This window comes from Pecten maximus, chromosome 6 (assembly GCF_902652985.1).
Source record: "Pecten maximus chromosome 6, xPecMax1.1, whole genome shotgun sequence".
In the NCBI taxonomy this organism is placed as follows: domain Eukaryota; kingdom Metazoa; phylum Mollusca; class Bivalvia; order Pectinida; family Pectinidae; genus Pecten; species Pecten maximus.
The window spans coordinates 5,341,554-5,878,783 of NC_047020.1; the positions used below are offsets into that span (position 1 = coordinate 5,341,554).

A 537,230-nucleotide genomic window follows, 5' to 3' on the forward strand; every position below is an offset into this window, starting at 1 on the left:
TCGTCACCTATATTTACATGGCGGGGTTGTCGTCACCTATATTTACATGGCGGGAGTGTCGACACCTATATTTACATGGCGGGGTTGTCGTCACCTATATTTACATGGCGGGAGTGTCGACACCTATATGTACATGGCGGGAGTGTCGACACCTATATTTACATGGCGGGGTTGTCGTCACCTATATTTACATGGCGGGAGTGTCGACACCTATATTTACATGGCGGGAGTGTCGACACCTATATTTACATGGCGGGGTTGTCGTCACCTATATTTACATGGCGGGGTTGTCGACACCTATATTTACATGGCGGGAGTGTCGACACCTATATTTACATGGCGGGAGTGTCGTCACCTATATTTACATGGCGGGGTTGTCGTCACCTATATTTACATGGCGGGGTTGTCGTCACCTATATTTACATGGCGGGGTTGTCGACACCTATATTTACATGGCGGGGTTGTCGACACCTATATTTACATGGCGGGAGTGTCGACACCTATATTTACATGGCGGGGTTGTCGACACCTATATTTACATGGCGGGGTTGTCGACACCTATATTTACATGGCGGGAGTGTCGACACCTATATTTACATGGCGGGGTTGTCGTCACCTATATTTACATGGCGGGAGTGTCGACACCTATATTTACATGGCGGGAGTGTCGTCACCTATATTTACATGGCGAGGTTGTCGTCACCTATATTTACATGGCGGGGTTGTCGTCACCTATATTTACATGGCGGGAGTGTCGACACCTATATTTACATGGCGGGAGTGTCGACACCTATATTTACATGGCGGGGTTGTCGTCACCTATACTTACATGGCGGGAGTGTCGTCACCTATATTTACATGGCGGGAGTGTCGACACCTATATTTACATGGCGGGGTTGTCGTCACCTATATTTACATGGCGGGAGTGTCGACACCTATATTTATATGGCGGGAGTGTCGTCACCTATATTTACATGGCGGGAGTGTCGACACCTACATTTACATGGCGGGGTTGTCGTCACCTATATTTACATGGCGGGGTTGTCGACACCTATATTTACATAGCGGGAGTGTCGACACCTACATTAACATGGCGGGGTTGTCGACACCTACATTTACATGGCGGGAGTGTCGACACCTGTATTTACATGGCGGGGTTGTCGACACCTATATTTACATGGCGGGGTTGTCGACACCTATATTTACATGGCGGGAGTGTCGTCACCTATATTTACATGGCGGGAATGTCGTCACCTATATCTACATGGCGGGAGTGTCGACACCTATATTTACATGGCGGGAGTGTCGACACCTATATTTACATGTCGGGGTTGTCGTCACCTATATTTACATGGCGGGAGTGTCGTCACCTATATTTACATGGCGGGGTTGTCGTCACCTATATTTACATGGCGGGAGTGTCGACACCTATATTTACATGGCGGGAGTGTCGACACCTATATTTACATGGCGGGAGTGTCGACACCTATATTTACATGGCGGGAGTGTCGACACCTATATTTACATGGCGGGAGTGTCGACACCTATATTTACATGGCGGGAGTGTCGTCACCTATATTTACATGGCGGGAGTGTCGTCACCTATATTTACATGGCGGGGTTGTCGTCACCTATATTTACATGGCGGGAGTGTCGACACCTATATGTACATGGCGGGAGTGTCGACACCTATATTTACATGGCGGGGTTGTTGTCACCTATATTTACATGGCGGGAGTGTCGACACCTATATTTACATGGCGGGAGTGTCGACACCTATATTTACATGGCGGGGTTGTCGTCACCTATATTTACATGGCGGGGTTGTCGACACCTATATTTACATAGCGGGAGTGTCGACACCTACATTAACATGGCGGGGTTGTCGACACCTATATTTACATGGCGGGAGTGTCGACACCTATATTTACATGGCGGGGTTGTCGACACCTATATTTACATGGCGGGGTTGTCGACACCTATATTTACATGGCGGGAGTGTCGTCACCTATATTTACATGGCGGGGTTGTCGTCACCTATATTTACATGGCGGGAGTGTCGACACCTATATTTACATGGCGGGGTTGTCGACACCTATATTTATATGGCGGGGTTGTCGACACCTATATTTACATGGCGGGAGTGTCGTCACCTATATTTACATGGCGGCGTTGTCGTCACCTATATTTACATGGCGGGAGTGTCGACACCTATATGTACATGGCGGGAGTGTCGACACCTATATTTACATGGCGGGGTTGTCGTCACCTATATTTACATGGCGGGAGTGTCGACACCTATATTTACATGGCGGGAGTGTCGTCACCTATATTTACATGGCGAGGTTGTCGTCACCTATATTTACATGGCGGGGTTGTCGTCACCTATATTTACATGGCGGGAGTGTCGACACCTATATTTACATGGCGGGGTTGTCGTCACCTATATTTACATGGCGGGAGTGTCGACACCTATATGTACATGGCGGGAGTGTCGACACCTATATTTACATGGCGGGGTTGTCGTCACCTATATTTACATGGCGGGAGTGTCGACACCTATATTTACATGGCGGGAGTGTCGACACCTATATTTACATGGCGGGGTTGTCGTCACCTATATTTACATGGCGGGGTTGTCGACACCTATATTTACATGGCGGGAGTGTCGACACCTATATTTACATGGCGGGAGTGTCGACACCTATATTTACATGGCGGGGTTGTCGTCACCTATATTTACATGGCGGGGTTGTCGACACCTATATTTACATGGCGGGAGTGTCGACACCTATATTTACATGGCGGGAGTGTCGTCACCTATATTTACATGGCGAGGTTGTCGTCACCTATATTTACATGGCGGGGTTGTCGTCACCTATATTTACATGGCGGGGTTGTCGACACCTATATTTACATGGCGGGGTTGTCGACACCTATATTTACATGGCGGGAGTGTCGACACCTATATTTACATGGCGGGGTTGTCGACACCTATATTTACATGGCGGGGTTGTCGACACCTATATTTACATGGCGGGAGTGTCGACACCTATATTTACATGGCGGGGTTGTCGTCACCTATATTTACATGGCGGGAGTGTCGACACCTATATTTACATGGCGGGAGTGTCGTCACCTATATTTACATGGCGAGGTTGTCGTCACCTATATTTACATGGCGGGGTTGTCGTCACCTATATTTACATGGCGGGAGTGTCGACACCTATATTTACATGGCGGGAGTGTCGACACCTATATTTACATGGCGGGGTTGTCGTCACCTATATTTACATGGCGGGAGTGTCGTCACCTATATTTACATGGCGGGAGTGTCGACACCTATATTTACATGGCGGGGTTGTCGTCACCTATATTTACATGGCGGGAGTGTCGACACCTATATTTATATGGCGGGAGTGTCGTCACCTATATTTACATGGCGGGAGTGTCGACACCTACATTTACATGGCGGGGTTGTCGTCACCTATATTTACATGGCGGGGTTGTCGACACCTATATTTACATAGCGGGAGTGTCGACACCTACATTAACATGGCGGGGTTGTCGACACCTATATTTACATGGCGGGAGTGTCGACACCTGTATTTACATGGCGGGAGTGTCGACACCTGTATTTACATGGCGGGGTTGTCGACACCTATATTTACATGGCGGGGTTGTCGACACCTATATTTACATGGCGGGAGTGTCGACACCTACATTTACATGGCGGGGTTGTCGTCACCTATATTTACATGGCGGGGTTGTCGACACCTATATTTACATAGCGGGAGTGTCGACACCTACATTAACATGGCGGGGTTGTCGACACCTACATTTACATGGCGGGAGTGTCGACACCTGTATTTACATGGCGGGGTTGTCGACACCTATATTTACATGGCGGGGTTGTCGACACCTATATTTACATGGCGGGAGTGTCGTCACCTATATTTACATGGCGGGAATGTCGTCACCTATATCTACATGGCGGGAGTGTCGACACCTATATTTACATGGCGGGAGTGTCGACACCTATATTTACATGTCGGGGTTGTCGTCACCTATATTTACATGGCGGGAGTGTCGTCACCTATATTTACATGGCGGGGTTGTCGTCACCTATATTTACATGGCGGGAGTGTCGACACCTATATTTACATGGCGGGAGTGTCGACACCTATATTTACATGGCGGGAGTGTCGACACCTATATTTACATGGCGGGAGTGTCGTCACCTATATTTACATGGCGGGAGTGTCGTCACCTATATTTACATGGCGGGGTTGTCGTCACCTATATTTACATGGCGGGAGTGTCGACACCTATATGTACATGGCGGGAGTGTCGACACCTATATTTACATGGCGGGGTTGTTGTCACCTATATTTACATGGCGGGAGTGTCGACACCTATATTTACATGGCGGGAGTGTCGACACCTATATTTACATGGCGGGGTTGTCGTCACCTATATTTACATGGCGGGGTTGTCGACACCTATATTTACATAGCGGGAGTGTCGACACCTACATTAACATGGCGGGGTTGTCGACACCTATATTTACATGGCGGGAGTGTCGACACCTATATTTACATGGCGGGGTTGTCGACACCTATATTTACATGGCGGGGTTGTCGACACCTATATTTACATGGCGGGAGTGTCGTCACCTATATTTACATGGCGGGGTTGTCGTCACCTATATTTACATGGCGGGAGTGTCGACACCTATATTTACATGGCGGGGTTGTCGACACCTATATTTATATGGCGGGGTTGTCGACACCTATATTTACATGGCGGGAGTGTCGTCACCTATATTTACATGGCGGCGTTGTCGTCACCTATATTTACATGGCGGGAGTGTCGACACCTATATGTACATGGCGGGAGTGTCGACACCTATATTTACATGGCGGGGTTGTCGTCACCTATATTTACATGGCGGGAGTGTCGACACCTATATTTACATGGCGGGAGTGTCGTCACCTATATTTACATGGCGAGGTTGTCGTCACCTATATTTACATGGCGGGGTTGTCGTCACCTATATTTACATGGCGGGAGTGTCGACACCTATATTTACATGGCGGGGTTGTCGTCACCTATATTTACATGGCGGGAGTGTCGACACCTATATGTACATGGCGGGAGTGTCGACACCTATATTTACATGGCGGGGTTGTCGTCACCTATATTTACATGGCGGGAGTGTCGACACCTATATTTACATGGCGGGAGTGTCGACACCTATATTTACATGGCGGGGTTGTCGTCACCTATATTTACATGGCGGGGTTGTCGACACCTATATTTACATGGCGGGAGTGTCGACACCTACATTAACATGGCGGGGTTGTCGACACCTATATTTACATGGCGGGAGTGTCGACACCTGTATTTACATGGCGGGGTTGTCGACACCTATATTTACATGGCGGGGTTGTCGACACCTATATTTACATGGCGGGAGTGTCGTCACCTATATTTACATTCCCTTCATTGAACCTCGTTGAAAATGAATACCCAAGCAACTTTTGATTAGAAAAAAAGGTACGTAAACGCAGAACTGAAAGAAATTCTTTTAATCTGGCATGAATAAAGCATTATTTAAAAAAAAATGCTTTTGTACCTGTAGCACTATAGATTTATTTTTTGTTGAAGTAAGAGGTTTTATGAATACTTGGCGCAGCTATGGAAATGTGCGTCCCGTCAATGGCACCAACAACTCCGGGAAAACCATTCACCTTATAGATGAATGATGTGGTGTTGAAAATGAAAGGTCTGGACACACGTATAGATGAATGAAGTTTTATTCGGAGACAGAGCATAGATGTTGTTACTCTGACTCCAATGTAGTCTGACTATACATATACACGTGTACTAATGGACCAATATTTCTGTCTATTTAAATTAAGTATTTCTAAAATAAAACATGTTTCGGTACATTTCGTCCCTTTGTAAAGATTGATGGCAGATTAGAAATAATCTGGCTTCATTGATAATAGGGGTAATAAAATTAATCTTTTTCTCTTCTTTGATGGATACTTTATTAAAGTGAATATATCATACATACATACATACATACATACATACATACATACATACATACATACATACATACATACATACATACATACATACATACATACATACATACATACATACATACATTACATACATACATACATACATACATACATACATACATACGTACGTACGTACGTACATACATACATACATCCATCTGTACATGCATACATGCTGTACTGGTCAGTCTTGTCCAGGGCTAAAGCACGGGTCAGAGAATAGATCTTATACACGTGTACTAATGGACCAATATTTCTATCTATTTAAATTAAGCATTTCTAAACTGAACTTTTCCTGGACCATCTGTAGTCGGGTTCCTTGAAATTTAATTTAAATGTGAAATATAATGAAAGGTATTTTTACGGGGAGAAGACAAACATACCTCAGATCTCTAAATATCATGGCTTATTAATACTTTTTACGTCTCGACATGTTTGGCGATGCTACTGTATCTATCAGAAACTTCCAATCACAATGTTGGAGCAGTGATGTTCAACACCTACGTAAACGTTTATGTATAAAGTTTTTGTAACCAACGTTGGAATGATCATTAGCCAAAACCATTTCTTTTTACTCTGAGGCATTTAGGAATGACTTGTTAATTGTTTTATTTCTGATCAAACTAACAGTTAGTAAATTAAATAATGATATTGTATATTGAAATATGAAACCAGATATTTGAAAAAGGGGGCGAGTCTTTGGATTTGGCCAGTCTTTAAAAAACAATATTAGACCGTTTACAACAGAATGTTCTATTATTGTATTTACTATCATTTTCTTCCTTCACGATTTTGCTGATATCCAGATGATTCAAGAAAAGTCTGTCGAAACACTTGCCGGTAATCAAACTGGAATTGTTAATAGCTACATCGAATTTTAATGTGACAAGGTTTACTTAGTAATATTGTGTCGATCGAATGCACCTGCAGGAGTTATCGCTCTTGTCAACTTTCAACCCACATTGTTTTGAATTCACTGACACGGCATAGGAGGACGAGGACTATGTACTCTGGCCTATTTTGCGGCATTGTGCCACGTAAGTAGATTTAAATGACCATTTTAAACTACAGTCAAACCTCGTTAACTCGAAGTCGTCGGGATTGTGAAAAAACTTCGAGTTATCCGAGTCTTCCAGTTAACCGAGTTTCATGGTAGACGTGTTGGTATATTATATCTATAAAAATCATTTACATACACCAGAGACCTATAGGATAGGATAGGTCTCTGCATAAAAACGCATCCTTAACAGAAACACGCCTATTTGATTCCAAATACTAATTATAACAAAATCGTATTTATTATTTATGCTAGACGCGACATTTCTAAAAAGTAAATTATATATGATACAATACTATCATATCGTTTTGAAATCAAGTAAGCCAGTATATTTGTGATTTGGAGTCGTGTCCGACATGCCATTTCTAAGTGAGTGAAAGACGAGAAGATTAACACAAAATTTCATCACTTTAAAATCTATTTAAATAATTTCTATCGTGGTACAAAAATTATAATATCGTTAAAAATCATAAAAAAACCAATATACGAAGTCTGCGGCAAATAATACATACACAAATGTATCGGCACAGATCACGTGTTGACAAGTGCAGTAGCCCTATGGTGGCTCGTAAGGGCCAAGTATCAAATCTCGCATTCTCGCACTCTCGACCTAAGGTCGAGAACGCGAGAACGCGAGATTAGTCCTTAACAGCCGTCCTCGCACTCTCTCGCTCTCGCTCCCTCGCGTAAAAGACATTATACATCACTAGCTAGTGGATACTGCATATATTAGGCCTACTTGCCTTATACTACTGGTATTCCAAATTTATGTAATAATTGAAAAACAAATCCCCAAATATATCATCCATGGTATCTCTGTTTTCATTAAAATTAAACATATAATATTAATCCTTGAATTTACTGTAGAACGTTTGAATCGTTAGCTTATTACTTCAGATAATTGAGGCTCATCTTGTAAATCGAAGGTACATTGTAGCATATATAACAGTTAGGCCTATGTATGTGTCAGTGTGTCAGTGTATCAGACCTATTAAACATTTTTTTCTGGATGTCGATCATTCTCACCTCCATCACCCACAGACATACACACAACAAGCCTGTCATGGTGAGGTTATATCTATTACCGGGCTTCCTTACGCGAGGGAGCGAGAGAGCGAGAGTGCGAGGGTGGCCGTTAAGGTCTAATCTCGCATTCTCGCACTCTCGACCTTAGGTCAAAAACGCGAGAATGCGAAAACGCGACGGCGAGGGAGCGAAAACGCGAGAATGCGAAAGAGCGAAAACGCGAGATTGCGAAAACGCGACGGCGAGAATGCGAAAACGCGACGGCGAAAACGCGAGATTAATCTCGCACTCTCGCCGTCGAGTGCGAGAATGCGAGATTTGATACTTGGCCCTAACGAGCCACCATAAGTAGCAGCAGGAAATGTACAGTCATAGTTCGATCAGAAACGAAGTCCTGGAATTAATTAACACGTTACCCGGCCATAGTTGTGATTTCAGGTGTGTCGGATAGTTCCGCCTGAACGCACATGGTCACCTAGACAGCCGTACAGAGGCGCTAGCTTGGTTGTAACTTGGGTATAATTATCGCACTGCTTTAATCAGCAAAGGGATTATGTAAATTCTGTTTGTCAACATCAATACTGTTGGATCTTAATAAAGACGGGGTTTACAGTAAAAATAGCCAGATATGTTAAAGGTAATTCAATAACAAAACGAAACAAAAACTCGATATTTCCCGTGCACGAAATTGTAAACAATTTAACCAAGACGTACGATGAGTATTTTGTTGACACATTTTGTTTAAAAATGAAAATGATGTTTTCAACTTCGGGATAACCGGTACATTTTACATAGGTTTTATAATATCACGACCAATATTTTACTTCGGAATAACCGAGTTTTTTCGAATTATTCGAGTTTTTATTACTAAGAAAAAGAAGGATTTTTGCCGGGACCGGAGTAATACTTCGAGTTGAACCACAGGTCCTAGCCTCGTCTGTCAATACATCCAATATATAAGGACCTGTGATCATATTCCATTATGGCGAAGATGACTCGCACTTTAGTCCTGGCGATACTACTGACAGTGACATCGAAACGGTCTGCGGCCCTGCTCATGATAGACCGGCACTTTACCAGTGCCATGAATAAGATCTATTAAGATTTCAAACATCCAGGGACCGTCAGATATGCTGGATAGTGTCTGATAGGGTCGGAAGTCTATAGTGATAATAATTTATTTGTTAGTTAATCGCACATCATTCTGGCTGTACGTCTTTGTTGAAATTTGAAACTTTGAATATGCTTGATTGAACAAATGTATTATCATGCCAGCAGATTTATAAATAAAAAAATGAAATTAAAAAAAAAAGATTTCAAAACAACTCCTGGTCATTCTGAAATGAGAATGAAACTCCTGTTCATCATAATATTTGACAATAGTCAGTCATTAAAAAGAAATTCGGGTACGTTCGTTTCTTATATTACAAACCGCCGCTGCTGTTTCTACAGTATCGTCCTCGTTGAAAAACGACAAAAACGTTAAGGACGCTGACGCAATCATTATTATGTCCGCCATGTTGGATTTCGCGTGCGCAGAACATGATTGGAACGTCATGTACCATTTAGCGAACCCGTTCCAAGTTGGAACAACCGGAACGTTCCGCTAAATGGAACACGCTGCTAGTTTTACATGGCGGGGTTGTCGTCACCTATATTTACATGGCGGGGTTGTCGTCACCTATATTTACATGGCGGGAGTGTCGACACCTATATTTACATGGCGGGGTTGTCGACACCTATATTTACATGGCGGGAGTGTCGACACCTATATTTACATGGCGGGGTTGTCGTCACCTATATTTACATGGCGGGAGTGTCGACACCTATATTTACATGGCGGGGTTGTCGACACCTATATTTATATGGCGGGGTTGTCGACACCTATATTTACATGGCGGGAGTGTCGTCACCTATATTTACATGGCGGCGTTGTCGTCACCTATATTTACATGGCGGGAGTGTCGACACCTATATGTACATGGCGGGAGTGTCGACACCTATATTTACATGGCGGGGTTGTCGTCACCTATATTTACATGGCGGGAGTGTCGACACCTATATTTACATGGCGGGAGTGTCGTCACCTATATTTACATGGCGAGGTTGTCGTCACCTATATTTACATGGCGGGGTTGTCGTCACCTATATTTACATGGCGGGGTTGTCGACACCTATATTTACATGGCGGGGTTGTCGACACCTATATTTACATGGCGGGAGTGTCGACACCTATATTTACATGGCGGGGTTGTCGACACCTATATTTACATGGCGGGGTTGTCGACACCTATATTTACATGGCGGGAGTGTCGACACCTATATTTACATGGCGGGGTTGTCGTCACCTATATTTACATGGCGGGAGTGTCGACACCTATATTTACATGGCGGGAGTGTCGTCACCTATATTTACATGGCGAGGTTGTCGTCACCTATATTTACATGGCGGGGTTGTCGTCACCTATATTTACATGGCGGGAGTGTCGACACCTATATTTACATGGCGGGAGTGTCGACACCTATATTTACATGGCGGGGTTGTCGTCACCTATATTTACATGGCGGGAGTGTCGTCACCTATATTTACATGGCGGGAGTGTCGACACCTATATTTACATGGCGGGGTTGTCGTCACCTATATTTACATGGCGGGAGTGTCGACACCTATATTTATATGGCGGGAGTGTCGTCACCTATATTTACATGGCGGGAGTGTCGACACCTACATTTACATGGCGGGGTTGTCGTCACCTATATTTACATGGCGGGGTTGTCGACACCTATATTTACATAGCGGGAGTGTCGACACCTACATTAACATGGCGGGGTTGTCGACACCTATATTTACATGGCGGGAGTGTCGACACCTGTATTTACATGGCGGGAGTGTCGACACCTGTATTTACATGGCGGGGTTGTCGACACCTATATTTACATGGCGGGGTTGTCGACACCTATATTTACATGGCGGGAGTGTCGACACCTACATTTACATGGCGGGGTTGTCGTCACCTATATTTACATGGCGGGGTTGTCGACACCTATATTTACATAGCGGGAGTGTCGACACCTACATTAACATGGCGGGGTTGTCGACACCTACATTTACATGGCGGGAGTGTCGACACCTGTATTTACATGGCGGGGTTGTCGACACCTATATTTACATGGCGGGGTTGTCGACACCTATATTTACATGGCGGGAGTGTCGTCACCTATATTTACATGGCGGGAATGTCGTCACCTATATCTACATGGCGGGAGTGTCGACACCTATATTTACATGGCGGGAGTGTCGACACCTATATTTACATGGCGGGGTTGTCGTCACCTATATTTACATGGCGGGAGTGTCGTCACCTATATTTACATGGCGGGGTTGTCGTCACCTATATTTACATGGCGGGAGTGTCGACACCTATATTTACATGGCGGGAGTGTCGACACCTATATTTACATGGCGGGAGTGTCGACACCTATATTTACATGGCGGGAGTGTCGACACCTATATTTACATGGCGGGAGTGTCGACACCTATATTTACATGGCGGGAGTGTCGTCACCTATATTTACATGGCGGGAGTGTCGTCACCTATATTTACATGGCGGGGTTGTCGTCACCTATATTTACATGGCGGGAGTGTCGACACCTATATGTACATGGCGGGAGTGTCGACACCTATATTTACATGGCGGGGTTGTTGTCACCTATATTTACATGGCGGGAGTGTCGACACCTATATTTACATGGCGGGAGTGTCGACACCTATATTTACATGGCGGGGTTGTCGTCACCTATATTTACATGGCGGGGTTGTCGACACCTATATTTACATAGCGGGAGTGTCGACACCTACATTAACATGGCGGGGTTGTCGACACCTATATTTACATGGCGGGAGTGTCGACACCTATATTTACATGGCGGGGTTGTCGACACCTATATTTACATGGCGGGAGTGTCGACACCTATATTTACATGGCGGGGTTGTCGTCACCTATATTACATGGCGGGGTTGTCGACACCTATATTTACATAGCGGGAGTGTCGACACCTACATTAACATGGCGGGGTTGTCGACACCTATATTTACATGGCGGGAGTGTCGACACCTATATTTACATGGCGGGGTTGTCGACACCTATATTTACATGGCGGGGTTGTCGACACCTATATTTACATGGCGGGAGTGTCGTCACCTATATTTACATGGCGGGGTTGTCGTCACCTATATTTACATGGCGGGAGTGTCGACACCTATATTTACATGGCGGGGTTGTCGACACCTATATTTATATGGCGGGGTTGTCGACACCTATATTTACATGGCGGGAGTGTCGTCACCTATATTTACATGGCGGCGTTGTCGTCACCTATATTTACATGGCGGGAGTGTCGACACCTATATGTACATGGCGGGAGTGTCGACACCTATATTTACATGGCGGGGTTGTCGTCACCTATATTTACATGGCGGGAGTGTCGACACCTATATTTACATGGCGGGAGTGTCGTCACCTATATTTACATGGCGGGGTTGTCGTCACCTATATTTACATGGCGGGGTTGTCGTCACCTATATTTACATGGCGGGAGTGTCGACACCTATATTTACATGGCGGGGTTGTCGTCACCTATATTTACATGGCGGGAGTGTCGACACCTATATGTACATGGCGGGAGTGTCGACACCTATATTTACATGGCGGGGTTGTCGTCACCTATATTTACATGGCGGGAGTGTCGACACCTATATTTACATGGCGGGAGTGTCGACACCTATATTTACATGGCGGGGTTGTCGTCACCTATATTTACATGGCGGGGTTGTCGACACCTATATTTACATGGCGGGAGTGTCGACACCTACATTAACATGGCGGGGTTGTCGACACCTATATTTACATGGCGGGAGTGTCGACACCTGTATTTACATGGCGGGGTTGTCGACACCTATATTTACATGGCGGGGTTGTCGACACCTATATTTACATGGCGGGAGTGTCGTCACCTATATTTACATGGCGGGGTTGTCGTCACCTATATCTACATGGCGGGAGTGTCGACACCTATATGTACATGGCGGGAGTGTCGACACCTATATTTACATGTCGGGGTTGTCGTCACCTATATTTACATGGCGGGAGTGTCGACACCTATATTTACATGGCGGGAGTGTCGACACCTATATTTACATGGCGGGAGTGTCGTCACCTATATTTACATGGCGGGGTTGTCGTCACCTATATTTACATGGCGGGGTTGTCGTCACCTATATGTACATGGCGGGAGTGTCGACACCTATATTTACATGGCGGGAGTGTCGACACCTATATGTACATGGCGGGAGTGTCGTCACCTATATTTACATGGCGGGGTTGTCGACACCTATATTTACATGGCGGGGTTGTCGTCACCTATATTTACATGGCGGGGTTGTCGACACCTATATTTACATGGCGGGAGTGTCGACACCTATATTTACATGGCGGGAGTGTCGTCACCTATATTTACATGGCGGGGTTGTCGACACCTATATTTACATGGCGGGAGTGTCGACACCTATATTTACATGGCGGGAGTGTCGACACCTATATTTACATGGCGGGAGTGTCGACACCTATATTTACATGGCGGGGTTGTCGTCACCTATATGTACATGGCGGGGTTGTCGACACCTATATGTACATGGCGGGGTTGTCGACACCTATATTTACATGGCGGGAGTGTCGACACCTATATTTACATGGCGGGAGTGTCGACACCTATATTTACATGGCGGGGTTGTCGTCACCTATATTTACATGGCGGGAGTGTCGACACCTATATTTACATGGCGGGAGTGTCGACACCTATATTTACATGGCGGGGTTGTCGTCACCTATATTTACATGGCGGGGTTGTCGACACCTATATTTACATAGCGAGAGTGTCGACACCTACATTAACATGGCGGGGTTGTCGACACCTATATTTACATGGCGGGAGTGTCGACACCTATATTTACATGGCGGGGTTGTCGACACCTATATTTACATGGCGGGGTTGTCGACACCTATATTTACATGGCGGGGTTGTCGACACCTATATTTACATGGCGGGAGTGTCGTCACCTATATTTACATGGCGGGGTTGTCGTCACCTATATTTACATGGCGGGAGTGTCGACACCTATATGTACATGGCGGGAGTGTTGACACCTATATTTACATGTCGGGGTTGTCGTCACCTATATTTACATGGCGGGGTTGTCGACACCTATATGTACATGGCGGGAGTGTCGACACCTATATTTACATGGCGGGGTTGTCGTCACCTATATTTACATGGCGGGAGTGTCGACACCTATATTTATATGGCGGGGTTGTCGACACCTATATTTACATGGCGGGAGTGTCGACACCTATATTTACATGGCGGGGTGTCGTCACCTATATTAACAAGGCGGGAGTGTCGTCACCTATATTTACATGGCGGGAGTGTCGTCACCTATATTTACATGGCGGGAGTGTCGTCACCTATATTTACATGACAGCGTTGTCGACACCTATATTTACATGGCGGGAGTGTCGACACCTATATTTACATGACGGGAGTTTCGTCACCTATATTTACATGGCGGGAGTGTCGACACCTATATTTATATGGCGGGGTTGTCGACATCTATATTTACATGGCGGGGTGGTCGACGGGTCAATGAAGCTGAAGACGATTACCCTTTTGAAACATTTGGTCTTGTTATCCTTTTCTTTTTCAATGTTATCTTTATAATTGTATACACGTCGGCAAACTCCTGTTGTTTGGCGACAAAATTGTCACGTTGTTAGTCTTTCTTCTGTCGTCGATTGTACAGAGAGTATACATTTCTATTGATAACACAGAAGTCCGGCCATGGACAGCTGATCTGCAGTGTGACACATGTCTGGTATGGAACAAACGGATACCAGTTATTTCAAAGTACAATTGACGGAGCATTACGTTATGTAATAGGAGGAATACGATTAGTAAGACACAGCTGACCCAGCGATCTGTCAATCCGCAATACCAAAACATATTTACTCAAAACCAAAACTCTTACCAACATTTGGCATTAGAATTTCTAACTTTCTTCGGGAACTTAACATCAGTTTAGACAACATAGGCGAGTGCGCCGTAACTGATGTTACACCGTGGCTTGTCGAAACACCTGATATTAACCTTACTCTACATGAGAGGGCAAAGTCGAGTGTATTACCAGAAGAGCACAAATCTTCCTTTCGGGAGTGCATTGCAGATTTTCCTGATCATGTTCAGATCTACACTGATGGCTCAAAAGATGGTGTGAAGGTCTCAGCAGCATGCTACACCGGTCACCATTGTTTTTCAATCCGTTTACCAGATGGCGCCTCCATTTTCTCTGCTGAAGCATGTGCCATCGATTTGGCCCTCGACCATATCGATGAACAACGCATTAAAAAGGCAATTATTTGTTCTGACTCTCTGTCTGTCCTTCAGAGTTTACAATTACGAGACCCTAAAAATATACTCATGCAAAACCTTGTCTCTCGAATATCTCGTATTTTGAAAAAAATGCAAAATAACATTACTTTGGATTCCGAGCCATGTCGGAATTAAAGGCAACGAAATTGTTGACTGCCAAGCAAAACATGCTTTAAAACTGCAACAAACAAATATCAAAATACCCTATACAGATTTAAAATCTATAATTAGTTCTGCCATCCAGAGTAAATGGCAGCAACGCTGGTCTCTCGAGACGAGCAACAAACTTTTTAAAGTACAACCGAAACTTAAAACATCAACACCAAGTCGGAAGGATCGTAGAGAGGAAATCGCCCTCTCTCGGCTCCGTACCGGGCACACATATCCTACTCATTCATTCCTTCTGAAACGAGAGGATCCACCGGTGTGTTACGCATGTGATGCTCAGTTCACAGTGGAGCATTTTTTAATAGAATGTTCCGATTTCAAGCACATTCGCGATAAATACTTTCGAGTCCCGGATATGAGAACCCTTTTCAGTTCCGTGGATTCGAAAACAATATTTAGCTACTTGAAAGAAATCGATCTATTTTATAGACTTTGATGTCTTTTACGTTACTCTCCTTGACGTTCTATTTATATCACAAAGTTGACATAATCTATTCGTACATATATATATTTTACCATTTTTAACCAACTTTTTTAATCATAATGATCTAAATATACAATTCGAATGCTTTTAAAAATGACAAATTTTATCTGATTTTAACGTTAAAAATAGGAAAAACGATAGTATATTGTTTGGCCCTAAATGACCCTAGTTGTCGATAAACAAAACATAAACAAACAAACCCAGCGATCTGACGGCCTCCAATTTACAAGCTACCTATCGGGAGATTTCTGTTATGAAAAGAAAAAAAAAATCGGTGTCCTTGTCCTGTATGAGTTCGCGTCCCTTCTAACTTATGCCGGGGTATGAACGCGGGTACTCACATATCCGCACGCTGTTTGCGGGGACTCGAACACCCATTTTTTTTTTTTTTTGTTATCATAAAAGAACGGTGTCAGTAGATTGGTGACCGTTGATCTGCACTTAGAATGTTTTGACGGTGTGTTTAAATCTCCAATAACAACCGGGGATTGTAACGCTGTTTAAATTCACCGTACACACTTTACATTATGTGCATTACTTAATCATTGCAAAGGTGCACTTTTAACATATTCTTATCGGTGTCACCAAATTAAGATATTCATTTTTTGTACATCAAAATACATTTAATAATTCAATAGCTGTTATTAGAATTGAAAAGGGTCATTCCTCGTAGTATATAGACACGTTGTCTGTAGGTAGTTTTATTGTGGCAAAACAATGTGTTTAGTCTTTTGTATTATAACTAAGAAATATAATGTAACATTATCTCGAGGTGGACAATATGCATTGTCTCCCGACATTGTTACTAGCAGTTATATCGTCTCTAAGTAATGCTCTCAAAGTTTTATAAACCGTCTCTAGACAGTTTGGTCTTTCCTGAGCAGCAGTATGTATTATTGAAATACATGTAGGCAATGCATCTTCAAATGAATGAAAGGATTTATTTTCATGGTAGTTAAAGAACTGATAAAATACGTGTATCGCATGTGGAAAACACTACCTTCGATAATAGGAACGTGTTCTCCATGGAGCTAATGTAGCTGTGTAGCTTAACGTATTCTCCATTATTTCTCAAATAAAAGTTGGCTGGTTTCAACCAAATTTGAAATATATTATTCAAATAAAGACAATCATTTTGGTCAGTTGACCAGTTCACCATACCTCGTTCGTCGTCCTATGAATGTCCGTAGACTTTTCCTTTTCAAACGCTAGTCCTAATTAGTGAAAGAGGTCTAACCAAAACCAAATTTTGTCTTTGGCATCATTGAGGGGGCCCGAAAACGGGAGCTTAACTATTTCTTTTTCTTCTTTTTAAAATTTTTTTTTTTATAACGCTTCTCCTCCAAAATTGATGTGTTGATTACAGCCTAAATTGGTCTCAAACATCATTGTGGAAAGACAACCATTTTAAACATCAAGCTGGTTCAACACCTTGGGAACTCATTTTTGCCTGAGCGTATTACAACTAAATACGAAACATCATTTTGGTAGGACACTCTGAAATATCATTTGGGTAGGACACTCTTAAACATCATTTGTGTAGGACACTCTAAAACATCTTTTGGGTAGGACACTCTCAAACATCATTTGGGTAGGACACTCTCAAACATCATTTGGGTAGGACACCCTGAAACATCATTTGGGTAGGACACCCTGAAACATCATTTGGGTAGGACACTCTGAAACATCATTTGAGAAGGACACTCTAAAACATCATTTGGGTAGGACACTCTTCAATATCATTTTGGTAGGACACCCTGAAACATCATTTGGGTAGGACACTCTGAAACATCATTTGGGTAGGACACTCTAAAACATCATTTGGGTAGGATACTCTCAAACATCATTTGGGTAGGACACTCAAACATCATTTGTGTAGGACACTCTTAAATATCATTTGGGTAGGACACTCTGAAACATCATTTGGGTGGGACACTCTCAAAAATCATTTGTGTAGGACACTCTCAAACATCATTTGGGTAGGACACTCTGAAACATCATTTGGGTAGGACACTCTGAAACATCATTTGGGTAGGACACTCTCAAACATCATTTGGGTAGGACACTCTCAAACATCATTCGGGTAGGACACTCTCAAACATCATTTGGGTAGGACACTTTCAAACATCATTTGGGTAGGACACTCTCAAACATCATTTGGCTAGGACACTCTCAAACATCATTTGGGTAGGACACTCTCAAACATCATTTGGGTAGGACACTCTGAAACATCATTTGGGTAGGACACTCTGAAACATCATTTGGGTAGGACACTCTCAAACATCATTTGGGTAGGACACTCTCAAACATCATTTGGGTAGGACACCCTGAAACATCATTGGGGTAGGACACTCTTCAATATCATTTGGATAGGACACTCTCAAACATCATTTGGGTAGGACACTCTCAAACATCATTTGGGTAGGACACTCTCAAACATTATTTGGGTAGGACACTCTCAAACATCATTTGGGTAGGACACTCTCAAACATCATTGGGTAGGACACTCTCAAACATCATTTGGGTAGGACACTCTCAAACATCATTTGGGTAGGACACTCTCAAACATCATTGGGGTAGGACACTCTGAAACATCATTTGGGTAGGACACTCTCAAACATCATTTGGGTAGGACACTCTCAAACATCATTTGTGTAGGACACCCTCAAACATCATTTGGGTAGGACACCCTCAAACATCATTTGGGTAGGACACTCTCAAATATCATTTGGGTAGGACACTCTCAAACATCATTTGGGTAGGACACTCTAAAACATCATTTGGGTAGGACACTCTCAAACATCATTTGGGTAGGACACTCTCAAACATCATTTGGGTAGGACACTCTAAAACATCATTTGGATAGGACACTCTGAAACATCATTTGGGTAGGACACTCTCAAACATCATTTGGGTAGGACACTCTCAAACATCATTTGGGTAGGACACTCTCAAACATCATTTGGGTAGGACACTCTGAAACATCATTTGGGTAGGAGACACTCAAACATCATTTGGGTAGGACACTCTCAAACATCATTTGGGTAGGACACTCTGAAACATCATTTGGGTAGGACACTCTGAAACATCATTTGGGTAGGACACTCTCAAACATCATTTGGGTAGGACACTCTCAAACATCATTTGGATAGGACACTCTCAAACATCATTTGGGTGGGACACTTTGAAACATCATTTGGGTAGGACACTCTCAAACATCATTTGGGTAGGACACTCTCAAACATCATTTGGCTAGGACACTCTCAAACATCATTTGGGTAGGACACTCTCAAACATCATTTGGGTGGGACACTTTGAAACATCATTTGGGTAGGACACTCTCAAACATCATTTGGGTAGGACACTCTCAAACATCATTTGGGTAGGACACTCTCAAACATCATTTGGGGTAGGACACTCTGAAACATCATTTGGGTAGGACACTCTCAAACATCATTTGGGTAGGACACTCTCAAACATCATTTGGGTAGGACACTCTGAAACACCATTTGGGTAGGACACTCTCAAACATCATTTGTGTAGGACACTCTCAAACATCATTTGGGTAGGACACTCTGAAACATCATTTGGGTAGGACACTCTCAAACATCATTTGGGTAGGACACTCTCAAACATCATTTGGGTAGGACACTCTCAAACATCATTTGGGTAGGACACTCTCAAACATCATTTGTGTAGGACACTCTGAAACACCATTTGGGTAGGACACTCTCAAACATCATTTGTGTAGGACACTCTCAAACATCATTTGGGTAGGACACTCTGAAACATCATTTGGGTAGGACACTCTCAAACATCATTTGGGTAGAACACTCTCAAACATCATTTGGGTAGGACACTCTGAAACATCATTTGGGTAGAACACTCTCAAACATCATTTGGGTAGGACACTCTCAAACATCATTTGGGTAGGACACTCTCAAACATCATTTGTGAAGGACACTCTGAAACATCATTTGGGTAGGACACTCTGAAACATCATTTGGGTAGGACACTCTCAAACATCATTTGGGTAGGACACTCTCAAACATCATTTGGGTGGGACACTTTGAAACATCATTTGGGTAGGACACTCTCAAACATCATTTGGGTAGGACACTCTCAAACATCATTTGGCTAGGACACTCTCAAACATCATTTGGGTAGGACACTCTCAAACATCATTTGGGTGGGACACTTTGAAACATCATTTGGGTAGGACACTCTCAAACATCATTTGGCTAGGACACTCTCAAACATCATTTGGGTAGGACACTCTCAAACATCATTTGGGTAGGACACTCTGAAACACCATTTGGGTAGGACACTCTCAAACATCGTTGATCAAGTATATGTAGTAAGATGACTGTTTATCAAGTTTTAGTAGTAAGCTTACCGTTTTTGTCTTTTTGGTCAAATGATCGTTTATCAAGTCTTTGTAGTACAAGATGACTATCTATCAAGTAATTGTAGTCAAATTACTTTCTATCAAGTCTTTGTAGCTAAATGACCGTTTATCAAGTGTTTGTAGTAATATGACCGTTTATCAAGTCTTTGTAGTAAGCTGACTGTTTATCAAGTCTTTGTGGTAAGCTGACTTTTTATGAAGTGTTCGTGTTCAAATGGCCGTTTATCAAGTCTTTGTAGTAAGATTAGTGTTTATCGAGTCTTTTTTGTAAGATGACCGCTGTGAGTCTCCTTTCAAATCGTTTTGATTAGTTTTCAAATCCACTAGAAACTATGTGTATAGGAAATTGGCTACTTCCGGCGAAGGAAATCAATGCGCCGACATACATTCAGGTCCTAATGCGAGTGGCCAAGATAATTCGATTTTGAGAACCGTTGCCAAAATGGAAAAAAAATCAGCCCCATTTCATTATCAACTTGTCAAGAATATCGTACATCGATCTGATGCAATGTAGTATATAGGAAATGTCGGTCGTACGTAAACCCACATGTATGTACGTGTAGCTTCTTGACAATCATTTCGTTTTTTGTTTCAGTTTAATATCGATTTATCTTTTCTAAGACCGGTGTCAGAAAATTGAATTGATATCAAACAAGGTAGCGAGAATATGAAGGAATGGCGAGGTTGGTACCCGTAAAACATGGGCCTTGCTTGCCCTAATCGAGAGACCGTATGTTTTGTTGTCCATGGGATGGGTAGTATGACACTTTATTTATATGAATTGTCTAAGTAAACATAATTTCTTTAACTAGTACCTATCCCACCTTAGATGAATACACTGTATTTAAACTCACACAAGTTGACCAGGCCTTCAATCTCCGGTCTTCGCTGATTTACATGCATTGATTTTAACTAAAACTAGACCCGCACATGCTTTGTTTGATTTAAGTATGACCTTTACAGAGGTCAGTTCTATGCTGTCACAGAGTCTGATTCATTACCTGAGGCCAATGGATTTCCCGACTTTACTGTGTGGAAATTTTCTAGCACTGGAGGTCGAAATCTGGGTAATCAGATTTGTGTATGTAGGTGGCTAGTCAATACTTGTTATCGCTATTTCTTGCGAAATACTGGGAGATATTTCTCAAACTTCACAAGAAGGTTCCCCTTGGTCACGAGTTTTGCCCATTAAAATTTAGGTCGTGTTTGATGAGGAAAAAGCACAAGGACAAACAAAGAGCCATATTAGATTATGACATTTATCGCTATTTCTTGAGAAGTACTGGCAGGATACACCGCAAACTTTAATTGTATATTGTCTTTGGTCACTTGATGTGCCCATTCTGGTTTGAGCATGATCGATAAAAACAAAATGGCCAACAACCAGCCACCTTTTGACAGTTATCAATACCTCTCAGAAACTTCATATGTATGTTCTATGTTATTTAGTAAGAGGAAAGTAGAGAAAGGCCAGTTTTTTCATAGGACCAATAAATATACCTTTATCCATTTGGGATATCTTATTTTATAAATTCATGGCGTATTTCTCCCTTGGGAAAAAGTAGAGAAATACGACTGTTGATGCCAAACTTGTCACATGGTGCTACGACTATAGATGCCAAACTGTTGTTTTAGTTAGAATTACAGTATCGTTATTATGTCGGTATTCTCTGTTGTTTTAGTTAGAATTGCGGTTTCGTTCTCATGTAGGTATTCTCTGTAATTTTAGTTAGAATTACTGTTTCGATATTGTGTCGGTATTCTCTGTTGTTTTAGTTAGAATTACGGTTTCGTTATTATGTAGGTATTCTCTGTTGTTTTAGTTAGAATTACGGTTTCGTTATTATGTCGGTATTCTCTGTTGTTATTGAGTTAGAATTACGGTTTCGTTATTATTTCGATATTCTCTGTTGTTTAAGTTAGAATTACTGTTTCGTCATTACGTCGGTATTCTCTGTTGTTTCAGTTAGAATACGGTTTCGTTATTATGTAGGTATTCTCTGTTGTTTTAGTTAGAATTACGGTTTCGTTATTATGTCGGTATTCTCTGTTGTTATTGAGTTAGAATTACAGTTTCGTTATTATTTCGATATTCTGTTGTTTTCTAGTTAGAATTACGGTTTCGTTATTATGTCGGTATTCTCTGTTGTTTTAGTTAGAATTACTGTTTCGTTATTACGTCGGTATTCTCTGTTGTTTTAGTTAGATTTACGGTTTCGTTATTATGTCGGTATTCTCTGATGTTTTAGTTAGAATTACGGTTTCGTTCTCATGTAGGTATTCTCTGTTGTTTTAGTTAGAATTACTTTTTCGTTATTATGTCGGTATTCTCTGTAGTTTTAGTTAGAATTACTGTTTCGTTATTATGTCGGTATTCTCTGTTGTTTTAGTTAGAATTACGGCTTCGTTATTATATCGGTAATCTATGTTGATTTTTTTTACGTACGCTTTCAATTACATTAAGATCGGTCAGGAAAACATTGACATTTGGTGTACAATGTATAGCGGCGGAGGTATTGACGACCAACATACAGCCGGGTCCTCAAAACCTGACGTGTTATGGTTCGGTACGACCACATAAAAACCCTTCACAAACGAAAAACTTTGTGTTACAAATCGCTAGTGACGTGTATTGGACTTCGCCAGTTCCACAATAGATGATAGCAATTTGATTAATTGGGAAAGCGTTTGCCTTAAGAAAATACATTGAATGGAACGTTCAAGTCCATTGTAATATTTCAGGGCCTTGAGCCTGAATGATAACTACACGCATTATCGGTAACACCGCACACCAGCCATTGTACGTCACCCTTGTTTAACTGTGTTTGGATAAACGATCGAGAACTAATGGAAATAGAATTAATGTTTATTTCCTCGCCGTCAGATCTAATACACCACGCAATCTCTGTTGGTCATTACCCTTGCTGTTGGTGACCCCTTAGGCACCTGTCCCGACATTACCCTTGCTGTTGGTGTCCCCTAGACACCCGTCCCCACATTACCCTTGCTGTTGGTGTCCCCTAGACACCCGTCCCCACATTACCCTTGCTGTTGGTGTCGCCTTAGGGGCCGCGGTGGCCGAGTGGTGAAAGTGTCCCGACACTTCATCACTAGCCCTCCACCTCTGGGTTGCGAGTTCGAAACCTAGGGGCAGTTGCCAGGTACTGACCGTAGGCCGGTGGTTTTTCTCCGGGTACGCCGGCATTACCATTGAAGTTGGTGACCCCTAGGCATCCGTCCCAACATTACCCTTGAAGTTGGTGACCCCTAGGCACCCGTCCCAACATTACCCTTGAAGTTGGTGACCCCTAGGCACCCGTCCCAACATTACCCTTGAAGTTGGTGACCCCTAGGCACCCGTCCCAACATTACCCTTGCTGTTGGTGTCCCCCTAGACAACCGTCCCCACATTACCCTTGCTGTTGGTGTCCCCCTAGACACCCGTCCCAATATTACCCTTGATGCTGGTGTCCCCCTAGATACCCGTCCCCACATTACCCTTGATTATGGTGTCCCCTAGACACCCGTCCCCACATTACCCTTGCTGTTGGTGTCCCCCTAGACACCCGTCCCCACATTACCCTTGTTATTGGTGTCCCCTAGACACCCGTCCCCACATTACCCTTGTTATTGGTGTCCCCCTAGACACCCGTCCCCACATTACCCTTGCTGTTGGTGTCCCCCTAGACACCCGTCCCCACATTACCCTTGCTGTTGGTGTCCCCTAGACACCCGTCCCCACATTACCCTTGCTGTTGGTGTCCCCTAGACACCCATCCCCACATTACCCTTGTTATTGGCGTCCCCCTAGACACCCGTCCCCATATTACCCTTGATGTTGGTGTCTCCCTAGACACCCGTCCCCACATTACCCTTGCTGTTGGTGTCCCCCTAGACACCCGTCCCCACATTACCCTTGCTGTTGGTGTCCCCTAGACACCCGTCCCCACATTACCCTTGCTGTTGGTGTCCCCCTAGACACCCGTCCCCACATTACCCTTGCTATTGGTGTCCCCCTAGACACCCGTCCCCACATTACCCTTGCTATTGGTGTCCCCCTAGACACCCGTCCCCACATTACCCTTGCTGTTGGTGTCCCCCTAGACACCCGTCCCCACATTACCCTTGCTGTTGGTGTCCCCTAGACACCCGTCCCCACATTACCCTTGCTGTTGGTGTCCCCCTAGACACCCGTCCCCACATTACCCTTGCTATTGGTGTCCCCCTAGACACCCGTCCCCACATTACCCTTGTTATTGGTGTCCCCCTAGACACCCGTCCCCACATTACCCTTGCTGTTGGTGTCCCCCTAGACACCCGTCCCCACATTACCCTTGCTGTTGGTGTCCCCTAGACACCCGTCCCCACATTACCCTTGCTGTTGGTGTCCCCTAGACACCCGTCCCCACATTACCCTTGTTATTGGCGTCCCCCTAGACACCCGTCCCCATATTACCCTTGATGTTGGTGTCTCCCTAGACACCCGTCCCCACATTACCCTTGCTGTTGGTGTCCCCCTAGACACCCGTCCCCACATTACCCTTGCTGTTGGTGTCCCCTAGACACCCGTCCCCACATTACCCTTGCTGTTGGTGTCCCCTAGACACCCGTCCCCACATTACCCTTGCTGTTGGTGACATCTTAGGCATCCGTCCCCACATTACCCTTGCTGTTGGTGTCCCCCTAGACACCCGTCCCCACATTACCCTTGCTGTTGGTGTCCCTTAGGCACCCGTCCCCACACTATCCTGGATGTTTGTGCCCCCCTAGACACCCGTCCCCGACATTACCCTTAGTCTTAGTATACCCCTATACTTCCATCCTTATAGGACACCGCCGGTTGGTGTCCCTCTAAACCCCTGTCCGCATATGACATATCCTTTTTGTTTTTCTTTGGACTCCCCTCCCAATATGACATTGCCGTTTGATGTCACTCTAGACCCCTGTCCTCATATAACATTGCCTGTTTGTGTCGCTCTAGACTCCCATCCCCATATAACATTGCCGGTAGGTGTTGCTCTAGACCCCCGTCTCCATATGACATTTCCGGTAGGTGTCACTCTAGACCCCCGTCCTCATATAACCTTACCGGTTTATGTCGCTCTAGACTCATATCCTCATATAACATTGCCGGTAGGTGTCGCTCTAGACCCCCGTCCCATATAACATTGCCGGTAGGTGTCACTCTAGACCCCCGTCCCATATAACATTGCCGGTAGGTGTCACTCTAGACCCCCCCCCCCCCCCCCCTCGAATCCACACAATAGAAGACTTATGGGATTCGACGCAGAGAAATTTAAAAAACGATCAAGTTATATATTGGAGATTAATAGATAAGAGAAATTATATATCTGAATTGACAAGACTTAAATCTGCTATAACGGCAGAATATAAAAGAATGTTAAGAGAGGAAGAAATAGTTAATGAGGTCACGTCTTCCCAAGCTTGGATTCTGCCTTAAATATTCTAGATCAAAACAATAGACACAGCGAGCATAAGAAACTTAATCTAAATATATTAAACGTGAAATTAAATGGCAATAATGAACCGAAAGTTCAAAGTAAATGGGAAAACAATTACGGAAACCAATTTCTGTGGAATATCTGGTTAAACTGTTTTAACATATTCAACGGGTCTACAAATTAACGAATTTCAATGGAAGTGCTTACATCAAATATTACATCCAAAAATGAAAATAATCAAATTTGGAAACACTGACGGAAAATGCCATTTTTGCAAAACTGAAAATGAAGATACACAACATTTATTATTTAGATGTGAATACACTAAAATTGTATTGAGATATGTAGAAACTATAATGAAGATACTGTACCACCTGAACTACTCAATAAAGAGGGAAATGTAACTCTTGGCTATCCGTGGAAAATAATTTTACCATTCTGGTAAATGCTGTCATTCGTACCATAAAATGGATAATATGGAAAGGAAGAAATGACAAAAAACATAACAACAAACAACCAAACATAGAGAATACAAAACTACAATTTAGGAGGCAACTAAATAATGAACTTTGGTCCTATTGTAAATCAAAACAAAAGAAAACAATTTCCACTTCGTTCATTATTACTCGAATGTATGAAAATATACACTGAATCAATATAACTTATCGTAATGGTACAATGTAAGTGTTTACTGGTAATAATGTTTTTATAGATAATATATCAATTTACAATGCCTGTTAATTTGCGTGCAAATGGACTTTTGTACTACAGACAGGTTAATAAACAAATATTTAAATGTATATGACTTACAATTCAATCCATGTTAAAGGTATATTTTCACATTAAAGTTAATTAGAGTATCTACCACTGTGATGAGAACGAACGCAAACCACATCAGCAAACAGGGAAAGGTAAAATACCTACTTATGAAACAATCTTATACTAGTACGAATGAACTGTTACCCTCTCTTATAATATATTCTTCCTCATTGTGAATGATTCATATGAATGTTTGAATTTTGTAGCAAGAACGTAATTTGTTCATGTTCATGCACAAGCCTGTCTATCGGTTGTCATCTGTAATGAGTCTAATATATACCTATCCATCTGTAGTACGGGCTTTTCTACCCGACTGCGGCTTCAACTCCTGACGATTCATATATGTACATGTAACTGGGCGATTGTATAGATGTGACCACGTTTATATTAAGGGTCATCTATATAGCAGAATAGTGTTGAATTTCAAACACGAATAAATACCTTAAGATTTGCACAAAAAATGTCATGTAATATACCAAAATGTTTGTTTGGACATGTAGCTTCTTACAATCACCAATATTATGCTATAGATGCTACCAGTTTCTTCTGTAGAGTAACTTTGTGGTCAGATTTGGCATGGAATAATTCTAAGTCACGCAAATGATCAAACCTGAAAAATAGCCATGCTGTTATGTTCACAAGTGTCTATATCACAGGGTAGGAGCATTTGTTTGACCAGATTTTACTTTATGTACGTATAAACACTTATTTTGTTTTGACCTTGAAATGCAAATGGCGGCTGAGAATAATATTACACAAATATGGCTTACAGGAGGCATTTCAGTCAATAACAAAACTCCTATATCGTACTTTTAAGACATCTCATCAAAGTAACATGAACATTTTAATGTCAATTTGTTAAACTGGTGAGTTTGCAGCCTTTTTCAGAAATAGGCATATTTTACCCCAAACTCAGCGGTTGAACATTTTTTCATAAAAGCAGTCTTCTTGCCACTTCAAGAATACTTTATATTGTCTAATAAGAGCATTTTTGATGTTTTAAATACCTTCTTATATGCCATATTTGTGTGATATCATTCACGACCGCCATTTGCAATTCAAGGTCAAAATAAAAACAGCGTTTATACATATGATAACGTAAAAGCTGGTCAAACCAATCTCCTATATTGTGCTTTAGATACTTGTGAGCAAAACGACATGGCAAGTTTGCGTAATATATGGGATACAAATTAGTTAATTATGTCCCCCTGAAACATGCATTTTTCTTACGTTTTGTTGAAATTTACAAGCAGCTGAACAAATTACATGTCAACAGCAAGAACCAGGGTTTACCATGATACATACTAAAAGTTCATCATGCTACTTCTGTGACATTGCACCATAATAGGGATTTATAGGCCTTTAAAATATCAATGTTTTGACTGGATTTGCTGTTTAGATGCCCCTTAAGCTTTAAGATATGTTTTTATGTTAAGCTGTCAGTTGACTGACTGCATCTATATGGATCAACCACCTTTTCTTTCTGCTTTCACTTTTTCTTATATACGTGTATATGGTTGATAGAGGAATCTGAGCGAGTGAGAGAGTGTATGGGAATCCTTCTGTAATGTATATGGTTGATAGAGGAATCTGAGCGAGTGAGAGAGTGTATGGAATCATTCTGTAGTGTATATGGTTGATAGAGGAATCTGAGCGAGTGAGAGAGTGTATGGGAATCCTTCTGTAGTGTATATGGTTGATAGAGGAATCTGAGCGAGGTGAGAGAGTGTATGGGAATCCTTCTGTAGTGTATATGGTTGATAGAGGAATCTGAGCGAGTGAGAGAGTGTATGGGAATCCTTCTGTAGTGTATATGGTTGATAGAGGAACCTGAGCGAGTGAGAGAGTGTAAGGGAATCCTTCTGTAGTGTATATGGTTGATAGACGAATGTTAGCGAATGAGAGAGTGTATGGGCATCCTTCTGTAGTGTATATGGTTGATAGAGGAATCTGAGCGAGTGAGAGAGTGTATGGGAATCCTTCTGTAGTGTATATGGTTGATAGACGGAATCTGAGCGAGTGAGAGAGTGTATGGGAATCCTTCTGTAGTGTATATGGTTGATAGACGAATCTGAGCGAGTGAGAGAGTGTATGGGAATCCTTCTGTAGTGTATATGGTTGATAGAGGAATCTGAGCGAGTGAGAGAGTGTATGGGAATCCTTCTGTAGTGTATATGGTTGATAGACGAATCTGAGCGAGTGAGAGAGTGTATGGGAATCCTTCTGTAGTGTATATGGTTGATAGACGAATCTGAGCGAGTGAGAGAGTGTATGGGAATCCTTCTGTAGTGTATATGGTTGATAGACGAATCTGAGCGAGTGAGAGAGTGTATGGGAATCCTTCTGTAGTGTATATGGTTGATAGAGGAATCTGAGCGAGTGAGAGAGTGTATGGGAATCCTTCTGTAGTGTATATGGTTGATAGAGGAATCTGAGCGAGTGAGAGAGTGTATGGGAATCCTTCTGTAGTGTATATGGTTGATAGAGGAATCTGAGCGAGTGAGAGAGTGTATGGAAATCCTTCTGTAGTGTATATGGTTGATAGAGGAATCTGAGCGAGTGAGAGAGTGTATGGGAATCCTTCTGTAGTGTATATGGTTGATAGAGGAATCTGAGCGAGTGAGAGAGTGTATGGGAATCCTTCTGTAGTGTATATGGTTGATAGAGGAATCTGAGCGAGTGAGAGAGTGTATGGGAATCCTTCTGTAGTGTATATGGTTGATAGAGGAATCTGAGCGAGTGAGAGAGTGTATGGGAATCCTTCTGTAGTGTATATGGTTGATAGAGGAATCTGAGCGAGTGAGAGAGTGTATGGAAATCCTTCTGTAGTGTATATGGTTGATAGAGGAATCTGAGCGAGTGAGAGAGTGTATGGGAATCCTTCTGTAGTGTATATGGTTGATAGAGGAATCTGAGCGAGTGAGAGAGTGTAAGGGAATCCTTCTGTAGTGTATATGGTTGATAGAGGAATCTGAGCGAGTGAGAGAGTGTATGGGAATCCTTCTGTAGTGTATATGGTTGATAGAGGAATCTGAGCGAGTGAGAGAGTGTATGGAAATCCTTCTGTAGTGTATATGGTTGATAGAGGAATCTGAGCGAGTGAGAGAGTGTAAGGGAATCCTTCTGTAGTGTATATGGTTGATAGAGGAATCTGAGCGAGTGAGAGAGTGTATGGGAATCCTTCTGTAGTGTATATGGTTGATAGAGGAATCTGAGCGAGTGAGAGAGTGTATGGAATCCTTCTGTAGTGTATATGGTTGATAGAGGAATCTGAGCGAGTGAGAGAGTGTATGGGAATCCTTCTGTAGTGTATATGGTTGATAGAGGAATCTGAGCGAGTGAGAGAGTGTATGGGAATCCTTCTGTAGTGTATATGGTTGATAGACGAATCTGAGCGAGTGAGAGAGTGTAATGGAATCCTTCTGTAGTGTATATGGTTGATAGAGGAATCTGAGCGAGTGAGAGAGTGTATGGGAATCCTTCTGTAGTGTATATGGTTGATAGAGGAATCTGAGCGAGTGAGAGAGTGTAATGGGAATCCTTCTGTAGTGTATATGGTTGATAGAGGAATCTGAGCGAGTGAGAGAGTGTAGGGAATCCTTCTGTAGTGTATATGGTTGATAGAGGAATCTGAGCGAGTGAGAGAGTGTATGGGAATCCTTCTGTAGTGTATATGGTTGATAGAGGAATCTGAGCGAGTGAGAGAGTGTATGGGAATCCTTCTGTAGTGTAATATGGTTGATAGACGAATCTGAGCGAGTGAGAGAGTGTATGGGAATCCTTCTGTAGTGTATATGGTTGATAGAGGAATCTGAGCGAGTGAGAGAGTGTATGGGAATCCTTCTGTAGTGTATATGGTTGATAGAGGAATCTGAGCGAGTGAGAGAGTGTATGGGAATCCTTCTGTAGTGTATATGGTTGATAGAGGAATCTGAGCGAGTGAGAGAGTGTATGGAATCCTTCTGTAGTGTATATGGTTGATAGAGGAATCTGAGCGAGTGAGAGAGTGTATGGGAATCCTTCTGTACGTGTATATGGTTGATAGAGGAATCTGAGCGAGTGAGAGAGTGTATGGGAATCCTTCTGTACGTGTATATGGTTGATAGAGGAATCTGAGCGAGTGAGAGAGTGTATGAGAATCCTTCTGTAGTGTATATGGTTGATAGACGAATCTGAGCGAGTGAGAGAGTGTATGGGAATCCTTCTGTAGTGTATATGGTTGATAGAGGAATCTGAGCGAGTGAGAGAGTGTATGGGAATCCTTCTGTAGTGTATATGGTTGATAGAGGAATCTGAGCGAGTGAGAGAGTGTATGGGAATCCTTCTGTAGTGTATATGGTTGATAGAGGAATCTGAGCGAGTGAGAGAGTGTATGGGAATCCTTCTGTAGTGTATATGGTTGATAGAGGAATCTGAGCGAGTGAGAGAGTGTATGGGAATCCTTCTGTAGTGTATATGGTTGATAGAGGAATCTGAGCGAGTGAGAGAGTGTATGGGAATCCTTCTGTAGTGTATATGGTTGATAGAGGAATCTGAGCGAGTGAGAGAGTGTATGGGAATCCTTCTGTAGTGTATATGGTTGATAGAGGAATCTGAGCGAGTGAGAGAGTGTATGGGAATCCTTCTGTAGTGTATATGGTTGATAGAGGAATCTGAGCGAGTGAGAGAGTGTATGGGAATCCTTCTGTAGTGTATATGGTTGATAGACGAATCTGAGCGAGTGAGAGAGTGTATGGGAATCCATTCTGTAGTGTATATGGTTGATAGACGAATCTGAGCGAGTGAGAGAGTGTAAGGGAATCCTTCTGTAGTGTATATGGTTGATAGACGAATCTGAGCGAGTGAGAGAGTGTATGGGAATCCTTCTGTAGTGTATATGGTTGATAGACGAATCTGAGCGAGTGAGAGAGTGTATGGGAATCCTTCTGTAGTGTATATGGTTGATAGACGAATCTGAGCGAGTGAGAGAGTGTATGGGAATCCTTCTGTAGTGTATATGGTTGATAGACGAATCTGAGCGAGTGAGAGAGTGTATTGGAATACTTCTGTAGTGTATATGGTGATAGAGGAATCTGAGCGAGTGAGAGAGTGTATGGGAATCCTTCTGTAGTGTATATGGTTGATAGAGGAATCTGAGCGAGTGAGAGAGTGTATGGGAATCCATCTGTAGTGTATATGGTTGATAGACGAATCTGAGCGAGTGAGAGAGTGTATGGAAATCCTTCTGTAGTGTATATGGTTGATAGACGAATCTGAGCGATTGAGAGAGTGTATGGGAATCCTTCTGTAGTGTATATGGTTGATAGAGGAATCTGAGCGAGTGAGAGAGTGTATGGGAATCCTTCTGTAGTGTATATGGTTGATAGAGGAATCTGAGCGAGTGAGAGAGTGTATGGGAATCCTTCTGTAGTGTATATGGTTGATAGAGGAATCTGAGCGAGTGAGAGAGTGTATGGGAATCCTTCTGTAGTGTATATGGTTGATAGAGGAATCTGAGCGAGTGAGAGAGTGTATGGAAATCCTTCTGTAGTGTATATGGTTGATAGAGGAATCTGAGCGAGTGAGAGAGTGTATGGGAATCCTTCTGTAGTGTATATGGTTGATAGAGGAATCTGAGCGAGTGAGAGAGTGTAAGGGAATCCTTCTGTAGTGTATATGGTTGATAGAGGAATCTGAGCGAGTGAGAGAGTGTATGGGAATCCTTCTGTAGTGTATATGGTTGATAGAGGAATCTGAGCGAGTGAGAGAGTGTATGGGAATCCTTCTGTAGTGTATATGGTTGATAGAGGAATCTGAGCGAGTGAGAGAGTGTATGGGAATCCTTCTGTACGTGTATATGGTTGATAGAGGAATCTGAGCGAGTGAGAGAGTGTATGGGAATCCTTCTGTAGTGTATATGGTTGATAGACGAATCTGAGCGAGTGAGAGAGTGTATGGGAATCCTTCTGTAGTGTATATGGTTGATAGAGGAATCTGAGCGAGTGAGAGAGTGTATGGGAATCCTTCTGTACGTGTATATGGTTGATAGAGGAATCTGAGCGAGTGAGAGAGTGTATGAGAATCCTTCTGTACGTGTATATGGTTGATAGAGGAATCTGAGCGAGTGAGAGAGTGTATGAGAATCCTTCTGTAGTGTATATGGTTGATAGAGGAATCTGAGCGAGTGAGAGAGTGTATGGGAATCCTTCTGTAGTGTATATGGTTGATAGAGGAATCTGAGCGAGTGAGAGAGTGTAAGGGAATCCTTTTGTGCGTGTATATGGTTGATAGAGGAATCTGAGCGAGTGAGAGAGTGTATGGGAATCCTTCTGTACGTGTATATGGTTGATAGAGGAATCTGAGCGAGTGAGAGAGTGTATGGAAATCCTTCTGTAGTGTATATGGTTGATAGACGAATCTGAGCGAGTGAGAGAGTGTATGGGAATCCTTCTGTAGTGTATATGGTTGATAGACGAATCTGAGCGAGTGAGAGAGTGTATGGAAATCCTTCTGTAGTGTATATGGTTGATAGACGAATCTGAGCGAGTGAGAGAGTGTATGGGAATCCTTCTGTAGTGTATATGGTTGATAGAGGAATCTGAGCGAGTGAGAGAGTGTATGGGAATCCTTCTGTAGTGTATATGGTTGATAGAGGAATCTGAGCGAGTGAGAGAGTGTATGGGAATCCTTCTGTAGTGTATATGGTTGATAGAGGAATCTGAGCGAGTGAGAGAGTGTATGGGAATCCTTCTGTAGTGTATATGGTTGATAGAGGAATCTGAGCGAGTGAGAGAGTGTATGGGAATCCTTCTGTAGTGTATATGGTTGATAGAGGAATCTGAGCGAGTGAGAGAGTGTATGGGAATCCTTCTGTAGTGTATATGGTTGATAGAGGAATCTGAGCGAGTGAGAGAGTGTATGGGAATCCTTCTGTAGTGTATATGGTTGATAGAGGAATCTGAGCGAGTGAGAGAGTGTATGGGAATCCTTCTGTAGTGTATATGGTTGATAGAGGAATCTGAGCGAGTGAGAGAGTGTATGGAATCCTTCTGTAGTGTATATGGTTGATAGAGGAATCTGAGCGAGTGAGAGAGTGTATGGGAATCCTTCTGTAGTGTATATGGTTGATAGAGGAACCTGAGCGAGTGAGAGAGTGAAAGGGAATCCTTCTGTAGTGTATATGGTTGATACACGAATGTTAGCGAATGAGAGAGTGTATATGCATCCTTATTTAGTGTATATGGTTGATAGAGGAATCTGAGCGAGTGAGAGAGTGTATGGGAATCCTTCTGTAGTGTATATGGTTGATAGACGAATCTGAGCGAGTGAGAGAGTGTATGGGAATCCTTCTGTACGTTTATATGGTTGATAGAGGAATCTGAGCGAGTGAGAGAGTGTATGGAAATCCTTCTGTAGTGTATATGGTTGATAGACGAATCAGACCGAGTGAGAGAGTGTATGGGAATCCTTCTGTAGTGTATATGGTTGATAGAGGAATCTGAGCGAGTGAGAGAGTGTATGGAAATCCTTCTGTAGTGTATATGGTTGATAGAGGAATCTGAGCGAGTGAGAGAGTGTATGGGAATCCTTCTGAAGTGTATATGGTTGATAGAGGAATCTGAGCGAGTGAGAGAGTGTATGGGAATCCTTCTGTAGTGTATATGGTTGATAGAGGAATCTGAGCGAGTGAGAGAGTGTATGGGAATCCTTCTGTAGTGTATATGGTTGATAGAGGAATCTGAGCGAGTGAGAGAGTGTATGGGAATCCTTCTGTAGTGTATATGGTTGATAGAGGAATCTGAGCGAGTGAGAGAGTGTAGTGGGAATCCTTCTGTAGTGTATATGGTTTATAGACGGAATCTGAGCGAGTGAGAGAGTGTATGGGAATCCTTCTGTAGTGTATATGGTTGATAGAGGAATCTGAGCGAGTGAGAGAGTGTATGGGAATCCTTCTGTAGTGTATATGGTTGATAGACGAATCTGAGCGAGTGAGAGAGTGTATGGGAATCCTTCTGTACGTGTATATGGTTGATAGAGGAATCTGAGCGAGTGAGAGAGTGTATGGAATCCTTCTGTAGTGTATATGGTTGATAGACGAATCTGACCGAGTGAGAGAGTGTATGGGAATCCTTCTGTAGTGTATATGGTTGATAGACGAATCTGAGCGAGTGAGAGAGTGTATGGGAATCCTTCTGTACGTTTATATGGTTGATAGAGGAATCTGAGCGAGTGAGAGAGTGTATGAGAATCCTTCTGTACGTGTATATGGTTGATAGAGGAATCTGAGCGAGTGAGAGAGTGTATGAGAATCCTTCTGTAGTGTATATGGTTGATAGACGAATCTGAGCGAGTGAGAGAGTGTATGGGAATCCTTCTGTAGTGTATATGGTTGATAGAGGAATCTGAGCGAGTGAGAGAGTGTATGGGAATCCTTCTGTACGTTTATATGGTTGATAGAGGAATCTGAGCGAGTGAGAGAGTGTATGAGAATCCTTCTGTACGTGTATATGGTTGATAGAGGAATCTGAGCGAGTGAGAGAGTGTATGAGAATCCTTCTGTAGTGTATATGGTTGATAGACGAATCTGAGCGAGTGAGAGAGTGTATGGGAATCCTTCTGTAGTGTATATGGTTGATAGAGGAATCTGAGCGAGTGAGAGAGTGTATGGGAATCCTTCTGTAGTGTATATGGTTGATAGAGGAATCTGAGCGAGTGAGAGAGTGTATGGGAATCCTTCTGTAGTGTATATGGTTGATAGAGGAATCTGAGCGAGTGAGAGAGTGTATTGGCATCCTTATTTAGTGTATATGTTCTTGATATTACTTGTAATGTTTGTCTCAGATGCGTTATCCACGTATAATAGTCGATTTGGCCTATTTAGAAAAGGGGTATTTCATTTTAGGTCTGTACTAGTACAGCTGAATATAATTGTTTCACTCTGATGAAAAAAAAACATACAAACAAAACGGATTTTGTAACTTTATGTTATGATCAAATATGAGATTACGACGCATGGGTTAGTTTTTAGGGTGCCAAGATCAAGGACAATTGATTTATTTATTTAACGGGTTTAACGTCCGCTATTACGGCCTTGTGGCCTTTTATCAAGGACAATATCACTGCTTCTATTTATAGAAACTCCTTGTCGGCGTTCTAGTGCGACTTCGTTATTAGATGCATTTTAATGAAACTTCATACATTAGTGAAGATCGAGAATACATCGAAGATATTCGTGTTTCAGGGTGCCAAGGTCAAAGACAATGTCACCTTTACTATCTATACATGGCTTATAGCAAGATATTTCAGTCGGTATGCATGGCAAATGCTTGGCAAGCGAGAGAATTTGCATTGTTGGCGATGCCTTGTTACAAATGGTGTTTGCTCCAATCTGCAGATAATGTTTTATGTTGGCGATCCCAGGGTATGGTGTGTCAAACGGTGCAATATTCAATAATTGTAAATATATGTGCAACAATGTATATATATATATATATTTGGGTCAAAGAAGTAATATAAACAGTATAATCCAGATAACACTGGATCCTCACATAAATGTATGTAGGATACGAATTACTTGTAATGATTATATGGGGCAAAGAAGTAATTCAAACAGTGTGGACAATGAGGCTTGTTAAATTTTCGAGGCAATCCGCCCCTTTATCAAAACACAAAAAATACAAATACAATCACATAATATATATAAGAAGTACTGGAAATACAATAAAATACAATAAGAATATTTTTTAGTAACTAGAGAAACAACAATGAACCCTTCGGAAAACGTGGGCCGAAGGCGGATACTAACGTGACTGTATCATGTTCAACACTAGAACGCTATGCGACCAACGGCAGAGATATTTGGAATTCCCCCGCACGTGAAAGTATATCGAAGAGTTCAAAGACAATACTGCATATATATATATGCAATAAAAAATATCTATGCAATAAAAAGTATCTATGTGCAATAATTGTAATTCTACCATGTTTGCTATGTAACGCTAGTTTTGATTGGTTAAAAACCATGTATTATTTTCCAATAACCCACGCCCGTGCCAATAATACACGCTCGTGAGTCACGGCTGTTACAATTTTAAATATCTAATATTCACCCGTTTCATAAAAGGTTACTATAGCCGAGTGGGCTAATGGGTTAGTCTTTCAATATATTTTTATCACGACGCGAGTTCGAATCCTACGGAGGCCCCCCTTTTTTTTCTTTTTTTTTTTAATCCTTTTGTTTTTAATTTTCAAAATCAATGCCATATGATAGATGCTCTTGATTGTAGTACTGTATTGCCTGTATATTTCATCAACAAATAATGGAATACTCAAGAAATAAATTACAAGGTTTTCCCGGGGTTTCTTTGCTGTTTTTCTATTAGAAAGAGGTCGATCTCAGAACTAAACAGTACATGGTAGAATAGAAATAATCAACTTTGACTCGTGTATTGTTGCAGGATATACAACTCGGACTCGGATATTTTGCAATTTTAATTAATAACTCAGGCCTGCGGCCTTCGTTATTAATTTAATTGCAAAATATCCTCGTCCTCGTTGTATATCCTGCAATAATACACGAATCATCGTTAATTATTTCTTAAATATATGTGCAATATGTTTGCAAACTGTACAAAATTTGTTTCATACCCCGATGAAACTAAAAAATGATTGACATCAACGCTTATAATTAATTTTTGAAAATGATTTTCTAACTTAAAACATGTTTTATGTACAATTTTACTGGTTTTAAATGGGATTCTTTTTCTCAAATCAACACGCAACGGCAATTGTCGTATTGTCACGTCACATTTTTCGCGCCATTCTCGGAATTTCTTTCATAGAAGAATGAAAAGAATTTTTCGACCAAGCACATTTGAGTATTTACCATGAAAACAAAGAAAAATGAATTATAGTGGTATGAAAACAAATCTCAACCAATCAGATTGCCGCATTCTACGTACAAACAATGGGAAATTAATTATTTGCACATAAGCATTTTTTATTACACACATATATATATTATTACCCATATATTTATAATTATTGAATATTGCAACATTTGACACGCACATACCAGGGATCACGGGTATGTTACTAATTCACTAATACGTACAAGTAAGAAGCTGTTACTTTCTGATTATAAAGAACGAGATAGGGAAATATAATCAGCTGTTTCTAGTTGGGGTTTTTTCTGTTTTCTGTTTTGTTTTTTCTCTCAAATAAATGTTGAAGACACTTGCTAAAACGTAATAAATCACAAAGAAATGTTTATTTGACGGTATCAAGACAAACCTTTTGTTTAGCAAACCATCAATGGAATAGTGTTGAAATAGTACAATCTTCACATGATCGTGCTACATCGTGTGCATGAGAAATCCTGTCGTCAATACTGTCATCTCAGTTATTTGGCAAGACTGTCCTTCCTGTCATGTGACAGTACTGTCGTCTCAGTCATGTGACAATACTGTCGTCTCAGTCATGTGACAATACTGTTGTCTGAGTCGTGTGACAGTACTGTCGTCCCAGTCCTCTGACAGTACTGTCATCTCAGTTATTTGACAAGACTGTCGTGCCTGTCATGTGAAATACTGTCGTCTCATACATGTGACAGTACTAACGTCCCAGTCATGTGACAGTACTAACGTCCCAGTCATGTGACAGTACTAACGTCCCAGTCATGTGACGGTATTGTCGTCTCAGTCATGTGACAGTACTGTCGTCTCTGTCATGTGACAGTACTGTCGTCTCTGTCATGTGACAATTCTGTCGTCTCATACATGTGACAATACTGTCGTCTCAGTCATGTGACAGTACTGTCGTCTCAGACTTGTGACAGTACTGTGGTCGAAATCATGTGACAGTACTGTGGTCGAAGCCATGTGACAGTACTATCGTCTCAGTCATGTGACAGTGCTGTCGTCAAAATCATGTGACAGTACTGCCGTCGAAGCCATGTGACAATACCGTCGTCTCAGTCTTGTGACAATACTGTCATCTTAATCATGTCACAATACCGTCATCTCAGTCATGTGTCAGTACTGTCGTCGAAGTCATGTGACAGTACTGTTGTCGAAGTCATGTGACAATACTGTCATCTCAGTCATGTGCCAGTACTGTCGTCGAAGTCATGTGATAGCACTGTCGTCTCAGCCGTGTCGGTATTTGCTGTTATTTATGTAACAACTGAGAATTTAAAACTGAATTATATATTATAAAGGTGGAAAGTGTTGTACATCCACGTTTGAACCACGTGGTAGTATTAATCCGTTAACGCGGATAATTTCATGAAACACATTAGCATGAAGGACAGAAGAATTTATGGTGTAGTGAGTAACAAGATATTTAAACTCATAGCTCTGTTAATTGAAATATATTTAACAGTATTATATTTTAACGTTAGTTTAGGTGGAGACCACAAGCTTAGAGGGCGCGGAATGTGTCGGTATTTTGGAGAACAAGTGTGTAAGGGATTACGGTTGTATATGTATTAGTGTGAATTTAAAGTGTTAATTGGTAAGTGAGTAGGTAGAGGGCACAAGTTCAGATACTTAATCCACTATGTTTAATCGGCTTACAGTGCCTTATGACCGAAATTCCAGTAATAATTAACTAAATGATTTGGAAATGTTGAATACCGTCGGAGGTGATTTTCTCTGTCTTGTGTAATTCAATGAACTTTCTAGCTTGGTCGTTTACTCCTGTAAAACACATCTTCTAAGACCTTCATCACCTTCTAATGGTCTATATAGACTGTTCCAACCAAAGACCTTCATCACCTTCTAATGGTCTATATAGACTGTTCCAGCCATACCCAAAACTGTGTATTACTCGCGCGGACCTCCAGTTGTCTACTGTTGATACAAAATAAAATCTACAATCGGTAGATAATAATTGATTGGAATAAACAAGTTTTTTTTAATTATTGACATATCAAGTTAAATGTACACCTAGTTGGATTTAAGGTATACTCGACTGGAGATTGGTGTCTTTGATCACTTAACACAAAAGTTACAAACAGTGATTATGAAAAATCACACCCCTAGATAACCTATTCAGAGTGGTGTTTGAAATGGTAAATATTTATCATACGGTAGTCATGCATGTTTGATGGTTTAATGTTTGAATGATGAATGTATGATTGGTGTTAAAATAACTCTGTTCATATTCTCAACCGTTTTTAAGCATGACTATAGGATTTGTTTCATATCTTGGTGAATGCATGTATGCTGGTTGACTTGTGTGAATCACATGTCATCACAAAAAAAAAGAAATTATTTTTAAAATGATAATCTGTAGCAAAACTATGCCCCTGTCAACTGCGAAATTGTGTTACGTCATATTCTTGGAAGGCAAAAGTGATGCGGTCAGCCGTTATGTTAAGCTGTGGATAATTGAAAATGGAACTGACGAAGAAACCTGTGTCAATTGATTATCAGTTGAGATACTGCTCGGGATTACTATGTGGCGATTGTCTGTCACCTGAGAACAGGCATCAGTTGACTAGACAATCTATTGGACGCAAGGAACAAGCAGCTTTAAAGAACTTTCTCTTTCAAACTCGATAACCGGGTCCATTTCTGTGTCTAGCAGACGACAGAATGGAATTTTTGCATGATATATAAATTTTGTTGGCGAATTCAATTACTTATTGATACGGCATGGAAAAAATCTACTGTATAATGAATTTCAATTAAGAAACAATAAACACAATTTTGTTGCAATTTTAATCAGATACAAAATATTGTTTGTGTAAATCTCCATCAAACGAGACTTCGTTGTTGGCGGCCATATTGTTTGTTCACATAAAACAGCTGTTTGTATTCATACACCAACTTGGTGTTTTCGTATTGTGGCAACTGTTTGGTACGATGGCCGACAAGAGCCTGGCAAAATGAAATGAAAAAACTGTAACACTTTTTTTCATGGTACATTTTTTTCACATCTTTTTGTACCATTGTATGGTACAGAAAGATGTGAAAGCGGAGTTGAAATGAGTCAGTCGCTTTTGTATCTTTTTGTACCAAAAAGCGGCTGAAAACAGCCATGGTACAGAAACATATGAAACGGCCAGTCATAAGGGTTACTGAGTTTGACAAATGACTCCCAGATAAAGCTGTCATCACATAGCCTGCCAATTAGTATCCAGAATGTCTGGCTACTGGATGATCCAATCGTCATGTATATTGATGTTGGGCCTGCAAAATGGTCAGTTGTCTATTTTAACTTTTAAATTACTTTTCATTTTAAAAATAACGTCTTTAATAATTTTTCCAGTGACGATTTTGTTGTACATACATTGTCAATGTATCCAATCTGCCTCAACTGCTCGAGTAAAAGAAACTAAAGACACCGATGGGGCCCGTTTTGGGGAAATGGGACCATCAATTTTATTACGTAATAAAAACTTCTCGAGTAAAAGAAACTATAGACACCGATGGGTTTCGTTATTACGCTTTTAGCAGTGAAATATCGAAAATTAATCATTCTATAAAAGTGGAAAATGGAAAAAGTTAAAAGATGATCCGGTATATTTTGCTATGAAAATGTAATAAACAGCATATCTAACAGCATCTTCAATAATACCAAATGTATTTCACTCATGTGACTAATATTTTGATATTTTTCATGAATGCGCAAATATCGAAATATTAGCCCCACTCGTAAAATAAAGTTGGTTTTACAGAAGACATCGAGGAATATATATATTTTGTAAGACTATTAGAGAAATGCTGTAATGTTTTTTCAATCGTTAAATTGTTTATCTCTAAAATAGAAATTACGACATTATACAGGTTTAATTTAATAATTTTTAGCCCCTAAGGTACACCACTAAAGTTTCGACTCGATTTCTGTCCTCAGAAGTGATTAATAAACTTTGCGGCTTGTTGTGACGGTGTTATCAAACCTTCTGCTATACGGGGTCAGCCCTGGTCATGGTGTTGGATAACGACATTCCGATGTTCTGATGGTACAGTTTTTTCACATCTTTTTGTACCACGGATGGTACAAAAAGATATGAAAAAACTGTAACTTTTTTTCTTGGTACACTTTTTTCATATCTTTTTGTACCAAAAAATGAAAAAAGTGTAACGCGGTACAAAACCTTTCACATCATTTTGCCGGCTGATACCGGCTATTGGTACATAAACATGTGAATGTAAGCTGTGTTTTTTCCTAAGTAGTTTATAATCTTTCTGTAACACATATAGTACAAAATGATTTGAATTTTCACATCTTTTTGTACCATGGTACACTTTTCTATGGTACAAAAAGATATGAAAAAACTGTACCATTGAAAAAAGTGTTACAGTTTTTTCATTTCATTTTGCCAGGCTCTTGTCGGCCATCGTAGTTTGGTTTGTTTTTGTTTAACGTCCTGTTAACAGCCAGGGTCATTTCAGGACGTGCCAGGTTTTGGAGGTGGAGGAAAGCCGGAGTACCCGGAGAAAAACCCCCGGCCTACGGTCAGTACCTTGCAACTGCCCCACGTAGGTTTCGAATATTCGCAACCCAGTGGTGGAGGGCTAGTGTTAAAGTGTCGGGACACCTTAACCACTCGGCCACCGCGGCCCCTTGTGGCAACTGCCTCTTAGCATTGTGTCAATGAGAGAATGCGGAGCAAATGTAAATATGTGTGTGATGAAGTGTGATAACATGTGTGATGACAAGTGTGATAATATGTGTGTGATGACGGGTGATTATATGTGTGGGTTGACGTGTGATTATATGTGTATGATGACGTGTGATTATATGTGTATGACGTCGTGCGATTGTGTGTGTATGATGACGTGTGATTATATGTACATGATGACGTGTGATGCTATGTGTGTGATGACGTGTGATTATATGTGTGTGATGACGTGTGATTATATGTGTGTAATGACGTGTGATGATCTGTGTATGATGACGTGTGATGATATGTGTATGACGTCGTGCGATTGTGTGTGTATGATGACGTGTGATTATATGTACATGATGACGTGTGATGCTATGTGTGTGATGACGTGTGATGCTATGTGTGTGATGACGTGTGATTATATGTGTGTGATGACGTGTAATTATATGTGTGTGATGACGTGTGATTATATGTGTGTAATGACGTGTGATGATCTGTGTATGATGACGTGTGATTATATGTGTGTGATGACGTGTAATTATATGTGTGTGATGACGTGTGATGACGTCTGATGACGTGTGATGACGTGTGATTATATGTGTGTGATGACGTGTGATGACGTGTGATGACGGGTGATTATAGGTGTGTGATGACGTGTGATTATATGTGTGTGATGACGTGTGATGACGGGTGATTATAGGTGTGTGATGACGTGTGATTGTATGTGTGTGATGGCGTGTGATGACGTGTGATGACGTTTAATTATATGTGTGTGATGACGTGTGATTATATGTGTATGATGACGTGTGATGACGTGTGATGACTGGTGATTATAGGTGTGTGATGACGTGTGTGTGATGGCATGTGCCGACAAGTGTGTGACGATTTATATATTAGGCGAATAATTGGATGGACAATTTTTTTATGTGTTTGATGTATAGATCTATGCATGTTATTTTTGGTGTTTTTGTATGTATGTAAGGATGGGGAGGGTTGTCACTGTGTATTGTTGGAGGGTACATGTATGTAAGGTTGGGGAGGGTCACTGTGTATTGTTGGAGGGTACATGTATGTAAGGTTGGGGAGGGTTGTCACTGTGTATTGTTGGAGGGTTCATGTATGTGATGTTGGGGAGGGTTGTCACTGTCTATTGTTGGAGGGTACATGTATGTAAGGCTGGGGAGGGTTGTCACTGTGTATTGTTGGAGGGTACATGTATGTAAGGTTGGGGAGGGTTGTCACTGTGTGTTGTTGGAGGGTACATGTATGTAAGGTTGGGGAGGGTTGTCCCTGTGTATTGTTGGAGGGTACATGTATGTTAGGATGGGGAGGGTTGTCACTGTGTATTGTTGGAGGGTACATGTATGTAAGGTTGGGGAGGGTTGTCCCTGTGTATTGTTGGAGGGTACATGTATGTAAGGTCGGGGAGGGTTTTCCTGTGTATTGTTGGAGGGTACATGTATGTAAAGAAGTGAGGTATGAGGTGTGTGTTAGGGGAGGGGGGGGGGGGGGGGGATGTGTTGACGGAGTATGTGGTATTGTTTGTGTAGGGTATGTATTTGGAATGTTACAGTGAGGCTAGGAGATCAAGGGGTGAGGCTAGGAGATTAAGGGGTGAGGCTAGGAGATTAAGGGGTGAGGCTAGGAGATTAAGGGGTGAGGCTAGGAGATCAAGGGGTGAGGCTAGGAGATTAAGGGGTGAGGCTAGGAGATTAAGGGGTGAGGCTAGGAGATTAAGGGGTGAGGCTAGGAGATTAAGGGGTGAGGCTAGGAGATTAAGGGGTGAGGCTAGGAGATCAAGGGGTGAGGCTAGGAGATTAAGGGGTGAGGCTAGGAGATTAAGGGGTGAGGCTAGGAGATCAAGGGGTGAGGCTAGGAGATCAAGGGGTGAGGCTAGGAGATTAAGGGGTGAGGCTAGGAGATCAAGGGGTGAGGCTAAGAGATTAAGGGGTGAGGCTAGGAGATCAAGGGGTGAGGCTAGGAGATTAAGGGGTGAGGCTAGGAGATTAAGGGGTGAGGCTAGGAGATCAAGGGGTGAGGCTAGGAGATCAAGGGGTGAGGCTAGGAGATTAAGGGGTGAGGCTAGGAGATTAAGGGGTGAGGCTAGGAGATCAAGGGGTGAGGCTAGGAGATTAAGGGGTGAGGCTAGGAGATCAAGGGGTGAGCCTAGGAGATCAAGGGATGGGGACTTGGGTACTGTGGGTCTATCCTATTATGATTGAAAACTATCAAAAGTCAAATACAAAAACTATTGAGAAAATAAAATATGCGATAACACGCTTGCCACCTTATCCCCCTCAACTATTTGGACCGCCCCGAGTTCCTTTAGTATATGTAACAATAACACTTAATTATTCATACAAGGGACTAGTGTATGTACATCAGCCAACATATCGTCGTAATCCAATCAGAGCTTGTCCTCGATAACACCAGATGGTATTGTGCACGTGGTGTTTATTCAATTTTACATTTACATGGTCATACTAATATCAATCAGCCTACACTCGGAAGATTCAATAATAAAACCAGTTATTTTGGTCAGAAAAAAGATACTTATAATAATTTCCAGACGGTTTCCATAGTAACATGAAAAGGTTGTATATATTATCTAAATATCCACGCAAATGATATACCCCCTTGTCCAGTAAAGATTATATACGTAGCTACATGTCGACTAAAACCTCTTATAGTGTAATATTTACAAAGTTAATCTTCAACAGGGCGCAAGACGCGGTATATATTGAACCTGATGCGTGCGTCGTTACCACACGTGTGTACGACCAGCACGCCTGTAACGGCTAAATACAAAGTAGCACGAGTGCCGAGCTCAGTCTTAACACGTGCTCCATAGCAGCCGGTAGCGAAAACGTGAGTGGGAAACCCGCACTCATTCCTTGTTCCCGGACTCGATTTAAAACAGTGAAATATTCGGACTATTAATATTGTGTTGGTTTCATAATATACGCAATCGCCAGGGCATTTTAGTGTTTACATTGAGGTAAGTTGAAACATTCATTTACTTTGCCGCTTTTCCATTGTGTTTAAAAAATCGACAATGGCTAACGTTACTTGTTTAATGTTCATTGTGTGCGATCGGATTTTCGCATGACTGAGTCAGTGGATATCGATAGTGCTTGTCTTGTCCCGGAGTAGTGTATGCGTCACGACCGTTACGTAACGTACACTGCACATGGAACTGTGCATCAAACAAGTAAGCACGTTAGAAACATTGCAGTATGTTAATTTATGTTAACCAAAATGTTTTTCCTTAGTAAGATGTAAAAAAATGTTATTATTTTTTTTTCTTGATATAATTAGTCTTGGAATAAGTATTTATATAAATAATCCATTCTTTCACATTAACAAAGGTCATTTACTATTAAGATAAATGAAGAAGACGCATAAACACATGGAATGCGGCCATATTCCCCTGGCTGTACATGTTGTAGGTTAGTCACGGAAGCAAATCTAGTATTAGTTTATATATAATAAGATATGTCTGTGTTTCCTTATACCTCACCAAGTCTGGTAAACACGCTGTGCCATGAAAAACACATTCGACCTGTTCAATGCAAGGACGTGGTGAAATAACGGCCAGTCACAGTGCTTAGTGTGTTTCTCCTGGCTAGGTAGAACACGCTATGTATGCTGTGTGTTACTTGTATCCTCTCGAAGGTAGGTTTTTATTGTATCAGAGGAAGCCTTAGTGTCCCTAATGGGATTATTTTATCGGATCGCGGAATATTAATACTAGATCTGCTTCATTGTATATTCTAGAAGGCGTGGTTAAATTCTATTGGTCACTCCAGAAGTAAAGGTCACAATGAGCTAATGCGTTGAACGATTGTACGGCGTTTTCTTTATTATTGGTCTTACTCTTTTATCGTAACACAAAAAGATTTAAACATTTTACCACTCCCTCTAACAGTCCCAAATAATACAGGCTTCACGTGCAAGATATTCGGTGTCGGTTTGAAGCTGAAGGTCACTTAAGGTCATCAGTGGGAGGATGATGTATGTAGAAATATAAATACAAATTCCAAGTCTCGAAACGCCTGACAGGGGAGCATTTAGGAATGATTGCGCAGAATTCCATTTATAAGTACGAGAAGTTCTCTGTAATAAAAGACTACACAATTGGATTAGTTAGGGATATTGGCTGGTGACTCACTGACTGGAATACGAGTCAATACTGGAGGGATAGTGGCTGGTGACTTACTGACTGGAATACGAGTCAATACTGGAGGGATATTGGCTGGTGACTTACTGACTGGAATACGAGTCAATACTGGAGGGATATCGGCTGGTGACTTACTGACTGGAATACGAGTCAATACTGGAGGGATATAGGCTGGTGACTTACTGACTGGAATACGAGTCAATACTGGAGGGATATTGGCTGTTGACTTACTGACTGGAATACGAGTCAATACTGGAGGGATATTGGCTAGTGACTTACTGACTGGAATACGAGTCAATACTGGAGGTGACTTACTGACTGGAATACGAGTCAATACTGGAGGGATATTGGCTGGTGACTTACTGACTGGAATACGAGTCAATACTGGAGGTGACTTACTGACTGGAATACGAGCCAATACTGGAGGGATATTGGCTGGTGACTTACTGACTGGAATACGAGTCAATACTGGAGGTGACTTACTGACTGGAATACGAGTCAATACTGGAGGGATATTGGCTGGTGACTTACTGACTGGAATACGAGTCAATACTGGAGGGATATTGGCTGGTGACTTACTGACTGGAATACGAGTCAATACTGGAGGGATATTGGCTGGTGACTTACTGACTGGAATACGAGTCAATACTGGCAACATGAAGTACGATATCCCATTGTGTGGGAGTCATACTGAAATATATGCATGTTTTCGCTTTTGGTCCGATGAATATAGCCGAATGTTTGACCATGTTCGAGCTAAGTCCTGTATTTGTACAGGGACCTCACTAACCCACAGTCTGTACTGTACCTTATCGATGTGTAGTAAATGACTATAACGAGGATTCCATGTGTTACACTACAAAGGAACGAGTCGCCTGAATGTTTATGTTTACAAATGGCAAATATTGTTAGCAAGAATTAGTTACAATGAAAGAAAAACTTGGCCCGGAGCTCGCGGGAAAAACTTGTGTGTAATGGGGTCGTTAATGGTGGAATCACGTCAATCAATCAATGGGCTGCTATTCTCTGGGCATTTGTCACTACCTGGTGTATGTAATGCGATATACTATACCATTGATCTAGCTGTCATGTTAACTAATTACGAACTAGACAACACAATGTAAACATTTTACCAATATATGATTTTTATAAAAATATACCAGAACGTCTACCTTGAAACTCGGTTAACTCGAACACTCAGATAACTCGAAGTTTTTTTTTCGCGATCCCGATGACTTCGACTTAACGAGGTTTGACTATTTCTTGGTCACGTCTGTTAGCACAGATTTATGATTTCCCATCTAAGTATTTCTACACTTATAAGTTAGTTCATTACATAGTTTGCGGTGGTAGATATGTTGTCCATTAACTGGAACACCGAACGTATTCCTTAGCTACATGTAACGAACGACATTATCATCAACTGAAATGACACCGTTACTAATAATTGTACAAATAATAGTCCAAAGGAGTTTTGTTATTGCACAAAGGTCATAAACAAGTGTCTCTGCGCATCCCACCAATACTATTTGCATGACAATTTAAGTGTTTACAAATAAGTGTCGTCAGAGTAAAACGTTAACGCGTAGATATCAACTGTAGTTCATTTGTGTGACTCAACGATACCAAAATATAGTATGTACGTATACATGTAAGCAAACTGAACTGTCTGTCGTTATGAGTTGGTATCACGACACGACGTGCAAAATCACGTGTTAGAAAAACGTAAAATAGTTTAATATAACAATTTAACGTTTGTAAAGTTTGGAGGTTAAAACGGATGCTGCACACCGATACTACCTTGTCATCTGTATATATCCCCAAAATAATTCCTACAGCTCTCTTGAGCCATCCCTGTCCAACGCTGACCATCGCAATGGGCAAATATTAGCCATATAATGCAAATATATAATAATTACCGCTGTGATTGAAGGAGAAAAGGTCTACCTGATGACTTGATCCGTAGAAAATTACCCTTAAGGGGCCTCGTACAAAAAGTAGATTTTATTACCGAGTGCATTTCCTTCCGATATTTACATTTGCGTACAAAATGCAAACAAACACTAACACCCATCTAGGTGATTTATCCCATCCATGATGTAATAAGAACAATAATTCTAACATGTACGAATTCAGTAATGATAATAGACGTACAGGACAAAAATATCACACCTTGTAGCATTACTGTTATAAAATCGAGTTGTGTGGCATGCCAGGAGTGAGTTATCATACAATTATGACGATGATATCTACGTCTGTATTTCTCTGAGGTATAACCGATAACTGAGGGCCTTAAACATGGGTAAGTAAAAGTAAGAGGTCTTCCGATGATAACTACCCGAAAGCCTCGGAACCGTACTGTTTCACAATATTCCTTCTCGTTTACAAATAGCCGGATACGTTATAAAAGACAAAAAGTCAGCATAAATTCAGAGGTGACTAGAGCAGATAATGAAATAGCAACATCAGATTTTTAAAGCGTATTTACAAAACTATGATTCATCAGAGCTTTCAACACTCTGGCCTAAATGTACGAGGACTTCCGGGGGATAACCACCCGGAACCTTCGAGCCGTACGTAAAGAAAATGCTGTTTCAGAACATTACTCCGAAGGACGCAAAAGAAGTACAATTTCGTAAAATAGATCTAATTTGTGAAATGTTGATAAAGTAAACAAACTTGATTAAATTGTCTTTTAACGTCGTCTGCTATTGTAATGAATACACATTTAGATGAAAATGTGTTCACCATCGGGCCTGTTCGTTTTCTATTGAGCAGTTTTATAACAATGTCACATTGGTACATCTAGAACTACAAATTAAGCCGGAACATGATGGTAGTACGGGGCTGCTTGATTGCCTGTCTTTTGTCCTGGGCCAGACAGTCGGGTCTGCCCGCATTCAAGATAGGGAAGCTTCATATTAATCTCCATCCAGACATGCTCATTGCAGCTGTACCATACACCATGACACGGCTCAGCGATAACTGTAATTTAGAAGGTTATGCAGTATCAAATTAACGCTTGAAATGGCATAATTACTGTTGCAGGTGAATGAAACCCAGGTACACTAACCGTACGCCGTTTTACTGGTGGTGTTGACGTGACAGTTTTGTTTACATGTCCGTGACATTAATTTTACCTTAACCTGACTGAAATTGTGTTTCTCGACTAATTAAATCGTGTATTCGTTGGATCTAATGAATGACAATTATGAATTACTTGGTTTAGATTTGTTTTTATTGTTTAACAACTTATCACCATGTTTGTGGTGAATGTCTGCACGTTATGTTCGGGTTTTGATGCCGACTTTATAGTGCTTCATACTACAGAAGTCCTAAGACAATCAACACTTCACCCCGCAGTAAACTCTCGAAGTCTTATTGGACTACCTCTACGCCCTGCCCTTACTCCTCCAGGACAATGACCTCCGTATGTTTTATATAGCCTAAGCCACAGGGCGCTTTGCTATGAATTCACAATTCTAGATACGTTATCATTATTTAATGTGCATCTGAGCTGTAAGCCCGAACCCACTCCCTTGGACTTTATTGAACGTCTGAGGTGTGAGCCCGAACCCACTCCCTTGGACATTATTGAACGTCTAAGCTTTGAGCCCGAACCCATTTGAACGTTTTAATGGCTATGACCAGTACACATTAGAACGCTAATCATTATTACTGACTGTATGCTCACAAGGAAGGTTACATTACTAACACACTAAACACGCGACGGTGAATTATTTCCGAAACTAAAATAGTGTTTTGGTAACATTAACTTCCAAATGTCACCATGACAGGTGTGAACTTCTAACTCCGAAGCGGCAACTGCGCGCGCGATGCTGCACCGGAGTGAAAATTAGCAGAGGCAGAGAAAACAAGTTATCTTCAAAAAGTAAAAATGCTTTCCTACAGTTTTCCGTCAAAATAAGGAGTTATAAACTAGACTAGGAATATAGCAATTACTTCACGACATATTTTTAAAGCATTTTATTTTTATGTTTAACACCAAAGCAATTAATCTCTGTTCTAATGCATTATACAGGAAATCATACGGGTTACTAGAATCTAATTCAGAATGTTATATTCACGTTCATTCATGCCTGTCTCCCTGTATATCCAGTTTCATTATCTCCAGCTAGCGTACTATCTGTAAACGATTCCATAAGATATAGGTTAATTGGACAGGCTTTGTTTGTAACTGTGTGATTCATTGAGGTATTAGAACCGAGTGGGTTTCGACATGCTGGGGAATCGGTGGGAACTCTTTTGTTCCGTTACCTCGCGCTGTAACAAGACAATTCCGGTATGATCAACACATAATCTGCTTTTAAACTAAAATGAATATCCTATGTTAGATCAATCTTTCTCGCCGTCGGCGTAGTTCAATCCTTTACGGTTACCAGGCGTGTAACAGATAGAATCTTTTTTCTGATCACCATAGATCGTTTGGAGATTAACTTCTTATGCTATAAAGCGTTTACTGGTGTGGCGAAGCTAAAAGGTTCACGAGATTATCAATGATTTCAGTGATTAGACATTTAAGTCTATTTAAACTGTAAATACCTGCTGTTATAAGCTATGGCTACGGGTTAATAGAGCATAGATTCAGTCACGTGCATCGCTGGCGACAAGAGTTCCGTTACATCTAACGTTTAGTTACATGTATAATGTCATATTCACGTGTGTGTGACGTGTATCGGGTATGTCAAATTCACGTGTGTGTGACGTGTATCGGGTATGTCACATTCACGTGTGTGTCACGGTTATCGTGTATATCACATTCACGTGTGAGTGTGACGTGTATCGGGTATGTCACATTCACGTGTGTGTGACGTTTATCGTGTATGTCGCATTCACTTGTGAGTGTGACGTGTATAGGGTATGTCACATTTACGTGTGTGTCTTGTGTGACGTGTATCGGGTATGTCACATTCACGTGTGTGTCTGTCTGACGTGTATCGGGTATGTCACATTCACGTGTGTGTCTGTCTGACGTGTATCGGGTATGTCACATTCACGTGTGTGTCTGTCTGACGTGTATCGGGTATGTCACATTCACGTGTATGAGTGACTTGTATCGGGTATGTCACATTCACGTGTGTGTCACGTTTATCGGGTATGTCACATTCACGTGTGTGTGTCACGTTTATCGGGTATGTCACATTCACGTGTATGTGTGACGTGTATCGGGTATGTCACATTCACGTGAGTGTAACGTGAATCGGGTATGTCACATTCACGTGTATGTGTGACGTGTATCGGGTATCTCACATTCACGTGTGTGTCACGTTTATCGGGTATGTCACATTTACGTGTGTGTGACGTGTATCGGGTATGTCACATTTACGTGTGTGTGACGTGTATCGGGTATGTCACATTCACGTGTTAGTGTGGTCTCACGTGTATCTGTTATGTCTCATTCACGTGTGAGTGTGGTCTCACGTGTATCGGGTATGTCACATTCACGTGTGTGTGTGACGTGTATCGGGTATGTCATATTCACGTGCGTGTGTCACGTTTATCGGGTATGTCATATTCACGTGTGTGTGACGTGTATCGGGTATGTCATATTCACGTGTGTGTGACGTGTATCGGGTATGTCTCATTCATGTGTGAGTGTGGTCTCACGTGTATCTGATATGTCTCATTCACGTGTGTGTACGTGACGTGTATCGGGTATGTCACATTCACGTGTGTGTGTGACGTGTATCGGGTATGTCATATTCACGTGCGTGTGACGTGTATCGGGTATGTCACATTCACGTGTGTGTGTGACGTGTATCGGGTATGTCATATCCACGTGTGTGTGACGTGTATCGGGTATGTCACATTCACGTGTGTGTGTCACGTTTATCGGGTATGTCACATTCACGTGCGTGTGACGTGTATCGGGTATGTCATATTCACGTGTGTGTGTGACGTGTATCGGGTATGTCACATTCACGTGTGTGTGTTACGTGTATCGGGTATGTCATATTCACGTGCGTGTGTCACGTGTTTCGGGTATGTCTCATTCACGTGTGTGTATGTGCCACGTGTATCGGGTATGTCACATTTACGTGTGTGGTATGTTGACTATGATGACGTTTGACCGACCTTTACTTCCAGGTATTTCATTTCTTTTATAGCCATCATTAATATTGCGTTTCTTCCATTTGAGCCATAAATCAACCTTGCATTTACCCTATAGACTGTAGTCTCTGAAACCACCGCGGCACATCTCAATTTCGGTCATTTTGTATCTAATGACTCTACCAGCATTACCTAATATCATTCTTTGTCTCGTGGTCCCCACAGCGTCTTTATTCCCACAGATTATCGTCTCAGCCGCTGTGTCTTGGTGACAGCAGTGCCATCCTCACTTTGATAGTTACCCCTGGATTTATCACTCTCCTATCCTATCCTCTCACATGCCCATTCGCATTAGATTTCTCTGCATAGCTAGCTGTCTGATCCTGTGCTACCAGGTTATCACGCCATGTCCTGAAGTTATAACCTGGGTAATATTTGATATCAGCCCAGAATGGCCGTCATCAGTCTATCTCCTGTCTTGCCCATCATCTTTGGTAACACAAGCAAAAGTATTTGTTTGTATACCACACTCCGTTAGTGTTTCAAGTGGGTTTCAATTTAGTGACGAATGAAGTGATTTGCTTTCTCTTTATAACATGTATACACTCCCATACTCTCCTCCGTAAATCATGTCATTCCATCTCTAATCGAGGAGAGAGTATTTATTTTCGTAGTGGTAATACTAAGGTATTTATTCCCATATGTTGACTGAATGCACGCCAGAATCAAATTGTCGTTCCCGTGATGAAATAGCCTCGTAGCCTTATTTCAGATGACCAGACCCAAGCCTTGTATTTCGCACACTAGTATGTTCAGGACACGTACCCTTCATATGTATAAATGGCGACGTAATGCCGGATAGATGACCGTGTAGCTGTATACTTAGTGATGTTTATTGGTCGGTGTTTGACATTTGATGTAAACCATCCCCTAGATACGATAAATATCACGAGTATATGGTTATCTTCCAAAACTTTGTATACACACGATATCGGTATTGTTTTCCCCACGGCGTGTTAATGTCGGCAACCGGAAACGCGATGTACAAACTAAATAAAGGCCCAGACGCTGGGTCAATGTTTTGGTTGTAGAATCTGTTCGAGATATCGAGCTATGCGCCGTCGGCACAGGATCTACAGTGCAGCTGTTTTCCCTGGAATTAAGTTAACATTCATGTTCTCAACATTGTCTGTTGCACTTTATTCGTGACTAAGAGAATGTCAGTCATCTTCGTGACTAAGAGATTGTCAGTAATCTTCGTTACTAATGTAATGTCAGTAATCTTCGTGACTAATATATTGTCAGTAATCTTCGTGACTAATATATTGTCAGTAATCTTCGTGACTAATATATTGTCAGTAATCTTCGTGACTAGTATATTGTCATTAATCTTTGTGACTAATATATTGTCAGTAATCTTCCGTGACTAATGTAATGTCAGTAATCTTCGTGACTAATATATTGTCAGTAATCTTCGTGACTAATATATTGTCAGTAATCTTCGTTACTAATATATTGTCAGTAATCTTCGTGACTAATGTATTGTCAGTAATCTTCCGTGACTAATGTAATGTCAGTAATCTTCGTGACTAATATATTGTCAGTAATCTTCGTTACTAATATATTGTCAGTAATCTTCGTGACTAATGTCATGTCAGTAATCTTCGTGACTAATATATTGTCAGTAATCTTCCGTAACTAATGTAATGTCAGTAATCTTCGTGACTAATGTATTGTCAGTAATCTTCGTGACTAATATATTGTCAGTAATCTTCGTGACTAATATATTGTCAGTAAACCTCGTGACTAATGTATTGTCAGTAATCTTCGTGACTAAAATATTGTCAGTAATCTTCGTGACTAATATATTGTCAGTAATCTTCGTGACTAATGTAATGTCAGTAATCTTCGTGACTAATATATTGTCAGTAATCTTCGTGACTAATGTATTGTCAGTAATCTTCGTGACTAATATATTGTCAGTAATCTTCGTGACTAATATATTGTCAGTAATCTTCGTGACTAATATATTGTCAGTAATCTTCGTTACTAATATATTGTCAGTAATCTTCGTGACTAAAATATTGTCAGTAATCTTCGTGACTAATATATTGTCAGTAATCTTCGTGACTAATGTAATGTCAGTAATCTTCGTGACTAAAATATTGTCAGTAATCTTCGTGACTAATATATTGTCAGTAATCTTCGTGACTAATGTAATGTCAGTAAACCTCGTGACTAATGTATTGTCAGTAATCTTCGTGACTAAAATATTGTCAGTAATCTTCGTGACTAATATATTGTCAGTAATCTTCGTGACTAATGTAATGTCAGTAATCTTCGTGACTAATGTAATGTCAGTAATCTTCGTGACTAATATATTGTCAGTAATCTTCGTGACTAATATATTGTCAGTAATCTTCGTGACTAAAATATTTTGTCAGTAATCTTCGTGACTAATAAATTGTCAGTAATCTTCGTGACTAAAATATTTTGTCAGTAATCTTCGTGACTAATGTATTGTCAGTAATCTTCGTGACTAATATACTGTCAGTAATCTTCGTGACTAATATATTGTCAGTAATCTTCGTGACTAAGAGATTGTCAGTAATCTTCGTGACTAAAATATTTTGTCAGTAATCTTCGTGACTAATGTATTGTCAGTAATCTTCGTTACTAATATATTGTCAGTAATCTTCGTGACTAATATATTGTCAGTAATCTTCGTTACTAATATATTGTCAGTAATCTTCGTGACTAAAATATTTTGTCAGTAATCTTCGTGACTAATAAATTGTCAGTAATCTTCGTTACTAATATATTGTCAGTAATCTTCGTGACTAAAATATTTTGTCAGTAATCTTCGTGACTAATATATTGTCAGTAATCTTCGTGACTAATGTAATGTCAGTAATCTTCGTTACTAAGAGATTTCAGTAATCTTCGTGACTAATATATTGTCAGTAATCTTCGTGACTAATATATTGTCAGTAATCTTCGTGACTAATGTAATGTCAGTAATCTTCGTGACTAAGAGATTTCAGTAATCTTCGTGACTAATATATTGTCAGTAATCTTCGTGACTAATATACTGTCAGTAATCTTCGTGACTAATATATTGTCAGTAATCTTCGTGACTAATATATTGTCAGTAATCTTCGTGACTAATGTAATGTCAGTAATCTTCGTTACTAAGAGATTTCAGTAATCTTCCGTAACTAATGTAATGTCAGTAATCTTCGTGACTAAGAGATTTCAGTAATCTTCGTGACTAATATATTGTCAGTAATCTTCGTTACTAATATATTGTCAGTAATCTTCGTGACTAATATATTGTCAGTAATCTTCGTGACTAATATATTGTCAGTAAACTTCGTGACTAATATATTGTCAGTAAACTTCGTGACTAATATATTGTCAGTAATCTTCGTTACTAATATATTGTCAGTAATCTTCGTGACTAATATATTGTCAGTAATCTTCGTGATTAATGTAATGTCAGTAATCTTCCGTGACTAATATATTGTCAGTAATCTTCGTGACTAATATACTGTCAGTAATCTTCGTGACTAATGTAATGTCAGTAATCTTCGTGACTAATATATTGTCAGTAATCTTTGTGACTAATATATTGTCAGTAATCTTTGTGACTAATATATTGTCAGTAATCTTCCGTAACTAATGTAATGTCAGTAATCTTCCGTAACTAATGTAATGTCAGTAATCTTTGTGACTAATATATTGTCAGTAATCTTCCGTAACTAATGTAATGTCAGTAATCTTCGTGACTAATGTATTGTCAGTAATCTTCGTGACTAATGTCATGTCAGTAATCTTCGTGACTAATATATTGTCAGTAATCTTCCGTAACTAATGTAATGGCAGTAATCTTCGTGACTAATGTATTGTCAGTAATCTTCGTGACTAATATATTGTCAGTAATCTTCGTGACTAATATATTGTCAGTAATCTTCGTTACTAATATATTGTCAGTAATCTTCGTGACTAATGTCATGTCAGTAATCTTCGTGACTAATATATTGTCAGTAATCTTCCGTAACTAATGTAATGTCAGTAATCTTCGTGACTAATGTATTGTCAGTAATCTTCGTGACTAATATATTGTCAGTAATCTTCGTGACTAATATATTGTCAGTAATCTTCGTGACTAATGTATTGTCAGTAATCTTCGTGACTAATATATTGTCAGTAATCTTCGTGACTAATGTAATGTCAGTAATCTTCGTGACTAATATATTGTCAGTAATCTTCGTGACTAATATATTGTCAGTAATCTTCGTGACTAATGTCATGTCAGTAATCTTCGTGACTAATATATTGTCAGTAATCTTCCGTAACTAATGTAATGTCAGTAATCTTCGTGACTAATGTATTGTCAGTAATCTTCGTGACTAATATATTGTCAGTAATCTTCGTGACTAATATATTGTCAGTAATCTTCGTGACTAATATATTGTCAGTAATCTTCGTGACTAATATATTGTCAGTAATCTTCGTGACTAATGTATTGTCAGTAATCTTCGTGACTAATGTAATATCAGTGAGACAGATAGGACACAGACATCGTCAGAATATGCCGGTCAGGTTTCACACTTGTAGCGTGTGTTCCATACTAAAACTCCAATGTATTCATGTAAATCGATCAACACCGTAAACCTGATAAGGATTTAGGTGTTTTTATCACTTGTATTGATACAAGCAATATCCGATTACGTCACATTGGATACAGTATCATTTCTTGGCGACAGTCTGTGGATTATATCCGACGTATTAAGAATGTTTAAAAGGTACCACACCCGGTGCAAATCTAAATCCTATTTCCAGGTGGGTAGAGGATTATCACAAAACCAATCCCAATCACTTTAATTGGACGTATTTCATTGGTATCCATTGGCCATAATATCAAACTTGTCGATGAATTACTACGCTTGTACCGCTGACGTGTGCCTATTTGTGACGCCATGCGTAGATATATTTGTGTACATAGCTAATCACATGTACAGGAATAACACCAGGGGACATTTCACCAGTGTCGTTAGTACAGCTATTATCATGTACATTTTCATATACTCTCACCTCTATATTTACTACTGCCAACTACTGACCAGTAGTTTGTATGTAGGTATTTGCAGCCTTCAAACTAGTTTTCTTCAAGTGCTACCATTAGAATCTAATATTCTCATTATTGTTTGAAATGTTATGTATGTTTATATATATATGTATAAATTTAAACATTAAATTACTTATGTGATTAGAATAGTCCAATAAACATTTAAATTTGAATTAATCGTACGTTTTCCCGCGCTCTTCTCACCATGCCCGATCCTATCTCCCGCTATTCTATAAACTCCAGACTAACAAATACATTGTGTTTTATCAATAAATCTTTAAATGATCTGATTAAACGATCTGGTTATCGGTGTTTACGGATTCCTGAGTTTTGTTATTTACATTGTTTGAATTGCTCGACAGTATTATTTGACTGTCGTTATCAATTTACGGAAGCATAAGACATTTTATTTACCCATCTTAACGATTTACATTTCGCTGTCACTGTGTAATGATTACGGTGTAAGGTGGAAAAATTTGACGTTATAAAATTTTCCATCTTCATTTGATAATAATTTCATTAAAATACAAAGCTGTGTATCGGCATACAGGTAAGTCATTGAGGTAGATCAGCGGCGTACTGATACGTCAGTCAGCTAGATCAGCGAAGGTATACACTTTGTACTACAGGTCGTAAAGAGTGAGCTTGGTCTAGTGAATCAGAGCCCAATGTTTGTCATTACCAGCCATGTTATGTAAAAGCTTTGTTACACGACATGTTATCTGTATTCGGGTTTTAGTTTAGATGATATTGTTTTATGCACTATGATGATTGTAAGCTTACAGAACTTCAGCATGTGGTGTTGTTTGTATGATCCTGGCCAAGTTAGCATGCTGCTAGGATACGCCGGGTGTAATTGTTCTATATTTAAACCCTCGTCAAAAGAACAAACGGGTGATTGGATTAATTTATCGACATGGTATTCAAATAAACTTTAACAAACTATAATGCTCGATAAATACCGAATGTACATGCTACTTAGCAGTCATTGTGTTATGTCGCGTTGGTGTTCAAATCAGGATTAAGACATCTGAAATTATTTTTCTACTTCTGCTGGATTATTGTCTAGTTAAAAGCCATATATAAATATTGTTTTTTTGTAGACATTGATTCCTCACCATGTCGTCACCAGATGAACGGGAAAGTTATAAATTGGAACAAGAACATCTAACGAATGGTCACCGTGATCATGGATGCTGTCCCGACGCCATTTCTTCGGACACATCCGGGTCCTCAACGGAAAGCGACAACCCCAAAAAAGAGTTGCACCAACGAGAAGTTTGGTCCCGGAAAATCGACTTTCTCTTGGCTTGTGTTGGCTTTTCTGTCGGTCTTGGCAATGTCTGGAGATTTCCGTTTCTTTGCTATAAAAACGGCGGCGGTAAGTCATCATAATGTTTCTTTGTCTATCAACCTGGGGCGGTAATTTTGTGGACCAAATACATCATTGTTTGTCTGTCTACCTTCCCAAACAAATTTATCACTGTGGCTAAACTTTTTTTTTTATTTCCTGTATACCCAGATCTAGAGTATACATATATTCAAGTTACAGGGATTTCAGTTTGAAAAATACGAAGAATCAGCAATTTCAACCACCTGCAATTGTAGGCACGTAAAACAGCAATAGCCATATGAATGAAACACCCATTTAAAATCTAGTATAAAGCAATAGACGAGTAGTTCAGTTATACGATCAGAACACGTCAATGGTAGCGAATCTCGAAAAAATATATATCCAGGTGTACATTGTCACCCAATAGGATTACGCGAAAATATAACTAGCAAAAAGTTGTGTATATTAACCCTTCACAGCGTTATAAATTACAACTCTTGACTTAACAGATATCTTACATGAAATACCACACAAGACCTTTGGTACCGAAATACCACACACGACCTTTGGTACCGAAATACCACACACGACCTTTGGTACCGATATCCGATCTCGGGTACTAATATCCAATATACAGTCAACGAGTTTAGGATGTTAAATACCCCTGAAATACGATATAAGAAAAAGCGAGTTTAAGATATCATTAATGCTATACAGAGAACGTCTAGCGAGTCGTCCTATTCTGTACTGATAGACTTGTGATATTGATAATACAACAGTTCACCTTCACAACAACAATTAACACAACATCTGAAGTCATATTTGGCAAAACATAGACAAACTATACCACAACATAGAACATAATGTCAAAATACATCATAGAAGTTCGTGTCAAAAACACTAGAACATGATGTCAAAATACATCATAGAAGTTCGTGTCAACAACACTAGACAAATTAATGATACAAAGTTATCGGTAAAATATTTGAGGATCCGTGAAGATATCCAAAGGCATCCTCAATTTAAGTAAAGAATGAGAACAAACACTTTCGAGAACCCTCGGAACTCGGAAATCTTGGTACATTAGATCCTATATACTACAACAGTACAATGTTGTCTACGTTAGGTCCTATATACTACAACAATACAATGTTGTCTACGTTAGGTCCTATATACTACAACAGTACAATGTTGTCTACGTTAGGTCCTATATACTACAACAGTACAATGTTGTCTACGTTAGGTCCTATATACTACAACAGTACAATGTTGTCTACGTTAGGTCATATATACTACAACAGTACAATGTTGTCTACGTTAGGTCCTATATACTACAACAGTACAATGTTGTCTACGTTAGGTCCTATATACTACAACAGTACAATGTTGTCTACATTAGGTCATATATACTACAACAATACAATGTTGTCTACGTTAGGTCCTATATACTACAACAATACAATGTTGTCTACGTTAGGTCCTATATACTACAACAATACAATGTTGTCTACGTTAGGTCCTATATACTACAACAGTACAATGTTGTCTACATTAGGTCATATATACTACAACAATACAATGTTGTCTACGTTAGGTCCTATATACTACAACAGTACAATGTTGTCTACGTTAGGTCATATATACTACAACAGTACAATGTTGTCTACGTTAGGTCCTATATACTACAACAGTACAATGTTGTCTACGTTAGGTCCTATATACTACAACAGTACAATGTTGTCTACATTAGGTCATATATACTACAACAATACAATGTTGTCTACGTTAGGTCCTGTATACTACAACAGTACAATGTTGTCTACGTTAGGTCATATATACTACAACAATACAATGTTGTCTACATTAGGTCCTATATACTACAACAGTACAATGTTGTCTACGTTAGGTCATATATACTACAACAGTACAATGTTGTCTACGTTAGGTCATATATACTACAACAGTACAATGTTGTCTACATTAGGTTATATTGACTACAACAGTACAATGTTGTCTACGTTAGGTCCTATATACTACAACAGTACAATGTTGTCTACGTTAGGTTCTATACTACAACAATACAATGTTGTCTACGTTAGGTTCTATACTACAACAATACAATGTTGTCTACGTTAGGTCCTATATACTACAACAATACGATGTTGTCTACGTTAGGTCCTATATACTACAACAATACAATGTTGTCTACGTTAGGTCCTATATACTACAACAATACAATGTTGTCTACATTAGGTTCTATCTACTACAACAGTACAATGTTGTCTACGTTAGGTCCTGTATACTACAACAGTACAATGTTGTCTACGTTAGGTCCTTTACTACAACAATACAATGTTGTCTACATTAGGTCCTATATACTACAACAATACAATGTTGTCTACGTTAGGTCCTATATACTACAACAGTACAATGTTGTCTACGTTAGGTTCTATATACTACAACAGTACAATGTTGTCTACATTAGGTCCTATATACTACAACAATACAATGTTGTCTACGTTAGGTCCTATATACTACAACAGTACAATGTTGTCTACATTAGGTTCTATATATTACAACAATACAATGTTGTCTACGTTAGGTCCTATATACTACAACAATACAATGTTGTCTACGTTAGGTCCTATATACTACAACAGTACAATGTTGTCTACGTTAGGTTCTATATACTACAACAATACAATGTTGTCTACGTTAGGTTCTATATACTACAACAGTACAATGTTGTCTACGTTTGGTCCTATATACTACAACAGTACAATGTTGTCTACGTTAGGTTCTATATACTACAACAATACAATGTTGTCTACGTTAGGTTCTATACTACAACAATACAATGTTGTCTACATTAGGTTCTATACTACAACAATACAATGTTGTCTACGTTAGGTCCTATATACTACAACAGTACAATGTTGTCTACGTTAGGTCCTATATACTACAACAGTACAATGTTGTCTACATTAGGTCATATATACTACAACAATACAATGTTGTCTACGTTAGGTCCTATATACTACAACAATACAATGTTGTCTACGTTAGGTCCTATATACTACAACAATACAATGTTGTCTACGTTAGGTCCTATATACTACAACAGTACAATGTTGTCTACATTAGGTCATATATACTACAACAATACAATGTTGTCTACGTTAGGTCCTATATACTACAACAGTACAATGTTGTCTACGTTAGGTCATATATACTACAACAGTACAATGTTGTCTACGTTAGGTCCTATATACTACAACAGTACAATGTTGTCTACGTTAGGTCCTATATACTACAACAGTACAATGTTGTCTACATTAGGTCATATATACTACAACAATACAATGTTGTCTACGTTAGGTCCTGTATACTACAACAGTACAATGTTGTCTACGTTAGGTCATATATACTACAACAATACAATGTTGTCTACATTAGGTCCTATATACTACAACAGTACAATGTTGTCTACGTTAGGTCATATATACTACAACAGTACAATGTTGTCTACGTTAGGTCATATATACTACAACAGTACAATGTTGTCTACATTAGGTTATATTGACTACAACAGTACAATGTTGTCTACGTTAGGTCCTATATACTACAACAGTACAATGTTGTCTACGTTAGGTTCTATACTACAACAATACAATGTTGTCTACGTTAGGTTCTATACTACAACAATACAATGTTGTCTACGTTAGGTCCTATATACTACAACAATACAATGTTGTCTACGTTAGGTCCTATATACTACAACAATACAATGTTGTCTACGTTAGGTCCTATATACTACAACAATACAATGTTGTCTACATTAGGTTCTATCTACTACAACAGTACAATGTTGTCTACGTTAGGTCCTGTATACTACAACAGTACAATGTTGTCTACGTTAGGTCCTATATACTACAACAATACAATGTTGTCTACATTAGGTCCTATATACTACAACAATACAATGTTGTCTACGTTAGGTCCTATATACTACAACAGTACAATGTTGTCTACGTTAGGTCCTATATACTACAACAGTACAATGTTGTCTACATTAGGTTCTATATATTACAACAATACAATGTTGTCTACGTTAGGTGCTATATACTACAACAATACAATGTTGTCTACGTTAGGTCCTATATACTACAACAGTACAATGTTGTCTACGTTAGGTTCTATATACTACAACAATACAATGTTGTCTACGTTAGGTTCTATATACTACAACAGTACAATGTTGTCTACGTTTGGTCCTATATACTACAACAGTACAATGTTGTCTACGTTAGGTTCTATATACTACAACAATACAATGTTGTCTACGTTAGGTTCTATACTACAACAATACAATGTTGTCTACATTAGGTTCTATACTACAACAATACAATGTTGTCTACGTTAGGTCCTATATACTACAACAGTACAATGTTGTCTACGTTAGGTCCTATATACTACAACAGTACAATGTTGTCTACGTTAGGTTCTATACTACAACAATACAATGTTGTCTACATTAGGTTCTATACTACAACAATACAATGTTGTCTACGTTAGGTCCTATATACTACAACAGTACAATGTTGTCTACGTTAGGTTCTATATACTACAACAGTACAATGTTGTCTACGTTAGGTTCTATATACTACAACAGTACAATGTTGTCTACGTTAGGTTCTATATACTACAACAATACAATGTTGTCTACGTTAGGTCCTATATACTACAACAATACAATGTTGTCTACGTTAGGTCCTATATACTACAACAATACAATGTTGTCTACGTTAGGTCCTATATACTTCAACAGTACAATGTTGTCTACGTTAGGTCCTATATACTACAACAATACAATGTTGTCTACGTTAGGTCCTATATACTACAACAATACAATGTTGTCTACGTTAGGTCCTATATACTACAACAGTACAATGTTGTCTACGTTAGGTCCTATATACTACAACAATACAATGTTGTCTACGTTAGGTCCTATATACTACAACAGTACAATGTTGTCTACGTTAGGTCCTATATACTACAACAATACAATGTTGTCTACGTTAGGTTCTATATACTACAACAGTACAATGTTGTCTACGTTAGGTCCTATATACTACAACAATACAATGTTGTCTACATTAGGTCCTATATACTACAACAATACAATGTTGTCTACGTTAGGTTATATATACTACAACAATACAATGTTGTCTACGTTAGGTCCTATATACTACAACAGTACAATGTTGTCTACGTTAGGTCCTATATACTACAACAGTACAATGTTGTCCACGTTAGGTCCTATATACTACAACAATACAATGTTGTCTACGTTAGGTCCTATATACTACAACAGTACAATGTTGTCTACATTAGGTTCTATATACTACAACAGTACAATGTTGTCTACGTTAGGTTCTATATACTACAACAATACAATGTTGTCTACGTTAGGTCCTATATACTACAACAGTACAATGTTGTCTACGTTAGGTTCTATATACTACAACAGTACAATGTTGTCTACGTTAGGTTCTATATACTACAACAGTACAATGTTGTCTACGTTAGGTCCTATATACTACAACAATACAATGTTGTCTACGTTAGGTTCTATACTACAACAATACAATGTTGTCTACGTTAGGTCCTATATACTACAACAGTACAATGTTGTCTACATTAGGTCCTATATACTACAACAATACAATGTTGTCTACGTTAGGTCATATATACTACAACAGTACAATGTTGTCTACATTAGATTCTATCTATTACAACAGTACAATGTTGTCTACGTTAGGTCCTATATACTACAACAGTACAATGTTGTCTACGTTAGGTCCTATATACTACAACAGTACAATGTTGTCTACATTAGGTCCTATATACTACAACAGTACAATGTTGTCTACGTTAGGTCATATATACTACAACAGTACAATGTTGTCTACATTAGGTTCTATATACTACACCAGTACAATGTTGTCTACGTTAGGTCCTATATACTACAACAATACAATGTTGTCTACGTTAGGTCCTATATACTACAACAATACAATGTTGTCTACGTTAGGTCCTATATACTACACCAGTACAATGTTGTCTACGTTAGGTCATATTGACTACAGCAGTACAATGTTGTCTACGTTAGGTCCTATATACTACAACAGTACAATGTTGTCTACATTAGGTTCTATATACTACAACAATACAATGTTGTCTACGTTAGGTCCTATATACTACAACAATACAATGTTGTCTACGTTAGGTTCTATATACTACAACAGTACAATGTTGTCTACGTTAGGTTCTATATACTACAACAATACAATGTTGTCTACGTTAGGTCCTATATACTACAACAGTACAATGTTGTCTACGTTAGGTCCTATATACTACAACAGTACAATGTTGTCTACGTTAGGTCCTATATACTACAACAATACAATGTTGTCTACGTTAGGTTCTATATACTACACCAGTACAATGTTGTCTACGTTAGGTCATATATACTACAACAGTACAATGTTGTCTACGTTAGGTTATATTGACTACAACAGTACAATGTTGTCTACATTAGGTTATATTGACTACAACAATACAATGTTGTCTACGTTAGGTTCTATATACTACAACAATACAATGTTGTCTACGTTAGGTTCTATATACTACAACAATACAATGTTGTCTATGTTAGGTTCTATATACTACAACAGTACAATGTTGTCTGCATTAGGTTCTATATACTACAACAGTACAATGTTGTCTACATTAGGTCCTATATACTACAACAATACAATGTTGTCTACATTAGGTCCTATATACTACAACAGTACAATGTTGTCTGCATTAGGTTCTATATACTACAACAGTACAATGTTGTCTACATTAGGTCCTATATACTACAACAATACAATGTTGTCTACGTTAGGTCCTATATACTACAACAGTACAATGTTGTCTACGTTAGGTCCTATATACTACAACAGTACAATGTTGTCTACATTAGGTCCTATATACTACAACAGTACAATGTTGTCTACATTAGGTCCAATATACTACAACAGTACAATGTTGTCTACGTTAGGTCCTATATACTACAACAATACAATGTTGTCTACGTTAGGTCCTATATACTACAGCAGTACAATGTTGTCTACGTTAGGTTCTATATACTACAACAATACAATGTTGTCTACATTAGGTCCTATATACTACAACAGTACAATGTTGTCTACGTTAGGTCCTGTATACTACAACAATACAATGTTGTCTACGTTAGGTCCTATATACTACAACAATACAATGTTGTCTACGTTAGGTCCTATATACTACAACAGTACAATGTTGTCTACGTTAGGTCCTGTATACTACAACAATACAATGTTGTCTACGTTAGGTCCTATATACTACAACAGTACAATGTTGTCTACGTTAGGTCCTATTGACTACAACAGTACAATGTTGGCTTCACAAAAGAAGTTTGATTATGCCATTACTATTGAATAATATCGTCGGGTTTTTCGACATCATGTTTCTTTATTACTAATTGCTTTATATTTGAGTGCGATGATATTTCAACATTTTACATTGTAAATCAGAGTACAATGGACTTTTAAACCAAGAAAATTGACATCATTTGTATCACAATTGTTACAAAATCGTCATGCCGTAGTCTGCCTTTGTTTTATATATGGATAAATTAACATTACCTTTAAATAACTGTACCAAGTAAACTGTGAATGTCATAGACTTGTAGTTGAAACGAAGAACGTAGATGTTTATAATGTTCTTAAAGTAAATATATAATTTACACGTTAATCGTTATATATTCGAATATATATTAGGGTGTTAACCGCGTCAACAGTATCAAGTACTCAAAAACAATACCTCATATTACCTGCCTGATAGTCCCTGATGGTAAGCATTAACAGATATCAAAACAATGATACCTGTGATACTGATGTATTGTCCTGTACTGCCTAGTCTAGCATTGTTTTATATATTTAGTGTTTGAGGCTGGATATTAACGTAGATTGGTGTTGAGTTTCTGTACACATGTAAAATGCTCCTGGTCCATTTTGCAAACTACATTATGTACTGTGTAAAAATGAACGCTGTAACAAATTTGAAACACAATTATCCTGTGTCTGTATTGGTGTATTCTCCAAATGATTGAGTTCCATCAATACTTATATTAAGATGTTTTTTCGGAGTATGATTATAAAGAGATATTAAACGCTATTTATTTCAATTTTGATCTTTTTTCATTTGACGATTTAATCTGGCTATCACGCTATGTCCTATTAGATAAATAACTTAGTGTAAATGGTAGGCAGGGGTTCAGATTCCATGGAAACTAACGCCTCATTGACATGTCCTATTTGACAAATAACTTAGTGTTTTTTTTAGTGTAAATGGTAGGCAGGGGTTCAGATTCCATAGCAACTAACGCCTCATCGACAGTTTTATATTGACAGAACTGTACAACACACTGTGGTTGGTGTTGCTTCCTTTGTGTCATATCGATTTCATGCAGAAGCCATAGACTATATTTTGGGAAACATTTCTCCTTAAAGTCTTAGTCTGCTAGAACCTATGTAATAGGTTGTGGATGTAAATGAGTTTCACCTTGGAATTATATTCATAAAACATGTATAATACCAAGTAGTGGTCATCGGGTGACCGAGGCAATGTTGATGAACACGCGTTTAGGTGGTCTAGGGTGGTCTAGGGCCGTCTAGGGCGGTCTAGAGTGTATGGTGGTCTAGGGCGGTCTAGGGCCGTATAGGGTGGTCTAGGGTGGTCTAGGGCCGTCTAGAGTGTATGGTGGTCTAGGGCGGTCTAGGGCCGTATAGGGTGTATGTAGGTCTAGGGTGGTATAGGGTGTCTAGAGAGTTTAGGGTCGTCTAGGGTGGTCAAGGGTAGTGTAGGGTGGTCTAGGGCAGTCTAAGGTGGTCTAGGGTAGTCTAGGGTGTCTAGGGTGGTCTAGGGTGTATGTAGGTCTAGGGTGGTCTTGGGTGTATGTAGGTCTAGGGTGGTCTAGGGTTATGTAGGTCTAGGGCAGTCTAGGGTGGTCTAGGGCATCGTCTATCGGTAATCCATCACCGCAGCCTGTAATTATGTAATGCCTACCTTATCGAGTATTTTGTTTGTACCAATTAAGTTTTTTTATAATCGTATTAGTCCTATTTCTCGTATCGGCTCACTCTTAAAGTCAGATTGCAGACTTGAATAAGAAAATGTCTAGAAATATTACCCTCAGTTGAACAAGCTAACCTGTCAACTGGATTTCTCTTTGAAGCGTTTACTGTTCAAAAGGCCGATTTCTGAACACCAAATTATCTAGTAAAACAGCGCATCCATGAATGCTCCGGTGCCAAGAACATGCCAAAAACGAACGGACGAGTTCTTTGATCTCGCCACAGACCGTGTGTTCGACACTGGCACTTATCCGTCATTTCCCTGCCAACCAGCGCTGGTTATTTATACAAATTAGATAAACAGTCAATGTCAGAAATGTATTAAAGTTTTACAGTCGCTAAACATAGACTGAACTGTCGGTCCGTGTGGGTGTTGATAACATGTACGTGTGTTTAAAATTTAGGATTTTTGAACAGATGTTAAAATGTTAAACCAAGTAGACGATTAAAAGCCTGTTTGGGAGGTGCGTGGCCAGTCGGAGTTGATTCAGACGTACAACTTATATATGTATTACGTTTGGTAAATACTAATGTTTCGAAAACGTTACATTTGTCATCGAATTCAAGACTCCACACATTCATAAATTCTCTTCAAAAATACATCGCCTGTAAAATATTTCATTCCGAGATTGGTCCTTAATGGTGTCTTAATTCATTAACACGTGGATCGCTACTAGTGGATTAGAGTAAACGGCTGTGACAGCATTCGGCGTAGCTAATACTCTATCTTAATGTGTTTGGTGTCAGGTCTTGATTGATGTATCGGACTTCAATATAATAGCACGTGCGCAGTGTACATCCATCTAAGAGGTTTTTTTTTCTATAGTACATTAAGACAATTTGATAGTATTGTTTAGAATTTTTAAAACAAATGTTCAAAGACAGATATCATATACAGATGAGTTTGGTCTTCATAAACTTAAAAAACAAAACGAATCAGCAATGCTAATAACTAAACCACCGTTACACGAATTTCATTTTAGATTACGATAACATTCTTACATTGTCCAGAGTCTGGACCTTTACCCTCATGATCCAGTAAAAATGTCGCCTCAGTTTATCATGACAGATGCCTCCACTGATAGAAGTCGAAAATTGAGAAGTCATGTGACCTGCATCGTTATATTGCCATACACCAGTATAGCAGTGTTATCACTAGAACGAGGCAGTGACTTCTTGTTTTGTAAATGCCACAGAAAATCGATAAGATTGTCGTCTGCTTAAATGTCGGATTTTGTCTAGAACGGAAATCCAGTTATATCGAGAGGCTTTTTACTTGTAAGAAGCACAAAGATGTTAATTAATATAGATAATTTTACTGAGTATTGTACAAAAGATGAAATATCAATTCAGAAATCTAGATTCATGTTGTATTTGTGTTTTTAAAATTCCGGTATGTAGCAAGGACCTGATTGTGTTGTGGCATTTTATCGATGACCTAGCAGGAGTGTTGATCAGCCAAAATGTCGGCATAACTCGAACAACACAGCTCTAATTAGTCCTCAAACAGTCCAACACACCGCAAATAGTGGGGAAGACATTGGCAGATCGCCAAAATGTTGAAAAACAACCTTCGTATATATGTATTTTACTAATGTGTGTTTCTCAGTAAATACCGGGTTACAAATATGTTCAAACGCGATGACCTTTGGTGTTACGTTTACACAAACAGTGAGAAATGCGGCCGTTCTGGTATTCAATGGCCTCACTTGTCATATGACCACACTGAAAAGTCTGACACAAACTCGAATACTTATAGAAAAATAAAATATTATATGAAATTCATTCCGCTGAAATTATAGACAGAAACGGATGTTTGTGTAATATGTCTGTGTTATATATGCTACATGTTATATTTTCTCATATGGTAACACTTTCACGTTACTGGTCATACAATATATAATGTAAGTCGGTTACAACAGATGTAATACTAAATGTCATACAATGTATAACATAAGGTTACAACAGATGTAAACTAACTTGTCATACAATGTATAATGTAAGGTTACAATAGATGTAATACTATATGTCATACAATGTATAACATAAGGTTACAGTAGATGTAATACTATATGTCATACAATGTATAACATAAGGTTACAGTAGATGTAATACTAAATGTCATACAATGTATAACATAAGGTTACAGTAGATGTAATACTAAATGTCATACAATGTATAACATAAGGTTACAATAGATGTAATACTATATGTCATACAATGTATAACATAAGGTTACAGTAGATGTAATACTAAATGTCATACAATGTATAACATAAGGTTACAGTAGATGTAAACTAACATGTCATACAATGTATAACATAAGGTTACAGTAGATGTAATACTATATGTCATACAATGTATAACATAAGGTTACAACAGATGTAATACTAAATGTCATACAATGTATAACATAAGGTTACAGTAGATGTAATACTAAATGTCATACAATGTATAACATAAGGTAGTTACAGTAGATGTAAACTAACATGTCATACAATGTATAACATAAGGTTACAGTAGATGTAATACTAAATGTCATACAATGTATAACATAAGGTAGTTACAGTAGATGTAAACTAACATGTCATACAATGTATAACATAAGGTTACAGTAGATGTAATACTAAATGTCATACAATGTATAACATAAGGTTACAACAGATGTAAACTAACATGTCATACAATGTATAATGTAAGGTTACAATAGATGTAATACTATATGTCATACAATGTATAACATAAGGTTACAACAGATGTAATACTAAATGTCATACAATGTATAATGTAAGGTGGTTACAACAGATGTAAACTAACATGTCATACAATGTATAATGTAAGGTGGTTACAACAGATGTAAACTAACATGTCATACAATGTATAATGTAAATGTCATACAATGTATAACATAAGGTTACAACAGATGTAAACTAACTTGTCATACAATGTATAATGTAAGGTGGTTACAACAGATGTAAACTAACATGTCATACAATATATAATGTAAGGTGGTTACAACAGATGTAAACTAACTTGTCATACAATGTATAACAAGGTTACAACAGATGTAAACTAACATGTCATACAATGTATAATGTAAGGTGGTTACAGTAGATGTAATACTAAATGTCATACAATGTATAACATAAGGTTACAACAGATGTAAACTAACATGTCATACAATGTATAACATAAGGTTACAACAGATGTAATACTAAATGTCATACAATGTATAACATAAGGTTACAACAGATGTAAACTAACATGTCATACAATGTATAACATAAGGTGGGTACAGTAGATGTAAACTAACATGTCATACAATGTATAACATAAGGTTACAACAGATGTAAACTAACATGTCATACAATGTATAACATAAGGTAGTTACAGTAGATGTAACCTATTCTGCTGTCCGATCCAAAGTTATGTCTCCAAACAAAGGAAAGAAACTGCACTTAATTCAGAATACATTTATTATATTTTGCCAGTACATTACATTCGAATGCGAATGCTATCCCCCCCCCCCCCCCCCCCCCCCCCCAAAAAAAAACAACATAAAAAACCATCTGCAGTTTGTAAATAACATGAATAGACAGGGTTGTTGGTGTACTTGTGAGTATTCACTGAGGATGAGAAGTGTGGCGGTGCGGGAGGTGACCGAGGTGTGCTGTTCGCTCGCTGCTCATATATTACATTGATTTGTATTACTAGCAGCTGTGCGAGGGCCTAATGTATTCTGGGGATATCAGGGACTCCGGGTCTTATACAGAATCACATACATTCACGTCATCGACAATACTACGAAGAAATGTCCATCAGTGTGTGCGAAATAATTGATAATATAATAAGTCGGTAAACAAAGGTCAGAGCAGTATGATACTTCACCTCTAGTAACCCCTGTAATGGCCACGAATTACACGCGATTGTACATCTCGTGTGTTCTTATTATAGCGTGTTGAGCGAGGAGTGCAAAATTGTCTGTGACGTGTATGTTCTACCGTCATCGTAAACAATACGGTCCACCAGCTGTCCCTGTGTACCGAGAGAAAAGTCTAATTAAAGATACAAAACACTGCTGTCCCTGTGTACCGAGAGAAAAGTCTAATTAAAGATACCAAAACACTGCCGTCCCTGTGTATCGAGATAAATCTAATTAAAGATACCAAAACACTATCTGCTGTTTATAGCACAGGCGTCTGCTTCTGGTTAGTATTACAGAAAAAAATATTAGCCACTACTCCTACTATATTAACCTTCTTGATGTAGTAGGAGTAGGGGCTAATATATTTTTCTATAAATACTGACCAGAAGCAGACGCCTGTGTTTACAGTTTCCGCCATGGTGATCCGATGCCCTGCCTAATAGTGGTACCACACCGAATGAACTACATTGTATATATATTTCTATATGCTAAATATATTTGAATATAGGGAATTAACCAGCCGTGCGCCGCCACTAACTGTACAGGTGTTCATATCATATATATATATAATTTGTCTGGATCAAGCACCTATATTGGACCATATATATATATTAATTATAGGGCATTAAGCTATCGTGCACAGCTGATTTGCATTCAAATTGACGTATAACATATATTACATATAAGATGTAAACTATTCTCAAATGTAATAATAGCATACAGGCCGACATTACCAAGGAAATATAGATACATTTTAGTTCTGTGAAGTCGTCAAGGCCTGTTTGGTTTTGATTTATTGCTACAAATTTCATACATATTTCGCAATCCTCACCATAACGCCGACCATTATTACAAGGAGTGTACAGTCAATTGTTATCACTTTACAATGTATTTGTTCACTTGTACAATTTGTGGTATCAATTAAATTAAATTAAACGATACATTGATTGTCCATAAAGTTATGTAATAGTATTATGAATCACGTATCAATATACATTGTATTATAATTCAGTGTAATCTCTATTTATTTTACACTTTATATGCAAATTCATACATATAAAATATACATATGTAATGTTTATTATGTTATTGTACTGATTGCTCTGTATATATGTTCTATATTCCTTTGTACTCTTCATCTTTGGAGGCAATAAAGAGAATAATAATAAACAGTCGGTGTACGAGAACAGGTATTTTATATAAACAGTCGGTGTACGAGAACAGGTATTTTATATAAACAGTCGGTGTACAGGTATTTTATATAAACAGTCGGTGTACGAGAACAGGTATTTTATATAAACAGTCGGTGTACGAGAACAGGTATTTTATATAAACAGTCGGTGTACGAGAACAGGTATTTTATATAAACAGTCGGCGTACGAGAACAGGTATTTTATATAAACAGTCGGCGTACGAGAACAGGTATTTTATATAAACAGTCGGCGTACGAGAACAGGTATTTTATATAAACAGTCGGCGTACGAGAACAGGTATTTTATATAAACAGTCGGCGTACGAGAACAGGTATTTTATATAAACAGTCGGCGTACGAGAACAGGTATTTTATATAAACAGTCGGTGTACGAGAACAGGTATTTTATATAAACAGTCGGTGTACAGGTATTTTATATAAACAGTCGGTGTACGAGAACAGGTATTTTATATAAACAGTCGGTGTACGAGAACAGGTATTTTATATAAACAGTCTGTGTACGAGAACAGGCATTTTATATAAACAGTCGGTATACGAGAACAGGTATTTTATATAAACAGTCGGCGTACGAGATCAGGTATTTCATATAAACAGTCGGTGTACGAGAACAGGTATTTTATATAAACAGTCGGTGTACGAGAACAGGTATTATATATAAACAGTCGGTGTACAGGTATTTTATATAAACAGTCGGTATACGAGAACAGGTATTGAGATTTAGAGGCAGTCTTCAGACAATACACCTGGGAAACAGTGTCGAGATCTCGTTTGTCAACAAGTATGTGTTGTGACAAGCTACCAAGTATATAAATTGCGGTCTTTGAATACAAATGTTAAAAACATTGTGATACCCGAAACATGCCATTCTATTATCTAGGATAATCGCATTTCCAGAAGTATCTGTTATTGATAAAACAGTCAAGTTTCGTGTTGGTACTGGTAATTCTACCAAAGACAACGTATTCGGCCGTCTTGGCTTTGAACGCTGATCTAGCCGACTATTTTACTCCGGGTAGGGAGTAATCGGATCCCGATCGGAAGACCGATTATCTTATAATTAATGCGGCCGACTTCCCACTTTGTGATCGGCTATTAAGACACCGACAAAGCTTTGTACGTGTTCCACTGCACTAGCCAGAGTACACATACAGTGAACGAAAAAGGTGTCTTTACAAACTTCATTGACATTGTACATTGACAACCTAGGGAGTGAACATGGTTAACCACGGTAGTCGTGAGAGAGGAAAACAATGTGTGGGCCAGATACACACACACACACACCAAGGACAAAGTGGCTGACAACACACATCGTAATCATGGCAGTCAATAGGGACATTGAGGAGAGTTAATGAAAGTTGGTGACCTGGGTACCTCATACTTCACACACACACGTATTGCAATTTTTGTGAGTCCCACTTTAGTTCGCAGAACATTACTGTCCTTGCCAACTGCCAATACTTTTGCCATCCCTTTTAAGATGAGTAGGGAATGTTGATATATATTAGTGATTATAGATAAGATGGAAGTTTTCACTGAGAGAAAAAATAAAACACAAATTGATTTGGCGATAGTGTTCCATTCACAATCAATTCTAAAGAACAAAACAAATCCCCACATGTCGATATCATCAGCATCCCATAATAGTTTATATTGACCCTGATATTAACTGTGACCAGTACACGCGGGTCGCCTAGTGCTCATATAGATACGTCCCCGATATCAGTGACGTGTTATGTAAACTAGCATGGGACGTACAGCAGCGTAAATTTAGTTTCATACCGGATGATTATGACGTAGTATGTGTACACCAATATCCGCTTGCTAGTCTAGACAGTTGCAGTCGACCTTTACCTGCATGTGGTTAAATTGATAATTCACATCATATATTTTATACCAAAGATATTAAATTAAATACGATGAGGACATATTTCAATTATAAACAGGTGTTCTTCTAATAATCCCGCATACTGCATCTTCGTTGTTAATTAACACGGAAGTATTAAAGCGATGTTCAAAAGCTATATTGTTATACATTTCAATTAGATTACAAAATAGTATATCCCAAGGTACATGGTAATGTCCATACAGAACCATGGACAGATCATTAACATGTCCAAGGTACATGTTAATGATCTGTCCATGGTTCTGTATGGGGTGTCCAAGGTACACATGGTAATGATCTGTCCACGGTTCTGTATAGAGTGTCCAAGGTACATGTAATGTCCTGTCCATGGTTCTGTATAGGGTGTCCAAGGTACATGGTAATGTCCTGTCCATGGTTCTGTATAGGGTGTCCAAGGTACATGTTAATGTCCCGTCCATGGTTCTGTATAGGGTGTCCAAGGTACATGTTAATGATCTGTCCATGGTTCTGTAAATGGTGTCCAAGGTACATGTTAATGTCCCGTTCATGGTTCTGTATAGGGTGTCCAAGGTGCATATAAATGATCTGTCCATGGTTCTGTATAGGGTGTCCAAGGTACATGTTAATGTCCTGTCCACGGTTCTGTATAGGGTGTCCAAGGTACATGTTAATGATCTGTCCATGGTTCTGTATAGGGTGTCCAAGGTACATATAAATGATCTGTCCATGGTTCTGTATAGGGTGTCCAAGGTACATGTTAATGTCCTGTCCATGGTTCTGTATAGAGTGTCCAAGGTACCTGTTAATGTCCTGTCCATGGTTCTGTATAGGGTGTCCAAGGTACCTGTTAATTATCTGTCCACGGTTCTGTATAGGGTGTCCAAGGTACCTGTTAATGTCCTGTCCATGGTTCTGTATAGGGTGTCCAAGGTACATGTTAATGTCCTGTCCATGGTTCTGTATAGGGTGTCCAAGGTACATGTTAATGTCCTGTCCATGGTTCTGTATAGGGTGTCCAAGGTACATGTTAATGTCCTGTCCATGGTTCTGTATAGAGTGTCCAAGGTACCTGTTAATGTCCTGTCCATGGTTCTGTATAGGGTGTCCAAGGTACCTGTTAATTATCTGTCCACGGTTCTGTATAGGGTGTCCAAGGTACCTGTTAATGTCCTGTCCATGGTTCTGTATAGGGTGTCCAAGGTACATGTTAATGTCCTGTCCATGGTTCTGTATAGGGTGTCCAAGGTACATGTTAATGTCCTGTCCATGGTTCTGTATAGGGTGTCCAAGGTACATGTTAATGTCCTGTCCATGGTTCTGTATAGGGTGTCCAAGGTACATGTTAATGTCCTGTCCATGGTTCTGTATAGGGTGTCCAAGGTACGTGTTAATGTCCTGTCCATGGTTCTGTATAGGGTGTCCAAGGTACATGTTAATGTCCTGTCCATGGTTCTGTATAGGGTGTCCAAGGTACGTGTTAATGTCCTGTCCATGGTTCTGTATAGGGTGTCCAAGGTACATGTTAATGTCCTGTCCATGGTTCTGTATAGGGTGTCCAAGGTACATGTTAATGTCCTGTCCATGGTTCTGTATAGGGTGTCCAAGGTACATGTTAATGTCCTGTCCATGGTTCTGTATAGGGTGTCCAAGGTACGTGTTAATGTCCTGTCCATGGTTCTGTATAGGGTGTCCAAGGTACGTGTTAATGTCCTATCCACGGTTCTGTATAGGGTGTCCAAGGTACGTGTTAATGTCCTGTCCACGGTTCTGTATAGGGTGTCCAAGGTACCTGTTAATTATCTGTCCACGGTTCTGTATAGGGTGTCCAAGGTACCTGTTAATGTCCTGTCCATGGTTCTGTATAGGGTGTCCAAGGTACATGTTAATGTCCTGTCCATGGTTCTGTATAGGGTGTCCAAGGTACATGTTAATGTCCTGTCCATGGTTCTGTATAGGGTGTCCAAGGTACATGTTAATGTCCTGTCCATGGTTCTGTATAGGGTGTCCAAGGTACATGTTAATGTCCTGTCCATGGTTCTGTATAGGGTGTCCAAGGTACGTGTTAATGTCCTGTCCATGGTTCTGTATAGGGTGTCCAAGGTACATGTTAATGTCCTGTCCATGGTTCTGTATAGGGTGTCCAAGGTACGTGTTAATGTCCTGTCCATGGTTCTGTATAGGGTGTCCAAGGTACATGTTAATGTCCTGTCCATGGTTCTGTATAGGGTGTCCAAGGTACATGTTAATGTCCTGTCCATGGTTCTGTATAGGGTGTCCAAGGTACATGTTAATGTCCTGTCCATGGTTCTGTATAGGGTGTCCAAGGTACGTGTTAATGTCCTGTCCATGGTTCTGTATAGGGTGTCCAAGGTACGTGTTAATGTCCTATCCACGGTTCTGTATAGGGTGTCCAAGGTACGTGTTAATGTCCTGTCCACGGTTCTGTATAGGGTGTCCAAGGTACGTGTTAATGTCCTGTCCATGGTTCTGTATAGGGTGTCCAAGGTACGTGTTAATGTCCTATCCACGGTTCTGTATAGGGTGTCCAAGGTACGTGGTAATGTCCTGTCCATGGTTCTGTATAGGGTGTCCAAGGTACGTGTTAATGTCCTGTCCATGGTTCTGTAAAGGGTGTCCAAGGTACATGTTAATGATCTGTCCACGGTTCTGTATAGGGTGTCCAAGGTACCTGTTAATGTCCTGTCCATGGTTCTGTATAGGGTGTCCAAGGTACATGTTAATGTCCTGTCCATGGTTCTGTATAGGGTGTCCAAGGTACATGTTAATGATCTGTCCATGGTTCTGTATAGGGTGTCCAAGGTACATGTTAATGTCCTGTCCACGGTTCTGTATAGGGTGTCCAAGGAACATGTAATGTCCTGTCCATGGTTCTGTATAGGGTGTCCAAGGTACATGTTAATGTCCTGTCCACGGTTCTGTATAGGGTGTCCAAGGTACATGTTAATGATCTGTCCACGGTTCTGTATAGGGTGTCCAAGGTACCTGTTAATGTCCTGTCCATGGTTCTGTATAGGGTGTCCAAGGTACATGTTAATGTCCTGTCCATGGTTCTGTATAGGGTGTCCAAGGTACATGTTAATGATCTGTCCATGGTTCTGTATAGGGTGTCCAAGGTACATGTTAATGTCCTGTCCACGGTTCTGTATAGGGTGTCCAAGGTACATGTTAATGATCTGTCCACGCTTCTGTATAGGGTGTCCAAGGTACATGGTAATGATCTGTCCATGGTTCTGTATAGGGTGTCCAAGGAACATGTAATGTCCCGTCCATGGTTCTGTAAAGGGTGTCCAAGGAACCTGTTAATGTCCTGTCCATGGTTCTGTAAAGGGTGTCCAAGGTACATTTTAATGTCCTGTCCATGGTTCTGTATAGGGTGTCCAAGGTACATGTTAATGTCCCGTCCATGGTTCTGTATAGGGTGTCCAAGGTACATGTTAATGTCCCGTCCATGGTTCTGTATAGGGTGTCCAAGGTACATGTTAATGTCCTGTCCATGGTTCTGTATAGGGTGTCCAAGGAACCTGTTAATGTCCTGTCCATGGTTCTGTATAGGGTGTCCAAGGTACCTGTTTATGTCCTGTCCATGGTTCTGTATAGGGTGTCCAAGGTACATGTTAATGTCCTGTCCATGGTTCTGTATAGGGTGTCCAAGGTACATGTTAATGTCCTGTCCATGGTTCTGTATAGGGTGTCCAAGGTACATGTTAATGTCCTGTCCATGGTTCTGTATAGGGTGTCCAAGGTACATGGTAATGTCCCGTCCGTGGTTCTGTAAATGGTGTCCAAGGTATATGTAATGATCTGTCCACGGTTCTGTATAGGGTGTCCAAGGTACCTGTTAATGTCCTGTCCATGGTTCTGTATAGGGTGTCCAAGGTACATGTTAATGTCCTGTCCATGGTTCTGTATAGGGTGTCCAAGGAACCTGTTAATGTCCTGTCCATGGTTCTGTATAGGGTGTCCAAGGTACCTGTTAATGTCCTGTCCATGGTTCTGTATAGGGTGTCTAAGGTACCTGTTAATGTCCTGTGCATGGTTCTGTATAGGGTGTCCAAGGTACCTGTTTATGTCCCGCCCATGGTTTTGTTGAGGGTTTTTTTCGCTCCGTGTCGTTTATTTGGTGATGCACACGCTGTAATGCAAGATGACAGTTCGAAGTTGATACTTCAGACCTGCTTATTCATTAAGCAGCCCTTACAACAGAGGAAGGTGGGCCTTGTATGGACGTTGAATGATATACATGTGCGTTCCATTGTGATTCCGTGTCTGTAGTAGTTTACTTAGTTCTGTACTGTTTTACATACAAATTTGCTAATAAAAGTTTATTTTTTTTGTAAAACAAACTTTGTTTGTGCAACATTACAACACAAACAGTATTTTAAAAGAAAAGTAAATAAAATCTCACAGGACACCTATGAAAGTTTGGAACTTGTCATTTACCTCACAAATTAGTACGTAACACTAGGGATTAATACCGCCGCATTGAACTGTCAAAATTTTGAGTTACCTTATACTACAGGACCCCGTGTAGACAGAGAAACACGCCTTTGTTGGACACATTGTCAATTAAAAGGCACGATTCAGATAAGCACACAGTAGTATTGACAAAGCAAAATACACATGGGTGTGTGTGGTAGTGTGAGGGGAATGTTAGTTGAGACTGACATTAAATCGGCAGTGCTAAACCTAGGTGCACTTTTCCCCGTGTTTCTGAAATTTCCACATTTTCTATAGACATGATATGGGTACAAAGTTCAAGCTAGGTCAGCTAACGGGTTTATGTAGAACAGCAGCAAGCGTTAAATCCTCATTCGAGTGAACTATTGATAGCAACAAACTCGACCTGTTAAATAACATTTCTTTTCCTGACATAAAGAGTGATATTTTACCAGAATCATATCACTATTCTGTTGCAATTAAACAGAAGTAACTTGACCAATTGTTAATATGTATCATGGCTATGCAAGGTTCTTGATTTTGACGTTAGATTTGTTAAACTACCTGTAAATTTGATAAACATACGTAAAACGCAAGTTTTAGGAGAACAAAGAAAGGTCGTGTGGATCAGACATATTGAGGAAATTAACCATGTCGTTATGCTCACACGTGTCTACAGCAGGTAGTGCGAGCATTTAACAAGATTTTACTCTACATAATATAACCATCGATTCTCTTTTGACATTGGAATGCAAATGGCGGCTGTAAATTACATAAAACAATAATGGCATATAGGGAGGCATTTCAATCTTCAAAAATGCTCTTATTGGACACTATAAAGAACTCTGATCATAGCAAGTAGCCCGTCTTTAGGAAAAATAGTTCAACAGCAGAGTTTGAGGTAAAGTATGCAGATTTCTGAAAATAGCCCCAAACTCCAATTTTTCAACTAGTTGTCTCGAAAACGTTCCTTTTAGTGTACTCAGATGTCTTAATATTATCTTATATGGACATTTTTGTGCAATGTAATTCACAGCCGCTATTTGCATTTCAAGGTCAAAAGAGAATCAATGTTTACTTTTTATAAAGTCAAATCTGGTCAAACAAACGCTCGCACTACCTGCTAAAAACACTTGTGTGCATAACGACATGGCTATTTTGTGCAATATGTCTGATCCACATGAGCTTTCTTTGTTCTCCTGAATCTTACATCTGTCGCATGTTTTGCCAAAATTTACAGATAGCTTATCATATTAGATGTCAAAATCGGGATTTGTGGTTAGTCATGATACATGTTAACAATTGGTCAAGTTACTTGTGTTCATTTGTAACAGAGAAGTGATTTATATTCTGTAAAATATCACTGGGTTTGCTATTTATATGAACCTTTAACACGGTTCTAGTTTGATTTATAAGTTATAAAACGATTATTTAAAGTTAAAATTGCTTTACAATCTTGCAAAATGAGAAAAGTTGAACGTTTGTAACTACAATGCATCGCCTATATAAGGTGTACACTTTGTTATATCTATAAAATATGCCATGTTCACCTTAGTGTTTGCTAACATCAAGTTTACCATGGACACGGTGTGATGTTTGAGATCGCTGTGACACTATCTGATCCACTTCATGGATTCATGGGCATAACATTTAAAAACTTGGAATAGTGAAAATAGATGTGTCCGTCGGATATGTCGAATCACCCCGTTTGGGTATAATCTGTTGTAAATGATTATAACGGGATGGGCGGTGTTTAGATACATTGACCCATACTGCTGAACAGTCAACACCAGATCGTTGGTGTGACCCCAAAACAGTTGAAGTTCATTTAACAAACCTTTACAATGAAAAACCGACAATAGTTTCTCTGGTAACTATACCAGCATTGTTGTTTCGACATCTGCTACAGTCAATGGGACATTTAAAATTACATGTAAATAGATATTCACTGAAGCGTGACGTTTATGATCATCTTGTATTCTTGTATCAACAGTGTGTGTCGATACAGAAACAAGCTCCGTTAGAACGTCGATCATTGACCCAGATCTTCTGCAAGTCAATGACCCAGTTATCCTGACCATTTAGTCTTTAAAGTTATGAGCATGTATCGAAGACAAATTATTAACATCGGTGTGTTTTGTTGCATTTGGATGGCAATATCATATTTGTGTGCAAAGCTTCGATATTTTAATCGATCATAGACACCATATCAAAGCTTTCGTCTTGTATAATAAAACAACATCTATCTAACATCGATACACATTTAGTTATTTTTATCAATTAGTTTTCGTCTTTTATTAAACAATTATCGGGTGTAGAAAACAAGTGAATATCGCCTTAAGACATTAACATATATACAGTATAACTAGTCCACAGCATAATGAATAGAATTAGAGCTTCATCCTTGCATATTTAACATGTGTTAATGTTTGTTATTTGTATACTCATTTGAGATATATTCGATATAGGCTACATTGGAATATAATATCGCTCGAAAATTAATGAATATGGCTGACTACGTGTTTTGGCATTAAGGTGTTATTTATTTGTAATTATCTCTCATTTTGTAGGTGCGTTTTTGATACCGTATTTCATAGCCGTTTTACTTGGAGGAATACCAACGTTTTTCTTAGAAGTAAGCTTGGGCCAATTTATGTCTGAAGGAGGTGTAGGATGTTGGAGAATAGCTCCATTATTTCAAGGTGAGTTTGATTTTTCTATGTTCAGGATAAAGCTCCCTGTCGAATGTGAAACAGCAAAAGTAACAAAATTTGAATTAAAATTAGTAATTATAGATTGTACTTGACAGTATTGGAGAATATTTCAAAATCCGTTCATTTAAGTGCTTTACTGTCAATCTCGCTTTTGTACAGCATATATGTCAATCATATATCGGGGAAAATAGAGTGCAGTTCGGAACCGATCGCTAACAAAACAAGTATATCGTTTCAGGTATTGGTTACGCATGTGCCATTATCGTGTTTTTGCTGAACTGCGAGTACAACATCATCCTTACATGGTCCCTGTACTATCTCTTCTCGTCATTCACTGCTGTCCTGCCTTGGTCACATGGAAATAACGAATGGAACTCCCCCGAGTGTAGAAAACTGTATGCGGAAAAACCAGTGAATTCAACGACACTAAACCTAACAAGTGTCGGTACCACCGTTTCCACATTTGTAACCAGTGTTGTAAACAACGCCTCCTTCCTTATTGACAACATAACTGAGGGGACTGCCAAACCACAGGCGTGCGACCCTGTTACAGAATTTTGGGAGTAAGTAGGGTTTTCATCCTAACACGACGGAGAAGCTCTTCCGGCGACGTTAAATCTGTAAACCATGTATGCTTTTTTAAGATTTGTTACAGGTTTTTCCCTTTCCGGACAACGCCCTCCCAAACCCTTCAACGACTTGCCCGCGACTAAGTACGGTAACTTAGAGCCTACCATTATATAGAAACAAAACCAACTACAAAATATGCCCGCTCAAACAGACCTTTCCTTGTATAGTCCACAAGGCCGAAAGTATCACCCACCTTCATCATTTGGAAGAAACCAAACGCAAATCTTAATCAAACCTTTATCGTAGATATTTTGCAAATATTCAACATTAACGACATTAGCTGGCCCACCTCCCAATTCCCAAAAGGTTTTCTAGAAATTTAATGGGAGTATAAATTAGATGAACTTATGAAAATGAGATAGAGTGTGATGAGTTTAAGGAGGACAATGTTTTATACAGACTATAATTCAATGCCTGTTAGTTCTCTTTTCAATCTTAAGCATGCAATTGTGTGTTACGTCATCGCCTGTAGGTTAATGCTGCTCAACAGTCGTCAACTCTACTGATCCCTAATGGAAACAAATTTGAGTTGAGCAGTGATAAAACAAACATGTCTTTAGTTCTTCGCTGATATTAATCGAATATTTCTTGCTGTCATGAAGCCATATTGGCTGATTTATTATGAATAGACTGGTGTGAAGCTCAAAACTGTTTTCATTACGGAGATGTGTCCTGGTTACTTCAACGGTCATGTAAATTTCATGTTAAGGTGAGGACTTAACTTCTTGTAAATTATGTTGTTTTTGCAAAATGCATTTAGCTGACAAGTCCAGTAATTTATTAATACCACATCAGTGATTGAAATCTTACATTATTTGTATAAATATTAGCTGTTAATTTATTTGTGTGAAACCTGATGTGTTAATACAACCGTTAAATGTTTGATTGGTGTCCCTGACTGAAAAAATGACTGCGTAATGATAAACTAGGAATGTTGTCAGCTAGATGGAATTATAAGACATTAATGTGCGAGTATATGAAATGTTCACGTGGTTCAATAAATGAAGATACAAATCAAGAAAAATAATCTAGTAGTAATGTATTTGTGTTGATGTTTCCTATACTCGCCCAATCGCTCAGTACCACGTTATCAGGCGCTTGTAAAAAACAATGCTAAAACAAAATAAAAAAAGGTTTTTATTTCGAAGAACATTACAAACAATAGCAAAGCAAATAAATCAATAAGAATGCTCATAGATACATTTATCTTATTTTGCTTTTGTACACGTTTCGTTTTCAGCTGAATTGCCTGGTTGTAGCTGTCGCTGGACGTTGGATCAGCTAATAAATGTTGCGTTGGTTTATTTTAGTAGATCTCGCCCATAAGGCCGGATTCCCACCACGAAGCTGCCACCGAATCGATGGGATTAGTTTACATTATGCATTTTGACTATAACTACTACTTACCCTCTTTATTAGTCTTAACCAAGTATGAACGACTTGTATCCAAATTATAACACTTTTCAGTCGATTTGTCATTGAATATGTCACATAATCCTAAAATATAGTAAGAACAATTGGCTTTATTTTGAAATATTTGAAGATATGTTATCTTGTCGTATTATGTTTGGTTAAGTTGAGAACAAATTGTGTTATGGAAAGCAACATATGGCACGTGAATGGACGTTGGTATTTGGTAATGCCGGCTACATAACCACTTCAAACGAAATAAACTGTACCATTAAAGAAATATGGAACAGTATGCAAACATTGAAACTGTACAACCGATACGATATGTTTTTTGGTATTAAGATTTTGCCGGAAACATCCAAGGTCTAGACGAATCATTTGTTGCTTTGTATCATATTAGATCATGGTTAAGGTATTTATCATAAAAGGAAATACTCTTACAGTATACATATCACGAAGTTGTAGTATTTGTGCATTAAGTTCCGTGTAAGTGTCTTTCCTGTTCTGGCGCCGACCCTGTCATAGCCTGTTGAAGTTATATGTTGATATGCACATTGCAGTTCAAATTCTATGGTAGTCATGACAAACAATAGTAATATATGTTCCGTTTAATGAATTGGGGTGTGGAATTGAATAAATGTTGATGCAGACTGCACAATGGCACTTTTGAACACAAAAGACGAAATATTCTGTATGTAATAAACACGCACTTCAAGCGTTGCGAACATGTTAACAAGATATTGTATTGAGTCTAAAATGACCATCGCTTGCCACTGACTTGGTGAATAATTGATGTCTCTTAGCTTGTGGTGTACGAGAAACTGTGAACATCTGTTTCCTGAAATAGAACTCGCCTCCTCGTAGCCACAGCAATCTGGACATGGAAAATTACCACACTCGGCAACTTTTCCATCAGCCAGACACCATACGGTGCAGTCCTCATCAACCGTTGTTTGACAAACACTATGATAAGTATCCATAACATTCCCTTTTTCATCGTTTTTTCCACAAGGCTAAAACGAAAAACAAGGGGATGAAGCGATATGTAGGTTTGTTTGTTTGGGTTCATATTAGCCATATTTGACAAATGAATCAAATACAATATGGATACAAAAATTTGTTTTAAATTATTTACATATTTGAGCTAAAATGCAAGTGGCGTATATGTAACCAATGTGATGTGCATGGCAGTGTAGTACACGTGTTTAGGATACAGAGGATAGTTACCACTCTATAATACCTCAAAAAACACAAATAATTCCACCGGAATGCTGCAATATTCCTGTAATCGATTGCATCGCATTTTCATCTTTTTGTATAGCAATCTTTAAAGCTTACTAGACTAGTTCATGCCCCTGATATGGAAGGAGATGATTTTGAAAGCCACATCTTAAAGTTGTTTCATTAAAATAATGTATTGATCGCAAATATGTAAGTGGTAAAACTCATGTGTTAGAATTTTTCCAAGAATCGTAAATACGACCGATCCCTGATATCATCTATCTGACAGTGGAGGTGACTGTTTGAACATAGAGGATGTGGTTAGCAGAATTGTCTCCTCGGCACATCTCCTGTATGCTTGTAGAGCCAGATATCGATCGCTGGTCTATATTAAGACTGTCTAGGTAATGCATGCTAGAATTCTATGGAATTTCTCTTGTCGGAAATTAATTATTTGAACTGGTAAATGGAAAGACTGTTGCCTTTCCTGGCCGTATCCTTTGTTTCTCCGTCGCACCTGCTTCATATCGGCGCCAGTAGGGATTGTAACTTACCATCGAGCAGCATTAACCGCAGGTTTTCAAAATCAATGTAATGGAAAATGGATTACAAATTATATATTTTTGAAATTTTGTACTTAATACACCTTCAAGTAACGATATTACCAACTAAGGCTTTAAAATCTGCCACGTCATTTCCGGTTTGCACAGTCTCATTCTGGCAAAACTGATTGACAACAAGTGGTAAGTGTCAATAATTGGACGACCTAACACCTCGTGGCACACGTTGTTCAGTTTAATTCATGATATGCTATAGCCAGGATCACATCGCATGAGTTTCTCTTTGCGATGTGAAATGGTTCCAATACTCTATCGCCTAAACTTTCTACAGGCGGAAAGTCCTGCAGCTCTCCGACGGGGTGGACCACCCTGGCAACATCAAGTGGGACCTCGCCCTGTGCCTCTTACTAGCATGGATCATCATCTATTTCTGCATATGGAAAGGCATTAAATCATCCGGAAAGGTGATATTTCGGGCTGAGGAAAACGACCCTGATATAGAGGGAAGCAACCCAGCCTCATATTTTAAATTTTAGAATTAAAAAAAAAAGAAAAAAGAAAAATCCCATTTAGCACTCGATCAGTCCAGGAGGGTTACTCATCCAACAGGTCCCATCAACGCTTTAAGGATATCTTCTTAATAAAAGTCCCGAGGATCCCGTCCTAACCACTTTCTTTGCACAGCTCAACGTGGGATATTGACTGCATTTTGTAGTTACCTTTTCATTGAAAACTTCATCTAATTGATAAAAGCAAAAATAAAATTGATACGTAGGTATCATTTGATTCTATATTCCGACTAACGTTAAAAGTAAATGTTTATCATTTATGTATAACTGCACTCGTTTGTGGTCTGATCTGCCCAGTTCAGCGTTACGCTCCTCATTCTCGCTGTGATAATGGTACTCTATTGTTATCTAATCTGGCGATTCCCGTTCCGTGCAGGTGATGTACTTTACGGCCACCAGCCCATACGTCCTCATGTTCGTCTTGCTTATCCGCGGTGTCACACTGGATGGAGCAATCGACGGCATCCGCTACTACCTGATTCCTGATTGGCAGAGACTCCAGGACCCACAGGTACGGCTTTTTTTGTCGCTAGTGGGTAAACGGGAGTAAAAAATGGTCACGGGGTTTAGGTAAATACAGGAATATTTGCTCAACACAGTATTTATACAAGGTTATTTACTTTTGAACTATGAACAAAGTATGATTGACAAAGAAGTGCTTGTAGGTGTTTGTGCAATGACAATAACACTGTATGCATTTCCTTTAACGTTTTGTTAGAACACCGACATAATAACGAAACCGTATTAATTCAGCCTAAAAGAGATTAAGATTTACATCAATATATGCTTATTTGGTAAAATGTTTGTTATCCATATATATAAATAATGCATTGCTCATTTATTGTTGTGTATCATTTTGAATAAGATAACAATTAAATCAGTCGGGTAAAATAGAAAGTGTGTTTTCTGCACACCTCAGATATTAGCTATTGTGTTGGAATATGTCTGAAAAAGATAAAAAGGCCATCAAATATAATGCATGCTATAAAAAAACCTCGGTGAGTTATGTCATGATTTGAATACATACGAATAACATATTTCATGAAATACATTGTGTGCATGATGAATGACTTTCGACACAGGATCAAGACGCACAGGGTCATGATATTGGGCCAGTAGCATGCTGGGATAAAGGGCTACCAATTTTGTTCGAATCAGTGACCTTGACATTCTTTCAAGGACACAGGTGTCAACATTGTTAAAATATTTAAATGACCAAGAGGTCCAGGGTCATGGTATTGGACCAGTGGACCATGTTAAAAGGAATGACATTGGTCTGCTTTCAAGGTCACATGGATCGTATGTGTTTAATGATGGCTTAGAAGCAACATCATCCATCGTTGTACACACCAGAACTCGGGTGACCGCTAGGCACCCGGGTCTCTTGTTTTATGTAGATGTCCCATTTAAATATGTGACTAGACTTAGAAAACATTCTTTTTCTAAGATGAGCCCTGTTGCCTACACTGTGTAACCGTTACGAGCACTATACTGAACTGTTGTACTGAATTCAGTGTTAAATAAAGGAACATGAGTTGAATTGATAGGGATTAGTGACCGTGACAAGGTGTAACTATGTATTATCTCTACGTGATAAATTGTACGGGAGGATGACGAATGAATTCGCTTCTATGGCGGGCTCGATGGCACTGTCAGACCAATACTTGCGCTTTGTAGTTTGTGTCCAAAGTATCAGAAAGGGTGTTAGACTGATCAGGAATTGTCGAGATGTATAGATTTGGCACAAATTCGACGGACGCAATTTGAAGATTATTCTAGATTAGATGAAACAAATTTGATTCGGCGCACAGATTTGGATTGTCATCTATACAAGTCATTGGTGTGGAAACCAATCAATGTCGGGAAGGCTGCGGTCGTAACAAAGGGCTTAGGATGTCAGACAGCTCTGAATCCCCATCAATACTGGTGAGGCTAAATATGGTGAAGAGGGCTGCTCGGAATCCACATCAATACGTTTATGTTGGTTAACGCCATAATCATGGCGGTACAGTACGTTGACTCATGTATACCCTCGCGTAGGCCAGATGATATTATGATGTATGTGAGTGCCTGTTTCAACCTTCTTTATCGGTAGAATGTCACCATTGTATTACTTTTTCAATTCTTACATTACTACGTGTATTTCAAAGTCGATTTAAGTGAAAACTTGGTGGTTTGTAAAACGGTGAATATTTTCGTTTGGTAAATTCCAAGGTAAGAATCCCAATAACAGATAAAGACATCACAGCCAATGTATTATGGTAATGATCAGATATATGAAATACGTCCAAACTTCTATGTAAACTAAGTTTACCTGGATTTTTACTTACATGACAATAGCTTATATATTGTAACATGTTTTATTTAAGCAAAACATATTTGCGGGAATTCTTGTCAACTAAAGGAAGTAAACAGAATATAGTTCAACAATGATTTAATTCCAATTCTGTTTTGATTTAAACATATTTTATTGTATCTTAATATATGCATGGGAATTGGGCACAAGTTATCAAACTTATCATCCAAATCTGTGAGATAAAACTTTTGCATGTTCAATTCTTTATTTGCATAATATTTCTTTAAAAAATAATTCATAAAAAAGGGGAAATAATAACAGCGTGTGTGACGAATTTGAGTCTCGACCTCACTCACTGCAAGCAATTATTCCTACGTGCCAGACTGAAGGTTACCGAAACGTCAGCTTCGTTAGAAAGTCCAAATATGGAATGCACACCGGAAATGTAAATACATAACAATGTATGAATTGTTATACCTGTTTGTACTGATGAGCTGTAAAGCTCAAGGTTAATAAACAAATTGAAATTGAATATCCCCCACGCATGATTAGAATGAAGGTTAGCATTACTGTATTAAACGATGGCTACGCTCCAGAGGTGATAATATTTAGAATTAATTTCTGTAAGAATCACTTCGTGTTAGTACTGATGAGCTAAGCACCTCAGCTGTTTTATGATGTGCCATTCTGTATGGGTCGTTTCGGTTTTTGTAAATACAAAGCTGAAATGTTGTAGATCATCTGAAATGGTCTGTATGAACTTTAATCAGCGGGTTTCGACATGCGTCTTGGTCATGCACCATTCGCTATAGACTTTTCATATTTTTAGCCCACCATCATCAGATGGTGGGCTATTCAAATCGCCCTGCGTCCGTGGTCCGTCGTCCGTCCGTCCGTCCGTCCGTCCGTCCGTCCCTCCGTCCGTAAACAATTCTTGTTATCGCTATTTCTGAGAAAGTACTGATGGGATCTTTCTCAAATTTCATATGTAGGTTCCCCTTGGTGCCTAGTTGTGCATATTGCATTTTGGGACCGATCGGAAAACAACATGGCCGACAGGCAGCCATCTTGGATTTTGACAATTGAAGTTTGTTATCTCTATTTCTGAGAAAGTATTGAAGAGATCTTTCTCAAATTTCATATGTAGGTTCCCCTTGGTGCCTAGTTATGCATATTGCATTTTGGGACCGATCAGAAAACAACATGGCCGACAGGCAGCCATCTTGGATTTTGACAACTGGAGTTTGTTATCGCTATTTCTGAGGAAGTACTGAAGGGATCTTTCTCAAATTTCATATGTAGGTTCCCTTTGGTGCCTAGTTATGCATATTGCATTTTGGGACCGATCAGAAAACAACATGGCCGACAGGCAGCCATCTTGGATTTTGACAACTGGAGTTTGTTATCGCTATTTCTGAGGAAGTACTGAAGGGATCTTTCTCAAATTTCATATATAGGTTCCCTTTGGTGCCTAGTTATGCATATTGCATTTTGGGACCAATTGGAAAACAAAATGGCCGACAGGCAGCCATCTTGGATTTTGACAATTGAAGTTTGTTATCGCTATTTCTGTGAAAGTACTGAAGGGATCTTTCTCAAATTTCATATGTAGGTTCCCCTTGGTGCCTAGTTATGCATATTGCATTTTGGGACCGATCAGAAAACAACATGGCCGACAGGCAGCCATCTTGGATTTTGACAACTGGAGTTTGTTATCGCTATTTCTGAGGAAGTACTGAAGGGATCTTTCTCAAATTTCATATGTAGGTTCCCTTTGGTGACTAGTTATGCATATTGCATTTTGGGACCAATCGGAAAACAACATGGCCGACAGGCAGCCATCTTGGATTTTGACAATTTGAGTTTGTTATCGCTATTTCTGAGGAAGTACTGAAGGGATCTTTCTCAAATTTCATATATAGGTTCCCTTTGGTGCCTAGTTATGCATATTGCATTTTGGGACCAATCGGAAAACAAAATGGCCGACAGGCAGCCATCTTGGATTTTGACAATTGAAGTTTGTTATCGCTATTTCTGTGAAAGTACTGAAGGGATCTTTCTCAAATTTCATATGCAGGTTCCTCTTTGTTCCTGGTTATGCATATTGCATTTTGAGACTAATTAGAAAACAACATGGCCGACAGGCAGCCATCTTGGATTCTGACAATTAAAGTTTGTTATCGCTATTTCTGTGAAAGTAATGAAGGGATCTTTCTGAAATTTCATATGTAGGTTCCCCTCAGTGCTTAGTTATGCATATTGCATTTTGAGACCAATCGGAAAACAACATGGCCGACAGGCAGCCATCTTGGATTTTGACAATTAAAATTTGTTATCGCTATTTCTCAGAAAGTAATGAAGGGATCTTTCTGAAATTACATATGCAGGTTCCCCTCAGTGCCTAGTTATGCATATTGCATTTTGAGACTAATCAGAAAACAACATGGCTGACAGGCAGCCATCTTGGATTTTGACAATTGAAGTTTGTTATCGCTATTTCTGTGAAAGTACTGAAGGGATCTTTTTCAAATTTCATATGTAGGTTCCCCTCAGTGCCTAGTTTTGCATACTGGGACCAATACGAAAACAACATGGCCGACAGACAGCCATTATAGCTAAATCTTAAATTCTATATATAGGTTCCCCTTGTTTGAATAGTACTCGAGGGCTGTTTCTGAATTTACACAGATAAGTAAGACTTAGAGGAAGGGAAAAGTAGGGAAAAGATCAATCTGACATGGAATCTATAAAGATCATTCAATGGTGGGCGCCAAGATCCCTCTGGGATCTCTTGTTAAACTTGTTCTCAAGTTTCGCAAATGTGATTTACTTACAGGAATAGTCATGCGATAACTCTGGGCAAATATTTGTTTCTTTTACGGGTCCGGTTCAATATACGATGACGGCCATATCTCAAAAAGTGTTTTTATTTTTTTATTTATTCTGTTCGAAGAGCAGGCCACCATTTTGAAAACAAAAAGAACAAAAAAGCACGTTTTAATTCTTTTATCTAGTTCTACCGGAGGAACTTTTCAGTAATGACTCTGACATAGTTTTATCAAGTATTGTCATACGTTTGACCCTATCCGAGCTCCAAAATGGCTCAAAACATTTCAGTGTATTGTTCAGTTTCACAAATGTGATTTATTTGAAACCTGACAATGTGTTGTTATTTTTCGGGACAACGTACAATATTGCAAATAAGCCTCTTAATGGTTATATGCAAATCTCCTGAATTTAAATTCACGGTGACTCACCAAATATCACATTTCTGTACGGTTCAGCCTCGTAGGTATTGTCATGATAAATAGCACTGACGCACGGTATGAAATTCAACTTCATTTCTCATTAGATCCTATTGTTTAAAACATTTCCTTTGATATATCTGTGTTTGTTCCCATCTTCGGAAGTGAAAAGGCATGGCATCCGTTGCTATAAATAGAACTGGTTATCGATCCCCGACTTAGTAGTAACACATACTGTATTATTATGGAAATATGCATATTTTCATTGTATTGCTTATCTTTAATATGAAAATGAACATCGGGAGAAATTGGTATAAACTTGTGCCTAATCCTTTGTTACAACTTTAACAAAAGATATGTTTAAATCATGTGAAATCAAGTGAAGTTTTGAGTACCGCGGGTCCATCAATCATCCCTCTATTTGTAAACATGCTGTTACCAGTTAACAGACTTGGCACGACTTTCAGCATGTCTGGCCATTTTTTAACATTATTGCCAGTCATGGTTTCCACAACACGCATGTAAACCGTCTTTAGTCCTATCATTATTTTATTGATGAAACCTAACAGAAATAATCCCGTGATGCCCTTGACATAATATGTGTATTTTTCGGGTTTGATGACTACACTACCACTATACTGAGTATGTATACTACACTAGTACTTGGTGTCCTCACTACCACTATACTGAGTATGTATACTACACCAGTACTTGGTGTCCTCACTACCACTATACTGAGTATGTATACTACACTAGTACTTGGTGTCCTCACTACCACTATACTGAGTGTGTATACTACACTAGTACTTGGTGTCCTCACTACCACTATACTGAGTATGTATACTACACCAGTACTTGGTGTCCTCACTAACACTATACTGAGTATGTATACTACACCAGTACTTGGTGTCCTCACTAACACTATACTGAGTATGTATACTACACCAGTACTTGGTGTCCTCACTACCACTATACTGAGTATGTATACTACACTAGTACTTGGTGTCCTCACTACCACTATACTGAGTATGCATACTACACTAGTACTTGGTGTCCTCACTACCACTATACTGAGTATGTATACTACACTAGTACTTGGTGTCCTCACCACCACTATACTGAGTATGTATACTACACTAGTACTTGGTGTCCTCACTATACCACTATACTGAGTATGTATATTACACTAGTACTCGGTGTCCTCACTACCACTATACTGAGTATGTATACTACACTAGTACTTGGTGCCCTAACTACCACTATACTGAGTATATAAACTACACCAGTACTTGGTGTCCTCACTACCACTATACTGAGTATGTATACTACACTAGTACTTGGTGTCCTCACTATACCACTATACTAAGTATGTATATTACACTAGTACTCGGTGTCCTCACTACCAGTAGTATACTGAGTATGTACACTACACCAGTACTTGGTGTCCTCACTACCACTATACTGAGTATATAAACTACACCAGTACTTGGTGTCCTCACTACCACTATACTGAGTATGTATACTACACTAGTACTTGGTGTCCTCACTACCACTATACTGAGTATATATACTGCACCAGTACTCGGTGTCCTCACTACCACTATACTGAGTATGTATACTACACTAGTACTTGGTGAGTATGTATACTACACTAGTACTTGGTGTCCTCACTACCACTATACTGAGTATGTATACTACACTAGTACTTGGTGTCCTCACTACCACTATACTGAGTATGTATACTACACTAGTACTTGGTGTCCTCACTACCACTATACTGAGTATGTATACTACACTAGTACTTGGTGAGTATGTATACTACACTAGTACTTGGTGTCCTCACTACCACTATACTGAGTATGTATATTACACTAGTACTTGGTGTCCTCACTACCACTATACTGAGTATGTATACTACACTAGTACTTGGTGTCCTCACTACCACTATACTGAGTATGTATACTACACCAGTACTTGGTGTCCTCACTACCACTATACTGAGTATGTATACTACACCAGTACTTGGTGTCCTCACTACCACTATACTGAGTATGTATACTACACTAGTACTTGGTGTCCTCACTTTACCACTATACTGACTATGTATACTACACCAGTACTATGTGTCCTCACTACCACTATACTGAGTATGTATACTACACCAGTACTCGGTGTCCTCACTACCACTATACTGAGTATATAAACTACACTAGTACTTGGTGTCCTCACGACCACTATACTGAGTATGTATACTACACCAGTACTTGGTGTCCTCATTACCACTATACTGAGTATGTATACTACACTAGTACTTGGTGTCCTCACTATACCACTATACTGAGTATGTATACTACACCAGTACTTGGTGTCCTCACTACCACTATACTGAGTATGTATACTACACTAGTACTTGGTGTCCTCACTACCACTATACTGAGTATGTATACTACACTAGTACTCGGTAACTGAATCCATGCCGTTCACAAACATCCTTTACGGTGGCAGTTTAGCTTTTTATCTGATTCATTAAACCGATGTCACCCACTGTTACTCTGTTTAGATGTTATAAAGTTGTCCAGATGTTTGCATCGGGTAATTGATGCATATGCATGTTGCGTCCTTTACAAGTTCTTCTGGACTGTTTCTGTCATGGAATTGCCATGAAATACACACCCCTTTAGCGGGTTTAGGTTTCTACCGCTCTGAGTTCGCTCTTCCTCGCTGTATGACTTAATCTGTATCACTGGTGTTGACCTCTGGAGACTTGACATTTCCTGGGTATCATTTCAATAGCTCGTTGTACATTTTGTATCGTTTTGTAGACAATCATTAAACATTAAGAATGGCATTTCAGGTTTGGGTTGATGCCGGAACTCAGATCTTCTTCAGCTACTCCATCAGCCTGGGAACTCTCACAGCTCTAGGAAGTTACAACAGGTTCAACCATAAATCATTTAGGTAACTATATGATATTCTTTATAATAAAATGGTCGTGTGCATGTCGTTTCGAAAGTTTCTAATATTTTTGTGTATTACAGGATTAGCATTTGTGCTTTTTCTGTCCACGTTAATTTTATAAATTGATAACACGAAATTGTACTATTTTACAGGGACAGCATGGGTTTCGCAGCTGTCAATAGTTTCACCAGCGTTCTAGCTGGACTTGTGATATTTTCTGTCCTCGGTTTTATGGCTAAACAACAGGGCACCACTGTCGATAAGGTGGCAGAATCAGGTAAGGCAATATCATCTCAAGAGAGACAACTCTTTTTCGTTATATGTTTATGTAGCTCATTCAATCGCACTAGAATTGGTTAACTACACTACTGTACCACTGTTTTACAGACTAAAGCTGCTTCGAGACAATAATTTATTCTAGTTGATTTTTTTAATTAAGTGGAAATAGTATTGCTAGTGTCGGAAGAAAATGCACGGCTAACGTTTCCACTGCCATAACACACATTGGTGTCGGTACACCATTGATCTAATACACATGTACATCATTCACGCCATTTGTGTTCCTGAAATGTTCCCAAAATGTCATTTCACGTACATCGTTCTATTTCCTCATATCATGTAAAACTTCAATTATTTTTGCCCATTCAATGCCAGTCTTTCCTATTTTTGCTGTTGAAAAAAAGTAAAATCGTCAAATGTTGCTTTTTATTTCGAAGACGTAATATTAGAATATTACAACAACTATGATTGGGAAAGCGTATTTATGCGCTAATCCTTTATATATTTATATATATATATAATTTTATATTGCCACGCTAGGACCCGGATTAGCATTCATCGCCTATCCCGAGGCTGTCAGACAGATGCCAGTGGCGCCTCTTTGGGCTGTTCTCTTCTTTGCAATGGTGTTGTTATTGGGTCTAGATAGTCAGGTATATAAACATTCCTTGAGTATATCATTAATATATTAAGTGATATAACAAGAAAGTAGCATTAAGTGAGCGATAAATCTTTGGCATGTTATGGTTCAATGTTGATTATTTTGAAATCTGTTGAAGTTCACATTAAATAAATTTTCGTTGTTTACAGAAATGTTTGTATTTGTAGTGTTAAATGTTGCTAAATTTTATTGACATTTTGTGGGTGTGGAGGGGTTTGTATTTGTAAATGTTTCCTGATTCTGTTGACATTTTGTGGGTGTGGAGGGGTTTGTATTTGTAAATGTTTCCTGATTCTGTTGACATTTTGTGGGTGTGGAGGGGTTTGTATTTGTAAATGTTTCCTGATTCTGTTGACATTTTGTGGGTGTGGAGGGGTTTGTATTTGTAAATGTTTCCTGATTCTGTTGACAGTTTGTGGGTGTGGAGGGGTTTGTATTTGTAAATGTTTCCTGATTCTGTTGACATTTTGTGGGTGTGGAGGGGTTTGTATTTGTAAATGTTTCCTGATTCTGTTGACAGTTTGTGGGTGTGGAGGGGTTTGTGACTGCCGTAGTTGACGGCTATCCACAACACCTTAGAGTCGGCCGAAGGAGAGAAATATTCATTGCCATTGTGTGCGTTATATGTTTCCTGATTGGCTTGTCCATGGTGACAGAGGTAAGACAGCGGGGTACTTGGTTTGCATGTACTGATTATCTCCGGGATTTAGCGCTTCTGTTAGATATATTATTACATAGATCGTGTAGGGGAACGTTTTTATTCTATAAATAGGGAGATTTTAGGGACGGAAATGTATAGGATATATGCGGTGAGGGGACACCGGTACGTTACTGACGTGCTGGTAGATATTAGCTTACTACTAATCTGCTGTGTGCGGAAATAGACTATTAGGTATAGATTAAAGATAAAGATACATGAAATGTTTATGTTGTGTATAACTAAAGAATGACTCCGTCCCACAGGGCGGAATGTATGTATTTCAGTTATTCGACTACTACTCTGCCAGCCGAATTGTTCTCGTTGTTGCCTTCTTCGAGTGCATCGTGGTAGCTTACATCTACGGTATGTTGTATCCCTAGGAGATTCATTTGGTTAAAACATAGTATGGGTGTGCATGCTTGCACACCGAATGGTATAGTAGTACTATTAAAAAACACATAAAAGAAACAAAAATGATTTATATGAAATTTCGAAATTTGAAAGCATGACTTGCGTTTGAAATATGAGCTTTGGATAAATAACATTAGATCTGTTGTCATTGACGACAACAAAGCAATAACCAGATGGATCTCCCTTAAAAATGGCGGCACCATCTATTTTTGGCCCCAAAACTATTCCCCATTTCGCCTGCCGTCGTTCCTGTTAGGTTCCCCTTTGTTTACCCATTTCGCCCATAGACAAGTCTAACGATCAGGTTAGGGTTTATACGGAAACATTTAATCTAGCTAGGAAAGAAGTTTCCAATCTACCTAACTTCTGCAGAATTTGACGTACTAATGAAGAATACGGCTAACACGTGCTTCACTAATTACATCGGGCGTGTTGTCTTTACACCTTACAAAGAGTTTCTTTCTTCAGTGTGTGGATTAAGACAATCTTGGGTTTTCTACTTTATATATATATATTCCGTATTGCACTTTATATACTCCCCATTTGTATCTCTAACCTCTTGACTACAGACGATTCTCATCATTTATAAATAATTCTAAAATATTGAGTAGTATTACCCAAAATAATTAACTTTATAACCACGTCCATGAGGTTGACCGGGCAAAGAAAAATCTGGTGATATGATTTCTTTTGTAGGTTGTAAATCTTTATTTATGATTAACGTTGCGTCTCTAATACATTATACATTCTGTGTATCCTTTATTACTTCATACACGTGACAATGCGTACGTGTCGTCACCTCTTTTCATTATAACTGTTTTTCTTTAAATAAACTGTGATAAATCAGCGATCAGATTTAAATAAAGTGATTAAGCTCCGTATCAGATACCGTTACTAACACCACATCATTGCTTCTCATCAATGTCATCCACTGCCACTTGTTCACTGTATAACAAAAATAAACTATTACACTTCTGCAGTTGATATCCCTTACAGTTACTCTAATGATTTCATTTATCCATAAATACGTTCGTGTCAGGGGAGGGGGGAGGCTCTCAGATGTTGCCAAGGGGGTACCTAACAACGTAATCCAATATTTCGTGTTTATCCAAAGGCCCCTTGTTGCCAGGAGGGATCCCTGTCAACAATGACCGAAAGTTATCTATTAATCGCTGGGGTCTTTGTTGCCAGGAGGCTTCTAACAACGATAACCCTATGTTAACTGTTTGACCCTAATCTCCTTGTTGGCAGTGGGCCTCTTAACAACGATAACCCAATATTAACTGTTTATCATTATACTCAATGTTGCCTGGGGGTCCCTAACAACGACAACCCTATGTTAACTGCTGATCTATGCTCAATGTTCCCAGGGGGTGGAGGCCTCTAACGACGATAACCTTAACTTTTATCCCTATGTACATTGTTGCCAGGGGGTCCCTTACAACGATAACCTAATGTTAACTTTTATCCCTATGTACATTGTCGCCAGGGGGTCCCTTACAACGATAACCAAATGTTAACTGGTCATTCCAATTTTCAGTGTTGCTAAGGGGGCCTTTAACGATGGTTACCAATGTTAACTGTTTATCTCTAGGTTTATTGTTTCCAGGAGCGATCCCTTACGACGATAACTCAATGTTAACTTGTCATCCTTTTACTCACCGTTGCCTTGGGGGACCCTTAACGTAGATAACTCAATGCTAATATCCTTTATCTCTAGACCCTTTGAGGCCGTTTAATGCAAGACATCTTCTTTGTCTAAATACCACTTTAATACAATACCCATGGTGTGTTTATAATCTGAAGATGATCACGCTTTGTGTACAAAAATTCCTTTTTTCTTGATTTTTGTAAATATATTTGATGTGTATTATGATTTAGCAACTTCCTGCTGTACCATGATTTTAAAGATTTCATTATGTCTAGTGTAACTTAATTTGATACAATAATTTTCTTAAGTTTGGGGCGATTATTAGATCATTTCACAACGATTCACCTAAATATTTGTGTTGATAAAATTTGTTGATGGACTTTCTAGAATTTAATATTATGTTTGCTACGACATCGATTGTCGATTGTAATAAGAACACTAAGTATAAGTATTATTTTTCTTTCCTTACTAAGTAAGCAGGACAGCTTCATCATCATTTCATAATGTATCTCGTCTTCGTGTAAAGATCTGTTAGATTAGTTGTGTCTGTCTGAATGAAGACATAACGTAGGATAGCGTGTTCTCTTGAGTAGTCGGTATTTGGATGCAGATATTTCATGATAAATAATTAAAATGTTGTTATTTCGTTTAGACCAAATCTCTTCACACGAGGTAAGTATATAGCACCATTTTAGTAGACATTGATAGAGGCGTTAGGATAAAAACACTATAGGATATGATTACATACGGGTATAAATTATGGTAATTACATTTTATAGTACGGCAGGATGTGTTTGATTCTCTCCAAATTTTCCCGCACGTTGTTTTATTGTTTTGACAGGTATTGATCGCTTCTATGACAACTTAGAGATGATGTTCGGGTTCAAATTTCCTAACTGGACCAAAGTTGTTTGGATGTTCATTACACCAACGTTCACGATGGTATGTAAAAACGGAAATGTGAACAGCATTAATTCAATCTCAAAATCAAACTTGGGCAAATTATTGACGATACATAGATGGAATTAAATGAACTCAGAATGGCGATTGTCTCTTCTTATCATCAGCTTTATGAGATCCGAGTACTATCACGACCTTAAAATGGGAAACTGATTGATAACTGGGAAACGTTAATAAGCATAAATACTACTTTACTGCAAATCTCACTAACTCTTACAATATCATAATTCCTTGTCATATATTTGCGTTTGTGCCATTTTCCTGAAGATTCACGGGTTATAGTTATATGTTGATAAGACATGTCAATTCTCTTTTCTAAAGTATTAGCTATTATTGTGCTTACAGTGCAATGTATAATATCGAAATAAGTTGTTTTCTACTTTGACAGAGTATCTTCATCATGGGAGCCATCAGTTACTCAGAGTTGGACTACAAGAGGAAGCTGGTAACATACAACTATCCGTCATGGGCAATCGGTGTCGGATGGACGCTTGCTATGATATCTGTTATCTGGATTCCAATCATAATGATTAAGCGTCTTTATGATGCCGAGGGCACGTTACAGGAGGTAGGAAAATTACTGTTTGAAGAATTGTACAGAATTGTGCTTAGAAAATTCCCTGTACCATACTTGTTTCAGTATTTACTCAGTATTTACGTAGTTAGACATTAATGATAAAATTACATTAATATATTTGCATGAACGATAGCACAAACGAAATCATTGAATGACACAAAAATGTCCCAAGGAATTATTGTAAATTGTTCAGTCTATTGAAGTTATATTGGTGTCCAGAAGATCATCTTAAACTTCACACTGAATTATATCGGACATTGCTTTACCTTAAACTTGTATGATACGTTCTTTCTGTTTTCAGCGATTCATTGCATGTACTACACCACAGCTGAAAGAAAATCAGATAAGGAAAGGAGAAGACCTCAGTAAAATCAAGATCATTTCCAATCACTATATCAAAGAAAACGCCTCACAACAGGACAATCTCTTGCCTACATATGCCTCTTGTAGTGGAAGTGTAAATTTTGATAAATCGCCAACGAAGCTATAGAAGAGACAAAACGACCCCCAATGTCACAAGGGGTCGCTTTGTCATGAAGATATCAATCTCAAATTATATAGTTCTCTGTCAAATCTAATTTTGAAAATAGATCAGGTCTAGTTATAAATGTGCTGATAATATGATGTGTAGCTGCAATTACCATACAAAGTATAATCAAGAAATACCCATCACATCCATTTTTCACAGAGGAGGACATTCCAACCCAGTATGTGAATTACAGCCAGTTCAGAATTATCTTCGCGCATGTACAGAGGATAACAACACTCTCTCATTGAAATATCCCATTGAGTGTAATATCCAACGTAGGTGTTGAGAACAATTCGTATACAAATGTAGTATTTCCTCTTCCAAAAATACCGAAACAAATGTAAACATTCGAGTAACCTTGCATAGTGTTGTAGTTTTTATAATGCTATTATCTGGCGATATCTTTATAAATGAATACTTAAGTCGCGTTCGAATATATTATTTGTAGTAAGAGTATTTTTATACATCCATAAGTCAAAAATCACATGTGTTTCTCTACTCTGTTTTTATTGATGGGATGGTCTCTCTATACGTCGTCCATAATACACCTTTTGTTATGCATGTGTAAAAATAGCTACAATGCTAGTACGTTACCACCGGATGTGAGTTCTGGTAGGGGAGGTAACTCGCATGTGATTAATGGATTGACACGGTTGTCATTTCATTTATTTAAGAATCATTAATATGTGGGTAATAAACTAAAGGAATGTTCACAGTTAGTTGTCTAGTTACCGCAATGCTAAATAACGCCACTGTAGAACACAATGTAGCGAATATGTGATTGTTGTCAACATATGATTTTATTCCAGGTGTCTGAGAACAAATACTTAGTCGTTTTAGTTTTGTTTTTAATTTAGTGTAGCGGATATATAATAAAATGTTGTTGGAGGTTTTTTCCTCATATTCCTCTACCAAATATTCTAATGTGTTTATTATTGTATGTTTCCTATGAAGTGTGCTATCGTAACCAGAGGGACATTATTATTTGTAAACTACGAAACAGTATTGAAGAAAAGACAATCAAAACTAAGGTTTTATACGTATACATTCAATTCCAAGAACACTTTCTAAAACCTTAGGGCTCTGTTCTTCGTTTTTAGTTCGTGTTTGGTGGTAACAAATTATAAGAATATGACAAATAATTAACAACGAAGAAAATGATATTGAAACAAATGCATTAATATGATATCCAAAGATTGTTTAAGAATGTATTACAATAAATGATTTATTGTGTCTATCGCTAAATATTACAGCTTACTATCGGAACCTCATCTGACCTTAGCCTAACAGGTTTTGATTGTTGCAGTATTTATATGAGATCTAAAATGTTACGACAGCTTTAGGTATCGTTAGTTGCCAGATTGTTTTTTTATTTAGTGTATATTGATACGTCTGTGGTTGTTAATCCTCAGTGCATCATATGTACTATATGCAAACCAGGGTGTTTAATACATTTGTATATAATTGTAAGTGTAATGTTCTGATCGGTGGTGATGTCATGGAAACTTTTGATACAGCTAAATATATCAACATTCATTTACACTAGGATACATGCAAAATTTAGTACGTGTATACAGATTAACATTTACAAACATTATTTACACATTGCTCGGTCCAAAGTAGTATTTGTATATGTAAAATGGTGTACAAAGTCGAACATATATAATTAAGTTACAATTGAAACACGTACAACATAATGTAACCAAGTTTAACAGACATACTATGGTAATCACGCAACACATTCAACATACATGGTAAATCGAAGAGGTGTATACACAAATAGATAACCCAACTGTATTTCGTTTCGCTATTGATTTTACCGTTGTGGTCATTGTCATTAAAGAAATACCGTATGACATGTTGAGAAAATCAGCCTTTTTATTTTATTACCCTGTGTGTTGCGTTCTAGTATACACAATGGGTACGCTATTCTAGACCATTGGTTAGTGTACATAGCCTTTTTGTGTTTTATGAACAGATATAATGTTGATAAAATTGTGTTTTTATGATGTCAAAAGAACTAGCTTTATGTGGTACAACAGTTTTATTTTCTATGTTCAGTCTGACGGGAACAACATTAAACATGTATATTAAGACAGGTGGATAAAGCATCTTCACCTTTTTTAAAGACAATGTTCTAGTTTTTTCGTTTCATTTTTAATTTCCACTAATGCGAAGAAAGATAAATCATATTGATATCTGATTTGGTATAAAAGATTTACAATGTATCATCAACTGACAAATTGATTAAAATTCTTTATATATAACATGGTTATACAAGCACAGAAACGTTGATAGCACATTTGAATATGTTGAAACAACCTTTTGTCCAACTATCACTGTCGAATTAATGAAACGGCGAGTGATCGACTGGTCACCCTTTAACCTAGCAATGCAAGTCACTATATCCAGGTCGCTATATCATTCAAAAACTGAAAAATCATGCCTCTCATTACAAAATATTCACATTTTGTCAACAATCAAAATGGGTTATCGACATTGTCTTGCCATTTTGTACAAAGAAGTCATCAAAAGCTTTATCAAGAGAATTCCAATCTTTGTAATATTTTCAATGTTTCCTCGCTGAAATAGTTGTTTATCCTCGTTTTTGATATTCTTTTGGTCATTTCATGAAATATCTTGGTTTCATGATTTTTTTTCACAAATAGAGCTATCAAATGCAAGAACAATAGAAAAAAAAACCGATAAAAAAATATTTTAAAAAATATAAGAAATATTGTTTGAAATCATCGTGCTTTTTTTAATAGGAAAGGTTGTTTAAGGCATTTATTATTTGTATACTATTCCAACTATAGCATATTACGCTTCCAAATGAAATGAAAAACAAATATGAAAATTTTGGCAAGTAATTAATTAAAACACAAGCGTATTACACGACTGGTTTTGATTGTACTTAAAGATAAGTTTATATTGATTTGTAATTTGGGGCGGATATGGAAGATACAATTAGTTTCTTTAGTCTATTGTGTTATTTTACAACTTGTCAATGTTTAATTTGTTTTCAACCTTTCAACAAATAAAACATCATGATGATCAGAAAGTTATTATTGTTTACTTATTTATGCCAAGGTTACGCGACAGAAAAATGTATTATATCGTTCTGTTACAGAATATTATCCACACCATAATGTTACAGAATATTAATACACACCATTGTATTACAGCATATTTATACACACCATTGTGTTACAGAATATTTATACACACCATTATGTTACAGAATATTTATACACACCATTGTATTACAGAATATTTATCCACACCATTGTGTTACAGAATATTTATACACACCATTGTATTACAGAATATTTATCCACACCATAATGTTATAGAATATTTATAAACACCATAATGTTACAAAATATTTATCCACGCCATTATGTTATAGAATATTTATCCACGCCATTATGTTAGAGAATATTTATACACACCATTGTATTACAGAATATTTATCCACACTATTATGTTACAGAATATTTATACACACCATTGTGTTACAGAATATTTATACACACCATAATGTTATAGAATATTTATCCACACCATTATGTTACAGAATATTTATACACACCATTATGTTGCAGAATATTTATACACACCATAATGTTACAGAATATGTTTACACAACATAATGTTATAGAATATTTATCCACACCATTGTGTCACAGAATATTTATACACACCATAATGTTATAGAATATTTATACACACCATTATGTTACAGAATATTTATACACACCATAATGTTACTGAATATTTATACACACCATAATGTTACCGAATATTTATCCACACCATTATGTTACAGAATATTTGTACACACCATTGTGTTACAGAATATTTATCCAAACCATTATGTTACAGAATATTTATACACACCACTGTGTTACAGAATATTTATCCACACCATTATGTTACAGAATATTTATACACACCATTGTGTTACAGAATATTTATCCACACCATTATGTTACAGAATATTTATACACACCATAATGTTACAGAATATTTATACACACCATTGTGTTACAGATTATTTATTTATACACACCATTATGTTACAGAATATTTATACACCACAATGTTACAGAATATGTATACACACCATTATGTTACAGAATATTTATACACACCATTGTGTTATAGAATATTTATACACACCATAATGTTATAGAATATTTATACACACCATAATGTTACATAATATTTATACACACCATAATGTTAGAATATTTATACACCATAATGTTGCAGAATATTTGTACACACCATTGTGTTACAGAATATTTATCCACACCATTATGTTACAGAATATGTATACACACCACTGTGTTACAGAATATTTATCCACACCATTATGTTACAGAATATTTGTACACACCATTGTGTTACAGAATATTTATCCAAACCATTATGTTACAGAATATTTATACACACCATTATGTTACAGAATATTTATCCACACCATTATGTTACAGAATATTTATACACACCATTGTGTTACAGAATATTTATCCACACCATTATGTTACAGAATATTTATACACACCATAATGTTACAGAATATTTATACACACCATTGTGTTACAGATTATTTATTTATACACACCATTATGTTACAGAATATTTATACACCACAATGTTACAGAATTTGTATACACAACATTATGTTACAGAATATTTATACACACCATTGTATTACAGAATATTTATACACACCATAATGTTATAGAATATTTATACACACCATAATGTTACAGAATATTTATACACACCATTATGTTACAGAATATTTATACACACCATTGTGTTACAGAATATTTATACACACCATTATGTTACAGAATATTTATACACACCATAATGTTATAGAATATGTATACACCATAATGTTACAGAATATTTATACACACCATTGTGTTACAGAATATTTATCCACACCATTATGTTACAGAATATTTATACACACCATTGTATTACAGAATATTTATCCACACCATTATGTTACAGAATATTTATCCACACCATTATGTTACAGAATATTTATCCACACCATTATGTTACAGAATATTTATTTATACACACCATTATGTTACAGAATATTTATACACACCATTATGTTACTGAATATTTATTTATACACACCATTGTGTTACAGAATATGTATCCACGCCATTATGTTACAGAATATGTATACACACAATTATGTTACATGTTACGAACAAATGGCTGATTTGGTACTGCCTTCGGCCTTTTAACACATTTAGGTCACTAAAGGACAATGTCCACACAAGATTGGGCCACTGACACGTTGACATAAAAACTGAAATACTGCACTTTTTTTTTTTTTTTTTTGTACTCAGAGTTGGCTCATATATTCACATCTTTGGTAACTCCATCAATACAAATAATAAATAATAATACTTTTTTTTTTAAATAGATAAACCTTGCGAGGTGCGTGTTAGTATTTATTAGTTCGTGACGTTAATTGTCTAAAATGTCTGTAACTGCATACGTGCTATATTTTTTCATCTGACATCTAAGTATCTGGTGCTATTTAGAGCACCGAGCCATTTCATCATCGTACAATAATTATTAATATTATTATTATTTCTTCTTCTTTTTTTTCATTCATCATATTCTTTTTCTTTTAATATTTCTTGATTTAATTTACACTCTTAACTAGTATACTCTGCCGCTCTCTTTCATACACACATGTTTTATATATATAAACAACAGTAAAGTGTCACTTTCTTTTCTCTCTTTCAGGACATCTTCATGCGTTCTCTTTCACACTCACTCGGTTTAATTTACGTGTTGTTAATTTTGATAATTTTGTTAGTAATAATTTTTATAATATTGAAATCTAGAAACAAACAAAAAAGAAGAAAGGCGAACAAAGATTTTTCCAGCGGTTGGGGAGCCCCCTACCAGCATGGATAACCTTTGGTTACATCAACATTGTGTCTCTTTTAAAACAAACAAAGTTATAAAATACTGCACTTAATCACCGAAATACCTCAAACACTAAAACACTGCACTTTAACACCGAAATACTGCACTTTAGCACCGAAATACTGCACTTTAATACCGAAATACTACACTTTGTACGACACTACCCGTTATACTAATTACTAGCCTACCTTATCGTAGACTTTCAGGATGGACGCAAATCAGAGAGCAGCAAATACCAATTTTACAGACAATGCTTTGTCTCTGATATGGGATAGAATCCATAACCTTTCCCCTCATCTGATCGAACGCTCAACACCGAAGGTGGGGCAGTGTCGGTTTTTGTCACAGCACTGGTAATGGCTGGTGGGCCTTCCGACAACATTTGAAAAAGATGAATGTGTCAGGGTGGACCGATGGTAGCATCCCGAGACGAATACTCTGACTTTGTTTGCGATGTTATGACAATAATTTAACAATACCAGAGTAAGAATTTGATATTTAGGCCTATTTGACAATATGCTAGAGGATGCTAGCTAAACCTGATCAGGAGATGAACTCTATAACCGCATTCCTACAGGAAATGAAATAGAAAACAAATCCACTGTAATATATAATCAGAAGTAGCTAAGGTCAGAATTGACCTCACCAATCTTACCTCGACAGAGAGACAAAATTACATATCGGTAGAGATAGAGACGTATATACAGACGCTGTACAAACGACTCCCAACACAAAAGAAGAATAAACATCAATCAACAAACCATTATCTAGCTGTTTTGTTACACGTGTCAATTTGGAACCAGTGACAAGGCTTCCGAACAGAGACACAACGCACCAATATAAACAATTGGTAGGTGATTTAGGTTTAAGTTTGACTCTACTTAGCTCTCGAAATGACAAATATCGATCCATTACCATTGTTGAAGGAAATTCACATTTCAGGGTTCAGGGGATTGTACAGGTATGTCGAGAATTTTAGTTATTATGACGTCATAATCAATTGTCCTACATGACGTCATCATTTCTGAGCTTAGTTTAAATAAACATGTCAGACGGAAATCCCGTCTTTTCGCCGTCTCCTACCACACAACATTTTGGTGCCGTGACAATGGGAGTTTCTAAGCTTAACAAGTGAGGGCCGGCAACAAAAGCGCAATAACACGTCTATTGACTAAAGTTCAACAGTCTCAAGCAAAGGAAGACTTGACGGGTAGCCGCACCGCACTGAACTCACGAAAAGAGAAGAAAACATTCAAGCCATTAATGCAAAGACATTACTCCAAATAGAAGAATGGGATATCGCAGAGGAAATTGCTGGATCAGATGAGTTTATTTTTTATTTGGAATGTAAACTTGCTGAAATACATAAATACATTCAACAGTCCGAATTGTCAAGTGCCTATCCTCATCACAATGACAAATATAACCGCAATCCTATTAGGTAGGGATGAGGATGACCAAACAAGGATGTACAGTGACGACTTTGATAACAATTATCATAGACAAAACTGCTTATATCTCCAGCAGTACTCAGCTGAGAAATAGTGAGCGCCCTGCTTCTCAATCTGAGCTGTTACAAGTTAGTGTAATTTAAGCTAACACCTCCGAGTCGGTATATTGAGGATGGTTTTAACTCTGTAGACATTGATAGCTTTAATCAAACATAATATTAACAACAAAATGAAAGTTATCTATACCAGCGCAAATAGCTAACTCAACAAAATAGATAAACGTGAAGCCATAGGAGGGAGAGAAATGTTGCCAAAGATTAGAACGAATTACAACCTGCAACTATAAGAATATAGCATTTCCAACTACAAGTTATACAGCAAAGAGATAGAGGGCTATAAAGGACGAGGCACCTTCATCTATATCAGTGAAACCATAAGTGCATCAGAAGTAAAACCTTATAATGTTGAAAATAACAAAACAGACCGAAGATCATTTTGGAGATATGTCAAGTCCAAAACAAAAATCAAAGACAATATAAACTCCTAGACTAATTGAAAACAACTAACTAACTCCACCCAAAATTACTAAAAGAAACCAAGGAATTCTGCACCAAACCACTCAACTTATCGATGTCATCAATACCTGGACAGAGGAGTTGGATAAGAAGAACAATATTGATGTGTTGTACCTTGACTTTCAAAAAGCTTTTGATTCAGTACCCCATGAAAGACTTTTATGATAATTAGCTGGATATGGAATTAGAGGGAATGTCCTTATGTGGATTAAAGACTTTCTTACTGAACGCAAACAAAGAGCGTTCCTGAATGGTACAAGCTCTGACTCCACAAGGGAGTGCATTAGGTCCTGTCCTCCTTTTCGTCTATATAAATGACCTACCAGAGGTAGTTGAAAATACAATCAAGATCTTCGCTGACGACACCAAGCTGTATGGTTGTGTAAATAACAAAGACGACGTCGAAGTGTCCAACGTTATATAAACAACTTGATCCTATGGTCAAACAACTGGCAACTTCTGTTCAACCCTTCAAAATGCAAATATATGCACCTAGGTTCATCAATGAGTAATGTCTACACTATGGAGTCATCAGGAACCACAGATCATTGAAGTTACTGAAGAGAAGGATCTGGGCGTCATGATGGATGATAATCTAAAATTCTCGACGCACATCCAAATGTCGATCAAAAAATCAAACAGAACGCTAGAAGTCATCAAGAGAACTCTCCGGCACATCACCTGAAACCAGTTTAAATCAGCGCTATGTTTTAACTATTTGGGTCACATAAAGTAAGTAATTACCATTCGAAGTTTAAGTGCAGAAAGTGTTGGAAAAGATTAACCGCAGATTAGTTTATTTTAAAAAAGGGGATAAATATATAGGTCCACTTATGAAATAGTATTAGACATGTGTATGGATAGTCAGACTACCAAACATTTACCAGACATGAAGTAAGGTTATCTAATACATGTACATTGGCCATATGTCTGTATAGTGGGGGTAGACCTACATGTATTACACCATTACAGATTATGTTAAGCTGACTTTAGACATTAGGTAGGTTGGCATTAGCATGTATTATCTATCTAAAGTGAATGTTGTTATTCCCATTGGCATGTTTAGATCCATAGGTATTTAAGAACCAAAAATTATACCTAGAGAGCGAGTTGACCAACGGAGTCCCTCCTGAGCTTGGCTCTCGCCCAGGGCAGACCAGTACAGTATGTATACAGGATACATGTATGATGTATAGATACGTTTAATAAAGGACAGCTAAAATACAACAAAACAACAGTTTATTAGAAAGACATCACACAAGTGTATGTAAAGACCAGCTTCTACAGCCGCCCAGTCCTAAGGTATCACCTGTCAAGAAATGTAATGACAAGGAGGAGAAAACTGCAGCACTTCACTCAACAACCATCACATCTCATTCTGTTGTCTTAGTAAAGACCGCTTATAGCCCAAGTATGGTTGGAATCTCAAAATACTATGGCAAACATTTAGGATTTAGCTAAAGAACTATATATTGAGACCACATGAACAATTTCCATGATGTTAGCTACTTTTGGAGGTAGTGAGAGTCGGGTACATCATTTGTAAACCACACGCGTATGGAAAGAACTTTCCAACGGATAAAGATCCCGATAGATGTAGTAATCATACCAAAGATAGCGGCGCCGATAGAGATCAAAGCTCAGATTAATCCGACAGAGTTGCCTTATTTACGAAGATTACAACTCGCACAACCAGTGTCACAAGATGAGAAATTCACTTCTGACTGAAGCATACTACTATTGGTCATTAGTGCAAGACGAGGTGATTCGTGGCATCGGACTAACATTGGGTATCTGATATCCGGTCATATCGTTACGCCTAAGCTGTCAGGTCCAACATTGGATATCTGATATCCGGTCCTATCGTCACGCCTAAGCTGTCAGGTCCAACATTGGATATCTGATATCCGGTCCTATCGTCACGCCTAAGCTGTCAGGTCCAACATTGGATATCTGATATCCGGTCCTATCGTCACGCCTAAGCTGTCAGGTCCAACAATGGATATCTGATATCCGGTCATATCGTCACGCCTAAGCTGCCAGGTCCAACATTGGATATTTGATATCCGGTCCTATCGTCACGCCTAAGCTGTCAGATCCAACATTGGATATCTGATATCCGGTCATATCGTCACGCCTAAGCTGTCAGGTCCAACATTGGATATCTGATATCCTGTCATATCGTCACGCCTAAGCTGCCAGGTCCAACATTGGATATCTGATATCCGGTCATATCGTCACGCCTAAGAACTCAATAACGGTAGCTTCTACAATGGGGTTTATGAATACAGCCATCATGAACATTCTGATCAATCTCAAATCTGAGGATGTCGACCTAGAGAAATTGTAGACGATCTATCCCCTCGAAAAACAACAGGAAACTCTTCTACCAAGAGATACCTTTACGAATACCAGGACACTTCGATATCCTTTCAGAACGGTAGGTACACAGCAAAACCTGAAATTTGAGAAGATCCGCTTCAATTTATGATCCATTAGATATTCTTGAACCAGTCACCATTCACGATTCATTGATACAACGCTGTGGAAAGGTGGATACGCCTGGGATGAAGAATTACCAGAGGACGTAAAAACTTCGTGTATAGACATTTTGGATGATACATAACTCGTTACTGAGGAAACTACAATACCAGGGACGTATTTTGCTGACTGTGAGAACGAAATTACAAACTTCACGCTTCACACCTTTGTTGATGCAAGCCAAAATGCATGTGGGGCTTGCGCATACATTGTCAGTCACTATTGAAGGCATCTTATGTAATGGCCACAAATCGAGTTGCTCCTATTAAAGGAATGGCATTACCACAACTGGAAATAGATGATGGTTGTAGTACTAGGAGCTCGTTTAGGACGACACTTACTGGATATTGTAGCGACAGTGAAATTATGATACACTGGCTACCATTTGAGAAAAAAAAAATCATTAAAACAGAAGACACGAAATCAACGATTTGACAGGTTCGCAGCATTGGGGTTATGTTCCAACGCGTTCGAATCCAGCCTATTTATAAACCAGAGGCATATCTGCTAGGAATTCCAAAGACAATTTAATATTGCTTCAAGTGCCAGATTGGCTAACCAAACCCTTGAGCTGGCCTGTATGGAGTCAATTCGACACTACGGTGTTATCAGTTATTGAAGAAGTCGGTAATAAAAAAAGTGCTGCGTTGAAAAAAAACCAGGGAATGACACAGGACCAGACTACATAGTCAATGTAATAAACATAGTCGACATTGAGAGGTTTAACTCATATCAGAAGCTTTTTCGCGTCACAGCATATGTCGTTCGGTTCGGCAACCACTTACATAAATTCAAAGACAGGGTTCAAGGATGTTTGTCAGAGGGAGACATTTAATGTATTTTCAACATGTGGACACGCGACATTCAACGCTATATATAATCTAAGGAGCTGAAATATATGCGGTCGAAACCAAACACTATTTGGTTTGTCAGCTCAGGCTTTATTTGTATTCTGACGACATGTGTCGCTGTGGATGGCGTATCAACAACACACCTATTCCTAAAGATGCCAGATATCCCTCATTACCACAAGGAAAACTCAAGCTGTTATTCTCATACAAGATGAGCATCAGAGGAATTATCATGCTTGTACAGGACCGGTGATCATCTTATTACGAAAACAAGAGGTCCATTGGCCTTAACGGTTACCCGTGTTTTGATATATTTTAGCATATTTGGACCCTGTGACCTAAAAAAAGGTCAAGGTCGTCCATTTACACAAACTTGGTAGCCCTTCATCTCAGTATACTACAGACCTAATATTGGGTCTCTGGGCCTTTTGGTTATCAAGAAGAAGTTGTTTAAAGATTTTAGCATATTTGACCCTCGTGACATTGAATGAAATTGTTTACGACGCATGACGGACGAAGCTGGACAAAAGGCGATCGCAATAGGTCAACTGAGACTTCGAAAGAGATTGAGAAAACATCAGATAAAAATGAAATGGAAGAAGAGTCATTTTTTCACAAAGGAAGCGAAGTCTCTGGTATTTGTGATAAATCATACGCGATAAAACTGGACTCTGAAAAAATACCGGCTGGGTGGCAAATGGTATCTCAAAAGTGTGTCAACGAGGTCGAGTGATTTACTGGAATGTGTTGTCATTATCGTGTATTCATCCAAACATTTCAAATATTGCTGAACACTTAATCACTCTTACAAAGAAGTATGTCGAATTCCACTTGACTCATAACTGATAATTAGCATTCGAGTAGTTAAAAGATAGACTAACGATTGCCCCCCTGCTAACTTACCCTGACATATAACAAGTATAATACATAATACATAATAGTTTTATGTATTATATACAGATGCTAACGTTTTATGTATTATATACAGATGCTAACGATATGTAATATCGGAGTATGTCAAACACTAGCAAATGCTTTTGTCTCTATGGTAGACTATTTAGTGTGTGTATCGGACAGTTTGTTGGGCACTGGTTTCTCATTCCTAACATTAGGTTATGCGTTCTGTCCTTCGTCACACGGCAGTGTTTGACATACTCCGAAAGTCGGTACAAAACAAATACCTGATAATGGGTGACATATTTTGTCATTATTTGTCCAACCCAGACATTGACCCCGTAGTTAAGACTGTATGTTCCGGATCACTTACAGTTTAGGGTACTGACACTGTACCATGGCGAGAACGGGCACATTGGCATAGATAAGGCATTTGGCGCTATTAGGTCTAAATACTTTTGGCATAATCATGTACAAGTATGTCTCCAGTTGTGTCACCTGCCAGAGCCGAAGGACATCCACCCCCCCCCCCCCCCCACCCCCCCCCCACACACCCCCCCCCCCACCCACACCCCACCCCCACCCCCCACCAACCCCACTCACCCTACAACAACCGACATCTCTCGAGAATTGTTTTAGAAGCATTTAATATCGGCCATGTAATAACTTCGTACTACCACAAAGTGATGTAAAAGTTGAAAGTTTTCACAGAACTCCTCATGATATTCTAGCAAATAAACTTGAAAATGATACCGCCACATGGGGTGTGGACGATATAATACCGGTAAATCATCAAAGTTTTCACAGAACTCCTCATGACATTCTAGCAAATAAACTTTAAAATGATACCGCCACATGGGGTGTGGACGATATAATACCGGTAAATCATCAAAGTTTTCACAGAACTCCTCATGATATTCTAGCAAATAAACTTTAAAATGATACCGCCACATGGGGTGTGTACGATATAATACCGGTGAATCATCAAAGTTTTCCCCATTATTTAACCGCGATGTTGTACTGAGTGTCTATCGACAACTTACTTCAACCGTGTCGGCGATACTAATGGAAAGAGCCACACAAAATCGCCTTAGAAAAACAACATCAATCATTTCCCCTTGTACATAGACAACTGAAAAATTAAAAATGAAGACCAGCAAAGAACGAATATAACAAGGGCACAATGGGCCCGAATCGCTCACCTGCTATCTAGTGATCCATTTCATAAATAAACATAATTAAGAACAAGTGTATCAGAGACCATATATAAGATCTGGCAGTTATTTGAAAAGGTGTGTCTTTTAGATATTTTGGCCAATTTAACTCTTTCAAACTTGAATTATTAAGGTCTATTCAAACATTTGAACAAACTTACTAGCCTTCATCCAAGAACGCTAAAAGCCAAATATAAGGTCTCAGGACCTTTCAGTTATTGAAAATAAGTCATGGAAATATTTTAGCCTATTTGACTGCTCTTACCTTGAAAGGTCAAGGTCATTTGAACAAACTTGGTGGCCCTTCACCCAAGCATGCTACATACCCAATATCAACTCATTGGTCTTTTGGTTATTGAGAAGAAGTCGTTTAAAGATTTCAGCCTATTTGATCCCTGTGATCTTGAATGAAGGTCAAGGTCATCGTTTGAACAAATTTGGTAGCACTACACTCAAGCATGCTACAGACCCAATATTAACTCCCTGGGACTCTTTGTTATTGAGAAGAAGTCGTTTAAAGATTTCAGCCTATTTGATCCCTGTGACCTTGAATGAAGGTCAAGGTCAATTATTTGAACAAACTCGGTAGCACTTCATCCCAGCATGCTACAGACCAAATATAAACTCATTTGGACTCTTGGTTATTGAGAAGTCGTTTAAAAGATTTTAGCATAGTTGACCCCTGTGACCTTGAATGAAGGTCAATTTCATTCATTTAAACAAACTTGGTAGCTAAAAATTGTAAAGAAGTAAAGTTACAAGTCGGGGATCCTGTATATTTGAAAAACCATCTCTGAAAAACAAACCAAAAGATAAATGGCGCCCATATTGTAGAATAGTGGGGCAACATTCACCAGTGGCTTTATTGTCAAAATCAGTTAGAAGGTACTAGAACAACATCTGAGGTTAGCTGAAATAGATAATTAGGAGATACCCATGACTACTTCCACCCGTCCAATCAGAAAATCGCAATTTGTAGTACAACCAGAAGATCGTCCAGATAAAGAGGCAAGTTCAGACAATGAATTACCCCCTTGACTAGAATTTCTTTTAAAAACAGTTCCGCTAGGAAAGAGGCTCTTCCTTTGATGAAGATAACAGACCTCTGGTGTAGTTAGCTAATCGAAAAGAACTTGAACGCTCCTGCAATGGAAAGCGGCATGTGAGCGCGCAGATATATTCACGATGTGAGGTCACCGATGGCTGAGAAGACGATGCCTTGATCAAAGTAACGATCGACTTTGATCGAGAGATCGACATCTGGGTTGTAGGATTCACAACAGGCAAAATCTCAGGCCTAATGCTTGCGAAGGAGTAAGAGTTAAAAAATTGTAGTAGCCAGGAATTCGAATTGTTTAAAGCTATTGCCTTACAACTACCAATAAAAATGGCTACCAATGTTGATTATCAAGCTAGTACCATGACCACATAATACCATTTCGAAGCCGAAGCTACGGCATTGAATATTGAAAAAAAGTTATACTCGAGAACGAGTAATTGAATCAGTGCTCCAAATGACGTTGTTTTTTGTTAAATGCGCAATCTAGTTTATCCCACTGATCTTAAAACCAAGTGTATAATAGTATTTATAACTAAATATGACGAAAGAATTACCAAACTTTTACGAAAATAGAATTTCCTGAAAACTTAAGGAAATCAAACAAATACCAATGGCCTAACTCATCAAAGAATAACAATGTCTTAAGATTATAACTTCTGATGAGTATGCCCAATAGCACCGATGGTCATCGAAGGCTACCAAAAGGATGCGGTCTTGAACTTATATTCCTGTCTACCAGAGGATACGCAAGCTACATAATGGTACGCAACCCTTCTAACGACATGCTGGGGAACAACCGTCAATGTTGACGTAGGCAAGCAACAAAGGAAAATAGCAAGGGCGTACTTAATTACTACAGCGATTCTATACACAAGTCGTTGTTTCGAGAAAACCGGAAGTTCCAGAAAATTTCTGAGGACCTTCTTTCCACATAAGAACGAGTAAAATGACGCATTTCATATGGCAATCAAAACTATCTAGGACAATAGATTGGAATATATCGCTGAACAAAGTGTCGTGTGTATAATGATAGCGGTCTACAACACAGGGGTGAGAATCCGAGACTAACTTTTCATTTCATTGATGAACTATTTATTGTGTTTATAATGAGTGGTCTACAACACACGGGTGAGGATACGAGACTATGACGATGACTATGTAGTTATAAACAATACTGTGAAATAGACACCAGGGGTGGCACCAACTTAAAGAAGAGATTCCGGGATCAACGGGAGCACGCGTGTCGGAGATGAATTCTTTCAACCACAATTACATGATGACAAATTGCAATTCATCTGTATATATATCATCTTATTTGTGTTTATGAACTTTTGATTAAATGAACATTTTTATATGAACTCGTAAGGTCAGGCGTGACATTTACTTGTATCAATAACCTACATATTTTATTTCATTCGAATCATGTTGTTAATAATTGAATGTACCACTTACAGACTTATGTGTTGACTTATATAATGACTTTTGAACATATCATATTAACACCTAGGGACGTTTTAGTTATCAAGAAGGTGTTTCAAAGGGAAATATGATGTAGGTTAACACTTAATATACAGAATCGAGTATAAGACGTTTGAGTTACCGGTTTTTAGAAACAGGATGGTAGAATGCTTATTTTTTGCTTAAAAGAACTTTAATTACACAATTGAATTCCTTGTTGAAAAAGAAGGACGAATGTGACACTATATGCTCCAGAGGGCTAGCCAAGCTTGACCTGGAAGTGAACTCCATAAGCACAATCATACAGGAAGTGAAATAGACAAGAGGTATATGGGCCTTAACGGTCATCTGAGATTGGAAATATTTCAGTTAATTTAATTGACCCTTTTTAGCCCAATCCATCAGTCCAAGGGGTCAGTCAGGGCCAACATGTGCATACCATTAAGTTATCATCCCATGCTGATAATGATAACAAAGTAAGAATGAATTCCAATAGAAATCAAACAAATGATATTCAAAAATGTGATTTCCCTATACAAACTATACACTGTAGTTAAGTCTACCTCCCTTTGGGTTGACCTTTAGCCATAGAAGCTTCCTGCCAAATCATTGAATTTGGTTCAGAGGTTTTGGAGAAGAAGAATGTAAATTGTTTACGAAGCACGAGGCAAGACGGACGACGCATCATCACTTTCTTATAGTTTTACTTGATAGAATACAGTGTTTATATATACCGTATATTAATTACAATCCACGTACAGTCTGGTTACCGTACCTTCGCAAGATTAAATTGCAACTAATGTCGGCTCCTTAAAATGAATGAATGAATGAATGAATGAATAGCGTTTGATAACTGGTGAATACTCCCTGAAACTTTTGTTCAGAATACTGGTTAAACTAATAACATATTCCGTGTCAGATCTAGAGTACAAAGACAAACTCTCCTACCACAATAGAAGCTTCAAGTTCCGTGAGGGATGATCTTGGTTATAAGGCTTTTCGGCATATTTACCGACTATGTGTACGTATTGTACGTGCACGTGCTCTTCAGTGCTCCCTAACAGTGTTACTTTTCATCGCATGATCGCCTGATCTCTGTATAACAGAAGGGATAGTTTTCATACTAGTTCAGAAAAGCTTGGTGTTGGAGGAAATCGCGGAATTTGTTACATACCGCGAAATAGTGAAGAACTTACTAATAGGATCCTTTACCCCCCCCCCCCCCCCCCCCCCCCAAATAGCAAGAACCTGAAAGAACTTGAGAAATCACTAAATCAAATATCCCAATCTAAACAAACAACCCTCATCGATGTATCTACAACTGCACATTTAACGCAAGTGTACGAAAAGCCCACTGAGAAAACAACCTTCTAAATCTAGTCTTCACTACCAACCCAACATTAATAGTCATCAAAAAACATTCCAGGGATGTCGGGCCATGATTGTGACAGACACGGGCACAAAACCCCAATATCAACAAGGACATAGTCGTCAAAATCCCCTACCTATGCAAATAGTGTATTACATGAAGTTAAAGAGTGTGCAACATGCATGAAAACATGAACTACATGACATAGTATTAAGAATCATTACATCTACTTGTTTTCAGTCATCAGGTTCCTGTGAAAGTAATAAACATAACTAGTAGCAAGTCTACCAAGCAAGTTTCATCAACATCACCTAATCAGATCACATCAGCTTCATTAAATATGCGCAGATTAAGAGGATAATCAAACTTGAGCGAGGGGTTTAGGTAATAAATATACTAAGTAAGTTTCATCAAAATTCGACGATTCCTTCAAAATGTATCGTGCGGAAAGCAATCAGCCAATCATATCACAGCAGCCTCCTTAAATATGAGAGGAATATGCCAATATTCGTGTTGAAAGCGAATCCGGACGGACGGATTGACGTTACCATTTTTGTATCCCCGCCAACTTCATTTGACGGGTACAACGAAAACCATGAAAAAGATATGTGGTTGATCCACGAGAGGTTGTTTTCCCCGCTGATTGTCTAAGATGGTATGCATTTATCCATGTTTTTGGATCAATTCAATAAAGAGGCCCATTCATAAGAACTATGGGACATGTTTAAATCCAGTGCAGCCAAAAACATGGTTAAATGCATACCATCTTAGACAACCTCTCGTGGATCAACCACATATCGCTAACAAATGGCTAAAGAGGAAACAGCGCAAAAAGCATGCAAACCAAAACTTCGGAAAGCAAAATTGAACTACATCAATCAAATTATCATAGACGGTCTGGAAAACAAAAACAACAAGCCGTTCTGGAAGTACATAAAATCAAAGCGACTAGACAACATAGGAGTTTTCCTAATTAAGTATAGGCTCCTTAACAACAGATAGAAAAGGCAAAGCAGAGATTCTGGATAGCCCGGTCAAAACGGTGTTCACCATCTTCAAACAAGAATTCCACGGAAGTGGATGTGTCGCCTGCACAGAAAATTAGTTGATAATAAGAGTTATTGTACGGAAACAAATTTTTCTATTTATAGCAATAGTAACCTTGGCTTCCGACCTTTGAACCAGTAAAAAACCATCCCAAGCAAGCACTTTTTGGTAATGAAAAGCTTCAGAAGTTCGAGCTTGATCGGCCCAAGGGAACTTAAGTTATCACATGGAAAAGAATTTTCTATTTTCAGTAACAGTGACCATGACCTTTGACCTTCGGAAGAGAAAATCAATCCCAAGCAAGCACATTTGTTAAGGAAAAGGTGAATGAAGTTCGAGTTTGATCGGCCCAAGCGAACGTGAGTTAACGCACGGAAACGAATTTTCTATTCTTAGTAACATTGACTTTGACCTTTGACTTTTGACCTTCGGACCAGTAAAATCATCCCATTGAACTCGAGCGGATAGGTACGGTGCCATAGTTTAGGAACATACATCAAAAATGAAATTGACAAACTTAAAAAAAAAAAAGCATCGACTGGCAGCATGATTCATCACCAACAATTATAAGACAAAGGATGGAGGATGCGTCACAGATGCCAGAGGACCTGAAACTTTCAACACTTCAAAGTGACCTTCATGTACAATAGTTGAGGGAATGTTAACATCCATGACCCCAGGCGAAAACCTAACAATGCAACAGTCAAAGCCCCGTATTAAAGCTAAGTATCTAAAACTACGTCACTTTGAACATAATGGGAAAAAATGTCACAAAAAGTCCAAACCAGTTACCAACACAAATGTGACCAATACAAGAATTCATTATTTGTTAGCACAGTTACAGACTGGAAGAATCTGGATGATGAAATAGCGTTTGTACCATCAATGGAGGCTTTCAGAAACGCATTTCACACACAAATAGTCACTCCAAACTCTCTCTCTCTCTCTCTCTCTACCGTTTTATGAAAACCAGAAAACGGGTACTACGACGTATTAAGAAATAGAATATTATCCAGAAATCTTCCCTCGTATACGTAACACATCAATGATCATATAACAAGTGGAAACCAATTCTAGTATACACGTATTTAAAATTAAACCCGTCTTAAGTCTTAGAGTAGGCTACAAATCAAAGTGTAACATTTACAGCACTCTTAAAAAATGAGCAAACAGACTGACGAAAAACTAGCACTCTTAAAAAGTGAGCAAACTACGAAAGCCTATTAGTGTCATTTTGAAATGTAAATTAAAAAAATATATCCCGTTAAAACGCGATAGTTATCCCGTTAAAACGCAATAACTATATCATTAAAACACGTAAGTATGAATTTATCTCGTTAAAACGCAATAACTACGGCGTTAAAACGCAATAACTACGGCGTTAAAACGCGATAATTAGCTCGTAAAAACGAGTAAGTTATCTCGTTAAAACGCGATAGTTATCACGTTAAAACGCGTTAGATATCGTGTTAATACACAATAATTTTCTAGCTCTAACACGTTAGTTATATCAAGTTATAACGAGATAACTAACGCGTTTTAACGAGTTAATTATCGCGTTTTAACGCGGTAGTTATTGCGTTTTAACGAGATAAAATCATACTTACGCTTTTTAATGATATAGTTATCGCGTTTTAACGAGATATATTTTTTTTTTAGTTTACTTTTCAAAATGACACTAATAGGCTTTCGTAGTTCCTCGTTATGTCGTGTGATAGAATCGTGTGTTATTTGGCTCGTTGTCAGCTTACATGCAATGGTGATGTACGTAGCAGAGACATATTTTAGTGTGTTTGATAGTTTTATTTTATAAGAGTTCCCCGTCCGTCCAACGTAATATGTAACGCGTCCGTAACTTAATTCGTCCGTTATAGTATCGTCCGTATTATTGTAGTTATGTATACGTTTTGTGTGCGTTTATTTCGTTTGTGTTGTCCTCCGTAATTGTAGTGTCCGAGTGGTCAGTCTGTGTGATCTTACGTCATGTAGTGACTGTTATTTCATTGGTTGTTTTATTTGGCGGGATATATTCTTTGTTAGAGTCAGACATACATTTTCCCATCTTCGCTAGCCAAGGCTTCTGGTCGTGGAGTGTAACGTAATCAGAAGCCTTGGCTAGCGAAGATGACATTTTCCTGACTGGACAGGATTTTCACCAACTTGTCTGTGACTCGATCTACAATGTATTCGCTTTGTAAGTCTTTCACTATTTTACTATTTTAATATTCTCTTATTGTCTTATATGTGGAATAAGTATCATGCAGGTTTGGTACGTTAGTATAGAATTAATTCTTTTATGAATTATGTAAGACGAAATATAAATAAGATTCCGTTCTAATAACTTTCTATATATATAGTTACTTTATATTCGAAGTAATTATCATAAGTATTGTATAAGGTTTATTAGTTTATTTCATAAACTAATATTTTGTGAAATGTATGTTTTTGGTATAAATCATAGTTTTATGTGTGTAATTTGTATGAAAGTATAGAAAGGCTTTGTTTGTGATTTTAGTGTTACGTAATACCCGTACGGATACGTGTAATGCACGGGTGCTCTCAGTACCCGGACGTTTGGAGCTTTGAGCCGTACTCAGGTATTATTATTACTGTTGTATAATCTATTTATTTGAAATGTAAGGATATTCTGTACTTGTCTTTCAATTGTGGATCTTTGTAGAAGTGTAGTTTTGTAATTGTAGTAGCGTAACGTATTGTTTCAATCATTTTGTCATTGTAAGAGTTATTTCCCTTTGTGTATGCGAGTTGTGAATGTATGGTTAGCTTGATAGTGTATTTATTATTGTTTCATTATTTGTTACAGAGCCGTATTTTAAAGATGACGTCTTGTAGGAATAAAACCTCGAACACAACCCCGTGGACTTGTTGTATTTTTTACAATAACATCACCACTATTACAGTAAAATGAATGAACAATTCAGTTTCAATATAAGATATTTTATATTTATGTAGATCTACATTCAACAAGTGATTTTCCTCCAATACGTATTGGAGAAACATCAATAACTGTGGAATAGTCAAGATAATGGGTAGTTAGAGGGGCTGGGGGTTTGTCGTGGGCGGGTTTTTTAAGTCTATAAAAAAAATTTCCTCATCCGATAAAGGGGGGGGGGGGGGGGGGGGGGGGTCCTGACCCCTGACTCAAACAAATACGGACATTAACTTTGACCTCAAAGTTGATCTTCTTTCGGATATATCATGTTCCATTGATTCGGAACAGGAACATTATCAAGCAATGCAGGAAACAGAGCATAAATTGGAACACCATCATAACCGCCAGTTTCAGAGATACTGTGGTAAACTGGACAGTCAGTCATTTGAGGCCTGGAAGACTGATAGAAACAAAAAGGCAATAAACCGTCAAAATGTATTTATATTAAGTTAAAGGACAAATATTATGTTTAACAGTTTTTCTGACAAGGATCTTGATTCCAATTAAGGAAGATGTATAACAAAAATACACAAAAAGACATAACAGAGTATCAAAGGAAATATACTTAATATGAAATAATTGCTGGAATTCAATGGTATTTTCATGAAAATTGTGTCCATGCTAAGATGGAAATTCAGCCAGACAAAAGCTGTGATTTCTTTTGGGGAGAATATGTTGTGCACCTAGAGTTCTGGATTTACTAAATGTGAACTTTCTTGTGGATTATGGATATATCTTTTATTATTAAGTGTTATTTTTCCATTTCATATTTTTTTTCAAAATCAAAACAATCTATTGTTGTAGCACGGAGTTTAGTTGAGACAGATCTACTTTTATCACCTTCAACTGTGTAATAGTTCTTGGATTAGTGTTGAATAGTTTGTAACTATTCCACTGTAAATTCCAACTATTCCAAAACTGTAGGTGATAAAAGTAGACATTCTCATCTATACTCCATGCTATAACAATAGATGACATCACAAATATGTTTTAAATTCAGTTAAAGAGTACATGTATTTTAAAAACAGCAATTAAATACTGAATAAAATTGATTGGTCATTATATATATTCATCAATTGTCAGCATTGATCAAGTGTTATCTCTTAATTGAGAGTATGAATGTTGTGAACTCACAAGGTTGATAGAACAGTAAAAAACTGACAGTGTGTAACCACTTAATTCATGGACAGAACTGATAGTAAATAGTTATGGCCCCAAAATTCATGGTAATGATTGGCTGATAGTATTTACACCTTAATTCATGGGCATAGCTAACAGTGTGGCCCCATAATATTTATGGATAATGTTGACCCCTGTGACCCCAGAATTCATGAACATGATGTTGACAGTTTGTTCCAATAATTCATTGACATGCAATGTTGACAGTGTGAACCCAGAATTCATGGACAATCAGTGTGAGCCCATAATTCATGGATACTGAATGTGACTCCATGTCTGGGGCTCACAGAGTGACCCCATGATTTAAAAATGTTGACAGTGTGGCCCAATTTTCTGAATCATGGCTAGGGTTGGTGGAGCATTATTTGTACACAATAAAATATTCTTGGTAAAGCTTAATGTGACACCATTAATAAATTCAAGGTCAGAGTTGATAGAGTGGGACTACTTCATTGTGTGTAGCTCCTGAAATTGTATCAACAGTTTTGGAGTTAATTATATATCAGAAACATTTTTTTTTTTACACTTTTTCAGAATTAAATATTTATACCTATAGGTCAAGGTGTTGGAATATGACTGTTTGTTACTCCTGGTCAGGTCTTATCGAATCTGACTCACCATAGCCTTGGTATTGAGAAGCATTGAGATATTGTGAAGCTAGACTTGTATAGTATGCATACAGTGAAGATATGGACAAGTTTTCAGGAGGTTCCATATCATGAAGGCATTTATTCAAAACACTGTCCACTCGGGGTAGGCTTAGATTGTTTGGTTCTGTTTGTGTCAATGTACAACGTGCATCAGCAACAATACCAACAGCCTGCTGAGAACAGGGCATAGGGTAGTGGTATCTACTCGGCTCCATGTGGCTGGAGGGTGGAGGATTCAGGTAGGATGAATGTTGATGAGGATGTAAACTATAGGATGTTACATCTACTCCCTGACTGGTAACCAGGGGAGGTAACTGCGTGGGGAGAGGCATGGGGCGGCAATATTCATTGGTGATAAAGGCCTGGGCATCGGGGAGGTATGTTGGTTCAGCAGCCCCCTGTAGTAAATTCGGGGACGAGGAAGTTGGAGATGTGGGTAGTGACTCAAGTGTTGGAGATGTGCCCAGTGCCTTGAGAGTTCCCGTGTCATCAGAAGGCTGTGTAACTGTGCCTGCAACACTATCTTCCTGAAATTTCAGGTGAGAAACACTTGACTGATTTGTCTCATCATCTATATTTTCCATGATCTTTTGTTTTTGTGGCTCTTGTGTCTTTGTCTTGCTCAGGTCAGAATATTTCTTGGCATCCAAACTAATAGCATCCTCCCCTTTGGCCTCTTCTGTGTTCTCTCGACCCTTCTCAACAATGTCTTCTCTCCAAGACTTAGTATCTTTATTGATTTTGTGAACCATTATTAAATGACGGCGAATTATTCCTGAATCGCCAAAGAATCGTCCACAAACCTTACAGAAAAATGGCTTCTCCCCTTTGTGTGACCTCTCATGTCTCTGAAGAGACTGTTTCTGTATGAAGGCACGTCCACAATCTTTACATTCATAGGCCTTCTTCTCCTTATGAATTTTTGCATGCATTTGCAACCCAGATCTTTGTTGAAATGCTTTGCAACATATTTCACATTCAAATTTCTTTTTACCTGAATGTATGAACTTATGATCTCGAAGAGCCGAGTCATACATGAAGCCTTTTCCACAAATGTTACAGGTAAATGGACGATTTCCAGAATGGATATTCTGGTGCATATTTAGCGAGTGTTTGGTTGTAAAACTTTTGCCACATACAGGACACAGATACGTACGATTTTCTCCATAATGTATAGACTTAATGTGACACTTTAGAACGTAATGAGAAGAGAAAGTCTTTTTACATATATCACAGGGAAAATCTGGTTTTACATAACCGTCATTGTGAGATTTTAGATGGTCTTCCAGGGTTCGTAGAATCTTGTATGTCTTTCCACAAACATCACAGCAGTACTGAGTGTCCCTGTGGACCAGGCGACAGTGGCGCTTGGCATACCTTTCACTAGGGAACAGTTTATGGCAGACATCACATTTAGTGGGTTTTGCCCGATGCATGCGTGAAAAGTGCTCTCTAACCGCTGTGATACTTTTGTGTGTAAAATCACAATCCACACATTGATATATTTTTGGATCACCTGTGTCCTTATTGACAAGTGTGTAACACTTTTCTGTTAAAACTGTTTTTTTGTCCTGTCCTTCCAATAGCTCTTTCTGTCTAGAATAAGTGGGGGAACTGTGCTTAGAGTTTTTCTTTTTTGTAGCAGATTTTCTACTTGATGATAATATATTAAGACCATCAAATTCACTTCCTTTAGATGAGACATTTTTTCTCATTACTGGTAACTGCCTATAGCCTTCCTTTCCAAATGAATGTCCTGTCTTGCTAACGTCATCATTGTGATGGTCAACATTGCTTAACTCATCCTCTTTACCAAGTGATGAGCAAATATCTGATATAGTATTTTTCAGCGAGTTATATTCGTGATTTTCCTCGTCACAATCATCATCAGGGTCCAAACTATTAACATTTATATTGACTCCCTGTGTCATTTTCATATCTGTTGCTATCTGCGGCTTGATCCCAACCACACTCGAGTCAATTTGTGGAGTGGGCGTGTCTAGATTTTTCGTGATATTGACATCGAACTGGTCCGATGTGCTCCTTTCATAATTATGTATCGTTACCGAAGTCCCGTATATGGCCAGTGTCCTGGTCAACGTGTCGTGAATTTGACCCATTGGTAACCACTGACCTTCCAAACGGTAGTAGTCAGGCCTCTTTATTACACGGACACCAAGATCATCACCGACACGACGTAACATGCCAACAAAATCATAATGTTCGGGAAATCTTTTGACGAATTCGGTAGCAACATCTGCTCGAATTTTGGAGAATATTTGTGTCATAACTGTATACTTCGTGGTTATAAAGAGTCTACAATGTGTATATCACTAGACACCAGGGAATGACACCACGAGAGTACAATTTTACACATCAGCTATAGCGACGAAATTTCTGTGTACAATCATCAGCCATTTTGGTTCACTTTCTTTCTCTTTTTTCGGTGAAGAGCAATATGGAAAGGGGCATAACTCGGGGGTCCCCGTGATTTCGTGTACGCCGCACCCGGTTCCGGACCCGATCCCCGTACCAGGAATATTGATATTATTTTTTTCTCGACAATGGCTCAATGAATAAATCTCATGTTTGTCTTATAAATCCTGATTAATATTTGAAAAATCTGACATTTAAAATAAAATGGAACTAATACCTACAACTTTAGTAATCGTCGATTTACATTTTTCAGAGTGTGATTTTGTGTACGCCGCACTCAACCGTGAAAAGTTACGGTTTTTGACTGTTTATTCGTAAACAAGGGTTTATTTTTATGATATTTTCGATTCAATACATTAAGTAAACCCAGTTGTTGATACAAATATAAGTTTTAATTACAAAAACTACTTATTTCATTTCAAATCTTGCCTTTTTTAGATCGCGGCGAACCCCCGTGATCATCGCCGCGATCTAAAAAAAAAAAAGGGCAATGGATGGTTGTGATCGGACATTATGTCAAGTGTAAATTCAATTCTATCTAATCAGTTTCCAACAATAAATGGATTTCAGGATACTCTATTAGCTCCAACAAAACGTGAAAATGGATCATGGAAAAACAGTTCTTTGTTTAAATCAACATCTTTTCCTTCTGGGCAAATACATGTACACCACAATGGTAAAGATCACTGGGTAACATCTGTTCAGACATCAGAAAATGCAGTTTATGTTCTTGACAGTTTACAAAACTCAGTTCCACTTTCAGATTCTCTTCAGATCCAGTTGTCATCTATATATGGAAAAGGTAATAATTTATTAGTTAAAATTCCTGATGTTCAGCAACAGAACAACAGTTTTGATTGTGGTTTATTTGCTATAGAATTTTTGGTAGAGTTCTGTTTTAATAAGTTCACTGGTTCTAAGAAAATCGAGTTCTGTCCCCAGTATCTCCGTCCTCATTTGATTAGCTGTTTAGAAAATAGATCATTCAAACCATTCCCTAAAATTCAATGTAAGGTTTGCAGTAATTCTAAAATCAAAACTGTCAAGGTAGAATTCAACTGTTCTTGTGGCAAACCTGATTGCCGTGTTTGTCGTTCGATTAGCGACTCATTTATCGAGCTTTAAAAAACATCATTCTTATTTGTTTTTTTCAAATGAAAATGGTGTTTCGACATGTAATAACACCCATTATTGCATAAAACACTGAGAAATAACACATTTATAATCAATAAACACCTTTAAAACCCATTCAGGTCCAGATTCAGGTCCATTCATGTCTTTAGGAGGACCCGCATAACTCCTGTCGTACCATGGTTGGCAAAATAGTTAAAGATGAATGGTTCTAAATATTTGGCAAAAAAATCTTGGAAAAAATAAAGAAATGAATGAAATAAAAATGGTATGCTATTCTGTTTAAATTGCCTTTTTGTAACAATGACATCCAAATAACCTAATCTTCGACTTTTTGAAGGTGGCGACATGGAACACAATTGAAATATGAAAAACCATCTGGTATGTGTATTTTTTTTTTTTTTTTTTTAGTAATAGCAGGTCAAAGGTTACTACTGGAAAGGTCAGCAGGTCCATAAATTAGCAATTGAAAGGGCTTAAGACAAAGAACACGCATATCAAATCTGAAAGCTCTATCTGATATATTATAAGGTTAACAAAGTGTGGCCACCGGTAAGGTTAAGTTTTTTAAAAGGTCAAAGTTCATGGCCAAGGTCATGCAGGAGATCTGCAAATTTAGCTCTAATGGAAATTAAGATATTGTCACAAAGAACACACATGTGAACTACCTAAGCTGCATCCTCATTATTATTAATTAACGTTAATTAAACAGTATAAATACTTTAATCTAGCTAACCGACTACAGCAAAATAGCAAAGTAGTTCACCTCGGAGACAATGTAGACAATGGTTGCTGCATAAAGGATAATGTTGATGGGATCTTTTAAGATGAATTAAGGACTTGAAGCATTATATTTTAGTCACAGATGATTGATGGATGAAGTCATATAACATTCTTGGATTTGTTGAGATATTGTAAAATGTAATTTGCATTCAATTTTTAGGTCACCTGAGACAAAGTCTCAAGTGACCTATTCTAATCGCCTTTTGTCCATCGTCGTGCGTCGTTGTTGTGCGTCCGTAAACAATTTACATTTTCGACTTCTTCTCTAAAACCTCTAAACCAAATTCAATGAAATTTGGCAGGAAGCTTCTATGGCTAAAGGTCAACCAAAATTGTGAATTATATGGTCCCCACCCCCAGAGGCCTGAGGGACAGGGCTTAAAATGGTAAAATTGACTAAAACTTCAAAAATCTTCTTCTCTACTCTCAGATATTGTCGAATTGAACACTCTTCATAGATGGAAGAGTCTTAAGGTGCTTTACCAAAATTGTGAATTTCATGACCCAGGGGTCTCACATTTGCCTCTGGGGAGGGAGTAAACTTTACTATAGTTTATAGGGAAATCACATTTTTGACTTTTAGTTGTTGGATTTGGAATGGAATTCATTCTAATTTGGTTAACGTTATCAGCTTGGATGACAGTTTGATGGTGTGTACATGTTGGTCCTGACTGACCCCCAGGGGCTGATGAGCAGGGCTGAAAAGGGTCAAATTGACTGAAATTTCAAAAATCTTCTTCTCTACTCTCAGATATGATGGAATCAAATACTCTTCATATATGGAAGAGTTGTAAGGTGCTTTACCTAAATTGTGAATTTCATGACCCTGGGGTCTCAGGTTTGCCCCTGGGGAGGGCGTAAGATTGTCCATTGAATTAACTTGGCGTCCACCATTGAATGATCTCTATAGGTTCCATGTCAGATTGATCTTCTCTCTATTTTTCCCTTCCTCTTACTAATCTATGTAAATTTAGAAACATCCCTCCAGTACTTTTCAAACAAGGGGAACCTATATATGAAATTTGAGATTTTGCTAAAATAGCCATGTTGTATTCCGATCAGTCCCAAATTAAAATATGCATAACTAGGAACCAAGGGCAACCTACATATGAAATTTGAGAAAGATCCCTTCAGTACTTTCTGAGAAATAGCGATAACAAACTTCAATTGTCAAAATCCAAGATGGCTGCCTGTCGGCCATGTTGTTTTCTGATCGGTCCCAAAATGCAATATGCATAACAAGGGACCAAGGGCAACCTACATATGAAATTTGAGAAAGATCCTTTCAGTACTTTCTGAGAAATAGCGATAACAAACTTCAATTGTCAAAATCCAAGATGGCTGCCTGTCGGCCATGTTGTATTCCGATCAGTCCCAAAATAAAATATGCATATCTAGGAACCATGGGCAACCTACATATGAAATTTGAGAAAGATCCCTTCAGTACTTTCTGAGAAATAGCGATAACAATCTTCAATTGTCAAAATCCAAGATGGCTGCCTGTCGGCCATGTTGTTTTCCGATTGGTCCCAAAATGCAATATGCATAATTAGGGACCAATGGGAACCTACATATGAAATTTGAGAAAGATCCCTTCAGTACTTTCTCAGAAATAGCGATAACAAGAATTGTTTACGGACGGACAGACGGACCACGGACGCAAGGCGATTTGAATAAACAAGAGATCCCAGAGGGATCTTGGCGCCCACCATTGAATGATCTTCATAGGTTCCATGTCAGATTGATCTTTTCTCTACTTTTCCCTTCATTTTACTAATCTGTGCAAATTGAGACATCCCTCCAGTACTTTTCAAACAAGGGAATCCTAGCTATATAAGAAATTTGAGATTTAACGATAATGGCTGTTTGTTTGCCAGGTTGTTTTCAGGACAGACTGGTCCAAAAATGCAATACAAGGGACCAAGGGGAACCTACTTATGATATTTGAGAAAGATCCATTCAGTACTTTGAGAAATAGAGATAACAAACTTCAATTGTCAAAATCCAAGATGGCGGTCTGTCGGCCATGTTGTTTTCCAATTGATCTCAAAATGCAATATGCATAACTAGGCACCAAGGGGAACCTCCATATGAAATTTCAGAAAGATCCCTTAAGTACTTTCTCAGAAATAGCGATAACAAACTTCAATTGTCAAAATCCAAGATGGCTGCCTGTCGGCCATGTTGTTTTCAGATTGGTCTCAAAACGCAATATGCATAACTAGGCACCAAGGGGAACCTTCATATGAAATTTGAGAAAGATCCCTACAAAACTTTCTCAGAAATAGCGATAACAAACTTCAATTGTCAAAATCCAAGATGGCTGCCTGTCGGCCATGTTGTTTTCGGATTGGTCTCAAAACGCAATATGCATAACTAGGCACCAAGGGGAACCTACATATGAAATTTGAGAAAGATCCCTTCAGTACTTTCTGAGAAATAGCGATAACAAGAATTGTTTACGGACGGACGGACGGAGGGACGGACGGACCACGGACCACGGACGCAGGGCGATTTGAATAGCCCACCATCTGATGATGGTGGGCTAAAAAATGTGCATCTTTGTTGTAGCAGTATGTGTGACTAAATAAAGTGAAACTTTTTTTGCTACAAAGCGTATGGCTTCTCTACAGCAAAACTATATTGTGTACACTGTAATATATGTATATAAATTTACATACAAAAGCTGCAGTATTACAACACCAACTATATTCAAAAGGTCGCTCATTTTGTAAGGGAAATTAACTTCTTGTGAAGAAATAACAATAGAACAGACATAAACTAACAGTGCTGTCTTCTGTATGCGACTGAGGATTCAAACTTACTGAAAAATCTTTTGTACAAATACATCACTTTGTGTACAAAAACACAATGATACATAAAAGAGTTCATAGAATTGTTTATTTCACTTTACTACTCATGACATCTTATGTAAAAGTGCATGCACGTTCGTAATCAAATGACATGATCTAATTCGCATCAAACTGAGGGATTATATCAAACATACACACACATATTTACACAATATATGTAGATATACAACCATCATAACGTATAAATACTAGTGTTGTTTAGTATATGTACATGTATAGTTTGTAAACATCATGCCAAATTACTAACTAAACTGTTCAGTGTATAAAACATTACACTCATCCTTAAGCCCTCCTCTAGCACTGCATGACTCACAATATATGACAGATGAAAGTACCCAGTCCATAATATAGATACCCAAGAGTTTTGATGAATCAGTAATATACAGGCTGTAGGTTTCAAAATGTAAATAAAACACTGATAGTTGAATTTTTTCAGGTTTTACACATGATCTATTCAAAGTCATAATCTACTTAATTAACAGATATACATGTACACTATATCACTTGTCTATATGCAAAAAATATAATTTGTTTGCCGACATCAAAAGATGCACACTTTCACATCAAAAGAAATAAATGGAGTATTATTGTATAAATTAAAGACAGATCTTCGAAGACATGGATTCTGTTAAGCATATCAACATATATTTGTTACCCTGACTCTCTATGTGAATATAAATTAAGTCTTTCTAACTGTTTCTCTGGAATATTGCTATAGAAACAAGCCAGTCAACTGTCAAATCTGACTCTTAATAGACTGTAGTCATGAAATGGCCTGTATTTAATTATTTTGACTATATTTTTTACCCAAGGTGTTTGGATCATCACGAGCATGCAATGTGATAAATTGTTTTCCAAGGCCACAGCATAAAAGCATTAAACATTTATATACTGTAGCACTGCCATTTCTGATGTCTTACAATTGGTCAATTATCTGAAATATAGCACTGTGAACATACTCAGATATTACAATTAAAATACATTACACATTTTCAGGTAGTGCATATACATACTGTACATGTACTTTTGAGAGTTATATTATACGGATTAAGCTTCGGCATGGTGCTTCACTGGACTGATTTTAGCTTGCCAATATCTGGTTTTGTACCATTTGCATTTATAGATAGACAATATAATTATCTTGTTATCTGGACCTTGTAATGTTTGCTACAACTTTCTTCACATTATATATTCTGAATATGGAAATTCATGGGTAATTAATGAGATATATGTTCTAGGAGAAGGTAAATATAAGGCAACTCAAACTAAGTGATTGGGTACTGTATAATAGGAAACGTTTGTGTGTACTTCCTTTTGTGGTTTTGGAACTTTCAAATTATTTTGTCGGTACAAACTTTCGTGCAACAGTTATATAACAACAAGGACCAAATGGGCCCGAATCGCTCACCTGCAATGCAGTGATCTTTTCATATATGGATCCTGCAGTTATTTGAATGTATGCTACAGGACCAATATAATGTCTCTCAACACTGGCTATTCAGAAGTCATTTAAAGATTTAAGCATACTTGATCGACCTGACCTTGAATGTGAGTCGGGGTCATTCATTTGAACAAACTTGGTAGCCCTTCACCCCAGCATGCTACAGACCCAATATCAACTCCCTGGGACGCTTGCAACTTGGTTATTGAGAAGAAGTTGTATAAAGATTTTAGCCTTTTTGACTCCTGTGAGCTTGAATGAAGGTCAAGGTCATTCATTTGAACAAACTTGGTAGCCCTTCATCCCAGCATGGTACAGACCCAATATCAACTTCCTGGGACTCTTGGTTATTGAGAAGAAGTGGTTTAAAGATTTTAGCATTTTTTTAATTATGTGACCTTGAATGAAGGTCAAGGTCATTCATTTGAACAACCTTGGGAGCCCTTCACCCTAGCATGCTACAGGCCAAATATTAGGTCTCTGGGACTCTTGGATATTGAGAAAAAATTGTTTAAAGAGTTTAGCCTTTTTGACTCCTGTGACCTTGAATGAAGGTCAAGGTCATTCAATTGAACAAACTTGGTAGCCCTTCACCCCAGCATGCTACAGACCCAATATCAACTTCCTGGGACTCTTGGTTATTGAGAAGTTGTTTAAAGATTTTAGCCTTTTCGACTCCTGTGACCTTGAATGAAGGTTAATTAAGGTCATTTATGTGAACAAACTTGGTAGCCCTTCACCCCAGCATGCTACAGACCCAATATCAACTCCCTTGGACTCTTGGTTATTGAGAAGAAGTCGTTTAAAGATTTTAGCCTTTTTGACTTCTGTGACCTTGAATAAGGTCAACTTTATTCATTTGAACAAACTTGGTAGCCCTTCACCCCAGCATGCTACAGGCCCAATATTAGGTCTCTGGGCCTTTTGGTTATTGAGAAGAAGTTGCTTGAATGGAAAAGTTGACGCCGGACGGACAGCCGGACGCCGCATCACGGCATAAGCTCACTTGCCCTTTGGGCAGGTGAGCTAATAATACATAAAATAAATATTCACGGTTCCATAGCAACCATGAAAACAAAAGTTCAAACACAACGAACAACTATCCATGAAAACGACAAAAGGTTATATACCACAAACGTTTCATTTTATACAGTATCAAAAACAACTCAAAATTGTTACCCTAAATTCCATCCCGAGTGTTTAAATTCATCCATCTGTTTAAGGGACAGATTCCAGCTTTTCCCAAAAAATCATGACAAAAAAGCGAATGATGAATTCCACCAAAAGCTTTATGGTAACACTGTTACAGATACTCCTATTCTGGTAGTTAAGAGTCCTGTATTACTCAGACTGTTTGTCAACCAAATCATTAAACCATTACATAACATGTGTCATTGTAAATAGAATTGTCTATAAATTAGGAACAGGAAGTGCTAAATTAGTAATTATAATCACACAGGAAATAAAATCTCTGTACGGACATTAAATACATTTACCATGTATACTCTTCCTGATGTGTAAAAAAATCAGAAAAAGTCATTATAAAAATTATAATTCATTGTAAAGTTCTCAAGTTTACACAATATAACATATATGCCTATATATAAATACAAAAAAATAAATGGTTTCTATTTTTCATGCATGTCAACAAAGAGCTTTTTAACTAGTAAAACAAACAATGGAGCTACACACATAGATACATCCTATGGTAATGTACGACCAAATCAAAGGTAAAGTACAAGGAAATGTTAGAAACGTTAAGGTTATGTTGTAGAAATATTGTACTGTATGTACATGTATAGGTGGAGAGTTCCAGGTACAGTAAACGATTGGATAAGTATTTTCTTGGTCAAGCTATAGCTATATATTAGAATATATAGTCAGTGACATTAGAAATGCATGTAGTCAAAAATTAAGTTTACATGCGTGATGACTACCTGTAGGCGACAACCTATTCCCAATTAATATGACATGCTTTCTCTGATGTTGTAACACTACAAAAAAATAAACAATATAAATACAAAATATATGCATGTTTACATTGCATAGAATTTATAATTTACATATTCAAAATATCCAAACTTCTTTCATCACTACCATATAAGGATTATACTCAATTCAGCACAAAGTTTAATCTATTGTAATCTGTCCCAATGTTACCTCAGTATTAGGACTATTTTGCTTTCAGTAAGGGAACCATTGGCCCTGTTAGGCATGGGACCAATATAATTTGACCCTTTTTCCATGGTACCGGGACAAGAAAATTTGGCCCTGTTGCCTTAGTAATCAGTGTCGGGTTAGTTTGGTATGCTACATATGTAAGTATGGGAACAATCTGGCTATATGTTGACTCAAAGATCATAGCAATTTTTACACAAGCACTATATGTCAGAACACAAAATCATGTAATGCGAACATTGGTTTGAATTCTGGTTGTACACAAGTACAGATTTTACACCACACCTACTTTCTGAACATTTGTCCAAGAAAACAATCTTGGCTAACAATAAATCCTGATTCAAAACAGATTTTGTTATAATGCTGATTAGTCTACAGAAATGTGAATACCACAGGATACAGGTTGATAAAGCTGATGAGATGTATATGCATGCATGTGATATGCTAATATTGTGAATGTCAATATGACACTGATTACATGTATATATCACGTTGTAATACTGGCAAGGAGTTCTGTGTCCACATTGATATCCTCACGCCACACACTCGAGTCTTTTTGAAGCTTGTGTACTAGGATGACATGACGACGTATGGTGGAGATTGAGTTAAAGGCCTGGCCACAAAGCTTACAGGAGTAAGGCTTCTCTCCACGGTGGATGATTTCATGGCGCCGAAGAGATTGCCGCTGAGTAAAACCTCGGCCACAGTGTCCACAGAGAAACTTCTTCTCTGAATGAATTGCCTGGTGGATGGTCATGCATGATTTCTGCTTGAATGCCTTACCACAGATTTTGCATACAAAGTTCTTGGCCGACGAGTGAATGAGTTTATGTGTGGCTAAAGATTTCTCATACCCAAACACTTTACCACACTGATCACATTGGTGGTCATAGATTCTCATGTGGATGATTTTGGTGTGTTCTTGCAATGCTGCTTTCGAGGAAAACGTTTTATGGCAAATATAACAAAAGTGCTTCACCTCTCTCACCTCCCGTTCAAACTCAGACTCAGGTTCGTGTTTCCGTCGAATGTGAGTTCGGAGAAGACTTGGGTTAGCAAAAGATTTATCACATACTGAGCAAGGGTACACAGGCTTTACATAGTTGGGTTCATGAGATTTTATATGAAGTTTTAAACTTGTGTTGACTTTATACCTCTTGCCACAAATGTCACAACTATATTTCGGTGGATTATGAATCAATATACGATGTCTCTTCATATCAAAGAGACTTGGATACAATTTTCCGCAAATATTGCAGTTTGTGGCCACATTTAGATGAGCTCTTCGATTGTGTGCATACAAACTTTTTCTATCCTTTGCTATGAAATCACAGTCTGGACATTTTATATTGGTATCAGGGCCTGTATTCTTTTTCGGCCGACCACGTTTTCTTTTTCCTTCTAGATATTCTTCTTTTAGTAAAGGCATTTTGCTTTTTTTCTTTTTAGTGAACCGTTTAGGTGGCCTTTCAACTCTTCTTTTCTTGTACTTCCTTTTCTTTACCTTTACTGAGAATATACTTTCTTCCGATTCCTCCGAATCAAAATTCTCAACATCTGCTGAATGTTCCGTATCAGAATCTAAATGATAATCTGCATCACTATGGTGAGGTTCAATAGGTTTACAATTTGCTTCATCATCATCTGGCTCACTTTTGTTATTTTGACTTTGCTTGTCACTTGTATCAAGATGAGATTCACTGATCGGTTCACTAACAGTCTCTGACATCCTTTTGTCCTTAGTATTATTTGGTGTTTCCTGAGATTTTTTTGTCACTGCTCCATCTTGTTCGTTTTCGATTTTCACTTCTGTCTGTTTCTCCTCCTTTCCGGTGATCTGAGAGGAAGTTGTTGGTCTTTGGCTATCAGGGCCTTCCTGAACTGCACTTATTTGGCTCAGTATATTTGTTACTAATTCCTTTCCTGGTAAACAGTGGCTAGATTGAGTTACCTCCCCTTGAGGTACAAGATTTCCTCCTGTAATGTTAGAAGAGGTTTCTAGTCTATTGATTGTCCCTTCTATACATGGTGTATTGCCACCTGTTGGTGTTGAACTAGTAGCAAGGGGAGGAAGCTCTAAGCTATCTGGGACATTCATAGGATTTTTGTCGTTCATATTGGCAGGTTGGGGGCCTACATTTGAATTATATGGTCTATCTACTATGTTTGCTGGGGTGTAAGATCTTTCCCTATTGTCAAAGTGTCTGTCCATCATGTTTCCTTGTGTATATGGTCCCATCCTCGGGTCATAATGTCTGTCCCCACTGTACCCATGTGTGTAAGGGCCACCTCTGGAATCGTAAAACTTATCTCCATTGTTCGTTGGCATGTATGAGGCTGTCCTGGGGTCTGTCATGTTACTAGCGTATAAATACCATCCACGGTTGTCGAAATTCCTATTACCTGCTGTGCCTGGTGTGTAGGGGCTGCTTCTGTTGTCAAAAAAACGATCGCCATTGTTGGCAGGTGTGTAAGGCCCAACCCTGGAGTCGTAGTAACGGTCAGCTGGGTTCCCCGAGGTGTAAGATCGATCCCCAAGATCCGCTTGGTCACGCATTACACCATGCCCATCCCGTAAACTTGGATCATTGATGTTTGTGTCTGGACTCATCATACGTTTGTTATGTGCAATCTTTAGGTCCTTTGCTGGTGAATAAGCACTGGATACCATGGCAACTGCACCATATATAGCCAAAGTATTTTCCAGCATACTATGGACGAATGTCATCTGGGACCAGTCACCAACTATCTCAAAGTTACTGTTCCCTGAAAAATAGACACAAGAATATGTAACTAAGGTCAGCTTTTTAGGTCAGGTTCGGGGGACTGCTGGTAGGATGTTTGCCTTAAGATTGAGAGGTCATGATCACTAGATTGAGGACCAGCACAGACAGGAAATGTGCAATATTTATATTTGTTACATTTTTACCAGTGAAATATTGAAAATGATTCATTCTACAAAAGTGATATTTTTCAGAATATCTCGTGTGGCTAATATATTGATATTTTTTACTCGTGCTATGCACTCGTGAAAATATCAAAATATTAGCCACCTTCATGAAATATACCTGGTATTACTAAAGGCACTGTTAGATATAAACAGAGAAACTTATATCTATTGAATCTCCTGTGATATGGTTCAGTGCACACAAAAGATCTTGCAATAATTGGCATAAAAGTGTTAGAGGTTGAAGACATCCTCTCACCTGTGAGGAAACACAGAAACAACATTGCATTCTTTCAACTCGGACAGTGCGAGAGGTAAAATAATCCTTTTTACACAAAACAGGCAGGGTCGACTCATACATGTATATTACGTAATTGGACACTTGGCCCAGACAAAACTTAATTAATGTACGTTATAGGTCTATATCTACAGTATACATACATTAATATAAACATGCACACGGTTCATTGATACATTTGCTGTCAATACCTACACACCCGGCCATCGATCACAATGATGATCATGGCCCCCGTCATTGATCAGTGAAAAGGCCAGTGCCAGCATTTCACTTAAGAATGTAGTTAAATGAGTCGATATACTAATATCCTGCCAGTGTCATGTACACACAGGTGCTACACAAACCATTTAGTATAGGAATATACAGTATACATAGCAGTCACACAAAAGTATGATCCAATCTATCCCTACAGGCCCCCACACGTACCCTGGTTCACAATCCGAGTGCCCGTCTCTTCACAAACAGATTCCAGCATTTCTATGAAGTTAAAATGCTGAGGAAATTTGGCGACAAAGTCATTGGATATAGCTCCAGTCACCCTAGAGAAGATGGCCATGTTTTGACGTGACAGGCCTTTCCACAGACGGAACCTCCACCTGCCTCGGCAGTCGGGAAAGTAATTACATGGAAGGGGGACAACTCGTGCATCTAGGAAATTTTTAAGGAAGCATGCCCCAAACTTTGACGGCGACGTCGAAAAATGTTTGAAATTAGGTCTGACGGACATGTCATAGAAATTATCAATATAGATACATGCATTAATTGTTGGTGAAAATTAAACATAGATTAAAAAAACAAAATAAAAAAAAGCAGTGCAACACTTAGCGGCAACTTTACGGGCTCACCGTACTCAAACCTGCTCTAATTACGTTACTAAGAAAATATATATAATCATAATCATGCAGAGTCTCATAACTCGACATTTTTATTGCATATTATTATTATCATTAGTAGTAGTTTTCATATTAAACTAATTGCTATTTTTAAAACTGGTTTTCTATGTCAAATATAGGCAGCAACTGTCTCCCTGATACCCTCCCCATCTGTATCCCTGATACACAACCCCACCTGTCTCCCTGATACACTGCCACCACCTGTCTCCCTGATACACAACACCATCTGTCTCCCTGATACACAACACTATCTGTCTCCCTGATACACTGTACCCACCTACAACCCCACCTGTCTCCCTGATACCCTCCCCATCTATATCCCTGATACACAACCCCACCTGTCTCCCTGATACACTGCCCCACCTGTCTCCCTGATACACAACACCATCTGTCTCCCTGATACACAACACCATCTGTCTCCCTGATACACAACACTATCTGTCTCCCTGATACACTGTACCCACCTACAACCCCACCTGTCTCCCTGATACCCTCCCCATCTATATCCCTGATACACAACCCCACCTGTCTCCCTGACACACTGCTCCCACCTGTCTCCCTGATACACAACACCATCTGTCTCCCTGATACACAACACTATCTGTCTCCCTGATACACTGTACCCACCTACAACCCCACCTGTCTCCCTGATACCCTCCCCATCTATATCCCTGATACACAACCCCACCTGTCTCCCTGATACACTGCCCCCACCTGTCTCCCTGATACACAACACCATCTGTCTCCCTGATACACAACACCATCTGTCTCCCTGATACACAACACTATCTGTCTCCCTGATACACTGTACCCACCTACAACCCCACCTGTCTCCCTGATACCCTCCCCATCTATATCCCTGATACACAACCCCACCTGTCTCCCTGATACACTGCTCCCACCTGTCTCCCTGATACACAACACCATCTGTCTCCCTGATACACAACACCATCTGTCTCCCTGATTCACAACACTATCTGTCTCCCTGATACACTGTACCCACCTGTCTCCCTGATACACTCCCCCATCTGTCTCCCTGATACACTGCCCCCACCTGTCTCCCTGATACACTGCCCCCACCTGTCTCCCTGATACATTGCCCCAACCTGTCTCCCTGATACACTGTCCCACCTGTCTCCCTGATACACTGCCACCAACTGTCTCTCTGATACACTGCCCCCACCTGTCTCCCTGATACACTGTCCCACCTGTCTCCCTGATACACTGCCCCACCTGTCTCCCTGATACATTGCCCCAACCTGTCTCCCTGATACACTGTCCCACCTGTCTCCCTGATACACTGCCCCCATCTGTCTCCCTGATACACTGCCCCAACCTTTCTCCCTGATACACTGCCCCATATGTCTCCCTGATACACTGTACCCACCTTTCTCCCTGATACACTGTCCCACCTGTCTCCCTGATACATTTCCCCAACTGTCTCCCTGATACACTGCCCCCAACTGTCTCCCTGATACACTCCCCCATCTGTCTCCCTGATACACTGTACCCACCTTTCTCCCTGATACACTGTCCCGTCTGTCTCCCTAATACACTGCCCCCACCTGTCTCCCTGATACACTCCCCCATCTGTCTCCCTGATACACTGCCCCAACCTTTCTCCCTGATACACTGCCCCACATGTCTCCCTGATACACTGTACCCACCTTTCTCCCTGATACACTGTCCCACCTGTCTCCCTGATACATTTCTCCCAACTGTCTCCCTGATACACTGCCCCCAACTGTCTCCCTGATACACTGCCCCAACCTGTCTCCCTGATACACTGTACCCACCTGTCTCCCTGATACACAACACCATCTGTCTCTCTGATACACTGCCCCCACCTGTCTCCCTGATACACTGTACCCACCTGTCTCCCTGATACACTGTACCCACCTGTCTCCCTGATACACTGCCCCCACCTGTCTCCCTGGTACACTGCCCCAACATGTCTCCCTGATACACTCCCCCGTCCGTCTCCCTGATACATTTCCCCCAACTGTCTCCCTGATACATTGCCCCAACCTGTCTCCCTGATACACAACACCATCTGTCTCCCTGATACACTGCCCCCACCTGTCTCCCTGATACACTGTTCCCACCTGTCTCCCTGATACACTGCCCCACCTGTCTCCCTGATACACTGTCCCCACCTGTCTCCCTGATACACTGCCCCAACCTGTCTCCCTGATACACAACACCATCTGTCTCCCTGATACACTGCCCCCACCTGTCTCCCTGATACACTGTTCCCACCTGTCTCCCTGATACACTGTCCCACCTGTCTCCCTGATACACTGTCCCCACCTGTCTCCCTGATACACAACACTATCTGGCTCCCTGATACAACGCCCCCACCTATCTCAATGGTACACTCCCCACCTGTCTCCCTGATATACTGTCCCATCTGTCTCCCTGATACACTGACCAGCCTGTCTCCTTTATACACTGCCCCATCTGTTTCCCTGATATGCCGCCCCGTCTATCTCCTTGATACACTGCCCCCACCTATCTCCATGGTACACTCCCCACCTGTCTCCCTGTTATACTTTCCCATCTGCCGCTTCGATACTCTGCCCCATCTGTCTCCTCGATACACTGTTCCCACCTGTCTCTCTGATACACTGCCACAACTGTCTCCCAGTTAAACTGCCCCACCTATCTCTGTTATACACTGAACACTGGCCCCAACCTGTCTCCCAGTTATACTGCCCCAAAACCTGTCTCCCTGATACACTGGCCCCACCTGTCTCCCTGATAAACTGCCCCTTCCTGTCTCCCTGATACACTGCCCCTACCTGTCTCCCTGATACATTGCCCCAACCTGTCTCCCTGATACACTGCCCCTACCTGTCACCCTGATACACTGCCCCTACCTGTCACCCTGATACACTGCCCCTACTTGTCACCCTGATACACTGCCCCACCTGTCTCCCTGATGCACTGTCTCCACCTGTCTCTGTGATGAACTGCTCCCACCTATTTCCCTGATACACTGTCCCGTCTGTCTCCCTAATACATTGCCCCACCTGTCTCCCTGATACACTGTCCCAACCTTTCTCCCTGATACACTGCTCCCACCTATTTCCCTGATACACTGCCCCCAACTGTCTCCCTGATACATTGCCCAACCTATTTCCCTGACACACTGCCCCAACTGTCTCCCTGATACACTGCCCCAACTGTCTCCCTGATACACTGCCCCAACTGTCTCCCTGATACACTGCCCCATCTGTCTCCCTGATACACTGCTCCCACCTGTCTCCCTGATACACTCCCCTATCTGCCTCCCTGATACACAACCCCACCTGTCTCCCTGATACACGGTCTCCATCTGTCTCCCTGATACACTGCCCCAACTGTCTCCCTGATACACTGTCTCCACCTGTCTCCCTGATACACTGTCTCCACCTGTCTCCCTGATACACTGCCCCACCTGTCTCCCTTATACACTGCCCCCACCTGTCTCCCTGATACACTGCCCCACCTGTCTCTCTGATACACTGCCCCACCTGTCTCCCTGATACACTGTCTCCACCTGTCTCCCTGATACACTGTCTCCACCTGTCTCCCTGATACACTGTCTCCACCTGTCTCCCTGATACACTGCCCCACCTGTCTCCTTTATACACTGCCCCCACCTGTCTCCCTGGTACACTGCCCCACCTGTCTCCCTGATACACTGTCTCCACCTGTCTCCCTGATGCACTGCCCCACCTGTCTCCTTTATACACTGCCCCCACCTGTCTCCCTAGGTACACTGCCCCACCTGTCTCCCTGATACACTGTCTCCACCTGTCTCCTTTATACACTGCCCCCACCTGTCTCCTTTATACACTGCCCCCACCTGTCTCCCCGATACTTTGCCCCACCTGTTTCCCCAACTTTGACCGTTCCTTCTCAGTAGTCCTCCTCCATGTTATTCTTGGCCATCATTGTCGTCGCCATCAGGTCGAAGTAACTCTGGATCAGAATACAATGTGACAGGTACATTAGGACGATTCCTGAATTGAGAGGGACTCATCTGACATCGTAATTAGGTTTAGTGTGTTTGGGTATAATTTCAATTACAGTAAAACACGGTTATAACGAATCTCAGGGGACCAACTATATATATTTCCCATGAAATCAGAATAAAGCTAAAATGATTAAGCTTCCTCTACCTGGAGAGCTCATCTCAAGATGGATTAAAATAGTTTATTATACGATATCGGTACCTTACGCATCTCTTTGCCTTATTTTTTTTTTCATATTTGACAATTTTTAAATCGTTTTGGCCATCATTTTGCTTTTTTGTGACAAACTTGACAAGTACTGGCTTAAAGGAAAATTCGTAGTGCTTGTAGAGTAATCTTCATTTGCTGATTTCATTCCATCCTTTTGTATACATATATGTATAAAGTGAAACCGAAGTTAACTGCTTAGTCTCTCATCCAAAACAGATACAGGTTGGTGAAGGGTACAGGAGGAAAGGTTTTTGGAGAGATAGAGGTTACACAATGAGTGGTTGTTGGATATGGAATTTATTTCACACGAATAAGTTATTTTTTAAAAGTTACAAAAGACACGAGCTTTAGCAAGTGTCTTTTGCAACTTTTAACAAGAGCTGTTGGAGAACAGAATAGCTACTCTCGCATATGTTTGTCAATAAATAATTGAAATATATCAATTGTTATGGTTTCGCAAATTGCATCAATAATATTTATATTGTTTACTTGATCAGATTGTGTTTTGTGAATTCATGCAATTTTCAAAACCATACCAATTTATATATATATATAAATTATTTATTGACAAACATTCGGGAGACAAGCTATGCTGTTGTAGATTGAATAAATATATTAAATACAAATGTAATTGCTTTTGGACCTACATTTTTTTTTTGTATTTCTTCAATTTCTTGATAAAATATTATCCTTATGAGAGTTGTCTCCCTTGAAAAATATGGACTGGTATAAATTGTCTAATTAATGTGAGCGTTTTCACATTGTTTTTTTTTTCAGTTTCACTCCATAAAGGGATAGTGTGACTCCAGAGGGACTCTTTGACCAAATATCAGCACCCTAGTACAATCATAAAGTGATGTATTAATAGCTTTCAACACTTGCACAAAAATTTAAAAAATCTGTTTTTCCCCCCAAAAAATCTCTCAGTTTAACGTTGGCAAGGGATAGTTTACCCCCCACAGGGAACCTAATACCATGTATTACTATGCCTTTCAACACTTGCAACATAAACTTAACACAAAGTCCAAAGATTTAAAAAAAAAACAAAAAAAAAAACACACAAATTTAAAAAGAAAAAAATCAAATTTGTTTAAAAAAGTTTTACTCCAGGAAGGGATTGTCTTACTCCATAAGGACTCTATTGCCAAATATCAGCACCCCAGTACAATTCTAAAGTGATGTATTACCCCAGGGTAATACCTTTAAACACTTGCACCACGACCGCGGTGGCCGAGTGGTTAAGGTGTCCCGACACTTTATCACTAGCCCTCCACCTCTGGGTTGCGAGTTCGAAACCTACGTGGGGCAGTTGCCAGGTACTGACCGTAGGCCGGTGGTTTTTCTCCGGGTACTCCGGCTTTCCTCCACCTCCAAACCTGGCACGTCCTTAAATGACCCTGGCTGTTAATAGGACGTTAAACAAAATAAACCAAACAAACCAAAGACTTAACACAGTAATATTCAGAATATTTCTGTGTTAAGTCTTTGGGTTTTTGGGAAAAAAACAGATTTTTGAAATTTTTTGGACCTAGAATAATTCTAGGTCCAAAAAATTTCAAAACTCTGTTTATTTCCCAAAAAATCATTTAGTTTAACTCTGGCAGGGGAAAGTTTAACCCCCACAGGGACCATATTACCATGAATTACTATGCTTTTCCACACTTGCACCAAAAACTTAACATTTGAAAAACCAACGCCGACGCCGACGCTTGGGTGACAACATAAGCTCTCACTCTTCTTCGAAGAGACGAGCTAAAAAATAACTTACGAGTGTGAAATAAATTCCATATCTAACAATCACGAGTCGTATGACCTGTTTCTACCACAATAATATCGGCTTGAATCAAAGGGAAACGTGGCCAAGTATAATTTCGCCTATGCAAACTAGAACTGTCGCCAGGATGGCTGACTAATACCCCCGCAATCTGCAAGAGTCAATGGTGAATTGGAACTCTTAATTAGAAGCTAACTAAGATAACCCAGTAATATAGTTACCAGTTGCCATAGCAACCATAATTTTGAGAAAAAGAAAGTAGCATGCACATCTACACATGGTCCTATATATTTGTGTGACGTTTCATTGAAATTGGCCCTTCGATTTAGGAGTTGTCCGGACAAACTTAAAGTTATGGTTCTTATCGGAAAACCTGTTTATAGTGACCAGTTGCCATAGCAACCATAATTTTGAGAAAAAGAAAGAGGCATGCACATCTACACATGGTCCTCTATATTTGTGTGAAGTTTCATTGAAATCGGCCCTTCGGTTTAGGAGGAGTTGTCCAGACAAACTTAAAGTTATGGTTCTTATCGGAAAACATGTTTATAGTGACCTGTTGCCATAGCAACCATAATTTTGAGAAAAAGAAAGTGGCATGCACATCTACACATGATCATTAATATGTGTGTGAAGTTTCATTGGAATCGGCCCATCAGTTTAGGAGGAGTTGTCCGGACAAAACGTGTCTACAGACAGACGGACGGACGGACAGACGGACGGACAACCTGATTCCAGTATACCCCCCTAACTTCGTTGCGGGGGTATAATAAAGTGTAGCGGTGACGTCCGGGACCCGGTGATGCGACGTCATTCGATTATTGATGACGTCAATAAGAATTGCAGCTTGGGTCAGTGTTCAAATTCTTGACAAATTAAAATTAAACAAAACAAATTACCACTAGTGGTATATAACATATATTTATCCAACAGTCAACACATTTATACAATGGCTTGAGAGTGGAATAAGACAGCGTATTGTGGTAGAAAGAAGAATATTAACCTACCAAACACCCGTTATTCTATTTTGTTTTATCTACGACACAAAACTCGTCATCTATCTAATTCTAGGGCCACGTGGAGCTGACCGAGGTTAGATAGGAGAAAAAGGGACAAGTCTTCAAAAAGACAACTCCCACTATAAGATGGCCATATTTTAGATAAGCTTGATGTTCAGACAACCACTAGCTGCTTGTAATACTTTGACAGAAATATTTTCGCCTGAGAGTTGCATGTGCTCTATTGTAAACTGAAACATTCAAGTGATTCTAATATTGTGATTAAAGTGTCATTAAAGTGTACACAGATCTGGATTGAGGACTTTATTCATTAAAGTGTACATAGATTTGGATTGAGGACTTTATATCGTCATTAAACTGTACATAGATCTGGATTGAGGACTTTATATCGTCATTAAACTGTACACAGATCTGGATTGAGGACTTTATTCATTCAAGTGTACACAGATCTGGATTGAGGATTTTATTCATTAAAGTGTACACAGATCTGGATTGAGGACATTTTACAGCTTAGTTGATAAATGATATTTGGGAATTTACGTTTGCCATATTTGCAGCCATTAAATATAGGGGGAAATCAATACATAGTAAATATTTACATGTACATGTATATACTGTATGCATGTATTTAAGCATTGAACTGCTTTCAGTTGGAAGTTATGGGCTGATGAATGCCAACAGGACAAAGGCAAATTTAATGAAGCGCTCTAGCGCTTCATGTTGAATTTGCCTTTGTCCAGTTGGCATTCATCAGCCCATAACTTCCAACTAAAAGCAGTTCAATGCTTATACATGTATTTACATTTGACAACGATTTTTAAAGACTATATCCAGGAATTTTGCTCCGACGATGAATGAACAAATTATTATCGTCAAAGACGGAACAGCCTTTTCAACAGCCATCTTTCGTTATCGCCAACGTGACAATTATGACATCACTATATTAATGACGTCATAATAAAGATTTGGAAGTTATGGACTCATAACTTCCAAGTGAGCTTGGTAAAGTTATATAGTGGGGATGCAGTGTAAATGTAAATATACATAAATGAACAAAATGTGTTTGCTGCAGTCCTATTTTGTAATAATAATCACAAAACAACATTTAATTAGAAGATTTATTTTTTTTAAAATAATGCTTATCACATAATACATTATTTATGTATTTCATCAAAAATTAATTCTTCTTCCAACATCGGTATTTGTCACCATAAGTAAACTGAATAGTTAAGTCATAGACAAGCTCCAGGAGCAGGGGATGTGATGATCCGCCGTGACGATGTGAGAACACAGGATTATTATGCACATTTGACATGTCTTCTGATATTATCCATGAAAACCAAGAATCTTATAAGACAATGAACTGAGTTTGTCTTTTCGAAATATAAGTGTTCTTCACAATGTCATGATACTAATACAAATGGGAAATTCATGTACAATGTACCTGTATTTTTACACTACTTTTTAGGCCAACCCTATTACCTATATAATTATTACTTTTCATTGATGCAGACAAACTGATTTGTCGATGCTTAATTGTATCATTTCAGGCTTAATGTTGACAAGCCTGCAGATGTTAATACAGGCCTAAACAAGAACTGTTGTAGAACAGCATAGCTTGTCACGCAAGTGTTTGTCAATAAATTATGAAAATATATAAATTGGTGTTATTTTGCATATTAAATAAATTGTAAAGTAATTATAAATTAATGTGTTATGCCTTTCAACACTTTCACCAAAAAAGTTTTGACATTTTTGTCAGCATAAAAAGTCAAAAAAATATTAAGAAACAGGTTCCCCCCCCCCCCCCCCCCCCCCTTTTAGTTCAACTCTAGGAGGGGATAATTATACAATGCTGTAGGGACCCTAATACACATGTACCAAATATCAAAATGTCTTTCACCTCTTGTACCAAAATGTTAATTGGTGTTATAACGCCAACACCAATGCCAACGTGACAACATTTGCTTTCCCTCTTCTTCAAAGAGACAAACTAAAAACCTAAAAAAGTAAAATATATCACTAGGTGCATTCTTACGTTATTTCATAATCAAACAACTCAGGGCTAGCGATCAAAATTTTGGAGTGTGGTAATCAAAAGCAACCCCATTAAAATAAATTAGTTTTAATATGCACTGAAATACCCAAACAAAATGGAGACAGAAATTTAGTGTTTGAAAATTTGTAGTTTTGAGGACCATCAAGATAGAAATGAAACTCGATCGGTTCTCTTTAGTTTTTCGAGATGATGAAGTCTTGCATGAAAATTTTTGTAAATGACATCAACACTACGGAGGGGAGTGAGAAGAGTTCAGGATACCAATTATTTCCAATATACATTGTACCAAACGAACATAAAAAAGCAAATATATGGACAATAACAACCTTGTGATGTAAATATAAAATTTAGTACTGTACAGTGGGTGAATTTAACATGATTCTTTACTCAATACTTGTGGTATCATTTGAAAAGAGTGCAAACACAAAATTGCACAAATTAATTCTTGGTAATTTCAATTAATCCAATTTAATACAGTGTGTATTTAATATACATTTAACGAGAAACAGTCACCTGTCCTGTACGACATGGAGATAATAATAAAGGCCCATCTCTTGGGACATAAGGAGAAACAGCAAAAATTAAAATAAAAAATAAAAGTATTAGGTAAAATTGTTATAATTCAACCCACAAAAAATGTCTGTCATGCAGTAACAACACTGTAACAGCAATAACAACCTTATGATAGCAATAACAACACGCCTGGAAAAACTTCACCAGGCAAAACAATGGAATAATAAACAGCAAAAATCTTAATGAAGAGGAGAACAATTGGTAAATAATTTCAAAAAACAAAGATGAATGGAATTCTTGTAATAACCAGGTATGACTACAGGTCTACAATATCATGTTCGTACAATACACAGAAGTTTCATCAGATTCCCACTAATGTTTGATCACATTGTGTTCTTTCCATCTATATTGCCAAGAAATAAAGGATTGAAAATGATAAATCAAAGTACTGGGAGTACTGTGATAGTGTGCATAATGTTATGCTATTGCAGTGATTGGTTTGTGTAATATTCAGTTTCCACTGAGATTTTCTTCCTAAATGGGAAGAGACATGAAATTGACAGACATTTGCATTTTGAAGAAAAATTGAGAGAAGTGAAAATCAATTTGCAATCAGTTAAAAATGGGAATACTGAGAAAAAAAATCTCAACCAATATAATTTTATTATGTCTCCATTTCTATATTGTGTTTCATTGTTATACAAAAATGTAGCCTTATTTCTACGCTTAAATATGTCTCCATTCATTCATTAAATGCCAAACTAAACCACATGAATTTCAAATTATGTAATTCAAAATTTTTACAATGTAAACAAAATTTCCACAACATGTTTGAAATTCACACAACTTACATTATTTTTTGATGGTTATGATTTAAATTAGTTTTACTTAAATTACATTTGCTTTGTACACCATATACAAGTTGATCCTACCTATTAGTTATTTAAGCTGGCTGAAGGATGATATAAAAACATTGGTACAATTGATACTGGAATGAACAGTTAATGTTTTTATGTGTTGTGATAACATTTGGTTGTACCCATTGATAATGTCAAACTTATTGAGACAGTTTTTCAAACCTGCATTAAATTATAAATTTCCATATAGCACTTGATTGCATTCCTTTACTGTTTTGACATTTGCATAAAATACAGCTTAGTGACTAGGCTATTACATCTAATATAGTCCTCCCCACACTGCTGAGTGACTAGGCTATTACATCTAATATAGTCCTCCCAACACTGCTGAGTGACTAGGCTATTACATCTAATATAGTCCTCCCCACACTGTTGAGTGACAAGGCTATTCCATCTAATGTAGTCATCCCTACACTGCTGAGTGACTAGGCTATTCCATCTAATGTAGTCCCCCACACTGCTGAGTGACTGGGCTATTCCATCTAATATAGTTCTCCCTACACTGCTGAGTGACTATGCTATTCCATCTAATGTAGTCCCCCCCCACACTGCTGAGTGACCAGGCTATTCCATCTAATATATAGTCCTCCCTACACTGCTGAGTGACTATGCTATTCCATCTGATGTAGTCCCCCACACTGCTGATTGACCAGGCTATTTCATCTAATATATAGTCCTCCCCACACTGCTGAGTGACTAGGCTATTCCATACAATGTAGTCCTCCCACACAGCTGAGTAACTAAGATAAGCCTTTCAATATAGTCCTTCCCTCACAGCTTATAGTGACTAAACTATTCCATTTAATGTAGTCCTCCAAATGCAGCTACAAATGTAAGTGTCTAGGCTATTCCATCTAATGTAGCTCTCCTCACAAAGAGTGAATGGACATGTAGCCGGGAGCCCTCTCCATACAGCTGGGTGATTAAGCCTTTTGATCTAATGTAGCTGGGAGCCCTCTCCATACAGCTCAGTGATGAAGCAATTTGATCTAATGAAGCCGAGAGCCCTCCACATACAGCTCAGTGATGAAGCTATTTGATCTAATGTAGCCAAGAGTTCTCCCTACACAGCTGAGTGATTAAATTCTAGTTCTCCTCTCACACATATTGATACCTGTTTACTTTATTATATACACATTCTCCCAACTCTTTAACATCAACTGATTTACATGTGTTTAAATGTCATATCTCCCTATTTCATAAATGGTCACAGAGCTGGACTCCCAACACTATATTCTACAACTATAAACTTTTCTTTAACAACCTTCGATCAATATCAGATATTCCAGTGAGTATACAGTAATGTCAATATTTCGGCTGGGTTGTCACTTAGCCGTATACTATATACATTATCAATCAAGAACAAATACAAAACAATTCTCAGGTACATCACTTGTTTGACAATCGTGTCACATTATTCAGGCTCGTGTTGACCTCATGGACAGGCGTGTCAAGGTCAAGGTCAAGATTGACAGGCAAGTCACAGAAGTCAAGATAAGGCAGTTCAGAGGTCAATGTCATAACTGACAAACATGTCACAGTGGTCAAAGTCCTTAAATTGGTGGATTGATGTTACAGGTTACAAAGGTCGAGGTGTGTGGAGGCCCATAACATGGACCGTTAGTAGAGGGTCATGATTCACACCAGGTGGCGCCCAGTCTCCAAGTCCAGTTGGTGCACGGTCCATGCGATGAAGAAGTCGACGGGATAGATGGTAGGGGGCACTGCGCTCCAGTTGGCTTAGTATCATCAACACTTGTCTGAAAGAAACATAAAACAAAAGCTATTTTTGATAGTTATAAAAAGTAGTATAGCATTGATATAGCTAACAGTGATGATCAAAGAGGCCTGATACTAGGGATGTTTGTGTAGGAGAAGGTATTCGAGGAGATGTAATGATAAACAGTTCAGTTATAGTGATGTTCGTGTAGTAGGAGGTATTTCGAGGAGATGTAATGATAAACAGTTCAGTTATAGGGATGTCCGTGTAGTAGGAGGTATTTGAGGAGATGTAATATGATAAACAGTTCAGTTATAGGGATGTTCGTGTAGGAGGAGGTATTCGAGGAGATGTAATGATAAACAGTTCAGTTATAGGGATGTTTGTGTAGGAGGAGGTATTTGAGGAGATATAATGATAAACAGTTCAGTTATAGGGATGTTTGTGTAGGAAGAGGTATTCGAGGAGATGTAATGATAAACAGTTCAGTTATAGGGATGTTTGTGTAGTAGGAGGTATTTGAGGAGATGTAATGATAAACAGTTCAGTTATAGGGATGTTTGTGTAGGAGGTATTTGAGGAGATGTAATGATAAACAGTTCAGTTATAGGGATGTTTGTGTAGTTAGAGGTATTTGAGGAGATGTAATGATAAACAGTTCAGTTATAGGGATGTTTGTGTAGTAGGAGGTATTTGAGGAGATGTAATGATAAACAGTTCAGTTATAGGGATGTTTGTGTAGGAGGAGGTATTTGAGGAGATGTAATGATAAACAGTTCAGTTATAGGGATGTTTGTGTAGGAGGTATTTGAGGAGATGTAATGATAAACAGTTCAGTTATAGGGATGTTTGTGTAGGAGGAGGTATTCGAGGAGATGTAATGATAAACAGTTCAGTTATAGGGATGTTTGTGTAGTAGGAGGTATTCGAGGAGATGTAATGATAAACAGTTCAGTTATAGGGATGTTTGTGTAGTAGGAGGTATTTGAGGAGATGTAATGATAAACAGTTCAGTTATAGGGATGTTTGTGTAGTAGGAGGTATTCGAGGAGATGTAATGATAAACAGTTCAGTTATAGGGATGTTTGTGTAGGAGGAGGTATTCGAGGAGATGTAATGATAAACAGTTCAGTTATAGGGATGTTTGTGTAGGAGGAGGTATTTCGAGGAGATGTAATGATAAACAGTTCAGTTATAGGGATGTTTGTGTAGGAGGAGGTATTCGAGGAGATGTAATGATAAACAGTTCAGTTATAGGGATGTTTGTGTAGTAGGAGGTATTCGAGGAGATGTAATGATAAACAGTTCAGTTATAGGGATGTTTGTGTAGTAGGAGGTATTCGAGGAGATGTAATGATAAACAGTTCAGTTATAGGGATGTTTGTGTAGGAGGAGGTATTTCCAGGAGATGTAATGATAAACAGTTCAGTTATAGGGATGTTTGTGTAGTAGGAGGTATTTGAGGAGATGTAATGATAAACAGTTCAGTTATAGGGATGTTTGTGTAGGAGGAGGTATTTGAGGAGATGTAATGATAAACAGTTCAGTTATAGGGATGTTTGTGTAGGAGGGGTATTTGAGAGATGTAATGATAAACAGTTCAGTTATAGGGATGTTGTGTAGTAGGAGGTATTCGAGGAGATGTAATGATAAACAGTTCAGTTATAGGGATGTTTGTGTAGTAGGAGGTATTTGAGGAGATGTAATGATAAACAGTTCAGTTATAGGGATGTTTGTGTAGCAGGAGGTATTCGAGGAGATGTGATGATAAACAGTTCAGTTATAGGGATGTTTGTGTAGTAGGAGGTATTTCGAGGAGATGTAATGATAAACAGTTCAGTTCTAGGGATGTTTTGTGTAGTAGGAGGTATTCGAGGAGATGTAATGATAAACAGTTCAGTTTTGGGGAGTTTGTTTTAAAAAGGGGGGTTTTAAGGAGTGTTGAAAAAAAGGGCAAAATTTTTGGGAGGGGGAGAAATTAAAAATTTATAAAGTTGTTGGGGATTTTTTTTGGGGAAAAAGAAAAATTTTAAAAAATTTGTTAGGGGTTTGGGGGAGGGGATTAAAGTAATAAAAAGTTGTTGGGTTTTTTTTTTGGGGGTTTTTTGGGGGTTTGGGTCCTTTTTTTTGGGAAATTTTTGTGGGGGGATTGAGGAGATGTAATAAAAACTCTTATGGGTTTTTTTTAGAGGGGTTTGAGGAGATTTAAATGAAAAATTATTATAGGGGTTTGTTGAGGGGTTTTGAGGAGTTAATGATAAACATTCAGAAAGGGGTTTTTTAGTGGGAGGGGGGAGAATGGAAAAAATTTTTATGGGATGTTTGTGTGGAGGAGGATTCAAGATTTTAAAAAAAATTTAAAGGTTTTTGGTAGGGGAGTATTGAGGGATGTAATGATAAACAGTTCAGTTATAGGGATGTTTGTGTAGTAGGAGGTATTTGAGGAGATGTAATGATAAACAGTTCAGTTATAGGGATGTTTGTGTAGGAGGAGGTATTTGAGGAGATATAATGATAAACAGTTCAGTTATAGGGATGTTTGTGTAGTAGGAGGTATTTGAGGAGATATAATGATAAACAGTTCAGTTATAGGGATGTTTGTGTAGGAGGAGGTATTCGAGGAGATGTAATGATAAACAGTTCAGTTATAGGGATGTTTGTGTAGTAGGAGGTATTTGAGGAGATGTAATATGATAAACAGTTCAGTTATAGGGATGTTTGTGTAGTAGGAGGTATTTGAGGAGATGTAATATGATAAACAGTTCAGTTATAGGGATGTTTGTGTAGGAGGAGGTATTCGAGGAGATGTAATGATAAACAGTTCAGTTATAGGGATGTTTGTGTAGTAGGAGGTATTTGAGATGTAATATGATAAACAGTTCAGTTATAGGGATGTTTGTGTAGGAGGAGGTATTCGAGGAGATGTGATGATAAACAGTTCAGTTATAGGGATGTTTGTGTAGGAGGAGGTATTCGAGGAGATGTAATGATAAACAGTTCAGTTATAAGGATGTTTGTGTAGGAGGAGGTATTCGAGGAGATGTAATGATAAACAGTTCAGTTATAGGGATGTTTGTGTAGGAGGTATTCAAGGAGATGTAATGATAAACAGTTCAGTTATAGGGATGTTTGTGTAGGAGGAGGTATTCGAGGAGATGTAATGATAAACAGTTCAGTTATAGGGATGTTTGTGTAGGAGGAGGTATTTGAGGAGATGTAATGATAAACAGTTCAGTTATAGGGATGTTTGTGTAGGAGGAGGTATTCGAGGAGATGTAACGATAAACAGTTCAGTTATAGGGATGTTTGTGTAGTAGGAGGTATTCGAGGAGATGTAATGATAAACAGTTCAGTTATAGGGATGTTTGTGTAGGAGGAGGTATTCGAGGAGATGTAATGATAAACAGTTCAGTTATAGGGATGTTTGTGTAGGAGGAGGTATTTGAGGAGATGTAATGATAAACAGTTCAGTTATAGGGATGTTTGTGTAGGAGGAGGTATTCGAGGAGATGTAATGATAAACAGTTCAGTTATAGGGATGTTTGTGTAGGAGGAGGTATTTGAGGAGATGTAATGATAAACAGTTCAGTTATAGGGATGTTTGTGTAGGAGGAGGTATTCGAGGAGATGTAATGATAAACAGTTCAGTTATAGGGATGTTCGTGTAGGAGGAGGTATTCGAGGAGATGTAATGATAAACAGTTCAGTTATAGGGATGTTTGTGTAGGAGGAGGTATTCGAGGAGATGTAATGATAAACAGTTCAGTTATAGGGATGTTCGTGTAGGAGGAGGTATTCAAGGAGATGTAATGATAAACAGTTCAGTTATAGGGATGTTTGTGTAGGAGGAGGTATTTGCGGAGATGTAATGATAAACAGTTCAGTTATAGGGATGTTTGTGTAGGAGGAGGTATTCGAGGAGACTCTGATACATGATTCTTGTCTATCATTCCAGTCATAAGACGCTGATACATGTACAAGAAAGAAAATAGAAGTGAACTTGATGGAGTTCCCAACAAATATCACCAGTATGATAAAATGTGATAAAGTGTTCAGATCTGTCCATGATGATAATGCATGGCAAGGTTAATATAACTTGAGGCACACTTCATTGGTTAAAGTTTACCCAAACAGATATTTAACTTAAAGGTATATGGTCATTATAATTAACAAATAGCACAGGTAAGTGCACAGGTTTGACCTCAGTTTTTTTTTACAAAAAAAAAAAGAAAAAAAAAAGAAGAAAAACAAACCCACTTAAAAACTGTATATCAGATATTTGGATATAAACTCTAAACGATTTTAAGTAGTCTGCATATACTTCTTTGCTGTATGTGTTCTTGTTGGTTTGATCCCAGTTGATCCAGGAAACACTTCAAGTAATAATAATTATTCAAGTATCCAATTCCTGATATTACAGAAATACCCTTTAAATTACAGCTCAGGTCAGGACACTAGGAAGTAGAATTTTAACTCCAGGAAAATCATAGAGTTTACATGTACCCATGGCCTGACCATGGACAATATCTTCAGTCCAGTCTGTACAATGATACTAGTTAATTAAAACTTTTTTCTGCACCTTCCTAGAGAGAGAGGGAGGCTGATAAACCCACATGTGTATCACGTCAGAATCATATACATTGTATAAAGCTTTGACAACTACATTGCATGGCTGTGATCTAGACAGCAACAATGCATCCTACATGATATTACCACTACACCTAATTTTGAGGGAATACTCTATTTCTACTCATTCCACATAATATCTTTTTAATTTACTTTTATATAATTGTTCAAATGTAAAGCAGTTTACTGTCAAATATCAGTACTTTAGATTTTGTTGTACATCAACAATGAAATTTGTTAACATTGCCATTTCTTAAATTCTGAATTATATTGGTTCTAATAAATTATATTTGTCAATGTTATCTATTGTCATGTTTTCTCTAATAGAAAACACTTATGTTAATAATAATCATCTGAAGATATAAGAATTTATTATGCAAATAAAGCATGCATCTCAGTGGGGATGTTTGTTAACATTATTTGCATGATAAACAATGTATGGCCATAGGTGCAAGGTTAAATGAAGGTTAATTTAACAAAAGGTGTCAGAATTTTAACCCAAGATAGTGTACCAGGACATTTTGAAAGAGAGGCATTTCTAAACAACAAATTAAGTCAGAAAAACTCTAAAATGCCCACACTGAAACGTGAACATTTTAAACCTAAATGTTTCATGGTAGTCCATTATGAAATATTGACTGGCTGGGAGGGTGGAGGACAGTAAGACAATATGTATAGCCCATACCTGTGAAGGGGAGGAATACAGTCTGCAGTCTTGAGAACTCCTCGGGTGGACACCACATTGGAACTTTCTGTGCAGTCACACTTGATGTGGAGACATCGGTCAGCATTTCTATTTTCCACCACAAAAAAGCCACCAGACCATCCATGCATGAGTGAGTAAACTGTTACTGTGTCTCTTACCTGTGGTGTACAAACAGGAGAAACACATGGCTAGTACGATATAACTCGCTTCTGTGATATTACATCTAGGATCTGGGATGGTTGCCTTCATCTGTGTTATTGTATAATTATGTATTTGCTTCTGTGTAATATACCAACTCCAGTAATAATGTGATCAGATTGTCTATGTTTATACTTATGTCCTCTGTCTGATATCAACATGGATTATATTCACCTACTCAAGTTTAGTACTCTGTACTCACACTCTACCATTTAACACAGTACTCACCAACTCCCATTTACTCACCCCAAACCACTGTACTCACCAACTCCTGTTTACTCACCCCAAACTACTGTACTCACCAACTCCCATTTACTTACCCCAAACTACTGTACTCACCAACTCCTGTTTACTCACCCCAAACCAATGTACTCACCAACTCCCATTTACTCACCCCAAACCACTGTACTCACCAACTCCTGTTTACTCACCCCAAACCACTGTACTCACCAACTCCCATTTACTTACCCCAAACTACTATACTCACCAAATCCCATTTACTCACCCCAAACCACTGTACTCACCAACTACCATTTACTCACCCCAAACCACTGTACTCACCAACTCCTGTTTACTCACCCCAAACCACTGTACTCACCAACTCCCATTTACTTACCCCAAACTACTATACTCACCAACTCCCATTTACTCACCCCAAACCACTGTACTCACCAACTACCATTTACTCACCCCAAACCAATGTACTCACCAACTCCCTTTACTCACCCCAAACTACTGTACTCACCAACTCCCTTTACTCACCCCAAACTACTGTACTCACCAACTCCTGTTTACTCACCCCAAACCACTGTACTCACCAACTCCTGTTTACTCACCCCAAACCACTGTACTCACCAACTCCCATCTACTCACCCCAAACCACTGTACTCACCAACTTCTGTTAACTCACCCCAAACCACTGTACTCACCCCAAACTACTGTACTCACCAACTCCTGTTAACTTACCCCAAACCACTGTACTCACCAACTCCCATGTACTCACCCCAAACTACTGTACTCACCAACTCCTTTAACTCACCCCAAACCACTGTACTCACCAACTCCCATACCACCCAAACTACTGTACCACACTCCTTACTCACCAACTACTGTACTCACCAACTCCTGTTAACTTACCCCAAACCACTGTACTCACCAACTTCTGTTACTCACCCCAAACCACTAACTCCCATTTACTCACCCCAAACTACTGTACTCACCAACTCCTGTTTACTCACCCCCAACCACTGAACACACCAACTCCCATTTACTCACCCCAAACCACTGTACTCACCAACTCCCATTTACTCACCCCAAACCACTGTACTCACCAACTCCCATTTACTCACCCCAAACCACTGTACTCACCAACTCCCATTTACTCACCCCAAACCACTGTACTCACCAACTCCATTTACTCACCCCAAACTACTGTACTCACCAACTCCATTTACTCACCCCAAACTACTGTACTCACCAACTCCCATTTACTCACCCCAAACCACTGTACTCACCAACTCCCATTTACTCACCCCAAACCACTGTACTCACCAACTCCCCTTTACTCACCCCAAACCACTGTACTCACCAACTCCCATGTTACTCACCCCAAACCACTGTACTCACCAACTCCTGTTTACTCACCCCAAACCACTGTACTCACCAACTCCCATTTACTCACCCCAAACCACTGTACTCACCAACTCCTGTTTACTCACCCCAAACCACTGTACTCACCAACTCCCATTTACTCACCCCAAACCACTGTACTCACCAACTCCTGTTAACTCACCCCAAACCACTGTACTCACCAACTCCCATTTACTCACCCCAAACCACTGTACTCACCAACTCCCATTTACTCACCCCAAACCACTGTACTCACCAACTCCCATTTACTCACCCCAAACTACTGTACTCACCAACTCCCATTTACTCACCCAAAACCACTGTACTCACCAACTACCATTTACTCACCCCAAACCACTGTACTCACCAACTCCTGTTAACTCACCCCAAACTACTGTACTCACCAACTCCTGTTTACTCACCCCAAACTACTGTACTCACCAACTCCTGTTTACTCACCCCAAACCACAGTACTCACCAACTCCTGTTTACTCACCCCAAACTACTGTACTCACCAACTCCTGTTTACTCACCCCAAACCACTGTACTCACCAACTCCTGTTTACTCACCCCAAACCACTGAACACACCAACTCCCATTTACTCACCCCAAACCACTGTACTCACCAACTCCTGTTTACTCACCCCAAACTACTGTACTCACCAACTCCTGTTTACTCACCCCCAACCACTGAACACACCAACTCCCATTTACTCACCCCAAACCACTGTACTCACCAACTCCTGTTAACTCACCCCAAACTACTGTACTCACCAACTCCCATTTACTCACCCCAAACCACTGTACTCACCAACTCCTGTTTACTCACCCCAAACCACTGTACTCAACAACTCCTGTTTACTTACCCCAAACCACTGTACTCACCCCAAACCATTGTACTCACCAACTCCTGTTAACTCACCCCAAACCACTGTACTCACTAACTCCTGTTTACTCACCCAAAACCACAGTACTCACCAACTCCCTTTACTCACCCCCAACCACTGAACACACCAACTCCCATCTACTCACCCCAAACTACTGTACTCACCAACTCCTGTTTACTCACCCCAAACCACTGTACTCACCAACTCCCTTTACTCACCCAAAACCACTGTACTTAACAACTCCCTTTACTGACCCCAAACTACTGTACTCACCAACTCCTGTTTACTCACCCCAAACCACTATACTCACCAACTCCCATCTATTCACCCCAAACCACTGTACTCACCAACTCCTGTTTACTCACCCCAAACCACTGTACTCACCATCTCCCATTTACTCACCCCAAACCACTGTACTCACCATCTCCCATCTACTCACCCCAAACCACTGTACTCACCAACTCTCATTTACTCACCCCAAACTACTGTACTCACCAACTCCTGTTTACTCACCCCAAACCAATGTACTCACCAACTCCCATTTACTCACCCCAAACCACTGTACTAGCCCGTTTTCGTTTTCCCTTATACATTGCCAGCTCCATTACAGCATTGGCTAGTGCATACTGTGTACTCACCCCCTCCCGTTTTCCCTGATACATTGTACATTGCCAGCTCCATTACAGCATTGGCTAGTGCGTACTCTGTACTCACCCCCTCTCGTTTTCCCTTATACATGGCCAGTTCCATTACAGCATTGGCTAGTGCATACTCTGTACTCACCCCCTCTCGTTTTCCCTTAGCCATGGCCAGTTCCATTACAGCATTGGCTAGTGCGTACTGGTACTTGGGATGACTTGTGTCCATTTCCTCCACCATTAGTGCCTTAGAGCTATGAACTGTCAACACGAATTCATGTTTCATCACTGGCTTTGTACCTGAAAAATAACAATTTCTATATTAGTACATAAACATGTAATATTATAAAGCTTATTGCATTTTATTCCTTCAGAATTCTTTTGAGTGTACATCTGATGTACAAAGAAATATAGGTTCGAGCCAGTGAGATGGCAGTGCACTGTGTTAAAATGAATATATATAATCAATGCTGACTTACTGAGTGTCCATAGATTGAAGGCTAGTGGAATGATAATGTATTCCCCTGGTTCCAGCATCTTACTGCAGCCAACAAAGCTTCGGATCTGTCGCTGGCTGCTCTCCACCAGGGGGCCAAATGCCTGGATGTTGTTTGTGGAGTCCCGCAATATCAGCACACACAGGTCAGATGGGTTCTTACTCTCTGTCTTAGTACTCCTGCAGGGCAAAGGTAAAAGGTCAACAAACATGAAAGGTCAACAAAATCCAGTCTTAGTACTCCTACAGGGCAAAGGTAAAAGGTCATCAAATATGAAAGGTCAACAAAATCCAGTCTTAGTACTCCTACAGGGCAAAGGTAAAAGGTCGAGAAATATGAAAGGTCAACAAAATCCAGTCTTAGTACTCCTACAGGGCAAAGGTAAAAGGTCAACAAATAAGAAAGGTCAACAAAATCCAGCCTTAGTACTCCTGCATGGCAAAGGTAAAAGGTCAACAAATATGAAAGGTCAACAAAATCCAGTCTTAGTACTCCTACAGGGCAAAGGTAAAAGGTCAACAAATATGAAAGGTCAAGAAATACCAGTCTTAGTACTCCTACAGGGTAAAGGTAAAAGGTCAACACATACCAGTCTTAGTACTCCTACAGGGTAAAGGTAAAAGGTCAACAAATACCAGTCTTAGTATTCCTACAGGGCAAAGGTGAATCTCAGTCCTACCTTCAACATCTTAATCAGTAGGCCTGACTATTTTGGGGATTCTTCACTATTGTAATACTCTTACTGTTGGGTAATAATAGAATATATCATGGGTGTATTCCATGGACAGGGATATCTCAACCCAAGTGTAAGAGTTTGGCCAGTCAGCACAATGCTTGACAAGTACTTGCCAGCCAAACTCATTAGGGTTGAGATATGCAAGCAAATGTAAGTTTTAATGAAACTTCTTTATCATACATTTACAATGCTCCTTGGAATGTGCATCAAAACTGATGACATGGTTACTCAACGTAACATGATGGCTTTACATTGTTGTGAGTAGTGCCATATAATGACTGCCAGCTGTCTTTATACACACTGTGTAATATTGATATTGATTTATCTAATCCCCATTTTCCGCTATTGTGATTGTTTAACTAGTGTGCCATACTATCTCGATAGTATTGCAATACTATGGCCAACTTAACTCACCTTAGCTTACATTGCATTTCATTATTTGAATCGAGACAGAAACAATCTGTAATCAATCTAAAGTTTGATCTATTGTTACACTTCTATATTTCAGTTTTTTTTATTTAGATTAAATCAATTATCAGATTAAGTGGATCTACGAAATCAAAAATCAGTTTTCCACATACATTGTAAATGATGACTGATAGTAGAAGTACTATAGGGAATGTGTTGGTAAGTATGACCTCATCATTTACTGACAACATACCTCATTCCCTCCTGGAACAGACCAATCTCCACCTCAGAGGTATAAAACACTGTTAGTTTCACCATTTTAAAAGGCTCTCTGGCATTGGATGGTAAGGTCCCATTGATCCTTGTCTCCCTCCACTCAGGTCGCACCTTACAGATGTCAATGCTGTCAAAATATCTACAAAAACAAATTGTGTCCTTCATGAAGAGATGATCATCAGATTTTTAATCTATTCTAGTTGACTTTTTTTTAGCAAGAGCAGTATTTATATCAGAGTTCTAAACTGAGTTTCCTTACATCATGAGATCAGTGAGGGACATCCAGAATATGCCTGCTGTGTCACCATGCAGCATTAGATCCTCCTTGGCATGAGAGCTGATGGTATCCCAGCAGGGTGAGTTATCACACCAGTCACCTTTCCAGGAGAACCGCCCCCATGGATTCCTCAGTCGCAGTAGCCTGGAGACAAACAGCAATATTGGGTTGCAATGATTTTTTACATGCTTTTTATGATAAAATCAGCTTTTTCTATTTCTTCATTTAATTATAATATTGATAAGGAATTGCAGTATATTTGCCTTATGCCTAGCACTGTCTTAAATCTGTACAAAAGCCAATTAAGATCTGTTTAGTCCATGATTTATCATCAAGGCTTATCCTTCATTCGCTCGTTCGAAGTTCAAATGATGCTAAATTTCATCAAAATAAAGTTTGAAGTTTTTTCTATCAGATAAATATCATTGTTATTGTATAGGTTTAATGGTATATAAGGGCACATGGGTACTCGAAAGACAGTAACTCTGACATTTACAGTGCAATTAGAAACCCCCACCTGGGGAATTCTCACCTGTTTACACCTGGAATCCTACGTCATTCTAATTTCAGTAAGAGTGTATATTTTTGACCCTACTTTTTATTCTCGTATATAGAAAGTGCCCATTTCATATAATATTTTCTCAGGAAAACAGCTAGGAACCAAAGAAACAAATTTTCTTAAGGGACTTGGTTCAGGTGAAACACCAGCTGATTGGCTGATTTAGTTGTGCACATTCTTTTAGCCTATATACCCACCCTTGATCTATAAATCTTTTGCTACCTGGAATCAGTACAAACTGAGTCACTACTGACCTATTTCTTCTGTCCTTGACCTACCAACATCGTGATACCTAGAAGCTGTACAAACTGAGTCACTACTGACCAATTTTCCTCTGTCCTTGACCTACCAACCTCGAGATACCTAGAAGCTGTTTAAACTGAGTCACTACTGACCTATTTCCCTCTGTCCTTGACCTACCAACCTCGAGATACCTAGAAGCTGTTTAAACTGAGTCACTACTGACCTATTTCCCTCTGTCCTTGACCTACCAACCTCGAGATACCTAGAAGCTGTTTAAACTGAGTCACTACTGACCTATTTCCCTCTGTCCTTGACCTACCAACCTCGTAATACCTAGAAGTTGTACAGTCCAGCTGTCACTACTGACCTATTTCCCTCTGTCTTTGACCTACCAACCTCGAGATACCTAGAAGCTGTTTAAACTGAGTCACTACTGACCTATTTCCCTCTGTCTTTGACCTACCAACCTCGTGATACCTAGAAGCTGTTTAAACTGAGTCACTACTGACCTATTTCCCTCTGTCCTTGACCTACCAACCTCGAGATACCTAGAAGCTGTTTAAACTGAGTCACTACTGACCTATTTCCCTCTGTCCTTGACCTACCAACCTCGAGATACCTAGAAGCTGTACAAACTGAGTCACTACTGACCTATTTCCCTCTGTCCTTGACCTACCAACCTCGTGATACCTAGAAGTTGTACAGTCCAGTTGTCACTACTGACCTATTTCCCTCTGTCCTTGACCTACCAACCTCGAGATACCTAGAAGCTGTACAAACTGAGTCACTACTGACCTATTTCCCTCTGTCCTTGACCTACCAACCTCGTGATACCTAGAAGCTGTACAGTCCAGCTGTCACTACTGACCTATTTCCCTCTGTCTTTGACCTACCAACCTCGAGATACCTAGAAGCTGTTTAAACTGAGTCACTACTGACCTATTTCCTTCTGTCCTTGACCTACCAACCTCGTGATACATAGAAGCTGTACAGTCCAGCTGTCACTACTTACCTATTTCCGTCTATATCCTTGACATCAAGGATGGAGTAGGAGTGTCTCGGTCTCAGTCCCACAGCCTCATAACCATCCTCATCCACCTTCATGTTCCCCCTCCACAGGATCCACCCATGAGGAACCTGCAATGACAAGGCCAATCATGTTTGTTAGAAATATATTTCTTCAAGGATCTTTTATGTTCACTCATCAAAATAGAAGTATGTTATAACTTCAAAAGGGTGCTAAAATATTAGATTACAACCCTCTGGACTGTTAACCTCTGAACTGTTAACCTCTGAACTGTTAACCTCAGGACTGTTAACCTCTGAACTGTTAACCTCAGGACTGTTAACCTCTGGACTGTTAACCTGCTGTAGTGTTGACCTGCTGTAGTGTTAACTACTTGACTGTTAACCTCTTGACTGTTAACCTCTGAACTGTTAACCTCAGGACTGTTAACCTCTGGACTTTTAACCTGCTGTAGTGTTGACCTGCTGTAGTGTTAACTACTTGACTGTTAACCTCTTGACTGTTAACCTCAGGACTGTTAACCTCTGGACTGTTAACCTCAGGACTGTTAACCTCAGGACTGTTAACCTCAGGACTGTTAACCTCTGGACTGTTAACCTCTGGAGTGTTAACTTCTGGAGTGTTAACCTCTGGAGTGTTAACCTCTTGACTGTTAACCTGCTGGAGTGTTAACCTCTGGACTGTTAACCTCTGGATTGTTAACCTCTGGATTGTTAACCTCTGGACTGTTAACCTCTGGACTGTTAACCTCTGGACTGTTAACCTCTTGCCTGTTAACCTCAGGACTGTTAACCTCTTGACTGTTAAACTCAGGTCTGTTAACCTGCTGGAGTGTTAACCTCTGGACTGTTAACCTCAGGACTGTTAATCTGCTGGAGTGTTAACCTCTGGACTGTTAACCTCAGGACTGTTAATCTGCTGGAGTGTTAACCTCTGGACTGTTAACCTCAGGTCTGTTAACCACTGGACTGTTAACCACTGGACTGTTAACCTGGAGTGTTAACCTCTGGAGTGTTAACCTCTGGAGTGTTAACCTCTGGAGTGTTAACCTCAGGCCTGTTAACCTCTGGACTGTTAACCTCAGGACTGTTAATCTGCTGGAGTGTTAACCTCTCTATACACTCTGGCCTGTAAACATGATACTGTTTTTTCTACCTTTTTTATCAAGTAGAACTCTAAATACCTGAAATCCTATGATACATTTAAGCAATAAATAAAATATTGAAAAAGTCATCAATGCTTACCCTGCATCACGTGAACTCAGAAGGCGTGCCCAGATGAAGTTAGGATCAATGTCTTCCTCCCTTTGCTGGTTATCTATAAAATAATAAATTATTTCAGTGGCTAGCATGCTTCTACTGGTTATCTATAAAATAATGAATTATTTCAGTGGCTAGCATGCTTCAACTGGTTATCTATAAAATAATGAATTATTTCAGTGGCTAGCATGTGATTAAGAAATATGTGTAAATTCCATCAGTCATAATATACACAGGCTAATTATTCTATATACCTGTGTTTGAATAAATAATTTTCATAAACGAATGATTCATACATTTACAATATCCACTGTAAAATAGATTGAGGTGATAAATTAGACATTACATTATGTATATAGAAAACTTTATTAGATATAAACAAGAGGCATTATAATGCAATCTTATATCAACTTATTTCTAAATGAGATGAATTATGAGATTTATAAATGGTTGCCAATGATTACTACTTATTGATTTTAATTTTACAAAATGAACTACCTGGTAGTTCCTCCAAAAATATCACAATCAACATCTTCAGAGTGGTTTTTAATTGGGTTTAATTATATGTTCAGTTATTTTTAAATACTGTATTTAGGACAGAATAACTGTTGATATTATAGTATACAACACCTAGGATTAGTGATTTACATACCTTGAAGGTCAATATTCTCACATGGGGCACCTGTTAAGGTTGCTAGACCTTCTATGGTCTTTCCTGCAATTAATGCCTCATAGGATCCATGCAGTTTGGCCATAGCTTTCTCAATCAAGGGCACCCAGAGTTGCCTTCTTTTGGCCTGGAAGACAGAAATACCGGAAAACCACTTTATATTTGTAATAGTACATGTACAGTCCTTGTGAATAATTTACCAAAATCTTATCATTAGTGAAAATAAAATCTGGTGCACACTACAATTTTATCTGAACAATATAGACTGATAAATTTTTTTTATCTGTTAAAGTCTAATATTAAATATTAGGCAGGTTTACACAGCAGATATGGGGCCTGCCTGTCATCCAAACACAGTCAATTTAACATACTGCATGGCTTCACTTGAAGCTTTTGGAGATTTATGCTCCTCCTTGCTGACCAGTACAGGTCATGCCAAGGCTAAATAAACTGTATCAAAGGACATCTCATGTCCGCTTGTCAACTGCACACATGTGCAAATATATACTCAAAGCACCTGCTAGTCTTTATGTTCTCTGTCTCTCAGATAAACAAACCTTATCAAAGCAACTTCCCAGTCTGAATGTAATGGGCACAGATAAGACTTGCATGCAGATATCATCTTGGGGGAATCTAATTACCCTTATCACCCAGTCTTGGCCAGTCTGGCTCTATCTATGACCTCCCTGACCCTACGGTTATCTATGAAGGGAGGTTTCACTCCTGCACCTAATTTACATATTCTAATTAAACAGCCCCTTACTAACAAGGTAAGGATGTCAAGAGATCCAATCAGAAGACCACGCTCGGTCACATGGCTAATGTCAATTTCTCCTCAGAAATTCTATCCAAATTGCCATTGTTGTTCTAACTGCTCGAACAAACAGTCATATTCCAAAACTCTCTGTGTTTTGTTGGCCTCTCTTCAGAGACTGCTACAACTTCATCCATTCACCGAAATTGTCACTACTTAACAGTTACATCCTCAGCAAGACATTCTTCTAAAACACTCATCAGTTAAAGATATGTCAGGACGTGGAAAAGGTCAACCTCGTGGGCGCAAACGAAGGGCACCTGAAGACATTAATGACACTCTTAATTCTGCTGTCAGTACGACAGGCGGTAATGACAGCAACTGGGACCCTAATAAGCCAGAAAACTGGACTATAGGTGAACTAAGGACACGACTGCTGGAGCAGAACATCAGACCACCATGTGGTTTTACAAAAACAATGCTGGTCAAACTGTACAAAGAAAATAATACCAGTGTTAGTGATGGTAACAGTGATGTTACGCCACCTACTGAGAATGACCTTACACAGCCTGGCTACCACAGCAGGAATCTCCCGTCAAATGAGGCAATGAAGGCTCTACAAGCACATGTTACCAGGCTGGAGCAATTAATACTGTGCCAAAATACAGTAGCAGTCGGACAGGCCCCAGCTGTACCAGGTCATGTCCTGACTGCGACCTCAACAACCTCACCAACCTCACCGACCTTAGAGCCCCCAGCCATAGCAGGAAGCATACCAAACAATTATGTGCCTCAGCCTGCTATCCTTCTACAACAGACAGGAATTTCATCAGAATCTCTGCCATCAATAGAAGTCGTACCTCAAGCCATACGCCAGCAGATAACAGAAGGTAAGGACGTCAACTTAGCTCTACTATTACTGCCATCTTATGACTATGATTGCACTCGCTACAATCGATTCACTGAAGTTGGGGGGCGTACTGTCCCGCTCCAAACAGACCCACGTCTATGTAAATCTCTCACCCTCGGAGAGTTTGTCAAGGCCTTCTCGATATACAGGAGCATCATGTGCGAATATTACCCTAATCGCAGACAGGAGCTAGACATCTACGAGCGAGACATAGTAGAACTAGCCACAACATATCCTGGTCCTGTATTCTATGAATACCATAAAGCTTTCGCCACTAGGGCCGCAGCACTATTACACCAGCGTGGCATTAAGGTCAACTGGGCGATTCGGGACAATCAACTTTACACCACGATATGTTCCGGATTTCGGAGTAACAGCTGCAAACTGTGCAACAACATGAATCATACCGAAGACTTCTGTCCTCTCATTTTGAATGGACTAGGATCATCAGCAAAAAACCATAAAGGAAATAATAGGAATGGGGACAGCAACACGGACAGTAAAGGAAGGACCAGGGTCATTCACCATGGTAAAGAGGTCTGCAACAATTACAACGACCAAGATGGCTGTAACCGTGACAATTGCCCCTACCTTCACATTAAGAAATCTTCAATGAAATCTGCTAAAACACATAAAACCAACGAATCAGCTAAACAATGACAAAAGGCTAACCTCCAGGATTTCAAGGCGTCAACTCCTATCAATATAGCAGCACTGGAGAGAGAACTAGAAAACCACCCTGATAAGAACTTTGTGCAGTCTTTGATTTCTGGATTATCAGACGGCTTTGACACTGGAATGTCTGCATTACCAGAGACATCTCTAATCTGCAAGAACTTAAAAAGTGCCACTTCTGAACCAGACATCGTCGATGAACTTATAACTAGCGAAGTTAACAAGAAATTCTTAATTGGCCCTTATACAGAACCCCCTTTTGATATATACAGGATTAACCCAATTGGAATAGCGACAGGGAAGTACTCTGACAAGAAACGTCTAATCGTGGACCTTTCTGCCCCCCATGACTCCGAAGGTAACAGCATCAACGAATTAATTGCTAAAGAGGAATACTCATTGTCGTACATTAGTGTTGATGACGCCATAAATCAAATCCAGCATACAGGAAGACACTCCAAGCTGTGTAAACTTGACATAACAGATGCCCTTAAACTTATACCTGTTTCTCCAAAACTCTGGCCTTTCTACGGTATATGCTGGAAACAACAGTACTATTTTTATACCAAACTCACTTTTGGGTGTCGTTCCAGTCCTAAGATCTTTGACCTTTTATCAACCGCTCTCTGTTGGATTTTATCAACTAACTATCAGATAGAATACATAATTCACTACCTGGATGACTTTCTTACAATCGACAGACCAAATGTGGTAGCTGAACGAACAATGGCAATTTTGTCCAAGGTTTTTACAGCACTCAATATTCCAGTGTCTCCTCACAAAACATTGGGTCCATCTGAGAGTTTAGAGTTTCTAGGAATCACTCTGGACACTAGTAACATGGAAGCACGCCTGCCGGCAAATAAAGTGCAGAGAATAACTCAAACAATCAAATCTTTCTGTAAACGCAAAAAGGTCACAAAGCGCGAACTATTAAGCCTTTTGGGACATATGAACTTTGCTAGTCGGGTGATCATTCAAGGACGCTCGTTTATATCTTATCTCTTAAATCTTGCCGCCTCAGTCAAACAGTTGCATCATCATGTACAACTTACTGGGGCCTGTCAGCAGGACTTATTTATGTGGTATACTTTCACAGATCAATGGAACGGAAATTCACTCTTCCTCCAGGAGACGACAACATTAGCTCACGATATAAATCTCTACACAGATGCAGCCGGAGGAATTGGATTTGGTGCTTTTTATGACGGTCAGTGGTTCCACGGTCACTGGCCACATCAAATATCCTTGAACAGTTCTGAAATGTCAATTGCTTTCATGGAATTATATCCTATCGTACTGGCCTGTATGATATGGGGACACAAGTGGTCAGGTCTCAGAATTAGACTACACTGTGACAATCAAGCAACTGTTGATATCATCAGGAAAGGACGTTCTAAATGCGCTTATATCATGCCATTTATGCGACGTTTAACTTGGTGTACCTTTATCCACAACTTCGTTCTCACAGCCGTGCATATTCCTGGAAAACAGAATAATATTGCTGATGCCTTATCTCGTTTCCAGATGGACCGGTTCCACGACTTGGCACCAGCAGCAAAGAAGAGCCAAAATCCCATTCCGGATTACGACAATGTGCCTCTATACTAGAACCAGCAGTGCGTGACCTATGGAATGCTGCAGTGGCTCATTCGACTAGAACTACCTACACATCAGGTGTTTCCTGTTTCAAGAACTTCATCCTCATGAATGGTATAAACGACCAAGCAAGTGTGTTTACCAACGTTACAGAAGAATTATTAATACTCTTCGTGACTCATTGTTATCATAACCTCAGATTGAAATATTCTACAATTAAGCTGTATTTATACGGAATTAAGTTCCATTGTACTATGCAGGGGCTCAGCAACCCGCTTGTGAATACTCATGGGTTACCACTTTACCGACTCCAGACCATATTACGGGGATTAAAGAAACTACAGGGAACTCCGGTAAAACCTAGACTCCCCATAACTTTCAACATATTGTCTAAGTTATGCTCAGCATTTCGACAGGGTGTTTTCGATCCTGCCACAGACACTACTATGGAGGCTGCCTGCTGTGTGGCCTTCTTCGCATTCTTACGGTGCGGAGAATTCACATGCACCACTAACACATTTGATTCTTCAATTCACTTGTGTATCAGCGACATTCAAGTAGCACCAGACAGTAACAGCATGACATTGCGCCTCAAGGCGTCCAAAACCGACCCCTTTCGTCAAGGAGTCACCATTCACCTGTTCCGCACCCATCACCATGTATGTGCTGTAGCCGCTGTCATCAGAATGCTAACAGAAAGATTCATGAATGGTTGTCGTCCTTCGGACCCCCTATTTTCCATTCATTCTGCTGCCTTGACTCGACATGTTTTCATTGACAAACTAAGACAGACCTTGATCCGACTAGGTCTAAATCATTCACTATACACAGGACATTCCTTCAGAATAGGAGCCGCAACTACTGCCGCCCAGTCAGATGTCCCCGATCACCTCATCAAAGTGCTTGGACGCTGGCAATCGGATAGCTACTGTCGATACATCCGTACCCCTCATCATATTCTCCGGAAAGCTCAAGCAGAAATGTGCAAGATTTCACCTGATATTTAGTAGCCTAGTGGCTGCCTTCTGTGTTCAAGAGTGTCTAAGTGTGTACTCTTTATAGGGCGAGTATATCTATAATGAGTACTAATTATTCCACTGGATTAACATGTATATTGATGTGCTAATCTGTCATCATTCACACAGGATTTATGTGCATATTCCATTGGATTTATATGTGTGTAAATGTGCTTATCTGTCACCATTCAGATGGGATATATGTGTGTATTCGTTTAGGGCGAGTATATCTAAACGGTACTATTACGGCCCTCATACTCAACAACTAACAGAAACGAAGGTAACAGAACACATTCTGTAGCCATGCAGGCCAGCATTCTTGTAAGGATTACATCTGGACATTCCGAATTGGGATACAGAACCGAACTAAATGTTTACTAGTCATTGACATTAGTACCCTGTTTTCTTTTACACCTAAGTACCTCTGAGGACAATAACTGTATTCGATACTGAGGCATTCTGCCAGAATTTGTCTATGACTTGCTGTATATCTTCTCAATTATGTCATATTCTCCCGGTGGCGCTGGGGATAAAGGTGTCTCATACCCTACATTCCCTCTTTGGGGTCCTCGTATCATCACATGCTTATAAACCATGTCTCTCATACTCCTTTGGGCCTATGGCAGTAAACTGACACCATGTAATAACATAATAACATGGACTATTAATGATGCCAGACTACTGCTATACACCACAAATCGGTCAATCCAACCCCAGAACCAAGGGTTAGCTGGACTGCATACATCAACTCTATCTGGCCCAGGGTAAGACAGCAAGTCGAACCCCAAGCCTAAGTGATGTAACTCCCAACTCTTGCCGACTCCTGGACATTTGAGCGACCAGGCTATGGTACCCATGAGCTTCAGGTCAGCCATACCTCCAAGTCATGTTCTCAACGGGTTGTTGGCCATAGCTTTTCAGCACCATGCTCTTCAGCATTACGGGGTTCAAATAGCCCACGGCTATACCCCACCCGGTCCAAGGGAGGTAACTGCTAAGGTGATATGTGTAATAGGGTGATTAATGTCATGCTTTATATAATTTGTATGTATATATTTTATTGACTTGTGTTATTTATTTATTTGTGCCCATATTGTTCAGTGTGTGTGTGTAACAGAAGAGGTGTTTGTGTGTTATAGATTACAGGGAGTGATTATTGCTGACTTACCTGTATGTCTATTTTTAAGTTACCTTACCTGTATAGTTATATTTTTATACATCACATGACGTACATGTGATAGGTTTCTATACTTTTTATTGGTCAAGATATTATAATAGCCTTTGGTCAGTTTGGCGGGAATCTCTTTGTAAGGAAGTTAGTTCTCTACAGTCTGCCAAACTGATCAGACCTATACATATATTGAGTCGGACATTTGTGACAAAGGACCGAAAGACAGAGAATTTATAGGTAAGTTATGGTTCTAGTGAATTATTACTGTTTCAATGTATTGTATCTAACTAGCTTATATTGTAGATTTGCTATGAACTTTATAAGTTTGGCATTTAAGTTAAATTATTATCTTTATTCAAAATCTCTATTTTGAATTGTAACTTTGTATATACAGAGTAGTATTTTTCAGTAATATATATATATAAGTGAGTAATGGTTAAATTAATCTATTATATATGTACAGATCTGCAGTATTATTAGAAAGAACTGTTTTTATGCATTTTTTAGATTGTCATAAGAAACATGGAATACTGGTGATGATATGAGGTTGAAACGGCTCTGTGCCATACACAGGTGAATACCTTTTTAGTGTATTGTAATATTGTGTAACTTATTATGGGAGAATCCAGTTTGTTTATATATGTTGATACAAATCTCTTTATAGGTGATTTGTACTAGAGTAGATCTTTCGTCTCAAAGATAAATTTCATGTTAAATGTATATGATCTATATTTATTGTAATTTCAATAAGATAGTTGTAAAGATAATTATTACAAAGTTAATATCTTAGTTAAATGTAATTACATGTGTCCAGATAGCTTATATTTCGTGTTTAGCATAACTAGTGTGATTCGCTAGTTATCTCCCTTGATTGTATCTTGCAATGTATGTGCTTTGTGTAATTTTAGTCTTTTATGTTTGTTACAGAGTGTAGGTGTTTTAACCTACTGAACTTGTCAAAATAAAGAACTCACGACAAACAAATCATGTCCAAGTGGTTATTTGATATCCCCGGTTACATGTGGAGCCCCCAGTGAGGAATATTCATCGACAGTACAAGCGTCACCGACTGTGTTTCAGACAGTGTGTTTCACGTGTGTATATTCAAGCGTCCATAGGACGGAGACTCAATTTATGTCATTCTTGCTGAGATGTGCTGCCCTGCTTGATCCAATCACTTTAGTGATTCAGACTTTCCAATATGGCGGCATATTGTGTGTTTTGAAATTCTATGGATAGTTATTTTGGAAATTTTGGCGTTTCCAGCTGAAGAACAAGGTAATTCGTAGTATTTGCTGACAATAAACATTAATCAGAAATTGCAGAAGCTGTGTTTACTTGAGACATTGTTTGCCAGTTCGTATTTATATTGACATTTGGTTCGAATAATATTGACATTTGTTTTCACGTCGTTTATAATAATTTGCATGTGATCCCAATTTGTTAATTTATTGATATGGGGCATGTAACGTTGAAGTTGATATAGAATTGTATTGAATATAGTTGTATTTTCTTGTAGATTTGATTGATTGTGTTCATATTTATTTTTTGTTTGATTATATCACTGGTATTTCATATTTTTTTATAAATTCACTTAGGAAAATTCTTAGAGTTAGAAGAAATTGGCTGTATTTTTTTGATACATTTCTGTTGTAATTCACGCTTGTATTTCTCCCTTCTGCGGTAGATAGCAAGACAGTGACTTAGACCTGACCGCGACTGATTGTTTTTTTTTGTGTGCTTTATTTTTTGTTGGAATTGGATTAGATTGTCTTATTGAATTTTCATAATAATTTTGTTTATTTTTGTTTATTTTTTTTGTTTCAATTCATATTTACTCCGAAATTTGACAATTTTTTTTTTTCATTTTTTTCTCCCTTATTTAAAATTTTCAGATTAGTTTCTACTTTAGATTAAATTAGTTGTTATTCTTAGTTAGTTGTTACTCGCAACTAGTCATTATAATTAGGATTTAATCTTAGATTCTTTGAGTGGTTTTTGTGTGTGACTGTGTTGTCTGTGGGCTTTATTTTCTGTTTACAGTGTTTACTTAAATTTACTTTGATATAAACATTGTTGCTGTTGATACTGAATATACCAATCCTTTATTCAGACAGGTAAGTATCAGATACTGTGCATGTCTACATAAGTAGAACTTGTCTTTTGCTTGATATTTTTTTTTCAGGATTGGACTTTCATTTATTTCAGTATTTTGATTTATTTCAGCATTTAAACTATATCTTCTTGCATCTTATTTGAATTTTGTTTTTCACAAATTTTGATTCTGTTTGAAAACCTTTGTTTTCAATTGTGACTTTTGATGTTCATTGTTTGGTTATTTGCACTGTGTATAACTATTCCATACATTATGTCGGACTTGGATGAGATGACAGAGGAGGAAGTGACTAAGTTGGTAGCACATTTTAAGACGATGAAGACCAAACCGAAGCTTGATTCCCTTGCAGATTTTCAGGCATGGATGAAAGATCGGGTTTTGAAAGATGTGGAAAGCAAGGAAGATAGCAAGGCAAGCGTGAAGCAGGAGATTCAGACGCAGTATACTACCTCTGCCATTCAGCATTTCCCCAAGATTTCACATTTCTCGGGTGACAAGGACAAGAAGGATGTTCCCTATGATGTGTGGAGGAAAGAAGTTGAGTGTATAATTAGAGAAGGGCATCCTGAGCATGCAGTAGCACAGGCTGTCAGGAGTTCACTGAAGGGAGAAGCTCTTAGAGTAAGATCTATTCTGCCAGCATCCGTCACAACAGGAGAAGTTATTGCGAAGATGGATAGCATATATGGAACGGTGGTGAAGTGTGAAATGTATCTTGCAAAGTTTTTCAGTGCTCGACAGGAATCTGATGAAAGTGTGTCGTCATGGAGCTGCCGACTTGAGACGTTACTCTCCAAAGCTGTAGAAGGTGGACAAGTTGATGCCAGAAAGACTAATGATATGCTGTGCACTATGTTGTGGCAGGGTCTTCGGTCTCCATTGAAGGATGTGACTGCACATTTGCTGGATCGCAACAAGGTCTTTGATGAGCTTCGAATTGCCATACGTAGGTTCGAGGAAGATCAGAACCAGAGGACTACAGAGGACAAGACAACCAAGAAACAGGTAGCTAAGTCTATGGCAGCTGTTGACACCCCTTCAGCTGAGGAGGGAGGACTGAAGGAGATTAAGGGGATTGTACAACAGCTGGCTGCGGATGTCAAGGCACTTAAGGAGGGAAGTCGGGAAAAACAGAACAAGCCGAAGAAGAATAAGATGTTTCAGCAGAGGGATTTCCAACGACCTCAGAATCCTCAGCATCCCTACGACCAGTCTAGAGGGAATTATTTTCAGCCTCAGCAGGTATATCAGAATCAACCGAACTCTGGCTACAATCAACAGGAACCTACTGCTGCCATGGACAATGACCAGGATAGCAGAGAAGAGCCAGAATGCTATAGATGTCATCAGAGAGGGCACATTGCATTGGGATGTCGGGTTAGGTTGGATCATACCAGGAAACCTTTAAACTCCCAGTGGCCATCATCAAGGGGGGGACGATAGGCCATAATGGACGACGGAACCAGACCATCAGACAACCTCCAGATTTACTTGGACCACCTACCGAAGCCACCATTTTCATTGACAGATTCCAGACTAAGGCCCTTTTGGATTCAGGCTCTACCGTGTCTACAGTAAGCCGTAACTTCTACGACAAACATCTTAGTCACCTTGAGTTAAAATCTTTGGATACTGTCCTGAAGGTGGAGTGTGCTGATGGCCAGGATTTGCCATACCAAGGACTCATAGAAGTGCCTATCAGTCTGGAGGGAACAGGTCTCAGCGATGAAGATAACAGGATTGAGAATGGTATCTTCCTTGTGGTTCCGGATAGCCCCTATAACACCACAGTACCTGTACTTGTGGGAACCAACATTTTGACTGTGATGCTACAACGCGTAAGAGATGAATATGGACGGACATTCTTACAGAAAGCAAGACTCATAACACCTTTGTACTTGGCTTTCAGATGTATGACACTGCGGGACAAGGAGTTAGAGAAGCACAATCATCGTCTAGCTGTTGTTAGAAGTGCTGAAGATAAACCAGTAACCATACCTGCTAACTCTGAGGTAACCGTAGATGGGTTCACTAAGAAGAATTTAGCCTACCCCAGTGTTTGTGCTCTTCTTCAACCAACTCCAGGATCCTGTATACCAGACGACTTGGATATTACCCCATCTCTAGTTCCCTATCACTATGATAGTAAGGGAATTGTCAAGGTTCACATCACCAACCTATCTACATCAACTGTAACGATACAGCCTCGAGCTCTACTATGTGAGATGCAGCCCGTTACAGTTGAGGATATCACCAAGGAGACAGAGGTGAATTCTTCAGAGGATGTGCTGGAGAAAGTAGAGTTATGTACAGAGGGATTGTCAGAGGAGGAGATAGTTAAAGGGAGACAATTCTTGGAGCAACATCGCCATATCTTCTCTACTGGTGATACAGACTTAGGCCATACATCATTAGTAACTCACAGGATTGAGCTTACTAATGACATACCCTTTAAACAGAGATGTCGACGTATTCCACCGTCAATGTTTGACGAAGTGAGGACCCATTTACATCAGTTACTAGCTGCTGGAGTCATTCGTCGCTCACATTCCCCATGGTCATCGAATGTTGTACTTGTTCGGAAGAAAAATGGAAAGCTACGTCTTTGTGTGGATTACCGTCAGTTAAATGAGAGGACTGTCAAAGACGCTTATGCCTTACCACGCATTGATGAGACTTTGGATTCGCTTGCTGGTAACAAATTCTTTTCAGTTGTGGATATGAAGTCAGGATACCATCAGGTTGAACTTCATACAGAACATAAGGACCGTACCGCTTTTACCGTAGGACCATTTGGGTTCTACGAGTACACCCGTATGCCCTTTGGATTGGCGAACGCCCCGGCAACCTATCAACGGCTGATGGAAGAGGCATTGCAGGGATTACATACAAAGATTTGCTTTGTTTACATTGATGACGTGATAGTGTTCTCTGGGACTTTTGAGGATCACCTACAACGCCTAGAGGTGATGTTTAAGCGCTTAGAGGATTGTGGGATGAAGCTTGCACCAGACAAGTGTTCTTTATTCCGTCGCAAGGTGAAGTATGTGGGCCATATAGTGTCAGAGCATGGAATAGAGCCGGATCCCGAGAAGATTGAGAAAGTGACATCATGGCCACGTCCCGAAAATTCTGACGATGTGAGAAAATTCCTGGGTTTTGTCGGATACTACCGCCGCTTCATCAAGAATTTTTCACGCATAGCCCGACCTCTTACTATCCTTATGACCCCACCTGAAAAGAAGAGAGGACGGAAGCCTAAGAAGCAGGACCCAGGCATACATCCCTGGATATGGGAAGACGAACAAGAAGAGGCTTTTCAGGAGCTCAAGACAAGTCTTACTGGACCACCAATTGTAAGTTATCCTGACTTTTCGAAGCCTTTTGTTCTCCACACGGATGCCTCTGGATTAGGATTGGGTGCCATATTATACCAGTACCAGGATGATGTAAAGCGGGTGATAGCATATGCTAGTCGAGGATTGACTAAAGCTGAGAGACGTTACCCAGCGCACAAAATGGAGTTCCTCGCTTTGAAATGGGCAGTTACAGACAAGTTTTCGGACTACCTCATCGCCTGCCCTTTCACTGTCATCACGGACAACAATCCTCTGACATATGTGTTGTCTTCTGCTAAGCTTGATGCTACGTCACAAAGATGGATAGCAGCGTTGGCCAACTATGATTTCGACATCCAGTACAGACCCGGTATCAACAATGCTGATGCTGACAGCATGTCCAGACACCCTTCACTCAGCGCAGATTCAGAGATGATCTCCAAAGATGTTATCCAAGCACTTAGCAAGGGCATCGGTGTCACTCCATACATTGAGACCATTGCTATGTCGGCACAGGTACCTCTGGATATACCATCTTCAACTACTCATCCTATTCCAGGACTACAGGAGGAACAGATGCGTGACACCCTTATTGGATATTGGATTCCATTTGTGAAGTCTGGAATTAAACCGCGTCGAGAGGATCTGCCTCCTTTACCTGGACATCAGGCTATGATGAAAAACTTTGAGAAGTTTAGAATCAGAGATGGTGTGTTGTGCCGTGACGTAATGAAAGATACTGACGTTGAGACCCAGATAATCCTACCGAAGTCCAGAATCTCTACTGTACTCACCATGTTGCATGATGACTTTGGGCATCAAGGACGCGACAGGACTTTATCCTTAGTTCGGGAGAGATTTTACTGGATTGGAATGACGAAAGATGTTGACGAGTGGGTAAGAAGTTGTGCTAGATGTTTACTTCGGAAGACACCAGCTAGGATCTGTACTCCGCTTGTATCCATCAACACCTCTCAGCCTTTAGAGCTCGTATGTATGGATTTCCTTTCGTTAGAGACATCTAAAGGTGGAATCGAAAACATTCTCGTCATCACCGACCATTTTACCAAGTACGCCGTAGCTATACCAACGAGGAACCAGACTGCACGGACAACCGCAGAGACATTCTTCAACCATTTTGTTGTACACTATGGTCTTCCTCGAAGGATCCACACAGACCAAGGACCAAACTTTGAGAGTCGGTTACTGAAGGAACTTTGTTCTCTTACTGGAATCGACAAGTCGCACACCACCCCTTACCATCCCATGGGTAATGGTCTTTGCGAACGTTTCAATAGGACGCTCCTTGGTATGTTGGGAACCTTATCACAGGAACAGAAACAGAACTGGAAGGCACATGTCTCTTCATTGGTCCATGCGTACAACTGTACGAGACAAGATTCAACGGGACAGACCCCATATTTTTTAATGTTTGGGCGAAATCCAAGGCTGCCAATTGATATAGCCTTTGGACTTGATACCAGACCTCCAGTGAAGTCATTAACTTCATATGTAGAGGACTTGAGGAACCGTCTTGTGCGCGCTTATGAGCTTGCAACAAAAGGTTTGGACAAGGCGAGAACCAGACAAAAGGAATACTACGATAAACGAGTACGAGAAGCGGTGTTAAATGTGGGTGATCGTGTTCTGGTGAAGATCGTGTCCTTTGACGGAAAGCATAAGCTGTCTAACAAGTGGGAAGAGGAGCCATACCTCGTCATAGACCAGCCCCATGTCGGAATTCCAACATATGTTGTAAGGAAGGAAAACGGTGAGGGACGGGTTAGGACATTACATAGGAACCTCCTCTTACCCATAGGATACCTACGTAGTACTAAACAGGACTCAACTCCACCCATACCACCAAAGAAACCGGTTCCCATCCCGAGAACGAGGAAGAATATGACTAGGAAGGTGCCTTCTTCTGACGAAGGGTCCACTTCATCTTCAGAGGGGGAGGAAGTGTTAGTGGTTGCGAGTGATGTTAGACACAACATCCTATCCGGATCAGCCACTAGCACAGGTCCTGAAGATGAGCCTAGTTTGGAAACTGAGCAACCGGTGCCAGATACGATAGCGGAGCCAGAACCAGATAGTCAGGAAACCTCTACTGTGCCTAGAAGGTCGCAGCGTACTAAGGTGAAACCTGCATGGATACGTGGCAACCAATATATCATGAGGCAACAGGCAAGTGAGCCCGAGTGGAAAGTACGCGCAAGATTCCTATCAGAGTTGGTGGAAGATGGAGCTCTGAGCGGGCAGGATGATAGAGTTGTCTCAGCACTACTTAACATAGTATCTGGTAAAACTTGAGTTTTGTCCATTTGCAGTACTAGTGTTGATAGTTTTCCATTAATTGTATACTTGTACTATTTCATAAAGATTATTATCAACCATTATACATCCCATGTCGAGGACGACATTTTTCGAAGCAGGGGAGGATGTAATAGGGTGATTAATGTCATGCTTTATATAATTTGTATGTATATATTTTATTGACTTGTGTTATTTATTTATTTGTGCCCATATTGTTCAGTGTGTGTGTAACAGAAGAGGTGTTTGTGTGTTATAGATTACAGGGAGTGATTATTGCTGACTTACCTGTATGTCTATTTTTAAGTTACCTTACCTGTATAGTTATATTTTTATACATCACATGACGTACATGTGATAGGTTTCTATACTTTTTATTGGTCAAGATATTATAATAGCCTTTGGTCAGTTTGGCGGGAATCTCTTTGTAAGGAAGTTAGTTCTCTACAGTCTGCCAAACTGATCAGACCTATACATATATTGAGTCGGACATTTGTGACAAAGGACCGAAAGACAGAGAATTTATAGGTAAGTTATGGTTCTAGTGAATTATTACTGTTTCAATGTATTGTATCTAACTAGCTTATATTGTAGATTTGCTATGAACTTTATAAGTTTGGCATTTAAGTTAAATTATTATCTTTATTCAAAATCTCTATTTTGAATTGTAACTTTGTATATACAGAGTAGTATTTTTCAGTAATATATATATATAAGTGAGTAATGGTTAAATTAATCCATTATATATGTACAGATCTGCAGTATTAGTAGAAAGAACTGTTTTTATGCATTTTTTAGATTGTCATAAGAAACATGGAATACTGGTGATGATATGAGGTTGAAACGGCTCTGTGCCATACACAGGTGAATACCTTTTTAGTGTATTGTAATATTGTGTAACTTATTATGGGAGAATCCAGTTTGTTTATATATGTTGATACAAATCTCTTTATAGGTGATTTGTACTAGAGTAGATCTTTCGTCTCAAAGATAAATTTCATGTTAAATGTATATGATCTATATTTATTGTAATTTCAATAAGATAGTTGTAAAGATAATTATTACAAAGTTAATATCTTAGTTAAATGTAATTACATGTGTCCAGATAGCTTATATTTCGTGTTTAGCATAACTAGTGTGATTCGCTAGTTATCTCCCTTGATTGTATCTTGCAATGTATGTGCTTTGTGTAATTTTAGTCTTTTATGTTTGTTACAGAGTGTAGGTGTTTTAACCTACTGAACTTGTCAAAATAAAGAACTCACGACAAACAAATCATGTCCAAGTGGTTATTTGATATCCCCGGTCACATATGCACCCCTTATCTGCAAACTTTTTAATAAATACTGTAAATTTATCTTACATCGTTTGTTATTTTGTTGTGTAAAGTACAATTTAAATGACCCAGTAAAACATGTAATACAAAGAAGGTTTATCTAAACCTTTCTTCAAACCTTACCATCATGTTACTATGATAAAGTCAAACTGGGTCAAATGTATGCAATTTGACTTAAGAAACTGACATATGGTTATAAATTGTATATACCTGAGAAAACACAAGTCTGTTCCTTGGGTCACAAGGCAAGAGGTCGTCAATGAGGACAATCTGCCAGTTGCCATCCTTACAGAGGCGAACCTGATAAGCCCCTTGAGGACAGTATTCTTTTGTCAAAATGATGTTTTCAACAAGTTCTGGTCGCTCTGCCAACACTGCTAATGCACTCAGGAACCTATTCACAAAGGAGCAATTCTCAAATTGTCATCAAAGTATTTTAACTGGACACAATTGTCACTGTAAATTTTACCTCCAATCAATTGTAACTTTAATAGGCAAGGGAATATCTTTATCAGTTTCTTTGTAAATTTTGAGTGCGTAAATTTTCAACAACTCTGATGATTTGACAATATCAGTAAAGATTCATGCAATGAGATTGTAATGTCTATCTTCTCCAACATTAACAACACAAACGTTTGTAAAATAATCGATATATCTACTCATATCAGATAATACCAAAATTCCTTTTGTTATACATACCAACAGTTTCCCAGAATTTGATGTGTTGTAAACATATGAATACCAACAATTTCCCAGAACTCCCTGTTATACATATATAAAGTTTCCCAGAATTCCCTGTGTTGTACATACATTATGTACAAACAGTTTCCCAGAATTCCGTGTTGTACATACATTATGTAACAACATTTTCCCAGAATTCCCTGTCATACATATCTAAAGCTTACCAGAATTCCCTGTGTTGTACATACATTATGTACCAACAGTTTCCCAGAATTCCCTATGTTGTACATACATTATGTACCAACAGTTTCCCAGAATTCCATATGTTGTACATACATTATGTACCAACAGTTTCCCAGAATTCCCTGTGTTGTACATACATTATGTATCAACAGTTTCCCAGAATTCCCTGTGTTGTACATACATTATGTACCAACAGTTTCCCAGAATTCCCTATGTTGTACATACATTATGTACCAGCAGTTTCCCAGAATTCCCTGTGTTGTACATACATAATGTACCAACAGTTTCCCAGAATTCCCTGTGCTATACATACATACTAACATTTACCTTCTAGAATTCCTTGTTTTACATACCAACAGTTTCCCAGAATTCCCTGTGCTATACATACATACTAACATTTACCTCCTAGAATTCCTTGTTTTACATACCAACAGTTTCCCAGAATTCCCTGTGTTATACATACATACTAACATTTACCTAGAATTCCTTGTTTTACATACCAACAGTTTCTCAGAAGTCCCTGTGTTGTACATACATACAAATGTACTAACATTTACCCAGAATTCCTTGTTTTACATACCAACAGTTTCCCAGAAGTCCCTGTGAGATATCATCTGGCATTGGAGTCCTGTATACTGCCCATCGTATTGCGTCCTCCCCTGCCTGGTCTGCTGTGATATCATAAGGTCGACACCAGCTAACAGGTGTAGTGGTGAATGGTGCAGAATCATCATAAAACAAGGACACACCAGCAGGGGGAAAAGAGTCGTCCACAAATGGCTCCTTCTGCTACAAATGTAACAGTTGATACAATGTTAAACATGTGCTGGTTTGTACTATCTTATAATGAAAAGAAATAATCTGTCTGTTATCACATCCTAAAATTTAACACTAGTAGTCGGACTGTAACATTGTTATAATTTGGGAGGAACCACCCACAGTTATGTGTCAATATTAATACCAAAGTAACATTTTAACACATAACTACACAATACTGGTAATTTATGGGGACACATCTGAACTCACAAACTAATCTTCAGTCCTGTGAATAACAAACTTCTGATGTCAAAATTAAAAAGAGCTGCTGGCATCCAATTTGAATACTGGATCAAGCTCAAAATGTGGCATGCACCACTAAGATCATTAATGAACAATTGTATACATTAACAAAAATCTTTGATTAGTTCTTGAGTAAGAGTAGAAACACAAATTATTTATAAATAGTCAGAAGGACAGGCCAAGGATAGAAGATTTGAAAACCATTTAATGAGTAATGATGGTGGCTTGAAAATAAATATACTTTGCAGTAAACTTAGGGACAAATAGGCTTCTCAATACCTTAATTTAAATACATATGCAGTACTAGTAGTAATCTGGAATTTGTAATTAAATGCCTGAGAATTCTGCTATTATAGATTGAATATAAGAATGGTAACAGCTACATTAGTACAAGCATGTAAGCTACCAATTTATACAGAACTGTTAACATGGTGAGAATCATTGACAATGGTAACATGATGGAGACACAGGCTTATGCTTGTTTCCATAGTGATAGTTATAATTACCTGGCCACAGAAGAAAGTGATATGTTGCCATAACTCCATGGCATCACTCTCCTCAGTCTTGCGGATGTCATCCATGAGTGTACTTTGTTGTCGCTGTAGTGACATGCTTGGTGAAGCTTTCATTTTTGAATGGAGTGTGCCACAAACCTTGCAATTGGTCTTATTTAATGAGTTCTTATATGTGCATTCAGAACAAGACCAAACACTTCTTGCCTTGTCTAATTTGTTGTCTTTCCCTAAAGAACTCTTGTCTGTTTTGTCTTTCCCTAAAGAACCCTTGTCCGTTTTGTCTTTTCCTAAAGAACCCTTGTCCTTTTTGTCTTTCCCTAAAGAACCCTTTTCTGTTTTGTCTTTCCCCAAAGAACCTTTGTCTGTTTTATCCTTTCCTGCAGTTTCCTTGTTGCGTTTGTCTTTGGGTTCTTTGCTATCAGCAGGGGAATCCTCTCTAGCAGAAGTTAATCTCTGCAAATCTTCTAGGAAGTTTGACTTCCTTTCTGCTGGTTTTCTTGGTGTTATTTTTTGTGAGTCTTCTATGAGAACTGATTCCCGCCCTGTCCTTTTTCCACCAGGGGATTGTCTTGGTGTTTTACTACTAATGCTATCCTGTTCACTACCTACAACACCATTGTGGTTATTGACTACAGGCTGGTCACTTCCCCGACTTCCTGTATTGTCTTCTGTTTCATTTTTTAATCTAATTCCACATGCTTTACACACAGTCACTTCTATTCGATTCCTTAATGTACATTTTGGACAGTTCCAATGCAAGTCCGATGGCACAGCCTTCTGAGCACCACATACACCACAAGCTAGAACAGACTTTGGATTCCGAAAAGTACATAAAGGGCAATCCCAGAATTTGGCCTTACTTTTAGGGGGAGAATTCCCATCATCTGTCTTCATCTTAGAAGCCAATCTTTTACCAGGGGGATTGTGATTTGTTTTGGGCGAGTGTTTTTCTGATGGTAATCCAGGACCTGTATCTGTTCTCTTTGAGGACTGGTTAATAAGAGGAAGTCTGTCTGTGGGGGATACAGGAATACTGTTTGCCCTGTGGTGGCCAGGACTACCAGAAGGAGTTGTCTGTCTTGATACTGAGCAGCTTGTACACTTTGCACTCCAGGCAGGGTTACAAGAAAAGCTACATGATTTACACACCCATTCATCTGTCATAGCAACTAGTGTGTCTGACTTTGACCTCCGGGACACTCCAGCCATGTCCCGTGTTTTTGGTATAACACCCGAGTCCTTTCCTTTTTTTACCTGACTTGGGACCCCCTTAACATGTCTTTGTTTATTTTTGTGGGACTCCGACTCCATCCCATCAGGAACTCCTCGCTTACTTGATGTAGGAAACTCTTTTGTTAAATCAAATTCCAAAGCCAAGGTTGGCATCTTAGGCTCCTTTGGAGCCCCACACACTGAACAATTTTTGTTACTGGCATCGTTTTTCAATGTACAGCGTATACAAGTCCAAACTTGAGACTTTCCTTTACTAGCTCCTTCCACTTTTGGTTTCGATTTTTCTGTTGGAGCCTCTGAACTCACAGGCTCAGAAACTGTTGGAGATATGATATGGTTGTATCGGACAACATACTCATCATCATCATTTATGATTATCACTTCCTCTTCCTTGAGTGCCAAACAATTCAAACAACTATCTGAACTACCAACATTTTTCATTGCACACCTTCCACAATCCCATAGTTGCCCCTGTGATGTTTCCATGTCAACTGCAATAGGATTGGTTGGGCCTCCAAGAGGAGATGGTCTAGGAGGAGGAGCGGAAGATTTACTTTTCAGAACTTTTGGTCTGACTCCTCCCTGTGGTGACAAAGGACCTGTTTGATTGGTTGCCCCATTATGGGGCTCCAGAAGGGGAGACTGTTGTCCTGGAAACAGTAGTCTTTCCTCGCCACAGGCTGAACATGTATCCCTGTCTTCACCATTGGTCAGAGTACAAGCCACACAGGTCCACAGCTGGTCATGTACCTCATACTCCATCCTCAGGGGCCAGGGGTAACCATGGCAACCCAAACAAACAAACAGGCGCTAATGAGATGTGTATCCACAAGTGAAGATGTTCCTTAACCCTGAAAAGAAATTATAAAATTGTATTACTTTATTCAAGACAATGTCACTCATTTGGTTATAGCTTACTAATAAACAAATGTTTTTAACCAATAAAACAAAAATTGATGTAGAAGTGCTATTCCCCTCATTCAAGTTTAAATACTAATCCATTTATCAAACAGTTAAAGTCAAAGCCTGGTAATAATTAAGCCAACTCATGTCTATTGCAGTTCATAAAATGCAACCAAATGCCATTTTTGTCATGCAACAAGCCATTCCCCTGGTTTGGGTTAAAGTTTATGTGATGGCTACCTGCCATTTTTACAGAATAAATATGGCTAGCTTATATAATGTGAGGAGAAAAAGATTAATTCCATGCCAAAAGTGATGATTCAGGGTTCGTTCATTTTTATACATCAGCCATTATCTTCACCAAACAACTAGATCGTATAATCTATCACTACATTCTGGAACTCTTGCTTGCTTTCCTTTTCTCAACATTCTACAGAAATGAACTGTTATTAAATCCCACTGTTGATTTACTTTAGAAGTACGTGGATATTTCAACAATCTTTATGAAAAACTTTAGTAGCATATTCATGCAAATATTTATTTCAAATATTTTTTAATGTTTTCAATGGCAACCATTTCCTGAGAATTTTTTTTATTTCAATTAAGCAAGGTAGGAAATGTATATACATGTAACAAGAGTTGTCAAAAGACAACATAGCTTGCCGAGTTGGTGAAATTCAGAATTATTATTTATTTTTTTTAAAGGTCAAAGGTCACTGTCAAGGTCAACAGGTTTGTAAATGTATTAGCAATGGAAATGTCTTGTGACAAGGAACACGCATGTCAAAAAAGATAGCCCTATCTCATACGGATAACATACTGTGTCCAAGGTTAAGTTTTTTTTAAAGTATAGGTATCAAGTTACAGTTAAGGTCAGCAGGTCAGCAAATGTAGTACGAACGAAATGTGCAACATAGTACTATAAAGCTGTTTGATATTTTGCATTTATCATCTAAACAAATTAGTTATAATCAATGTGGAATTTGTAATTCCAAAAAATATTTGGTGTTATGTTGTAATTCTGGATGTCTCCCTGAAGGTAAGTGGTAATATTCCAATGTAATAGCTACCTGGTGATATATATTCAGCAGCTGATGATGAATTCTTTGTGATGACACATAAACCTCTGTGTTACACACCATCATATTTTTGATGCTATTTGACCTTTCAATCGTGCCATTATATGTGATTCAATAATAACAGTCAATTTATGGAATCAAAATATCCCCTGCTTTCTTGACATATTGTAGGTAAACCTTTTTGATGTTAGGAGTAAACATGTCATTATATCTCGACAGAATGATTAATTCTGTGGGGCCATAATGTATGGCTGGAGATGTGAAGAAAAAAGTAAAGCCTTATACAGAAGTTAGATGTTTTATTGAACAAGTATGATGGGATTAAGTAAGACTTCTCTTCTCATCTGTCATCAAAAAATATGAATTATATTTTGAAGCCTTCCAGAAAAGATTTGGGAGAGTTATTTAATGGCAAATAGCAATTTTTATTTTCCATAAATTAAGGGACACTAACTCTGCAGCTACTATAAAGTTTACCGGGGTAATGATCATAATATTTATGGGAGTTATTGCATGGAAACACCAGAAAACAATTTTTTTTTCTTTAATCAAGGGGCTTTAACTCTACCAAATATTATCTGGCAAAAGAGGTAATTAATCTTGACCTAGCCCTTAAGGCATTTAACCTTGTTATCAAGTTTAAGGAAAATCTGATAACAACTGTTTCAGTATTTCACAGAAATGGCATGCAGAAAACAACTTTTCAGTTAACCATTGGGCCATATAAAAGACAAACATCTATGATTTGAACTTCCTTGATTAAATTTTCTCACTCTATCAAACTTTTTGCTTGGTCCAAAATTTTCTCACTATATAACACTACTTACGAACCTATGTATTATTAAAAATTTTACAAATCAAAGTTTTCGATGTATCAAACTTTTTTCATGGTTCGTCAGCTATGATATTGTAGGTTTTTGACATCTCATGATTCAAACAAAAACTTTACCTGTACCATTTGTCGTGACCCCTTCAGCAAGATTTCGCATCTTTCCCACAAACGCCCTGACTGGATTATGATAGGGTGTGTTGTCTACTCCTGATCATGGGGTCAATTAATAATCAGGCCCAATTAAGCCATAGAATTCAATCATTCTAGTATAACATACCGGTCGGTAATCGTCTTTGATGATCACATAATCGACACTGAAATCAGTCGGTGAGACAGTAAAACAGGGGGATCAATTTAAAAACTCACAATTAGCAATTTCTTCACTCTTACTTTGTTTAATTGATAACAATTGTTTCTTTTTTTTTGGTTGTGTTTGAGGTAAATTAACTAAACTTTTCAATGTTAGCCCGACCGTTGACGATCAACATGAAGACCTTGAGGAAATGTAACAGCTATGTAACAGTTATGGTCATTATCAAGAAAACATCAATCTATTGTCAACCATGAATAATTTGAAGTCCCACTAGTACTGTTTCAAAGTTTTTCTATTACTGTAGTCCCTTGAACTTCGAAACATTGAAGTTTGACTGTATAACTATGTCAAATAAAGTCTGGCAAAAGTGGCAATTGACCTTGCCTGAGCTCTTAAAGCTTACCAAATTTGAAGGAAATCTGTTTTGTTACAGTTATTGCTACAAAGTGTGACTGACAGACAGTTACCTGGACAAATCCAAATTCAGTGAAAGTGGGAGATAAAAAATCTATGATTTTTTTAAAATCCTATCCTAAACCAAATTATACAAACAAGATATATATATGTGTGTCATAACAAAATAACAAACAAAATTACCATAGACACTCATTGGTCAATAAGAATAATAATCATAAACAATTTAACATTGTCCTGAAAAGTACTTGCTGAAAGTTTATATGTGTATTGAAGTGCTTGCTAGTCGTACAATCCTATATACACTAGTTATTACTACACATGTATCTACAGTCCACCGGTCCGGTACAGGAAGTAGGACTATCTACATACATTCTTCACAGGGATAAAACAACTTTTCTTACCTGTACAAATTAATTGTATTAAATTTCATGACTGGTGTCAGATCAACAAGCTGTAGGTCCCAGCACCAGACAGCTACCTGTGATGTGCTACATTGTCAACCAGCAGGGACATGTACTAGGTATTTACCAGGTATATGTGTGTACCCCCACAAAGGCTGACTCATCATGTGTGTTCTGTCCTCATGATCACTCTCCCATAAATTGTAAACATCAGAGCGTGAAAACACCAGCACACAGCCTTTTAATGCTGCCATGCCTCACTGAACACATATACAGTAACAAATAAGCTCTGGACAAAACCTAGAACTTTCCGACTCCCTACATATAATACACATAAATGTTAAATGACCCATTACTAACCCAGTAAAGACTTGAATGGTGTTTATACTGTTGTGTTAATCTTTATATAGATGTGTTTATAATCAGGTTACGAGTACTCCAACTGCCTGGTATATTTTTATATATATACAGGTACATAAATAATCTTCATCAACAACATCCCACAGCCATAAGAGGCAGGACCACCAAATACTGAGTTATTAATTATAGCATAGCTATGGTTCATTCTCACTTATAGCCAACATTCTGAAATTTACCTGTATTACCAGAGACATATATAGAGAGATTGGCAGCTCTCTATTTACCCTTATGTCTACGTGGTGGCCCCTGACCTTCCCACAATCCTTTGCGGTCGCTCGGTTCAGTCTTCTCCTGATGCCATATTGGAGAAAACTTGAAAACCAGACACATAATTATCACCAAGATCCAATAATGTGCTTTAATTTTATTAATATCAAAGTGCAAAAGTGTCATCAATATGAAATATATCACAATTTGCTGTCAAAGTGTTTGTATTTTGAGTATGAAAGTCAAGCACACCACAGGGAAGATCGGCAGGAATCTCCAATTTTCGAAAAGTCCCAATGTGCATGATAAACAAGACCATATATCCCATAAGTATGATAGTTTTTGGATAATGTAGTAACTTTTGTAGTGGCCTAAAATAAAACGATGTGCTTTTTGTGTGCGTTTAAAATTGACGATGTTTTAGTCTGACGTAATGGCGGCTCAATTACAAAACTAGGACATGTCGAATAGGACCCAATGGATTTTCGAAGTACGGATTAATGACAACAGTGTGCATGATCAATAAGACTATATCCCATAAGTATGATAGTTTTTGGATAATGTAGTAACTTTCGTAGTGGCCTAAAATTGATGATGTTTTGGTCTGACGTAATGGCGGATTAACCAAAACATGTCGAATAAGTTCCAGTACATCGATACACACATGCGCAAAGCCCGATTTACCTGTGCTCACGTGTGTTTGATAGGGGACAAGGTGCTCTTGATAAGGGATATGCTTGAGTGGTCACGAATAAATGGAGCCACCACTTGTACGGGAAAATAGCGATGTTACTTATCTCTCTATATATGTGTTGTCGGGTTTTAATAATTGTTGTCACGTTGTAATAAGTCCAAATCCAATTTTAGGTTTTTCTTCTTTATTTTCTTATTCATCCAAACATATTTATCCAATTTACACAATGTTCTCCTTTCTAGTATCCTCTCTATTTCTGAATCTCTTAAATCTCTGTTCTTACTAACTCTCCAATATTCTGTCCTTGTTCTCCATTATTCTCTGTTGTTCTCTGTTCTTCCTTCTCTCTCTCTGTTCTCCTCTTTCTAATTATTTCGCTCTTCTCTCCTTTAATCTCTTCTCTCTCCCTTTTCACACATACATCTCACATACATATAAAGATTCTCTGACCCTCAGAGAAATCACCCCCTAAGGCCACCTACCAATCCACAGGTTGATCTCTGAATCCCCAGTACTGTGTTTCTCTATCATCTTTAAACTTCATTATTTACCAAACCAATACTGATATCCAAAATCTATAATCTAGCATCTCTAGATGACACACTCTAGTTTATAACCCTATTAATAATATTTTACTTCAACATTTCATATCAATTCAATTTAGACTTTAAGTATATTTAGATACCTCAAATGACATATAAATCAATACAGTGCCCAAACTACTGCATTGTTTACACTAATAAAAACACTTCCATAAACTACATAACTTACACTATCAAATGATACCAATAGTATTGTCTAAATGATTATTATCAATTAGAAATAATAACTTTAATTCAAAATACAAAAACAACTATTTATACAGGTAAAGTGTCAAGCCTATCTCTGTCCCAGTGGGGTGTCACCCATCTGACCATCTTGATACTGGGCCAGTATGACACTTACCTACCCAACCCAAATCGCAATTAACAGCACTTACATAATCTACCTGGCTAACAGGATTTACACTACTATATATGTCTCTGGTATTACCTGGTCAACATGTCAAATTTTACACCTGAGTGAGTTTCAGCTATAATCTGTTCTTACTTTTCATGAAAGACAAGAGATCCCAGAGGGATCTTGGCACCCACCATTGAATGATCTTTTTAGGTTCCATGTCAGATTGATCTTTTCTCTACTTTTCCCTTCCTCTAAGACTTACTAATCTGTGTATATTCAGAAACAGCCCTCTAGTACTTTTCAAACAAGGAGAACCTATATATAAAATTTAAGATTTAGCGATAATGGCTGTCTGTCGGCCATGTTGTTTTCGGTTTGGTCCCAAAATGCAATACCAGGGACCAAGGGGAACCTACATATGAAATTTGAGAAAGATCCCTTCAGTACCTTCTGTAAAATAGCGATAACAAACTTCAATTGTCAAAATACAAGATGGCTGCCTGTTGGCCAGGTTGTTTTCTGACTGGTCTCAAAAGCCAATATGGATAATTATAAATAGGCACAAAGGGCAACCTACAAATGAAATTTCAGAAAGATCCTTTCAGCAATTTCTGATAAATAGCAATAACAAACTTCAATTCTAGTCAAAATCCAAGATGGCTGCCTATCGGCTATTTTGTTTTCCTATTGGTCCCAAGATGCAATATGCAGAACTACAGACCAAGGGGAACTTACAATAAAGTTTGAGAAAGATCCCTTCAGTATCTTCTGAAAATAGTGATAACAAACTTCAATTGTCAAAATCCAAGATGGCTGCCTGTCGGCCATGTTGTTTTCCGATTGGTCTCAAAATGCAATATGCATAACTAGGCACAGAGGGGAACATTAACCTACATATGAAATTGGAGAATGATCCCTTCAGCACTTTCTTAGAAATAGCGATAACAAGTTTCAATTGTCAAAATCCAAGATGGCTGCCTGTCGGCCATGTTGTCTTCCGATTGGTCTCAAAATGCAATATCCATAACTAGGCACGAAGGGGAACCTATATATGAAATTTGAGAAAGATCCCTTCAGTACTTTCTGAGAAATAGCGATAACAAACTTCAATTGTCAAAATCCAAGATGGCTGCCTGTCGGTCATGCTGTTTTCCGATTGGTCTCAAAATGCAATATGCATAACTAGGCACCGAGGGGAACCTACATATGAAATTTCAGAAAGATCCCTTCATTAGTTTCTGAGAAATATCGATAACAAACTTCAATTGTCAAAATCCAAGATGGCTGCCTGTCGGCCATGTTGTATTCCGATTACTCTCAAAATGCAATATGCATAACTAAGCACCAAGGGAAACCTATATATTAAATTTGAGGGGGGGGGGGGGGGGGGGGGCTGTAGGGTACTGTAGTAGTGATACAGTATAACACAGGGGGACTGTAGCAGTGATACAGTATGACACAAGGGGGACTGTAGTAGTGATACAGTATAACACAGGGGGGACTGTAGTAGTGATACAGTATAACACAGGGGGACTGTAGTAGTGATACAGTATAACACAGGGGGGGACTGTAGTAGTGATACAGTATAACACAGGGGGGACTGTAGTAGTGATACAGTATAACACAGGGGGACTGTAGTAGTGATACAGTATAACACAGGGGGGCTGTAGTAGTGATACAGTATAACACAGGGGGGCTGTAGTGGTGATACAGTATAACACAGGGGGGGGGGGGGGGGGGGGGGCTGTAGTAGTAATACAGTATAACACAGGGGGACTGTAGTAGTGATACAGTATAACACAGGGGGACTGTAGTAGTAGTGATACAGTATAACACAGGGGGACTGTAGTAGTGATACAGTATAACACAGGGGGGCTGTAATAGTGATACAGTATAACACAGGGGGGCTGTAGTGGTGATACAGTATAACACAGGGGGGGGGGGGCTGTAGTAGTAATACAGTATAACACAGGGGGACTGTAGTAGTGATACAGTATAACACAGGGGGACTGTAGTAGTAGTGATACAGTATAACACAGGGGGACTGTAGTAGTGATACAGTATAACACAGGGGGGCTGTAATAGTGATACAGTATAACACAGGGGGACTGTAGTAGTAGTGATACAGTATAACACAGGGGGACTGTAGTAGTGATACAGTATAACACAGGGGGGCTGTAGTAGTGATACAGTATAACACAGGGGGGCTGTAGTAGTGATACAGTATAACACGGGGGGGCTGTAGTAGTGATACAGTATAACACAGGGGGACTGAAGTAGTGATACAGGTTAACACAGGGGGACTGAAGTAGTAATACAGTATAACACGGGGGGACTGAAGTAGTAATACAGTATAACACTGGGGGACTGTAGTAGTGATACAGTATAACACAGGGGGACTGTAGTAGTGATACAGTATAACACAGGGGGGCTGTAGTAGTGATACAGTATGACACAAGGGGGACTGTAGTAGTGATACAGTATAACACAGGGGGACTGTAGTAGTGATACAGTATAACACGGGGGGGCTGTAGTAGTGATACAGTATAACACAGGGGGACTGTAGTAGTGATACAGTATAACTCAGGGGGACTGTAGTAGTGATACAGTATAACACAGGGGGACTGTAGTAGTGATACAGTATAACACAGGGGGGGGGGGGAGGGGGGGCTGTAGTGGTGATACGGTATAACACAGGGGGACTGTAGTAGTGATACAGTATATCATAGGGGGACTGTAGTAGTGATACAGTATAACACAGAGGGACTGTAGTAGTGATACAGTATAACACAAGGGGGACTGTAGTTGATACAGTATAACACAGGGGGGGCTGTAATAGTGATACAGTATAACACAGGGGGACTGTAGTAGTGATACAGTATAACACAGGGGGGACTGTAGTAGTGATACAGTAGAACACGGGGGGGGGGGGGGACTGTAGTAATGATACAGTATAACACAGGGGGGGGGGGGGGGGCTGTAGTAGTGATACAGTATAACACAGGGGGGGGGGGACTGTAGTAGTGATACAGTATAACACGGGGGGACTGTAGTAGTGATACAGTATAACACAGGGGGACTGTAGTGGTGATACAGTATAACACAGGGGGACTGTAGTAGTGATCATACAGTATAACACAGGGGGGACTGTAGTAGTGATACAGTATAACACACAGGGGGGGACTGTAGTAGTGATACAGTATAACACGGGGGGACTGTAGTAGTGATACAGTATAACACAGGGGGGCTGTAGTAGTGATACAGTATAACACAGGGGGGCTGTAGTGGTAATACAGTATAACACAGGGGGGGGGGGGGGGGGGGGGGGCTGTAGTAGTAATACAGTATAACACACGGGGACTGTAGTAGTAGTGATACAGTATAACACAGGGGGACTGTAGTAGTGATACAGTATAACACAGGGGGGGCTGTAATAGTGATACAGTATAACACAGGGGGACTGTAGTAGTAGTGATACAGTATAACACAGGGGGACTGTAGTAGTGATACAGTATAACACGGGGGGGCTGTAGTAGTGATACAGTATAACACAGGGGGGCTGTAGTAGTGATACAGTATAACACGGGGGGGCTGTAGTAGTGATACAGTATAACACAGGGGGACTGAAGTAGTGATACAGTATAACACGGGGGGACTGAAGTAGTAATACAGTATAACACTGGGGGACTGTAGTAGTGATACAGTATAACACAGGGGGACTGTAGTAGTGATACAGTATAACACAGGGGGGGCTGTAATAGTGATACAGTATAACACAGGGGGACTGTAGTAGTAGTGATACAGTATAACACAGGGGGACTGTAGTAGTGATACAGTATAACACGGGGGGGCTGTAGTAGTGATACAGTATAACACAGGGGGGCTGTAGTAGTGATACAGTATAACACGGGGGGGGCTGTAGTAGTGATACAGTATAACACAGGGGGACTGAAGTAGTGATACAGTATAACACAGGGGGACTGAAGTAGTAATACAGTATAACACGGGGGGACTGAAGTAGTAATACAGTATAACACTGGGGGACTGTAGTAGTGATACAGTATAACACAGGGGGACTGTAGTAGTGATACAGTATAACACAGGGGGGCTGTAGTAGTGATACAGTATGACACAAGGGGGACTGTAGTAGTGATACAGTATAACACATGGGGGGGGGGGGGGGGGGGGGGGGACTGTAGTAGTGATACAGTATAACACGGGGGGGCTGTAGTAGTGATACAGTATAACACAGGGGGGGGGGGGACTGTAGTAGTGATACAGTATAACACAGGGGGGGGGGGGGGGACTGTAGTAGTGATACAGTATAACACAGGGGGGGGGGGGGGACTGTAGTAGTGATACAGTATAACACGGGGGGACTGTAGTAGTGATACAGTATAACACAGGGGGGACTGTAGTGGTGATACAGTATAACACAGGGGGACTGTAGTAGTGATCATACAGTATAACACAGGGGGGACTGTAGTAGTGATACAGTATAACACACAGGGGGGGACTGTAGTAGTGATACAGTAAAAACACGGGGGGACTGTAGTAGTGATACAGTATAACACAGGGGGGCTGTAGTAGTGATACAGTATAACACAGGGGGGCTGTAGTGGTAATACAGTATAACACAGGGGGGGGGGGGGGGGGGGGCTGTAGTAGTAATACAGTATAACACAGGGGGACTGTAGTAGTAGTGATACAGTATAACACAGGGGGACTGTAGTAGTGATACAGTATAACACGGGGGGGGGGGGGGGCCTGTAGTAGTGATACAGTATAACACAGGGGGGCTGTAGTAGTAGTAATACAGTATAACACAGGGGGACTGTAGTAGTAGTAATACAGTATAACACAGGGGGACTGTAGTAGTAGTGATACAGTATAACACAGGGGGGGCTGTAGTAGTGATACAGTATAACACGGGGGGGCTGTAGTAGTGATACAGTATACACAGGGGGACTGAAGTAGTGATACAGTATAACACAGGGGGACTGAGTAGTAATACAGTATAAACACGGGGGGACTGAAGTAGTATACAGTATAACAACTGGGGCTGTAGTAGTGATACAGTATAACACAGGGGGACTGTAGTAGTGATACAGTATAACACAGGGGGGCTGTAGTAGTGATACAGTATGACACAAGGGGGACTGTAGTAGTGATACAGTATAACACAGGGGGACTGTAGTAGTGATACAGTATAACACGGGGGGGCTGTAGTAGTGATACAGTATAACACAGGGGGACTGTAGTAGTGATACAGTATAACTCAGGGGGACTGTAGTAGTGATACAGTATAACACAGGGGGGACTGTAGTAGTGATACAGTATAACACAGGGGGGGGGGGAGGGGGGGCTGTAGTGGTGATACGGTATAACACAGGGGGACTGTAGTAGTGATACAGTATAACACAGGGGGGACTGTAGTTGATACAGTATAACACAGGGGGGGGGGCTGTAATAGTGATACAGTATAACACAGGGGGACTGTAGTAGTGATACAGTATAACACAGGGGGGACTGTAGTAGTGATACAGTAGAACACAGGGGGACTGTAGTAGTGATACAGTATAACACAGGGGGGCTGTAGTAGTGATACAGTATAACACAGGGGGGGTGGGGGGGGGGGGGCTGTAGTAGTAATACAGTATAACACAGGGGGACTGTAGTAGTGATACAGTATAACACAGGGGGACTGTAGTAGTGATACAGTATAACACGGGGGGACTGAAGTAGTGATACAGTATAACACGGGGGGGGGGGGGGGGGGGGGGGGGGGGGGCTGTAGTAGTGATACAGTATAACACAGGGGGACTGTAGTGGTGATACAGTATAACACGGGGGGGGCTGTAGTAGTGATACAGTATAACACAGGGGGGCTGTAGTAGTGATACAGTATAACACGGGGGGGCTGTAGTAGTGATACAGTATAACACAGGGGGACTGAAGTAGTGATACAGTATAACACAGGGGGACTGAAGTAGTAATACAGTATAACACGGGGGGACTGAAGTAGTGATACAGTAGAACACTGGGGGACTGTAGTAGTGATACAGTATAACACAGGGGGACTGTAGTAGTGATACAGTATAACACAGGGGGGCTGTAGTAGTGATACAGTATGACACAAGGGGGACTGTAGTAGTGATACAGTATAACACAGGGGGACTGTAGTAGTGATACAGTATAACACGGGGGGGCTGTAGTAGTGATACAGTATAACACAGGGGGACTGTAGTAGTGATACAGTATAACTCAGGGGGACTGTAGTAGTGATACAGTATAACACAGGGGGACTGTAGTAGTGATACAGTATAACACAGGGGGGGGGAGGGGGGGGGCTGTAGTGGTGATACGGTATAACACAGGGGGACTGTAGTAGTGATACAGTATAACACAGAGGGACTGTAGTAGTGATACAGTATATCACAGGGGGACTGTAGTAGTGATACAGTATAACACAGAGGGACTGTAGTAGTGATACAGTATATCACAGGGGGACTGTAGTAGTGATACAGTATAACACAGAGGGACTGTAGTAGTGATACAGTATAACACAGGGGGGGACTGTAGTTGATACAGTATAACACAGGGGGGCTGTAGTAGTGATACAGTATAACACAGGGGGACTGTAGTAGTGATACAGTATAACACAGGGGGGACTGTAGTAGTGATACAGTATAACACAGGGGGACTGTAGTAGTGATACAGTATAACACAGGGGGACTGTAGTAGTGATACAGTATAACACAGAGGGACTGTAGTAGTGATACAGTATAACACAGGGGGGACTGTAGTAGTGATACAGTATAACACAGGGGGGGCTGTAATAGTGATACAGTATAACACAGGGGGACTGTAGTAGTGATACAGTATAACACAGGGGGGACTGTAGTAGTGATACAGTAGAACACAGGGGGACTGTAGTAGTGATACAGTATAACACAGGGGGGACTGTAGTAGTGATACAGTATAACACAGGGGGGTGGGGGGGGGGGGGGGACTGTAGTAGTGATACAGTATAACACAGGGGGGACTGTAGTAGTGATACAGTATAACACAGGGGGACTGTAGTAGTGATACAGTATAACACAGGGGGACTGTAGCAGTGATACAGTATAACACAGGGGGACTGTAGTAGTGATGCAGTATAACACGGGGGGGGGGGACTGTAGTAATGATACAGTATAACACAGGGGGGGGACTGTAGTAGTGATACAGTATAACACAGGGGGACTGTAGTAGTGATACAGTATAACACAGGGGGGGGGGGGGGCTGTAGTAGTGATACAGTATAACACAGGGGGACTGTAGTAGTGATACAGTATAACACAGGGGGGGGGACTGTAGTAGTGATACAGTATAACACAGGGGGGGGGGGGGGGGGGGGGACTGTAGTAGTGATACAGTATAACACAGGGGGGGGGGACTGTAGTAGTGATACAGTATAACACAGGGGGGACTGTAGTAGTGATACAGTATAACACGGGGGGACTGTAGTAGTGATACAGTATAACACAGGGGGGCTGTAGTGGTGATACAGTATAACACAGGGGGGGGGGGGGGCTGTAGTAGTAATACAGTATAACACAAGGGGACTGTAGTAGTGATACAGTATAACACGGGGGGACTGAAGTAGTAATACAGTATAACACTGGGGGACTGTAGTAGTGATACAGTATAACACAGGGGGACTGTAGTAGTGATACAGTATAACACAGGGGGGCTGTAGTAGTGATACAGTATGACACAAGGGGGACTGTAGTAGTGATACAGTATAACACAGGGGGACTGTAGTAGTGATACAGTATAACACGGGGGGGCTGTAGTAGTGATACAGTATAACACAGGGGGACTGTAGTAGTGATACAGTATAACTCAGGGGGACTGTAGTAGTGATACAGTATAACACAGGGGGACTGTAGTAGTGATACAGTATAACACAGGGGGGGGGGGGGAGGGGGGGGGGCTGTAGTGGTGATACGGTATAACACAGGGGGACTGTAGTAGTGATACAGTATATCACAGGGGGACTGTAGTAGTGATACAGTATAACACAGAGGGACTGTAGTAGTGATACAGTATAACACAGGGGGGACTGTAGTTGATACAGTATAACACAGGGGGGGCTGTAATAGTGATACAGTATAACACAGGGGGACTGTAGTAGTGATACAGTATAACACAGGGGGGACTGTAGTAGTGATACAGTAGAACACAGGGGGACTGTAGTAGTGATACAGTATAACACAGGGGGACTGTATTAGTGATACAGTATAACACAGAGGGACTGTAGTAGTGATACAGTATAACACAGGGGGGACTGTAGTAGTCATACAGTATAACACAGGGGGGGCTGTAATAGTGATACAGTATAACACAGGGGGACTGTAGTAGTGATACAGTATAACACAGGGGGGACTGTAGTAGTGATACAGTAGAACACAGGGGGACTGTAGTAGTGATACAGTATAACACAGGGGGGACTGTAGTAGTGATACAGTATAACACAGGGGGGTGGGGGGGGGGGGGGGGGGACTGTAGTAGTGATACAGTATAACACAGGGGGGACTGTAGTAGTGATACAGTATAACACAGGGGGACTGTAGTAGTGATACAGTATAACACAGGGGGACTGTAGCAGTGATACAGTATAACACAGGGGGGACTGTAGTAGTGATACAGTATAACACAGGGGGACTGTAGTAGTGATGCAGTATAACACGGGGGGGGGGGGGGGACTGTAGTAATGATACAGTATAACACAGGGGGGGGACTGTAGTAGTGATACAGTATAACACAGGGGGACTGTAGTAGTGATACAGTATAACACAGGGGGGGGGGGGGGGGCTGTAGTAGTGATACAGTATAACACAGGGGGACTGTAGTAGTGATACAGTATAACACAGGGGGGGGGACTGTAGTAGTGATACAGTATAACACAGGGGGGGGGGGGACTGTAGTAGTGATACAGTATAACACAGGGGGGGGGGGACTGTAGTAGTGATACAGTATAACACAGGGGGGACTGTAGTAGTGATACAGTATAACACGGGGGGACTGTAGTAGTGATACAGTATAACACAGGGGGGCTGTAGTGGTGATACAGTATAACACAGGGGGGGGGGGGGGGGCTGTAGTAGTAATACAGTATAACACAAGGGGACTGTAGTAGTGATACAGTATAACACGGGGGGACTGTAGTAGTGATACAGTATAACACAGGGGGACTGTAGTAGTGATACAGTATAACACAGGGGGGCTGTAGTAGTGATACAGTATAACACAGGGGGACTGTAGTAGTGATACAGTATAACGTAGGGGGACTGTAGTAGTGATACAGTATAACACAGGGGGGACTGTAGTAGTGATACAGTATAACACGGGGGGACTGTAGTAGTGATACAGTATAACACAGGGGGGCTGTAGTGGTGATACAGTATAACACAGAGGGGGGGGGGGGGGGGCTGTAGTAGTGATACAGTATAACACAGGGGGACTGTAGTAGTGATACAGTATAACACAGGGGGGGACTGTAGTAGTGATACAGTATAACACACAGGGGGGGGGGGACTGTAGTAGTGATACAGTATAACACAGGGGGGGGGGGACTGTAGTAGTGATACAGTATAACACAGGGGGACTGTAGTAGTGATACAGTATAACACGGGGGGACTGTAGTAGTGATACAGTATAACACAGGGGGGCTTGTAGTGGTGATACAGTATAACACAGGGGGGGGGGGGGCCTTGTAGTAGTAATACAGTATAACACAAGGGGACTGTAGTAGTGATACAGTATAACACGGGGGGACTGTAGTAGTGATACAGTATAACACAGGGGGACTGTAGTAGTGATACAGTATAACACAGGGGGGGCTGTAGTAGTGATACAGTATAACACAGGGGGACTGTAGTAGTGATACAGTATAACGTAGGGGGACTGTAGTAGTGATACAGTATAACACAGGGGGGACTGTAGTAGTGATACAGTATAACACGGGGGGACTGTAGTAGTGATACAGTATAACACAGGGGGCTATGTAGTGGTGATACAGTATAACACAGAGGGGGGGGGGGGGGGGCTGTAGTAGTAATACAGTATAACACAAGGGGGACTGTAGTAGTGATACAGTATAACACGGGGGGGACTGTAGTAGTGATACAGTATAACACAGGGGGACTGTAGTAGTGATACAGTATAACACAGGGGGGGCTGTAGTAGTGATACAGTATAACACAGGGGGACTGTAGTAGTGATACAGTATAACGTAGGGGGACTGTAGTAGTGATACAGTATAACACAGGGGGAGGGGGGGGGGGTGGAGTGATGATACAGTATAACACAGGGGGACTGTAGTGGTGATACAGTATAACACAGGGGGGACTGTAGTAGTGATACAATATAACACAGGGGGAGGGGGGGGGGGTGGAGTGATGATACAGTATAACACAGGGGGACTGTAGTGGTGATACAGTATAACACAGGGGGGACTGTAGTAGTGATACAATATAACACAGGGGGGGGGGGGGGGGGGGGGGGGGCTGTAGTGATACAGTATAACACGGGGGGGGGGGGCTGTAGTGATACAGTATAACACGGGGAGGGGGGGGCTGTAGTGATACAGTATAACACGGGGGACTGTAGTAGTGATACAGTATAACACGGGGGGGGGGGGGGGGGGCTGTAGTGATACAGTATAACACGGGGGGGGGGGGGGGCTGTATTAGTGATGTAGTATTACACAGAGTAGTACCTTATAATGGTACGGGTTCGGGTGAGATGAGAATGCAAACTTTTTGTACTGTAGTAATATAAGAAGGTTTAGAAACTTAGGAAGGAGGTTCGTCACCACAGTTGGTAAAACAAGTGTTTCAAACTGAACAAAAACTGTTTAGCGGATTCTGATTTTCTAGGAATGATAATCATAAAGATAAATTAAAAATGAAGTGATGAAAACGTTAATAGTCACCTTCCAACTTCTGCTTTCCCTTTGTCACCACTTCTCTTGACAAGACAAAATAAACACAGTCTATCAATGGTACGGACATTTCCATTAGATAACGAAAGTTCTATCTACCAATCAAAATCTTGGACACAAACAGTCGACTAGAACGTCAGATTTCCGGAAATGGCCCCCAGAAATCATCGCTCTGTGGTCGAATTGATTTAGATTAAGCTTCCTGAATGTAGCAGTCTCGCGATTTAGAAACAATATGTCGTGGAAGTACTCTTCCATTATTTGGAAATGAAGTTAGATTAACCAGGCTATCTCATATCCACAGCCATGAACAAGATATCGAACGTTGTGTATTCGGGTTGGATGGTGAAGTCTCCCCCAGAGAAGAAGTTTCGTCTGACTGGGCCCTGGAAAATATTCCGAGCTGTAAGTCAAGTCAGTTGATTTTAACATCATCTCGCATGCTGACATTTCATTTCAGATTGTTTGATTTGTATGCAATTGATTTAAAACGGATTACAGATCTTATTGTGATGTTAAACATTTTAAACTGTGCCGTCGAATGCTGTGTATTGGGGTGTAAACAACCAGAACAGCAGTGTTGTGGAACCATGCACAAAACACTGTTGTTTACGATATTTACTCTCTGTTAAATTCAGTGTTCTCGATGACATCGCTGTCAAGACAAGTGTTCATCGTGTTATTAAAGAAAGTTTTTTTTATCCAGTAATTATATCAAGTGATACTGCCCCACCCTTTAGTTCAATTATATAGTTATACTGATTCTGATGACAGTAACCTGCTTTTGTCAATCCAAATTGTTACTTCACTGATGTATAGTAGTATTGCCAGAACACACCTGCATATTAACTTGTAAATGCAGGATTTTTTTTTAAATTGTGCAAAAATAATTATTATGATTGTATTTCTTTAAATGTAGGCTTTTACTCATTTCCAGTTCCAATTATATTACTACTTAGTTGAATTGGGAGCATATAGTTTCTGAGTCTGGAACAATAGAATATATATCAAACAAAGTTTATTATTATTAGGCCTATTACCTTATATCATTAAGCAAACATCAAAAGCCATCGATCAGTATCTGTGAAAAGAAAGAGAAATATATCTACATGATAGGTTACATCAGATCATAATGCCAAAGATCATTATATATCCTAAGTAATGTTTGCACATTTTGTTCCATTCAAATACATGTATTGCGCTTTGCCTAGCTTATGTGACCTGATCATATTGATTATATAATTGGCTTTGTAAAAAAAAGTTAGATAATTTGATCAAATTAGCTACCTTTGTATTGAGAGTACTAGTGTAGATATTCTTTTGCAGTAAACCAAGTCTGTTAGTGTTAAAGTTAGCTGGCTCTCAATGATTTGTTTATATATATATATAGGTATAAAAGTTCTATAAAACTCCATTTAAGGATCGTACCTCAATTTGACTGTGTATACGGTAGTATGCCCACAGTTGGCAACAAACATGGTTAGCGCGTTACCTTATATTTACATTAAACAAATCATTTAAATACAATACGAAGAAAATAATATGCAGGGTGTATTGCAATGTTGGTAACTGTAACGGCAGCCATGCATGGTTGCTAAGATAATATAGTTCCAGTGATCTCATAAAGACATCAGTATTGTTAACAAAGCGAAATGAAACAACTCAACTTTTTAGCCCACCTTCATCAGATGGTGGGCTATTCAAATCGCCCTGCGTCCGTGGTCCGTCCGTCCGTCCGTCAGTAAACAATTTTTGTTATGGCTATTTCTCAGAAATTATTGAAGGGATCTTTCTCAAATTTCATATGTAGATTCCCCTAAGTGCTTAGTTATGCATATTGCATTTTGAGACCAATCGGAAAACAACATGGCCGACAGGCAGCCATCTTGGATTTTGACAATTGAAGTTTATTATCGCTATTTCTCAGAAAGTACTGAAGGGATCTTTCCAAAATTTTATATGTAGGTTCCCCTTGGTGCCTAGTTATGCATATTGCATTTTGAGACCAATCGGAAAACAACATGGCCGACAGGCAGCCATCTTGGATTTTGACAATTGAAGTTTATTATCGCGATTTCTCAGAAAGTACCGAAGGGATCTTTCCAAAATTTTATATGTAGGTTCCCCTTGGTGCCTAGTTATGCATATTGCATTTTGAGACCAATCGGAAAACAACATGGCCGACAGGCAGCCATCTTGGATTTTGACAATTGAAGTTTGTTATCGCTATTTCTCATAAAGTACTGAAGGGATATTTCTCAAATTTCCTTTGTAGGTTGGCCTTGGTCCAAAGTTAAGCATATTGCATTTTTGGACCAGTTAGAAAACAACATGACCGACAGGCAGCCATCTTGGATTTTGACAATTGAAGTTTGTTATCGCTATTTCTCAAAGTACTGAAGGGATCTTTCTCAAATTTCATATGTAGGTTCCCCTTGTTCCCTCGTATTGCATTTTGGGACCAGTCTGTCCTGAAAACAATCTGGCAATCAAACAGCCATTATCGCTAAATCCCAAATTTCTTATATAGCTAGGATTCCCTTGTTTGAAAAGTACTGGAGGGATGTTTCTCAATTTGCCCAGATTAGTAAAATGAAGGGAAAAGTAGAGAGATGATCAATCTGACATAGAACGTATAAAGATCATTCAATGGTGGGCGCCAAGATCCCTCTGGGATCTCTTGTTGTTTATTACCTTTTAAGTTTTTTTAATTAATTCATATATTCAAAATCCACAATTTCCATTGTTGTTAGCTTAATTACCTTGTGGAGAAGTTAAATATGCACCCATTTCTGCAATATTCAGTTTAGTTTTTGACAAAATATTCGCTTGACATTAGCTTTGTCGTGCAGAGATTATTGGGCCTTTTTTAACTGCTTATACACTAATTTATTTGTAGTGAAATTTTACTGAGCTGAAGAAGGGAGAGATGTAAATATATTGGTTTATCTTCTTTTGATTTTCTGTCAAACCTGTTCATTTACTTCAATAATTCATAAGTAATAAACATCTAAAAATAGTATGTGTGAACCAACCCTGCATGTGGCGAGTTTTATCCCTGGATGATAAACTGCACATTCATGAAGGTATTTCGCGTTTAATTTGTCTGTAATTTTTATATAACAGATAGACTCATGTTGACTCGAAGTCGTAGACAATGTGGTGATTTTACCCAGTATACATCTGATCCATGTTGACTCGAAGTCGTAGACAATGTGGTGATTTTACCCAGTATACATCTGATCCATGTTGACTCGAAGTCGTAGACAATGTGGTGATTTTACCCCGTACATCTGATCCACTTTGGGCTTCTGAGGTGTGACTTTGATCGCCAGTCCGCCATTCTTCAAAACAGACCAGTTTGGGCATTCCTGCATGACATTTTCTGCTATTTACATGTAGAGAGTCGAGCACAACATTAGAGATTTCCTTTAATCATTGGGTATAGTTTACCAGCTTTAATTATTAGGGTATGATATTTGGTCATTCAGCATATTTTTGTGATTTTGTCATATAATTCAAATATTTAGTTACAAAAGCATAAACTAGAGAGGTTTAAGTATTCTTAATTCTATAAATTTTACTTAATACTGATGCTAAATGTATAAATTTGTAATTAAGAGGAATATTTAAATGCAGATTAATAGTTATATTGAAGAAAAAACAAGTATCAAAGGTAAATAAAATTGTAATCTTTTTTTTCAAAGACACTTTAACTTGGGAAAACAATCTCTGCTAAATAATTTCAAACAATCTATCAACAAAAATATGCAGTATTACTAGTACATTACTGTGGTCGTCCCAAACGGTCATAGCTATCGCCAATCATATTGCAGTAATTGTGCTGTATTAAATTATATAATTAGCAGGATAATGTCACTCTTCATCATATAAATTACATACATGTATATTCGTTAGGTCTATAATGTATTAATAATATAACATCAGCTTCAGTAGGATATTATGTTTACTGACATGTGTAACACATTTTTTCAACACATTGACACACCACCAAGGTACAGGCGTGATTGACTGCTACAGCACTCAACATTAAAAATATCTATCATTATACATAGCTCCTCTTTTTAAAAAGGCTAGGATTGTATAAAAGTAGTAAGCACTATATATGCATGTGTAGGTGTATAATAAATTATATTGAAATAGGGGAAACAATTAATATGGTGTAAAACACACGTGCACCATCAAAATCTTCTCCGGATATATATCCACACACACGATTTATCTGTCACTGCTACAGGAATTCCTGCCATATGAATTAAACATTTAATTAAGTAGAATATAGATAAATTAAACCAGACATGTAAACAGATTGTTCATACCTGTTAATTTTAAAGTTCTGTTTTACATCTTAAGCAGATAATATTAAGAGATTAAAAAGAGATCTCAAGTGTTTTTCCTGCCGGTACAACTGGGTGTGCCAAACACCCCCTGCATTCCCAATGCAGTTTATCCTTATTTTTTCTCAAAAAGAAATTTAAAATGCCCAATTGTGTCCATGATAGAAAAAAAATCTGAAAAGCACAGAAAACTGTAATAGAAAATATTACACAAAATAGATTGATATACAAGGACAGTCCAGGGTCGAAATTTGGTGTGAATGTGTCATATCATGTAAATCTAGAATTGGCACTGCATTATAATGTTGTTAAGTATGACACTCATAAAACAATTATTAGCATGTATATTTTACAGAGATTAAAAAAAAAAAATACACAGGGAAAAACACTGTTTATTCGACCGGATTCCCATCCACCAATGAAACGACGTACAGTCTGTCCATCTATTACGATCTGTAAAAGTTTTATACCAAAAAAATGCAACATGTACAATACTAACATATTAGGTGTTTTACTGCTGATATTTGAGATTTAACATCGTTATTGTTTAGATAGTAAAAAATGAGATTTGTTAATTATTTACATGTTTTGGATTTTTTTTTATCTTGGCAAATTAGATAAATAAAAAAAGGTTGAGGGGTAAACAAATGTACAGAAGTCAATGATTCCTGATGGTTTTGTCACCATTTACGTTTGTAGTTATTAGCTCACCTGGTCCGAAGGACCAAGGTGAGCTTATGCCATACCGTTGCGTCCGTCGTCCGTCGTCCGTCCGTCCGTCGTCCGTCATCCGTCCGTCCGTCAACAATTGACTTCTTCTTCATAACCACACATCAGAATTTGACCAAATTTGGTCAGAAGCATCCCTATGGGTAGGGGACTCAGAATTGTACAAATGATGGGGCTGACCCCCTGGGGGCCTCTGGGGCGGGGCCAAAAGGGGTCATTTTTGCGCTATTGATATAAACGACTTCTTCTCTGAAACCAAGCAATGGCTATCACTCATATTTGCCTTGTAGCATCATTATGGGGTGGGGATTCAAAATTGTACAAATGATGGGGCTGACCCCCCAGGGGCCTGAGGGGCGGGGCCAAATGTGGTCAATCTGGCTATATTGATATAAACGACTTCTTCTCTGAAACCAAGCAATGCCTGTCTGTCATATTTGCCTGGTAGCATCACTATGGGGTTGGGATTTAAAATTGTACAAATGATGGGACTGACCCCCCAGGGGCCTGAGGGGCGGGGCCAAATGTGGTCAATCGGGCTATATTCATATAATTGACTTCTTCTCTGGAACCAAGCAATGGATATCTCATATTTTACTGGTAGCATCACCTTGGGGTAGGAATTTGAAATTGTACAAATGACGGGGCTGACCCCCTGGGGTCTGAGGGGCGGGGCCAAAAGGGGTCAATTTACAGAATTGATATAAACGACTTCTGCTCTGAAACTAAGCAATGGATATCTCTCATATTTTACTGGTAGCATCCCTATGGAGTTGGGATTCAAAATTGTACAAATGGTGGGGCTGACCCCCAAGGGGTCTGAGGGGCGGGGCCAAAAGGGGTCAATTTGGCTCTCTTAATATAAACGACTTCTTCTCTGAAACCAAGCGATGGATATAGCTCATATTTGCCTGGTAGCATCACTATGGGGTGGGGATTAAAAATTGTACAAATGATGGAGCTGACCCCCCGGGGGCCTGAGGGGCGGGACCAAATGTGGTCAATTGGGCTATATTGATATTAGCGACTTCTTCTCTGAAACCAAGCATTGGATATTGCTCATATTTGCCTGGTAGCATCACTATTGGGTGGGCATTCAAAATTGTACAAATGGTGAGGCTGACCTCCCGGGGGCCTGAGGGGCGGGGCCAAGAGGGGTCAATTTGGCTGAATTGATATGAACAACTTCTTCTCTGAAACTAAGCAAGATATATCGCTCATATTTGCCTGGTAGCATCCTTTTGGGTAGGGATTCAAAATTTTATAAAGGAAGGAACTGACCCCCACTCCCCCCTGGGGTGCAGAAGGCAGGGTCAAAAGGGGTCAATTGGTTTAAACAACTTCTTTTCTGAAACTAAGCAATGGATATCACTCACATTTGTGTGGTAGCATCCCTATGGGGTTGTGTCAAAAGTTAATTTTATTTCATGGATTAATGCATTTTTTGACATCAAATCCTCACGTACCCATATAAAATGCCTATGATATATTGACATAGCAATACCAGTGACAAATATACTTAATCATCATTCTTGTTTCATATCTCATGAAATCCAGGTGAGCGATACAGGCCCTCTGGGCCTCTTGTATTGGTAATAGAATATGTTCAAACCAAGCATGTCTCACTAGTAGATACTATACCTGGAGTGAAAGTTCAGCATTGACCATGGGGTTAAATATACATATATTTAAAAATGGCTATCGTTTGAGCGTGAAACTAAGATACATTTGTATCTGTAGGAATCAAACTTTAGGTTAGATAATAGATATATGTGAATAGTCGAGTTTGTTAAAACTTGAATGCATGCATGGTGGCCCTAGGTCAACTCACGGGATTAATCAATGTTCAGTATGACTTAAAAATTAAATTAAAAAAAAAAATGCCAAAAACTCTTAGGTAACTCGTATAATGTAGTAAAAGATACTGTTTTTGTGTCAAATGAAGATTCAAGTTTAATTTGTTCAAATCAATGTAGTTTGGTCATAAATTATAAAGCCATAGACCGGGTATATACCAATGCAGGGTCCAACAGTTCATTAGATATATGTCTATGAATAAAAATACATATACTAAACATTTAATGAAAACAGTGTCACTTGTAGTGTTTGCTGTATGAGGTATGTTCACTTGATACATCTGTATGCTGACCTTGTTGCTTTGTGAAGCTTGTCTAATTCGACAAGACAACCAACATTTTTGTTTGATATATAAACAGGTTAGTGGATAAAAATGGTAATGAAATGATAGAAAAGACTAAGAGGGTGTGTTCATAGTTTGGTAAAACTGTAGGAACCTTATAACCCTCTATATATCTACACAGGGATCCACACTAACAGTAGCTGGTCACAGGCTTCCCAAATGTCAAGACCAGCAGCCATGGGCTGCCAAAAAATGCAACATTTTCAGCCAAATGTATGATGTCCAACTAAAGTTTCCTTCATTTACTTCAATATTTTTACTTTTGAAAACTTGTTTTATAAAATCCTTTGGTGAAAGATCTAATGTTTTGTGCTTAGAATGAACTAGAAGGCATCCAGAATACAATTTTTCCCCAGGGTTGGAGGCTGACCTTTGGCTGGATCCATAAGACAGCCTGGTATCATGCATAGAAAGTATCCAGATACTTTTTATTCCGCATAAAAAAACTTGGAATACTTTAATTTTTATACCCCTGTTAAAATGTACCGCCCTTCATGCCCTTGCATTAAAAGTACCCCCCCCCCCCCCCCCACGATCAAAAAACTTTAATTTTAACTTTATCAATCTGAAATTGCGAAGATATGATCATTTACAATGTCTCTGACCCAATCCAAACCCAAATCCCCATCCAAATTAGGGCCAAACAGTTTTTTTTTTTTTTTTTAACAAACACCAATCATGACTGATAAATTAGGATCACCATAGGAAGCCTCCATATGTATATAATAGACATCTGACAACCCCCTCCTCCCCCCGATACTGTTCTGTTACATTTGTGTATATGCAATTGGAGGTTTCCTATGTTGATCCTAAGTCATGGGGATTTGAGGTGGGGTAAGAAATATTGTAAATGACACCCCTGTGTTGTCTATTCATATCTTTCTTATTTCAGATTGATTACAATTAAAATCAAAGATTTTTGGTAGGGAGATACTTTTTATGCAAGGGGGTTCAATTACATTTTATGCAGGAATAAAAAGTATCCAGATTTGGCAGATACCTTTTGGTAGAAAGCTTAAGGTACATACAGTATTATGCATGCCTCATTTCAAAACCTGGGAGCCCATGGTGGTCTGTACATGTAAAGGTGATAGTGTCAACCCCAGCTGTTACAATATATATATTCCAGTGTATTTTTTTGGTGGAGAAGATGTTTTATTTTACAAATATCAATTTCCTTACTTGATTTATAAAATTATTTATATTCTGAATTGTTGTAAATTCTTTTGAAATCGATTAAGATCTAATAACATAAACTCTGAAACTAAAAAAAAAGATGAAATTAAAATTTATAAAATCATTCCCGGCAATTTCTGAGTTTTTTTAAGGCCAGTATAGGGTAAGGAAGGTTATCAGTACTTACAACTAGTTAGTCATCACATGTAGTACCAGTGATTCTCGGTGTAAGCTACCGTAATCAACGTAAATAGCATTTCCACGCTTAGAATTATACCTCTGCCATTTTTTTTTTCAGTTTCTGGCATTGTATCACTCCAGTACAATAATATACTTTATACTAAAAATTACAAATACTCAGAATATATAAGCTGTAATTAATGTAAGTTTTCATACTTGGTTATGTATTCACAGGGCACTTATTTATTCAAATATGGTATGTATTATAATTGACACTAACTAATTACTGTAGACTTATAAGCAAAACCAAACATCCTAATGACAGTAATTCATATTGTAATTATCCAATCATCAGCCCCCTTCTGTGGGAAATTATCACAATTTACAAGCTGTATGAGTGTTCCAGGAAAATACTGCTACAGTATGTATACATGTATCTATTTGTTCATAGTTTAAGTGTCGTATATTGCGTATATTGCGGAAGAAAATGGCCAATATTAACACAGCTGTACTTGACTGATATAAGAAGATACTGCCTTATTACCCACTTATCATTCAGTATGATTATTTTTTGAGAAGGAAACATCTTCAGCCCTGCACTTTATATTATATATAAAGAATACATGACATTGTGTTACATTCTAATTAAGAAGAAGGAAGACATGCCATGCCATAAGGTCCACATATATCTCCTCTTCTGGTACTGACGTACTCATATGTATGCAGGCCGGGATACAAATGTACCTTAAATCTTTTTGATGATGCATAAAGAGATTTTTACACATAATTTACTTGTGCTGAAATCTTACTGAAATTTTCAGAGTGTTATGAGAATATCATCCGCTTTCTCTGAAATCCTACAATTCTCTCTTAACCATCAAATGTCACAGAATTATACAATAGTGATATTGATATTATTATAAGGGCGAAACTGGGGGAGGGGGGGGGGGGGGGGGGGGTCAGGTTCCAGGGTTTTTGGGTCAAGGTCACTGTTACTATTTTTAGTTGGGGCGGTATAGCTTTTGATATCAGTATGCTTGTTACAATTTCAGATGAGTGGCCATTTACTTATTCAGCTTCCAGGAATTTTAACAAATATATATGTTGACAAATGAGATCAGAAGGATAAAATGCTAACATTGTGTATAGCAATAGTGTTACATTCTACTTTTATTAGGCGCTGTGCTTATACAGCATACCTATAGCAGTCCTCAATGAGGGCGGCATCATTCGGAACTCCTCCAGCGGGAATCTACTATTGCATACTTCTATGACATTACCTGATGAGTTAAGGATGGGACACACAATAAAAACTAACGACGCCTTGTCTCCTTCTGCAAAGTATTTGTAATTTCATGATATATTTCATGCTTTTATATGAGTGAAGATGTCTGTTTAAGATAAAGAAATTATAGAAAAGTCATTAAAATCATAGACAATAACTGTTATAACATTGAGTATTCCAAACTACAGTAAACCTTAGGTTAGTTCTAACAAATTAAATAATGTTGATGAACCCGTTCAAAATTATGCTTCAGAAAATAAGGGTGCATGAGTTCGAACTATTCGAGTCGATATCTGCATAAATCTCGGCAAAGCTAGAGTAAGTTATGACGCAAACACATCCAATGTAAATCGGATAAGTTACAACAACGGGCTGAACTGTAAGTGAGGCATTTGTAAATAAGTAAAATGATAGTATTTTATTAAATTTAATGTAAATTGATTGTTTAACTTTCTTCATTTCGCGATAATTATGATGGTTACTATATATATTAATCGTGAAGCTGCTCGGCCATTGTGTAGCATTAGGCCCCAAAACAGTACATGTTTCATTTGTGACACAAAAGTTAGACATACTTGTATAAAGCTTAGAGATGTAAATGTTGAGTCTCCACATATTTAGATCTATGCTTTATCTGAATCAGAAACTATCACTATATATTATTGTAATAAGTGGTCCGTTAATATATTGAGTTTACGAATGTTGATAAATTAGGTCAGAACATCAACGTGTCTGCTTTTAATTGCCCACTCCACGTAGCCATTACCAAACATATTTGATACCTGCAAATTCCATTGTTAATTGGGACACCTGTGGATTGTTTTGACTGGACATGACTGCATGCTTATCATGTAACTCAGCATGACTGAACGGTAAAGAGGAGTCAATTTAGGCTATATTGAAATAAATAAATTCTTCTTTGAAACTAAGCAATGTTTATCACTCATATTTGCCTGGTAGCATCAATATGGGATGGGGATTCAAAATTGTACAAATGGTGGGGCTGACCCCCAGGGGCCTGAGGAGTGGGGACAAAGAGGTCCGTTTGGTGATAATGATATAAACGACTTCTCTGAAAGTAAGCAATGTACATTAATTTTAATTTTTTGCTGTATTTTTAGGTTAAAAACCTTTGATTTAAGAAATTGGTCTATAAAATCCTTATTGTTTCTCCAATTGATTTACAAATTACCTGTTATAACCATCAAGTCAAATAGGAATAAATTCTATAAAAAAAATATGTAGATATATTTTCTTACTTTTTAGAAAGGGTGATTTGGGGTAAAAATGACTTATTTAGGTGAATTTTGAGAATAATAGTGATTTTAAAAACTTTGATGTTTTGTTTTGCAATGCATCAGTGTTTTTTTTAGTTTACTTAAAACTTTCTTTACTGAAAAAGTGTGAATGCAGGTGATATATGTAATAACATGTAATTTTTGTTTTAAAGACTTGAAAACTGAAATGTGAATTGTTTGAAGATGTCAATATCAAAAAAGAAATGTGTTCTTATGGAATGGGTAATTATAAATAGGAAAAAATTGCAAAGTTTGACGACCAACTTACTAGCAGCTTTCACACTTTTCCTATATATATATCAGTGATATTTACTATTTATCTTCTGATAATTTACGTAAATTTAATCACATCTTTATCTTCAAAGCATTAGAACACTATTGACATTATATTTAAATGTTAGAAAGCTATAGACAAAAGAGCAGTCTCCAGTTTGGTTTTAAATTTAACACAAAGAAGAACGGTGTAATCAAGAATAACATCTAAACATGACTTTATTGAAGTAGGAGCCTCTATTCAAAAGATTTGGTTTCTTTGTAGTGTTTTTTTCTTGCCGACAGTTGCTGGTGACTTTTGATTGTGTGTGTCAGAGCGTTGGCCTAGCTTTTATGTCACAGTTTACCTGCCAGTTCCTCGTCTGCAATCTGTCACACGAGGCCAGGTGAGCCTCACTGGTTACGCTCACCTGGCCACTGTTTACCTGTAAAGTTTTAATGCAAAATTCTCAGTTTAAAATGATCTTTGTGCAGTCTTGTCGTATTATCTTAAAATCAGTTCAGAATGTTTATTCATATATAAGATATGTTTCCTTATAAAGACATTACAAAACTTGTGACATTTTTCTTCCAAGTGATTGTTTGATATGTGTAAACTTTATACCCTCGTTTAAATGAGTATAATCTCTATATTGATCGATCAAACCTAAGCTGACAATAAGTGCTGAAGCATCAGTGCCTTACAAAGTCACAGGTATTCCTCTCTCCCGTTACTCCATGCTTGTCACCTGTTGTTGATGTAAAGTTGTATTTATTTTCATGTGATAAAGAACCTAGATTTTAATGTTATCAAAGAAACACATTGGAATTTGGATGACAGGAGAATTTGTCAATCAGGAGGTCTTTAGTTGAAATGCACATCTGCCAATCAGCTATTTACTGGTGATTAGAAGGTGACATATGGTAGTCGAGGCTTACACCCTGTAGAATTCCTGTAAAATATGCCAATCAGAGATGAAGGGAGGACCCTTCGTATATATAAGATCAGTTAGCAGTTCATTGTAAGAGATTCTGTGCCGGCAGGTGATGAGAGTATGGTTGATGTATTCTCTTTATTTCCCTGATATATGGATTATAATCATACATATCAAGTATAGAAACACTTATTATGATTTTTGATATCGGTGAAGGATTTTATTATTCGTGAATTACAGTTAATTGGTAAGTGATATTAATTTGATATTGTTGAATATTATTTCTTCATTTTTGTCAAATGTGAGGGCAGTGGTGTTGATATTAACACATTGAACTTGTAGTGTTTAAAAACATGCATCAGTCAAGTTAATCAAATCCTCCTCATCCAACAATAATATCCATTCATGTACATTATTTCAAACTTTTGTTGGCTATAAAATGTACAATTATTCTGATGAAATAACAAAGATCACATGTTTGGACTGTATGATGAGAGATAACTTAACCACTCACCATCTTTATCATTTAACAATTTTATTATTCAGACTGACTCCTGTATAAAATCATCTCCCCTGATGTTGAATTGTCTCCCCTGAACTGCATTATCTCCCCTTGCTACTTCCTCTTGTCTCCTGTCTCCATATCATTAGACTGCATGGCAGCTACAAATAGTATATTTCCTGTAATTGAAACCTTTTTTTTTTGTGAACAGTATGATGGAATTTAGTGTTTGTCAGGGACCTTTTTCCTGGCTGACATGTAACATTCTGATAACAAACATGTTTGTGGTCGGTAGCTTGACAATTACCACTATGATACTTATTTATTTCTGTAATAAATTCTCATGTCAATTTCTGTTTTTTCTTCAAATTGACAGTTTACCCAAGATGCTACTGACACCAGCGTAAGTTATCTTGTGTATGAGTTTTTTGTAAAAGTTTTATTTTTGGATTGGCCGTATGTTAGAGGTTTGAGTGGAGCGTTCCCCTGGTGTAGCACACTTTCCTATTTACAACTTCTGCATGGCAATTTGATTTTGTTAATTTTAATTTTCACTTCCTGGGAAAGTGTAATACTTGCAAGCTTTATATTTGAGCACTGTATGCACCATCAGCCTGTTATATGGAATGTTCATTGTTGCACGTCCAGTATAATCTTGTACAACATTAGCCTCAGCTCTGTATGTGACGTACACAAATATAATACTTGGTGCATTTTATCAATAAAAATGTTAAAATTAATATTTATAATAAAACAGTATACATATTTTATAACATACTTCATGTTTAATTTGCAAGGAAATAATCCATTTGTAAGTTAAATTTGCCATGATTAATTTTCTGATCAATTCAATATTGTTGAAATTTCAAAACTTAAATTTGTAATATGTTGAGTAAATAGAAGTCAATTCATTCATGACCAATAAATGCATTTGATGTTCTCTTCATATGCATTTTTTGTAACTAATCAAATCCAAAAAGTCTATTAATTAATCTAACAATGGCTGGTGTTGTTAACATGCTCGGTTAAAAAGTTTGTGATGTGTGCATGTCATACCAGTGACTGCTGAACAGGGTGAAGCATGATGCCATGTGGCTGAGTGAGCCATCCCTCCCAATAGAGCATGTCTTGTTTGGTCTTTGATGCAGTGTCCTAGTTTTTTTCTGGTACAGTATGTTGTGAAGTTTTATTATTGTTTCAAATGTAACTTTTTTTTTTTTTATGTATTCAATTGCTTGGACTTAGTTTTAATTCCATATGAACATGGTCCAATAATCATATTATCATTTTCACTTAGAAAAATATTCTTAAACACTGTACATTGAATAAAAACCTATTGAAACTCAGTGTTGATTTGAAATTCTTCTTTAGGTTTGAGAATTACATGTAGTGTAATAAGCTGTAGAAATACAGTATTCATACGTAGACCGTGAGGACTTTAGGTTTGAGAATTACATGTAGTGTAATAAGCTGTAGAAATACAGTATTCATACGTAGACCGTGAGGACTTTAGGTTTGAGAATTACATGTAGTGTAATAAGCTGTAGAAATACAGTATTCATACGTAGACCGGGAGGACTTTAGGTTTGAGAATTACATGTAGTGTAATAAGCTGTAGAAATACAGTATTCATACCTAGACTGGGAGGACTTTAGGTTTGAGAATTACATGTAGTGTAATAAGCTGTAGAAATACAGTATTCATACGTAGACCGTGAGGACTTTAGGTTTGAGAATTACATGTAGTGTTAAGCTATGCTGTAGAAATACAGTATTCATACGTAGACCGGGAGGACTTTAGGTTTGAGAATTACATGTAGTGTTAAGCTATGCTGTAGAAATACAGTATTCATACGTAGACCGTGAGGACTTTAGGTTTGAGAATTACATGTAGTGTTAAGCTATGCTGTAGAAATACAGTATTCATACGTAGACCGGGAGGACTTTAGGTTTGAGAATTACATGTAGTGTTAAGCTATGCTGTAGAAATACAGTATTCATACGTAGACCGTGAGGACTTCCTGGTGACACTGCTTTAATCTAAGTAAAATCATTTCAAGGCCAAAGCAGATAGTATGTTTCAAGTTCCCCCTTCTTAAAGTCTAAATTCCAAATGTAATTACAATGCTTGTGTATGAAGTTTATTCAATTTTATTTGCCTGTCTGATTTTTTTAGCAGATTTCTGAAACTTGGTTGCTTATAATCTTCATTACATGTGCTTTCATGAACAGCATTTGGATATGATGATTTTAGATTAAGTTGTTGATTTCAGATTAAGTTGTTGCCTTTTTTCATTTTCATGATTTCATTGTTGTCTGGAGATTTCCTGTCTCTTTTTTTTCTCAGATTTTTTTTTTTTTTTTTCATAAATTGACTTGATCATCATGACTTGCAATGTAAAAACAGACAGGTAGGTAGAGGATATTCAATCTGTAGTGCCATTATAACATCTAGAGAAAACGATCTTACCACCTTAATAAACATTTCAAATCATCTAAAATGTACTTTTGGTCTAAAACTGGTGTAAAAGTTTTGTGCTATGTGTGTCTCAAAGTTTAGGGCTCATTTGCTCTGAATCATGATAGGCCCTACCTGAAACACAGATTTTGTTTTGGTTGTTTCTGACTCATTTTAAAAATCTCATTTCTGAGAAATGCTATTTTCCCAACAAAATATAAAAAGTTGTCAAACAAAGGTTTATCTGTTAGAGTTGTAGAAGATACACACACTACTAAATAACATCATCACTACTGACCAAATGCATCCTACTGACCATCCTACTGACCATCCTACTGACCACATCCACTCCTGATGTTCACTATCAGTGATTCCTGGTCCACAGTTCCTTGTTTCCTTTGTTGTGAAAATTAGCAGTTAACAGGAAACACATATTACTGTAAATCACTGATGTGTTGTATGATATATTACTGTAAATCACTGACGTGTTGTATGCTATATTACTGTAAATCACTGACGTGTTGTATGCTATATTACTGTAAATCACTGACGTGTTGTATGATAATATTATTACTGTAAATCACTGACATGTTATATGATAATACTGTAAATCACTGACGTGTTGTATGATATATTACTGTAAATCACTGACGTGTTGTATGATATTACTGTAAATCACTGACATGTTGTATGATATATTACTGTAAATCACTGACGTGATGTATGATATATTACTGTAAATCACTGACGTGTTGTATGATATATTACTGTAAATCACTGACGTGTTGTATGATATATTACTGTAAATCACTGACATGTATGATATATTACTGTAAATCACTGACGTGTTGTATGATATATTACTATAAATCACTGACATGTTGTATATTTTACTGTAAATCACTGACGTGTTGTATGATATATTACTGTAAATCACTGACATCTTATATTTACATTTGTATTTCTTGTATGTATTTATGAGCAGTATTATAAGAATATCAAATTCTATTATTATAGTCGATGATATAGATTATATCATACAAGTTTGGGGCTTTTGTCCATGTATGCTATAAAGTAAAAACAAATGCTTGACTTGTATTGTTGAGATGTAGTTGACTCAAAACAGGTTTGGAACAACTTATACAGATGGCCCCGTCTGTAGCTGGTGTGACAAGTGTGTATTGATAGCTCTTCAGTATAAATTATGTAATTTTAAAAGATGATTTTATTAAATGTAAATAATGTCCTCATTAGGTGACAGTATAATGATCAAATGGTCATTGGTCAATCTATTGTTGATATGTATTGCTACATATTTAGGTATTCTCTCATTTCTTGTGATCATTTTAGGTTCCATTCCTTTCTTTCCATTGACCACCTTCATTTTTCCCCATCTATCTTCTCCCTTTCTCCCATCCTTGGTCCCGAGAGAGACTCCTCCATTTCCCCCCTTCATAATTCTAGCCCCCTTGTCTGTATTTGTTCAGTTTCCTCCTTGTCCCGTGTAACATTGTTATACGTAGCTCTAATAAAGTGTATTATCAGATAATTTCTTGTCATATAAATAGCCATGAAATAACAAGGAACAAGGAAATGGGAAAGTTTACTGGAGCATGGCAGAATACACCTGGTCAAATAAACATTAAGGCGTAGATGACACACCTGCTTACATAGATGTAAAAATGAAAAGTTTGTAATGATGTTAAGACAATGGTGGGCCTGTGATGTCATCACTGACACCAGTGTTGATGATGGGTGCCCCAGTGTTGTTTACGGTAGTGGGGCTGTGTGTCACTATATGTGTTTGGGTGTATAATTAACAGTAGGTGTATCATCAGCTGTAACAGGACACACACACATCGAGTGTTGGAGAATGTGCCCAGGGAATTATATTACACAGATGTATTTCTTATAGGAATATATCTAAAAAAAAAAACTTACTTGTGACATGATCTTGTCATCGCTAGGCAGCAGGATGTCATGACAGGCAGAGTGATTCTCTGAGAGGAGAACATGATTCTTTGAGAGGTTAGTGATACAGGCCAGACATTTTAACTGTCCATGGTAATAGCCTCCTCAGTAGTATGTCACGATATGTATTTCTGGGAGGTTGGAGAGGAATCGGCAGTCGATGATGAAGTTTCATTGAGGATCTCATTAGTCTGTTGATCAGGATGAGGTCTGTGGATAGGGTAGGGAGATTATGTCAGTGTTGTACACTCCATGACTGGACAGGATGGACATGTTGATCAGGATGAGGTCTGTGGATGGGGTAGGGAGCTAGATTATGTCAGTTTTGAACACTCCATGACTGGACAGGATGGACAGGATCTAGAGTCTCGTACACTAAGATGCATGTGAGACGTGTATGATCTAAACCTGTACGTGTGCTGACTGTATGAGTCTGCTAACATTTTCTATCTATCGCCATTCCCTTTGGTCATCCCCTCGTCTCTGTATCTACAACAGCTACCTGTTCTACTACTATCAACTGTATGTGCATAAAAATTCCTACATGCATTACTAATATTAGGTGTATAGGTGTGTATCAGTTGTACTGAAAGTTGTGTGTAGATTGGTAAGGTGGAGGTGTATAGTTATGTATTAGGTGTAGTTGTATAGTTATGTATTAGATGTAGTTGTATATTTATGTATAAGGTGTAGTTGTATAGTTATGTATTAGGTGTAGTTGTATAGTTATGTATTAGGTGTAGTTGTATAGTTATGTATTAGGTGTGTATATTGGTTATTATAGTGGTAGTTGTATATTATTTTATGAGGTTAGTTGTATAGTTATGTATTAGGTGTAGTTGGTATAGTTTGTGTTGGGTTTGTAGTTGTATAGTATGTATTTGGGGAGTTGTATAGTTCTGTTTAGGTGTAGTTGTATAGGTATGTATGAGGTGTAGTTGATATTTTAGTATTAGGTGTGTTTGTATGTTGTTTAGGTGTAGTTGTTATGTTATGTTTAGGTGGAGTTGTATAGTTGTGGTATTAGGTGTGGTTGTTAGTTATGTATTAGGTGTAGTTGTATAGTTATGTATGAGGTGTCGGTTGTTTAGTTGTGTGTTAGGTTGTTAGTTATATAGTTTGTATTAGGTGTTTTTGTATAGTTATGTTTAGGTGTTTTTGTATATTATGTATAGGGTAGTTATTAGTTAGTATTAGGTGTTGTATAGTTTTTGTTTAGGGGAGTTGTATGTTGTGTATTAGGTGTGTTTGTATGTTAGTATGAGGTGTGGTTTGTATGTTGTGTGTTGGTGTATTTATATAGTTATGTATTAGGTGTAGTTTTATGTTTGGGTAGTTTATTAGGTGTGTTGTATAGTATTTTATTAGGTGTAGTTGTTTAGTTGTTTAGGTGTATTTGGGTAGTTATGTATTAGGTGTATTTGGTATAGTTATGTATGAGGTGTGTGTTTCAGTTATGTATGAGGTGGAGTTGGTATAGTTGTATTAGGTGTCTTTGTCTGTTTGTATTAGGTGTAGTTGTATAGTTATGTATTAGGTGGAGTTGTACAGTTATGTATAGGTGTGTTGTATGTTATCGTTTAGGTGTAGTTGTATAGTGGTGTTGAGGTGTAGTTGATTATGTATGAGGTGTGTTGTATAGTTATGATGAGGTGGAGTGTAAGTTTGTATGATGAGGTGTGAGTTGTATAGTTAGTATTAGGTGTAGTTTGATAGTTATGTATTAGGTGTGTTGATAGTATGTTGAGGTGTGTGTATAGTATATGCGGGTCGTTGTTAGTTATGTATTAGGTGTGTTGTATCGTTATAAGGGTATGTGTTTATAGTTATGTATGGTGGAGTTGTATAGTATGATTCGGTGTATTGTTTTAGTATGTATTAGGGTGTTGTATAGTTATGTATTGGGTTGAGTTGTATAGTTGGTGTTTTAGGGTAGTTATTATAGTTATGTATAGGTGAGGTAGTTATGTATTAGGTGTAGTTGTATAGTTATGTATTAGGTGTAGCTGTATAGTTATGTATTAGGTGTAGTTGTATAGTTATGTATTATGTGGAGTTGTATAGTTATGTATTAGGTGTAGTTGTATAGTTATGTATTAGGTGTAGTTGTATAGTTATGTATTATGTGGAGTTGTATAGTTGTGTATTAGGTGTAGTTGTATAGTTATGTATGAGGTGTAGTTGTATAGTTATGTATTAGGTGTAGTTGTATAGTTATGTATTAGGTGTAGTTGTATAGTTATGTATTAGGTGGAGTTGTATAGTTGTGTATTAGGGTGTATATGTTTATTAGGTGTAGTGTTAGTTAGTATTAGGTGTAGTGTAGTGTATGTATTGGGTAGTGTAGTTATGTATTAGGTGTAGTTGTATAGTTATGTATTAGGTGTAGTTGTATAGTTATGTATTAGGTGTAGTTGTATAGTTATGTATTAGGTGTAGTTGTATAGTTATGTATTAGGTGTAGTTGTATAGTTGTGTATTAGGTGTAGTTGTATAGTTATGTATGAGGTGTAGTTGTATAGTTATGTATTAGGTGTAGTTGTATAGTTATGTATTAGGTGTAGTTGTATAGTTATGTATTAGGTGTAGTTGTATAGTTATGTATGAGGTGTAGTTGTATAGTTATATATTATGTGGAGTTGTATAGTTATGTATGAGGTATAGTTGTATAGTTATGTATTAGGTGTAGTTGTATAGTTATGTATTAGGTGTTGTTGTATAGTTATGTATGAGGTGTAGTTGTATAGTTATGTATTAGGTGTAGTTGTATAGTTATGTATTAGGTGGAGTTGTATAGTTATGTATGAGGTATAGTTGTATAGTTATGTATGAGGTGTAGTTGTATAGTTATGTATTAGGTGTAGTTGTATAGTTATGTATGAGGTGGAGTTGTATAGTTATGTATTAGGTGTAGTTGTATAGTTGTGTGTTAGGTGTAGTTGTATAGTTGTGTGTTAGGTGTAGTTGTATAGTTATGTATTAGGTGTAGCTGTTTATCCTTAATTCTATGTTGCTCTTGTTGACAGAAGTGGAAGCGACGGTTCTTCGTGTTGTTCAAGCCAGCAAGTAGCCTTCCTCACCAGTACCTTCTGAACTACTACACTGACGAGAACTGTAAGAAACTCAAGGGATGTATTGACCTTGAACACTGTGAGCAGGTTATTGAGTCTCTTGACCTTGATATATTTCCGTTCCTCCTGGCACTGAAGACGTTCCACAAGGGCAGAGAACGTACCTACTTTTTGTCTACAGATACAGAAGATGAGATGACCACCTGGGTCCGTAGCTTGTGTAGTGTCTGTGGCCTCAAGCCAGAGGAAAGTAAGTAAATGTCCTCCATATTAAGATCACTCTGATTGAAGATCGAAAGGGAATATTATAATGCTACTATCCATCCATCTGTTAATTCACCTCACCAGTTCCAGACATTTAACTCATTACATGTACAAATCTAATTGGACAGATCAAAATCAAAATTTACACACTGCTTCCTCATCAAAAATGCTTGTTTGGTTTTTTGGTCAGAAGATCAAGGTCAGTCACTATAAATAGAAATTAAGATTATGCCAAGTTTAGCTTGCATATCTGCTGCCTCAATTTTGAGGAAGCTCATTTGATTGCTTCAAATACTGAATTTGAGAAATTCTCAAAATGTAAGTATAAATACCTCGATAATGTACATGCATTATTGATTATTTGGAAAATAGTACAACTTTATGCATGTACATGTTTCAGGTCCAGACTTGCCCCCAGAAAAACCAGATGCTCCACATAACCATGACAACAGTAACGCCATGGCTTCGCCTGTGGCTGTGGTACCACCCCGTCCACAAAGGTCCCAGACTGTATCATCACAGCCACAGACAGATGTGAAGATGCGTGGACGGTCTATTGGGAGGACCAACTCCAAATCAGGTTCTCACTACATACCATTATCAGATTGCCTTAGTGAAAAGTCGCGACGATCAAGCATACCGGATGAAGTGGCACCTCCACCCCCTATGAAAGCTCCTAAACCTCCAGCCCCTCTTCCTGAGGGGGATGACAGTGTGTTCCAACAGACATATGACACACCCAAACAGCGTGGTGTAGAAGATGAGACAGACTCAGATGTTTATAAAGTACCTCCCCCGCGGCGGGAGGAAGGAGCAACCCTGGAGGTATATGACATCCCTCCTCCAGCCCGTCAGTCACCGAGTACTCCTCGCTCGTCTAGCAGTGAGAGCCAGAAGGACTCTGCCTATTCCTCTCAGTCTGCCTTAACAGGCCTCACTTACGACTATCCCCCTACTCACCCCGACCGCGCCCCAACATCTGATGAAGTCTACGATTTCCCACCACCCAACCCCCAGATGATACAAACTCATTCTGATGTGCCCCCTCCTCGACCCCCTAAGGCTTCTGCCCTGAGTCAAGAGCCCTATCAGAACTTACCCTCCAACAGTGTCGTTGTAAAGGAACACAAACAAAGCAGTATGGATTTAAATGTTGTTGTGCCACCTACAATATCTGAACGTGGCCCAGTAGGCCAGAGTTATGATGTACCACGGGCACAGAATGCCATTCGCAACCTGTCTCTTTATGACATGCCAAAACCACAACTGAATGGAGGTTCTAAAAAAGACTCAAGTTTGCTGGCAATCCCCCCTCCTCCCCAGTCATGTGCCAGTATGTCGTCCCATAGCTACATCAATGCTGCTAGGGGGTATGTCCCCACCCCTAAGGACAAAATTGAGGATGCCTACCTTCCTATGGAGCGTGCCTTTCCTCCTAGTGACTCTATGGACAAAAGTGCGTACTCTGACATGTCACGTATACCCACATCTCCCATAAACTATACTGACATGTCAGTTTTATCACCAGACTACGACACCCCACCCAAACCTGGCCTCCCTCCCAGGGTATCACCCAGGGCCAGCAATGACACCGGACTTGAAGGAATGACACGGACAGGTCAGTATCATCGTTCTATTCCCTCAGAAAGGCAGCTTTACCACAAAATTGAAATGATAAACATATACTAAACTACCCTGCATGATAGAATGGCTATGGTGATATGAGAATCTCAAAGAAAAAATATGGAAAAGAAATATGGATGTTTAAATGTATCAGCAGTTAGCAAAGTATCAATTTGAAAGGAGAAGAAGGATATACATGTAATATGTATCATGGTTTTACAAGGTTGCCTGAGACAAAGTCTCAAGTGACCTATTCTAATGGCCTTTTGTCCGTCGTGAGGTGGCCCGGTGGCCCGGTGGCCCGTCGTCAGGTGGCCCGTAAACTATTTACATTTCTGACTTCTTTTCAGAAACCCTTGAACCAATTACAGTGAAATTTTGCATTAACCTTATATAGCCAAAGGTCAAACAAAATTGTGAATTAGATGGTCCCCGCCTCCCAGGGAACAGATGGGGCAAGGCTAAAAAGGATCAAATTGACTGAAATTAAAAAAAAATATTCTCAAGGCATAAATAAGGTAGAATCAAATACCCAGGGGTCTCAGGTTTGCCCCTGGGGAGGGGGTAAACGTTACCATAGTTGATATGAGGAAATCACATTTTTAAATACCATTTGTTGAATAGCTATTGGAATTCATTCTAACTTGGTTCCATTTAGCAGATTTGGATGACAGTTTGATGGTATGCACATATTAGTCCTGACCCCCAGGGGGTGATGGCAGGGCCAAACAACAATAAATTACCTAAAATTACAAAAAAAATCCTCTCAAGACCCATATATAGTAGAATCAGAAACTCTTCATAGGGAGGGGGGGGTCTCATGTGTCCCTTGGGTGGGGGTAAACTTTACTATAGTTTAAAATGATATTTTCTTACTGTTATTTGTTGAATTTAAATTGGCATTTATTCTGACTTGGTTCAAGTTATCAAATATCAAATACATCATTCTCATTAGAAAAATTGCTGCTGTCTACTGTTTAAAATTTGGAATTTATGGAATATGTTGGGTAGCTATACAATACCTTAACAACAACTGACATAACTTGTTTTGTAGTGTACCCTTCAGATGATCAGTCCCCTAGTTTTGTGGTGTACCCTTCAGATGATCAGTCCCCTAGTTTTGTAGTGTACCCTTCAGTCATTATCTCAGTCCCCTAGTTTTGTAGTGTACCCTTCAGTCATTATCTCAGTCCCCTAGTTTTGTAGTGTACCCTTCAGTCATTATCTCAGTCCCCTAGTTTTGTAGTGTACCCTTCAGTCATTATCTCAGTCCCCTAGTTTTGTAGTGTACCCTTCAGTCATTATCTCAGTCCCCTAGTTTTGTAGTGTACCCTTCAGTCATTGGCTCAGTCCCCTAGTTTTGTAGTGTACCCGTCAGTCACTATCTCAGTCCCCTAGTTTTGTAGTGTACCCTTCAGTCATTATCTCAGTCCCCTAGTTTTGTAGTGTACCCTTCAGTCATTATCTCAGTCCCCTAGTTTTGTAGTGTACCCTTCAGTCATTATCTCAGTCCCCTAGTTTTGTAGTGTACCCTTCAGTCATTATCTCAGTCCCCTAGTTTTGTAGTGTACTCTTCAGTCACTATCTCAGTCCCCTAGTTTTGTAGTGTACCCTTCAGATGATCAGTCCCCTAGTTTTGTAGTGTACCCTTCAGTCATTGGCTCAGTCCCCTAGTTTTGTAGTGTACCCGTCAGTCACTATCTCAGTCCCCTAGTTTTGTAGTGTACCCGTCAGTCATTATCTCAGTCCCCTAGTTTTGTAGTGTACCCTTCAGTCATTATCTCAGTCCCCTGGTTTTGTAGTGTACCTGTCAGTCATTATTTCAGTCCCCTAGTTTTGTAGTGTACCCTTCAGTCATTATCTCAGTCCCCTAGTTTTGTAGTGTACCCTTCAGTCATTATATCAGTCCCCTAGTTTTGTAGTGTACCCTTCAGTCATTATCTCAGTCCCCTAGTTTTGTAGTGTACCCTTCAGTCATTATTTCAGTCCCCTAGTTTTGTAGTGTACCCTTCAGTCATTATCTCAGTCCCCTAGTTTTGTAGTGTACCCTTCAGTCATTATCTAGATCTCAGTCCCCTAGTTTTGTAGTGTACCCTTCAGTCATTATCTCAGTCCCCTAGTTTTGTAGTGTACCCTTCAGTCATTATCTCAGTCCCCTAGTTTTGTAGTGTACCCTTCAGTCATTATTTCAGTCCCCTAGTTTTGTAGTGTACCCTTCAGTCATTATCTAGATCTCAGTCCCCTGGTTTTGTAGTGTACCCTTCAGATGATCAGTCCCCTAGTTTTGTAGTGTACCCGTCAGTCATTATCTCAGTCCCCTAGTTTTGTAGTGTACCTGTCAGTCATTATCTCAGTCCCCTAGTTTTGTAGTGTACCCTTCAGTCATTATCTAGATCTCAGTCCCCTGGTTTTGTAGTGTACCCTTCAGATGATCAGTCCCCTGGTTTTGTAGTGTACCCTTCAGTCATTATCTTAGTCCCCTAGTTTTGTAGTGTACCCTTCAGTCATTATCTCAGTCCCCTAGTTTTGTAGTGTACCCTTCAGTCATTATCTCAGTCCCCTAGTTTTGTAGTGTACCCTTCAGTCATTATCTCAGTCCCCTAGTTTTGTAGTGTACCCTTCAGTCATTATATCAGTCCCCTAGTTTTGTAGTGTACCCTTCAGATGATCAGTCCCCTAGTTTTGTAGTGTACCCGTCAGTCATTATCTCAGTCCCCTAGTTTTGTAGTGTACCCGTCAGTCATTATCTAGATCTCAGTCCCCTGGTTTTGTAGTGTACCCTTCAGTCATTATCTCAGTCCCCTAGTTTTGTAGTGTACCCTTCAGTCATTATATCAGTCCCCTAGTTTTGTAGTGTACCCTTCAGATGATCAGTCCCCTAGTTTTGTAGTGTACCCGTCAGTCATTATCTCAGTCCCCTAGTTTTGTAGTGTACCCGTCAGTCATTATCTAGATCTCAGTCCCCTGGTTTTGTAGTGTACCCTTCAGTCATTATCTAGATCTCAGTCCCCTGGTTTTGTAGTGTACCCTTCAGATGATCAGTCCCCTGGTTTTGTAGTGTACCCTTCAGTTGATCAGTCCCCTGGTTTTGTAGTGTACCCTTCAGTCATTATCTAGATCTCAGTCCCCTGGTTTTGTAGTGTACCCTTCAGATGATCAGTCCCCTAGTTTTGTAGTGTACCCGTCAGTCATTATCTCAGTCCCCTAGTTTTGTAGTGTACCTGTCAGTCATTATCTCAGTCCCCTAGTTTTGTAGTGTACCCTTCAGTCATTATCTCAGTCCCCTAGTTTTGTAGTGTACCCGTCAGTCATTATCTCAGTCCCCTAGTTTTGTAGTGTACCCGTCAGTCATTATCTCAGTCCCCTAGTTTTGTAGTGTACCCTTCAGTCATTATCTAGATCTCAGTCCCCTGGTTTTGTAGTGTACCCTTCAGATGATCAGTCCCCTGGTTTTGTAGTGTACCCTTCAGTCATTATCTTAGTCCCCTAGTTTTGTAGTGTACCCTTCAGTCATTATCTCAGTCCCCTAGTTTTGTAGTGTACCCTTCAGTCATTATCTCAGTCCCCTGGTTTTGTAGTGTACCCTTCAGTCATTATCTAGATCTCAGTCCCCTAGTTTTGTAGTGTACCCTTCAGATGATCAGTCCCCTGGTTTTGTAGTGTACCCTTCAGTCATTATCTTAGTCCCCTAGTTTTGTAGTGTACCCTTCAGTCATTATCTCAGTCCCCTAGTTTTGTAGTGTACCCTTCAGTCATTATCTCAGTCCCCTAGTTTTGTAGTGTACCCTTCAGTCATTATCTCAGTCCCCTAGTTTTGTAGTGTACCTGTCAGTCATTATCTCAGTCCCCTAGTTTTGTAGTGTACTCTTCAGTCACTATCTCAGTCCCCTAGTTTTGTAGTGTACCCTTCAGATGATCAGTCCCCTAGTTTTGTAGTGTACCCTTCAGTCATTGGCTCAGTCCCCTAGTTTTGTAGTGTACCCTTCAGTCATTATCTCAGTCCCCTAGTTTTGTAGTGTACCCTTCAGTCATTATCTAGATCTCAGTCCCCTGGTTTTGTAGTGTACCCTTCAGTCATTATCTCAGTCCCCTAGTTTTGTAGTGTACTCTTCAGTCACTATCTCAGTCCCCTAGTTTTGTAGTGTACCCTTCAGATGATCAGTCCCCTAGTTTTGTAGTGTACCCTTCAGTCATTGGCTCAGTCCCCTAGTTTTGTAGTGTACCCTTCAGTCATTATCTCAGTCCCCTAGTTTTGTAGTGTACCCTTCAGTCATTATCTAGATCTCAGTCCCCTGGTTTTGTAGTGTACCCTTCAGTCATTATCTCAGTCCCCTAGTTTTGTAGTGTACTCTTCAGTCACTATCTCAGTCCCCTAGTTTTGTAGTGTACCCTTCAGATGATCAGTCCCCTAGTTTTGTAGTGTACCCTTCAGTCATTGGCTCAGTCCCCTAGTTTTGTAGTGTACCCTTCAGTCATTATCTCAGTCCCCTAGTTTTGTAGTGTACCCTTCAGTCATTATCTAGATCTCAGTCCCCTGGTTTTGTAGTGTACCCTTCAGTCATTATATCAGTCCCCTAGTTTTGTAGTGTACCCTTCAGTCATTATCTAGATCTCAGTCCCCTGGTTTTGTAGTGTACCCTTCAGTCATTATATCAGTCCCCTAGTTTTGTAGTGTATCCTTCAGTCATTATCTCAGTCCCCTAGTTTTGTAGTGTACCCTTCAGTCATTATCTCAGTCCCCTAGTTTTGTAGTGTACCCTTCAGTCATTATCTCAGTCCCCTAGTTTTGTAGTGTACCCGTCAGTCATTATCTAGATCTCAGTCCCCTGGTTTTGTAGTGTACCCTTCAGTCATTATCTAGATCTCAGTCCCCTGGTTTTGTAGTGTACCCTTCAGATGATCAGTCCCCTAGTTTTGTAGTGTACCCGTCAGTCATTATCTCAGTCCCCTAGTTTTGTAGTGTACCTGTCAGTCATTATCTCAGTCCCCTAGTTTTGTAGTGTACCCTTCAGTCATTATCTCAGTCCCCTAGTTTTGTAGTGTACCCGTCAGTCATTATCTCAGTCCCCTAGTTTTGTAGTGTACCCTTCAGTCATTATCTCAGTCCCCTAGTTTTGTAGTGTACCTGTCAGTCATTATCTCAGTCCCCTAGTTTTGTAGTGTACCCTTCAGTCATTATCTCAGTCCCCTAGTTTTGTAGTGTACCCGTCAGTCATTATCTCAGTCCCCTAGTTTTGTAGTGTACCCGTCAGTCATTATCTCAGTCCCCTAGTTTTGTAGTGTACCTGTCAGTCATTATCTAGATCTCAGTCCCCTGGTTTTGTAGTGTACCCTTCAGTCATTATTTCAGTCCCCTAGTTTTGTAGTGTACCCTTCAGTCATTATCTCAGTCCCCTAGTTTTGTAGTGTACCCTTCAGTCATTATCTAGATCTCAGTCCCCTAGTTTTGTAGTGTACCCTTCAGTCATTATCTAGATCTCAGTCCCCTGGTTTTGTAGTGTACCCTTCAGATGATCAGTCCCCTAGTTTTGTAGTGTACCCTTCAGTCATTATCTAGATCTCAGTCCCCTGGTTTTGTAGTGTACCCTTCAGTCATTATCTAGATCTCAGTCCCCTGGTTTTGTAGTGTATCCTTCAGTCATTATCTCAGTCCCCTAGTTTTGTAGTGTACCCTTCAGTCATTATCTAGATCTCAGTCCCCTGGTTTTGTAGTGTACCCTTCAGTCATTATCTAGATCTCAGTCCCCTGGTTTTGTAGTGTACCCTTCAGTCATTATCTAGATCTCAGTCCCCTAGTTTTGTAGTGTACCCTTCAGTCATTATCTCAGTCCCCTAGTTTTGTAGTGTACCCTTCAGTCATTATCTAGATCTCAGTCCCCTGGTTTTGTAGTGTACCCTTCAGTCATTATCTCAGTCCCCTAGTTTTGTAGTGTACCCTTCAGTCATTATCTCAGTCCCCTAGTTTTGTAGTGTACCCTTCAGTCATTATATCAGTCCCCTAGTTTTGTAGTGTATCCCTCAGTCATTATCTCAGTCCCCTAGTTTTGTAGTGTACCCTTCAGTCATTATCTAGATCTCAGTCCCCTGGTTTTGTAGTGTACCCTTCAGTCATTATCTAGATCTCAGTCCCCTGGTTTTGTAGTGTACCCTTCAGTCATTATCTAGATCTCAGTCCCCTGGTTTTGTAGTGTACCCTTCAGATGATCAGTCCCCTAGTTTTGTAGTGTACCCTTCAGTCATTATCTAGATCTCAGTCCCCTGGTTTTGTAGTGTACCCTTCAGATGATCAGTCCCCTAGTTTTGTAGTGTACCCTTCAGTCATTATCTAGATCTCAGTCCCCTAGTTTTGTAGTGTACCTGTCAGTCATTATCTAGATCTCAGTCCCCTGGTTTTGTAGTGTACCCTTCAGTCATTATCTAGATCTCAGTCCCCTGGTTTTGTAGTGTACCCTTCAGTCATTATCTAGATCTCAGTCCCCTGGTTTTGTAGTGTACCCTTCAGTCATTATCTCAGTCCCCTAGTTTTGTAGTGTACCCTTCAGTCATTATCTAGATCTCAGTCCCCTGGTTTTGTAGTGTACCCTTCAGATGATCAGTCCCCTAGTTTTGTAGTGTACCCTTCAGTCATTATCTAGATCTCAGTCCCCTAGTTTTGTAGTGTACCTGTCAGTCATTATCTAGATCTCAGTCCCCTGGTTTTGTAGTGTACCCTTCAGTCATTATCTAGATCTCAGTCCCCTGGTTTTGTAGTGTACCCTTCAGTTGATCAGTCCCCTAGTTTTGTAGTGTACCCTTCAGTCATTATCTAGATCTCAGTCCCCTAGTTTTGTAGTGTACCCGTCAGTCATTATCTCATTCCCCTAGTTTTGTAGTGTACCTGTCAGTCATTATCTCAGTCCCCTAGTTTTGTAGTGTACCCTTCAGTTATTATCTCAGTCCCCTAGTTTTGTAGTGTACCCTTCAGATGATCAGTCCCCTAGTTTTGTAGTGTACCCTTCAGTCATTATCTCAGTCCCCTAGTTTTGTAGTGTACCCGTCAGTCATTATCTCAGTCCCCTAGTTTTGTAGTGTACCCTTCAGTCATTATCTAGATCTCAGTCCCCTAGTTTTGTAGTGTACCCTTCAGTCATTATCTCAGTCCCCTAGTTTTGTAGTGTACCCTTCAGTCATTATCTAGATCTCAGTCCCCTGGTTTTGTAGTGTACCCTTCAGATGATCAGTCCCCTAGTTTTGTAGTGTACCCGTCAGTCATTATCTCATTCCCCTAGTTTTGTAGTGTACCTGTCAGTCATTATCTCAGTCCCCTAGTTTTGTAGTGTACCCTTCAGTCATTATCTAGATCTCAGTCCCCTAGTTTTGTAGTGTACCCTTCAGTCATTATCTAGATCTCAGTCCCCTGGTTTTGTAGTGTACCCTTCAGTCATTATCTAGATCTCAGTCCCCTGGTTTTGTAGTGTACCCTTCAGTCATTATCTAGATCTCAGTCCCCTGGTTTTGTAGTGTACCCTTCAGTTGATCAGTCCCCTAGTTTGTAGTGTACCCTTCAGTCATTATCTAGATCTCAGTCCCCTGGTTTTGTAGTGTACCCTTCAGTCATTATCTAGATCTCAGTCCCCTGGTTTTGTAGTGTACCCTTCAGTTGATCAGTCCCCTAGTTTTGTAGTGTACCCTTCAGTCATTATCTAGATCTCAGTCCCCTAGTTTTGTAGTGTACCCTTCAGTCATTATCTCAGTCCCCTAGTTTTGTAGTGTACCTGTCAGTCATTATCTCAGTCCCCTAGTTTTGTAGTGTACCCTTCAGTCATTATTTCAGTCCCCTAGTTTTGTAGTGTACCCTTCAGTCATTATCTCAGTCCCCTAGTTTTGTAGTGTACCCTTCAGTCATTATCTAGATCTCAGTCCCCTAGTTTTGTAGTGTACCCTTCAGTCATTATCTAGATCTCAGTCCCCTGGTTTTGTAGTGTACCCTTCAGATGATCAGTCCCCTAGTTTTGTAGTGTACCCTTCAGTCATTATCTAGATCTCAGTCCCCTGGTTTTGTAGTGTACCCTTCAGTCATTATCTAGATCTCAGTCCCCTGGTTTTGTAGTGTACCCTTCAGTTGATCAGTCCCCTAGTTTTGTAGTGTACCCTTCAGTCATTATCTAGATCTCAGTCCCCTGGTTTTGTAGTGTACCCTTCAGTTGATCAGTCCCCTAGTTTTGTAGTGTACCCTTCAGTCATTATCTAGATCTCATTCCCCTAGTTTTGTAGTGTACCTGTCAGTCATTATCTCAGTCCCCTAGTTTTGTAGTGTACCCTTCAGTCATTATCTAGATCTCAGTCCCCTAGTTTTGTAGTGTACCCTTCAGTCATTATCTAGATCTCAGTCCCCTGGTTTTGTAGTGTACCCTTCAGTCATTATCTAGATCTCAGTCCCCTGGTTTTGTAGTGTACCCTTCAGTCATTATCTAGATCTCAGTCCCCTGGTTTTGTAGTGTACCCTTCAGTCATTATCTAGATCTCAGTCCCCTGGTTTTGTAGTGTACCCTTCAGTCATTATCTAGATCTCAGTCCCCTGGTTTTGTAGTGTACCTGTCAGTCATTATCTCAGTCCCCTAGTTTTGTAGTGTACCCTTCAGTCATTATCTAGATCTCAGTCCCCTAGTTTTGTAGTGTACCCTTCAGTCATTATCTCAGTCCCCTAGTTTTGTAGTGTACCCTTCAGTCATTATCTCAGTCCCCTAGTTTTGTAGTGTACCCTTCAGTCATTATATCAGTCCCCTAGTTTTGTAGTGTACCCTTCAGTCATTATCTAGATCTCAGTCCCCTAGTTTTGTAGTGTACCTGTCAGTCATTATCTCAGTCCCCTAGTTTTGTAGTGTACCTGTCAGTCATTATCTCAGTCCCCTAGTTTTGTAGTGTACCCTTCAGTCATTATCTAGATCTCAGTCCCCTGGTTTTGTAGTGTACCCTTCAGTCATTATCTAGATCTCAGTCCCCTGGTTTTGTAGTGTACCTGTCAGTCATTATCTAGATCTCAGTCCCCTAGTTTTGTAGTGTACCCTTCAGTCATTATCTAGATCTCAGTCCCCTGGTTTTGTAGTGTACCCTTCAGTCATTATCTAGATCTCAGTCCCCTGGTTTTGTAGTGTACCCTTCAGTCATTATCTAGATCTCAGTCCCCTGGTTTTGTAGTGTACCCTTCAGTCATTATCTAGATCTCAGTCCCCTGGTTTTGTAGTGTACCTGTCAGTCATTATCTCAGTCCCCTAGTTTTGTAGTGTACCCTTCAGTCATTATCTAGATCTCAGTCCCCTAGTTTTGTAGTGTACCTGTCAGTCATTATCTCAGTCCCCTAGTTTTGTAGTGTACCTGTCAGTCATTATCTCAGTCCCCTAGTTTTGTAGTGTACCTGTCAGTCATTATCTCAGTCCCCTAGTTTTGTAGTGTACCTGTCAGTCATTATCTCAGTCCCCTAGTTTTGTAGTGTACCCTTCAGTCATTATCTAGATCTCAGTCCCCTGGTTTTGTAGTGTACCTGTCAGTCATTATCTAGATCTCAGTCCCCTAGTTTTGTAGTGTACCCTTCAGTCATTATCTAGATCTCAGTCCCCTGGTTTTGTAGTGTACCCTTCAGTCATTATCTCAGTCCCCTAGTTTTGTAGTGTACCCTTCAGTCATTATATCAGTCCCCTGGTTTTGTAGTGTACCCTTCAGTCATTATCTCAGTCCCCTAGTTTTGTAGTGTACCCTTCAGTCATTATCTCAGTCCCCTAGTTTTGTAGTGTACCCTTCAGTCATTATCTAGATCTCAGTCCCCTAGTTTTGTAGTGTACCTGTCAGTCATTATCTCAGTCCCCTGGTTTTGTAGTGTACCTGTCAGTCATTATCTCAGTCCCCTAGTTTTGTAGTGTACCCTTCAGTCATTATCTAGATCTCAGTCCCCTAGTTTTGTAGTGTACCCTTCAGTCATTATATCAGTCCCCTAGTTTTGTAGTGTACCCTTCAGTCATTATCTCAGTCCCCTAGTTTTGTAGTGTACCCGTCAGTCATTATCTAGATCTCAGTCCCCTGGTTTTGTAGTGTACATTCATTTACTTGGTAGTAATCCAAGTAAATATCATATGTTAAATTAGATATGTTCTGTTTGTTATCACCAGTTATTTTGAGTGTGGAAAATCTTTTTATATTGATCATAAACACACATGACGTATTCATGTATATAGATAATGTAATACACGATTGGTATGAAATTTACATATATTTTTGTACTTCTTTCGGTGATATATACAGTGTTTTGTTAAAATAAAAAAGACATGCATACCTTTAATTCTTACATTAAAAAACACAAAAAAGAATAAATTTACATAGAGGACCAGGTTGGCCAATTTAAAGTTGATCCCATGACTAGCTCATCCTCATGATAAGTGTCAGCTTGTGATTACTGTCCTTGGCAGGTAATATCATATTTTTGCTGTTTCAGAAGGTGACACCTACACAATATTTAGTAATGCTCGAACACGCAGCTTCAAGCGTAACAACTATATCGACCACAGGTAAACACAGCACCGCCTGCTTACGGATAAAGCTCACTCCATCAACACCATCCTGTAGATATACAGCTCGCCCTCCAACCCTGCTATCCACCCCCGCTATCCTGTTGATATAGATAGAGCTCGCCCTCCATCCCCTCCATCCTGTTGATATAGAAAGAGCTCACCCTCCACCCCATCACCCATCATCCTGTAGATAAAGCTCGCCCTCCCCCCCCCCCCCCCCCCCCCCATCATCCTGTAAATGTAGACAGATCTCACCCTCCACCCCCACCATCCTGTTAATGTAGATAGAGCTCGCCCTCCACCCCATCACCCATCATCCTGTTGATATAGACAGATCTCGCCCTCCACCCCCATCAGCCTGTTAATGTAGACAGATCTCGCCCTCCACCCCACCATCCTGTTATTAAAGTAGTCAGATCTCGCCCTCCACTCCACCATCCTGTAAATGTAGACAGATCTTGCCCTCCACCCCCACCATCCTGTAAATGTAGACAGATCACGCCCTCCAACCAAACCATCCTGTAAATGTAGATAGAGCTCGCCCTCCACCCCTACCATACTGTTATTAAAGTAGTCAGGTCTCGCCCTCCACTCCACCATCCTGTAAATGTAGACAGAGCTCGCCCTCCACCCCCACCATCCTGTAAATGTAGACAGATCTCGCCCTCCACCCCCACCATCCTGTAAATGTAGACAGATCTTGCCCTCCACCCCCACCATCCTGTTAATGTAGACAGATCACGCCCTCCACCCCATCATCCTGTAAATGTAGACAGAGCTCGCCCTCCACGCCTACCATCCTGTTATTAATGTAGTCAGATCTCGCCCTCCACTCCACCATCCTGTAAATGTTGACAGATCTCGCCCTCCAGCCCACCATCCTGTAAATGTAGACAGATCTTGCCCTCCACCCCCACTATCCTGTAAATGTAGACAGATCTCGACCTCCACGCCACCATACTGTAAATGTAGACAGATCTTGCCCTCCACCCCACAATCCTGTTGATATAGAAAGAGCTCGCCCTACATCCCCCAACTATCATGTTGATATAGACAGATCTCGCCCTCCACCCCCACCATCATGTTAATGTAGACAGATCTCGCCCTCCAGCCCCACTATCCTGTAAATGTAGACAGATCTCGACCTCCAACCCCACCATCCTGTAAATGTTGTCAGATCTCGCCCTCCATCAAAACCATCCTGTAAATGTTGACAGATCTCGCCCTCCACCCCACCATCCTGTTAATGTTGACAGAGCTCGCCCTCCACCCCATCATCCTGTAAATGTAGACAGATCTCGCCCTCCACTCCACCATCCTGTTAAATGTAGACAGATCTCGCCCTCCACCCCCACCATCCTGTAAATGTAGACAGATCTTGCCCTCCACCCCACCATCCTGTAAATGTAGACAGAGCTCGCCCTCCACACCACCATCCTGTAAATGTAGACAGATCTTGCCCTCCACCCCCACTATCCTGTAAATGTAGACAGATCTCGCCCTCCACCCCATCATCCTGTAAATGTAGACAGATCTCGCCCTCCACCCCCATCATCGTGTAAATGTCGACAGATCTCGCCCTCCACCCCCACCATCCTGTAAATGTTGACAGATCTCGCCCTCCACCCCCACCATCCTGTAAATGTTGACAGATCTCGCCCTCCACCCCACCATCCTGTAAATGTAGACAGATCTCGCCCTCCACCCCCACCATCCTGTTAATGTTGACAGATCTCGCCCTCCACCCCCACCATCCTGTAATTGTAGACAGATCTTGCCCTCCACCCCACCATCCTGTTAATGTAGACAGAGCTCGCCCTCCACCCCACAATCCTGTAATTGTAGACAGATCTTGACCTCCAACCCCACCATCCTGTTAATGTTGACAGATCTTGCCCTCCACCCCCATCATCCTGTAAATGTAGTCAGATCTCGCCCTCCACCCAAACCGTCCTGTAAATGTAGTCAGAATCGCCGTCCACACTCACCATCCTGTAAATGTAGTCAGAATCGCCGTCCACACCCACCATCCTGTAAATGTTGACAGATCTCGCCCTCCACCCCGACCATCCTGTAAATGAGATAGAGCTCGCCCTGCACCCCACCATCCTGTAAATGTAGACAGATCTCGCCCTTCACCCCACCATCCTGTAAATGTAGATAAAGCTTGCCCTCCACCCACCATCCTGTTGATATAGAAAGAGCTCGCCCTACATCCCCCAACTATCATGTTGATATAGACAGATCTCGCCCTCCACCCCCACCATCATGTTAATGTAGACAGATCTCGCCCTCCAGCCCACCATCCTGTAAATGTAGTCAGAGCCCGCCCTCCACCCCCACCATCATGTTAATGTAGACAGATCTCGCCCTCCACCCCCACTATCCTGTAAATGTTGTCAGATCTCACCCTCCACCCCACAATCCTGTAAATGTAGACAGATCTCGCCCTCCACCCCCACAATCCTGTAAATGTAGACAGATCTTGCCCTCCACCCAAACCATCCTGTAAATGTAGACAGATCTCGCCCTCCACCCCACTATCCTGTAAATGTTGACAGATGTCGCCCTCCACCCCCACCATCCTGTAAATGTAGATAGAGCTCGCCCTCCACCCAAACCATCCTGTAAATGTAGATAGAGCTCGCTTATAATTACTCCTAGATGAATTACCAAGGGATACATTGGATTGAGTGAACTTGATTTTGTATAAAGAGTAGGACTACCTGCGACCATGTGGGTTTTCCTCCCACAGTGAGACCCCTCGCATGCTTTTATCTGAACCAACAAGCAATATAAATTGAAATAACTTGTTTCTCAATTGTTTTTCACAACAATTGAAGTTAAAATTTAGTTAATTGACAGATGATATCTGTGTTTTAACAGTGGAAGGGTAGATGCTCCTACAACACTGCGAGTCCAGCTTCCTTACGTGTCAAATAACCGACACCCAGATTTCTCGACGAGTTCAGAGGAAGAAGACGAGCCAGTGCTAGGTGACCCTTCCCAGATTATGATGCCTCGAGGACATGTACGTACCCACACTGTATAGAGTAGATATTCTCTCAGAATATTGAGAAAATTCAGGTACTCGCATGGAATACAAGAGATATTCTCTCCCATTATAGAGAACTAGGCAGTACTCGGACAGTATACAGGACATATACTTTCTCTTATAGAGAACTCGGCAGTACTCGGGCAGTATACAGGACATATACTTTCTCATTATAGAGAACTCGGCAGTACTCGAAAAGTATACAGGACATATACTTTCTATTTATAGAGAACTCGGCAGTACTCGAACAGTATACAGGACGTATACTTTCTCATTATAGAGATCTCGGCAGTACTCGAACAGTATACAGGACATATACTCTCCCATTATAGAAAACTTGGCAGTACTCGGACAGTATACAGGACGTATACTTTCTCTTTATAGAGAACTCGGCAGTACTTGCTCTGTATATTTGGAATGATATTAGCATATAATGTTATTAGTCCCCTACCGATGAAACCGGGGGGACTATAGGTTTTGCCTTCGTCCGTCTGTCCGTCCCTCCGTCCGTCAGTCCGTCCGTCCGGTTAAAGTTTTGGTTAAAGTTTTATAATGGCACACCATTCACTTAATAATGATATTAAGATGCTAATTCTTTACATAGAGGTTCTTTGGGTGTGTGGCATTACTTTTGTACAGTTAAAAAGGAAAAAAAGTATTTTCTTTTTTTTTTTTGAATTTTTTGCCATATTATGAACTTAACTGTTATTGCTGTATTGAGGTTAAAGTTTTGGTTAAAGTTTTATAGTGGCACACAATTCACTTAATAATGGTATAAGGATGCTGATTCTTTGCATAGAGGTTCTTTGGGTGTGTGGCATTACTTTTGTACAGTTGAAAATGAAAAAATTATTTTATTTTTTAAATTTTTTTAATTTTTTTCCATAATATGGACTTAACTGTTTTCTCTGTATTGAATGCTTCACTGATATGAGATTCTTTTGGAATAAAATCAGTGTACTACTATGCTGTGCTATGCAGAATTACGTTTATATTTCAATCCAAGGCTGTTATTACACATTTCAATTTAAATTCACTTTAGATTCTTTTACTCTGTACAGTAGACATACCAATTAAAAGAATACCTGAATATCTTTTATGGGCAGGAAACATTGTTTATTCAACCCAATAGAGTTGAATTTACACATTTTTTGGAATGAACTTATTTTCATAAAATGATCATGTTTCAGTTGTGGCTAAACTTTTTTTACTCAAATTTGGCTAAAGTTTTAACTTGGGGGCACCGATAGGGGACATGTATTGGTTTAGCAATACTCACAGAATGCTTGTTGAATACTGTTGATATAAGATGTTATAAACTTTAAATCAGGAGATCTTTGATGAGGATTTGATGTACAGTATTTGTAATTATGTTTATTCTGAGTGCAAACACTACAGATGTTAATGGCTTGAGCCTATCGTATATTGCAGGGCTCAAATCTCTGGGGCAGCACACCACCAGCACCAAAGCGACAAGAAGCAGAGCTGAAATATCTTGACCTTGCTCTGGATGACACATCAGACAAGGAAGCTATGCGGTCACCGCACAGCCACACCGGACATTCCACACCGACGGAGTACCGAGAGATAGACTTCGTCAAAACACAAGCACTCAGTGATGTCAAAAAGACTGTTGACAATCAGCGTAAACATGACGACCAATGACCTCTGACAATCAGCGTAAACATGACGACCAATGACCTCTGGTATCACGTCATACATGATATGGCAGTAGGATTTTAAATGTGGGAACATGATTTTGATGCATCTGGAAGGGTGAAATGTTATTGTTGAACTTTGAAATGTGGGCACAAGCCGTTCATATGACGGGGAGGTTTGATGGTTACAGATGTCACAAGCCATTCATATGTCAGGGAGGTTTGACAATACAGTTGTTACAAACCGTTCATATGACGGGGAGGTTTGACAGTACAGTTGTTACAAACCGTTCATATGACGGGGAGGTTTGACAGTACAGTTGTTACAAACCGTTGATATGACGGGGAGGTCTGAAGACTACAGTCGTCACAATCATGTATTTGGGAGAGTTACAACATGTATGCCTCTGACCACAACATTCTTTGTGAATTTGGCTGATGGACAGACAGAGTGAAACATCCCATCTTTTAAAATACAACTGACCAATGTAATGTGTTCCAAGTCACATTTATCAATTAACTTTCTTCATTATCATAGCTGTAATGTCACTGCTAGTCGACTTTCACCACTGTAAAACAACTAAAGGTTTTACAAGTGGTCTACCATATGCTAGAGTGTGAAAGTATATCATAGCAGATCATATACACTGCGACAGTCTGTTTCTGAAACTCGAGACACAATTGTCACAAAACTGTCACAATTAAGCCATATGTCACAAATATATCACAGATTTGTCCCACCCATGTCACAATCTAGAAAACATTGACCCATGCTGTCCTCCATTTTACCCAAGTCAGGTTATGAACCTTTGAACAGTAAAAGGCCACCACTTTCCTTCCCACCTGGTGAATTTGTTCACCATACTCTGAATTAAGTCCCCTTATATGCTGTGTGTGTATTATATATCAATAATTTGTCAATTAGAAATGCCATAATTATTGATAATAGATTATATATTTACAATTTCTATTTTATATTTCATGCATCATTTAATTTTGTCGAAGTGTGTTGAAACCAATTCCCCTCTATGGTGAAATAATACATGTACAGGAATTCCTATATGGTGAAACAATGTGGGAATTCCTATATGGTGAAATAATGTGGGAATTCCTATATGGTGAAACAATGTGGGAATTCCTATATGGTGAAATAATGTGGGAATTCTTATATGGTGAAACAATGTGGGAATTCCTATATGGTGAAACAATGTGGGAATTCTTATATGGTGAAATAATGTGGGAATTCTTATATGGTGAAACAATGTGGGAATTCCTATATGGTGAAATAATGTGGGAATTCATATATGGTGAAATAATGTGGGAATTCATATACATGTATGGTGAAATAATACAGGAATTCCTATATGGTGAAACAATGCAGGAATTCATTTGAATACTGATAGATTCTCATTTGCACCATGAAGATGTTGTTTTCCTAAATAGTCAAATTATTTTATATCTTCAAGTAAGGAAAAATAATTGATAATTTTCACAACTAGTTTGAAATCACTGTGTTCTAATCAGGTCACTAGACAGTCAATAAATTCATTCTTTATCATGAAGGGAGAGTCTCATTATGAGATGGTAGGACCTATTACCGAGGTAAAGGGCGTACATGTCTCAACATGAGATTGTACAACTTGTTGCCATGGTAAACGGTGTATGTCTCGCTGTGAGATGGTACGTCTGTACTGAAGTCATTAAGGCGTGTCTTACTATGAGATAGTATGGCCCATCATTTTACAATGAATTCCCAATCAGACCCCAACACAACGGTGCAATAATTCAGTATATTATTAACAATTGTTAAATCTGTTATCTAAGATACCAATTGTGTTTGTTAATTTCCTTTTAAGCCGGTGCCAATGATAAAACGGTCACTTATAATCAAAGTATTCTTACCACCTTCCCCCTCATCATTCTGTTTGTTAGGAAATACCATAAATCATAATGCTGAACTGTTTTGAGTCATAACGTCATGCAAAGATGTTTTTGATAAAATATGAAAATCTGAGATGAAGAATGTATCTATTGTTGTCATTTTAAATAGGTGTTCCTTAGCGATGTTTTTGCTTGACATATTTTATGGAAATATTTGTTTCACTGCTAGTCAGGAATTGTAAATGCCAAGACAAGGGAAATAAATCTATACCAGAAAAATTTACATCAAATTTTAAAACCAGCTCTGACAGTTTTCTACACCTTTCTCTGATGAAAAAACATTTAAGATATGACATCATAATATGATGCAGCACTTTAAAGAAAGCATTACAAATATAATGCTGAAATGCCCAGTAATGCTTAAAAGATATGCCAAATAAGGCAAACAAATCTCGTGCCAGTAAACCTGTTGAACATAATGTTACAAATATATAAAGTATTATAATATCAACATGTTTGAAAGCCAAATCAATCTCCTGAAGGTCATTGATAGCCAAATCAATCACCTGAAGGTCATATCCTACATTGTAAATGATCATGCTAGATATTTTACTGATAAGAGATGATTTTCAGATTGCTGTGAATTTAATTATTTTAGTAGATACATTTTTATTTTATTTCAGCATATTTTAAACTATTTCAATGTATTTTATAATGGCTATATAGTCATCAAGTTAGTGTTTTCTTTGTTTCAACAGTACACTAATTAGGACAGTACACTAATTAGGACAGTACATTAATTAGGACAGTACATTAATTAGGACAGTACACTAATTAGGACAGTACACTAATTAGGACAGTACACTAATTAGGACAGTACACTAATTAGTAAACACTGAGACAGTACATTTCTACGAACAATGTCTTTTAATTCTGATTTAAACTTGTGTACAATATGATTTGGTGTTCTGTTCCCATGGAGGTTAGACATTGTCCATTATGTTTTGCTTATATGACATTACCAGCTGAATAGGAAGTAAGATTTTAAACAACAATCATAGACTATGACACACCAATATAATTATTGATCATGAAGCTAGTACATTAGTTTGGTGCCAAAGTATTTTTGTAAATATATATTTTATCTTATGTGGTCCACTAAGGATTCTTGTCACATTTACTACTCTGAAAGAGATTTGGTATTCTTGTGTACCTACAGCAGTCAAATACTTGACCTTTTGTCCCCTAAATACAGAAGTATTCATTAATTTTTTCTTCTAGTCCATGTCAGTCTGTCCTTTCGTCCCCTAAATACAAAACTATTCATTAGTTTTGTCCTCTGATCCATGTAGCCCTGTCCTTTTGTCCTCTAAATACAAAACTATTCATTAATTTTGTCCTCTGATCCATGTAGAGCTGTTCTTTTGTCCCCTAAATACCAAACTATTCGTTAATTTTGTCCTCTGATCCATGTAGCGCCGTTCTTTTGTCCCCTAAATACCGAACTATTCGTTAATTTTGTCCTCTGATCCATGTAGCCCTGTCCTTTCGTTCCCTAAATACCAAACTATTCGTTAATTTTGTCCTCTGATCAATGTAGAGCTGTTCTTTTGTCCCCTAAATACCAAACTATTCGTTAATTTTGTCCTCTGATCCATGTAGCCCTATCCTCTGGTCCATGTAGCCTTGTCCTTTCGTTCCCTAAATACCGAACTATTCGTTAATTTTGTCCTCTGATCCATGTAGCCCTGTCATACCTTCGTGTATAATTATTCTATTTATTTTTTATATAGATGTGTTGTTTACTAATTTTGAAACTAATGGGATATTTTGGATCAAGACTGTTTGCTATTATTAACCTCTATATAAGTATTATACATATTATAACCATATATCAAACGTGGGTGGAATAGAAATGGCGGAACTTTAAAGGTGGAAGAGTGACGTACAATGTACAGGTGCAGTGCACACAAATTTTTACATTTACTAATAACTGATTTTTATCGTACTGTAAATATATTTCAAAGCAATGTCAATTGATGAGAGATCTGTGCCTCTTTTAAGCCAATCTTTTGTTATATTTATATTTTTTCAAAGTTGTTTTCTTCAGAATTTGAAGAAGGATACGGTAGTTATAGAAGAACAATGCCGTATGTGTGGATTTTCAATTAGGGATGTAGACCATCTATACTGATTTACACTACATAATGTACTACTTTATCTAGCACGGACTACTGAGCTTTTTGTAGAACTCCATCAATATAGTATCTAATAACCCTATTGTAACCCTGGTAAATACTAGCCACAATATACCGCTGGGCTAGGGAGATCTTCTCTTTAGCTCGATCAGTTAAGCGTAAGACTAGTAAGCCAGGGGTCCCGGGTTCGATACCTAGCGGAGGCAGTGATTTAAATTTAATTAATTCTGCGCTGTTACATTGGCGCCCATGTAGGGCCCCGGGAATGATACTCATCGCTGCTTGCGAAGGCATCGCTGTTACCCCCTGGAAAACTCAATGACGAGTTCTTTCCTAGAGAGGTAATATGTAACCCTGGTAATAAATACTAGCCACAATATACCACTCGGCTAGGGAGATCTTCTCTTTAGCTCAATTGGTTGAGCGTAAGACTAGTAAGCCAGGGGTCCCAGGTTCGATCCCTAGTGGAGGCAGTGATTTAAATTTAATTAATTCTGCGCTCTCTTACATTATGAAATATTGATCTTATTGTGAGTACTACTAATAGAAAGTGTAATGGCTGTACTGAGCATTGGGGTTTCTTGCTGTGTCTGCCCTGCAATAACTTATGTTAATAGGACATAAAACAATACTAAAAGTAGGTCTTAATTTCAAGATTTCATAAAATGTGTTTATACTACTTAGCCATGCTAGTGCAGTATTTGAATTCAGCAATACAATTCTAAAGATATATATTTGATCCTGTGATAATACTAGTACCCAAATCCTCCATTCACTCCTCATACATGTAACAAGCTTCATAACCCCCAATGTGAAACCCCATATTTTAAAGATTTTACTGTTTCATGACAACAAACTGACCGACACATCATAGTTTACGATTTTACCGATAGGTGACAATAAGCTAACCGACACATCTTTAGTTTACGATAAACCAATAGGTGACAATAAACTGACCGACACAATAAAGTTTATTATTTACCGATAGGTGGCAATAAGCAGACTGACACATCATAGTTTACGATTTTACCGATAGGTGACAATAAGCTAACTGGGTGACAATAAGCTAACTGACACATCTTTAGTTTACGATAAACCAATAGGTGACAATAAACTGACCGACACAACAAAGTTTATGATTTACCGATAGGCGGCAATAAGCAGACTGACACATCATAGTTTACGATTTTACCGATAGGTGACAATATTCTGACTGACACGTCATAGTTTACAATTTTACCAATGGGCAACAATAAGTTGACAGACACATCATAGTTTACGATTTTACCGATAGGCGACAATATGCTGACCGACACATCAAAGTTTACGATTTTACTGATAGGCGACAATATGCTGACCGACACATCAAAGTTTAAGATTTTACTGAAAGGCGACAATAAGCTGACGGACATCTTAGGTTATGTTTTTACCAATATGTTTTTGAAGCTTGTCCTCAACATGAATTGGAATCATGTTGTATCAACCAATATACAATGTATTAACTCAGCCAAACCTTGTTTATAAATATTCATAGTCATGACATGTAATGATTTTTTTTTTTTTTGCATTAATGAGTAATGGCACTACTTTGTACAAAATGGCAGATATATTGTAATAGTGCTGGTTTATAACTTGTGGTACTGCTAACCATGTGATACTGTAATTAGGAAGCCATAGGTGATTACATGTGGTTATATATGGCGAGTCCATTGTTTTAGAACATGTATTGGATCTACTTCCTCTGGTCAGACGACCTTTTAGATCTGAATGTAATGTCCTCTGACCAGGGAAAGTATGTTTGATCTAAATGTATGGTTCCCTGATCAGAGTCCCTGTTGACCTATAAAATAAAATGATGAAATATTTTTCATTTTTCTTGTTTTCTTTTCCACATATGTGGATAATCCTACTGTTTAGATTGAAATAGGTATGTACCTGATAATGATTGCTGCCAGTAAAGACGTTTTGCAACAGTGGCTTAAAGTATTAATAAAATAGTCAAAATTAATTTGCAAATGTTCTTCTCAAGTTCTAAAAGACCCAGGGCACTCATAATTGATCAGTAGATTCCTGCTACAGAGTGCTATAGAATGTCCTCACACACAAGGGTCAGATATGTTAAAAACTTACACAATCTTCTTCTAAATTTTAGAAGACCCAGAGGCCTGGTATTTTGCCAGCAGGTACCTAGTACAGAGTGGTATAAATTTTCCTTGTATTAAAAAACCTTGACCTATTTTCTAGGTCATGGGTCAAATATGTTAAAAGCTTTAATTATCTTCACAAGTTCCAGAAGGCCCAGAGTGCTGATATTTTGCTAGCAGGTACCTAGGGCAGCATGGTATAAAGTTTCTCCATATATAAGTGACCTTGACTCATTTTCAAGGTTGCAGAGCCAAATAGTTAACAAGAGCTGTTAGAGAACAGCATAGCTCGTCTCGCAAATGTTTGTCAATAAATAATTAAAATATATTAATTGGAATGGTTTCACAAATTGCATTAATAATATTTATATTGTTAACTTGATCAGATTATGTTTTGTGAATTCATGCAATTTTCAAAACCATACCATTTTATATATATATAAATTATTTATTGACAAACATTCGGGAGACAAGCTATGCTGTTGTTAAATGAATATATTAAATACAAATGTAATTGCTTTTTGACATATTTCTTCAATTTTTTGACAAAATATTATCCTAATGAGAGTTGTCTCCCTTGAAAAATGTGAACCAGTATAAATTGTCTATTGTGAGCATTTCGACATTGTTTTATTTTCAGTTTCACCCCAAGAAGGGATAGTGTAATTCCATAGGGACTCTTTTACCAAATATCAGCACCCTAGTACATCATAAAGTGACGTGTTAATAGCTTTCAACATTTGCACAAAAAATTTTAAAATGTGTTTTTTCCCCAAACAAATCTTTCAGTTTAACTCCGGCAAGGGATAGTTTAACCCCCACAGGGAACCTAATACCATGTATTACTATGGCTTTCAACACTCACAACATTAACTTAACACAAAGTCCAAAGATTTAAAAGCAAAAACAAAAAAACACAGATTTAAAAAGAAAAAATCCAATTTTTTTTTAAAGTTTTACTCCAGGAAGGGATTGTCTTACTCCATAGGGACTCTATTGCGAAATATCAGCACCCTAGTACAATTATAAAGTGATGTATTAATACCTTTCAACACTTGCACCAAAAACTTAACGCAGAAATATTTTCAAAAAACTGTTTTTTTTTCCAAAAAATCTTTTAGTTCAACTCCGGCAGAGGATAGTTTGACCCCCACAGGGACCATATTACCATAAATTACTATGCCTTTCAACACTTGCACCAAAAATTTAAAATTTGAAAAACCCGACGCCGGAGTGACGACATAAGCTCTCACTCTCCTTCGAAGAGACGAGCTAAAAATGAATTCGCGAGTCTTCTTCTCAAGTTGTAACTGCAGATGCAGGGAACTCATCTTTGGCCAATAGGTTCCTGGAGAAGAATTTCAGCAGTTCGGATTGAGTGCTATAAAGATTCAGCATGCACCACAGGATCAACAGCATTCTTTATATCACTCTTCACATTGCTACATGTGATGGGTTTCACATTGGTTGTGTTTGATTTAAGCGGTGGCCAAGTGGTTAAGGTGTCTCGACACTTTAACACTAGCCCTCCACCTCTGGGTTGCGAGTTCGAAACCTACGTGGGGCAGTTGCCAGGTACTGACCGTAGGCCGGTGGTTTTTCTCCGGGTACTCCGGCTTTCCTCCACCTCCAAAACCTGGCACATCCTTAAATGACCCTGGCTGTCAATAGGACATTAAACAACAAGAGGCCCATGGGGCCTGCATTGCTCACCTGGTTGGATTAGGCCAAATGTCAAAATAATGTTCATATTCAATTTGTTTTATTTGTAAATCTCTAACAATGCTATATATGGTTATAGTGTGGTAATCCGAACTGCTTTAAAGATTAATGAAGTCCAGACTCTCTAAGGTCTGAAAGACCTCAAGAATTGCTTTAAGAACATGCATTCATCACTTTATGACTTAAGTAGCGATTCAAAGGAATTACCTCTATTTCCCCTATTGGGCCCCGCCCTTTTGGCCCCTTTGGGGTCAGTCACCTTTTAATGCAAAATCTGTTCCCCAAGGATGTTTCTGACCAAATTGGGTGCAAATCCATTCATAACTTTATGACTAGTAGCGATTCAAAGGAATTACCTCTATTTCCCCTATTGGGCCCCGCCCCTTTTGGCCCCTTTGGGGTCAGAGTCACCATTTATGCAAAATCTGTTCCCGTTCCCCCAAGGATGTTTCTGACCAAATTAGGTTCAAATCCATTTATAACTTTATGACTAGTAGCGATTCAAAGGAATTACCTCTCTTTCCCATATTGGGCCCCGCCCTTTTAGCCCCTCGGGGGTCAGAGTCACCATTTATGCAAAATCTGTTCCCGTTCCCCCAAGGATGTTTCTGACCAAATTAGGTTCAAATCCATTCATAACTTTATGACTAGTAGCGATTTAAAGGAATTACCTCTATTTCCCCAATTGGGCCCCGCCCCTTTGGTCCCTTTGGGGTCAGAGTCACCATTTATGCAAAATCTGTTCCCCTTCTGCCAAGGATGTTTCTGACCAAATCGGGTTCAAATCCATTCATAACTTTATGACTAGTAGCGATTTAAAGGAATTACCTCTATTTCCCCTTTTGGGCCCCGCCCTTTTGGCCCCTTTGGGGTCAGAGTCACCATTTATGCAAAATCTGTTCCCCTTCCCCCAAGGATGTTTCTGACCAAATTAGGTTCAAATCCATTCATAACTTTATGACTAGTAGCGATTTAAAGGAATTATCTCTATTTCCTCAATTGGGCCCCGCCCCTTTGGTCGCTTTGGGGTCAGAGTCACCATTTATGCAAAATCTGTTCCCCTTCTGCCAAGGATGTTTCTGACCAAATCGGGTTCAAATCCATTCATAACTTCATGACTAGTAGCGATTTAAAGGAATTACCTCTATTTCCCCTTTTGGGCCCCGCCCTTTTGGCCCCTTTGGGGTCAGAGTCACCATTTATGCAAAATCTGTTCCCCTTCCCCCAAGGATGTTTCTGACCAAATTAGGTTCAAATCCATTCATAACTTTATGACTAGTAGCGATTTAAAGGAATTATCTCTATTTCCTCAATTGGGCCCCGCCCCTTTGGTCCCTTTGGGGTCAGAGTCACCATTTATGCAAAATCTGTTCCCCTTCTGCCAAGGATGTTTCTGACCAAATCGGGTTCAAATCCATTCATAACTTCATGACTAGTAGCGATTTAAAGGAATTACCTCTATTTCCCCTTTTGGGCCCCGCCCCTTTGGCCCCTTTGGGGTCAGAGTCACCATTTATGCAAAATCTGTTCCCCTTCCCCCAAGGATGTTTCTGAGCAAATTAGGTTCAAATCCATTCATAACTTTTTGACTAGTAGCGATTTAAAGGAATTACCTCTATTTCCCCTATTGGGCCCCACCCCTTTGGCCCCTCGGGGGGTCAGAGTCACCATTTATGCAAAATCTGTTTCCCTTCTGCCAAGGATGTTTCTGGCCAAATTTGGTCAAAATCCAATTAGAACTTTTAGACTAGTAGCGATTTGAAGCAAATGTTGACGGACGGACGGACGGACGGTCGACGGACGACGGACGGACGACGGACGCTGCGCCATGACATAAGCTCACCGGACCTTCGGTCCAGGTGAGCTAAAAACAAACCAAACCAAAATTTAAGCAAAACACCAAGAGGTAATTTTTGGTATTTCAATACCATTAACTGACTGGAACAAATCATCCATGCGAAACCCTTCATTACGATTCACCAATGCATCATATCACATCTGTTAGAAATATTGTATACAATTTACTAAACATCATATTACATTCATCATGGAAATTGGAAATAGTAATTTTGCCATAAATCCTAACTGGCCATGTGAGTGATCCAGGCCCTCAGGGCCTCTTGTTTGGTCACCTGACCATAAGTCATGGTGACCTATTGTGATAGCCTTTTGTCTGTCGTGGGTTGTTAACTTTTCCTTGTGAACAGGATAGGATAACTTGAGTAAATTTTAAACAAGATTGATGAAACTTGGTATGCAGTCTAACATCAATAAGATCCCAAATGAGTTCGAAAATGGAAATTATTCAACTGTAACTTCAGAGTTATTTCCCTTTGGAATAATATTATTGGACCTTGTGAACAAGATAACTGGAGTAAATATCTACCAAGTTTGATGAAATTTGTCTGCAGCCATATATCAACAAGATCTCAAATGAGTTTGAAAATGGGAATTATTGAACGGTAACTTACAGAGTTATAGCCCTTTGAAATATTATTAACAATTATTACGCTCACGTAGCCTAAAGGGAAAATATTTTTTAAACGCTACTAGTCCTGAACAACTAAATTGATTTTGATGAATTTGGTCAGGAGAATTAGTTGGCAATGATGTATGTTACTTAAATGAAGAAAATGACAACCTTTGGACAGGAGATGGGGGATCCAATAAGGGAAATATAGCAAAAAAAAAAAAAAAAAAAAAATTTAAATACTATTTACTGGTCACCTGAGACAAAGTCTCAAGTGACGTATTCTAATCGCCTTTTGTCAATTGTTGTGCATCAATCGTCTGTCTGTAACATGTATAAAACTCCTCTATCTACTTCCATTGAACAATAGACAAAATACTTCATTTGTCGACTAGCCTGCCACGTAGAGTAGGTATTGCTACAGCTTTAAAGACCCGGACACCTAGCCTTTTTTTCTATCGTGTCCACCACGTAACCGTCCTACGTCTTCCAGCCCTGCCTCTTCCAACATCTCTCGTTCACGCTAGAGTTAGTGGCAATGCTAGCACCACCTATCTTTGAGAATGTAAACCAAGATTAACATTTGGTCAGACCATTTGGTCGGGCTCTTGTGACTACTTAATTATTTGTTTTTAGAAACCAATTTGCAAATATCTTTTGATCAGAAAATTACCGGTAGATGGAAAATATAAAACTCATAACCGAGAGTAACATCAGATGGCTCCATATATTTCTGCAACATCTTGTAACAAAAGAAAGATCCACATGTGGGATTCAGCTCTAACTTACCTGAAATGATCCGGAGATGCATGGTCCAAACCAAGTGTCAGTCCGAAATCCAAGATGGCCGCCATGGCAGCCATCTTGAAAAATACACTTTTTAAACTTCTCCAGTTGCACTGGTGCCATTAAGCTGGAAATCAGTGAGGATGTTAAGGCAGAGGAGTTATAGCCACTAACTTTGCCAGTAAAACTCTAATTGTAAGAGTGTTATCAATTTGCAGGTACTGTAGTGTGTTGTGGTTGCACTGCTGCATTTTACTTTCACTGACCAATCAAATGCAGTGTTATTTATAGAATGAAATAGAATTTAGTTTCAAGTAACAGCTCAGTGGTCGAATATAGACAACAAGTGCACAAGTGACATTATATTATCATTTTAATGATGAAATATGTCAGCAACATAACAGTGTATGGTATCACTTCACAAACAGTAAATAGTGTCAAAAGCTTCATGGACATTACACAATCTACATGGAAGATAGATTCTTCTAAACTAGAGTCTGTCAGCTTCTATTTGATTTTTTGATGAAATTTTTTATTCAATATCTTAAAACATCCCATTGAACCTTTCCAGTGATAAAAGTTCAACGTTAACTAACCAGTACAAATATCACAGGTTGTCCAGCATGAAATCAACACTGCAGGTCATCCAGTACAAGTCAACACTGCAGGTCGTCCAGTACAAGTCAACACTGCAGGTCATCCAGTACAAGTCAACACTGCAGGTCGTCCAGTACAACACTGCAGGTCGTCCAGTACAAGTCGACACTGCAGGTCGTCCAGTGCAAGTCGACACTGCAGGTCGTCCAGTGCAAGTCGACACTGCAGGTCGTCCAGTGCAAGTCGACACTGCAGGTCGTCCAGTGCAAGTCGACACTGCAGGTCGTCCAGTGCAAGTCGACACTGCAGGTCGTCCAGTACAAGTCGACACTGCAGGTCGTCCAGTACAAGTCGACACTGCAGGTCGTCCAGTACAAGTCGACACTGCAGGTAATCCAGTACAAGTCGACACTGCAGGTCGTCCAGTACAAGTCGACACTGCAGGTCGTCCAGTACAAGTCGACACTGCAGGTCGTCCAGTACAAGTCGACACTGCAGGTCGTCCAGTACAAGTCGACACTGCAGGTCATCCAGTACATTAAGTCAACACTGCAGGTCGTCCAGTACAAGTCGACACTGCAGGTTGTCCAGTACAAGTCAACACTGCAGGTCATCCAGTACATTAAGTCAACACTGCAGGTCGTCCAGTACAAGTCGACACTGCAGGTCATCCAGTACATTAAGTCAACACTGCAGGTCGTCCAGTACAAGTCGACACTGCAGGTCGTCCAGTACAAGTCAACACTGCAGGTCATCCAGTACAAGTCAACACTGCAGGTCGTCCAGTACAAGTCAACACTGCAGGTCGTCCAGTACAAGTCAACACTGCAGGTCGTCCAGTACAAGTCATCACTGAGGTCGTTCAGTACAAACAAGTACTGAGGTCATTCAGTACAAACCATATACTACAGTTGGTCCAGTACAAGTTCAGTATTACAAAGAACCATGCTCACGTTAACGAGCACTTCTTAACAACACTGTAAATATGTATCACAGGTCCTTGTCTACACCACAGGTACAACATGGAGTACAAATCATGAAATGCAGGTTATAACCTCAACTGATCCTATGATGTAGCTGGGATAAATTGTTAATAATTTAATAATCCTTGTGTGGATCACAGATATATACACACAGTCCAACACAAAGCACCAACGGATGACACATTATATACAGCATGATTCCAGTCTCCTATTCCTGGATTTAACTACAATGTTTGGACAATAGATTTGTCAGAGAGACAAGTTTTAACTGAACCTGGAAGTTCTTGCTCTTGTGAGTTGAGAGAGACCTACAGATCTCAGACAATTTTACAGTTGTAAATTTTGACCAAATGATCTTCATCAACAAAAAGAAAGCCAGTGGTGGCTGTGACAACATCTTTAATGGCCACAGTTTGATAGCCATCCACAAACGTTCTACCGGATATTAACACTTAACCTACCAATACCAGGCAGTCAACACTTAACCTACCAATACCAGGCAGTCAACACTTAACCTACCAATACCAGGCAGTCAACACTTAACCTACCAATACCAGGCAGTCAACACTTAACCTACCAATACCAGGCAGTCAACACTTAACCTACCAATACCAGGCAGTCGACACTTAACCTACCAATACCAGGCAGTCAACACTTAACCTACCAATACCAGGCAGTAGTTGGAGCCTTTCTCCAGTCTGTGGCGTTGGTCTGCAGCAGACATGCTGATGAAACAAAGTCACTTGATCAAAATACCCAAATATTAAAATGTTTTGCCTTATTGTATGAGAAGTATCAAGTCAATGTTTTTAATTGGCTATATGAAATGAATCTATCAGTATCAAATGCAGCCATCTTTTATCACAAAGTTTACAATTGAGATGAAGTGATGAGAATGAATCTGTGAGGTGTGTGTAGATATAATACATTATACTCAGCCTAAACGTAGGTAATCTTCCCAGCAACTAAAACAATACTCTCTAACAAGTTTATAAACACAATATCTATCATTTGTGATCAGTATAAGTTTGTAATTCAAAATAGAAAAGACAATCATATTGCACACATTATTTGTGGAGTAGCATGGCCAACACCTCAAACACCACACCGATACAAGTCTGTCCAACTAATTGTACATATACAACATGTATTGTTTGCATAATGCTTTTCTTAAATGGGTTCTAAACAAACATACCAACCTTTACACAACATTTGGTGGACATTAAATGATTTATATTTTGTTTAGTTACGAGATGATAAAGCCAACTAAACACGAGGTAAATTGTGCAATGTATACAAAGTATTTACCAATAATTTACCAACTGCTCCATTGGATTTAGGATCTCATAAACTAAACAAAATAAAAAGTTAATCCTTATATTTACAATATTTTCTTTTATCAATAACGGCGTTAATTTAGTCAGACACAAACATTAATTTGCATGATCTATGTTAAAAATTATTTTGACATCAAGTTTGTCCATGTACAACAAAGCCATTGACAGCTATTGACAGCTTACATATGAAACCACATACATTTTCTCCGTGACAACAGAAGTTACAAGTTTCCACACTTCAATTATTTTCATAAGTTAAATTTTATTTATTACAACAACTATTTGTAAGTTGTTCTAGTATTTTATGAAATAAATAATTTGATGTGGATATGAAAATTAGGCATGATGCTTCTAAGTAAACACCAACACGTGGCTTTCAGTATATAAAATACCTACTCACACTTTGATTTTCTATTCAGGAATAATGGCAATTGTAAATATTTTCTGCCTCACCTTGATCCGGATTTTGTTATCGAACTTGACTGAGATGACACATACAAGTAGTAGATTCTATTAAAGCGTATCCTTGACAACGACCTGAAATGACCTCTAATGGCATTGATACCTTCAGTAACACACAAAGTAGCCTTCAGTAAGTTCTGCTATTTCACTTGACAGAAGGTTGTTGGATGGAGGAAAAACTAGTTGAGACTTGTATGTGAAAAATCAAAAAAATTCATATATATTTTCATTTAAAAAAACTTCAATGTTTTTCAGTATAATTTTAAATTCCACGCCATGTAAATGAAAATGCAGAAATATGATATCAATTACATGCATATATATGTATATGGGGGGGGGGGTCTGAACAAATATCAAGAAAGAAATTCTTATGGAACCAGATACACTTTAAACTTTTAAGCATTCCTAATCATGACAGTCAAGCACTTTTTTGAGATACTCTTAAATCAAAGTGTAGCTATGTCTCTATGTTATAGACGGTTAACAGACGATCTGCCGAGATTGGTGGTATAACTTTTATCTACAAGTATAGGACTCCAAGTCTGATGATATGTTTTTCTATATATAGTTTTACTCATGATTTAATCATAATATGGACTTTAACAGTATGGCACAAAGTCAATTATGATAAAAAATATATGTACAGGGAAACATGGTATTCGGAGAAACAGAACACTTGGCAGGCCTTTATATGACAACTGTCAAATTCAATACTGAACAATGTGGAGACAATGTAATCAGGTTGTCACGGTAACCATTTCATTCCATCATATTTTTACAAAAATCATTTTGTGCTAACTCCAGATGTACACATCACCTCAGTACCAATATTAAAACAAGCTTTACAAATTAAGTGCATCACAGAAGTTGAAGGGCATGACCTTGTAACCCAGGTTCAAAGGTTTATACATAGGTTCAAAGGTTTATACATAGGTTCAAAGGTCATTAAATACAGTAACAATAACTCAGACTGACTTGTACTCCGTAAGTGCAGCAGTACTGTTCATGTCATCCGTAAAATAAACCTTTATACATAGGTAATGATCTTGGTATGTAGAATTAAAAGGTACTTAACTTATACAAAGGTCATTGTATACACCAAGCCAACAAAAAAACAAAACAAGCTACAATTAATCCTTAGGAACAAATACAATGAATATTATTGCAGCAACATAGAAAGATATTCAGAAATAAATGTTAAGTTTTAATAAGTCAGTCAGTCCACTTAATGACGTGAAATCTTTTTATATAGTTACATACATCTCTTCATTTTCGTGATTTACTTTATTTTTATGAATTTAAATGCAGAGATGTATTTCAATCCTCATGATAATTAAATTTATGAACAAAGAACTCAAACACAGACTGAAGTTATACGACTATTATGATACTAATACATTGGGCTAAAGGGCTATAACAGCTGTGGTGCTTAACTCTCTCTTGTAGATGACCTGGCCAATATAATTATAATAGATACATTTACACTAAAACTGAATTTAAGCTAGCGTAGACTGTATATGTAGCTATATATATAGAAAAGCTGTTCCTTTTGGCCAGGCCATGTAACTGAGTCGAGTGAACTTATTGGTAGATATAAACGAATTCTTGGGGGACTTACGAATTACAAATGATGTAAAATGCCCCACTCGGTAATCATTAATTGCTGCAGAGCGGGGTGCCATAAACCCTAACTCCCTTAATAAGGAAGGGGGGAAAAACGGTACGATTTGTCCATGCTCGGAAACAGCTGGCAAGTGTTTACTCACTTAGACTGCCTTATGAATTTCGAATAGAAAAACAGCTGCTATAACCCCAGGCATCACCTGAAATGGTCGTGTGGTGGGGAGGTGGCGGTAATAATTTTTTCGCAAAACTTCTATCTTCACCGAAAAAACTGCTGAAGAGAATGACCAATCACGTGACTGGACTGACCAATCACGTACTTGCTATCAAGCTGACCAATCACTATGTATCCTCTGCTATTACTACTAACTATCTTACTACTATACATACATGATACAAGGATCGTAGATATTAGCAACAGATCGTCTTAGTTCATAAACAGCATTTATGTATAACACATAAATTTATATTCTTATTGTAATAGCTATGAAATACATAATATAGCCACTTCAAATTCCACGTGGCTACATATACTATAGACCATAGTAATCCAATTCAAATAAGTGGCCATCAGTTTTTACATTCCTATATTTATTGGCCATTTCCGGAAAAAAATATCACATTTATATGCATGACTGGCCACTCATCTTTTAATCTCCAATAACAAATTTATTGGATGTTGTGAAACTGCAGTTTGTGCTATTGTTTTACATGTAAAGGTGTGAGGCCGCGGTGGCAGAATGGTTAAGGTGTCCCGACACTTTATCACTAGCCCTCCACCTCTGGGTTGCGAGTTTGAAACCTACGTGGGGTAGTTGCCAGGCACTGACAGTAGGCCGGTGGTTTTTCTCCGGGTACTCCGGCTTTCCTCCACCTCCAAAACCTGGCACATCCTTAAATTACCCTGGCTGTTAATAGGATATTAAACAAAATAAACCAAACCAAACATGTAAAGGTCTTTTTTACTGTTTCACCCATTGCTGACATTAGTAGTGATAAATGCTTTTTCAATTCTAAAACATGTATATGTAGTCTATATTAGATTTGTTGTTCTATATTAAATTTGTTGGTCTATATTAAATTTGCTAGTCTTTCTAAAATGAGATTTTTAAAAAAAAGTTGCAGGAAATCTTGTTTTCTTACAAAATAAATCGTCCTGATGTATCATATGGCCTTTAAAATTTTGTAAATTTTTAGGGTAAGAAATGATTTTAGAAAATGTGATTATATGTGACTGAGTATCCCACACATTAAACAACAGAGGGTGTACATCTCTTACATATATATCTGACATGTATAAAACATCACAGCAATGAACCAAAACAGTGCTCCCTCACTATATCACCATAGAAACTGGTTACCAAGCAACCAACACAAAATGTAAATAAATAATCCCCGTATGAGATGAATTTGATTCTCTCTCGACATTATCTGTTGTTTCTGTGGCCCCGGTCACCACACTGCCAGGAGTAACACACAGGTAATGTCATGTTTTATCACAAAATCACAGTATACCGCCTCATTTCCTCACTTGTTCACCCTCAGTTTAATCTCAGCATCCTCAATATATATATATATTCGAGTATTCTACATCCATATTTGGCCTGTTTCATGTCATTGTGAGCCTGTTAAAGGCTTACACACTGTTCGGAGTATCTCCACACTTTAACTGACAACAAATATCTCCAGACAGGAACTAATGTCACCAGAAATATGTTACTATGGTAACAAACTCAATAAATGTATAACTCTGTGAAGAACCTTCAGAGACACGATGGCTGGTAAAATCACCTTACAACAATATAGGGGAATTGTAAGCATGTTATTATCCTTCACGATCCTGATTCTATAGAGCAAAGAATACACAATGGCTTTGTGTTTACCTACATCTACAATGGAATGTTCCAGGTCCTTTCTGATGGGTATTATGATTTTGAGATATTAGGGGTGAGAGGCAACAAAACGATGACATATCTACACAACATCACAACAGCACTTGTCATCGTCAGCTACACTAGAGTTAAAGTCACAACAATTATCCCCCTTTATCAGCTGGTCAGGGGTGTATAGCCTGGTGGGAACTCCATCGACGGTGAATGCCGTACCTCCTTGTAACAGGGTCGACAGACGGGGACTGGTCGGTGGGAGTAGTGACCAGGTAAAGGAATACTCTTGGCTATACATCTCATACAAAACACCTCACCACACTTCCAACAATGAAACTGCAAGAGAAACAACAATCTGGTTAGACTTCAAGTTCTATTTCTCACACAAATAAAAACACAATATTCAATTTTCTTTTTTCAATAAACCTGCCTGAAAGAGTAAACTTAATAGTTACATTGTGTATGATGTATATATTATAAACATCAGCTGTGGTAGGAAAGCTTGAGGGTTACTTATCTACATTATTTACAGCCCTTCTGAATACTTTTCAATATTTCCCACTCATTTCCAACAATTAACACATATTCTATAGTCAGGGTCAAGTTTTCTTCCGAAGTGACAGGGTCTTTTGCATAAATTCATGTTCAATCTTATTTTATTCTATATTTGATTTTTTTTTTTTTTTGGAAGTTCAATGAATCCTTTAGATATCTACATATATTTTATCACAATCATAGTGAATGTTATTATTGCACTGCAATGAATTCAAATGCATGTAGATGGTTCCTATACATTCAGGACTCTGATATACGATCCTGTCAGAACATGCTCACAGATTACTAAGGCTATATGGTACACTGATATATTTGGTAATCATCACCACACAAAGACATGCCTTCCTCCATCACCATATATACTGGGCACGATTATATATACTGGGCACGATTATATATACTGGGCACAATCATATATACTGGGCACGATCATAGACACTGGGCACCATTATATATACCGGGCACGATTATATATACTGGGCACGATCATATATTGCCCCCTGAAGAAGACGTAGCAGCAGGCTAGGTTTTTAGTATGTATAGATGTATCATATTTACAGTAGATTATTACATGCATCTGGAAATCAAAAACTAAAATGTCTAACCTCATTTACGACTTCACTAATGGTCAGACAAAACTATTGTTGAAAAAATTCATATATATATATATTTTTTTCCAGTTTTTGAAGGAGAAAAATTTCTTGATATACAGACTGCAAAGTTATTACTAGATAGCTCTAGAGTTTGATTGAGAGGATTTATTTGTAAAATTGGCAAGAAGAATTTCAACAATTTGAGACTTTCTTTATCTCTGTAAATCACTTCATGAAAACAATACCTTTACAGGTTGAATAAGATTACCCAGTACTTTGATAGGACTGGATTTATAATAACAGGTTTAAATATGACCCAAGATTTGAGTGAATGTGAAAAATTTGTAGCTCACCAAATATGAATGGTTACTGTTTGAGTATCAAGAATGTCAAGAAAGTTTTTACAGGAATAAACAAATAAATCCTCGATATCCTGCTGTTTTATAACCTGGACATACATGTCAGTACACACACTGTTTTCTGTTATAGTTTTCAAATATTTACCATCAAATGGAAAATGAATTATTAAAATTTTGATGTTGAATATTGCAGTAAAAAAAGACATATTGTCCAGATCATTAACAACTGTATGGTCATACCAGTTGATTCACCAGTAGAAACATACAGTTGTACAGTATAACACTACTGTTTAGTGGCGCTTGCCTTTTTAGTGAAGCAATCAAACGGGGTAGCACACGTGCAGGTGTGGACGTTGCGGAAAGACCTCCAATCAACAGCCACACTCTGAAGCTCCAAGAGGAGCTGGTCCAGAGTAAGAGTTTCCGTGCCCCCTGACAGCATGCTCGACTCCATGGTGCCCACTCCCTCCTCAATACCTGACTTTGACATCTGTGAGGCCACCTCGTCCACCCCTGACTGCGACAGTGTGGAGCTGACCTCGTCAAACCCCGACTCACGGTCACTCGTTATGTGGTTCATCTTGTCCTTCTGGTCTTTGTCTCTGTTCGGGGATCCGTCGGAATGTTGAGTTGAGTCATCTGATCGTTGTGGCGAGTCATCTGGTGATGAATCCAAGGATCCATTCATTGTCAGATCCTGAAACAAGCAGAGTAAGTTATTTTAGGGAACAGATTCTCCCATCTAGTTATCTAGGAAAACCACAAAGCACTAATATGCTATGTTAATAATTTACCTATATAATTTGAGTAGTGTTGTACTTTTAGATGATGTCAATAATAGGATATTATAATCCTGTATTTTGTGTTTATATTCCGCTTTCATTATTATCTTTGGTCCAAAGGGCCTTTATTTGAACTTAGCAAGAAAACATAATGGTTATTTATATGCTTCAATGCAGTCATAATGAAATAAATCAAAATGCAATAAATCACGTAAAAATTACAAACAGTAAAATTCCTGCATGCATTAATGTATTTCATCTGGTGAAAGAAGAGTGAGACACAAACAGCATAAAAATTCAATCTGAAGCACTGAGGACCATATATTGAACACAGGAAGGAACTTCATTTGACACCTTCTGTGGAAAAGTCCTTATAATGCTCACCTTCTCAAGAGACCTTACCTTTGACACCTTCAGTAGAAAAGTCCTTACCTTGCTCACCTTCACACAGACCTTACCTTTGACACCTTCTGTGGAAGTGTTTCCTCTATATGTCCAGCAAGGTAGCCATCTAAAGACTCCATTGATAAGAAGCCATCCAGTTTTTTCTGTATTGTTTCCTCAGATTTCCCCAACACTTTGCAGATCTGGGTAATTCTCTATGTAAAGAAAAAAAATCATCAATTGTTTCCATGATTCTCTCTCTCCCTCTCACTTTGGTTATCTCCCCTTCTCAAATATAAATACAGTTACCTCCCCTTTCCTATCTTTGCCACAGTTATCTCCCTTATCCATATATTTGTATTTGTCACAAGACACTCTCTCTCCTCTATTCAACTCAACACACATTCTTTCGCTCTCCTCTCAATCTCTACCTCCTCAGCTCTCTGCCTCTCGTTTTTTTTTCTCTCTCCTTCTCCCCCACGTCTCTCTCCCCCTCCAGATTCATTTCTCTCCCCTCTCTATTATCTTTCTGTCTTTATATGATAATGTTAAATAAAACATAATTGAATAAATTAACAATATCACAAAAATATTACATATATTATTTGTATGTCGCTTTGTACCCATATAATAGAGCTGACAATCAGATCATTTCTGAGTGCAAAAAAAGAAAAAAAAAAAAGTTATCTCCCTTATCCTCATCATTTTCCCCCATACTTACCTTCTCCAGCAGCCTGATGTGGTCCTCCAGAGAGTCGCTGTGATCCTTTGCTGCCCCTAAGATGTCAGTAATGTGTTCTCTAGAGTGTATCCCAGTCTCATATCGATTGTACATCCCTTTCCAAAACCTGGATACAAGTATTGAAAAGTCAGTCAGTGAAATACACTATGATGGTGACAGTATGCTAGACAAAGCATGAGAAGTAGTTTAATTACAATTAGACAAATCAATACCTCACACATTGAGGATTGGTTTGTTTACCATTAGACATGACATACCTCACACACTGGGGAGTGGTTTGTTTACCATTAGACATGACATACCTCACACACTGGGGAGTGGTTTGTTTACCATTAGACATGACATACCTCACACACTGGGGACTGGTTTGTTTACCATTAGACATGACATACCTCACACACTGGGGACTGGTTTGTTTACCATTAGACTTGACATACCTCACACACTGGGGAATGGTTTGTTTACCATTAGACATGACATACCTCACACACTAGGGAGTGGTTTGTTTACCATTAACTTTGACATACCTCACACACTAGGGTGTGGTTTGTTTACCATTAACTTTGACATACCTCACACACTGGGGACTGGATTTTTTTCCATTAACTTTGACATACCTCACACACTAGGGTGTGGTTTGTTTACCATTAGACATGACATACCTCACACACTGGGGTGTGGTTTGTTTACCATTAACTTTGACATACCTCACACACTGGGGACTGGTTTTTTTACCATTAACTTTGACATACCTCACACACTAGGGTGTGGTTTGTTTACCATTAAACATGACATACCTCACACACTGGGGACTGGTATCTGGTACAACAACAGGTTGCTTTATTTCATATTCCTTCTTATAGAGTGGATTGAGGAACTCTGTCATGTGTCTGGAGATGTAGCCCCACAATGAATATGTCCTTTCTGACAACCTGTAATACAAATGTATCATATAATTTAAAACAGCAATGAAGGAATAAGGCTCTCTTCATAACTACTGTGTGAAAAAGTCTTACACCTGCATATCAAAAATATCAAACAAATAGTTGCCCTATAGTGACCTTGCAAATGTCTGACCCTGTCCTAAGGTTAACTATCTACTAACTGCCCCCCCCCCCCCCCCCCCCCCCCCCCCCCCCCCCCGCCCCTTATCATGACTTTGCCCATGTTTAACCCTGCCCCTGATCTGACATAGTCCTAATCTAGCACTGCCCCCTATAAGACCTTGCCCCTGGTCTAGTCTACTCCTAATCTAACACTGCCCCCTATAAGACCTTGCCCCTGGTCTAGTCTAGTCCTAACCTAACACTGCCCCCTATAAGACCTTGCCCCTGGTCTAGTCTACTCCTAACCTAACACTGCCCCCTATAAGACCTTGCCTCTGGTCTAGTCTAGTCCTAATCTAGCACTGCCCCCTATAAGACCTTGCCCCTGGTCTAGTCTAGTCCTAATCTAGTACTGCCCCCTATAAGACCTTGCCCCTGGTCTAGTCTACTCCGAATCTAACACTGCCCCCTATAAGACCTTGCCCCTGGTCAGCCTAGTCCTAATCTAGCACTGCCCCTTAAAAGACTTTTCCCTTGATCTGGCTTAGTCCTAATCAAGGACTGCCTCTAACTCTAAAATGACCTTGTCCCTGGTCTGGCCTAGTCCTAATCTAACACTGCCCACTATAAGACTTTGCCCCTGATCTGAGTTAGTTCTAATCCAACAATGCCCCTACAAGACCTTGCCCCTGGTCTGACTTTTAAGTCTGACCTAATTTCTGAACTTAATCCCCTAGAGTTACCCAGTATTATAAATGTGTATCAATGTACCTTAGATCTATGCGGTCCTTTTCACAGTTGCCAATAAATGTACCAAACTGACAGGAGAATGAATGGTCATGTATGGTGATGAGGAAGCGCTCATTGAACTGGAAAGCACACGGAAACTGCTGCATGATCTGCCACACACACTCGATGAACTGGGTGAATACTGGTGACACTTCCTTTGGGTCGCCTGTTCCTAGGAACCCACATCGATCTGTGAACTTATGGCCAAAGGACAACCATTCTTTCTCGATAAGGGCCTGTGGATAGAAGCCACTAATGAAGGACAAAGTAAGATTGATACTAACTGGCATTATAAATATGGTAGAAATATCACAAATCACTCAAAATGTTGTATGATTTACCAGAAATTGTATAGTTTACCTGGAAGTTGTATAGTTTACCTGGAAGTTGTATAATTTACCTTTAAGTTGTATGATTTTCCTGGAAGTTATATGATTTACCTTTAAGTTGTATGATTTACCTGGAAGTTGTATGATTTACCTTGAAGTTGTATGATTTACCTGGAAGTTGTATGATTTACCTTGAAGTTGTATAGTTTACCTGGAAGCTGTATGATTTACCTGGAAGTTGTATAGTTTACCTGTAAGTTGTATGATTTACCTGGAAGTTGTATAGTTTACCTGTAAGTTGTATGATTTACCTTGAAGTTGTATTGTTTACCTTGAAGTTGTATGATTTACCTGGAAGTTGTATGATTTACCTGGAAGTTGAATAGTTTACCTGGAAGTTGTATGATTTACCTGGAAGCCTTGTATGGTGCGATAGTAAGGATCCAACATTAGGGAAGCCAGAGAACAGGTCTGAGCAGTTCTATCCCATCCATCTGAACAGTGTACCAGTACACTGATACCATTACGCACCGCCTGGAACCAAAACAGTACCATTACACACAGACTATAACCAAATCAGTACCATTACCAACTGACTACAACCAAATCAGTACCATTACCCGACTACAACCAAATCAGTACCATTACCCGACTACAACCAAATCAGTACCATTACCTGACTACAACAAAATCAGTACCATTACCTGACTACAACAAAATCAGTACCATTACCTGACTACAACAAAATCAGTACCATTACCCGACTACATATGTACAACAAAATCAGTACCATTACCCACTGACTACAACAAAATCAGTACCATTACCCACTGACTACAATGAAATCAGTACCATTACACACCCCAACAACCAAATATGATAGCTTCATATTGTCTGTTGTTTCGTTTATAAAAGTCACATGACTATAACCGAGAAGTTTTGTGATTAAGTCATGTGATACATGCTGTGTCCATACTGAAATAAATTATATAGTATGTACACAAAAAACGGTGCAAATGTGAACGTACCACATGTAATTCAATAAAATACTTTGTATGTTAAGAAATCTGTAATTGTAAATATCTTATGGCACCTTTCCAACACAAAAATAGCATTTGGGTATTCCAATTCCATTCATTGTGGCACGCGTGCTCAGCCTCTGAGATGTCATTAAGTTCTACAGTCTATACAAGTAAATTATGGTAATTACACAATCAACATGAATGCCATTTGAGTTATGAGTTGTTTTTTTCGTACAGATAATCCTGAGGGATTTGAATTCATGATTGAATTTCCTCGTGTATTAATGCAAAAAAATAAATCCTGCATGAAATATAAGTGATTTACAGAAGCCTGGAAACAGTCATTACTAGTAGCCAGTCAGGAAATCAGACAAACCACTGACTAATATATATAAATGAGATCTAAGAAGGATCCTTCTAAAAATTTCTGACAAATAGTAAGAACAAACTTCAATTGTTTAAACAAAGAGAAAGATCTATCTCGTAATTCTCAAGGAATAATAAAAACAAGAAATATTTAAGGACGGATGAGGGTGAGGGACAGATAGATGGATACAGCCAATCTAATGGATGGGAACTTACATTGACAATAAACACTGAGGTTATAGAATGGGTAGATACAGCCAATCTAATGGAAGGGAACTTACATTGACAACAAACACTAAGGTTATAGAATGGATAGATACAGCCAATCTAATGGGAGGGAACTTACATTGACAATAAACACTGATGTGTCTATAACAGACTTGATGTGTTTCAGCCAGCCACTACCTTCTATACTGGACAGAAAGGCATTCATCGATGGATTCTTCAGTTCACACACTATAAAAGAAAATGTCAATAAATTTAAGTGTCTGCGACAATGAGAAAAGACTGTGTCCCTAAGTTAATAAGTGTATAGTGGAACCTGGTACCCTGACCAACTTTACAGTGGTCGTACACCACAATTACAGGTAACATTGGTATGTACAGGTAACCTTGGTATGTACTTCAGTAGTCATACACCACAATTACAGGTAACCTTGGTATGTACCTCAGTGGTACACCACAATTACAGGTAACCTTGGTATGTACCTCAGTAGTCATACACCACAATTACAGGTAACCTTGGTATGTACCTCAGTGGTACACCACAATTACAGGTAACCTTGGTATGTACCTCAGTGGTCGTACACCACAATTACAGGTAACCTTGGTATGTACCTCAGTAGTCATACACCACAATTACAGGTAACCTTGGTATGTACCTCAGTAGTCATACACCACAATTACAGGTAACCTTGGTATGTACAGGTAACCTTGGTATGTACAGGTAACCTTGGTATGTACCTCAGTAGTCATACACCACAATTACAGGTAACCTTGGTATGTACTTCAGTAGTCATACACCAGAATTACAGGTAACCTTGGTATGTACCTCAGTGGTCGTACACCACAATTACAGGTAACCTCGGTATGTACCTCAGTGGTCGTACACCACAATTACAGGTAACCTCGGTATGTACCTCAGTAGTCATACACCACAATTACAGGTAACCTCGGTATGTACCTCAGTAGTCATACACCACAATTACAGGTAACCTCGGTATGTACCTCAGTGGTCGTACACCACAATTACAGGTAACCTTGGTATGTACCTCAGTGGTCGTACACCACAATTACTGGTAACCTCGGTATGTACCTCAGTGGTACACCACAATTACAGGTAACCTTGGTATGTACCTCGGTGGTCGTACACCACAATTACAGGTAACCTTGGTATGTTCCTCAGTAGTCATACACCACAATTACAGGTAACCTTGGTATGTACTTCTGAATCAGTGGTCGTACACCACAATTACAGGTAACCTTGGTATGTACCTCAGTGGTCGTACACCACAATTACAGGTAACCTTGGTATGTACAGGTAACCTTGGTATGTACAGGTAACCTTGGTATGTACCTCAGTAGTCATACACCACAATTACAGGTAACCTTGGTATGTACTTCAGTAGTCATACACCAGAATTACAGGTAACCTTGGTATGTACCTCAGTGGTCGTACACCACAATTACAGGTAACCTCGGTATGTACCTCAGTGGTCGTACACCACAATTACAGGTAACCTTGGTATGTACCTCAGTAGTCATACACCACAATTACTGGTAACCTCGGTATGTACCTCGGTGGTCGTACACCACAATTACAGGTAACCTTGGTATGTTCCTCAGTAGTCATACACCACAATTACAGGTAACCTCGGTATGTACCTCAGTGGTCGTACACCACAATTACTGGTAACCTCGGTATGTACCTCAGTGGTACACCACAATTACAGGTAACCTTGGTATGTACCTCGGTGGTCGTACACCACAATTACAGGTAACCTTGGTATGTTCCTCAGTAGTCATACACCACAATTACAGGTAACCTTGGTATGTACTTCTGAATCAGTGGTCGTACACCACAATTACAGGTAACCTTGGTATGTACCTCAGTGGTCGTACACCACAATTACAGGTAACCTTGGTATGTACTTCAGTAGTCATACACCACAATTACAAGTAACCTTGGTATGTACAGGTAACCTTGGTATGTACTTCTGAATCAGTGGTCGTACACCACAATTACAGGTAACCTTGGTATGTACCTCAGTAGTCATACACCACAATTACAGGTAACCTCGGTATGTACCTCAGTAGTCATACACCACAATTACAGGTAGCCTTGGTATGTACAGGTAACCTTGGTATGTACTTCTGAAGCAGTGGTCGTACACCACAATTACAGGTAACCTTGGTATGTACCTCAGTAGTCATACACCAGAATTACAGGTAACCTCGGTATGTACCTCAGTGGTCGTACACCACAATTACAGGTAACCTTGATATGTACCTCTATCTTAATTGATCGTTTATCTTTTCGTATTATAATAGCTTAAACATAGTTTACAAAGTATTTATCTAATTCACTCTTGTATCCTTTACAATCTACTTCTTCATTTGTGTTAATACTTCTCCATTTATTAATTCTAGTGATATACCAAACAATCTATAACTAGGTTATATATTTTATCTTGATAAACCTTACCATCTATAACCAGGTTATATATATATTTTATCTTGATAAACCTTACCATCTATAACCAGGTTATATATTTTATCTTGATAAACCTTACCATCTATAACCAGGTTATATATATATTTTATCTTGATAAACCTTACCATTTATAACCAGGTTATATATTTTATCTTGATAAACCTTACCATCTATAACCAGGTTATATATATATTTTATCTTGATAAACCTTACCATCTATAACCAGGTTATATATTTTATCTTTATATACCTTAACATCTATAACCAGGTTATATATTTTATCTTGATAAACCTTACCATCTATAACCAGGTTATATATTTTATCTTTATATACCTTAACATCTATAACCAGGTTATATATTTTATCTTGATAAACCTTACCATCTATAACCAGGTTATATATTTTATCTTGATAAACCTTACCATCTATAACCAGGTTATATATATATTTTATCTTGATATACCTTACCATCTATAACCAGGTTATATATTTTATCTTGATTAACCTTACCATCTATAACCAGGTTATATATTTTATCTTGATAAACCTTACCATCTATAACCAGGTTATATATTTTATCTTGATAAACCTTACCATCTATAACCAGGTTATATATATATTTTATCTTGATATACCTTACCATCTATAACCAGGTTATATATTTTATCTTGATAAACCTTACCATCTATAACCAGGTTATATATATATTTTATCTTGATAAACCTTACCATCTATAACCAGGTTATATATCTTATCTTTATATACCTTAACATCTATAACCAGGTTATATATTTTATCTTGATATATACCTTACCATCTTTTACCAGGTAATAAATTTGATCTTTCTTGATATATATCTCACCATCTATTAGTTTCTGTAAACCATTCCTCATCACGTGAATATTTTCAATGCCCAGAAACTGGAATTTGATGTCGGAGTAAAAGTTCTCATTCTCGTAACCCTTCCCTGCGGCTTTATTTGCCATCGCGTTGATCTGAAACATGCCACACATTGTACAACAAGGCTTCACAACATTCCGCAGAGAACAAAAAATGTACAATGAGATGACGACCAACCACTATAATTGAACTTCATACATCTGGACTGATGAATTACCTCAACAAAATTGTATGCCTGACTTTGGAATATGACTGCAATTGACTGGTGAGGATTTGTGATGTACTTCAGAAACTTATTAATCAACCTTTGTTAATCTATTAACTTTGGAGAGAGTTTATCAATGAATCTGGAGGGATTATAAAAATTAAGAAGATTTTAGATTTTTAAAGACTTAACCTCATAATAACTTATAACCTCAAAATGAGAGTGTTTGATTAATTACTGACCTTAGGACGTGTGTCCACCACATACAGGAACTTAGAGGAGGGATTCGCCCTCAAAATGGCGTGTAACATCTGTTCATCCTCAACACAACGTGCACTAAAGCCAGAGAGAGGCTGGCTACATCGACATATAGCGGCCTGGAGACAGAGACAGTACAAACATGAGATACACAATCAGGCTAGGATATCACGAGGAAGTTCCCGTAGTTATGTAGTTAACGTAGAAATCATTATAACGTCTACATTGGTTTGTATATATACATTGTAAAATAAACTTGTTCAAACAACTGCAAATCACACAGTTTTTAGTTTTACTTTGAAAGAAAGGTGATCCCATTACACAACTCTATATGGAATAACAGGTGATCACATGCCATTTGGTTTAACAAGGGGACATAACTCTATACAGAAAGAAATATGATCAGCATATATTATAACAAGGTCACATGACTTTATACATTTTTATAAAAGCAAACCTGGTTATCTCTGTGTAGATAGGAGAGAGCTGGTAGTCGTCCTCTACTTCTGAACTTTGAACTGCCGACCAGTATAGGTGTGGTAGCGGTGGCAGGAACATAAAGGTCCCGGGGGTATGTGTCACACAGCTGTGGAAATAACACTATAACTTATACCGCCACTGATAAAACCTGGGGGTACGTGTCACACAGCTGTGGAAATAACACTATAACTTATACCGCCACTGATAAAACCCGGGGGTACGTGTCACACAGCTGTGGAAATAACATATAACTTATACCGTCACTGATAACACCGGGGGTACGTGTCACACAGCTGTGGAAATAACATATAACTTATACCGTCACTGATAACACCGGGGGTACGTGTCACACAGCTGTGGAAATAACACTATAACTTATACCGTCACTGATAAAACCCGGGGGTACGTGTCACACAGCTGTGGAAATAACACTATAACTTATACCGCCACTGATAAAACCCGGGGGTACGTGTCACACAGCTGTGGAAATAACATATAACTTATACCGTCACTGATAAAACCCGAGGGGACATGTCACACAGCTGTGGAAATAACATATAACTTATACCGCCACTGATAAAACCCGGGGGTACGTGTCACACAGCTGTGGAAATAACATATAACTTATACCGTCACTGATAAAACCTGAGGGGACATGTCACACAGCTGTGGAAATAACATATAACTTATACCGCCACTGATAAAACCCGGGGGTACGTGTCACACAGCTGTGGAAATAACATATAACTTATACCGTCACTGATAAAACCTGGGGGTACGTGTCACACAGCTGTGGAAATAACACAATTCCTTATACCGCCACTGATAAAACCCGGGGGTCCGTGTCACACAGCTGTGGAAATAACATATAACTTATACCGTCACTGATAAAGCCCGAGGGGACATGTCACACAGCTGTGGAAATTACACTATAACTTATATCGCCACTGATAAAACCCGAGGGTACGTGTCACACAGCTGTGGAAATAACATATAACTTATACCGCCATTGATAAAACCCGAGGGGACATGTCACACAGCTGTGGAAATTACACTATAACTTATACCGCCACTGATAAAACCCGGGGGTACATGTCACACAGCTGTGGAAATAACACTATAACTTATACCGTCACTGATAAAACCCGAGGGGACATGTCACACAGCTGTGGAAATAACATATAACTTATACCGTCACTGATAAAACCCGGGGGTACGTGTCACACAGCTGTGGAAATAACACTATAACTTATACCCCCACTGATAAAACCCGAGGGGACATGTCACACAGCTGTGGAAATAACACTAGAACTTATACCCCCACTGATAAAACCTGGGGGTACGTGTCACACAGCTGTGGAAATAACAGTATCACTTATACCGCCACTGACAAAACCCGGGGGTACGTGTGACACAGCTGTGGATATAACACTATAACTTATACCGCCACTCATAAAATGGTTTAATTGAAATAACAATACAAAGTTACAATTACTTTGGAGCAGTTTGACACTATAATTTTGTATACTAATTAGTAAACATTAAACTTAAAATTTCATGTTTACATCTGTTTCAATATATATACTAAACAATGAGGGAGCCACTGTAGGTACAATGAATAATCTTTATTTATATTATACATCTACTCAATAAAGCATCAAGCATTTATCCAAATGCTGTGAATTGGGATTTTATTAATGTTTTGCTTTTAAACCAATATTAAACACATCTCAGTCCTGTGACCTTGAAAATTGGTTGAGGTCATTCATTTGAACAAACTTTAGTAGCCCTTCAACTCGGCATGCTACTGGTCCAATATCATGTACCTGGGCAACTTGGTTATTGAGAAGATGTTTTTAAAAGTTTTACCACATTTGACCACCTTGAAAGTAGGTCAAGGTCATTCATTTAAACAAACTTGGTAACCCTTAATCCAAGAATGCCACTGGCCCAATATCATGACCCTTGGCCCCTTGTTTATCGAGAAGAAGCTGAAAATGTAAATTGTTTACACATTGATGACACACGGCGACGACAAAAGTCTATTGCAGTAGGTTATTTAAGACTTTGTATCGGATAACCTAAAAATGCCAAATATTTTGAACGCACAGTTCTCCAGCTGGGTAATTAAGCTTTATTTCAATGAAAAAACTGAAGATTATTTTTCATCGCCATATTAGCATAAAACATGCCATCTTGCCATTTTTTATTACCCCTTGTGAGCAGCCACATACTTCCTAACCCTTGTTGTGTATAACCACATACTTCCTACCCCTTGTTGTGTATAACTACATACTTCCTACCCCTTGTTGTGTATAACCACATACTTCCTACCCCTTGTTGTATATAACTACATACTTCCTACCCCTTGTTGTATATAACTACATACTTCCTACCCCTTGTTGTATAACCACATACTTCCTACCCCTTGTTGTGTATAACCACATACTTCCTACCCCTTGTTGTATATAACTACATACTTCCTACCCCTTGTTGTATATAACTACATACTTCCTAATCCTTGGGTTAAAAAATTTTTTTTTTTTTTTTTTTTTTTAAAAAAAAAAAAAAAAAACCCCTTTTTTTTTTAAAAAAATTCCCCCGGGGAAAAAACCCCCTTTCCCCCTTTTTTTAAAAAAAAATTTATTTTAAAAAAAGGGTTTACCCCCCCCCCTTTTTTTTTTTTTTTTTAAAACCCCCCCCCCTCCCCCAAAAAATTTTTTTTTTTAAAAAAACCCCCCCCAAAAAAAAAACCCCCCCCCCCCCAAATTTTTTTTAAAAAAATTTTTTTTTTTTTTTTTCCCAAACCCCTTTTAAATAAAAAAAACTTCCCCCGGGGCCCCAAATTCCCCCCCTTTTTTTCCCCCCCTTTTTCCCCGGGGGAAAAAAAATTTTCCCCGGGTTTTCCCCCCCCCCTTTTTTTGGGTAAAAAATTTTTTCCCCCCGGGGAAAAAAACCCTTTTCCCAAAAATTTTTTTTAAAAAATTTTTTTTTCTTTTTTTTTAAAAAAATAAAAATTTTTTCCCCCCCTTTTTTTTAAAACCCCACCCCCCCTTTTTTTTTTTAAAAAAACCCCCCTTTTTTTTTAAATTACCCCCCCCCCCAAAACCCCCTTTTTTTAAAAAAATTTTTTCCCCCCTTTTTTTTTTTTTCCCCCCCCCCCCCTTTTTTTAAAAACCCCCCCCCCCCCCCCTTTTTTTTTTTTTAACCCCCCCCCCTTTTTTTTTAAAAAAAAACCCCCCCTTTTTTTTAAAAAAATTTCCCCCCCCTTTTTGTAAAAACCCAATTTTCCCCCCTTTTTTTAAAAACCCCCTTTTTTTTTTTTTTAAAAAAAATTTCCCCCCCCTTTTTTTTAAAAAAAATTTTTTTCCCCCCTTTTTTTTTTAAAAAAACCCCCCCCTTTTTTTTTTTTAAAAAAAATTTTTTTTTAAAAAACCCCCTTTTTTTTAAAAAAACCCCCCTTTTTTTTTTTTTCCCCTTTTTTAAAACCCTTTTGGGAAACCCTTTTTTTTTTTTTCCCCCCCTTTTTTTTTTTTTAAAAAAAAACCCTTTTTTAAAATTTTTTAAATTTTAAAAAACCCCCCTTTTTTTTAAAAAATTTCCCCCCCTTTTTTTTAAAAAAAAAACCCCCCCTTTTTGGAAAAAAAAAACCCCCCCCCTTTTTTGGCAAAAAAACCCCCCTTTTGTTTTTTAAATTTCCTCCCCCCCCTTTTTTTTTTTTCCCAAACCCGGTTTTTTTTAATCCCCCCCTTTTTTTTTTTAAAAAAAACCCTCCCCCCCTTTTTTTTTCCCCCCCTTTTTTTTTTTTTTAAAAACCCCAAATTTCCCCCTTTTTTTTTAAAAAAAACCCCCCCTTTTTTTTGGGGGAAAACAAATTCCCCCCGGGGGGGAAAAAAAACCCCCAAAAACCCCGGGGGAAAAAAAAACCCCCCCCTTTTTTTAAACTTTTTTTTTTTTCCCCCCCCTTTTTTTTAAAACCCTTTTTTTTTTTTCCAAACCCTTTTTTTTTATTTCCCCCAATTTTTTTTTAAAAAACCCAAACCCTTTTTTTCCCCCCCCTTTTTAAAAAAATTTTTCCCCCCCTTTTTTTTAAAAACCCCTTTTTTTCCCCCTTTTTTTAAAACCCCTTTTTAAAACCCCTTTTTTTCCCCCCCCTTTTTTAAACCCCTTTTTTTCCCCTTTTTTTTTTTTTTTTAAAAAATTTAAAAACCCCTTTTTTTTTTTTCCCCAAACCCCTTTTTTTAAAAAAATTCCCCCCTTTTTTTTTTAAAAAAACCCCCTTTTTTTCCTTTTTTTTTTCCCCCTTTTTTTAAAAAACCCCCCCCCCTTTTTAAAAAATTTCCCCCCCCCTTTTTTTAAAAAAAACCCCCCCCCCCTTTTTTTTTTTTAAAAATTTCCTCCCCTTTTTTTTTTCCCCCCCCCTTTTTTTTTTTTAAATACCCTCCCCCCCTTTTTTAAAAAAAACCCCCCCTTTTTTTTTTTTAAAAAAAACCCAATTTTTCCTTTTTTTAAAAAACCCCCTTTTTTTTTTTTTTTCCCCCCCTTTTTTTTTTCCCCCAAACCCTTTTTTTTTTTCCCCCTTTTAAACCCCTTTTTTTAAAACCCTTTTTTTCCCTCCTTTTTTTTTCCCCCCCTTTTTTTTAAAAAAATTCCCCTTTTTTTTTTCCCCCTTTTTTTTTTTTCCCCCCTTTTTTAAAAAATTTTTTTCCCCCTTTTTCCCCCCCCCTTTTTTCCCCCCCTTTTTTCCCCCCCCTTTTTTCCCCCCTTTTTTTTTTAAAAACCCCCCTTTTTTTAAAAAAACCCAACCCCTTTTTTTTAAAATTCCCCTTTTTTTTTGGGCCCCCCCTTTTTTTTTTTCCACCCCTTTTTTTAAAAAACCCAAACCCTTTTTTTTTAAAAACTTTCCCCCTTTTTTTTTCCCCAAAACCCCCCCCCTTTTTTTTTTCCCCCCCCCTTTTTTAAAAACCCCCCCCCCCCCTTTTTTTTTAAAAAAAAACCCCCCCTTTTTTTTTTCCCCCCCCCCTTTTTTTTTAAAAATTCCCCTTTTTTTTTTAAAAAACCCCCCCTTTTTTTAAAAACTTCCCCCCCGGTTTTTAAAAAAAAAACCCCCCCTTTTTTCCCCCCCCCTTTTTTTTTTTTCCTCCCCTTTTTAAACCCCTTTTTTCCCCCTTTTTTTTTAAAAAAACCAAAATTTTTAAACCCTTTTTTTTCCCCCCTTTTTTTTTTTTTCCCCCCCCCCCTTTTTTTTAAACTTCCCCCCCCCTTTTTTTAAAAAACCCAACCCCCCCCCCCTTTTTTTTAAAAAAACCCCCCCCCCTTTTTTTTTTTTTTAAACAAAAACCCCCCCCCCTTTTTTTTTTTTTTTTTAAAAACCCTTTCCCCCCCTTTTTTTAAAAAACCCCCCCTTTTTAAAACCCCCCCCCCCTTTTTTAAACCCCTTTTTTCCCCCTTTTTTCCCCCCCTTTTTTAAACCCCTTTTTTCCTTTTTTTTTTGGGAACCCTTTTTTTTAAAAATTCCCCCCTTTTTTTTAAAAATTCCCCCCCCCCCCTTTTTTTTTCCCCAAACCCTTTTTTTTTAAAAAAACCCCCTTTTTAAAATTTTTTTTTTTTTTTTTTTTTAAAAAACCCCCCTTTTTTTTTTTTCCCCCCCCTTTTAAAAATTTTTTTTCCCCCCCCTTTTAATTTTTTTTTCCCCCCCCTTTTTTTTCCCCCTTTTTTCCCCTTTTTTTCCCCCCCCTTTTTTTTTTAAAAACCCCCCTTTTTTTTAAAATTTAAAACAAAACCCCCCCCTTGTTTTAAACAAAAACCCCCCCCTTTTTTTTTAAAAAAAACCCCCCCTTTTGGGTTTTAAAACCCTCCCCCCTTTTTTTTTTTTCCCCCCCCCCCTTTTTTTTTCCCCCCTTTTTCCCCCCCCCTTTTTTTAAAAACCCCTTTTTCCCCCCCCTTTTTTCCCCCCTTTTTAAAAACCCCTTTTTCCCCCTTTTGGTTTTTTTTCCCCCCCCCAAAAAATTTTTTTTAAAACCCGGGCCCCCTTTTTAAAAATTTTTTTCCTCCCCCTTTTTTTTGGGGGGCCCCCCCCTTTTTTTTTTTTTTAAAAAAAAATTTTACTTTTTTTTTTTCCCCCTTTTTAAAACCCCTTTTTCCCCTTTTTTCCCCCTTTTTTTTTTTAAAAACCCCCTTTTTTTAAAAATTTCCAAAACCCCTTTTTTTAAAAACCCCCCCCCCCCTTTTTTTAAAAAACCCTCCCCCCCAAAAAAAAATTTTCCCTTTTTTTTTAAAAATACTTCCCCCCCTTTTTTTAAAAAAAACCCCCCCCCCCTTTTTTTTTAAAAAATTTTCCCCCTTTTGTTGTAAAACCCCCCTTTCCCCCCCTTTTTTTTAAAAAAAACCCCCCCCCTTTTTTCCCCCCCCCCCCCCTTTTTTTTTTAAAAAACCCCTTTTGGTTTTTTTAAAAAAATTTTTCCCATTTTTTTTTAAAAATTCCCCCCTTTTTTTTTCCCCCAAATTTTTTTTTTTAAACCCACCCCCCCCCCCCCCCTTTTTTTTTTCCCTCCCCTTTTTTTTAAAAAAACCCCCCCCCTTTTTTTAAAAAAACCCCCCTTTTTTTAAAATACCCCCCTTTTTTTTTTTTAAACCCCCCCCCCCCCCAAAAAATTTTTTCCCCCCCCCTTTTTTTTTAAAAAAACCCCCCCCCTTTTTTTAAAAAATTTCCCTTTTTTTTAAAATTTCCCCCTTTTTTTTTTAAAAAAAAACCCCCCCTTTTTTTAAAAAAAACCCCCCCTTTTTTTTCCCAACATTTTTTTTTTTTTTAAACTTTTTTCCCCCTTTTGGAAAAAAACCCCCCTTTTTTTTTAAACCCCCCCTTTTTTTTTTTTTTTTCCCCCCCTTTTTTTTTAAAAATTTTTTTTTCCCCCTTTAAAAAAACCCCCCCCTTTTTTTTTTTAAACCCTTTTCCCCCCTTTTTTAAAAAAATTTTTTTTTTTTAAATTTTTTAAATTTTTTTTTTCCCCAAACCCTTTTTTTTTTTTTAACTCCCCAATTTTTTTTTTCCCCCCCCCCCCCGGGGGTTTAAAAATACCCCCCCTTTTTTTTCCCCCCTTTTTAAAAAAATTTTTTTCCTCCCCTTTTTTTTTTTTTTTCCCCCCCCCTTTTTTTTTTTTTTTTTTAAAAAAATTCCCCCCCCTTTTTTTTTTTCCCCCCTTTTTTTTTTTTCCCCCTTTTTTTTTTTTCCCCCAAACCCCTTTTTTTTTAAAAAAATTTTTTCCCCCTTTTTTTTAAAAAATTTCCCCCCCAAAAAAAAAAAAATTTTTTTTTTTTTTTTAAAAAAAAACCCCCCCTTTTTTTTAAAATTCCCCCTTTTTAAAAAAAAAAAAAAAAACCCCCCCCTTTTTTTTATAAAAAATTTTTTAAACCCCCCTTTTTTAAAAACCCCCCTTTTTTTTTTCCTCCCCCTTTTTAAACCCTTTTTTAAAAAAAAAAAAAACCCCCCCCCCCTTTTTTAAAAATTTTTTCCCCCCTTTTTTCCCCCCTTTTTCCTCCCCCCTTTTTTTTAAAAATTCCTACCCCTTTTTTTAAAAAAAAATTCCTTTTTTTTTAAAAAAACCCCCCCCCCCTTTTTTTAAAAAATTTCCTTAACCCCTTGTTGTATATAACAAAAAAACCCCCTTTTTTTTTAAAAAAACCCCCCTTTTTCCCCTTTTTTAAAACCCTTTTTTTCCCCTTTTTTACCCCTTTTTTTCCCCTTTTTTCCCCCCCTTTTTAAACCCCTTTTTTCCCCCTTTTTTCCCCCCCTTTTTTTTTTAAAAAAAACCCCCCCTTTTTTTTTAAAATAAAAACCCTTTTTTTTTTAAAAAACCCCCCCCCCTTTTTTTAAAAAAAAATTTTTTTTTTTCCCCCAAATATTTCCCCCCCCCTTTTTTGTGTTAAAAAATTTTTCCCCCCTTTTTTTTAAAAAAAACCCCCCCTTTTTTTAAAACCCCTTTTTTTTTTTCCCCCCTTTTTCCCCCCTTTTTTCCCCCCTTTTTTTTTTTTTAAAATTTTTTCCCCCCCCTTTTTTTCCCCCTTTTTTTTTTTTAAAACCCTATTTCCTTTTTTTTCCTTTTTTTTTCCCCCCTTTTTTAACCCCCTTTTTTCCCCCCTTTTAAAATTTTCCCCCCCTTTTTTTTTTTCCAAACCCTTTTTTTTTTAAAAAACCCTTTTTTTTTAAATTTTTTTTTTTTTTTTTTAAAAAAATTTCCCCCCCTTTTTTAAAAAAAAACCCCCCCCCTTTTTTTAAAAAAACCCCCCCCCGGTTTTAAACCCCCCCCCTTTTTTATAAACCCCAAAAACCCCCCCTTTTTTAAAAAAATTTTCCCCCCCCCCTTTTTTTTTAAAAAAAAACCCCCCCCTTTGTTTTTTTTTTTTTCCCTTTTTTTCCCCCCCGGGGGGCCTACCCCTTTTTTTAAAAACCCAAATTTTTTTTTAAAAAATTTCCCACCCCCCTTTTTTTAAAAATTTTTCCCCCCCCCGGGGGGGGGGGGGTTTTTTTTGTTTTTCCCCCTTTTCCCCCCCTTTTTTAAAACAAACCCCCCCTTTTTTTTTAAAAACATATTCCTTCCCCGGGGGGGTTTTAAAAAAAACCCCCCCCCCCCTTTTTTTTTAAAACCCTACCCCTTTTTTTTTTCCCCCCCTTTTTTAAAATTTTTTTTAAAAACCCTTTTTTCCCCCCCCTTTTTTCCCCCCCTTTTAAAAAAATTTTTTCCCATTTTTTTTTAAAAAAAACCCCCCTTTTTTTTAAAAAAAAAAAATTTTTTTTTTAAAAAACCCCCTTTTTTTTTTTTTTTAAAAAAATTTTTCCCCCCCTTTTTTTTTAAAAAAAAACCCCCCCCCCTTTTTTTTTAAAAAAAACCCCCCTTTTTTTTAAAAATTTCCCCCTTTTTTAACCCCTTTTTTTTTTTTTTTCCCCCTTTTTTTTAAAAAACCCTACCCCTTTTTTTAAAAAGACTTCCCCCCCCCTTTTTTTTAAAAAACTTCCCCCCCCTTTTTTTTAAAAAAACCCCCCCCCCCTTTTTTTTCCCCCAAAATTTTTCCCCTTTTTAAACCTTTTTCCCCTTTTTTTCCTCCCCCTTTTTTTTTTTTTAAAATTTTTTTTTTTTTTTCCCCCCCTTTTTTTTTTTTTTTTTTTTTTAAAAAAAAAAAAACCCCCCCCCCTTTTTTTTTTAAAAAAATTTTTCCCCCCTTTTTTTTTAAAAATCCCCCCCTTTTTTTAAACCCCCCCTTTTTTTAAAAAAAACCCCCCCTTTTTTTTTTCCCAAACCCTTTTTTTTTTTCATACCCCTTTTTTTTTTTTTTTTTTTAAAAAATTTTTGGGGGGGGGGGGGCCCCCCCCCCCCTTTTTTTTAAAAACCCCCCCCCTTTTTTTTTTTTTAAAAAAATTCCATTTTTTTTTTAAAAAAAAAAACCCCCCTTTTTTTTTTAAAAAAAAACCCCTTTTTTTTTTTAAACCCCTTTTTAAAACCCTTCCCCTTTTTTAAATTTTTTAATTTTTAAAAACCCCTTTTTTTAAAAAAAAAACCCCCCCCCTTTTTTTAAAAACCCCCCCCTTTTTTTTTAAAAAAAATTTCCCCCCGGTTTGTTAAAAAAATTTTTTTTTTTCCCCCCCCCTTTTTTTAAACCCCCCCCCCTTTTTTTTTTTCCCCCCTTTTTTTTTTTTTTCCCCCCCCCTTTTTTTTAAAAATACCCCCCCCCCCGGGGGGTTTAAAATATTCCACCCCTTTTTTCCCCCTTTTCCCCCCGGGGGTTTTTCCCAAACCCCCAAATTTTTTTTAAACTTTTTCCCCCCCCCTTTTTTCCCCCCCCAAAAAAAGGGGGAAAAAAATTACCCCCTTGTTGTATATAACCTACATACTTCCTACCCCTTGTTGTGTATAACTACATACTTCCTACCCCTTGTTGTATATAACCACATACTTCCTACCCCTTGTTGTGTATAACTACATACTTCCTACCCCTTGTTGTGTATAACTACATACTTCCTACCCCTTGTTGTGTATAACCTACATACTTCCTACCCCTTGTTGTGTATAACTACATACTTCCTACCCCTTGTTGTATATAACTACATACTTCCTACCCCTTGTTGTGTATAACTACATACTTCCTACCCCTTGTTGTATATAACTACATACTTCCTACCCCTTGTTGTATAACTACATACTTCCTACCCCTTGTTGTGTATAACCACATACTTCCTACCCCTTGTTGTGTATAACCTACATACTTCCTACCCCTTGTTGTGTATAACTACATACTTCCTACCCCTTGTTGTATATAACACATACTTCCTACCCCTTGTTGTGTATAACCACATACTTCCTACCCCTTGTTGTGTATAACCACATACTTCCTACCCCTTGTTGTGTATAACTACATACTTCCTACCCCTTGTTGTGTATAACTACATACTTCCTACCCCTTGTTGTATATAACTACATACTTCCTACCCCTTGTTGTGTATAACTACATACTTCCTACCCCTTGTTGTATATAACCACATACTTCCTACCCCTTGTTGTGTATAACCACATACTTCCTACCCCTTGTTGTGTATAACTACATACTTCCTACCCCTTGTTGTATATAACTACATACTTCCTACCCCTTGTTGTGTATAACACATACTTCCTACCCCTTGTTGTATAACTACATACTTCCTACCCCTTGTTGTATATAACCACATACTTCCTACCCCTTGTTGTGAGTATATTACCTCATACTCCTTGTTCATACTTGTAAGAACCCACAGCTCGTTGGGAATCCCCATTCTCAAGAACTCTGTCTGTGTATCGTACATATCCCATCCATACGACTTCTGTGCAGCAGGCAGGGAGAAATGGAAGGCATATAGTGCATCTATACTTGCTGGAAATGACAAAAAGTGTTCAAATATTTAACTGGATATCAATGCTGATCAACAGTTACATATACATATTTTATTATCCTGGGTCAGCAATCTTAATTATGATATAATTACTTGCCAATCTTTTTAATTGAAAAGATAATTATGACCTATTACATGTAAGAGGTCTGATTTCATATTTTTTTCTCAGCGAGGATGTGAGATTTACTTTGCAATAGAGTTTATTTTGCCCGCTAACCTGGACGGGAGAGATCCACCAGTGACTCATATATGTCCTGACACTCTCTATCTTTAGGGATGACAAAGGTCACACAGCGGAAGTCTTTACATCGTAGCTGTAAGGGGGAGCCTCCCGTCGTCAATGGCAGACGATCAATGGCTGCTATGTGCATATGTAAAATCTGAAAAAAAAAAAAATATCTTGAAATGTCAAATAGTTCCCAGAGCAGTGAATGATATTCAGGTTCTATATCAAAGAGATCTTTTCTTAACTTTTCATCTTGATCATTTGATAATTAAGGAAAACATTTATATGGAATTTTAATATAGATCTATCTTAACAGAACTTTCTGAGAAACTGTGATTAAGAACTGAGAAAATCCATGGTGGACACCTGCCATTTTGTTTTCATGATCAGACTCAAAATTAAATTAAATTAAAAGGGCACGACTAGGGACCTCTCCATCATTAACCTAAACCCTCCACTCAGTCTCCCCATCATTAACCTAAACCCTCCACTCAGTCTCCCATCACTAACCTAAACCCTCCCCAGACTCTCCCCATCATTAACCTACTCCACTTAGTCTCCCCATCATTAACCTAAACCCTCCACTTAGTCTCCCCATCATTAACCTAAACCCTCCACTCAGTCTCCCCATCATTAACCTAAACCCTCCACTTAGTCTCCCCATCATTAACCTAAACCCTCCACTCAGTCTCCCCATCATTAACCTAAACCTTCCACTCAGTCTCCCCATCATTAACATAAACCCTCCACTTAGTCTCCCCATCATTAACCTAAACCCTCCACTCAGTCTCCCCATCATTAACCTAAACCCTCCACTCAGTCTCCCCATCATTAACCTAAACCCTCCACTCAGTCTCCCCATCATTAACCTAAACCCTCCACTCAGTCTCCCCATCATTAACCTAAAACCTCCACTTAGTCTCCCATCATTAACCTAAACCCTCCACTTAGTCTCCCATCATTAACCTAAACCCTCCACTCAGTCTCCCCATCATTAACATAAACCCTCCACTTAGTCTCCCCATCATTAACCTAAACCCTCCACTCAGTCTCCCCATCATTAACCTAAACCCTCCACTTAGTCTCCCCATCATTAACCTAAACCCTCCACTTAGTCTCGCCATCATTAACCTAAACCCTCCACTCAGTCTCCCCATCATTAACCTAAACCCTCCACTTAGTCTCCCATCATTAAACTAAACCCTCCACTCAGTCTCCCCATCATTAACCTAAACCCTCCACTTAGTCTCCCCATCATTCACCTAAACCCTCCACTTAGTCTCCCATCATTAAACTAAACCCTCCACTCAGTCTCCCCATCATTAACCTAAACCCTCCACTTAGTCTCCCCATCATTAACCTAAACCCTCCACTCAGTCTCCCATCATTAACCTAAACCCTCCACTTAGTCTCCCCATCATTAACCTAAACCCTCCACTCAGTCTCCCATCATTAACATAAACCCTCCACTTAGTCTCCCCATCATTAACCTAAACCCCCCACTCAGTCTCCCCATCATTAACCTAAACCCTCCACTCAGTCTCCCCATCATTAACCTAAACCCTCCACTCAGTCTCCCCATCATTAACCTAAACCCTCGACTCAGTCACCCCATCATTAACCTAAACCCTCCACTCAGTCTCCCCATCATTAACCTAAACCCTCCACTCAGTCTCCCATCATTAACCTAAACCCTCCACTCAGTCTCCCATCATTAACCTAAACCCTCCACTTAGTCTCCCATCATTAACCTAAACCCTCCACTCAGTCTCCCCATCATTAACCTAAACCCTCCACTTAGTCTCCCCATCATTAACCTAAATCCTCCACTTAGTCTCCCCATTATTAACCTAAACCCTCCACTTAGTCTCCCATCATTAAACTAAACCCTCCACTCAGTCTCCCCATCATTAACCTAAACCCTCCACTCAGTCTCCCCATCATTAACCTAAACCCTCCACTCAGTCTCCCCATCATTAACCTAAACCCTCCACTTAGTCTCCCCATCATTAACTTAAACCCTCCACTTAGTCTCCCATCATTAACCTAAACCCCCCACTCAGTCTCCCCATCATTAACCTAAACCCTCCACTTAGTCTCCCATCATTAACATAAACCCTCCACTCAGTCTCCCCATCATTAACCTAAACCCTCCACTCAGTCTCCCCATCATTAACCTAAACCCTCCACTCAGTCTCCCATCATTAACCTAAACCCTCCACTCAGTCTCCCCATCATTAACTTAAACCCTCCACTCAGTCTCCCATCATTAACCTAAACCCCCCACTCAGTCTCCCCATCATTAACCTAAACCCTCCACTTAGTCTCCCATCATTAACCTAAACCCCCCACTCAGTCTCCCCATCATTAACCTAAACCCTCCACTTAGTCTCCCCATCATTAACCTAAACCCTCCACTCAGTCTCCCATCATTAACATAAACCCTCCACTCAGTCTCCCCATCATTAACCTAAACCCTCCACTCAGTCTCCCCATCATTAACCTAAACCCTCCACTCAGTCTCCCCATCATTCACCTAAACCCTCCACTTAGTCTCCCCATCATTAACCTAAACCCTCCACTTAGTCTCCCCATCATTAACCTAAACCCTCCACTTAGTCTCCCCATCATTAACATAAACCCTCCACTCAGTCTCCCCATCATTAACCTAAACCCTCCACTCAGTCTCCCCATTATTAACCTAAACCCTCCACTCAGTCTCCCCATTATTAACCTAAACCCTCCACTTAGTGTCCCCATCATTAACCTAAACCCTCCACTTAGTCTCCCCATCATTAACCTAAACCCTCCACTTAGTGTCCCCATCATTAACCTAAACCCTCCACTCAGTCTCCCCATCATTAACCTAAACCCTCCACTTAGTCTCCCATCATTAACCTAAACCCTCCACTCAGTCTCCCCATCATTAACCTAAACCCTCCACTCAGTCTCCCCATCATTAACCTAAACCCTCCACTTAGTGTCCCCATCATTAACCTAAACCCTCCACTCAGTCTCCCCATTATTAACCTAAACCCTCCACTTAGTGTCCCCATCATTAACCTAAACCCTCCACTTAGTCTCCCCATCATTAACCTAAACCCTCCACTCAGTCTCCCATCATTAACCTAAACCCTCCACTCAGTCTCCCCATCATTAACCTAAACCCTCCACTTAGTCTCCCCATCATTAACCTAAACTCTCCACTCAGTCTCCCATCATTAACCTAAACCCTCCACTTAGTCTCCCCATCATTAACCTAAACCCTCCACTCAGTCTCCCCATCATTAACCTAAACCCTCCACTTAGTCTCCCCATCATTAACCTAAACCCTCCACTCAGTCTCCCATCATTAACCTAAACCCCCCACTCAGTCTCCCCATCATTAACCTAAACCCTCCACTTAGTCTCCCATCATTAAACTAAACCCTCCACTCAGTCTCCCCATCATTAACATAAACCCTCCACTCAGTCTCCCCATCATTAACCTAAACCCTCCACTTAGTCTCCCCATCATTAACCTAAACCCTCCACTCAGTCTTCCCCATCTTTAACCTAAACCCTCCACTTAGTCTCCCCATCATTAACCTAAACCCTCCACTTAGTCTCCCATCATTAAACTAAACCCTCCACTCAGTCTCCCCATCATTAACCTAAACCCTCCACTTAGTCTCCCCATCATTAACCTAAACCCTCCACTTAGTCTCCCATCATTAAACTAAACCCTCCACTCAGTCTCCCCATCATTAACCTAAACCCTCCACTCAGTCTCCCATCATTAACCTAAACCCTCCACTTAGTGTCCCCATCATTAACCTAAACCCTCCACTCAGTCTCCCCATTATTAACCTAAACCCTCCACTCAGTCTCCCATCATTAACCTAAACCCTCCACTTAGTGTCCCCATCATTAAACTAAACCCTCCACTCAGTCTCCCCATCATTAACCTAAACCCTCCACTCAGTCTCCCATCATTAACATAAACCCTCCTCAGACTCTCCCCATCATTAACCTAAACCCTCCACTCAGTCTCCCATTATTAACCTAAACCCTTCACTCAGTCTCCCCATCATTAACCTAAACCCTCCACTCAGTCTCCCCATCATTAACCTAAACCCTCCACTTAGTCTCCCCATCATTAACCTAAACCCTCCACTCAGTCTCCCCATCATTAACCTAAACCCTCCACTCAGTCTCCCCATCATTAACCTAAACCCTCCACTTAGTCTCCCCATCATTAACCTAAACCCTCCACTCAGTCTCCCATCATTAACCTAAACCCTCCCCAGACTCTCCCCCATCATTAACCTAAACCCTCCACTAAGTCTTCCCATCATTAACCTAAACCCTCCACTCAGTCTCCCCATCATTAACCTAAACCCTCCACTCAGTCTCCCTATCATTAACCTAAACCCTCCACTCAGTCTCCCCATCATTAACCTAAACACTCCCCAGACTCTCCCCATCATTAACCTAAACCCTCCACTTCGTCTCCCCATCATTAACCTAAACCCTCCACTTTGTCTCCCCATCATTAATCTAAACCCTCCACTCAGTCTCCCCATCATTAACCTAAACCCTCCACTCAGTCTCCCCATCATTAACCTAAACCCTCCCCAGACTCTCCCCATCATTAACCTAAACCCTCCACTCAGTCTCCCCATCATTAACCTAAACCCTCCACTCAGTCTCCCCATCATTAACCTAAACCCTCCCCAGACTCTCCCCATCATTAACCTAAACCCTCCACTCAGTCTCCCCATCATTAACCTAAACCCTCCACTCAGTCTCCCCATCATTAACCTAAACCCTCCACTCAGTCTCCCATCATTAACCTAAACCCTCCACTCAGTCTCCCCATCATTAACCTAATTCCTCCACTCAGTCTCCCCATCATTAACCTAAACCCTCCACTCAGTCTCCCATCATTAGCCTAAACCCTCCACTCAGTCTCCCCATCATTAACCTAAACCCTCCACTTAGTCTCCCCATCATTAACCTAAACCCTCCACTCAGTCTCCCATCATTAACCTAAACCCTCCACTCAGTCTCCCCATCATTAACCTAAACCCTCCACTCAGTCTCCCCATCATTAACCTAAACCCTCCCCAGACTCTCCCCCATCATTAACCTTAACCCTCCACTTAGTCTCCCCATCATTAACCTAAACCCTCCACTCAGTCTCCCATCATTAGCCTAAACCCTCCACTCAGTCTCCCCATCATTAACCTAAACCCTCCACTTAGTCTCCCCATCATTAACCTAAACCCTCCACTTAGTCTCCCCATCATTAACCTAAACCCTCCACTCAGTCTCCCATCATTAACCTAAACCCTCCACTCAGTCTCCCCATCATTAACCTAAACCCTCCCCAGACTCTCCCCCATCATTAACCTAAACCCTCCACTCAGTCTCCCCATCATTAACCTAAACCCTCCACTCAGTCTCCCCATCATTAACCTAAACCCTCCACTTAGTCTCCCCATCATTAACCTAAACCCTCCACTTAGTCTCCCCATCATTAACCTAAACCCTCCACACAGTCTCCACATCATTAACCTAAACCCTCCACTCAGTCTCCCATCATTAACCTAAACCCTCCACTCAGTCTCCCCATCATTAACCTAAACCCTCCACTTAGTCTCCCCATCATTAACCTAAACCCTCCCCAGACTCTCCCCCATCATTAACCTAAACCCTCCACTTAGTCTCCCTATCATTAACCTAAACCCTCCACTCAGTCTCCCATCATTAGCCTAAACCCTCCACTCAGTCTCCCCATCATTAACCTAAACCCTCCACTTAGTCTCCCCATCATTAACCTAAACCCTCCACTTAGTCTCCCCATCATTAACCTAAACCCTCCACTCAGTCTCCCATCATTAACCTAAACCCTCCACTCAGTCTCCCATCATTAACCTAAACCCTCCACTCAGTCTCCCCATCATTAACCTAAAACCTCCACTTAGTCTCCCCATCATTAACCTAAACCCTCCACTTAGTCTCCCCATCATTAACTTAAACCCTCCACTTAGTCTCCCAATCATTAACCTAAACCCTCCACTCAGTCTCCCCATCATTAACCTAAACCCTCCACTTAGTCTCCCCATCATTAACCTAAACCCTCCACTTAGTCTCCCCATCATTAACCTAAACCCTCCACTCAGTCTCCCATCATTAACCTAAACCCTCCACTCAGTCTCCCCATTATTAACCTAAACCCTCCACTTAGTCTCCCATCATTAAACTAAACCCTCCACTCAGTCTCCCAATCATTAACCTAAACCCTCCACTCAGTCTCCCATCATTAACATAAACCCTCCACTTTGTCTATCCAGACCATCATTAAACCTTTTCTCTACCTTCCTGACCACCCTCGCTGTTAATTGTTGATTAAAGAAAGGTGACAGTTTATAGTAGAGATAATGATGCTCTTTCACAGATAATTGTACAAGGAACATAAACTGTTACAACCTTCAGAAAAAAAACATCATCCTGGAATGCTTACTTCATTGATTCTCAACCTTAATCAATTGTGAGTATATAACATCAAAGGATGTTCAGTACTAACAACCTGTACCTGTAACGTGGAGGAGCCTCATTAATGCTATATTGATTCTCTACACTCTCCAACATTGATCTCCTTCTAGCCTGTAAGGGACTGGGTTTTTATCAAACAGATTCTAACCTTTCCAGACAGTTTTAGGAACATCACATGTTGAGAATGTCATCTTGGTTCAATTCTCTTTGAGGTCCATTAAAAAAATTACAAATGGGAAAACAGATATTTAAAAAATCAATGATTTATTATACGCAATAAGTGTATGCTCCACCAGGCACTAAAATAACTGTTTGAAAATGTCATTCAATGGAAACTGAAAGGTGAGTGCAGACAGAAAACAGTGGATAAAATTGTGTCTGAATTATCCACCGCAATCATCATAAAATAAATCGGGTTTTTGGTTGACCCTTGACTTTTAGTAAAATTTATTTTGGAGAGTCAAAAACATTCCCATGGGTCTACTGAAAGGACTGTTGAATGACATTAAGTCTACTTAAGTTCAATACATTTACAGTAAAAGGAAAATTTTCATTTAATGGTGATCTTTTGGTTTTAGTACATCAGGACCACATGACAGAATGCTGACTTCCCATTAACTACACACTATGGTATCATGAGGCAATAGTGCATGCTCCTCTAGGTATTATCAAAAGTGGGCACTATCAAAAGTGGGCACTATCAAAAGAGGGCACTATCAAAAGTGGGCACAACAAAAACGGACTCTATCAAAAGTGGGCACTATCAAAAGTGGGCACAACAAAAATGGGCTCTATCAAAAGTGGGCACTATCAAAAGTGGGCACAACAAAAACGGGCTCTATCAAAAGTGGGCACTATATGACAAAAGTAGGCACTATCAAAAACGGGCTCTATCAAAAGCGGGCTCTATCAAAAGTGGGCTCTATCAAAAGTGGGCACTATCAAATTTGGCAAATGTTTGAACCTGAATCTATTGCGACATCAATGCTGTTGATGTTATTGAAACATACAGTTGAATATGAAATCAGCAAAGTAAATGTAAGTGTGATGTTCTACAAATAAATGCCTTCTTTTGAGGACACTAGCAGGTCTGATAATGTTGAGATGGAATAGTATCCTTGCCTCGGGTATTATGCCATCCCACGACAACACTGTCAGATCATAGTTCCCTCAAGGTAATAAGGTATCAATACTGTTAGCGGTATAAACAGGCATGTTGAATTCATTACAAACTTGAAGATGGCATTGTCCAAACTTCCACCCTTTCCTGGTGGTATTATCAGTATATTATCTGATTTCTTGTTATAGATTGTATATCTATATCTCTGGTACAACTTACCCATACTTCCCTTTTGCCTGCTGCATCCACAAAGATGAGATGTGTGGTCGTCAGATAGAGGGTTCCAACTGAGGACTGTCGTACCTTATACCGTTCAACCAACTTCACGTTGTCAACCTGTAAATATCGGCAACATCATAATCTTAGTTCGGTCACAAAGCACTGACAAATTCTTAGAATGTAGCTCTTTATCTTAATCAAAACTTCAACCAAGACTTTTGGTAACACTATAAATATAAAACTGGTTCAAATTTGTTCTTAGACAAGCTCTTGTCTGGCATGTAGTTGGATAAACTTACACTGTGACCTATATCATTACTTGGCCTATATGCCTTTAAAAAAGATGTTTTGATAACATCAACATAATTTTTTTCGACATACAGTCAAACCTGCCTTAGCGACCACCTGAATTAAGCGACTCCCTCTCATATTGCGACCGTATTTTACGAATATTACGAACGTTATTTACTATGCTAGTGACCTGAATTAAACGATCACCTGTCAGATGCGACTAACGACCATCATTTCCGTGTCCCAAACACTGAAAAGCGACTTTTTCATCGACTTTCTAAGTTTTAAAACGGAAGCAGAAATCATAATCAAGAAGAAACCGGACGAATCTGTCAGCTTTCAGATATTAAAAATACTTCAGAAATGCATGATATTTCTTTTTCTGTCTCAAAAATGACTTCGATTTTTTCTTCATCTCCTTCAGATTCAGGCTTTATGACAAAATGTAATCACACGTAAGGTAACCTTGTGGTAAGTATATAATGACGAGAGCCTGGAAACTTCTACTAATTACAGAGTGTCTCTCTAAAACAGGTTAACCTTGTGGTAATTATATAATGACAAGAGCCTGGAAACTTTTACTTATTACAGAGTGTCTCTCTAAAACAGGTTATAATGGCACAGATCCTCAGCCCACATGGTCTGTAATATACAGATCATGTACAGACAATAATATACATAAGGACTGCAGGGACCAGGGATCTGTAACAGGGGCTGGGGACCTGTATCAGGGGCTGGGGATCTGTACCAGGGGCCTAGGATCTGTATCAGGGACCAGGGATCTGTAACAGGGACTGGGGACCTGTATCAGGGGCTGGGGATCTGTACCTGGGGCCGGGGACCTGTATCAGGGGCTGGGGATTTGTACCTGGGGCCGGGGGCCTGTACCAGGGACCAGTATCAGGGGCTGGGGATCTGTACCTGGGGCCGGGGACCTGTATCAGGGGCTGGGGATTTGTACCTGGGGCCGGGGGCCTGTACCAGGGACCAGTATCAGGGGCTGGGGACCTGTATCAGGGGCTGGGGATCTGTACCTGGGGCCGGGGACCTGTATCAGGGGCTGGGGATTTGTACCTGGGGCCGGGGGCCTGTACCAGGGACCAGTATCAGGGGCTGGGGACCTGTATCAGGGGCTGGGGATCTGTACCAGGGGCCGAAGATTTGTACCAGAGCTAAGTAGAGCTGTCATTGATATAAGTTTTAAGTATCGATCTATTGAAAGGAAAATATAATGGTATATATCAAAACATCATTGGTGGTGTTGAGACTTATGTCCAATTATGTTTACCATTCCATGAAAAGTCTTTCTTGCCATTTCTTGACAAATTAACAAACTACCAAAGTAGTAATGGACCTATACTATCTGTTATCAAGTTTACTCAAACTAAACCATGCGTGGTGCAGACAGCGAAAGTTTCCTTCCGCCTTGCTTATTTCATTGGGAGTGTGTTTTGAGACCCTGACTAAAGGGAAATAATAACGTTTAACATGGAGCCATAATACAAAATTATACCTTTCTGTGTTTTGTTTGTTTTTATGTTAAATGTTAGTTAGATTGTTTTTATTCATTGTTTACCTTTATTTGCAAGTGAAGAAGCCTAAGGACGTGAAAATAAATGATAAGGACTCTTTTTAGGAATTTGGAGCGATTCTTTTGTGTATTACATATTACAGTCATAGACAAAATAGCTGCTCTCGACTAGCGAGAACGGACAAGAGTAGGAAGACGGAGATATCATGTAAAATAACAATTTTATCATCATATACAATTTTTGCCACAGTTGTCTACCTTTGTATCGATTCTCTGAAAAAAGAATCGATATCGTATCGAAAGACGAGAATTGACAATACATTGAGTATCGTTGGTAACGATGATCATAAGCTCTAAGGTGTACACCATTTTGTAGTATTGTGAGTTACCCACAGAAAACATCCTGTTAAAGTTCCTATATTATATACAACACAGGATTTATTATATTTCTACATTTCTACTACATCACAGAAGATGATTATGTTTTCATCAGTCATTATTGTCCATGTGTACAAGCTTAAGCCTGAATAGTAAGATGGAGCTCATTACACTGATTGTCTGTTAATTCTGTCCTCACTCCTGAGTGGTACTACCAGGTCCCGTGAGATGTGTGCGTATCTTCAGCAGTCATAGCGTGCTTTGTTAACAGATTGATCAGAGGGACTTTGTGACTTCTGATTTTAGTTCACTTATTTCGGCAGTAATTTAACATAAATTTACCCAGGAGCAATCCACCAAACAAATCTAGATAGTAACATCCTACTTTATTTTAAGGTCCACCATATAATCTTCACGGCACATTAATCTTTAGGTCCACCAGATAATCTTTATCTTTAGATCCACCAGATAATCTTTATCTTTAGGTCCACAAGATAATCTTTATCTTTATATCCACCAGATAATCTTTATCTTTAGGTCCACCAGATAATCTTTATCTTTAGATCCACCAGATAATCTTTATCTTTAGATCCACTAGATAATCTTTATCTTTAGGTCCACTAGATAATATTTATCTTTAGGTCTACTAGATAATATTTATCTTTAGGTCCACCAGATAATCTTTATCTTATTTCCACCGGACAATCTTTATCTTTAGGTCCACCAGATAATCTTTATCTTTAGATCCACCAGACAATCTTTATCTTTAGGTTCACCAGATAATCGTTATCTTTAGGTTCACCAGATAATCTTTATCATTCGGTCAACTAGATAATCTTTATCTTTAGGTCCACTAGAAATCTTTATCTTTAGGTCTACCAGATAATATTTATCTTTAGGTCCACCAGATAATCTTTATTGTAAGGTCCACTAGATAGTCTTCACAGCAGACTGTTAGTACCCAAGTATTTGAACTTCTTAAGAAAGCTGAGTGGAAAAATTCCAGTTGTGAAACAAGATAACAACCAAAGACAAGAAGCCCAATGGGTCTGTATCGCTTCACCTAGATCTACAGCAACTTTGAAGTTGATTTAGGTAATTTCTACAAATACTACGCTGAATGTAACCACTTTATTCAAATATCAGAGCAGGCTAGGTTTATTCATGTCAATACATTTTCTCGTCCTTCATTCCAACATACTATATAATATCAGGTCTCTGAGTCTCTTGGCTATCAAAAAAACATTGTTTAAAAATTCAAGCCTTGAATGTAGGTCAAGGTCATTCATTTCAACAAACTTTGTAGCCCTTCACTTCAGCATGCTACAGGCCGATTATCAAGCCCCTGGGTATCTTGGTTATTGAGAAGCTGTTAACAGATTTTAGAATATTTAATCCCCGTGACCTTGAATGTATGTCAAAGTCATTCATTTAAAAAAAACTTGGTAGCCCTTCATACAAGCATGCTACAGGCCCAACATCAAGTCCCTGGGCCTCTTGGTTACTGAGAAGTCATTCAAAGATTTTAGCCTATTTGACCCCTGTGCCCTTGAATGTATACGTAGGTCAAGGTCAATCATGTGAAAAAACTTGGTAGCCCTTTTACTCCCTAGATGCTACAGGTCTTTGTGCCTCTTGGTTTTGGAGAAGAAGTTGTTTAAAGGACAAAGTTGACGACAGATGGATGCCAGGCCACAACATAAGCTTACTTGCCATTTGAGGCGCAGTTCTGTTTCAGTGGTAAAAATTTAAAATGTTAGTTCTATTGAATTCTGTAGTGGCAGAATGTCTTAGAAGGAACCATGTTCAGAGGCATGGCACCACCACACAGGGACTATTGGAGACTTGGTCGTTATTACTATAGTGCCAGCGGTAGCCTAGACATGCATACTTGACTTTGTGTTCCCTGCATCATTTGTCAAACCAGAGAATTATATAACAAGACCCAAAACAAAGTGACCAATGTCTCAATATTAATATTTCTTGATGAAAAATAAGAAATCAAACTTGATACAGTATGCCTGTGCATGTAGAATTGCCACCTGTGGGCAGTAAAACACACACTGTCCCATTACTAGACTGTACACACAGTAAAGGATCAATACTGGTAGCATCCAAACAAAATCTTCATGTAATAAACTACCATCTGAACCAGAAAATCCATTTCCTTCACACCCTCCGACCAGCAACTGAAGCAGTAAAGACTGCTCAATATCTACCCCTAAACAAAGTCGTATAAAAGCTTTAAGTGATTAGCTGTCAGACACAACACTTTGTAGATTGAGAGTTAACCTCTATATCCAGAGGTACCAGACATTATAGGTAAGCTGCCTCAGGTCCTAGACTGGCTGTTCAGATCTTCAGTGTTTACTTGGCTGGGGAGACAGCCATGTTTGGCCATCATGTGTCCGTACCAGCTGGTAAGCTTTAAGTTGGTCAGAAATTTCATGTTGATTGGGTGGTATACCAAAAAATGGTCGGAATTTCGATTGGTATAGGTAACCCGTGTCACTTGTACAAGACCTGACAAATGTAGTGATCAAGTTCCAATATCTGATTGCCTGACACCTACATCACCTAGACACCTGGTTCTTGACAATTCAGAGATTTAATTTGTCTCGTGTGACAATGCCTATTTTGCTGAATAATACTTTTTCCTCAGACACAGACACAGTGTTATCAATAATCTAGCGAGAGGACAAATCTACCATTTTTATAGGCCATTGTGATGCATCGCACATAAGATTTCAGGATAGTTAAACATCTCTACCAACATCTTCAGTACTAATAGGTAAACAGCTTTCATACATACCATATGTGATGTTATCTCACAGAAAATATAAAATTTCCATTTGTACCCATATACCTTAGTGTACCTATGTAAAATTATTAAACACTTACAGCTGAGGGATCCCTCACTGAGAGTAGGCTTAAAACCTCTGGAACATATCAAAACTAAGTCACTCATTGGTGGACTCAGCTCACTGACTGAGGGGACTCTCACTGATAGTAGACTAACCTTAGAGACTGTAGACTCACTAACTGAGGTGATACCTCACTGACAGTAGACTAACCTTAGAGACTGTAGACTCACTGACTGAGGGGACTCTCACTGACAGTAGACTAACCTTAGAGACTGTAGACTCACTGACTGAGGGGACTCTCACTGATAGTAGACTAACCTTAGAGACTGTAGACTCACTGACTGAGGGGACCCTCACTGACAGTAGACTAACCTTAGAGACTGTAGACTCACTGACTGAGGGGACCCTCACTGATAGTAGACTAACCTTAGAGACTGTAGACTCACTGACTGAGGCGACTCTCACTGATAGTAGACTAACCTTAGAGACTGTAGACTTACTGACTGAGGGGACCCTCACTGATAGTAGACTAACCTTAGAGACTGTAGACTCACTGACTGAGGGGACTCTCACTGATAGTAGACTAACCTTAGAGACTGTAGACTCACTGACTGAGGGGACTCTCACTGATAGTAGACTAACCTTAGAGACTGTAGACTCACTGACTGAGGGAACCCTCACTGATAGTAGACTAACCTTACAGACTGTAGACTTACTGACTGAGGGGACTCTCACTGATAGTAGACTAACCTTAGAGACTGTAGACTTACTGACTGAGGGGACCCTCACTGATAGTAGACTAAACTTAGAGACTGTAGACTCACTGACTGAGGGAACCCTCACTGATAGTAGACTAACCTTAGAGACTGTAGACTCACTGACTGAGGGGACCCTCACTAATATTAGACTAAACTTAGGGATTGTAAAACTTTAGACTCACTGATTGTATTTTTGATTAATTGACTCAGTTCACTCATATATTCCTTCTTCAAATCGCGCTGAATTTATAACAGATATGGGGTGCTAGATTAAAGATAAAACTCTGTATTTACTATATCTAGCAAGCAGCCAGGTTGTAGGCCATTTTAATATGTTCTGAAAAACTTGCCTTGTGGCCATGTCTCTTAGTAAACTCATTCCTGAAACGTTGTATATTAGGTTTGTTCTGTCACATTGTAAATTATATTAGGTTTGTTCTGTCACATTGTAAATTATATTAGGTTTGTTCTGTCACGTTGTAAATTATATTAGGTTTGTTCTGTGTCTTGCTGATTTCTCTTTTAATTCTGTTGTGTGCCAACTGATATGGTATCTACATCCCTACCATGATTCTGATATTGATGGCTAAACTCTAGTTTTGTCAGATATTTTTATGTCACATTCTGTTTTTGTCTGTACAGCTCCTGCCTTTGTCTGACTACCATATTCGTCATAAAGCTGCTGCCATAAACAGTTCTTTGTCTGTTTTAGCTACATGTACAAGATCTAGATGTGTATGCAAATTTGCCACAAATGCTTTGTTTCATTTATCAAATGATATCTGCCTCCAGTCACAGAAAGCAAATTATCATATATAAACGTTGTTCTTACAATCCTGAAATTGATTTTCAAACTGGCATCAAACTGTCTGCCATTCCCCAGGGTACCACAGCAATATACTGACGGTATTCTTCTGGCCCAATATCCTACTCAAGTCACTTACATTCTCTCACAGCAAGGAAATCTGACCAATGCCAGGCTTTTACTGTACAGAAATAATGGCCACCAGGCTTATCATTTTTTACTTAGTCAGCTGATCAATGCTGCTTCACTTAATCACCATATCTGTTACATTGCTTCCTAATTGGTTGATCCTACTGGGTCAAAATCTGGAATAATCAATTAAACAAATGAAGTTAGGACTAGAGACTGTAACAGTTATTACAGGTAATTATCATGTGGTGTGTAATTGACCTTGACTTCAGATACAACCTCTCTCAAGGTCACTGCTTTACTACATCATTTTCAGCTATATGGTCTAAAGGTGAAGGTCAATGATTTTACCAGTCTGTCATTCACATACTCCAAAGGTCAAGTTTCTGATCTTAACAAACATATACAGAGCCTGAATTTATAAAGTTGATAGAGCGAATGTCAATTTTGTATATTCTATTTATAGTAACAGTGAACACAATTTCCACAAGAGGATTTCTGATTACTTACTTTCTGTTTCATGACAATCACATGTAGAATGATGTCGGTGGCACCAAACTACTACTTAGGTTGATTTATGACCTTGCTTTTGACCCCAGTAACACTGTACAAGAGCAGATGTACATGTATGGGGGATGTTTTACAATCTGATATAAAATGCACTGCTTTTTTTCACTGGTTTGGATTGGGGCCTTTTTGTCATATTTCGGGAAAAACATTGGTGAATTAGTAAGGATATTTTCAGGAGTAAACTGCAAATAGTTGGAATTTGGCTTAAAGTATTTTCAATTGGGAATAGGTCCCATTATCGACCCTAAAAAAGCCCTAAAAATCCCTGAAGCCAGATAAGTTTGTAAATAAAATCTATAAATAGTAATAGTGACCTTGTTTCTGACCTATCTATGATATGTTTCACAACAAACTGGACAAGTAAAGATACTGTCATGTGATAGTTGGACACAGAAACAAGCAGAACCCTGGACACAGAAACAAGCAGAACCCTACATAGATCTAACGTCACAGGTGCAGAATGAAAAGGTCGCCAGCAATTTGTGCCCATTAGTCACTTATGTGATTATTTATTGATGAATTATGTCCAGATGATTTGAGGTGTTTCAGCTATAAATAACTTGGCCCAACAGCGACATCCCAGTATGGTAGTTATATGTATTTAGCTTGCAGTCATGAGCATAAAACATTCGCCACTAATCTCCAAGGAATGCTTCATGAATATTGAGAAAAAACCAGTCTGATCTCTGCTAGCGCTTAGTAACAATTAACATTTGTCAGGAAGTGTCAGCCATTTGGGCTTCCACTACCAAACAATAGCACCATTATCAAGATAAAACATACTCACTTATGATGCAGATAAGTGTATTCCATTGTTATATTTCTCACAAGAAACAAAGATTAATAATTTATTTGACACTAAACAAATTTGTAATCATTATGCTATTTTCAGTTAAGAGATTATATCAATCAATTCACCAGTTACATAAGGACTGTATGTAGATAAGGTCATTTCCACATACTGATTTTTCTGCGAAACATATATACAACATTTAGCAATACTGTATTATTTCTATGACAGTTTTTGCTGTAATTATATAACAATCCCGCTAAATTGCAGAATTACATGCTCCTTTGTTCAAACTTCTCCTCGGCCCATAAAATACTTTATATTGATTACATATTTCCGGTTCCCATGCTGATAAGTACTTCATCAGAAAATCTGGTCATTATCATATAGATAAGGGACCAGAAAGCTGTGTGTCATTAAATTATCAATAACTTTGATCACTAGTACCATGTTATAGATCTAAATATTCTACAGCTCTTCAGCTTCTCTTGACTGTATTACAGGATCCAATGGCCCCTATGTTACACCCTTGTTGTCAAGGCCTCTGTGTAAAACCTCCAGGTCCTTGTGTAAAACCTCCAGGCCTCTGTGTAAAACCTCCAGATCCCTGTGTTAAAGCCTCCTGGCCTCTGTGTTAAAATCTCCAGGTCCCTGTGCAAAACCTCAATGCCTCTGTGTAAAACCTCCTGGCCACTGTGTTAAAGCCTCCATGTCCATGTGTTAAAATCTCCAGGTCCCTGTGTTAAAGCCTCCATGTCCATGTGTTAAAGCCTCCATTCCCATGTGTTGAAAGCCTCCAGGTCCCTGTGCTATCCCTGTTTCCAGTCTATCGGTCATCCCTATCTAATAAGTTACAATTCAACCTCCTGATACATGTACAGTCTTAACAGATTCCAGGATTTCAGGCCTCTTTGCCATCTCTGTGCCAGTCACAACTTAAACCCCTATGTTGGAACCTTTGTTACAAGCGAAAATGAATTCTCTTAAGGGCCCTGTAATATAAATTCTAGATTCCACAGTTAACAGTCTCTAGGTCCCTGTGTTACAGCCCATTTGTACTGAGCATCCCATTAATGGAATTGTCAGCTATAATCGTTGGATTGATCACCAGGCCCTCACTGCTTCCATCATCGATAATGTATTACATTCTACTACTGGGTAATGTACAGCTGTATCTACCAGTAAACTTCTGGTAAATAGTTTTCCAATGATACACATCATATGTACATTTTAGTATACATTTTTAAAGAAAACATTAAGAACTGACCAAACTTGAAGGTTCCAGCTATTGTTGTGTTACTTTATTGTTAACTATGCAAACAAGATATCTGCACTAAAGCAACTGTTTCCTGAACTCTGGTGCATCAAAAACAAGAGGCCCAGAGGACCTGCATCACTCACCTAGATATTTCAAAATCATGGCAATTAAAATACTCTCATATCAGTTATATTACAAATATATTTTCTACTTTTTTAGTTATATATAATGGTTCAAACCTCCTCTACCACTCAATTTACTTTCAAACCACAATAATAGACAAAAAAGACTTTAAACAAAGCCCAGACTCATCCCACAACTAATGACAGATTCTGACAACTTCATCAATACAAATGAGTACATTGAAGATATGTTGCTACACCTAAATTCCTCTCAATAATGTTTAGAAGCAGGGGACTAATTTGAAGAAATAGCCAATTGAATGTTCAACAACAATCAATCAACTTTCAATTAACTAGAGAATGTCTGTAACGCATGAAACCCACTACTCCTCTGCACCAATGCTTCCTGTGTAAAAAGATGTAGATCCATGCCAGACTAAGACAGAATGTACAACCTGATGTCATGATACTGTTGCGTAAATATGAATGAAATCTGTTGAGTTCTCAAGATATAACATTGATACAAACAGGACTAGACTGTTCCCCAACCTGACAGACATATATGGGAAACAAAAAATCCATACTCATAAAATGGCAGGGATATAAACAGTCTATGGAAAGGCATATACCTAGATATAAATCTACAATATGACTGGCAGTATATGGGAAGGCATACACCTAGATACAAATCTACACTATGACTGGCAGTATATGGGAAGGCATACACTTAGCTATAAATCTACACTATGACTGGCAGTATATGGGAAGGCATACACCGAGATACAAATCTACACTATGACTGGCAGTATATGGGAAGGCATACACCGAGATACAAATCTACACTATGACTGGCAGTTTATGGGAAGGCATACACCTAGATATAAATCTACACTATGACTGGCAGTTTATGGGAAGGCATACACTTAGATATAAATCTACACTATGACTGGCAGTATATGGGAAGGCATACACTTAGATATAAATCTACACTATGACTGGCAGTATATGGGAAGGCATACACCGAGATATAAATCTACACTATGACTGGCAGTTTATGGGAAGGCATACACCTAGATACAAATCTACACTATGACTGTCAGTATATGGGAAGGCATACACCTAGATATACATCTACAATATGACTGGCAGTATATGGGAAGGAATACACCTAGATATACATCTACACTATGACTGGCAGTATATGGAAGACATACACCGAGATATAAATCTACAATATGACTGGCAGTATATGGGAAGGCATACACCAAGATATAAATCTACACTATGACTGGCAGTATATGGGAAGGCATACACCGAGATACAAATCCATAGGATGGCAGGTGGTGTATGGAACCACTAAATAAGTTAAATATTTTCCTGAACTCCAAGACAGTATCAAGCTAAGAAGATTACTTCATCAATAAAGTATGGGTGTGTAGAGTTGTAGGCAATCAGCATTCTGGTGATATGTTTACAGCTACCTATATACCAGTGGTATATAAACACATCTCACACTGACATTAAAAGTACTGCTCCAAGCTGGACTCCCAAGGCGGACATGAAAACCCTGATTACCGATTGTCAGTTCTCTGTAATCCTCAAGTACAAATGGCCGTGACTTGTAGAGATGTTATCACACTTAACATTACATCAGGCATCTCCATCAAATTACTGAACCGTAGTTGTTGTTCATTTACACAACATGTAATCAATAATGACCAAAGGGTTTTAGAATTATACATCAAACAAAAAGATTAAAACATGAACATACAACTTCATACAATATCATGGTATAGATGTGACCTCATTAACTATTGTACAGCAGAATGATATATATAGATCTCACCTCATTATAACTTTCTATATCATGGTATAGATGTGACCTCATTATAACTTTCTATATCATGGTATACATCTGACCTCATTATAACTTTCTATATCATGGTATACATCTGACCTAATTATAACTTTCTATATCATGGTATACATCTGACCTAATTATAACTTTCTATATCATGGTATAGATCTGACCTGATTATAACTTTCTATATCATGGTATACATCTGACCTAATTATAACTTTCTATATCATGGTATACATCTGACCTCATTATAACTTTCTATATCATGGTATACATCTGATCTCATTATAACTTTCTATATCATGGTATACATCTGACCTTATTATAACTTTCTATATCATGGTATAGATTTGACCTCATTATAACTTTCTATATCATGGTATAGATTTGACCTCATTATAACTTTCTATATCATGGTATACATCTGACCTTATTATAACTTTCTATATCATGGTATACATCTGACCTCATTATAACTTTCTATATCATGGTATACATCTGACCTCATTATAACTTTCTATATCATGGTATAGATTTGACCTCATTATAACTTTCTATATCATGGTATACATCTGACCTCATTATAACTTTCTATATCATGGTATAGATTTGACCTCATTATAACTTTCTATATCATGGTATAGATTTGACCTAATTATAACTTTCTATATCATGGTATAGATTTGACCTCATTATAACTTTCTATATCATGGTATAGATTTGACCTCATTATAACTTTCTATATCATGGTATAGATTTGACCTCATTACAACTATTGTACAACAGTGTAGTGTAGATCTGACCTCAATACAATTTTTTGTACAGGACAACTTGTTTGTATGTAGCAGTACAGGACAGTTTATCTATGTTGATATGATAGAGGGTGGCTAATTTGTGAGATGATGATTACAGTACAGCTTATGTCCATGTGGACATGAGTACAGTATGGTTTATGTGTGTGGAGAGTAATACAGGTTGGCTTATTTTTGTGGATATGAGTAAAAAACAGTATATTTGTGTCGAAAGGAGTATGGACAGGCTTATTTGTGTGAAGAGGAGTTCAGGACGACTTATTTATGTGGAGAGGAGTTCAGGATGACTTATTTGTGTGGAGAGGAGTTCAGGATGACTTATTTGTGTGGAGAGGAGTTCAGGATGACTTATTTATGTGGAGAGGAGTTCAGGATGACTTATTTGTGTGGAGAGGAGTTCAGGATGACTAATTTGTGTGGAGAGAAGTTCAGGATGACTTATTTATGTGGAGAGGAGTTCAGGATGATTTATTTGTGTGGAGAGGAGTTCAGGATGACCTCTTTGTGTGGAGAGGAGTTCAGGATGACTTATTTATGTGGAGAGGAGTTCAGGATGACCTCTTTGTGTGGAGAGGAGTTCAGGATGACTTATTTATGTGAAGAGGAGTTCAGGATGACTAATTTGTGTGGAGAGGAGTTCAGGATGACTTATTTGTGTGGAGAGGAGTTCAGGATGACTTATTTGTGTGGAGAGGAGTTCAGGATGACTTATTTGTGTGGAGAAGAGTTCAGGATGACTTATTTGTGTGGAGAGGAGTTCAGGATGACTAATTTGTGTGGAGAGGAGTTCAGGATGACTTATTTGTGTGGAGAGGAGTTCAGGATGACTTATTTATGTGGAGAGGAGTTCAGGATGACTAATTTGTGTGGAGAGGAGTTCAGGATGACTTATTTATGTGGAGAGGAGTTCAGGATGACTAATTTGTGTGGAGAGGAGTTCAGGTTGACTTATTTGTGTAGAGAGGAGTTCAGGATGACTAATTTGTGTGGAGAGGAGTTCAGGATGACTTATTTGTGTGGAGAGGAGTTCAGGATGACTTATTTGTGTGGAGAGGAGTTCAGGATGACTTATTTGTGTGGAGATGAATAAAGACAGGTTTTTGAGTGGATCCAAAAAATGTGTTCCGTAATACATACCTTATCAACGGAAGACTCCGAGAGGAGTCTGATATCCAGAACATTTCCCATTTCATGTATACAGGTGTGTGCCAAGGCCTCGATCTTGTCATGGGTCCACTCCAGCACGTTCATGGGTGATTTATAGTGCTGCGCTCCCCAGGACAACACCTGGCCTATAATGGTGGTGGTCGACACCCTGATAACACACGCCCCACCTAGGAAAAAAACCTTGATCTGTGACTCGGACCACAGGCCTAAATCCTAGATCAGTGACTCAAACACCTTCGGCCTGGATCCCCAATCGTTTTCTGGGACCTGGCCTAAATCCCTAGTCTGTGTCTAGGACAACCTCCCCTGGTGGTGTCCGACACGGAATGGCATGGAAAAACAGTCACAGACCCCTAAGGTCATGGATGAGTGGAGATTGTCATTCAATCAATGTAGCATCAGTTGTGATTAGTCAGTGTTCCCAGGAGGACTAAAGGGTACATATATACCATGTGTCTCGACAGTCATTCACCAATAATTAATGGCTAAATGAATGAAGGAATCAATACAGGGTATTTGTTGACAAGTGATGGTACATATAGTATACACATCACTCAAGTCACTACACACGTGGCTCCTTACTCGCATTACTCAACCATTTAAACAATTCCTGAGGATTCCTGAGGAAGCTAATTAATTGATTACATAGTAAGCTAGACCCTATAGTCTGGGCATTTATATAATAAAATATACAAATATTTTCGAAGTTAGAGCAGAACTATTTCCTATAGATCAATATCTGTAGAAGACATTATTTGTTTAATACTGAAGTTCTGAGACAGCTGCAGTATTACAGATTACCATTGTGAGTAATTGATCTGGAATCCGTTACAATATTACTTGTCATTACGAGAGTTCTTGATAATACCCACTATATGGTCCAGGACGCCTTCATCTATCAGTTATCACTAAAACATCACACATTTCAATTTCAATCAACCTTTCCAAGAATATCCAATCTGTTTGTTCACATCAAATTATGTCTGTATTATTGAATGACAAATATGAAATGTGTGAAATCCAATTCTGAGTGTATCACAACGTTTCCCTCACTGAATAGACCTTACAATCAGTCATGCTGTCGAGTCAATAACTCTGTGGAGCTATTTCAATTTCTGTTTATCTGGTGTTTTCCATCTTTCCAACATGATTTCTCCCCACACATAGTCCTTCTTTTGAAATTCCTCATTGAATTTCAAATGAATATGGCTATAAATGATTTACTCCATATCAAATCCAGTAGAAACATTGACATTCAGGCAAAACAAGTGTTCCAGTGATGAATACCAGGTATTTTGGTGTAAATATAAGTTCTGAGGACCACATCTGTAATAGCCTCTCTAATCCTTAAAGCTAAATCACACAGAAAACATTCATTCTGACGTATATAAATGATACAATAAATTATCATTCAGTTTCCAAGTGGAGCGATGCATGCCAAATCATGGAGCAAATATTTCCAACGGGAATATTACACGGTATGTAAAACTGGCCCACATCTCCATTGATATTAGTGATGCACATTCCAGTAAACTACACAGAGATTAGCAAACCTGACCAGCAAATGTAGGGTTGACTGTTCCACATTGCCTTCGGTAAAACACTTAGCCCCCTGTTACAACAGCCGAGGCCCCGTCCTCGTGCGATTGTTTCGTGGTTTTCTCTATTGATTGCCAGATCCCCACGCTACCCATTGATTTTACTTGGTTGTGAGCAAAAAGAAATCTTATTGAATCCAACATGTAACATTATCACGTTGCCAACCATAGCAGTACTGCTGATCATCCATGCTGAAATATTGCTGAAAGACTACTGTAACAATACTGAGGGTAGGTTTTCGAGAATTGTTCCTTGAACTATAAATATCACTAGTATCATCAACTGAAAGCTCAAACAGCTTATCCTTGTGTTATATAACAGCTACAGAAATGTTTCTCATGTTATTCACTAAATCACCGGTAAGCTTGTGAATGTCAGATACATTTGTGGGTCTGATTTAAAAAAAGGCATACAATATCACAAATGTATCATAGATGTTGATTGGTCATCATGAGTGATAGAGATGTAGTCCGACATCAGTGATTTGTCCCACACTCAATCTATCCCTACTATCTGAGTTTACACATGACTACACAACATCAATATACATTCATCCATCAAATCATTCATCCATGGTTACTTCCAGGAAGGAAACTCATGAACAAATCAGAAATATTGCAGATCAATGTTAACATGAAGGTTGTCATCAATCTCAGATAAAAAAAAAATAGATCTTAGAGACACTTAATAATAGTGGAGAAGCAAGAAGAATGGAAAACGTACAGCTTAAAGGGGACACACAGAGGGCCCACAAGACAGTCGTCTATAGACATCGCTATAGACAATGATACAGACACACAGATCTAGAGGGCCCACAAGACAGTCGTCTATAGACACAGATACAGACACACAGAGGGCCCACAAGACAGTCGTCTATAGACATCGCTATAGACACTGATACAGACACACAGAGGGCCCACAAGACAGTCGTCTATAGACACTGATACAGACACACAGAGGGCCCACAAGACAGTCGTCTATAGACACTGATACAGACATACATAGGGCCCACAAGACAGTCGTCTATAGACACTGATACAGACACACAGAGGGCCCACAAGACAGTCGTCTATAGACATCGCTATAGTCACACTGATACAGACATACAGAGGGCCCACAAGACAGTCGTCTATAGACATCGCTATAGACACTGATACAGACACACAGAGGGCCCACAAGACAGTCGTCTATAGACATCGCTATAGACACTGATACAGACATACAGAGGGCCCACAAGACAGTCGTCTATAGACACTGATACAGACATACAGAGGGCCCACAAGACAGTCGTCTATAGACACTGATACAGACACACAGAGGGCCCACAAGACAGTCGTCTATAGACACTGATACAGACATACATAGGGCCCACAAGACAGTCGTCTATAGACACTGATCCAGACACACAGAGGGCCCACAAGACAGTCGTCTATAGACATCGCTATAGACACTGATAAAGACATACAGAGGGCCCACAAGACAGTCGTCTATAGACATCGCTATAGTCACACTGATACAGACATACAGAGGGCCCACAAGACAGTCGTCTATAGACATCGCTATAGTCACACTGATACAGACATACAGAGGGCCCACAAGACAGTCGTCTATAGACATCGCTATAGTCACACTGATACAGACATACAGAGGGCCCACAAGACAGTCGTCTATAGACATCGCTATAGACACTGATACAGACACACAGAGGGCCCACAAGACAGTCGTCTATAGACATCGCTATAGACACTGATACAGACATACAGAGGGCCCACAAGACAGTCGTCTATAGACATCGCTATAGACACTGATACAGACATACAGAGGGCCCACAAGACAGTCGTCTATAGACACTGATACAGACACACAGAGGGTCCACAAGACAGTCGTCTATAGACATCGCTATAAACACTGATACAGACATACAGAGGGCCCACAAGACAGTCGTCTATAGACACTGATACAGACACACAGAGGGCCCACAAGACAGTCGTCTATAGACACTGATACAGACACACAGAGGGCCCACAAGACAGTCGTCTATAGACACTGATACAGACACACAGAGGGTCCACAAGACAGTCGTCTATAGACATCGCTATAGTCACACTGATACAGACATACAGAGGGCCCACAAGACAGTCGTCTATAGACATCGCTATAGACACTGATACAGACACCCAGAGGGCCCACAAGACAGTCGTCTATAGACATCACTATAGACACTGATACAGACACACAGAGGGCCCACAAGACAGTCGTCTATAGACACTGATACAAACAGACATGGGGCCCACAAGATAGTCGTCTATAGACACTGATACAGACACACAGAGGGCCCACAAGACAGTCGTCTATAGACACTGATACAGACACACAGAGGGCCCACAAGACAGTCGTCTATAGACATCGCTATAGACACTGATACAGACACACAGAGGGCCCACAAGACAGTCGTCTATAGACACTGATACAGACACACAGAGGGCCCACAAGACAGTCGTCTATAGATATCACTATAGACACCAATACAGACACCCAGAGGGCCCACAAGACAGTCGTCTATAGACATCACTATAGACACTGATACAGACACACAGAGGGCCCACAAGACAGTCGTCTATAGACACTGATACAGACACACAGAGGGCCCACAAGACAGTCGTCTATAGACACTGATACAGACACACAGAGGGCCCACAAGACAGTCGTCTATAGACATCGCTATAGACACTGATACAGACACACAGAGGGCCCACAAGACAGTCATCTATAGACACTGATACAGACACACAGAGGGCCCACAAGACAGTCGTCTATAGACACTGATACAGACACACAGAGGGCCCACAAGACAGTCCTCTATAGACACTGATACAGACATACAGAGGGCCCACAAGACAGTCCTCTATAGACACTGATACAGACACTGATACAGACACACAGAGGGCCCACAAGACAGTCGTCTATAGACAATGATACAGACACTGATACAGACACACAGAGGGCCCACAAGACAGTCGTCTGTAGACATCGCTATAGACAATGATACAGACACACAGAGGGCCCACAAGACAGTCATCTATAGACAATGATACAGACACACAGAGGGCCCACAAGACAGTCATCTATAGACACTGATACAGACATACAGAGGGCCCACAAGACAGTCGTCTATAGAATATAGACACTGATACAGACATACAGAGGGCCCACAAGACAGTCGTCTGTAGACATCACTATAGACACCAATACAGACACACAGAGGGCCCACAAGACAGTCATCTATAGACACTGATACAGACATACAGAGGGCCCACAAGACAGTCGTCTATAGACACTGATACAGACACTGATACAGACACACAGAGGGCCCACAAGACAGTCGTCTATAGACAATGATACAGACACTGATACAGACACACAGAGGGCCCACAAGACAGTCGTCTATAGACATCGCTATAGACACCGATACAGACACACAGACAGCCCACAAGACAGTCGTCTATAGACATCGCTATAGACACTGATACAGACACAGAGAGGGCCCACAAGACAGTCGTCTATAGACACTGATACAGACACCCAGAGGGCCCACAAGACAGTCGTCTATAGACATCACTATAGACACTGATACAGACACACAGAGGGCCCACAAGACAGTTGTCTATAGACACTGATACAGACACACAGAGGGCCCACAACACAGTCGTCTATAGATATCACTATAGACACTGATACAGACACACAGAGGGCCCACAAGACAGTCGTCTATAGACACTGATACAGACACACAGAGGGCCCACAAGACAGTCGTCTATAGACTAAACTGGTTCATCACAACAAACCATTCATCAGTTATATAGACCACATGGGGACTAAACTGGTTCATCACAACAAACCATTCATCAGTTATATAGACCACATGGGGACTAAACTGGTTCATCACAACAAACCATTCATCAGTTATATAGACCACATGGGGACTAAACTGTTTCATCACAACAAACCATTCATCAGTTATATAGACCACATGGGGACTAAACTGGTTCATCACAACAAACCATTCATCAGTTATATAGACCACATGGGGACTACAACAAACCATTCATCAGTTATATAGACCACATGGGGACTAAACTGGTTCATCACAACAAACCATTCATCAGTTATATAGACCACATGGGGACTACAACAAACCATTCATCAGTTACATAGACCACATGGGGACTAAACTGGTTCATCACAACAAACCATTCATCAGTTATATAGACCACATGGGGACTTAACTGGTTCATCACAACAAACCATTCATTAGTTATATAGACCACATGGGGACTAAATTGGTTCATCACAATAAACCATGCATCAAAGATTGATGGCATAATCACAAAGGCAACACTATCATCCATTTTTATGATCTAATAACTCTGAACAAGATTTGTAAAGAAAGCGGTATAAAACTTTATTCAAATCCCACACATGTAACTATTGGATTGTACTAGGGTTGCTACCTGATGATCAGATAACCTATAGGTAAGTCAGGGCCAGATCAAGTGAACATACACCAGCCGTGTAACAGTCTGGTGCTGTGTCAGTATGACAATACAATTAGACTGGATCCCATACTACCTTATTGTCCCTCTGTAAATAGAGATGTATTTGCTGCGACATCACAATCCAACAAATTAAAGTGCTTCATTTGTTTAATGGATATTGATCCATTTTGTGAACATTCTGTACAATATCTAGCTCCCCCATGATTTCTACCACATCACACAATCTTCATGTCCAATCTACCAAGTTAACATAAAACACATTGACCAGACATGGCTAACAGTGACACCTAGTATACAGTAACATCCCCCTCCTACTCAACCCAAGTCAAGGAGGAGATGTCAGAGAAACAGTCAATATTCCCCTCCTACCCACCCCAAGTCAAGGAGGAGATGGCAGAGAAACAGTCAACATCCCCCTCCTACCCACCCCAAGTCAAGGAGGAGATGGCAGAGAAACAGTCAACATCTCCCTCCTACCCTCCCCAAGTCAAGGAGGAGATGGCAGAGAAACAGTCAACATCCCCCTCCTACCCACCCCAAGTCAAGGAGGAGATGTCAGAGAAACAGTCAACATCCCTCTCCTACCCACCCCAAGTCAAGGAGGAGATGGCAGAGAAACAGTCAACATCCCTCTCCTACCCACCCCAAGTCAAGGAGGAGATGGCAGAGAAACAGTCAACACCCCCCTCCTACCCACCCCAAGTCAAGGAGGAGATGGCAGAGAAACAGTCAACATCCCTCTCCTACCCACCCCAAGTCAAGGAGGAGATGGCAGAGAAACAGTCAACACCCCCCTCCTACCCACCCCAAGTCAAGGAGGAGATGGCAGAGAAACAGTCAACACCCCCCTCCTACCCACCCCAAGTCAAGGAGGAGATGGCAGAGAAACAGTCAACATCTCCCTCCTACCCACCCCAAGTCAAGGTAGAGAAACAGTCAACATCCCCCTCCTACCCACCCCAAGTCAAGGAGGAGATGTCAGAGAAACAGTCAACATCCCCTCCTACCCACCCCAAGTCAACGAGGAGATGGCAGAGAAACAGTCAACATCTCCCTCCTACCCACCCCAAGTCAAGGAGGAGAAACAGTCAATATCCCTCTCCTACCCATCCCAAGTCAAGGAGGAGATGGCAGAGAAACAGTCAACATCCCCCTCCTACCCACCCCAAGTCAAGGAGGAGATGTCAGAGAAACAGTCAACATCCCCCTCCTACCCACCCCAAGTCAAGGAGGAGAAACAGTCAACATCTCCCTCCCAACCACCCCAAGTCAAGGAGGAAATGGCAGAGAAACAGTCAACACCCCCCTCCTACCCACCCCAAGTCAAGGCAGAGAAACAGTCAACATCCCCCTCCCAACCACCCCAAGTCAAGGAGGAGATGTCAGAGAAACAGTCAATATCCCCCTCCTACCCACCCCAAGTCAAGGAGGAGATGGCAGAGAAACAGTAAACATCTCCCTCCTACCAACCCCAAGTCAAGGAGGAGATGGCAGACAAACAGTAAACATCTCCCTCCTACCCACCCCAAGTCAAGGCAGAGAAACAGTCAACATCCCCCTCCTATCCACCCCAAGTCAAGGAGGAGATGGCAGAGAAACAGTCAACATCCCCCTCCTACCCACCCTGAGTCAAGGAGGAGATGGCAGAGAAACAGTCAACATCCCCCTCCTACCCACCCCAAGTCAAGGAGGAGATGGCAGAGAAACAGTCAACATCCCCCTCCTACCCACCCCAAGTCAAGGAGGAGATGGCAGAGAAACAGTCAACATCCCCCTCCTACCCACCCCAGGTCAAGGAGGAGATGGCAGAGAAACAGTCAACATCCCCCTCCTACCCACCCCAAGTCAAGGCAGAGAAACAGTCAATATCCCCCTCCTACCCACCCCAAGTCAAGGAGGAGATGGCAGAGAAACAATCAACATCCCCCTCCTACCAAACCCAAGTCAAGAAGGAGATGGCAGAGAAACAGTCAGCATCCCCCTCCTACCCACCCCGAGTCAAGGCAGAGAAACAGTCAACATCCCTCTCCTACCCACCCCAAGTCAAGGAGATGGCAGAGAAACAGTCAACACCCCCCTCCTACCCACCCCAAGTCAAGGAGGAAATGGCAGAGAAACAGTCAACATCCCTCTCCTACCCACCCCAAGTCAAGGAGGAGATGTCAGAGAAACAGTCAACATCCCCCTCATACCCACCCGAAGTCAAGGAGGAGATGGCAGAGAAACAGTCAACATCCCCCTCCTACCCACCCCAAGTCAAGGAGGAGATGGCAGAGAAACAGTCAACATCCCCCTCCTACCCACCCCAAGTCAAGGAGGAGATGGCAGAGAAACAGTCAACATCCCTCTCCTACCCACCCCAAGTCAAGGAGGAGATGGCAGAGAAACAGTCAACATCCCCCTCCTACCCACCCCAAGTCAAGGAGGAGATGGCAGAGAAACAGTCAACACCCCCCTCCTACCCACCCCAAGTCAAGGAGGAGATGGCAGAGAAACAGTCAACACCCCCCTCCTACCCACCCCAAGTCAAGGCAGAGAAACAGTCAACATCTCCCTCCCAACCACCCCAAGTCAAGGAGGAGATGGCAGAGAAACAGTCAACATCCCCCTCCTACCCACCCCAAGTCAAGGAGGAGATGGCAGAGAAACAGTCAACATCCCCCTCCTACCCACCCCAAGTCAAGGAGGAGATGGCAGAGAAACAGTCAACATCCCCCTCCTACCCACCCCAAGTCAAGGAGGAGATGGCAGAGAAACAGTCAATATCCCCCTCCTACCCACCCCAAGTCAAGGAGGAGAAACAGTCAACATCCCCCTCCTACCCACCCTGAGTCAAGGAGGAGATGGCAGAGAAACAGTCAACATCTCCCTCCCAACCACCCCAAGTCAAGGAGGAGATGGCAGAGAAACAGTCAACATCCCTCTCCTACCCACCCCAAGTCAAGGAGGAGATGGCAGAGAAACAGTCAACACCCCCCTCCTACCCACCCCAAGTCAAGGAGGAGATGGCAGAGAAACAGTCAACAACCCCCTCCTACCCACCCCAAGTCAAGGAGGAGATGGCAGAGAAACAGTCAACATCCCCCTCCTACCCACCCCGAGTCAAGGAGGAGATGGCAGAGAAACAGTCAACATCCCCCTCCTACCCACCCCAAGTCAAGGAGGAGATGGCAGAGAAACAGTCAATATCCCCCTCCTACCCACCCCAAGTCAAGGAGGAGATGTCAGAGAAACAGTCAACATCCCCCTCATACCCACCCCAAGTCAAGGAGGAGATGGGAGAGAAACAGTCAACATCCCCCTCCTACCCACCCCAAGTCAAGGCAGAGAAACAGTCAACAACGCCCTCCTACCCACCCCAAGTCAAGGAGGAGATGGCAGAGAAACAGTCAATATCCCCCTCCTACCCACCCCAAGTCAAGGAGGAGATGGCAGAGAAACAGTCAACATCCCCCTCCTACCCACCCCAAGTCAAGGAGGAGATGACAGAGAAACAGTCAACATCCCCCTCCTACCCACCCCAAGTCAAGGAGGAGATGGCAGAGAAACAGTCAACATCCCCCTCCTACCCACCCCAAGTCAAGGTAGAGAAACAGTCAATATCCCCCTCCTACCCACCCCAAGTCAAGGCAGAGAAACAGTCAACATCCCCCGCCTACCCACCCCAAGTCAAGGAGGAGATGGCAGAGAAACAGTCAATATCCCCCTCCTACCCACCCCAAGTCAAGGAGGAGATGTCAGAGAAACAGTCAATATCCCCCTCCTACCCACCCAAAGTCAAGGAGGAGATGGCAGAGAAACAGATAACATCCCCTCCTACCCACCCCAAGTCAAGGAGGAGATGGCAGAGAAACAGTCAACATCCCCTCCTACCCACCCCAAGTCAAGGAGGAGATGGCAGAGAAACAGTCAATATCCCCCTCCTACCCACCCCAAGTCAAGGAGGAGATGGCAGAGAAACAGTCAACATCCCCCTCCTACCCACCCCAAGTCAAGGAGGAGATGGCAGAGAAACAGTCAACTCCCCCCCTCCTACCCACCCCAAGTCAAGGAGGAGATGTCAGAGAAACAGTCAATATCCCCCTCCTACCCACCCCAAGTCAAGGAGGAGATGGCAGAGAAACAGTCAATATCCCCCTCCTACCCACCCCAAGTCAAGGAGGAGAAACAGTCAACATCCCTCTCCTACCCACCCCAAGTCAAGGAGGAGATGTCAGAGAAACAGTCAACATCCCCTTCCTACCCACCCCAAGTCAAGGAGGAGATGGCAGAGAAACAGTCAACATCCCCCTCCTACCCACCCCAAGTCAAGGAGGAGATGGCAGAGAAACAGTCAACAACCCCCTCCTACCCACCCCAAGTCAAGGAGGAGATGGCAGAGAAACAGTCAACATCTCCCTCCTACCCACCCCAAGTCAAGGAGGAGATGTCAGAGAAACAGTCAATATCCCCCTCCTACCCACCCCAAGTCAAGGAGGAGATGGCAGAGAAACAGTCAACAACCCCCTCCTACCCACCCCAAGTCAAGGAGGAGATGGCAGAGAAACAGTCAACATCTCCCTCCTACCCACCCAAAGTCAAGGAGGAGATGGCAGAGAAACAGTCAACATCCCCCTCCTACCCACCCCAAGTCAAGGCAGAGAAACAGTCAACATCCCCCTCCTACCCACCCCAAGTCAAGGTAGAGAAACAGTCAACAACCCCCTCCTACCCACACCAAGTCAAGGTAGAGAAACAGTCAACATCCCCCTCCTACCCACCCCAAGTAAAGGAGGAGATGGCAGAGAAACAGTCAACATCCCCCTCCTACCCACCCCAAGTCAAGGAGGAGATGGCAGAGAAACAGTCAATATCCCCCTCCTACCCACCCCAAGTCAAGGAGGAGATGGCAGAGAAACAGTCAACATCCCCCTCCTACCCACCCCAAGTCAAGGAGGAGATGGCAGAGAAACAGTCAACATCCCCCTCCTACCCACCCCAAGTCAAGGAGGAGATGTCAGAGAAACAGTCAACATCCCCCTCCTACCCACCCCAAGTCAAGGAGGAGATGGCAGAGAAACAGTCAATATCCCCCTCCTACTCAACCCGAGTCAAGGAGGAGATGGCAGAGAAGGACAGTGAGGACAGGAAAAAGGATGATGTGACGATGGACGGGGAAGACGACGATAACACTAGAGGAAGACAGAGAAAAGGACGATGTGAGGATGGACGGGAAAGAGGAAGATAACACTTATTTAAGGAAGACAGAGAAAAGGACGATGTGAGGATGGACAGGGAAGACGACGATAATTACACTTAATTAAGGAAGACAGGGAAAAGAACGATGTAGTATGAATTATAACTAAGAAGGGTAAACAATACGAGGACATCCACACATGCTCGGTGATATTTTATATTGTAAACTATTCTGATGACAGTGTACGCGGAACTGATACACATCATATCCTTAATATATATAAAACATCTCCAGTTACTTCCCCTGGTGCATCCCTCCTCCACAAAGTCAACTCTAAGACTTTCCTTCTTTTCTCAGTGAATTTATATGTAAAATGCTTCTCTCCATTTCTAGTGAAACATCAGGCACTTGATTTCACCATGGAAACAGAAGATTATAGCAGGTTGTTTGGTAAAAGACATCAATTTCCAATGTTCAGTACATTATCAACCAACATTAACTGACATCAATGCTGGGTACCATCACAACATTAGAACCATTTGTAATTATATAACAAAATGAGTCCTGATCTGATTACATTACAAAGACAGTCTTCTAGGGGAAAGACATGAAATATCAGTTTTATAATCACATACTGACAAATGAACCCACCATAGATAATGGTAAGTACCCTTCTTCCTTTTTATCAAGCTTTATATCAAACATTTAAAAACTTTAACATAGGCGTGTATCTCTCACCTATCATATATATATGTCAGCAATCCTGACAAAATATCATCCTTTATAGCACAAATTAATATGACCAATATTAACCTATTTTGGATTCTGCTTCCCAGTAGCAAGTACAACCATACTTTTCCTTCGTTAGTATTTTTCTGGTTTTATTAATGTCTTCACAGCTGTAGAATTACTTTATAACTTCCTTTACTTACTCAACTTAAAAAAAATAGTAAGGTTATGAGGAGAGGTGTGCTTAGTATGGTATGTACAGTAAAACTCCAAGAATTAGTTCACATACAGGCTCACAGAGCCACAAATTGTACATGTACACATGTACAGTCCCAGTGATCGTATATGCACACATACAGTGCACCGGGCATCGTACAGTCACACATACATTACCATGGATCGTAAAGCAACACATACATTACCGGGGATCGTACAGCCACACATACATTAACGGGAATTGTACAGTACATCACACATGCAGTGCCAGGAATTGTACAGCCACACATATATACATTACCGGGGATCGTACAGCCACACATACAGTACCGGGGATCATACAGCAACACATACATTACCGGTAATTGTACAGCCACACATACATTACCGGGGATCGTACAGCAACACATACATTACCGGGGATCGTACAGACACACATACATTACCGAGGATCGTACAGACACACATACATTACCGGGGATCGTACAGCAACACATACATTACCGGGGATCGTACAGCAACACATACATAACCGGGATCGTACAGACACACATACATTACCGGGGATCGTACAGACACACATACATTACCGAGGATCGTACAGCAACACATACATTACCAGGGATCGTACAGACACACATACATTACCGGGGATCGTTCAGCCACACATACATTACCGGGGATCGTACAGACACACATACATTACCGAGGATCGTACAGCAATACATACATTACCGGGGATCGTACAGCCACACATACATTACCAGGGATCGTACAGACACACATACATAACCGGGGATCGTACAGCCACACATACATAACCGGGGATCGTACAGCCACACATACATTTACCGGGATTGTACAGCCACACATACATAACCGGGGATTGTACAGCCACACATACATAACCGGGGATCGACAGCCACACATACAGTACCGCTGATCGTACAGCAACACATACATTTCCAGAGATCGTACAGCCACACATACATTACCGGGGAGCGTACAGACACACATACATAACCGGGGATCATACAGCCACACATACAGTACCGCTGATCGTACAGACACACATACATTACCAGGGATCGTACAGACACACATACATTACCGGGGATTGTACAGCCACCCATACAGTACCAAGGATCGTACAGACACACACACATTACCGGGGATTGTACAGTCACACATACAGTACCGAGGATCGTACAGTCACACATACAGTACCGGGGATCGTACAGACACACTTACAGTACCGGGGATCGTACAGTCACACATACATTACCGGGGATTGTACAGTCACACATACATTATCGTGAATTGTTCAGCCACACATACATTACCGGGGAGCATACAGCCACACATACATTACCGGGGATCGTTCAGCCACACATACATTACCGGGAATCGTACAGACACACATACATAACCGGGGATCGTACAGCCACACATACATTACCGGGGATCGTTCAGCCACACATACATTACCGGGAATCGTACAGACACACATACATAACCGGGGATCGTACAGACACACATACATTGACCGGGGATCATACAGACACACATACATAACCGGGGATCGTACAGACACACATACATTCCCGGGGATCATACAGTCACACATACATTACCGGGGATTGTACAGCCACCCATACAGTACCGAGGATCGTACAGACACACATACATTACCGGGGATCGTACAGCCAAACATACATTATCCTGAATTGTTCAGCCACACATACATAACCGGGGATCGTACTGCAACACATACATTACCGGGGGTCGTACAGCAACACATACATTACTGGATGATTGTACAGCCACACATACATTACCGAGGATCGTACAGTCACACATACATTACCGGGAATCGTACTGCAACACATACATTACCGGGGATCGTACAGACACACATCCATTACCGGGGATTGTACAGCCACACATACATTACTGGATGATCGTACAGACACACATACATTACCGGGGATCGTACAGACACACATACATTGACCGGGAATAGTGCAGTCACACATACATTACCATGAATTGTACAGCCACACATACATAACCGGGGATCGTACAGACACACATACATTGACCGGGGATCGTACAGACACACATACACTGACCGGGGATCATACAGCCACACATACATAACCGGGGATCGTACAGACACACATACATTGACCGGGGATCGTACAGACACACATACACTGACCGGGGATCATACAGCCACACATACATTACCGGGGATCATACAGACACACATACATTACCGGGGATCGTACAGACACACATACATTACCGGGGATCGTACAGACACACATACATTACCGGGGATCGTACAGACACACATACATTACCGGGGATCGTACAGACACACATACATTACCGGGGATCGTACAGACCCACATACATAACCGGGGATCGTACAGACACACATACATAACCGGGGATTGTACAGCCATACATACATTACCGGGGATTGTACAGTCACACATACATTACTGGGGATCATACAGTCACACATACATTACCGGGAATAGTGCAGTCACACATACATTACCAAGGATTGTACAGACACACATACATTACCGGGGATTGTACAGCCACACATACATTACCGAGGGATCATACAGCAACACATACATTACCGGGGATTGTACAGTCACACATACATTACCGGGGATTGTACAGCCACACATACATTACCGGGAATCGTACAGCAACACAGACATTACTGGATGATTGTACAGTCACACATACATTACCGTAAATTGTACAGCCACACATACAGTACTTGGAATTGCTCAGTCACACATACATTGACGGAAATCCTCATCTCCTGGTGACAGATTTCAATCAGATTTCAATGTTAACTTGTAATTGGTTAGCATATAATGTAGTGTACAGTGTAAAATCAATTATTATACCCATCTAATATGTACTTTAAACTGCTCTTCATCTTCCTAGTTTTATCTAATACACTGTGTACTCGCTATCCATAACCAGTAAGATCGCCCCATATCCATAGTAACAATTTGGGTTGATAGTAACAGAAGTTAATAGAAAACAAAATGCAATAATTCCAACCAATTATACCTCATGTAACTAGCTGATCATGAAATTTCATAGTGAATTTGTAGATGGCTTTGTAACAAATTGATTTTTTTATTATCATAGCACTATAGGATATCTGATGTAACCACGGTTATCAGACAGAATTGTATGTTCATGGCAAAATGGGTAACCAGTTGTTCTTCAGTCATGCATGCCTCAGCTTCTACTCAATCAATGTCTGCTACAATAAGATCAAAGATAACTAGCCCAATCATCAAGAAAAGTCAGATCAAACAGATACTTTCTAGCCAAATAGACATTAATATGTCAGCCTCAGATGTGATCAAGTATCATACCATGTGATTATATTGACACATCTGACTGGTACAGATGATGGGATCCCCACTGATGGGCCCCACCTACACACACCCACACATCATACTAGTACAGATCATGGGATCCCCACTGATGGGCCCCACCTACACACACCCACACATCTGACTGGTAGAAATGATGGGATCCCCACTGATATCCCAAACAAAAATACTTGCTTGCAGTAAGCTTGCGGCAAGCTTGCGGCAAGCTTATTTTACTCTTCGCAAGCTATATGCAAGCTAGTAAGAAGCTTGCGCAAGCTTGCAGGCAGGCAGGTCCTAAAACTTAAGCAATCCGCAAGCTCGCAAGATCATGGTTGCAAGCTTGCGAGTCCTTCTGCAAGCTTGCGAGTACTTCTGCAAGCTTGCGAGTCCTTCTGCAAGCTTGCAAGTCCTTCTGCAAGCTCGCAAGATCATGGTTGCAAGCTTGCGAGTCCTTCTGCAAGCTTGCGAGTTCATCTGCAAGCTTGCAAGCCCTTCTGCAAGCTTGCGAGTCATTCTGCAAGCTTGCAGGAGGGTTCTCTTTTTGCAAGCTTGCAAGCCTTCAGTCCTTTACAATATTCTGCATGTTGTGGACTTAGAAACTTTTCTACTCTGATATGTTACTTGTGAGATGTGAAAATCTTCTAAGTCACAGCAGCATGGATTTTCTATTTCAAAATCTGTAACTTTGAGTATTTCATATCAGATTATCTAAAGGTGAATATGAGTTTCTTCAGAGTTAAAACACCTCTTTTTGAATCAAAATTGAATGATGATTTTAGTAATCAATCATAACTGTTTAAATTGCAATTCATGTTTGTAAAACTTTAATAATAATCATGGCATTCATATCTTTTCAAATTTAGATATGCAATCAATTTATAATAATGCTTAAAGTATTGCTTCATTTATATATTTTACACATGTATTTATAAAATCCTCTTTATTAAAGTTATCAGTGAATATATTATGATATATTTTTGTTAGTATAATCAGTTGTTACTAGGAGTGATATTCATTCTAAGGGTAACCTGCAAATTATGTGAATTGAATTTCCATCAGTGCAAATTTCAGCAAAATATATGTTGAAGCCTTATTATCAAAAACCTTTCCAACACCAATGTGTAAACAAACAAAAGGAGAGCATATGTTATCAGTAGACTGGCCCAGCTTGACCAAGGTAATATGATACCAATTCAAGCTGATGAGTACAGGAAGTCCATGCCAGTCAGACTCCAGACACCATGGGGCCAACCCTGGGGTATAAGGTTCATTTCTAACTGACTGTATTGTGACTTATTTGATGATTTAGTTCAGTAGTAAATACATAAAATGAAACAATATTGTAAAAGTAACTTCAATGCAATTTTATAGTATTTTAAAAAGCATCTGTTGAACTCACAAATCTTCATTTTTATTAAGTCTGTATGAATGAAAAACCTTTCCTGTGCCCCAACTTAAGATTGACCAATGTAAAACAAGGTCCCCACTTTGAATTGAGTTTCCTGTGGCTGCATGTGGACATTTTGCATCTCTGTGAATCAGTATAAATTGTCCTATCAATCACTTCTGGAAATAGAATCAACTCTGGACATGGTAAGGATATGTGCAACCTATCTACATCTGCATGTTTAAAGTTCTGTAAATAAGTTACATAAACAAACAGAAGATGGACTCAGTGAAGTGATCCAGATGAAGATTTCCAAGGGTCAACAATAAATGGTGAGTGGTGAGATTTATGATAACATACAGATAATGTTTCAATTGATATAAGAATAATTTACTGATCTAAAATAAACATTATTCTATAATCTTTGGAAATTTGGGGTGAAAAAAATACAGAGCTATAACACTAGCACATCTAACAAAAACAAAAACTTCTTTTGAACATTATATATGAAAAATATGTATTTTTACATTCATTTCTTGTGTTTTAGATATGTTGCAATTATTGCACAAAAATAGTTTTAAGACAAACTGACAATAAAACCTGTATATAAAGCTAACCATGCTTCTGTTTATAAGACAGCACTTCTAGATCTAGGCATCATACAAAATTTTACTCTATGGATAGTCAACTTGTGATATATATGCCTAAACTTGGAAGGTCACATATTTGATTCTCTATCATGAAATATCTAGAGTGGTCACATTAGAAAAATTGTAATTAAGCCAGATTTAGTTGTTGACATTTAAAGATGTCTTCAAATATCTAATATAGTTGTTTTGGCTTACAAAGAATAACATCAATTGATCAATATTCTATGTAATATTGCTTTGTTTTATTTTTTTGTAGCACAAATGCAAAAAGATACAGTGAGCTCTGAAGTGGACGGAAATGACAGGAAGAGTTAAAAGATATTGTAACTGTACTGAAAAAAGAACTGGTATTATCAACATATGATGAATATTCTACCGAATGCCAACAAAAACTATAAGCCATTATTGCAGTGACAACAGAGATTAACAATGATAAGAAAAACATTCATGAACTAGAAATTAAATAACCTTTGAGGTATTGTTACATATGTATGTAAGTGCACATGTGCATTAATGATTTAGTTTAAAAGAATATGGAATAAAATATAGATGTTTGTATATAAAGTTTGTATCTATAAGGTGTTTATTGTAACAGCATGCCGTACTGCTCTGAATGATAGAAATACAGACTTTTACATTAATTTGATGTTTTTGCTTTATTTTTGCTGCATTAAATTTATTTTTACCTCAGAGCTAGACTATTTAGCTTGCGGCAAGCTTGCATAAAGTGGCTCACCGCAAGCTTGCATAAACTAGCTCGCCGCAAGCTTGCATAAACAAGCTCGCCGCAAGCTTGCAGAAACAAGCTCGCCCCAAGCTTGCAGAAACTAGCTCGCCGCAAGCTTGCAGAAACAAGCTCGCCGCAAGCTTGCAGAAACTAGCTCGCCGCAAGCTTGCCGCGAGGTTTCAAATACTAGCTTGCTGCAAGGTTCCAATTCCTAGCTCGCAGATTAAGCTTGCGGCAAGCTTGCAATAATAGTGAATCGCAAGCTTGCCATTTCTGTTTGGGATGGGCCCCACCTACACACACCAACACATCTGAATGGTACAGACGATGGGATCCCCACTGATGGGCCCCACCTACACACACCAACATATCTTACTGGTACAGACGATGGGATCCCCACTGATGGGCCCCACCTATACACACCCACACATCTTACTGGTACAGATGATGGGATCCCCACTGATGGGCCCCACCTATACACACCAACACATCTGACTGGTACAGATGATGGGATCCCCACTGATGGGCCCCACCTACACACACCCACACATCTGACTGGTACAGATCATGGGACCCCACTGATGGGCCCCACCTACACACACCCACACATCTGAATGGTACAGACGATGGGATCCCCACTGATGGGCCCCACCTATACACACCCACACATCTTACTGGTACAGATGATGGGATCCCCGCTGATGGGCCCCACCTACACACACCCACACATCCGACTGGTAGAAATGATGGGATCCCCACTGATGGGCCCCATCTACACACACCAACACATCTGGCTGGTACAGATCATGGGATCCCCACTGATGGGCCCCACCTACACACACCTACACATCCGACTGGTAGAAATGATGGGATCCCAACTGATGGGCCCCACCTACACACACCCACACATCTGACTGGTAGAAATGATGGGATCCCCACTGATGGGCCCCATCTACACACACCCACACATTTGACTGGTACAGATGATGGGATCCCCACTGATGGGCCCCACCTACACACACCAACACATCTGACTGGTAGATATGATGGGATTCCCACTGATGGGCCCCACCTACACACACCAACACATCTGACTGGTAGAGATGATGGGATCCTTAGAACCTGAATGGCCTTGAACTTTGATCCAGTGACCTTGATCTCTGGTTAGTTGATATCCTGTTTAATTTCTTCATACTGTCATGACAAAATTTTCATCAGTGAAAAATTTGAAAAATGACCTTGACCTTTAACCTTGACTTTAGTCAATTGAGTCATTGATTAAGCATTGTCATTGATTTCAAGCATTCTTTTCTTTGTAATGTCATTATAAAAATGTTTATTAGTCAAAATATTCGAAATTTGCCCTTGGGGTTTGGTCAGTTGACTGTTTAATTCTGACCAGTTTGCTTCAAAATGTCATCACAAAATGTTTATCAGTGAAAAGATAAAAAAAAATTTGACCTTGACAGTTGTGTAAATAACCTTGGATCAGATGACTCTTTATTTAACTCTGACAAAATATGTTCTATGATATTATTATAAAATGTTCCTCAGTTGACTTTGAACTTTGACCAAATGACCTTGACCTGTCAGTTGTCGTTTGTCCATGACAGTGCACCTTCACCTTAGGTAAGTTGATACAGTGTGTGATTCTGACCAACTTAGTTTCAAAATGTCATAACAAAAAATTCCTCAATGAAAAATTATATTATTTGAGCTTAACCTTTGACAAAGTGAACTTTATCTTTGGTCAGATGACTTAATGTTTAGTTCAGACCAACTTTGTTTCATAATTAATGTAATAACAAAATAAGATATATAATTTGACCTTGAACTTTAATTGCTACATATCTCCCCTATTGGGCCCTGCCACTCATCAGCCCCCTGAGGGGTCAGGCCAACTGTTTCTTACAAAATTGTTTCCCCTTCATCCAAGGATGCTTTGGACCAATTTTGCCCCCACCCCCAACTTCTATCATGTCCTATGGGCTGTGATCCCCCTCCCCCTCCCCCCCTATATACATCATGTCTATGGGCTGTGATCCCCCCAACACACACACTTCCATCATGTCTATGGGCTGTGATCCCCCCCCCTTCCATCATGTCTATGGGTTGTGACCCCCCCCCCTTCCATCATGTCTATGGGCTGTGATCCCCCCTTCCATCATGTCTATGGGCTGTGACCCCCCCCCCCTTCCATCATGTCTATGGGCTGTGATCCCCCCCTTCCATCATGTCTATGGGCTGTGACCCCCCCCCCTTCCATCATGTCTATGGGCTGTGATCCCCCCCCCCTTCCATCATGTCTATGGGCTGTGACCCCCCCCCCTTCCATCATGTCTATGGGCTGTGACCCCCCGCCTTCCATCATGTCTATGGGCTGAGTCCCCCCCTTCCATCATGTCTATGGGCTGTGACCCCCCCCCCCCTTCCATCATGTCTATGGGCTGTGATCCCCCCCTTCCATCATGTCTATGGGCTGTGCCCCCCCCCCCTTCCATCATGTCTATGGGCTGTGATCCCCCCTTCCATCATGTCTATGGGCTGTGATCCCCCCCCCCCCCCCTTCCATCATGTCTATGGGCTGTGACCCCCCCCCCTTCCATCATGTCTATGGGCTGTGATCCCCCCCTTCCATCATGTCTATGGGCTGTGATCCCTCCCCTTCCATCATGTCTATGGGCTGTGATCCCCCCCCCCCCCTTCCATCATGTCTATGGGCTGTGATCCCCCTCCCCCTTCCATCATGTCTATGGGCTGTGATCCCCCTCCCCCTTCCATCATGTCTATGGGCTGTGATCCTCCCTTCCATCATGTCTATGGGCTGTGATTCCCCCCAACACACACACTTCCATCATGTCTAGGGGCTGTGACACCCCCCCCCCCCCCCCCCCCCCCCACCCCACACACACACTTCACACACTTCATCCTCTTACACCTTAATCAATAGTCAGTTCTTCAGTAACTGTAACATGAGTACATTTGTACTAAAAATGTATTGACACAGCCTCTCTTGTTAAATACAGATGTGGTTTCAGTGTCCTTGTCAAACACACCTGAAAAATAATCCCCAGTCAGCAAGTTCTGTAAGGAAGCACTATGAGAAGTTTAGAGTGAATTTAATCACAAAACATGTCATAGGGAAACCTGTCAGCAGATAATATGACAAATGTATATACGCACATATATGCGGCCAAGTAAACTCAAGTTACATGACTTGTGCAAAGACCGGCTGTGTAATCATAATAACAGTGACATTCGCCTTTGGCTAAAAGTGATCATTTTATTTTTGTATGAATATGTAATTTTTATAGATTGGTAAAGAATGTAAAATGAATTTCACTGTACTTTGATGCTCAGGTCTTTTTAGAAAATTAACAATATCTTTTATAATCAATGAGATAATTTTAAGACTTCTTACTGCATGTACAAATTACACATGTACAATATATGCCATAACTACCGGTATGTTTTTATGTTTTTGCTTTTGTTTTTAAAACTGCATCAGAAATTATGGAGCTGTAACCAAGGTGATGGTAGCTATATATGTAGATTATAATGTGATGGTTGCACGACAATATCAAATTAAATAACCCTGATTGTACCAAAGTGGACATATTTCTATTCAAGCTTCCAAATCAACTTCACTAAGTTCACTTATATATATTATCACTCGACATACATGGCACCAATAAGGATTTACTGCCTTTCAGTTAATCAGATGTCCTGTGAGTGTTTTAACAAATTTGACCCCTGTGACCTTGAATACAATCCAAGATCATTTCTTTTTTCAAACTTCCCAGGAACCTTAAACAGCCAACTATCTTTATTCTAAGCCTTTAAATTTCACAGAAGAATTTGTTTGAATATTTTGACAAATTTTATCCTTGTATCCATGCATTTAAATCCAAGTTATTTATTTTTGTACTTTATGGGGCTCCATCTCAGGAACTGCTTTCAGCCAATTCAAATGTCATTGACTATAATTTACTTTAATGTTTACAAACTATACTGTTTCTCTAAAGTTGTCTTTTCATACAATCAAAACTTTCACAAAAATTTTAATAGTGACATGTTTATTGTGACCTTAATGTGACATATTTACTTTGACCTGATTTTTTATTTTATGTGAGATGTTTATTGTGACCATAATGTGACATGTATATTGTGACCATAATGTGACATGTTTAATGTGACCAGAATGTGACATATCTATTATGACCTTAATGTGACATATCTATTGTGACCTTAATGTGACATATCTATTGTGACCTTAATGTGACATATCTATTGTGACCTTAATGTGACAGTGACCTCTAATTGACACCATTATTACTACAGGTTTTAACCAACAAGAAGCCTTAAGCTTCTGTCAGCTTATAAGCTGCTTCTAGACAAGCCTCCAGTTATGTTCACATCAATCCTGTGTTGTGTGATGTACATCTGTATGTTAAGAACCTGCAAGCTCTCTTGGCAAAGGAGATCAATAAGTCAGAAAGTTGTTTCCAAGGCACAATGAAAACATACTGACTTAGTATCTTAAGCTAAGTATGATGTATCACACAAGCTAAGCTCACCTAGTAAGGATGTTACATTGCAACATATATTAAAAGATGTACATGCTATTAGCTTACCTGAACATCATGATCATTATGTATATTGGAGGAACAATTAATTCTACTTCTAACAGGGTGAATTACAATACTGCTAATTATGTACCATAGATATATCTCCCTTTTACATTTATATAGTAGGTGTTATCTCCCTTTTACATTTATACAGTAGGTGTTATCTCCCTTTTACATTTATATAGTAGGTGTTATCTCCCTTTTACATTTATATAGTAGATGTTATCTCCCTTTTACATTTATACAGTAGATGTTATCTCCCTTTTACATTTATACAGTAGATGTTATCTCCCTTTTACATTTATACAGTAGATGTTATCTCCCTTTTACATTTATACAGTAGGTGTTATCTCCCTTTTACATTTATACAGTAGATGTTATCTCCCTTTTACATTTATATAGTAGGTGTTATCTCCCTTTTACATTTATACAGTGGGTGTTATCTCCCTTTTACATTTATATAGGAGGTGTTATCTCCATTTTACATTATTACAGTGGGTGTTATCTCCCTTTTACATTTATATAGTAGGTGTTATCTCCCTTTTACATTTATACAGTGGGTGTTATCTCCCTTTTACATTTATATAGTAGGTGTTATCTCCCTTTTACATTTATATAGTAGGTGTTATCTCCCTTTTACATTTAAACAGGTGTTATCTCCCTTTTACATTTATACAGGTGTTATCTCCCTTTTACATTGATACAGTAGGTGTGTTTATGTGACACCTGCTGTGTGTACTTGTGTACGGATGTTTATGTGACACCTGCTGTGTGTACTTGTGTACGGATGTTTATGTGACACTGCTAGGTGAGACTATCACAATTAGTTTTTTTAGTGTTATCATCTACACAAATATCACATTTCATTCAATTTTCTTTTTTTCTTTTGGCAGCAATGCAAATATTTAATTTTTACATCAATACTGCATACAGCTTCACAATTTGACATTAAGAAACAAACCCCATGATAGTGGTAGAGATGTAATATTCTGTAGAAATGCTATACGCTCCCATTATACATTATGTAACATGACTGTGATGCTGAGAAAACCATCTAAATCGATACCTATCTGGTCCATCATTCTATAAGGCCAATTTCAACTCTTAAATCAATGAAATCTCCCGTGGCTGCACCTTGGTCAGATAAATGTGTACCATTACAGTAGACACTGAGAAAAGACAACCCATACTATATTATCTCCTAGCTTTATAATAAAGAATACAAACAGATATGTCTGTATGTAGGGTTACTGACCAAGTACATATTACTGACCAGATATCTGTAATGTTACTGACCAGATATCTGTAGTGTTACTGACCAGATATCTGTAGTGTTACTGATCAGATATCTGTAATGTTACTGACCAGATATCTGTAATGTTACTGACCAGATATCTGTAATATTACTGACCAGATATCTGTAGTGTTACTGATCAGATATCTGTAATATTACTGACCAGATATCTGTAGTGTTACTGACCAGATATCTGTAATGTTACTGACTAGATATCTGTAATGTTACTGACCAGATATCTGTAATGTTACTGACTAGATATCTGTAATATTACTGACCAGATATCTGTAGTGTTACTGACCAGATATCTGTAGTGTTACTGACCAGATATCTGTAATGTTACTGACCAGATATCTGTAATGTTACTGACCAGATATCTGTAATATTACTGACCAGATATCTGTAGTGTTACTGATCAGATATCTGTAATATTACTGACCAGATATCTGTAGTGTTACTGACCAGATATCTGTAGTGTTACTGACCAGATATCTGTAATGTTAAATTACTGACCAGATATCTGTAATGTTACTGACCACATATCTGTAATGTTACTGACCAGATATCTGTAATGTTACTGACTAGATATCTGTTATATTACTGACCAGATATATGTAGTGTTACTGGCCAGATAGATGTCTGTGGTGTTGCTAAACAGATACCAGTAAGGCTACTGACCAGATATCTGTAGTGTCACTGACAAGATAAATGAAGTGTTACTGACCAGATACAGATAAATGTATGTTACAGACAAGATACAGATATCTGAAGTGTTACTTACTAGATACAGAAATATGTAGTGCTAATGACCAGATACAGATATCTATAATACAACTGACCAGATATCTGTAGTGTTACTGACAAGATACAGATATCTGTAGTGTTACTGACAAGATAAAGATATCTGTAGTTTTACTGACTAGATACAGAAATCTGTAGTGCTAATGACCAGATATATGTAATACTACTGACCAGATATCTGTAGTGTTACTGACAAGATACAGATATCTGTAGTGTTACTGACAAGATACAGATATCTGTAGTTTTACTGACTAGATACAGAAATCTGTAAATGACCAGATATATGTAATACTACTGACCAGATAACTGTAATGTTACATGTACTGAAAAGATGTAGTATCAAAGCGTAAGCAGAGTGTCGTATCAGAGAAGTAGGCAGAGTGTTGTAACAGAGAGGTAGGAAAACTGTCGTATCAGAGAATTAGTCAGAGTGTCGTATCAGAGAGGTAGGCAGAGTGTCGTATCAGAGAGGTAGGCAGAGTGTCGTAACAGAGAGGTAGGCAGAGTGTCGTATCAGAGAGGTAGGCAGAGTGTTGTATCAGAGAGGTAGGCAGAGTGTCGTATCAGAGAGGTAGGCAGAGTGTCGTATCAGAGAGGTAGGCAGAGTGTCGTATCAGAGAGGTAGGCAGAGTGTCGTATCAGAGAGGTAGGTAGAGTGTCGTATCAGAGAGGTAGGCAGAGTGTTGTAACACAGAGGTAGGCAGAGTGCCGTATCAGTGTCGTAACAGAGAGGTAGGCAGAGTGTTATAACAGAGAGGTAGGCAGAGTGTGGTATCAGAGAGGTATAGGCAGAGTGTCCTATCAGAGAGGTAGGCAGAGTGTCGCATCAGAGAGGTAGGCAGAGTGTCGTATCAGAGAGGTAGGCAGAGTGTCGTATCAGAGAGGTAGGCGGATTGTCGTATCAGAGAGGTAGGCAGAGTGTCGTATCAGAGAGGTAGGCGGATTGTTGTATCAGAGAGGTAGGCAGAGTGTTGTAACAGAGAGGTAGGCAGAGAGTCGTATCAGAGAGGTAGGCAGAGTGTCGCATCAGAGAGGTAGGCAGAGTGTCGTAACAGAGAGGTAGGCAGAGTGTCGTAACAGAGAGGTAGGCAGATTGTCGTATCAGAGTGGTAGACAGATTGTCCTATCAGAGAGGTAGGCAGAGTGTCGTATCAGAGTGGTAGGCGGATTGTCCTGTCAGAGTTGTAGGCAGAGTGTTGTATCAGTGAGGTAGGCTGAGTGTCGTATCAGAGAGGTAGGCAGATTGTCCTATCAGAGAGGTAGGCGGATTGTCCTATCAGAGAGGTAGGCGGATTGTCGTATCAGAGAGATAGGCGGATTGTCGTATCAGAGAGGTAGGCGGATTGTCGTATCAGAGAGTCGTATCAGAGAGGTAGGCGGATTGTCGTATCAGAGAGGTAGGTAGAGTGTCGTATCAGAGAGGAAGGCAGAGTTTCGTAACAGAGAGTTAGGCGGATTGTCGTATCAGAGAGATAGGCGGATTGTCGTATCAGAGAGGTAGGCGGATTGTCGTATCAGAGAGGTAGGCAGAGTGTTGTAACAGAGAGGTAGGCAGAGAGTCGTATCAGAGAGGTAGGCAGAGTGTCATATCAGAGAGGTAGGCAGAGTGTCATAACACAGAGGTAGGCTGAGTGTTGTATTAGAGAGGTAGGCTGAGTGTCATATCAGAGAGGTAGGCAGATTGTCGTATCAGAGAGGTAGGCAGATTGTCATATCAGAGAGGTAGGTAGAGTGTCGTAACAGAGAGGTAGGCAGATTGTCGTATCAGAGAGATAGGCGGATTGTCGTACAGAGAGGTAGGCAGAGTGTTGTATCAGAGAGGTAGGCGGATTGCCGTATCAGAGAGGTAGGCAGAGTGTCGTATCAGAGAGGTAGGTAGAGTGTCGTATCAGACAGGTAGGCAGAGTGTCGTATCAGAGAGGTAGGCTGAGTGTTGTATTAGAGAGGTAGGCAGAGAGTCGTATCAGAGAGGTAGGCGGATTGTCGTATCAGAGTGGTAGGCTGAGTGTTGTATTAGAGAGGTAGGCAGAGAGTCGTATCAGAGAGGTAGGCAGAGTGTCGTATCAGAGAAGTAGGCAGTGTGTCGTATCAGAGTGGTAGACAGATTGTGGTGGATCAATACACTAGTACCCGTAGTCCTGTCCTTGTTGTCTCCCCTTAACATCAATATTACAAGGCCCTCACTATTTTTGTAAATTTTACTGAAAACCACAAAACGAGAGCAGTTAAGTATAACACCTAGTCCACATCGCAGTGAATAGGTAATGGAGTAATGTCATTCTAAAATACAAGAAACACACAAAATTAATTCAAAAACAGAGATTTTTAGAATAACCTTGTATTTCAGTGCTGCAACATTTTTCCAACCACTCATTTTTAATTTGGAATGATTTCAAGAATATATGTACGTATGATTCTATGTAAATCCACGAATTTCATCCTAGCAAGCCAAATAACAATATAGCTACTCTATACAAATTAACAAGAGATCCCAGAGGGATCTTGGCATCCATAATTGAATGATCTTTATAGGTTCCTTGTCATATTGATCTTCTCTCTATTTTCCCCTTCCCCTTACTAATCTGTGTAAATTGAGAAACTTCCTTTCAGTACTTTTCAAACAAGGAGAACCTATATATGAAATTTGAGATTAAGCGATAATGGCTGTCTGTCAGCAATGTTGTTTTCGGTTTGGTACCAAAATGCAATAAGAGGGACCAATTAAGGGGAACCTACATATGAAATTTGAGAAGGATCCCTTCAGTACCTTCTGTAAAATAGCAATAACAAACTTCAATAGTCAAAATCCAAGATGGCTGCCTGCCGGCCATGTTGTCTTCAGATTGGTTCCAAAATGCAATATGCATAACAAGGGACCAAGGGGAACCTATATATGAAATTTCAGAAAGATCCCTTTAGTACTTTCTAAGAAATAGCAATAACAAACTTCAATTGTCAAAATCAAAGATGGCTGCCTGTCAGCCATGTTGTTTTCCGACTGGTCTCAAAATGAAATATGCATAATTAGGACCAAGAGGAACCTACATATGAAATTTCAGAAAGATCCCTTCAGTAATTTCTGAGAAATAGCGATAACAAACTTCAATTGTCTAAATCCAAGATGGCTGCCTGTCGGCCATGTTGTTTTACCCTTGGTCCCAAAGTGAAATATACATAACTAGGAACCAAGAGGAACCTACATATATGAAATTTCAGAAAGATCCCTTCAGTAATTTCTGTGAAATAGCGATAACAAACTTCAATTGTCAAAATCCAAGATGGCTGCCTGACGGACATGTTGATTTCCGATTGGTCCCAAAATGCAATATTCATAACTATGGACCAAGAGGAACCTACATAATTTTGAAATTTCTGAAAGATCCCTTAAGTCCTTTCTAAGAAACAGCGATAACAAGAATTGTTTATGGAGGGACGGACAAATTAAGGACCACGGACACAAGGCGATTTGAATAGCCTAAAATAGGCCAATAGGCTAAAAATAAACAAACATTGTCTCTTACGATATATATATATATAGGATCTTAAATGAGTTTTCATTTCAGATGAGATTTTATGAGCCAAGTCTAATTAAGAAGTTTTTATCTTTTGTGAGCCTTAATTTTAATTGGTAAGATAATTAAAAGATTACAAAATTTCAACATTAAATAGCATATATATATATCTTTCATTTGTTAATTGTGATTTTTCTTCCATTATTATTAATAATGTTTAACAATTAAATGTAGTGTCAGTCATTAAGCGGTATTTACACAGTATAATTTGACAAACACCAGATAAGGCGCTCCATCTATACTTGTACGCTAGCTCGAGAATTTTCACCTTCACCTTGTGGTGAAAATTGCCAATTTTTCAAAGTAAAATGAAATGTAGCGTTATTTATTTTACAACAATTGCAAAACAAGTTATATCAACTTATATTAATCACTTTTGTTGGCCTCGACAGAACCATGTTAGGGGTCTGAATTACTGTGGGAAGAAACTGGAGTACACAGAGAAAGCCCACATAGTCGACAGGTGACCCCATAAGTATATACATTGTATACCTTTCCCCCACTTAATAGAATGGCAACAAGGCTTTTTTTCTCATTTTACTGTTGACTTCTGACCATAGATAGAATGTACATTTTCCTGTACTGCCATGGTCACATTGTCCGAAGCATTACCTCTAACGACTGTCTTCCCTGTCCCCTGTACTACCATGGTCACATTGTCCGAAGCATTACCTCTAACGACTGTCTTCCCTGTCTCCTGTACTTTCCACTCCTATTTCCCATACTGTCAGCAGGGTCACAATAGACATTCTCGATTGTTTTCAACTTATACATCCAACCAGAGGAAAATTTTATCATAATATTCATAAGGCGGCTTTTCACTCAGTTTCTAAGAACAACAAAGACATGAATGCTGACTGGTTGAAATAACAGGTATATCCTCCAATCACGTCCTACCACTCATTACTGTTTGTATGAATACAATTAAATCCAGGTCTTTTACACAGTCCTTATTAACACAAGTGCTTTTGTCCAAGTAGGATATCCTGAAAAAAGCTAGAGTGTCACTGATGATGAGGAGATCTTTCATCGGTCACTCAGTGATGTTGACAATAGAATGAACTAACTGTACACATGGATCAACCACAGCTATATATATGTACCTCAAATTGTATAACGGCTGAGTAGCTGGAAATTAAACATTTGCTCTATAAACTTCTGTGATGCTCACACTAAAGCACTGTCTTAACAACTTCCTGAAAGGTGTCAATGTCCTATCTAGCCAAGATATTGATGTCCTGTAATTTTAGATAGTGTCTTAGGGAAGTTTTGGTTTATTAAGTTGTACCCTTTGGATAGTTGGGGTTTTTTTTCAAATTATTTTATAGAATGCCATATTACACATGACCCAATGAAGGCTGGTTCCTTTAGCTATGTAGTTGGTTACCGGCCCTATACAGCACCATTGTGATTGATTGGTATTAATTTTTCATGAAATTTATTGCAATGAAATTAGATATAGGATCATTTATTGCCTAAAATGAAAATGATGATAATACCAGTGTTGTGTAGTGACCAATAAACATTCCTTCTCCCTAGTTTGTCAGACCAGTGTTGTGTGGTGACTAGTATCCTCCTCCCTAGTCAATCAGACCAGTGTTGTGTGGTGACAAGTATCCTCCTCCCTTAATTGTCAATCAGACCAGTGTTGTGTGGTGACCAGTATCCTCCTCCCTAGTCAATCAGACCAGTGTTGTGTGGTGACCAGTATCCTCCTCCATTGTCAATCAGACCAGTGTTGTGTGGTGACCAGTATCCTCCTCCCTAGTCAATCAGACCAGTGTTGTGTGGTGACCAGTATCCTCCTCCCTTGTCAATCAGACCAGTGTTGTGTGGTGACCAATAGACATTGCTCCTTCCTAGTCAATCAGACCAGTGTTGTGTGATGACCAGTATCCTCCTCCCTTGTCAATCAGACCAGTGTTGTGTGGTGACCAGTATCCTCCTCCCTTGTCAATCAGACCAGTGTTGTGTGGTGACCAGTATCCTCCTCCCTAGTCAATCAGACCAGTGTTGTGTGGTGACCAGTATCCTCCTCCCTTGTCAATCAGACCAGTGTTGTGTGGTGACCAATAGACTTTCCTCCTCCCTAGTCAATCAGACCAGTGTTGTGTGGTGACCAGTATCCTCCTCCCTTGTCAATCAGACCAGTGTTGTGTGGTGACCAGTATCCTCCTCCCTAGTCAATCAGACCAGTGTTGTGTGGTGACCAGTATCCTCCTCCCTTGTCAATCAGACCAGTGTTGTGTGGTGACCAATAGACTTTCCTCCTCCCTTGTCAATCAGACCAGTGTTGTGTGGTGACCAGTATCCTCCTCCCTTGTCAATCAGACCAGTGTTGTGTGGTGACCAGTATCCTCCTCCCTTGTCAATCAGACCAGTGTTGTGTGGTGACCAGTATCCTCCTCCCTTGTCAATCAGACCAGTGTTGTGTGGTGACCAGTATCCTCCTCCCTTGTCAATCAGACCAGTGTTGTGTGGTGACCAATAGACTTTCCTCCTCCCTTGTCAATCAGACCAGTGTTGTGTGGTGACCAGTATCCTCCTCCCTTGTCAATCAGACCAGTGTTGTGTGGTGACCAGTATCCTCCTCCCTAGTCAATCAGACCAGTGTTGTGTGGTGACCAGTATCCTCCTCCCTAGTCAATCAGACCAGTGTTGTGTGATGACCAGTATCCTCCTCCCTTGTCAATCAGACCAGTGTTGTGTGATGACCAGTATCCTCCTCCCTTGTCAATCAGACCAGTGTTGTGTGGTGACCAATAGACATTGCTCCTTCCTAGTCAATCAGACCAGTGTTGTGTGATGACCAGTATCCTCCTCCCTTGTCAATCAGACCAGTGTTGTGTGGTGACCAATAGACATTGCTCCTCCCTAGTCAATCAGACCAGTGTTGTGTGATGACCAGTATCCTCCTCCCTTGTCAATCAGACCAGTGTTGTGTGATGACCAGTATCCTCCTCCCTTGTCAATCAGACCAGTGTTGTGTGGTGACCAATAGACATTGCTCCTTCCTAGTCAATCAGACCAGTGCTGTGTGGTGACCAACAGACATTCCTCCTCCTTGCCATCTTTTTGTATTTGAGTATTTTCTATTTTAGATTATTTGCTATAAACATATTGTTGACTGATCATTGAAATCAAAATTTTAAAGTAATGACAGAGAAATAGTTACGCTTGTAACATACATACATGATACAGTTCTTAGTGCATGTATCTTTATTGCCATACTAATTGAATTACAAATATCTACTGGTATTTCTGACAATAATTGTGTAAAAATATGTTTCTTTAGTTTTTAAGAGGTAGATACAAATCCTGTAATGTTGCCCACTAATACAACACATAAATGGCTATTTTCATAGGAAATTGATTACTTAACTACACGAACATTCTAAACAAAATATGAATATTTTAAACAAACTATAAATATTCTTAACAAACTGTATTCTATCCAAACCCATCTTCGCTAGCCAAGGCTTCTAATGTATGTTACAAGGCACGAACCCTTGGCAGATATAGTATCCCCTCAAGCAGAGATTCAAAATTACCACCCTTTACACATGAAATTTTTGACCAATCAAAACAAGCATTACCGATGTACTTCATCGGTGATGTTTACAAACACACACGGAGGCTTGTATCATTTTGATGAGATATGTGACCAATAACTTAGAACTGTCAATTGATCAAACACTATGAATGTTTCCCCATAGATTGTACGTCTCTGTATTTAGGTAAAATCCCATGACATAGTCAAAAAGGTATAGCTCTTGATCTGTACTGGGCTCCACAATTTTTGTTTACTGCGAAACCAAGCCTGAATGTAAAATGCGATTTGATTGGATGCCCTGGGATTCCAGGGTGCGACGGTTTTAACACGACTATATCTGCCCAGGGTTTGTGTGGAGTGTAACATAATTAGAAGCCTTGGCTAACGAAGATGAACCAAACCATAAATATTCTGAATTATGAATGTTCTTAACAAACTATGAATATTCTAACCAAATCATGAATATTCTAAACTAAAATTGAATATTCTTTACAAATTATGAATATTCTAATCAAACCATGAATAGTTTATGAAAATTTTAACAGAAATTCTTGTTTACAGTGCTGTAAATAAAGACCTGTAAAGTGAGTAAAGCAGGGTATAATGAGCTTCTCTTTGTTTATAATTCTGATCTATTTAGAGCTACAGATGACTTTATCAAATAGGGAAGTGATTTTTGACACACAAATATTTCCCTACAACTACAGCAACACACGACTAGCATTGCTTGCTTTACGATCCCCTCTTCAGAATTAATTGTACACATTTACATTACAATGAACACATGAATTAATTTTGGAATACAATACTTTTTCTTCCTGTTTTCAAAAGTGCCGTCTTCCTTTTCAATTAAAATAAATGTACATATATGTTCATATCATTAATGCATTTTCTCCATGTCAAATAAATCTCACAGGAATGTGATATGTTAGAAGACTTTAAAACAAATCTAGGAAAGTGATTTAAATTTCGTTAATTTAAATTTCGTTGATTTAAATTTCGTTGTCAGTAAAATCCATCCCTAAAACCCCTTGGGACTAAACAAAACTTCTCGGTTGTAGTTACAATTGTGGAAGTGTGGTAAACAAACTGTCACACCACCAGGATATCTGGGAGTCTTTTCACTTTCTACATAGACTGTCCTTCTGTTTACTGTTTGTAACTTCATACTAATTATGTAAGTGTAGAGAACTATTAGGTCACTCTGCCTGATTGCTAAGTCATTTCAGGGTAAGGCTAGTTTTCAATTTCTTTCAGTATGAATCCTACAACAACCTGTGTCTGTATTAGTTAAGAAAATTCAGCAATAGCTATGTTCCTCCAAATGTCCTCAATATGTTTAACCATACAAATCGCATTATAAATTTTACCCACAGAGTTACAAAAGGAATAGTAATGTTATTTATATAATACAGAAGCACCAGTATATACTTAACTTCATTTAAACCCATGCACCAGTTTTAACATAGCACCATTTTGTTACATCAGTTATATAATGTATGATCACAAGTGTGAATAGTTTCAGTTTGGAGAGCAGTCCCATTCATTTCAATTTAGGGTATTCAACTTTTAATACCAAAGATAAAAAAAAAAACTTTTACGCTAAGAGTAACTTCCCCTAAGCAAGCATTCATCTATCATTGTTTTTTTTCAGCAATGAAGATTTGCACTTATTTCCATGATTGAAATGGCAGCCATCTTGGATTGTGGACTGACCCAAAAAATAACAACACTTGGTCAGGATCATTTAAGATACCAGTAAGTTAGAGGTGAATACCACTGGTGGAACTTGAGAAGAAGTTTGAAATAGGTGTTGTTCAGGAAAACCATGATTTCGCAATCATGTTACAAAATAGTTACTATGGCTGCCATGTAAAAGTTTTTACGAGGCCAGAAATTAACATCACTGTGTTGGCTCCCAAGAATACTGGTGGCCACATAGTTCAAAAGGTGTCAATCAATGCAAGCGGATAAAGATTTCAGATTCGAAAATGGCCTTAGAGTTTTGTGCCCAAATAAATATGTTGAAGTCGTTGAGGGGAGTGGAGCAGAACTGGACAGACTGAATGCTGCCATGGCAATGGAACAGCTCAAATGGGTTGAGTGTCTGTCTAGAGAATCTAGGTCCTAGGTTCAAGTTCTGATCTGGTTATTTGCATTTTTCCTCTCCTTTTCCATTATCACTGTCAGACTTACATGTGGGTTCCAATTTTCTAAATAGAACAGGTGTAGTCTGATGAGACAAAGATGGTCTGATGAGACAAAATAATGCCTGCTGTTTTGGATTTTTAAAAAATCCAAATATCAAATTAATATACATTGTATTATAAAACTGCAGTGCATGTATATCAAGATGCTTATTTTTTGAAAATGAAATAAAACTGATTTAACATTTATTTAACATCATTTGCATGTTCAAGAGACAACACAAGTTCTGTAGAGCTTTGACTATACACAAAAGAATCATTTGATGTCATTAGCTTCAAATTTCATGTTATTACGGTATATGTTGTAATCTATTGATTGATTGCTTAATTTTGCTAAATTGCTTTGCTATGATTCAACATTTGTTTCTGTGATGTGTCTTATTTATAGTGCACTTGTGGGCTGATAATAAAAAATAATCGAAAATAAGTTGAAACAAAAAAAGATAATTGATTAGATTTTGAAAAGGCAATTTATTGGTGTTTGTGACTCTTTGACTATTTTTGTAATGTTCATGAACCAAGAAGTAGTTGATCATATATATATATATTTTACTGATATATTCATTGGTCTTTTGCAAGTGATTAAGGAGATTTAAATAAATTAACAACCTTAAAATGCTTTGTTTGTGTTCAGTATCAAAAATATTGATAACAAAGGCTAAGACATGTAATAAATGTACTTGAGAAGTATATAAATTTTCTACAAAAGGGAAATTCTGTACTAAATTTAGAATACAGATTGCAATCGATAATCAATCGATTTCAAGTTTCCAATTATTGATTCTAAAAATTTTACTGATTCCCATCACTACTTATTTATATGCCTTTTGCCTGAATGAATATAATTATAATAATTTGTACTTCGAGAACAAATGTTTGAAGTAAAACCATGCGGGAAAATATACTCAAACAATGTTAGAGGATAACACAGCGAAAAACTTATGACAGGCGCTGTGTAACCTCTAACTTCTGAAGGTGGATTTTCATTGCGCAGAATGTCAAATTTTGAAAGTCATGAGTTTGATAATGTCAAGAAGCTAATTTATTTTATAACGGGTGTCATGTTTTTATCTCTTTTTCATGAATCCATCATTAAATCCACAAAAAACAGCACTCAAAGACACATAATGACGATTATTTACATTTCCTGGCTTCATTCTGGTAACAACTCGGGATTAAAAATGAAGATCCTGTAAACATAAAGTACAGTGGACTCTGTCTAAACCGGACACCTTTAAATTTGGGACCACAAAATAAAGCTGGTTTGTAGAGAGTTCCGGATTGTAGAGATTCTACTTTTATATCGTTGTTAATGCAAAATAAAAATGAATAAAAGATATATCATAAAGTAGATGTCATTGTGCATTATTCATGCATATACAAACTTTGAATTGAATAACATAATTTAATTCAACACTGGCAATTTGACACTGTGTTTACGTTACATTGGTTGAAAACATTCACTGATTGTTGTTTGGTTTGAGAGGCCTTCCACTGAGTCTGAACAATCAACTGATCTGACACTTTCTACAAGTGCAGATTCCCAATTTGAGGAATTAGCCTCAATTTCTAATTGGTCCTTAATGTTGGCGGCTGTCTTTAGATCCATGTTTGTTGATAATAGAAACGGCGTAATACAAAAGGTATCTCATCATCATCATCTCCGACTTCCTCATCCGGGTACGTTCGTGTAGTGAGGTCCCCGAAGGGGAAGTCAGCCAACATGAAACATTTCTTAATTACGATACATTTACAAACACATAACATTATGGGTATGAATTGACAAAATGCATTCTTTATTGTACGTAACAACTGTACAGGTGTTTATCCAGCCGTAGCCACCTGTGGACAGTGACAGTAAATGGTCATTCGATAATTTACCTGTGCGGCAATTACAACTGTATAAAACACTCGTCGGCAGCCCCCGAAGCTACCGCTACCAGGGAAACATCAATGGGACCGACGCCAGTTTATACAGAATAGATTTCCTAGTAAACAGAAGGAATGTGGCCGGAATATATGGCCAGATTACAGAATAGACAGAGTCCGGATTATGCAGAGTGTATTTACTATAAATAAAGAAGGGAATTTTTTGGGACCAAATTATTTGGCCGGTTTTGGCAAATATCCGGATTGGACAGAGTCCGGATTGGACAGAGTCCGGTTTGGACAGAGTGCACAGTAATATAAAACAAACAAAAAGCAATTTCCTTCGTACTATTTGTTCTGCTTGGTACACACACTTCAATTTTTTTACAACCAATGCTACCATGTTCGAAATGGGTAATGTGAAGCAGTGGAGTGATTTAGCAAGTGTTTTGTGTCAAAGTTTTATTAATTTGGTGTCAATTAGTGATTGAACTGTTTAAATAGGATATATAATACCTAAACTGTGAGTATACACACCATTGTCACCAAGTTTAGACTTATGAATACTGATATTAATGTCTCATTGCAGTGTCAAATAGGGTTCGGTTGCTAAAGGTCAGCTGGCGTCAGAACCAAAAAAATAGCCAGACACCTTTATCTAGCTGAAGTAGCTATATACATGTAGGTGCAATACATACCATCGGTGGGGGAAACAAGTTAACTTATAATACCCAACAAACATCCCCGATGCCTACAGGTCATGAACTCATGTTCTTCAATAGGATATGCAACATTCCATTAAATTCTCTCAAGAAAGAGGACATCAGAATACCTAACCTGTGATATTGTGATTTCACATCGGGTTAAGACGGGGGGGGGGGGGGGGGGGGGGGGGGCATCCATGCATTTGCAAAATTTCCAAATGCAAGGATCGATGTTCCCAACCTGTACGACGATGCTAACATGGTTTCGTGAACATCTGCCATCTCCGAAAAGAACGGTAGTTGACCTTTCCCAGAGTATGTTTTTGAATTCAAACCAAGAAGATAACAAACTGTTCACATATACTAGACAGTGGTGGTAATTATTAGCCTAGAATCTAGATTGCAATATTTATCTTGCCGAAATATTGAATCGACAGTGACCATTACTAAGTCTCTCCAAAAATGCTCGTGCGTGCCAGACGGTCTTACCTTCGGCGTCTTTATCAAGTCCATGGTGTGCTCGTTGTCGAAACTCTCGGTGCCTGCAAAATTCTTCAGTTAAACATCACTCAGTCAGATAATATTTTAGTCGACATCAAACCGCCCTCTTTCCGGAAGTACCAGCTGACGATTTATTTCTGTTCGGAACTCTCTAATAACCCTGATTATTCAGTCGTTGTTTTCTTGCATTAACTCTACCATTATCAATTAAGAGCGAAAGGCGGTAATTTATTTACGTATTGGGAGAGACAGTCGCGCACCAATGATAAAAGCAAAGCTATTCGAACGCCTTTCTCTAATTTATTAATAATATTTAAGTCAAGAAAGTCTGCGTAATTGAGCAATATTTAAGTAATTCCGGAGTAACTGCAAAATTTTGATAACGATAAAAGGACAACACAATGGTCATTCCAATAATAAGGACTTTAAAGAACAGTAATGGATTGCAGATATTTATACGGCAAGGTGTAAAATGTGGACTGGTTGAAAAACTTATTCAAGATTTTATAAGAAAACCTATGCTAGCCTATATTTTTAAGTGTCCTAGACACCGGAACAAGGACGTTAAGCCCCATCAATCAATCAATCAACCTATATTTTTAAATAAATTACCGCCTTTGACAATGTGGAAGTCTCCAACACTTTGGTGTCGCTAATTATATATATATAAGATTTTGGTTCAGACTAAATACGATATGACCTAAATTAACCCGATTCATTTATTTTAACAAAAGCACATTTAGTCACCAATTAATTGTCTAATTTTCACATGCTATATAGCCCCTCGCTTTCTGAAACTCATGTTATTTTAAAAACTTTGTAGGCGCGGATCCAGAAATTTGAAAAGGGGGATGGGGGGGGGGATATAGTAGTTTAATGGTAATTTTCCTCATCCCAGTCCCTGTTAAGTAACATTTACCAATTCTCACTGCTGAACTCTCATGGCATCATGTTGCAAATCATTTCATTACCAATTACCAAACACTATTGTTGTCAGTTGATGTGATTTTGTAACATTGATTCTTTGGGTTTTTTTGGACAAAAGAGTTACACTACACTCTATGTCATTTGCTGGTTTTTTTCTTTCTGTTGTCATGTAGAAACATACATATTAGAATGGATGCATGAACAGTTTAAACAGCAAACAAATGTGTGTGGAACTGTGGAACTAAAAAAGAGTTTGTAAATACATGTACATTGTATTAAGATGCTAGAAGAATACCTTCCTGTATCATAATACACTGTACAGTTGTCACACCTTCCCATATCATAATACACTACAGTTGTCACACCTTCCCATATCATAATACCCCGTACAGTTGTCACACCATCCCCTATCATAATACACTGCAGTTGTCACACCTTCCCATATCATAATACACTACAGTTGTCACACCATCCCCTATCATAATACACTGTACAGTTGTCACACCTTCCCATATCATAATACACTGTACAGTTGTCACACCTTCCCATATCATAATACACTACAGTTGTCATACCTTCCCATATCATAATACACTGTACAGTTGTCACACCTCCCCATATCATAATACCCGGTACAGTTGTCACACCATCCCCTATCATAATACACTGTACAGTTGTCACACCTTCCCATATCATAATACACTGTACAGTTGTCACACCTTCCCCTATCATAATACACTACAGTTGTCACACCTTCCTGTATCATAATACACTGTACAGTTGTCTTACCTTCCTATATCATAATACACTGTACAGTTGTCACACCTTCCCATATCATAATACACTACAGTTGTCACACCTTCCCCTATCATAATACACTGTACAGTTGTCACACGTACCTTCCCATATCATAATACTGTACAGTTGTCACACCTTCCTATATCTGTACTAGCCTGGCTCACTGGAAGGCTCTCTGTGTGTGATGTCTTTGAATTTGTTGATTATTTGTACAGATATAGAAAACTCACAAACAACAGAAAACTTCTGGCTATGCACATTTTATTGACTATGGCTCCGACCTAAGTTATACACAGAAACAGTGTCAGTAAAAATAACTTATCATTAATAATACGGCCAGCTGTAATACTCTCACATCAGATGTATAACACTGTAAAGTAATCTTGGCCTATCTAACATTAACAAGGTGTTTTTGTACCGGGTATCCTATCTGTTGATGGTAAACACTTCCACAGCCATGACAAACTCCATGGCAATACATCATACTTGGAAGAGACTTGTGTCATGAAGCTTGTGATGAAAAGAAAGACTACATTTTGCTTTTTTCAAAAATAAAGTTATGTAATTTTCTCTAGTACACAAATCCATCCTCCACAGTACTTCTATATCATGTATATCAATCATTTCTTGGCGGTCATGATCAAATATATACCACTACTTCTAAACTAGGAAAATCATAATGTAATTCTTATCTACATTTCTCAGTGGTATACATTGATATTGAGGTTATTTTATGATTTAATACGTTGAATCTTTTCAAATACAATTATCAAAGTGTGCATAATTCAGATCAGAAAAAAAATCAAGTGACATTTACATTTGATGATTACAGATCAGAAAGATTTTTTTTTTTAAAGTGAAAGAAAAAAGTACATTAAAGATAAATATTGTATACATATAAAACATTGTACAGAAAATAATAAATTATATGAATTGGACGGATTTTTATATTAAATCTAAGGACTAATTAAGATCAAAATTCAATAAATAATAATATGTTCTTACCATTACACTGAACAACAGATTTCCTGACAATACAATATTTAAGGCCCCAGTAGCCTGAAGGCTCATGCAGAATTCTGATACAATAAAAAAATAAATAATACAAGCAACTGTACAGACTTCGACAATGTATGGTATTTTACAGATACTTTGACCAAGTCCTTAAGTCTAAAGATGTTTTAAGATTTCATGTAACTTTATATATCACCAAATCTTTTTAACATGTCAAAATATTTTTGTCAGAAAAAAATACTACATGAAGTACCATGTTTCATAATGACATACTGCAAACCAAAGCAAGGGGTTTAGTGTGCATTAAACAAGAATACCTTTAAATCATGTTTGTCTTAAATGATGAGGTAACTCCATTAGCTGAAAATCATAATTATACTTATTATACTTAAAATGTCATAGTGTTCGGTAAAGGAGACAAGCTACCTTACATCAACTTTTCCGAGAATTCCACTAGAGGTGAACATACTGGGAATATTTGGAGACACAGCTAAAATTCATACATAGGAATGTTTTAGCAATAGACATAGTCTATTGACAATAATCCAGCAACTCTGGGCTAATCATGTAGTGAGACGAGTAAATAAAAATATCTGGTACAATGTGTAAGGTAGCACGTAACCTGAGTAAACAGCAATAGAGTGGCAACCTAAACATTGTTAAGTACATATACTGGAGTACAATTTACTACAATGTAATTAAAAACTTTAAAAAAAACTTACATCCAGATCTATCACAGTTGCTTATAAAAATCTATGTAATGCTGGTGGCTGGAAGATTCATTAGATAAGGGGAGGCCACTCACAGTTTTTACTGGTAAGTACATCACCTGATCAGATCAATATCATTAACAAATCATTCTGTTCATTAATTTCATACAACACCTCCATATACTATTTTGGTTGAGCTCATATTAACAAAAGGGCAAGTCCACTGCAAGATTTTAGGGATGACGCTTACATTTCACTTAAACTTACATACCCTATTCTCCCTACCGTCGCACTACAACAATGTAGTATGGATCATTGAGTGCTCTGGGAGAAATTCACATCTTCGGTAGACATTTGCTACACACATGAACCTTCAAACACAGCGCTAACATGACCTGACAACATCAGTACCTTGTTGAGGGACAGAAACCAACACTCTACACTTATCATTGTTTCCCTCCACCAGGAGTCTTACGTACACACAAAACATTTAAAGGATCCAGATTCACATCATGCCATGGCTAGCATGCCATTTACAAGCACTTATATGACTAAGATCAGGCCTCAATATCACAGATATCATAAAATAGATCTCATTTGGTTGTGTTGATCTTCCGGCAGTGGATTTTAAAATGTACAGGGATGTTAACAGTTAATATTGTATCAGTTATACCATATAGTCCGAACTTTTTGTTTCTAATCTTTATAAAGATAGCTACGATGAATGAAATTTGATACTGTATACTCAGGAAATCAAATCAAAACTGTAGTTTCACTGACTGAAATGTTTGTATCGCTTTGCTATAGTTTTTGCTGCACTTTCATGGGTATGTTAGGATACATACAGACAGAAGGGTATAATAAAATAGACTACATGTATACATACAATGTACCAATAGACTACATGTATACATACAATGTACCAATAGACCTACATGTATACATACAATGTACCAATAGACCTACATATATACATACAATGTACCAATAGACTACATGTATACATACAATGTACCAATAGACCTACACATATACATACAATGTACCAATAGACCTACATGTATACATACAATGTACCAATAGACTACATGTATACATACAATGTACCAATAGACCTACACATATACATACAATGTACCAATAGACCTACATGTATACATACAATGTACCAATAGACTACATGTATACATACAATGTACCAATAGACTACATGTATACATACAATGTACCAATAGACCTACATGTATACATACAATGTACCAATAGACTACATGTATACATACAATGTACCAATAGACCTACATATATACATACAATGTACCAATAGACCTACATGTATACATACAATGTACCAATAGACCTACATGTATACATACAATGTACCAGCTTTAGATAAAAAAAAACGTCATCGTTAATAATCAATTCCACTACATACCACACCATTACTAACTTTTCAGCTGCTGTACAAGTATCAAAATCAACAACACATTCTATTTCTCACATGGTGTACATGGAGTACATGGTGCATACATGCCACTGTCAGCCAAGGCATTCTGTGTACAGTGACACCACAGCTAATTCATATCTTTTAATAACCAATGCTTTTCTTATACAAATTATATAATATAATGCTAAGCTTTGCTTTTTGTGATATTTGTATGTATTATGAGTTGTTGTAGGGCTAAATTTCTGCTGTTCTGCAGTGTTGATGCTGGCTAATATTACCATCAATACACATATTTAAGACATCACAGCATCAATTAGCCACTAATTAGCATCTAGGATCAGGAATAATCCTGCCCAATACTTTTAACTGAGGTGTCTAGTGGATCATCTAGATAGCTGGGACGATCTGGTGTTAGATTCCGCCTACTAGATGAACTGCGGTACATGTCGGGACTCTGGCTCCTGTCAGAATGGAGAAAAGTCATGGTTAAAGGAATGAAGAATTGTAGCTTTAAATGAAGTTGTAAAATGAAAATATTTTATTGCTGAATAGGATTATTTACCGAGATTAAATATTTGACATTTGATCTTGTAAGATGTGTAAAGAAATTGCAACAATAATATCAATCACTGAAGGTTCCTCAATTTGTTTTGTAAAGTATATCACATTAACACGAAAGGTCACTTTATTAGATTAATTTTAGTAATGTTTACACAAGCAGTTAATATGAGTGATTGCTGTATATCAGTTTTGTCTACACATAACTGACACACCAACTGTAGGATAATGACCTTCTAGGACTGGGAGACCTTGATCTTGAAGTTGTCAGACTATTATGGGTTGTGGTTTTTGTATAAGAATAGGACGAAGAGTATTCCATAGTGGGTATTGGGGGAGTCAGACCATGTCTCCTCAGCTCCTGAATGGCTCTCTCTCTGTAAAGCAAGATGCCCAATAATTAGAAGCATTCATTTAGTATATTATAATACTAGTGGAAAATTTCCCTGCAATGCCACTTCTTGCAACATAAAACTTGTCCCTGCATCTATTTCATTCCTAATTACTAACTTAAAAACTTGGTCCATTCTAATCTATTAGTTTCCCAATAACCAAAAATAATATGACAAAATATGCTAAAAAAATCAATTCTAAACAATTCTTAATATTCAGGCTTCTCTGAGTTACCCAGGGAAAATACAAATTTTAAATGGGATTTTTGTTCACTTGTCATACTCTGCTATCTAAGAGCACTTTACATTCAAAATTTGAAAATGGGGGTAGTTAACAAGAGTGTTAGCAATGCATGGACGGACAAATACTGCAGTGTGTTGTTAGACTAAATTAATGTATCGGACTATCCTTTTATGTCAATGAGTAATTAATATCAGCATATGTATATGACCATATTATAACTCAGTGTTAGGGTAAGTAGGACAATACAATACCCTTTATTTCCCAATATACATTTATATAATAATTATTAGAGTAAGTAGGACTCAACATATTCCTTAAAGCCTCTCTATGTTTTCGTGACACATAAATTTGGACAAAATTACAAAAATATGTTAAATGATAGAATATATACTGTAATGATAATATAATGTAAGAATCAATACTGTAGTTTTTCGTAATTGCAATTAAAATCTGGAAACTACCCCCTGACTACGGGGAATCTCTAGTGTAGTGCTCCACTCTTTATATGTAAATGAGCAGCGGAAAATATGCCATACATGATGTGCAAGATGGTTTGTTTTAAAGAAGGGTGGACCGACAATCAGAACCACGCTTCAGTAGACCAAAGTCGATTGGACATACTGGCTGCTGCCGGGAAGGCAAAGAAAAGGAGTGGGCAAAATTACAACATTACAACATTAACAGAACAAAGTTGATGTAAATTAAATGAAGATATATCCAAAGGGGATTATAAAGTTTAACTTCATGAAGTTTTATTATATCTATCAACAAAAACATACAGAGGCTTTAAGTATCCAATATATTCCTTAACTATTATGGTAAGTAAGGAGTACAAAACAAGAGTATAATGTCTATGGTCCCCTTGGTAGTGTGGGACTGGGCCTGTACCTACCGTTCAAACTTCTCACTGGTAAGTGACCTCCTTAGGCGCTCCACATCTCCTTCCAGTTCCACATTTCTGGTCCGCAGACTGGCAATCTCACGACCTGAACTTTGGCTGGAGAGGAGAATAAAAACATATGATAAAGAGACAAAGTGAATGTCTTCTGTGTGAGCATGCTCTTTAATCAGCTAAATAGCTTTACAAATGGCAGATTCAAGCTTAGGGCTATTCCATTAAAATATCTACCTGACCCCAGGACTCCACATTAAATCACTTCTATCCATGGTTGGATTACCTTCCTTTTACATCTATGTAATTTTTTAATAAATTCTATAGGTGGTACCCCTTAACAAAACCTGGAGTCCTGGGGTGGGTTAGATGTCGAATACTGGAAAAGCCCTAAGCTAGAAACAAATATTGAGATTTAAATTTACATACAGTAACTACTGGTATCAGCCTTTACTAGGCCACAAACTCTTCCCTGTAGACTTACATCTTGCTTTCATTGAGAGAAAGTCGATCCTTCAGCATCTGTATCTCGGCACATTTCTCTTGAGCTGACAATTGAGACTGGAACTCTTTCTCTCTGTTTGACTGTAGTATTCCCTCCAGACTCTTCACAGACGTCCGCTCCGATGTCATCTGGCTCTTCAGCAGCTCTGTCTCCTGACGCATGTCCTCCATTATTGTCTGGAGCTACACACAGGTAAAATTAATCAGTAAATTATCAATAACAACTGTAATGAGGGGCACTGTTCACCTTTCTTGTTATTATTGGGAAAAAACTATTTTGTACTATTCACTTGTAAAACTGATAGAGACAGGCCTGCAGAACTACCTGACTCTTTTGCTATGCATGATGATCATACATACAGATCCTTACCTGTTCCTTGTCTAGGCTGGCTGAGGTGAGTTGACGTTGCAGTGAATCCTTTGTAGACTCTAGTTTAGCACACAGCTCCCTGACGGCAGCCAGATCAACCAGCAGGTTCTGTTTGTCCTCTTCTGCCTGGCGTAGATTTTCCTCTAAGTTTGCCACTGACCTTGTGAGACTGGAAATCTGTAATTCATAAGCCTGCTGGGCACTCAGATGCTGAAACACAGATTATGACGATGTAGATATCGTGTATTTATAAAACGTACTAAGCTCACAACTTCAAATCACATTGCAGGTGGAAATCAGTGAACCTGAAAGAAAAATTCAGCACAAGAAAGTAAGAGAAATTCTCTGTTTGTACAAACAAACTTATGTAATAATAAAAATCATCAGAATTATCAATCATAGTGGGTATTGCTAAAACAGTATATGTCCCTTACTGGACCCCAGTAAAAATAGTAACAGTGACCTTGATCTTGACCCAAAATCCCTGAAATTTTGAACTTGTCTAAGATATTACGGTCCTTTATTGATGAGTGAAGCCTCTAGGAATGAAGCTGTTAGAGCACGGACAAACTTTGGCATTACGTACATAGGTAAGACATACGTACAAGTATGTACAAGATGGACAGAGAGGAAACCTGCAGCCCTCCTCATTTCACCGGTAGGGGACTAATAATCATTCATGTTTGTTTTGACTCATAGACCACACCTGACTGACAAAGAATTCCTACAAAATTCAGAATGTGTACCTCTTGGACTTCCCGTTCTAAGTTTTCCAGCCTGTCCCTGACACGTCGGAGCTCAGAGTCCTTTGTCATGATCTCCAGTCGAAGGTTAGAGCCCTCACTCTCCAGCTGGTGAGTGGAGGTCTGGTACTGCTCCGCCTCCACTGACAAGGCTCTGTACTGGTCCAGAAGGTCACTTCGCTCTTGTTCCTACAAACACAATATACATTCTTATACATCCAATATTTGTCCAGCACAAGTGTGCTTCTATATGTAAGATGGATTGTAACTGTGTAAAGGTTCATAAGAATAAATCTACTTAAAACAGTATTACAATTCTTCCCAAAAAGCTGTCACCTACTTAATTTATGTAATAATTAACATTTATTTTTCATTTTACATACAAAAATGATATATTATGAGAATGCAGTCTCTAGAAGGACAACAAACCTTTTTAGAGAGATGTTCCTCCGTGCGTTTGACCTCTAGCATGTAATCCTGGGCCTGACCCTTCATCGTCTCCTTCTCATCAAGGGCATCCTGCAACTCTTGGTTTAATTTCTGTAATAAAACACAAGAGTATTTGGTAAATTCTATTTACTATAATAATTCATTTAATAGTCCTTCTTATTCATACAATGATGACATGTCTACACATGATATATTTAGAGGGACATAAAATGGTCCAAACGTTGATTTAAATCTCATCTATCCTTGGCTGACATGAAATGGTATAAACATTTATAGCTCATGAAATCTTGGCTAGACATAAAATGGTCAAAACATTATTATATATTTCATCAATTCTTGGCTAGACACAAAAAGGTCCAAACATTATTTTATATCTCATCAATTCTTGGCTGGACATAAATGGTCCTCAAATTATGACTAGACATTTACTGACCTGGTTTTCTCTTGTCATGATGGCAAGATCATCCTGAAGACGTCTATTCTCACGAAGTGCAATATCCTTGCTGCGGCTTGTTTCACTCAAGTCTTCACCTGTACTGTCTAGTTGTCGACGCATGCTCTTCAATTCCCGATCTTTCATATTGTGGCTCTCACTGGAATGTCTGGTTGACAAGGAGTAAATAATGTCAGTAATTTAAACATAAAATAAACCACAGTTACAAACTCAAGAAAGTAACACTAGCTCAAAAACCAATACAATATCCTCACAAACACTATTTAACAAGAAGTCACAAGGAGCCATGTCAGACTAGTGACCTAGTTGTGCCTTTTGCTATAAATGAAATTTAATTTTTGATACTTCTCTGTTACTAATAACTTCAGACTAAATTTACTATATAAAAGTGTTTTGAGGATACAACTTAAAAACATTCATCTGATCTCTACCAACACTGTACACATGTCAGGTTGGTGCCCTAGTTGATATCAAATTGTTGTAAAATAAATAAAGTTTACATGGTTAAGTTGACCAATACTTGTCCGTGTATATACTTACTCTCTCTGAGCCTCCAGCTCACTGATCCTTATCTTCAGATCACCCATTATCTTTTCCTGTAAAACAATGGCGATAAGAACAATCAATTAAACTAATCTACTAGCTATCTGGTACACAATTACACCTATATTTCAGACCAGGTGTTATAATACCTTGTAGTCGGCTGTGTGACAATATTTCAGACCAGGTGTTATTATACCCTGTAGTCGGCTGTGTGACAATATTTCAGACCAGGTGTTATAATATCCTGTAGTCGGCTTTGTGACAATATTTCAGACAAGGTGTTATAATATCCTGTAGTCGGCTTTGTGACAATATTTCAGACAAGGTGTTATAATACCCTGTAGTGGGCGCTGTGACAATATTTCAGACCAGGTGTTATAATATCCTGTAGTCGGCTTTGTGACAATATTTCAGACAAGGTGATATAATACCCCGTAGTCGGCTTTGTGACAATATTACAGACTAGGTGTTATAATACACTGTAGTTGGCTGTGTGACAATATTTCAGACCAGGTGTTATCATACCCCGTAGTCGGCTGTGTGACAATATTTCAGACAAGGTGATATAATATCCTGTAGTCGGCTTTGTGACAATAGACAAGGTGTTATAATACACTGTAGTCGGCTGTGTGACAATATTTCAGACAAGGTGATATAATATCCTGTAGTTGGTGCTGTGACAATATTTCAGACCAGGTGTTATAATACCCTGTAGTCGGCTGTGTGACAATATTTCAGACCAGGTGTTATAATACCTTGTAGACAGCTGTGTGACAATATTTCAGACCAGGTGTTATAATACGCTGTAGTCGGCTGTGTGACAATACAAGATGCAGCTTTAGACAAGAAGCTATTTTCAATAAGTATTATTTCTGTTATCCATGTCACTACAGCCTTGGATTATGGAATAACTAATTTCCTTTGAACTTCAAAATATGATAAGAGCAGTACCTTGTGTAAGATGTCATCTGTCAATCTGGCCATTCTTTCTGTCTTGTCATCAACAGCATGCTGCAGTGAGTCCTTCTCACGATCCAGGGCACTGATGGTGGTTCGGAGTTGGGCAATCTCCTCCCGTGATAGCTGGTTGGTTCGCGACAAATCAGAGTTACGATCCTCTATTTCAGCATTGTGTTGCTCTTGTGAGTGAAGATTCTTTTCGTTGTTGCCGAGGCGTTTTTGTGTCTCCTCTAGGGACTTTTCTGTCTCCTCTGCCAACATCCTAAGTAAAAACAAACATTTAAAATGTAGCAGCATCCTACAGTTTGAATAATCTAGTTTGAATTAAACAATTTTCATAGCTAAAAGGAAAATTCAACTTCTGAAGTATAGTAATGTCATAACATCTATTAGCACAATTGAATCCCTATACCTGTAGAATAAATCAAAATAATCTGATTAAGTATCATTAAGTAAACAAGGTTTCTACTACTGATCATCAGTATATCCAAAACTGATGTTCCAGCATGTTAACAGTATTTATGACACATGAAAACAGATTATACATAATCAGATGAGTTTTTCCTCCTTCATTGTCATATGGTAAGTTTTAACCTTAGTAAAATATTTATGAATTAAATAATTGCAAACAAACACTCTATATATGTGACAGTCACATTTTGATATTGATATATTGGAATGAAAAAAATATCCCCAGACCAAATAATCATAATGATATTCTACAAATGATGTTTGTGTGTTGAGAATTCCACTATATGATCTATCTATAAATCTAGTTTGGTTAAGATGGAACTAGATAAAAGTACATATTGCTTGTTAAAATATTGTAATATATATAGATATGGATTGATATCAGCAGACTGATCAGGCGAGATGATTTCACTAAAGGTTAAAATGGCTGATTGTGATACATCTTTATAAGATAATTACCGGTATATGAATCAGATCACTTGATTATTTTATATACAATTACTTTGACTTCCAGGTTTTGAGGACTAAAAAACACTTTGACTGTTAATATCACACTGCTTATTATCACATTTTCTTTTAAGAAATGATAAGTGATATTAAAGGGGTTACATCGAGGCTTTTTTTACAGGTAAAGACAATATTACTATCAGATAGGTAGTACAGTGACATACTTCATCTGAGCTGCGGTGGAGCGTGCCTGTGAAGCCTCATCCTGAACCTGTGTCAGTCGAATGGCCTGCTCTCGCACTTGTTCTTCATAACTTCGGAGGTCTTCCTTTATGGTTGAAATCCGCAGTACAAATTCCCTCTTCTCAACATCCACCTGATAAGTAATAAATTTTACGTCAGTATTCCATAACATTAACCTTTATACATTTATCCATCAACTCAGAATGCAGTGGTACAGATCTATATTGGCTAGGAAAATCAGTCAGACTCCCAACTACAAAGAAAATTGTGAACCCCCTCTCCAGACCATTAATGTAGTAATTATATAAGACCACTTCACATAAGTACAATTATTGTTATTATATTGGGTCTTTTTATCAGAATAACAAACTTTATAGAACATATAACAAGGAAATATCCAAGCATATTTTTTTCTTAAAAAGATTTTATTAAAGTATCAAGTCTCAAGGCAAGTCACTATAGATAATGAACAGTTGAAACTTTAGATCTGATATTTCTTTCTTTCATTCTCGCCAGATTTCCTGTTTTAGGCAGGGAAAGATCAATCTTTCTTTCAGAACATTCAAATTTTTATCTTCTTGCATTGGCTATTGAAATAAATTTTCATATCATAGAATTTTACCAGCAATATCCACAACATTATATTATTATCTTTGGCCACATTTTGAATTAAATGTTCTTTCAGTGATGAAATATTTCCTGTTGAACAGAATGACATACAGCTCACATTTGATTCCTGTCAGTAAAAATTACAACTGAGAATCAGTAGAGTGGCATAAATAAGATCTCAAAGTGAAAAAGGATTATATATAATGTTTACAAAAGTTTACCCTTAGGTGAAGATATTTCTGTCAATGTTACATACAAAATAGAAATAATCAAATCTCAGCAGGAAACACTCACGGTGGAAATGGTGGACTCAAGGTCCTCAATCCTCTGTTCCAACTTGGCTCGATCTGACAGTGATGTCTCTGTGGCGATCTGAAACAAATTAGTTGTAAATGAGATGATAAACAGAAAAAATGAACCACCTCAACATAAACAATAATTTTCCTGTTTTCAGCATATTGAGAGTGAACAAAGACTTGACCTAACAAAACCATAGAGAAAAAACTATTTGTATGAAACCATAGCCTGTACTAAAACCATGAAAGACATGATTCTCTTCCATTCAGCCCTCTGGGTGTTCGGTTTCATTAGCATTTGTCACTAAACAAGGTGCGCAAGATTTACCGTCCAGCCTTCAGGCTTTTATCACAGAGAATCCCTCTCAACCATCACATGGGGATGCTAGGATGAGGGGGAGATTTTGCATGATCATTTTCTCTACCAGGGATTGCCCAGTCTGAATTACAGTTATGATACAGCTGACAGATTGAAGAAAAGAAAGACCATTTCACAAATATCATAAAACAATTGATCATAAATCATTTAGGTTGCTCTGATGTCACTTGGCCTTGGTAGGGGAAATCTTACAGTTATAACTGAAATAAGCCTGTCTTTTAGTTGAGAATTTATGCTTATTTTCTGACTAACATGTGCTATATGATGAATAGGATCTTACACTCTTGTCAACACAACATGCAATTAATTAAACTCATTAAAAAATTAAACATGTCACTCACTTAAATACTCACTAAATAATAAATTTACTAAACTCATTAAATAATGTAACAAGCCTTAGCTAAATACTCACAAAATGTTGAATTATCAGACTTGTTTTAATAAATTCCATATTACACTGATGCTCAGGTAAGATGCTCTATACATAAGAATTTCAGATGAATGATTGAAAACACAGATCAAAACCTACTCCCGTGTAGGTTGAGAGGTTGACAACTATATCTTACTGTGGGGAGCCTCCATACCCGACCTCTTACCTTCAGTCTCTCTCTCAGACTGTCTCTTTCTGTTGACATGCGTCGAAGGTCAGAGAGTGCATCATCACGTTCACATTCCACACGTCGTAGAACTGCCTGTGCTGCCAGTGATGTCTTCGGAGATTTTGGGGATCGCACCATTTCTCTCCGCACTCTGTGGAGCTCATCTTTAGACTGCAAATACAGCAAGGCCTGACTGTTAAATCTTTGTAATTTCTCAATTGTTTCTTCGTCATTTCACCATTAGCCAATTGTTTCAAAATCTAATAAACAGAGCGAATTTATTAAAACAGAATGACACTGACCTCTTCATACATAGTGTTGAGCTTGTCTCGTTCAGCGGTCAGCACCTTTACATTGGCCTGGATCTACAAAACAATAGATACAGGTATATTAGGGTCAACACAAAGTGAATAACAACTTTTACATCAGAGTGAACTAACCTTTATGTAATACTATCCACCTTAAATATACCTGAAAAATGTCTAAATCTGTAAGATTTTAAAAAGTCTGTAATTTTGACTGAAATGTAATGTAGATAATGTCCGTTACCTTGTCCCCACAATGCTCATGCTGTGCTTTCTCTGATTAAATTTCTATTTATGGAAATTTCTTAAATTGTTTTCCATTTTGAACAAACTCTTACCTCTGCCATGTGGCGTTCAAATTTATCTAATAATGCCCGCATCTCATCTCTTTCCCTTATCAACTTGGAAACCTCTGGATCCTCTGACACACCCTGTAATAATAACGAGGAAAGTCATTGGTCAGTTTACAGAATAAGTAACAAGGCATGTCATTGGTCATTTTACAGAATAAATAACAAGATATATAATTGGTCATTTTACAGAATAAATAACATTTCAAGGAACGCCATTGGTCAGTTCATACAATAATTAACAAGGAATGTCATTGGTCAGTTTATAGAATAAGTATCAAGGAATATGTCTTTCATCAGTTTATAGACTGAATATTTTAAGTAATGAGAAATGTCCTTGGTCAGCTGATCTAATACCTTACAGAGAATACCATTGGTCAGCTGATCTAATACCTTACAGAGAATACCATTGGCCAGTTTATCTAATAACTTACAGAGAATACCATTGGTCAGTTTATCTAATACCTTACAGAGAATACCATTGGTCAGCTGATCTAATACCTTACAGAGAATACCATTGGTCAGCTGATCTAATACCTTACAGAGAATACCATTGGTCAGTTTATCTAATACCTTACAGAGAATACCATTGGTCAGTTTATCTAATAACTTACAGAGAATACCATTGGTCAGCTGATCTAATACCTTACAGAGAATACCATTGGTCAGCTGATCTAATACCTTACAGAGAATACCATTGGCCAGTTTATCTAATACCTTACAGAGAATACCATTTGTCAGTTTATCTAATACCTTACAGAGAATACCATTGGTCAGTTTATCTAATAACTTACAGAGAATACCATTGGTCAGCTGATCTAATACCTTACAGAGAATACCATTGGTCAGCTGATCTAATACCTTACAGAGAATACCATTGGTCAGTTTATCTAATAACTTACAGAGAATACCATTGGTCAGTTTATAGAAGTAACAAGGAATGCAGTAGGACAATTTACAGCTACCCAGTATTTTCAGCAAACTGAGATATTATTCCATTAACTTTCGAGGTGAGATAAAATTCAGGGAATGTTGACAGTCAGTAGAAACAATGTATTTAGGGAACCTAATAGGCTAGATCCTACATTATATAGTGAGGCAGTAGGTCTGAGGGCTGTGACTTACCTTTGTGGGGGTGGCTCTGGCAGAAGAGGAGGACTTCTTTAGTGCCTTGAGGACCTCATACTCTTTCTTGTAATAGTCCTTTTCCTCCTCTAGCACCCGCAGGATCGTCTCATACTGAACCAGTGTCTGCAATAACCAAAATGGAGTAGAGAAACTTTTTTGGTTTTCTATTTTCGAAACTCACCCAATAATATATTTTCTAAATCTGTTGAATTTTACAATTCCTTACATTATGCATAGTTCTGCACGCATCAAGTTTACCCTTTTTTTTTTAAAACTATTACAATTTGAGATAAGAAAATGTACAGCCCGGATTTTACCTTTTTGTCAGACTTGGAGGAGGCAACCTCTCTAACAGGACTGGCAGAACGTGACGATGTGCGAGAGTGGGACGGGCTACGTCCTCGTGAAGGAATCTCGCCTCGTAACATTTTCTGAAGAGCGTCTGACTGATCACGGTAGTAGTTTCTCTCCTCCTCAAGACTGCGAATAAATGCGTCCAGTTTACTTGGCGTTTTAGTCTTCTTGCCTCCAACACTGGGACCATTCTTTCTCTTGAGTTTCTCGATTTCAAGTACCAGTTCTTTCTCTGTAGGTCAGTAGAAGATACAATAATGTAGATTGCACTTCTACACAATAGCACAAAAACATAAACTACCTTGGCTAGAAGTGGAATGTCACTAAACTGATGGAAGTGGAATGTCACTAAACTGATGGAAGTGGAATGTCACTAAACTGATGGAAGTGGAATGTCACTAATTTGATGGAAGTGGAATGTCACTAAACTGATGGAAGTGGAATGTCACTAAACTGATGGAAGTGGAATGTCACTAAACTGATGGATCTGGAATGTCACTAAACTGATGGAAGTGGAATGTCACTAAACGAATAGAAGTGGAATGTCACTAAACTGATGGAAGTGGAATGTCACTAAACGAATAGAAGTGGAATGTCACTAAACTGATGGAAGTGGAATGTCACTTAACGAATAGAAGTGGAATGTCACTAAACTGATGGATCTGGAATGTCACTAAACTGATGGAAGTGGAATGTCACTAATCTGATGGAAGTGGAATGTCACTAAACTGATGGAAGTGGAATGTCACTAAACTGATGGAAGTGGAATGTCACTAAACTGATGGAAGTGGAATGTCACTAAACGAATAGAAGTGGAATGTCACTAAACTGATGGATCTGGAATGTCACTAAACTGATGGATCTGGAATGTCACTAAACTGATGGAAGTGGAATGTCACTAAACTGATGGAAGTGGAATGTCACTAAACTGATGGATCTGGAATGTCACTAAACTGATGGATCTGGAATGTCACTAAACTGATGGAAGTGGAATGTCACTAAACTGGTGGATCTGGAATGTCACTAAACTGATGGATCTGGAATGTCACTAAACTGATGGAAGTGGAATGTCACTAAACTGATGGAAGTGGAATGTCACTAAACTGATGGATCTGGAATGTCACTAAACTGATGGATCTGGAATGTCACTAAACTGATGGAAGTGGAATGTCACTAAACTGATGGAAGTGGAATGTCACTAAACTGGTGGATCTGGAATGTCACTAAACTGATGGATCTGGAATGTCACTAAACTGATGGAAGTGGAATGTCACTAAACTGATGGAAGTGGAATGTCACTAAACTGATGGAAGTGGAATGTCACTAATCTGATGGATCTGGAATGTCACTAATCTGATGGAAGTGGAATGTCACTAAACTGATAGAACTGGAATGTCACTAAACTTCTTTATCTTATTATATGCTGTGTTTCAACATATTACAGAGCTTCCCTAATCATCATCAAGATTGTACTACGTGTCATACTTTAATATTTGACAATAAACACACAGATAGCATCTTCCTACCTGGCCCTGACCTACTCACACGTTGGAGTATGTACATACCATTGGACATAAGTTTGTTGACACGATGGCTAAGGCGCTTCTTGTCCTCTGAGACACGATCCAGCAATTCCTCTAGACGAAGTAGATCACCATTTTTTATGGAAAGTTGTGCCTTGGATTCATTGTAGTCCTTGATAATTCGTTGGTTCTCCTGTAAACCAATCATCATTGTTACCAGTATTCATATAGGAATTTCATAAAACAACAATTTTGTCTAAAATGGTGTGTGATTCAAAACCCTTCAATACATGTTATGTCATAGCCTTCTTTTCTTGAATCAGTATTCATTCTGATCAAACCTCTACCTATGACCATGGCTATCAGATTTGTAATACACATTTTGACCAATGACTATGGAAATCTAACCAGATTGACAAAAGAACCATCTAAAACAATGTTATTTTAATGTGTAATAACTCACAGCTTTTAACTGAGCCAAGTTAAGGTCCAGGTCTTCTAGTTCATGTCTTGACTTCTCTAGTTCATCCTGAAAATACACACAATGTACCCAACATTTAATATCACTTACTGTGTAAATCTAGATATAAACAGCACTGACATTCATAGAACAAAAAAAATAACTTTAAATTAAGTTAAGATTAAGTTTAAATATTTGTATTAATGAAGGTCTCTGTGATAACAGAGAGAAGTACAAAGGTTTTACCTGACTTGAACGGCAAAAAAAACATTGTCCTTTGGTTTAATTGTAAGAGAATCAAGAACAGTTTGAACGTAGCTTGGTTAAAACCTTCATCTGACAAATGATCTTCCCTTAATCCTTTATCTACGAAAAGATATTACCTTAATCTGGACAGAAATTGGATGCAAAATATTCTGTAAACATTTGGGTTTAACAGGTAGAAAGCTATTTGTGCTGACTCTATATACCATACTAATTACCTGTTTAGTGATATTGTAATTGCATCTTCCATAAGGTTAATATTATTACTCGTTTAGTGAGAATGTAATTGTGTCCTTCGTAAGGTTTATATTATTACTCATTTAGTGAGAATGTAATTGCATCCTTCATAAGGTTAATATTATTACTCATTTAGTGAGAATGTAATTGTGTCCTTCGTAAGGTTTATATTATTACTCCTTTAGTGTGACTGTTATTGTATCCTTCGTAAGGTTTATATTATAATTGTACTTGCTCGGAAGTTTTGTGAAGATAAGAGATGAATATGGTGCCATTAGAATTTTAACACTTTGATTGACCAAAATTGTATTCTCTACTTTGAAAATTGATCCTGTCTACATTCAGGATTCATTAGCTCAAGTTTAACCACTATAAACACGTAACACCCAATCTTACCTTTGCCTCGCCCATTTCCCGGTCTGCTGTTTTTACAACATCTTCTTTGTCGACCTGGAGACGTTTAGCCATCAAATCAACGTCCTTCAGATCATACTCTAACTCTCGATTACGAGATTCCAGTTCACGATTCTTCAGTTGCAGTTTAGAAAGTTGTGATTCACAGTCGTCACGTTCGTTGTTGCTGTCATGTAACTTTCTCTCCATCTCTCGTGTCTTCTGCTGGAGGAAGTCAATCTGACAATAGAAATGGACATGATCATATCAGGTTAACTATGATATACTTGGCCTGAAAGACAATATATGTATGGTAGATGACAGGCTACCTGTATAAGTACAATAGGATGTGGAAATATTATGAGTATATGTATATTTGTGAGAGATCTGGCGTTATTAATGTATATAACTTTATATATGGGGTCTTACCTGTCTTCATGTAAAGTTTAGACTTGTTATCTTATAGAAGTGAAATTATTACGTATACATTGGAGTGAGAGTTATTACCTAGACATGTTTATTATGTACGTTATTGTATACTGTGTATGTGGGATTTTCTAATTGTGAATTGTTACCTTACAGACGGTATAGAAGAGACATTATTACCTGTATGTTGAGATGAGATATCATCCTCTCGTTGGCGCGGTTCCTGGCCTCCAGGGCCACCACGTCTGAGGGTCGGCCGCCGTCTAACATTTTGGTAAGGCGTTCTATCTCATCATCACGACCTTCAACCTATAAAGACACAAAACAGGCACTGAAACAATATGTTCCTCAACAAACCGCTGTATTAAATAACAAATTAACCAATTAACATTTTGTCACACATTAATTGTATCATTCAGATGTCAGAGGGTCTGAAATACATTCATCAAGGTCAATGTTGACCCTTACTTAGAAATTGTGTGTCACCTGTCAGCTTCCCATACAAGTGAGCTTATAACCAGAAAGAGAGTTCTAGGAATGACTAGATGTACTAGTGTGTTCAAAGGGTGATAACCCACTACCTACAATGCAATTTTGTGAGAATCACCTACACTGACAAATTTACGTGTGGGTTATATGTTAAACCTACTTATAAAAGTTGGAGATTTATGTATTGTTTGGCAACCATCAATATTGTCCCAGCTGGTCATTCACAGCTAACAAAATAATCCTGATAATCCAGTATGCCAATGACTAATATTCAAATTAATGATACAACCATCTAAATACAACTAACTATATTTTCATGCATCTACTACTAATCATATACACAATGCATAATTGTCATAACGAAATAAATAGCTGCTCATGTATTTTTACAGTTATTCATAACACAGATACACAAAAAAGACATCTTTAGATGTAGTGGTTGTATTGCCTGCAAAATACATGAAGAAATATTTACATGAAGACAATAGAATGTTTTCATAGAGTAAGTACAGACTTCTGCTTCATCGTCAATACACATAATAAAACCTCTATAAAATCTCAACTCCAATATCACACACGTAATATTTGCCCATCAGAACATCATGATGATACCATAAATATTGTCTCAGTGACATGTACCTCTCGATACCCAACAAGCAGATTTTATATAGAACCAACAATGACCTATTGACATACAATGGAGACGGTCAGCTGTACATACTTTAAACACTCCTCTGGCCTTTTCGGTAGTAATTAAGCAGTGAATGGACACGCAAGCCAGTTAAATAGGTAAAATTATACAAACAGCTCTCTGTAGTGTATTTGTGTCATAATATTTAAAGGTACACCACTTTTATGTAAAACGATAGCTTTAAAAAGTTATTATGTTATAAAATATGTTGTTCTTTTTCTTGTATTAACTGTGGTAACAATCTGACAGTCATAGGGTTGCAAAATGACACACCTGTGTGACTGATACTGTATTAAATAATTTCCTGTCTACCCTAAAACTACGATATGTACCCTTCCCCAATCTGTGTGGGAGAGCCTATTGTGGTTATAAGGGAAACAATCAAATGTGAAAATCTATCCTAATATCACAGTGTACATGTTTAACAAAATATATTCATTTTGAACAATAACAATGACTGATGTTTATACATGTATATTGATTTTTCACTAACTGGAACTTCATGCCTATATATATATTGCATCGGTTCTACATGAAGCCCGCCTCCGATTTTTTTCAGCCTCAGTAGTCATATTGTGAAGTCTGACTGATAAAATATGTATAAGCCGCAATCATTCTGACAACAAAATAAAGGGGACAATGGACTAGTGCACAGTGAGCCTTCTGTAGGAAAACAACACTGGGTTATAGTCAGTCAGGTGGAAAACCAGTGTTAAATACCAGGGTACCCCCCACACATGTAAAACATGGGTATCCTATAGTATAATAATGTATGAAATGTTATAATTAGTCAATCATTAGGTATAATGTTCAATTGACTTCTTTTATCTTATCATTAATCAACACATCATAATCTATCTATACATTAACAGTGTGTTAGATGAATATGACGCCATACACATTCCTGACACTCTGACTTCATCAAGTATATCAACCCTGTGAACTACTAGTTGATCTGACAAATAATAGCAGCATCATGAAGACAATATCAAAGTAAGGAACTCAAATTCAAAACCTGTCAACTTATTTTTTTTCCTCAATGAATTTTCCACACCTATAAAATGCTTTTTTTACCCTGCATCCTTAAGAAATTTCCCCGGTGCACTCCATGGAGATAGCCTTGGTTCACTAGAGGCAATAATCAGTGTATATATGGTATACAGAGTAGGGAAAGGCCCAGAGCCCTGGACAAGTCTGGACAAGGCGGAACATGCCTTCCCACACACCCAGTACAGTCCCTGGAGCTTTAAAACTCAGCTGATTGAGCGGCAGTTTTATCATGCACCCAACATACCTACATTATACCTATAGGGCTGAGTCTTTAAAGGGACTTGATCAAGCACCATTTTTATCAAATCTCTATTCATTGTGGAGAACTTTAATAAATTAACGAGGCAGCTAGTGTATGTCACACTGGCAATGGAATTTGGTGGCAGGTCTAACATCTCGCCAATCAACAGGTAAAGAGATTAGGACAGAAGTAAACGTGTACACACTAACCAATCCTCACGTGGTATTGGTCAACTGAACCTGTCGGCTAACCTGTCGAAATCTACTTAGAGCTTTAAATAAGCAAAAAAAAAAAAAAAAAAAACAATATTCTATATCTGTATGGGATGATATAGAAGAAATTAATTTTTTTTTTTTACAGCAGAATAAGACTGACATCAACCTCCCTCACCATGCAAGGTATTGTATATATATTGTATATTGCTAATTTTTGTTATATACTTGCCTTATTTTAAACACTAAATATGAGATCCCTATATGGTTTATCCCACCGACCCCAGGCCTCATGCTATGTCTCTAATGATATAAGTATAACATGATGTTTGATTCTACTTGGGTCATTAAACTCGTTTTACATCAATTACAAATCAAGGTCACAATGGTGATGAATCAAGAGTCTAATAATGAAGGAACATGCAATTGAAGTACAGAGAAAACCACATAGTCTGTTGGAGGATCCCCATACCATTTCGTGTCCTATTGGAGGAATGGAACCATTGATCAATAGTGAAACAGTATTAAGGACATTTTTGTACTCTCCACTCCACCACCTGACCACCACCTGACCACCAACTCAGGAATAGACAGCCAGGGTCATATGAGGATAAAAGAAGTCAAGGAGACACCAACAGCCAGGGTCATATGAGGACAGGTGTCATGGAGACATTAACAGCCAGGGTCATGTGAGGAGTGGTGTCAAGGAGACACCAACAGCCAGGGTCATATGAGGACAGGTGTCATGGAGACATCAACAGCCAGGGTCATGTGAGGAGTGGTGTCAAGGAGACACCAACAGCCAGGGTCAAATGAGGACAGGTGTCATGGAGACATCAACAGCCAGGGTCATGTGAGGAGTGGTGTCAAGGAGACACCAACAGCCAGGGTCATATGAGGACAGGTGTCATGGAGACATCAACAGCCAGGGTCATGTGAGGAGGGGTGTCAAGGAGACACAAACAGCCAGGGTCATATGAGGATATAAGTCAAGGAGACACAAACACCCAGGGTCATGAGAGGAGTGGTGTCAAGGAGGCCCAACACCCAGGGTCATGTGAGGAGTGGTGTCAAGGAGACACAACACCCAGGGTCATGTGAGGAGGGGTGTCAAGGAGACACAACACCCAGGGTCATGTGAGGAGGGGTGTCAAGGAGACACCAACACCCATAGTCGTTTGAGGAGTGGTGTCAAGGAGACACCAACACCCAGAGTCATGTACATGTGAGGAGTGGTGTCAAGGAGACACAACACCCAGGGTCATGTGAGGAGGCATGTCAAGGAGACACAACACCCAGGATCATGTGAGGAGGGGTGTCAAGGAGACACAACACCCAGGGTCATGATAGGAGTGGTGTCAAGGAGACACAACACCCAGGGTCATGTGAGGAGGGGTGTCAAGGAGACATCAACAGAAGAAAATAAAGCACACCATTAAGTGTGGGCAAGATAAGCTGAAGTAAGAAAAGCAATGATTTTCAGTTTTTTTTTTTTTTTGAAATCCTACAAAAATCTTTATTGATAATTTGTGAAATTCAGAGGTCATTTTAATTTTCATGATATGTCAGTGTCAGTCGAAATCACTGACAATCAAATCATCCTGGCTTTCTATGTTAATGGCATATTGTGGTTATACTGTCTCAAATCCTTTTATATTGACCAATCAAATGCCATGATACATCCCAGGTTATTTTACCTGAAGGAAGAATAACATGAAAGTGGTCTGTACATGTAAAGTAATACACATGATTACCTATAACAAATCATTAAAAACCCTACACCTGATTTAGTACCAAGTAACACTGACACCAACAGGATATGTCGAGATGTAAGACTCAGTCTACTGTATCTCTGTACACATCACAAACTCATCAATATTCCAAGGCATAACAGGAATCTTTAAGTTCTTTTTAATTTTGTCTAAACTAGGATGTTATATATATGTCAACAACCATTCTTTAATCCTCTAATTGTTTTTCTTCAATTCTTTATAGATATTTATAGATCTAATATAGATTTTAAGATGACACATACATACTGCCCAAGTTTACAAAATTGACCCTCACAGGAATAACGCTTATTTCAAACAACACTGACAAAGCTACACTTCCCCTTATTGTGGACACTTTACCACTACACTGACACAGCTACACTTCCCCTTATTGTGGACTCTTTACCACTACACTGACACAGCTACACTTCCCCTTATTGTGACACTTTACCACTACACTGACACAGCTACACTTCCCCTTATTGTGGACACTTTACCACTACACTGACACAGCTACACTTCCCCTTATTGTGACACTTTACCACTACACTGACACAGCTACACTTCCCCTTATTGTGGACACTTTACCACTACACTGACACAGCTACACTTCCCCTTATTGTGGACACTTTACCACTACACTGACACAGCTACACTTCCCCTTATTGTGGACACTCTACCACTACACTGACACAGCTACACTTCCCCTTATTGTGGACACTTTACCACTACACTGACACAGCTACACTTCCCCTTATTGTGGACAGTTTACCACTACACTGACACAGCTACACTTCCCCTTATTGTGGACACTTTACCACTACACTGACATAGCTACACTTCCCCTTATTGTGGACACTTTACCACTACACTGACACAGCTACACTTCCCCTTATTGTGGACACTTTACCACTACACTGACACAGCTACACTTCCCCTTATTGTGGACACTTTACCACTACACTGACACAGCTACACTTCCCCTTATTGTGGACACTTTACCACTACACTGACACAGCTACACTTCCCCTTATTGTGGACACTTTACCACTACACTGACACAGCTACACTTCCCCTTATTGTGGACACTTTACCACTACACTGACACAGCTACACTTCCCCTTATTGTGGACACTCTACCACTACACTGACACAGCTACACTTCCCCTTATTGTGGACACTTTACCACTACACTGACACAGCTACACTTCCCCTTATTGTGGACACTTTACCACTACACTGACACAGCTACACTTCCCCTTATTGTGGACACTTTACCACTACACTGACACAGCTACACTTCCCCTTATTGTGGACACTTTACCACTACACTGACACAGCTACACTTCCCCTTATTGTGACACTTTACCACTACACTGACACAGCTACACTTCCCCTTATTGTGGACACTTTAATTTACCACTACACTGACATAACTACACTTCCCCTTATTGTGGACACTTTACCACTACACTGACACAGCTACACTTCCCCTTATTGTGGACGCTTTACCACTACACTGACACAGCTACACTTCCCCTTATTGTGGACTCTTTACCACTACACTGACACAGCTACACTTCCCCTTATTGTGGACACTTTACCACTACACTGACACAGCTACACTTCCCCTCATTGTGGATTCTACCACTACATTATAGAGTAAATATATCATTGAAATTTAACTGGTATAGAAGTTGAGGTTGAGAGGACAGGTAGGATTGGAACAGTCATTGTTCAATCATTCAATATTTTATGTTACTGACTACAATAGCAGGATTGTATTCTGTATATTGCACATTTACTCATGACTAAACTATAAACACTGCACCTAACAATGGACAGTTGATTCCCAGACCAGAACTATGTCTGAAGCAGCGTCACCAGTACATACTAAACCTAGACTTAGGTGATCTCTCACAGTTATACTGGAACTCTGACATGCTTTATCAATAATCCTAGTTTAAAACACCTTCAGTTTATGGCTATCCTGTTGAAAAAATAAATTCTTAGGAGTAGAAGATATTTGCGCTGATGACATGTGCGACAAATATTTAAACTCTAAGTCATAAAAATGACTTACCCAGGAGAAATGAAAACTTCAGCCGATCCTGTTATTGGGGTCATTATTTTATTATTTAAATTTATGTCCACTGTAAGGGAAACAAGAGATCTACTGTTGTATTTGTCATGACTGTGTAATGACAGTTTTATTACAGAAATAAGGCGTGTTATACTAAACTGCTACACTTTCAATTGTGTCAGAAGTAATAATATTGCCAAAGGTCCAGTCTTTCTCAAATACCAAAGCTTATCTCTTCTTTGAATATCAATATTTTCATAATGAAATGAAAGTTTTAAAACCTGAAATTTATTATAAAATATATGTACATATATCTGCATGGCCTTTGTGTTTCACCAAACACTCAGCTTTATGACTGATGCCTTAGCTTGTATATACTTATATCATGAAAAGGACATTGATAAATTGTGATAACTTGTATCTCATCTTTTGTGTAGTAATCATGCAATAAAATTAATTTAAATTCAATAAAAAGAACAACTCCATCATGTCAAAAAGCATCATTATTTGATAACACTGATAAAAGTTTCATTAGGTGACATATTTAGTGCTGTATATCTGGTGGTTTCATTGTATCTACCCTGGTTTCATCTTTGAGAATAAGACAATACTTTGACCTGAAGTTCATGGCAGGTGTACATACCATAAATGAAGCAAAAGATGCTCACCCTCCCAAAACCCCTTGCCTTCTTATTCTTGTTCTGTTTCTTACCTTAATATATATAGGTGACATTATTCCATGTTTTAGGTGTGTACTGTATTCTAGTTTTACATTATTCCATGTTTTAGGTGTGTACTGTATTCTAGTTTTACATTATTCCATGTTTTAGGTGTGTACTGTATTCTAGTTTTACATTATTCCATGTTTTAGGTGTGTACTGTATTCTAGTTTTACATTATTCCATGTTTTAGGTGTGTACTGTATTCTAGTTTTACATTATTCCATGTTTTAGGTGTGTACTGTATTCTAGTTTTACATTATTCCATGTTTTAGGTGTGTACTGTATTCTAGTTTTACTATTATTCCATGTTTTTGGTGTGTACTGTATTCTAGTTTTACATTATTCCATGTTTTGGTGTGTACTGTATTCTAGTTTTACATTATTCCATGTTTTAGGTGTGTACTGTATTCTAGTTTTACATTATTCCATGTTTTTGGTGTGTACTGTATTCTAGTTTTACATTATTCCATGTTTTTGGTGTGTACTGTATTCTAGTTTTACATTATTCCATGTTTTAGGTGTGTACTGTATTCTAGTTTTACATTATTCCATGTTTTAGGTGTGTACTGTATTCTAGTTTTACATTATTCCATGTTTTAGGTGTGTACTGTATTCTAGTTTTACATTATTCCATGTTTTAGGTGTGTACTGTATTCTAGTTTTACATTATTCCATGTTTTTGGTGTGTACTATATTCTAGTTTTACATTATTCCATGTTTTAGGTGTGTACTGTATTCTAGTTTTACATTATTCCATGTTTTGGTGTGTACTGTATTCTAGTTTTACATTATTCCATGTTTTAGGTGTGTACTGTATTCTAGTTTTACATTATTCCATGTTTTTGGTGTGTACTGTATTCTAGTTTTACATTATTCCATGTTTTAGGTGTGTACTGTATTCTAGTTTTACATTATTCCATGTTTTAGGTGTGTACTGTATTCTAGTTTTACATTATTCCATGTTTTAGGTGTGTACTGTATTCTAGTTTTACATTATTCCATGTTTTAGGTGTGTACTGTATTCTAGTTTTACATTATTCCATGTTTTAGGTGTGTACTGTATTCTAGTTTTACATTATTCCATGTTTTTGGTGTGTACTGTATTCTAGTTTTACATTATTCCATGTTTTAGGTGTGTACTGTATTCTAGTTTTACATTATTCCATGTTTTTGGTGTGTACTGTATTCTAGTTTTACATTATTCCATGTTTTAGGTGTGTACTGTATTCTAGTTTTACATTATTCCATGTTTTGGTGTGTACTGTATTCTAGTTTTACATTATTCCATGTTTTTGGTGTGTACTGTATTCTAGTTTTACATTATTCCATGTTTTTGGTGTGTACTGTATTCTAGTTTTACATTATTCCATGTTTTTGGTGTGTACTGTATTCTAGTTTTACATTATTCCATGTTTTAGGTGTGTACTTTATTCTAGTTTTACATTATTCCATGTTTTAGGTGTGTACTGTATTCTAGTTTTACATTATTCCATGTTTTAGGTGTGTACTGTATTCTAGTTTTACATTATTCCATGTTTTAGGTGTGTACTGTATTCTAGTTTTACATTATTCCATGTTTTAGGTGTGTACTGTATTCTAGTTTTACATTATTCCATGTTTTTGGTGTGTACTGTATTCTAGTTTTACATTATTCCATGTTTTTGGTGTGTACTGTATTCTAGTTTTACATTATTCCATGTTTTAGGTGTGTACTGTATTCTAGTTTTACATTATTCCATGTTTTAGGTGTGTACTGTATTCTAGTTTTACATTATTCCATGTTTTTGGTGTGTACTGTATTCTAGTTTTACATTATTCCATGTTTTAGGTGTGTACTGTATTCTAGTTTTACATTATTCCATGTTTTGGTGTGTACTGTATTCTAGTTTTACATTATTCCATGTTTTAGGTGTGTACTGTATTCTAGTTTTACATTATTCCATGTTTTTGGTGTGTACTGTATTCTAGTTTTACATTATTCCATGTTTTAGGTGTGTACTGTATTCTAGTTTTACATTATTCCATGTTTTAGGTGTGTACTGTATTCTAGTTTTACATTATTCCATGTTTTTGGTGTGTACTGTATTCTAGTTTTACATTATTCCATGTTTTAGGTGTGTACTGTATTCTAGTTTTACATTATTCCATGTTTTAGGTGTGTACTGTATTCTAGTTTTACATTATTCCATGTTTTGGTGTGTACTGTATTCTAGTTTTACATTATTCCATGTTTTTGGTGTGTACTGTATTCTAGTTTTACATTATTCCATGTTTTTTGGTGTGTACTGTATTCTAGTTTTACATTATTCCATGTTTTAGGTGTGTACTGTATTCTAGTTTTACATTATTCCATGTTTTAGGTGTGTACTGTATTCTAGTTTTACATTATTCCATGTTTTTGGTGTGTACTGTATTCTAGTTTTACATTATTCCATGTTTTAGGTGTGTACTGTATTCTAGTTTTACATTATTCCATGTTTTAGGTGTGTACTGTATTCTAGTTTTACATTATTCCATGTTTTGGTGTGTACTGTATTCTAGTTTTACATTATTCCATGTTTTTGGTGTGTACTGTATTCTAGTTTTACATTATTCCATGTTTTAGGTGTGTACTGTATTCTAGTTTTACATTATTCCATGTTTTAGGTGTGTACTGTATTCTAGTTTTACATTATTCCATGTTTTAGGTGTGTACTGTATTCTAGTTTTACATTATTCCATGTTTTAGGTGTGTACTGTATTCTAGTTTTACATTATTCCATGTTTTGGTGTGTACTGTATTCTAGTTTTACATTATTCCATGTTTTAGGTGTGTACTGTATTCTAGTTTTACATTATTCCATGTTTTTGGTGTGTACTGTATTCTAGTTTTACATTATTCCATGTTTTTGGTGTGTACTGTATTCTAGTTTTACATTATTCCATGTTTTTTGGTGTGTACTGTATTCTAGTTTTACATTATTCCATGTTTTAGGTGTGTACTGTATTCTAGTTTTACATTATTCCATGTTTTTGGTGTGTACTGTATTCTAGTTTTACATTATTCCATGTTTTAGGTGTGTACTGTATTCTAGTTTTACATTATTCCATGTTTTAGGTGTGTACTTTATTCTAGTTTTACATTATTCCATGTTTTAGGTGTGTACTGTATTCTAGTTTTACATTATTCCATGTTTTAGGTGTGTACTGTATTCTAGTTTTACATTATTCCATGTTTTAGGTGTGTACTGTATTCTAGTTTTACATTATTCCATGTTTTAGGTGTGTACTGTATTCTAGTTTTACATTATTCCATGTTTTAGGTGTGTACTGTATTCTAGTTTTACATTATTCCATGTTTTAGGTGTGTACTGTATTCTAGTTTTACATTATTCCATGTTTTAGGTGTGTACTGTATTCTAGTTTTACATTATTCCATGTTTTAGGTGTGTACTGTATTCTAGTTTTACATTATTCCATGTTTTAGGTGTGTACTGTATTCTAGTTTTACATTATTCCATGTTTTAGGTGTGTACTGTATTCTAGTTTTACATTATTCCATGTTTTAGGTGTGTACTGTATTCTAGTTTTACATTATTCCATGTTTTAGGTGTGTACTGTATTCTAGTTTTACATTATTCCATGTTTTAGGTGTGTACTGTATTCTAGTTTTACATTATTCCATGTTTTTGGTGTGTACTATATTCTAGTTTTACATTATTCCATGTTTTAGGTGTGTACTGTATTCTAGTTTTACATTATTCCATGTTTTAGGTGTGTACTGTATTCTAGTTTTACATTATTCCATGTTTTAGGTGTGTACTGTATTCTAGTTTTACATTATTCCATGTTTTAGGTGTGTACTGTATTCTAGTTTTACATTATTCCATGTTTTAGGTGTGTACTGTATTCTAGTTTTACATTATTCCATGTTTTAGGTGTGTACTGTATTCTAGTTTTACATTATTCCATGTTTTAGGTGTGTACTGTATTCTAGTTTTACATTATTCCATGTTTTAGGTGTGTACTTTATTCTAGTTTTACATTATTCCATGTTTTAGGTGTGTACTGTATTCTAGTTTTACATTATTCCATGTTTTAGGTGTGTACTGTATTCTAGTTTTACATTATTCCATGTTTTTGGTGTGTACTGTATTCTAGTTTTACATTATTCCATGTTTTTGGTGTGTACTGTATTCTAGTTTTACATTATTCCATGTTTTAGGTGTGTACTGTATTCTAGTTTTACATTATTCCATGTTTTTGGTGTGTACTGTATTCTAGTTTTACATTATTCCATGTTTTGGTGTGTACTGTATTCTAGTTTTACATTATTCCATGTTTTAGGTGTGTACTGTATTCTAGTTTTACATTATTCCATGTTTTTGGTGTGTACTGTATTCTAGTTTTACATTATTCCATGTTTTAGGTGTGTACTTTATTCTAGTTTTACATTATTCCATGTTTTAGGTGTGTACTGTATTCTAGTTTTACATTATTCCATGTTTTAGGTGTGTACTGTATTCTAGTTTTACATTATTCCATGTTTTAGGTGTGTACTGTATTCTAGTTTTACATTATTCCATGTTTTTGGTGTGTACTGTATTCTAGTTTTACATTATTCCATGTTTTAGGTGTGTACTGTATTCTAGTTTTACATTATTCCATGTTTTAGGTGTGTACTGTATTCTAGTTTTACATTATTCCATGTTTTTGGTGTGTACTATATTCTAGTTTTACATTATTCCATGTTTTAGGTGTGTACTGTATTCTAGTTTTACATTATTCCATGTTTTAGGTGTGTACTGTATTCTAGTTTTACATTATTCCATGTTTTAGGTGTGTACTGTATTCTAGTTTTACATTATTCCATGTTTTAGGTGTGTACTGTATTCTAGTTTTACATTATTCCATGTTTTAGGTGTGTACTGTATTCTAGTTTTACATTATTCCATGTTTTAGGTGTGTACTGTATTCTAGTTTTACATTATTCCATGTTTTAGGTGTGTACTGTATTCTAGTTTTACATTATTCCATGTTTTTGGTGTACTATATTCTAGTTTTACATTATTCCATGTTTTAGGTGTGTACTGTATTCTAGTTTTACATTATTCCATGTTTTAGGTGTGTACTTTATTCTAGTTTTACATTATTCCATGTTTTTGGTGTGTACTGTATTCTAGTTTTACATTATTCCATGTTTTAGGTGTGTACTGTATTCTAGTTTTACATTATTCCATGTTTTAGGTGTGTACTGTATTCTAGTTTTACATTATTCCATGTTTTAGGTGTGTACTGTATTCTAGTTTTACATTATTCCATGTTTTAGGTGTGTACTGTATTCTAGTTTTACATTATTCCATGTTTTAGGTGTGTACTGTATTCTAGTTTTACATTATTCCATGTTTTAGGTGTGTACTGTATTCTAGTTTTACATTATTCCATGTTTTAGGTGTGTACTGTATTCTAGTTTTACATTATTCCATGTTTTTGGTGTGTACTGTATTCTAGTTTTACATTATTCCATGTTTTAGGTGTGTACTGTATTCTAGTTTTACATTATTCCATGTTTTTGGTGTGTACTGTATTCTAGTTTTACATTATTCCATGTTTTAGGTGTGTACTGTATTCTAGTTTTACATTATTCCATGTTTTTGGTGTGTACTGTATTCTAGTTTTACATTATTCCATGTTTTGGTGTGTACTGTATTCTAGTTTTACATTATTCCATGTTTTAGGTGTGTACTGTATTCTAGTTTTACATTATTCCATGTTTTAGGTGTGTACTGTATTCTAGTTTTACATTATTCCATGTTTTAGGTGTGTACTGTATTCTAGTTTTACATTATTCCATGTTTTAGGTGTGTACTGTATTCTAGTTTTACATTATTCCATGTTTTAGGTGTGTACTTTATTCTAGTTTTACATTATTCCATGTTTTAGGTGTGTACTGTATTCTAGTTTTACATTATTCCATGTTTTAGGTGTGTACTGTATTCTAGTTTTACATTATTCCATGTTTTAGGTGTGTACTGTATTCTAGTTTTACATTATTCCATGTTTTTGGTGTGTACTGTATTCTAGTTTTACATTATTCCATGTTTTAGGTGTGTACTGTATTCTAGTTTTACATTATTCCATGTTTTTGGTGTGTACTGTATTCTAGTTTTACATTATTCCATGTTTTTGGTGTGTACTGTATTCTAGTTTTACATTATTCCATGTTTTTGGTGTGTACTGTATTCTAGTTTTACATTATTCCATGTTTTTGGTGTGTACTGTATTCTAGTTTTACATTATTCCATGTTTTAGGTGTGTACTGTATTCTAGTTTTACATTATTCCATGTTTTAGGTGTGTACTGTATTCTAGTTTTACATTATTCCATGTTTTTGGTGTGTACTGTATTCTAGTTTTACATTATTCCATGTTTTGGTGTGTACTGTATTCTAGTTTTACATTATTCCATGTTTTAGGTGTGTACTGTATTCTAGTTTTACATTATTCCATGTTTTTGGTGTGTACTGTATTCTAGTTTTACATTATTCCATGTTTTAGGTGTGTACTGTATTCTAGTTTTACATTATTCCATGTTTTAGGTGTGTACTGTATTCTAGTTTTACATTATTCCATGTTTTGGTGTGTACTGTATTCTAGTTTTACATTATTCCATGTTTTTGGTGTGTACTGTATTCTAGTTTTACATTATTCCATGTTTTAGGTGTGTACTGTATTCTAGTTTTACATTATTCCATGTTTTAGGTGTGTACTGTATTCTAGTTTTACATTATTCCATGTTTTAGGTGTGTACTGTATTCTAGTTTTACATTATTCCATGTTTTAGGTGTGTACTGTATTCTAGTTTTACATTATTCCATGTTTTAGGTGTGTACTGTATTCTAGTTTTACATTATTCCATGTTTTAGGTGTGTACTGTATTCTAGTTTTACATTATTCCATGTTTTTGGTGTGTACTGTATTCTAGTTTTACATTATTCCATGTTTTTGGTGTGTACTGTATTCTAGTTTTACATTATTCCATGTTTTAGGTGTGTACTGTATTCTAGTTTTACATTATTCCATGTTTTTGGTGTGTACTGTATTCTAGTTTTACATTATTCCATGTTTTTGGTGTGTACTGTATTCTAGTTTTACATTATTCCATGTTTTTGGTGTGTACTGTATTCTAGTTTTACATTATTCCATGTTTTAGGTGTGTACTGTATTCTAGTTTTACATTATTCCATGTTTTAGGTGTGTACTGTATTCTAGTTTTACATTATTCCATGTTTTAGGTGTGTACTTTATTCTAGTTTTACATTATTCCATGTTTTAGGTGTGTACTGTATTCTAGTTTTACATTATTCCATGTTTTAGGTGTGTACTGTATTCTAGTTTTACATTATTCCATGTTTTAGGTGTGTACTGTATTCTAGTTTTACATTATTCCATGTTTTAGGTGTGTACTGTATTCTAGTTTTACATTATTCCATGTTTTAGGTGTGTACTGTATTCTAGTTTTACATTATTCCATGTTTTGGTGTGTACTGTATTCTAGTTTTACATTATTCCATGTTTTAGGTGTGTACTGTATTCTAGTTTTACATTATTCCATGTTTTAGGTGTGTACTGTATTCTAGTTTTACATTATTCCATGTTTTAGGTGTGTACTGTATTCTAGTTTTACATTATTCCATGTTTTAGGTGTGTACTGTATTCTAGTTTTACATTATTCCATGTTTTAGGTGTGTACTGTATTCTAGTTTTACATTATTCCATGTTTTTGGTGTGTACTGTATTCTAGTTTTACATTATTCCATGTTTTAGGTGTGTACTGTATTCTAGTTTTACATTATTCCATGTTTTAGGTGTGTACTGTATTCTAGTTTTACATTATTCCATGTTTTTGGTGTGTACTTTATTCTAGTTTTACATTATTCCATGTTTTAGGTGTGTACTGTATTCTAGTTTTACATTATTCCATGTTTTAGGTGTGTACTGTATTCTAGTTTTACATTATTCCATGTTTTAGGTGTGTACTGTATTCTAGTTTTACATTATTCCATGTTTTAGGTGTGTACTGTATTCTAGTTTTACATTATTCCATGTTTTAGGTGTGTACTGTATTCTAGTTTTACATTATTCCATGTTTTTGGTGTGTACTGTATTCTAGTTTTACATTATTCCATGTTTTTGGTGTGTACTGTATTCTAGTTTTACATTATTCCATGTTTTTGGTGTGTACTGTATTCTAGTTTTACATTATTCCATGTTTTAGGTGTGTACTGTATTCTAGTTTTACATTATTCCATGTTTTTGGTGTGTACTGTATTCTAGTTTTACATTATTCCATGTTTTTGGTGTGTACTGTATTCTAGTTTTACATTATTCCATGTTTTAGGTGTGTACTGTATTCTAGTTTTACATTATTCCATGTTTTAGGTGTGTACTTTATTCTAGTTTTACATTATTCCATGTTTTAGGTGTGTACTGTATTCTAGTTTTACATTATTCCATGTTTTAGGTGTGTACTGTATTCTAGTTTTACATTATTCCATGTTTTAGGTGTGTACTGTATTCTAGTTTTACATTATTCCATGTTTTAGGTGTGTACTGTATTCTAGTTTTACATTATTCCATGTTTTGGTGTGTACTGTATTCTAGTTTTACATTATTCCATGTTTTAGGTGTGTACTGTATTCTAGTTTTACATTATTCCATGTTTTGGTGTGTACTGTATTCTAGTTTTACATTATTCCATGTTTTAGGTGTGTACTGTATTCTAGTTTTACATTATTCCATGTTTTAGGTGTGTACTGTATTCTAGTTTTACATTATTCCATGTTTTAGGTGTGTACTGTATTCTAGTTTTACATTATTCCATGTTTTAGGTGTGTACTGTATTCTAGTTTTACATTATTCCATGTTTTAGGTGTGTACTGTATTCTAGTTTTACATTATTCCATGTTTTAGGTGTGTACTGTATTCTAGTTTTACATTATTCCATGTTTTAGGTGTGTACTGTATTCTAGTTTTACATTATTCCATGTTTTTGGTGTGTACTGTATTCTAGTTTTACATTATTCCATGTTTTAGGTGTGTACTGTATTCTAGTTTTACATTATTCCATGTTTTAGGTGTGTACTGTATTCTAGTTTTACATTATTCCATGTTTTTGGTGTGTACTATATTCTAGTTTTACATTATTCCATGTTTTAGGTGTGTACTGTATTCTAGTTTTACATTATTCCATGTTTTAGGTGTGTACTGTATTCTAGTTTTACATTATTCCATGTTTTAGGTGTGTACTGTATTCTAGTTTTACATTATTCCATGTTTTAGGTGTGTACTGTATTCTAGTTTTACATTATTCCATGTTTTAGGTGTGTACTGTATTCTAGTTTTACATTATTCCATGTTTTAGGTGTGTACTGTATTCTAGTTTTACATTATTCCATGTTTTAGGTGTGTACTGTATTCTAGTTTTACATTATTCCATGTTTTAGGTGTGTACTGTATTCTAGTTTTACATTATTCCATGTTTTAGGTGTGTACTGTATTCTAGTTTTACATTATTCCATGTTTTAGGTGTGTACTGTATTCTAGTTTTACATTATTCCATGTTTTAGGTGTGTACTGTATTCTAGTTTTACATTATTCCATGTTTTGGTGTGTACTGTATTCTAGTTTTACATTATTCCATGTTTTTAGGTGTGTACTGTATTCTAGTTTTACATTATTCCATGTTTTTGGTGTGTACTGTATTCTAGTTTTACATTATTCCATGTTTTTGGTGTGTACTGTATTCTAGTTTTACATTATTCCATGTTTTAGGTGTGTACTGTATTCTAGTTTTACATTATTCCATGTTTTAGGTGTGTACTGTATTCTAGTTTTACATTATTCCATGTTTTAGGTGTGTACTGTATTCTAGTTTTACATTATTCCATGTTTTAGGTGTGTACTGTATTCTAGTTTTACATTATTCCATGTTTTAGGTGTGTACTGTATTCTAGTTTTACATTATTCCATGTTTTAGGTGTGTACTGTATTCTAGTTTTACATTATTCCATGTTTTAGGTGTGTACTGTATTCTAGTTTTACATTATTCCATGTTTTAGGTGTGTACTGTATTCTAGTTTTACATTATTCCATGTTTTAGGTGTGTACTGTATTCTAGTTTTACATTATTCCATGTTTTAGGTGTGTACTGTATTCTAGTTTTACATTATTCCATGTTTTTGGTGTGTACTGTATTCTAGTTTTACATTATTCCATGTTTTGGTGTGTACTGTATTCTAGTTTTACATTATTCCATGTTTTTGGTGTGTACTGTATTCTAGTTTTACATTATTCCATGTTTTTGGTGTGTACTGTATTCTAGTTTTACATTATTCCATGTTTTAGGTGTGTACTGTATTCTAGTTTTACATTATTCCATGTTTTGGTGTGTACTGTATTCTAGTTTTACATTATTCCATGTTTTTGGTGTGTACTGTATTCTAGTTTTACATTATTCCATGTTTTAGGTGTGTACTGTATTCTAGTTTTACATTATTCCATGTTTTTGGTGTGTACTGTATTCTAGTTTTACATTATTCCATGTTTTAGGTGTGTACTGTATTCTAGTTTTACATTATTCCATGTTTTAGGTGTGTACTGTATTCTAGTTTTACATTATTCCATGTTTTAGGTGTGTACTGTATTCTAGTTTTACATTATTCCATGTTTTTGGTGTGTACTGTATTCTAGTTTTACATTATTCCATGTTTTGGTGTGTACTGTATTCTAGTTTTACATTATTCCATGTTTTAGGTGTGTACTGTATTCTAGTTTTACATTATTCCATGTTTTGGTGTGTACTGTATTCTAGTTTTACATTATTCCATGTTTTGGTGTGTACTGTATTCTAGTTTTACATTATTCCATGTTTTAGGTGTGTACTGTATTCTAGTTTTACATTATTCCATGTTTTAGGTGTGTACTGTATTCTAGTTTTACATTATTCCATGTTTTTGGTGTGTACTGTATTCTAGTTTTACATTATTCCATGTTTTAGGTGTGTACTGTATTCTAGTTTTACATTATTCCATGTTTTAGGTGTGTACTGTATTCTAGTTTTACATTATTCCATGTTTTAGGTGTGTACTGTATTCTAGTTTTACATTATTCCATGTTTTAGGTGTGTACTGTATTCTAGTTTTACATTATTCCATGTTTTAGGTGTGTACTGTATTCTAGTTTTACATTATTCCATGTTTTTGGTGTGTACTATATTCTAGTTTTACATTATTCCATGTTTTAGGTGTGTACTGTATTCTAGTTTTACATTATTCCATGTTTTAGGTGTGTACTGTATTCTAGTTTTACATTATTCCATGTTTTAGGTGTGTACTGTATTCTAGTTTTACATTATTCCATGTTTTAGGTGTGTACTGTATTCTAGTTTTACTTTATTCCATGTTTTAGGTGTGTACTGTATTCTAGTTTTACATTATTCCATGTTTTAGGTGTGTACTGTATTCTAGTTTTACATTATTCCATGTTTTAGGTGTGTACTGTATTCTAGTTTTACATTATTCCATGTTTTAGGTGTGTACTGTATTCTAGTTTTACATTATTCCATGTTTTTTGGTGTGTACTGTATTCTAGTTTTACATTATTCCATGTTTTAGGTGTGTACTGTATTCTAGTTTTACATTATTCCATGTTTTAGGTGTGTACTGTATTCTAGTTTTACATTATTCCATGTTTTTGGTGTGTACTGTATTCTAGTTTTACATTATTCCATGTTTTAGGTGTGTACTGTATTCTAGTTTTACATTATTCCATGTTTTAGGTGTGTACTGTATTCTAGTTTTACATTATTCCATGTTTTAGGTGTGTACTGTATTCTAGTTTTACATTATTCCATGTTTTAGGTGTGTACTGTATTCTAGTTTTACATTATTCCATGTTTTAGGTGTGTACTGTATTCTAGTTTTACATTATTCCATGTTTTAGGTGTGTACTGTATTCTAGTTTTACATTATTCCATGTTTTGGTGTGTACTGTATTCTAGTTTTACATTATTCCATGTTTTAGGTGTGTACTGTATTCTAATTTTACATTATTCCATGTTTTAGGTGTGTACTTTATTCTAGTTTTACATTATTCCATGTTTTAGGTGTGTACTGTATTCTAGTTTTACATTATTCCATGTTTTAGGTGTGTACTGTATTCTAGTTTTACATTATTCCATGTTTTTGGTGTGTACTGTATTCTAGTTTTACATTATTCCATGTTTTTGGTGTGTACTGTATTCTAGTTTTACATTATTCCATGTTTTAGGTGTGTACTGTATTCTAGTTTTACATTATTCCATGTTTTAGGTGTGTACTGTATTCTAGTTTTACATTATTCCATGTTTTTGGTGTGTACTGTATTCTAGTTTTACATTATTCCATGTTTTAGGTGTGTACTGTATTCTAGTTTTACATTATTCCATGTTTTAGGTGTGTACTGTATTCTAGTTTTACATTATTCCATGTTTTTGGTGTGTACTATATTCTAGTTTTACATTATTCCATGTTTTAGGTGTGTACTGTATTCTAGTTTTACATTATTCCATGTTTTAGGTGTGTACTGTATTCTAGTTTTACATTATTCCATGTTTTAGGTGTGTACTGTATTCTAGTTTTACATTATTCCATGTTTTTTGGTGTGTACTGTATTCTAGTTTTACATTATTCCATGTTTTAGGTGTGTACTGTATTCTAGTTTTACATTATTCCATGTTTTAGGTGTGTACTGTATTCTAGTTTTACATTATTCCATGTTTTAGGTGTGTACTGTATTCTAGTTTTACATTATTCCATGTTTTAGGTGTGTACTGTATTCTAGTTTTACATTATTCCATGTTTTTGGTGTGTACTGTATTCTAGTTTTACATTATTCCATGTTTTTGGTGTGTACTGTATTCTAGTTTTACATTATTCCATGTTTTGGTGTGTACTGTATTCTAGTTTTACATTATTCCATGTTTTTGGTGTGTACTGTATTCTAGTTTTACATTATTCCATGTTTTAGGTGTGTACTGTATTCTAGTTTTACATTATTCCATGTTTTAGGTGTGTACTGTATTCTAGTTTTACATTATTCCATGTTTTAGGTGTGTACTGTATTCTAGTTTTACATTATTCCATGTTTTAGGTGTGTACTGTATTCTAGTTTTACATTATTCCATGTTTTTGGTGTGTACTGTATTCTAGTTTTACATTATTCCATGTTTTAGGTGTGTACTGTATTCTAGTTTTACATTATTCCATGTTTTTGGTGTGTACTGTATTCTAGTTTTACATTATTCCATGTTTTAGGTGTGTACTGTATTCTAGTTTTACATTATTCCATGTTTTGGTGTGTACTGTATTCTAGTTTTACATTATTCCATGTTTTAGGTGTGTACTGTATTCTAGTTTTACATTATTCCATGTTTTTGGTGTGTACTGTATTCTAGTTTTACATTATTCCATGTTTTTGGTGTGTACTGTATTCTAGTTTTACATTATTCCATGTTTTAGGTGTGTACTGTATTCTAGTTTTACATTATTCCATGTTTTAGGTGTGTACTGTATTCTAGTTTTACATTATTCCATGTTTTTGGTGTGTACTGTATTCTAGTTTTACATTATTCCATGTTTTTGGTGTGTACTGTATTCTAGTTTTACATTATTCCATGTTTTAGGTGTGTACTGTATTCTAGTTTTACATTATTCCATGTTTTAGGTGTGTACTGTATTCTAGTTTTACATTATTCCATGTTTTAGGTGTGTACTGTATTCTAGTTTTACATTATTCCATGTTTTTGGTGTGTACTGTATTCTAGTTTTACATTATTCCATGTTTTTGGTGTGTACTGTATTCTAGTTTTACATTATTCCATGTTTTAGGTGTGTACTGTATTCTAGTTTTACATTATTCCATGTTTTTGGTGTGTACTGTATTCTAGTTTTACATTATTCCATGTTTTAGGTGTGTACTGTATTCTAGTTTTACATTATTCCATGTTTTTGGTGTGTACTGTATTCTAGTTTTACATTATTCCATGTTTTAGGTGTGTACTGTATTCTAGTTTTACATTATTCCATGTTTTTGGTGTGTACTGTATTCTAGTTTTACATTATTCCATGTTTTTGGTGTGTACTGTATTCTAGTTTTACATTATTCCATGTTTTGGTGTGTACTGTATTCTAGTTTTACATTATTCCATGTTTTGGTGTGTACTGTATTCTAGTTTTACATTATTCCATGTTTTGGTGTGTACTGTATTCTAGTTTTACATTATTCCATGTTTTTGGTGTGTACTGTATTCTAGTTTTACATTATTCCATGTTTTAGGTGTGTACTGTATTCTAGTTTTACATTATTCCATGTTTTTAGGTGTGTACTGTATTCTAGTTTTACATTATTCCATGTTTTTGGTGTGTACTGTATTCTAGTTTTACATTATTCCATGTTTTAGGTGTGTACTGTATTCTAGTTTTACATTATTCCATGTTTTTGGTGTGTACTGTATTCTAGTTTTACATTATTCCATGTTTTGGTGTGTACTGTATTCTAGTTTTACATTATTCCATGTTTTAGGTGTGTACTGTATTCTAGTTTTACATTATTCCATGTTTTAGGTGTGTACTGTATTCTAGTTTTACATTATTCCATGTTTTTGGTGTGTACTGTATTCTAGTTTTGATTCATAAGCATTCCCTGGTTGGTTTTTCGACTCTCATTTCCATTCAGATCAGAGACATGACTCACGGTCACCAATCAAAATTGTCCTCAGATTGAGCCAACATAAAGGAAGCAGACAGGTAGTGAAGAAAACTCAAGCCATAACCTGATTATTATCACTCAATCAATTTTCTACATTACCAAACTTTTTATGATATATAATGATGTTTTTGGGAAACATCCAAGATCTAGACTGGTGAGATTAAACCGAGCTGTTATCAATGCCAAATTACTATCAATAAATCTTATTCAATAATTGAAAATAAACAACTTATTAAACCTCATGGATTCAATTTAAACCTAAATTAAATGCCATTTACAGTCCTATTATAGCTTTTTATAAATATATATATAATTACATATTATTCATGTTGTTCCAGGCATATCATGCAGTCAGCAAATTGTTCAGGCCCCGAAAAAATAAATCTCTACCTCCAAACCTATTTATAACCTAGTAGGTTTTTTTTGTTTTTTTTTTTGGTTTGCATGCAGTACACCAGTAACTTTGAGAACCTGAACATTGAAAATCTTTTCAATTATGATGCAGCAGGTGCCCTCAAGTCTACAAGTTTACTATATATAGGCTGTGTAATGGAACTGATGGTCCACATTCATGTCCTATAATGGACTACAACAGCCAGAAACATCATTAGTCCCTTTATCACAGCATTACTAACAAGACACAGGTAAACTTATACAGAGTTACTTTCTCCTGTTTCCACAGAAAGGTTTTCTTGGTATTTAATTACAATGTAAATATCAAAACTTTAGTCAGATACATTGATATTGGCTTAGATTGCAATGTATGCCAAACTATGGCTGACATGTCTGGCAAAAATAGGTTTAATTTAGTCAAGATAAAAAGGTCTTGACATTTGGTCCAATAAGGAAAGCAAATGATATAGAGGCAGTAGGACTGACTCTGGTAAACCAGGTGTAGGACAGTAGGTCTGACTCTGGTAATTATAAACCAGGTGTAGGACAGTAGGACTGACTCTGGTAAACCAGGTGTAGGACAGTAGGACTGACTCTGGTAAACCAGGTGTAGGACAGTAGGACTGACTCTGGTAAACCAGGTGTAGGACAGTAGGACTGACTGGTAAACCAGGTGTAGGACAGTAGGACTGACTCTGGTAAACCAGGTGTAGGACAGTAGGACTGACTCTGGTAAACCAGGTGTAGGACAGTAGGACTGACTGGTAAATCAGGTGTAGGACAGCAGGACTGACTCTGGTAAACCAGGTGTAGGACAGTAGGACCGACTCTGGTAAACCAGGTGTAGGACAGTAGGACTGACTCTGGTAATTATAAACCAGGTGTAGGACAGTAGGACTGACTCTGGTAAAACTAGGTGTAGGACAGTAGGACTGACTCTGGTAAACCAGGTGTAGGACAGTAGGACTGACTCTGGTAAACCAGGTGTAGGACAGTAGGACTGACTCTTGTAATTATAAACCAGGTGTAGGACAGTAGGACTGACTCTGGTAAACCAGGTGTAGGACAGTAGGACTGACTCTGGTAAACCAGGTGTAGGACAGTAGGACTGACTCTGGTAAACCAGGTGTAGGACAGTAGGACTGACTCTGGTAAACCAGGTGTAGGACTGACTCTGGTAAACCAGGTGTAGGACAGTAGGTCTGACTCTGGTAAACCAGATGTAGGACAGCAGGTCTGACTCTGGTAAACCAGGTATAGGACAGTAGGACTGACTCTGGTAAACCAGGTATAGGACAGTAGGACTGACTCTGGTAAACCAGGTGTAGGACAGTAGGTCTGACTCTGGTAAACCAGGTGTAGGACAGTAGGACAGACTCTGGTAAACCTGGTGTAGGACAGTAGGACTGACTCTGGTAAACCAGGTGTAGGACAGTAGGACAGACTCTGGTAAACCAGGTGTAGGACAGTAGGACTGACTCTGGTAAACCAGGTGTAGGACAGTAGGACTGACTCTGGTAAACCAGGTGTAGGACAGTAGGACTGACTCTGGTAAACCAGGTGTAGGACTGACTCTGGTAAACCAGGTGTAGGACAGTAGGTCTGACTCTGGTAAACCAGATGTAGGACAGCAGGTCTGACTCTGGTAAACCAGGTATAGGACAGTAGGACTGACTCTGGTAAACCAGGTATAGGACAGTAGGACTGACTCTGGTAAACCAGGTGTAGGACAGTAGGACTGACTCTGGTAAACCAGGTGTAGGAGAGTAGGAAGAGGATAATACGGTCAGAGTGATGTAGTAATCACTCCAGTGACATCTGTGTCATCATTAACAGTTAATTTACCAGCTACCTGATACTGCTCAGGGCTTCAGACCTATACAATCAATACTAATTATCATACTTTATATATCTCCACACACACAAACACACACACACATTACCCATACAACATTAACATTAAAATTTCCACCTCAGAATGTAGATTTCCACTGTCTATAAGGAACCAATATGCAAGTGTTAAATGCCCTTTATAAGGGTACCCTATATGTACGATACCTATTGTGTCAGCCTTAGTTAAGACCTAGTGAGTACTAGCCACTCAGCCGTTTGTTTACAGTTCTACCTGTGACAGGTGTAAACCTATTGTCTAACAAGCTTTAACACTGTATTTCTACTTACCAATTTAGAAAGATGTTTAGGAGTCAATGTCCAAGTGCACAATCTCAACTCCAAATGTCCGAAATGGGGGAAGGTGGTGGCGGGTTTACAATGCTGTCCCCTAGCAGATTACAGAGGAGGTAGGGAATGTGTGTTCCCGCTCTGGCTACATTTTACTATATTTACTACAAGAGAAGCATGTTGTAGCATGCCTCATTCAGTATTATCAGCCAGCCGAGGGGCCCAGGTGGGGACCAAATCAATACGGAACCAGTCAATAAAACCTCAGGTAAAATCTAATAATAGGAACCAGTCAATAGAACCTCAGGTAAAATCTAATTAGGCCCAATACAAATCCTTCCATTGTCACTTACATTTGTCTAACAATACATTTTTTGTATGAATTATTTTTATTGGGTTTTAATAATAGATCAAATTTAATTTACACTGAATAGATTATCATGATATAAAACCTATGGCAGGCCTCGATTGATAGCGTTATTGAACTGTATTGAGTGATTGCCTTTCCAGGGATGTAAAAGGAATATGTATATGTATGTGTACATAATAGGCCAAACAACTTGAGATAGCCAAAGCTCGGTAAAAGTTTAAAGTCGAAAGGAAATCTATTTAAACACCTTGGATATAAAATTTGTCATCAGATCAGCCTTTACCGTCAACACGTTTTATCACACAAACATAACATCCAACATTATGGTTAGCAAATATTTTACTTAGACATTTAATAGCCCTCAATATATTTAGTAGCTTTACGTTAAGAATATATTTACTTTCTGCCAGACTACATATTTTAATTTGAATTCATACCTCATTTTCATGATATACAAATGGGGAAAATAAATATAAATAAAACAGATTTTTGGCAGATTTCAATCAGCACAGAGCAACAATAATTATATTTGAATATAGGACTAAATTTTGCAAAACTTACAGTATAAACATCTAATATCAGTAGACAAACATTGATATACTAAAACTTTTATATCAATATACCAAAATGTACAGACAACATCCAAGAAACATTTATGTAGACAAAACTATAAGAAATAAAACTTTTATATTAGTGGAAATATAGATTACAAAATTAATGGTATGAATTTCTAAAATTGGGTGGTCGCGCGATTGGGTGTCACATGTGGTAACACACTTGCCTTTCCCCTATGTGGCTGGGTTTGAATTTTCCGATCGGACATGAAAAGGTATGCAGATCACCTTGATTATACACGTAAAACTAAAACCGACATCGTACTGAAACCTTGATATCAAAACGTAAGATTATACACGTAAAACTAAAACCGACATCGTACTGAAACCTTGATATCAAAACGTAAGATTATACACGTAAAACTAAAACCGACATCGTACTGAAACCTTGATATCAAAATGTAAGATTATACACGTAGAACTAAAACCGACATCGTACTGAAACCTTGATATCAAAATGTAAGATTATACACGTAGAACTAAAACCGACATCGTACTGAAACCTTGATATCAAAATGTAAGATTATACACGTAAAACTAAAACCGACAGCATACTGAAACCTTGATCAATCACATTTCCACATAATATACTTATTGTATAATTTATCAAGATGGCATGACTGACAAATTGACAAATACATGGTAATAATTACAACGTATTTGAAAGAGATTAATGGTAAGAAATCATTGGGAGTTAGAGATTATTACCAAGTCCGTATGAAACCAGGAGATTCTCCATACAGAATAAAACCATTCTAAATCTATTAAAAGATACAAAATATTTTAACATACATGTAGTATGTTGGGCCATTCTAATCTATCAACAAATATTTAAACAACCATTACTACTAATACGATGAAAAGTAAGTTGTATAACTATTCCTATCAATTTAACTATATGTGATTGAACTGCTACTGACTGATTTAATGATAACTAACTCCCTTTGGCATGCCTCTATAGACACCAAAATCACTAATACCAACAACACATAAGGAGCTAAACCTATTAAGTCAGCCTATAGTATTGGTCTGTAATATCACATTAGTATTACTGACAGAATTACCTCTTCATAATCCCTGTATTTACCCCACACTCTAAATCGAATGCATATAAAGTCGAGTATTTCAAACCCCTATGCCATTTCCCTATCCCACCCCCTTCCATATATAACTTGACAACCCTATGACACTACAATTTTTGTACAAGACTAGACTCCACATTGATATCCTCTACCAACCCTCCATCAACATGTACATTTTTTTTTATCTCACATAATACACCCCTTTAGAGAATTTGCTGACCCCGACTTAATATCAATACACATATACATATATAAGTGTTAATCAGGCAATCTGCTTACTTGGCAACTATCATTGACTGGGGTCCACAGTGGGAATAATCTATATACGCACGACTACCTGGCTCTAATCAAATGGAGTACACAGATACAGTATTTTTGGTGCTGGCTTAAGCTGCTGATGAAAAAAGTTATCCAAGGATATTTTTCATGTTTTAAATTTCCTATTACCAGCTGGTGAATGTCTGGGCTACTGAATTAAACTTTCACTATAGACATCCCACCCAATCAAAACTATATACTACAATAGACATCCCACCCAATCAAAACTGTATACTACTATAGACATCCCACCCAATCAAAACTATATACTACTATAGACATCCCACCCAATCAAAACTGTATACTACTATAGACATCCCACCCAATCAAAACTATATACTAAGTCATTACATGACATGTTTGTATGTACATCATACTTACATATAAATGCAATAAATATTGTTATACGATGTATATCTAATAAGTACAATTAGTTAATGTCATACTATATACTGGTATATAGCTACATGTATAGGATAGAGCCAACACCAAGTGAGTAGTGGCTGATAGGATTATCCCAGTCTCCTTTGTTTAAATACAAATGTATGCAGGGTGATTGGAGGGTAAGGGTACCGGTAACACCAATCAGGGTGATTGGAGGGTAAGGGTACCGGTAACACAAATCAGGGTGATTGGAGGGTAAGGGTACCGGTAACACCAATCAGGGTGATTGGAAGGTAAGGGTACCGGTAACACCAATCAGGGTGATTGGAGGGTAAGGGTACCGGTAACACCAATCAGGGTGATTGGAGGGTAAGGGTACCGGTAACACCAATCAGGGTGATTGGAGGGTAAGGGTACCGGTAACACCAATTAATCAGGGTGATTGGAAGGTAAGGGTAAATCTAAAGGGCTACACCAATCAGGGCGATTGGAGGGTAAATCTAAAGGGCTACACCAATCAAGGTGATTGGAGGGTAAGGGTACCGGTAACACCAATTAATCAGGGTGATTGGAAGGTAAGGGTAAATCTAAAGGGCTACACCAATCAGGGCGATTGGAGGGTAAGGGTAAATCTAAAGGGCTACACCAATCAGTGTGATTGGAGGGTAAATCTAAAGGGCTACACCAATCAGTGTGATTGGAGGGTAAATCTAAAGGGCTACACCAATCAGTGTGATTGGAGGGTAAATCTAAAGGGCTACACCAATCAGTGTGATTGGAGGGTAAATCTAAAGGGCTACACCAATCAGTGTGATTGGAGGGTAAATCTAAAGGGCTACACCAATCAGGGTGATTGGAGGGTAAGGTTAGATCTAAAGGGCTACACCAATCAGGGTGATTGGAGGGTAAGGGTAAATCTAAAAGGCCTACATGTACACCAATCAGGGTTATTGGAGGGTCAGGCTAAATCTAAAGGGCTACACCGGTACCCATCAGTGTGATTGGAGGGTAAGGGTAAATCTAAAGGGCATCACCAATCAGGGTGATTGGAGGGTAAATCTAAAGGGCTACACCAATCAGGGCGATTGGAGGGTAAGGCTAAATCTAAAGGGCTACACCAATCAGTGTGATTGGAGGGTAAATCTAAAGGGCTACACCAATCAGGGTGATTGGAGGGTAAGGTTAAATCTAAAGGCCTACACCAATCAGGGTGATTGGAGAGTAAGGCTAAATCTAAAGGGCTACACCAATCAGGGTGATTGGAGGGTAAATCTACAGGGCTACACCAATCAAGGTGATTGGAGGGTAAATCTAAAGGGCTACACCAATCAGGGTGATTTGAGGGTAAGGGTAAATCTAAAGGGCTACACCAATCAGGGTCATTAGAGGGCAAGGGTAAATCTAAAGGGCTACACCAATCAGTGTGATTGGAGGGTAAATCTAAAGGGCTACACCAATCAGGGTGATTGGAGGAGGGTAAGGCTAAATCTAAAGGGCTTCACCAATAATTTTTTTCAAAAATTTCATTAAAAATGGTAAAAAGGTTTCAACAGATTACTTTGACTTGAAAAATTATGAACTTTGTAAATTTGTTTGCATAAATGAACAGGCCTTATTTACATTTTTGAGTTTAAGAGAGACAAAAGAGTTGTCTCCCCTGACAATGTTAAGTTTTATTTTATCTAAATCGAAGTCTACAAATATCAGGGTTTCTTTCATAATATTGTGCGTGCAGTATTTTCATCAGTTTTTTGATAATATTGTATATGCAGTATTTTCATAAAAAAAAATTTCATGATATTGTACAAAATCTCAAAGTAAATTAATTGAGTTCAAACTTTAGATATTATATGAATTTGATTCAAGTTCTAACAGAAATTTCAACAAATTTAGAATTGATGAGCAACAATTAAATCCAAAATATGCGATTAATCTGAAATATTCCAAATATCAAATCTCCAAATTCCAACTGTCATTTTACCATATACAAATGTATACATGTAATTTCACTCCTAGACCTCTACTGAAGGTATATTTGGAAAGGTGGGGGTGTATACCTATGTATAAACTTATAAGCTTTTCAACAACAAAAATTACTTCAAATACTTGGATGTTTTGGGTTGGGAGGCTGATGAAGGCCCTTGCCAGGGCAACAGCATAAAGCTCATGGTTACCAAGGTACTCATAATCAGCGAGGTAAATTTATTCATACTGGTAAGGAAATTAGCTAGGTAAATTTATTTCATACTGGTAAGGAAGTTACAATGTTTTATGAATTTGATTTTGTGATGAGAAGTGTCTTTTGATGTTGATACATATATATAATCTTTCTCTCTAAACAAGCCAAAATTTGATTTTGTGATGAGAAGTGTCTTTTGATGTTGATACATGTATATAATCTTTCTCTCAAAACAAGCCAAAATTTGAACGAAATCCGGTCAACATAGTTTTCATCAAAAGAGTCAAAAGATGTAACATCATAATCATGCATCCATATCAAAGGAGTTTGACTTCTAAGAAATTCATAAGAATTAAACATAAATTTCAACCAGATAAATAATTTAGGTACAGATTATGTGCACTTAGATTCACAATTTTTTGTGAAAATCTTTACAAAGGGGCAAAACTCACAAGAGAGATCAATCATGAAATGAGAAAGAAATGCCTGGAGCACACAACTGCTGAAATAATTCCTCCCTACTTGTAGGGAGGGCTAAGTATCGCCACAAATCTTGTGATAAAGACAGACGATACATGTACCATATACCATTAGAAGTCAATAAGTCCATTCTCTGTTTCTGATTAAAGGCTAGTCCAGTCTCTATTTCTGATTAAAGGCTAGTCCATTCTCTGTTTCTTATTAATAGGCTAGTCCATTCTCTGTTTCTACTTAAAGGCTAGTCCATTCTCTGTTTCTTATTAATAGGCTAGTCCATTCTCTATTTCTGATTAAAGGCTAGTCCATTCTCTATTTCTGATTAAAGACTAGTCCATTCTCTGTTTCTTATTAATAGGCTAGTCCATTCTCTATTTCTGATTAAAGGCTAGTCCATTCTCTATTTCTGATTAAAGACTAGTCCATTCTCTCAATACTGTTTCTGATTAAAACGCTTTAAGCCCATTCTCTTAATGAGATGATCGAGCAATTTTCAGGTTTGCTATATATGAATTTCATTTCACCTGTAGCGTTGTTACCTGTGCTCGTCATCGACAAGATTGTTACCGATCTGTCTGGACGTACTTTATTAATTTTTTTTTAAAGTTATATTATTTCTAAGTATGTCAGACATTAGTATATATATATATTTTTTCTCTTTCATTGTTTTATAGTGATACCCTGTACATGAAGTTAAGTCTTATATTTCTATTGTAGAATTGGATTATTATTGTGAACCTTCATTTTTTTCAACGTCCCAGGACTTACTCGGAATCGCGCCAGTGGACTTTTCATACTGTGGACAAAAAGGCGCATTCTGGAGTTGGCCTTGGCTACGTGATTGTTTAATATTTGCTATAGGTTTTTGTTCTCTGGACTTTTTCACAGTTAGACTGCATCGCATATTATCATCAATTGCTGTTTTCTTATACACAATTCTACATCTGATACTACACATAATATATACACAATGTAACAATCCCGAAATGCTAATTATAGTTACTAAAAGATTTTTGTCTTGTGTTCTTATTTCAATTAAAATATTTAGAAATGAAATAATTTATGTGCATATGAGTTACGAAGTAGCCATATAACATAACAAAGCTTCTGAATTTAACTTAGCATTTTTGGAAAGTAAAAGAAACAAAACAAAAACAAACAAAAAAAACAAGAAATTTTCCCACAAAAGATGTTGACATTAACCATGAGAGATGCTGATATCACTGAAATATACTACAACAACAAAAATCTGTTTTGTATTTTAAAATGGAGACTGTCTCATCTCATGAATGTTATGCTGATTGGTGGAGAAAGGTACCAAGTTTGTAGTATTGACAATGTAGGACATACCGGTAGTCACCTGATACATTCTACATGCCCTGGCCACGCCCTTGCCCCTTTTTATAGCATTTATCAAACCCTAAATACCAGGTACTTTTAGCGCCACTCTGGCATCTATATATGATAGCCTCAACAATATCTAAATGATCTAAATATTCTACCATTTTGGTTATATTTTAGTCATACAGGGGAAGTAACTCCAAGTTTGACAGCACAACACCAATATGTTTTAGACACTACAATTCTGTGTATTTTCGAATTCATGATACAAGTATCAACAAGTAAAAAGTATTAATACAGCTGGTAAATTGTTATACCTCTACTTGCAGGTCATTTTAGCCAAGTTTCTATAGGAAATTGGTCAAGAGAGTCTTTCTCTTAACTAATTATTTCTCTTAACAAATTTCCCCAACAGACAGACGTGTACTCTGAAAGGAAACATGCACTCTAACTACTACTACTTCTACACATGAATACTGTAATAATTGCATAGTATATATAATCCTCTATAAAGTAATTAAATCTTACACTGGAAATTGATGGGTTCATAAGAGATAAGAAGTATACCACAGTGTGAACTATATACACTATAGCTAGTAGTGAATCGATTCACCGTGATTACGATGAATCATGATTTATCGACGTGCATTTGATTCTCGATTCATTTTGTCCGGATTTCAATTCAATTTCTTTCCTATATGCAAGAATAAACTTCTAGTTTCTGCGAAAGCCTGGAGCTTTGTGTGTTATTTGTGAAAAAAATTTAATCTAGGCTTACTAAATAATCAAACCGTGAGGTAAGAATTGAAAATTGAATCGAATTGTGAAGAACTTGAATCGTTGCATCCCTAATATACACCTGTTGGATTCCAAAGTGACATGATCATGATCATACCGTTAAAACCTACCTAGTTTCTCAGAGATAAGATGGAAAATTTAGGAGGCTGTAATAGTACAGGAAAGTGTCAGACTGGAAAGTATTGGTGTAGTTTATTTACAGAGTTTGTTTTCACTGAATTGTCCGAGTGAGGTAGATGTAAAGCCAATGCCATTATAAATAGAACATGCTCTCAACTCAGAGACATCTGTGTACTGGTAAATCATGAAGTTACTTTTAAAATCAATCATCTAACAGGTAGTGACACAAGTAAGTCTGACTGTATGTTGGCCTGCCTTAATTCTAACAATTACTCTAATGATAAACAAGCAAGTCTGACTGTATGTTGGCCTGCCTTAATTCAAACAATTACTCTGATGATAAACAAGCAAGTCTGACTGTATGTTGGCCTGCCTTTATTCTAACAATTACTCTGATGATAAACAAGCAAGTCTGACTGTATGTTGGCCTGCCTTAATTCTAACAATTACTCTGATGATAAACAAGCAAGTCTGACTGTATGTTGGCCTGCCTTAATTCTAACAATTACTCTGATGATAAACAAGCAAGCCTGACTGTATGTTGGCCTGCCTTAATTCTAACAATTACTCTGATGATAAACAAGCAAGTCTGACTGAATGTTGGCCTGCCTTAATTCTAACAATTACTCTGATGATAAACAAGCAAGTCTGACTGTATGTTGGCCTGCCTTAATTCTAACAATTACTCCGATGATAAACAAGCAAGTCTGACTGTATGTTGGCCTGCCTTAATTCAAACAATTACTCTGATGATAAACAAGCAAGTCTGACTGTATGTTGGCCTGCCTTAATTATAACAATTACTCTGATGATAAACAAGCTAGTCTGACTGTATGTTGGCCTGCCTTAATTCTAACAATTACTCTGATGATAAACAAGCAAGTCTGACTGTATGTTGGCCTGCCTTAATTATAACAATTACTCTGATGATAAACAAGCAAGTCTGACTGTATGTTGGCCTGCCTTAATTCAAACAATTACTCTGATGATAAACAAGCAAGTCTGACTGTATGTTGGCCTGCCTTAATTATAACAATTACTCTAATGATAAACAAGCAAGTCTGACTGTATGTTGGCCTGCCTTAATTCAAACAATTACTCTGATGATAAACAAGCAAGTCTGACTGTATGTTGGCCTGCCTTAATTCTAACAATTACTCTGATGATAAACAAGCAAGTCTGACTGTATGTTGGCCTGCCTTAATTATAACAATTACTCTGATGATAAACAAGCTAGTCTGACTGAATGTTGGCCTGCCTTAATTATAACAATTACTCTGATGATAAACAAGCAAGTCTGACTGTATGTTGGCCTGCCTTATTTCAAACAATTACTCTGATGATAAACAAGCAAGTCTGACTGTATGTTGGCCTGCCTTAATTATAACAATTACTCTAATGATAAACAAGCAAGTCTGACTGTATGTTGGCCTGCCTTAATTCAAACAATTACTCTGATGATAAACAAGCAAGTCTGACTGTATGTTGGCCTGCCTTAATTCTAACAATTACTCTGATGATAAACAAGCTAGTCTGACTGAATGTTGGCCTGCCTTAATTCAAACAATTACTCTGATGATAAACAAGTAAGTCTGACTGTATGTTGGCCTGCCTTAATTCTAACAATTACTCTGATGATAAACAAGCAAGTCTGACTGTATGTTGGCCTGCCTTAATTCAAACAATTACTCTGATGATAAACAAGCAAGTCTGACTGTATGTTGGCCTGCCTTAATTCTAACAATTACTCTGATGATAAACAAGCAAGTCTGACTGTATGTTGGCCTGCCTTAATTATAACAATTACTCTGATGATAAACAAGCAAGTCTGACTGTATGTTGGCCTGCCTTAATTCTAACAATTACTCTAATGATAAACAAGCAAGTCTGACTGTATGTTGGCCTGCCTTAATTCAAACAATTACTCTGATGATAAACAAGCAAGTCCGACTGTATGTTGGCCTGCCTTAATCATAACAATTCATCTGATGATAAACAAGCAAGTCTGACTGTATGTTGGCCTGCCTTAATTCGAATCATTCCATTACCTAAATTTATCCAATAAATTGAGTCCTTACTACCCTACCTGCTGTCTGAAGTTCTTCAGCTTTCTATCAATCACATCCTTTTCGTCTCTGAAGACGGAGAGTTGTCTCTCTAGTTCTGATATCCGTGTATCTGCCACTTGGAGGAGGTCAGCAACATAAGGGTCATCTGTAGACAACAACATTGGTCTACTGGGACCATCAAAGTCAGGCACAGCTGTGTCAATCTCCATACGCTGTCTCCGAAACGGAATGCTCTTCTTCTTACCACCTACAGCACAGTTAGTACAAAAATGTACCACAATTAATGGACAGTAAAACAAAGAGGTAAAACACAGAGGTAAAACACAGAGGTTAAACCAGGCAAAACACAGAGGTTAAACACAGAGGTAAAACACAGGTAAAACAGAGGTTAAACACAGGTAAAACACAGAGGTAAAACACAGAGGTTAAACACAGAGGTAAAACACAGAGGTAAAACACGGAGGTAAAACACGGAGGTAAAACACAGAGGTAAAACACAGAGGTAAAACACGGAGGTGAAACACAGGTTAAACAAAGAGGTTAAACACGGAGGTAAAACACAGAGGTAAAACACGGAGGTTAAACACAGAGGTAAACCACAGGTAAAACACGGAGGTAAAACACGGAGGTAAAACACAGGTAAAACACAGAGGTAAAACACAGAGGTAACACAGAGGTAAAACACAGAGGTAAAACACAGAGGTAAAACACGGAGGTTAAACACAGAGGTAAACCACAGGTAAAACACAGAGGTAAAACACGGAGGTAAAACACAGAAGTAAACCACAGGTAAAACACAGAGGTAAAACACGGAGGTAAAACACAGGTAAAACACAGAGGTAAAACACAGGTAAAACACAGAGGTAAAACACAGAGGTAAAACACAGGTAAAACACAGAGGTAAAACACAGAGGTAAAACACGGAGGTGAAACACAGGTTAAACAAAGAGGTTAAACACGGAGGTAAAACACAGAGGTAAAACACGGAGGTTAAACAGAGGTAAACCACAGGTAAAACACAGAGGTAAAACACGGAGGTAAAACACAGGTAAAACACAGAGGTAAAACACAGGTAAAACACAGAGGTAAAACACGGAGGTAAAACACAGAGGTAAAACACGGAGGTTAAACACAGAGGTAAACCACAGGTAAAACACAGAGGTAAAACACGGAGGTAAAACACAGGTAAAACACAGAGGTAAAACACAGAGGTAAAACACAGAGGTAAAACACAGAGGTTAAACACAGGTAAAACACGGAGGTGAAACACGGAGATAAAACACAGAGGTGAAACACAGGTTAAACAAAGAGGTTAAACACGGAGGTAAAACACAGGGGTAAAACAAAGAGGTAAAACACAGAGGTAAAACACAGAGGTAAAAAACGGAGGTAAAACACAATCATCTCATGTATAATATAAACAATAACTATTTTGTAATCTTTGATATAAATTAACTTGTATGAATGCAAATCATAATATCTTTGATTTTCACACATCTATTTTTGGTATATCAGTTTTAGCACATTCAGAATCAGATCAGAAGAGATAAAGCACAGTGTTAAATTGTGGGAAAAAAATTACGTTAGTAACATACACAGAATCTCCAATTAATGAAACCATAATTTAGCTGATTGGTTAAAATCAGATTAATGCTGAACTATATACATTTAGCCCGTTTCACAATCTGGAAATTTGGATCAAATACCTTAATTATTAAAATAACTTTAGATAAGGACCATGGTACATCTAGATCTGTATGTTACCTGGTGTTTGTACAACAGCATGGAAATTTTTCTCCTGTAGGTGAAGGATGCGCTCAGACTTGGCTTTGGACTCTTTCTCCAGCTGTCGGACCTTATGTACATACTGGTTGCTGAGAAACTTGAGGTCAGCATTTTCATGTTCTAATTTGCGTAGTGAAGCCTTCAGTTCTACAAGTGAAAAACATGAAAATTTGTACAAACACTTAAATTGATCCTGGAAACCTAGAGCTTCTAGTCCAGTTATCCTACATAAATCACAGGTATCAAGCTTTTTTTTCAACTTTCACTCTTATATATATATATATATTGCAGGACTGTATCAAACTCAAATACTACAGCACTGTATCAAACTAATACTACAGGACTATGTGCATTATACTTATCATTGACAGCCTATTACCAACACTGTAGTTTGCGTTCCACCCTCATATACCTCTAATAACTGCATCCGAGTCTTCCTTGTGTTTTATTAGTTGTTGATGCAGATCATTATTTTCCTTCACAAGTTTGGCATTGTCACTTTTGTATGGTTCAACTGCTGTGTCAAAGTCTTTGTGTTCAACATCCTGTTTCCCAAGATCTAGTTTTGCATGTTTCAGACTCTCTGTTGTGTGTACTAGGTCTGAAAACAGCTTTTCCACCAATGGAAGTGATTCTAATCCTAAAGTTTGCCGATACCCAAGTTGGTCAAGGCGTTTACGCAGGTTTGTAAATTTCTGTTGGGCCTGCTTTGTTGTCTTATCTGCCATTTTAGCTCTTTCTACACTTGGGGGAAAAAAAAAAAGGAAAACAAAATAAAAGGCATGTACAAAAGCAAAAAACTTATTTTTATTATAAACATAGTTATATAAGCATAATCACCATAATTGTCACATTTCTTTAATTCTTTAAAATTGGATGATATATATATATATATAAAGTCTATTATGAGGTAGGGGGGAGGGGGAGATCATCGGCGATCAGGTAGCTCAATTGGTAGAGCATCAGACTAGTGTTCGGAGGTACCGGGTTCGAACCACTCCAACTACATTTGGTGCCTGTGACCAAAACTTGTTTAAGTGAGATGAATACTTGACAAAGGGATACCAGAACCTGGGGGTTGTGGGTTGTGGGTTGTGAAGTCTTCAGGGTCGAACACTGAAAAAGGGAGGGAAGAGTGTAGCGGAACTGCACCAGGTCGATCATGGACCGATTTTACGGTGTCCGAGAATTCCACATTTTCATATAGTAGTGCGTTCTGGCCCTACACCAGACATGGTGTCAGCGCCAAGGAAACTTGGGCTACTAAATATCTAGCTAAGCCAAGAGAAGGGAATTCAAAGCATCAAGATAGTAGATAGTAAAACAGGAATATTTATGAAGTATTGAAGTTGGAAGCGTTTGTTTAAGGAAGCAGTCATATAAGAGGTAATTAAGGTGATTAACTTTCTCAAATCGAAATTCTATTGCATGCAAATTAAAAACCATTTGAATGGACGGTGCATCACAACCCATGCCACTACATGGTAAAAACTTCAGGCCAATTAATGAATTATGAGTATTCTAGCCAAACGGGAGAAAAACATCATGTTATTTGAATTTCCAATTTTCACTGAAAGCACTTTTTGTTTATCAAATGATATTGGTAAACACAATAACATTTTGATCAAAAAATGTATAATTCATTAAAAGCTGATTGAAAAGTAGCCATTAGAGTTTTTGTTGATATCGCGGGAGGTTCCCATATTTTGTAAACACGAGTTATTTATATTTTTGCTCAAATTTCTTCTGCGTTATTTTACCTGTTATAACCGAACCAATGATCTTATCTTCAGTTCATTGCAGCTGAAGGGAAGCAATTAAATGCTTCCCATATCCTCTGTAATCCAATTTCCCAAAATATCCATCTGTGTTATAATTTTATTGTGCATGCCGAAACAAGTTTGGTTTATTTGAATATGGCGGAATATTTTTTCTACCTTCTCTGTAGAGAGTTCCATGAGTAAAAGGCATGGTGTAAAGTGTGAACTGTTCTCTGCCTACAGTAGCTAATTATAATCTTTACCGTAATGCTCGCGTAACAGGTGCTCAATCTGGTACTTAAATCTGCCTGCAGCCATTATTAACTTAACTTATCACGTGGATATTGGATTCTGACTTGGGTTAATTTCAGATACAAGCATCTGTGATCAGACTCAGCTAATCCCTATGTTGAGGACAATATTTCTAGCAATACGACACGGTCTGGAGATAATGAACTAACTGTCATTAATATAACAATGCTTTCCATATCAATTTTGTCGATATCTGGACTTTTTTTTTGAGAAAACATGCACTTAAAAAAGCATAAAATTTGCCACATTTCCCTGTAAACGTTTAATTGTTATATCGATAAATCCTACCTTATTTGTAAAACTCTACCTAAAAGTAAGAAGAATATTTTTGGAGGCATTTTTATTTCACCTAACTATGGAATTTTGAATTAAACACAAAAACAAAACAAAAAACACAAAAAACACACACACACAAAAAAACAGGAAACCGATTTGGTCAATGAATGAGATATAATTACTACCTTTTGTGTTATGATGGGTAAATAAAAACAATGTGGAAATAAAATCATTGTCGTTGTTCGTTTTTATCTCTTAAAGAGGAGTTTGCCATTACGCATTATGTACACAATGGCATGACTTTTTACATGCATGTAAATAAAATGTACATGATTACAAAAAGCCTAAATTTTCCTAAAGATGAAAAATACTTTTGCATTATGTACAAATCTTTCAACCTTAAAGTTTTCTCATACAGATTGTTAAACATATGGACAAAAGCTTGTTTGATTATATTTTTATACGTAAGGGGTAAACGATTAAATCTTAAGGGCAAACTCTTTTGCCGTTATGTAAAACGGTATCCGGGCCACATTGACACTATGGAAAGGTCAAATTGATCTTTTAAAACGGCAAAATATCTGCCCTTTGGGTCTGATGCCTGTGAGTATTAAATGTATCCGATCGGGGAATCCAACCCCGGCCGCCTAGGTGAAAGGCAAGCGTGCTACCACTGCGCCACCTGACCACCCAAACGGAAATCGTGATAACGGGAACACGTATACCTTTTCGAATCAACTGAGATGATGTTAACAGTGACAGAGGGGCGTAGGAAGCGCGGGGAGGGGCGGGGGGGGGGGGGGGGGGGGCATTTTGCATATCTGCATTTTGCATTTACCGCTACATTGATCAATCACATACTTCATCTTCACCAGGAACGCCACATGTCGCGTCATATCCGGGGCCAAAAGAAAATTATACGGCTATACCGAAAAAAGTTGTTTTCTTGAAGGCAACGCTAAAAACTCAATCTTGTACATCCGGAACGTTCCGACTTTTATACTAGTATATCAATCCTCAGACCTGTGTGTCGGTCGTCTGCACTTGTCTGGTAAGTTAATATTTATATCTTAATACGAAATTTTAACTTCATCACATAGATTCGATAAGTTGATGATAATTTGTGAAGTAGATTGATTGCATAATGACAACAAGACAGAAACACAACACGGATAAGAATACGAGGTTTTAAGGTGAATAGACTAATACAAATTACCGACAGGTACGAATGAGGAAACACCGTATAACATGAAAAAATTAGCAGCATATATATAGGGTTCGCTTAAGATGCACATTCTATCAGATTTGAAAAGTTAAAAAACCTGTCAATTATTAAGGAAAAATAATAAGTTTTTAAAGTGAATACCTTTTCTAGGTGAATTTTCCCTTTTTCGGAGGAGGAAAACATTTTATATAGCCTTAAAAATGGAAAAAAAATTGGCTCGCATTATCACTAAATTACCGGAACCCTTCCCCCCCCCCCCCCCCCCCCCCCCCCCCTTCCAAAATCCTGGATCCATGCATGATCACGAATGATTGCAAATTTGCTATATTCATTTTCCGCCGGGGGGGCTTCGCCCCCTGGAACCCCTACCAGGGCACTGCCCTGGACACGCTGGGCGGCCCCAGACCCCTCGCCAAAAAAAAATTCGGCTCGCGCCTATGGCGCTCACATTATCAATAAATTACTGGACCCCCTCCCCCCCCCCACCCCCCCCCCCCCCCCCCCCCCCCCCCCCCCCCCCCCCCCCCCCCCCCCCCCCCCCCCCCTTCGAAAATCCTGGATCCGCACCTGGTGATTAATGTTTTACTATAAATAATATATCCTGATTTACGTAAATAGCTTATTTTGTACATCATAAGTTATCATGGGGATGTTGAAATGATAATTATTGACTAACTTTGTGGAAAGTCTATAGTGTCATGTAGAACAGGGACATGAGGAGGGGTTATTGGTATGTATGTATTAGCCAAGGGTATCCAGTAAGATATAGAGGATATCTAACAGTGTCTTCAGTAATACCAAATATATTTCACGAGTGGGGCTAATATTTTGATATTTTTCACGAGTGCGCAGCTGATTTTAATCAGATTGTGGCTGGTAGCCGACACCTGTCCTTATAATACATAGGTGGCGTGTAGAAGTATCGCTTAGCTGCATACATCAGCATAAGTTGGTTGAAGCTCTCCAGCGAGGCAGTACTTCTGTAAAGTTTATTTAAAAAGAAAACAAATCAGCACAAATAAAGAAAACGTAAACGTGCATTACCATAAGTTGAGGATTTGCTGTCACAGCAATAAAATGTGATGATCCATTCAATTATTGGGCTCTCATTTATCACTGAAATTACCAGTAACTTTGAACAAGTGACTATTGAGAAATCTTATATCAGCTCGGATAAAAAAAGTCTACACTAATTCATATCTAATAATAATGAATGAAGATCTTGTGAAAAGGAGCTAATTTCTATTTGTCAATTTGTGTGGGGGTAGAGCATATGATTATGACCCTCAACCTTGTGATCAGAATAAAAGAGTTTTGGGTTCGAATCCATCCTGGGACAGTTTGTATTTAGAAATTGGTTTAAAAATAATTGATTATAGATGTATGCAGTTTCACTGAAAATATATTGAGAAAAATAACTCCAGCTAAAAAAGCACACATACAGTCATTGGCTAATTTAACTCATAATAATGAACATGTAGCTTCACACTGGCGGTGTATATACATACTTGGTTCTGTTACATGTAATGTAAAAAGTTTAACCTAATCTTACTCAAATGGGTTAACATAAACTGATTCAGTATACATTTTCATCTATCAGTTCCTTCCCTTCATTTCACTCAATCAGTACTGTCATTGTATAGCAGTACCTTGACAGATGGCCATTGGCAGAGAATGATGTATATTATAACAAGCCGCAATATAATTAATTTGGAAATTACAGTACATGTATACGTATATGTACACTTTTGTAGATTTGTTATATGAATTTGTCCAAGATGGTAGAAAAGGGATATATTTATATACTTGTAATAACCCCATTAGAATGTGATGCACAATATTAATATAAGTAATACTATTATGAAAACATCTTGTAGAAGAAAAAAATCCTACCGAAATTGATCAAGCTGGTAACCATATTGTTTGATGCTCAACATTTTCCAAGCAATAGAAATGAAAAGCAGGCGTGTAATGTTGGCGTGTCATGATAAGAAACATTGGGCTACTGTAAAATTATTAGATTGTACATGTGATATGAAAAAAAAACCTTAAAATAATGTTTTATACAGAATAATGGCGCAGATAGACAGCTTTGTTGTTGTATTGTATAGTAAATGCCAACAACGATACTCAATATAATGTGTCTATTACTAATAACACAGCGCCATCAAACACCAACAGATCAACACGTGCTCGGTATAATGTAAACAAATACCCCTTCGGTACCCCAACCGAAAAACGTGTTGTCATCACCTAGCTGGAGTCTGAGAGTCAGTGGTATTTACCAGGAAATTAATCTAGATCAAGTGTCGTGAACCATACGTATGTATATAATATATAATGACAATAGATTTTAGCACAGAACACAAAAGCAATGACCAACGTGACAAAGTTCACAAACCTGTCGAGAAGGAAAACGGCGATCTCCAGCGCTCGTTTGTGTTGATAGACGGGATGCTCCCCATCACGCACTTCAATCTATCACACACTTCTCCAATATTATTATTAATCCTAGTTTATGGTAACATGCGTCACTTTCCCGTTTCCTCTGATTTTTCGTCGAGTCTGTTTGCAGACTACCGCGTTTCAACCTTTCAACCCTTGCGACGGTTTCACGTTCCGTCATATTCTGTATTCTTTGAACTTCCCCCGAAGACTTTACGGAGCACCACGGGATAGTAAATCATTTACCCCACCGCAGAATTATTTGATGCTAGTTCCCTGTCACCATAGAATCACTGTATACATTTACAAATGCCGGGACTGTACATATCGCATTAGCACATTTTCGGGAAATATTTACATAGGGTATTTTCAAAAGCCTATATTGTTTTACCAATTAGAAGTGTTCATCTCCTTAGGTTGGTATGAGTAATGTCACCGGGGTATATGTAGTCTTAGGTAGCCTATAGGATATCAAGTTGAGACTAGTATGTAGGTTAGATCAATATTAGACTAGAAGTACAATCTCAGCTAGATAATAGGGTAACCTTTTTAAGGTGGACATTAGAGAAGAATTCCCTACTCAGTCTCTCAATGCGCGTGACGTCAGCCTTGTTGATCTTATAGTACTTCTCAAGGCTTGGGTGGGTGCAGTCCAGAAGTAGGTGAGTTAATACCAATGGTGACCAGGGCTCCACACTACAATCTTTCAGGCTAGGAACTTGGGAGAGCTTTTTATATACTGAAACGAAAAAGAAACGCAACATGGAAAATTGTGATTAATTTTGTATTAAATATACATATCTGTATAAAAATCGCAGAAATAAACATGCACCCTGCCTAACACCCATACCAATCTTCAAAATCACCCAAGTGTGACTAGAGACCTATGCACTTCCGGCGCGGTAAAAACATCAAAAACCGTGCCTGTACAAACATATGCGTTCTTTTTTCATTCAAACCAGTATCAATTCATCACTAACATTGAGCCACATCATCGCCAATACTTTTGCAAACAATAATTCCTTTTACAATTATGCCACGGTTATCAAAGGTTGATAGAGGACGTGCTATAGCGATGCTTCTGGCAGGGAACACGCAACTTCACGTCGCTCGACAATTCAGAGTTCACAAATCGACTATTAGTCGATTAGTTTCACGTCTTAACGCAACAGGAAGAGTCGATGACCAGCCGAGATCAGGACGTCCACGCGTAACGTCGCGACGTCAAGACCGGGTTCTTAGGTTGGCACACCTGCGTAACAGGAGATTAACGGCCGCTGAAACGGCAAGGAATACGATTGGTAATCATAACCGTCGAATTCATCCCCAAACAGTGATCAACAGACTGCGTGAGGCTAATTTGCGTGCAAGGCGACAGTACGTTGGTTTACCACTAACACCGCAACGTCGAGCACGTCGTATGCAATGGGCAACGGCACATATGCCCAGACGTTTTCCTATGAGACGTTGGAGGTCTATGCTCTTCACCGATGAATCTCGATTCACGTTATTTCGAGCAGATGGCCGTCAACGTGTGTACCGGCGTCGAGGCGAACGTTTTGCTGACGCCTGTGTTTTGGAACACGACCGATTTGGGGGTGGATCAGTTATGGTTTGGGCGGGAATCTCCCATGGTTTGAAGACGCCTTTGGTGATAGTCAATGGGAATTTAACGGCCGTACGCTATCGGGATGAGATCCTTAGGCCCCATGTTGTGCCGTTTGTTAGGCAGCATCATCTAACCTTTCAGCAAGATAACGCGAGACCACACGTTGCAAGAGTCTGTAGAGACTTTCTTGCGACACAGAACATTGTTCCTATAGATTGGCCTCCATATAGCCCCGACCTGTCCCCAATCGAGCATTTGTGGGATGAATTAGACAGAAGAATTCGAAATCGCCGTAACCCCCCAAATACCCCCCCTCAGTTAGCAAATGCACTCGTCCAAGAATGGAATAACATTCCAATACGGAAAGTCAATGCCCTGATGAACTCAATGCAACAAAGAATTAGAGATGTGATAACTGTTCGAGGAGGACACACACGATATTAGGGCACGGTTTCAAAACTGCTGCCATTTCAACTTGGATTCACGTAGGGTACTACCAATCATGACCTTCTAGCAAAGTGACCTGTTCTTAAAAATCTCTAAACATTTAAAGGATGTTACATCAATATTCAATATTAACTATTACATATGAAATTTAAACATAATGCTCACAAGTATTATTTTATTAAACCTACAATTTGAAGTTGCGTTTCTTTTTCGTTTCAGTATAGTTTGTTCTCGGATTGGTTGGAATTGTTTGCAGACTGCTATGAGGTGTTCTCTAGTTTCAGCATGTTCTTAACGTAGCTGACAGGTTGGGTCAACATCATGATGATAAATGGTTAAATGTTACTCTGACAGACTGTAGGATATATGTTCCCGTGAGTAGTTTTTATTTCTCCTCGGCGGATGTCGTGGAGGTTGTTTGATACAGATCGGTAGATGTGGTGAACCTCTCCTACCTTGAGGGCAGATGGGTTTATATATTTCAGGGATGCTTTCCACAGTTCTCTTGATGGCTTGGTTGAGCTGCGTCTCCCAAGTCTCTCTGGTCGGTGTGTTAAGGAGTTGGTAGGCACTTGGTAGGCTGTACTTGTCCAGGATTATCCTTACTTTTGAAGATCTTGGCATTCAGAGTATGAATAGCAATTTGACGCTTTGCAACCTTGTATTCAATGCTGTCATTCATCTGGATTATTTTATGGAAAAGCAGAAGAGCATTCCTATGCGGGATGGTTTCCAAAGGGACAATTCCTAGAAGGCCCAGTACTGCAGTTCCTGATGTCCTGTTATGGAGGTGTTTGATCTGACGAAGTGATCTTCTTTGAAATGATTATAATGTGGATACATCTTTAAGTGATAAAGTGAGGATCTCGAGACCGTAGGTGATTCTTAGTACTACATAGGTATTCCAAATCCCTGCCTTCAGGTGCTGTGTAATCCCAAATTTACCGTGTAGTCCTGCACGCATTAGGGAGTTTTCCTGCTAGTTGTAACGTTTTGGTTAATTTCTGGTTTGTTCTTTTTCGTTCTGATGATTCCCAGATGGGTATTTTCCTCTACAATGGGGATAGCACTCCCGTAAATGTTTATGGCCGGAGTGTCTTTGGAGTTGTAGATTAATAGACCGTTTTTGCTGGGATTGATGTTATATTTGGATCTACGTGTGAAGTCTTCTGCTACCTGAAGCATCCCCTGTAATTCCAGAGAACTATTTGATAGCAATGCTGTGTCGTCTGCGCATGTAGAGTGAGGGACTGAGATGGCACCGATCATTGCTCCAGAGAAATTTTCAAGATGAGTGAACAGTTGGTTATTGTATCGCTTATAGTGAAGCGTTGAGAGGACTCCCCCCTGGCTGACTCCTTGGTCGACGGGAAAACCTTCCCGAGATATGCCCTCTCCATTTTACTTTGGAAGTTGCATCAGAGTAGAGGCTTCTAAGGATGTTCCATTCAGCTCCTGGAACACCGTCGATGTAGAGTTGACGGAACAAGATTTCGTGGTCGACAACATCAAAGGCTTTTTAGGCATCGAGGGTAATGAAGAACAGGGGGATCTTTTTGACTGCTGCTTCCACTATACATTCCGATACTAGGAGAGCTGAGTGGATTGATCATCGTTCCATAGTAAGTCCGACCTGGAGTGGGGATTGCGATGGTTCAAACATCTTGGTATGGCGAGCAGAGAGTACATGTTCTAGAATCTTTAGTAAGATGGGGGTGACTGTGATGCCTCGATAGTTTGAGCGATTCTGTTGGTCACCTTTCTGGAAAACCGGAGGAATAAGACCTTCTTTAAGGGATGGGGATATATTTCCTTTAAACGTGACTGTGATGAGGTAGATGATATATGCAAGGACCCTGTCTTTTCCATGACGTATGTGTTCCGCCGTTAGGTCCATTAAGTCAGCTGCCTTGTTGGGGTTGAGTTTCGCTATAGCTCTTGCTACTTCAGATCTACTTGGTTGGGGGATGGTATCCACCTGGACACGTTCTTCAATTGTCAGTAGGCATTCAAGTCACCTGCCAGGAATATAGCGTGGGTCTTTCCAAACTTATGTAAGATCTCAAGTTGTTCGAGCGTGTCTTCATATTCCAGGCTGGAAGATCTGCCTCGTGGTGGCATATATGCGGAGATAATACATAACGGTGGAGTTGTTGACATTTCAACAGCAATCACCCTAGTTCCGCCATCCGTAAGCTTCGTTACTTTGGTATTGACTATCTTATTATATAGGATTGCTACTCCTCCGTATCCTCTCGGGAGTTGTGTTGGAGGGATGGGGTCCGAGGAGTCGACTGCTTTCCCATGTGAAGTATGTGTAGACGACAAGTTGTGTAGCTGATTTAATTGGAAGTCAAAAAGCCAATGATGTTGTATACATAATATGTCGGCACTTCTCAGTAGCTCTTTGATGAATATAGTAGTGGATTGTAGGTTCTTGACGTTTACGGTTTTTAAAGTGATAGGTTTTGAGTCTTTTTCATTTTTGGTTTCTGGCAACGGTATGAAAAAAGGCATACTTTCTTCGTTCTTCCCCTTTCCCTCTGTATTATGAGTCTGAGGAAGGGTGTCAGCGGGTAGTGGCTGCTTGCATGGGTCACTACTAAGACGTTGTGGACATGCATCCCGTAGTGCTGTAGTAGGATGCAAATGTCGTGTGACAGTTAATTCAACTTGTTTGTGTGATGTAGCACTGGAGACTAAATTGTCGGTTTGATTTCCAGTCTTTGAACAGTTTCTAAGTGATGAGGGTATTTTTGTAGAAGCATCCACTGTCGAAGATATAGGTACCTTTCTATCATAATTCCTGTGGAGGGAGGGGGGTTCGCTATAGTATATAGGTTGCCCATTCATTTGCGAGGCATATGATCCGTTGTTTTGCTGGAAAGCTGTATGAGATGTGTGGTTATTCATCATATGCTGGTTAGTCGTCGTAGAGTTTGGGAATCTCGGACGAGGGAAGTGCATCGGTAGAGGAAAGTGACTGAAACTCAAAGACGAATACGGTGCAACCATGGGTGGAGTGGGTTGTATATAGAGTTGTCTTATTTGGTTTTGAATAGATCTGACTTCGCTTTGTATCCTTTGCATGGATATGTTTTGCTCTTTTATATGTAGACGCATCTTCAGTTGATCCATCTCTAATGAGTGTAAGCGTTGATTTAAGGTGTGGAACTCCATAGAGTGCTGGGGATGATGCTACATCACTTGGTCTCCAATGTGTTGGCGTATGGTATCCTCACCACGGGAACCTATCTTTAGTATATTCTTGGTAATCTTTGCTTCCATCCTCGTTACTTGAGAGTTGTAGCTGTTCAAGAAGGTCTTCCACCTTTGTTCCTGTTTCTGTCGTTTCGTCTTTATTACCTTCTGGGTAAGGGGTACTTCCTTTTCCTTTGGTTGGGATGGTAAATATGGGATGCTGGGTTGAGCTTGAGGGGTAAAGTTACGTCTAGGTGGGGAATAGGTGAGTTCCTCCGGAATGGTAGGCATTGTATTTACTCTGTCATCTTCTGTTTCCTAATTATGATCTAGGATTTACACGCAATGGTGGTTTGACTGGACTCGAATTGCAGGTTAGGCTTGTATTACTTACCTCTTTGGATTGACTACTAGTAGCTTTATGCGGGGTAGTATATGAGTTTAGTAGTAGTTGACGGGAAGGGCTAGTGCACTTCTCTAGAAATATCGTTGATGATACTGAGTACCCTATGCGACTGTATCTCCATGTCCTCCTCTTTAACAACGACGGAAGGGGTCATCTAGACCTCTACAGGATAGACAGGAGTAGGGTGGATCGCCCTGGTAAAATTCCATCATGTGATCATCTAGGTTTTCACAGTTTGCGTGACACCAATGTTGACATAGATCACGCTGTATTTCCTCACCGGCATGTTGCAGACAGTGGGAACAGGTTTTTTGGTCGCTGGAGGGCTGTAAAAGGTCATTAGCGTTTGTAGGTGACGGTGTTAACATTAAATGGTTTATACTCCTGTTATGGGAGGATGGCATTGTATTATCGTCGTTCATTTCTGAGATACTTCTTTCTAGGCATTCATCTACTAACAACAATATTTTTGAGGCAATATGGTGGTTTAGTGCAGAGAGCCCAGGTTTACCGAGTACTGACTCCATCATGTCGGGGAGGATGTCGTCATGGAATAGATTTGCATATCTGTCATTAACAAGTAGAGAGCTTTGGGTGTGATACCAATTGATGACAAATTTTAGTCCCATTTCACCAGTGTTCAGACGGTTTTATACCTCCATTTTCAATTTTAGGGAATTTTGAGCTCTGTCCGGAATAACAGTAGTATTTACTGCTAGCTGGTGTTTACTTATAAAGTTTTTGTCTTGGAATGCATTTGTAATCTCTGTCTTTGAAAGTTCCTAGGCCGCTGTATTACATTCTATCTTCAATTGTCTACCATTATCTTTTGGGATTTTAGTGATTGGGAGCTTTTCACATGCTCTCCTCTTCTTCTTTAGGGCTTTTGTTTCGTTTAGGATATAGTTACGGACTTTATCAGTGGAGTATAGTTGTGTGACATGGGAGGTTTGGTTGTTCCGTTGTTGGATTGTTGACACGGCCATCTTGTTACCGGAAGTCGTCATTTGTCAGCCGACGTCACCGCGCAATAGTGAGACTGAGTATAACTCACTAAGCTAGTGTTAAATATACTAATTTGTTTAAAAAATACTTTCTATGCAGCACCAGAACTGTAAACTTTCATAGAATTAAAATATAGTACGATATTAAAAAGTGAGTAAGAACCATTTCATATGCGTCTTTTAAGAAAAAACAAAGAAATAATCAAGAGCAAGATCTCAGGGAAGAAAATATAAAAATAGAAGCTCAAGAGGAGGTAAATTTAGAAGAATTAGAGGCCTGCCAAAAAGAATTAGAATCAATTAGAAAGTATAAGCTTAAAGGGAACATTTTGAGGTCTAAAGTAAAATGGGTTGAAGAAGGTGAAAAACCTACCAGGTATTTTTTCAATTTAGAAAATAGGAATTTGGTTACAAAAATTATACCAGTCATAGAAAAAGATGGTGGAGAAATAATCATGAATCAAGATGAAATCTTAAATGAAGTGCAGCAATATTATGAAAGATTGTATTCAGAAGACTGCAAAATATAAATTTGAATGAATATCTTAATCTAAATAATATACCAAAATTGAATTTTATAGAAACAAACAGTTTAGAGGGTAACATTACTTTAAGTGAAGCATCTCAAACTCTAAAAAATATGAAAAATAATAAAAGTCCAGGATCTGATGGCTTCACAGTAGAATTCTTTAAATGTTTTTGGAAACAATTAGGTCATTTTGTAGTAAGATCAATTCAATATGGATGTTTACCAAAGGGAGATAAGCCAAGACAATACTTGAAGAATTGGTGACCCATTTCACTTCTGAATACAATTTATACAGTTGCTTCAGCTTCAATTGCAAATAGAATAAGAAAAGTGTTAGATAAACTTATCAATCCTGATCAGTCTGGTTTTATTCCAGGTAGGTATGTAGGTGAAAACACTGGAGTCATATATGATATTTTGCACTATACAGAAGAGAATGATATTCCTGGATAGTTACTCACAATAGATTTTGAAAAAGCCTTTGACTCTGTTAGTTGGGATTTTATTGATAAAGTGCTTGATTTTTTTTTAACTTTGGGGATGATATAAAGAACTGGGTTCATATTTTTCAAAATGGTTCAAATTCATCTGTTAATCAGGGGGGCAATTTATCTTCATTTTTTAATATTAAACGTGGATGTCGACAAGGTGACACTATATCTCCATATTTATTCATTTTATGTGCTGAAGTCCTAGCAATTAGAATAAGAAATAATGATAATATTAAAGGAATAAATATAGAAGATACTCCATTACTGTTATCTCAATATGCAGATGATATATCAGTTATCCTTGATGGATCTAGAAATTCATTAAGAGAGACATTGGATGAGTTAAAAGGATATGCAGATATATCTGGGTTAAAAATAAATAAAAGCAAGACAGAAGTAATATAGGTAGGTAGCATGAAATATAGTGAAGAACAATTTTGCCCAGAATGGAACCTACATTGGGGAAACCAAAAATTTTTTATTGGGTATTGACGTCCATGTAGATTTTCATAAAATGACTAAAATGAACTTTGACAAGAAATTGGTTAAACTTAAATCTCTTTTGAATAATTGGAATAAAAGGATGCTTACTCCTATTGGTAAAATACATATAATTAAATCTCTTTTGGTATCACAATTTAACCACCTTTTTATAGCTCTACCTGATCCTGACTTAGCATTTATCAAAAGAATAAACACATAACTCTATAGCTTTCTTTGGAATAGTAAAGTAGACAAGGTGAAAAGGGACATTATCATAAAAGACTATACAGAAGGGGGTTTGAAAATGCTTGATATTTATTCTTTTATAAAGGCGCTAAAATTATCATGGATTAGAAGGTTATACTCTAAAGCAAGTAAATGGCAACTAATCTTAGGCAGAAGTATTGATATAGGTTTGTTAACTAATTGCGGATCAGGATACATAAGAAAATGTGAAATGAAATGCAAAAACAAATTTTGGAAAGATGTGTTCAAATCCTGGGGATGCCTTAAAGAGAAAGAAGAGACATTTTTAGTCAATTTGATTTTTGATTTAAAAACTTAACAGTAAATAATAAAATGGTGTTTTATAAGAAATGGTATCAGAAGGGAATTGTTATAATCAATGATTTATTTAAATTGCCAAATTTAAATACTTTTTATACTTTTCAGGAATTTTAAGATAAATACAATATCAATACCAACTTCCTTACATACCATGGTATAATAAACTCTATTAGGAAATACACTGCCCACAAACATATAGAAAATGAAAATCTAACTTATCCATTAGTACCCATTCATTTAGATTTTTTTTAGCCCACCATCATCAGATGGTGGGCTATTCAAATCGCCCTGCGTCCGTGGTCCGTCGTCCGTCCGTCCGTCCCTCCGTCCGTCCGTCCGTCCGTAAACAATTCTTGTTATCGCTAATCCTCAGAATGTACTGAAGGGATCTTTCTCAAATTTCATATGTAGGTTCCCCTTGGTGCCTAGTTATGCATATTGCATTTTGAGACCAATCGAAAAACAACATGGCCGACAGGCAGCCATCTTGGATTTTGACAATTGAAGTTTGTTATCGCTATTTCTGAGAAAGTACTGAAGGGATCTTTCTCAAATTTCTTATGTAGGTTTCCCTTGGTGCCTAGTTATGCATATTGCATTTTGAGACCAATCGGAAACAAAATGGCCGACAGGCAGCCATCTTGGATTTTGACAATTGAAGTTTGTTATCGCTATCTCTGAGAAAGTACTGAAGGGATCTTTCTCAAATTTCACATTTAGGTTCCCCTTGGTGCCTAGTCATGCATATTGCATTTTGAGACCAATCGGAAAACAACATGGCCGACAGGCAGCCATCTTGGATTTTGACAATTGAAGTTTGTTATCGCTATTTCTGAGAAAGTACTGAAGGGATCTTTCTCAAATCTCATATGTAGGTTCCTCTTGGTTCCTAGTTATGCATATTGCATTTTGAGACCAATCGGAAAACAACATGGCCGACAGGCAGCCATCTTTGATTTTGACAATTGAAGTTTGTTATCGCTATTTCTCATGAAGTAATGAAGGGATCTTTCTCAAATTTCATACACATGTTCCCCTTGGTGCTTAGTTATGCATATTGCATTTTGAGACCAATCGGAAAACAACATGGCCGACAGGCAGCCATCTTGGATTTTGATAATTGAAGTTTGTAATCGCTATTTCTGAGAAAGTACTGAAGGGATCTTTCTCAAATTTCATATGTAGGTTCCCCTCAGTGCCTCGTTTTGCATATTGGGACCAATCGGAAAACAGCATATGGCCGACAGACAGCCATTATCGCTAAATCTTAAATTTTATATATAGGTTCCCCTTGTTTGAAAAGTACTAGCTATAGAGGGCTGTTTCTGAATTTACACAGATTAGTAAGATTTAGAGGAAGGGAAAAGTAGAGAAAAGATCAATCTGACATGGAACCTATGAAGATCATTCAATTGTGGGCGCCAAGATCCCTCTGGGATCTCTTGATTTAATATTAAGGGCTCTAAAGATTTCTATAACATACTTTCTTTAAACAACAATATATCTACAGGAAAAAAGAAATGGAATAGAATTATTGAATTAGATGTTGAAACTTGGAAGAATATATTCATGATCCCTTTCAAAGTTACTAAAAGTTCTAAATTACAGTGGCTCCAATATAGAATAAACCAACATATATTAACCACTAATTCATATTTATTCAAAATCGGATTGAATGGTAGTCCAATCTGCTTCTTCTGTAAAACAGAATCAGAAACAATTGTACATCTATTATGGGAATGCAAAGAAGTACAGTCATTTTTTGATAACTTTGAATTTTTGCTAGATACGCTATTGATTCCATTTACTTTCAATAAAGAAACTTTCATTTTTGGCATGAGAAACAAGAAAAATATATATTATAAAACAGATAATCTTATATTACTCATTATGAAGCAGTACATCTATAGAACAAGATGTTTACAACAAATTCTATCAGTACAAGCACTGAAACTTACTATTAGAGATAATTACAATATTCAAAAATATGTTTTTATTGGTAAAGATAAGGGAACTATAGAAACATTTCATAATAGATGGAAAAAATGGGATAAACTTTTACAGACAACACCCAACTCTTGACAATACTTCTCAACTATTTTTTTTGTTTTTGTTTTTTTTATGTTATTAAGCACATTGCGATAATCTGTTATTATACGAAATGGCACAAATATCTCTCTCTCTCTCTCTCTCTCTCTCTCTCTGTATATTGTTGTGACTGCGAGTGTGCGTGAGAAAGAAAAAAGAAAAAAAATCATGTTACACATATGTCATTGATTATGAATTGCACCTATGATGTGAATATTGCTGCTGCTGCTGAGGATGATAAAATTGTGAATCATGATGATGATGCATGGTGATTGATGATGATGATGGTGAGGATGATGGTGATTGAATGATGATGATGATGATGGCGGTGAGGACGAGGATGATTATTGCAGATGAGGATGACGACTATTGATGATGATGATGATGATGATGATGCTTGAAGATGATGGCAGTAGTGTGCAGGTGATATATTAAAACAAGATAATTCAACGAATTACAGTCCCCCACCGGGTTGTTATCTCGAGATCTTTATAGTGTAGGAGATAGAGCCCGGACAAGGTATTTGTGTAACGTAGGTCAGAGGTCAAAATATAGGTCACTGTGACCCGGTTTTGTTACGCGACACAACGCCTTCCCATAGGGAACTATACTACCAAGAACAAAGTTATAATCCTTAATAGTGTAGGAGATAGAGCCCGGACAAGCTTTTACTTAAATGTAGGTCAGAGGTCAAAATATAGCAAAATAAAGGTCACAGTGACCCAGTTTTGGTACGCGACACACCGCCTTCCCACAGGGAACTATACTACCAAGTATAAAGTTCTAATCCTTAATAGTGTAGGAGATAGAACCTGGACAAATTTTTCTTTCTTTAATGTAGGTCAGAGGTCAAAATATAGGTCACAGTGACCCGGTTTTGGTACGCGACACACCGCCTTCCCACGGGGAACCATACTACCAAGTATTAAGTTCTAGTGCTTTATAGTGTAGGAGATAGAGCCCGGACAAGCTTTTTCTTTAATGTAGGTCAGAGGTCAAAATATAGGTCACAGTGACCCGGTTTTTGTACGCGACACACCGCCTTCCCACAAGGAACCATACTACCAAGTATTAAGTTCTAGTCCTTTATAGTGTAGGAGATAGAGCCCGGACAAACTTTTACTTTAATGTAGGTCAGAGGTCAAAAAATAGCAAAATATAGGTCACATTGACCCGGGTTTTGTACGCGACACACTGCCTTCCCACAGAGAACAATACTACTAAGTATTAAGTTCTAGTGCTTTATAGTGTAGGAGATAGAGCCCGGACAGGCTTTTTCTTTAATGTAGGTCAGAGGTCAAAATATAGGTCACAGTGACCCGGTTTGTGTATGCGACACACCGCCTTCCCACAGGGAACCCACACACTAAGTATGAAGTTCCAGTGTCTTATAGTATGGGAGATAGAGTCCGGACAAATAGTGTGCGGAAGGACGGACGGACAGACGGACGGACACAACGCAAACCTACAGTCCCCCCCGGATTCCGGTGGGGGACTAATTATTGATTGTTAATGATATATGTGTTTTGGAAAATAAAAAAATTATAAAAAACAAGAGGCCCAGGGGCCTTAACGGTCATCTGACTCTAAATTAAAACCCTTATATTATTGTAGTATGCATTCTCTGTAGCAAGTATATAGTGGCACTGTTGGCCATGGTGGCCATCTTGGATTTCTGACCGACCCAATAAATAATAACACTTGGTCTGGACCATCTAAGGATAATTTCTGGTAAGTAAGAGCTGAATCCCACCGGTGGAATTTGAGAAGAAGTTTGAAATAGGTATTGTTCATGAAAACCATGATTGTACAATCATGTTACAAAATGGCCGTCATTGCTGCCATGTTTTTACGAGGCCGAAAAAAACAGCAACACTTTGTTGGCCCTCCTTCCTTAACATCCTCACCAATTTCCAGCTCAATCGCACCAGTGGAACTGGAGAAGAAGTTTAAAATGTGTTTTTTAAGATTGCGGATATGGCGGCCATCTTGGATTTCAGACCAATCTAAAAAATAACAACACTTGGTCTGGATCATCTCAGGAACATTTCAGGCAAGTTTCAGCCCAACAGCACTACTGGAACTTGAGAAGAAGTTTAAAATGTGTTTTTGAAGATGGTGGTTATGGTGGCCATCTTGGATTTCGGACCGACCCAAAAAATAACAACACTTGGTCTGGATCATATCAGGATCATTTCAGGCAAGTGTCAGCTCAATAGCACTGGTGGAACTTTAGAAGAAGTTTAAAATGTGTTTTTCAAGATGGCGGCTATGGCGGCCATCTTGGAATTCAGAACGACCCGAAAAATTACAACACTTGGTCGGGATCATCTCAGGATCAATTCTGGCAATTTTCAGCCAAACAGCACTGGTGGAACTTGAGAAGAAGTTTAAAATGTGTTTTTCAAGATGGCGCCTATGGCGGCCATCTTGGATTTAGGACCGACCCAAAAAATAACAACACTTGGTCGCAATCATATCAGGATCATTTCAGGAAAGTTTCAGCTCAATAGCACTGGTGGAACTTGAGAAAAAGTTTAAAATGTGTTTTTCAAGATGGCGGCTATGGCGGCCATTTTTGAATTCGGACTGACCCGAAAAATAACAACACTTGGTCGGGATAATCTCAGGATCATTTCTGGCAAGTTTCAGCCCAACAGCACTGGTGGAACTTGAGAAGAAGTTTAAAATGTGTTTTTCAAGATGGCGGCTATGGCGGCCATCTTGGATTTCAGACCGACCCGAAAAATAACAACACTTGGTCGCAATCATATCAGGATCATTTCAGGCAAGTTTCAGCTCAATGGCACTGGTGGAACTTTAGAAGAAGTTTAAAATGTGTTTTTCAAGATGGCGGATATGGCGGCCATCTTGGATTACAGACCAATCTAAAAAATAACAACACTTGGTCGGGATCATCTCAGGAACATTTCAGGCGAGTTTCAGCCCAACAGCACTGGTGGAACTTGAGAAGAAGTTTAAAATGTGTTTTTCAAGATGGCGGCTATGGCGGCCATCTTGGATTTCGGACCGACCCGAAAAATAACAACACTTGGTCGCAATCATATCAGGATCATTTCAGGCAAGTTTCAGCTCAATAGCACTGGTGGAACTTGAGAAGAAGTTTAAAATGTGTTTTTCAAGATGTCGGCTATGGCGGCCATCTTGGAATTCAGAATGACCCGAAAAATAACAACACTTGGTCGGGATCATCTCAGAATCAATTCTGGCAAGTTTCAGCCCAACAGCACTGGTGGAACTTGAGAAGAAGTTTAAAATGTGTTTTTCAAGATGGCGGCTATGGCGGCCATCTTAGATTTAGGACCGACCCGAAAAATAACAACACTTGGTCGCAATCATATCGGGATCATTTCAGGAAAGTTTCAGCTCAATAGCACTGGTGGAACTTGAGAAGAAGTTTAAAATGTGTTTTTCAAGATGGCGGCTATGGCGGCCATCTTGGAATTCGGAACGCCCCGAAAAATAACAACACTTGGTCGGGATCTTCTCAGGATCATTTCTGGCAAGTTTCAGCCCAACAGCACTGGTGGAACCTGAGAAGAAGTTTAAAATGTGTTTTTCAAGATGGCGGCTACGGCGGCCATCTTGGATTTCGGACCGACCCGAAAAATAACAACACTTGGTCGCAATCATATCGGATCATTTCAGGAAAGTTTCAGCTCAATAGCACTGGTGGAACTTAAGAAGAAGTTTAAAATGTGTTTTTCAAGATGGCGGCTATGGCGGCCATCTTGGATTTCGGACCGACCCAAAAAATAACAACACTTGGTCGAGATCATCTCAGGATCATTTCAGGCAAGTTTCAGCTCAATCCCACTGATGGAACTTGAGAAGAAGTTTAAAATGTGTTTTTCAAGATGGCGGCTATGGCGGCCATCTTGGATTTCGGACCGACCCAAAAAATAACAACACTTGGTCGAGATCATCTCAGGATCATTTCAGGCAAGTTTCAGCTCAATAGCACTGGTGGAACTTGAGAAGAAGTTTAAAATGTGTTTTCAAAATGGCGGGTATGGCGGCCATCTTGGATTTTGGACCGACCCGAAAAATAACAACACTTGGTCAGGACCATCTCAGGATCATTTCAGGCAAGTTTCAGCTTAATCCCACTGGTGGAACTTGAGAAGAACTTCGGGTCAGATGACCTAAAAAAGTGAGTAAGAGACAACTAAGACATCTAAAAATATGCTGGTCTGGTTATGACAAGTTGAGACACTGTGGGCGATGGGCCTACTATGGTATAAGATAAGAATATTTATAATTATCTTAAAGTTCCTTTGGTAGCTGATAACCTTATTCATATAACAACATATAAAAAATATGTAAAGGCTAAAAGAGGAGATGCGGGTTTATAAATGTTCATAGAAGTTAAAAAGGATCAGGAATCGGCCGCCGCCACTGCACATGCCCGAATTATTGTTCGCCGAGGAATATTTATTTTCGTTAGACGGGGAGTTTTATAAAATATTTTTAAAATTTTATTTTTTAAAAACTCTTTGGATTCGACACCAGAGTCGTAATTACGTCAAAGTTTATAACTTAAGCAGTGAGGGAAAATTACCAAATTTCAGAAATTTTCATTTTTTTTCACAATTTCATTGTTTCCGAAACCAAGTGGAGCTTTAAATACTCTGTAAATGTAAGTATATAACGATTTCATGAAAACTAAAAGAAAAATAGAATAAATGCTATTTATTTTGTAGCACAAGTCAAACTAGCATCCCATGTCTTTTCTCTATATTGAACTGGAGTATCGAATTATAAGAACAGAAGTAATCACATTTAATAACCACGTCGCTCCTAATTTTATAGTTGTTTTGCCTGTCGCTGTAGACATGAGGTAATTCAGTTAATGCATCATTTCTGATATTGGCAAGTACATCTTTGTAAATATATCAAACGATAAAGTTACATTCCTGTTCATAAAATATCACTTTAAGAATTTGATGATAATCCAATCAGAGATAGTATATAGGTCTCTGATCCAATGGTAGGAATATGACTGGTTTATTTTTCTTTAGTAAAAAGATAAACACATATAACTTATTCATTGTACAATTTTGGACCGAGGCACATTTTACCTAGTAGAAAATATACCCGGGTCGTTTTTAAACAATTAATAGTTTGGTCCTGTATTATGTACTTTGTCAGGGATGCAAATTGATAAGCTATAGATACGACTGTATATATTATAAATTACAAAGGACCACATCACATACATATAACGTCCGGCCGTATGACATTCGTATGTCAAAGATACTGTGGGGTAAAATTGTAAATAAACCGAGGTCAAATAATAGTCAGAGGGTCATAAAAGGACAGGAGAGACCCAATAGACATACACCTACGCGGACACTGACAGAGACAGGGGCCATCTCAAGATGTTTTGTTATGTGGCTATACATGTGAATCATGTACGATCCCGGGTTCAAGTTACGTGTTAACACACAAGGGATTGACAAACTTCGAGCACATGGCCCATAAATACTGTCCAAAATACATAATAATTATATATACAGAATTATATCTTATGTCAGAATTAACGTCTAATGCATACGTTTGTGTAATATTGATGACCATGGGATCATCTACGCTATGCGTGTCTCCTGATATTCCCGTGTCCCATTTTCACCTTCCCCGGATGGTAATTCCAGATATGAAGCGGAAAAATAAACACACAAACGTGGAAATCGAAGAATCATCAACTTGTACAAACAAATAAAACAAAATGAAACAACAATGAACTTAATGAAAATGAAAATTAATAACTGAATCAGTTAAGTTTGCAGATGGCCCCCGAAATATGTCCATGTCAGCGTAAGTGTAGGTGTCTGTACATGTGGTGTAACTGTCCTCAATATTAGAAATGTCAAATAGGGGGCATATCAATCGCAAAAATACGGGGTTTATATCAAGCACAGTTTTATTTAATCGTCTTTATATTTTTTTGTAACATGTTGCACATAATTATGTCAGGATGTGTGATTGAGATTGTACATGATAGGAAATTGAATTTTTAATGACGTTTTTATCAAGATGTTCATACGAGAAACTAAGTCGTTATTACGACATAATATATGTTCTCGCTGTGACCCTTACTGGCTTCCGTAGGTTTCCGTAAACAACAGATAACCGAGAAAACTAGAATTTTTAGTTGGTTCGACCTTGATATTTTTAATTTCTCGGAAGAGGATATTCAGTAGCAGGCGTATCGCTGTGTGCGGCCAGCTGTGTGTGTAGTTTAGAATACATCATGGCTGGAAATCAGCGAGTGTGCGTTATTGGCGCAGGACCTGGTGGGATGTCCTTTTTATACCAAAACAATAAGTTAAAAGCAGCCGGAAAGAGGTGTGCAGATGTCGTCTGCTACGAGAAACAGTCCAACTGGGGAGGTCTGTGGAACTATACCTGGAGAACAGGTGAGTCGTAATCGTTCCTATGAGCAAGATGGCGGCAGTGGATTTAGTCCTACAATATATGCCTTCTAATATTTGAATATCTGAGCAGAAACATATATAACATATGCATGTTGCTGATCTGAGGTTCCAATAATAGCATCAATATCAAAAATCTTTTATAAACGTTAAATTCGCGACATAGAGCTACATAAACGTTAAATTCGCGACATGGAGCTACATAAACGTTAAATTCGCGACATGGAGATACATAAACGTTAAATTTGCGACATGGAGATACATACACGTTAAATTCGCGACATGGAGATACATACACGTTAATTCGCGACATGGCGATACACAAACGTTAAATTTGCGACATGGAGATACATACACGTTAAATTTGCGACATGGAGATACACACACGTGAAATTTGCGACAGGGAGATACACACACGTGAAATTTGCGACAGGGAGATACGTACACGTGAAATTTGCGACAGGGAGATACATAAACGTTAAATTTGCGACATGGAGATACATACACGTTAAATTTGCGACATGGAGATACACACACGTTAAATTTGCGACAGGGAGATACATAAACGTTAAATTCGTGACATGGAGATACATACACGTTAAATTTGCGACATGGAGATACATACACGTTAAATTCGCGACATGAAGCTACATAAACGTTAAATTCGCGACATGGAGCTACATAAACGTTAAATTCGCGACATGAAGCTACATAAACGTGAAAAACGACCTATTTTCTGATAGTGTTCTTTTTCTCCACTAGATACAATCGGATTTTATTCATGCATGGCTCGTTTCGAAGATGAAACATTTATCTATCCGTCAATACCAAATACATACGGTTGAAAGACCACAATTGTGTATTAGGATGACTAGAATGTCAAAAATGCTAGGTAGACATTAACTGGTCCGTACGATTATCTGTCACCGTTCTAATAGGTACAATTTAATTCGCATGACTAGTAGTAAAACTGGTTTCACAGTTCCGTCACAAATGTAACAGTGTAATCTTGGCAATTTATTGGTTTTGATCATGTTTGATATATTTTACCCCAGGCAGAGACGTGTATATTACTTTTGATACGCGCCGCTCGCTGTTTCATATGCCTTTTCTAATTCTACTGACAAAGCGACTGAATCCGATCTATTGGCTTGGCTTTTTAACACACTGATATCAGATTCATGCCTATCTGTCTGAGCCTTCACCGAATCAGAGACATATATACAGAGAGATTGGCAGCTCTCTATTTGCCCTTGTGTTTACATAGTGGCCCCTGACCTTCCCACAATCCTTTGCGGTCGCTCGGTTCAGTCCTCACTAGACGCCATATTGGAGAAAACTTGAAAACCAGACACATAATTATCGATAATTTCTATTTGAAATCATCACCAAGATCCAATTATGTGCGTTAATTTTATTAATATCAAAGTGCAGAAGTGTCATCAATATGAAATATATCACAATTTGCTGTCCAAGTGTTTGTATTTTGAGTATGAAACAACGCAGGAAAGATCGGCGGGAATCTCCAATTTTCGAAAAGTCCCTATGGGGTTTTCGAGAATACGGATAAATGACAACAATGTGCATGATAATCAAGACAACATTTCATAAGTATGATTGTTTTTGGTTAATGTGGTAACTTTTGTAGTGGCCTAGATAAAACGATGTGCTTTTTGTGAGCGTTTAAAATTGACGATGTTTTGGTCTGACGTAATGGCTGCTTACTTACAAAACTTGGACATGTCGATATGACCCAATGGATTTTTAGAAAATACGGATAAATGGCAACAATGTGCATGATCAATAAGACTATATCCCATAAGTATGATTGTTTTTGGTTAATGTGGTAACTTTTGTAGTGGCCTAGATAAAACGATGTGCTTTTTGTGTGCGTTTAAAATTGACGATGTTTTGGTCTGACGTAATGGCGGCTTATTACAAACTTGGACATGTCGAATAGGACCCAATGGATTTTCGAAAATACGGATAAATGACAACAATGTGCATGATCAATAAGACTATATCCCATAAGTATGATAGTTTTTGGTTAATGTGGTAACTTTTGTAGTGGCCAAAATAAAACGATGTGCTTTTTGTGTGCGTTTAAAATTGACGATGTTTTGGTCTGACGTAATGGCGGCTAATTACAAACTTGGACATGTCGAATAGGACCCAATGGATTTTCGAAAATACGGATAAATGACAACAATGTGCATGATCAATAAGACTATATCCCATAAGTTTGATAGTTTTTGGTTAATGTGGTAACTTTTGTAGTGGCCAAAATAAAACGATGTGCTTTCTGTGTGTATTTAAAATGACGATGTTTTGGCCTGACGTAATGGCGGATTAACCAGAACATGTCGAATAAGTTCCAGTACATCGATACACACATGCGCAAAGCCCGATTTACCTGTGCTCGCGTGTGTTTGATAGGGGACAGGGCGCTCTCGATAAGGGATATGCTTGAGTGGTCACGAATAAAGGGAGCCACTACGTGTACGGGGAAATAGCGATGTTACTTATTCCTCTGTATATATATGTCTCTGACCGAATCAAACATTTGACCAATCGCTTCAGCGCTGTGCTCCAGATCACGCGTTTGGCAACTCAATGCCCAAAATTTGTCCTCGATATCACGCACGCGCGACGATAAAAGAGTGAGATCATGTTGAACTTTATCTATTTTATTGACTTGTTCCTCAATGTGTTTGAGTCTGTTTTCTATACGTGTCATAAAGTGATCCATGTCTGAATTACTCACTTCCGAAGTCCTTGTGCCCATGGCGTCGTCATATAGCACTGCACGCGACGCCCCTAGTACAGATGACGTAGTTGGTTCCGACCCTGCACTCATAGTGCTGATCAACTGGTGTGCGAGTACAGGAATAAAGCCATACACATTGATTATATAAGCACAATGGAGAAGAATGCACGTGTCTTACACGTCTCTCTCCTATAGAGCCTCACGCCTCGAGTCCGTCACGGTTGATTAGGCATACAGGTGAGCGCAACCGGTGAACAGGTGATCATCAAATACATATACAATGGACAGTCAATTGTTTGAAATAAAATGACGCTTAAATGCTCAGTACTCCAATATATCACCTTCGAACGTGACCGAAATCGAAGTATCAATCATAGTTCAAAAGTTGAGCCAGAAATTAAAGAAACCACACTGGCCAAAACCATATTATATCACAGAAACTTACGGAGTCTCGACACACGTCTAAACACACCTGCCGCCATCTTGATCAGTCAACTTCACGCTGAGAGATTACACGAGATGACATGCGCAAGTCACGTGATTCAGCTTTTAGAGTACGAAGAAAAAAGTGCATAGAGTATTTGAATATATGTGGGAGGGTAATTGATTTCAGGGAGGGTGTAATCTCTCAGCGTGAAGTTGATTTGAAAAAATTCAGATCAAACTTCATAAATTTGTTTAATCTGTAAATTTTTTCAAATCAACCACCATCCCACGAGATTTTAGAGTCAATGTAATTTTTTTTTTCAACCAACAACAAACCATTGTCAATTCTGTTCTTTGCTTTAATAATCAAACCATATGAGTGTTGGTTGAAAGATATGAAAATTTAACACAGCAATTCACTTAAAGAGGCTTACCCGCAGACGGACCGGTAAACAGCACATCTCCGATCACTAAATAAACTTCAGTACACGTTTCTATGTGACAAAATTAGAGGCTTTCCGACTTTATTTCTTGAAAACAATTACAGAATGTGTATTTGAAAGACGTTTTAAAACTCAACCTGAGAGGGAAATGTATGGAATATAACGGCAAATCTTCTTTGTAAATCGCCGCTGCCTTTGAAGTTATCACTGTGCGGCACTGTGCACGTGCTTGTTTCTTTGATGTGTCAATCAAATTAGACTCCACTTTATAGCGGGGACTTATTGCGGGTTGCGATTAAATAAATAATATTTAAAAAATGAGGTTTTAATATCACTTTTCAGCGTTTTATAAGGAAAATAAAATGAAAAACTCAACAATTCCAACAATCTGTCATGTGTAAAAAATCTTTTTCTATTAGCCAATTTTTCTGATCTCTCTGCGGGCAAGCCTCTTTAAGGCAGTGTTTTCATTTCCCACTACATTTACATGCTTTTGATAAAATCTGAAAAAAGTATTGTCACGACTCCAGCCAGCTGCTTTCATTATCTTTTGAATAGGAACACCACGCTTAGATGCAGCACTAAAGGCAGCCGCTCTTGTGCTGTGTGCTCCAAACATGGACACATTCACACCTGCCTGTGACATTACAGATTTCAACCATCTGGAAATTGTGCTTCGGCACACAGGTCCGTGTGGTACCACAGTACTAATGAATAACTGTGTATGACTACCTCTAATGTGGTCAGTTCTGTTCATGTACTCCTGCATTGTACTATACACACAAAGAGATAGTTTTTCAGTAAATCTCGGTATGTGAATCGGTGCCTGATGGTGGCCTGGTCTAGTGGTTTTCAATATTTTGTCCACATATATTGTCATTTGATCCGATGTAAAATAAACATTTCCAACATCCATAAGGTGTAAAAACTGGCCTCTTTGTGCAGTAACCAACGCCAATAACATAACCAATATTTTGGTTAAACTAGCTAAATCTAAAGATTCTAAATGCATAAGTGTTTCTAGATATCCTATAACACTATTTACATTCCAGGTTTCAGTATAACGTGGTAAACTAGGTCGTTTGGTAAAAACACACTTAAAAAACCTACACACTATCGGGTGGTTTTCGACCGGATTTGCACTGTTCACTGACACATCCAAAGAGCTAATCGCCGACCGAGCAGTGTTAATTGCACTATAGCCAATCCCTCTATTATAAAGAGAGACTAGAAAATCGAACACAATATTTATATGTCGAGATGGTCGATATGGATTAATCGCCCTTTGCTGGCAAAATTGCACCCACTGCGAGATATAACACCCATACTGTTGTTTTGTCCCTTTTCTCCATGATGCTGAGATAATGCTGGCAGCGTCTGGTGAAATCCCTTCGTTTTCCAAGGCTGTCCCGATACAGGAAAAACTCCCAAGCGCATCTTGTGCAGTGGGTGTTGTCTGTCTTGCCGTGCTGGATGGAATAATGCTGGACTCACAAATGGAAGAATGAAACTGTGCCCGCACAGAAGTCGAAGCAACACTGGAAACCATATCTGTGTTGGCCATATTGGCGCGACAAGGACCATAAGTTCCACCTGGTCCTCCTCCAGCTTGTGTAACACTCTGTGGAGAATGCTGAAAGGAGGAAAAGAGTACATTACATTCCCTTTCCAGTTTATGGTGAAAGCATCAACGCCAAAAGCTTGAGGGTCTGGTAAGAACGACACATAACTAGGAATCTTATAGTTGAGTCTGGACGCAAATAAATCTATCTGCAGATTTGGCCACAGTTGGCTGATTCTGCTAAATACATTTGGGGACAGAGCCCATTCCATGTCATCAGAAAGTGTTCTAGATAGCGAATCTGCCTGAGTGTTTAAACTACCCGGTATATGTGCAGCTAATAGCCAAATGTCACGTTCTATACACCAACACCATAGTTTCTTCACTAATGTGTGTAGTTCCTCTATCCGTCCGCCCATTCGCTGTATATAAGACACTGCTACTGTATTGTCTAACTGCAACCGTATATGCACATTCCTTTTTGTATTGCACAAACTTTGTAGCACAAGGAAAGCAGCTTTCAACTCTAGTACATTAATGTGATCCTTTTTCTCAACATAGGACCAGTGTCCTCCTGTGTGCAAGTTGGAATCATGCATAATACCACCCCAACCTGATTTTGAGCTATCTGTGCTAATCACTATGTCCACTGACGCCTTAATTAGGTTTTTTGCTGAAGAAAGCAGATTGTCTATCCACCATTGTAAGTCATGAAGGCTGATATCAGACAACTTTATTCTTCCCTCAAAATCACCTTTGTGTTGTTTCAAACCAATGTCTTTCTCATGCTCTAAAGATTTATAAAACAAAGCTGCATACTCAACACCTGGTTCTGCTGCAACCAGTTTTCCTACTAATATTGCCACGTCGCGTATGATCACAATTTGTTTACGCTTCAGACTCTCACACATATGAATGATTTGTTCTTTTTTTCTCGGATGGAAGCGAGATTGTCATAGTTATCGAGTTTAACACGAAACCAAGGAAATTAATTTCCTGAGTAGGATGTAAAACTGATTTGTCAGGATGAATTGTAAGTCCTAAGCTATCTACTAAAGTCACTGTTTCTAACACATTTTGAGCACAGTCTGTTTTTGTAGGTGACACAAGCAAACTATCATCCAAATAAGTTGTTTTCGAAGTGTAGAGAAAAGCGGTTTCAAGATTTTTGTAAATATCCTTGGAGCTGAAGCAAGCCCATTTGGCAAGCAAGTGAACTGATATACGGAGCCTTCCCATAAAAACTTAAGGTATTTCCTGTGTTCAATTGCAATGTTGACTGAATAATATGCATCTTTTAACTCAATGGAGGCAAACCAACATTGGGGTGTGATGAGGCTAAGAGCGGATTTAATTGTTTCCATCTTGAAATGACTTGTATCCACACATTGAAGTTTTTCAAATTTAGGATAAGACTGTGTGTACCGTCTTTCTTAGGACGTGTAAATATGGTTGAGAAAAACCCCTCTGTGTCATTGTCCACTTTTTCTATCACATGTTTCTCAAGCAGTTTGTCAACCTGAGTCTGTAAAATCACACACTGATCTGCTGGGTATCTACAGAATTTTCTTAATGACTTAACTCATTTGGTTCAGACGAAAACTCAATAAAACAACCTTTCACTAACTGTAAAATATCTGGGTCACTGGTAAGTTTTGTTCAATTTGAAAAATAAAACTGAATTTTTCCTGGAGTGTTATTGAAACTACCTACGTGTGAAACATGATCTTCCACTACTTGGAGTTCTGTATCGGCCTTTTCCCGTCCTTTTTCTTCTCTCCTAAAAAAGGCGCAGAAGCTCTTGGAGTTGACTGGCGGAATGGCTGACGTTGACCTCTATAAGTATAATTGTAAGGTTGGTAGCGGGGTACGGTCATTCTATAGCTATGAGGTGCGCGAAAAGTTCCTCGTCCAGTCGAGCCTCTATTTAACTGGTCTATCAATCCCAGAAGAGAGTACGTAACGGAACATGCAGTGCTCTGCAAAATCTGCATACCAACATCAGTATCTCTAGCGCTCCGAGTCATGCTTTGCCACACGGCTTTGTTTACCCGAGGCGGTTCCCCGGCCGTTTGTGGAGGTCCAGAAGAGCTTTCCTTTTCTCCTTAGGTATTTTGATTCGAAAAACATTGCTTATAGCACTGGCGAGGCCGTCCGAAATGTTAGGACCACACTTGTCCTCGTTAGCAAAATATTCATTCAAATCCGATACAAGATCGGCATCTTGCATGTCCTCAATGGGACTATGCTCCTCAGTCTGGCTGACAAAAGCGTCTAGGCTGTTTCCAAGAATATCATCGGGATTCCTTTCATTAGGAGCAGGATTATTCCCAACAGGCAAGAACCCCGACATGTGTTGCTGAAAAGCGTCAAACATACGACGGAAGTCCGCCATGTTGTTAGGGCTCTGTCCCGCAGAAACTGTATCATTTGTAGGGTGCGCATGCGCACGACTCTCTTCTGTTGAAGATGCCGGAAATGAAGGTCCACAATGGCGGCTATCAATGTTCTCAACAAAGGCCTCTGTGACGATGACCTCATTGTCCCAAGGTAGAATTACCTCATTTTGACCGGAACCACTTGAATTAGGCGTATAATTGGCAGAATTGCCGATAAAGTCATGGCGCAACCCAGAATTGGGCTGTGAGAGCACCAAATCAGTATCAACGTTAGAAATAGGCACTGACCCAGAATTGGATGAACACGCCATCTTGGCTCGCAACACCTCGAGCGTAAACGTAAACAAAAGCACGTGGCTACCACGTGTTGTTGAAAATTAGCGTCTGGGAAAGACGCCAACCGATGCCTAAACAGTTTCTACACTACACTGTGATAAAAACGAATCTATATCCATCCTCAGAAATTAGAAAAACCACATAAAAATCAAAGCGAAAATCACTGTTGTAAGCTGATCACTACAAGCGTATGTACTGAATCACGTGACTTGCGCATGTCATCTCGTGGGATCTCTCAGCGTGGTTGATTTGAAAAAATGTATAATTTCTATCACTATCACAAAGCCAAAATTCAGCTATGCCAACAACATCAGCTGTATAAACATTTTGATCTGATTGTATGTCAGATAAGTGTTTGTGCAAAGACCTGGCATTGTTAAAAAGAAAGTGACATGCCATATGAACAGTATACAGTGGAGTAAAACATAGCTTTAATTTTCCTCATCTTTGCATCTCAGCATCAACATCTTTGTCTTTTGAGAGACTGTCTTCATTGAAATCAATTATATTCAGGTTCTTTAGTGATCTAACTCTAGAAAGTGCTACATAGTGGATATGCGGTATTTTGCGTTTCCTTGTTTGTGACAAACCGACAACTTGGTCCAGTGTTGCACCCTGTGCCTTGCAAACAGTTTTCGCAGCAGAGGGTTGAAGAGGAAATTGTATTCGTTTAAATGTCTTTCTATTATATAAAAAAAGTACGTTTTGTTTCAAAGATAGATGTCCAGGAAGAATTTATATTTTTGCTCAACAGATGCGGGTACTGATGTCTTCTCATTACTCCTATCTTTTCATCACCAAATAAAACCCATACAATCGCTGGTCTTAGTGTTGAATGTTTATATTCAATATGTTTTACCACACAAGTACTGCCATTTGTCAACCCATCAGTAACATCAATGTTTACAGAAATATCACATGTCATATCTACAGCAATGGTTAAATTGGTTCTCAGTTGTCCAGTATTGCCTTGTTTATCTGGAATATTATCAATAAGACTTGACTTCAAAGGACAGTTTTGTTTGAGACAGATCATCATTGTCAATTTTGACATTTACTTTGCCTGTGGCAAGGGTTTGCATTGAATTGTTGTTGAAATCGTCAACAAATCTACTAGTTGTCTTCATCTGTTAACTGATTGTGCCGCAGTCTATTAAGGAGTTCAGCGAACTTTTTGCCATCTTTTTCCCCATGATTTCAGTAAGTTCAAACAGTGTTCTCTCTATAGGTTTTTGGACAGACCTTAGCTTGGACGTGAAAGATCTTCGAAAATCCACGAATCACCAACAGGGGAAAGCCGATATAAATCACTGAGAGCAATTATACTGACACCACCAAAATCTTGTTTTGTACCAGTCAACTGCTGAACCCTTTCATTGATAAATACTAGGAGTCTGTTTCCAAACATTGATATCTCATCCATGATAATGACAGATAGTTTTCTGTACTTTGTTCGGTAGGTGTTTAGCTCATCAGCGTATATGTTTTAATGTGTCTGGTACATTGTTTGTGAAAAGCTGATGCTATTGTCATTCAATTGATGTTATAAGCTGCTTTTCCTGTATATGCACACAATAAAATTCTGATATCATCAGGGTTGTCTCCTTCTTCAGAACAAATAGTTCTATGTAGAGTCTGATAAATGGTTTCAATAACAACCGATCTTCAGGTGCCTGCACCTGCAGTTAAAATGCATACAATGGCTCATCTTTGTGTTTGATCCAGTAACTAACATGGTTGTGAAATTCTCTTTGTTTACAAGTTAAAGACTGTAAAAGTTACCTGACTAGTTTGTACTTCTGAAGTTTTGAAGGTTATCCAATATCTGGACCAATATCATAGTCTTTATGGTAATTAGTGTCAGAGTCAAAATGTACAAACTGTTCTAAAAGGCTTTGGATCAACAAGTGCATCCTCTGCTTCTGTTTGTTCAGTGTTTGGGGCTACTTCATCAATATCCTCATTTTCACATTCAGCTTGAAGCCTAGCTTGTTCTAGTTCGTCAACAAAATGCTCATATTTCTTTTGTACAGCATGGATAATGTTTGCTTTACTTATGTAATGCTGCTCAAATGTGTCATATCCATTAATAATGTCCGTGCTTTCATTTCGCCGTGGAAGAAAAAACTAGAATTCTTTCCCTGTGGTACTCTTCCGAGTTGGTCTTTTTTCGGATAATCCTTTTGTTCTTTCGTTTTCGAATCTTTATTCCGTTCTTTAGATTAACAGCAACATCTTCATGTGAAACTTTCTCGCCCTCAAGTATATTATCATCGTTTTGTTCTTCACATTATAAATTTCCCTGTACTTTTGGAAATTTTACTTCTAATTCAGAAACCACATCGGCTAAACACCAGTTCTCAAGGTTTTTTTTTTAAATTATTATAGTGTGTATACCCCCCCCCCCCCCCCCCCCCTACCCCCACCCCACATACCGGCCAATTGACCAAAGGGACAATACATAATGTACAAGATCGACAAGCTAATACACAAACTGACCAAGTATCTCGAGCTGAAATAGATAACGTTATACAAAATAAGTGCAATATTTTTGCAACGGCTGCCTTTAATGTATTTGGTAAGAAATGCATGTATAAACCACGGTACACTAATAAATGTGACCAGCTGAGGAAAGAATTCCATCGAAAAGGAATATAGCAGGCTTAAAAATGAAGCAAATAGGGAAAAATAAAAATTAAAAGTTAATGATATAAGAAATAAATATATGAATATTTTAAAAGATACCTTAATTAACACAATGGAACATAAAATTGGAAAAGTTTTATAAAATGATCCAAAATATCTGTGGACTATCTTAAACAAACAGGTAGGGATAAAGAAAACAAAGCTGACTTTAATCAACAAGAATTGTTTGATTACTGTAGGAATCTAAATAGTAATGATTTGGAGGAAGAAGAATTTGTAATGAATGATGACAATGACGATATAAGATATGAAATTTTAAACGAAAATATTACCAGTGATGAAATAGAAGAAGCTGTATATAAAATAAGAGTGATAAGGCTTGTGGTTTAGATGGAATCGTTAATGAACATATTAAACACACTCTACAAACATTTCTGCCCATATATTCGAAAATAGTTTACATGTATTATTCACAAGCAGATGAAATTAATCCTATATCTAAAGCACAATCTGGTTTTAGAAAGGGAAACTCAACCGCTGAAAAACATTTCCTATTACATTTTGTACATGTTCTGATATCTTTATTTCTCGAAAAATAAAATGCTATACTGTTCATTTATTGATATTTATAGATAAACGGCTGAATGTCCGTAATAACGCGTTTTTTCGCTTTATAATGTGTATCAATTAACTATATTTTTAGCCCACCATCATCAGATGGTGGGCTATTCAAATCGCCCTGCGTCCGTGGTCCGTGGTCCGTCCGTCCGTCCGTCCGTAAACAATTCTTGTTATCGCTAATCCTCAGAAAGTACTGAAGGGATCTTTCTCAAATTTCATATGAGGGTTCCCCTTGGTGCTTAGTTATGCATATTGCATTTTGAGACCAATCGGAAAACAACATGGCCGACAGGCAGCCATCTTGGATTTTGACAATTGAAGTTTGTTATTGCTATTTCTGAGAAAGTACTAAAGGGATCTTTCTCAAATTTCATATGTAGGCTCCCCTTGGTGCCTAGTTATGCATATTGCATTTTGAGACCAATCGGAAAACAACATGGCCGACAGGCAGCCATCTTGGATTTTGACAATTGAAGTTTGTTATCGCTATTTCTGAGAAAGTACTGAAGGGATCTTTCTCAAATTTCATTTGTAGGTTCCCCTTGGTGCTTAGTTATGCATATTGCATTTTGAGACCAATCGGAAAACAACATGGCCGACAGGCAGCCATCTTGGATTTTGACAATTGAAGTTTGTTATCGCTATTTCTGAGAAAGTACTGAAGGGATCTTTCTCAAATTTCATATGTAGATTCCCCTTGGTGCCTAGTTATGCATATTGCATTTTGAGACCAATCGGAAAATAACATGGCCGACAGGCAGCCATCTTGGATTTTGACAATTAAAGTTTGTTATCGCTATTTCTGAGAAAGTACTGAAGGGATCTTTCACAAATTTCATATGTAGATTCCCCTTCATGCCTAGTTATGCATATTGCATTTTGAGACCAACCGGAAAATCGCTATTTCTGAGAAAGTACTGAAGGGATCTTTCTGATATTTCATATATAGGTTCCCCTTGGTGCCTAGTTATGCATATTACATTTTGTGACCTATCGGAAAACAATATGGCCGACAGGCAGCCATCTTAGATTTTGACAATTGAAGTTTGTTATCTCTATTTCTCAGAAAGTACTGAAGGGATCTTTCTCAAATTTCATATTTAGGTTCCCCTCGGTGCCTAGTTATGCATATTGCATTTTGAGACTAATCGTAAAACAACATGGCCGACAGGCAGCCATCTTAGATTTTGACAATTGAAACTTGTTATCGCTATTTCTAAGAAAGTGCTGAAGGGATCTTTCTCAAATTTCATATGTAGGTTTCCCTTGGTGCCTTGTTATGCATATTGCATTTTGAGACCAATCGGAAAACAACATGGCCGACAGGCAGCCATCTTTGATTTTGACAATTGAAGTTTGTTATCGCAATTTATCAGAAATTGCTGAAGGGATCTTTCTGAAATTTTATTTGTAGGTTGCCCTCTGTGCCTAGTTATGCATATTGGATTTTGAGACCTATCAGAAAACAACCTGCCCGACAGGCAGCCATCTTCTCACAGAAGGTACTGAAGGGATCTTTCTCAAATTTCATATGTAGGTTCCCCTTGGTCCCTTGTGTTGCATTTTGGGACCAATCCGAAAACAACAGACAGCCATTATCGCTAAATCTTAAATTTTATATATAGGTTCCCCTTGTTTGAAAAGTACTAGAGGGCTGTTTCTGAATTTACACAGATTAATAATACTTAGAGGAAGGGAAAAGTAGAGAAAAGATCAATCTGACATGGAACCTATAAAGATCATTCAATGGTGGGCGCCAAGATCCCTCTGGGATCTCTTGTTTCTTATTGACACTATTAGTTCTTCGTATGGTCGATGTTGAGACGTGGGACTTACATTTTTTGTGTGTAAGTAAAGAGGTAAAACAAAAGTTCCCTTACCATACCACGGCCCAGATTTATAAGTTTAAGAAGTTCCTTAAGTTGATATATCCCATTGGAAATTTATTGCAGTATTTTCTTTTCTTTCCTGGTTTGGTTTGGTTTGGTTTATTTTGTTTAAGGTCCTATTAACAGCTAAGGTCATTTAAGGACGGCCTCCCGTGCGTGCGACATGCATGCGTGTGCCGAGTGCGTATGTGTGTTTTGGGAGGCTGCGGTATGTTCGTGTTAAGTCTCCTTGTGATAGGCCGGAACTTTTGCCGATTTATAGTGCTACCTCACTGAAGCATACTACCGAAGACACCCAGTTCTTTCCTGGAAAACTCTTTTTAAAAAACGTTGGTGAAACTGAGGACAGGGTGTTGGAATACACGGATAGCATTTACACAGACACTGATATAGCATAATACTAAACTCTATAGTCCCGAACTTTGATCCATCGGTGTTGCTACAAAGATATATGTATCAAGTAGTGGCTGTAAATTCATCACAAACAAAGAAGCTGCCATGCTTCTGTCCTTGGTCAAGCTAAAGACAGATACATCATGGAAGCAGTGAAAAAAGGGGAAATGGAAGCAGTTCGCAGCATTACCATGTATAATTCAAGTTTATATATATAAAACATTCTGTGATACAAGGATTAGACAGAACAGTTGTACCAATGTTTCTTGATATTGACACATCTCAAGAGAAAACCTTCTACACACAATAATGTTTTCAGTAGGATTTTCTGGCTAGAAAGTCACCGCCGTCCTTGGTGCACATACATGTACAAGACTACCATTTAGAGTCTATGTTGACCGGAGAAGGATGACAACATTGTTTCCTAATGAGACACATTAGATTTTCTGGAAAAGCCTACCAAATATTTTTCGGCCATTCTGGAAGAGCGTACCATATATTTTTCGGCCATTCTGGAAAAGCGTACCATATATTTTTCGGTCATTGATAATTCCTTTGGGCTAAATACATAATTAACATCGTTCCGCAGTAGGTTGTACACTAACCAGATATGTTTTTGTTCATAATTTTCGCACCAGATGGTCGGTGCTATTTTTAACCCAGATATCATCGTGTTTTATTCAGCAAAATTTGCTTGGCATTTACAATTTCTAACACGTTACAAACACCATGTTTACTAATGATGTAATTCTAATTTATTTGAAGGGGAAAAAAAGTTTTTTTTTCTCAAATGTACCACATTTTTTGGTCTGGGCAGATGGTTAGAAGCAATGTGTACACATTAGTGTTTTAAGTATGTGATTATCTTTCATAACTGAGGGTTTTGTCCTGTTTACTGTTTCATTTGAAACAACTTAACTGTGCATGTGTCGAACGACCCATTATTAATTTTGTAAAAAACGAGTTGACTAAACATTATATGTTTATCTGGGTGATTTTCTTGATCGTTGGCAGGTGTGGATGAATATGGTGAATTTTGCCACGGAGGCCAGTACCGTGACCTCTGGTCCAATGGTCCCAAAGAGTGCCTGGAGTACCCAGATTATACCTTTGAGGATCATTTTGGGAAGGTCATCCCCTCTTTCCCTCCACGGACTGTTTTATTCGACTACTTACAAGGTACCTGTAATAGAATTATATTTATATTCTGTGCTGTGTTTGCCTATATATCGTTAGTAAACCAAACTGTATTCATGAGAATGTATACTGCAGTTTACAGTGGTTCTGTCTGTAGGAATACAGCTCCATGTGGTGTAGGTTGAAAACAGGCCTAATGGCTGTCATTGAGTTTTTCGCATAAGTGAGTCACATAAGTTATGACACTGAAATGTCACTTCACAATAAGAGATGCATGAGGGATCTTGGTGCCCACCCTTGAATGATCTATATCAGTCAAATGAAAGACCAATATGTCCTCTTTTTTTCTTTCTTACACTCCTCTTTCTAAACATTTGATAATCCAAGATGGCCGCCTGTCAGCCATGTTTGTTTCCGATTGGTCCCAGAATGCAATAGGCCCAACTACAGACCTAGGGGAACTTATATATGAAATATGTGAAAGATTCCTTTTGTACTTTGTGAGAAAAAGGGATAAAAAACTTCAATTATCAAAATCAAAGATAGCCGCCTGTCGGCCATGCTGTTTTCAGATCAGTCCCCTAATGCAATATTCAAAACAAGTAACTAAGGGAAACATACATATCAAATATCAGAAAAAAAATTCTTCCATTACTTTTTGAGAAATAGTGATAACACACTTCAATTGTCAAAATCCAAGATGGCTGCCTGTTAGTCATGTTGTATTCTGACCATACCAAAAAGGAAATATGCACAACCAGGGACTAGCGGGAGCATACATATTAAATTTCAGAAAAAAATCTTCCATTACTTTTTCAGAGATACCGATAACAAACTTTAATTGTCAAAATCAAGGATGGTTGCCTATCGGCCATGTTGTTTTCAAAATGTATAAACAAGCATTGAACTGTATGTTACCAAATGGTAGTATACAGTCGATATGGATACAATTTGGGTGACAGATAGATTGTCGCCTTAACGGGCGACATGAAATATTTATCTGACACCCAAACTGTATTCATGACGACTGTATACTACAATTTGGTAACGGTTCAATGAACGGGAGACATTTTATTTATCAGTCACCCAAATTATATTCATATAGACTGTATACCGCCATTTGTTAACATTTCAATGCCTAAGTACACCTAGCTGTGCATGTCGGGGTTGTTGAATATGTTCATAAAAAGTGGAAAGGAAAATGGGCATTTTGTTTACAACGTGTATTTATGCCTGGTTTATACTGACATGAAGATGTAAATTAAATTCTTAATCAAAATCAAAAGGGCAAAACTGTTTGTGTATGTCACCGAGCATGCTTTGGATTAATATTTCTCTAAAAGATGGCTATTCAAAAATGCTGTTGGATTAAAAGTAAAAACAAAACATAATGTGTGAAATATATAAATGATGATAGGTAATGATAGCTTAACAACATACAATAATCGTGGATAGTTTAGATAATGTCACGGTAAACTTTATTAGATAAACAATATAAACCAACTACTGTGGAGTGAACTTTATTAGATAACCAATATGAACCAACTATTGTAGTGTAAACTTTATAAGATAACCAATATAAACCAACTATTGTAGTGTAAACTTTATTAGATAACCAATATAAACCAACTACTGTAGAGTAAACTTTATTAGATAACCAATATAAACCAACTACTGTAGAGTAAACTTCAGTAGATAACCAAAATAAACCAACTACTGTAGTAAACTTTATAAGATAACCAATATAAACCAACTATTGTAGTATAAACTTGATTAGATAACCAATATAAACCAACTACTGTAGAGTAAACTTGATTAGATAACCAATATAAACCAACTATTGTAGTATAAACTTTATTAGATAACCAATATAAACCAACTACTGTAGAGTAAACTTTATTAGATAACCAATATAAACCAACTACTGTAGAGTAAACTTTATTAAAAAACCAATATAAACCAACTACTGTAGAGTAAACTTTATTAAAAAACCAATATAAACCAACTATTGTAGTATAAACTTTATTAAAAAACCAATATAAACCAACTACTGTAGAGTAAACTTTATTAGATAACCAATATAAACCAACTATTGTAGTGTAAACTTTATTAGATAACCAATATAAACCAACTACTGTAGAGTAAACTTTATTAAAAAACCAATATAAACCAACTATTGTAGTGTAAACTTTATTAGATAACCAATATAAACCAACTATTGTAGTATAAACTTTATTAGATAACCAATATAAACCAACTATTGTAGTATAAACGTTATTAGATAACCAATATAAACCAACTATTGTAGTATAAACTTTATTAGATAACCAATATAAACCAACTATTGTAGTAAACTTTATTAGATAACCAATATAAACCAACTATTGTAGTGTAAACTTTATTAGATAACCAATATAAACCAACTATTGTAGTATAAACTTTATTAGATAACCAATATAAACCAACTATTGTAGTATAAACTTTATTAGATAACCAATATAAACCAACTATTGTAGTAAACTTTATTAGATAACCAATATAAACCAACTACATGTACTGTAGTGTAAACTTTATTAAATAACCAATATAAACCAACTATTGTAGTATAAACTTTATTAGATAACCAATATAAACCAACTATTGTAGTATAAACGTTATTAGATAACCAATATAAACCAACTATTGTAGTGTAAACTTTATTAGATAACCAATATAAACCAACTACTGTAGAGTAAACTTGATTAGATAACCAATATAAACCAACTATTGTAGTATAAACGTTATTAGATAACCAATATAAACCAACTATTGTAGTATAAACTTTATTAGATAACCAATATAAACCAATTACTGTAGAAAACTTTATTAGATAACCAATATAAACCAACTACTGTAGAGTAAACTTTTTTAGATAACCAATATAAACCAATTACTGTAGTAAACTTTATTAGATAACCAATATAAACCAACTACTGTAGTAAACTTTATTAGATAAGCAATATAAACCAACTATTGTAGTATAAACTTTATCAGATAACCAATATAAACCAACTACTGTAGTAAACTTTATTAGATAACCAATATAAACCAACTATTGTAGTGTAAACTTTATTAGATAACCAATATAAACCAACTTCTGTAGTATAAACTTTATTAGATAACCAATATAAACCAATTACTGTAGTAAACTTTATTAGATAACCAATATAAACCAATTACTGTAGAAAACTTTATTAGATAACCAATATAAACCAACTACTGTAGAGTAAACTTTATTAGATAACCAATATAAACCAATTACTGTAGTAAACTTTATTAGATAACCAATATAAACCAACTACTGTAGTAAACTTTATTAGATAACCAATATAAACCAACTATTGTAGTATAAACTTTATTAGATAACCAATATAAACCAACTACTGTAGTAAACTTTATTAGATAACCAATATAAACCAACTATTGTAGTAAACTTTATTAGATAACCAATATAAACCAACTACTGTAGTACAATGTGACAACTGAATAAGGTATTTTAAATAATGAATGTTTACGCACAATGAACATTTCATTGAGTATGCTATGTGCCTCGTTTGAGTAACAATAAAGTCAGATATGTTAAAAAAAGAGTCTGATAGTTATGTAGACATATCAAGATTATATCTTTCAACCTCTCCCTTTTTGTCTGGTTGTTTTAGGTCGTTGGAACAAGAACAAACTCCGTGCATATGTTCGCTTCAATACAGTAGTGAAGGACGTGACCTACAACAAAACCACAGACTACTTCACCATCATGGCCAAGGATTTGACCAATGACCAAGATCTCCCTCCAGAGAGGTTTTCTCACGTCATTGTGGCTACAGGTCACTTCTCCTTCCCAAACGTTCCAAACTTTGAAGGGATCGATATGTTTAGAGGCAGAGTTCTTCACTCACACGACTTCAGACGAGCAACTGAGTTCAAAGGTCAACGGATACTTTTAGTCGGATCGAGGTACTCGGCAGAGGATATCTCAATGCAATGTAAGAAGATGGGTTCTGGAAAGGTAATCACTTGTTATCGGAACAACCCAATGAATTTTCACTTTCCCGACGGTATCGAGGAGCGTCCATTATTGACAAAAGTAGACGGGAATACAATTCATTTCAAAGATGGGACGACAGCGGAAGTTGACGTCATCATTCTTTGTACCGGATATCTGTACCACTTCCCGTACTTGTCGGAGTCCCTTCGCCTCAGGTCGAAGTTATCGATGTATCCGGATGGACTATACAAGGGGACGATGTGGATGGATGACGGCAACAACAAACTCTTCTACCTTAGCATGCAGGATCAATATTACTCTTACACGATGTTTGATATCCAGGCCGAATGGGCATGTGCGGTCATCTGCGGACACCTGAAGCTTCCGGACAGGAAAGAGATGGAGTCCGATATTGCGAAATGGGTGAAGAAGCGGGACTTGCTGAAGGATTGTTATGATGACATCGCCCTCCAGACAGAGTTTGTATGTGACCTCGCCAAGGAAGTAGGCTGCAAATACAACCTAGATGTCGCAGCTTTGTTCAACAAGTGGGAAGATGACAAGCGCGCGAACATAGCGACATATCGGGATCAGGCGTATTCCTCGATTTTCACTGGGAAACCGGGAATCGTACATCACACTCCCTGGTTCAAGGCATACGACGACTCCGTGGAAACATTCGTAAACCAAACACCAAACAAGGAAAAATAATGTGTTATGGTGTACCAAAACAATGGATTGTCGATATCGATATATTATTTACTGTTTTAAGCACCATATAGCCAAACGGCTGGCTGGGTATGCGTCTCTTTAAAATCGTATTCAGTTAGTTCGAGGTTTGAGGTTTCAGTTCGTTGGTGAAATGTGTTCAAGTACATTGTATGTATATATACTTAATCTTGGATTAGGGCATTTGTTATTTCAATTTCAACATATTGTATTGACTGATGTTATATCAATATAGGATTGGACATCAGGCAGAGCCTATATAAGTCCTCTCCTTACATAAAACAGGTAAACAAACATATTTACGTACCAATATGGATTATACAATAAGAAGAGAGGTATCTTCTTAGTTATGATTTTTACATGATTAGAAGAAAGTAACTTCTTAAAAGATGATTGAATTGTTGTGAGATGTATAGATATGCCTATTTCACTAACAAACACAATTCTGTAACTACTTAATATATTATTTAACATGTGTGAGTTATAAGTTACACCTTAATGATATATATATGTAGTGTTTTTATTGGTTGGGGCATTTATATCAAACGCATACATGTACTGTATAACTTTGCTGCTATATAATGCACTGTTGTAAATAAAGATATCTGCTTTGATTATCGTTTTCAGATCTGTTCATTTAGTTAACACTCATAAGAGTTTTAGAAAGTTTCAGTTACGTTAGACAAAATCAACAGAGAATACCGACACTAAATCACCAGAACAAACGCAATGATAAGAAAGCGTGGTATATTCTTTGGGTACATGACATATGATCAACATGTTTATTTAACCAAAAGAAATAAATCTCAGAGGACGCATCCAGAGATATGTATGTCGATATATCTGTACGCAAACTGTATTGAATATTCAGCGAGTCCGTGTTTCCAGCCGTCAGAACATTAGCGTGCATTACCTGGTGTACTATATTGAAACCACTTAAATTACAAATAAAACCAGACTATAGCACTGTATTCCACCAAAACACACAGTAAAATAACTGTACAGAAGATGTAACACCAGTACTAGTTCGTCCCTGGACCACACGTAATTTTCTATGGATACGACCATGTTTTGAGCAGAAATAATAAAAACAACTTGATTTGCCTCGTGATAACTTTAAAGCCACATACTCCCGAAGAAACCTTTATCAATGTTTACATTTTGAGCTTTTTACAGATTTCGGACTTGATACATACCTAACAGACTATCGTGAATCAGAAACCGAAAGAAAACAAATGTCCATTTATAGACATATTTTTGTACAATAAAGCTTAAGCTTCACACATAAATTGGTTAGTATGAATATGTAATTATAATATGCTAATTATTGTCTCCCCATTGGTCAAGGGTCATTTGCCACTGTGGGGCCTAAGTGACCTCCATGCAAAATCCATAGCTTTTGATTGGTCAAGGGCTCAGCCCAGCCCCTGCAACACCAAGGTTATCCCCACTAGAGAGTTAATCCCTGTAAGTTTATGACGCCATCTTGGAAAGATTCTAAATAGGTGAAATCAATTTTGTTTTGATTGAGAAGAATTCAGTTTTATAATTATTTTTAAAATGACATCCCTCCAACCACCCCTGCATTCCCCCTTTTATGTATGGATCTTAATTTTCAAACTATTCTTTTGTGCTCTTCTTTAGTATTTTAGTATTGTTAATTTTATTCATTCTGTCTTAGTTATTTATATTTTGTTGTCTGATATAAAGGGCCTGTTTCCAAAATGGCCCCTTCTCTGATTCAAATTTCCTGTTGGTGGTGCATTGTCCATGCCGTTGTGGTCACAAATCTATAAAGTATAACATTTTAGACACAAAAACTGTGTTTTTTAGAGAATACACTCTTTTATGGGCGTTGGATGCAAACCAATTTTTATCCTATTAAACAGTACGTAATATGCTATTGAGGAGAGGAAAAATCATCAACATGTAAGTGGTGGAACATTTTCAAATCTTGGGTTGAATTAGCCTATGGTTGAATTGCCGATTTTCGACTTTCCAAGATGGCTATTTCACAAGTCCCCGTGGTTGAAGACATTGGCTGACAAATAGACAGAACAACAAACAAAACGTGTTCCTTATGATTTTGGTTGGTTTTCGCATTTACGGGAGTGTTCATAGCTACGGGCAATTTTGTATAATAACTATATTTATAAGTTTGGTCAGTCACATGGTAACGGGGATCTTTCATATCGAGCCCCAAACATACTTTCGACATATGCACTCCGTTGCCGCATGGAAAACTATTTCAAGTTTTGTCGGAATTTCTTCACCTGTGGTTGTAATGGTCGAGGGTTTTCCAGCGCCCTGTAATACCCAAGGTAGTACAATATACTGGAGATGTGCGCACGCATTCCCATCGTTCTCTCTCCAACTGGGCACTGGCAATAGTAGTCCTTTATTGGGGCCTCATCATCGGGTGAAACGGTGAACCGTATCCAAACGTTATATTTCGTTTGGCTTTTGTGTCGAGAATGTATTTGACATCGGAGAAGGTCTGGGGAGTGCTGGTAAAGCCACACCTCATAGTCTCCGTCATCACTTAAATGTTCGGCGATGTAACCAGGAGCCAGAGATATCTGATACGTTCCACACGTAATAGTTATCAAGTAATCGAGATCGAGACGGGGAAACAGTACGGAAGATGCATCCATCTTGACAAACTCGGACCTTGCCCGTCTAGATAGATCCGGATCTGTCTTGACTCTCTGAGCTAAACCATTCGGTGTTGTCAAACGGTCCTTCATATGTTCAGCCATTAGCCTATCTTTGGCATCTCTCTCTGGAGATCTATAGTAGATCGGTCCTCTAATACCAGTCAGACAGGCTGTGACGGTTCGAAGCAAAGCCTCGATGACATTGATAAAGCTGTTAGACACCAATTGCGTTCGGAAGAACGTCCAGTGTTTCAGACTACCATGATAGGATTCCACAATCCACCTCGATTTGGTGATAGTTCTATCAAGATTTGCTTGGACGTCAGAATGTTGACTTTGACCGGGTTTCAGGTATCACGGCATGCTAGCATTGAGGCCAGAGGCTTCGAGAACTGGTAGGACATCTCTAAAACCTCGGTCAACGACAACATTGTCATCTGGTTGTAGCCAAGTAACTAGCTTGTCCATGACTTTTTTTGTAATTGTAGCATCATTTTCGCTGCCAGTGAATGGTCTTACTGTGTCCAGAATGTAGCCATCTGGTAAGGCGATGCTCATGAATTTGAGATAGTTTCTCTTCTTCTGGCCACAGTAGGACATTCTCTGGAGCTTGTGGTTGGAGCTTTTCTGGATATAAATATAGGTGCCATCTAATATGGCAGTGGCTTTATCTCCAAAAAATGCTTCTGAAAAGACAGTATTGTGCCCGAGCAACTGTTCTCTTGTCAAGTGATCCGGACCTAGAAATTGTGGGACTATCGATGTGTCTAATGCTTGTACTATGGAGTGGAAAGTTTTGGACACACTTGACTTGGAAATTCCAAAAAGAGAAGAACACTGACTCCAGGAAATGTCGGTTTTCAGTTTTACTCAGAACAGTAATAGAGCATCGTGTGTAGTCTTGGTATATATACCAGATGAAAGATATGGGGAACAGTGCGAGTGGATTTCGAGGAACTGATCTTTGGACCAACCTGTCCAGGCCATGCATGCCGAGTCATCAAGAGAAGAAAAGCTTATTACAAACGCAGATTGGTTCTGTGAAAGGACGTGCGACACCTCTAGGAGGTCATTAATGATTTCGGACGATTTTGATGGTAACTGAGATTCCAAGGAACCTCTACCATCAAGGACAACCTCTGTAGACGGATCTAAGTCGTTACCAATAAGGTGAATGGAGCAGACGCGGGATGAGGTGGGACATCACAGTTTGTGTGAATAGATCAGGTGATGTCTTGCACGTTTTGGTAAGACTGATGATTTTGTTCCATTTATTGCAAAGGTAACAAGACAGAGACAGCATTTTTTGTGTGAAGATGATCCATTCAAAAGATCATGAAGGGTCAGCAACGGCAGGATATGGGACGGGGAGTCGTCTTCTTCCTCTATTTCCTGGTTCTGCTCGGGTTCAGGTTCAGGCTGCTTTTTGTTCGGAAGATACTTCATGTAGCACTTCTGGCAAATGAGTGCTTGTTCCTTTGCTGACATCAATCCTTGTTGCAACAGCGTATCTAGGAGCCATTTATATTGTGGACTATTGACATTGCGTGCACTTCTGTTCTTATTGCCACTACGTTTCTTGAAGTATAGTTGACAGCCTTCTCCAACACATTTACCCCCCCATCTTGAAACAATAACGATTGGTTTATGAAGCGTCGATAAAGTAACAAAATAGCAAGCCACCGATGTTTATTTAGTCGTTAGATATCATAAAACTGTCATGAAATATCCGCTCTGATATTCAATATAAATTTTTGTATAAAATAAGCTATATAATAGGGTTTCAGACAAGGTTGTTACTCATTTCCCCTTTTCTTTCAATTTACAACCACATTCAGGCGGCGATATGAGAACGTTCCACCACATGGATTTAGCTGATTTTTGGTACACATATGAAACAAGTAAAGCTCTATCCGATTTTGTGATGGAAATTTGCATCCAAAACTATATAACGGGAGAAAATTGCAATTTTATGGCATTTTTCTTCATAATTGTGTCTCTGCAAGTGCATTTTCATCCGAGAAAATTTTTGTTTTATGTTTTATGAATAAACACGATGTTTTGGAAATATTTATCAAAAGAAGTTTATACTATGTATCGAATTGCAATTTCGAGATAACCTTCTTTTATTTACGACCTTATGTCTTTGATGCTCAAAATGACAACTTTATAAAAATAAATTTTCACTGACATTATGAAATCTGGGTGTCGGAAAGGTGTAAAATTATTCTTCGGAAAAGAAAAAACTGTAGTTGAGCTAGATAAGAAATTATACGGGGGCAGGCTCCTATGGAGAATTAACATTACTGGAAACAGGCCCAAAGTTTGATTTATTTGTATAACTTTTCAAACTATTCTTTTGTGTTCTTCTTTAGTATATTAGTATTGTTAATTTTATTCATTCTGACTTATAGTTATTTATATTTTGTTGTCTGATATAAGTTTGATTTATTTGTATAACACTTGTAAGCGGAGTCCCGGTGCTTCCCTTCTGCTCATTTTGCCGCATTTTTAGGAAAGGAAATGATTCATTGGAACTTAGCGAGAGAAGAAAATGGAATAGACTCGAATTCCGATTTTGTCGGACGTCTATTGGATTGCTGGTTAGCTTTTGAACATTGTCAACTTCACTGATCTAACATTTTATCGATATTTGTTGTATGCATATAAATGTAAACAATGTTTGCTTATTTTGTTAAGTTATTACGCGAATATTCTGTTAATATATTTAAATGAAAGCATTATTCAGCCAAAACAGTTGATATTTTACAAGGCTATACATCCCTACTAGGGTGTTATTTAAAAGAAATAACTTGATAAGATTTTGATATGTATCATGTCAAACTGTGGGCCTTGCTGTTGACATTCAATTTGTTCAGTAGTTCGTAAATTTCAACAAAACATGAGAAAAATGCATGTTTCAGGGGGACATAATTAACTCATTTGTATCTCATTTATTGTGCAAAACAGTCATGTCGTTTTGCTCACAAGGGTCTAAAGCACAAAATAGGAGCATTGGTTTGACTAGATTGGACTTTATGATATGTATTAACACTGTTTTATTTAGACCTTGAAATGCAAATGGCGGTTGTGAATAAGAGCAGACAATTATGGCATATAAGAAGGTATTTCAAGCGTCAAAAATGCTCATATTAGATACTATAGAGAACTCTGGACATGGCAGGAAGACTGTTTTTAGGAAAAAATGTTCATCCGTTGAGTTTGGGGTAAAAGATATATATTTCTGAAAAAGGCCCCAAACTCACCAGTTTGACAATTTGTCTTAAAATGGTCATTCTTACTATAATCAGATGTCTTAAATGTATTATATAGGAGCATTTTTAATGGCTGAAATGCCTCCCTTTATGCCACATTTGTGTCATATCATCCACAGCCGCCATTTGCATTTCAAGGTCAAAACTAAATATGTGTTTATACCTACATAAAGTCAAATCCGGTCAAACAAATGCCCCTACCCTGTGCTATAGACACCTGTGAGCATGACATCTGGGCTATTTTTCAGGTTTGGTTATTTTTGTGGCTTAGAATTATTCCATGCTACAACTTACCACAAAGTAACTCTATAGAAGAAATTGTTAGCATCTTCATCAAATTATTTGTGATTTTAAGACACTTCATGTCCAAACAAACATTTTGGTATATTACATGACTATTTTTGTGCAATTTTTAAGCTATTTATTCGTGTTTGAAATTCAACATTATTCTGCTATATAGATGACCCTTAAGTTCTGTTTCTAATGTATTAGAATTGTAACTTCTGGCTTTGCATATATGATATCTAACATGTTATCATTAACATGTTAATGTTTATTTTTCTCAAAAAAATGAAGAATTGATACTGTAGCATCTTCTCCATTTTCTTTATTATTGGTACAAAAAGGGCGCTATATATATATTCTTGCGTATGTATATGTTTGGACTTTAATGCTATATTTGTAAACGTAGGACTACGGAGGCTACCATTAGCACCTACTAAACCCCACCTTTGTACTGGGCCTGACTAGATCTACTCCAAACTTCAGTCATGGGAAAAGTTCCTGAATGGACGTCCTTGTTTCGGTTGTATCGTAACCCTGCCGATTTTACATGCATTGTTTATGTTCAAACATCTCTTTGTTAAATTATGTCAATGTGTGGCGGATATTCTGACATTGAAAAACTCTCCCTTACCCACTACATATGCTAATGATTGTTGATTTTATAACGTCATACTTCACTCTGACCTGTGACCTTTTACATAACTTTACAGTGTTATAGCATATCCAAACGGAAAGTAAATCAACCTGATGAAAGGAGGTGTCAAATTTGACCTGTGTCATTTTGTGACCTAAATCTTGTCCTTTAGCGTACCTTCAAAGTATTATATGATATGCAAATGAAAATTATCCGTTATTGATCAGCACTGATACCCACTCTGACCTCTAACCTTTGGTAAGCTATATATTGACATTTGGCTTAATTTTACAGTGTTATAAGATATGCTTATGAAAAGTGTATCTCATCGATAAGAAATGATGATCAATTTGATCTATGACCTTTACTGACCAATATTTTCACCTTTGACATAAGTTTACAATGTTATGATATGCAAATGAAAGTATCCGATATAGATCAGTAATAACATATATAGACCTTTGGTTTGAATTTATAGTGCTATAAGTTATGAAAAAGATACTTCAGAAAAGTGGTGACGAGCTGATATAAACAGATTGCTTAGAGAAGTCACGTATGTATTGAACTGGACGGCCAGTTCGATTTGTAATCTTAGAAGGACCTTTATGTTGACCTTTGACATTAATTTACATTGCTTACCAATTTGACCTGTGGTTTCCAGTGACTTATCTATTGACATTAGCAGCAAGACTTTTGGGGACATTAAGCGATGCGATTTTTAGAGGACTGATGTCAAGTAAATGTAACAGAAATAAGTATAGTAAGGATTAAATAATCCCCATACCTAGATTATAAACATATTGAAAAAGATCCTAAAATTAGTTAAAGGAAATTCAAAACTAGATGTAACATGATTTTTTATTTTAACATATTATATTGTATCATAAATATCCAACTTATATAAAAACCTTCCCAAAAAACAGTATACAACACAAATATCTACACAAGATGACATCATAATTTAAATAAAGTGATTTTATTTTTTGAAAATGTGAGTTTAAGAAGAGTAGAGATGGGGCGATAATTAGTGGGAATGGAGGGAGAGAATGTAGAGGTCTCCTACATTTACAATTTATTTTACAATTTTTGAAAAATAATTAGGAAATTTTTTTACAAGAAATTTAGAGTATTGTTTTTAGACAGAGTGAGTGATGTAATGTCTTTGGTTCAAAGCATGAAATACCCGATCAGACGAGCGCTTAGTCTTATAGGCCTTTTATGTTTTTGCAAATAACAAATTAGTTATTGAATCAAATCAAGTTGGTGCTGGACATAAAGCTGTGTGGCAATATTTGTCACATGTTAGCTCGATAAGTGTCCGTAAGCACTCAATTATATGAATCGCATCCACTTCGAACACAAAAGTGCGATAAACTTGAACTTTGAATTACGAATGCGTGCATTTTTTTGCGGTTTGCGCATGAATTCTATACAGTAAAATATAGCAAAAAAAGACATCAAGTTCAAGAGAACCGGCCGTTGGAAGCAGACATATACCTTTGCCGATCTGCACTGTCCGCCATATTGGTATGTCTACTCCCAACCGCATAGGAGACAGTGAAGATGGTGACAGTAGATAAATCCGGTCCTAAAATGTATGTATTCACTCACGCGACTTCAGACGAGCAACTGAGTTCAAAGGTCAACAAATACTGTTAATCGGATCGAGTTACTCGGCTGAGGACATCTCATTGCTGTGTAGGAAGATGGGTTCTGGAAAGGTTATCATTTGCTATCACAGGAAACCAATTGATTTTCACTGGCCAAAAGGAATCGAGGAACGTCCATTATTGACAAAAATAGACGGGAATAAAATTCATTTCAAAGATGGGACGACAGCGGAAGTTGACGTCATCATTTTTGTACCGGATATCTGTACCACTTCCCGTACTTGTCGGAGTCTCTTCGCCTTGAGGCAAAGCTATCGATGTATCCGGATGGACTGTACAAGGGGACGATCTGGATGGGTGACAGCAACAACAAACTCTTCTACCTTAACATGCAGAGTAAATATTACTCTTACACGATGTTTGATATCCAGGCCGAATGGGCTTGTGCTGTCATATGCGGACACCTGAAGCTTCCGGAAAGGAAAGCGATGGAGTCCGATATTGTGAATGGGTGAAGTAACGGAATTTGCTGAACGATATTTACGATGACATTGCTTTCCAGACAGAGTTTGTATGTGACCTCGCCAAGGAAGTAGGCTGCAAAAACAACTTAGATGTCGCAGCTTTGTTCAACAAGTGGGAAGATGACAAGCGCGCGAACATAGCGACATATCGGGATCAGGCACATTCCTCGATTTTTACTTGGAAACTGGGAATCGTACATCACACTCCCTGGTTCAAGGCATACGACGACTCCGTGGAAACATTCGTAAACCAAACCCCAATATTTACATTTTCACTTCGCTCCGCCTCAATGAACATAGTAAACTCAGATCACTTCATTTCTCGTTGAAGGTTTTGGGTCGCGTGTTTCTGTTCTGAGAGACGAATCACATTCTTGCCGGCGTGTGAATACATTCACTGAGTTTACAATGGCGATCGAGTTCTGTACCGCCTCAGACTTGAATGCACGTTCACTTTGTGAATTGTGTAACATTGTTATAAACGTATTTGAACATAAGTGGAATAGCTGCTTTATGTGTTAATAAAAATGCCAGTAAAATGCAGACAGTTTAGATAACAGAATCTGACAGAACACTGACACTCTCGATAGCACCGAGCTCATGACCTACGTAGCGCAGTAGGTCTAACGTTAGCTGTATCTCGAATGACATGCTTAATACCATTTCAGTGGTCACAGAAAAATAACCTCAATTTAAACACTGTTTAACAACACAAAACAGACTGGTAGCAGAAATATGCTATATCGAGAACAGGGACACATTATTGTCGTAATTTGACTCAATCTAAACATATGGAGGACACAAGTTTCCGGCCGTCGAATACCGCCAATTTTCAAATCAATGTTTCTTTACTTACTAGTATCAGAATTTACATCCCAAAACGCCAGTGCGACAATGAAATCCAATATTTCAAGAGCACCATGTACATCACCAGCTAACCTGCTACTAAAATCCACATTGTTACACTTTTTCTCGAGCTCTGAATATCCCGGCCATCAGACTGCATCACATCATTTTTTTAACCGAGTCCCTGTGTTTCGAGTGACCAAATCACACACATACTATACTGTCAACACTGCACTTTAAATTCGTATTTATATGGGTATTGCTAAGTTTTTATTATACAATATCATAAATATTTGTTATAAATGAATATTTTACCTTGAAAATATCGTATCTATGTGTATCAACATCGTAATAATCAAAACGTGCATGGCACTATATTTTGTGTTGCCTTGGCGACGAGAATAGTTGACTGTCTGCTGTTCCACTACTGTTCACACATGTACGATAAGTATAACAATGTTACAAAGTGACGCACTTACGTCACACTGTTGTGACCAAATTTTGCAATCTGGTGGCGAAGTTTTAAATTTGGTTAACGTAAATATAAGGATTGATTGTCAATTTTGTTGCTTGCATGGACTGATGAAGGGAAGTGAACCTCGTGCAAATGGTACATGAACTGCTTCGCAGTTCACTTCATTTGCACGAGGTTCACTTCCCTTCATCAGTCCATCAAGCAACAGAATTGACAATCAATCCTTAAAACAAGGAAAAATAAGAGGATCTGGTGTATAAAAACAATGGAATGTCGATATCGTTATATTAGTAACTACAGTTACTGTATTTTAAGTATCATAATAGTCGGGCGGCTGGCTGGATATGCTTCTCTTAAAAACGTATTAATCTAGTTCGAAGTGTGGGATATAAACGTTTACGAAGATACATATCTGCTTATTCTTGTAATTTGACATTTATGTATATCATAAACGTAGATGTCACTCTGATATGCGCTGTTTTGTACCAAAACTATTTTTCTGTATCCTACTGATATACATTTCAATTAATATATTTAACAACAAAAGAAATTATATTACTACAAAACTCATTATATAACCGATAATTGTGAATTATTAGCTACAAGTAAATATTTTAAGTATGTAGTGTTTAATGGTTGGTGCACTATATACAAAACGTAAAGCTGTGTATAACTTAGCTGCTGTGATGCAATGTAATGCACTGTTGTAAACAAAGATATCAGGTTTGCTTCTCGTTTTCAGATATGTTCATTGAGTTAACACTCTGGACAGTTTAAGAAAGCTTCAGTTACGTTAAACAAAAACAACAGAAAATACTGACGTTAAAAAGAAATCATTATTAACAAAACAAGGACAACAAGGAAGCTTGGTATATTATAAAACGTTTGTTTTCCGCATCAGTGACTTTGAATAGTGTACCTTAGAAAAGAAGCCTTAGCGCGAGTTCTATCATGAACTATTTACTATAGAGTCAGGCTGTTCCGTCTGATGTGATTACTTACAACCAATCACTACCAGAAGTCCAGACTCCAGCCATCTTCCGTCCCTCTTACGTCACCTATGTCATCGTGAAAAAGACCGTAATTGTCCCGCCGTCAGTGCCGACTTTTTCTAAAATGTTAAAGAATTGTAGAGAGTAAACAACTTTGTCATAGTCCGGTTCTGAATCAGTCCCCAACGCTGCTGTCTAGATAGACTGTGTTAGAGGCTTTGTTAAAGATTCCGCATCACTCTGATCAGTTGTCATAGATGTTGTACCGGTAGAGTTTCATTGTAACCCATAGTGCTGCGTGCCAGATACTGTCGAACGTCTAGAAGTACACGAAGACGTGGTAGAGGTCCTATTGATGGTGGTCTTGTATAGTACCCTAGGGTTGAAGACATCCTCGGTTGTGCCTCGTCCTGGCCGAATGCCAGCTTGTACTTAGCGATGATTTTTGTTCTGTTGTGCCTCACCCTGGTCGAATGCCAGTTTGTTCTTAGCGACGATTTTTGTTCTGATGTGGCTTCAGTCGGTTTGGTTCATGTTTAACATAGGACGTTTAACATTGCATCGTTGAGAGATTTTTCGTTTATGTGACCCCTCTGACATTGAAGGTCATTTGAACAAAGCCCAGCATGCTACAGCCCTAATATCAGGTTATGGACATTTTTACATTATGTTCCATAATGGTTAATTATACCCTGTACAATATATGTTCATGTCCAGTGGGTCGAGACCATTAGTTGTCACTTATCAGGTAAATGTGTTCATCTGTCAAACCTAATCCCTGTTGGTTCACTGGATAAGATTTCTGATGAAGAGTCATCTAATTTACCGGAGTACCCGGAGAAAAACCACCGGCCTACGGTCAGTAGCTGACAACTGCCCCACGTAGGTTTCGAACTCGCAACCCAGTGGTGGAGGGCTAGTGTTAAAGTGTCGGTACACCTTAACCACTCGGCCACCGCGGCCCCTCAGGGACACATTATATTAATATCAGTGAATGTATTGTGAGCAGAACTCTTAACAGAGGATATGCAAACTACGTTATTGAGTATAGTCGGCACATTGTTGACAGTGTTATTGTTATCAGACATCCGCTGTTTTTGGGGTGGATTCGACTCGAATCCATTACAGAACAATTCAATCACAGAGTTGGACAGTTTCAGCATGCTCACAGCTGATATGCGACCTCGCAGAGGACAACGGGTTAATTACAAGCTGTTACACGAGGGGGGACCACGGAACTAGCGGATGAAGATACGACAAGCAGCGCTGAAACAGGGGAGGATAGCAGTAATTCGGAATCGATCTGACCGGATACCAGTTCATCTGACAGTGATACAACTCTCGGGAGCCAAAGTGAACAGGACGAAACTGAAAATGATGAAACTGAAAGATATGACACATATGATGATGGTCGGGGGCAGGACGAAGAGATAGTGAAAGCGGACAAAAAATCAAAAGGCTAAAGAAGCGTTAGAATCCAAAGAGAAAGAAATTGACAGGCTTCAAAAGGAACTGACTAAATTACAATTACGTCATAAAAGTAAAAGGATAGACATTCGTGTAATCGTCTGAAAGACAGTGTGGGGAAGAAAATTTCCAAGAAGAAAGACTGTGAGAGTAAGAAAAGGGTGAAAGGTGAGGTGAGAAAGACGACGTCAATTGATGTTGATTAAGGAAAGTTGAGAGAGTCAAATTCAATGTGCAAACAATCAAAGAAAAAGTTACAATCTTTGAGTTTACTTGGTGAATCGGTTTGGTCATCCGATTCTGAAGCCGAAGTGTCGGACACCGACTTTGATAGGAGGTCAGCTAGTGTGGTAGCCAATCTCAGGTCAAGTAAGAAACGTTCAGGTATCAAAATGAAATCCAGCGATTCTGTTCATTTCCCACAAAAATATCCCCATCATTTCCTTCAATTTGAATATATAAATCAAAATGTTCTGTCTTTCAAGCTGTTTGTCGCATGCGAATTGAAAATCGTATCTAGTTCATAAATTACACAAATTGAGAAACTGGGACGTACAGAATTTAAAACGCATGGAAATCCTTGTTATCCTTATACGCTGCTTGGTTACGAAAAATTGAGATTGGTGAAAAACAGTGGTCTGATAACCCTGAAGATATTGAGGTGACTATTTTGTGATAAACAAGACCAAACCCACAAATACACGTGGCGCAGCCACATCAGATAAGCCGGGTATGGTATGATAACCAAGCGTCACGTCATGCACATATGTGCATCATGTTGGAGAAAAGATAAAGTTAAACGGTCTCATCAGGAATCCTCCCAGGAGTGTCCACATCACATCTGACTAGGCCCAGGGGGGGGTTAGAAAATCCTTGTCAAAGGTTCCACAGATTAAACCACAGGGCTGTGGGGTCAATATTTTTCGACCCCATTTTATGAAAGATCCTCGGGTATCTAAAGGACCACGAGCAGATAAGTAAGTATTTCAGAACAACAACAGTATATAACCGATTCAGGCATGTATAATTTTGAGGGTTGTATACATACCCTGCCCAATCTGCTCTTAATATTGGTTATTTTGGCAAGGTGTTAACTAAATATAAAGATCTGGATTGATGTGATCTTCTTGAGTTCGGTTTTGCTATAGGCTTTCAAGAGGAGACCTATGATACGGATCCGGTAAGTGATCAGGACAATGGGGAAATTTTGGATCTAGTATTGACCTGGTTAGAAAGAGACAAAGCCTCCTTACAGCAAATTCAGTCCCTACTCGGTAAATTAATGTTTATTGCTAGCTGTATGAGACAGAGTCGTGTATTTATCATTAGAATATTGAATTGGCTCAGGGAGGTCCCGCAGGGGGAAATTGCAAATCTCAAGGTTCCAATCCAGGTACAGAAGGACCTAGGCTGGTGGAGGGAGTTCTTCCCCTTATATAATGGGGTGTCTATGATAAGTTTGGAGGAGTAGTCAGTTCCGGATGGTGAGTTTTCGTCGGATGCTTGTCTGTCTGGTTGTGGGGGCTTCTTTATTTGGCAACGTTTCCACACAGAATTTCCAGAGTTTATCACAGCCCAGGGTTTGAGCATTGATTGCCTTGAATTACTTGCAATAGTCATATGTATCAAATTATGGGGTGTCCAATGTAGAGGAAAGAAAATCATAATTAACTGTGACAACATGGCCTTGGTTGCCGTGATTAATTCAGGTAAGTCTAGGGTGGCCTCCATGCAGGCATGCCTCCGGAAATATGTTTACTTTCAGCCATACACGAATTTGAACTGCGGGCAGTCCACATTGAGAGTGAGTTAAATAGGATCCCAGACCATATGTCCAGGTGGCATTTAGACCCCACCCACCAACGCAAGCTCTACAGCATAACCATGGGAACAGAAATTACAACACACACGGTAAAGGGGGATAAGTTCAAATTCCTTCATAGTTGGATATTCCCTCCTTGCGGTTTTCAAATTTTACCCATTGCATTGCATTTCATCTTATTGTGTATAAAACATATCATCATTCAATTATTGTTGTAGGGCCTGCTTATCAGAAGTTGGAGGATGACTTAAAGCTTTGCACATTCTTTCAGACACCAATTGTTTAGTCCGTCAGTTTGAAATCAATTTAGCCTTGAGAGGTGTAGCCCGTCTTCATCCCAACTGTCCCACGAGAGCGTCACCTATTACCCCTCCTTTATTATTGGAAATATCAATGTTTAAAGATTTTTCTGCATTTTACTTGATGGCCCGTAAGACAAACCTCATTAGTACCAACATACATTTTAATTCAAATAAAATTTTGTTAAGAGAGGATATTACAGTAATAGATTATATGCTTTTGGTTTGTATCAAATGGCCCAAGACAAACCAATTCCGGAAAAGAAAACAAGAAATTCCGCTCGTAAGAATACCTTCTTCTACCTTATGTCCCGTCTTGGCATATTCTAATATGTGTGATCTGGTCCAGGCTTCTGCATCTGCTCCCGCTTCTCGCTCCCCGGTTCCAAATTGAAACCCATTTCCTATCCCCTTTTTCACAATTTTTTTGCGTAAACTTATTTTACTCACAGGTCGAGATCCGACCTTATTTTCATCTCATGGTGTTCGTCGTGGAGGACCCGCGTGGGCCTTTCATCAATCTCGGGTCCTGGAGGAACTGATACAGATGCAGGGAGACTGGGCCAGTGAGGCCAATAAGGTGTACCCAGACCACTCCTTAAAACAAAAACTGCAAGTGGCACAATTTATTAAATCGTCAATCCTAGCCCTAAACCACACTTCTATACTTTCATCTGAACATCTTTAGATTATTTGCCAAAGTAAATCCATGCTTTGGCAGGTCTTATTTATTGGTGGCCGGAGGCCTAGGCTTGGTGGCTTAAATTTACCTCATTTAATATAATCATTATTTATTTTAATCGTGTTAATTATGTTAGAACATGTTCATGTCAATGGGACAGACATTATTGTTTGTTTGTAATAATGTACATGTGTGTTTTCATGGGAAGTGGATTTAATTCAATTATTGTCTCCCATATTAGTGTGCTTGATTATAAATTATGTACTTTTGTCTGTAGCCCTTTCACCCCTCCTAAGTGCTTTAACTATTAAATATAATGGACTTTCACTTATATCAAATTGATCATGGGTGAAAGGGCATTTTATGAAAATATAATCCATATTGTACAATATTTGATAATACAACTGCCAAAACTCGAATTTTTGAATTTGTAACATATATTAATTTCCGTTATTTAGAAGTTGTTTAAATGAAAACGTTGACGGGCGGCCGAACGAACGTACGTGCACCTCAACATAATCTCACTTATTTGGACAATACATTTTTGATAATCAATTTTGACAATTTTTGGTTCTGTTCTCTGGGGTGGTGATTTATACGAGGGGTTCTCTTCACCATAGGATGTTCCAGATCATGTTTGATTAAAAAAAACCTTACACATTTTACACTTTAATATTTTTTTCATGAACAAAAAAGCAAGCAATCATTTATTTAGATCTTACTGCAATTTACTCAAATTTTTTGGTCTAGTACAAATTATTTCAGATCCAACAAGGGTAACTGACTCAACACAATCCTTAATCGATCACATTCTCTGTAATAAAACTGAAAACAAGTCAGTCTGGGGTATTACCGATTAGCATTAGTGACCACTTTCCATCTTTTTGCACACGTAAGCGTCCCCGTTGGGTTTATAAAAAACACAATAACGTCCAAATTCGTTCAACCAAAAATTACTGTAAGGAAACATTTATAAATAAATTGACAGAGGTTAAAATGGGAAGACTGTTTTCTTACTCCTGATATAAACAAGGCATGGAAAATGTTTCGAGATATTTTCTACTGATATTCTAAACCAAGTAGCTCCTATAAAAGAAATTCGACTAAAACAGCGTACAGAACCCTGGATGACTTCTGAAATTCTAGACCTTATATCTGAAAGGGATACGAATCTTAACATTTTTAAAAGGAGCCAAAATCCAAATACATTTAAAGAATATTGCCATCTTAGAAACAATCTCCAGAAACTTGTTAAAAAGACCAAAAGTATCTATTTTGAAAATAAAATTGAAGAAAATAAAGGAAACTCTAAAAATCTATGAAAGCATTTTAAAGGCCTTGGATATGAAAAGAGCAAGAAATCCAGCAAAAAAAAAACAGTTCTTCACATTAACTCAGATTTATTTAGGCATTTTTATAAAAAAAGAAATCCAGAGGGAGTTAAATTTCATCTGCATCATGTGACAGAGGATTTTGTGTACAAAGAATTATGTAGTTTGAATATCTGAGGGATTCTGCACCAATAATCAAAATTCCTATCACTTTCCTAATAAATCTATCAATATCTAATGGCATAGTGCCTGATGATCTTAAAACAGCTAAAGCCATCCCTTTATTTAAAAAGGACAACCTTTTGGCTGAAAATTACAGACCTTTGAGCATCCTTAGCACGGTGTCAAAAGTTTTTAGAAAAAAGCTGTATATTGTCAATTGGAACAATGTCTTGTAAAAAAAATTATCTTCTGTATGATTTTCAATCTGGCTTCAGGAAATCAAACTCTACTGACTCTTGTCTCATCTACCTTATGGACTACACTAAATCTCAAACATCTAAAGGTTAATTTACTGGCATGGTCCTATTGGACTTGCAAGACTACTCACGTGAAATCGAGTGTCTTGCCGATCTCGTCTACTATTACTCGAACTTGGGCGAGGTAATTGTGGCAGGTGACTTCAATGCCCAATACGATACCAGACCGAAGTCTTCTGTCGCCAGACAGAAGCAATCAAAGCTACATACATTCATATCAGAATGTAACTTGACTGCAATTAACAAATCGAGTAAGACAACTAGATCTCATTTTACCTTTGTCCCTACAGAAGCGACACTCGATTATATCCTTATCCAGGGCTCACAACTTGAATGCGTTACGGAATGCTCTATTCTTGATTCTGATGACGTGTCAATTGCGTCAGGTCACCTTGTAGTTATAGCCAACGTATTGTTGCCTTCTGTAAAGCGCTTTCGTCCTGCGATCAATATACCGAATCTGAAATGGAAGAGCGCATCAATACACGACTTGGTTAATTTCCAACTAAGTTTAAACGATTCACTTGAGGCTCTGGGTAAATTCGAAGTTTCTAGTTCGAGTGACGTTGATAAATACTGCAGCCGTATTACGGACGCTATTATTAACTGTGCCCGCGTACATATACCTTTGGCTAATTTCAATCCTCATCGGAAGCCATACTGGACGCGAGAGGTTCGAGAAGCACACCGCGCTGCGCGTCATGCAAGACGTTATTGGTTAATGGATGGTAGACCGCGTGGAAGCCAGTTTGATTCATTTAAACACTATATTACTGCTAAACGCCCGTTCAGAAGTACTCAAAAAGCAGCTTATGAGCTATTGGCAAACTCTTCATGACGAATTAAACAAATCCGCCGAGTGCGATAATACACTATTCTGGAAGGCATTGCAGAAGCTAAAGGGTACGACTAAGACGTGTTGTAGCTCTGTGGTTCACAATGGCGAGGTTGTGAGAGCCCCGGAAGGCATTGCCGACGCCTTTGCCGAGTACTTCAGCTCGGTCTATTGTGGACACCCTGACGACAGTACTCCATCACCCACTGATAAAGTGACTTCACTTTTTGATCAATTAGACTGTAGAATCACCTTTCATGACGTTGAAGCTGCTATCCGCTCCAGCATTGTCCAGAAGTTTGGAAAAGGGGTTTGATCATACCGATACACAACGGAGGTTCTAAGAGCAAAACGGACATGGACAACTACAGGCCAGTATCACTATTATGCTCTCTCTACAAGCTTTTTGAAAATATTATCAACTCCAAACTTCAGTCATGCTTAAGCGTGCGTAAAGGTGTATTCCCTTGCCAACAGCAATACGGGTTCCGTAAGCATTTAGGATGCTCAACAGCTTCTTTTCACACACAGGAAGTGGTATTCTCCATCGTGGAAAAGCATAGTACAGCGTACGTCGCCTACCTTGATACCAGGAAGGCGTTTGACACCGTCTGGCACCAGGGTCTCTTCTATAAGTTAGCTTGTATTGGATTAAGTGGACCAATATTCAACGTCATTCGTGATTCCTACGGAGGTATGTCCAGCGCTGTTTCGTGCAATGGTGTTACGTCAAGATGGTTCGCCGTCAACCCGGGAGTTAGGCAGGGTGGAGTCAGCTCCACTTTTCTGTATCAAGTTTTCATTGACAATATTCTGGTAAAGCTGCAGAATTCCAATTACGGAGCGAATATCCTATCAATACCAGCTGGGAATCCCACTCTTGCAGACGACATTGTTCTGATCTCCCTGTCGCCTTCCGCTCTTCAACACATGCTGGATATATGCTATGCATACAGTGTTTCGTGGAAATTTGCTTTCAACAACGCAAAATCGTCTATATTAGTTTTTGGGAACTTTGTCCCAAGGAGCCTTGAGCTCAAGTGGTTCTTGGGAGCGGAGACATTCAATCCACAAACCTCACAAGTCCATCTCGGAACAGTGCATTCTTCTTCCCTCTCGAATAATGAGAGAATTGCCCAGGCTTGTCAGAAAGGCCGTAAACTGCTCCATGCCATTATTGGTCTCGATATTCGGAATACCTGTGACATTCACCCCATGGTGAAGATAAATCTGTACAGGAAGGTGATCCTATCCTCGATCCTTTATGGTTGCGAAAAATGGTGCCAATTGTCTATTACAAATATTCTATCAATCCGTCGGTTCCACCACTATGCTTTAAAGCATATACGTCATCTCAGAAGGTCAATGAGATCGGATATGATCGAAAGTATGCTCGGAGTTATAAGGATTGACGCGGAGATATGTAAGCGGAAAATGATTTTTCTTCAAAAAATCATTTCCTTGGACTGCTTTTTAACATCAAGCAGATTTTTCTCGTCCGTCTGTTCCAATACTTCCTTGCCAGTAATGGGAATCAACGAGGTTTCATCCCTGACGTAGTGAACATTCTCATCCGGTATGATCTTATGCATTATCTGGAATCGTATCTAAGGACTCGATGCTTCCCTGCTAAGAATGAATGGAAGAATCTTGTTAATCGCGCTGTTCTCTCGCTGTAGACTAGACAGTGATCAAGACTTCGAGAGATATAAGCTTATTCATAACCAGTACAGAACGTTTCACTTCTTAAAACTTCAAGCTAATCTACAGACGAGGGATACATATTTTTTATGCGAACTCATTACGTCCGTCCCAACTAAAGTGCCTTCATTCTGCCGCCGATGCAACCACGTAATTGATGACGTTACTGTTCACGTTGTTGCCTCATGTAATCTAACTTCTCACTTGAGAGAGAGCTTCCTAGACGACCTTCTTGAGTGTTTTGGAGCTGACTGCGTTACTCGCTTAATGAGTATGGACGATGAACTGTTTCTTCGATCCATTCTTGGAGCTAAAGTGCCTGATGTTTATCTGGAGCAAGACCCTTTCAAGCGGATGTGTCTTGCATATCTAATGCTTGCCTTTAAAACTGACACAGAGATTAAATGACCGCGAAACGCGTCACGTGAGCGCCCCCCATTAAGGGTGGCGAGTGCTTAACGGCGTGACTTATTTCTTATTCTTAATATGACATTCTGAATGCTTTTTTTTGTCTACTTTATTGTCAGACAAAATCTCCGGTAAGGAGGAAATAAAGAATGATGATTAGACTTACAAAAAGCATTTGACACAGTTAACCATTCTATATTGTGTGAAAAATTTAAAATCATTGGTGTAGAATCCTGTAACTGGTTCAGATCCTATTTAGAAAACAGATCCCAGCTAGTTAGTGTAAATGGGGTTCACTCATCAGTAGACAACATCAGCTGTGGGGTATCCCAAGGCAGTTTATTAGGACCACTTTTATTTTTGGCTTATATCAATGATATGGAAATTAGTATACAAAGTTCATGTAAATTACTTCTTTATGCAGACGACAGTGCTATCATCTTTTCACATAAATGCACTAAAACAATATCAGCTAAGCTCTCTACAGTTTTGGAATCTTGTCATGATTGGCTTGTTGACAATAAATTATCACTGCATTTATAATTAGGAAAAAACAGAAAGTATACTTTTTGGCCCAAAAAGAAAATTAAATCAAACACCCCAGGATAACTTTCAAGTTTCTTGCAAAGACCACACTATTCATTCTCATTCGGCTGTAAAATACCTAGGGGTGATGATTGACAAGTTTTTATCAGGAGACGAAATTGTCTCCAATATCATTCAAAAAGTGAATCAAAGATTAAAATTTCTATATAGATATAGCAACTGCCTGTCAAAAAATCCTAGAAAAAATCTCAGCTCTCATACAATGCCATTACGATTATGCCTGTTCACCGTGTTATGAGGGTCTCTTCAAACAACAACAAAAAACTTCAGATAACCCAAAACAAGGTGGTCTGCTTCATTTTAAATTTAGGCAATAGAACTAAAATTACCATCAAAGAACTGCAGAATTTGGACATGCTCAATGTAGAAGGAAGAGTTTGGCAGCTTCGCTTAAATCATGCATTTAATATGAATTTAAGTATTAAATTCAAGTTTATACAAACAACTTTAACTTGTAAATTTCCTTTCTGTATATGTGTGTTGATTGTTTTATAATGATTCATTTGGTAGTGTAAATGTTTATAAGGGGCATGGGGTTTGATACCAGAGGGAACAAGGGTATAGAATTACTGGTAAGATAAGAATTAGACAGACAGATAACATATGGTAGGTTATAAGGATGAGGTCAGATTACTAATTAGGTACAGAGGTCACGTGACTAATTGACCAATGGTCATCGTGACTAATTGACCAATGGTCATTGAGATTAGGGACGCTAAGAATCAGTATAGAAAAAAATTGGAGGGTTTGACAGGAATTCTATTGAGGTGGTTTTTATCAGCATTCACTCATGTTTTCATTCGCTTGGACTTGATTTTACTACTACTACAGTGTACCAATCAACTGCAATATCTAGCTATCCTATTTTACGGACTTATATCTGACTGTGTTTACGTACGTGAGTGATATAAACTTCCTAACTTTGACCTTTGTCCCGAGGGATTACGTGTTGTTTGATTCAGTGGCTGATATCAGGACTAGTCATTTTTACGATGGCTACAGCAGGTCAGTGATTATATTATTAGGCATGGATCATAACACACAACAAACCATGTGGTGAGGTGTCAAGATTGATTAAGCGGCTGCTAGATATAAACTTTCAGGAACACGTAATTTACGTTTCATTATCATGGGACCAAAACGGAAACAAACCCGAGCAGAGCCTTACAATCTGAATCTACCAGAAAATTGGACTACGAAGAAGTTACGTGAAGAACTTAGTAAACTAGGTGTCATTTCTTCAGCTTCTATAAAGAAATCTCAACTCATCACATTATATAAGACCAGTGTTAGGGATGTGCCCATCGACGAAGCTGACAGGGCTTCCCCCAGATCTGTTACAGCTGGGCGGATATTACGTCACCATTCCCAGGATACACCGGTGTCAGACAATCAAGATGGCGGTTTATCATCAGCTCTAACTCAACTGTCGGAAACGATGCTTGCAATGAGGGCCGATATGAAGCTAATGCAGAACCGTATCACCCAATTGAGTGGACAAGCTCCTGCTGCAGCGGCAGGGAGTAGCCAGCAAACACCGCGTGATGCAGGTGGCAGTATTTTCACTAGTAGTGAACACTTACAACCGAACTTGGACCAGTCTATATTGCCTTCAGTGACTGTCAATTCATCTGGAGTCGGGGCGATCGAAAGTTATAATTCAGAGGAACTCCCACACGTAGAGACCATCTCACCTACCATACGCAGACAAATTCTGGAAGGTAAGGACATAAACCTCACTACTGTCTTGATACCTTATTACCAAGGCCCGAATGTCAATGGGGGTACTGATAAGCCCGATCCACGTCTCAATAAAACTTTGACAATTGGAGAATTCATTCAGGCGTTTGGAACATACAAAAACATTATTTCTGAAGCCTTTCCTCATAGACGAGCGGAACTTGACCTGTACGAGAGTGATATAGTGGATATGTCATCAAGGTATGGAGGAAATGGCTTCTATGAATATCACCGCCAGTTTAGTGCTAAGGCAGCAGCACATCTAGCATTCCACAACAAACGGGTGAACTGGAGCATCAGGAATAACATCTTGTTTTGTAACATATTTGCCAATTCTAAACCAATATCATGCAACGTTTGTCACAGTTTAAGTCACACAGCTGGTTTTTGCCCAATGAGTGTTTTCAACCATCAACAGTTACAGAAAAAATGGTTCCAACAACAACAACAGCAACAGCAAGTCTAACTCTAGTACAGATGGTTACGGTAGGACCAAACAGTTCATTGCTAACAGAGAAATTTGTAATAATTTCAATGATCTTGGATGTAACAGACCTCGTTGCCATTACCTACACGTATGTACGGTCTGTCACAGAGAACATTCTAAACACAGATGTAACCAGGATTCAAAAAACGACAAAGCATCTCGATCAAACCAGCGCCACGAAAACCACTAAAGACACCAGTTCGGGTATCTACACCCATCAACATAGATTTGTTGGAGCAGATGCTCCAGTCTCATCCAGATACAGCTTTTGTGCAATATCTCATCTCAGGACTAAGACAAGGTTTTCAAACTGGTATTCAGAATATCCCGGAGGCTACATACGAATGTAAGAACTTACTATCTGCACGAACTCAGCCGAAGGCAGTGTCTCAGCTAATTAAATCAGAAGTCGAGAAAGGATTCTTAGCTGGTCCATACCAAACCATGCCATTCAAAGTTTACAGAATCAACCCCATAGGAATAGCGGAAGGGAAATACTCCAAAAAGAAAAGATTAATTGTGGACTTATCATCACCGCATAATGACAAGGAGAATCCCAGCTTAAATGATCTTATTGACAAAAAAGAATATTCTTTACAATATGTTACTATAGACACAGCAATAGACATTATTAAAAAACAAGGAGAAAAAAGCTGGATGTGTAAAACCGACATTTCTGATGCTTTTAAGCTAATACCCATCCATCCATCTTTGTGGCCGTTTCATGGTATTAAATGGGAGGGACAATATCATTTTTATACCAGATTAGTGTTCGGCAGTAGATCCAGCCCAAAGATCTTTGACTTACTATCATCAGCGATTTGTTGGATTGCTTCAAATATTTTCAACATACAGAATATTCTACATTTGTTAGATGACTTTCTAACTATTGACCCTCCACATCACCAGGCCAGCGACACCATGACTAACCTGATGACAATGTTCCAGAAGTTAGATATTCCTATTGCCAGTCATAAAACAGCCGGTCCTTCAACTTGCTTAGAGTATTTAGGGATTATATTGGATACTGGGAATATGCAAGCTAGAATGCCACAGGAAAAAATAGACCGTATATGTGAAATCCTTACAGTGTTTAAAGAAAAGAAAACATGTACTAAACGTGAACTGCTAAGCCTGTTGGGACATCTAAACTTCGCTAGTCGGTGTATTCCTTATGGCAGATCCTTCGTGTCTTATCTAATTGGGCTATCGACGAAAGTAAAAGAACTACATCATCACGTACATCTTACCCAGGATTGTAGATTAGACATTAGAATGTGGTTTTGGTGTCTCAAACAGTGGAACGGCATATCATTCTTCATCAATGACAATATCACATTATCTGCAGACATGCACTTATACACTGATGCTACAGATAAAGCTTTCGGGGGCTTTTATGGTAATCATTGGTTCCAAGGAAGTTTTCCTGAAGACATGTTCTTAGAAGGGGAGACATTATCTATGGCATTTAGGGAGTTATACCCCATCGTGATGTGTTGTGTTTTATGGGGCAAGAGATGGTCACAAAAAAGGATACTTTTTCACTGCGATAATATGGCTACTGTCGACATTATAAACAAAGGACGCTCCAAGGTTAAAATAATCATGAAATTAATGAGGAAACTGACTTTTTTGTGCAGCTTCATGTAACTTTATTATACATGCACAACACATTCCTGGTGTCAATAATTCAATCGCCGATGCAATATCTCGATTCCAGATGGAGAAGTTCCGCAGTTTGGCCCCAGCAGCAGACCTCTGCCCAACACCGTGCCTACCACCTTCCAGCCTACTTCTACTCTGAGGGACAATGTTGAGGAACTGTGGAAGACGGCCATAAGTCCACATACAGCTCGAGCTTACTCGGTTGCCATACAGCATCTGTTAAGATTCCTTACACTATTCGGTATTGTGACTCCGTTAGGAAGACTTCCTTCATTGTCAGAGGATCTCTTGATTTATTTTGTGATTTACTGTTTTAATAGCTTACATTTAAAAAATCAATACCATTAACTTGTACTTAGCTGGCATACGATTTCATTACCTCAAGTCGGGCAGAACAAATCCTTTCAGGGATTCAGAGAGGTTATCGTGTGTATTACGTGGCATCAAACGGAAACAACGTGGGTGGTCGGAGAATAAGCGATTACCAATTACTTTCGATATTCTTAAAAGGATGTGTGGATTATTAGACGGACACGTATTCTCACAGGCCATAGATTTGATGTTGGCATGCGCTTGCAAAATGGCTTATTTTGGATTTCTTAGGTGTGGGGAATTCCCAACACAACGTCAATCTCTAGAGCAACAGTATCTGAGTGTTCAAGACATCACTTTTTCCGACGATCATTCCTTGTATACCATTTTATTGAAAACGTCCAAAACGGATCCGTTCAGATGTGGAGTTAAAATACCGATATTTAAAAACAATACACCACATATGTGTCCTGTAGCGTCCATGCAATTATATTTAAAGTTGAGAGAAACCCAAGGAGCAGTTGGTAGTTCTCCTCTCTTTGTGGGAGAACACGGATCTATTCTTACGCGAGAACAGTTTATTACCTATGTACGCCACCTTTTGACTTTGTTGGGAATAGACTGTAATCAGTACAATGGCCATTCGTTTCGAATTGGTGCCGCCACCTCAGCAGCAGCGGCAGGCATCGAAGACCATATGATTCAAACTTTGGGACGTTGGTCTTCCAACTGTTATACACGTTACATTCGCTCATCTTCTGAAGTGATACAGCAAGCACAGACACGCATGTCTAACCTTTGATGTGCGATATGTTTTGAATTTGACATCTAGATCTATAGACAACCTGACAACATTTAACAATTTGTTTGCATAATTATGTTAAATTTTTAATTCTAAGATTTTCACTCTTATATTATGATTAACTTCAAGATTTATCATAGATTATACTTTATTATGGTCTTCTTGGGGGCTCTCTTTCAAGAGACAATTATATATAGGTTTATAAATCTTATATGTCTCTTTCAATTCGATTTGGCCATCAATTCAGTGTACTGAATTGTAACCCCAATTCAGACTTTTAATTCACTCTTGGAATTCAAAATTTTTATAATTGTATTATGATTGCATATCCATTTCAATGGTTATTATTACATAATTATCAATCAATTAATGAACAGCATCAGGTTGTCATTGCCGGGTCCTCCCCGATTACAACCAACAGCATTCCAAATTTGAACAACACACTACAGGCTGTTTTTGCCGGGTCCTCCCCAACTACAGCCTGGATAATTAGTATACAGTATCCATAACTCCTAGCAGTCGGTGTCTTTGCTGGGCCCTCCCCAATTACCACCTGGTGTTATATATGGATGCCCTGTTTCACTAATTACAAATGTACATGTGTCTACAATTCACCTGAAACAGTCATACAGAGTAGCCCCTGAGAATGCCATATTTTATAAGTTTGTAAATATTCATAATCATGTGTGTTAATAAATGCAATTTTCCTATAACTTGAGACTTTGTTGTTTGTATAAAATATCTTTAATAAAAAATGCCCTCAGTATATGCATGAATTTTTCACAAAAACTAACAAAGCATATAGTACCTGATCCGGACATTCGAACTTTTGCATTAGAAACACCAAAGGGACAGAAACATCAACTTTTTTTCTTTTCGGTCACCAAAGATTGGAACACCTTACCGGATCATATCAAAAACTTTAAAAAGCACAAATTCAAACTCAGTGTCAAAAAACATCTGGCATCACAAGCAAAAATGGAATCTGATGATCTCTTTGTTTATTATTGAGCATTACATGTAACATTTAATTTTATATTTATTATTATGTTTTATTAAGTAACCTGTATGTCATTTTTCTATCTTGTGCAGATAGCTGGCTGGTAGGGATTGGCCCAACCGCTAGGTGTCTGTATTGGTTTTATTGTGGTTTTATTCATTTATATCATCATATAAGGATATTGCCTAATACTATCTGGCAATTACATGCTGTGTTATCCATGATGACCCTTGTAACATCTAATAATTTTAATTTACCACCATGATTTCTGTGATTGAGTACACAGTGTGCAGGTTGAGCAGATCTCGCTGGTAGGGTATCCCCATCCCTTGAAAAACTTGGCCTGCACTACTTTTATCAAATTGATATTTTTTCTAAAAAAGTGTATTTCATACCTACACTTTTAATGGCTATACATTTTGACAAATTTTTAATATGATAAATAAATAATTATAATGATAAAAATTCTTTTACTCGAGGACCCCATTGGAAATAAGCTGTACATCGGCTTTCATGGGCAATCCTAGGTAAAGCAAATTTACTCTATAACAATAATGTGCAATATATAACATGATACTTATGTCAACTGTGATATTTCAACAATATTTGTGATACTATTCATTAATCACTCATCATTTTTATCTATTATGAAATTAAGAATATGGAAATGATGTAAATATTGTATAACATATATGTGATTCTATTGTACTGTGTATGCTTTACCTGAATAAATATTATTATAAATTTATCATTATTACATCCATACAGAAGAGCTCAGTACTCCAGTGTGCACACTCCAAGTATGTTAGACCGTCTGTCTGTACAACATTGAGTTCCAACATTGCTCCAGACGAAATTGTGATCAACAAATGAACCAAGCTAAAGAGACAATGAAACATGAAATCTCCCGATTTCATACTAAGTATATTCTGTCTTTCATTTACGGTATTTAGCATGATACATGACCATTTTTTTTGTATTGTGGCAGACCTCTCCCGGATATATATTATGTGATAACATGAGAATAAAGGTACTGTAGATTAAAATGAAGTGAGTGATAGGGAAGTATCCCCTATTATGTACAAAAACTACACAAGACTTCAGTGGAAACTCTTACAAACAATACATGTAAACAAGTGTTATACAACTATTTAATCATATATACGTTCATAATAAAATATATACTGTATTCTCTTTATATATTTCAAAATCATATTTACCTTAAGCTACTATGTAAATAAAAGGAAAAAAAAATCTTTTTAGGGGCTTCATTATTCTATATACAGCAATCCAAAAGTGAATGATTTTTTTAACAAAAGGTCCAATGGGCCTGTATTTCTCACCTGTATTCACTGCTTTGATGATTCTCTACCTTTCAGTTAATCAAAATAAATACATACATGTACTATGTAGTTTGAGTGTTTTAACAAAGTTGACTAATGTAACCTTGAGTATGGGTCAAGGTTATTCCTATTTGCAAACATTTGGACCTTTATCGGAGTAATGTAACAGCCCAATATCAATGTAATACTAGGCCTTCATGAAAAGAATTCATTCAAAGGAGAAGTTGACACAGGAATGATGACAGACAGCAGATGCTGCACCATGGCATAAGTTGAGACTTGCCCATCAGGCTGGTGAGCTAACTATACTGGTACTTATTTAGGATATATTTGAATACAAATATCGACAACAATGGTTCAAATCACATCTGTTTGACAAAACTCCTGATTCATAAACTATCATTTAAAATGGAATTAAAGTTTTCTTGTAAGTTTACCTGTGTAGGAAATATTCCAGCCTCTCAAGTTTATTTTAGTTCTTCAGGCATTCACAATATAAACAAGATTCGTGGTAGTGATCATTGAAAGATCTGGATTGGATCTATAATCTTTTCTCTACTTTAACGATTTGTAACGATTGGAACCTACATCCGAAATCTAAGAAAGATTTAAAATGAATTTTCTGTGAATTAGAAAGGCTAAGCTAGTTCACTTATCTGCCATTTTGTTTTGCTGGATCAAGCTCAAAATCCAAATACATATGAATTATGAGAACAATCCACCTAATACTTCTCATGTAGTAGCAGTAACAAGAATAGTTTACCAACGTAAGATGGAAGATGGTCCACTGACCAGACGAAGAGCGTTTAAATACCCTGCCATCTGTTGATGTAGCCTGTAGTCAGTGTTAATATCAACAGTATATATTTGATCTTCTTTATCAATAGTTAATGCATTTCCCAGTGTAGTCATTTTTCTCTGGAGGATCGTTGTAAATTCCTGGGAAGAAATAGAGCCTCTTCTGTGGTGAACCACGCATCTCTGACACCTGTACCCCTTTATGTCTTCCATACATAGCAGTTGATACATAGTTATTGACCTGAAACAAATGTTAATACAAAATCAGCAACATTTGACAGCAGCTGACACATACTTATTTACATATTTGCGACAATAATTTATATATATTAGGTGATACATTTATTAACCTGTAACAAAAACGGTATGTTGATCATGTGGCAGTATGTTAAAACACACTTATAGACCTGCAACAATAACCGATACATCATCAACAATAAATTAATGGGCGGGGGAGAACTCAGACTCAGCGCACAGCTACAACTGGTGAGACGCAGGAGGAACCAAGCCAGGAGACAAACCACCGTGCTAGGAGCCTCTCCGTGTCTGAGTCATCCGTCGACACTGTTGCTGAATTGGCAGAGGTATTTGGTCTCCACGAGAGTCAACCCAGCAAACCTAAAGAGAGAGTCTCATGGCCAAAGGCAGAGGAGGATACGATCTGGAAGAATTTTGATGACGACGTGAGTATTATCCTGGAAACGACGCTAAAAGGAAATGTGGAGAGGAAAGTAGAATCCATGGCAAACATCATCTACAACATAGGGAAGGAGCGGTTTGGGGTGCTAGACAAGACCAAGAGGGTAACCAACTCGCAGTCAGATGTGCCTAATAGGCGAGAGAGGCGAATCCGGCAATATCGTCAAGAGGTGAAGCATCTGAATAGGCAATTTAGACAAGCATCCGAGAATGAGAAACTGGGGACATCACTGCTGACAGATGATTTAAGATCAGAGATAGCAAAGTTACGGAGATGTGAGAGACTCCGGAAGGTGAAGGCTAAGAGGGAGACGAATAGGAGAAAGTTTGTGAAGGAACCCTTCAGATTCACGAAGGAACTGCTGGGTGAGGAGAAATCTGGCAGGCTGCATTGTTCAAAAGAGGAAGTTGAGAGACATCTGTGGGAAACGCATTCAGATCCTCGCCGTGAAGAACCGCTAGGCCAATGCCCAAGAGGAGTTGAGGTAGACCACCAAGAATCCTCATGAATGAGAAGGAATTATCATGGAAAGAGCTGTCAGACGTTGTAAAGAAAGCAAGATCGGGAATCTGCGCCAGGACCAAACGGCATTCCTTATAAGGTGTATAAGAAGTGTCCCTAGGTTGATGAGAAAGCTTTGGCAGTTGCTAAAGGTGGTGTGGAAGAAGGGGACAATACCAGAAAGCTGGAGGCGAGCAGAAGGTTGTTTCCTACCGAAGGAGAAGGATGCAAAGACCATAAATCAGTTCAGAACAATATCTCTGCTGAACGTTGAAGGAAAGATGTTCCTTTCAGTCATTGCAAAGCGTCTGTCAGCGTATATGGTAGCAATCAACTACATGTACATTGATACCTCAGTACAGAAAGCAGGGATTCCAGGATTCTCTGGCTGTGTGGAGCATGTCAGCGTCCTCAGCCAACTGATTAAAGAGGCTAAAGCAGGCAAGAAGAACCTATCAGTGGTATGGCTTGACCTGGCCACTGCATACGGATCAGTGCCCCATAAACTCATAGAGGCAGCTATGGACCTATATCATGTACCTGAGAAAACCAAGCAGATCGTTAACAGTTACTTCAGGGACATACAGTTCCGGTTAACTGTGGATGATGTGACGACATCATGGCAACACCTGGAGAAAGGGATAATGGCAGGCTGCACGATATCCCCGATTTTGTTCATCATGGGCATGAGTATGGTAACCAAGGCAGCAGGAACGAAAAACAAGGGGACCAAGGATGGATGCTGATATCTACCAACCACCACTGAGAGGGTTCATGGATGATCTCACCATTACAACAACATCACATATACAAGCTAGATGGGTGTTATCAGCACTAGAAGAAAACATGTCATGGGCTCGCATGAAGTTCAAACCACGCAAATCAAGAAGCCTGGTTCTGAAGAAAGGTCGTATTTGTCAGGTGAAGTTGAAGGTGCAGGATGAGGAAATTCCAACATTAGTCAACAACCCTATCAAATGCCTTGGAAAGTGGTTCGACGAATCCCTATCCGACAACACATCAGTTAAGAACACATTGTCCCAAGCAAAATCATGGATGAAGAAGGTAGATGGAAGTGGCTTGCCAGAGAAGTACAAGGCCTGGATATACCAACAGGGGGTCCTGCCAAGACTGATGTGGCTGTTGCTGATTTACGAGGTTCCCGTCACGAGTGTCGAGGGATTGGAGAGATCAGTGAGCAGTTACTTGAGGAGATGGATGGGAGTCCCACCAGGCTTCACTTCTGTTGGACTGTACGGCAGATCATCAAAACTCCAACTCCCGATTTCATCTGTAGTGGAGGAGTTTAAGGTGGCAAAATGCCGGCTGGTTATGACGTTGAGGGATTCGTCAGATTCCAGAGTCAGTGGAGCAGACATCCAGACAAGAACAGGAAGGAAGTGGTCAGCATCAACATCAGTGGACCAAGCCGAGAGTATGCTGGAACTACGTGACGTGATGGGAAACATCTGCACAGGAAGGCAAGGGTTAGGAATGGTGCTCTTTCAGCAGTGGAAGAATGCAACAGCAACGGAGAGACGAGGAATGGTACAGACTGAAGTTAGACGGGTAGAGGAAGACCAACGGAGAGCAAAGGCAGTGGAGCTGGGCAAACAAGGGATGTGGCTGAAGTGGGAACTACCCGAGCGGAGACTGTCATGGTCGGAGCTGTGGAGGAAGGACCAATACAGGATAGCCTTTCTGCTGCGGTCAGTTTACGACACATTGCCGTCCCCATCAAATCTTCACCAGTGGAGAATGACAGAGGACGCTAGTTACCAGCTGTGCGGAAAGCGAGGAACAATGTCTCACATACTGTCAGAATGTCAGGTAGTACTCACACAGGGGCGTTACAGATGGCGTCATGACAAGGTCTTGCGTGAATTGGCAGGAGTGGTGGAGGAAGAAAGAAGGAAAAAGCGCCTAAGGGCAACAACAGGAAAAGGAAAGGTGTTTGTAAAGCAAGGTGAGACAGTCGAGGGAAGGAAAGCAGCTAGAACATCACTGCTGGACAGAGGACAGGACTGGGAGCTGCAGGTAGACCTTGACGGGAGGTTGGTTTTCCCGTGCATCGTCAACACAACGCTCCGGCCGGACATGTTCCTCAAGTCAACAACGTCCAAGACCCTCATTGTAGTGGAATTAACAGTACCGTGGGAGGAGAACTGTGAGGAGGAGAATGAGCGGAAGAGCCTCAAGTATGCAGATCTGATGGCAGATTGCAGAGACAAGGGATGGAGTGTTTGGCTGTTTCCGGTCGAAGTTGGCTGCAGAGGATTTCCATCTCGTTCAGTGACCAGGCTCTTGCAACATCTAGGAATGTTGGGGAAGGCAAAGTCAACAGCCTTGCGAAAACTGGGTGAAGCAGCAGAAAGATCATCATGCTGGATATGGCACCGTCGGAATGACAAATGCTGGAAGCCGGGATCCGTCGAGTAGAGGTTTGGCCACCACTACTGACCCACCAACTGGAGGATGTCGTGGTTCAGGGTCGAAACATCCGAAGATAGTTGGCAACCACCTGAAGACTAAGGATACCGGCAATCGAGCACCGAGGGGCAAAGAAACCAGGCATTAACAGAAGATGCCAGGAGAATAGGCAGCAGAAGATCAGCTGTAAGTTAACAATTTAACATAATAAATATTAACACATTCATGAAGAAAAGTCAGAAATAAAAAGATATCTACAGAACAATACAGGGGCGTAGAACACTTAAAACTATAAATACATACCTTTGTTATTAAGTTCAGCAAATGGTCTTTGTGGGCGTTGTACTTAAGAACCCAAACAATGGCTTGGATGAACCAGCTCCCTCTTTTTTCCTGTCGGTAGGCCCGGAATCCTTCAATTAATCATAATTTTAACATCAGAATCTGTCAAGAATTATGAATGTAATTTGGTACTAGAGGTTAAATAATTCTGTAATCTGCTTGGAAAATAATTTTTTGAGTGTGATATTATTAATCGATAAGTGTGAATATGTTTCTTTGAGTATAGTGTAGAGGAAGTTTTACTCTCTCTATGTTATAATGATAGTACAATGACAGTAGATTAAACAATGTCATTATATAGTATATTAAACAATGACAGTAGATTAAACAATGATGGTAGATTAAACAATGATGGTAGATTAAACAATGATGGTAGATTAAACAATGTCAGTAGATTAAACAATGACAGTAGATTAAACAATGATGGTAGATTAAACAATGATGGTAGATTAAACAATGTCAGTAGATTAAACAATGTCAGTAGATTAAACAATGACAGTAGATTAAACAATGAGGGTAGAGTAAACAATGTCAGTAGATTAAACAATGACAGTAGATTAAACAATGATGGTAGATTAAACAATGATGGTAGATTAAACAATGAGGGTAAATTAAACAATGTCAGTAGATTAAACAATGATGGTAGATTAAACAATGACAGTAGATTAAACAATGACAGTAGATTAAACAATGATGGTAGATTAAACAATGAGGGTATATTAAACAATGACAGTAGATTAAACAATGACAGTAGATTAAACAATGATGGTAGATTAAACAATGACAGTAAATTAAACAATGATGGTAGATTAAACAATGTCAGTAGATTAAACAATGATGGTAGATTAAACAATGACAGTAGATTAAACAATGATGTAGATTAAACAATGTTAGTAGATTAAACAATGAGGGTAGATTAAACAATGACGGTAGATTAAACAATGACAGTAGATTAAACAATGATGTAGATTAAACAATGACAGTAGATTAAACAATGATGGTAGATTAAACAATGTCAGTAGATTAAACAATGATGGTAGATTAAACAATGACAGTAGATTAAACAATGTCAGTAGATTAAACAATGACGGTAGATTAAACAATGACAGTAGATTAAACAATGACAGTAGATTAAACAATGAGGGTAGATTAAACAATGACAGTAGATTAAACAATGATGGTAGATTAAACAATGACAGTAGATTAAACAATGTCAGTAGATTAAACAATGATTGTAGATTAAACAATGATGGTAGATTAAACAATGATGGTAGATTAAACAATGATGGTAGATTAAACAATGACGGTAGATTAAACAATGACAGCAGATTAAACAATGTCGGTAGATTAAACAATGACGATAGATTAAACAATGACAGTAGATTAAACAATGACAGTAGATTAAACAATGATGGTAGATTAAACAATTATGATAGATTAAACAATGAGGGTAGATTAAACAATGTCAGTAGATTAAACAATGACAGTAGATTAAACAATGATGGTAGATTAAACAATGAGGGTAGATTAAACAATGACAGTAGATTAAACAATGTCAGTAGATTAAACAATGATGGTAGATTAAACAATGACAGTAGATTAAACAATGTCAGCAGATTTAACAATGTCGGTAGATTAAACAATGACGATAGATTAAACAATGACAGTAGATTAAACAATGACAGTAGATTAAACAATGATGGTAGAATAAACAATGACAGTAGATTAAACAATGACAGCAGATTAAACAATGACAGTAGATTAAACAATGAGGGTAGATTAAACAATGACGGTAGATTAAACAATGATGGTAGATTAAACAATGACAGTAGATTAAACAATGTCAGTAGATTAAACAATGACGGTAGATTAAACAATGATGTAGATTAAACAATGACGGTAGATTAAACAATGTCAGTAGATTAAACAATGTCAGTAGATTAAACAATGATGGTAGATTAAACAATGACGGTAGATTAAACAATGACAGTATATTAAACAATGATGGTAGATTAAACAATGAGGGTAGATTAAACAATGACAGTAGATTAAACAATGATGGTAGATTAAACAATGACAGTAGATTAAACAATGTCAGTAGATTAAACAATGATGGTAGATTAAACAATGACAGTAGATTAAACAATGACAGTAGATTAAACAATGACAGTAGATTAAACAATGACAGTAGATTAAACAATGACGGTAGATTAAACAATGACAGTAGATTAAACAATGATGGTAGATTAAACAATGTCAGTAGATTAAACAATGACAGTAGATTAAACAATGATGGTAGATTAAACAATGTCAGTAGATTAAACAATGATGGTAGATTAAACAATGACAGTAGATTAAACAATGACGGTAGATTAAACAATGAGGGTAGATTAAACAATGACAGTAGATTAAACAATGACAGTAGATTAAACAATGATGGTAGATTAAACAATGATGGTTGATTAAACAATGACAGTAGATTAAACAATGACAGTAGATTAAACAATGATGGTAGATTAAACAATGACAGTAGATTAAACAATGTCAGTAGATTAAACAATGACAGTAGATTAAACAATGATGGTAGATTAAACAATGTCAGTAGATTAAACAATGTCAGTAGATTAAACAATGACGGTAGATTAAACAATGATGGTAGATTAAACAATGTCAGTAGATTAAACAATGACGGTAGATTAAACAATGACAGTAGATTAAACAATGACGGTAGATTAAACAATGTCAGTAGATTAAACAATGACAGTAGATGAAACAATAACAAATAATGATGGTAGATTAAATAAGAGGCCCAAAATGCCTGATTGACTCATATGGCGAGTATAAAGAATAATTGCAAAATTACCTTTTTCAATGAATGTTCATGTTGACCGTAATATATTAGTGATGTTTAGGAAATTTTATACAATATATCTAACAGAGGTGATATGCTTCATGGGTGCATAAACCAAGATTACTGGCATGCTGAATCTTTATAGCAATTAATCCTTGTTATTAAGTTCTTAACATATCTGACCCCTTAACAACAGGTCATGGTCACCGATATGAGGAAAATTCATATCAATCCAGGAATGTATTGGCCAAAGATATGAGTACCCTGCATCTTTTAGAACTAGAAGATTTGCAAATTAGTTTTTGACTATTTAGCCCAAGTGACCTTGAAAATAGTACAAGGTTATTTATATGAGAAAACCTTATACAAAATGTACCACTTTTTCCCTAGGTACTTGCTGACAAACTATCAGCCCTATGAGATTATCCCAACTTGACAAGAAGATTCTTGAAATTTTTCAGATATTTGACCCACTGTGACCTTGAAAATAATTTAAGGTCATTCATATGAGGCAACCACTCGGCCCTAGGTACCTGCTGGCTACACACCAACAAGATTCTTGAAGTTTTTAACATATGTGACACTTGTAACCTTGAAAATAAGTCAAGGTCATCAGTGTGAGGAAATTGTATAGCACTCCATAGCAACAATTCACTGGCCAAAGAAGAGTGCTCTGGGTCTTGCAGAACTTGAGACAAAGATTGTCATATTAATTTTTAACTACAGTAAAACACCACTAACTAGAACCAGCATTCCTCGAATACTCCCTATTAGTTCTGTTCTGGTCCGACCGTGTCGTTATATATTCAAAGTTCGGGTATCCTGGTCACGGCACCAAATCTGTAATAGGAAGGAGTAATGAAAAATAAGCTGCCCATGCAGGGCTTCGAACCGGCGACCTTCTGCTCTCCTGGCAAACATCCTACCACTAGGCTAGGGGGAATTTCCCTTTAGTCTAGTTGTAGGATGTTTGCCTTGATCATGACAGCGCAAGGTCGCTAGTTCGAGTCCCAGTGCAGGCAGGATATTTTTCATTACTCCTTCCTTTTACAACAGTACATGTATTTAAATCATAATGAATCACGACCATCTGTGATGTTTACCATTAGACTACTAGGTATGCTGTATTTTGTAGTAGGCAAACAGCTGAATTTTACCTTTATCTTAAGGTTTTTAACATGTTTGACCCCAGTGAGCTTGAAAATAGGTCAAGGTCATTCATATGAGGAAACTTTAATGTACTCATCCACATGTACCTCTTTGCCAAATATCTGCGCAGTCCTCAGTTTTCTAGAAGAATTTAAAAGCTGACAGACAAATGAACATGTGCAACGGCAGATGGATGCCGACTCATGCACCATAGTGTAAGTTGACATGGCACCAGGTGCGAGATGAGCTAACCAATAGTAGTACATTAAACAATAACGGTACATTAAACAATAATGGTAGATGAAATGAAACAATAAATATCTAATTTACCTTCAGGAGTTGCATAAGCAATAAAGAAATCTGAAGATACATGGCTCCTTGGAATCTGTTTTCCCGGTTCCTCATCCATGCTACTGTCTTCCTGTACTTGGTCACAATCATCTGGCAAATTTTCAAATGCTTTGTCTATATCCGTGTCAACATCATCATCATCATAATCAGCTTCATTTGATGCTTCTGGCTCTGAACTTGGTTCCATGGAGTCAAACTCTTGTGTCCCGGATTGGTTTTTCTCATCCTTCGTTCCTTTCGTTATCCCTGACAGGAGATTCAAGAAAAGTAAGAAATCTAAAGCCACTGGACTTAACTGATTAGTTGTTCAGACAATATTCTGATATTATTATAAATTAAGTTAATGCTTTTGGAATCTATCTTTGACCAAACATAGAAATATCCTAATAATACAACCAGACCCCTGGCCTTAGCACACTCTTGTCAGATTATAATAAATAATTGAAAAACTTACTGCATGCCTGAAAAAGGAACACCTTCGGTTTCCCTGTCAGATGTGGACAGTTGTTACTATTAAAATTTGCCTCAATCTCGTCAAAATGTGCAATACCATTGTCCGTTCCATGTACTCCTTCAGATGAGCCATGACTGAGCACCACAAAGATAAAACAGTCACTCTCCTGGTGGTGTCCCCAATGGCTACTCTCCTCTGCAATCCTCAGTATGTCCTTCAAATATACAACAAAGAGTTGGGAAACAATACCCTGTATAGATACACAACAAAGGGTTGGGAAACAATACCCTGTATAGATACACAACAAAGGGTTGGGAAACAATACCCTGTATAGATATACAACAAAGGGTTGGGAAACAATACCCTGTATAAATATACAACAAAGGGTTGGGAAACAATACCCTGTATACATATAAAACAAAGAGTTGGGAAATAATACCCTGTATAGATATACAACAAAGGGTTCCCATACCGAAATAAAGCACACTAAAGTATACTTTTATGCTACTTTAAGTATACACTTTTTCCTACTTTTTTGAAAAAGTACCAAAAAAGTATACTTTTTTTGTACTTTTCTGGACTTAGAAATTCTTCAGAGTACTTTTTCTGTACTAAATTTGGACTCTGAAATTTCTCAGAGTACTTTTTTTGTACTTTTCTGGACTTAGAAACTTTTCAGGGTACTTTTTCTGTACTTTATTTGGACTCTGAAATTTTTCAGAGTACTTTTTTTGTACTTATTCTGGACTTAGAAATTTTTCAGGGTACTTTTTCTGTACTTTATTTGGACTCTGAAATTTTTCAGAGTACTTTTTTTGTGCTAAAATCTGACTTAGAATTTTTTTGAAAGATTGTGAAAATATGGATGTACTTTTTTCCTACTTTTTTGGGACTTAGAATTTTTCAGCTAATGCCATTGTGCTTTTTTTGTACTTATTATGGACTTAGAATATTTTCAGACATTGCGAGGGGTTATAGCATATTAATATTTTCAAAATTAAATCTTGACTTTTTCAGTCGACTACAAATCTAAGACTAAAAAAATAATACCCAGGATTAACCACAACAAATATCTATCAAATAAGATACAGAAAATTATCATTTGGTAATATCAAATGTTTTTGATCTCGTTTTTTGTTTTTTGTTTTTTTTTCTTTCTTTTATATGTTCTAAAAAATACTTTTCATACTTTGATCAGTACCACAGAAATTTATCTAAAAATAATTAAAATTCAACAATTATTATCATAAGTATTTCACTTCAATGTACTTTGTTAGTAAGGTTCACACATTTTAACGGTGATTTCTTTGTCACTTTTCGTTTGTATTTCCATATGCATCTCAGAAGTAATAAACTTCACATTGATGAATGTTACTATACGTTCATGTGACGAACGTCAAAACTTAGCTCTATAAAAATTTTGTTCCAGATCGTTCTTTAAAGTTACAGTATTTTGGCTTTAATTATAAACTCTTTAACGGAGTTTAAAACATTTCGTTTATCCAAACGTTAACCTCTACCAGATCGGGGATCACTCTACGAACACACATGTGCCCGTGTCCGTGCCTGTAATACGCTTTTAATTCATTCAAATGAAATTAAAATCACCTGCTCTTTGTCTGCATATCATATACTTGCTGGATATACGTGGTTTTAAGATTACATCTCATAATTGCACCCGAAATCACGTCGTGTTCTGTCAAAATATTCACCGATATACTCATATAAACATGTGTAATACTGATATAGTCACTCGGACGCTTCTTTGTAAAACGTATATTGAAGTCAAGCGCTGTGATGATCTCGATCTCGATATGGCTTGACTGACAACAAACAGGCATGATCAAGGAACAATATTCCGGTATTTAAATCAGAATTACATCGCATTCATTGAAATGGTGAAAGTGAACACAAAAAGAAAACTTTAATTTGTCTGATATTTCTTTAGCAAGATCGTACGATAATTCGGACAACGACACAATGTAGCTGTACTCTAATCTGTTGTAGAATGATCTCGTAGGAGTGTTGTGTGTACAAATAAAATACTCTATTGTATACAAAAATCAAGATCAATACCAAGATCTATCATAAATATTTTAATTGATATAGTAGACGGCTTGAATAACTGCAACACCAAGATCGATCAAAAATATTTCAACTGTTTTAAACTAAATCTTGAAACCTGTGTGTTAAGCTAACAAAGCGATCAGGATATATGCTTAACGTCGTACGGAAAGTTAATTTCACCCGTGGTGTTAATTAATATAAGCGACAGTCGACTGTAATGGCAAATCACACCTAGCTTTATTGTTTATTGGAGTTACCTGTGTACCTCCCGTCTCACCTGTACACATATTGCCCCTCTTAGACTAAGTCTTATGCCCGCGGCGTTAATTATAACAATTTATATTGTCAAGCTTGACTGCCTTTCACTATGATCAGAACACAGGTGCCTACCCTCATTTAAACAAAACATCCGGATTACATAACAGGTACTGACAAGGCTTATACCTGTGTCAGATTACCATCGGTCGGTTCACCTATGACCTCGGGGCCGTGATCTCGTTTGTTTACTTCGGTTTACGGAATCTACCGAGATTTGACGAGTTCGCTTCGTGCGATCATTTTGTGCAATGTGCAAGCTTTAAATGCTGAAGTAGTAATACCAAAAGTATGGAACAATAGAGGTTAAGGAAGTAGAATATAAAAAAAACAAGTAATAAAAGAATGAAATCGATACAGTAGATCTCCGACAAAACTTTTTTTATCCCATGATGCAACAAACAGCGAGATTTTAGCGGGAAGTCTGATAGCCATGTTTGAATTTCACCGGATGTTTATCTACGGAAGAAACATAAACAAACACGATTTTGATATAGAATAGCCTAAACACGAAATTCATTTTCTTGCCTAACTGAAGAAGATCGACTATCTGTCAGTAAGTGGCCAAAGAATATCAGCTTTCTTGTTGTTTTTGGCGACAAATGCTCATTTTCACCCGAAAATATCACAGATATCGCGACCAGGTAAGTTTACAATTTTATTATTTAAATCTATTTCGTCTTCTGCGCGTTCCTACATCGTTTCACATTATATAGGTGAATAGGGGCCTACACATGTTAATATTAATACTTGATTACTTCGTGTTTCAGGGTTTTCATAATGAATTCATCACCGATTACAGTTTACAGGGCCCGAGTTTAATTAACAAAGAACTGCTAGATCCACGTGTGTTTCAATCGTAAGTATTCAATTTACAGATTTATGCTACCATACGCCTGGGATTTTATAAGCATCCTGATTGATAGCACCCAAATATTGAGAACAAGAAGAATTTTATTTCTTTATTGACGAACTTCGACGTAGTTATATTGCATTTTTATTTCTGTCACTTAACGGTAAATTCGTAATATCTTTACTACATATTTCATGCATTTTGACAAATTTCCAATTAATTTTTATGACTTCGTTTTTCAATGGAATTTATTGAAATTTCACTTACATGTAAAGAATTATTTGCTTATTCCTCTGATAATATTTACAGATTTTTTTGTAGTTGATTTCAAGAGATATTGCATAAAATTAAAAAAAAAATAGCAATGACATTTTTAAGTTAGAATATAAGAACGAAAGTAACGTCACATTTCGGGCAACATGTGTATATCTATATATTTTAGGGAACATATGTAAAAATATCGGTAAATGAGCTAATAATTGTCTACTATAGTATATGGAATTTGAAGAAAATACATTAAAAAACGAAGTCAATAAAATCCATTGAAAATTTGTTGTATGTCATGATCATGATCAATTCACAAAAAAATGATATCAAGAAATGATTGAATAAAAAAAATCTGTGTTTTGGAGTATTTTGATAGTTAGTAGCATAATTTAAGATGAAACAAACTGTCAGAGAATTCTGGAGTAGCTTGATTTTTATTAAAATACTTATCCTTATAATTAAAAGTTTTATGTTGTAGCTTTAAACTTGTATACCTGTGGCTAGCTTTTCTTGATAAAAAGACTTCCAAGCAGACATGCATGTAATAAATGACAGTAAAGTGATCAGGTGCATATATAAGGAAAATTATCTACATTTTTATATTAAACAAATCTTCACAATTATTCTAAGTTTTGATATAAAAAATATTTTAAAATTTTCTCTTTCTTCCAACAGATTATGCAGTACATTCTGAAGTGAGGGAAAGCTTAAAGATATTGCATTGTGGTCCGAATTGAGGGCAATGATTCGCATAAAGCAAAAAAGGAATGAAGAGAATCAGACATTTTATTTTTCGAATTCACACTTACTTGGATTTGACCAGTTTAAGCAAGCAACATTATGCATATACCATACTTCATTGTATTCAGTATGCATTTATGCATTGTTTTTTATTTACATTTTTTTGTTGTGTTTCCTCAAGAGGAATTATGATTCGACAATTTTTACAAATGTAATTGCCCTTTTTATTTAGAATAGAATATTTTTTTTGTCTGGATCTCCTACATACACATGATATAAAATTGTGTTTTCCTGCTTGAAAAAAATATTAGAATAATTTATCAAAAGTTATTGCCCTTATACATAGATGTCCATCTGTAAATCCTTAACCTCACCCTTAAACAAATTTCGAGCTTATTAGATCAAGACTTTGCTATGGCATGAAATTATACTCAGTGGAATATTGTGATTGGATAACTAATCTTGTATTTCAATGTTTGTTTTCACTTGATACAATTGTGCATTTCTCTTAGGAATGGGACTGATGTATGTATTGTTTAAGCATGCAGTATTCTCATTTAAGCTTATCTCCTATCTCTTATCTTTCAGAACTAATTTCCTACACCATTAAATTAAGTCCCTTTTTTTGGTAATTTTTTCCTACTTTTTCAGTACTTTTTTTTATACTTTTTCAGTACAAATTTCCTACTTTTTTAGTACTATTTTCCTACTTTTCTAGTACTTTTTTCCTACTTTTCCACTACTTTTTCAGTACTAATTTCCTACCTTATTGGTACTTTTTTCCTACTTTTTCAGTACTTTTTTTTTATACTTTTTCAGTACAAATTTCCTACTTTTTTAGTACTATTTTCCTACTTTTCTAGTACTTTTTTCCTACTTTTCCACCACTTTTTCAGTACTAATTTCCTACCTTATTGGTACTTTTTTCCTACTTTTTCAGTCCTAATTTCCTTCTTTTCAATACCATTTTCCTACTTTTTTGATACTTTTTCAGTACAAATTTCCTACTTTATTAGTACTATTTTCCTACTTTTCTTGTACTTTTTTCCTACTTTTCCACTACTTTTTCAGTACTAATTTCCTACCTTATTGGTACTTTTTTCCTACTTTTTCAGTACTAATTTCCTGCTTTTTCTGTACCATTTTCATACTTTTTTTGTAATTTTGTACTTTTTTTGTACTTTATGGACTTACCTGTAAAAGTACTAAAAAAGTATAAAAGCACAAAAAAAGTACACCATCAATTTGGCCCTGTGCACTTTATACTATTATTGTACTTTTAATGTACTTTTTCTGTACTATATTTGTGCTTTTTCTGTACTTAATGAAAACAATAAAATGTACTAAAGGTATACTTTTGTTAGACTTTTTTTGTACTTTAGTACTTTTTTTGACTCAATTTGGAACCGTGTTGGAATATCGGTTCCAAATTGAGTCAAAAAAAGCATACTTTTTCTATGCTTTTTTAGTACTTTTTTCCCATACTTTTTTTGTACTTTATTTCGGTGTGGGTTGGGAAACAATACCCTGTATAAATATACAACAAAGGGTTGGGAAACAATACCCTGTATAGATATACAACAAAGAGTTGGGAAACAATACCCTGTATAGATCGATACACAACAAAGGGTTGGGAAACAATACCCTGTATAGATATACAACAAAGAGTTGGGAAACAATACCCTTTATAGATACACAAAAAAGGGTTGGGAAACAATACCCTGTATAGATATACAACAAAGGGTTGGGAAACAATACCCTGTATAGATATACAACAAAGGGTTGGGAAACAATACCCTGTATAGATACACAACAAAGGGTTGGGAAACAATACCCTGTATAGATATACAACAAAGGGTTGGGAAACAATACCCTGTATAGATATACAACAAAGGGTTGGGAAACAATATCCTGTATAGATATACAACAAAGGGTTGGGAAACAATACCCTGTATAGATATACAACAAAGGGTTGGGAAACAATACCCGGTATAGATACACAACAAAGGGTTGGGAAACAATACCCTGTATAGATATACAACAAAGGGTTGGGAAACAACACCCTGTATAGATATACAACAAAGGGTTGGGAAACAATACCCTGTATAGATACAAAAAACAATGTGCAGTGAAACAATACCCTTATAAATGTACAACAAGAGGCCCAATGGGCCTGTATTAATCACCTGGCATTGAGAAGTGGGTTGAAGGTAACACATCTTTGCTTCAATGACCTTGTAAAATGTATTAAGGTTATTCATTTGAATATCAATGCCGTAGATTGGCAGCCATTTGTCACTTGGCAAATGTTGTCACTCTAAGCCTTTTAAGTTTGCAGAAGGACCTTTTTTGATTGTTTAAAACATATGTCAAGGTCACTAATTCATTCAAATCAGGTAGCCCTTCATCACAGCATATAACATGCCCAGTATAAGGCCTCTTGGCTATTGAAAAAAACGTTGTTTGATTATTGAGGAATATTTGTCCCTTGTGACCTTGAATGTAGGTACACTGTTATGTTATTTATTTGAACAAACTTGGTATCCCTTCACCTCAGCATGTGTAAATATACTGTACAATACCTTGTGTAAATATACAGTACAATAACCTGTGTAAATATACAGTACAATAACCTGTGTAAATATACAGTACAATACTGTGTGTAAATATACTGTACAATACCCTGTGTAAATATACAGTACAATACCCTGTGTAAATATACAGTACAATACCCTGTGTAAATATACAGTACAATACCCTGTGTAAATAAACCGTACAATACCCTGTGTAAATATACAGTACAATACCCTGTGTAAATATACAGTACAATACCCTGTGTAAATATACAGTACAATACCCTGTGTAAATATACAGTACAATATCCTGTGTAAATATACAGTACAATACCGTGTGTAAATATACTGTACAATACCCTGTGTAAATATACAGTACAATACCCTGTGTAAATATACAGTACAATACCCTGTGTAAATATACTGTACAATACCCTGTGTAAATATACAGTACAATACCCTGTGTAAATACAATGTTACTTACAGCACCAGTCACATTATTGTAGATCCGAATGTCAAAGTGAAGCTGACAAAGGACCCGTGACAACTTGTCCCGGTCTTCGTCGGAACCTATTCGGTCTTTTGTAGGGTCTTTAAACTTAGTATTGTTGATGATAACAGCAAGGCCTCTTCTTTCAGCAGTCATAGTGTAGACCTTATTAAGGAATAAAACAGCTACTTTTTAACAGGCTGGCTAAGACAAAAGAGATCAAAATATGGCAAGACATGCTATATCAAATGGTCAAGGCTTTCTGATTTAGATTACTGCCAATGAGAAAACAACTTTTTGAAAACTGTATACCAAATGACTATACGGAGCACGCATTTTTTTAAGAAATAAAATAGTTTCTGACATCTGTAACTACATAATAATTATAGGTCATAGAAATATATGATAAATCCACACAAAGTCATCAAAATTCATAGAATTGTACAGTATAAGAAATCTAGACCAGTCCTAAGTGGTCAAAATAATGCACAGAAAATCCACAGTCCTAAGTGGTCAAAATAATGCACAGAAAATCCACAAAAAACCTATAAGTCAAAGAAATGTATCAGAAATCCACACATAATCATTTATAATTTTTTGGCAAACAAATGAAATCTTATTAATAAAGCAATTTCAAACTTTAATAAATCTTTTTCTTCAAAACGTCTTTCATTTGTTCCTAATGTTTAAAACCATAATCATATAAGATTAGAGACATAAACACTTATTGTAGGGTTTCTAGGAAAGTTATTCATATTACATGTAGCCCTTCATACTGTAAACCTACTTATTTTTGTGCTTTTCACGTTGACATAAGTGTGCTAATTTTCACACATGTATGTGCAGTAAGCACCATGTATATCAGTTTAATTCCACCCACTGATTTAAAGGACAAATCCATCCAACTAGTGTGGAGAGGTTTCAGTGTGGTGAGGAAGAATCCATCCAATCAGTATGGAGGGGTTTCAGTGTGGTGAGGATGAATCCATCCAACCAGTATGGAGGGGTTTCAGTGTGGTGTGTCTGATTTAAAGGACAAATCCATCCAACCAGTATGGGGGGGGTTTCAGTGTGGCGAGGAAGAATCCATCCAACCAGTGTGGAGGGGTTTCAGTGTGGTGAGTCTAATTTAAAGGACAAATCCATCCAATCAGTACGGAGGGGTTTCAGTGTGGTGAGCCTGAGGTCCACATTTAAAGAACCGATTGACCTTTCAGTCTTCGGCAAATCATCAACACTGTCCGCATTCAAATTCTGAAAATATCTTTTTACAGATCGTTTAAAATCATTATATCCTGAAATGTCCAACGGCAGTAATTTCCCTCTGCTTGCAATGGTTTACATCACCCTTTTTCAATTCCCTGGGTTCGAGGCCATCAACTTTTTTATATGTACAAATTATTTCTTTAAATTTCTTATTGTACTCTCATTCACTATGAATTAATGGGCAGCATTCATTATCCCATTCTCAATGACATATCTGGACATTTTAGTCCGCTTTTCACTATCAAATGTGTTATATGCTCCCCGTTTTCTTTTTTTTCGAGAACTCTGTGGTGTTTTGGAAATCTCATTATTGGTTGATACAATATTTTCCTCATCGGCCTGACACCTTGTTAATCATGGGTCAGGCAACATGGACAAAGGAGGTGACGGTCCATAGCAGTTTTTAACAATTGCTTCAGTATGATTCCTGGTTATAACTGACCAAACACACCAAGACAACTAATATGCAATATCTCTGAACTAAAAACACCTCACACCATAATGAAAATTTTAAAAAAAAACTGTGGTCAGTACAGCACTTACAAGCATCAGACTTCTTTTTTACAGATCTATTTTAAGAAACGAAGAGTATAGCTGATTTCAAAAAAAGTGTTGATGCGCTAATTTATGATGCGCAAATATGTTACCGATTGTGGTTTACGCCAGAATATGAGTGCACTAATATAAGTTTGTTTACAGTATATCTACCTCTTCCTGATGTGTATACTCTCCCCTCAATACATCAGCCATATCACACTGCTCAGCATTAGCTTCATGCATCTGTTCCAGTTCATCAATACTAGGAGGCCACACTAACAAAGTAAAATATAGATTGGTCCTGATCAAAATCTGTCTGTACTAGGCACTGAACGCATGGCTGTGTAACATTCTGTAGATGTTAACAAATCAAACAATTCTAGTGACTTTGCCAGTAATACATGGAGAGCCACAAACCTAATATCCTAAGACCAAATGATCATGGGTGACATAAATAGTGAAAAATTACGAGAGTCACTTTATATTTTATTATTTCTGATCAGAATTACAAACATCAAAATCAATTATTGGAAGTTAAGACTCTCAAAATAAAGTTATAGCTCAGAATACCATCCTGACACTTGTACATGTGATGTATACAGTAAACATGAGGTCCTATGATGAGATATCTGATCATAGCAGGATGAAAAAATGTATGATGAACATAACTTACCCTTTGGGCCAAGATGTAATTTTTGTCTTCTTTCTTGTGTCAGTTTGTTTTCACATTGTCCCAACTTGTCAGCTAAAGCTTCGTTCTTAGTGGCTCGTAGGGCTTGTACAAACGCTGGTAGGACCCTGTCATCTCCATACATTAGTGTGCTCATCAACTTTCGGGTCTTCTCTTTCTTTGAAGTCATACTCTGGAGTATGGCAAGCAGACAGTAGTCATATTTTATATCAATATACACAGTAAAACATATAATGATTCAGTCGAGCACATAAATTAAGGGCCCAAAAAATACAAGTTCTAAGCATCTTACTGTCCAAGTACAGGGCCACAAACCAAACAAGTTCTAAGCATCTTACTGTCCAAGTACAGGGTCACAAACCAAACAAGTTCTAGACATCTTACTGTCCAAGTACAGGGCCACAAACCAAACATGTTCTAGACATCTTACTGTCCAAGTACAGGGCCACAAACCAAACATGGTCTAGACATCTTACTGTCCAAGTACAGGGCCACAAACCAAACATGTTCTAGACATCTTACTGTCCAAGTACAGGGCCACAAACCAAACATGTTCTAGACATCTTACTGTCCAAGTACAGGGCCACAAACCAAACATGTTCTAGACATCTTACTGTCCAAGTACAGGGCCACAAACCAAACATGGTCTAGACATCTTACTGTCCAAGTACAGGGCCACAAACCAAACATGTTCTAGACATCTTACTGTCCAAGTACAGGGCCACAAACCAAACAAGTTCTAGACATCTTACTGTCCAAGTACAGGGCCACAAACCAAACATGTTCTAGACATCTTACTGTCCAAGTACAGGGCCACAAACCAAACATGTTCTAGACATCTTACTGTCCAAGTACAGGGCCACAAACCAAACATGTTCTAGACATCTTACTGTCCAAGTACAGGGCCACAAACCAAACATGTTCTAGACATCTTACTGTCCAAGTACAGGGCCACAAACCAAACATGTTCTAGACATCTTACTGTCCAAGTACAGGGCCACAAACCAAACAAGTTCTAGACATCTTACTGTCCAAGTACAGGGCCACAAACCAAACATGTTCTAGACATCTTACTGTCCAAGTACAGGGCCACAAACCAAACATGTTCTAGACATCTTACTGTCCAAGTTTAGGACCACAAACCAAACATGTTCTAGACATCTTACTGTCCAAGTACAGGGCCACAAACCAAACATGTTCTAGACATCTTACTGTCCAAGTACAGGGCCACAAACCAAACATGTTCTAGACATCTTACTGTCCAAGTACAGGGCCACAAACCAAACATGTTCTAGACATCTTACTGTCCAAGTACAGGGCCACAAACCAAACATGTTCTAGACATCTTACTGTCCAAGTACAGGGCCACAAACCAAACATGTTCTAGACATCTTACTGTCCAAGTTACAGGGCCACAAACCAAACATGTTCTAGACATCTTACTGTCCAAGTACAGGGCCACAAACCAAACATGGTCTAGACATCTTACTGTCCAAGTACAGGGTCACAAACCAAACAAGTTCTAGACATCTTACTGTCCAAGTACAGGGTCACAAACCAAACATGTTCTAGACATCTTACTGTCCAAGTACAGGGCCACAAACCAAACATGGTCTAGACATCTTACTGTCCAAGTTTAGGGCCACAAACCAAACTTGTTCTAGACATCTTACTGTCCAAGTTTAGGGCCACAAACCAAACTTGTTCTAGACATCTTACTGTCCAAGTACAGGGCCACAAACCAAACATGTTCTAGACATCTTACTGTCCAAGTACAGGGCCACAAACCAAACATGTTCTAGACATCTTACTGTCCAAGTACAGGGCCACAAACCAAACATGTTCTAGACATCTTACTGTCCAAGTTTAGGGCCACAAACCAAACATGTTCTAGACATCTTACTGTCCAAGTACAGGGTCACAAACCAAACAAGTTCTAGACATCTTACTGTCCAAGTACAGGGCCACAAACCAAACATGTTCTAGACATCTTACTGTCCAAGTTTAGGGCCACAAACCAAACTTGTTCTAGACATCTTACTGTCCAAGTACAGGGCTACAAACCAAACATGGTCTAGACATCTTACTGTCCAAGTACAAGGCCACAAACCAAACAAGTTCTAAGCATCTTAAGCTTACTGTCCAAGTTTCGGGCCACAAACCAAACAAGTTCTAAGCATCTTACTGTCCAAGTACAGGGCCACAAACCAAACAAGTTCTAAGCATCTTACTGTCCAAGTACAGGGCCACAAACCAAACAAGTTCTAAGCATCTTACTGTCCAAGTACAGGGTCACAAACCAAACAAGTTCTAAGCATCTTACTGTCCAAGTACAGGGCCACAAACCAAACATGTTCTAGACATCTTACTGTCCAAGTACAGGGCCACAAACCAAACATGTTCTAGACATCTTACTGTCCAAGTACAGGGCCACAAACCAAACATGGTCTAGACATCTTACTGTCCAAGTTTAGGGCCACAAACCAAACATGTTCTAGACATCTTACTGTCCAAGTACAGGGCCACAAACCAAACATGTTCTAAGCATATTACTGTCCAAGTTTCGGGCCACAAACCAAACTTGTTCTAGACATCTTACTGTCCAAGTACAGGGCCACAAACCAAACATGTTCTAGACATCTTACTGTCCAAGTACAGGGCCACAAACCAAACATGGTCTAGACATCTTACTGTCCAAGTACAGGGTCACAAACCAAACATGTTCTAGACATCTTACTGTCCAAGTTTAGGGCCCCAAAGTTTGAATGATCATAAAGCATATATCATCTAACATTTATTCATATCCTTCTTTTTAACAAAGAGCATGCATTGAAGTTGGTGTGGGTGAAGTCAACATAAAGCAGACGTATAAAAATGTTAATACCTTTATTTTCCTCATTTGTTCTTCATTAAGGAGTGGAGGTGTGATGTTGTGATGTAAATACTCTAACAGCTCGTCAGGATTAGCCAAATTCTTGATAATTACAGTCCAATTTTTCCTAATGTCTTGTTTCCACTCATCATCTGCCATATCGATGTCTGATTCTGAAAGTGTTATACAGTTATAGAATTTGCATACACATAATCAGATATATATATATATATTTTTTCTTTTTTAACTAAGAAGTTTTATTCATAAAAGTAATAAAAATACTTTGCCTACCTATAGTAAAGGATTCATTTAACAACCTCTCTAGGTATTGCTAAGTTTCCACTATACATTGTAGGCTACAGAAACAAGAGGTCCAAGGGCCTGAACGGTCATCTGACTCTATAATTAAAGACCCTTATATTATTGTAGTATGACGGTATTCTCTGTAGCAAGTATATAGTGGCACTGTTGGCCATGGTGGCCATCTTGGATTTCTGACCGACCCAATAAATAACAACAACACTTAGTCTGGACCATCTCAGGATAATTTCTGGTAAGTTAGAGCTGAATCCCACTGGTGGAATTTGAGAAGTTTGAAATAGGCATTGTTCAGGAAAACCATGATTGCACAATCATGTTACAAAATGGCCACCGTGGCTGCCATGTCAAAATTTTTAGGAGGTCGTAGGCGGCTATGACGGCCATCTTGGATTTCGGATTGGCTGAAAAATAGCAACAGTTGGTCGGGATAATATTAGGATTATTTCAGGCAAGTTTCTGCCCATCAACATTGGTGGAATTTGAGAAGAAGTTTAAAACTTTTTTTCAAGATGGCGGCTATGGTGGCCATCTTGGATTTTGGATCAGCTCGAAAAATAACAACACTTGGGCGGGATCATCTCAGGATCATTTCTGGCAAGTTTCAGCTCAATAGCACTGGTGGAACTTCAGAAGAAGTTTAAAATATTTTTTTCAAGATGGCGGCCATCTTGGATTTCGGACAGACCCAAAAAAATGGCATCACTTGGTCAGGATTATCTCAGGATTATTTCAGGCAAGTTTCAGCTCAATAGCAATGGTGGAACGTGAGAAGAAGTTTAAAATGTGTTTTTCAAGATAGCGGCTATGGCGGCCATCTTGGATTTTGGACTGACCCGAAAAATAACAACAATTGGTCGGGATCAAATCAGGATCATTTCAGGCAAGTTTCAGATCAATAGCATTGGTGGAACTTGAGAAGAAGTTTAAAATCTGTTTTTCAAGATGGCCACTATGGTGGCCATCTTGGATTTCGGATCAGCCCGAAAAATAACAACACTTGGTCGGGATCGTCTCAGGAACATTTCAGGCAAGTTTCAGTTCAATGCCACTGGTGGAACTTGAGAAGAAGATTGAAATATGAAAAGTTTACGGACGGTGCACGGGGACGGCGGACGACGACGGACGAAGCATGATGGCTATCCCTTCGGGTAAGATGACCTAAAATCACCATCAGCCATTATGAGAGCCAGAGTTGATATGCATCTGTCATATGGGCTCAATTACATGTCAAGGTCAAAAATACTATTGAAAGGGTACGACGAAGAGCTACAAAGGGTACAATGAAGAGCTACAAAGGTACGACGAAGACCTCCAAAGGGTACGACGAAGAGCTACAAAGGGTACAACAAAGAGCTACAAAGGGTACGATGAAGAGCTACAAAGGGTACGATGAAGAGCTACAAAGGGTACAATGAGGAGCTACAAAGGGTACAACAAAGAGCTACAAAGGGTACGATGAGGAGCTACAAAGGGTACGATGAAGAGCTACAAAGGGTACCATGAAGAGCTACAAAGGGTACAATGAGGAGCTACAAAGGGTACGATGAAGAGCTACAAAGGGTACAATGAGGAGCTACAAAGGGTACAATGAAGAGCTACAAAGGGTACAACGAACAGCTACAAAGGGTACAACAAAGAGCTACAAAGGGTACAACGAAGAGCTACAAAGGGTACAATGAAGAGCTACAAAGGGTACAATGAAGAGCTACAAAGGGTACAACAAAGAGCTACAAAGGGTACAACAAAGAGCTACAAAGGGTACAACAAAGAGCTACAAAGGGTACGATGAAGAGCTACAAAGGGTACAATGAGGAGCTACAAAGGGTACGATGAAGAGCTACAAAGGGTACAACAAAGAGCTACAAAGGGTACAACAAAGAGCTACAAAGGCTACAACGAAGAGCTACAAAGGGTACAATGAGGAGCTACAAAGGGTACAATGAGGAGCTACAAAGGGTACAACAAAGAGCTACAAAGGGTACAATGAGGAGCTACAAAGGGTACAACAAAGAGCTACAAAGGGTACAATGAAGAGCTACAAAGGGTACAATGAGGAGCTACAAAGGGTACGATGAAGAGCTACAAAGGGTACAATGAGGAGCTACAAAGGGTACGATGAAGAGCTACAAAGGGTACAATGAGGAGCTACAAAGGGTACAACAAAGAACTACAAAAGGTACGACGAAGAGCTACAAAGGGTACGATGAAGAGCTACAAAGGGTACGATGAAGAGCTACAAAGGGTACGATGAAGAGCTACAAAGGGTACAATGAGGAGCTACAAAGGGTACGATGAAGAGCTACAAAGGGTACAACAAAGAGCTACAAAGGGTACGACAAAGAGCTACAAAGGGTACAATGAAGAGCTACAAAGGGTACAATGAGGAGCTACAAAGGGTACGACGAAGAGCTACAAAGGGTACGATGAAGAGCTACAAAGGGTACGATGAAGAGCTACAAAGGGTACAACAAAGAGATACAAAGGGTACAACGAAGAGCTACAAAGGGTCCGATGAAGAGCTACAAAGGGTACGACAAAGAGCTACAAAGGGTACGATGAGGAGCTACAAAGGGTACGACAAAGAGCTACAAAGGGTACGATGAAGAGCTACAAAGGGTACAATGAGGAGCTACAAAGGGTACGACAAAGAGCTACAAAGGGTACGATGAAGAGCTACAAAGGGTACAATGAGGAGCTACAAAGGGTACGACGAAGAGCTACAAAGGGTACGATGAAGAGCTACAAAGGGTACGATGAAGAGCTACAAAGGGTACAACAAAGAGCTACAAAGGGTACAACGAAGAGCTACAAAGGGTACAATGAAGAGCTACAAAGGGTACAACAAACAGCTACAAAGGGTACGACGAAGAGCTACAAAGGGTACAATGAGGAGCTACAAAGGGTACAATGAAGAGCTACAAAGGGTACAACAAACAGCTACAAAGGGTACGACGAAGAGCTACAAAGGGTACGATGAAGAGCTACAAAGGGTACAATGAGGAGCTACAAAGGGTACAATGAGGAGATACAAAGGGTACAACGAAGAGCTACAAAGGGTACAATGAGGAGCTACAAAGGGTACAATGAGGAGCTACAAAGGGTACGATGAGGAGCTACAAAGGTTACGATGAGGAGCTACAAAGGTTACGATGAAGAGCTACAAAGGGTACAATGAGGAGCTACAAAGGTTACAACAAAGAGCTACAAAGGGTACAATGAGGAGCTACAAAGGTTACGATGAAGAGCTACAAAGGGTACGATGAAGAGCTACAAAGCGTTCTTTGATTCAAGTGAATATAGATCAACTCTAAAGCACTCTCTAAAATTGTTCAAACGGCTTTTACAGAAACAACAAACAGCAATTTTTTCAGTAACTGTCTCATTCAACCATGGAACTCTCTACCAGAGGACGTTATATCAGCTCCATCCATCAACACCTTTAAAGATGGACTTAATAAATTCTGAAAAGACCACCCAAAACAATTCCAACCTTCATTTCTTCAGTAACTGATCTATTCCTTTGTCTATTCACTAAGGAAGTTGATACCTTTTTATCCACATTTTAGCTACTGTTATTTATGAACAGTACATAATACTAGAAGGAACAATTTGTTTGTATACAATCTATATTCACAACCAGGAAGTGTAATATTATAAAACAAAGTAACCAATGTGCAAACCGTATGTGAACATACATGGAGATGTAACTATTCCTCTTAAAGAAATGACAATGAAGTGTCATCAAACAAGCTATAAACCAAGTTTTCAACGACACGAAGATTGTGATTCTGTGATAAACTGTCAGTTTAATATGAGACATATGTAGAGTACCACATTTCTCACATACTGCACAGGGTTATCCGATGGTTTCTAGCGAAAAGATAAATCGATCTCTGACACAGGGGAGTAAAAACAGCCGTCACATGCTATATGACGCTGCTCACAATAATGTAACATCATCATTTTATGTTGAGTAACCAAGTCGTAAATGATGACATCATTAATTTTGATGCACATTCCAAGGAGCATTGCAGATAGTGCGATGAAAAACTTGCATAAAAGCTTACATTTGGTTGCAAGTAAAATGTATGTGAGAAAAATAATCAAACATGCGTCTGTTCCGCATACCAGGATATCTCAACCCTTGTGTAAGAGTTTGGCAAGCCTCGTGCTGACTGGCCAAACTTTTACACTTGGGTTGAGATATCCCTGTCCACAGAACAGACCCATGTTAGATGGTTCCGGGTCATTTCGCTCTAAATCCTGTTCGCCTTAGGTTGTTTCGCCCTAGGCTGTTTAGTTTTAGGGCGAAAAATTGTTTGGTATTTTCTTAATTTTAAGAACCATTAAGTTGTAAATAGCTTTCATTAAAATCAATTTAAATCAATGTAATGTGTTACGATGTTTTCTTTTCTTCATACCTTTGCTACCTGCACACGTGTATACATATTGTTTTAGGTAATTGTTCAGCCTTGTTCAAAGTGTTAACCTTTTAATCAGCTTTCACGTGTAAATATTTCACTGTCCAAAAACATAAGGGCTCAAAATGAGGCTTCTTATCTCCAACAAACTCCCAAGATATTCCAGACGTCACCTGGATGATCCTCGGAACACACAACACAACAGTACATCTATTTACATCATACAACAATATGTCATTATGTAAAAGAAATATATATATACCACCTGACAAAAAATGAAAAATTAGCGCGAAACAACCTGGAGCAAATGGGATTTAGCGCGAATCAACCCTTAGGGCGAAGGAGATTTAGGGCGAACCGACCCGTTACCGTGTTAGATTATATTAATCTTCACGATTTAATTATATATCACAATTAAATGTTAAGGATAAGTTAATGTTTTCAACCTTGACGGTGTACCATCAGATCTAGAGTATCGACCACCCAAACCCATCACAACATAATTACGACAATGAACATCGTTATTATCTGCAAATGCATGTTATTCAATTATATACATTGTATTTGTGTGTACATGTAGAGTCAGTGAATTGAAAGGGACCCTTCCTATTACATAGTACAGAAGTAGTCACCTTACCAGCTCAAGCTAGCAGGACTTTCCTTTTAATCTAGTGGAAGATGTCCGCTCTGAGAGTGAGAGGTTGCTAGGTTGAGACCCGGATATGTTTTATTACGCCTTCCTATTTGGTGTCGTTGACCACTCCCAAGTGGAAGCTACATGTATGGGAGATTGAGAGGCTTCCTTGGAGAGCTAGTATATCCTGGGCTGGATGGAAATGTTATAAAAAATATACAAATTTCTGCACAAATAGGTTATAACTAAATTAAATCTACGAAAAGTATGCGTATATTTACCGACTGTTTTCTGTTTATCTTGGTTCACTCCGACAAAACGAAAGTTGAGTATAATAAAACAACCGTAGTGCCGTGATACTAATCCGTTTTCAAGTGTTGATTACAAAACAATTTAATGAATCATAAATTATTTATAAAGAATATGAACAGAAAAAAATACGATAAAACTGAAAATATTTAATTGTGCATGTTTCAGTAATGCAATTTGATATATTTCCATCATTTTTCGTTCAAGGCATTCCGAGTGTATCCATTCCGTCTTCGTTTTAGATTTCATAAATGAAATTTGGCAGTTTTCCAGTCAATGAGGATCTAAGTTGTTTTACATGCATCGTAAGCAATTACTATTGTGTAATATTATGGAGTATATTTTAGTTAACTGAGTCATCGCTTAAACTTGAAAGGCGTGTATTTTAGATGTGTGTGGAATTCATACTATCAAAAGAATAAGATTTCTGTTACCATGTTAGTGATGCGGAAAGCGAAAGTACAAACCCAGACAACGGCAGTAGTCTGAAACTTAGATCTACATCATTCTTATCTACCTGAGCTTAAAATCTTATTCTTATTTCAGATGGATGATAAATGGAAGAAGAACCTTTCTGACAACTTCAGTCTGATTGTTAAGCATGTAGACGATCCTGTCGCTATAGCAGAATATCTTCATTACGACTGTAACCCACCAGTATTTACAGAAGAAAATGTACAATGGATGAAGGTAAATCTAGCATCAATTTTCTAATTTTTGATTCGTCCCTCTAAATTCAAAAGGACCCCATTGGAATAAGTCAGCCACTTTTTGGATTCAGTATGTGTATCGTATAAAATCATGTGTGACTTATATACATGTACATTTACTGTCATGTGCTAAAGTAGTCAACCTTTTAAGGTCATCCGACACAAATGATCAGGATGACCAACTGGCTTATGCTTCATCCTTTGTTATCCACTGACATGTGTGTCATCTGACATACAATAACTTTTCACACAAAACAAAATATCAATTTCTATAAACTAGGCACATTATTTTTGTTACTAGTATATACATGTACATAGTACAGTTGAGTGTAGACTAAAGGTTACACCCAAGTGCACTCCGTTTGGACTCCAGGTAAACTTGGAGTGCACTCCAAGTGGACTCCGAGTCTACCTGGAGTCCTATAAGACACCATGCCTACCCCAGTTCTGTAATCAGACTATATATCATATATATATTAATACTTTGATGCTTTTAATATAATTTACATATAAATAAATAAATTTTTACAAAATACTTTTGTTCTGTTAATATTACTATTAACATTTGTTTATTCTACTAGGAATATTTTTTTTATTGTTAATACACAGTAATAATGCCTACATGTTAAATCTATATTTATTAAGATCCATAAAAGACAGTTATACAATTTATGCTATAATCAGGTTTCTATGAAAGTTAATTGCTTATTATTTCATATTTCATTAAGATGTAAGTAAATTGTATTTCATTTTATTAAGGGATTGAAAATTATTTCAATTAGAATATTTATTACTGTTCATATATCATGACTGTAAAGGAAGTTCAGATAATATATCTATATTATGTTATTGATTATTCAAAATATTGAAAGTTTACTGTAATGAATTATGTGTTTTTTATATATGACATTCTCTACATATATGTACTCAATTCAGGCAAGTAATTATAAAATAAACAATCATTTTAGTTTATATATTTAAATGTATCATTAGAAAAATATACATTTACATCTGTACATATTTACGAGCATTACCTAACGTACACACAAGTATGTAGTTCTTGACTACCCATAATAAATGACAGCATCTGTTTAATTGGTAACCGTTTAATTGCTATTATTATTGGCCATGCATGACTGTCTCTGGCCTGACACCCCTGAGAACTGTGCCAGGTGAGTTTTAGGAGCCAGCTACAGGTACTGTCCTGGGTTCACAGAAATACCTGTGTCAATACTGTCACAGTATGGCTTCAAATGATGAAGCTGTGCAAAGCAGGGTCACAGTGTTATAACCTCAGGCCAATTAACAGAACAGTAAGATTATCTCCTGACTTGAAGGAAAGGATTGTTAGCTCTCCATTTGAGAGGCCTTAATCAGACCAAAATTATATGTATAAACGAAATACCAGTGTAATTAAGGTGGAAATGTCAAGATAAGTTGAAAAACCATTAACAAATTGGTTAACAGGTTTAAGAAGACAAACTCTATTGAAATGAAGTCATTCTTTAATGAAATAAGAAAGTAAAAATAAGCTGTTTCTAATTACATTGTAACCTGCCAAAACCGTAAGTCATTGAGACTAAACGTATTGGCTGGTTTATGCAGGTGTCCGGTATGTAGAGGTACAATGTTGAATGATATAAGTTCAAAAAAAATTAATGCAAATCAAATTAAGAAATCATGCAGTTCTTATCTTGTTTATTCAATTGTAAAGAAACAGATTAAAGTAAAAAAAATAATAATTTCAGTGTAATTCAAAATGGTATAATGAATGTAAATTCACCATTTCCCAGAACCAACCTATAGCCTTATACACATTGTTCTCGTCCAGGAAATAAGATTATAGAGCCTGAGGTAAAATTTGCCTCAGGGCAGTTGGACACGGCAACCTATGTACCATTTACCTGTAAAACTGACCTGTTGGAACTACGTTTTCTATTCCCATTCAGTCAATATCTATCATGATATGTGTCACTCATACATTGTATGTAACAGATACAGGTCATGAATGTACAATGGTTGTTCAAGCCAATTATAAAATCATAAAGTTAAATGTTCAAACTTTAAAAAAAAAATGCATAAGGCCCGCTGCAGTTGGTGTATGGAATGTTTGATAAGTATTTACTTAACTCACACAAGAAAATTATATTAATCTATGTTGATTTACCTATTGACCTCTAATACTCTATATATACTTCCATTATAATATCAAAGACATTAAGTAATAGTACCAGTTTGAAATAAAAAAAAATTCAAATATTTTTTTTTATATTGACTTATAACTGTTTTAATAATACTTATCAAAGGTGTCAGATATCGACCGTCACAAGGGTGTACCTATATTCTATATGACCTTGGTATAGGTCAGCCTGAGTTTCCACTAGCCCTGACACCATACCAGACATGGTGTCAATGCCGGAGGAAACTCTGGCTAGGTAAAGGTAAGGTAAGGTGTGATGACCAGTTTCCTTCTAACAATTAAGGGGGTCTTTATCTAGTTAGATGACCATGTGTACACCTGTCCAGATCTTCACACCTTATGAGGTAAACTTGGAGGAGGGGTCATTATTGGGGTCAGTGTAAGTCTGTCTTTTCTCCACATCCATGTAATCACGCGTGATATACAGTTAAATATTGAGTTGTGTGTGTGTGGGGGGAGGATATATCTGATATAACTGTTAAAAGAACTCCATGTATGACCTGGATTTAATGAGGCAGGCATAACAAAAAAAAGTTGGTTTACCAAATAGAAATGTAAGTCTGATGTTAAACTGTAAATCAAAATTAGACATTAGATCCGGAATATGCTATCAAGGTGATAAAAAAAACCTTTCTTTTTTATTGTATGTTAAGATAAATATAAACTGTTGGAAGAAAAGTATTTGAAATATATTAAAAACAGTACTTAGTACTTCGAGTACAAGTTATGTCCAGTGCACAATCAAACTCTACATTTTGAGAGACCACACACAACTTGCCAAATACATTTTTGTTTACTGCCAATTTTCTACTAATTGACGTGGCTTGTTAAAACTTCAAATCAAAGGAATGCTATCATACATTTTTCAACGAAGTGCCAGATCTATTTATTTTACATAGGGTTATAAGTAATAGAAAAAATCAATTATATTAGATGCTGTTAGTTAACCAACGAAAAAATGAACCAACAAAATAATAAGATGATATATACAAAGATAAAACAGTATATATAGTAAAAATGTATAAGAGTATACATCTATCTATAAACATTATGTATATATGTACTTGGTTACAGGTACATATGATACATGTGGACCCAGGTAGGATTGGGGCCTGATAGGACTCCAGGTAAACTTGGAGTGCACTCCGAGTCCAAACGGAGTGCACTCGGAGTGCACTTTGTGTAACCTTTAGTCTACACTCAACTGTAGGTATATGTATATCAAGAATTGATTATACCTTTTGAAGTGTTTGTTTTCCTGAAGATTTTACTGAATGCATGGTGCAAGTGATATCTTTCTTCTCTTTTAGCACCTGGATGGGTCTATCAAAAATAAAACAAGAAGACTACTAAACAGACTTACGTACAAGCCAAATTACCCACTTGTAGCGCTTTATAATGCCTTTAAAGAGACTCAAAATACAGTTTTAAGAGAATGCCTGGTGAAACATGTGGAGAGTTACTACGCCGCACAGAGAAAGGACATGAAAGTCATCCCCCCCAGTAAGTTAAAATGAAATAGTGATTTTTTTCGCTGTTTTTAGGTGCTGTGAAACAGCAACCTTTATATAAGTGGTCATCGCCTAATTTCGCTAGAACAAATTCATTCGGAAATCTCAGAGGAATCAAAATATTGCTTGGTTCAATGATAAATCCCGATGAGTTCAGGATGGGACTGGAAATAATTTCTCCCAAAAAACGTTAACAACACGCTGGACAAACTTGTCTCCTTCCACGAAGTATAAATTTGTTTGTGATTAAGTGATATGATTCATGCTTTTACATGTTTGAAGACATTTGTTGAATTTAAATGAATTGTAGAAAAACAGCTTAAATCGTACACAATTACCTATTTTATCGCTGAGTATTCCTAACTATTTTCTGTGCAAATTATTACTCCTGCTTGACTTTTTTGTGCGAGGGGAGGTAACTTGTATAACCTCTAGTTGATGCAACATTGGAAAGTCACCTCTTGCTCTTGGGTTGATAAAAATGGCCCTTGGTCGTCGAATACTGTTTTAGTCTTGGATTTTCTAATTGGAAATCAATAAGTGAAATCTGCAATTGTTTTTACATTTGATACTAAAAATGAAAGAAGAAATCTGATTGGTTCGTCATTTCCAAGAAATAGGCAACACAAAAATGGCTGTGCTGGTTGAATTAGTTGAAGTTATTATGAGGTGAAACCTAACGTTAGCTTGTTTCCACAACAGAGATTCCGATAGTAATAAAGAGGTCGCATGTTTTAAATCATTCAATAGTGAAATGCTTGCACAAAGTATATCACATGAACGTGTCACCGGATCAAATAGTGTGGACTAATTCATCGGTAGGGAACAAATTTCCGAGACGAGTTTCTTCTAACGGAAGTTGTCAGAACCCTTATCAGGATACAGATAGTTATTACACGGAGAGAAAAAAAACGTTAATTGAGTGCAAGTTAAAAACTTCGGAACCAAAATGCAATGTAAACTGGAAGAGTAATTCACAGGAATCTAATATATAGGGAATCGCGATGTGGTTTATCAAGAAATATGAAGGATATCACAAACTAATTGATCTCGGAATTAAACTTAATCATAGTATGCCAATTCAAGTGAGGTTTAAAAATTTAATTCTTCACTGTTCATCACAACTTCAACACAACCACAGCCTTTTTAAATTAGATATTTAATAGTTCCTTAAAATGACATACATGTAGGATAATCATCAGTACAATTCCTTATGCACAGCACCTTTAAGTGGCCTCAACACTTTGATTTTTTTTTATGTTAAAAATTTGGTTGTCATCCAATATACATGTATGTTAATTAAAATACAGAGTACCGTAATTTAAAAAAAAAAAAAAAATTATTTTCAATATTTGTGTTTTCCAACATTAATTGTCCACTCCCTCCCAATTTTTTGTGCATTTCTCCGGAAGCCAAGATCACAGACTGGCCAATGTATTCCTTAATTGTTGTATCCTTGGCAAGATACTTTATCAGAACTGCTCTGTATTGCATGTTACATACCTCCAACATATGTAGTTCAGTGAGCTAGCCACCAGCTACTACAATGTGTTCCTATAATAGATAACAAAACTCTTATTCAAACTTTTATAAATTATATTGTAATAACTCGTTAGTATAATCACCTCTGATTCACACAATGGTGTAATCAATATTTTCATAAAGTTTTTAGTTTCAGAACATTTCTGTCGCTAAATAAGGTAAAATCCTTCCATGGCATCATTATCAGATTTTGTATTAAAGTCACTAAATTATATAACAGACAGGCTGTAAATCAACATTAAGATGTTTGTCAAAGCCGTGGTTCAAAATCAACATTGTGATCCTTGATCCGAGGTTGTAAATCAATATTTTTGCAATGTTTGAGTCGTAGTTGTAAATCAGCATTGTGATATTTGAGTTGTGACTGTAAATCAGCATTGTGGTATTTGAGCCGTAGTTGTAAATCAGCATTGTGATGTTTGAGATATACATTTGTAGTTGTAAATCAACATTGTGATGTTTGAGATATACATTTGTAGTTGTAAATCAACATTGTGATGTTTGAATCTTAGTTGTAAATCAACATTGTGATGTTTGAGATATACATTTGTAGTTGTAAATCAACATTGTGATGTTTGAATCTTAGTTGTAAATCAACATTGTGATGTTTGAGATATAGTTGTAAATCAACATTGTGATGTTTGAGCCATAGTTGTAAATCAACATTGTGATGTTTGAGCCATAGTTGTAAATCAACATGGGAAATATTATTTTTAGATAAAGTACAATTTTCTTTTTATTTTACAGACACGCTTCCTTTCAAAGAACCAGACTGGGAAGAATTTCACAAGAGTGATGTGGTCAAGTGTCAGATTGATTCGGATGCCTTACTAAGGACTTTCAAGGATACTGACAATTATGTAGTTAGTATATAATTCATGTAAATTATTTCTAATCTTCAGTAATCGAAATTATTCTAAGGTGGTTAACAGCTACAGGAATAGCATCATAAATAGTTACATGTCGTGGAATTTTTCATTGATATACATATCACTAATGATGCCTGCAGATAACAAAACAAGCATAAAAATTGGATAGTCTTATCATAGAGATGAAAAGAATTAAGTTTGAATTAATATTTGTAAATTATTTTATGTTGTTTTGTTAAAATTTCATTACAGTACATAATGACAAAAGAAATACGAGGGAGAGCTGTGATTTTAAACAATTTAAATTTTAAAAAGAAGAAGAAAAATAGAGATGGTTCAGAGAAAGATGTAGAGCTTTTGACCAAGACTCTTACACAGCTTCACTTTGACGTCAATGTGTACCAGGACTTAAGTGCTGAGGTAAGCCCGTATAACTTGTCTACATTTACCATCGGCCTTTATATCATATTTGCCAACAAAAATTCAGAAATATGATGAAGTTAGTTTTGAAAATATTGACCTCCATTAAATGCTGATGTTGTTTGCCTGAATAGATATAAATACTGAGGGTGTTTTGAGAGTTTTTCTTTGCAAAAAAAAAAAGAAAAGAAAAAAGATGGAGAAAAAAATTATTTATATTCTAATTCGTTTCTCTCAAACGAACATAAATTATTTATCATATAAACTCAAACTCATTACTGGGAGTTAGTCCGCCTAGCTATATGAGGACGTACTTTATTCACTTTAGATATAACAATAAATCACAAGCACAGAGTCCATCACTTTCCCATTATGTCTTCCCTTCAATCTGACTTTGGAATGTTACAAACATCCATGTTGTGTCCGTCCAATGAAGGTTCTACAATCACAGAACGAAAACAAAAGTAGACACAGACGATTCAAAAAGGGGTGGGTGGGTGGGAAGTCCGTATAGTACAATGGCTAGGCAAACACAGACACCTGTACGTGTCATCACTGTCCTAAGTCTACCTATCGCACGTGCCAATAATGCGGCACGTGCTGAACTCTGACCCGGACTTACCCATACTCTCATTTACATAACTATGATAAATCTATTTATATTCTAATTCGTTTCTCTCAAACGAACATAAATTATTTATCATATAAACTCAAACTCATTACTGGGAGTTAGTCCGCCTAGCTATATGAGGACGTACAGACAACAAAGAACGGGATACACTGTTAACATGTTTATTACCATGTAATCCCTTAAAATGTACATAAAACTTTGTAAGAACTAACATCAAGTTACAAACCCAAATTCTTTGATACAAATAATTTTGACTCAAGCTTGTCTTTCACATAGCCATCTTTGGCAGTTTCTGACCTCCATCGACCATGCGCTTTGAATAATCTGTCAGATACCCCACAATTAGCCGAAGCCGACGCACCGCCAGACCTCAAACTATGTAGACAAAATTTTGAAGGGTCGATCAAGTCCTATGCTTGACAGTTTTTCAAGTAACACCTCCCTGGCCCTAGTGTATGATAACGGTGAAGTACCTCTTAATTTATAGGAGTTCGATTTTGGACAAAATGACAAAGATCTGAATATAAATTCGGAAGAATCGTGAGGAATTTCAGCAAGCTGCAAATACCTAAGTGTCATAGAAACAGGACAACATTGGGAATCTAGCTTAGCTATTGAAACTGTGTTACCCTCTCTGTAAATGTCCGTTTTACTCTTTGGTATGTTTATATTCATGTGCGACTCGAAAAACATTAAGTCTGATCTTCTAATATTACAAATTTCCGAAAAACGTAAAAATGCAGAATATCCTAACAGGCACAGTGTTACAAGCCGTAAATCACTCAAATTAGCTCTATGACCCGCAAAATTCGAGACTAAGCTTTTCAAATGTTCTGGAGTAAGCGGTTCTTTTTTAATAACGGATGTCTTTAATTGCCTGCGGGCAGCTTCTCTCATGTGATTGACGAACGCCGATTTACAAGGGTTATGCAATCCTGCCAAATCGTGGGCCCAACCGATAGCATAAAATACTTGATCAATCGCAGTAGAACTTTTTGAAGACTCTGCGATCTGTTTTAAATACAACGCAACATGGAATTCCTTGGCTGGAATAGGGGTGATCTCTGGGTAAAGGCTGCACCATTCAACCCACTTTTTAAATCGCCTTTGGTAAACTTTACTGGTAGAATCTGCCCTTGATTTTAGCACGAAGTCGTGTAGGTCAGAAGCCAGACTACGTAGACTACCGTCTTTTATTAAGGAACGCTCCTTCCAAATACCATTCGAGAAAATATCTGTAACGTGTAAACAAACTCTAATCAACAACATTTATTTCATTATGATCACCACTAAAAAATTATAAAAAAAAAACAACAACAACAAATTAACCTTCATGTGTCCACAAGCTGAGTAAATCCAATAAATATACTCTAAACATCAATTATCTAAAAAGTGTACATGTACACTATTATCAAAAGCCAAGTGGCCTCCTCGTATATTCATATCAAATGCCAAGTGGCCTCATGATATTTTCATGACATAAGCAAACAAAAAAGCTAATTATTCATTTCAACAGCCAAGTGGCCTCAAAGTAATTTTCAGTCAAAAGCCAAGTGGCATCAATTGTAACAATACATGCTTCATGTCAATGTCCAAGTGGCCGCACAACAATATATACATCTCGAGTCAATGCAAGTGGCCTTGTCGGTTCCACATGAGTGAACAAAACTACAACTACATACGATTAATAGTAAGTGGGTGTGTCGTGTCAGCCAATCACAGTCCTTCTAGCTGATCACGCACTTACAATCACCACTAACCAATCACCTGGCTACAACTTATTGTTGATAATCAAAACGTACTACAAGCACGTGCCCCTTAAAATCAACTGAATTAAACTGTGTGATCCCAGTACGAAAATGCGGTCACTTTCAGTGAAAACAAGAATGTCGCTTATACAGGTTTGGGTTTCTAGGTGATCACCGAAAAGTAAGGGCCAAAAGGGGGCCGAAATCCACTTGGGAAGCACTAACGTACCAGAAGATCGTGAATCTATCATGTATTTTATCACCCTAGGAGCTAAATATACAGGAGGAACAAGCCAATTATTGTCATTCGACCAATCTTGGGAAAACGCATCAACTGCTTCAGAATCAGCGTACCAGAACCTTGAGTTGTATCTCAATGTTTTAGAATTGAAATGATTAGCAAATCGGTCCACAGTATGTGGGCCCCACATATCATTCAAAAACTCGAAAAAAAATTTTGATATACCCCAATCATCATAGTCTATGATCTTACTGATGTAATCAGCTTTCTCATTGTCAGACCGAGGGATCCATTCAACTTTAAGCGACAAATTAAGAGAGATACCTAACTGGAAAACTTTCAAGGCTAAAACTTGAAGCTCTAACACCGAACTTCCGCTCTCAATAATTCTGACGCAATTTTGATTATCAGTATACCATGTGATTATTTGACCTCTCAATATATCTCGAAATTCTGACATTGCTAACTGAATAGCATAGAGCTCCCTCCAAGTTGAGCTTTTGAGAGACTCTTCATACGACCAAGTTTGATGAAATACTGCATTGTCAACTTCCACTACATAAGCTCCACAAGAATGACTACTCGCATCAGAGTATACGACACATTTACTTTTTTGGATACGATTGCTTATATACTTCAAATTGAGAGAGTTAACATTAGAAAGCCAGAACTTCATTTCACTCCAACATTCGTTATCTTTGTCTATCATGAAAGCGGAATCCCAAGACGACCTTTTCTCGACCAACCTGTATAAATACCTAGACATCAATCGAGTTATATTACCCAAGACAGGGGACATGGATATGATTTTGCCCGTGACACTAGCTACTTGACGTGCTGTCACCACACACCCGGGGGTAGAGATCTTCCTAAGAACTTGAGTAAGACTATCTAGCCTCCTTATAGGAATTGATGTAGCGTTTATAACCAAATCGCAATTAATCCCTAACCATTCTAATCTTTGCGTGGGTTGCCAAATAGACTTTCCATCATTAGCTACAAAACCAGCAAATACAAGACTCTGACGAAATCTGAATGACCTTTACAGGTGTCAAAATCTAAACGTATACCCCATCCGTCATCAAGATACACAACAATACAAATTCCATTTTTCCTCCAGAATTTAACGAGGGGTCGGAGCACTTTTGTAAAAATGTACGGGGCTGAAGAAAGACCGAAAGGAAGAACAGTAAAACAAAAATACCTAATTCTCCCGTCAATGACCCATGAAAAACCTAAATATTTTTGATGAGAAGAATGAACGTCCACGTGGTGATAACCCGATTTCAAATCAAACTTAAACATGTACCCGTTCGGTACGATGTAATCCATAGCTGTTTTCCAGTCTTCAAATTTAATTTTCTCTTTCCAAACATGAAAGTTTACTTCACGCAGATCTAAAATCAGACGTTTTTTGCCGCTGGCATTAACCGACACGGACAACGGGTTTACCACATGTGGAATTTCAAACTTTTCAACTACACTCCCTGCTTGTAACAATTCTAAGATATCCTCCGTTACAAATTCTGAATGGTTCATAGCTGATTTATTGTTATTATTACATTTCTTGTATGGAGTGGATACAAAAGGTATTAAATAACCATCAGATAAAACGCTCGAAATATAATCGTTTGCTTCTACACAGTTTTTCCAATAGTCTAACGAATTTTTCAAACGACCTTTAACACTGGAGATTGGCTTTGAATCACGTGAAATCTGGTTTTCTGAAATTTCATAATTCTCGTCATTAAGCTGACAATCAAACAAATCTCGAGTATGGTACTTAACTGAATTGTCTTCATTTTCCGGCTGAATCCGTGATCTTTGGGCAATTTGCTCTCCAATGTCCAACTCCTCCACAGGCATGGCACAAGTCTGTGGGGGCGGGGCTGCCACGCCCCCTACCGCAGAACTGAGGCCAGGTCCCTCCGCGATAAAACCTAGAATGCTGGTGAAACTGAGGGGAGCCACGAAAAGCACCAGAATGATTACCGCCAATACTTTGAGAGCCATACAATTTCCCGGGGGGTCCACCAGTCGCGGCTGCTGGAGTAGATTTCTTTTGGACTCGTTTTTTGCGTTGTGCCCGAAATTCCGCCTGACGGATTTTCTTTTCATCTTCGGAATCACTTGCGAGCTTGTCACTTTCATACTCCTTCACAGTATCCCAACCACAGGAAGATTTGTCAGCAATACGAATGAGTTTGTTTCTTTTATGAATAAGAGTCTTGATTTTCGACAGGCTTAACAAAGTAGAGTTTGCGTCACTTTTATGAACAGCTTTCTCTGCTAGTTCAAGTTCGTCAAGCACTTCTGTGTTAAACTCAAATTGCTTCTGGTTACCATTAAACTTGAACTTGACCTCTCTTTCCTTTTTCAACCGTTTGAAAGAATTAGCAGATAGGACCTGCTCATCTCGTATATCTTCCCGGAGACTTTTTAGTCTTTCATCCAGGTAAGTAGTGAATAAGCCTAATGCCTGGAAAGCGTCATTGCTGGCTGGTTCCTTTGCTGGAGGAGCAGGATGAGAATCAATGATTTCCTCTAAACTTTCCTTCTCAGACATGTCAATGTGAACCCAAGTGATAAGGGAATAGAGAAAACACGTCCGTATAGTACAATGGCTAGGCAAACACAGACACCTGTACGTGTCATCACTGTCCTAAGTCTACCTATCGCACGTGCCAATAATGCGGCACGTGCTGAACTCTGACCCGGACTTACCCATACTCTCATTTACATAACTATGATAAATCTATTTTTAGCCTAGGCATGTAATTAACAATTAAATATTTGTTGTTTGTTAGATGGTATTTATCAACAATATGAATGCGGTCTGGGTGACAGGTAAATGGGATGGCACAGCTAGGGCGCCATGAATATTTATCTGTTAACCAGACTGCATTTATATTGTCTATAAATACAATCTTAACAAGCATTAAATTGTTACATTTACATTACCTATTTTAAATGTCTTTCTTAAAAAAATTTTTCTTTATTTCACCCATTTCTTTCTTTTCCCATTTGAAAGAATAGCATCTTAAAATCAAATTCCTTTCTGTGATTGATTTACAACCAACCTGTCACACAGTACAAAGCCTTGCCGTGACGATGATCAACATAGCACCAAAATGATGTCATAGTAACACATGCATTCTCGCTGTGTTTGATTCATTCGTAGTGCATAACAATGCAGTGATCAAAATGACGTAACAATCACATTATGTTATCTTGACTGCATCTTTACGCACATAGATGTAGCCCAGATTAACACTGAGGCAATGGGAGCCTATGGTGCCAAATGTAAGTATTCATACATGTAATTGTTTTGTGACACCGTTTATAATTAAGCATGAAATTTTTTAACTGTGAGCTCCATATTGAGCTCATTGTCAGAATTGGACTGTTCAAATCACTCTGCCTCCATGGCCAGTCCTTAAAAAGCTCTTGTTATCTTTATTTCTTGATAGGTACTTGATGGATTTTTTTTGAAATTTTATATCAAGTTTCCCCTTTATCTGTAGTTGTGCCCGGGTTATGGGATTTATCAGAAAAACAAAATGGCTGACAGGTGGCCATGTTGGATTATACAGGCCTCTGGTTTCTACAGATGTCTGGTTTCTACAGGTCTCTGGTTTGTACAGGTGTCTGGTTTATGCAGGTGTCTGGTTTATGCAGGTGTCTGGTTTATACAGTAGATAGTTCATACATGATACACACATTGTGAAGAGATTGTGCTACAACTGATTCATGTTTTAACAGGACATGGTGAAGACACTAGAAGAAGAAAGTCAGTCCATTGATCCCACATCTGAGTGTTTTATCCTGATTGTGATGAGCCATGGAGTTCAAAATGGTGTGCAAGGCATAGATGAAAAAGAGGTCACATTTCAACAATTGGCAAGCCTATTCAACCCAGCAAAATGTCCAGCACTCAAGGACAAACCGAAAGCTTTTCTTTTTCCAGTCTTGTCGGAAAGAAGGTAAATCTCAAGCTTTTTTTCCACGTTTTTTTTTAACTAACCATCATCAGATGGTAGGCTGTTCAAATTACCTTTCATCCACAGTCTGTCATTTTGGTTATATTTTTCAGAATGATTGGAAAACAAAATGCTTTACAGGTGACTATCTTGAGAATTTTGACAGTTGAAGTTTTTGGCATAACCTTTTTTCATGAAATCCCTCATGGATCTTTCTCAGAGTTTTGATGTTTGTTCCTCTTGGTCCTTAGTTGTGCATATTTTGTGATCACCTCGTTTTGGTAGAACTGATAATTGATGAAACGAGATCAGAAAAGTTCAAGCTTACGTTGAATCAACAAACAGTCCAATGTGATGAGTGTACTTACTGTAAATCACTTATATTTCGCGTGGGATTTATTTTCGTGTTAATTCACGAGGAGAGTCAAACGCGAATTCAAATCCCTCGCGAATATTTATATAAGAATGACAAGAATAAGTGGCGTCCATTTTGAATCTATCATAATCTTAAGTTGGTGAACAGACATCGCCGACCTGTTAACGTCATTCGCAAATTTAAAGTCATTTTGAGGTCAGAATTAGCGAAATTAAGTACTCGCGAAATATAAGTGATTTACAGTATCTGACCATAAATATAGTGATATAGTCTTTTAATGATGAACTACAACACTTTTCTTGACTAGAATTATCTTACCATGTTCATAGTCTTATTGTTATGTAATTGTCTTACCCTGTTAAGTGTTATGTAATTGTCTTACCCTGTTAAGTGTTATGTAATTGTCTTACCCTGTAAAGTGTTATGTAATTGTCTTACCCTGTTAAGTGTCATGTAATTGTCTTACCCTGTTGAGTGTCATGTAATTGTCTTACCCTGTTAAATGTCATGTAATTGTCTTACCCTGTTAAGTGTTATGTAATTGTCTTACCCTGTTGAGTGTTATGTAATTGTCTTACCCTGTTAAGTGTCATGTAATTGTCTTACCCTGTTAGGTGTTATGCAATTGTCTTACCCTGTTAAGTGTTATGTAATTGTCTTACCCCGTTAAGTGTGATGTAATTGTCTTACCCTGTTAAGTATCATGTAATTGTCTTACCCTGTTAAGTGTTATGTAATTGTCTTACCCTGTTAAGTGTTATGTAATTGTCTTACCCTGTTGAGTGTTATGTAATTGTCTTACCCTGTTAAGTGTCATATAATTGTCTTACCCTGTTAGGTGTTATGCAATTGTCTTACCCTGTTAAGTGTTATGTAATTGTCTTACCCTGTTGAGTGTTATGTAATTTTCTTACCCCCGTTAAGTGTTGTGTAATTGTCTTACCCTGTTAAGTGTTATGTAATTGTCTTACCCTGTTAAGTGTTATGTTATTGTCATACCCTGTTAAGTGTTATGTAATTGTCTTACCCTGTTAGGTGTTATGTAATTGTCTTACCCTGTTAAGTGTTATGTAATTGTCTTACCCTGTTAAGTGTTATGTAATTGTCTTACCCTGTTAGGTGTTATGCAATTGTCTTACCCTGTTAAGTGTTATGTAATTGTCTTACCCTGTTAGGTGTTATGCAATTGTCTTACCCTGTTAAGTGTCATGTAATTGTCTTACCCTGTTAAGTGTTATGTAATTGTCTTACCCTGTTAAGTGTTGTGTAATTGTCTTACCCTGTTAAGTGTTAAGTAATTGTCTTACCCTGTTAAGTGTCATATAATTGTCTTACCCCGTTAAGTGTTATGTTATTGTCTTACCCTGTTAAGTGTTATGTAATTGTCTTACCCTGTTAAGTGTTATGTAATTGTCTTACCCTGTTAAGTGTTATGTAATTGTCTTACCCTGTTAAGTGTTATGTAATTGTCTTATCCTGTTAAGTGTGATGTAATTGTCTTACCCCGTTAAGTGTGATGTAATTGTCTTACCCCGTTAAGTGTCATGTAATTGTCTTACCCCGTGTAGTGTGATGTAATTGTCTTACCCCATTAAGTGTGATGTAATTGTCTTACCCTGTTAAGTGTCATGTAATTGTCTTACCCTGTTAAGTGTTATGTAATTGCCTTACCCTGTTAAGTGTTATGTAATTGTCTTACCCTGTTAAGTGTTATGTAATTATCTTACCCCATTAAGTGTTATGTAATTGTCTTACCCTGTTAAGTGTCATATAATTGTCTTACCCCGTTAAGTGTTATGTAATTGTCTTACCCTGTTAAGTGTTATGTAATTGTCTTTTCCTGTTAGGTGTTATGCAATTGTCTTACCCTGTTAAGTGTTATGTAATTGTCTTACCCCGTTAAGTGTGATGTAATTGTCTTACCCTGTTAAGTATCATGTAATTGTCTTACCCTGTTAAGTGTTATGTAATTGTCTTACCCTGTTAAGTGTTATGTAATTGTCTTACCCTGTTGAGTGTCATGTAATTGTCTTACCCTGTTAAGTGTTATGTAATTGTCTTACCCTGTTAAGTGTTATGTAATTGTCTTACCATGTTTAGTGTTATGTTATTGTCTTACCTTGTTAAGTGTTATGTAATTGTCTTACCATGTTAAGTGTCATGTAATTGTCTTACCCTGTTAAGTGTTATGTAATTGTCTTACCCTGTTAAGTGTTATGTAATTGTCTTACCATGTTTAGTGTTATGTTATTGTCTTACCTTGTTAAGTGTTATGTAATTGTCTTACCATGTTAAGTGTTATGTAATTGTCTTACCCTGTTAAGTGTTATGTAATTGTCTTACCATGTTAAGTGTTATGTAATTGTCTCACCCTTTTTGGTGTTTTGTAATTGTCTTACCCTGTTAAATGTTATGTAATTGTCTTACTATGCTAAGTGTTATGTAATTGTCTTACCCTGTTAGGTGTTATGTAATTGTCTTACCTGGTTAAGTGTTATGTTATTATCTTACCCTGTTAAGTGTTATGTAATTGTCTTACCCTGTTAAGTGTTATGTAAGTGTCTTACCCTGTTAAGTGTTATGTACTTGTCTTACCCTGTTAGGTGTTATGTAATTGTCTTACCCTGTTAAGTGTTATGTACTTGTCTTACCCTGTTAAGGTGTTATGTACTTGTCTTACCCTGTTAGGTGTTATGTAATTGTCTTACCCTGTTAAGTGTTATGTAATTGTCTTACCCTGTTAAGTGTTATGTAAGTGTCTTACCCTGTTAAGTGTTATGTAATTGTCTTACCCTGTTAGGTGTTATGTAATTGTCTTACCCTGTTAAGTGTTATGTAATTGTCTTACCCTGTTAAGTGTTATGTAATTGTCTTACCCTGTTAAGTGTTATGTACTTGTCTTACCCTGTTAAGTGTTATGTACTTGTCTTACCCTGTTAGGTGTTATGTAATTGTCTTACCCTGTTAAGTGTTATGTAATTGTCTTACCCTGTTAAGTGTTATGTACTTGTCTTACCCTGTTAAGTGTTATGTAATTGTCTTACCCTGTTAAGTGTTATGTACTTGTCTTACCCTGTTAAGTGTTATGTACTTGTCTTACCCTGTTAGGTGTTATGTAATTGTCTTACCCTGTTAAGTGTTATGTAATTGTCTTACCCTGTTAAGTGTTATGTAAGTGTCTTACCCTGTTAAGTGTTATGTAATTGTCTTACCCTGTTAGGTGTTATGTAATTGTCTTACCCTGTTAGGTGTCATGTTATTGTCTTTCCCTGTACATTTTCATAATAGTTGTAAATACCCAGGGTCAAGATATTTGGCCAGTTATATGGTGGGATGAAGGGATACAATGTTTGTTCAAATCATTGACCTTGATCTACTTTCATGGTCACAGGGGTCAAATATATCAACATCATTAAATGACTTCTCAATAATCAAGAGGCCCAAAAGTCGTGATATTAGACCAATAGCAGGCTGGGATGAAGGGCTGCCAAAAGTGTTAATTGAATGACCGTGATGTACTTTCAAGGTCACATAGGTCAAATGTATGTGTTAGAATATATAAACGACTTCTCAATAACCAAGAGGCCCGGAGTCATGATATTGGAACAGCGGCATGCTTTGATAACAGACTGAAAACTTTCTTCAATTGAATGACCTTGACCTACCTGCGAGCTCACACTGTTCAAATGAGTTAAATTCTTAATTCAAAAACAAATAAAACATCAACTAAAAGTATGTATTTCAGCACCGTGACCGTGAAGGCCCAAGGGCCTCTTGTTTGTTATGATGAATCTAATGTTTCGTTGTTTATTGATTTAAGGAGCAAGCCCTTCATTAGGCCAGAGGATAGGTCATCATGGGGCTGAGAACAACAAAGATTTTTTGTTTGCTTTTGCGACGACAGAAGGTATGTACCGTATTTGACCTAATAAGGCGCAGGGCGAGGGTAATTGACAGTGGGGGCGCCCTTATTAAGATTAGTTATTCTGAAGTTTTATGAAACAGACTATACCTTATAGCAGAATACCCAAGGTTGTCGAAACGGTAAAATATTCAGTCATAAAAATATTCCAGATGAAGATATCTATTTATTATCATATATTAAGCTTAAACATCACTTGAATACTCATGTAAACTTGTAAACCATGCCAGCTGATCTTTAGAAACAGGTGATTTCCCAGATCATATCAGACATCGTTTTCTTTGACCTAATAATTGATTTACAATGTCTTTTACTAGCTTTCTGTTCTGAACAAAAGTTATTTATTAACAAGAATGAAGTCTTTACTTTATCTTCAGATAAAGATGGTAATTTATTAATTGTATGTGTGTTTAGTTTTGGTTGCTCTTTGCACTGACATGTCATCTGTAGCCTGTAGGAATACACAAAATGTGACGAAAACATGTGTTCCAGTTACTTCATTTGCTGAAGAAAATTGAACACATAAAGTAGCAAAATATTTCACATGATTATTACTTTTGAACACCATTTTGACACTCAGTCAAAGATTTATTTCCTTGAAAAAAGGTAGGGGCGCCCTTATTAGGGCAGGCGCCCTTATTAGGTCAAATACCCTGGGATCATTTTTAAAGCCTCATACACTTTTTAGATACACCTATAGCGATGCCACAACTTGGAAGGGGGTCGTTTCACAGGTTGTAATGCTTTAAAATGAAGTATCATAGTTGGAATGTTGGAAGGAGATATTGATACACATAATGGTGTGTAGTTGAAACCGAAGGGCAACTTTAAATGATGAGATGTATATACATGTATGTTGCAAATATGGGAAACCTTGGTTTAGACACAACAACACAAAAATTAGTTCACATGTTTATATACAGAATATACAGAGCCTGGGTCGGGTAGTATTGAAGTTATGGTCCGGATAAGTAAAATCATCAAAGGGCAATAACTCCGCTAATAAGGGGGTAAGGGGCATAATTTTGGTATGCGACACTCCGGCTCATCTAGATGTATCTTTGTGTTAAGTATGGAGAGCTCAACACCATATGTGCCCGAAGTAAAATCATCAAAGGGAAACAACTCTACAAATAAGGGGGTAAGGGCATGATTTTGGTATGCAACACTCTGGCTCATCAAGATGTATATTTGTGTCAAGTATGGAGGGCCTGGGTTGGGTAGTACTGGAGTTATGTTCTGGACACCATATGTGCCCGCCCGCCTGCCAACATGATAACATACGTCCCGTCTTTCGTCGGGTGTATAAAAACCACATTTTAAACTTCTCTAGTTCTACTGAGATGCTATCGAACTTGAAATTGGTGAGGATGTAAAGGGAGAGAAGCTGACAAAGTGTTGTTATTTTTGAGTCTCATTAAAAAACATTGACATGGCAGTCACAGCGGCCATTTTGTAACATGACTGAGCAATTATGGTTTTCCTGAACAACACCTGTATGAATATTACAATAGCTCAAGAGTCTGAGTCAGGTGCATGACCATATCTAAGTACCTACGTATCGCCCTCTTGTTGTGACTGTGTAACTTTACCTGAAGTGATTAAACTTTTTGTAATTAACACCTGTGTAACTTTGCCTGAAGTGATTAACATTTTAGGTCACCTGAGACAAAGTCTCAGTTGACCTATTGCGATCACCTTTTGTCTGGCATCGAGCTAAAGCTTCTTTTAAAAAATGACTTACTCATGTGAAATAAATTCCATATCTAACAAAACAACCACTCGTTGTGTAACCTTTATATCTATAACTTGCCTCTATTTGTTCTATTTACATACAATTCGATTCATCTATTTTGATTTAGAGAAGATTTGTAAAGGTTTTGTCGGCTGTATGTTTCTGTACAATTAATTGAAATGAAGTGACTATAGGGTGAGCAATGTAAACCCATTGGACCTCTTGTTTGTTTATGACAGGAGGTGAATCTATACGCTATGACGACACAGGAGCATGGTTTATCCAAGCATTGTGCTGGGTTCTGAAGGGCGAGGCACACAGACTGAACTTACAAGAAATGCTCACGAAAGTAAGTTATTCTCTTCCCAGGATGTCTAACTGAATAAGCATTGATAAGAATATTTCTATCTCACCTTGTCTGTTGTCCATCCGTCAGCAATTGACTTTTAGCCCACCATCATCATGATGGTGGGCTATTCAAATCGCCCTGCGTCCGTGGTCCGTCCGTCCGTCCGTCCGTCCGTAAACAATTCTTATTATCGCTAATCCTCAGAAAGTACTAAAGGGATCTTTCTCAAATTTCATATGTAGGTTCCCCTTGGTGCCTAGTTATGCATATTGCATTTTGAGACCAATCGGAAAACAAGATGGCCGACAGGCAGCCATCTTGGTTTTTGACAATTGAAGTTTGTTATCGCTATTTCTCAGAAAGTACTGAAGGGATGTTTCTCAAATTTCATATGTAGGTTCCTCTTGGGGCCTAGTTATGCATATTGCATTTTGAGACCAATCGGAAAACAAGATGGCCGACAGGCAGCCATCTTGGATTTTGACAATTGAAGTTTGTTATCGCTATTTCTGAGAAAGTAATGAAGGGATCTTTCTCAAATTTCATTTGCAGGTTGCCCTCGGTGCCTTGTTATGCATATTGCATTTTGAGACTGATCAGAAAACAACATGGCCGACAGGCAGCCATCTTGGATTTTGACAATTGAAGTTTGTTATCGCTGTTCCTCAGAAAGTACTGAAGGGATCTTTCTCAAATTTCATATGTAGGTTCCTCTTGGTGCCTAGTTATGCATATTGCATTTTGAGACTGATCAGAAAACAACATGGCCGACAGGCAGCCATCTTGGATTTTGACAATTGAAGTTTGTTATCGCTATTTCTCAGAAAGCACTGAAGGGATCTTTCTCAAATTTCATATGTAGGTTCCCCTTGGTGCCTAGTTATGCATATTGCATTTTGTGACTAATCAGAAAACAACATGGCCGACAGGCAGCCATCTTGGATTTTGACAATTGAAGTTTGTTATCGCTATTTCTGAGAAAGTACTGAAGGGATCTTTCTCAAATTTCATATGTAGGTTCCCCTCAGTGCCTAGTTTTTAGCCCACCATCATCAGATGGTGGGCTATTCAAATCGCCCTGCGTCCGTGGTCCGTCGTCCGTCCGTCCCCCCGTCCGTCCGTCCCTCCGTCCGTAAACAATTCTTGTTATCGCTAATCCTCAGAAAGTACTGAAGGGATCTTTCTCAAATTTCATATGTAGGTTCCCCTTGGTGCCTAGTTATGCATATTGCATTTTGAGACCAATCGGAAAACAACATGGCCGACAGGCAGCCATCTTGGATTTTGACAATTGAAGTTTGTTATCGCTATTTCTCAGAAAGTACTGAAGGGATCTTTCTCAAATTTCATATGTAGGTTCCCCTTGGTGCCTAGTTATGCATATTGCATTTTGAGACCAATCGGAAAACAACATGGCCGACAGGCAGCCATCTTGGATTTTGACAATTGAAGTTTGTTATCGCTATTTCTCAGAAAGTACTGAAGGGATCTTTCTCAAATTTCATATGTAGGTTCCCCTTGGTGCCTAGTTATGCATATTGCATTTTGAGACCAATCGGATAACAACATGGCCGACAGGCAGCCATCTTGGATTTTGACAATTGAAGTTTGTTATCGCTATTTCTCAGAAAGTACTGAAGGGATCTTTCTCAAATTTTCATATGTAGGTTCCCCTTGGTGCCTAGTTATGCATATTGCATTTTGAGACCAATCGGAAAACAACATGGCCGACAGGCAGCCATCTTGGATTTTGACAATTGAAGTTTGTTATCGCTATTCCTCAGAAAGCACTGAGGTAGCACACCACAGTAAGACAGCCTGGCCATGGGCAATTTTTTTGTTAAGCAAATAACTCCTGTATTATGATATGTATAAAAAATGAAAAAATAAATGTACACTATAATTGGTATATCCAGTATGAAGTAGTACATACAGGCTTCACATTTATCAAAACAAAAATCAATAAATTGGTTCCGGATTTTAAATATCCGGATTTTCCGAACGTGTGTTTACACAGGAAATTTAGTTTGGCCTACAGCGCAAAATGGAAGCCCACAGAAAAGGTAAGATAGCGTAAAAACTTAATTTACAACATATGTCCAAACAAGATTAATTCTGTCTTTGGGATAGAGATATTTAATTTTAAATAGGTTTCAGAAAAAAAATTGTGTAGAGAATTGTGCCATTTTGGGTCAAATATCATAATATTTTGCAATTTTTGAGAATTTTTTAAGCTGTTACCATGGTATTCACAGCTCTAAAAATCACAGAAAATATCAGTTTACTTATCCTTCAGAGCTCTATTAAAATTGCAAATGTTGTACAGATTTCAAATATATATACTTTATTAGAGGTTATATGTAAGGTTAACTGGCAATGTTTACATATCTAAAGCATGTGCCATATTTTTCAGAATTTGGCATTTTTACTGTACACTGCTACCTTATAAGGGCTGAAAAATGTTATTTTTTGGAAATTGTGCTTAATTATGCTTGATTAAGCTTCATTTTAGTTCATTATTGCTCAAAAATGCATAAAAACAATTTAAAACTTGTTTATTATCAGGCTTGTCATATTAGAGGAATCAAGGGAGGTAACTCGCATATTTACCCATTTTAAGGGTGGGTTAATTAAGCATAATGTTAATGAGTCAGTGTAAATTGAAAAGATATTCTATGTTTTATAACAAACCCAAAATAACTTATTGGGTATCTAACAAACCATATAGACTGAATTCTGGTTTGTTTTACCTGATTTATTACCCCGTATCCATGGAAACTATTACAGTAAGTGTTATTTTTTGAAATATTTGGTGAAACCATTATTTTCAATTTATTTATACATTGGTAAGCATGTAATTTCAATTGATGGAGTGTACGGTTGATACAATATTGTCAATTATTGTCACTTCCTTCGGTAAAGCAGAAAAAATAGCATTTTCCGCATAAAATGGGATCAGCGGACACTTTCATATGATCATTGGTACATATCTGAATTACCGGGGTGGAAACAGATGACTGTGATGTCATAGGCATGACATTTTGAAATCTTGGATGTCATGTCATGATTTATCAGTTAGAATATTGCATGTGTTGCTAAGCTGAGGTTTGGAAAGGAATTTGGTTATTTATTATGACACCATTGAGTATTTATGACGTCATAGATACCATCTGATGACGTCATAGTTACTGATGACGTCATGGTAGCTATGACGTCATATTACAAGGCTAAATTTGATAGTTGTATAGTATTTTTTGCTTGATTACATGCACAGAGACTCAAAGTACCACATTCAACTCAAAACACAACTTTATTCAAGAGATATACAGAATTATGGGAGTTTTCATCTTTAAAATTACCTCCCCTTATTACTGGATTGGGAGAAAAAGTTGTCAAAATACACCTCTCAGGGAAATCAGCAATACTCGGTGACTATTAAAGATACACAGTAACCCGATATGTCATTTTGTTCGTCGGAACATATTCTAGACATTCATGGGCTTTTTAGTAAAATTAGAATTAACAAAAGTGATGTATAAGGTAGCACACCACAGTAAGACAGCCTGGCCATGGGCAATTTTTTGTTAAGCAAATAACTCCTGTATTATGATATGTATAAAAAATGAAAAAATAAATGTACACTATAATTGGTATATCCAGTATGAAGTAGTACATACAGGCTTCACATTTATCAAAACAAAAATCAATAAATTGGTTCCGGATTTTAAATATCCGGATTTTCCGAACGTGTGTTTACACAGGAAATTTAGTTTGGCCTACAGCGCAAAATGGAAGCCCACAGAAAAGGTAAGATAGCGTAAAAACTTAATTTACAACATATGTCCAAACAAGATTAATTCTGTCTTTGGGATAGAGATATTTAATTTTAAATAGGTTTCAGAAAAAAAATTGTGTAGAGAATTGTGCCATTTTGGGTCAAATATCATAATATTTTGCAATTTTTGAGAATTTTTTAAGCTGTTACCATGGTATTCACAGCTCTAAAAATCACAGAAAATATCAGTTTACTTATCCTTCAGAGCTCTATTAAAATTGCAAATGTTGTACAGATTTCAAATATATATACTTTATTAGAGGTTATATGTAAGGTTAACTGGCAATGTTTACATATCTAAAGCATGTGCCATATTTTTCAGAATTTGGCATTTTTACTGTACACTGCTACCTGAAGGGATCTTTCTCAAATTTCATATGTAGGTTCCCCTTGGTGCCTAGTTATGCATATTGCATTTTGAGACCAATCGGAAAACAACATGGCCGACAGGCAGCCATCTTGGATTTTGACAATTGAAGTTTGTTATCGCTATTTCTCAGAAAGTACTGAAGGGATCTTTCTCAAATTTCATATGTAGGTTCCCCTTGGTGCCTCGTTATGCATGTTGCATTTTGAGACCAATCGGAAAACAACATGGCCGACAGGCAGCCATCTTGGATTTTGACAATTGAAGTTTGTTATCTCTATTTCTCAGAAAGTGATGAAGAGATCTTTCTGAAATTTCATACGCAGGTTTCCCTCGGTGCCTAGTTATGCATATTGCATTTTGAGACCAATCGGAAAACAACATGGCCGACAGGCAGCCATCTTGGATTTTGACAATTGAAGTTTGTTATCGCTATTTCTCAGAAAGCACTGAAGGGATCTTTCTCTAATTTCATGTGTAGGTTTCTCTTGGTGCCTAGTTATGCATATTGCATTTTGAGACCAATCGGAAAACAACATGGCCGACAGGCAGCCATCTTGGATTTTGACAATTGAAGTTTGTTATCGCTATTTCTCAGAAAGCACTGAAGGGATCTTTCTCTAATTTCATATGTAGGTTTCTCTTGGTGCCTAGTTATGCATATTGCATTTTGAGACCAATCGGAAAACAACATGGCCGACAGGCAGCCATCTTGGATATTGACAATTGAAGTTTGTTATCGCTATTTCTCAGAAAGTACTGAAGGGATCTTTCTCAAATTTCATATGTAGGTTTCCCTCAGTGCCTAGTTATGCATATTGGGACCAATCCGAAAACAACATGGCCGACAGACAGCCATTATCGCTAAATCTTAAATTTTATATATAGGTTCCCCTTGTTTGAAAAGTACTAGAGGGCTGTTTCTGAATTTACACAGATTAGTAAGACTTAGAGGAAGGGAAAAGTAGAGAAAAGATCAATCTGACATAGAACTTATAAAGATCATTCAATGGTGGGCGCCAAGATCCCTCTTGGATCTCTTGTTCTTCTTAACCGCTGATCAGAATTGAACTAACTGAATTTGGTAGGTAGAATCCCTATGTGGCTGGGGTTCAAATTTATGCCCCCCCCCCCCCCCCCCCCAAGGGCCTGAGGAGCAAGGCCAAAAGGGGTCCATTTGGCAATATTGATATGAATAACTTCTTCTGTGGAACTAAGCAATGCATGACATTATATTTTTAGCCCACCATCATCAGATGGTGGGCTATTCAAATCGCCCTGCGTCCGTGGTCCGTCGTCCGTGGTCCGTCCGTCCGTCCGTCCGTCCGTCCGTCCCTCCGTCCGTCCGTCCGTCCGTCCGTCCGTCCCTCCGTCCGTAAACAATTCTTGTTATCGCTATTTCTCAGAAAGTACTGAAGGGATCTTTCTAAAATTTCATATGTAGGTTCCCCTTGGTGCCTAGTTATGCATATTGCGTTTTGAGACCAATCTGAAAACAACATGGCCGACAGGCAGCCATCTTGGATTTTGACAATTGAAGTTTGTTATCGCTATTTCTGAAAAAGTACTGAAGGGATCTTTCTCAAATTTCATATGAAGGTTTCCCTTGGTGCCTAGTTATGCATATTGCGTTTTGAGACCAATCGGATAACAACATGGCCGACAGGCAGCCATCTTGGATTTTGACAATTGAAGTTTGTTATCGCTATTTCTGAGAAAGTACTGAAGGGATCTTTCTCATATTTCATATGTAGGTTCCCCTTGGTGCCTAGTTATGCATATTGCGATTTGAGACCAATCGGAAAACAACATGGCCGACAGGCAGCCATCTTGGATTTTGACAATTGAAGTTTGTTATCACTATTTCTGAGAAAGTACTGAATGGATCTTTCTGAAATTTCATATGTAGGTTTCCCTTGGTGCCTAGTTATGCATATTGCGTTTTGAGACCAATCCGAAAACAACATGGCCGACAGGGAGCCATCTTGGATTTTGACAATTGAAGTTTGTTATCGCTATTTCTGAGAATGTACTGAATGGATCTTTCTGAAATTTCATATGTAGGTTTCCCTTGGTGCCTAGTTATGCATATTGCGTTTTGAGACCAATCTGAAAACAACATGGCCGACAGGCAGCCATCTTGGATTTTGACAATTGAAGTTTGTTATCACTGTTTCTGAGAAAGTATTTAAGGGATCTTTCTCAAATTTCGTATGTAAGTTTCCCTTGGTGCCTAGTTATGCATATTTCGTTTTGAGACCAATCAGAAAACAACATGGCTGACAGGCAGCCATCTTGGATTTTGACAATTTATGTTTGTTATCACTATTTCTGAGAAAGTGCTGAATGGATCTTTCTCAAATTTCATATGTAAGTTTCCCTTGGTGCCTAGTTATGCATATTGCGTTTTGAGACCAATCTGAAAACAACATGGCCGACAGGCAGCCATCTTGGATTTTGACAATTGAAGTTTGTTATCACTATTTCTGAGAAAGTATTTAAGGGATCTTTCTCAAATTTCATATGTAAGTTTCCCTTGGTGCCTAGTTATGCTTATTGCATTTTGAGATCAATTGGAAAACAATATGGCCGACAGACCGCCATCTTGGATTTTGACAAATGAAGTTTGTTATCTCTATTTCTCAAAGTACTGAATGGATCTTTCTCAAATTTCATAAGTAGGTTCCCCTTGGTTCCTTGTATTGCATTTTTGGACCAGTCTGTCCTGAAAACAACCTGGCAATCAAACAGCCATTATCGTTAAATCTCAAATTTCTTATATAGCTAGGATTCCCTTGAAAAGTACTGGAGGGATGTCTCAATTTGCACAGATTAGTAAAATGAAGGGAAAAGTAGGGAAAAGATCAATCTGACATGGAACCTATGAAGATCATTCAATGGTGGGCGCCAAGATCCCTCTGGGATCTCTTGTTGTAGTTTCCTTAGGTGTGTGGTATTATTCCAATTTATACAAATGTGGTGCTGAGGGGCTGGGCTAAAGGAGAGCCTTGTGGCTAATGGATGGGGCAAATTGATAAAATTGATTGAAATTTTAGTCTTCTTCTCAAGACCCAAATTTAAAAATTTTCTCCTCAAGACCCAAATTAAGTTACTAACGGCCGATGCACAATGATGGAAGAAGCTGGATTGGGAAAGGTCAATGAGAGTCTTGCTCAGGTGACCTAAAAATTCCTGGATGGTATATGGAACAGAATTGCTAGTTTTGCTGACTATTTATAGACAGGATAAAAAATAAAATGCACAATACAATAAGAGAACAGGGCAGAACAATATACACCTATCAAATTCCATATAGTGTGATATACCAGAACAATATACACCTGTCAAATTCCATATAGTGTTATATACTATCTTGTATCAAAATAAGATTCCCATCACCTTAGAAGTAGTTAAAACTTTATAGGTGACATGCTTTAACACTCACCTTTAGTTTCACTACAAAGTTGATTTTAATTTTCAAACAGTTTTAGGAATACCAGTTATCAGGAGTTGCTAAGCTAGTCTCCAAAACATTTAACACAATTTGATATCATGAATATAAAGCCTATCAATTTTCAGAGAAATCTTTTAAAAATTGTAGGATCTTGGGACAAAAATCAAATACTGTTAGTTAAATCAAAATGCCTCTCAGGGAAACATAGCTATATATATCATGTTTACCAATACAAGTTTTGAAGGAATCGGTCAAACAATGTAGGAAGAGATCATAGGGGGAAAACCAAATTCTCCTCCAATCCCTCGTCAACAGCTATATTAGATCAAACTTCAGGTATTTGTCTCCATAAAATGGACAATAAACTCACTCTTGATATTACTTATCACCCCTCTAACTGTTGGTTGTACATTATGACTGTCCTTTCGGAGCATGTGTTTGACTGGACCTTCTATTGTTCCAGGTAAACGCCTTGGTGTGTGGTATGGAAGAAGATGGGAAGAGTTGTTTCTTTATACCAGAATATAGGGGCAGTCTCGTGAAAAATGTCTATTTCTTCCCGGGTGTGTGTGGAGATCCAGGAAATCCATTGACAAATGAAAAAGTAGGAAAAGTTAAACTAGTGCCCAGTGAGGAGGAAATGACAATGTAAGAATGTCGGACTGAACATTACCCCGTGGGAAGGAAATGATGATGTAAATATGTCACACTGAACATTACCCCGTGGGAAGGAAATTTACTCAATGTTCTGTCTCTGTTTGGTGACAAATGTGGTGATATTGTAGATATTTGACCTTTTATATTCCATTTTTGCAGATTTGACATTATCATACTGAAATCATTTAGATGACTCAAATCAGGAAATCTATCCGAAAGCATTGCAGCAAAAAATTAAAAATTAAACATTCTAAATTTAAAGGACACATCTACCACTAGACTATTGTAGTGCCTCTTCCACACAAGTGTTGAAGGAGTCAGTATTTTGTGACCTAGACCTCTATAGGTTTACTTAGCGAAAAAATGAACCCCAACAAACTATTGAAAATCATCAACTTTATTGGAAATGTAAAAAACATATGGAATATATTGATCAACAAGAGTAAAAACTTAACAAACAGTACTCGGTAATGTGTAGAGTTGATTTGAACATGCTATGGCAAGATTTCAGAGCCAGGAATCTCCCGAGTCTCATTAGAATCACACAATAACAAGTGTATAGACATTTATATCAAAAGGAAAAAACCCATGCATTGATTTTCTGTTCAGTTTTGTACCAGGAACATCTTTTAATTCTGAGGTGCCACTATAGTGAGTATTTCTTCCATCATTTTATACTAAAACATAGATTTGTAGTATGTAACAATATTTTACACTGCAAATTTTGTCCTGCAAAGTTGTTTTGATTTTAAAATCTCTTTAAAAAAAACGGAACAAGTAAATTAGGATCAAGAATGAATGATGCTTCCGTCATTCAAACAACTGTTATCACATTGTTAACAATAAGCCGACAGACAACTGACAAAGTGTTCGCCTTAACAATAAGCCGACAGACAACTGACAAAGTGTTCGCCTTAACAATAAGCCGACAGACAACTGACAAAGTGTTCGGACAGGCGACCGATGTGTAATTCCAAGTGAAGCTGACTTCTGATCATGTGACAATCTAAGACTCAAGTCTTACATACTATGTATATTCAATCATATTACGTTACATTTTATTATGTTTTTTGTGATTGATGAAATCATTATCTACCTGTACATAATGTATGAGAAAAAACACCATGCTAAGCAATGATAATCTATATATAGGTAAGTTATGTTTAGACTACATTTTACTTGATATATTAGTAGTGTATACTGTCATAACTGGCTTGACATGCATGTACTTTACTTTGAAGTAGAACTGTTATTGTTTAATGTGTTTTATGTGTAAACAAATTAAACTTAAACTATATATTGTTTAAAAGAAGTTGAATTTAAAACATTACAAGCTTGTTTATTTGATAAACAGATTCTTGCATTTGTTTTTTGTAATTCCTTCATTTTCATCTTTTGCCAGATACTTCGTAAAATGATCAATTTATTCCTTAATCTTAAATAAAACTGAAATTCATGTCTTCTGTATATCACAACACTAATATGTTATAGAGTACATATTTCTTATGTACATGTATTCATGGTGGCCACCATACTTTTCTATATAGAAGTTATCACAACACTAATATGTTATAGAGTACATATTTCTTATGTACATGTATTCATGGTGGCCACCACACTTTTCTATATAGAAGTAGGAATAAAACAATGTCAATATTTTCTTCTGTCTCTGTCTCACCTTATTTTAAATACTGGTATTATATTAAAACCCTTAGACTTTGTCTTACAATCAGGTTTGAGAAGAAGGTTCTACATTAGCACACAGTACTAATTCTATTAACTACTTCACATTGTACTTTTTAACGGGTGAATTTTTAGTTTGCCAGGATGATTTCCAGACTCCCTGGTATTGGCATTCGTCAGTATCCATACATAGCTAAGTTAATGTTTTGTTCTAATAAAACAGTGTTGTTTCAATACTTTTGAGGATACAACTAAGTATTTCACAAGTGTGTTCCTGGTAACAAGAACTTGGCCACAATATAGTAATTGGATGAGATAGGGCTTTCATATTTGACAGGTTTTGTTTTACTGCCTACATAGCCCCTCCCATTACTAACGATTACAGTGACCCCTATCAAGATTACAGTGACCCCTTTCACGATTACAGTGACCCCTATCATGATTACAGTGACCCCTATCACGATTACAGTGACCCCTATCACGATTACAGTGACCCCTATCACGATTACAGTGACCCCTATCACGATTACAGTGACCCCTATCACGATTACAGTGATCCCTATCACGATTACAGTGACCCCTATCACGATTACAGTGACCCCTATTACGATTACAGCCACCCCTATCACGATTACAGTGACCCCTATCACGATTACAGTGACCCCTATCACAATTACAGCCACCCCTATCAGTAACACTTTTAGTAATGTAATCAAAGTATATGATTGAGGTAGCATATAATCGTAACACTTTACAGAATCGAAATCTAACATGCAATTGTAACTTCCATTTGGATGTGCCTAGTACAAACACTGAACAGATAACCTTACACACATAATATGTATAACAACAACCATCAGGTGAGAAAAGTTCCTGGTCCAACAATTGGTTGTCAGGTGAGAAAAATCCTGGTCCGACCATTGGTTGTCAGGTGAGAAAAGTTCCTGGTCCAACAATTGGTTGTCAGGTGAGAAAAGTTTCTGGTCTGACCATTGGTCAACAGAAGTAATACAACAGGCTTTTAGAATATTATGACTGATTTCAAGTCGGAAAAAACCTTCTTTGTCTGATATTATCGAGACAATTTGGATATTTGGTCTAAACGTTTGAGTTTGATGTATCAATATGTAATATTATATAGACATGTATATTGGTACATCTGTGTTATATTAATGTAACATAATGGTACCAAGGTTATATACTACATATATTGATGCATCAAACTTCTGTGGTTTAAATTCCATAAATAACATACCTACAAAACAGTTTAAACTGCACTCTGATACCTTTATATTAGATAGACCTCATTCCTACATATAATTATCCTTCATGTTATCCTCATTCTTACTTATCTTTCCAGTTGTCCTCATTCTTTCTTATCCTTCCTGTTGTCCTCATTCTTACTTATCCTTTCTGTTGTCCTCATTCTTTCTTATCCTTCACGTTGTCCTCATTCTTACTCATCCTTCACGCTGTCCTCATTCTTACTTATCCTTTCTGTTGTCCTCATTCTTACTTATCCTCCACGTTGTCCTTATTCTTACTTATCCTTCACGCTGTCCTCATTCTTACTTATCCTTCACACGTTGTCCTCATTCTTACTTATCCTTCACGTTGTCCTCATTCTTACTTATCCTTCACACTGTCATCATTCTTACTTATCCTTCACGTTGTCCTCATTCTTACTTATCCTTCACACTGTCCTCATTCTTACTTATCCTTCATACTGTCCTCATTCTTACTTATCCTTCACACTGTCCTCATTCTTACTTATCCTTCATACTGTCCTCATTCTTACTTATCCTTCATACTGTCCTCATTCTTACTTATCCTTCACACTGTCATCATTCTTACTTATCCTTCCAGTTGTCCTCATTCTTACTTATCCTTCATACTGTCCTCATTCTTACTTATCCTTCACGTTGTCCTCATTCTTACTAATCCTTCACACTGTCCTCATTCTTACATATCCTTCCTGTTGTCCTCATTCTTACTTAATCCTTCACACTGTCATCATTCTTACTTAACCTTCACGTTGTCCTCATTCTTCCTTATCCTTCACGTTGTCTTCATTCTTACTTATCCTTCACACTGTCCTCATTCTTACTTATCCTTCCTGTTGTCCTCATTCTTACTTATCCTTCACACTGTCATCATTCTTACTTATCCTTCACGCTGTCCTCATTCTTACTTATCCTTCACACTGTCCTCATTCTTACTTATCCTTCACGTTGTCCTCATTCTTCCTTATCCTTCACGTTGTCTTCATTCTTACTTATCCTTCACGATCCTTCCTGTTGTCCTCATTCTTACTTATCCTTCATACTGTCCTCATTCTTACTTATCCTTCACACTGTCATCATTCTTACTTATCCTTCATGCTGTCCTCATTCTTACTTATCCTTCACGTTGTCTTCATTCTTACTTATCCTTCACGATCCTTCCTGTTGTCCTCATTCTTACTTATCCTTCACACTGTCCTCATTCTTACTTATCCTTCATACTGTCCTCGTTCTTACTTATCCTTCACACTGTCCTCATTCTTACTTATCCTTCCTGTTGTCCTCATTCTTATTTATCCTTCACGTTAAGTCCATTTATAAAGATAATATATTGAGAACTAAAGTAAATCTGCATTAGATTTAGGATATCTTACTTCCAAGTTGTTCATATATTAAATTATTTTCATTCTTTGAACATTTTCTACATAATGAAAACATTGAACTGACTTTTGTACTACAAATAGGACACCTGTAGTCTAATGTGAAGTGTTTTAAGCTTGTCCCCTTTATAGAAGAGTGCATGTTTTAATGTTTTACATTTGGAAAAATAAGATTTTATATGAATCAAGATAACACACTTTAAAACTATTCACATCAACCTTAACCATAGGTTCATATTGTTTTTTTTTGCTCCAGGAACATAAAGCAATTAGTCCAAATTCTAAATACCTGAATTCCTGAACAATACTAAGATCTGAGTTTAGTAAAACAATGTTTTTTCTTTTTATATCAATATTGTACTGTTTACTGATAAGGCCTAAAATTAATACCTGGACTATGTTGTGATTCCTGTAACATGCCAGAAAATTAATTGAGTAAGTAGGTCAGGAAATGTTCTCAATTTTTTCAAAATAGTTTTTACTTCAGTTATAAAGACAAGGAATGTGGACTTTGATAGTCCTTCCTTGTGAATGGCCAGCTGGCCATCAAAACAACTTCATGGTTGGCACAAAAAATAGGATCAAAAGGGTGGAACACTAGTATTTTTCAGGTCTAACAACATTTGAAATCTGGAGACTAGTTTATGTTCCTGGGGCCTCAACCTATTGTTACTGTTCTAACATATCTGGAATTGGTAGGAGATGAAAATTGAGCACCGAGATTCCATCGACCGGATCTGACCTACAGCTGAATTCTTCTTTTACCAAGTCATACCACTCGAGTACAGGACTGACCTCAGGGGCTGTGAACCGACATACCCGGTCTCTGTATACCACAGCATTGCTGGCTGCCTCACCATACTGAAATTGTCCAACTGTTGTCAGAGTCTGTGTTGCCAGATTGAAACAGAGTAGGTCTTTGTGGTAGCGGGACACTATGTAGACACAGTCTTTACTGGGTATGTACACAGCTGTGGATGGTACTAGCTTCTTCAAACTGTACACTGAGGATGCCACCTTACTCCAATGGGATGAGCCGAGATCGTAGTAAAAGGCTCTCGATTTGAAGGCATATATTCGGTTTGACGATGTAGCACATGCAGCAATCAAAAATGATTCTTCTGGCATTGGAGGTAAATCTTTCCATTCTCCTACAAAAATGAAAATTTAGATACATAAATTCTATGTATAAATGTTTTAAAACAAAATATTCTTAAGCAAAGTTGACATTGTAATATCTATCTTGGTTGATAAGTTTCTCTCTTCACACTTGTAACTATGATTATTATCTCTGCATGGTTCAGTCCTACTCTAACAGTAAAGGACTGATACTCCAGCTATTGATATTAAACCCATAAAAGGGTTTTTTTTTACCTGTTTTCATATTGAACTCCTCACAGGTTTTCAATTTCATACGATACTTTCCAAATCCCCCTATTAGGATGAGCGACTCGCCAACGCAGATCATGGTGTGATGTCGTCGTGGTGACCGGAGCTGAGTTACATTCTCCCAAACTGAGGTAAACGTGTCAAGTTTCCAAACATCCATCAGCCAGCTGTTTCTTCCAGGGCCCAGAGAAGTCAGACCCCCACTCACATATATATCCTTACCTGCAGATGTAACAGTTACACATGATATATCTTTATCTGCATATACGTTAATTCCCAAAGAAAAATCAGCACATCTTCATGAATCTTTATAGTGTTACACGCAGGTAAGAAATTGATACCTTTCTGTACATGTATCTGTTTACTTCAAACAGGTAATATGAGTATTGTACCTGTACACAGCATTTCTAAACTCGAACATTTGACATACACCGACATACAGGTAAATGAATATCATTGGTCGATTTTCAAGATGAGTTAGTAAAGATAATTTTACAGAGCAATTAAATTAGATGTCCTCATTTTTTTCCCCCAATTCTGCTACCTATTTTCGTACCAGGTATTTGGGCTAGATGTTGAGTTTTACTTTCTTACTGTATTTGTCAGGCAAGAAGCAAATCAAAGCAAGTCGAGTCCTTCTACATCTATCTGTGTTCAGTAGAAATACAAACAAATCCTATTTCATTGTGGTGCACTAAGCTCACCCTCTGAGTCTTAGGTTCCCCTGCCCCTGGGCTTATTGCAGTATAGATATGGCAGTTTTATACACTAACCGTGGACACAGACACTGTAGCCAGTTTCCTGTTGTATCACAGATGGATGGTCTTGTTCATCCATTGGAATACTCTCAAAGGTACATGTTGTGTCAATATCACTGAGTTTAAGGATTTTGGGTGGTGGTTCCATGTCTAGTTCATCATCAGAGGCATAAATATCATCATAGTCATCTTGTCCTCCAAGACTCCAGAGACAGTAAGGAACTGCCCGGTATTTCTACAAGTATGTACAATGGTCTATGTTATATGCTGCATATAAATCTACAGTTGTACACAAGCATTCTGTTGCAGAATGACCCAAACATACCAATATAATACTTTTTTACTGGATCTTCTGTCACTAAGAATGTACAGTAACGTTTCAAATTCTGTTCTTTTTATCTGGGGTTAAACAGGTCTGAATTTAGCAAAAACATATAACATGAACTGTGAAGTAAACAAAGTAATTAACCTTAGAACATGGACCTGTGACCCTCTAAGGAATCAGCTTAGGATTCAAACAAGTGCAGCAATGAATGCTGACATAGGTATGTCACCATGTGAACTTAGCCTGGGCTCTTGACCTTAGTGCTTTGGCAAATATATATATAACTACAATAAGTTATGTTTTGGTATAAATTTGATATGATGATTCTCAATGCATAAATTTTCCTGTTACAGTGTAGTATCTTTAATCGTTAGTAAATAACTGCAGCAGATGTGTTCCATTAATGTTATAAATTTCTTTTATCAGGAAGCTGAAGCTGTTTTACACATGATTCTGATGTATACATCTCAGTCTATACAGTATACAGTATGTAAAAAGTTAAATTACACATACCATATATGGACCAAAACAAAGGGACATCATCAGAGTGAACTTTTTTTCTATTTAGTATTTTGATCACATAATCTAAAGAACTCATGTCAATATAAACCCACATTTTTAGAATAAGACCTTCAAGGTCTTCAGCTTTTATAATGCTGTCGCTTTCTGTGCAATCACATTCAACCAGGCTTCTATTTCTGATAATCATGGCCATGGGTGCAAAATAATTCTCGGGTATTCCTGTCAAGTATCTGTTAAAATACATAACAATACACTATCAATCAGTACTAAAACTTTACTAAAAACTAAAACAACCTTGATCTGCAATGATTTGCATATACATATGTACCTGCTTCCCTGAAGGTGAAGTATCTGACTTTTCAAACATGTGTTGATAGTCTTGTAGCATTGTTTTCTGCCTCAACATGGAAATCTCTTCCTCTGTGAACGCTTCCTTTCGAATCAAGGGAAATAACTCTTCTAGATGCATCTTCCTTTCAGAGATATTGTGGGATACCCATTTTTCTATTGCGTCATAAACCTTCATTTCTGAGTTCACAACCAATTTTCTGTCCAACAGTATCTCATACAGAAGATCCACATCTATATCCACGAAATTTGATGTTGGTACAATCTCCGAAAAATACCAAAGACAGTGACGTTTAGCTTTCTGAAAAAGTTCTTCCAGTGCAAACGTGTGTGTAAGTGACAAGATGGCCAAACAATTGTCATCATTCAGCAAGTCATCCATTAACTCACAACACAGGTCAATCACAAGCTTTATCTGAAATACAACCAGTTTATTATATATGTAAACACGTTGTACAAGCAAATAGTGACTCAGAATCTTTAAATGCAACCATCAATGATATTTTAATTATGCCTTCTCAATCAAGCCAAGACTGATTTTATTTACATTGTATAACTGAATACACAAATAACAATTATTTATTAGAATTTTATTAGAATCTTAACCATATTATTGATAGAAAGCTAAAGGCTCACAGCTGATTCTATATCCTATATAGCTAGATTTATTTTATTCACAATTTACCTGAAACATGCATGCTGTCTCTGTGACAATGTGAACATTGTCCTGTGTCAAATCCAGCCTTCCGGTAACAAGGAAGTCCAAAATAATCCTCATGGCTTCTGGGTCAACCTGCTCTAAAGAGATACAGTCTGAGGTACTTTCTTTCATGTTGCTGTCGAACATGGCTTTGAAATAATCACTGTTGCTGGATAACTTGTCTCGACTGCAGGTCATCTCCTCTCCCCCAACTATCAAGGTAAGGTTAGTGTTTTCTGAAGGATTCCCTTCCACATCTTTAGCTAGTATAAGTGCAGGTGTGTAGTTAGTATTCCGACCTTCCTTATCTTCAGCTTGTGTAAGGGTGAGGTTAACATTGTCCGAACAATTCATGGAAGAGTTAGAATTGTCTTGATGATTCCCTTCCAAGTCTCCAGCTTGTATCTGTACATGTGTGGGGTTAGTATTGTCAGGATAATTCCCTTCCACGTCTTCAGCTTGTATCTGTACATGTGTGGGGTTAATATTGTCTGGGTAATTCCCTTCCAAGTCTCCGGCTTGTGTTAGTGTGGGGTTAATATTGTCTGGGTAATTCCCTTCCAAGTCTCCGGCTTGTGTCAGTGTGGGGTTAGTATTGTCTAGATCTGGATAATTCCCTTCCACGTCTTCAGCTTGTATCTGTACATGTGTGGGGTTAATATTGTCTGCGTAATTCCCGTCCACGTCTTCAGCTTGTGTTAGTGTGGGGTTAGTATTGTCAGGATAATTCCCTTCCACGTCTTCAGCTTGTATCTGTACATGTGTGGGGTTAATATTGTCTGCGTAATTCCCGTCCACGTCTTCAGCTTGTGTCAGTGTGGGGTTAGTATTGTCTGGGTGATTCCCTTCCAGATCTTCAGCTTGACTATTATTATTGACCTCCATCTTTAGAAGGCCACATCCACAAGCCTACAAAAATAAATTTACTTTCCATGTAAAATATTGGCAGCATATATATATATATGACACCTCTGTTATTTCTCCACACAACTTGGATTAAGCACTGGAATAACTAAAAAAAATGTTTTAAAATATAATGGAATTTTTACTTTAAATCATGTGCACTATAAAAATGCATTTATCGTTCAAGAGATGATTACCGTGCACATATTATACCAAAATAAAAGAATAAGTTAGAAATTAAAATAGTTGGAAGGAGTAATAAAAAATACCGTGCCCGTGCTGGGCTTTGAACTAGTGACCTTTCACTCTCAAGGCAAACATCCTACCACTAGGCTAAAGGGAAATTCCCACTAGACTGATCATGAGCTACATTTGTAAGGTGACCTTAAACTCTCTATTTTACGCAACAAAACTACATTACGGTAAACCTCCGGTTAGTTTGAACAAAATTAAATAAATGTTGACGAACCAGTTCAAATTATTCGAAATTATGCTTCAGAAAATAAGCGCGAGTTCGAACTATCCGAGTCTATATGGACGAAAATCTCGGCAGAGTAAAATCATTAGACTCAAACACATCCATCGTAAATCCGATACGTAATAACGGCGGCCTGAACAATGGCACATTTATAAATAGGCCTAAGTAAAATGATAGTATTTTATTTTATTCAATGTCAACTGATCGTTAAATGTTCTTCCTTTCTTGATAACTATGTCTATGATGGTTAATGCGCGAAGCTGCTTGGGCAATGCGTAGCGGCCACAAAACAGTACAGTACACGTTTTATTTGTGGCTCAAAAGTTAAACTGGCTATATTTTTTTATCTGAATCAGAAACTATCGCTTTATTACTGTAATAAATGGTCTCTTTAATACATCGAAAGCATAGTCTACATAACTTGTTGCGTTTACGAAAGCACTACTGTAAAAATAGGCGATATATGTTGATAGAATTAGGTCAGAACATCAACATGTCTGCTTTTAAATATGCCCAGTCGTATTATCTACCAAACATATATTTGATACCTGCAAAATTACCCATCACTAATTGGGACACCCGTGGATTGTTTTGACTGGATATGAATGCTTATGTCACCTCACTCAACATGGCCGGGCGGCCGATCCTTTCAACTTTACTGCAAGCGACACCTCACGTGGCCTGCTTACCTAGGTTTTTCAGATAATAGGTGCCCATACCTTGATTGGCAATAATTAAGAGATGTCCAGTCACAATTAAATAATCATAATGCTAAGTTAACACTATATTTGAAAATACACGGAAGATTTCTTAGTTTGCTATAACCACCACGAATACAAATATCGCATGTTATTTATACATTGTCGGGGCCTAAATTTACAATCAGATGTCTCGTGCATACCAGTGTATTTTGCAATGTAAAAAACTGAATTAACGCTAAAACATGTGGCATATATTAAATCACAGACGCATTCCAATGATCATGCATACAACTTAATAACCTAAACGTGCCTGTTGATCACGTGAGCAAATTTAAGTCTTGGCTTTTTTTTCTGGGCAGGTTGTCGGAATCGGGTCGTCGCGAGCTTTCAATGAAGTTTGCCGAAAAAAACTTACTTTACGTTCTTAATTTGACATGTTCGAACTATCTGAAATAGTGTCAGTTATAAACAACCAGAGTTCAAACTATTAGTAGCTAAAAAGTTATTGTTTTTCTTGAAAAAAATGTGTGTTCGAACTATCCGCGTGTTCGAACTAACCGGAGGTTTACCGTATATATAATAATTTGTCACCAACAGATTTTGTATGACCTCTAGTGTTTGCTGGCATATTGTAAGAACTCATCAGATAGAGATGTAGATTTGCATATACCTTTTTGGAATCCAACAAATCATCAATCCCCTTATCAAGCACTGCTCTCCAAAACTATATGTAGACAACAATCTTTCTTCTTAAAAACTGACTTGAACAAACTGCCATGGCTTGTCTCTTTAAGTTTTTGCTGTAAACAATCTGAAGGGTTCTGATGTGAATATGTTATAATACTTTAAACCTACCTAAGCTTGTGGCGATCTGATTTCGAAAAAAATACTTTTCAACCCTCTTCCTTTAAAATTTTATCTCGATATTAATTTATTTACAAGTTTATTTATGTTTATCTCCCATCCGTTTCCAAATCAAACCAATCACATAACCTTAAAATGGATCACAGGGTATCGTATATATGTGCGACCAGTCTCGCATGTACATACCACATCATTCATTATTACAAGATGCGTCAGAATTAGCTGACATCAGCTAACCAGAGGGAAGAGGTATCAGGGGCCTGTGAATGGGTGAAGTACTTCGATCGTAAAACTTAGTTCAAAGTCGATCTTGAATACATTTGTGACATTAAACTGATAAATGTTAGTTTATTTTTACATTATCTGACAAATGTAACGCAATAAGTCTATTAATGTTGTTACATGTCACCAACGACTTTGATAATTATCATGTTTACCTCATTCAGCTGGACTTTCTGGTTACCGGAAAGGCCGGAACTATACGAACATCTCGAACCGAATGCCGGAAATGGCAAAAATAAATCCGGATTATCAACATCGCAGCTTTTTTTTTTTTTATCATACTAGACAAGCATATTCAATGTACAAGAAACAGAGTCAGCAGTCATCACTGTAATAAAATCTGGGTAAATAAAATAAAATATTGCCTAGGCAAAATTCGATTTCTGCTTAGGCAAAAATATTTCTGCCTAGGCAATATTCGATTTTTGCCTAAGCAAAATTGATTTTGTTTCGATTATTGCCTAGGCAAAAATCGAATTTTGCCTAAGCAGAAATCGAATTTTGCCTAGGCAAAATTAATTTTGCTTAGGCAGAAATATTTTTGCCTAGGCAAAATTCGATTTCTGCCTAGGAAAAATAATTTTGCCTAGGCAAAAATATTTAATTATGACATCCTTCCCGCGCCATAGCATTCTGCATACAGACAATGAAAAATCAATTATTCTGTCTTGAACAAAATTGAGAAATGTTCTGCTATAACTGTCAAATTACTGTCGATACAGTAATCTTAATAAAAAGCCTATTTTTTTTCTCCCGAGTTTCACTATTGCCCTCTAGCATGGCACTTCTGTAATAATGAAAACACTATAGATAGACAGAATACCATAATGGTCATTCAGAATTATAGAAAATGATTTTATATTAATTATAATTTACAAAGGACTTTTAGACGGAAATGATTTAACTGCTCTCATGCTTCTTAATGTCAGGCTCATGTTAAGGTCCGTTGCTTCTTCAGATAGTATGCTTTATCTGGCGTCATCTATTTCAACAACTAGATAATTCTCCAGACAATACTTGTCGATTTATTTATTGTTCCAACTCTCCCTTTGTCGGATGTGACATGTCATGTATTATCCTATTGATTTTCCATGTCTTTCTGGTTTCCCACGCCAAGTCTTACTACCGTCACGATATACGAAATCCCGATATCCACGCCTCCATTGTGGATATGCTGCTGTTTTTGTCATTTCGTTCTGTGACAATCGTATTGACTAACGTTTGTATATAACACATGTAAGAGATTAAGGTGGGATTTTGAGTGAGTCGTCTTCACAAAAAATTCTAAAGAACAAAACGCAAGGTTAAACTTTCTTTACAGACAGGTAGATCGAATACCTGTTTGCATGGCCTATTATTCCAGATGTTCTTTTCACCAAATAAGATATATAATATATAGTTTCATGAAAACAGAAAATGTGTTGTCAGCATAGTTTATAAGAATGCATGTCTTGCATCCATATCTGAAACAGATTTAGAGACACACAACATCACGTGTAAATCTCGTAGATTTCAGTTCTTGACATGGTGTTCTGATTAAGCCAAAAGTGGCACAACAATGAAATGTCAATTAAAGATCTAAGACAAGGTCTCGCTCACAAGGTCTGCGGACATTTGGTGTACTACAAGGTCTGCGGACATTTGGTGTATTACAGGTCTGACAAGGTCTGCGGACATTTGGTGTATTACAAGGTCTGACAAGGTCTACAGACATTTGGTGTACTACAAGGTCTGACAAGGTCTACAGACATTTGGTGTACGACGAGGTCTCATTAGGTCTGTGGACATTTGGTGTACTACAAGGTCTGACAAGGTCTGCGGACATTTGGTGTACTACAAGGTCTCACAAGGTCTGTGGACATTTGGTGTACTACAATGTACAAGGTCTCACAAGGTCTGCGGACATTTGGTGTACTACAAGGTCTCACAAGGTCTGTGGACATTTGGTGTACTACAAGGTCTGTCAAGGTCTGCGGACATTTGGTGTACGACAAGGTCTGACAAGGTCTGTGGACATTTGGTGTACTACAAGGTCTGACAAGGTCTGCGGACATTTGGTGTACTACAAGGTCTGACAAGGTCTGCGGACATTTGGTGTACTACAAGGTCTCACAAGGTCTGTGGACATTTGGTGTACTACAAGGTCTGTCAAGGTCTGTGGACATTTGGTGTACGACAAGGTCTCACAAGGTCTACAGACATTTGGTGTATGGCAAGGTCTCATTAGGTCTGTGGACATTTGGTGTACTACAAGGTCTCATTAGGTCTGTGGACATTTGGTGTACTACAAGGTCTCACAAGGTCTGCGGACATTTGGTGTATGGCAAGGTCTCATTAGGTCTGTGGACATTTGGTGTACGACAAAATCTCAATAGGTTTGCGGACCTGTGATGTGAAATAGTGTCCAAATAGGTTTGTGGACCTTTGGTGTACAGCAAGGCCTCAATAGGTTTGTCTGTGGACCTTCGAGGTAGAGTAAGGCCTCAATAGGTCTGTCTACGGACCTTTGATGTACAGTAAGGTCTCAATAGGTCTGTCTGTGGACCTTTGATGTACAGTAAGACCTCAGTAGGTCTGTCTGTGGACCTGTGATGTAGAGTAAGGCCTCAATAGGTCTGTCTGTGGACCTTTGATGTACAGTAAGACCTCAGTAGGTCTGTCTGTGGACCTGTGATGTACAGTAAGGCCTCAATAGGTCTGTCTGTGGACCTTTGATGTACAGTAAGGTCCTCAATAGGTCTGTCTGTGGACCTGTGATGTACAGTAAGGCCTCAAGTAGGTCTGTCTGTGGACCTGTGATGTACAGTAAGGCCTCAATAGGTCTGTCTGTGGAC

General features: G+C 38.3%; 12 protein-coding genes and 3 long non-coding RNA genes across 25 annotated transcripts; 6 read left to right on the forward strand and 9 right to left on the reverse strand.

The window, feature by feature from the left end:
* The first annotated feature begins 45,418 nt into the window (after nt 1–45,418).
* On the forward strand, nt 45,419–104,433 carry LOC117328804 (sodium- and chloride-dependent taurine transporter-like). The gene is made up of 14 exons (XM_033886359.1): nt 45,419–45,595; nt 59,084–59,361; nt 82,568–82,699; nt 82,950–83,274; nt 86,864–86,996; nt 87,478–87,612; nt 95,497–95,600; nt 95,753–95,877; nt 96,420–96,532; nt 97,061–97,198; nt 97,504–97,603; nt 100,144–100,244; nt 100,651–100,830; nt 101,141–104,433. The coding sequence occupies exons 2-14, from the start codon at nt 59,100–59,102 to the stop codon at nt 101,327–101,329; spliced, it is 2,037 nt and encodes a 678-aa protein (XP_033742250.1). The 5' UTR covers nt 45,419–45,595; nt 59,084–59,099; the 3' UTR covers nt 101,330–104,433.
* Nucleotides 104,434–123,526: 19,093 nt separating this feature from the next.
* LOC117328805 (zinc finger protein 808-like) lies at nt 123,527–127,020 on the reverse strand. Its single transcript, XM_033886360.1, has one exon. The coding sequence runs from the start codon at nt 126,872–126,874 to the stop codon at nt 124,520–124,522; it is 2,355 nt and encodes a 784-aa protein (XP_033742251.1). The 5' UTR covers nt 126,875–127,020; the 3' UTR covers nt 123,527–124,519.
* A 7,176-nt stretch (nt 127,021–134,196) lies between these two features.
* LOC117328806 (GDNF-inducible zinc finger protein 1-like) lies at nt 134,197–139,272 on the reverse strand. Its single transcript, XM_033886362.1, has 2 exons — nt 139,100–139,272; nt 134,197–138,194 (listed from the first exon to the last, which is right to left on the reverse strand). The coding sequence occupies exons 1-2, from the start codon at nt 139,227–139,229 to the stop codon at nt 135,916–135,918; spliced, it is 2,409 nt and encodes an 802-aa protein (XP_033742253.1). The 5' UTR covers nt 139,230–139,272; the 3' UTR covers nt 134,197–135,915.
* Nucleotides 139,273–147,692: 8,420 nt separating this feature from the next.
* Nucleotides 147,693–202,675, reverse strand: LOC117328807 (calpain-15-like). The gene is given in 14 exon segments (XM_033886363.1): nt 147,693–151,837; nt 157,109–157,287; nt 160,627–160,781; nt 160,961–161,157; nt 162,376–162,537; nt 162,658–162,819; nt 164,490–164,589; nt 164,592–164,614; nt 165,749–165,821; nt 166,416–166,560; nt 181,872–182,055; nt 183,166–183,374; nt 184,151–186,243; nt 202,582–202,675. Coding segments are annotated over 13 exon segments (3,774 nt in total). The 5' UTR covers nt 186,155–186,243; nt 202,582–202,675; the 3' UTR covers nt 147,693–151,656.
* LOC117328809 lies at nt 172,406–181,600 on the forward strand. Its single transcript, XR_004533048.1, has 2 exons — nt 172,406–173,836; nt 181,124–181,600. It is a non-coding gene; the product is annotated as an uncharacterized LOC117328809 (long non-coding RNA).
* Nucleotides 202,676–202,717: 42 nt separating the features above from the next.
* LOC117328808 (GRB2-associated-binding protein 2-like) lies at nt 202,718–246,089 on the forward strand. 5 transcript variants are annotated; one of them, XM_033886364.1, is made up of 7 exons: nt 202,718–203,004; nt 215,882–215,908; nt 222,960–223,254; nt 223,669–224,886; nt 235,357–235,429; nt 238,319–238,463; nt 239,919–246,089. In XM_033886364.1, the coding sequence occupies exons 1-7, from the start codon at nt 202,897–202,899 to the stop codon at nt 240,150–240,152; spliced, it is 2,100 nt and encodes a 699-aa protein (XP_033742255.1). In that variant the 5' UTR covers nt 202,718–202,896; the 3' UTR covers nt 240,153–246,089. The 5 variants fall into 5 exon arrangements, with proteins under 5 accessions (XP_033742255.1, XP_033742256.1, XP_033742257.1 ...); XM_033886365.1 differs by having other exon boundaries at nt 202,718–202,995; XM_033886366.1 differs by lacking the exon at nt 215,882–215,908.
* LOC117328810 lies at nt 217,753–220,464 on the reverse strand. The gene is made up of 2 exons (XR_004533049.1): nt 219,904–220,464; nt 217,753–218,358 (listed from the first exon to the last, which is right to left on the reverse strand). It is a non-coding gene; the product is annotated as an uncharacterized LOC117328810 (long non-coding RNA).
* A 5,612-nt stretch (nt 246,090–251,701) lies between the features above and the next one.
* LOC117328811 (myotubularin-related protein 8-like) lies at nt 251,702–339,826 on the reverse strand. Of its 3 annotated transcripts, none has more exons than XM_033886371.1 (15): nt 339,697–339,826; nt 288,782–288,898; nt 280,894–281,056; nt 280,506–280,657; nt 269,736–269,864; nt 269,263–269,397; nt 268,778–268,910; nt 265,548–265,657; nt 264,225–264,347; nt 263,467–263,720; nt 262,447–262,581; nt 261,629–261,755; nt 260,982–261,122; nt 260,046–260,438; nt 251,702–258,570 (listed from the first exon to the last, which is right to left on the reverse strand). In XM_033886371.1, exons 1-15 carry the CDS (start codon nt 339,718–339,720, stop codon nt 258,397–258,399), a joined length of 2,310 nt encoding a protein of 769 aa, XP_033742262.1. In that variant the 5' UTR covers nt 339,721–339,826; the 3' UTR covers nt 251,702–258,396. The 3 variants fall into 3 exon arrangements, with proteins under 3 accessions (XP_033742262.1, XP_033742261.1, XP_033742263.1); XM_033886370.1 differs by lacking the exon at nt 339,697–339,826 and adding an exon at nt 302,088–302,327; XM_033886372.1 differs by lacking the exon at nt 339,697–339,826 and adding an exon at nt 302,088–302,327 and having other exon boundaries at nt 258,426–258,570; nt 260,219–260,438.
* Nucleotides 319,410–320,263, forward strand: LOC117328812. Its single transcript, XR_004533050.1, has 2 exons — nt 319,410–319,534; nt 320,109–320,263. It is a non-coding gene; the product is annotated as an uncharacterized LOC117328812 (long non-coding RNA).
* A 5,082-nt stretch (nt 339,827–344,908) lies between the features above and the next one.
* LOC117328813 (centrosomal protein of 135 kDa-like) lies at nt 344,909–397,250 on the reverse strand. Of its 3 annotated transcripts, XM_033886374.1 has the most exons (25): nt 397,116–397,250; nt 395,768–396,094; nt 395,335–395,502; nt 393,588–393,817; nt 359,379–359,507; nt 358,776–359,012; nt 357,882–357,947; nt 357,461–357,611; nt 355,859–356,127; nt 355,539–355,664; nt 354,402–354,494; nt 354,061–354,123; nt 353,756–353,929; nt 352,779–352,856; nt 351,857–352,008; nt 350,706–350,976; nt 349,752–349,807; nt 349,191–349,359; nt 348,737–348,847; nt 348,311–348,496; nt 347,565–347,774; nt 347,175–347,377; nt 346,691–346,795; nt 345,396–345,539; nt 344,909–345,065 (listed from the first exon to the last, which is right to left on the reverse strand). In XM_033886374.1, the coding sequence occupies exons 2-25, from the start codon at nt 396,081–396,083 to the stop codon at nt 344,942–344,944; spliced, it is 3,831 nt and encodes a 1,276-aa protein (XP_033742265.1). In that variant the 5' UTR covers nt 396,084–396,094; nt 397,116–397,250; the 3' UTR covers nt 344,909–344,941. The 3 variants fall into 3 exon arrangements, with proteins under 3 accessions (XP_033742265.1, XP_033742266.1, XP_033742267.1); XM_033886375.1 differs by lacking the exons at nt 393,588–393,817; nt 395,335–395,502; nt 395,768–396,094; nt 397,116–397,250 and adding an exon at nt 383,819–383,961; XM_033886376.1 differs by lacking the exons at nt 393,588–393,817; nt 395,335–395,502; nt 395,768–396,094; nt 397,116–397,250 and adding an exon at nt 361,453–361,519.
* Nucleotides 397,251–418,404: 21,154 nt separating this feature from the next.
* On the forward strand, nt 418,405–438,639 carry LOC117328814 (flavin-containing monooxygenase FMO GS-OX3-like). The gene is made up of 3 exons (XM_033886377.1): nt 418,405–418,638; nt 433,149–433,313; nt 436,970–438,639. Exons 1-3 carry the CDS (start codon nt 418,473–418,475, stop codon nt 438,004–438,006), a joined length of 1,368 nt encoding a protein of 455 aa, XP_033742268.1. The 5' UTR covers nt 418,405–418,472; the 3' UTR covers nt 438,007–438,639.
* A 26,044-nt stretch (nt 438,640–464,683) lies between these two features.
* LOC117328816 (caspase-3-like) lies at nt 464,684–494,265 on the reverse strand. 3 transcript variants are annotated; one of them, XM_033886380.1, is made up of 10 exons: nt 494,207–494,255; nt 493,924–494,117; nt 488,562–488,722; nt 485,660–485,849; nt 485,158–485,261; nt 483,178–483,348; nt 475,878–476,091; nt 475,403–475,669; nt 471,034–471,143; nt 464,684–467,340 (listed from the first exon to the last, which is right to left on the reverse strand). In XM_033886380.1, the coding sequence occupies exons 3-10, from the start codon at nt 488,706–488,708 to the stop codon at nt 467,182–467,184; spliced, it is 1,362 nt and encodes a 453-aa protein (XP_033742271.1). In that variant the 5' UTR covers nt 488,709–488,722; nt 493,924–494,117; nt 494,207–494,255; the 3' UTR covers nt 464,684–467,181. The 3 variants fall into 3 exon arrangements, with proteins under 3 accessions (XP_033742271.1, XP_033742269.1, XP_033742270.1); XM_033886378.1 differs by having other exon boundaries at nt 493,929–494,117; nt 494,207–494,254; XM_033886379.1 differs by lacking the exon at nt 493,924–494,117 and having other exon boundaries at nt 494,207–494,265.
* Nucleotides 494,266–494,438: 173 nt separating this feature from the next.
* LOC117328818 (caspase-2-like) lies at nt 494,439–524,439 on the forward strand. The gene is made up of 9 exons (XM_033886383.1): nt 494,439–494,539; nt 494,781–494,924; nt 498,455–498,647; nt 500,945–501,060; nt 501,319–501,486; nt 507,869–508,089; nt 512,283–512,369; nt 514,359–514,468; nt 522,588–524,439. The coding sequence occupies exons 1-7, from the start codon at nt 494,486–494,488 to the stop codon at nt 512,326–512,328; spliced, it is 942 nt and encodes a 313-aa protein (XP_033742274.1). The 5' UTR covers nt 494,439–494,485; the 3' UTR covers nt 512,329–512,369; nt 514,359–514,468; nt 522,588–524,439.
* LOC117328819 (integrase/recombinase xerD homolog) lies at nt 501,986–506,006 on the reverse strand. Its single transcript, XM_033886384.1, has 2 exons — nt 505,894–506,006; nt 501,986–503,352 (listed from the first exon to the last, which is right to left on the reverse strand). The coding sequence occupies exons 1-2, from the start codon at nt 505,970–505,972 to the stop codon at nt 502,493–502,495; spliced, it is 939 nt and encodes a 312-aa protein (XP_033742275.1). The 5' UTR covers nt 505,973–506,006; the 3' UTR covers nt 501,986–502,492.
* Nucleotides 523,163–534,596, reverse strand: LOC117328817 (kelch-like protein 30). Its single transcript, XM_033886381.1, has 6 exons — nt 534,552–534,596; nt 531,154–532,077; nt 530,449–530,883; nt 529,289–529,508; nt 528,501–528,737; nt 523,163–528,277 (listed from the first exon to the last, which is right to left on the reverse strand). Exons 2-6 carry the CDS (start codon nt 532,051–532,053, stop codon nt 527,796–527,798), a joined length of 2,274 nt encoding a protein of 757 aa, XP_033742272.1. The 5' UTR covers nt 532,054–532,077; nt 534,552–534,596; the 3' UTR covers nt 523,163–527,795.
* Nucleotides 534,597–537,230: the final 2,634 nt, after the last annotated feature.

Excerpts from the sequence above, each read along its gene's own strand:
- LOC117328804 (XM_033886359.1), top strand. The coding sequence starts at position 59,100 with ATGTCGTCACCAGATGAACGGGAAAGTTATAAATTGGAACAAGAACAT. Across the intron at positions 86,997-87,477 it reads GCATTAAATCATCCGGAAAG|GTGATGTACTTTACGGCCAC; the intron begins GTGATATTTCGG and ends CGTTCCGTGCAG. Across the intron at positions 96,533-97,060 it reads TATTGGGTCTAGATAGTCAG|TTTGTGGGTGTGGAGGGGTT; the intron begins GTATATAAACAT and ends TTCTGTTGACAG.
- LOC117328805 (XM_033886360.1), bottom strand. The coding sequence starts at position 126,874 with ATGACACAAATATTCTCCAAAATTCGAGCAGATGTTGCTACCGAATTC.
- LOC117328806 (XM_033886362.1), bottom strand. The coding sequence starts at position 139,229 with ATGGCCATCTTCTCTAGGGTGACTGGAGCTATATCCAATGACTTTGTC. Across the intron at positions 138,195-139,099 it reads CACTCGGATTGTGAACCAGG|GGAACAGTAACTTTGAGATA; the intron begins GTACGTGTGGGG and ends TCTATTTTTCAG.
- LOC117328808 (XM_033886364.1), top strand. The coding sequence starts at position 202,897 with ATGAACAAGATATCGAACGTTGTGTATTCGGGTTGGATGGTGAAGTCT. Across the intron at positions 224,887-235,356 it reads TGAAGGAATGACACGGACAG|AAGGTGACACCTACACAATA; the intron begins GTCAGTATCATC and ends TTGCTGTTTCAG. Across the intron at positions 238,464-239,918 it reads TTATGATGCCTCGAGGACAT|GGCTCAAATCTCTGGGGCAG; the intron begins GTACGTACCCAC and ends CGTATATTGCAG.
- LOC117328811 (XM_033886370.1), bottom strand. The coding sequence starts at position 302,201 with ATGAACGTGCTGGAGTGGACCCATGACAAGATCGAGGCCTTGGCACAC. Across the intron at positions 281,057-288,781 it reads CAGGCAAAAGGGAAGTATGG|ATTTTACATATGCACATAGC; the intron begins GTAAGTTGTACC and ends TTTTTTTTTCAG. Across the intron at positions 261,756-262,446 it reads ACCAGTCCCCAGTGTGTGAG|GTTTTGGAAAGGGATGTACA; the intron begins GTATGTCATGTT and ends ACTTGTATCCAG.
- LOC117328813 (XM_033886374.1), bottom strand. The coding sequence starts at position 396,083 with ATGGCAGATAAGACAACAAAGCAGGCCCAACAGAAATTTACAAACCTG. Across the intron at positions 357,948-358,775 it reads GGGAAATGGGCGAGGCAAAG|GATGAACTAGAGAAGTCAAG; the intron begins GTAAGATTGGGT and ends GTGTATTTTCAG. Across the intron at positions 352,009-352,778 it reads TTGAGTCCACCATTTCCACC|GTGGATGTTGAGAAGAGGGA; the intron begins GTGAGTGTTTCC and ends ATTACTTATCAG.
- LOC117328814 (XM_033886377.1), top strand. The coding sequence starts at position 418,473 with ATGGCTGGAAATCAGCGAGTGTGCGTTATTGGCGCAGGACCTGGTGGG. Across the intron at positions 418,639-433,148 it reads GAACTATACCTGGAGAACAG|GTGTGGATGAATATGGTGAA; the intron begins GTGAGTCGTAAT and ends GATCGTTGGCAG. Across the intron at positions 433,314-436,969 it reads TTTATTCGACTACTTACAAG|GTCGTTGGAACAAGAACAAA; the intron begins GTACCTGTAATA and ends TGGTTGTTTTAG.
- LOC117328816 (XM_033886379.1), bottom strand. The coding sequence starts at position 488,708 with ATGGCAGATGATGAGTGGAAACAAGACATTAGGAAAAATTGGACTGTA. Across the intron at positions 485,262-485,659 it reads ATTACATCTTGGCCCAAAGG|TGTGGCCTCCTAGTATTGAT; the intron begins GTAAGTTATGTT and ends TTACTTTGTTAG. Across the intron at positions 483,349-485,157 it reads AGTATACACATCAGGAAGAG|GTCTACACTATGACTGCTGA; the intron begins GTAGATATACTG and ends TTCCTTAATAAG.
- LOC117328818 (XM_033886383.1), top strand. The coding sequence starts at position 494,486 with ATGAAATTTGGCAGTTTTCCAGTCAATGAGGATCTAAGTTGTTTTACA. Across the intron at positions 494,540-494,780 it reads TAAGTTGTTTTACATGCATC|ATGGATGATAAATGGAAGAA; the intron begins GTAAGCAATTAC and ends TTCTTATTTCAG. Across the intron at positions 501,487-507,868 it reads ACCAGGACTTAAGTGCTGAG|GACATGGTGAAGACACTAGA; the intron begins GTAAGCCCGTAT and ends ATGTTTTAACAG.
- LOC117328819 (XM_033886384.1), bottom strand. The coding sequence starts at position 505,972 with ATGCCTGTGGAGGAGTTGGACATTGGAGAGCAAATTGCCCAAAGATCA. Across the intron at positions 503,353-505,893 it reads GGAAAATGAAGACAATTCAG|ATATTTTCTCGAATGGTATT; the intron begins TTAAGTACCATA and ends TACACGTTACAG.
- LOC117328817 (XM_033886381.1), bottom strand. The coding sequence starts at position 532,053 with ATGGAGGTCAATAATAATAGTCAAGCTGAAGATCTGGAAGGGAATCAC. Across the intron at positions 530,884-531,153 it reads AGACAGCATGCATGTTTCAG|ATAAAGCTTGTGATTGACCT; the intron begins GTAAATTGTGAA and ends GTTGTATTTCAG. Across the intron at positions 528,738-529,288 it reads CTACAGTGTCTGTGTCCACG|GTAAGGATATATATGTGAGT; the intron begins GTTAGTGTATAA and ends TTACATCTGCAG.